The sequence below is a fragment of the Ambystoma mexicanum genome, chromosome 9, assembly GCF_040938575.1.
Source record: "Ambystoma mexicanum isolate Mex_15411 chromosome 9, UKY_AmexF1_1, whole genome shotgun sequence".
Taxonomy (NCBI): domain Eukaryota; kingdom Metazoa; phylum Chordata; class Amphibia; order Caudata; family Ambystomatidae; genus Ambystoma; species Ambystoma mexicanum.
The window spans coordinates 1,003,823,115-1,004,364,407 of NC_090931.1; the positions used below are offsets into that span (position 1 = coordinate 1,003,823,115).

General features: G+C 43.8%; 1 protein-coding gene across 1 annotated transcript; it reads left to right on the forward strand.

The window, feature by feature from the left end:
* The first annotated feature begins 156,168 nt into the window (after positions 1-156,168).
* On the forward strand, positions 156,169-485,250 carry ABCB11 (ATP binding cassette subfamily B member 11). Its single transcript, XM_069616256.1, has 29 exons — positions 156,169-156,234; positions 162,824-162,926; positions 166,459-166,477; positions 226,537-226,584; positions 226,671-226,722; positions 234,288-234,529; positions 245,819-245,906; positions 256,628-256,761; positions 286,926-287,097; positions 300,279-300,403; positions 334,906-335,080; positions 340,356-340,469; positions 356,166-356,276; positions 365,868-365,993; positions 381,522-381,725; positions 383,708-383,878; positions 386,601-386,802; positions 390,393-390,474; positions 395,780-395,915; positions 412,672-412,827; positions 433,543-433,647; positions 434,134-434,295; positions 440,660-440,863; positions 446,271-446,512; positions 451,445-451,601; positions 461,048-461,245; positions 463,838-464,044; positions 475,694-475,840; positions 484,285-485,250. The coding sequence occupies exons 2-29, from the start codon at positions 162,833-162,835 to the stop codon at positions 484,483-484,485; spliced, it is 4,074 nt and encodes a 1,357-aa protein (XP_069472357.1). The 5' UTR covers positions 156,169-156,234; positions 162,824-162,832; the 3' UTR covers positions 484,486-485,250.
* The last annotated feature ends 56,043 nt before the right edge of the window (positions 485,251-541,293 follow it).

Consider the following 541,293-nt stretch of genomic DNA (forward strand, 5'->3'; position numbering starts at 1 on the left):
ATGAGAAGTTTTAGCATCCCTCAGCCATGGAGGAAGAAGCTTATACTGTTGACATACATGACAAACTAGAACAGGAGCACGTGTACGGAATTCATTCATTTATTAATTTCATACGGCGCTTGTACTCGATGTTTAGCCACAGTGCTGCCTGTCCTCATACAAATCCTTAAATAGGAACTCAGGTTCAAGCTGCAACAAATCTGACCCTCTGCTTTTTCGGTTCTCACACATCTTCAGCTCTGGTGTGGGGAGGGGGTACTTCAAGGAGCTTTCTTTTCAGGGGAAACGTCCTGAATGACCGGATGCTCTACATCCACACATGTCAGCATGCTTTTACACCAGGGATTAGGATCAGGTCACTCGGTAAGTAAGAGTACTTTTGATGAATGTGTGTCGTCCGCCCCCTCACTTGGCTGTACCAGTTTACGTTTGTTGTCACACTCTGGGTCATAGATTAAAGTAGTGCCATGACAGGCATTTGAGGCCATAACACATTTAGAAGGATTTTCCCTTGCATCCCAGCAAAGAAATACAGCCACCATTGCTATGACTCGGCCAGGATTAGTCTAAGCAAATGGCCTCTAATTGCTATAGCATATCTACTGCCAAGGCTGAAAAGAGCTCACCACGCTTAGAGTACTAGTGCCACATCACTTCTGCCCTTGTAGAGTACTAGTATCACACCACTTCTGCGCTTGTGTCTGGAGTGGCTCCCGGGCGGGCATAGGATAGCATTGAACGTGGTAGGAACTGCCTTAGAAGAATTCATGGGACAGGGCCAGCCTTCCTGCAATCGAAAATAAAAAGATCCAATCCCATCAGACACTCGAGATCATCCCCTCGACTAGCTCCTGTCATGTATCTATTCTCCAAAAGCCAGTAGGCAGACACTTCTTTCTCTGTCTTAGTACCGCATGGTCGGAGGGATCTTGACACATTTCTGGCTTTCAAAAAAGTCATTAAAACAGGGCTTTTTCTTAACTAATTCCACTCACCCACCTTCAACGCCCTCTCCCCTTTTGGAATCAGCAATGTGTTTCTCGTCATCGCCACTTCACTGCCCAGTTCGCACGGCGTTGATAGTATGAGGCCACCTACATTCGAACTGTCACTATGTATCTCGCTATCAGTATCTCTCAGTGGACTGACTGTTTGCACTGCGGTATTCCATTTCTAGAATCATCCCTCCAATTTCCCTCTTCCTTCATTCTAAACGCAGATGACTCGTTCATGGCTCATGAATTCTGTTACACTACCATAATCAGGAGTACTTTTTTAAATTCACTTCACATTGTTGCTTACTAAATTAGTACCCCCTTTATTGTATGTTCTTACCTATAGTGGAACTATCTCTGGACTCTTCAAGGCACAGAGCTTAGGCTGAAATGCAGCTGCGCCATGAACCGCTAGCCCCAGACATATCTCTCCCTCTCTCCTCTTCCTTCCATTCATGAACAGCACTCTTTCCAGTAACGTCATGGGGAGGGTATCGTCGCTTGGTACAACTGTCGCAAAAGGGACTGTATTAAACGTTTGCCATGTACTGTGCATTTATTGAACTATTGCAACACACAGGAAGTCATGTATGAATTATACCTCTACCTTGCAATACTATCTCTTCATTAACTATAATCTGCACGTGCTCCCACTGCAATAAAGAAGTATTTTTCCCCACAAATGCTACTAATAATCCAGTATCATTACCTGACTCCTGTGCCATTCCACACCACCTATTGCTCATAGGCTACAGGGATTGGATTGGATTGTTCTTTTGGTGAGTGAAACGCACCCTATTTTACAGTGCCTAAGGAGACCTTTGTCCAATTTGTATAAATCTACAGTCCTAGCAAATTGAATGGAGTTCAATATTACCCAATACTCCCATTTTCCACTGTTCGTCACGTTGCAATAATGTTATAAAGGATGCTAGAATTCCAGGTGGGTTTGCCATCATCAGCCAATGAACATATGACATTTTTCACGGTGTAGATAGATTATTGGGCAGAAGATTCCATCGAATACAAATTCATCACATTTTTCCCAACGGATTTCACCGCAAATATATGTGGGGGGTGGGAGCGTTAGGGTAATAATGAATGTGGAGGGATCTGGGAGGGGATTGCATGAGTCTCCCCCACATACGTTTGTGATGAAATGTCATTTTAAAAAAAATTATGAAATCTATTTGATCAATTAATCTCGATGAGATCACATAGATGCTATTTCACTGGGGTAGCAGGCAGGGCGTCCATCGATAACTTCAAAATGCCTATACGCTTAGAGCATCCGTACATGTATAGCCTCAATGTAGGGTCATGAAAACTCTCTCTTCTAATCTGATTTGATAGTCTGACAGTGTGGCTCTATGGTTCCTGAATCTGAGGAGTTGTTAGACTAGGATTCTCTCTATGAGTTAGTGAGCAACTCACGTGAAAAGTCTGTCTGATGCTAATACCACTACGCATCAGGTGCAGGTAATCACAAGCGTCCAGCAGAGGATGGGCCAAAGAATGGGATACAACTGAGCTTCTCTTCTGCCTGCAGATGGACACTTCCACTTAAATGACGATCCTTGCTGAGAAGGGAAGAGAAGAGGAGAGCGAGGAGAGGATAGGAGAGGAGAAAAGAGAAGAAAAGAGAGAAGACAACACAAGAGAAGAGAATCTACAGAGATCCTGGTACAGACCTATTCTACAACATCCCACAGAGGCTGGAAACAATGATGGCATTGGCCAGATGTGGGGGCATGTGGAGTCATCTACCTCCACAACCAACACCTCGGCATCCCAGAGTGCACACCACTACGCAGCCAGGGCTGCAGCCTCCTCCGACTTTCTTCCATTGACCAGGCAAAGAGCGAATGGAGGAAGTAAAGCACCAAGGGAATTAGTAGGAGTGATTTTCTCAAGAGTGGGTCTAGGCAGGAAATAGGATGTGCCAATAGGGCCAGGGATGTTTGTCGTTTGGGTATTGGGCTAGGGAGGGAGTAGGATCTTTATCTATCACTTTTGTAGAAATGTGATACCAGCAGGACTCGTTTGACCAAATGCTATTTAATGTTCAGACCAATCACACATAGTGTTCAGTAAATACTCGTGTGTTTCCAACATGGTACCCATATCCTCTACTCTGCTGTTGTTGAAAATGAGTTTACTCAGTTGCAGAGCCTGACGTGTCATAGAGCACCTGAACAGAGATTGCTTCCATTAAGTCTATTTCCCAGTAAAAGAAATCATACAATTGTGCAACCTATACATAATACACTGAATAACCATTGATGGGTGGGTTTAGTTGAGTATAAGCAGGTAATTCCAATAACTCTAATATGCACTTCAATACAAATATTAGGGTGAACTCTTCAGTCATATGGTTCGGAGTTGCCTTGTCAAATATGGGCAGATAGGCTAGCCCTAAGCCACATTAAGTCACTCTGTAGATTTTGCACAATCAAGAATAGCTCTCAGGTGAGCAGTGCAGGCAAGGCAATAATATAGGGTAACATATATCAATTTCATTGAAGGAATGTCCCCATAGAGTTATATGTTAAATATACCTTATATCACGCAGAAGGTAGGTAAGAGTGTATGCAGTGGAACGGGAAAGTAATTCAATTTCAAAGGGGTTGGGGGGGGGGATTTTCTGCTCTTTACCTGATCAGGTTTCATCAACCACAAAGTCAGGGATGAACCAGGTCCTTAGAAAAAGGAGTGAATTAAACGGTTCGCTGTGGGTTGAGATGACTTATATTGGCTAGGACATGATCATTCTCCCAATATAGGAAATAAATGGAGAGGCAAAAGGACTTATGATTGGATGAGGAGGATAGCGGTTCGGATGCTGTGTTGCCCTTCAATGTTAAATGTAGGGACATTGTTAAAGACAAAGCCCAAGTTATAGACTTTTCACTCAAAATCACTCTGGTTGCCTTCCGAAAAGGAGCAGAATGGACAGTACCATTGTGGTGGGTGCCTCTTGCTTTTTTCAAGAGCGAAGTATAAGTGGATAGGACTAGAAGTGATAGGACATTAGCATACATAGTGCCTGGAGGTCTAGTAACCAATGGCAGTGCAACAGCAGGCACTGGAGGATTGTTATTCAAGAAGCACAGCAGTGGGGCTACTAGAGAAGAGGTGCTGCTGGACAAGAAGGATAATGGATCTATGGTGTGGTGCACGCTGCCATACACAGCTCAAGCAAGAGGATATAGACATGAGGTTCAGGAAGGATAATGGATCTATGATGTGGTGCACGCTGCCATACACAGCTCCAGCAGGAGGATATCGACATGAGGTTCAGGAAGGATAATGGATCTATGGTGTGGTGCACTCTGCCATACACAGCTCCAGCAGGAGGATGTAACCATGAGGTTCAGGAATGACATTTCAGGTAGGAGTCGCCCTCTTCAGCATGCCTATGTTCAGTTGGGATTTTTCTGAGTTAGTTGTATTTTTGTATGGTTAGCAGCTGTAGGTCTCAGGTGCTGCTGGCTGCTGGAGGGTGTGGTGTCCATTGTTCTTTCCTTTTTCTCTTGGTACCAATACAGCAAACAGGCAGCAAGACTTTCTGAAGGAACCAATATCACCTTGGCCTGCCGGCTCAGAGGGTGAGAGCACCAGGCATAGTGTTCCTCTGTTAGAAAGGTACAGCTGGCACCATTGTAGACCATCACCACCTGGACAGACTTAGAAAGTTGGAGTTTAATGTAGTGCTGTCTCATGCCAGGCCTATCAGTTAAGTCTATGAGTTAGCTTACTTAGTTTACTGTGGCATGAATGATTTGTGCAGATACATTTAGGTAACACATTTGTAATTTGTGTGAATATCCATGCAAGTTCAACATTAGCATTGCTTTTCCATAGTCTCGCTCTTGTCACTTCTTGGAATGACCTCTTTATAGATCTAGCAGTATGCTATAAATGCTTAGTGTACACATTTGAACATATATAGCTCAGCATTAAGTTATCTATCAACATTGAGAATGTATCTTCAGTGAATTTGGTGTAATTTACACATGGGCAATCTATGCATTGTGATGAATTCGATGTCAGTATCCCAAACTCCCTGGCCTGGGACCCTTCTCATGTGGCCAGGGAAAAGGCAGATGCTTCCTGACCCTTTTGGAGGATCACATGGGAGGGGACTTGGGACAGGGGAAATTGGGAGAACACATTAACTAATTTCCCTGATGACCCCACAGTCTTGAATGCCTATTGTAAAACTAGGACCTTTAAAAGACGCCCAAACATTAAGGACTCAAAGTCCCATAATACCTTATGTACTGGGATGTGGAAGAGGGGCTTCAAGGCACAGAACTGCAATGTGCAGTCTAGTGTTTCTAATGACCCACACCTGAGAAACACTTTTGATAAAGCCCCTTCAGGTGCAGACCATTAGAAAATCTTGGTGGAAGTCATGGCAGAAGTAGCTGGAGAAGCAGTGACTAGCCGTGTATGCAGACAGAGCTGAGAAATGAAGACACTATGATCAATGCTGCTGATATATCAGGAAATGGTGCAGAGAGAGTTGTAGGATTAAGAAGCTCAAATTGTAGAGGTTGCACAGTGGAAAGCATTAAGGTGATCAGCTGTCTTCTAGAAGAAAGAAGTTTCCCATTCCCTGCTCTTCTCTCCGATGGCTGGCGAGCATTGGAGAAAGCCAAGAGCAAAGTAGGCTCCTTTCGAGAGAGATGAGGGACACGCTGTCAAAGACTCTGCCCGCGAGGACCAAAAAGGTGTCAGAAGTAGTGAAGAGCACAGATGTGCAAGGAAAGACCGTCGAGTTGGCCTATGAAAGGTAACCCCAGAGTCCTCTGTGAGGCACTGCATGCTGCATGTAATTACTTTAGATACTGAACTAATGAAAGAAAGCATATATGCTATTGTCCACATGTAACGAGGACCCAAGAGGAAGAAGTTGATTATTTTGAATGCCAAACTAATGAAAAAAAGCATAATTTCTACTATCCACATGTAAAGCGGAAAAAGGAAAAAGAGATGTATAACTATCATTTCCGAAGCCATGGGGGGCAAGATTAAAAGTAAACTGTATCCTACATTGCCAAAGCCAATAAAGGGCAATAGATAAACCTAACTGTAACCCACATTATCAAAGCCAAGAGAGAGTAATATTGAACTGTCATTGCCAAAGCTCAGAGGGGGTAATATTGAAACCTAGCTACACCCAACATTGTCAAAGTCAAGAGGTGGCAATGTTGAAGATCAATACCAACAAACCTTGGCTAAACTAGCAAATGGAAAAGGGAAACAGTTGGACATATGCCAAATGAATGAGTGGAAAGAAACTACATCAACGGGTGTTTTAGCTTTATCGAAGGAGTTGTGAAACTCACAATTGCTGAAAGATGAAGACATTACTCATGTTTGAAGTTAACCCCTCGTCACAGAGTACTTGTAGTAGTGGTAGGAGTTTTTATATCCTGGCAGGCGAGCATACCAGAAGAGGGCCTAATAGTGGTAGTCCTGGCAGGTTAGTGAACAAGAAAGAAGACTTTGAAGTACTACATTGTGCATTGTGATAAAAGGTTGTGGTGGAAAGAAAGTGTCAAGGCCACTAAAGATGTTTGATGAACTGTGCTAAGAAGCATCCTGATGAAAACATTGTTGTGTTTTGTTGTGAAGAGGTTGTCTTTTCCAAAGAAGAGAAGTCCTATTTGAATATTCATTAGGAAAAATAAACAAGGACTTTTTCAGTTTGTGGAAAACTACTTTTGCTAAGTGATGAAATGTGTTCAACCCTGAGATAATTCAAGTGTCCAATTAAACAGAACTTGGATGTTGAAAGGAACTTTGGTGTTATTATTGAAGTGGAATTTGACAGTTGAAAAGAACTTCTACTTTTATTTAGAAGTCCTCACCCAGGTTACAAGGTTATTTAGTTTCATTTGAATATAATTGTTATTTTGTTGAACATGAACAGCCACCTATATTCTTTTATGATTCTATTGTATGTACGAGTGTAAGGGACAGATACGTTTTTATGATAGAGTGTTTTCCTTTAGTATTAGTTTTGTAGGTAGGGTCATCCTTGTTAGGTTAGGGAAAGTGAGGCTTTTATCTCACCCTTATATTTTTAATAAAATTGATACTTGTGAAAAACCCTTACCAAGTTGTCTGCCTCACATTTCTGACCCCTCCCAGTATGGTTTTATTGTATCTCACATTGCTCAACTCAACAATATCTGGGCAAGGTAGGAGATCTGTACAACAAGGCATAAAGTAATTGGTCACAATAATATGAATACAATTAGAAAGATAGAACATTAAGGTTACATTTAATAAAAGTGGATAGCGGTTCGGGAGCGAAAGGTTGAACACATCTAATCTGGGAGGTTCCACAGATTATTGTCCATGATATGTTCTTTGAAGAGATGCATATGCAGCCTTTATCTGATTTGCATGAGGGAGAGGTCCATTTGGATGTGAGGTGGAACGCTCCTTCATATTCTTAGTGAATAGTTGGAGAAGGTTGCTACCTGGCCTTTTGAAATCTGAGAGTCCTTGCTTCAGATGTTGTGTAGGCCATGTGAGATGGCAAGAAGTAAGGCTTGTCAATAATGTAACAGGGACAATTGATGTGTAGTGTCTTGGAGGTGACGCAGGCTGTATTGAAGGTGATGCTTGTCTGAATGCGCAGCCTGTGTAGTTTCCTCTGTGTCATGTAATATGGTCATACTGTCTCAATCCTTTGATGAGATGGGTTTTTGCATGCAGAATGCTCAGACTGGTGTCAGTGTGGTTACCAGACATTTGGTCGAATAAAATTGGTGGACCAGACAAATGTTCGAACCAATTTGGTCGAAAACCAAAGGGTCGAATTTTTTTATTTTTTTATTTTCACCCCCTTTTTTTTTTTAGGGGGGTCCCCCCAAACCCCTTTTTTTCTAAAAAAACCCTTTTTTGAAAAAACGAAAACCCGACAAATAAATATATAATTTAAAAAAAAAAATTTGACCATTTGGTTTTCGACGAAATTGCGTCGACCAAATGTCTTTCGACCAGTTTTCAGTCGACCAAATGTCTGGACACCATCAGTGTTACAAGGCAGGAGACATGCAGCTGAGAGATAATAAGCCATTGGATGATAGCCTTGAAGTCTGTCTCAGGAAGTTAGGGCTTAATATCTGAGGGGTGTGAGTGTGTGTTACAGTGGGTTTTAACTCTTTTTGAAGATGTGAATTTGGAAGGAGATCCAATCTATGTAGTTTGCTATTTATTTGACATGGTTGTTTAGGTGGTTAGCTGTTGAAAAGCCATCAAACAAGGTCTGCACCTGTACTATGCCTGTACTCTTTCATGTTGTTGTAGAGGAGGTTACATTCTGTTTTTGTTTGGTTACGTTTCAGGCATATTGTAGATATCCAGTCTTGGATGAGGGTTTGGCAGTGTCTGGGTTGGTTTATGCCATGGCTTATGTGATCTTCAGATCTGATTTGTCAGTATATTGGTGGATCTTGACATCTTAATTGGTGAGGAGTTATCCATGTGCCTAGTGTAGAGAGTCACACTGTGATTTGTTTGTATTCAGCTGCATGAGCTTCTGATTTGCAACGTCCGTTGATTCTTTATTCCATACTCTTCCATCTGCATCTTCGAACAATCGCACACATTTTTGTGGGTCCCAAAATCTACTTAATTCTTTATCTCTTTTAGTAACTCATACTACTTCCCTTCTCGAAGTTCTTCTTTCTTAACATTCTTGAGCAGATCATGCCTCGCCTTCATCCTTTCAGCCTGGTATTGTAGCACTCTCCATAGATTTTGCTAATTTCATTCTACAAAACAGGCCCACCCCAACAATGGAGGGCACAGAGCTGTGTGTGGATTCCTTCTCTGCAGTACCAGAAAGGGAACTAACCATGTGGTGGCATGGGGTGCCACCCTGTACTCGCACCCCCTTCATTCCACTGTCTCCTCCTACCATCTGCTCATCTCGAAAGTCATTCTAACTGCTTGCATGAGTGAGCGATTACACCTTTCAACCACCCCATGAGTCTGCGAATGGTACAAGGCTGTCTTGTGATGCACAACTTCCTCCCCTTCTAAGAAGGACTGCACAAAGCAATCATAAGCAATCATAACCATAGATTGAGCAAAAGCATACAATTCGAAAATGAATGGAAGGTTTAAAACAATTGATAGTAAAAATAACATGTGTAAATCTTTGCAAAAATGCCCATTCCCGCCTGAAATTAACCAAATGGTTTTTGATAGAACTTGAATGATTTGGAGTGTGGTTATTTGGTTGGGGCGTACCTATATATCCTAGGTACAATCAGGAAGTGAAATGAAGTCTCTAGCTATTAAACTGAGGGAGATATGCAATATAGAATAAGAGGTGTTTTTAGCAAAATCGTGTAGTGAAAAGAAAATCAATTTGGACAAGAATAGTTTTACTCTATACTAGAGCATTCAGGCTAGAACACCAAAGAGGGACACAGTAAGCTCCAGGGTTGATTCATTCAACCATAGTTCCCCAGCGCCCGTCCTGGAGGAATCAGTCCGATCACTCGAAATAAGATTGATAGCTTAGGATTTACAAGACAAGATAAAAATGACTAAAGAAATGGCGTTTAGCAAGATAAATCAATGACAGGGTTGCAACAAGCATTCCAACAATGTTACAAGCTATTAAGGTAAGTATAGGATGGTTTAGAGATTGGGATAGGGCAAGGCAAGTTATGTTATGGTTCTACGGTTCCTATTGATACTCACTGTCCACTTTTAATTTGGATTTTGGACAGTCAGCGCTCTGGATCACCACACAGATCTGGTCTAACACAGGACAGACGGACAAAATCAGCAGGCATGGATGGATACCGGGTAGCACTTCTTGTTACTAGATAAAATAGGGCATCAGCGGGATGGCAGGTTTGCAGCAGGCATACATGTAGTAGCAGCAAGCCAAGCTGGTTTAGGAAGCTTCCCACAATTTGGGTAATGGGATTTTAGAATGGCGGTTTCAGAATGAGGCCTTGTTGGGAATGAAGTCACCAATGCACAGGCCTTGGCTTAACAAAGAAAATCTGGAATCATGATCTAAACAGGACCCGGACACCACGCAGAAATTCAGGAAGAGAGTCAGGAATCAGTGTCTTGAGTGCTAGTCAGGGGCCCTTATTTATAATGCCATATTACATCATTACAGTATATGACAGAGGCAGGATTCACTACGCCCGCCTCTAATAACAGGATTGAGCAAGGGTAGAAGTCTCCGCCTAGCTCTTCGCTGATTGAATTTCAGGAAAAGGATGTCATGTTTATGAGGTGATTTTTTACTGTATCTAGAAACTCTCACATTGACTTTACTGAAAATCCGATTTTGCCAAAAACAGATATTTATGCAGTTGCCACCTCTTAGTAAATCAGATACACATGTTACATATTTTGTACAGCACAGATTAGTCCAAACCTCCAGTCTGTACGACCTTGTTTCGCCTTTCTTATACATTTTGGTAATTTTACACATTAAAGATTTGGCCCACAAATCCCCAATTTTATACACAGATGCAAATTGTCCCCATAGATGTATGTATAAAATCTGACATTTGCAACATGGATGCTTTTCTGGTAATACAACATATATCACCATTTCTGTCCAGAGTGTGTCACAACATTCTATCAAGTTTTCAAACACAGCCCACAATTCCACTTTTACGCTGTGAACATTCCACATTTTTTACCAATTTTGACAGCTCAGGTATAAGTCTTTTTAAAGTTCTTTATAAGATAGTCTTAAGACAAATGGGAGTCATTGCCTATCATTTTTTTCTTCCTCGCTAACACCAACTGGCAATTTCTTCCCAGCAGGATGGGCACCTCTATCTTAATTGAAGGTGTTATTGCCCTTCACACTTGACAGGTGAGTGTCCCAAGACTGTATTGTCCCATCCTGGAGCACAGACGAATGTCTGATAGCTTGTGAACTCCTATTGTCCTGCCCCATACAAAGTTTTTCAAGCTGGCAATAAGCACTTTTGGGGTCCTGGAAGTTTATGGTGTGCCTCACCTCCTAAAGGAAGTTACAGGGCTGGAACATGAACAACTGGAAGCCCAGGTTTTTCTTTAGAGCTTGCCAACTCAGCTCAGTTGATTTAAAAGTCTTTATTTCCTGATTTCTGAGTCTTGATTTAACAAACCTGTGGAACAAAAATAGCCTATGCATGAATTATCACCAGCCACATAATCTCTTTACATTGCTAAGTAAGTAAGTACTTTGAAATAGGCAATTTTTCTTCAGTCAGCAAAGCCAATTTTACCAAATGTGTTTAAAAACTGCTAACATTTCTTTCTTCTAAATTAAATTTTCATCTCCAGCAAATTCACACACTGCCATGCAGCTATGGTTATTCTCTTGAATGTTGGAGTTGTTCTGCAGCATTGATACATTTAAACAGGCATGGCTCAGCTACTTAGAGTCTTTCTCTGAACAGCTGATTTTTAGATACTTTTGCAAAGCAAATAGATGTGTTTCCCGTGTAAACTGAAATCAAAGCCCCTGGTTGATTTCTTTCCAAGCTAAGATGACTGGGCCTGTCATTGAGGAACTATACATGGTTTTCCTAATGCACAATGACTTCTCCTTGGCATGGCCAGGCCTTTTCAATCACAGAAGTTTTTTAGTACATGGATGGATTTAGCCACAAAACAGCATTTTTAAAGGTTGGAAAAGGTGTCATTTTAAAGGGAAATTTGGGGTTTTCAGCAAGGCAATCTTGCCTATTTCACTTAATTCAATGTTAAACGTTGCAGAGCACACTGGCACACTCATGCTGTGTGTACTCTGTTCCTCCCCGCCTGAAATGTATGTGGCAGGGTGATGCAGCCATTTTCTTTGGTGGTTGTAAAAACGCAATTTTGAGATCCTGGCGCACACAGGAGTTAGCACAGCCATTTTGCTGTTTCTTGCACCAATGCAGCAAAGTGATGCAGTAAAGCACATCTGAGTGGGTCAATATATCCCACATGTTTCTGCACAGAGGCTTTGGTGAACAATGCAGCCCCAGGATTAGAATCTCACCTGGGTGTGGAGCACCACACCTAGTGTCGATCCGAGTGCCGCACTTAGATCACATGTTCCCAATTTTTGGCAGATGAAACCAACGCCTTAACTTAATGTCAAGTTTTCTTCTGAATTTGGTGAGTCTAAAGTTTAATACTTATTAAATTTTGCAATTTAGCTTGGTGTGGTGTGACCGATGTGGTTGGGCTTGTTTTTACCATTGTCCAATTTTTATGTATGTGTATGTATGTGTATGTATGTGTATGAATGAATCATAATTTTTGTATGAGAGTGTATGGTACGTATGATGATGAGTGGGAGAGTTAGTAAGTGAATTTCTATCACGTATTATCACTGTGTATAAGCCACCCAATCATCTAGGCTCTCATTAATGGGATGTACATGTGGAATTGCGTTGCATCATTGGTGCACGGTGATACTTTCTGTTCTTTTTTTGTTTTCTCCCTATTTAACACTTTCTTGATCAACCCAATGAGAGTATTTCTAAATTGTTTGTGTATTCAATTTGTATAATACATTTGTATGAAATTTCAATTAAAATATGCAATTGTTTTAGATTTCTCAACTTTGTTGTCATGTATTATTGATGAACTTGATATCAATTGAGGACATGAGATAATATTCCCCCTTTTTTCCTCTAAGAGAGCGGTTTTTCTTGAGTCACAAGCCTTTTTGTTGTATGCCAAGTGTTCCACCCTTAATGTGAGGGTTTGCTTGTGACCCTAACCTCTCCCTCAACCTCCCAGTGTTTTCTTGTGACCGATGTGGTCACAGTAAAACAAGTCACATGAATATATGCACCAAGCAGCAAAAAGCGGACAAAACAGCATTTTAGTCCACGACTGGTTGAGCATAAAAGCATGGAGGCAGGCTTGGGAACCAGTCATCGGGGCAAACCTGTCGATAATCTGAATATTCTATCATAGAAATGTAAAGGAATCATAAATAACAGAGAGAAAATAAATCCAGAAAAATCACTTGCCTTTTTCCAGAAAATGTAGCCTGATTTGGACATGGTTGATGCCCGTGAAACCGAGTGTATAAGTAAAGAGGACCAACCCAGCTCTAGACACGGTATGCAGTGATAGAATTTCAGCAACAATGTCGCCTGTGCAAAAAATTACGGCAAAAATGCTGTGGTTTGACCCGGTGAAGGTGTACCCCATTATATCATTTAAGGGGAGCGGGGGTTGCGGCGGTGTCCCCTGCTTCCCTTAAATGGTATAATGGGTCCGGGGGTTGCTGGGGTGTCCCCCGCATCCTTTACATTGATTGCGTCAGCAAACCAATTGCCTTTTTGCCGCGATATTTCGCATCACTGCCATTTTTGCCGCTATTTTAACACATGGAACCCTAGACACTCAGTGACATGAGACTTCTATATATGCAAAAGCAAAAACCATAACATGTGCCCGTTACTGGTACATGTGAGCCGGCCCATGGTGCTTTATTTGAACTTTATATGTATTGTTTATGGCGCAAGCCCATTTTGAGAGCACTGGATGGCTTTACAACAGGAGGATACCAATATTGGGCTTGGCATTTTAGCAAGTAGCCCAGTGCTGTTGGTGGCTGGAGGGCGTCATTCTTATAAGACCCGAAGATATTGTTGAAAGCTATATTTTTTGTGTTTTGCGGAACTGGAAGGTAGTGGGGGCATTTCGCAGCAACATTTGCACTGAACAAAGTGTATAACCAGCATTTTGCACCAGTTGGTTGGTGTGAAGGTTTTGCAAAGTTGGCCGATACTAGTACAACAATGTCCTGTACTGGTGCAATGTATGTCGTCCAGGTCCCTGAAAGCTCAGGGTTCCAGTACCACCGAGTGCCTTGTCATTTTATTAAAGCTACAATCCATGAAACTAATGCTATGCAGCTAAATGTCCCTGGTATAGTTGCTTTGCACTACATTCATTGGGACGCGTGTTGTGACATGGCCTGAATCTGTGAGCAGCACCTGGCTGGGATTGAACTTCGAGACATTGATGGCCACCGCGCGCACTATTTTGCTGGGAGAGTCCTTTACTCGAGATAGAGAATTATTAGCTGCCGTTGAACTTCGGGTATTAGGTCCGGGAGGTCATTTACCTGTGTGCAAATAATCGATAGTCTCTTAAAAGCTTCCTCGTGGCCGTCGCCCTATCAGAGCGAAAGGGAGGGAGAGCCGTGCTGGATGCACCCGCCGCAGATCCAATCTACTGGCTCCCCACACGGCTGCGAGCTCTTTATGTTTCGCGACTTCTGAATCCAGGTGAGCGTTCTGTAGTTTATGCTCTTAATTGGAAAGACAGGCTGCATTGCTGCTCGAATCCGGGCACAGGCAGGACGCTGTTCTTTCTGCTGATGCACTGTCATTATTTTTGCTTGGCGATGAATCTTGTCATGAATCTTGTCATGAATTGTGTCAATAATTTATACAACTCGTCAGGTGATTGTAATGCGTTTTGTCTCCAATGAGAATAGCCTGCTACATTAATGATATATGCCAGGTATATGCCAGGTATTATTATTCCTCGTTGCCTTGAACACTTTTGCTAACTACAAGGATGTCAGCATTTATTTAACCAATAAATCAGCCTTTTCATCGGAACGCTCTGGGGAGAAACGGCCTTTTATTTTTAAGATGTCATGTGAAAATAGCAGGGTCTGGAGCATTTGGCACAATCTTTTTCCATTGGGTTTCTGGCCATTAAATTAACCATTTAGACAAAGCAAGCTAGTGAGTGACAAAGTTGGCAACATGTTTGAAAATAAGAACAGAATTAAGGATTGGGATGGAAGCGGACCGGAAAAGGGTTAGGAATTACTGGGGAAGACAGAAAGGTGGCAACATCCTTCTTGCCTATAGGGACGAAGGCTGATGGAACTTAAAAGTGACCAGTCTCGAATGGTTTCTACTGGATGTATTTCTGATACATGAGCTTATGACCATTACACTATATAGGCCCAGTGGAGAAAAACAGCTTCGCACAGCTGAACCGTGGAGACCAAATGAAAACAGTGGACACCATGAACCAGTGCCATGATGCAAATGGAAGCCGCAGTAGCAATACGAGAGACGTCGACAACTGGATCCAGTACAAACCACTTTATTAACTTTCACTGCCCCCATGCGACATATTTTTCTAGTTTTGCAATGTTCATTTCAAGGAAAACTGTTAAAATTGCAGGAGGGGGAGGGGTAGGTGGGGGTAGGTACAGAGTCAAAGAGGAAGAGAGATAGAGAGTGTGTGAAAGAGAGACGGGAGCTAGTGGAGGACGAGAGAGGCAGTTATGAAAATGCCCACACATTAGAACAGCAAGCCACGTTGTAAGGACTTGAAGGAGCTAGGGCAAATTACAAAGCTGCTGGCAAGGCAGGCTGCCCACTAACTTTTAGACAAGATTTCCTTCCACCGATCACCCTTTTGATGATTGTGTAGGGCGTGTCCCACCAGCATTAGAAATGTACGTTTGACCCCTCCCCCATCTTTTCCCCCTTCAGAGCTGTAGTTTCAGTTCTTTTTGATACCGAATCTGCACTGTCACCTGTTCAGTATTGCATCTGCACACCCTGCACCACTCGCTGCCCCTCCCCGTGCACCAACCCACAAAGATTATCAAGTCTTACACAATCAGGAATCACATGTACGTTGCTGATTCTCAAGTGCAGTTGAAATTCGATGGCGGATCAAACTATTGAGATCAGTTTACTACTAGCCTGTGCAAAAGACCCTTCCAAGAGAAAATTAATTTTCCTTGGAGTACCAGTCCATCTTCTTTGTAACAATCTTTGTATCGTTTGTAACAATCTGATTGTCCCTTGCTGGTTACTAACAGCCATTCAGCGGGTAGGCACTACCAGTGGGAGGGCAGAACTCTTCATTCACAGAACCTAACTGGCTGGAATTCTTCTCTCCACACCAGCTTCAAAAAGGACTTTCTTTGAGTCACTAGACTCACCATTTTCCAGATTCCTTTGGTACATGATCTCTCTGATTATTGCCATAATAGCCCCATTTGACATGTAGCACTACTTTTCACCTGCTGGAACATGCCCAGGGAATAGAGCTTTCGTTGCCACCAGTACAGCATCCAATATTCAGGTTCTCTCAAGGTCATGTGTCTGGCAACACCGATTGGGTGAGATACATTCCTGAAAGCCAATACAAAGTGTCACCCAGTTCCAAACAATGTTTAAATGCTATATTTGCAGGCCAACCCTTATTCAAGGACTCCGAAAGGATCGCTATTCAAAGACATTTGACAAATAAGTTATGTGTTTCGTGCGCAAAATCAGAACACTAAGGAGCAGAGGGCTTTCCGAAGGTAGAGTAGACCCTCTCATCCGGAGAAAATGCATCTCAACATTTCCTACTATGTTGGCCTGCCATCTGACCTCCACAGAAACACTTTTTTGTGAAGTGCGATCCAGTATACAATTGCAGCCGTCAGAGGGCAGGGTGCCAGCACTACCTGGTACTCAGTCTATAACCATCTCGAAAGTTGACATTTGTCCACGAATGGTGCGTAATGGGCACACTACCTGTGAGACTGCAGGGATACAGCACTGGCACAACGAAATCTCCCATAATACACTTGAGTTGTGAATAGCAATGAAGAACAGCTCTCTTTTGAGAACTGATCTTGCATTGCCACATAAATGGGCTACTGCTGTCGCAATTCATGGCCAATGAGATTAGCAACAACAGTGCAGACTTCATTGGCCACATCACTGCAGCATATATTTCCACACCCGACACAAAATATATCCCACGTAAACAGAACAATAAAGGTGACTTGTCTCCTCGTCAGCCAGGGTGAATGTCTTCTCTGAGCTCCACAGGACTTCCCAGGGAGGGTCAGAGTAAGGACCTGTAAGATATTGGGTGGGGGCCCTCTCAGCTGCTGCTTTAATCATCCACATGATAGGTTTCTTTGCACAACATGTTTAATGTGGAACTGGGATGCTACTGGCCCTGTAAATAAATGGAATACCTGGACCAATTGATCTGACATTTGCACTGGCGCCAAACATTGAGGAAATGCTTAGATAACATGAAATGGAGAAGACAGCTTTTTTTTCCACAATCTGTGTTATTTAAACAAATTTGCACTAGGGCAAAAAAGAATAAGACTGCTTTTTAAACTATGTTTTCCACGTGACCTTAAAGAAGTGTTAACATTTCTTTTGATTCTACTTCTTTTCATGTAAACAAACATACAAAATAAAACGCTGCTTCTTTTGTATGTTAGTAAATAAATAAAACGCTGCTTCTTTTGTATGTTAGTAAATAAATAAAACACTGCTTCTTTTGTATGTTAGTTATGCAAATAATGTTTAACATTTTTCTTTTATATCAGATACACACACATTAGTAGGAAATAAAAGTAAAATCACCCAGTTAAACATCTTATTATTTTCCTTTCATAAAATTCCTAAAATAATTCACATATACTAAAAATAGCCATTAAAACAACAAATACAATTCAATACAGCATAATTTTCTAAAGGTACGTTCAAGCGTCCTATAAAATTACGTAAATTACATTAATTATTTGCTATCAAAAATCTCATTCCAATTTTAAACTTCTCCTAAAAAACATGAACGTCACAATGCATTTGTTCCCCAGAGTAGGCAACGAGAATTGGGCAACTTCAACCAATTCAGTATGCTCTAATTCTAGCGATTTAGGAAATCCCATAACTGCAAGAGCAGATGAGGTGGTCCTACCAGCCACACCAACTCGTTCTCACCCATCAGTAGTAATTTAGAAAATCTTCTCAAGTAGTTCATACGCTTCTCATGAACGCTAGTAGAAAATGAATAGCTGTTCCAGTGTCTCTAATTGACCCACGACACTGCAGAATCTATACTCTGCTTTGGCTAGTCGCAAAAGACCATACCTCACCTGGACTTCCTTCGTCAAAATCAAGTTCCATTTGAATCTTAAGAAAGTCCTCCTTGCAATTGTATCGGATAAATTGCCAAATAGGGAGCTAGGAACCACAGTCATTTATAGTCCCTCTCCAGATCTTGCAAGGAGCCATAACCTTGCATTTCTTCCACAGTAGTAGCCCAATCGATTTGATAGCGGACCCTCTTCACGTGACCAGGGATCGCAATGAATTCCTCCCTCGATAGCCCCAATCTCTCAAGCAGGGTGGAACAATGATTGAAACATTTTAAAATAAAGTCTTCTTCCTTTGCCTCAAACATACTCTTTAAATCAATAAAGAAGGAATTATTTGCTGGAACCAATATTTAATAAAAAAGAGATACAAATTTCCACTGAGCCCTACATTTAAGGGAATATTTGCCCAGCTCGAATTCTACTGCAGCAATAGGTACCAAGCTGAGAACCCTAAGAGCTCACTTCCAGATCATTCCTTCCAGAATCCAGGCCGCATGAATCTCTATTGCATATAAAAGCTTTGGCAATATTTTACCCTCGTAAAGTTTTATGAGAGAGATTAGCGAGAACTTCCAAACTTGAAATCCACCCTACTGAATTGGATGGAGAGAGCTTTAGTACGTATTTTAAACAATTCCTTCGTTTGGAGCTTGTTTACTTTTGCTAAAATTTGGAAGCCCAGATAGATAACACTTTCTATCAGACAATCACTACCTACTCTCCAAGTAAAACCAGTTTGTTTTCTTTTTTGTGCAGTGGAGAACTTTGGTTTTGGATGAATTGACTGAAAAGGAATGTGCCTGTGCATGGGTAGTGAATGCTGTGAGCAGGTGTTGCAGATCAATGGGTGTACAATCAAATAGCAGGAGGAGGCCATCTGCATAGGCCAGCCATATTGGTTTGAGTCCATGGATTTTTCGGCGTGGTGAATGCAGATACCTCGAGACAATGACCAATGTCAGACAAATATAGGTTAAACAGGAAGGGAGCCAATGGGCATACCTGCTTGACAGCTCTAAATGTATACACGTTGCCACGATAGAGTCCACCTTTGATCCAATCTAATCTGGACATTTGATCAATCATGCAACCCAATGATCAGACTCAGCAATTCTTCAGGAATACCCCATACTCCAAGTTTTTTCCATAAGAGCCCTCCATCTACCATGTCAACTGCGGCAGAAAGATCTATGGTTGCCACACAGACTGATCGATATTTACCCAGCCACACCTGGCGCATGATTATTTTTAACAAGAGCTCATTAAGTGAAGTACCTAGGAGTTTTCTAAAGCCTGTCTGCCATTTTTGAATCAGACCAAGACAGCATTGCCAATTTCCAAGATGTTCCAACAGCAAGCCCGAAAATTACTCACTGTCAGCGTCAAGAATTGCTATTGATCGATCGTTTTGCGGGTCTGATAGCAGGCTCGCTTGAAAATGGGTACAATTTATGCAGTGGCCCAAGATTTAGGAACGGAGTAGGCATTTCTTACATTATGTCACAATGTAGCCTGGGTAGAGGCCCATGTGGAGGGATTACCCTTGAATAAAATATTTGATAGTTGATTTGGGCTCACGGCACATGAAGTGGTGATTTTCATAATAATTTCCTCAATGTGTTCCTTCTCCTCCCAGAATTTCCACCCTTCCCCTTAAGGAGAGATGGGAAGTCGTTCATGATTATCATGAGTCACAGGTAACGCAAAAACCTTCTGGTAGTGAGATGTCAATTTGCTTCAGAAACCGTGTTTATCTGAGCAGAGGCTTGTGTGGTTTCAGAATCGCTTATTTGTCTCCAGAAACCCTGTGAATTTTTATTACAAAGAACCTGGAGCATGGGTTCTGCATCACATTGAAGTCTGATATATTTATTTATTTTATTTATTTATTGAGCTTTCCTTAGGCGCCTATGCAACAGAATTGTGTTTACAGGTGCCACAAGGCTAAGTGGGGAGGGAACAAGGGAATTAATAACATTGACAAAACAGTAAATATTCAATGGTGGTCCTACTAGGCCTTGTGGCATGCAGATGTGCAAGTGCAGTGAAGATAAGTGCAGGAGATAGGGATGGGTGGGGGGGCAAGGAACGGACAAGTGCATAGGGGTGCCCGGGAGGCAAGTGCCAAGGGAAACCAAGGAAGAGGCCTGAGGTTAAGTGCTAGGGTGGACAAATCCAAGGGTGGGGTGCACAGCTGCCAAGCAGGGGCCCACAGGGGGCAGTGCAGCGGGGGGGCAGTGCTTGTGTCAACTGGGTAGCGTGCCTGGTATCCTTTGAGATTCAGTTGGACACTGGGGTAGTTAGCAAGGAAGGGAAAGAGGTAGAGAAGAGCAGAGTTTTTAGAAGTTTCTGGAACTTAATGAGGTCTGGCTCAAGTCTGAGAGGGGCAGGGAGGCTGTTCCAAAGGGAGGCACCAACCGAAGAGAGAGAACTGCCCCCCTCTCTCTGCTTGGAGAAGCATTTGACAATCAAATAATTGGAATTAGAGGAGCAGAGGGCTCTATCAGAGGAGTATGTAGGTAGGAAAAGTTGGAGATAGCCTGGTCCCAGGCCCCAGAAAGCCTTGTGGGTGATGCAGAGGGTCTTGAATTTGATCCTCACAGCCACAGGGAGCCAGTGGAGAGATTTTAGGGCTGGAGAGATATGGCCCCTGGGCTTGAGGCCAAGGATAAGTCTTGCAGTCCTATTCTGGAGTAGCTTAAGGGGGAGTAGGGAGGAGAGGTGGAGATTGAGGAAGAGGCTGTTGCACTAGTCCAGCCTAGTGAGAAGCAGAGCTCTGGAGACATTGAGCTTCTAAGGGAAGGCAAGAAAAGGGAGAATGCCTCTGAGGAGGTGAAGCTGGAAGTTAGCCTTCTTGGCAAGGTAAAATATGTGAAGGGTGAAGGAGAGAGCAGAGTAGAAGATGACCCCAAGGTTTTTGGCCTCACAGGATAGTGTGGGAAGAGGGCCCAAGAAGGGCAGCCAGGGGATAGGAGGAAAACAGGGCACAGGTGTCCCAATGAGAAGGATCTGCCTCTTAATGGCATTAAGAAAAACATTGTTAGCTGCACACCATGCCTGGATGGCGGTCAGACAATCAGGAATGAGAGAGGACGAAGAAGAGGTAGTAGATGGAAGTTTGAAGGAAAGCTGTGTGTCATCAGCATAGCACTGGAAATAAGGAGAGAAGGAGGAGGTCAGGTAAGCTAGAGGGGCAAGATAGATATTGAAGAGCCACGGCGAAAGGAAAGATCCCTGGGGGTTACCACAGGTCGAAAGTATGGTGCTGGAGGAAAAAGGGCCCAGTTGTAACTGGGAAGGGCGATTGGTGAGGAACGAGGTCAGCCATTCCAGTGCCCGGGCTGTTATGCCGAGGGTAACACAGAGTCTTTTTATGAGGATAGAATGGCTGACTGTGTCAAAGGCAGAGGAGAGATTGAGGAGAATGAGAACAGAAGGAGAGTTAGAGTCAAGATTTGCGAGCATATCTTCGCGGATGTTCAGGAGAGCAGTTTTCCTGTGCCTCTGGATGCCCAGAATCCAGATTGATGGTCATGGAAGCAGCCAGCAAGTTCAGTGTTGAGGGACAGTTGGGGGAGGACCAGCTTCTCCAAGAGTTTACCCAGGAAGAGGGTAGTGGAGAAAGGGCGATAGTTAGCTGGGTGGGAGGGGTCATCAGATGGCTTTTTTAGGAGAGGGTGCCCAAGGGAGTGCCTGAGGGATAGAGGGAAATAGCCAGTGGTGAAGGAGTGGTTACAGAAGTCGAGAAGAGCCGGGTGAGGGAGAAGATATAGGGCCTCATTACGTGGTTGGCGGTAACTCACCGCCTGCCGCAAACCCCGTAACACCGATTCTGCAGCCTGATATCCCGGTGATACTGGGTTATCACTAGTGGTGGTGGAATAGTAAACCCCCATTCCCATAGGGATACTGAAGAACTGCCACCAATGCTAAGGGTGCTTCAGTGAGAGACATGCCGGTAGGGGCCTGATTTCCCACCAAGTCAGGCCTGCTAGGGGATGTGTGCCCCTACTGGCATTGTCAGAGTATGGCGGTCCAGAAATGGTGCCGGTACATTCCTACCAGAATAGCCCTGTATCACGATCGCCATACTCGTAATGAGGCCCATTGTCCTTAGTAGTCCTAGAAGAGCAGGGGAGCACCTGTTTGGAGGAGACCTTCATAGAGCGGACAGCTTTAAAGACCTCATTCGTTGCTAAGAGCAGGAGGGAGGAGAGTGCTGTGTGTAGAAGGAGGGGAGCTAAAGGAGGCAGGGGAACAGGATCAGGGTTGGAGATGGGGGGTGGAGGAGAGTGAGGACAGGATGTCCTGAGTCTTAGATGAGAAATGGGTGGACAATGCAGTTCAGAGAGCCTGGGAGGAAGGAGAGAGATGGAGATTGCATTTGGATTGGGGAGTTCCTTGCAGATTTTGAAAAGTTCAGATGAGTTGCTCGTGGCTCCAGAGATGCAGGTATGGATGTGGGTCCCTTTCTTGGAGTGGACAGAGAAAAGATATTGCCTTTGGGCCAGGTGGTAGGCCAGTTTGTCAGAGGGTAAGCCTGAGGTCTGCCACTTCCGTTCAGCAACTCTGCACTTACATTTCAGAGATGCTAGATCAGAGTCTTACCAGCCGTTACTCTTGGAGGTAGGTTTTAGGCGGATACTCATGCAGGGGCAAGGCTATTGAGGATGTTATAGATGGAGAGGTGCAGGTTAGAAGGACAGAGTCAGAGGGAGAGTCAGAAGCAGAGGTGTGGGGGAGATGATGGTGGAAGCAAAAGCCGCGACATACGCTGCATCGGTCGAATGACGGTGAAGGACTGGCAGTACTGGGGGTGGCTCAGATAGAGGGCCAAGGGGCCACAGGCGGTGAGGAGAGGATAGAGTGATCACACCAGGAGAGGGGGTGGTGACCGGGTTGGAGATAGGGATGTCACCACAGATGAGGGCATCCAGAGTGTGTCCAGCTGAGTGGGCTGGGCCGGAAGGAAGAATAGTGAGAGAGAGGGAGTCACAGAGGACACAGAACTGATTCAAGGGAGTCTAGGTGAATATTGAAATCACCAAGCAGGAGGAGTTTGGAGGAAGAGGTGGAGAGGGAGGAGGCAAGGTCAGCCCGTTCAGTGAGCAAGAGAGAAATAAGGGCAAGGGACCTATAGATGTTAGCAATGGTGAGAGAGTAGGCAAGACCCCAAGCCTACAGGCTAGGCATTCAAAAGAGGAGTAGCATTGAGTAGGTATGTTAGAAGTAGGGCCTGTTGGGTTTGGGTTTGGAGAGGATTTTGTAGCCCTCGGGAAGGAGAGTGTCAAGAGCAGTGACAGAGCTGGCATTAATCCACGTCTTGGTAAGGGCAAGGACATCAAGGTCAAAGTCTTCAAGAAGGAGAAAGAATTCAGAGGAGTGTATGACAGCAGAACAAGTATTCAAAGTCACTGGTGTAACAGGGGTCCCTGCACTCTCTGCAGTGTGGGGGGACCTGCCATCAAATGTCCTCGAAGGGGGCCCCACTGGACTAAAAAAAGATATATTTCTTTTTTTAGTCACTCTGCCCAGTGGCGTAACACAAGATGTGGGGTCCCCCTGCGAGCCATGCTGAGGGGGCCCCCCAACTCATCAACAAATCAAGGGTCGTGCCACACTCTGGGCCAGCCTAGATCATCAAACTTGTGCAATACGCACAAACGTGCTGCTCAACGGATATGCCACACACTGCACTAGGAGAAAGATATACATATGTGTTTTAATATAATATACAGCACACTGTCTGAGAAAAATTGGCTAAAAAGTCAGAGTGTTTGCAATTGTTTTTTAGGGTAACACCAATGCAATAGATGCAAGTCACCAACCGAGCACAGGAACATTAAAGCTTTGCTATTAAAAATGCCATGCCACAATGAAAACATGTCCAACTGGCTGCACAAGGTAGACCAGTGTCGACATATAATAACAATATAGTAAAGCTCGCCAGGCCACATTTAGACATATCTAGACTGGTTGCACCAAAATGGCAGTCGAAGCAATAACACTCATCAAGAATAGAACACACATTCAAGCCCGTGTCTCTGTGGCCTCTAACAACATGGCCAAACTCTTTAAAATCTGAAAAGAACTGGTCAATCCTGTTGAGGTCTTTACATCTCCTGTTCCCTCCCAGGCCCTCTGTATGGCTCTGTCATCTCACTTCTACGCTAAAACTCAGGGCATCCTGTCCTCCATCTCCTCTTCCTCTCCCTCTTCCTCTCTCGGCCCCCTCTGGCCATCTCTACCTCTCTTCCTCCTTTCTCCTCTTTCTCTCTGACAACACCTGACGAGGTTTCTAGACAAGTCCGATCTATGAAAGTGTCATCCAAACAGGTGCTCTCCTGCTCCACCAGAACCATCAAGAACCATATTGACACCCTCGCTCCAGCCTTGACCGATTTCTGTAATCACTCTTTCCCCTCTCCCATTAAGCACTCCCTTATGCACCCACTCCTCAAGAAGCTTTCTGACGATCCTGCCTGCCCGGCAAACTATCACCCAATCTCCATCACCCCTTTCCTGGGCAAACTGTTGGAAAAGCTGGCCATCTCCCAGCTTACTCTCCACACGGAATCTGTTGGTTGTCTCCATGACCATCAGTGTGGCTTCAGTGCCAGAGACACGGAAACTGCTGTCCTGAACAACTGTGAAGTTCTGCTCTCTAACCTTGATACCAGCATTCCTTCTGTCCTCATCCTCCTTGATCTTTCCTGTGCTTTCGACACGGTCAACCATGCCATCCTGATCAATCGACTCCATGAGAACCTGGGCATCACGGATCAGGCCCTTGAGTGGCTGACCTCCTTCCTCTTGGACTGCCCCTCCCAGGTCCAACTTTGTCCCTTTCTCCCCGCTCCATCCTCTCACTCTGGTTTTTCAACCTCTATGTGGCCCCTTTGGCCCACCTGATCTCTACATTCTCCTCTAACTTTCAGTGTTATGCGGATGACACTCCGCTATCCTTCAGAATCCCCTCAGACTCCTCTCATCTCTTGCTCATTCCCGACTGTCTATCCGCGATTCAGGATTGGTGTGCCTCCAACTATCTCTGCCTTAATGTCAGTAAGATGGAGATCCTTCTCATTTGGACTCCTGCCCGTGCTTTCCCTCTCTCATTCTGGCCGCCCACCTTGGGCCCTCTTCCTTCGCCTTCCTGTGTGGCAAACAACACTGGTGTCATCTTTGACTCCCCTCTCTTTCTCTCCTCACACCTCAGATGTTGCCAAGACGTCCCACTACCAGCTGCTCCTCCTCAAAGGGACTCTTCCCTTTCTCATTTTCCCCCAGAAGCTCACTGTCTGCAGCAGCCTCTTCCTCAATCTGCCTTTCTCTACTATCCAGCCCCTGCAACTAATCCAGAAAAGGGATGCAAGACTTATCCTTGGCCTCAAGCACAGGGATCGTATCTCTCCAGCCCTGAAATCTCTCCACTGGCTCCCAGTTGCTGCAAGTATCAAGTTCAAGACCCTTTGCATTGTCCACAAGGCTTTCTGGGCCCGGGACCGCACTACATCCAACGCTCTCTTCCAAAATATCTTCCTTCTCAAGCCCTTCGCTCAGCTACCTACAACTCTCTAAGGGTTAGATGCTTCTCCACTAAGAGAGTGGGGGTTAGATCTCTCTCCTCTACAGGTGCCTTCCTCTGTAATAGCCTCCCTGCCCCTCTCAAGCTTTAGCAGACCACCTGAAGTTCTGGAAGCAGCTCAAAACTTTCCTCTTCTCCTCTGCTTTCTCTCTCTCCCTCCCCTGCTGGCCTGCCTGACCTACCTGTCTGCTGTACCGACTGGTTGCTTGGCTACCCTGAGAGTCTCACTGAGTCGAGACTCTTTCATGATCAGTCACCGTTGCACTGCCTCTGGTCCTACCAAGCACTTAGGGGCTGTAACTGTAACCCTACAGTCCCTTGTTCTCCTTGCACTAACCAGAGCTGTGCTGCCCTGACAGCACTTACTCAGAGCATTGCTGCCCTGTTTTCCCCTCCCCTCTCCCTTGCACTTCCCCGTCCCTTTCCCCTTGCGCTTCTCGTTATCGCACTTGCACGATCTGAATGACACAAGGCCTAGTAAGATTGTTTGTCTTGTCCTCCCTCTATCTTCCATCCGTTGTCTTGTCACGCCTAGAAACACTTGTGTGCAGGTGCGTTATAAATGACTTATATCATTTCATCACAGATGCCCAGAAAAATATACAATGCTGCAGTAAGAAACGGCTGACTGGCAGCACCCAAATGGCAGTCTAGCCAGGTAATTCACTTAGCAGGACTGCTTTATCATAAATGCCTCATTAAAAAAAAGTCATACCAAACTGAGGAATGACTAGACTGGCTGCACCAAAATGCCTCTCTAGCCACTAATACCACATATCATGCCTGCTTAGCCTGGACATGGACAGCCATTATAATTTGTCGTATAATCCTGCCCCCCCACACATCCCCTCTCCCTCCCACCCCAACCTCCAAAATCAGCTCCTTGGCCCACAATTACCTCCACGTCCCTCTTCCTTGCCCCAGAGTTTACGGTTGAGGCTCCTTGCCTCATAGGTAAGTACTGGGATGAGGAAGAGTGGAACTGGGAGTAATGAAGATTACAGGTAGCTAAATCAAGCATTACTTCCATGTACCTCTACCTCATCCCAGTACTTGTGTATGATGCAGAGTGCCTTATATACAAGTACTGTCTCATACACACTGGGTAGAGGAAGAATAGGGCTAGGAGTAATGAAGATTACCAATAAGTAATCCAGGCATTAAACACAAGTATTGGTGCAACACCATTGAGTTGACTGGGATTCAGCACTCCCCCCCCCCTGAAATGTTGGGCTATGTTGACCAGACCAGGCTGACCTTCAGAGCAGTTGCCAGACAGAAAAGGACACAGATGTTAAAAAGCACCTGGGTTTCTCTGTTAACAAGAACCCACCAATTTATAACATAAAGCAATTCACTGTTAGTACCTGCATTCAAATGCCAAATTTTTTAGGCAATTGAAATCGTGATGTGGGTTTAATACTTGCATGCCAGGGGAGTGATTGGAAGGGTAGAGAGGGAACAGAAGACCACTCATTCTCACAGCAGTCCATAAGTGGGTGCTTTAAACTTTAAAGGAGAGAGTTAACTGCTTGTAACATTGAAGCTGCACTAGAATAGTCTCATAAAAATGCATAAAGAAATTAGATGACCCAAACAAATACGTTTGCCCCTCCCCCACCGCCCATGAAGTTGGCACCCCTCCCAACATTTGAAGGGTTAGCCCCCGAAATGTAGGTTTTGTTGCACCCCTGAACACAAGCACACACACCATTCACCATATACACACACGCACACCCAGCCATCCATACATTTAAGTGTGCATTCTTTCACCATACTGGCACCCCCAGGCAGCCATCCATAAAATTACGTGTGCCCCCTTTCACCATACAGGCACACACACCCAGCCACCCACCCATACATTTAAGTGTGCACCCTTTCACCATACACTCACACAGGCAGCCACCTATACATTTAAGTGTGCAACCCTTTCACCATACAGGCACACCCAGGCAGCCACCCGTACATTAAAGTGTGCACCCTTTCACCATACACTCGCACAGGCAGCCACCTATACATTTAAGTGTGAACCCTTTCAACATACACTCACACACGCGCACATCATGGGGTTGAGGGGAGCCCTAACACTTAAAAAAGAAATTGGGCCTCATTACAACTATGCCGGACTGTAAACAACGGTGCTGGTAAGCTCACCGGCACTGTTGTTTCCGGGCCGGCATATTACAGCACTGCGGGCGGTTGCCGTCCTGCCCGGTAGGTCAGACCTGCCGGGCAGAACAGCACCCACCCGCATAGTTTTCACGGAACACTGGCACCGTTATTAACGGTACCGGTGCTTCTATGGTCCCCATTCCCATATAGTCCGATAGGACTTTATGGAAATGGGGACTTACCATTTGCCGGCGCCTGACTTCCCAGACCGCCAGGGTTGTAATCCCCCGGTTCTGGTGGCAACCTGCTGGTAGCAATGGCACGGTTGCCGCCAAACCCGTTATGAGGCCCATCGTTTCTTTTTGAAGTCACTCTGACTTCATAAAGAAATTATTTCTGTTACAGAAATAATTTCCTTATACATGCAGAGGGAATTCAAAAAGAAAAAAGAATATTTTTTTTTGCAAAAAAAATAAATATATATATTTTTTTCTACAAGTGGGTGCGGGGGCCCCTGTTACGCCAGTGACTCTGCCTTCATAAAGAAATGATTTATGTTACAGCGTAACAGAAATCATTTCTTTATGAAGGCAGAGTGAATACAAAAATAAACTATTTCTTTTTGAAGTCCGAGGGCTCCCCCGACCCCATGACATTGAAGCCTCTAGGCTGGAGGCCTCCATGTCATGGGATGGGGGAGCGCTATGACTTCAAAAAGAAATAGTTTCTTTTTGAAGTCACTCTGCCTTCATAAAGACATTCTTTCCATTATGGTTCGGTCGTTAATGGAAATAATTTCTTCATGAAGTTGGAGTGACTTAAAAAAGAAACCATTTTTTTTGTAATAGGGCTCCCCTCAACCCCATGATGTGTGCGTGTGTGAGTGTATGGTGAAAGGGTGCATACGTATATGTTAGGTGGCTGCCTGTGTGAGTGTATGGTGAAAGGGTGTACACTTAATTGTACAGGTGGCTGCCTGTGTGAGTCTATGGTGATAGGGTGCACACTTAAATGTATGGCTGGCTGACTGGGTTTGCCTGTATGGTGAAAGGGCACACACTTAAATGTATAGATCGCTGCATGTGTGAGTGTATGGTGAAAGGGTGCACAATTAAATGTATAGGTGGATGCCTGTGTGAGTCTATGGTGATAGGGTGCACAATGAAATGTATGGGTGGCTGCCTTGATGTGCCTAAATGATGAAAGGGTGCACACTTAAATGTATACATGGCTGCAGGTGTGAGTGTATGGTGAAAGGGTGAACACTTAAATGTATGAGTGGCTGCCTGAAAGGGTGCACACGGAAAGGCATGTATGGGTGGCTGTCTGGGTGTGCCTGCATGGTGAAAGGGTACACACTTAAATGTATGAGTGGCCAGGTGTGCGTGTGTGTGTATGTTGAATGGTGTGTGTGCTTGTGCTCAGGGGTGCAACGCAACCTACATTTCGGGGTGGGGGTTCTAACCCTTCAAATGTTGGTAAAGGTGCTAACTTCACGGGTGGTGGGGGACGGGCAAACCTTTTTGTGTGGGGCATCTAACTTCTTGATGCATTCTAATGATACTATTCTAGTGCAACTTCAATGGTAAAAGCAGTTAACTCTCTCCTTTAAGTCTGAAAGCACCCACCTATTGACTGCTGTGAGACTAAGCAGTCTCCTGACCCCTCCCTACCATACCAATCACTTTCCTTGCATGCAAGTACTAAACCCACATCAAGATTTCAATTGCCTAAAGAATTATGCCTTTGAATGTAGGTACTAACAGTGAAATGCTTTACTTTAGTAATTGCTGGGCCTTTGTTAACAGCAAAACCCAGGTTCTGTTTAACATCTGTGTCCTGTTCTGTCCGGCAACTGCTATGTAGGTCAGCCAGGTTGTGTCAACATAGCCCAAAATGTGAAGGGGGTGGGGTCGGGGTGGGGGGCTGAAGCCCAGCCAGCTCAATGGTGTTGCACCACTACTTGTGTTTAATCCTTTAGTTAATTATTGGTAATCTTCATTACTCATAGCCGTATTCTTCCTCGACCCAGTACTTGTGTATGAGGCACTTTCACTCATCCACAAGTACTGGAATGAGGTAGAAGGGCATGGCGGTAATACCTGGTTTAGTTACCTGTAATCTTCATTTCTCCTAGTACCACTCTTCCTCATCCCAGTACTTACCTATGAGGCAAGGAGCCTCATATGTAAGCAGTGGGACAAGGAAAAGGGACATGGAGGTATTCTGGGCAGAAAAGCTAATTTTGGGGGTTGGGGTAAAGGGTGGCAGGGAGAAGGGATTTGTGGGGAGTTTGGAGTGGTGGGGTGGGATGGGGATTGTGCAATAAATTGTAATGGTCATCCATGTCCAGGCTAAGCAAGCTTGCTATGTGGTATTAGGGGCTAGAGACGCATTTTGGTGCAGCCAGTCTAGTAATTTCATAATTTGACTTGACTTTTTTTTAACTGGGCATCTCTGGTAAAGCAGTCCTGCTAAGTGTAATTACTTGGCTAGACTGGCATTTGCGTGCTGCCAGTTTAGCAGTTTCTTACTGCAGCATTGTATATTTTCTGGGAATCTGTGAGAAAATACCCATGATAAGTGCTATTGCTTCGACTGGTATTTTGGTGCAACCCATCTAGGTATGTCTAAATGTGGCCTCACATGCTTTACTCTAATATGTTATTACATGTCTCAACTGCTCTACATTGTGCAGCCAATTGGACGTGGTTTCATTGTGGCATGGCATTTTTAATAGCAAAGCATTACATTAATTAAAGCATTAATGTTCCAGTACACATTTTGGTGACTTGCATGTATTGTATTTTTAGATTGGTGTTACCCTACAAAACAATTGCAAACACTCTGGCCTTTTAGCCATTGTTTCTCAGAAAGTGCGCTGTATAATGCATTAAAACACATATTTATATCTTTCTCCTAGTGCAGTGTGCAGCGTACCCTCGTACGTACATTCGTGCATATTGAGCAAGCATGGTAATCTAGGCCAGCCCAGAGTGTGGGGGTTGGAGGCCTGAAGAATGGCTCGCAAGGGGGCTGCCACATTTTGTGTTACACCACTGTTCGGAGTAGCTAAGTGAAGCTGATTGCCACCTTTGCAAGTTTTGCGGAGGTGGGGTACAGGGGTGAGATCCACCCGTCAGTGGTGGTAGAGAGGCTAGAGGAGAGGAGGAAGGAGCGGTAGCAGGAGAAGAAAGGACGTTAATGAGAGAGGGCAGGGGCTGGTCAAGGAGGAGAAGAGTAGGTTGAAAACCTTGGGCCATGACAGTGCCATTGTGATAGACATTAATGATGCACCTAGGGGATGAGAAGTATGCCAAGAGTACTTCCCATCTAGTGCCACCATTAATGGGAGAAGAGGAACAAGGGGTGAGAGTGGAGACCAGGTGGGGAGTTCATAGATATGGGGAAGGGACAGAAAAGAGGATGTCAGTGATAGCCTGCCTGCAGATAGCATTGACATAGGTGTCAGCAATAGGTAGGCCTGGATCAGAGTCCAGGAGGGCTTTTTAAAGCTTTTTTCTTCCTGACTTTGTGTGAGAGATAGGATAGGTGATATGATCGACACCAGAAGAGTCTTCCGATATTCGAGAACAAGGCCCTGCGGATAGCGTCCAGAGCTCCACTCTTCACAAGGATAGCTGACCTTCATAGAGAACAGGACATCGAGATGTTGGATGAACATCTAGCAAAGCTGAGTAATAACTTCTGCCAAGGACTGGATCAGAACTTGAACCCGAACCCAAACACTCTGATCGGAAGACTTTCTGCCACCACTGCAACCACTTTTAACCACTACACATGGCCCATCAAAGCAAAGACACTGTGAAACCAACCCTACTGTGACAAGTCCACACAGACCATGAAGAATCCTAAACCACAACTGCATTCTCAACCCGAGAAGATGGAGTAATGAGGCTCAAGCCTCGGTATCCAATAATCACTGCTGATGGATACAATCTATCAGCAAGAAGAAGAGGGGGACACACTAGACTGAACCACACAAGAAACCCTCAGAGCTCCCTATAAGTGGATCACACTTGGGAATCTGACACCTGTTGCCAGATGTATGTGTGGCACTAGCAGCGTGTGTTGCCACGGTTTCTTTTCAGCTTGGGTCTGCACAATGTACAGGCAGGCAGGAGGTAGCACAGGGATCCCGCAATCTAAGGAAGCTATATTTCTTTAATCACAGTGTTTATTAGCGCCCTCCCATGAATCGGGTTGACTTTTCAGCTACTGTAGGGTATATAATAAATGATCACATCATATATCATTTGATTGCATGACCTTTGACTTAAATATTAGAAGCAAACGGGATCTTCAATATTGCAAAGAAAAAAGAAAGAGCACATATTTTCCATTCATACATTTTTTTAAAGACCAGCATTTTTAATTGGATAGCAACAGAAAAAACAGATACAACAATACATTTTATAACTTTTTTAAAGTATCCATAAAAACACCATATACACGTGGTGTATATGTCAGGTTATTTTTTACATATGGTGACTATTTCCGACCTCGATTTTTTTTTTTACTGTGGTAGCATGATGGGTAACTGAGTCGATCACTGGCAGATGAAACACATTACGCATTGCAGATGATTATGTTCACTGAGTGATTGCTCCTTTTTGGGGACAATCTGTGACATCAGAAACATCATGATTGTCTGCAGAAGCATACACAGTGGCCAGAGGGTGCACACTGCTGCAGTCTTGGTGCGACATTTTTTTGCTGAAGTAAATTATTCCTTGTTAATTTACTTTAACAAAAATCATGTAAATCTGGGCTTGATGGGTGTATCCATGCATTTGCGCTGTTTTCCTGGCAACGCGGCAGCACCTTGTTTTTCGTGTAAAATGTTTTCAGTTGTCTTGGAGGAGTGGGGTATCTCTGCCGGGTGGCAGAGCCAGAGTCTGCCCGAGTAAGGCTTTTATATAATCGAAATATTAGAGGGTGAAAGAAAGCATCTTTGTAGTTAAGCTATAAAATCAATAATCTTTCGTTTTGATTCATTCTTTTTTTGTTTGTTACATGATTCCCACGTTTTTAATTCATACACATTCTAAATAAACTGTTAATGGTTTATTATAACCTTCACTATGTCTATGCAGTTTGCCCCCTAAACACACTTCTTTAGATGGTCATTTTAAATGCTCATCACAACATTCACTTAAGGATTTCCGATAGACACGACTGACAATCAGAGGCTTGTTCTGATATTCTGGAAGAAAGGAAATGGTTAGGCTTCAGAAAAATATCTGTTAACCTTACTGCAAACAATACACCGTCTTTTGAGGTGTCCTCTCGAACACTACTGCCCAAAAGACTGTGATCTATCAACTCTCTGTCTCTTCCCTATGGGTAACTTACTCCCAAGTTTCTTCGCCAAACCCAAAGAATGAAACTGGCACAGAAGAACCGGGCTCTACTGACCTGCACACATCAACACCACAGGTTTCCCATCTTCCTCTCCCACTCAGATTCGGACTAGCCTATAGGTCAATAGGGCAATGCCTGAACCAAAAATGTAAAATGCTAGAGTGGGCAAGTTTTGTTGGTCAAAGTGGGCCACTTTTCTGGCACATGCGGGCCAATTTGATAAGTTACTTCGCAATGCGGCTGGTAGTTTTGACCAGTGTTACTTAATAAATATTCATCAAAAAGGCACGATTTGCACCACATTTTATCATCCCCCCTCCTCCTTTACCCCCGGTGCTATTCAAACAGTCTGCCATAAAAGGAATGAATTGGCATTTGCAAATTTGCAACGGTGGCCCACTTTTTCATTGGTGCTCGACACATTTTATGCCTCAGTCCAACCCTGCATCCACTGTCCCACAAATTACCCTGCCCTGTTATTCTTATAGGGCACGTGCAGCGAGGCCTCCAATAGCAACAGCATATACTACTCACTTAACAGAAATGCAAGATTGAGGTAGGATAAAGTTTCAACTTGGTTCCTTCCTCTCCTCCATTTTTAGCTCGACCTGTGGTGTGCACCAGGGGCCTAACCTCCCTACCTGCCTGTTCAACCAATACCTGGCACTTCTTGCCCACCACATCGCTGCGCTCTGCCCCAACTTCCAGTGCTATGCAGATGACACCCAGCTCATCTTCAGGCTACCTTCAGCTACCGCTTCTCCCTCTCTCATCTCTGACTGCCTGTCCGCAATCCAGGAGTGGTGTGCCGCCAACGATCTCTGCCTTAATGCCAGTAAGACTAAGATTCTTCTCATCGGAACACCTGCTCGCTCCTTTCCTGTCACTCTCTGGCCGGTCCACCATAGCCCTCTTCCTGCTCCGACCTGTGAGACTAAAAAACTCGGGGTCATCTTCGACTCCACACTCTCCTTCTCTTCTCACAACTCTGACATCTCTAAGAAGTCACACTACCAGCTGCACGTCCTCAGAGGTATTCTTCTTTTCTTCTTTTTCCACCAGAAGCTCACTGTCTCCAGAGCGATGGTTCTCTCTAGGCTGGACTATTGCAACAGCCTCTTTCTAAATATGCCTGTTTCTACTCTCCGCCCTCTCCAACTAATCCAGAACAGGACTGCAAGACTTGTCCTTGGCCTCACACCCAGGGCTCGTATCTCTCCAGGAATGCAATCTCTGCACTGGCTCCAAGTGGCTGCAAGGATTAAGTTCAAAACCCTCTGCATTGTCCACAAGGCCTTCTGGGGCCTGGGAGCTCAATACCTTCAGCTCTCTCTTCCTAAATATCTTCATTTTCGAGCTCTTAGCTCATCCGTCTCCAACTCCCTCAGGGTCAGTCACTTCTCCAAGCAACGAGTTGGTGGTAGATCTCTTTGCTCGGCTTGGGCCTCCCTTTGGAACAGCCTCCCTGCCTCCCTGAAACTTGAGGAGAGCCATATCCAGTCCTGGAAGCATCTCAAAACCTTTCTCTTGTTAATGACTCCAATCAAGCATTCCCACTAAGTCAGTGCCTGGTCTGGGATTGCTCAAGGGAAGGCCTTTTTATATATTTTTATGACAAGTTATAATCTGCATGATGAACCCTTGTATAACGCCCCTCTCTTAAAATCCCCCCTGAGCCCACTGAGCCAAGAAGTAGGTTTGTTTTGCAAATTTAAAAAAAAAAGTTTCTTTGAAAAATTAAACAATAGAGATATATCACACTTTTATAATAAATTAATATTGATAGCACACTTGGAAATATGAGCAGTAATCAGCAATAAGTAATCCTACATTAGCACAGTTCTTGGTTACTTATGAATAAGAACAGAGGACTAAGGTAGCAGAGAATGCTTCATATGGTTCAAGGAAATGCAAGGTGGGACAGAATGCAACGCAGAAATAATTTGATATGATTTCAACAAGAGATAATGTGATCGCTTTTTCTTTTGACAATTCACTCCCCCCCTTTATGCAATATAAGGAAATGGAAGGAGAGCACACAGTCTTCAAGAATACCAACAAAAATGCAATACAAAGTTCCAATTCCACCCCAGCAAGCTGAGAGCACCAGGGATGATTTTTAAACACAGGCCCAAAATACTTTAATGTGGTGGCAATGAAGTGAAAAATATGCTAAAAATGCGTTTAATTCCCTCTAGAGGTTCAGGGTGAGTGAGAGATACTTTAAATCAGTTCAGGCCAGCCCTATCAATGATTCAGGGATGGTTATCAGGTTGAAAACGGAATTCCGTAATGGAAGCAAAAGACAAATATTTTTACACGTGGCTGAAATGAAACAAAATGTCAAATCGTGGCAATTTAGTCGCGTGCGTCGAGCGCAATTATGAAGGAACTATAAGTCGGTTTAGAGCTTGTTGGAAAGCTTAAAATCTCAGCTGTAAAATAAAAGTTAAATCTCGCTTCTATCGCAAACGGTTCAAGAGATACGGACGATTTCGTGAAGGTAGATTTTCAGAAATGAAATAATGATTCAAAATGGCAAAATGACACTTTTACAGGTTGAAAATCGGAGAGCGGACACACAATTCTATGATGCAGTTCGGGACAGGTTCAAATGTTTTGAATCAGATTAATTTAAGCTAAGAGATGGGTTCTGCACAGTTCTAGCTGGGTACTCACTCCTAATTTTGGAAGGAATGGGCCTCGTCACGGATCTGGTCAACAGGATGGACTGGACTTCTGGGCGGTTTCTGGTACTGGTTCTCTGGTTCTGGATCTCTGGTCTGGATCTCTGGTTCTACTCACAGTGATCTGGTCTGGGTCCGGTCTGCGGTTCTGGATACAGCTCTGCTTTCTGGGTGTTTCTGGCACAGGGTTCTAGGCCAGAATCCGACAGCTCAGCCCAGCTGTTTGAATAATTTGCAGTAACAATCTTATTTTCCGCTACTACTCCCCAGGACATACCCCAGAGTCCTGACACCTCTTAAAATGTGCACAGAAAAATCACAAGAATGATGATATTATTTATATAATTTTTACAAGTCTGCACTATGAATTATCCATCTTTTTAAAATTATGCTCTGGCCCCAAAGGGGTGTGGTTTTCCAAAGCACATGGTGGAATTTCTGGTTTGTCCACTTCCCCCAACTCAGCTTGCTCACAGATGCAGCGCCCTCCCATTTCCTTCCAAGAGGAAGCCATTTACAACCCCCCTAATTTAACATTTGCCTGGGCCAAGGAAGGCTCATTGTTCAGTTTCCTGCAGTCCCCAGGTGCCACTCCCCTAATTCAATCAGAGAGGTGTCATCTCCTTTTGGCAGGGGCAGCAAAATGCAGCCAGGCCTGGGAACACAGCTGCTGATCAAGTTTCAACTCCTGTCGGGGGTAGTTGTCAGGCAGAATTCAATATCTTTAAGCCAGGTTTCAGCTAAATGTCACTTTGGTTCCCAGTTTTCTACATTCAAACCAAACTTGCAATTCTTACACATGCAGCTAGAACACTGATTCTAAGTTCAAAACTATGACATTTAAACAATTGCAACCTATGTGACACTCAAAAGTAGGTCACTCATTTATTGTAAACATTTCGATTTTAGTGGCTTTAAACCCAAATTCACTTAAGCTGCTGACATCCCCAGCTATTTTCAATACATACATTAGACAATTACTTCCTTCCCGTCATTTCAAAATATGGTTTTTCATTGTATCCACCTCTTAGCAAGTCTTTCTTTGGCCTGGTTTGGGTTAATTTGTTCAGTTTTACACAAGTGTCTGGTGGTTTTAAAATGCCGGCTTTCTGGTAGTGGTGAGCACCAGTATTGCACCGATTTTTGACATTAATAACAACAGATTTTGAACAGCACCATATTCCTTAGCACTGATTTCACTCATGGCGCTTCTGGCCCCTCACGCTCACACTGGTGGGTGGCAGGTCAGGCGACCGTTTTGGTGTGTGCACAAACTGCGCGGTTTTCCTGGATTTTGGCGCAAATGTGGGTTTTTCTGCCATCTTGGATTTTCTAAGCCCACAGCACCAAATGTTGTAGCATAATAACTTGAACGATAACTTGAACGTGGGTCAAGACAGCCCCCCGCCCGACTGCACTTTGATTTAGAGTCGAGGGGGAGTCGGGGGCAAAGGATGTTTTGATCCACACGCTGGGATGTCCGCATCATCTTCTTCCAATTCCGCAGATGGCACAGTTCAGCATCTTTTCCTCCCTCCGGTTGGATTGATCGGTTCTCCTCGCCTGTCCTGATGGGAATAATGGCCGGTACCCAGGTCCACTTGGATCTTTGCTCCCGGTCCCCGGGTTGTTCTCCCTGGTCAGTCTAGATGGTTTCATCTCTCCTAGGATGATAAAGCAAAGCGGCAATACACATTCCTAGACATTTTTCCACCACTATTAATGGTGTGGCGAACATATACATTTTATACATCTGGATACATTTTGTAGTCTTATTTTAAAAAACAAGATATAACAGGAAACATTTTCATACCAGAATCATGATATTTTAGAGACTATATGCGGGATATTTTAGGGTTGCAACTGAATTACTCTGGAGCGGCCCCCTCTGGGATTCCAGAGGATTCCTCCAGTTGCTGCAGAGTGTGCCTGGGATGGCAACACTTTAGCTGATTTATATGTACCCACTTGTCTTCCCCTTCCGCCAGACTACCTTTGGGGATGCGGATCTTATAAGCTACTGGGGAGATCTTGTCTACAATTTCAAACGGTCCCTTCCAGGTAGGCAAAAATGTTCGCTGTTTGGCCTGGTTCCTTTGGAAAATGTATAGATAGACCCGGTCTCCCACATTATATACTTTCCTGGAGGTTTTCAAATCGTAATGGGTCTTTATGCTATCAGCTGATCTTTCTAGATTTCGCTGAGCATAGGCAAAAGCATGTTGGAGGTGTTTCCTCAATTCTCCACATACTCATGAGTTGTGGAGGCATTGATCAATGTCTGCTCTTGGGTCCTGGAAAGCAAATGCTGGGGAAGCACCATCTTGCGTCCAGTCATCAGCTCAAATGGTGACATTTTAGTTGCAGATGAAGGGGTCGATCTGATGGCCATTAGGACCAGAGGTAATCTGATATCCCAATTTGGCCCAGAATCTGCCACAAACTTTTTTAATATGGTCACAATGGTCCGGTTGTAGCGTTCTACTGCCCCAGAAGAAGCTGGCCGGTAAGCAATATGTAGCTTCCTTTTGACCCCCAGTATCTCCCACATCTTTGTCATTACCTTGCTGGTGAAATGGCTACCTCTGTCTGACTCAATCCTTTGAGGTAGACCAAATTGGGAAAAGATGTGGTTAATCATCAGGGCAGCTGCTGTTTCTGCCTTGCGGTTTGGGGCCGGGAGGGATTCCACTCACTTGGTAAACAAGCATGTGACCGTCAACATGTACTTGTTTCCCCTAGAGGAGCGAATCACAGGGCCTACGAAGCCGATTTGCAAATCTGACCATAGCAGTGTCATCCCCCTCTTTTGGAGAGGCGCACGGTGTGTGAGGGATGATGGCTGAAATTGTGCACACACCAGACACCCCTTCAAGTATTGGTCGAGGTCCAGCCCCATGTGTGGCCAGTATGCAACCTCTCTTAAGATTTCCAGTGTTGTGTGAAACCCCCTATGACCGGCTGTGGCCGCATCATGGGCATGACTTAACATCAGGCTTCGGAATGAGGTAGGGACCACCCACTGATCATGGCCACACTTGGGATTTCCTTACCAACAAACCTTCTTGGATTCGGAACATATTTGGACATTTCATCAACCCTCTAAGGTCCTCCTTCCCAATGTAATCGGTATCCGTCAGGGGAAAGTTCTCAGGGTCCTCAATGTGTTGGTAAAACTTATCAATTATTGGATCCCCCTTCTGAGCCATAATTAAATCAGAATCAGGGGTCTCCTTACTCCATTGTACAGTTGAAAGATCATTGTGAGCATTTGTCTGGGACCTAGTGATAACCGTGACCTGGATTTCCCCCAACAGGACTCAAGCTCTATTAGATCCCCTTGGATGGCCCCGGTTTTGGCCAGCTGATCAGCTAAGTCATTTCCAGTTTTGTCTGGTCCCTCTACTTTGGAATGACCCTTGATCTTTTTCCAGTAGAAGGTCATCCCATTCGATGTGACCAGATCATCAATGTTTTGGATCAACTTCCCATGTTTCAAGGGTTTGTTGTTAGCACATAGCATGCCTCTGGTTTTCCAATTGACCAGGTGCTCCACGAACCCGTTCCGTACATAATCCGAATCTGTGATTATGACCAATTTGTGGAGTTGATGTTGGACAGCAGTGAGGATGGCTTGATGCACAGCCATCAACTCTGCTACTTGACTACTTCGGGGACCGATTTTGTACCCAGCGGAGGGTTCTGGAGACTCATTCACCCACGCATTCCCTACGCCGGCCACCAGTTCTTTTTCCCCGTTGTTTTCAACATGGTAAGAGCATCCATCCACATAGACAGTGGGCATTCCCTCACACTTGTCTTCTTCAAAGACTTTGTGTGGGGAATTAAGGTATGCCTCCATGTTGTCCTTGATTTCTAGACTTTCGTCCTCGAGACAGTTTTCTCAGGCACAATCATGCAAGTCAGCCAGACCTTGCGCAAGGGGACTCTTTTTGTTTTGGCCATATCTGACCTCCACAGGAAAGCCTTGCATTGACAGAATCCAGGAAGTAATTCGGGAATTACTCACATGTCACTTTGGAGATATTGCAGAGGCTGGTGTGGAGTCTCCACTATGATGTGTTCCCCCTGGATGAACGGGCGGTAATTCTTCAATGCCCACACCGTTGCCAGGAGTGCCTTCTCACAATCGTTGAATTTTTCTTCCACAGAGGATAAAGTTTTGCTCGCATAGGAGATGACTTTATTGACCTTGTCATGCTTTTGGTATAATACTGCCGTCAAGCACGTGTTAGAGAACCGTGTCTCCAGGAAGAACTCCTTGTTTCTGACATGGTAAGCTAGGCAAGGCACTTGTTAGAGGCTTCTTTTGAGTTGTCTTACTGCCTCGGATTGTTCTGGACCCCATTCCCACTTGACCCCCCCCTTCAAGAGATGAATCAGGGGTCTGGTGATCTCTGCGTAGCCCTCAATGAAATTTCTGCTGTAATTATTCATTCCAAGGAGGCTCCTTAGTTCCCGCATAGTTGTGGGATCCTTCAGTTTCTGAAGTGCTTCCACTTTCTTTTCTTGGGGACAGAGACCCTGAGGAGTAATCTCATGCCCCAAGAAATGAACACGGGTTCTACACCACTGTGCTTTCTGAAAGGAAAGTTTTGCTCTGGCGGCCCTCAACTGTGTCAGAACATAACAGATCTCTGCTATATGTTCCTCCACAGTTGAACTTTTGATGAGGACATCATCTACATAAGCCAGGTTACCCCTCGCACCCAGGTCGGGCATGGCCTTATGTAGGAAAATGTTGAATTCATTGCCGGAGTTGAGGTATCCGAAGGGAGTTCGGGTCCATGTGTACTGCTGGCCCCCAAAGGTAAAAGCCAGTTTGTATTGGCACGGTCCAGTATCCATTGGTCAGGTCTATTGCAGTGAATACCTGTGACCCCTGAATCTGGGCCAGCCCTTGGTCAATGTAGGGCAGAGGCCATCGGGAAGTATGGATCTGTTTGTTGAGCTCCCTAAGGTCGGCGCAGAGTCTCCACTGGCCGTTTGGCTTCAATATTCCTAGCACCGGATTATTGAAGGTGCTGTGGACTGGACGGATTATTCCCCGGGACTCTAGGTTCTTAATTATTTCAGTAAGGGACTCCATGGAGGCGAGGGGCAAACGATATTGCTTCACAAACACTGGAGTCATGCCAGGGTCGGTGGGAATTGTTGTTGTGTGGATGTCGGTGCAACCACAGTCATATGAGTCTACCGCAAAGAGATCTTGGAAATCCAAGAAAACTTGTTTCAACTTTTGCTTCTGTTCCAGAGTCACACAGGCATCTGCTAGGTTGACTCTCTCTTCCACCATCTGCCTGAAGCCTGGAAAGACTTCTGGTTTTGCTATCTCACCGGCCTCCTCCAGCTGGGTGGAGAAGTCCCTGGTCAGAGTGCTGATTTGGACTGGAGGCTTCAGGTGGAAAAGGCAACCCTCATGGACCTGGAAAATCACCTCATCCCTTCTGAAGTCACAAGTCACATCTTCCTTACCATAAGTGCAGGGAGTGTACACCAGGAAGTTCCCCCCATGCCGTGTAAAGATCCTATCTGGTGTTGTATTGTCATCACTGTCACTGTCAAAACAGTCCTTGGGGATTGGTCCTAACAGTTAATTTCCTAAATCAATGGAGAAATGTCAGTCATCAACCGCCATTCCAATAATGGTGCCTGCGGCTAGAGTAATACTCTTTAAGTCGCTGTTATCCACCTCTATTGGAATGGTGTCATGTTCTATGTTGACTAATAGTGTTGGGTTTACCCCTAACCCTTGCTGTTGGAGGAAAGCATTTAGATGAATATAAGCATCAGGGTTTTTCAATTTTTTGTCGGGTCCTTTCTGGGATGGTGACTTCCTCCTTAATCTGAATTTCAACTGCATAAGGTAACAATTGAGCTGACCTAAATGCTTTTTCTGGATCATCAAAGTCCATGGGATTATCCACTAATCGGGACAAAGCTTTGAAGTTTATTAGGTCCAAACTAATGGCAAAGCGATTGAGAAAGTCACTGCCTAAGTAAAAGGCGGCAGTGATGTCTCGCACGACCCAACAATTATGGACTATACTCTTGTTGACAATGGAGATTTTGAGCATACACCTGCTTGGCAGGAGATGTTTGGAATTGGGTGTTTCCAGATCCATTTCCCATTTGTCTATCAGTTTGAATGTGGGAATGGCTGGATCTTTTGGGAGCTGGCGGAACATGTCTTCGCTGATGAAGCTCTTACCGTTGTTCACACACACTCGAGCGAGAACAGATTCCTTCCCATCATTTAACTGAACAGGGATGAACAACTGCTCTCCAATTTGCTGAATATCAGCCAGGCTATGAGCTGATTTCACATCTACCTGGACTATCGGAGTGGGAATGTCTGATTGTGGATTAGTAAAGAATTTCAGAATATTTCCTTCCAGTGTGGAATACCACCTTAAACTGGAAGGAAGGTTGATTTTCAGAAATAGAGAGGACCCCCCATCACCAGTCTGTTGTCCTACTGCTATTACTGTCACGTCTGGAATTTGGTTGTTCTGGAAGTGAAATTCTACTTGGTCAGATTTTTGTTCAACCATGTGGCAGGTGCCGTTTAAACTAACATGGTTGACACTTTGTTTTAATTTTATTGGTCGGCTAGTCTGGGTCCAGAGGACCTTGTTTACGCAATCTATTAGGGGTGACAACCTTCTCAGGAGGTCATTCCCTAGTAAACAAGGGGTGCCCTCTGGAGTCACTACTATGATCGGGTGTTTCACCTTGTGTCGCCCAATTTTGACGTCCAAATCTGCAGTCCCCTTGACGGGAATTTCCTTCCCGTCAAAGTTCTGTTGTCCAGGAAGAGAGGTGAGAGGAATCTGGTATTTCTCCCCCCTTCCTGCATTTAGTTTGTCAAAGGCCCTTCAGGAAATTTGTCAAAGGCCCTTCAGGACAGAAGGGTATCTTGGGATCCAGTGTCCACCAGTGCCAACTTTGTACCCTGCCCCTGTACTTGTACCGGGGCATAATATCTTCCCTCCTTCTCCTCAAGGGGGAACAGATAATGCACATTTTTGGACAACTGGTGGGCTAACTTTCTGGTTTTGGACATTGAGAGAGAAGAAATTTGGGCAGAATTCTGTGGAGAGCCTTGGGAATCTGAAAGAAAAAGTTGGCAACTGGAAATGGTTTTGGGTCCCCTGGTTCCGGTTCTGGGCCGCCCCCCCTTTTTGGAGGCAGCTCGATCCCCACATCTACCCAGTCTATTGATACGGTTTTAGGTTCCCCTGGTTCCGGTTCTGGCAGTCCCCAGGAGGGGTTTGAACCAGGGGTTTTTGATGCTGTTAGTTCTGGGATAGGATGATGGGCGGCGACAGCTCAATCCCCACATCTACCCAGTCTAGGTTGGAATCCCTTGGGACCCATTTTTCCTTGGGAGGAGTTCCCCCATCTCTGAAGGAGAAGATCTGATTCTGTTGAGCCTTCAGTATGTGACCCAGGTCCCGTGCCATATTTTGGACCTGGCGCTCTAACTGTGAAACCCGCTCACGCTGATACAGGGTTCTGTTTTCTCCCCTGGGCTGATCCCGGGAAGGGTAGCTATCCCTTCTCTGGTAGTACCCCGGATTGGGAAGATTTGGGTACCCCTCCACCCTTGGCTTCCCCTCTCCCGGATTAGGTTGTCTGGGCTCAGGGAATTTGGGAAAGAAGGATGGATGATTTTGGGGCTGGAAGTTGGGTGGATACCTGGGGAACAAGTTCTGCCCAGGATTTGGTGAATTTCTGCCCTCCTGGGGGAAGTGTGGAGGGAAGTTCCCTGGGTTGGGCGCTTGGTTGGATCCCCCCCTTGGGCCGGAGGAGTCCACACATAACCCAGGATTGGACTGTTTCCCTTATAGCGGGGACTTACATAGTCAGGGGAGCGAGGGACGCCATTTGTGGGACTACCTCCTCGACTGCCTGTCTGTGACTGGCCCAAGGGCCTTCTGGGTTTAGAATTATTTGGTGCAGGCAGGTTTTTAGGCCCCCCCATCTCCAAATCTAAAGCGGGGGCAACCTTTACCTCTGCCACCTTGGCAGCAGCAGGGGTGCTGTTGGTTTTGGGGTTTTTGGGCTGATTCTTATTTTCCACTGTTTTCTGCACCTCATAGATGCGGGTAGCTTGCTCAAAGACCCAGTCTAAAGAACGTTTCTTGTGAAAATCTCTCACGAGCTGGGTCATTATGTATTTGGGAAGAGCATGGAAAAATGTGTTGATGAATTCTCTGCTGTCCGTGCTCACCCTTCTGGTGGTCTGCGCAAAGGCACGCTTCAATTCTTGCATGAATTCTTGTGGGGCCTGATCCTCCCCACATTGCAAATTGTAGGCTGCCTTGCGAGCCTCTTGGGGATTCCGGTGAATAGAAAAATGTTTCAAGATGGCCGCCCTGTAGGTGGACCATCTTGAATGATTTTGGTCCTCCAGCCCCGCAAAGAAACTGGAGTATTCTGGGGCGAATGTCCATTTGACGTACTGGATGCAGCTACTGCTGCCCTTCAAATGGAAAGTCTCCATCATTTGCTCAAAGAACTCCAAGTGTTCCCAAACAGAATACTTGGCGTTCTTGTGATAAGGGGTGATGACACTCCGTATTGCCTTGATCTGCTTTAAGGGGTCCTTAAGCAAGGCCCTTTTTGCCTTATTGGCCTTTTTAGTTCGGGTAACCCTGGTCCACTCATCCTCTGACTCATAGGCACTGCTCCCAGAGGTGCCTGTCTGATCTTCCAGGTTTTCCCAGATTCTGTGAGCCTGGAATGGCTGGCAGAATGTGGGGACCTGGTCTCCTGTGTCCTGGGCCGCTCAGAGGGGTCTTCAGATCCCTCCTTGCTGCCAGGATTTGATGGGTGCCCCCGCCCCCCACTGACCTAACTGGGTAGAGGTTTTCAGGATGCCCTTAGTGGGCTTACTCTCCTGGGGTTCCCCACTAAATTGCACTGTGCTTAGGTGCCCATACCCGGATGCCCACCCATCCATTCCTGGGAGGTACTGGCCTATGAACCCCATACTTTTGGCTCGATAGTAATCTATCCTCCCTGTGGCCCTGTGCTCATGTGTGCCAGGGCACATGGGGGTGGCAGAGTCCAAGGACTGGGAGAGATGAAGGCCCCTGGTAGTAAGGCTCCTGAGGTTATGCTTAGGTGTTTCCCTTTCCCAGCGAACTTCATCTCTGTCAGCCCATGCTCCCTGTTGCAATGCAAGAGCCTGTGCTTTCAGTTCCTCAGTTAAGGCCTTACTAGACTCTATCAGTCTCTCCTGCATGGCTACCTGTTGCTGGAGCCTATCGTCGTGCTGACAGAGAGCCTCATTCTCTCTCTGTGCCTCCTGATTGGTCCTGGAATACTGGACCAGTCTTTGCTGCAGGAGGGCTACCTCCTGAGTCATATCCCTACTGGCCTGCTCCTTTCTTGCCAGAGCATCTTCCACCCTCCTGGTGTGCTCTAACAAGTTCTGATGCTCTTTTTGGAGGTCACCCAGCCCCTGGAGGGCCAGGTGATTTCCTCCATTTTTTTCTTTTAATTGACAGACTTCCTGGCCTAAGGTGTCCCTTTCCTGACTAAGAGCCTGCATCTGTGCCGCCAGGTCGTCCTTCTGCCTTTGAAAGGCACCAGCTTTCTGGCGTTCTTGATCAAACTCTGCCTGGGTATCCAGGTCTTTCAAAATCAATTTATTGCTTTCCTCTTTCTCTCTGTCTAGTCGGATTTGCAGGGTGGCTACCTGCTCTGTGCATGCTCTGTTAAAGTCTAGCTGTTGCTCCTCCAGCTTTTTCTGGCTCTGCAGTAGGCAGTCCAAACCTTCTTGGTACTCCTTCTGCAAGGCCAGAAATCTGGTATCCTGGTCAGCCTTTTCCTGTTGCAGGATATCCATATCCTCCTTTATTTTACTAATATACTGCATACTATCATTTTCTGACTCCTAGCTCCTCTGCATCCTCTGCTCTGAAGAGACCAGGTCAGATTGGGCCTTCTCTAATGCCATCAGTTGCCTATTTGCCAGATCTTGGCCTTCGGCACATTTGTCCTGTATGGTTTCCATATGTAAATATAAATATGCCACTACCCTGGCAATCTTGTTGTGCTCATCCCTGGCCTTAGGGGCCATATATAGTTCACTCAGGGCCACATGTAAGGGACTCTGATCTCTCCATATATCTGACCCTGTTTCAGTGATCTGGGGTGCGATTGCCTGCATCCAGACCACCTGGTCCTGATGTGCCCACTCACCTCTCACAAATAGCTTATGTAAGAGGTGTTCTCTGGCTATTTTGATATCTACCAAGGTCGTCATTCTGGAACTTGATTTCCTTCCTGATTTACAGAAGTTTGTATTTTATTTTGCAAAACAGACCTTTTCCTTAGAGCGTTCCTTTGAGGGGTGTTTTTACAGTGTAACACGGTGTGATGATCCAACAGAATTGATATATCCTGTCAGTTAGCACACTGTATTTAGCTGCACAAGTGGTAGATCTAATCCAGAATCCCCGGCTACGAGCCCCCACTCTGTTAATGACTCCAATCAAGCATTCCCACTAAGTCAGTGCCTGGTCTGGAATTGCTCAAGGGAGGCCCTTATTTATATATTTTTATGACAAGTTATAATCTGGATGATGAACCCTTGTATAACGCCCCTCTCTTAGAATCCCCCCTGACCCCACTGAGCCAAGAAGTAGGTTTGTTTTGCAAATTAAAAAAAAAAGTTTCTTTGAAAAATTAAACAATAGAGATATATCACACTTTTATAATAAATTAATATGGATAGCACACTTGGGAATATGAGCAGTAATCAGCAATAGGTAATCCTACAGTAGCACAGTTCTTGGTTACTTATGAATAAGAACAGAGGACTAAGGTAGCAGAGAATGCTTCATATGTTTCAAGAAAATACAAGGTGGGACAGAATGCAACACAGAAACAATTTGATATGATTTCAACAAGAGATAATGTGATCGCTTTTTCTTTTGACAATTCACCCCCCCCCCTTTATGCAATATAAGGAAATGGAAGGAGAGCACACAGTCTTCAAGAATACCAACAAAAATGCAATACAAAGTTCCAATTCCCCCCCAGCAAGCTGAGAGCACCAGGGATGATTTTTAAACACAGGCCCAAAATACTTTAATGTGGTGGCAATGAAGTGAAAAATATGCTAAAAATGCTTTTAATTCCCTCTAGAGGTTCAGAGTGAGTGAGAGATACTTTAAATCAGTTCAGGCCAGCCCTATCAATGATTCAGGGATGGTTATCAGGTTGAAAACGGAATTTCCGTAATGGAAGCAAAAGACAAATATTTTTACACGTGGCTGAAATGAAACAAAATGTCAAATCGCAGCAATTTAGTCGCAACCGGTTCAAGAGATACGGACGATTTCGTGAAGGTAGATTTTCAGAAATGAAATAATGATTCAAAATGGCAAAATGACACTTTTACAGGTTGAAAATCGGAGAGGGGACACACAATTCTATGATGCAGTTCGGGACAGGTTCAAATTTTTTGAATCAGATTAATTTAAGCTAAGAGATGGGTTCTGCACAGTTCTAGCTGGGTACTCACTCCTAATTTTGGAAGGAATGGGCCTCGTCGCGGATCTGGTCAACAGGATGGACTGGACTTCTGGGTGGTTTCTGGTACTGGTTCTCTGGTTCTGGATCTCTGGTCTGGATCTCTGGTTCTGCTCACAGCGATCTGGTATGGGTCCGGTCTGCGGTTCTGGATACAGCTCTGCTTTCTGGGTGTTTCTGGCACAGGGTTCTAGGCCAGAATCCGACAGTTCAGCCCAGCTGTTTGAATAATTTGCAAATGATTTTGAGGCCTGCTGAAAAAGGATTCAGCTTGTGGATTCAGGCCTCTCTGCTACAGGTTCTGGAGTCTGGATTCAAAGTTCTGGTCTCTGGAGATTGATGGATTTGAAGTCTGGAGTCTCCCGGCAAAGCATCCCGCAAGAAAGTGGAAAGTGAATGAATCCCTACCTGTCCTGCACAGTCTCCTTTTATGTGTTTTGAAAGTGAGTGGGTCGGCTCATTCTGCATGCCCAACCCTCTCAACTTATCATTGGCCAATTCCTCCTCTCTCCCTTGATTGGGGAACTGAGTTGTGCGTCAGAGTGATGAGGTAGGTTTATGGGTCAGAGTGTCCTCCCCTTGTCAAATTGCACACAAATCTATATTTGATCCAAATACACATTTATCTATGTACCATTTTTCTAACATTATATGTCGAGTTAACATATTTTCTGTAGCACCAAACCATCCGATCCCTGTCTTTGGAAGATGTCGTGTCCACTTTAGACAGAATTCTGCCCTTTTCATCCAGATAACGACCTCTAAACTTTTCCAGATTTTACACAAATGTGCACAAGGGATATCGGTTTGAGATGATAAAGTGTCAGATTTTTAACATGCATACATTTGGAGTAATAACCTTATTTTCCGCTACTACTCCCCAGAACATACCACAGAGTCCTGACACCTCTTAAAATGTGCACAGAAAAATCACAAGAATGATGATATTATTTATATAATTTTTACAAGTCCGCACTATGAATTATCCATCTTTTTAAAATTATGCTCTGGCCCCAAAGGGGTGTGGTTTTCCAAAGCACATGGTGGAATTTCTGGTTTGTCCACTTCCCCCAACTCAGCTTGCTCACAGATGCAGCACCCCTCCCCTTTCCTTCCAAGAGGAAGCCATTTACGACCCCCCTAATTTAACATTTGCCTGGGCCAAGGAAGGCTCATTGTTCAGTTTCCTTCAGTCCCCAGGTGCCACTCCCCTAATTCAATCAGAGAGGTGTCATCTCCTTTTGGCAGGGGCAGCAGAATGCAGCCAGGCCTGGGAACACAGCTGCTGATCAAGTTTCAACTCCTGTCGGGGGTAGTTGTCAGGCAGAATTCAATCTCTTTAAGCCAGGCTTCAGCTAAATGTCACTTTGGTTCCCAGTTTTCTACATTCAAACCAAACTTGCAATTTGTACACATGCAGCTAGAACACTGATTCTAAGTTCAAAACTATGACATTTAAACAATTGCAACCTATGTGACACTCAAAAGTAGGTCACTCATTTATTCTAAAAATTTCGATTTTAGTGGCTTTAAACCCAAATTCACTTAAGCTGCAGACACCCCCAGCTATTGTCAATACATACATTAGACAATTACTTCCTTCCCGTCATTTCAAAATATAGTTTTACATTGTATCCACCTCTTAGCAAGTCTTTCTTTGGCCTGGTTTGGGTTCATTTGTTCAGTTTTACACAAGTGTCTGGTGGTTTTAAAACGCCGACTTTCTGGTAGTGGTGAGCACCAGTATTGCACCCCTTTTTGACATTAATAACAACAGATTTTGAACAGCACCATATTCCTTAGCATTGATTTCGCTCATGGCGCTTCTGGCCCCTCACGCGCACACTGGTGGGTGGCAGGTCAGGCGACCGTTTTGGTGTGCGCACAAACTGCGCGGTTTTCCTGGATTTTGGCGCAAATATGGGTTTTCCGCCATCTTGGATTTTCTAAGCCCACAGCACCAAATGTTGTAGCATAATAACTTGAACGTGGGTCAAGACACCCAACACTCTTTGCTTCTGCTTTTTCTCCTCCTCTCCCCTGCTGACTTCCTGGCTGAAACTGAAACTGCACTGGTTAGCTGGCCACCCTCTGATCTCGGGCCCAGGTCCCCCTCCTGCACCAGTCGCACACCTGCACTGACTTCCTGGAAACCCTTGCACTTAGGGACTGTATTCTTTATCCCTACAGTTCCACTACCAGCACTTACCCTTGCACTTGCTACCAGCTGGCTGTACTTCACTTGTTGTTTATTATCCTTTATCCCATGTACTGCTCTTTCCTCCCTCCCTCTTCCCATGCACTTGCGTGATCTGAATGACACCTGGCCTAGTAGGATCGCTGTTTGTCTTCCCTCCGTTCCACCTCCCGTGCCTCGTCGCGCATTGAAACACTTGTGTATAGGCACATTATAAATGCCCTATCATATCATACCAAACTGCAATTGATGAGCCCTTCATGTAATTTCAGAAAAAACATTAAAAGCATTGTCCAAACCATTAGATTTGGTATTGGCTGGTGTTCATTTTTTTTGCATTTATAGGAATCAAGTAGTAAGGGAGGATACACGCAGATTTGATGGGGGATGCAAGGTGGGGAAAGGAGAGAGAGGGGGGTAAGAGAGAGAAAAAGAGAGGGAGAGAGAAAGAGAGAGAGAGAGAGAGAGAGAGGTGACCAAGAGAATATGCCAGTGAGGGTGAGCACACAGGTGGTATGTGAGCAAGATGAGATGTGAGTGAGAGAAGCTAATGGTGAGATGGTAAGTGATAGACAGAGGGTGTGATACAGAGAGGAAGGATGCGAGAGGAAATAAGGGTGCCGGAGAGTGGGAGAGGGGGAGGTTAGACATTGAGAGAGAGCGCACAAGAGAGTGCTCCAATAGATGTCAGATCATCAACAGTACATGTGAGCATTTCACTACAGATTTGTAGGCTGGTTGTGTCAAAGACAAACCGAGACCTTTCTCAAAAATGTATGCGAGCATTGCCCTGTAAAACGCATCTGCTGCCTGTTGCCAAACTCATGCCAATCCTTCTGTGAAACAGTTTATGCTGGCTGTGCACAGTTTTGCTTGGCATATATGGGTGTTTGCTCTTAAGAAATAAACCACAAGAAGGAGGCAGACAGTGAACAACCACAGCAAAATTACTGCCTCAAATAGAGTGTGGTTTCATTCATTAATACGAGTTAAACCGAAGACAATCTTCTGCACCATCGCCTGGGTGTGCATGCACAAAGGGTTTCTAAAATCTGCAATCAAACAACCCGAGACGTACACCTTTTTTAAAAGGAGAAACGATGTGCTCCTTCCAGCTCCACAATAAGCAGATCAGGAATGATCGGAACACCTTTACTTACCAAGTGAAGGAACTTAAGATGTGAATCTGTGAAGCCAGGTATCAGGTTATGGGAGGAGTCATGAAACAAAAAACACAATTACCAGAGTTTAATAAAAACGGACCTAATGGTTGGCAGCAATGCTCTGCTCGTGTGGGCATGTGTTTTGCTCACTCTACAACACACATTTCACCTTTGAACTGCAACAGTTTGATCTATTTTGATAGGTCATAAACGTTCCTACGCTAAAGCATTGGCCAATAGCATAGCAGGCCGCAACATCTTAAGTACAGAAGCTGGCCTTTTTGTTAGGATTGTACCAATTTACCTTCACTGGCCAGAGGGGGCCCATTTCTCATGCAGCATCCCTTCTGTGATGGGATACAGAACGACAGAGCCACTAGAATAAGCTTCCTCTGTTTAGGCACCATTAGCTAGGGCATAATTGATGTCCATTGCTCTCAGCACTCACCCTGGGGAAGCATTGCAAACACAACAGCAGCAGCACTAGGAGCACCCTGTTAACAGGACCACTCTGACATTACATCCAGTTCACCCACCCGAATTTTATTTGCTGATCACCCCTTGTCCAGGAACAAAGGAGGACCTCAATCCTTCCCCAATATTGCCAAATGCTGCTGTCAGCAATTGCACTGCCACCTGCTACCAAACCATCAACACTGCTAGGATCACCCTGACCCTGTGAGCAAGTCATCCACCACCCTCAGACACCCTGCCTAGTTTTACATGTGATGGCCCCCAGGACCCAAGCAGAAAAGTGTGTGTGTGTGGGGGGGTGGGGGGTGGGTTCTTCCCCCTGCTCAGGGTGCTGTGCTCAATCTGCTGTGGTATCTTCCGTCCACAGATCATGGTGCTTCACGATGTAACTCAATATGCATAGGCACAGCCAACACTCCTTTTACCAAATATCAATTGTTGCACACTTCAAACGAGTGTGAGATGAGAGAGAGATGTCCAGGGGGGCTTAGGTTGTCTGTCTGAAAGCTCCCTGTTAGCATTGTGCATTCAGTGGTGCTGACAAGCACCACATCACTATCTTGACCAAGATTCTCTACTCTGGCAGACTGCTTCTCCTCCCCGTCAGCAGAGCAGAAGGAGGGTTGCTATCCCAGCCTTGCCGAGGAGGCATTGATGTACATTCTGTAGATCCTGTAGTCAAAGGAGTACAGTTAGACACTAGGCAGCAGTGGCGTGTATGTGCACACCTACATTGTCTTGCTCATTTTTTCATACCAGGACAGTGTATACTGGGTCTGTGGGGTTCGCCATTAACCCTACAAGGAACTCTGTAAATTTCCACAGTAAATTGAATAACTTAGTGGTGCCCGCCCATACCGCCCTTTTTTTGTTCAGATGTTCCCTAGCCATGCTGCCATGCTGCTGCATTCGCAGCATACTTTGGAGGAGATTCACCCTGCCAGTATGTGGTAGGACCTAATGTAGCACACATTCCTTTGTGTGGCTTTGTTTGTCAGCTGATTCCGCTGGGACATCTGGCACTTGCTGCAGGACAATGACTGGAGCTCAACACTGTGTTTTTTTTTTCTTAAACAGATAGACAGTGTTAATGATCCTCCTCTTTCTATGTTTATGTATGTGTTTGCATATGAATTTCAAGTTGTTTTTGAATAATTTAAAAATAGCATTGTTTAAAGAAACGTCTTAATACCTCACATCAAAGCAATCTTTTTTTTATACAAAAATGTATTTTCATGAATCAGTCAATCGCTTTAATTCGATTCATGGGCAAGCAGCAACTTGAGCTCCAGCTATTAAGTTGAATTTGCAAGTGGAGACGGCCTAGTGCTGAGTCGCATTCAGTCAAACACCTTTGTAGTTCCCATGTAGATAGTGTAGGGCAGATGGGGCTTAATTGGTGATGGTGAACAAGATGTTATTACAGGGCCTGTGGCAGCGGCCTGTAGTTATGGTTAAGTTGCTCAACTCATAGGAAGGGCACTTTTTGGGCGGTTCAAAACTTTGCTCCCCCTGGCCCTGGAAGAATCCTTACCAAACTTTTCAAAAAAAGTATATGGCCCATCTGAATTGTATTGGCAAGTTTGGTGAGGTTTCATCAAGGGGGGGCAAAGTTATAGGGGGGTACCAAAATGTTTGTTTTTTCCATGAACGCAATGGAATAATAATGTTGCTCACACCTTCAGCCCAAACAGCTGGACGGATTTTCATCACATTTGAGGCAGGAGCAGCGTCTTGGTCCCAAAAGCGTGCTTTTGTAAATTTGGTGTAAATTCTTTAAAACGGGCTAAAAGTAGGTTAAAAAAAATTGGTGATATCTGGGTTCGGTCTGCGGACTCACTTCGGGGACATCTATGCCTATTTCTGCATTACAGGATTGGTGAAAAGCAGTTTTTGGATGGCTTATAACTCTGGCGCCACTCCATGAAACTGTATGACATTTTGGAATTGTATTCTAGACCTGACTCTGAATGGTTCCGGAAAGTGTAGAGCTGTTTTGTCAAGAGGGAACAAAATTAGTGGGGGGGGGTCCCAAAATATTGCAGTCTTATAAATGTGGTGCCATTTGATGAATGTACACAAATGTTTGCAAAACGATTTTAGATCTAGGTATAAATGTTTTTGAAAAGTTTGGTGGGATTCTGTCAAGAGGGGGCATAATTAGAGGGGGTCTCAACATTTTTAAATGTCTTATAACTTTGTTGCCATTTGACGAATGTGGACAAATGTTTTCCGAAAGATTAAAGATCCAACCTTGAATGTTTGTGTAAAGTCTGAATGGATTTTGTCAAGTGGGGGCTAAGTTATATGACTATTGTATGTACATACATTTTGACACTTTTGAAAAAATAAAACATGAGCAGATTTCCAGCAAACTCGTGTAAGGAGCATTGGCAAGGACCTTAACACATGGTTTTGCAAATGTTCCCGTGTCATAATGTAGGTAGAAAAAATAGTGATATATCTTTGGTGACTGAGGTATAGCCTGTGGCCATGGGCAGTGGCCAGATTGTCCGGGTCATGGCATAAGGTCATGACCCGTATAATCTGGCTACTGGCCATGACCACGAGGGACAACAAATGGGGTTTAAGTGGCCATGACCACCTGGGACCAGCTATGTGGTAAAATTATTTGGAAGTGGGATAGGTGTGAAAGGGAAAAATATATGTGCTTGTGGTAATATGGTCATAGGGTTCTCTCTTCGCTTTCTGCAGGCTGCCATGGTAAGGGAAGAAGAGCTCTGTACGGAGTCCCGCCTTCCCTTTCCATGGGGGCCATCTTGGAAAAGGATTTTCCTTCCTACGGTGGGACGCCACAGTCATCCCGGTGTAGGAAGAAAAATCCTTTTTTTTAAGCACCCCAGCTTCCCGCTTTGGGAACCCAGGGTGCTAATGACCTTCATCCCCCATTGCAGGGGCTGGAACGGGGGATAACTGTCCGGAGCCCTCGTTATCAACCCTCGTTTTGCTTGGGCCAATAACTTGGGTTGCCAGGCTTTTATCCCCTGTTCCATTCCCTGGAATGGGGGATGAACGCCACATTATTCCCATTAGCATAGCACAAAATGCTAATGGAAATGTTGTAAAATCCTATTGCGTCTATGTACTTTACTGAACAATGTAAAGTAGATGGAGTCTATAAAATACATTTTTTAGTTCTATTTTTTTACTGTGAAAGGTGGTTCCTAAATGAACCTTTCTTTTGTCCTTTTTTGTTGTATTTCTTTTTTTTTTGCAGGACAGGTTAGAATGTAAGGTGGGGAGGGAAATGAGGGAAGAGGCCCCAATTACTAATATGGAGGGGCAGGTGGACTGGGGAAGATGTTGCACATGTGTTACTTCTAAGGTAAGGGGCAGTGTTTCTCATGCTCCTTGATTACAGCTTTAAAAACACTTAGAAATTGCTTCCACCTGCATAGTGGTGTGTTGCAGTATATACAGAGGACTATTGTCTTAGAAAGATATGGAACAACAGTCTCTTTTTATTGTATTGGTTTTGTGCTCCACAGAAGTAGGCTGGCTGTGTGGTTACAGTATTGGTTGAAGAAGATGAGGTGGAGGAAGATAGCCTACTACTTGCTAAGAAAGGAACAACCATTCTGAGAGCATTGCAGTGGTTGGATTTGGTGTGGCGGCGCATGGAACGGGTCCCCTAGGAGTACTGTCCAGAAAGTCCGCGACTGATTACAAAGTTTCACTCAGTGCATTTCTCTTTGGTAGCTTTAGCCTTTGGTACATTCCCAAAAGTGGTACAGAACTGCCACACGCATAATTCTATCTGGGTGTTGGAGGTAGGCACTACTTCTAGCTTATCTTCTTGGTTCTCTTCATGGAAGTACTACACTTTTTTTGTTGTGCAGGTCCTCCAGCGGCTGGTAATGGTGGTGCTCTTGGGGAGGAGGGATGGCAATAGCTGATGACATTTTTAAGAAAAACAGCAGTTTTGCTAATATTCTTCCAAGTATGTGCTTTGTACTAGATTGTTAATTGATAATGAATGTTAAGGATTTCAATCAGGCGACGCGCACCTTAGACTCGGGACAGAATGCAGCGCGCAATTGAAATGCTTATGGTATAGATTAGATTCAATATTGAGATGATATACCACTCATATCACACCCCCTTTACAAATACCCTGGGTCACAATGCACCATGAACCAGAATGGTTGATAAAATATAATATTTATTTATTTATTTTAAAATTCAAAAGAAATCATAAACTTTTTAGTATGGGGCAGGAATCACCAATGGGGTGATAAGAACAGTATGAATGTAAGCATTGCACTGAGTTTAACCTTCTATTGACACAACTACAAAACAGCAGTGAATAGGAGCACTTTTGGATTTTAGGTAAGATAGCACTTGAGTTAGAATTTTCCCCTGCAAGGTTCCCTTAACCCACAAATAATCAATTTTAAGTAGATAAACAGAAGCAGCAGGTAATCGGGAATGACAAATGGAAAACATAATTAAAATCCCACTTTCCCTCTCCAAACAAGAGAGAAAAACAGATTTTAAACCCTGGCAATGCTAAAATGACACTCTGAAATGGATGAATAAATGAATGAATGTGTATAACTCTTGAAACAAAAACAATTCTTTACTGGAGCAACACTGAAAAGATACTAGCAATCACAAGCAATGGATTGAGCAAGAGCAAACTATTTGAAATTTAATGGACGATTGAAAACAGTTTATAATCAAAATGACACGTTGTAAAATTAACACACTTTTGCAAATCCCGCCTAAATTTACCCAACCGGTTTGTAATAAAAATGGGTGAAATATTGTGAATCAGGTACAATATGAAAGTTAAATGAGGCCTCTGTCTGTTGAATTGCGTGAGTTATGGAAGATCTAGTGAGGTGTGTTTTTGAGAAAATTAAGGCGTGAAAAAGGGAAAGAAATCAGTTTTGACAAGGAACAGTTTTACTCTGCACTAGGACATTCAGTCTAGGTTACCAGATTGAGACACAGTAAGCCCCGGGGTTGACTCACAAGTTCAACCCTAGCACCTCCGTGGCCACCCTGTCGGACCCAGTCTAATCACTCTAAACAGGATTAATAGTTTAGGATTTTACAAGACAAAATTATTAAAGATGTTGGCGCTAACACAAGGAATAAAAGGCAGGGTTTCAAGAATTATTTTGACAATATTACAATGATCAGGGTAAGGTTAGGAGGATTTAGAGAGTGGAACTAAGGAGAAGGCAAGGCTAGATCGGCTATAGTTTTCTATGGTTCCTATTGATACTCACAGTCCCCTTTTGGTTTGGATTTTGGACAGTCAGCGCTCTGGATCACCAGACAGATCTGGTCTAACACAGGACAGCCGGACAAAATCAGCGGGCATGGACTGGATACCGGGTAGCACTTCTGGTTACTGGATAAGATAGGGCATCAGGATAGCAGGATAGCAGCATCATGTAGCAAGTGGCAGCAAAGTTAGTTCAGGATGCTTCCAAAAACACCACAGCGTTTCCCTTGGTTATGGGGATTATTTTCGAATTGAGGTCTAGCTGAAGCAAGATCAGCAAGGTTTGGCCTTGTGGTTGGGAACTGGAGTCTAGATGAATGATTAAATGTAAGATGAAGACAGGAACAGGACAGGACACCGGGCAGGAAATCAGGAATCGGTCAGGAATCAGTCTGTCCCTGTGTGTTGTCAGGGGCTCTTATTTATAATGCCAAGTGACATCATCACAGTATATGACAGGGGCAGGCTTTACTACACACACCCCTAATAATAGGATTGGGCAAGGGTAGTAATCTCCGCCTTGCTCTCTGCTGGTTGGATTTCTAAGGGGATGATGTCAGGTTTATGAGGTGAAGTTTACAATGTCCCAAAACACCATTTTCTTTACTTCAAATCCGATTTTGGCAAAAACCTAACTTTCTTTATTTGCAATCTCTCGGCAAATTATACAAACAGGTTACATATGATGTGCAGCACAAATTAGTCCAAACCTCCAGTCTGTGCGACCTTGTTTCACCTTTCTGACACATTTCGGTAATTTTACACATTAAAGATTTGGCCTAAAATTCCGCAATCTAATACACAAATGAGAATTGTCCCCAAGGATGTATGTACAAAATCTTATGTTTACCATATTAATACTTTCCTGGGAATCTGCCATATTTCGTAACTTCTGTTCCCCATGCAGCAATGAGCTCTACCAAGTTTTGAAAGATGGTCCACAAAAATAGATTTAAAACTGCACACTTTTAAAATGTTTGCTAATTCTTGTTACAGATATAAAAGTCCATAAAGTTTCTTTATAAAATAGTCTCTGGCACCAAAAGGCAGTCCCTTTGTTACTTGATCCTGTTTTTTTTTCTTCATTCAACTGCAAACAGTTGTCATTTCCTTCCAGGCAACAGGGTTTCCAGTCTTAATTGAAGGTTGTATTGCCCCTTCACACTTGACAGCTGAGTGTCCCATGACTGCTATTGTACCAACCTGGAGCACAGATGAATGCCTGACAAGCTTGTGAACTCTCATTGTCCTGTACCATACAAAGTTTTTCAAGCTGGCACTTCGCTGTCATGGCCATTGGGCAAGGGCCCAGGCCTTCATCACCCCCAGGGTCCACATGGACCCAGTCCTGGTGCCTTTAGTGCCAGGCTCATGGAAATGTGTGCTTTGTGTTCCTAAGGCACGTGCATCAGGGCAGGGCGTGGACATAGAACAACATTGGGAGGCACGTGCTGGAGTCCTTGGGTGGGGCAAGGTGGAGCCACAAGGCGTGGCTAAAGGGAGGGGCCGGAGCCAGCCTATATAATGCCAGCCTAACCACTTGCCCTCGCTTTGCATTACTCTGCTTAGCAGCGTGATGCTTACCGCTGTTCTTCACCTTGATTCGGTACTCCATCCTCTGAAGATCATCTCACCTACCTGATCCCAGCTGCTACACTGTTGAGGCGCACCTACCTGATCCCAGCCACTCCATCGCTGAAGGCGCACCTATCTGATTCCAGCCGCTCCATCGCTGAAGGCGCACCTACCTGATTCCAGCCGCTCCATCGCTAAAGGCGCACCTAGCTGATTCCAGCCGCTCCATCGCTGAAGGCACGCTTACCCGATTCCAGCCACTCCATCGCTGTGCGCACACCCTACCTGCATTCCATCGGAGTCGGGCCTTTTCTCACTCCGATTCGGACTTCCAGCGACGTGGGAGTCTTCACTTCTTCTTCGCTTCAACGCGTTATCCTCCTCCGGAGCCGCTGAATTATCTTCAAGCATCCGGACTCTGCTCCACACCGTCAGACCGCTCCTACAAGGGGAAAAGAACACAACAGGTTAGATCCTCATAATAACAAACTCTTGGCCGCATCATACCTGAGTCTTGACTTCCATTATAACGGCCAGTTACCTGTTGACCTTGAGAGTCCATCATCCTTAGGGTAATCCCAGGTTCCGTTCCACGCTTCCGATATATCATCTTCACACCTAGAGAGAAGCAGAGACATTACAAGACATTGTTATTACTTACCATCAAGTCAAGACTCATTGTTAAGGACATTATTGACAAACGAACATTAACTATAACCAAAGACTTACCCTCCAAGTGGATCGGTCACAGGCGGTCTGGATCGCCACTTCGCAAGCCAGTGAAGCAACTAGGCCCATTCTATGTGCCCCTGCTGAAGGAAGCAAGACAGAGAGTCCAGCATTACAAAATAACAGGTGAGCTTGCATGGGAAGGCTCTTGTGCTCTCTGTTTTGGCACAAAAGGGGTGAGGGAATTCGTAATACGTCCGTGCCATTCTCATTACCCCTCCTCCTCTCCCAGGGTTGATACCAGCATCCAGAGCAACATACTCCGCAGCAGCTGGGGAAGACAGCCAATACAGGGGAGCCAAGTCGAGGGAGGGCTCCAACCGCGCCCCAACGCCCCCGCAGAAACCAGGTGAGCGTAACATTCGCACCTACTTGTCCTGGATTGAGGGTGTACCTCCCTTCCTTTGGTAAGTTGCATGGCTGGCAACTGGAATCACAGGTTTTTCTGAGATCTTGCAGCTCCAGCCTATGTGTTTTAAACTGTTTAATTTCTTACTTTGAGTCTGGAATTAAACAAACCTGTGACAGAAGATAGCCTGCCTATGTGTGTACTATCACCACTAACATAATCCCTTTATATTGCTTTATAAGTAAACTGGCTTTCATTAACAATTGAGTTTTAAACGGGCCATTTATTTTGCCTTCAGTCATCACAGCCCATTTGTCCACATGTGTCAAAAACATTTATCCTTGACCTGGCTCAGAGAGTTAAAAGTCTCTCTGAACTGCTGCGCCGGGATACATTTTGTCAAGAAATAAACACGTGTTCCTGTGTGAGGGAAAAATGAAGTTGCTTTTGATTTCTCTTGAGAATTCGTTTGACTGGGCCTTTTTACTCACAGTGGTTTCAGAATGACAGGTGGAATTGGCACCAATGCAGCATTTTGAAAGGGTGAAAATGTTTCATTCTGAAGGGGATTTTATGGCTTTTGGAGCAATGCAGTGCTGCCGGTTCACTTGATTCAATATATATGTCTCAGAACACAATGGCATGCTCCTGCAGTGTGTCCCCTGTTCCACCCCGCCTGAAATGTGGGTGGCAAGATGGTGCAGCCATTTTTCTGTTGCTGCCAAAAACACAGTTTTGATGTCCTGGGACCAGCACAGCCAGGTTGATGTCTCTTGTGCAAATACAGCTCAGTGATGTGGGGCAATGCGTTGAGTGGGTCAATATATCCCACATGAGTAAGAATAGGTGTAGGAGCTGTGCAAGGGCACATTTTGAGCTTGAAAGCTCCTGCACCAGTAGAAAATGCAGTTCCGAACTGTCCTCGAAGCATGGACCCGATCGCAAAGTGCAGACACATTCACAGATACATCATCATGCCGCGCACAACCGCATGGTCACGTGGCACTGTCGGCAATGTATGCGATGACGTCAGATGTTTGCTGACATCGATGGACCCAAAAACAGTGGAAAACATTTCAAAACGTGTATAGAATTGTTAAAAATGATGATAGAAGGTCAGAAATGGCAGAGTATTAAGGTGTAACTTTGTAAATTCGACAAAAATGTTACTATATTGGGGTAAGTATGATATTAGTAGGTTGTAGGAAAATATCATGCACTAGTAAAAACCCTTGAAATTTACTGAAAAAACATTGTTAAAGGGCCTTATGGTTAAGTAGCACTAATAAAAACCTCTGAAATTCAATGACAATTTTTTGTTAAAGCGACGTTATGATTACAAGTAAAACTTAAAAACCTCATAAATTCGTAGGTTAGACAAGCTAAACCACCATAACTCACACCACCACGTGCACTGCTAAGACTAACACCAGGACATCAAAGATGACATCACAAATGTCATTGATGACATCCCTGATGACATCACATATATGGGAGACTTGTTTTTGTTCACTGACAAATCTAGGCCAGGTGATTTTGTTCACTACCAGTCAGAATATTAAAATTCAAAAGGTGCTATATATCTAGATGTTAACCTTGTTGTATGTTTTTAAAGTAGGTTCCTTAGGATTTGGTCTCAGCTCATGGCGCACATATATGGGGCAATAAGCAGGCCTCAAAAACACAATTCATTTAACATAGTTTTTTCATTGAATGCTGTATATACTTGATAGTTGTATGGTGCCTTGCTGACATAGTTATGCCTTCAAAGCTGTGTGGGGTGAATGCCTCTTCAGTAGACTTTAGTATCAACAGACATGAAATAAAAGGATCATTACAGTACATGCAAATATTAATAATACTTGTAGGCAACTGTTCAATTATTAGCAGAGATTACCTGTGTAGTGAAATCACAATATCTGTGCTATAAATAGAGTTCAGGTGCAGCGTTAATTGTTATGGAACTCAGTGGTATCCCTTGGGTGCAGCAATTATGGTGGAAGAAGGGCAAATACAAATCTATCCATTAACCTTAAGGGCAACTGAGTACATTTGAGGGCTCAGCTATATTCGACATACAGAACACATTCACAATGAATACAATGCAAAGCAACTTGCAAATGACATGTGCATTTGTCAGATATGTGAAAAATATAGTCAATGCATGTCCATTTCGATGTGCATCTGGTATTTGAGAATTACCAGATGTATAAGACATTAAAAGTGCAAATAACTAGCATTAGCCATACAAGTTTACAGTATGATATATGCAAAACAATGCAATCAAACCTTGTATGGTGTTGTTCTTCATACTAGACCTTTCTTTCTTCCAAGTGCTGTGAATGTGAGTATTCAATGTACCATTCTCATAAGGAATTCCCACTCACAGTGAGAGATATACAAGTGGGATTCATTTAAGTATTAGCAGAGTTTCCTTTGAGGGTCTAGGAGCTGTTGAAAAGCATTCTGCAAATGTAACTTCCATTTATAATATGCAAATTATAAATGTCCAAATCTTCTTTAAATGCCTTCTATGTGTGTTCTAATGCTCGTTTATGCACATTCTCAAACACAGAGTTAATTTCACATCGGTATATTTGTAGGCCACCAGTTGGTGTGGCAAGCCAAATGTAGCTCCAGTTATCTGTTAGTGTCAAGCAAAGTAGGCTCTCATAGGCCATAGCCAACAGCTAAATAGCTCCCAGCAATTTCTAACTCTGATGTGTGTGTTGAGATTCAGCTTGAATCTGGGATGGGTGGGGGCATTTTTAGGAAAAACAGTATTTATATTGCTTTTTCAGGAAAGGGAGATTGCTCAAGGCCCACATTGCTGACATGTACACAAGTATGAATATACATACATATGACCACCTTTGAAAAAAAAGAGGAAACATTGTGAGGGTGTGCTATTAAATATGTATGAATTGTATGTGGTTAGAAATACACAGTGGAAGGTGTGTGTGCTTGAATGTTGAAAGCTAAATAGTAAGCATAAGCGTCTGTAGGAAATGCAACCCCCAGTGGAACTGGAACAGTTGGTTTCTGGTGTTCTAACTAGTATCATTGGTGTGGTTCGACAATGTGGATGTGGTTCCCAAACTAAGTTGCTGCCTTCAGTACTGATGGTTGCAAATTCAATTTCACATTTTCATACCCACACCACCCTTTTGTCGCAGCCTAGTGTAGAGCCCAATTTAGAACATGTTCCTTCATCAAAAGTAATCTGTGTTATATGCTGTGATGTCAGTGGCTTTATATGTTGGCTGATCTCCTTTGGACATTTTGGCTGGAGCTAATGCAGCAGGGCTCAATTCTTCATGTGTTGCATTCTTCCAGTTCTTTGGCGTACTGCCAATTCTTCATGTCTGGCATACTGCTTCTGGTTAGACAAAAAAACAACAATCACTATGCAATGTAACAGTTCATTGAGAAACCACTCTCAACACGGGGAGTTCCTTCCTTCCACACAAAGTGGATATGCATCAAACTGTTTAACATATTCTTTTTTAGCCCTATCTCAGACACATATCATGCCCCTTGGATCCCTCTGCCCGGCACAAACAATGAGCCAAGAACCAGGCCGTTGTACGGGAAATATATTGGTAGTTATTTAAATTAAAAGTAATAGATATCAGCACGAAAATGTCAAACACCACTTTATCCGTGGCACAACACAATCAACTTCTCTCAGCATAAATAAATCACACAAGTGAGTTGAAAGGCACACAATCACAATTCTTCCACTTTCTGCAAATTTCCCTTCACAAAATATTTGCACTGATCAATACCGAAGGCAATTATCATGTGATGATGTGCGATTTTGATTTTCCTGCCGGCTTAAAAGGCTTGCAGTAGGATTTCAAGATTGGTTCAACTACTTATGACAATTATGATTTTGCCCACACTTTTGGTTTAAAATAAACTTAGGGTAATTTAACGGTTTGTCTTTCAGACCCCCCTTGCTTAGGTCTATGTTGGGACGTCGCACAGAAAAATTGGAATGCTTTGGGGAATTTTGGATTTCTGTCCCCCTTACTGAAAGGCCTGTGTTGGGGAAGCTGGAAAAAAGGTTGGACTTATTTAAGAACAAAGACACCCCTCTGCCTTAAAGAAGTTGTAGCCAACATGACAACAAGGATTAACCAATTAATGTATGGGCTATAGTTTTCAGCACACACTGGGAAGTGAGCTTTGTTACTTTCGAATTTTAACAAAATTCAACCAGTAGTCTTCTGCGAAATGGGAAATTAATGAAATTAATATTTTTGGCTAAATAGGCTAAGGATCTACACAATTTTGACCGCCCTGTCCGCTATAAAGAGAGGTGATTCAAGGAAAAGAGACACTGCCATGGTTTGGTTTCCCAGAGCTCATTTCTACTTAAATAGCAAGCCTGTGTTTAAGGTTCAGGAATGCCAGCTGCATCTCAAGATACTCTGGAAAGATGGGGTACAGGTCTAGTCACTACATTCTCAAAGAGGGCCTCTCGCTCTCCACCATAGGACCCAGTAGCTTTGAGGCCTTCGTAGGAATAGACAGCTCCACCCAGATGCACTCTCAGAAATCTCCTCTGTTGTCTCCCTACAGCTGTGAGATGGTAAGTTTCAGCAGCCTCCCTGATGGTCTGTCTCTTGTCTGTCTGTTTGTCATGACCACTGCTTTCAAGGAGTCAGGACCGAACCAACATCCTTGGAAGCAGGCTCATAACATGTCTTATCGGCACCAGCAAGTCCCAATAGGGACCTTTTGGACCTTGTCCTGGCACCGGTGGTGCCAGGCTCATAGTAAGGATCCGTCCCGGCACAGGAAGCGCCGGGCTCATATCAAGTGTAAAAGTGCTTGGGTGAACCTACCTGGAGCAGACCATGCTGCTTACTTACCAGCAAGATGATGCTTTACTCTCTTCTGGCAGGGACTACTTTTCCTTCTGGGTGGGGCAGGCACCACTCCCTGGATCATTGCTGCTGGAACCCTTCTGGAAGCAGGAACTCTTTTACCTGGGCGAGGCTGCTGTGGAAGAAGACACCTAAGCACTCCTATGGGCTATTTAAACCACACCCGATTGGTACCACATGCTTCGCGTTATTCTGCATCTGCAGCAGGACGCTCACCGTGTCAGCTCCAGCGAATCTTCAGCTCCGGATCCTGTAATTACGAAAATTACCTGCTGGGAACCAATCTTCAATCTTCAGCGGCTCCTGCAAAACAAAAGGCACAGGTTAGACAAAGGCAAAGTTAGCACTTCAACTCACCCGATCCATCGGCAGCATCCAAGACGTTTTTTCTGCATTTCTCGTCCGGCATCGGGCCTGCAAAGACAAAGAACATTGGTTAGTAACGCTTGGTTACAATACTGCTTACCTGTGTTGCGCTTGCTCCAACCTTGCTCGCACTGCATTCCGGCACCTGTAGAGACAAAAGGGGACATTAAGGTGCATTCTACGGCCCCAAAGCAGCCTTCCTACTTACGTGCCTTCGAAGTCATCATCTTCTTGTTACGCTCTCTGCCACGAATCGGGGAGAGCATCTTCTTTGGCATCGACAGCATCTGAAAAGTAAAAGACATAGACATTAGGGAAAAAGACATTTGAAGAGAGCAATCTAAAGAGAACTTTAATATTTACAAGTCACGCTCGTGCAGCAAACGGCGGCTTCGCTCTCAACTACCCTCTGCAATCAAGAGGCGGAACTCACATCCAGTGAAGTAACTGGACCCAGTGCCCCTGCACAAGACGCAGGATGGAGAGCTCAGCATTCACTTACTTAAGGTGAGCACAACAATCACCCGAGTACCACGGGAAGAGAGGGAGAGAGGGGCTAAGAACTTCTCCCAACCTTCCAGCCACTAATACCTTGATTTTCCACTTGCAGACACCTCACTCTGCAGGTCAAGCTTTCGGTGAGGAAGGGGTCAAATCCGGGAGCCAAACGAATCCTACGCCTAACGTTGAAGACGTTTTCACCGCCCAGTCAAGACCAGCGCCTCCGAGGGAACCAGGTGAGCGTTACAGAACGCCAAGCCTCACCATACATTTCCCGCCCAGGCGCAATGGAGACTTCGGACACAGACCAATTGGCCCAGTTGCTCGGGGAGTTGAGAGCAGAAGTACACGCAGCTCGCCAGGAAACAAATGCCCTAAGGAGAGAGCTAGTGGTTTCTAAGGAGCGAACAGACGACTTGGCTAGACAATTGTTACAAGCCCAAGCGGGACATACTCCTCTGCCTACCCCTGGTGGAAGCCATGCCCCAACAGCTTCCTCTAATCCGGTGCAAATTAATCTACCAGGAAATGTACCTTTGGCTCCGCCCAAACGCTTTTCAGGTGATCCGAAAAGATTTGCTGTGTTCATCAATCAGTGTCGTTTGCACTTTCTGTGTAGACCTGCCGCTTTTCCAACGGACCAGGCTAAGGTGGCCTTCGTGCTCTCATATCTTAGTGGCAGTGCCGCAGATTGGTCTATTCCTTTAGTGACTCAAGATAACCCTATTCTGTATAATTTCCAGGACTTCCAAGCTAGTATGGAAAGATTGTTCGCAAGACATTCTCAGGGACAGGCCCTGGACAATGAACTTCTTTCACTACGGCAGGGCAATCAAGATCTTCTGGCCTACATTGCATCATTTAACAGACTAGTGGTTGAAACCGGGTGGCCTGAGGATAAGAGAATCACCCTTTTCTATAGAGGCCTTTGTGGAGAAATTAAAGACGTTCTGGCCCAGGTGGTGAATCCTCCACAAGACTGTTCTGAATACATTGATCTGGTGGTGCAACTGGATCATAGAATACAAAATCGAAAAGCCGATCGTTCCAGGTTTGAGAATCGAGTTTTTTCAAGACCACAGAGCTCCGTTAAAGGAAATGATACTGTGGAACCCATGCAGATTGGGGTGGTGAAAGGACCTTTAACCCAAAAGGAAAGAGAAAGGAGAAGACAACTGCAATTGTGCCTCTATTGCGGGAACTCAGGGCACTTCCTCCAAGATTGCCCAGTGAAACCAAAGAAGAAGACAGTAGGAGCTTCCGATAAGGGTGCCAAAAGTTCAGAGTCGGAAAACGACCTCGCCCGACAAGTGTAGAGGTCCGCTTGCCGAGCGTTAAAACCAGTTCTTTGACCTCGCATTTTACCATGCCCATGGTCCTCATGAGTCTGGAACAACCCAATCGTATGCATGCCATTAAAGCATACATAGATAGTGGCGCAATCGGCAATTACGTGGACTGTGAATTGGCCACCAGGATGAATCTATCTCTTTGTCCTAAGTCGGTGAAAGACGTTATCACCACCGTGGATGGTACGGAAATAGCTTCCGGGACCAGTTACTCACACCACCATGGAAGTGACGTTGGTAAGCCAAGATGGACATCAAGAGAAAATCGTGTTTGACGTGATCAAGGCTCCACAGTTTCAAGTTATCCTGGGAATCCCTTGGCTGGAGAAACACAATCCTCAAATTGATTGGCGAGCAAAGACAATCCGGTTTCCAGAATGCACACCTACCTGTTATCTGCAGCCCCCCACGAAGCTAGCTGCAACTGCTTCTGAGAGTCCTCACCTGCCTCCTGAATACCGGGAATTTCAGGATGTCTTTCGGAAAGATCAAGCTAATTCGCTGCCTCCTCACAGATCATACGACTGCCAAATAGACTTGGTTCCAGGATCCACTCCTCCATGCAGTCGAATTTATGCCCTCACAGAACCTGAAAATCTTCACCTAAGGCAGTATTTGGACCAGTACTTGACTAATGGATTTATCCGTCCCTCGAAGTCCCCAGCCTCTTCAGCTTTGTTCTTCATGCCAAAAAAAGAGGGAGACCTAAGAACATGCATAGATTACCGTGCCCTGAACCAGATTACGATTAAGAACAGATATCCGTTACCATTGATCCCTGAACTTCTTGACCAGGTTAAAAGTGCCTGTATCTACACAAAGCTGGACCTCAGAGGAGCTTACCATTTAGTACGAATAAAAGAGGGCGATGAATGGAAGACGGCCTTTCGTACTAAATATGGACTGTTCGAGTATCAAGTAATGCCCTTTGGGCTTTGCAACGCTCCGGCAGCCTTTCAGTATTTTATGAATGACGTCCTCAGAGAGCTCATTGACGTATGTGTAGTTGTCTATATTGATGACATTCTGGTCTACTCGTCCTCTGAGGCGGAACATCGAAAACATGTCACCGCAGTACTGGAGCGGCTCCGAAAACACAGACTCTTTGCAAAATTGGAAAAATGCGTTTTTCACGTCACAGAGGTCGAATTTTTGGGATTTATTTTGTCTCCTAATGGAGTCCACATGGACTCAAGAAAAGTGGACGCTATCGTTAAGTGGCCCTCACCAACGTCAGTGAAAGGAGTTCAAAGCATGTTGGGCTTCGCCAACTTTTATCGAAGATTTATCCCAGAGTTTTCTCGAGTAGTCCAACCCATTACAGCCCTCCTCAGAAAGAATAAACGTTTCGAATGGTCTACAGAGGCTGAACAAGCTTTTCAGGAACTAAAAACAAAATTCCCCTCGGCTCCAGTTCTAAAACATCCTCGCCCGGAACTTCCCTATATAGTAGAGACTGATGCTTCCAGTCTCGCAATGGGAGCAGTACTTTCGCAAAGAGACCCGGAAACAAATCAGTTACACCCAGTGGCATTTTGGTCCCGCAAATTTTCAGCTCCTGAAATCAACTATACCATTACAGATAAGGAACTTTTGGCTATCAAGTCCGCCTTTAAAGCTTGGCGGCATTATCTCTTGGGAGCCCGACACACAGTCACCGTCATCACGGATCATCGTAATTTACAGTACCTTAAATCAGCAAAAGCTCAATCCTCTAGACAGCTTCGCTGGGCATTGTTTTTCGCCGAATTCGACTTTGTGATAACTTACCGACCAGGCAACAAGAATGGAAAAGCAGATGCTCTCTCCCGAATTGGAGTAGATGAACTCACGACCAATCCTGAACCCGTACCCATAATTCCGGAACAGAGAATCCTGGGTTTGATAGATGCACAATCCATTGAAGACATTGAAGCTAAAGTTAAAGATCTTCTGACTCCAGCAGAAGTGCAAGACTGGCAACTCAAGGGAAATGATTTCACAATGGATAAGAACCTACTATACTTTCGAGGAAGATTATATCTACCATGTACCGATTTACAAAGACAGGTGATCTCTTGTTACCATGACTCCTTAATGGAAGGACATCCCGGCATTACCAAAACGTTGGAAAAGATAAAAAGACATTTCTGGTGGCCGTCTTGGAGAAAGGACATTAAGGATTTCATTAATTCCTGTGGCGTGTGCGCTCAAAGCAAAAGCCAGAAGGAGAAACCAGCAGGCCTCCTACATCCAATAGACATTCCTCCACACCCATGGCATACTCTCTCCATGGACTTCATCACGGATTTACCACCATGCTCCGGATTTAATACAATCTTAGTGATTGTGGACCTATTCTCGAAAATGGCTCATTTCATTCCATTGAAAGGGTTACCTACAGCTCCAATTTTGGCCCGAGAATTCCTCGAAAACATTGTTCGGTTGCACGGCTTTCCTTCAGTTTTAATCTCAGATAGAGGGAGTCAATTTATTTCCCACTTCTGGCGGAGTTGTTGTCGCCCTGCCCAAATTGACATAAGGCTTTCGACCAGCCACCATCCCCAGACCGACGGGCAGACCGAGAGGACCAACCAAACCTTGGAACAGTATCTACGCTGCATGTTACAACAATCAGAGGGCACTTGGAAAGACATTCTCTGGATTGCGGAGTACGCTTATAATAATTCAGTCCACGCCGGAACTGGAAAAACTCCGTTTTTTCTTTCATATGGAATCCACCCTCGCACCTCAAATCTTGACCCACCTCAGACTCTTGGACCACCCGCTGTAGATCATCTGCATTCGACAATCACTCAAGCCTTTAAAGAGGCCACATCTCACCTCAAGCAGGCCAAGGAGCAATACAAGAAGTGTGCGGATCTACATCGAAAGGAAGCTCCTCAATATCTTGTGGGAGATCAGGTCTGGCTATCCACCAAACATTTACCCCTAAAAGGACCGCGTACTTTCAATCCACGATACCTGGGGCCTTACCCAATCACTGCCATAATCAATCCAGTGGCGGTTAAATTGGGCCTACCTGCCCATATGAAGATACATCCAGTTTTCCATGTCTCACTACTGAAACCCATGCAACCTGGAACCCGTTTGACAAAATCTCCAGACCCTATTCTTGTGGACGGAGAACTAGAATTCGAAATACAAGACATATTAGACTCCAAGATTTCCAAATCTAAATTATACTATCTGATTGACTGGAAAGGTTATGGCCCCCAGGAACGATCTTGGGAACCGTCGGAACATGTTCATGCACCCCGTCTGGTTAAGAAGTTTCATCGAACTTTTCCTGATAAACCAAAACCCCCGGAGAAGACGAATTTGGGAGGGGCCTTGAGGGGGGGTGCTGTCATCACCACTGCTTTCAAGGAGTCAGGACCTACCCAACATCCTGGAAGCAGGCTCATAACATGTCTTATCGGCACCAGCAAGTCCCAATAGGGACCTTTTGGACCTTGTCCTGGCACCGGTGGTGCCAGGCTCATAGTAAGGATCCGTCCCGGCACAGGAAGCGCCGGGCTCATATCAAGTGTAAAAGTGCTTGGGTGAACCTACCTGGAGCAGACCATGCTGCTTACTTACCAGCAAGATGATGCTTTACTCTCTTCTGGCAGGGACTACTTTTCCTTCTGGGTGGGGCAGGCACCACTCCCTGGATCATTGCTGCTGGAACCCTTCTGGAAGCAGGAACTCTTTTACCTGGGCGAGGCTGCTGTGGAAGAAGACACCTAAGCACTCCTATGGGCTATTTAAACCACACCCGATTGGTACCACATGCTTCGCGTTATTCTGCATCTGCAGCAGGACGCTCACCGTGTCAGCTCCAGCGAATCTTCAGCTCCGGATCCTGTAATTACGAAAATTACCTGCTGGGAACCAATCTTCAATCTTCAGCGGCTCCTGCAAAACAAAAGGCACAGGTTAGACAAAGGCAAAGTTAGCGCTTCAACTCACCCGATCCATCGACAGCATCCAAGACGTTTTTTCTGCATTTCTCGTCCGGCATCGGGCCTGCAAAGACAAAGAACATTGGTTAGTAACGCTTGGTTACAATACTGCTTACCTGTGTTGCGCTTGCTCCAACCTTGCTCGCACTGCATTCCGGCACCTGTAGAGACAAAAGGGGACATTAAGGTGCATTCTACGGCCCCAAAGCAGCCTTCCTACTTACGTGCCTTCGAATTCATCATCTTCTTGTTAAGCTCTCTGCCACGAATCGGGTAGAGCATCTTCTTTGGCATCGACAGCATCTGAAAAGTAAAAGACATAGACATTAGGGAAAAAGACATTTGAAGAGAGCAATCTAAAGAGAACTTTAATATTTACAAGTCACGCTCGTGCAGCAAACGGCGGCTTCGCTCTCAACTACCCTCTGCAATCAAGAGGCGGAACTCACATCCAGTGAAGTAACTGGACCCAGCGCCCCTGCACAAGACGCAGGATGGAGAGCTCAGCATTCACTTACTTAAGGTGAGCACAACAATCACCCGAGTACCACGGGAAGAGAGGGAGAGAGGGGCTAAGAACTTCTCCCAACCTTCCAGCCACTAATACCTTGATTTTCCACTTGCAGACACCTCACTCTGCAGGTCAAGCTTTCGGTGAGGAAGGGGTCAAATCCGGGAGCCAAACTAATCCTACGCCTAACGTTGAAGACGTTTTCACCGCCCAGTCAAGACCAGCGCCTCCGAGGGAACCAGGTGAGCGTTACACTGTTCCTATCTTTCTCTCTGTGTTGTTTTACTGTGTACGCAGTCCCCCTTATATAGCAGTAATGACACCACTAATTTTACAATTTTGGGGAAGTACCCTAGAATTATTCCTGCCACTAGGATTGGACAGTTACCCTTCTCTCTCCTCCCAAACCCAGACTCCAAGTCAGGATTGGTTTAGGGGTCTGGAGCAGAATATGGCAATTCCCATTTGTAATCACCCTTTGTTATCCTTTCAACTTTTTGGCAAAATCTAGTTATGTATCACAACTTCATAATTTTACTAACAACTGCCATACTAAACATATTTTCTGATTCAGCTAATCATGGAGAATTAGATAAGTCGACCACCAAATCTGCACCATGTAGCACTGCGGCACCGTTCTGCCATTTCCATAAAAAGCACAACAATTATGAAAATGTAAGTTATTAAGCATATCCCTAATTTCATTTTCCACCCGCTCACCAACTCTCACATTTAGAAAATGTTCAGATCAGCCAGAAACCTAGTTAAACTGGCCATTAAAGTTCCCCGAGTCACAGATAGATTCATTTTATATCCGCAAAAACGCATGGAAATTACATATAAAATGGTACATAGATGAAATCCATCCACCTTATGATGGTTGAGAAAAAGTCCTAAATGATAATAGTCTATTTAAATTAATTGTGAATCTCCATGTTAGGCAAATGGTCCTACTCCTGCCTTCCAGCCATTTGTTTTCACTGGGTTAGCCTGTACCCAGAGCTTTATTTTATCAGTCTCCTTTGTGTTGGAAGCTTGCTCTTTGAAGTGGGTGCCCCCATTTTTACACATATTAGTCATGCTCCAGCCAAGGGTACATTTTCTTGAAGTCAATGCTTCAGAGCCAGCAGGTCTGGAAAACACCGAATTTCAACACCTTTAGCAGGACATTTTTTGCGGTTCATCAATAGATGGGAGATGTGACATCCAGGTGAGTGGGAAATTTCCTTGTGAAGTTTTTCCCATAGCCAGCAAAGGGGTTTGCCTACAGCTGACATTTTCCATGAAGACAAAGTCGCTCTTCAAATGTCACTGGAGTTTCGTAGGTGAAACATAACATGCATTGCTTTTTGTCAACTTTTTGTCAACTAGCACATCATGTTTCTTTTTTTTGAAAATTTTCTGAGAGCAGTGATACTTTTTTTCACGTGACAGGGATCTATGATTCCTTCTTCTTTTGTAAATGAAAATGGTGCTTATCCATTGTTAATGACAGGTACCCCCTTTGCATATGGCTCTTTAATTTTGCCTGACAAACAACAACAAAGGACAGGCCATTTTTGTTTTAGTGTTTAAAATTCTGCCATTCATGTGAAAGGGACTTCTGTTTGGGGCCTTTAAATGCACCCCACAGCAGGCCCAGCATATAAATGCTTGGGCACGCATTTTCATGTAACAGAATTTCTTATTTGCACATACCTTGCAAAACAAGGCCTGATTAATGGACATGGCAGAAAGAGACAAGAAAAAACAACCTGTGCCTTCTACAAAACATGCCTGCAATTGTTAGTTGTTACTATGTCAACCCCCTACCCCTTCTCTTTCTTCTCTGTAGCAATGTTTTGGAAAGTGTGCCGACACTTTATGTCACAAAAAAGCACAAAAATGTAAAAGAATAACGTATTGGATGAAAATGGGAAAAAACAGCAGTCACTACATTATGTGGTGCTATGATACGATGCATGTTCTATTGAGCTGCACCGCCTGTCATTTAAATATACTTTACAAGCGAATCAAAAACCCAATGAAACCCACAGTGAGTTGGCATCCAGCCTTGAACTCCGAGATCAATTAAATTATAAGAGACAGGCAGGCTCGGACTGGCCTACAGGGCAAAAGGCCCAGGGCCGAACCAAAAACTCAAAATGCTGGTGTGGGCCAGTTTTTTGGGTCAAAGTGGGCCACTTTTCTGGCCAATGTGGCCCAGTTTTATGAGTTCATTCACTCTGCATCTAGTAGTTTTGACCAGTGTGGCTGAATATATATTCTTTAAAATGCAAAATTTGCGCCACACTTTATCAAAAAGCTCCCCCTTGGTTACTATTCAAACAGTGTCACAAAGGAATGAATAGCCGTTTGCAACTGTGGGACACTTTTTCATTGGTGCCCGAGACAATTTTATGGCCCAGTCCGACCCTGGTGACAGGATGCAGGAAGAGAGAATGCTGCCATGCAAGGAACCTTATATTCCGCTGTATACAAAGAACATACTAGCTGAGACATTCTCTCCTTAAAATAACAAGGTCATTTGTGTGAATTCATGTTTTTATTATTGCAGAGAAAATGCATATGTTGAAAGTAGAGCAGTTGCCATATTGTATGACTCCAGAAACAAACGCTTTTTGACAGTCATAATGTGTAGTACTTAGAAAAGCCTACAGCCTGTGTTTGAAACTGCCAGGAAGTGTAAAAACAGGTAGATCATTTATATCATGTTCACTGCCCGGAAGTGTTTGTATTTTTTATAAAGTAGAGTTCACTCTGAACATATAATTAGATGCTTTTTGATTAGTTTCCTGGCTATTTTGAACACGGTGGCTGCAATGATGCAAACATGTATTAGTAAAGTTGTCATTTGTTGCTTTTACAGAAGCCAAGTTGATATAAAGTGAAAGTCATGTACTCTGCTATGCTGTGTTGAGACAAAGATGGCTCAGAGCACTTCGCAAAATGACGTTTTTGTTCTTTTCTAGGCTATAGCACTGAGATGACTGAAATATACTTGTGTTAATAATGCGTTAATGACAAGCATGCGGTAGCAGGATATGTAAATAACCTGATGCCCAGAAAAATCTTACTTACAATGGGGATACAATGTGAAGTGAAGCAGCTGGTCATGAGACCAGATTTGTTCCACAATTAAAGGTTCCTCCACTTCTGAATAATAATTGAACTAACATGAAGCAATGGGGTGTGACGAATCAACTTCCGGGGCTCCAGTGGTCCAGGGATGAATATCAGTTTCTAAATCATAAATCAGCCCCACGCCTCAAGTACACCTCAACAGATCCAAACAGATTGGAAACACAAGAAAATTATAAACCTCCTTGTCCAATTTTGGTAATGTGGATGGAATGGCAGGCTTATCTCTGAAATCTTGTGGATCGTTGGTTAGTTGCAACACAGGGAAAGTACAATTATTACCCAATGATAAAAAGGGACTGTCCAGTCATGGTTGTATACAAATATCTACTTTGATATTATCACAACTGACAGTTCTTGCACACTATGAAATACAACCCACCCTGTAATGGAATGTAGAGGACAGACAGTTTTAAAGAAGGAAAAGGGACTCACTCTGGATACTGACAGGAGGGTAGTCGGTATAGTAAATAATCGCAACAGTTAAAGGTTACTTGGCTTTACCACCAAGGGTGCAATGGGTCATAAAATGTCACTAGGGGTCTTCGGAGAAGGACTTAGGGGAAGAACCACAATGTAAAATGTGCTGTCAATGTTCTTGGTGCTCGACAGGGCAGAGATGGTTTCACAGTGATTTTCAGCTTCTTCAACAGAGGTCAAGATGGGAGACAGCTGCAAGTATCAGGCGGCAGGCAGTTCAGCGAGCAAAGCTGGACTGACAGTTGCAGACTGGCCTACTCGGCAGCCCAGGCTCAAGAACCATTGTCTCAGTGCTGGTCAGTGCTTCTGAAGCACTGGTCGTGGTGTCTCGGATAGCTTTATCAACTGCACCGTAAAAACAGTCAGTGGTGCAGTCAGTTGCAGCTTGAGGGGCTCGATTGGTTCGAAAATGCCCTTTAAGTCGGAGGTCAGTAGATGCTTGTCGATGCACTTATTTAAAGCGAACAGCCCCAAGCTGATTGCAGGCAGCTGCCTTGTCCTTGGTTTAGGGTTCAGAGGCATGCTGTGCGCTGGCTGGGTACCGGTTCTGGAGATGCTGGAGGGTCCTCTGGATTTGGTATGTCCCCCTGTTCCCTGGGATATGTTTAGGGGAGGGATCTTGCTTCCATCTTGGAGGTCCTGGCCTTCCTTCACTGGCGGAAGATGTAAGGCAGACTGTACCTTCAGCTAGGGTCCAAATGATGAGTTATTGTTTCTGCTTCTGGTGAAGTCTTCCGATGATCTGCCAAAAGGAGGTTTTAGCCCTTTTTTAAAGCCAATTGAACAACAGGGGTTAGTGTAGGCTAAGCCTACCATAATGAACCAATCGTGGGTGCCCATCAACAATCTTCTGTATGCGTGAGTTCATAACCAGAGTGCTTTACAACAGAAAAGGTAAAGGGGTGAAAAGATGTAATACTAAGTCGACCCCATCTTCCTGTCTATTGTGCATCAAAGAGTCCCTCTGTTTAATGGACCTCTCTGTGGTTCCAGATTAAAGTGGCAGGTCGTCCTTCAAGCTGCGGCAAGACCAGACTTTCTGGCTCTGTTAAACCACATACTCGTACCTTCTGAATGGGATCCCCCTGTGGGGATGACTACTGTAAATATGCTGTCCCAGATATGACATTTCACTGTCAATCGATACTGAGGGCCGGAGCGAGCTTCAAGTTGACACAGTGCTTATGCAAGCATGTTGGGATTTCCTGTCTCCTTTGTTAGCCTCTGCAGCCAGGCCCCATGTGAGCCTTTTTGAATTAAACTCTGATTAGTATGACAATGCTGCCACCAGCTTCAGGGCTCAACAAAAGGACAGGGCAGATCCATGTAACCTTTATTCGTTAATTAGAAAGGCAAAGGCAGAGGGACAGTTTGGCCCTGCCCCTTCTGGAGATGCATTGTGCACTCCACCTGTCAGATCCCATATAAATATGACAGAGGGGACTGCACCGGTAGGCTGTGTCCACCCAGAGTACACAGGTCTACAGGTCTATACGTATGTCGTGCAGTGAGAATAGGAAAATGTGTGTGAATTAGCCCTGCACATTTTCCAGAGGTTGATCTACCATCTTTCAATTTCATTTAAAATTTCAAAAAAGCCTGGAATTGTATATACGCAAAATCCCATTTTACTATGGGCAGAGAGGAGTTGGAGGCTTCACTGTTGCAGCGGTGGAGCTAAAAAGAAGGGATTTAAGGTTGAACTTTTCAAAAAAAGGTAGCAGGCGCTCCTCTCCAGAAAGAACAAGGCATGATAACCTGTTCTGATACAAGAGTTTGCAGCACACACGTTTTGCTCACTGCATCATTCACAGATGGGAAATATCCATTTGCATATCAGTCTTTGTCCCGCCCACATGGGCAGTCCAGCACCGAAATGCTATGGCAATTCCTCTCTGAACAAGAGTACCACCAGCAACCCCATACACGTGTTTCAGCCTTGTTGGGCATCATCAGTGAGGTGAAGCTGTGCCTCTCTAAGCACAGTGAGCAGGGAGTCCACGTCTGGTTTCCCCCAGGTAACTTAGGGTGACCAACCCCAAGTTCCTTGAAAACATTTAAAAAAAAAGGTAGCAGGCGCTCCTCTCCAGAAAGAACAAGGCATGATAACCTGTTCTGAGACGAGAGTTTGCAGCACACGCTTTTTGCTCACTGTATCTTTCACAGATGCGAAATATCCATTTGCATATCAGTCTTTGTCCTGCCCACATGGGCAGTCCAGCACCAAAATGCTATGGCAATTCCTCTGTGAACAAGAGTACCACCAGCAACCCCATACACGTGTTTCAGCCTTGTTGCGCATCATCAGTGAGGTGAAGCTGTGCCTCTCTAAGCACAGTGAGCAGGGAGTCCACGTCTGGTTGCCCCCAGGTAACTTAGGGTGACCAACCCCAAGTTCCTTGAAAACATTTCAAAAAAAGGTAGCAGGCGCTCCTCTCCAGAATGAACAAGGCATGATAACCTGTTCTGAGACGAGAGTTTACAGCACACACTTTTTGCTCACTGTATCTTTCACAGATGGGAAATAACCATTTGCATATCAGTGTTTGTCCCGCCCACATGGGCAGTCCAGCACCGAAATGCTATGGCAATTCCTCTCTGAACAAGAGTACCACCAGCAACCCCATACACGTGTTTCAGCCTTGTTGGGCAACATCAGTGAGGTGAAGCTGTGCCTCTCTAAGCACAGTGAGCAGGGAGTCCACGTCTGGTTGCCCCCAGGTAACTTAGGGTGACCAACCCCAAGTTCCTTGAAAACATTTCAAAAAAAGGTAGCAGGCGCTCCTCTCCAGAAAGAACAAGGCATGATATCCTGTTCTGAGACGAGAGTTTTCAGCACACGCTTTTTGCTCACTGTATCTTTCACAGATGGGAAATAACCATTTGCATATCAGTCTTTGTCCCGCCCACATGGGCAGTCCAGTACCGAAATGCTATGACAATTCCTCTCTGAACAAGAGTACCACCAGCAACCCCATACACGTGTTTCAGCCTTGTTGGGCCTCATCAGTGAGGTGAAGCTGTGCCTCTCTGAGCACAGTGAGCAGGGAGTCCACGTCTGGTTGCCCCCAGGTAACCTAGGGTGACCAACCCCAAGTTCCTTGAAAACATTTCAAAAAAAGGTAGCAGGCACTCCTCTCCAGAAAGAACAAGGCATGATAACCTGTTCTGATACAAGAGTTTGCAGCACACACGTTTTGCTCACTGCATCATTCACAGATGGGAAATATCCATTTGCATATCAGTCTTTGTCCCGCCCACATGGGCAGTCCAGCACCGAAATGCTATGGCAATTCCTCTCTGAACAAGAGTACCACCAGCAACCCCATACACGTGTTTCAGCCTTGTTGGGCATCATCAGTGAGGTGAAGGTGTGCCTCTCTAAGCACAGTGAGCAGGGAGTCCACGTCTGGTTTCCCCCAGGTAACTTAGGGTGACCAACACCAAGTTCCTTGAAAACATTTCAAAAAAAGGTAGCAGGCGCTCCTCTCCAGAAAGAACAAGGCATGATAACCTGTTCTGAGACGAGAGTTTGCAGCACACGCTTTTTGCTCACTGTATCTTTCACAGATGCGAAATATCCATTTGCATATCAGTCTTTGTCCTGCCCACATGGGCAGTCCAGCACCAAAATGCTATGGCAATTCCTCTGTGTACAAGAGTACCACCAGCAACCCCATACACGTGTTTCAGCCTTGTTGCGCATCATCAGTGAGGTGAAGCTGTGCCTCTCTAAGCACAGTGAGCAGGGAGTCCACGTCTGGTTGCCCCCAGGTAACTTAGGGTGACCAACCCCAAGTTCCTTGAAAACATTTCAAAAAAAGGTAGCAGGCGCTCCTCTCCAGAAAGAACAAGGCATGATATCCTGTTCTGAGACGAGAGTTTTCAGCACACGCTTTTTGCTCACTGTATCTTTCACAGATGGGAAATATCCATTTGCATATCAGTCTTTGTCCCGCCCACATGGGCAGTCCAGCACCGAAAAGCTATGACAATTCCTCTCTGAACAAGAGTACCACCAGCAACCCCATACACGTGTTTCAGCCTTGTTGGGCCTCATCAGTGAGGTGAAGCTGTGCCTCTCTGAGCACAGTGAGCAGGGAGTCCACGTCTGGTTGCCCCCAGGTAACTTAGGGTGACCAACCCCAAGTTCCTTGAAAACATTTCAAAAAAAGGTAGCAGGCGCTCCTCTCCAGAAAGAACAAGGCATGATAACCTGTTCTGAGACGAGAGTTTGCAGCAGGTTGAACTTTGCTTAACTAGATTGAGGGCAGAGCATGCAGGGTGTGGATGCCAAAGACGGAGGATTGTTGGCAGAGGAATGGTGCTGAGAGAAGACCATAGGATTTTTTAAGCTTTGGATTTTGATGTTTGCCAATTTAGATATGTTCTCATGACAGGATCCATCACATGTATAAGATAAGAGTGGGGAATGCTGTCAAGGAGGGCGGATACTGAGTGTGAGTATTAGATAATTTTGCTACCAATTAAAGTGGGGTATGTGAATCTGCTGATTGAGATTTTTCTTACAAAGTTGATTATAAGGGCGTCGCTAATTTGACCTTGTTTATTTGCATTTATCTTAATAGATGATGTTTGACCCAGAGATGGTGATGGTGGGCAGGGTGAATAACTCATTGTTTGATTAGTTGTCCGGACTGATTTATTACTGCTGATATTTCATTGTGAGTTATATTTTATTTATTGCTTTTGGCAATTGTGTTGGAGCTTGTGAAAGCTTTTAAAATGAGAACATATCTAGATAGACCTACACTGTGAGACACAGCTAGGGGCCTAGTGAGAGTGCTTTGGGGATAGAAAAACATTCTTGGTGTAATTGAGATATCATAGAGACCTAATTTTGACTGTTCATGGTGAGTCTGTGTTTTAAGTGATCTATTGTATTCTAAGCAAACACATGTTTCATGTGTTTTAGCGCACCATATTAACATACATTTTTTAAACAAGCAAACAGTGAATTTAATGTAATGCTCCATTTCATAAATATAACTCCCTTGTGCCACACTGGGACTGGGCTGGAGTGAACAAAGTATCTTGTGTATTGGAACAATAAAGGACTTCAGAGAATCTTTTAGAATCAAACGTATTTGAGCTCATTGTATGGTTTTTAATAAAACTACAAAAACATAATACTAAGGGTGAATACTTTTTCAAGTGTCAGATGCCTGGAGATGTGTAAAATGATCGTGAATATTTTGCATTTCAGAATGCTACAGAAGTGATCGTGTTAGTGTCATGAGAGTTTTTCCATGGAATTAACACAAACTATCATTCAACACAACACCTTTTTTCCTAGATACATTGGTAAATGTATTGATGCATGATGCAAGGTAATGGTGCCTGAACCTAGAGAATTCAAGAACTTTAATAACTCATTCTCAGATTTCAAGTTAGGTAAAAGGTTTCACCCTTTCAGCAAACACTCAATTTCAGCCCTAGTTAAAAGGAACATTCCCTATAGTGAGACTGAGTGTACAACAGGGGTTATCAAAATGAAAATTGTGGCAATGCTACTCCTATAATATGAAATGTTATGTTATGTTATGTTGATTTATACTGTGCACTGCTACCACCCAGAGGCAGTCTCTAGTCCCCTCATGTGGCTCTGCAAGAAAGAAGAGAGGGTTGGTTGGTCAGTGAGGTTGGAGTGATAGGAAAGGCCCAGCCCAGGGGAAACTGGTGTCTGTGTGTGTTAGCATGCAGATGGTTGATTGTGTACACTGGCTTGTTGCATCCATACTGTGCTAAATGGAATTACAATAATGATCTCAGACCAAATAATCGGACAGACTCAAAGAATGTGGCAAAGTACTACTTTATTATAAATTTAATAAAGCAGGGTACCTGGCATACATCAGACTGATGCACATACTCTCACACAGAAGCTTTATTGCATGGTGGTCTTATACCCATATATGCGCACTTTATGATGTCATTCTACGTGGCAAAATACAAAACCTATCAAGGGAAGGGATTGGTGAAGGGAACATATCTAGTATAGAACATACAAGGACTCGTGCATCATTTGCTACTCCTTATCTGTAGCAAATGATGCCTTGAACTACCTCTAAATACATTTAGTATTGATTATAGCAGACAAAACAACAGTGGATTGGTCTATGCTACATTGCACATTAGGTTTTCCCCACTCCCCACTGAATGGTTGGCATGCTATCTCAACCTTGGACCTTTGGCTCCTTGAAATGTAACCTAGGTGTTTGAATCCCATTAGACTACTCCTCATATCCCAATTAGTTCATCATTTCTTATCAGTAGGCCACAAGACAAAGTCTTCCATTTGTAGTTGACCTTGTATCTGCTCATTGTCCTGGAACATTCAAGGGAGTGTGATCATACCACTATCTTAACTTAAGGCTCTAATGAATAGCCTTTGCTTTTTGACTTCTGGGTCACAAGTGAAGAGACCACAAATGTGTCCATGTCATCCTTCCATTTACTGCTATTTGATTTAATTATGCAGGTTGCTGTTGCTCCTCTTGGCCTCGAGAGACTTGCTCACTCTAGCTCACATGAACTTTGCATGCTTTTAATTGACCAACAATTTGGCTCTCACATATGTTTTTGTCTTTTTCCATCTATAAAGAATATCCCACATTCCGAGCTTAGCCATATACTCCCTTTATGCTCTGTACTTATCCTTTGAAAATAGCATTCTTAACTTGGGGCCAAACTTGACTCATCGTCGTCTCTGCACACACAGCTGTTTTTCTGCGTCTCCTGATCCTACACCTTTGGCCTGTCTCGGAGGTAGTTTGGCTAAGTACAACCTGAGCCAGCATCCATTTTTCTACTATGGCCGTCCTTGCCACGTTATATATTCCTCTATAGCAAGTTTCTGTAGGTTTTCTTTCTAACTTGCGTTAATGAGTATTTATAATTATTGGTCAGTAAGTTACATTATGATCTTTAGCTTTAGGAACATGTTAATCTTAGTGCTTCAGTTACATTGTTAGTTCTAAGTATTTTCATATCGTTTCAGCATTGGTTCATATATCCTCTTCATGACATCACTTTGTCTTCATCAGATTTCTTTTTGACATCCTTCCATAGTATTCATTGATGTATTCTGACATCTTGGCAGGTGACATCTTTCCATGTAGCATTCTTCCATACGACAACCTTACGCACCTTCAGTACAAGGGTACATTGTGTATGGCTGTCTGAGTGCATAACGTCTCTCATTCACTCAATGCGGTATGGGAACTATACAGGGAGTCCCATTGATCGTTTTTCTTCAACTGCTCTAATATGACGGTGGTGAGCGGGTGGACCTGGCACAATAACATTTACCTGCTTCTCTACAGTATGGGTAAGGCTCAATGCCTGGATTGTTTTCTATGTGATTGTTTGTAATGTTGGGGGGTGTCTATGGGGGTCATTACGACCCTGGCACTAAGGGGTTAACAGCGCCGTAAAAGGCTGCGGTGCCGTTAACCCCTTAATGCCTTACTACGAGGTCCCTTTGCGGGACCCAACCTGAACGGCTGGTCTGGACCAGCCGTTAAAGTAGGGACCCGCAAAGGGACCTTGATGGCAATTACGGTACTGCAATTTGCGGTACCATAATTGCCACCTTCCCCATTCCCATTGAGCCCTATGGGGCAAAAATGGGAATGGGGAAGGGCCATGGGGAAAGGGGCAATTACCGCCCCGCCAACCTTGGAATGGGGTGGTAATTCCCCCTTTCTCCATGGCGGACTCCGCATTGACCATGGTGCTAATTGCACCATGGTTTAGCGCCGGAGTCCTAATGAGGGCCTATGTGTATTATGTGTAGATGGCCTGGGCTGTTTTCTATGTGAATGTTTGTTAGGTTGGGTGTGTGTCTGCGTGTTTTATGTGTATATTGTCTGGTATTTAAGGTGGTGGTTGTGCGCACTAGCTTGTTTTATCCATATGGATAAGGTCCAGTGTCAGGGATTGTTTGTTGTGTGTGAGTTTTACTTATGTTGGGTGTGTGTTTGTGTATAGTTTGGCTATCCCAGTGAGCATGTATAGTACTTGGGTGGTGTGTTGGAGGGGAGCAGGAGCTCGGTGGTAGTACATCGGCTACTCTCGAAGTTCTTGTAGTTGGCTAATCTAGACAATTCTATCTAATGTGAAACATGATTCATCTTTAATCCTATCCAGTGATATGCATGCTTAATTTCACAATCTATCTAACTGTGACTCATGGCTAATCTTCACCGATCTATCTAAGTGTGTGATGCATGGCTAATGTTCACAAACCTAAGTGTGACACATGGTTAATCTTCACAATTCTGATATGATATGACATTTTATTTATATTGCGCTCATTCACAAGTGTTTCAGAGTGCGACAAGGCAAGGGAAGGGAACAGGGGAGAACAAAAACGATCTTACTAGGCCCACTGACATTGAGAACGCGCAAGTGCAATGGAAAGGGAAGAGGAGAAAAGTGCATGGAAAGGGGGGAGAAGTGGAAAGTGCGGCGCAGAGGAACAACAGATAAATAATAATAAATACATGAAATAAATAAATAATAAAGGCAATAAACAGTGTTAGTGCAACCAGCAAGTGGCAAGTGCTGGGTTTATCTGACAGGGTGTGCATTGAAAGTGCAGAAACGAAGGAAAGGGGCTGAGGGACTGTATGAGTGCAGATACAGACCCCAGTGAAGGGGTAGCCCGGAGGCAGTGTAGGAGGGGGCAGGGTGAGCAGGTACCTGGTGCCGGAGGACAGAGGATAGCCAGGTGCACAGTGCTGAGAGAGAAACAGATCAGCAGGGGACAAAGGGGGTGAAGGCAGAAGCAAAAAGGAAGGTCTTGAGGTGCTTCCGGAACCGGAGATGGGTCTCCTCAAGTTTCAGAGTGGCAGGGAGGCTGTTCCAAAGGGAGGCACCATGTTAGGCAGAATCCTGTGCAGTGCCCTTAGGGACCACTACACACAATTAAGACCACAGGTGACAATACAAGTTTTACCTTTGTTACAGGCCTGTACTACTATGGTAAAGTTGTAGCAGTAGCGGAGCAGCCAGGCTTATCTCAAGAGTATATGAGCAGTAGCAGAGATTACACAAAGGGACCACAATTACTGTGACTCAAGCAAACACTGACTCAAGGTTTCAGGTAAAAAAACAGTTGCTATAAACACGACACTTCTATTCATTCGAAAACCACATGTAAAATATACTACAACTAACCAATTCACTTTGTACGGTATACTTCAAGGTAAGTACCCTGTGTTTTAGCAGCCCGGTGTTATGAAACAAAAGACGCTACCGGGAATACACTTGCGATCATTTTTTTTTACAGTAATGACAGTTCGGTCTTACTAAAGAAACATGTATCCGCGGCAAGAATTGTTACTTGGGCAAAAACACACTTAGCACCTGAGATACCCAGAGAGAGTTGGGGGCAAAAATCATAGGCAATACTTTTGTCAAGGCAGACAGAATCAGAGAACACTCTTAGACAGAAATTCAAAAGTCAATAGGCCGGAGCCAGTGTCAAGTGGAACCGGGTACCTGTTGTCAAGGATCACACAGTCAGATAGTTCACGAGGGAAGACAAGGGAAAGTCTTGGAGACGAAGAAAAACAATTCACCCAAATTCCTTGAGCAGAACACAGTACCTTATTCAAGGAAGAAGCTGGTGCCACGGCAGTTGTTCCTGGTAGTTTCCTGCAGACCCTCAGTTCCTGGAGCTTTGACCTGAAGGAGGACGTCTGGAGTGGTCGGCACCACACAGGTCTGAAGCCGGCAGCAACGATGGCAAATAAAAGGTGCCCTCCTTAAAAACAGGAGATGCTCTTCAGATGGCTATCCGGACCACTACAGCAGTGTGCAGCGGTTTCAACCACAACGAGGATCCTCTGGCTGTAGAAGATGAGCTGGTTATCCCCACCAAGCTCAAGGGAAGAAGACTCCGGACTGGATCTTCTCTGGTCGTCGAAGGGTAGATAGCTCAGGACTGCAGCAGGGCTTCACCGGGACGGGATAGTTGCAGCAGATGACTTCTTCTCTGCTTCTCTTCAGTTCCTTGTAGTTCCAGTGGCGACTCTGACTTCCAGACCAAGAGACCTGCCTTTATGCGAAAATCCCCCATTCACACAGCCTGGTTGTCAATCATGTGCAGGGGGGTTGTCCAGCCCGGACAACCACCTCAGCCAATCATGGCAAAGTGCGACTTGGGTTTCCTAGGATACCCTGTGCAGGGGTGACTACACCCTTCCCTCACATTCAGCCCACCTAGACACCCAGGTGCCTAGAGGAGGGCTTCTGAGCAGAAGCCCGCCAAAAGACAGTGAACAGCGGAGGCAGACCTGGTTTGCTGCACAAAGTAAAACACAAGAAGGACTTTAACAAAAGGAAATGGTGAATAAACCCAACCGGAGCCAAAAGAAAAAGCATTTGGTCAAGCAGGTTTAAGTTTGAGGTTAATATAATAGCCTAAAACAATACCACGTTTATATAGTATAATCGCGGTCAAAAAGTTAGGGTAGATACCACTGCCACCAGCCAAGTCTAAATGTTAAAAGAGAGAAACAATGCTCTAGGAGGTACAGATAACAAGGGCTAAAAATTTACCCTTTCCAGTACTCCATGTAAGATGGGTTGTATTGGATCTGTGGTTAAATGACTAAGTAAAGTTAATGGCAACTTTACCCTTTTCTGGGGGACAGTAGTCAGCCTCAGAAATGGAGTTGGTGGGAAGTCTAAAAGACAACCCTGTGTCACTGCACTGACGGTGCTGTGTGACACACAAAAGAAGGGGGCTACTGAAGTGGTGTACTTCAGAGTCCACAATCACAAAAACAGATGAAATACACATGGCAAAACACAGGTAAGAGTTGAAAGAAAGGGGTACACTCTTACCAAGTGGAAAAATAAACTCCAGAGATCCAGCAAAGCTACTGGGGGACTCACTAGGTAAGGGAAATTAGCCATTGAATGAGAATTCTCCCTAACACCCGATCGAAGATAGAGATCTACCCCCAGCTCGTTTCTTTGAAAAACAACTCACTCTCAGGGAGTTAGAGATAGAGGAGCGAAGACCTCGAGTGGGAAGGTTTTTACGGAGGGCTAGTTGAAGTTATTTTTGACCCAGGCCCCAGAAGGCCTTGTGGACAATGCAGAGGGTTTTAAATCTAATCTTTGCATCCACTGGGAGCCAATGGAGATATTTCAGAGCTGGAGAGATACGATCCCAGGGCTTCAGGCCACAGGCAAGTCTCACAGTCCTGTTCTGGATTAGTTGCAGAGGGCCGAGAGTAGAGGCAGGTAGAATTAGAAAGAGGCTGTTACAATAATCCAACCTAGAGAGAACCAGAGCTTGGGAGACAGTGAACTTCTGGGGGAAGGAGAGGAAAGGCAGAGTACCTCTGGGAAGGTGCAGTCGGATGTTAGACTTTTTAGAGACATCAGAGATGTGGGCGGAGAAGGAAAGTGTGGAGTCAAAGATGACCCTGAGGTTCTTAGCCTCGCAGGTGGGGGTAGGAGGAGGGCCCAGGGAGGCATTCAGACAAAGATCGTTGGCAGCACATCAATCTTGATTGGCAGTTAGGCAATCGGAGATGAGAGAGGGAGAGGAGGTGGCCGTGGGCAGCCTGAAATTGAGTTGAGTGTTCTCAGCATAGCATTGGAAATTTGAGCAGAAAATGGCAATGAAGTGGGTGAGAGTTGCCAGGTATTGAATGAAAAGCCAGGGCAAGAGGTTAGGTCCCTGGAGAACACCTCGGGTAGAGAGGGAGATAGATGATAGGAAGTACCCAAGTTGGACCTGGGAGGGTCTATCAGAGAGGAAAGAGGTCACTTGTGTATAGCCGCGTTATAAATGCCATATCATATCATATGATAGCCAGGATGAGTACACAGGCAATGTTAGAGTCAAGGTTGGAGAGCAGATCTTCATGGATGTTCAGGAGAGCAGTTTCTGTGCTTCTGGCACCTCTGAAGACAGACTAGTGGTCATGGAGACAGCCAACAGAATCAGAATGAAGGTTAAGCTGAGAGATGGCCAGCTTAAATTAGCCGGACAAGAAGGATCAGCTCTGGGTTTCCTGAGAAGAGGATGCACAAGGGAGTACTTCAGAGGGGAAGGGAAGGATCCTGAGGCAAAGGCTTTCATAGATTGCATTTGTCTAGCGACCTCATCACGTGAGAGAAGAGGAAAGGACTGGAAGGAGGGTGGGGGGTGGCTGAAGGAGGGTCTGCAAGCACAGACGGAGAAGGGAGAGAAAGGGGAGGGCAGGGGAAGGCGGACAGGATATCCTGTGTTTTTGAGATGAACTGAGAGGCAAGGGCATTGCAAAGAGCCTGGCAGGCAACAGGAGGGGTAGAGGCTGCAGCAGCTTTGGCCAGCTCCGTGCATATTTTAAAGAGTTCGGTCATGCTTGCAGAGACACAGGCTTGAATGTGGGCTCTCTTCTTGGTAAAGATAGAGAGTCGGTATTGCCTTTGGAGCAGGCGACAGGCCAGTTTGTCAGAGGATGAACAAGAAGCCTTCCATTTCCTCTCAGTCGCCCTACACTTATGTTTATGTGTAGCTAGGTCAGAGTCATACCATGAATTGCACTTGGCTTTGGACTTCAAACGGATCCTCATGACAAGAGTATCAGAAATAGAAGAGTAGAGCAGAGACTGGGCTGTGTCAGGATGTGAGTCAGCCAGAGGTGGAGGGGGGGGAGAGAAGGTGGCAGCAAAAGTCTCAACTGACACACGCTTCATGGGCCGGATGTCTGAGAAGGTAGGTGGCAATATTGGGGTAGGCTTGGCTTGTGGGGAGGAGAGGGAGAGATGGGAGGAGAGGAGGCCGTGATTGCTCCAGGAGAAAGGAGTGGTGAAAGGGATAGAGAGGGGAAGGCCAAAGGATATCAAGACATCAAGTGTGTGTCCTGCAGAGTGAGGGGAAGATAGAAAGGGAGAGGGAGTCAAAGAGGTCGCGAAAAAGCACAGATGAGGAACTAGGAGAATCAAGATGAATGTTGAGCTCATTGAGGAGGAGGAGTTGAGTAATGGAGTACAGGAGGGCGGAGGAGAGGTCAGCCCACTCAGAGAGAAAAGAGGGGATTTGACCAGGGGGCCGGTAGAGAGTAGCAACAGTAAGAGTGGCTAGGAGAGATAGAGAGCCTGCATTTGAATGAGGAGTAAATCTGAGTGGGAATGATAGAGGATGGAATCCCCTCAGGAAAGATCAGGGCTACACCCTCTCCGGCCCGGGTGGATATAGGGGTGGAGAGGATCTTGTAGCCATCAGGGAGGAGAGTGTCAGCGCTTGTGACAAAACTGGCTGTAAACCATGTCTCGGTAAGACCGAGGACATAAAGGTGAAGATGCGTGGCTAATCTAAATGTGACGCTTGGCTAATCTTCACAATGCTATCTAAGTGTGACACGTGGTTAATCTTCACCAGTCTAACAAAAATGTGACGTGTGGCTAATTTTCACAAATCTATCTAAATTTTACATGCGGCTAATCTTCACAGTTCTATCTAAATGAGACACGTGGCTAGCCTTCACAATTGTGGGGTTGTTCCATATTTATATGGGTATAAAGGAATCCCCTTCGTGCCTGCAACTTCATGAATCACACAATATACATTGGGACAAATGGGTCCAGTTAAAGGAGCTAAATGTGGTGCGCGCATAGGTTGGTTGGCATTTAGGGATCCAATAATGTTCTTGACAGAGTACAAAATTAAGCAGAACAGTTCTAAGCTTCAAAGGATGAAAATATGTTGCCTTTGCAACAGTGTTAATGTGACTGGAATGATAATGCCCAGAAGAAAAAAACTTTGGCAACAGGTTAAGTTTGAACGTTAATTGCAGTAGGTCAAGTGAATGCAATTTGGTTAAAGAGTTATGATTATACAATCGTCTCATGGTGAAAAGCAATGTTTGATCCATTAAGCAGATTGACATTTTCTGCATTCACAGTTGTATATGTGGAAGACATTCTGTGATATTTCCTTGGTCAGGGTTTCATCTAGATCAATTGAACATTGTAGAAGGGCCCATGTTGTTATCTCATGCATCTGACATTCCAGAGCATAGGGGCAAGTTAGGCCTGTAGAACTTTACAAGCATTGATACCTTCCAAGATTTTCATTCTCCTCAGAGGATTTGTTGGCTCCTCCAGAAACTATGGACGAGATACAATATAAGGTGGTTTTCTAATATGTACATGTCACAATGGAAAGTAGAAGAATGATGGCATGAACAAACAGTGGTGGACTGGGAATCAAAGAGGCCCTGGAAAAAATGTTCAAAGTGGCCCCATTTTACATATTTTGAGCAAGCACAACCATTGTCCTATGACAAAATGCAGAAATAAACTAGGTAACCACACAAAAGAGGCCCAAGCAGCAGGCCAGTCCACCCCTGTGAACAAACTGCCATACATGGAGATAAAAGAGGTAGATCAAGGCTGCCAAACTTAGTGTTTGATTGTGATTCTTAGGCAGTAAATGCAGAGTAGATACCTTTGTGCTTAGTCATGAGATAACCCAGCATATTGTGAACATTACTAGAGGCATTTAGTGAGAGTGCACTTTCTGAGATTACTTCACTCCTTTCTTTGCCACACCTAGGACTGACACTAATCAATTTGCCAAACTAGTCAAATTACCTGAAGGGGCTCAGCTGTCTTCTCCTGTTGTTCCTTCTTCTTCTCCCTCACAGATGGTTGACCTTTCAACTGGTGACAATGTTTAATGGAGACACATTCATCCCAATTCCCAGAACAGGCATCCAAGATCTGAATTAGTGCAGAATCTCCTGGAGGAGCAGGGTTAGCATCCTAAATGCTCCATTCAAGTTTTCTCAGTATTGTCTCAGATGTGTTTGGGTGGTGGCATTAGAAATTATAGCTGTCAAAGGGGGCGCTGCTGAGCTACAGCCAAGATGGCCACCTAGTAGCAGTGCTCCGACATCCTATCCAGTTATCAATGCACTCGGAAGATATTAGCTCTGAAACACCTCAGTGATGTTTGGTGATGAAGTGGCCCCACAATGACCGTGCTAAAATCTCCACATATTTCCCTGTTTCCACAATGGCACAGAGGGTTGAGGGACCTACTGTGAGCCACACAGCCACCTGATGAGGACCCGCAACCATCGTGATCTGCCCTGGGGTGCGATCACTCCTGCCATGCACGACTGTGCTCTGCTATCAGCCTCCAACACTCAGTTGATGCGCAAGGAGGGCTTGCAACATGGACTCTGTCCTACTACCTCTGCCCAGTTCATGGTAGGTGGAGTGGAGCAGTTTCCCAGTCTTTCGGGACCCTGGTGGTGCTTCAACTGGTGAGGAGCTGGGAGGTCCTTGCTCTCATGGAGCTGCTTGCCCTGCCATGGCATATAAACCTGTCTGGTCCTTCCTCCCCACTGCAGTAGTTATTTAGATAGAACTGGCTAACAGTGCTAATTGTGACTCTTCCTTGCTCCGCTACCATATAATGCCGTATACAACTTGTGGTTGCCATTTTTTGAGGCTGGCGGTGCTGTGAGCCGATGGCAGATGACCTACCTGTTGAATCTACATGGGCATTTCAATTTGTGTCTTAGCTACACTTGCTGATGCATCTGCAGCCACCACTCCTGTAATGGATCTCACTACCTTTGCACTCCCCCCGGATGTGATATTTCTCCTGATGCTCCCTTTTGGTTACTCTGGGCACGATGATGAGGGGGTTGGGCACGAAACAAGGCCCTATGAACTCCTTTATGAATACCCCTAGTAAACCATTGTATCAAGCCTTCTCCTCGATCCCAGAGGGGGCGAATAGTGCAAGTGCGCAAAACCAATCTGACCCACTAGTGGAGGCCATTCAAAGTGGTTTTGCTTCGGTCAATTCCAAACTTGATCACCTGGCCACTAATTTAACCTCCCTGCACACCAAACTGAAGAAGGAAAGTCGGCGCATCACCCACGAGGAGACCAGGATCAGTGAAATGGAAGATACAGTTGACATGATGGGAGTAGACCTGACAAGCCTTAAGATGCGATTCATGAACATCCAGGCTAAATGTAAAGTACTCGAATCCAGATAAAGGTATGATAATGTATGTATTGTTGAAGTTCCTGTTCTGCTCCTTTTTGCTCTATGGAGACATTCCATATATATTAAAATTGATATTTGGAGATCTCCAATTTTCATCTCACTTCCTGGTCGAAAGAGCCCATAGAACATTTCAGTCCAGGCTTCAACCTGGGGCCTTTCCACGCTCAATCACTGCGAGGCAGCTCAACTGCAGGGACAGAGATCTTATCCTTAAGCTGCCCAGGGAGATGAGGAAGCTGGGTTTTGAAGCCAGCAGAAATGTCATCTACTTAGACTTTTCGCAAACAGGTCAAGCTGGATGAAAATCCTTCAACGCCATCAAGCAGCTCCTCAGGGAGCAGCAATTACCCAGTGCCACACTTTATCCATACTTTATCCATCGGATTTTTGAATCCAGTTGGTAGATGCTTCTATTTCTTCACTTTTGTGGCTGAGACATGGCCATTCATTGAATCTACAACAGAACTGAAGCTCTCTTGGGCCGGGGATTCAGGAAGGGTACAGCAATCCAGAATGGATTCGGCTTCACAGGGTGAAGGTTGACTCTTATTGACCCCTACTGAATATATCCAGATATGCCAGCTCCCTGTGCATTAACATTGTGTGTTCTGTTGGATCCACACCACCTATTTTTTTCCAGGCATACTGTTTGTGGAGCCCCCACTGAATCTTCAATTGATTGTTCTCTAATTTGTTATGGGTGAATGGGTTTCACTGTCAAGTTGGGGTGGACAGTGTGGACAGGGCAGTGTCAGTTTTTGGGCAAAATTATAATTTTGCATTAAAGTGGCTCTACACTGATCAAGGTTTTACATTTTAAGGTCTGCAAATTGGGGCTAATATCCATTGTTCTGTTTTTTATCTGCCATGTTGTTCCTACACCTATCAACAGTGGTGACACTCCTTTGCTGGGACATATGCGGTATCAACAACCTAGCAAAGGACAGAAAGCTGGTGGCCTACATTGAGTGTCACTCTCCCCAAATCGTTACACTGAATGAACCATTTATAATAGAGGAGATTACTACTGCGAGCTCAGACCTTTCGTCTGGAAAAGCTCTGGGCTTAGATGTCCTGGTTTCTAATTTTTATAATGAACTAGCAAAAAGGACCCGTTCTCCGAACGGGTTCTGTTGACAGACATAATAACATTCTCATCAATTGTTGAAAATCAAAGATCCTGTAGGTCACAGTTTCAATTCGTTTATCGCTTGATGTGCTTTGCATCCTGAAGTAAACTGCACTGAGAATGGGCATGTGTGGCTGGCTGACATACCCCAGCAGACGTGAGGGGGAGGTGAGAGTTGGTGTGCTGCTGCATGCTGGGAGCTTCTGTGTTCTTTACCTACCTTTTGCCTCACCCTGGAGTGGTGCAGTTCATTTCAGTGCATTGTGGTGCAAAAATATCAGAAACTGTGCATCCTAGGGGCTTGAAACATGGTTTTTGAGGTCCCACAAGTTTTGTTCCTCATGACGAGACCGGTCTTTCTACAATCACATAGATGTTTGGCTGATTTCAGGCAACCGTCTCATGTGTGAAGGTGCTGAAATCCAGGGAAAGGGGTGGGTGTCCAAATACTATGCAGCCAGTATTGTCTGAAAGGTCCTAAAAGGTAACTATGCACAATTTGTTGCAGATTGGTGAAACAGTGTGGAATTGTATTAGGAGCTTCGGCAAGCCACAAACCAACAAACAAGTTTAAAGTTTCAATTAAATCCGGGGAAAGGGGTGGGGTGTGCAAATGTCATGTAGCCGGTATTGTCCAGAGGGTTCAGATTGGTGAAATGGTGTGGATTTGTACAAGGAACAACGCTTTGCCACAAACCCAGCCACTCACACATTTTCACTTTTATCAATATAGATATAAACACAGCCTTGCACCACTTCTTCTGCAGGTATGGAATGAATCCATGGAGCATGGCTTATTACCCCCCACATTACGTCAACCCATTATTACTGTCCTGTTGAAACCAAACAAACAGACAGACAGTATGGGATCAAACCTCCCATTGTCGCTCATCATTACTTTGTTCAAATATTTGCCAAACTCTTGGCAAGCAGATTGATGCCCCTGATGCCTCATCTGATACATACATATCAAGCTGGCTTCCTCCCCTCAAGGTCGACAGCCCTCAACCCGAGGCTTCTCTTTGGTATACTTTGACAAATCAATCCTCAGGCAAATCTAGTGCCTGTGGTGTTGGATGCAGAGAAAGCGTTCAATTGAGACTCTTGGGCATTCATATTTTCTGTACTGCACTCAAACTGGGCCTTTTCTTATTAACTATGTTTGACTATTGTATACGAACCCCTTGGCCAGATACGGGTTAATGTAGATGTGTCGATTACAGTATTGCTGGGACGGGGCACGAGACAGGGTTGTCCCTTATCCCCCTCCTCCTCGTGTTATGCATTGATCCCCTTGCGGGGCTCATCAGAACAATGCACAGACATCGAGGCCTGCGTCTTTCTGGCCCCCCTGATTTAATATCTCTATACGCGAACAATGCTCTGCTGTATGTCCGTGATCCAGAAGTGAACCTTTCTTTCATCCTCATTATTCAGACCGTCTCTTAGAATTCTGAATACTGCATGAATTAGTCTAAATCGGCACTGTTCTCTCTGACACACAACACAACCCCCTTAGTGATAAGTTGTGATTTCTATGGGCTCTGGGAGTCAATCACATTCTTAGGGATATCCACTTCCACCAGGTTCCTATATGCCAATAACCTTGCTGCTTATCTCCCAATTCCTACTACAAAGATGAACTTCTGGGCTCTTTCCCTACACGGCTGCCTATCACTTTTGAAAATGATTCTAGTGCTGAAACTCCTGTACTTCTTTACCAATATCCCTATTTGGACTGGCAGACCCCTTTTTAACACAATTTGGTTGATGGCATAACAATTCCTTTGAGGCTCTGGGGTGGCCAGAAGAGCATGGAAAGACACGGTCGACCCGTATTATCCGGGAGGCCTGATGGCTCCTTATTTTGAATGATATTATTTAGTTACACAAGCAGAGTTTGAGGCACAATGGAATGCAACATACCCGGCCCACCGACATGTAGCAATAGAAAAGTTTGGTGCTACACTGCTGCGCCTGCGTTCTGTTATATTTGAAGATAAATACCATGATAATTTGACATTTGATCCGAGCCAACCAAAGGTTAGTGCCTGGACTACATTATTTAAACAACTAGGGATAGTTGCTCATATAGTAGGAAGGCTCCATTATGGGACTTTCCTGATATTTTCCCTACCCAAGATAGGAGTATTGGAATCACATGGGTTAATGAGTGCAGTCTTACAGTGGGAGACATGTTCCCTGGTGGGAGGTTTGTTACCATGCCGGAACAAATTATTGAATATTGGGCCCATCCTACTATAATACTTCAATACATTCGCATGAGTCTGTCCTTGCAGAAGAAATTACCGTCGTTTCCCACAGTACCCGAGGCATATACGTTGATAGACGCCATCACACAAAACGCGATTTGCCATGGGCTGGCATCAACATTATACAGAAAAGTGCAACAAGTCTCTTTGATTACATCCTGTGTTCACACCCAATGGGAATCCGATATTGTTATTGGTCACAGTGTGTCAGATGAAACATAGCAAGGTATGAAGGTATGAAGGTTCGCATTGTGAAACACTTGTGTATGAGCGCCATATAAATAAAATATCATTTAATTTCATTGTCTCCTTACCAGGAGGCATTCATTAACGCTAGGGATTCAGTTCAAGTGCCTTCATAGAGTATACTACACTCCGGCAAAGATTGCTAGGGAAGAGACATATTTTTCAAATGAAAGGGAAGAGACATATATTTGTGCCATTCCATCAACTTGTCATCCCAAGAACATATGGGAGTGTTACAAGACCTATATGTTTTGAGCAAGCGTTGTAGCTGCTGCTATCACATGAGTAGGGGTGTTGCTAGGTCTGCAAAAGATCCGGGGCTACGCTCATTTTGGGACTGTCGGGACTGGGGGCTAGCTAGCCTTTTTGGTTGTAGCCCCTGAGCTTCTATCCGGGACTATAATTGAAACCCCATGGGCTATAGCCCCATCAGCCCCCCCCACCAACGCCTCTACACATGACTTACAACCTGCATCAACTGTGTGAAGAATATACCCCCTTCATATGGTGACCGACCACAGAATTACTACATGGTAGTTGTCTGATGTACCATAACTATGTCGAATGCAGATGTTGTTGAATATCTGTACCCACTAATGCCAAAGAAATAACGTTTATAAAAAAAGAAATCATAGCTGTATTCTAGTGGGCAGAATATCTTACTCACATCGTTCCATTAGTGACTAAATACAATCCTATCACGTACCAAACGATCTGTTGCTCCACCATTTAATCAATACTTAGAGGAAAGACATGAAAGCATGGATGTCTTCCCACCATCATCTTCCCTGTCATCTACTGGCATGCAATGCTTTCCCCTCCTCCCTGGCCTCCCACACTCAAATACAATCCCTCACACCTCCTACTCCCCCCACCGCAAACCAATTTACCTGAAATGGGCTCATCCATATGGTCACCTTGGCGTCTTGGAAAGCCATGGAAATGGAAGTGGAAGTGGGGAGATCAGCCAATCCTGGCAATCCTGACTCTCCCTGACCGCTTCTGCTTATTTTCTATTGCTATTAGCACCTCAAGGATGTGCCTCGGGCTGCTAATAGCAATAGTCCTGCATTCTGCAGGCTACTCCACCCGGTAATGGCACCAGGGCCTGACGTTACAGCCCTCGCTTTGCTTGGGTCTGTAATTTGGGCTCCTGGCCGTTGCTGGCCGGTGTCGCCTGCAGAATGCGGGATAGTTGCCATAATAATCTGTTACAAAGTATAGCTTGGAAAGTTCTTTGTCACACTTATACTGAAAGGACAGATGCGCGAGGGCTTCACAACATCTTTTATTGTCTTTTGCATGGCACTGCCAAAATCCCCATTCAGTGACTCGGCTTATCTGCTTTCTTCCTGGCACCACTAGCTCTGGGGCAGCTTTCATCTGATATCTCCCGATTCCCTCTGCAGGTAGTTTTAGTTAATTTACTTGTAACACTCAATGCATTTTATAAACTGGCATGGATTGAAAAGACAAATTGGGCTGCTGCTTATCTATAGTCCATGCCCTTTAACCTTTGAGATTGAATCCTTAATAGACGCTGATACTGTGGCTAAATAGCAACCTGGAGAGACTCTTGCTGAAGCTGGGGAATCACAGTCAGAGCACAGGCCTGTATCAAAATGTAGTGAGAGAGGAGAGCTTCAAGAGGTTTTGGCTCTCAGAGGGTGTGACGAGAAGAGAAAAGTAACATAGTTGTGGATCCTCAGACTCCGTAGACAACACAACCTCAAGCAGCAGCTGAATCTGCCAAATCTGTAAAAGTACGCAGTGTGGATACCACAAAAACCTTGTTGCAGATAATGGAGTGTGAAAAATCTGTTATGCATGCTGGTAAATGTGCATGTGCTGTGTGGCCAAAGTCGAAATAGAGGATGGCAAACCCAGTTGTTATGAGCTGAAGGGGGTGTGGAAGGGATGGTGCGGTATGGGTGAGAGTGGAAGGGAAGGGAAATTTGGGTCACGGGCGTAGGCAAGGCCAGAATATAGTGCAGTGATAGGGGGAAATGTGCTGAAAATGCAAGGACAAGGGGATGCAGATGGTTTCAGGGGGTAAAGATAGAGGGAAAGTGGGTTTGGAGGTTTGATTCCCGGAATAAGAAAGGAGTAGGCAAGGAAGTGGCAAGGAGGAGGATCAGAAAAGGGAAGCCAGAGTTGTGCAATGAGAGTAGCGAGCAATGTGCAGAAAAGGTCCTGCAGAGGAGGTGTCCTCGATTTCCTCCTTGACTGGCCCTCCCAGAGCATTTGCAGTCTTTATGAGTACCATGGACTATGCTGGCTTGGACTAACACGCCACCAGCAAGAAAGTCAGAAAGGCAACAGAAACACAGCTCCCTCCTGCATAATTTATGAGATACTGATCCCCAGGCCCTTTCCACGTCTGTACAGCCAGTGCTTTCAGCATCTTCTGCATTTTCATCGTCCTCACTGATCTCAGAAGAGTAGCCTAGAAACTGCACATTGGAACCTGTTACACCATCACCCCTATGAACAAGGACTGGATCAGAGACAACCACTAAACCTGTTCCCCCCACATTGATGTTCAAAAAGAACCCCCAGATCCACCAGAGTCCCACGGATGCTGCGGCCATGCTGCATCCTCCCCACATGACCCATCTGCACACAACTACCAAAACCAGGTAAACTGGCATTTGCATAGGCATACGAATTCTGATGACAGTCATAGAGGAGCAATGTGTCTCAGGATGGGCACTGGATCCCTCTGAGGGCGTATCAGCGCTGTGCCTGTGGGACTAGGGTTGACTGTTTAAGAATGAAGTAAAGAAGAGCAGGATGCCTGATTCCTATCTGCCCTTTCTGCTCAATCCTGAGGGGCTCAAAAATGCTCAGCACAGTCTTTTATTACTGACATTTTGAAACCTACACAGTTGAAAAAGGATGCTCCCTAAGAGCTACATTGAGAAATACAAAGAGACCATAGGGACCAGTCTGAAGACTTAACTGCCAGACAAAAACCTAGGGAAGGATTATGGATTATACTTTCATAAGTGATTTATGACGATTACTGAGAAACATACTTTAATTATATCATGCAATATGCAAAATATAAAGTATTAATTTCTACACTAATTATGACACTTGACTAACATCATTGGAACCCGACAAACACATGTTTGACCGTAATACATTAAGAGCAATTTCATTGATTTGCCTTACTGCTGAAATGTATGTCTGCATCCTTGCTAATGGAGTGGGCTTGTGCTTCCCGGAAGTTGTTCATAGGGAACCCCTTGGATTTATTGTTGGGAGACAGATGACAGATCGTAGACATTTCATTGAAGGTTGCATTGGTTGGGCTTTGCAGCGTACGCTGCCACTCTATTGTGCTAGTAACTGGTGAGGAAACCTTTGGCATTTTATCATGGCTTGGAAATTCGTGTGTTAAGGGCGTGCACAGCACACACTTAATTCAAATATAAATGACACTCTTCATTATTATTAGGTTCACCTTCCAATTTTAGATCACCCATGGAATGATTCAGGTCTACCCTATATCCATGCTACTGTTTAATCCCTAGATATGGCTATCTCACTGTTATTAATTACATTAAATCATTTAGCTTCATATCAGGATTTCGTATTACCACCAGGAAGACAGATACTTAATCATGTTATAATCCTAACTGCCTCATCACACGAAAAATAATCTAATATTTACGAGTAAATACATTTTAAAAGATCACAGGACTTGATTTAAATGAACGGTGATGTTACATTAAGGAAATCGCTGTGCCTTGGATGGTGGGTCCTGTCTGAATTTAACCATCATAGGAAAGGATGTAATTAATTATTAACCATTTGGAGCACATAATTGTATGAGAAAGAGCTTTGGTGAAAGAGCTATATAAATAGCAAATAATCATTATCACTGAGAGTTTTATTTCTATGTGTATTTTTATGCCATTCTTATCTAACCTAATATTTTATGTATTTAACAGATGAATTGTCCATAGTGGGGCATGCTTCCTGATGTAGTTTTCTATAGTGATTTTTATTATGTTTAATGTATTGTACAGTATTCCACTATTAACTTGAGCTAGATGCACTCTTTTAAAATACATTATTAGATAAACAACATCAAATACATACAACCCTTTCAAGACTTGTGCAGGAAGTTTTGTCTATTCTGGCATGATGGAGCGGCTTCTTTTGCCAATGAGTTGACCTTTGCTTGTACCAGGTCTTCTGCTCGCATTCTATTGAAAAAAGACCGAATACCCAAACCTGCTGAGCACCACTCCACAGCACAAACGAGTGCCATTTTGTTAGTGCGAAGTCAGTCTTGTACTAAAATATTTATTTCTGCGTTAATTTCATGTTTTTCCCTTTTTAGTATGCTTGGTGCACAATTCTTCTTGTGCTGTGTTCTTGCTGTTGTTGGGGGCTCTTGGGACGATGCCCCCCCCCAGTGTTGGCTTTTATTGAAAGTGACCGATAGACCAAAGGATAATTTTACATGTTAAGACTTTTCGTGGTATATTTTGTTGGTTATGTTGGCATTGCATTTGACAGCTGCATAAAGCATCATCGTGTTAGTGGGTGTTTGGTGGCAGGTAGGATAACAGTTTAGAGCAGGTGTATGTGATTTGGCCAGAGTTTATTGGGTTAGGGCTGTGTACACAACCTACTTCTCCAGGTTTCTCTACAGTCTTTCAAATGTATCTTTGTGTGGCTTTCAAGTATTGAGGCAGTATGGGATCAAATCTCTGTTAAATTGACTATATTCAATTTCTGTGTTTCTGATCTTGCTAATATTTGAGAACCCCTGAGCGTAAAAGAACACCTTGTAGGAATGATATAGTTTTGACATTTTTTTTGTCCTGTCTGTGTGTTTTAGCGGCTGTAGTTTTAGAAGTGGCTACGAGGTCATGTTGACAGCGCTGAGTTCGGTCTCCGGCTTGATGGAGTATTGATCAAACGTTTTTCAATCTGGGACTTCCAAGAACCACTGTTTCAACAAAAACAAATCGGTGTGATGGCACCCACTGATGCACTGATTACATCGGCAATGTGTATTTACACTTTGGACCAGTTGTACTCTCTGCGGCTCAGTGATCCTAACCCTATGCTGAGATCTGGCTAGAGTGTTGGTGCACGTTCCCAGCAAATCCTTAATGTTTGTAGGGCGCACTGCAGTGTGGTTATTTATAAGCACTTGATAAGATTGCCTTGTGGTACCGTAGGGCACTGGCGAATTACCAAGGCTCGTGTGCAGGTCAGTAGAGCATGAGAACATCATCAAGAGAATCCCATCTTAAAAATGCAGATTGTGGTTTTTCAGATGGATCACCTCTGTAGCCCTGGATTCACTGTAACTGTGCTCCTGTTTAAGGCCTGTATATTAGAAACATTACGTTTAGCTTGTTTAATTTAAATACACTATCAATAATCCATGTATGATTTGCCGAATGTTTGTAAGCCAGTGTAGACTTTCACTCTATTACTAAATTGATTGCTCATCTTGTCTGACCATAGTTGGACTCACATGCATGCATTATTTCCTCATTGAATGTTTTAAGGCCAGTTCAGTCCAAAACATCTAAGAGGAGTAGGGGCCGTTTTTATTGTACTAGATTGAAAACCCCATTCAGTGTACATTTGACCAATAGATGTCTTCAGGCCCAGACAGACAATCAATCAAGGTACATTGAATTGCCTGACTTCCCCAGCCATTGCAAGATTATCTATTGTCCCAACTGTGATGATTAGACATATCAATTATGCATGTGTTGTCTTGAATGACCAATTGTAATTAATACTATTATTAATAAAACACGTTTTAATGTTGTGGTTTACCATTGAGGCACACAATCGTTTCGCCAGATGAGCCTGCATGACTTACACGTCTTCTGTGTCACATACAATCAAACACATTTAAATGTTTCGCGTGCCTCTGCTACTTTATTCTCGTGTTGTTTTGGAACTCCCACTGGAAGCTGGCCATCCACCCTCCAGCACCAATGACCTGAGGCCCACATGCAAAGGCAAATAATGTTTTGTGTAGCTGTTATTGATTAACAGAGGGACTCATTTATGAATCAAACACACCTTCCATTTGTAGAGAAGGTCTGTATCTATGGCTTATACCTATTACTTATCAAGCAGTGGGACACTTTCACCAACAAGCGCTTTGAAACACCTTGTGTATTGGCGCTATATAAATAAACTATCATATCGTATCACCAATACTTTCCATCCATTTCAGAAAGCAATGTTCCCTCTTTGAAAGAACAGCTTCAAAATGGTGTCCTCTTTGAGAAAAGGCGGCCATGTGTCTGTCTGGCCAGTGTTATTTCCTAACCCCGAACCTACATCTGTTATTAGTCGCTAGGGTGAAGCAGAGCTGGGTTTCCTTTCCACTCACTTTGCCATTTGTTTGGGGGGGGGGGAGCTCACGTGCAGGACACTTGCCTTTGGAACAGGAAGTTGTTGTGAGCCCCGACACCCCAGTCTGGCTGAATCAACACCCCCCTCACTACAGGTGGAAATATTGTCACTGGTGGGTAATGATCGTGACATCGATTATTAAAACATAAAATAATAATAATGTTCTTAGTATATGCTACTCAACTCCTCAACTCTATACGGCACCATATATGAATGTATTGTAGCTGCATTTGGAATGCTCCTTCCTTGCAATGATTGGTGCTAAAGAAGCTCATTGAGTCCTCACTGCTGAGATCTGTGTGCAGCCAACAGATCCCAATTTCGAATCCTAGCTGATCTGGCTTTTTCTGCCATACCTTTAAGTTATGCAATAGAAAGAAACACCTGCACTGAACCGTAGAAGCAAGCAACTTATACAGAAATCCAGTTGTTCTTTTAATAGTAATAATAGTAATAATAATAATGATAACGTTAGACATCATTGCAACACTGGATCATTGGAACACACCATCATTCACCATTCAGCTAACTGCAGACAGATGAACTTGCATGTGACTTTCACCTCATTCTGCAGGACGGTGATTGATGGGTGTGCGGCCGCAGTGCCTGAGCTGGATCTCTGCATTGCCTGCTGCACGCTTGTTTGAGTTGCTGCTGACCAGCACTGCTTGTCGGGGTAAGAGGAAAGCAGTTGAGGCTGGTGATGCTGGGATCCACTTTGGAAGAGCATGGACTGCATTTCGAAGCAGGAATTGTGTAGTTAAAAAACAACCCTGTGCTCAACGTATTCAAAACACCAGACACGCGTGTCCTGCAAAGAAAGTGGAGTGCTGCTGAGCAGGACTACTTATCGGGGAAGGATTGACTATTACATTGAGTACCATTTGCTCTGCTTTGGTTATCTGATGTGGTAGCACTCCATACCTCCTGAGCTCTCTATAGAGCAATACACATAAACTGCCCTTAGACTCTTCCCCCACCAGATACATGCTATGCCACAGGTACATGTCTTGTATATATTTCTTTATTAGGCATGTTATAGCAAACGCTTTTCACACCTGTCACACATCAAGTAAAACGAAGAAGAATACATCAACATTGGATAAAACATTCACTAAATCAATAATATGCATAAGAGCAATATTAAAAGCATCAATATATGCGTCATTCTTAAGAAGCATCAAGTTGTAAAATGTCCTCCATACATCATACAATGCTATAGCCAGAGAAGGGGCATTTCCCATCAGGCATCTCCCCCAAAAGTGAAGGCAGCTAAGAGACTCCTTCTCATGCACACATTTGCTAAGAAGCCTTGCATGAGTAGTTCCCAGGCCGGGCTAAGCAGTCCAAATATGGCAAATTGTCTCAATATTTTCATCGTTATTACATATACGGCAGCTTCTTTAGGAACGTGAGATCTAGCACCCAACAAGTAACAGCTTAGTAATTGATAAAGTCTAAACATTAGTAGGAATATTCTTACTTGAGGACTGGGGTACTTCAATAAATATTCCTGTGGTTTCCCTAGTCTATATGTAAATTGAACCAACTGTTGAAGAGAAGTATATGTAGTTGCCTTGGCCAAATTATTTTGAAAGTTCCAAATAAAAGCCTTCTTTTTAAGGCAAGAAATCAATTTACAGCAATATTCTTCAAAATCAGGCGTCCAATCAATATTTCTGAGAACTTCTATGTGTATAATACTCAACCAATGAAGTTTCCTCGAACCTTGTTCACTCAGATCTTCTTTTAAAATGTCAAATAAGGGTAGAGACTGCTCAGTAATATGTTTTACCAATAATGAACATTGCTGATTCTAACCAAAGTGCTTAACGACATGAGGCCCAGTTTCCAAGCAAATCATACTTAAGGGAACACCTTTAGCCATGCCAAAAATATGCCTCAAAATAGACCTCTCCACTCTATCTAGCCAATCAGTATCCACATCATGTTATGTCTCCAAACCATATAATATTAGGGCACAAGGATTGGTTTATTAGCCATGAGAAATCCGCCAATACGGAATCCACTTTTAGCCTTTAGGAAGATTATTAAAGGACCCAACTTCCTTTGTATTGTAGTTCTATGGCAGATTTCAAGGCAGTCACATTATGTTTAAAAGAGATAGTACCACCCAGATAGATGTACTCGTCAGTTCCTTCCACCAAAAGATTGGTATAGTTATTCCTATATCTTCTAATCAGGATTCCCTTTTCACTTGGAGGAATATCCTTATCTTTACAAATACTACATATTGTGTGTCTTAGTTGTCTTTTCTCATTAGCAATTGAACTGTCAAAGAACCACACCTTGTTTTTTGGTACTTAATATCCAAAGGCTTTAGACATCTATTCATGACAATTTCAATCCAACTATCAGCCTCCTCCATACTCATGGGTACATTAGGAGGGTATTTTCTTAATCCTCTGTTTAACATTCTGATGTTTTTTTTTTTTTACCATAAAACATGGTTACTCGCACCTTAGTGGAGAAGGTGCCCCCCACCATTCTAATATATTTGGAAGAGTAAATAGGCATAGTTATCTTTAATATATCATGATCACTACAGGTAGCCTGTAGGGCTTGAATTAGACCAATTATATCCCAGCTATCAACGTCGACAAAGAAATAGTCAATTACTGACTGCCCCCCCCCCCCCCGAATGCCAAGTAGGGTGAGTTGCAGTTGCGCCCTTAGAGGAGTGGTTGGTCATAGCAAGGCCTTTACTGATGATAAAGTCATTGCCCAGGTTGTCACCCTTCTGTGTAACATTATCATGCAAATCATCAATAGTGTTAACATTAATTAGGCTATCACCACATACAGTAAGCAACAATGAACATTAAAATCCCCTCCAATTACAACGACACATTTAGGGCCTGGTTCATGGAAAAGTGTGGATTGATCCCACGAAGTCCCAGCGCAGATAACAGCGGCTTTGCACGTCCCTGCACACATAACATTTTGTGTGTGCTCTGTGTATTCATGGAATGATTCCCACTAAGTAACCCCATGCACAAGTAGCATCCAAAAAGACCCTGACATTCCCCCACACAATGCAAATTCAGCCACATACACCTATCGTTGTAGTCCCCTCAGCCGCAAACTCATGTACTCCGGTTATATTGTGTGGGTCCCTCACAATGGTATGCAGCGATAAAATTGTGGCAAAAATATCACCTATACAAAAAATCGCGGCAAAAATGCTGTGGTTTGACCCTGTAAAGGTGAACCCCCTTATACCATTTAAGGGTAGCGGGGGTTGCGGGGATCTCCCCCGTTCCCTTTAAATTGTATAATGGGTCTGGCAGTTGCGTGTCCCCCATATCCTTTACATGGATTGCAGCGGCAAAACCACAGCACTTTTTTTCTTTATAAATTCAATTTTTATTGATTTTTGGAAAACAACAGCATAGGTACGCAAATTACAAGTTTTGGGCAATTGCCCTCAACAAATCAAACTATAAGCCATTTTTCCATGCGTTTGGACTCCTCCCTGACCAACTGACCAACTCTGCATAGGCCCGCGTCAAACCAGGGCTGATAGTGTTCATGGCCTGGGATTTCCTCTAAAACTGGTGTGGACCAGATGTAACTCATGGGGGAGGGCCAAGTGGTCACCTTCTCACCGTGTCCCTTACCCTCCAACACCTTCCACATTGTTACTAGTATTGGGTGATCCCTGATTCTCCTTGGCAGCTTTTTCATCGGGACCCATAACCACTCACCACTGTGACCGGGCTCAGGAGGGAGTTTTCGAGAAAGACCCATTGTTTGTTGGGGTCCTCTCGGAGGTGGGGGGCCAGGGTTCTGAGCTGGGCTGCTCTGTGGTAAGTTTGTAAGTCTGGGAGGCCGACCCCACCTCTATCCTTGGGGAGGGTGAGTGTTTCGTAACCTATTCTGGGTCTCTGGCCTTGCCATATGAATCTCGTTATACGTTTTTTGGCTTCTTTAAGAAGTGCGTCTGGGGCTTCCAAAGGGAGCATCTGGAAAACGTACAGGACCCTGGGGAGAAGGTTCATCTTTACAGCGTTTATCCTTCCCATCCATGAGATTTGCCCCTTACCCATGTCTCCATATCTTTAAATAAGTTGTCAAACAGTGGGGGGTAATTTTCCTGGCTTAGATCTTCGTGGGGCCGGACGATGTTGATCCCCAGGTATTTAATCCCTTCGGTATGAATTTGGAACCCCAGGGGGGACAGCTCCGTGAGGTCCCTGTCTGCGTCGGGGGCAAAGGGGAAGATCATTGACTTCCCTATGTTCATCCTGAAGCCTGAGAATTGGCCGAACCGTTCAATAACCCGAACGGCCGCCAGGACCGAGCTAGTAGGTTCCCTCAGGTGGAGCAGTATGCCATCTGCATAGAGGCCGAGCTTGAAGGTCCGACCTCCAACATCAATACCGCGGACCATCGGGGCACATCTGATGTACTCCGCGAGTATTTCCATGGTCATGGCGAACAGGATTGGGGAGAGGGGGCAGCCCTGCCTCGTCCCCCTTTGAAGGCTGAATGTTCGTGAAAGGCGACCATTCACCGTGACTCTAGCAGAGGGGTCTGTGTATAAGGCCTTAATGGCTCACCTGATTCCCTCGCCAAAGCCCAGTTTGACAAGGACTCTGTGTAGAAACTCCCTGTCCACCCTGTCGAACGCCTTTTCGGCGTCGATGGCAACCAAGACAGGGTTGTCTCCCTTCGGGGCCGCTTCCCTCATCAGATGCAGGGTCTTTCAGAGGGTGTCCGCCCCCTGTCCCCCCTGTATGAAGCCCACCTGGTCGGAGTGGATGAGTACCGGCATATGGCTGTCTAGTCCCGTTTCTATGATCCTGGTGAACAGTTTAGCGTCCACATTCAGGAGGGAGATTGGTCTATATGACCGGCAGTCTGTTGGATCTTTGCCCTCCTTCGGGATCACTGTTATCAGTGCTTTGCCAAAAGACGGAGGCGCCCTCCCGGTCCTCATGATATTTGTGAATAGGCCCGCCAGAAACCCCGCTAGTAGGCCTCCAAAGGCCTTATAGAAGCCTGCGGTAAATCCGTCCTCCCCGGGGGCCCTGCCCAGCTTCAGACCCGATATTGCCTTGAGTACCTCCTCGCTCGTTATTGGGGCGTCTAAAGCCGATGCCTCGGGGGGGTCCATCACAGGTAATGTTACTCCTCCAAGGTATGCTCCCAGTGCCTCCGCCTCCACTTCTCCTTCACTCCCGTAGAGAGTCTCATAGAACCCTGCAAATTCCTCCACTATTCCCTCGGGATCCGTTTTTGTCCCCTCATCCCTGCATGAGATCCTTGACACCCATCTATCTCTCCGTTGGCCCCGGAGTTTGGCCGCCAGCATGGCGTCGGCCTTATCCCCTTTCTCATAATAGCTTTGGCGCAGGTGTTGGAGGCCCGCTACAATTTTCCCCATCTCCAATGCTCTCAGCTCTTGCCTTTTCTCTCTTGCATCCCCCAAGTCCCTTTCCCTCTCCTCATCCCTCTTCCCTTCAGATCCCTCCAATGCTATTATCTCCGCCCGTAGCCTATGAGCCAGGAGAGTCCTGGTCATTTTTTTGGAAGCCCCCTCTCTAATCAGAACACCCCTCCAGGTCGCCTTTGCTGCCTCCCAGACTGTCTCTATGTTGACTTCACCCGTGTTATTGAGTTCAAAATATTCATTGCTCGACTTCTCCATCTCCTCCTTAAAAACCACATCCCTTAGCAGGAAGTCATTGTATTTCCACAGGGATTCTCTGGGTTTCAGACCCAATACACTAATATCTGCCCATACCATATCGTGGTCTGACCAGCTAACCAGGAGGATGATGCAGGACTCCACTCGGCTCATGTTCTGGTGCCCCATGAAAAGATAATCTATTCTCGTTCTGGTGCCATGGACCGCTTAGTAGAAGGTGTATCCCTTACCCTCCGGATGCAATTCCCTCCATGTGTCCACAAGCCCATAGCCCCACATTAGCTCCCAGAATTTTCCCTGGGGTCTACCCCCTCGGCTGCCTAACGGGATGGCCCCTCCACTATGATCTAATTCCCGATTTGCCCACATGTTAAAGTCTCCACCCAGTATAAGGAGCCCCTCTGTCCTGGCCATTATCTCTCCCATCGCCTCTTTGAGAAATTCAACCTGGCCCACATTAGGACAATAGATCGCTGCTAGGGAGACCCTGGAGTTGTGCAAGTCACCTGATATAATCATGGCTCTACCGTCTTCCGTCCCCCACCTGGTTACCTCTGTGAGTCTCTGGTTTCTCTGCAGGATGATCCCAACTCCACTCCGTTTCGTGGGAGCGGATGCCCAGAAGGTCTGGCCCACGTGTGCTCCCGGGATGGCCCTCTCCTCTCCCGTGACCGTTCTAGTTTCCTGTACGAAGAGGATATCTATTTTAGCATTTTCATTTCCCTCCCCAAGAGGGAGCGCTTTGCTGGGGAGTTCAGACCCTTTACATTGAATGAGCCAATTCTCAGTGACTCAGCCCGGCCCCTATTCTCATTGTCCGCCATTGGGTCCTTGTCTTGTGTATACCGTCTTCCCGGATCTGTGCTTGCTACCACCTTCCAATGTGGTTTTGAGACTGTGTGGGTCCCCAAGATCCCCAACCCCAACTCCCTCCCTTCCCTCCTCCCCCCACCCCCTCTTTATCATGACGCCTGCCAATGGGCAAGCCACCAGGGTGAATGCAAGTCCATCCACCGCAGCCCCCTTGTTAAGCTCGGCATCCCCGACGGGGCTGTTTGATTCAATCTCTCAGTCTCACTTATAGCGAGCCTCTGATCACTTAGTCCCCTTCGGCTTCCGTTGTGGGGGTGTTAAGTTTCTTGAATTTCCTTCGGCCCTTTAACTTTTTCTTTGTGGACCAGGGGCCCTCCGGTTCCCTCACAGTGCTCCGAGGCTCTTGCACCTCCATCTCGTTTCCTTCCTCTGGGGTACCCCCTTGGAGTACCTGCAGCACTTGGGATGCCTCCTTGCCGCTGGTTACTCTATAGTCCACTCCTGAGCGTTCAAAAGACAAGGCGAATGGGAAGGACCACCTGTATCTTATGTCTTGGCTGGTGAGCCACTGGGTGAGTGGCCGGCACTCTCTTCTGCGGGTAAGAGTGAAAGCCGAGAGGTCCTGGTAAATCCTCACTGTGTCTCCTTCGAACAAGAAACTCTCCAGCCTTCTCGCTTTCTCGAGGACCTCCATTTTCTCTCTGTAGCGGAGGAAGCGCACAACTATGGACCTTGGGCTGCCCCTCGCTCCACCTCCCCCTCGGTGGGCTCTTTCCAGCTGGACTTCCTTGCCCCCCTCGAGTGTGAAGAGTTGGTTGATGAGGCCCTGAACCTTTCTCCCCACGTCTGCGGCAGTCTCACCTCTCTGTTGAGTCACACCCATAATGCGCAGGTTGTTTCGGCGTTCTCTGTTCTCTAAGTCGTCCATTTTCAGGGCTATTTCCTCCTCTCTGATTTCTAGGTCTGTTAGCCTCGCTTCGTATTTCATGTCTAACAGGTCCATTTGGAGGTGGTTGTTTTCCATTCCCTCAATTCTTTCCTCGAGCGTCTCCACTCTCCCCCTGAGATCAACTATAGAGGCTTGTATGTCCGTTCGAATCGCTTTTATCTCCTGGAGGATGTCCTTGAGGTCGTCCTTTGTTAGCACTGCGGGGGGGGGTCGGTACTTGAAGGCATGGTGACTCTGTGTGGACCACCGAGGGGTGCGTCGGATCTGCGGAAGCGTTGGAGGGAGCGGATTGCGCACATGGGCCGAGTTGGTTCCAGGGCTCCGGACTCTGGGTGCCCTTTGGAGTATGGGTGGGGGCGGGGGGCGCCTCTCAACCTGCCTTAATGCCTTGAGGTTTCCTCTGGTCGTCTTGGGCCCTCCCCGCTTCCGCGGAGGCAAGCTTGCAAGTGATGGCTCCGGTCCTCATGAGGGGGGCTAGGATTGTGATTGGGGCCTGTTTCCCCAGATGCATCACGGCTGAAATGTTCCGGGGGACCCCTGTACTCCAAAGGGGAGGGCTGTGCCAGCTTTTATGGGGTGAGCTGCGCTGGTCCGTGCCCGGAGGGCGCTGGGGGGGGGCAAACCCAGTCCGCCGAGTATCAGTTCTCCCCCCTGCGCTCCTCACCTTCTCTGGGCCATTGAGGGCCTCCACACGTCCATTGTGGGCTCGGACCCCTTCACTGGGGGCTCCTTTTCAAGTAGGCCTCCGTGCGCGGGGTATGTGTCGGGAGGCTCCCGGAGTCCTGATTTGCTGCTAGTTGTCCGCACCGGAGCGGTTCTCGGCGGTGTGGGGCTCCCACCAGAGCACCCCACTCGTCCCTGGCCCCGTGCGATGTCCACACGCCGCCGAGGCAGATCTCCGGGGCCCGCTCGGCGTCTGCGCACGGCGGGGGGCGTGCTCCGGCGTCCCCCTCTCGGTGTTATGGGAGCGGGTCGCGGCTGCGGAGACGACGACCGGCTGCTCCGGGTTCCGCGAGAGGCGACGCCCTCAGTGGCTCCGCTGCACGGCCTCCGAAAAGGTGTCCTCTCTGTTGCTCGGCAAGCGGGGCCTCAGATCGGGGCCAGGCTATGTCCACTTTCGGAGGGGCGCTCGATTCGTTGGGCCGCTGCCGCGGGGGCGCACGTTCCCGTCGGGGTTACTCCAAACTCCCGGCCGGGGATTGGGTCAGAGTGCTAGGCCCTGCCGTGGTGGAGGAGCGCTGGTCTCACATGTCCAACATGCTCCGCGCCCCCTGGCGGTCTCAAACCACAGCACTTTTGCCGCAATATTTTGTAACCACTGCAATTTTTGCCACGATTTTAACACATGGAACCCCCTCAACCAAGCCAGCACTCCGGCGACATCGCATTGGGTCCCCCATATCTGTTACCAGCACCCTGACAACATGCGTACCATTTTCCGTAACTTGGGTAACTCTCTGGTCAATCTGCTGCGAACCACCATAAACCTCTGCTGAACCCTGCTACGCTGCATCCGCACACCACTAACTGTGAACAGCCCCCAACTACATGCCCCCCACTTGAATTCTCAATCGGACCTTAACTTTGCAAAGTGAGTCCTGTGCGATTGGTGCCTTGTGCCTGCTTACACGTGGCAGTGGGATGGGAGCTTTGCATGCTGATTTCCTGGAAGTGATGTTGCACAGTCAGATCCATGAATACGCTTGTGTTTGCGTGGTGCTGGGTGTGCAATTTCCTCACGCCGGCCGTCCCTCGACATGCCCATGTAATGCCTTGTTCTTCCCCATTCTACGCAGAGTTTGGGCAATATGCATGTTCCGGCCCATATTTATTTCTCTCCGCAGACCAAGTCCACACTCTCCCATACTCACAAAGGAGCTCGACTGCCCACAGAGGCATGGCAGACCTGTGCGAAGTCCTCACAAGTTTTGGAAAAGTCCTTCAAAGTCAATTCCATGAATCAATGGAGTGGTTTTTCCACTCACAATGGCCGCAAAGTCCCTATTTACCATGCAAAATATTCCATGAATCAGGCGCTAGGTATAGTTGCAAGCATAATGTGACAATAAGTCATCAATGTTACCAATATACGTTTCTGTTTAGCTCCCCCTGGAGGACTGCATACATTAATAATGAGCTTAGCAGGACCTGCTTCATTCAAAAAATGTATTGCCTTTATGTTTGACAATTTATGAGGAAGTTTAACCTTTCAAAAACTTAGAGTAGTTTTGACTGCGATCTGCAAGCCTCTAATGGGATGTCCAGTCAGAACTTTGCTCGCTTCTGTCGTGACTAGCTCAAGACCGTCAACAAGCAAATAATAGCACAACAAAGTCTCCTGCTTAAGAATAATATCAACATCCTGGAAAGGCAGGGACTTTAAAGATTGATTTAAATGTTTCAACCCTCTAGTATTCCAGGAGGCGATATGCAGGATCTTATTTGTATTTTCTTTAAGAATGGCACTTCTTTTTCATAATGGCTTGTGGAATCCAAGTCCAGTCAGTAATAAAGTGCAGGTTATGCCTCTCTATCTTAGATTCTAAGGCAGTTTTCTGTCTGCCATATTTGTTACACGTCGCCCTTAATTCCGGAGAAGGCTGTTTCTGATCATGGGTTTTTGATACCTGCAGGGATATATCAAAGCCCATTTTGAAGAAACTAGGTAGATATGATATAATGAATCCCGTTATTTTGGTCAATTAGCAGTGTACTAAAGAAAGTTTTTCTGGGAAACACATAATTTAACATTTCCATTTAATCGATACCATCTGTCAAGATGACCCATCATTCTGGAAATAAATGATTCAGTTTGAGACATTTTTGCCTATTGATTTGGATATCATCAGATTGGTCCAAAAGATCTTGAATGAAGGGGCAAGTACAAGTTGAGTAGTCCTCTCCCCAGTCTACCTTTTCCGCAAATGCCTGCTCTTTCTTTTCCCTCTGCGACTTGCAAGCTTTCCATTATTCTTAAAGAAGTCCTAGCAAGTTCCACAGAGTGCTTGTTAATGTCCTTTTTGGAAGAGTCATGCATCATTGAGGGATTAATGGAGGAATCCTGACGTTTCTTTCTACCATTTGATATCTCCTGTGTGGATGAAATTACTTGACCTGTATTTATCTTACTGTGGATTAACCAGCCATCTAATTTATTATTTTTGCTAATGAGCTTTTTTCATCTTTTTTTTGTGTGCTTCTTATTGGCAATATTGCACACACTCTGTTGGTGCAATGTCTGCTGGGTTTACTCGATTATGTTGATAATTTCGTCCAGAGGCTCTGTCATTTGAGACTTCCCCTTATTTCTAGATTCTACTGTAATATGAGAGCACAATCAATTCGCTTGAGGCTCTTCATTCTCATTAATACTCTCTCCCATTGGTCATCAATTTGTTGATGCTTTTGTTGTCTCTGCTGCCTACGTTTAAAATGGCGCTGTTTGCTCTTGCCACTTCCACGCATTCTCTTGATGCCAATTAGAGCAACAGCAGTGGGGGAGGAAGCACTTAATGGACTTACAATAGGAACATTATCTAATCTTCTTCTCTGAGTACTGACAGTACCATTACATTCTCTTGGACTTCTCCTGGACTTCGTCTCACACTAGACTAGATTCTTTATGTTTCTTTATGTTTTGAGTGCCACTGGCACACTGGGGAGGGCATGCATTCCATCCACTTTCTGGAGGTTTGTGGTGGTGCTTGTCTTTTACCAGTGACCCCTGGGTCCTAAGTCAGTGGATAAGGACTGTGGGGCACGGTGGTGAATGTCCCTGCAGAGTTGGGGTACTGAATCGATCTGCTGGACTTACCCTTTTCACCCTGACTGCTGTGAGTTTTGATTGATGTGAGTTGCTCTGAGTCATTCACAGTGTGCTACCTTGTGGGAGATGTGGTTCCTTTATATTGGTCACTAGGGCTGCTATCATTGACATTACTTGCGTTAAAATGCAGAGGGGAGTTATTTTTGAAGTCCAAAACATCTCCTATATGCTCCCTACTGAGCAAGTTGAGAGCCAACTACTGTTTAATACATGAGATTCGAAATTAACCGAAGGGCTCAACATGTCCCTGGATATCCTCGATTGGACCTCCCCAGAAACCAAGAGGTCAAGGGACCGCTCTGGGCCCTAATTTCTGCATTTAACCACTTGTGAGCTACACTGACCTGGACATTGTCTGCCTATCTCATGATTTCTAGTGCCATGTGCGATTGCATCTTAAACTTCACTGCATGTTGGAACCAGCCGATCAACTCGCCAAGCCAATGCAAATCACAGCCTCAGGAGCTCCTAGAAGCCTGTCTCGACACTGTCAGACCCCGTAGATAGGAATATGGTACTGGAAGAGGCCACTTTTGAGACATGCTGATTTTTAAACCTCCCTTATCTGCTTTTTTCTCCTATGGCATTCTTGGACATTGGCATTGTTCTAATTAAGTGTCTGAACACCACTGTTCATCTACCCGGAGTGGCATTCTACAACAGTCTGCATTTTCTGTGTTTTCATTGCAGGGTTTTTAGTTAGTTGATTCCATTTTATTGTTTGATTTTGAAGTCTATATTTGTATAGACACTTCAGTGAACATTCTTTTATTTCGGAACCATTGTACTCACATTAATTGGGATGCTACTACCACCTGTTTATAGCCTTCCTGAAGATATAGGCTGTTACAACCTGGTCTACCACATAAGGTGAAGACAATGGGCCTTTTCTCCCTGTCTGCTTAAAATGTATGAATGGTACCACTGCTGGTCTAGTAGTAGTGTAGGGCTGAATAGGTGGTTTAACCACTACTCATCCCTGTACTCCTAAAGAGCAGTAGCCATTTCATCACAGTGAGTGTATCTTGCTTCAAGGGCATGTATTCTGTATTCACTTTGAAGAGGTTTGCAATTCTGCTTTTTCCATCATCGCTAACCATTTACATGAGTGCTGAAAATGGAAATATCTATGTTATGTTACAAAGGCTTTGTAAATCCCACCTCTGCCATTTGCACAACCTTGTGTGATAGTTGAATCCTGAATTGTGGTATGAAGTTAAATGTGTCTGCGGGGTGGGTGGCATAAGTGTCCTGGCATGGGACAAGAACATAATGGCATCCCCCATCACCTTCCAGTCTGGGTATGTGAGTCTTGACTAGTGGTATCCAATATCAGCCTAGGGGGTAAAAGATAATCTATTAATGTGATTACTGAAATCTGTTCTCTGGATGTATGCCATGATGTATTTGAGAGGTGGGTGAGGCAGAGGTAGGGCTGGGGGGCACAGCAGAAACGGGAAGGTGGGTAGGTGGGTATGCCATAAAGAGTAGTGGCTGTGTGAGAAGCACAACAGTACAAGGGCAGGTGGATGTGGATATGTATGAAAGAATGCTTTGAGAAATTGAGGGTATGTGCAGGCACAAAAGAATGGGTGAGGTGGGGCATAAAAGAACAGAAGGTGGGTGGGTGTCTGGGTATGACAGAATAGGGGTAGGTGGGTGAATGTCCATGACAGAACCGGGGTTGGTGGGGGTCGGAAATGACAGACCAGATGCAGATGGTCAAGGCAGAATGATGTGTATCGGTGGGTATGGCAGCAAGGTTGGGCACAACTGAATGGTGCATGGCCGGTCATGACAGAATATAGGGTGGGTGTGAATAATAGATTTGGGTGGGCACGCCTGAAAGACAGAACAGGGTTGAATTTTCATGGCTTTGGGCAACTAGGGGTGAGTGGATTAGTTTGCACCTAGAGCTTGGGCTAACTGCCTTCAAATTCAGTGAGTCAATGATGGGCCATCTGTTGGAAGGTGGGACACATTTATGTATAAGCTTGCTCTTTTGGTGGGATTGTCTTATGTGTTTGCATTGGGTGCACTCATTCTTTTAGAAAGAAACATGTTAATGTTAAATTGTGGCACATCATGTGGTTATGGGTCTTTTTGGTAGGTTCCACAGCCCAGCAAAATGAAATAAATGTTGTCCTCAACTCATCTAATTGACAAACACAGCCTTCATTTTCAACTGTATACCGATGACACCCATATTGGTATGTAGTCTGCAGGAACTCTCAGGATGCTTAGCTCATTGAACAATGATTGGCTCAGGGCCACAACTGTATTTACAGCAATAATATTGAGTTCATGCTGTGCGCTTGGCTGTCTGAGTCTTGTCTCTGCCTTTTCCCCATCCACCGTCTATTTCCGAACCTTGAGGACTCCTTATGCAGTCAGGTGTCTTTATCAATACCAACACAAATCTACTCCTCAGGTCAAGGCTGTCGTCAAGCTCAACAATCTGCCCTATCGATCCCAATTTCTCCCTCAGGGACATCTGGCTATCCTTTGCAAAGCCTTTGTCTAATCTAAGCTGGCCCATAGTAAAGGTGGGTATGCCACTCTGCCAATACAATATCTACACATGTTGCAAACGGTCTAGAACTGGGCAATCGGGCTGGTGTGGTGTGGTGGATGTGTCAGCAAGACCAGGCCATTCTGGAGTGAGCCAACTGGGGTGGTTCCGAGTTTAAGATCAGCTTGAATTGACGGTGGTAGGACTGCTCAGGGAGGTTCAATATAATATACAACATGCCTATTTACAAGCCTTAGTAGCCTCCTACATACCAATTTGTTTTTTCCACTGAGTAGCTCATCAAGCTGCAGCTGACCCTTAAGGAGCGCAGTTTAAGTTGATGGGATCCACGAAAATAAGTCGGTCTTCATGGCCTAGTTGATTCGTTTATTTACTGCCTTATGCTGTTTATTCCTTTTGCTAGGATGTTCCTGTCATTCTCATCCAACTGGTTTGAACTCTGTATCGTTCTGTATTTTCATTTTATTTATTGCAGGATTGTGCTTATTGTACATTTTGTTGCTTACTTTCTGGATGGTTTTGTACTGTTCTTTTGTGCCCTGAGACAATCTTTGTATCGCTTAGCACTTTAGATTTGTTTTTGTTGATTGCTTGATCTACCACTCACTCTTTTTTCTAAAATGCGGTTGTGATGAAATGACTTCTGCTCTGCAGGAGTACAAGGGTGAGTAGTACTAAAACTCAGCCCTCACACTTCTACAAACAGACAGTGACCCTGATCATAACGGTAAAACCGACACAGTTAATAGATATACCTCCTTCGTTGTTTGTGTAACGTGGGCTGAGAGAAGGCTCTACTCTCAAGAGGAGTGTGAATGTGATTCAATAGCAACCCAAACAGCAAAGTATACCACACCAAAATAAAGGGAATGTCCAATCAAGATTCTATAAATATACATACTTTAATTAAACACACCATCTGCAAGAAAGCTAAATAGAAAAATACTTCACAAAATCCACTTCTGTGGAAAGAACAGACAATATGTAAGAACAGACGATGCCGTACTCAATGAACCATAATGGCTGTGAAAGGTTATGTCTTGAGCAAAAAGGGATAAAAGGTGACCTCATCAATCTCTGAGACCCAAAGTTGGACCAAGGGGGCAGTTAGCAATCAATGATACTTTTCTGTGGTTCTTGGTGGCTCGATAATGGTGAATCTGATTTCTAGATGCTATTTATGCAGTTTGAAGTGGCGATAGTGTGGCGGTCGCATTGTTCTAGATGGAAAGTGGTGTTGAGCAGGGGTCAAACTGAGGTTCTTTGTGGTTCATGCTGATGCTTGATGAAGGGCGGATCATGGGGGCCACCAGATTCTTTTTGGCGGTCTGTTTGACTGCGAAGATGCTAGTGACTGGATGCTGTTGGATATATTTTGGGGTTATAGATGTTACTTCATGGTATTTTTTATTATGATGGTATTTTTATAGTGGTGAGACTGATTTCAGAATACTGCCTAATAATTATTTTTACCAGGGTCACTAACAACAAACAAAATACTGGACGTGATACACTCTGGATAGATGGTTCATGCCCTGTAAGCGGATTCAATTCAAAACTACAGCTAAGTCAATGCCTAGTCTGGGATGCTGAGGGAAACCCTTATTGATATATTTTTATGTCCAGTTTGTTTACTCTGGATGACAACCCTTATATAACACCCCTCTCTTAGAATCCCCCTGACCCCACTGAGCCAAGAAGTAGGTTTGCTTTGCAAATTAAAAGGTTTATTTGAAAATTAAGCAATATATATATATATATATCACACTTTTATAGTAAATTAATATTTGATAGCACACTTGTGAGGATGATAGTGATCAACAATGGATAATGTTACAGTGGTACACTCTTTTTGATGGCTTAGAAGTGATATAGAGTAGAGAGGATGAAGTAGCTGAGAATGCTTTTATGGCTTCAAGGACAATGCAATGATGAATGAAATTGCCGTACAGAAAATAAACTTGATATGACTTCAACAAAAGACAATCACTTTTCTTTGACAATTCACCCCCTCCTCTATGCAAGGCAAAGAGATTGGAGGAAAGCACACAGTTCTCAGGAATGCAATCAAATATAATTCAGTTCCCCCCTAGCAAGCTTAGAGGAAAACAGGTAGAAGTTTTAAACATAGGCAAGATACATTGATGTGGTTGCAATTAAGTGAAAAATATGCTAAAATTGCTTTTAATTCCCTATAGGAGGTTCCGGGTGAGTGAGAGATACTTTAAATTAATTCAGGATCACTTTAGCAATGCTTTATGAATGATTGTCAGGTTGCACACGAATTTCAGCAAGGAAAGCAAGGACAAATATTTTTACACGTGGCTGAAATTAAGCAAAATGTCAAATCGCAGCAAATTTAGTTGCGTGCGTCGAGTGCAATTACGGAGGAACTATAAAGAGTAGGAAGTCGGTTCTAGGCTCGTTGGAAAGCTTTGAATCTTAGCTTTAAGATGACATTTGAAATTTTAAAGCTCAGAATGACAGATGACAATTTTCAGTTTTAAAGATGACAGAATGACACGATTCTAGGAGGCAGTTCTAATAGGCTAAAATAGTTTGGATTAGATTATTTAAACTAAGAGATTGGTTTTGGCATAGTGCTAGCTGGGTACTCACACTAGATTTTGGACAGGAATGCGACTTCGTCACCGATCGGGTCAGGATTGGCTGGACCTCTGCTAGCCATTCTTCACAGCGATCTGGTCTCTGGTTATCTCTGGTTCCGGATACAGCACTGCTTTCTGGATACTGCTACAGGTTCTTGCAAAAGTTCTTGGCAAAGAATTCAAACAGCTCGCCCGGCTGTTGAATAATTTGGTTGGTTTTGAGGCCTGCTGAAGAGGATTCAGCTTGTGGATTCAGGCCTCTCTGCTACAAATTCTGGAGTTAATTTCTGGTCTCTGGAGATTGATGGATTTGAAGTCTGGATCTCTGGATGTGAAGTCTGAAGTCTCCCGGCAAAGCGTCCTGCAAGAAAGTGGAAAGTGAATGTCTCTACCTGGGTTTCAATGTTCCTTTTATGTGTTTTGAAAATGGGTGTGTGCCTGGGCCTAGCTAAGCCTGCCCCTCTCACTTATCATTGCCCAAGCTTTCCTCTCTCCCTTGATTGGGGGAAAGAAATGGAGTGTCAGAGTGATGCTGTAGGTTTTATGGTCAGAGGAACCTCCCCTTTTCAAATTGCACACAAATCTATTTCTGACCCAAATACATATTTATCTATGTACCATTTTTCTAATATTATAGGTCCAGTTAACATATTTTCTGTAGCACCAAACCATCCGATCCCTGTCTTTGTACAATGTTGTGTCCACTTATGACAGAATTCTCCCCTTTTCATCCAGATAATGACCTCTAAACCTTTCCAGATTTTACACAGATGTGCACCAGGGATATGGGTTTCAGATGATAAAGTGTCAGATTTTTAACGTGGATACATTTGGAGTAACAACCCTTTTTTCCGCTACTATCCCCAAGAACATACCACAGGGTCCTAGCACCTATTAGAATGTGCATAGAAAAATCACAAAAATGACGATGTTATTTATATAATTTTGACAAGTCCGCACTGTGAATTATCCATCTTTTTAAAATCATGCTCTGGCCCCAAAGGGGTGTGGTTTTCCAAAGCACATGGTGGAATTTCTGGTTTATCCACTTCCCCCAAGCTCAGCTGGCTCTCACAGGCATTTCTCCTCCCAGTTTTTCCCAAGAGGAAGCCATTTTACGACCCCCCCCCCCAATATAACATTTGCCTGAGTCCAGGACAGGGCTTTGATCAACTTCCTGCAGTCCCCAGGTGCTCCTCCCCTTTTCCAATTAGAGAGGTGTCATCTCCTTTTGGCAGGGGCAGCAGGATGCAGCTAGGCCTGGGAAGAGTGGCTGATCAGATTTCTCCTGTCAGGGGTAGTTGTCAGGCAGAATTCAGATAAATGTCACTTTAGTTCCCAGTTTTCTACATTCAAATCCAACTTACAATTTTTGCACATGCAGCTAGAATGCTGATTCTAAGTTCAAAACTATGACATTTAAACAATTGCAACCTATGTGACACTCACAAGTAGGTCACTCATTTATTCTCAACATTTCGATTTTAGTGGCTTTAAACCCAAATTCACTTAAGCTGCTGACATTCCCAGCTATTTTTTATATATACATTAAATAATTACTTCCTTCAAGTCATTTCAGAATATAGTTTTACATTGTATCCACCTCTTAGCAAGTCTTTCCTTGGCCTGGTTTGGGTTCATTTGTTCAGTTTTACACAAAAGTCTGGTGGTTTTAAAACGCCGGCTTTCTGATAGTGGTGAGCACCAGTATTGCATCAATTTTTGAAATTAAGAAAATGAATTCCCCACAGTTCCGGGTTGCTTTTGGCAATCAGCAGTGCCATTCCCAATGGTTTCAGGCTACTGTGTGTGTAGCCCAATGGGGGTTTTAGGCAGTGCCCTCCTGTGCTCACAACATAGGCAAAAATGGGTGGCAGCCTATTCTTCATGTTTTCCCTGTGCACTCTCTGGGGAGTTCTGGCCATCATGATGTTTTCAATGCCAGTAATGCACAGTTTTATGGTAGGGCTTGGATTCATGGGTAAAAACATCCCACAGCCCTCAACAATTGTCAATCATGCAATTGAAATACTCCACATTCATTCAATCTCTCTTGATAAACAGCTCACGGTGGCACCTTTACTTTGAAATATTTCTTACCACACATGTGCATCTCCTTAAGTATGTCAATTGAAAGGGACTGAATGCCAAATAAATATGAGACTAAATTATTTTTTGAATCTGTTTTTTTATTGTTAAAATAGAAAAATGCAAGTTACACAGAATGACTCTTATTCCCACATTTTACTTCACAGTACAAGTCAATTTCTTCTTGCAATAGCTTTCCGCACTTTATCTCTGCAAAGACCTGGCAATTATCCTTGGCTTCGTGAAACTTGGCAAGAAAAATACACTTTTAAAAAAAGTAAAACTTTAAGAAATACGAACAAAGTAGTACATGCACATTCAACTTATAATCTCCAGTGCAACACCTAAAATGATGTGAACTACTTAACCTAGGCTACCTAGTATCATTCACATCACACACCCCTCACTTAACCTCATATTTACCTAGATTTGTTGGCAGTATTCCTGACTCAGTTTGGCAGGGAAATATTCCCCGGTCTTTCTGCCTTTCTCGCACAGGGTCAACCCAGATAAGGACAGCTTCAGCATCAGTCAGCTTGCCAGCACTGAACTCCATCTGCCCAGCCAGCCCTCTGCTCCTTTTTCTGCCAGTGCTCCAAGAGGAATGAATCCTACTCTGTCTCAAAACCCTTTTTATCAAACCCCCCACTCAGTAAAGGAAAACACTTCCCCTTCAGTAGATCATTCCACTGAAATGGCATGTGGTTTCATTGCTGAAGAGCAAAAACATATATCTCTCTTTCTCTTCGTGCTCTAATACAATGTCATGTTTTCAGTACAACAGATTTTCACATTTTTTTTTTGTTTACCACCTAGCGCAGGTTCTGCCTGCATGTTTAAATTCCCATTTTCAGAGAATCATGCATTTTTCTCAATCTGCACCCAGCTTTTTTCATTATGGACTAATTTGCACTGAATGTTATTAAGGGATTCAGTTACATGTTGACTTGGATTGGGTTAATTAGTAGTTTAGATTATGTTAGTAATATATTCAGTGCAGCTCCGTTGATTGAAACAGCATCATGCCGCAAAGCGATCAATCTCTGTGCATTGGCTTGTATTTAACTCTGCATGAGACTCACACTCTTGAGCCCAGTAATGAGTTTCACACCCTTGGGCCCAGTTGAAATTCAAACCCATGCTAAAATGTGAACACTACAACGCTGTGTCTAAATGTTAAAATTCTTAGCCCATACTCCTACAATGCACTGTCCTATGCAGTCGGCTCGATGAAGCGCATGAGGAACTGTGGATCATGAGGGCTACTAGGGTCAGTTAAATGATTGGTTCAACAGCAAAGATGCTGGTGACTGGATGCACAGTTTGAGTCGGGCAGTTAGATGCAGTGTCCGTCTGTCACAGTGCGAAGGGCCACTTGGGTCGGTTCAACTGGAAATGAAGATAGGCCTCAAAGATGCTGGCTGGTCAAACAGCGTTTCAAAGGTGGCAGAAGCAATGACTAGCTTTGAGTTTGAGCCAAGTCCACAAGGCTCTCAGCTAGTGTGGTGCAGCAGTAAAGAGGTTCGAACTTGCAGGTCAAGCAGTCTGAAGATCAGGTGAGTGCCAAAAGGCAACTCTGGATGGTCCTGCTGATTCGAATAACAGTGTGCAGCAATGCAATGGTGGATAATGCAGGAATCCTTGCTGTCTTGGCTCTCAGGTGCAGTATGTCTTTCTCACGGGTGTCGGGTACAAGTGTAGTCCTTGTTCTTGGGCTCCCAATGTAAAGGAGGCTGGTGCACACTTTTAGGGGTCCTTCAACACAATATGGCCCTAGGCAGCTGAGTGAGTGGCAAGTGTAGGTCTTGTTCCTGCAGCAGGTTCAACCCAATGTGCTCTGGGGATCGGTAGGGAGAAAAGCTCACCTCTGCCTTGGACACTTAGTCTACACTTCACTGGTGGAGGGCTTTGGAAAGTCAACACTCCCAACAGATGTCCAACAAATGTATTTCTTAAGTGTTTATTCCAAAGAGAATCTGAGAAGGGGTGGGAGACCCTTCTTTTAAAGGCCTAAGTGTACAGGTGATTGGACAAAAGCAAGCCTGGGCACAGGAAGGAAAGATATAGGCCAAGAGAAACAATATGACAGAACCTTCCTTCAACTGTAAGGATCTCCCTCTGTTTACACTAATCCCCTCTTCCTTTCTAAATAGAATTAAAGGCCCTTTTTGTACGCAGCACTCTGGTGTGAGGCTCCTTGTGTGAATGGGTGTGCCCTTTGATTCATGTTCCCAGGACGGCTCCTTGTGAAGAGCTAGCCTCTCTGGGGAGAGTGTTACAGGCCCTCACAAAAGAACAAATACAAATAGGAGCAACCCCCAGTGCTACAGTCTTGCCGCAAGGGGGATCCCCATAATTATTTTACTGCTAAGGTGGGCTCACATTGCTGGCATTTGTGTGATATCAATTGGATGTGGCTGTAACAATTATGAGAAATACCACTCACCATACCCTAACTCATGCATGACATATATTTAAAGCGTAATGTGCCACCAGGACAGTAAATTCATATTCATGTAATTTTGGGACAGAGGTGCATATATTAACTGTAGCCCCTGTGCTGCAGAACATGGCTGCAACTCTCAAGCTGTTACTGAGCATATCACTGAAATACTAAACTCATTGCTGACACCCCAAATCACATCCAGTGCTGCTGTCAAGAAGGCACTGAGCCCTAAACCTGCTCTGTGCCATGGGAGAGCAGAGGCTGCAGATTAGGCTACTGATTCATCCGGGAACAGGTGTGTACTATGCTTTTGGCATGGAGTTTGTGAAGACAGGGCCTGGTCATTAGACCACCCTCTCTGAAAGAGAATTTCCTGTGTTATTGTATGTTTAAATACAAATCCAAAAAGCCAGGGCTTCAACACCCTAGCCAGATGGCTATCCTTCACAGCGGTAAGATGAACAGGTGTGCCCTTCACCTGCCCCACCATCCTTTTCATCATGCATTTTAAATGTTACGGTTGGCCCCACTTCGAATTTGCGTGTAAAGTCTCCGTTCTCTTCAATAGGATGGTCAGTGGATTTTGATTTTATCAATGTTAATGGACCTCCTCGCCATAGTTTGCTGATTACTGCCCTACAAAGCAATGGGGGATGTTTCCCTCACAAACCCTCACATTAACAGAGTTACAGCCGTGCAAACCTGATGCATTTCATGCATGCTGTATGTTCTCTTTGGTGGGCTAGTATGGCTAGAGGTTTGTTCAATTTGCAAACATTTTGAATAAAAGATTTTAGATGTTCAGTCACCCTGGTGTGGCGTTTGCTGATGTTTGGACGTATGCACCGCCCCTTCCTCGGGTTTGAACGTGAAGGCAAAGCATATTTCATGGGTTTACAGTAATGACTCCAGAGCGTGGGCGATTGCAACTAGAATGGGAAACAGGTTGACACATGAACATCTAAGAGAATGAGGTAGACACTTTAATAATCAATAATCCTCATTAACCATAGCTCATAAAACATAACACTTGAAGTATAGAAAAACAAAGTGCCTTCAGCCATTTCAAATAAAGATGGATTCTGCCAATTTAATCAGACTATTATGTAACATTAATGACAGCTGTAAGGCTTATAGGAAAAACATAGGGTACTTCCACAGCATGGTGATGTAATTTGCAAAGGCCAGGATTCTTGTCAACGTTTTACCTTCTTAGAAGGAAACATAATGGCTCTACATTGGAAGTGATTTGGGGTGTCAGCAATGAGTTTAGTATTTTAGTGATATGCTCACTAAAGTGTCAACACGTTCCGTGATCAGGCAAACAGAAAAATATCAAAAAGCACTCAAAATTACTACTCATATTAAAATAAGCACGAGGGAGATTTCTATATACATGCACAGTATTTACAGGGGAGACACAGTGTTTCGCGAAGAAATGCAGACAGCACTCGAGCAGGTACCTTATAGCAGAACTCGCAAAATGGACGACGGATCAGTGGGCACGAGGGGTTACTTTGGGACATGGCACATGGACACCTCAGACACGCAAGTGACTGGCAAGATATCTTGGCAGCGGGATGTCAGCGTTCGGGTGTTGATGCCAATGGGAGGGGTGCCACTTTGCAAGTACACAGGATCATCGAGAATCACTTACCCTGAGAACAATATCAGTTATATATGCTCTGCAAACATCGTCTGAATTCGCAGGAAGCGGGAAGACATGTTCAGTATCGTCTACCACATCAGTGTAGCGCGTGGAGAGCTGCTCGTTCCCATTACCATCAGAAACGTATACATTCTTGGCTTTACTCCCAACTGGATCAAATATGCACGTGACCCAGGTGCGTAGGAGACCCATAAAATCTGGGAGGGACAGCGGACACCTTGGAGACTTTGCTTTTTTATTTATTTATTGTGTTTTAGTCAAAGAACTCGACTTTTCACACAATTAAAATAGAAGTGCGTATTACATTACATATATCATCACTGTATAAAACAAGAGAAAAGAAAATTAAGAAAAAGAAAAGCAGTTCAGAGTATAAAATACTCCCAGTGATGGACATTTAGAGATCTTTTATAATACTCTCACCTGTGCTTTAAGTGCAGATGCTTTATGGAGTTTCACCAACCCATCCCATCCCACTTGAACCCTCAATGATGGAACATGAGTGTGCCCCTTTACAGCAGTGTATGGGCTGCAATCATACCTCGCCACCAGGGTATTCACTGGATTTACATGGATAGTGGATCAAGTGCTGTTGTGAATCTCGAGCCTCTGCTTTATTTTTTTCTGGGTCACCCAGATGGCTTATGGTGGCCTCTATTAAAACTTGTCTCCAACTCATTATTCAGCTGGTGATGGGTACCAAAAATGCAGTTGCATCCCTATTTTAAAACTAGCGTTGGCAACGGCAACCATTTGGGCTTTAATGTAGGCATGGAAAAGGCACTTGCCAAGCACCGCCATAGTGGTATTAAGTACCCAGTGATGGAAGCAGCTGCAAAATGGTGCAAGTACCTGGACATTTAATAGCAGTGCCTGGCAAATGCCCAATACGTATACACAAGCAAACACTTGCCATGGCTGGTTTTCAGAAGGACTTCAGTGAAGGAAATGCATAGTCCTGCATAAGACATTTGTATTACACCAGTAGTATGTTCCCAGCTTCAATTAAGTTATTAACTACACAGGGCTTTGTAGTAAACATCCCTAAATCAGTAGCTTTATCCAAACCAGAACTGGCACTTTACATGTCCTTTATAGATCATTCTAGTGATTTTTTTTAAAGGAATAGGTTATGGTGTAAAATGAGTCTGCGACCCGCGTGGCATCCATCCAACAAAAACCCATGAAAGTTGCTAAAATAGCCCAAATAACATGATTCTGTCTCACAGGGCAAGATGCCACGCACCCTGGCACCAGCTCCCACTACAGGACAGGTCAGAGGTGAATATATACCTAATTTAAGGTTCATCCTTACTTCAGACCTAGGCTGCAGGTAGGATTGAGTGCAAAGGGAGTTGATGCAGGAACAGCCTGCTGTGACTGTCTCTTCCTGGAGAGGAACCAGACAGGAGTGCAGATGACACTGGGGCAGTGGGAGAGTGCAGAGCCCGAGCTCCCACATTCCCTCTAATAAATCCTCCACATGATGGCCTGCACCTCGGAGAAAGGGGGGCACTGTGTGTATTATCAGGCCCATTCAATGCGCAGACAGATATGGTGTAGTGTATATATCTGCAATTATTTCAACAAATGATGTCTAATTGTCCTCGTGCAGGCCTTGTGAGCATGGATCAAGCATTAGAAGAAGACGCATTTGTGACTGCACCCTTTATCTGGGAACATGAGGCGAGGCACCATTCTTCCTTGTACAAATCTTCCCTCTGTACCCTTCTCTACTCCACATTCCCATCAGCTGTACAAGTCCCTTCCTTGCACCCCACCCCAAGTCACTCCTCTGACACACTGCTCTCTGCACTTTCTCACTTGTCTGTACTTCTCTCTCATTTGCAAATCCCGAAACACCTCCTATGCCATTTCTGCCCTACACAACTCTCCCTGTGTTCTGATCTTTCCTGCACCACTCTCTCCCCTGCACACACTGGCCACCCTGTGCTGCAAACCATCCCTATCTTTCATCTGCACTCCGTTCTTGTTCCCATCTCTCCCCTCCCTTGCTCCTCTTCCCATTCCCCCATAGCCAGCACCCCACACAACTCTCATCTGTAAACTTACTCAGCACTTTCTCCTCAGTTTTCAGAGCACCCTCGATATCCTGGCTTACATTTCACAGGTTTTCTCTTGCACGCCTTGCATGACCAAGCAATCCATAGAGCTTCTCAGAATAAGCTGGAACAGGCATGCCAGATCCATGACCTTAAACAGGCCCATTGATACCTGCAAGCATTAACTCTTAAGAAATAGTCAGGAGCATGGATATTTGGAGGGGGGATAGACACAGAAGTCACTAAATCCATGTACTGCTGAGGCTCTACCCCCAAAATCTGATCACACTGCGACCACTCAAGTACGCTGACAGAAACAGCAAGGGTGAATAAAACAGGGTGCAGCTTAGCCAAACCCTACAGAAGATTAGCACTTGATTTCTTTTGAGAGATGCGCAGGATGGGTACCAACACATGGTTTATTTTGGGCAGGGACAGAGTTCTGGTCTGTGCTGGTAATAGTTTGTTTTATGAAATATAATTACGCTTTGGTCATAGCGCTTCAGGCTAGATGTGTTCATCCAATTGCTTCATTCAATGCTATTACATTGCTCAGGCAATGTAATAGCAGGTAATATTACCCTGATTTGAAAGGTGCTGATTTTATTAAAGTTTATGTGGACCCGGCTGCTGCTGGGTTTGAACTAGCGAAATGCAGGTAGCCCTCATGTTAGAGAACAAGCTTTAGGTGTGGTACCATCCAAACTTGAAGCAGGTGTGAGTTGGTGGGAAGAGGTGGAGGGGTGCGCCTTAAGGCCTACTGATATTAAAGTATACATCAAGTGTTTACCCTTACCTACCTTAGACATTACTATGGAAAAGAGCACACATTCCACGTAGCAGCCCTTCTTGAGACTTTTACTTTATATGGTTTCATGAGGATTTCATATACAATGTCAGGCTGATATCTCAGGCAGTGTCTGCACTTTGCAAGCCATGCCTGAGGTACAGGGACATCTTGGAGAAAATCCAGTCTTCGCCAGATTGTGTGATCCTGGCCGAATCGTGTGACCCCCCCCCCCCCCTGACTGTGCATTATTTTCTATGTAGGTTTACTTGGCATCACCTAGAAGTGACTCAGTTGGCAGTGTACACTATCACGAAATGCCTCAATCGTAAATGTTATAACAGAGTTTCTTGTTGCTCCATGTATGCTAAGCATGTTGAGTGAGTGCGAAGAGGGACAAAGTGTCACAGCAATATATGTCACCTCCAGCTGGGGGTCTGGGTCTCATTTTGGGAAGTAGTTATAAATACATAGAATTTGTAAGGTTTTTTTGCAGAGAAACGTGTTAGGTGCAGTCAGCGTGATCCAACTCTAAGGAAATAAACTAGAAACAATCTCAAAGTAACCTGACAGTTTAGGGGCACCAGTGTAAGCAGCAAAAATAATCATCACACCCTTCTCCTTAAAACAGGCAATACATAATATATTAAACTGTGCTGTGCCTGGCATTTGTATAGAAACTGCATGTACATGTCAATACCAGCTCCCATTGTGCACCCTTGATCCTCCACTGTATCGGAGAATGGCATGCGTATTTTGTTTGTGCGGCCTTGAAAGCCCGTGTTAGCCAATACTTGGAGCTTAAATGTGAGCCCTGGCTGCCCAACAGTAAGGAACGAACTAAGAGCTGTTCCAATGTGATGTTCCTCTTTGGCAGGGGAATACTTTAATGAATTGAAAAACCTGAGGGCGGCAGGGCCTCAGGTTTTTCAATTCATGAAATTGTCGCCAACGCCAGATATACAGTTTCTAAACACGCGCAGTGCATTGAAAACTGATCAGGGAATCCTGGCATCTTAATGTTTCATGGTGAAACATTAAGAGGCCAGGATTCCCATGAGTTTTGCAACGTCCGCGCGTGTTTAGAAACTGTATATCTGACGTTGGCAGTGGTACATTCCCTTTAATAAATCCTCCCCATGCCGCCCCGCACCTGGGATAGTGGGGGCCACACCACTTGACTTACCTCACGGTCGCTGAGGTCTCAGGTGGAGGTGGAGTCGCAGTCGGACTTAGAGTCTGTCTCACTCTATAACACACGCTGTCAGAGTCACTGGAGCATGTGTCGCTGCCTGGCTTCTCCTTTGTTCTGGAGAAACAAAGGCTGAGGCTGCGCACAGTGCACTGCGCAGACAGGGCACGTGCAGTTTGTTCCCGGCCTGGGAACGTTCATTATGCGCAGGCGCGGGGCACCGCAGCAGCAGCTGCAGACAGTCTACTTTAACTTTTGCAAGCTGACATCGTATCTTACATGCTGCAGATACTTGCCTGGTGTTCCAGGGCCAGCTAAACCACCTGTCCCTTCAAGATGGCCAAATTCAGATGTTGGTAGTGGTGATCCTGTTACAAGCAAATTAGATCACATATATTCTGGCGGTAATGAGGGATTACTAGTCCACCCACCCCATTCTAGATTATGACAAACCTTTGGCTTTTTGTGAGGGTGAAGCTGATCCCAAGGAGGGTGGCACCCTTTAAATGAGGCTGATGTGAGAGATGTGGTGCTTACATTTTGCGCTTTACATAAACACATTTTGGAGAAATCTTTATTATATTTTGACCAGTTTGTCAGGGGCGCATTGAAGCCATTCTAATCAGTACCATTTGAGAATGGCCTTAAGTACTAACTTGTATGAAGCCGGCACATGTTAATCTTTCCCATTCCAATGTCTCTCATTTTACTGTTCTAAGCGAGATAAAGGGCTCTGTTCGGCACATGTGACATGTGATTGACTCCTCCCCTTCTCTACTGGTCTTTAAGAAGGACCTGTGTTTAATAATGGCCATCTGGGTGCATCGCCTATGTACAGGGGCTGCTTTCCACATAGGTTTATGCTTTATAAATCCCATGCATTCATACATTACACAATTCTGTGGCAGACATATGATGGCTGTCAGAAGATAAGAAGGTTATGTAGGCACACCGAACATGTAACTTCCCCAGCCCTAGCACAGTCTCTACAGTACCAGCATCTATAATACTTCTGGAATATTGTAAATCAGTTTTTCTTTTGCTGCCCGCAGAAAGATACATGGACGCACCGACCCACCTGACATGCGACTGCATCTACTCCCCCAGCTCTGCCTTTCAACCACAGCATAAGGAATGCACGCATTTCAATATTATGCAACACCCCCCTCCACCTACCAGTGCTGTGCTGCAGTTCCATTATCCCCTCCCCTCATCTCTCTCCCGGCCGTATATCGCCCCCTGTTTGTACAAGGCAGCATATGCTGGTTCACCAAATATTGGACTGAGTATTGTATAGTGCAAGGAATATACAAAAGCGCTACAATAGTGCCACAAGGGGAAAAAAAAATCTTTTGGGACTAGGCTCGACTTTCGGGGTGAATATTTTTATATCAAAATGCTTTCAAAAATGGCCGGCAATGGGGCATTAGGGTGAAAGGAGTCGGAGGGATGTGTGTTCTGGCATTACATGTGCTTGATGGGGGAGATAAAGGGTGTGTCTTCACACAGTGTGTGTAGTGGGGGTGCAGTGAAATAGATGGGCTGTGTTTCGTCACTGCATGCAAGTGTTAAAGGGAACTAGGGTGCGTGGGTTCTGGGGGTGCTTTCTTCAGGCGTTGCATGCATTATGTTGGGGAGTGTGGGTGATCTAACAATTCATGCATTGGGGGAAGAACGTTATATGGAGTGTGTGCTGGCACTGCATGCATTGTGGAAAGAAAGGTCGGTTTTGTTGGGGCACTGAATGCAGTGGTAAAAATATGATGTGCTCTGCCACTGCATGCGAGCAAGGAAGATCGTCCTGGGAGGATAGCTTAGCTGCAATGTGCGTGCCTTGGAAGCAAGACGACACGAAGCAACACAGGTTCGATCCCCGAGTCCGTGCTTAGAAACCTCTGGGTGTTTAAGCGTGTTATAAATAAGCAACTAAGATTAACACTATTTTTAAAAAACAATTACGCAACTAAAAAAACCCCCAAACAATTCCTGTAATAGCGCCTCGATGCCCACGGGCTATGTGACCGCTTTAAAAATGCAAAATAAATATATAGAGATTGTGAACGTGGGCAGTCAGCAATGCGCCTGGCTTCCTCGCCACAGCCCTTAACCCAGGACTACAGCGACAAAGACACCGGATGAAAAGGTGTGCGTGCTCTGGCACAGTGTGCACTGGGAAGCAGGGAGAACACCCGGCGTGCTCTGTCACTGCAGGCGAGGGGTGGCTGCGTTCTGGTCCTGCACCCAGTGAGGTGTTTTATGGCACCGCAGGAATGAGACACACACACGTGGCATTGATATGAAGGCACTAGAGACACACATTCTGCGGGGGGATAAAAGCTATTATGTCCCCCCACTTAAAATTGTGGGGGGGATTTGTCCCCCCGATACTCCCCATGTCCTACGCCCATGACGGGGCTGGTGATTAATCTGCGGTGATTAATCTGGGAGACGGTCACATGCAGATACAGCGTATTTTGTGACTGATTCATGGGCCCAGCATTATGGTTTTAGGAACGGCAATCTACCTAAAGACTTAGCCCCCAGTTACCCTAGGGTACGGTTGCGCTCTACAAATAAACAAACTAAACTAAATTAAACCAATAGATGCAGGAGAACTTGGCATAATGCGTTTGGCTCGTAAAAGCAGAACAAACATGCGATAACGTACAAGCTAGTTTAAGAAGTTAATTCCCTGATTGACCTTCATGAAATATAATTGTGTACTGTGCAACTGATAAGATAGCACAAAAGTAGAACAGATCACTGTATTGGCTAATGAAATTAACATTTACAATAAAAATCATGTGACACAATGTTGGCAAGCACAACAATTGCAGAACTGTTTACAGAGGAGTCATTGTTTTACATAGAGGTTCTTATAAATTCGGGTAAACCCCCACACTTGTACGTATGTGCACCTTCATTTCTACTCTGGTGAGGGGTATGGCCTGTACATTTTAACTAGATTCCTCTTGTACTCAATATAAATGGCACTCAGACGTCATGCCACCCTGCACTCATAACATGAGTTTAAAGATTTGTGGGATCAGGGTTGTTTACAGGGTCTCAAGTAATGCCTTTTGATTTGAGCATTATCGCGTAAACTGCCAACTGCTGCTGTGGCAATAGTAAACTGTCAAGCATGTCATGCTGGTTTGTTTTAGGTAAAGTTGTTCTTTGTGAGGATTTCCCATTGCTTTCAATGGGACCTCAAGCACATCTACTGACTGATTTGTGATAATGAACTATTTTTATGAGCATAAGTACATTCTAACGTCAGTCGCAGCTTAATTAATTTAGTTTCAGCAGCAATGGTGAGTCGTTAAGGCTACCATTGCAGAAGAACCCATGTCGGCATTTAAGACTAGTGTGTAGCACTACTGCCTCCCATGTGAATGATAGTTCAGGGGAAACGTGGTCCCCCTTTTTTTACATTAAGGCAGGGTATTTTCCCTTAATCAGTGTGGCCCAGACAGACTAATGACAGTGGTGCCTCGCTTTCTTACACTTTTGGTGTGAACTCTTGTGCAACTTCAAGTTTTTACAGCACGGTGGTCATTTTGCCAGTTCAGTGGCCAAAATGGCAAGCCTCAATGTTTAAACCCTGTCTTTGTGGCTCACTGACTTGGTTGGAGATCCTGTTAGTGTCCAGGGATAGGAAATGGCCATATAAGGCTATTCTCTTTGCAGGCTCTGGCCAGAGTTCACAAATACATCGTTGTGTGCAGTGCACTGGTTTGGACTGAGTAGAAAGTCGTAGACACACCAATTCACATATAAACATGGTGAGGCCCATTACTGTAGGTCAGTCGGATATCCACACTGAGTTTCAATGTTTGCTTCTCCTCTGATAGGTGGGCTGAATGTACTCTCCAACATTATGAAAGCCATGTGTCTGCAGCTAACCTGAGCCAACAAGTTTGTGGACTCTTCTCTGTGGGACCAATGTGCCCCATTCAGTGATGCACAACTTGCCAGATTAACTCTCTTAGGGGCATGCATTTTGAAACTCTGCTGATGCTGTTATCCAGCATGAGGTCGGGATTTCCGGGAGCTGAGGTCATTTGGTCTCTCTAGTGTTTTTTTTTCAGGTGTTCAATATGTTCAATTTGCCAATTTACCATATGCAAGGAAGAGAAGTATGTAAGCCATAATAACAAGGTATTTAAAATTAATGTATTCATGAACTGCAGAACATCTTATGCTGTTTATGTGATTGTATATATCACACTTTCTATATTGGCAGCACTATAGAGAAATTGAGGTTGACAATCACAAAGCACTTTTTTAATTTAGATTTTTTAATTTTTATATCGAAATTTTTAATTATGTCTTATGCTTCAAAACATGAACTTTTCACATAGACAAAACAAAGTTTGTAAAAGAATACAGTCCATTATTAAACAGGTGAATGTTTGAATACATGTTATTAAAATGCAAGAATTTGTTCGTATTAAAAATGTCCAACACCTACGTTCACATATCAAAATTACATATAAACATATAAAATCGGACACTTCTTAATTTATGTACTAGAAGGATTTTCTAGAATGAGCACCTTTAAAAATCTAATAAAATTGATCTTCCAAGGGGGCTGGAGGCCCTTTAACAGCTTATGTCTGAGATCTTCTGCTGAACAGATTCTAAATTCAGAGACGCCTCCAAGATGTAACTGTCTCACACCTATCAGGCTTCAGCATTCGATCACAAGATGTTGAAGTGTTTCAACCTTGAAAGGATCTTAAATTAGATTCTTAAATTTCTCTCAACTTTACTTCTGCCCCCAGAATTATTTCATTGGTGGGTAAAAGATTTGACCAAGTTTTAAGAAAATTAAATCTCCAACAAGAGTCAGGAAATGTCATGACATATTCTGGGATCACGTTCAATGCTTCCCCTTAAGCAATAGATTATGATGAAAGGTATATTCTTTAGAGTCCTCTATCCTATGGATCCAATCGGATTTCCAGATTCCGGTTTTTAATGTCCATAGGGCTTGATGCTAGCATCAGGGGTCACTTCTATTTATTTCAGCATGTCCATGCAAAATTCTTCCCATTTATGCACAATATTCTCCCTCTTATTATTAACTAGTTCAAATTTCAATAGAGAAGTTAGGGCCCCCAGAGGGAGATGCAAAACCTGTTTCCAGTAAATGCCTTCTAATCTACTCCACAGAATGTTCTCAATGTCCAGAATAATATCTGCTCCATAGGTTAATATAGGATTAAGTTTGGCTTGATACAATTTAAGCATGGGGTTTTAGGAAATCCGACCATATCTCTTCCTAATAAGCTTTGCCTGGGAAACCATTGTCACACTCTTGCTCTTTAGAACCATCATCCTTTAAAATGAGCCCACCTGATGAATTTAAACTTAAATAGATAAAATCGGATTCCAATTTTGAATCATAAAGAAACCACCTAAGTGTTGAACCACTCTTATTCTTTCCTATTCTCACGATCATGATTTTCGATGTATTGCTGCTCAGAGTCAAATCGTTCATAATTACATATTGTTGAAGGACTGTTAATTGTCTTTGTAAGCCAACGGAGGTCTGATCTAACGAAATGAAGTCATCGTCATACAAAAAACTATTAACATGCAGATGGTCCATCTTGGGTGGGAAGGAATGCTCTTCCTTAAGAGTGGCACCAATATCCAAAATAAATCAATTAAAAAAGAATTGGCACCAATACGCATCCTTGTTTAAGTCCACATTCCATCTTAATGGATGCAGATAACAAACCTTCCACATGAAATCTGACTTTTATTGTGGTGTCATAATACAAATCTTTAATAATTGAGATGGGAATTCCATTTTAACAGTTTGGTACAAAGTAAGGCATGGTTGACACTGTCAAAGGCGATAGCAAAGTTGATAAAAGCTAGTTGATCAGAAATCCATTTAATGCGGTTCCTACAACTTTAATACACCCCATTTGAAACACACCCAATATCCCTGCTCTGGATGACTAACAATATAAGTGTTGAGATTCTAGCCCTGTATCTACCCTGGTGCTTGCCACCACTCTGGTACGTTTCAATAGAGTGCCTGTGGAATCCCCAGAGTGTGCTGCTGTAGGGATTGTAGCAGGGGTCGTCTCTATTTGTAAGGCTGCTCCATGGTCTACTCTGGGGGGTATTGCACAGAATCCAAAGGGTACTAGAGTTATACCAAATATGCAGCCTACAGCTGTGGGTCAAACCTCTTGTTGTTCTTGTGTATTGATTCCCTCTCGTTCCTTATTGTCATCTGGACTTCCTAATCCTTCTGATCCTGTCAGTCTAGAGATACTGAAAAGAAGACTTACTGTCCCCAGTGATGATTTTTATGATGACCTTTAAATCAGGCATTTTTAATACACTGTTGATCTTAGACGATCCGGTAAGATCATTAAGGAATGTTTGTTGTTTTTTGTTTGTTTTATTATTTGTAATGCACAATCATACCCTCAGGTAACAGTGCGTAATATTTACATGAGATTGCGAAGCTTAGTTACAACAACAAACATTTATAGATACACACAGTGAAGTAATATCAAGATTATGAACATATATACAGATAGGCAGCAGTACGTACATGCAATAGGCAATACAATAAGTATAGATGGCAGGAGTAAAAAGGACTATGCAACTGGAAGTGTTTTGGGCCTACGTTTTCAACCATAAAACGACGTTAGATCGGAAGTTCTGATAGGGCAAGTCCATTCTGAGAGTTGGCAGTAGAGAGTTCCACAGTTTAGCTGCTTTCACTGGGAAGCTGTTACCCCCTATAGTGGAAAGTTTGAAGTTGGTGACAGAGAGGCAGTCTTTATAGGCTATACTTGTGGGTCTCAGGGAAGTCTGTCTATGAAATATATCGATCAAATAAATAGGGGCCGTGTTATTGAGGGATTTGTGAGTGAGTGAGGCAGTTTTTAGGAGAATTTTGTCTTTGATAGAGAGCCAATTATTCTGTTGGCAGTATACTGAGATATGCTCTCTTCTGGAGATACCCAGTGCCGCTCTAAGAGCATTATTCTGGAGAGTTTGAAGTTTTCTGGTGATTGCTTTAGAGGACCCCAGATAGGAAGCGTTACGGTAGTCCAGGCGGGACAGTATGAGGGCTCTAGCGAGGGTCAAGCAGCTGGTGTCGGACAGAAAGGGTTTAGCTGTGAGGATCAGTTTGCACGTGTAAGCCGTGGAAGAGGCTAAGGAGTTCACCTGTCTGTTAAAGGAAAAGGTAGCGTCCAAGTAGAAGCCTAGTGTTTTAACCTCTTGTCCTACTTTGATACTGTTGCTGTCGATCATGAAAGAACAATAGGCAGGGCCTAATTTCTTTAAGCTGGTGATAGTAAGTAGGATAATGAGTTCAGTTTTATCATCATTCAGGCATAGTCCATGTGTGGCCATCCATGCCTGGATGATGATGTACACTCTATTCACCAAGGCCAAATCCTTCCCATAATCTCCTGAAAGCGGAAGGAGGATCTGGGTATCATCTGCATAGTTCATGTAGGTGATACAGAGATGATCTAAATCATCGAAAAGGGGCTTGATAAATATATTGTACAGTGTGGGGGAGACACAAGAGCCCTGTGGCACACCACAGGTGATAGGTATGGGTCTGCTGCAGCTGTAGGTGAAAAGACCCTCATGGTTCTGTCGTTGAGTAATGATCTAATCCATGTGATGGCCTCAGCCGAAAAAATGAGCTGATGTGTGTAGGTGCGTGCATAGGACAGAGTGATCGACCAGGTCAAAGGCTGCAGAGAGGTCTAGTAGGAGGAGTAAGGCGGCTTGACCCTTGTCTCTGAGCTTGTCGTTCTGTGCTTTAAGGTCAATGAGAGCAGTCTCAGTCCCATGTTGCGGACGGAAGCCTGATTGTCTAGCTCCTAGTAGGTGATGTTCTTCCAAATACTTCTGTATTTGTATATATGCGACCTTATCCAATATTTTTAGAAGGAATGATACGGTCGTTATGGGTCTATAGTTAGTAGGTGTGGCTGGGTCGAGTGTAGGTTTTTTTAGTAGTGTAAGTACCCAGGATTGTTTTAAGTTGGTGGGGATGGAGCCAGAGGAAAAGGAGGCGTTGATTAATTTCATGATGAAAGGTGAGAGGTCGCAGGCAGCATCTTTAATGAGCTGTGCAGGGCACAGGTCTCCCTGACAGTTGGAGGGTTTTAGTGACAAGATAATTTTTTCTACTTCAAGAGTGGTGACTTTAGAGAAATTGAAGCAGGTGGTTTCCCTTAACTTAAGCTTCTCGGGCAGTTTGGAAGGGAGAGGGTCATTCAGAGAAGCTTTTTTGCAGGAGATTTTATTTTGAAGAGTAGTAATCTTGTTTGCTACGGCATTTTGGATTTCTGAGCACCAATTTTTATCTTTGGTGCATGTATCTGGTGGTGATATGAGGGTTTCTACTTCGTTGAGGATGGCAAATAATTCCTTCATGTTTGAATTTGCTTGGGATATGTGGGAGTCGAAGGAGGATCGCTTAGCAAAGTAGATTTCTTTTTTGTAGAGGGCAGCTAGTTTAGTAAGATTGAGTTTATTGGCTGCTGAAGGGAGTTTTTTCCAAGTGGCTTCGCAGTTTCTTTTTTGCTGTCTAAAACTTTTAAGGAATTGTGTGTACCATTTGTTCAGATGGGTTTTGGGCTTACTTGGTCTGAGTTTTATGGGGGCCATTAAATCCAACGAGGTGGACATGATTGTGTTGTATTCTTCAACCAAAGTCTCTGGACTCAAGTTGTCGGGGAGTGTGTTGAATGTAGGGAGTACGTTCGGGATGAGTCTCTCCACAGTGACACTCTTCTTGCTTCTCGTGAGTGTGGGTGGGGCCCTTCTGATCAGCAGAGGTGGGGGTCGGATGGTCGAGAGCATGAACGATACCAAATGGTGGTCAGTCCAGGCTAATGGTGAGATGTCGGTGATGTTAGCTAGACAGTTAGAGTCAGCCACCCAATCGAGTATTCTGCCCTTAGCATGTGTGGGTTCCATATATCTTTGGAAAAATCCTAAATCGGAGAGGGTATTAAGTGTAGTACTGGCAGTTAGGGCTTACAGGTCATTGAAGCCCATATTGTAGTCACCCAGGGTGAGTACTTGGGTGGAACTTTTAAGGTTGCTAGATAGTATGGTGTTAATGTCCTCATCAAAAGTGCCTATTGGGCCTGGAGGGCGATAGATCAAATGGATATTGAGAGTTTGGGCATTGGTAAGAGGGACTTTAACAGAGAGTAGTTCGCAAGAGGGGACGAATAATGGTGTTGCATTATTAAATGTGCCTGATAGGCATTGTGTGAAGTTCACTTCATTCAGAAAGTTGGATGGCATGGGGACCCTGAGCACCAAAAGTGGTCCAAGAATCCAAGCAGAAGAAGGAGGGGATTAGGAAATGAGATGGTTATTACCCATGTCCATGATGTGTTGGTAGATCTACATGTTACTTCTGACTCATATCAGCATCAATATTCCCTCCCCTTATTGCCTCATGGGCCTGCTCCTTCATCCTCGCCCACAAGACTTTTGAGGCCTCAAATAGGGACCATATGTTATCAAGAGAAAAGAAGTGGCACGAGGCCATTGAGAAAAGCAGTCACAAATCAGGATTCTGTACAGCTGCCGCCCAAGGCTTTCCCTTTAGAGGGAGTGATTATGAACGTGCTAAGGTTGGAGGTTGAGACAAGAGAGGAATGTAGTGCCCTGATTTAATAAATCAATTCAGTGGATTAATACTAATATCCAGGGCAGACCCATCGATCCACATCTAATTCTAATGGCCTGTAGAGTCCTGGGGGCAGGGCCCACTAACAAATCTGTAGTCAGGGACTGTGTGATGGTGAATTTTAGGCATCTGGGTGTGATTAATTATGTAATTGGTTCTAATTTAGCTCTTCCAGGACCCAAGCGTGGGGCATGGATGGTGTCATTGAATCATTTCTGTCCTTGTGGAAGGGGGAGTTGGAACCACTGTATTAGATGGGTCTAGTCCTGCACATTCTACACGGATGCCTGAGATACGTTAGACTGCTATTCCTGTAATTTCTCAGGCCCCTTGTGGCCCTGGGCTAAACAAGAGGGGTCCCAGAGGTAGAGTGGCCAATGATCATAACTCAATGCCCTCCCTGAATCGATTTGCTTGTTTTACCGAAATGGATGATACTGAATGACTTTTGCAATCAGGGCCAAGTGTTTGTCATAACTCCGGGTCCCATACAGGTATTTTACATTGACCACTAAATGTATTACCACAAGTTGAGCAAATGTCATTCCTGTCATGGAATGTGGCAGGACACAAAACTCAGTCCCTATTTAAAGTAATGGCTATCATCCTGCTGCAAGGGACGTGGTCCACGGATGAAATTATGTCTCATGCCTAGAGAAGTCCCAAAGAAACAGGAGGGGGTGGAACCATGGAGGTCTGTGTATTTTGGTTAAATCTAATCTGCATACACAATATGCAAAACAACTATTTACATGCCCTCACCTCAGTACTAGAGGAATTTATTCCACTGATATTCTCAAAAAATGTGTTTTTGGTGTTGCGGGGAAACTTCAATGCAAAGCTCAGAGGAGGCCTGGGCAATATGTTGTATGATGATATGGAGGATGAGGTGGCAGGGATCCTGCCTCCTATTATGATGGATTCCAGATTATGTGCAGAAGGGCAGTGGCTATGGCATTATGTATATGAATGTGAGCTGCGTACTGTAAATGTTTGATTGGGAGCAGACATCCCATTCAGGCTAACATTTTCATCTGTACTGGGAAGTACCATTCTTGATTATTTTTGTGTTCCAGGAAAATTCTGGGGCAAACTGGTGAGGTTTAAAGTAGTGCATGATATCTGTAGTGACCACTTCCCTATCAGGCTTGATATTCAACTGGCACAGAGGGATGTTCCCCCTTGCCAAGCCTACCTCTCGGATATGTCTTGGAATGTTCCCAGACGAAGACTCAGGTGGAACTATGATAGGAAGGAGGATCTATTGAGAAAGGCAATTCAATCCAGCCCACAAGAATTGGAGGCTTTGCTGTCAGGGTCTACCGATAATACAATTATCTCAGGAGAGTTTGGTTCATTGTTGTCCAAACTGTCTTTTGTGTTCTCCTGCGCTTCAGGTAAAAGAACGAAATTAGTGAATGTTGTTTGGTTTGATTCCGATTGTACTAGAGCCAATCCCCATCTGCTCTCAGTCTTGAGTTGCCCACTGACATTTAAAAATTGTTTTGTCAGTGCTAGGTCCCATTATAAGGAGGTCCTCACTATTAAGAAAAGGGCAATTGAAGATGAAGCATGGGACACATGGGTTGGTGCTTCAAGGGACAACGACACAAAACTCTTTTAGGAGATTACGCATTGTGGTCCCTTTTACAAATTCAATCAGCAAACTCTGGTCTGAAATGTACCTGTAGAGTAGGAGCCAAGTGCCTCTACCGGAGGTCCTGCCCTCATATTGCCTATATTTTGTGAACCGCAAAATGCGACATGCTCAACGCCAATAATGGTGCTTATACCGCAAAGAGTCCTCAAAACAAGGTATCCATTAAGAAAGCCCTATATGACGTATCCGTGGAGAAATTACAGTCATTTAAAGGAGGTTCCGGAAGAAGTGTGAAGATGAGTGAAAGAGAAGACTGGTGATGTCACATGAAGTAGAAATGATGAACCAAGAAGAGATGCCAATGAAGAGAGTATATAGACTTTATAGAATCTGATGGCCAAGTAAAGAATTGAGCAACATTTCATGTGCGGAATGAAGATTGCTTGTGCAGAAAGCACTGAAGAACATGCAGTCGTTTTACAATTGTAGAGATGCTGAAACTAAGTAATCATAAGGCTGGCTAGACGTAGTGAATAAAATGCAGGTGGTGTTGCCATTATATATATGTGTATAGAATCTGGATGTTCCACTGTGTATTTTAGCAAACTAGGACCCCATGAACAGAAGAGCTGAAAGTGTGGCACAGTTGAAGAAAACAGCTGACTACGAGGGAAGATACGAGAAAGGTTGTCTGGCCCAATGTCAAGGGCTGTTATATATTTGAGAAGATACAATGAACATGAGAAGCGAGGTGAACTACTGTTGAGGGGTAATGGAAAAACACTAGAAGTGCCAGGTTTTATTAATTTAATAGTGTTAAATTTGAAGAAGTACCTCAAAACACGGTCTCCTGTCACATGGTTAAAATGCAAATAGACTTTGTTCAAGCTACACCGAGACTTGAAGATAAGACCATGCTCACACTCCATTCTGTTTTCAGGCGCAGTGATACTTGAAAGGCCAAGTTCAAAGACTAACTGAATGGCAGACAGCTGGAGTGATGATGAATGATGGGCTAATTGGGTGGGGAGATATGGTCAAGTCCAACCCTCCAGCATCTGGGGTACCAACTTGCGTGCTGCTAGCAAGTGGAACATTTCAGAAGGGTACAGGCATGCCAACCAATTGTTGAGGGCCAGATAGCAAAGAGCCCTATAGTTTGAAAGCCATTTCAAGATCACTTGCACTAGGGGTGGGCATAGCTGTGCACCTGACCTTAGAGATCCAATTACAACCCGTCCCTATATAGAAAGTATTCTTAGATGATCCCCTTATGCCAATCCGGGCCCTTAGTAGGTTTTCTTAGTTTTCCACGTAGTATGACGTCGTGTATGGTGCATTTTTGCTATAAAAGAATGCTTTTTTATGAAATGCATTGAGACTTATGCTGTGGGACGTCCATTGATGCCCCATGTACTCCCTGTTTTACACAATTGCAATTAAAAAGAGTTATGTTTTGGCAACTTCCTGAGTCACTCTTATTATTGGTGTAAGACTAAAATCTGCATCCCCATCCATCCCATAGAGCGCTACCTCACTTAAAGGGCCTACGGAGTCATACCAGATGAGGTATGACTGGCTAATTTCTCAACCTTATTTAGTGCGGATATTGGGGAAGCACCTTGTGGTCCGGCAACCTTGGGAAGTATGGGGAATCCAGCTGGAGGGGTTGATGATGATATTAGGATTGTATTCACAGTGGATGAGATATCGAAAGCTATTGGCTGTCAATGTTGTAATCAGGCACCAGGACCATATGATATTGCAGCTGATCCGTTTGTTATGTTGCCGGAGCTTTGGGCCCCTGTATTGACTCATGGCTTCAATGCCATTTGTGCGAGGGGCACGAAACCCCCGTCATGGTCTTGTGCCATTATCCAGCTAATTTACAAAAAGGGGCCATCAGAATGTCTTGCCTCATATAGGCCCATTTCGTTAGTGGATTCCCTCTTTAAGATTTTGTGTCATGCTATTCTTGCAAGACTAGAGGAGTGGGACACTAGTACTGGGGCTCTTTCGTTGGTGCTTCTGGTATTCTGGCCAGGTTTGGGAATGGCCGAGGAGTCCCTTAACCTTTATTTGGTAATTGCAAATTCCCTTTATTTAAAGGAGGAACCTATCTACTTGACATTCATGGATCTGAGCACAGCTTTTGACAAGGGTAATCATGCTAGGTTAAGGGACGTGTTCGGATACATGAACTGTCCCTACCCCGCCCTAGTGAGTTCCTCGCCAGATTGCATAACTCAACGCAGGCTAGTGTTAGGAGTGGTTCCAATTGGCGCTGTACTGGTTCTTTGATAGTGGAACTAGGAGTATGCCAAGACTGTGGCCTGGCATCTCTTCCTTTCTGTCTGTACATTTATTATCTATATGAGCATTTGCTGAGATCCTTCCTTGATGTACCTATGATGGGTGGATGGTCTCTGCCAGTTCTGATATATCCCGATGATATCGTTCTAATGGTATCTACCCCGAGAGCTCTGCAGAAGTGTATCTCTCATTATGTCTGCTTTATGGATGTCTTGAACCTAGTGGTAAATGCAGATAAATTGGTGGTGATGACCTGTTGCAAGGGGAGGCATTCAGTTAAATTCAGGACTATCTACTGCAAGAGTGCTGTGATCCCCAGAGTCGATCATTTTGACTATTCACTTCCAACCTGGGCGCCACTCCTCACATGGCCAAACAGGCTGCGTGATTTAAGCAGGCAATGGGAGGAATCAGTAGGTCTATGGCCATGTTTAGACTTAGACCAATTGATTTGCTGCTTAAATTGTACAATGGTAAAGCGGCTTTGGTTGCTAGATTTGGGATGAAGCTGTGGGGTTATAGAAATATTAGCCCCATCCTAATAGTGGAGAACCACTTCTTCAAGAAAACTCTGGGCCTGCCGTCATAATTTCCGAACTTTGGAGTACATATGGAACTGGGCTGTAGGCTAATTGGTGATGTGGTCTCTCTGCAGCCTGTTCTCCTTTGGCTCAGGCTATGGGGTAATAAGAGAGCAATCCTTACCCATGAATTGATAAATGTTATGATCGTCAAATATTCTTTTTGTAAGGTCCCGTGGCTGTGCCACATTAAGAAACAAATTATGGCTCTGAATATCACACACTTGTTTCCTCCCTCAAATGTGTTCTCCTGTGGTGAAGTAAAATAGTGGCTAAGCCGTTTTCATGAGCATTTTGGGTCAAATAGAAAAAGTATGGAGCTGTTGAAATCTAAGAACAGAGGATTAATGACTATCATGTTCCCAAGCACACAGAAGTACTTCTTGTGGGGGGAATTCACAGTGGACAATGTCCTCATAACTAGAGCATGGTTTGATTGCATTCTCCTACGGGCGGTGGTGGCAGCCTGGTCTGGGGTAGGTGGTAGTCGGTCTTGACCTGTGTGTGAAGCTCCATTTGAGGACCTTGCCCACCTGATATTCTTTTGTCCTGCGTATGTAAGCGTGAGGACCTCTGTGTTAGGAATCTTACTCCGTGAACTGGGCTTTATACAATATTGTCCTGGCCTAGTCTATTTACTTTGGGGTGAATCGCCGCAGGTGAGCTGATCTCTTCTAACATGTTTGTTACATTTTATGAGGTGGACATTTGCATAGATTTTAAAGATTTTATTCCTGTGATTTGTATTGTATTGATATGTATTTTATAATCTGTACTGGTTTTTATGGAATGTTTTGTACTTTTCCGAAATAAAAATTAATGATGAATGATGATGTACTATTTCAGTGCCTCAAAATGGCACTGCGGCACATGAAAATGCTACAAATCGGTGCCCTGCACCGGTAATGTATTAATTATTTATAGAATCGTCATGTTTCAACTACTATTAATCAAAGTTTAAACCTCTTATTGGATCAAGGGATTTTTGTCATTAAGAGTCATATGATGGTTATAATGGCAAGAATGTTTTCTTTGCCAGAATTACTTATGCTGGACACTGGAAATGCACTACAATAGATATGCTTTGTTTTCAAATTAGATAATGTAAGTCCTTCTATTATTCTCATAAAATAAGATTCCATTTTACAATATTAAAAAGCTGATCACATATAAAGGAATGCAGTCTTTCCTGTAATTCATTAAGACTTAAGCAGTCTCATTTACAAAAGGTTTTCCATGGAGCAAAGTGACTTTGCACTGAAAAAGTACACTTTGCACCGCACAAAATGGATTAACCCAATTCACAAATCGGGCTTTGCACAGGCCTTTCCTATTTTGCACTGTGCAGGAGAATTTAGCATGACAGATGATGCAACGCATGGGTAGGGCCAGTGCAAAGTGGAAAACAGGGGGTGGAACATGCTAGATCTGTATTAAATGAGGAAAATGAGGACGAACCTGGGCGAGGAGAGGGAGGCACCATACAAACACCCAACATGCCCACATCAAGTGCTAAGTAAACCCTATTCACAGAACATATCGCATAATCTGTCAGACTCCTAAGGAAACCAATCTTACTGCCACCCATAACTTGTCGCAAAGCACAAAACGCAATAAAAGGACGCATTTAAAAGGCACTATGCAAGCCCAACTAAATTAGGATTGTCACAATGCTGGATCCTGCATTGTTAGCTCTGATCCTACTGCATCGAAGGAAGAGGAGGAGGAGGATGAGGAGTGCCAGAATATTTCGACAATGCAGCACACTATTTGGGATGCCAGAGGATGACATGGACGCGGTAGCGTCCATGTAGTTATGGTTAAGTTGGTGTTTCCATAAGAAGAGCATTTTTTGGGTGGCTTATAACTTCGCTCCCTCTGGACGAATCCTCACCAAACTTTGCAAAAAAAGTATATGGCCCGCTCTGAATCTTTCTGCAAAGTTTGGAGAGGTTTGAACCAGGGGGGGGCAAAGTTATAGGGGGGTCCCAAAACTTTTGTTTTTTCCCATAGACATAATGGGAAAAAACTTGCACACCTACAGCCCAAACCGCTGGACGGATTTACACCAAATTTGCAGCAGGAGTGGGGGCTTGGTCCCAAAAGCGTGCTTTTGCAAATTCGGTGCAAATCCGTCCAGTAGTTTTTTTTTAAATGACCAAAATGTAAGGCAAACAAATGTGTGATATCTCCGTTCGCTCCGCGGACGGAATTCCCGGTTCGCTCCGTGGACAGTGCCCTTATTGGCCGAGCGGCTTGCGTGATGTCCGCGGACATGCGACGTGTTCGCTGATTGGACGGCGTGGTGCGTGAAGCGCATCAGATTTTCTGTGGCGCCCGCCATCTTGCATTCGCGGACGACCATGGACAGCAGGGTGAAACTTGGATTAAAAATTGTATTTAGTGGAGTGTGTTGGTGTGTAAGAGTGTTTGGGGAGGGTGGGGGAGTATGAGATAGGTTCAATGTTCTGTTTCTTTTATGTGCTAGACACTTTTGTTGTGTTCGATTTTTCTGCGGACAACACGGCTGTTCTGAAATGTTCGTAAATAAACAGAATGGATTCGGTGTCAAGTTGAAAGTGTTCTAAGAAGACTCGTGGGGTCCTGGAATGTTCGCAGGGGGTGTCCTGAAGACGTTGTCTGTATTGTTCGTTGTCAAGCTGAAAGTGTTCTAAGACCACTCGCTGTGTCCTGAAATGTTCATACATAAAGAAAATGGGGGTGTTCTGAGGACGTTGACCGTATTGTTCGCTGGCAAGTTGAATGTGGTCTAAGAACACTCGCGGTGTCCTGAAATGTTTGAAAATAAACAAAATGGGGGTGTCCTGAGGACGTTCTGCGTATTGTGTGCCTGCTTAGCTGTATCCAATGAGGGAATGGCACAGAGAATGAAGTAGAAATGGTAGAAGGGCTGTCTAAGAGTTATGCGGTCTGCGGACAGGGCGTGCTACATCAGGGGTTTTCCAGCAAATCCAGCATGGAAAGAAGACTGTATGGATCAGCCAATCAGATGTTGAGGTTGTGGATTTGTGTTCAAAGAGACTGTGTGTAGTGAAGATGGCAGAAGTGGAGAAAGTGAGGGTGTTGGTGCTCGGAGATATGTTTGTGCATGGATTACAACAGTATGCTCAATGCAGGCATGTTGCAAAGAATTTTGATGTTAAAGGAGTGGTGGTGGTGTGGAGCACTGTGCCTGATTGCAATGTACAGAGAATTGTACAAGTTTGTGAAGATATGGGCAGGATCAACAGTCCCCATGTGGTAGTTTAGCACTATGGTGCTTTCCATTTGGGCTATGTCAGTGCCCCTACTTTGTTGGCAGATGTGGAACACTTGGTTCAAGCAGTAATGAACATCCTTCCAAATCCCAGAGTATTTTTTTCTGGATTAGTACCTAGGGCAATATGGGACAATAGTTCAGTTTTTTGTCCTCAGCAAAACGATGCTAGGTGTGTAATCAACTGAGGCATGTGTGCCTTCATGCTTAGAGCTGGTATGTTCTTCTGTAATAATGAGAATATTGATTTCAGTAATGCTGTTTATTTTAAAGAAGATGGCATTTCCTTATCTTTTATGGGAAATGCCATTCTGTTTTGGAATGTAAGGGTTGCTTTGGAGAAGGCTATGTGAAGATTTTAGGAGTAAAGTAAGAAAAAAAATACAAAATAACAGGTGTCTGTCAAGCATCTGCAAAAAAACCCCCAAAAAACGGCTCTTTTCAGAGCCAGCCTCAAAGGGGAAATGGGGCACACTATTTAAATTTACATTCACTATGCTCAGATTTTCGATATGTCCATGGACATGGCGGTAGTCCGCGGACATCGAAATCACTAGCTAGGGGTTCAGAATGTTCTATGTTACATGTATATAAAGTCAAGGATATTATGGTTAAGTTGTGCTACTAAAACATGAAATTCAGTAAAAAAACTTTGTTAAAGGGACGTCATGGTTAAGTTGCACTACTAAAACCCTATCAAATTCAGTAAAAAAACTTTGTTAAAGGGACCTTATGGTTCAAAGTAAAACCGAAAAAACCCTGAAATTCGGCAGTTATGGTAAGATAAGCAACCATAACTCGCGCCACCGTGCACTGCTAACACTAACACCCAGGACATCAAAGATGACATCACAAATGTCATTGATGACATCACTGATGACATCACATGGCTGGCTCTCCCTTTTTTTCCTTTACTGACATATCTGTGGCTTAGATATGTCAGTAAAGGACATATCTAAGCCATATCTGTGGCTTAGATATGTCCTTTACTGACATATCTAAGCCACATAGTTTTCTTCAGTAACAGTCAGGAAGTAAAAATTGAAAAGGTATTATATTTGTAGACTTAGGGTCAAGTCATATCATATGAAAGATATATATATAGCGGAAGACACAGGCTTGAAAGAGAACAATACTTTCTGTGCATGAAGATAATCATTAGAGTTATCAGCACTTTCTCATAGTTTTATTTTTATTACTATACCTTCCTGTATATGCTCATATTTGTATACATTGTACTCACACTCCTTTCCTTAGGGTTCACTGACATCATTTGATACACATACATACAGTAAGTAGCACCTTTGAAACAGAGCAATCATTTCTCTGCATAAAGATAATCAGTTCGGTTATGAACTCTTTCTACTACTACTTCTGCTTTTTTGCTTACTTCTCTGTCCCTGTATATACTCAAATTTGTATGTGTTGTTGTCTCTTTGTGTTTTGTCTGTATTAAGTGTAATTATGTATTAAGTGGGTTGAATTAGCTACTTATTACATGTTAGATTATGAATATTGCACCTTCATCATGTATACTGCACACACTGCCTAAGTTTCTGCATGAGTTGCTTAGTATACTGGATAGAACTTCATAATAGAATGCTATTTATATCAATGCATTGCTTAATGCACTAATTAGCTCATGATATTTATTCAAATGATCCTTCACACTTTTTGGTCAACATTATAAGAATCCCTCCTACAGAGTTTTCATGAAAAGTAAATGCACATGTGATGTCATTAGTGATGTCATCATTGACATTTATGATGTCATCTTTGATGTCCTGGGAGTTATTGTTAGCAGTGCACGGTGGCACAAGTTATGGTTGCTTATCTAACCATAACTGCCAAATTTCAGGGGTTTTTAGGTTTTATTTTGAACCATAACGTCCCTTTAACAAAGTTTTTTTACTGAATTTGATAGGTTTTTAGTAGCGGAACTTAATCATAATGTCCCTTTTAACAAAGTTTTTTCACTGAATATATATATGTATAGGTATATATATATATATATATATATATATTGATGTATATATATAATCAATGAGAAATCTTTGTTAAAGGGACATTATGGTTAAGTTGCACTATTAAGAGGCTATGAAATTCAATGAAAAAACGTTGTTAAAGGGACGTTATGGTTACAAGTAAAACCGAAAAACCTCAGAAATTCGCCAGTTATGGTAAGCTAAGCAACCATTACTCGCGCCACCACCGTGCACTAAGACTAACACCCAGGACCTCAAAGGTGACATCACAAATGTCATCAAAACATGTTGGGATCCCCCCTATAACTTTGCCCCCCCTTGACGGAACCTCACCCAATTCAGAGCGGGCCATATATATTTTTTTACAAAGTTTAGTGAGGATTCGTCCGGGGGCAGCAAAGTTATAAGCCACCCAAAAAGAGGTCTTCCTATGGATTTAGCAATTTAAGCAGAACTACACGGCCGATACCGCAGGATGTGTAATATGATACTGCTACCCTCCCCATGCAATACTAGACGTGGTTAGGGAGTGGGGGAATGACCTGGCATCACCCAACATATGCTCACGGTCTGTGCCACCTCTGGTCAAGGTGCTAGCAGCCTTACACTTCCTGGCCACTGGGTCATTCCAGCATTCCACAGCCATCATTAGAGACAAATCACAGCCCCCACAATCCAAGTGCACCCACTAGGTATTGAGCTACATCCTAGCACATGTGCATAGGCACATATGCATGTCATGCGCACTGCAGGCAAGATGGAGAGTGTGTCAGGAGGTCTATGTAGTTGCACACATTGCACAGGTCCTGGGAGCCATCATCTGCACACATGTATTGCTGCAAACCCCCTGACCGCCAGAGAGACTGAGCACATCTATTGCAAGAGTAAATATTGACATTCCATTAATGCGCAGGTGAAATGTGATGCCAAGGGACACATCATACATCTCAATGCCAATTACCCAGGAAGTACGCAGGACAGCTTCATATTCTGCCATTTTCCCATATCCCAAGCCCTTGCATCAGGAACGTGTTGCAACACCTGGCTCATCTGTGAGTATCAACTACCATGCACACACAAGCAGTCACATGACAAACAAAAGCACAATAAATAACAATAAATATAAACAACAGCCATTTCCCCATTTGCAGGGGCCAGTGTCTACCTGCTCTTACCATTCCTGTTGACACCCAGCAGGAATCCAGCCACTCTAGGTGAGGTAAGCTACAATATTACACAAATAGCCAGTAGGGGCATAGTGGAATGCACACTTGGGGTGCTCAAGTCACGCTTCCGCTCCCTTGACCACTCAGGTGGAGAATTTCTATATGCACCCCCTGTAGTAAGCAACATAATTGTGGCATTTTGTTTCCGCACATCATCCACAGGCACCACCCATTAGGTTAATAGACTGGCACAGGCCACACATAATCAAGTTGTGCAAACATACTTCACCTGAACTGCAACCGCTGTGGAGCACACACAGTGAAACCACATCCCTGATACCCTCCAATGATGGAATCGGGCCAATCCAGCTTGTACATCTCTGAGAGGCACACTGCGTGTGCTCCATAACACGAAAAACTACAATGGCACCCCAGTGACATCCATCACATCAAGTGCAGAAACCACCTACATCGCCATAGCAAGTGGAAATAAAAGTATCCTTGTCACAGGCACAAAATCTTAAGTAGAGCGAAGCCATCCCCAGGCACAATGTCACCACACCATGTGCTCCGCTGAGTGACATGTACCAACTGCAGGAAAGGGCTCACCTGACTGCCCTCTTCATGATGTCTCCCTCCACACCATTGCTGATGGAACTGCTCACCCCCACACAACACAGGTCATATCTCATAAGAGAGTGAAGCCATCCCCAGGCACGATGTCAACATACCATGTGTTCCCCTGAGTGGCATGCACCAACTGCAAGAAAGGGCTCACCTGACACCTGGCTGCCATCTTCATGATGTCTCCCTCCGCACCATTTCTGCTGGACCTGCTCACCTTCATACACCACTGTTGTGTACATGTGCCTGCAATGGGAAAATCAACAGCTGCTTAAACACCCCTTCCATATGCATGTCGCTGACACCATTTACATCCAATGATGAAGATGCTCTCCAGGAATACCAGAAAGCAAAGTAGCCACACACAGGCATGAATTAAAAGGTACAGTAACTCACCCCTCTCCCTCAACATTTATTGACCAAATTACTAGGAACACAACAGCAACATGACACATGAGAAGGACATACTGGCAGCTTGCACCTGCACCTCACCTGCAATGCAGCACAAACTACACACATCACCCACATGCGTACATGTCAACTAGACCATCCATCCTATGTAGAAAGAGACAGCCAGGTATTTTGCATGCCCATGCAACATGGACAGGGGTGGACCGGGGACCAAATGAGGCCCTGGAAATGATACCCAAAGTGGCCCCTCTGTCGCACTTCAACCACAAGGCCAACCCAATTCCCATGAGAATATATGGAAATACAACACAAATGAGGCCCAGGGTAGAGAGGCCTACCGTGAGATTACCAGAGTACACAATAGGGCAGTCCTCCCTGATCATGGAGAGGCCACTGGATATGACACATGGCAGGAGACGGCATGCAAGGTTGAAATAAGCTACTTCATCAGCTCTCACCAAAAGCATGTGCACAGGAACATCCCGGGTAGACTGTCTCCAAGCAGCAAGTCGTGGATGTGCAATCAGAAACCGAAAGCACATGCATAACTGATAAGGGGACGTGCACACACACAAATATGTAGGCCAACTCTTCAGTGACCATCACCCAAACATCACTAAATCATATCAACCATGCAAGCCCTATGTGTGCAACAGAATGCCACTATTGAGGTGCATATGTCACCAGCCATGAACAAGATTGACAGTGCAAAACATTACCTGCTCGTACAGCTATTCTGTTGTGAATCCCTCACCTCATCAACCTAACGCTGGGCCTCTGCATTGGTGCTAGCAGGGCTAGTATCAAGTAGAGGGCATGGGGACTTGAGTGAAATAGGGTGCTGCGGTATCCTTTCAGGAAGTATTGGCACAGCATGAGGCAAGATACCTGAAACAACATAGGACATATGTTTGGACCAGCTAAAGGAGTCAGTCATACAGACTGCACATATACACATCAATGTGGAGTAGATGTGCACCTGCATGTTGGAGGCTGTAGCAGTCCACAACACCATGTCAGTTGATGTCACGAAGCATGGCCGCATGTCCAGCCCTCCAGTTTGAAATGTCTTCAAGAGGGCAATGGCCCTGACATGAGAGAAAAATAAAGAGTACATAGTCCACCCTAGATAGGGACAAAAATGAAATGTAGCCCACCTTTGATGGAAAACCAAATACAGTCCACCCTGGATGAGGTAAAAAATGAAATATAGTTCACCCTGGACGGGGGCACCAATCCAAATAGAAAACAAAAATAGTCCACCCCGATGTGGTAAAAATCTCTGCTTCCTCCACAGACTCATGGGCACCAGGGTGCGTGAAGAAGAGGTGGTGGTGGCAAGAGGATAGGGGTGTGTGTGGAAATGGCCAATGGAAACACCTGCATGGTTCAACTGGGAACACTATCCTGTGGTTGGTCCCCGGATGGTGCACTTTGACCCCACAGTGCCAATGCCTGGTCCTCATTGGCGATTGTTTCATTCTCCCAACTTCCTGTTAGATATTCACAGAAGACAGAAAGAATTAGCTGGCACACCTGCAGTTTTGCTCGCTTCCACTGAGGCCTTATTGTAGAGTGGCAGTTTGAGGCTTATGGTAGGACACACTTGCACAGTTCCTCCAGTAGACCCGAAGTAGCAGGTATGATGGAATGCCAGCAATTGGGGCATCCAGGATGAAGATATCCACCAAATAAAACCACACCCTCTAAAGAACCATTATTGAAAAAGTCCAACAAAAGAGTACGGTGGGGTACACTTTTTAGGTCATACATACACAGCAGACAATGAAAATGACCTAAGCAACACTAAGAACCATGCTGCAATTTAGCCCTGAAGAAAGTGGCGTAACTATATTTGTCCACTGAAACCGGTAGGCTCTTTCCGGTCTTTTCAGAAGAGTGTACTAGTGACTTGATGAAAAGCCGTAGATAAATCCTTCCAACAAATTTAGGAAGGAGACAGATTGAACCACAGCTTGAGTTCAAGAAAGCAGAAACATACTGTGGAATTCATGGGGTTGTACTTCTGTCTAGAAATATCTGGCAGTAGTCCTGTTTAGCTGTGTGTCGTTCACCCAACCCACAGACACCAACTGAACAGTTTCTTCTTCTTTTTGAAAGGGGACATCAACCTGTTTGTTATAAAAAATATAAAAGATTTATATCTAGCCGTTTTTATGATTTTATAATTCTCTGCCGAACAAAGAAAACAAATAAAATATATGAACTTCTTCATTTGTAAGGCAGATGACACATGCCCTGAGGGTTTTGGCATGTGCCTATTAAATCTATTTTGAACAACTATACCGTTCTCCCAGAGTGTGGTAGAAGACTAGTGATAGGGCAAGTTTCTTCTCTACTATCCCGTAACCCTAGATAAGCAGAGCAATCAGCGCAAACTAGGGTAGGCTACACACAAGGGTATAGTTTAGTATGGTTGAAGGGCAAGTTAAACAAGGGCAACATTATGTGCCATTGAAAGCTGTTAAAAATAAAAAAACTGAAGACTTAATTGTGTGAAAATGTTAATTAGGGAAGTCTTCAGGCTGACACCCTGAAAAAGTCCTTAACATGTTTTGTTCCTCATTGGCTATGGCCACTCATGAGAGGAATGCATGCATGACGGTCCCAATCACTACAAGGTACTGCTGATATACATTGTGAGTGGCCACAGAGTCATTATGCATGCTGACCCTTGACGTTTCCAAATGCATGTTGAGAGATTGTCTCATGGAAGACATCTCTTGGCGGTGGATGTTCCTTGTGGCAAATATTTCCTCATGCAGAGACTGCCTCAAAGTATCTGTGTCTTTATGTCAGAATTGCCTAAAGACAACATCTCTGCCTGCAGACATTTACTCTGAGCTTCTACGTCTTGATGTTAGGATTCCCATAAAACCAACACCTCTGCCTGAAGGCATTTGATGTAGGATTACACGTCCTGACGTTGGTATTCCGATAAGGCCAACATCTCTGTCTGCAGACGTTTACTGTGGGATTCTGCATCTTGATGATGGGATTCCCTTGAGACCAAATTCTCCAAATGCAGTGTTACCCTAAAGGTGCCCATAACCTGCATCTGGAGATTCCCGGAGGCCAGAAATGCATGAAGCAGGGATTGCCTGAGACCTGAACCATCCTTGCCAATCACCTGCTTAAGTGTTGCATGTCCTCTCTTCCCTCCTTGCACAATAGGCATTGATCGTTAGTGTGTGCAACAGTTGAGGAGATGGCATGTTCAACCAGGCAGGACCTCGTTCCATGGGGCACTTGCACGCAGCAACTCCTCCTTCCACTCTGAGTGTCCAGAAATCACACATCCACCACATGTGTGGGCTAGGGGTGTCGCGGTATTAGTTTTATGACGGTACGATAACCTTCTTGCCAAATGACGGTATATCATGGTTACCGCGGTATAGCAGGTGGAGTTAACCAATCTTAAATATTTTCTAAAAGGTCATAAATTGTCAGATTTATCATCATAAACAAAACCAGGCACCCAGGGCCAGAATTGGGCTTTTCAACATACTTTCCACTGAAATGCCCCCCCTTGCTTCCACCAAACACAAACACACGTGTGGAGAGGAGGAGGGGGTGGGAGCCCTGCTGCAACTGGCAAAGCAAACTGAATAGCTTTTCTTAAGTGGTCATGTTGGCTTTTAACTCCCCACTGGCTACTGGTGAAGATGAACATGTTGCCATCTTTATAACCGGCATGCCACAGATCAATGGAGGCTGATGGTAGTATAAGCTTGTGCGCATACACACACACGCACACTTTCTTTACGTTACAGCCTTTAGTTTACTTGCAGACTAAAAGGTGTTCGAGTAATCACGGACATGTTACCCTTTGGTATGGCAGCAGGGAATACCCACAGAGATGAGTGAATTTCGCAGTGTGACTTATTATATGTAAATTCAATGATGGAACCAGGGAAATCCCCCATTGTCATATGTTTAGCAAACATTATCCATTATAAATATATAAACCCCAAAGCCGCCAACCCAAAGTAAACCCTTTCCCTTGTTGGCACTGTATTTATTCTTCCTATTGCTAACATATTGATTTTCTGTCAGGCACGTGTGGTTTATGTAATGGCATTAAAAACTGCTCCAACTGAAACTACTTGGCAGATGGCATATCCAACAGTGCAAGACCAAGACTGCGCAGCACTTGCTTACTGCAGCCTTTCCAAATCAGACTGAAAAGCACACTTAACGGTATAAACGGTATGCCGGTATAAACAATGTGATGGTTATTATTGTTCAATTGAGTGATTCAGGGTATCTTTAACGGTATACCGTTATACTGTTACATCCCTAGTGTGGGCATACTAAGACAGGATGCCGAAATCCGGGCTTGTCGCAGTGAGTGCACTGTCATTGGTTGGCAGTCTGCAACCCTCCGATTGACATCATCCTCCGCTGCTGGTTCCATTATGGGTGAAGGCAATCTTGCAGACACTGAATCCACCATTGAAGCAGGACGTCCCACTGCTAGGCCCAGGGTCTCCTGGCTCTCCTCCTCAGACTCAGCAGCCTTGGGGGAACTCAAAGAGCTCCATGGCAACTGGAATACTCATTAGTGGACCCTCTACCATGTCCCTCAGTATGGCCTCCACATCAGATTCAGCAACAACATAGGAGGAGTCGGCAGGCCTGCTATTGGTGCTCTGTAGCATGTGAGGATTCTCACCAGGCACAGCACCTCGGGCTGCACTGGTGGATGGTTCTACCTTATTCTCCTCCTCCCCTTCCTCATCTGCTGTGTCATCACCTGCACAAAGACAGCCAACAATGTACAGAGGCATGATTACTTTGCAGAACATGCATTTGTGAATTACAATGCATACATACACAATAGAGTTTAAAGGTGAGGGCGTCCCTAGCTCTGGCCATGACCGGGGTAATATAAGCAAACACAGAGAAAGTGTACCACCAGGAAATATTTGTATCTCAAGAAATACATTCTTTAAATTTCTTTTATATGGTGGAGTCAGAATACTCAATATAATTGTGCTGAACACTGCCCGTCTCAGTCAAGGGCAAACAGAGTCCATCTTTTGTAACAATCAAAATTACGACATAATCTTTTTTTACCTTGGAAATTGCAGGTTGTTTATTTTACAAAAATAATTAATTGATTAAAATCTTCAAACAAATAGGCAAGCACACACAAACATATGTATATATATATATATATATATATATATATATATATATATATATATATATATATGTTACTTAAGTGCATAGTACAATGAATATATACAAGGTGATATAAAACATATAACAAAAACATGATTGGTTCCAAATATGAAAGATATCAGACATAAATGACAGATCAAGGGAAAGACTATTATTGTTAATTTTGCAGTCGTTATTCTTTCACCACAGCCCTTGCTCTCTAACTAGCCTCTAGCATGGCCACTGCAAGGCCAAAAAACCTAATCATGGACCAGGGGTCTATGTTAATCAACGCTGTATATGTTGTGACTATGTAGCCACACTACTGTGTTCTGAAAGTGCTCCACAGGGGGCTGTACGTTTTGGTGGCTGAATATTCATACTTTGCCTTCCTCAGGACCAAACAATATAAGGCGACCCCTAAGGACCAAAAGATAAAATACATGTATCTAGTATGATCAGTATGTATATTAGTTGGCTGGGTAAAACCATTGTGATCTCATCCTCAAAAAGCAAGAAAACAACACCATTGTCGCAAGTAAAACTGAGTCTTGCGATTGGTTTTCTATATAGTAGGTGAAAAGACACCATAATCAATGAACTCCCCCTCTTATGTTTGCAATGGGGTGTGTTGGGGGTATTCCTGGTGCTACACGTTATTCTTTGCACTGCAGATCCTTGAATGGGCTCCCAGGGCAAATCTTTTCTTCCATGCAATGTTCTGTCTTGCGCTAATTACCTTGTGCGGTTTTAGCACTTTTTTTGTAAATGAGGCCCATGATGTCATGATACATAAAACCCAAAATGGCACCGTATTTCGGGAATGCCAAAAAGCACAGTCTACAGAATGCCGTGGTGACTGAAACCCTGCATATATTTGATTATGCAAAGGATAAAAACAGGTAAGAACCATTATTTAAGACCATGTTTTATGATTACAAATATAGATATCGTAGATAACGTCTCAGGTATCTTCTTGTCCCTAGTTTAAGAAATATATTTAAAGAATATTCTACTAAACAGAATATTTCCCCTTCGAAGGAATACATGTTCATGTAATATGAATTGGACATCTGAAATAATTAATACACATCTATATGAATAAAAGTGTAATGTGTTTGTTTGTGGCAGGATTCGTGGCAAAGCGTTGTTCCTTATACAATTTCAGACCGTTTCACCAATCTGCACCAAATTTTGCAAAGTTACCTGTTAGGACCCCTCAGACTTTACTGGATACATGCCATTTCGACACCCAACCCCTTTCCATGGATTTCAGCAAAAGTCAACATGTGTTTGTGTGTTTGTGGATTTGTGGCTTGGTGAAGCATTGTTCCTTATGCAATATCCCACCAGTACACCAATCTTCACCAAAATGGGCATAGTTACTTGTTAGGATCCTCCAGACATTAGTGGCTACATGACATTTACACACCCACCCTGTTCCTGGAATAGCAGCACAAGTCAAAATTTGTTTGTGGGTTTGTGGCTTGGCGAAGTGTTGTTCCTTAAACAATTCCACACTGTTTTACCAGTCTGCACCACATTTTGCACAGTTACCTGTTAGGACATTTGGACACCCTTCCCTTTTCCCCTGATTTCAGCACCTTCACATATGAGACGGTTGCCTGAAATCAGTGAAAGATTAATGTGGTCGTAGAAGGACTGCCCTCGACACGAGGAACAAAACTCGAGATCCAGGCCCTAGAACTGCACCACACCAGGGTGAGGTGACATGTGGGGAGAGAGCACAGAAGGTCACCAACTCTCGTCCCCCCCCAACGTCTGTTCTGGGGTATGTCAGCAGCCACACACACACCCATTCTCAATGCAGTTTACTTCAGGGTGCGATAAGCAAATCGGAACAGTGACCTAAAGGATCAATGTTATTATGTCTTTCTACAGAACCTGTTAAGAGAATGGGTACTTCTGCTAGTGTAATATGAATATGAAATTTGGAATGATGTTAGCAAAAGTATGCTATTATTGTGCAATATGTTATTGAAAGTAATTAACTGTCCAAATCCTGTCTCTAGTAAATATTTTGATTTAGTTATTTCACATGACCTTGATGGATGTGTTATTCTAGTTAGATACTACTGCAGCATACGTTTGAAGCATACGTACATAAATAATTAAGCTATTAATTCTGGTACAATACATCTCAATATATAGGAGCCTGTAGTCACATTCACAATTAATAAGTGGATAATCCATTGTTTGACAACCATTGTGTATATTAACTGAACTTTGCACCTAATCCTGATCTCCCTAGTCTAAGCCTTAATGCTCAGCCTCTGCCAATGAGAGTTTGGTAACATTATTTTGTATAAACTTTGCAGGTCCACTAAAGTTGGCTTCCTAAAACACGACACCCGTAGTGATTCTGAAGAACGTTCCTAATAGTAAGCTTTAAAACTTATTTCCTAAAATAAATGCCTAATGTTTTTTTTTCTTATGGTTATAGTATTTGCTGTCTGTGCACAAATGAAAATATAGGGCCTCATTACGACCCAGGCGTTAAGGGTTAACGCCGTCGTTAACCCTTAACGCCTGATTCTGATTTTAACGGCTGCTTTTACCAGCCGTTAAAATCCATGGCGCTAACCCGCCATGATGCTAATTACGCCACCGTAATTTACGGTGGCGTAATTAGCGCCTTCCCCACTCCCATTATGCCCTATGGGGCAAAAATGGGAATGGGGAAGGGAAAATGGGAAATGGGGATTTACCGCCCCACTCACCTTGGAATGGGGCGGTAAATCCGCCATCCACCATGGTGTAAACATAGTTTACACCATGGTGGTAAAGTTGGCGTACTTAGCGCCTGGGTCGTAATGACCCCCATAACCTTTCTTAATAAACTCTGACTACAGTTGAGATGTATGAAAACATGTAATTATGAGCAAAGGCAAATAATAATTTCTCACACAAAAATTCTCACACAGAATCATGGCGGATGGCTAAAATTACTCCCACATGGTAAGTTGCCACACGTTCCGTCAGTGACTAGGACTTCTTTAGCCAGATTAAAATCTCTACAGTGCATCACTTCTCTAAATAAAGTTTTGAATGAGAGACATTTCTTGTTCACACAACTAACATGTAACTACCAGTTGTCAGAGCCATTGACTGTGGAATAATGCCGCCATCTTGGACTAGTGTCCTACTAATGTTGTCTAATCCAATACTCCATGGTTGTTTTCACCTTTTTTAAACCAATATTGTCTTGGCTTATATACAAAGTGTGAACTTCAATGTCCATTCAACGTTACATGTAAATTACTGATCAGATGCAAAACGTATATATTCAGTGTTAATGTAGGTGTTGGAAGCTGGAAAGTATTTTAAAATGCAAACTCCAATCAAGCTTTGCATTTGAATCCACACTTATATACAGAAGCACACTTTTTAAATGTTGCATCTCTCTCACTGTTGTTGATCGAGTGATGTCATTGATGATCCCATTTTTGATGCCATATATGATGTCAACAGTGATGTAATTTGTGGTGTCATCAGTGTGCTTAGGGGCTGCACAATGGGGGCCTTATAGTTAAGGTGGTGTAGTTTCCAACACCTGACACATTTTTTCACTGAATTTCAAGGGTTTTGTTGCACTGAACGTGTTCACCTTAACTGTTCCCTAACCAAAGTGTTTAACTGTTCCTTAACTAAAGTGTTTTCACTGAATTGCAAGGGTTTTTCTATGCTATACGTCTTGCCACCAGTAATTCTTCCTTTTTTCTGATAACATAACTTATGTCATATCATTTGTTATCATTGCCTGTTCTTCAACTATGCAACAGGTTGATCAAGTATTTCATCTTTTCTTGAGTTCACTAGATAAGAATGGCTTCCTAATTGTGTGCTGCTACGAGGAAGAGGGGCGTGGAATATTGATAGTGATTACTATTGGGGTACTGTGATAAGAATGAGATGGGGTAGTTGGGGACTGTAATGAAGAAGAGTGACATAGTGGTAGAGGGGAACTGTGACCGGAAATAGGGATGTGAGGGTAGTGGGGGACTACGGCGAGGAAGATGGATGTAGGGGTAAAGGTAAGAATACTATTGGGCACGGGGGCATGGAAATGGATGTAGGGGTAATTACATGAATTACTATTAGGTACTAGGACAAGGAGAGGGAGGTGATGGTAAAGGTAGGATTAATAATTAGGAACTCTGAAGAGGAAAATAGATGTGGGGCTGATACCAGTGATTACTATTGTGGTACTGTGAAGAGGAAAAGTGAGACGTGTATAGTGTGGAACTGTGATGAGGACAAATGAGGTGGGGGTTGGGGGCACTGTGAGGAAGAGTGAGGTGGGGTTAGTGGGGGAATGTGATGAGTTAGAGTGAGGTTGGGTACGGAGAACTAAGATGCTGAGAGAGTTATGAACGATACAGTCAGAAAATGCAAAGCAAAGATTAGCAGAGGTAGATTTTGGGAAGAAAATAGCCTATTCACCATGTCCATCTACACACAACCCTTTATTTACTGGAGGAAGTTGGACATTCTACATGTGCCTATTTGCATGAAAATTAAGAGTTAGAAACTCTTCTGATTGAAATGTAATGTTTGAATCTCAAGTGTCCATAAAAAAACCTTTTCCAACATAATGCAAATGGTGCAAGAGCACAACATTGAAGCATTCTAAATAACACTGCTCAATGCACTGTTAATTTCAAAATGATAATTTTAAATTGAGAAGAATTGGTAGGATGAGATAATACTTTGGAGTATAAATGTTCTGCAAAGTGCAAACCTAGCTCGGATACGTAGCATGCAGTACATAGGGGATGCACCTAGGGGGATACTGACAGGACGGTTGGGGAAGCAGAGGCATCTGGGATGGACAGGGGGCACAGAATGAGAATGAGTTGTAGCTGGTGGAGAAATATGGTTGATTGCAGTGACCATCAGTTGGGGGAATGGTCTTCGAAGAGCATGGTCTTCCGGTCCTTCCTGAATGTAAGATGGAGGGGGACATTCCGATTGCCATTGCTAACTTGCTCCATAAACAGAGCACAGGGGATGAAAAGGTATTTTTCCCAATTGTATCCCTTTTGCGTACCTTTATTTCCAGTGTGCGATGTTTTGGCTTCTAGTAGTGCATTTGCCTCCGTACATGGGGAGCCATGCTCAGCCAGCCATAGTTGTGGTTTGATTGTGACTACTTTGTAGAAGATATAGGATGTCCTAAACATTATGGAAGCTTGAAGGTATAGCCACATTGTTCATTGAGAATGGGATGATGTTGTTGAGTTTGCTTAATACTGTGATGAGGTGTGCCGTACGGCCTTCTACGGGACAAAGGGGACATCTGAAACTCCTGCAAGTAGGGCATTGCCAATTAAGCAGGGATGAAGGGATTGACTTTGTAAAAGAGCACATGTTGTTACCAGGCTGATTGGGTCTTCTTACCAATATGTGTTTTGAATGAGAGGTCATAGTCATAGAAAAACTAAGAGATTTTGCACTGTAGCATATTTGAAGGGCTTGACTTTTCAGAAGAGTGCATGATGGCCTCATGCTGTTTGAGTCTACTTGCCACTGTTTATTTATGGAAGCTAATTCTACACTTGGACATGATTGCTGGTGTTTTGTATGACGGCTATTGATACACAGACTTGAATGAGCGACAGACAGCGCTTAAGTCAATAGAACTTCAGTTAGGCACTTGACATGAAGGCTTGCATGAGACACAGATAACAATTCAGTTGATGGATGTCATGGATGCAAATGATCTCCGGGTAAGGTTACCTGTCACTTGCGAGTTGGTGTATCTTGATATCAGGATTAGTGGAAGTTCCCTCAGAGGACAATGAGTTTAGCAATGAAGATATTGCTTAATATATAGTAATGAATTCTTAACATGGGTCCTTTCAGTCTAACCTGTTCCTGCACAAGACTGTTTCAAGGACTCATGTTCTTACCCTTATGTTCTGTTTAATCTTGAAATACTGTTTAGATCACCCATTGTTAGTACTTATTTTCATCAGAAGTCCAGAACAGATTGATACAATAAAATTGTGCAATCAATTTCTTTTGTATAAAGAAATATTTATAACTAGGGTTGAAATATTTTCTCCCATGCCTTGAAATTGTCTAAACTGATTTCTTAACTCTAATTAGCTTTGCAATTGGACTAGTTCTCACGTGCCCATTGCAACTACTCACTACCACTTTTGGAATCACAGAACACTGCACTTTAGCTACTTGCTAGTTCCAATAACTACAACGCTCGTGGTTTATATTTGTACAAGGAACTAGTTTTAAATGTTACAATATGTGTGGAATATGGGATTTGTAGTCCATACACTGAAGATGTATAGCGTTTGCCAATGGTGTGCACTATTTAAAACACCAGAACTGTGAACGTAAACTTTCCATAAGACCTTTAGACATTCAGATCTTGTTTTCAAAAGTGGGCAATATTTCAGTAGCTGTACTCAGTGCCACAGCAATGGACATCTGCAGAGTGTGGCTTTAAAATGAAGGTGATACTCACATCCTACGTGGCATGCAATACAACGGGTAGTCACCAGTGTGACTGAGATATATTCCTGAAAGTAGATTCCATCACTTTGTTATTGTGTTGCTTAGTACTATATTTAAGACAATGTTATTGGATCTATTTTCTGACTGTCTCTCTCCTAAACATCCAACACCCTCCTTAGGCTTTGCAGGAAAGAGAGTATGAAATTGACTAACATGCTGTGGAAATTGTATATTTGCAGCTAGCTAGCCTTAAGCTTTCTGGTCCCAAACCCATGTACCCAAGAAGGTACCGATAAAGAGCATCCTATTTGCGACAATCCAACATTTCTTGAACTTCATGTTCGCAATCACCCTGTACTATGTTTAATGTGCTAGAACGAGCTATTACATCATTGAACATTGAGGGTATGCACATTCAATGTGGAAGACAATGGCATACTGCTACAGGTAAATCAATGTAACTGGACTACGAAATGAATACATGGTTTTTGGAAAATCTTGCTTTAATTTCAGGTAAGAATGGCGGGTCTGCTCTGCTACTTTTGTCACTCTAGCACAGTTCTTTGGCTGTTTTCAGATTGTTTATTGAGGAATTCGAAGATTGGAGTTAGCAATGTAGATTACTCACAGTATCAGGGACAAATGACATTATATAGGAGGGAACCCCATAATTACTAAACCTGAACATTACAATGAGCTATGCTTAGTATTAACATTAGAAATCTGGTCATTCACAATAGTTGCACTGAAGAATGTGATACATTAGCATCTCATGAGCTGTGCCAAGGTTTGATTCTTCCTCTCAATACGGTCATCAAATGTTGGCGATAACTCATTGTGAAACTTAGTGGCATACCGACGGCTAATCTAACAGCCTTCCATACCCAACAAGCAAACTGTGATACTTTGTCAGAAATAAGCTCTGTAAATATACCATTGTTTAATATTAATTGGATCAAACTTTCTGCCGTGTGTATAACATATGTCATTTTAGCCAACGGGTCCACATCTACAAGAATGGTGTCACAGCTGTGATATGACGCTAGCTCTACAATTTAGTCCATGGGCACCGCATGCTATTTTTTGCTGCATTTAGTGCAAGCAAACATCTTACATGTCTGGATACATTGCTTTGGCATGCATGCCATATTTAACAGTCAAAACATTCTACAAGCCAAAGCCAACATTATAATTTAAATTACACTTACTTACTTCGAAAGGACCTTTATTTTGCTTGAAACCACCACTTCTTTATTTGATTTTCACTTGTGCAACACCAAACCAAACTCGTATGCACTTCAGAGCACAAGGAGGTAGAGAAGAGGGTTAGAAAGAAAAGAGCACAACATAAGAAGTGGTCCACTTTCCTGATTGCAACACAGTTCAGAGTCTTCTTGGGAAATTGTCTTTGGTGAATGCTGGTGAACTTGGTCTTCATCAAAATCAGCCTTGCGACTGTATGTTATAAACTGTTATGATTCGCCTTCTGAGAGTTTATTTTAGTTATCTGGTGAATATAGCTGGCCTGTTATGGACCCCAATTGGATTTGCTTAACCTGGTATTTGGGAAGGCCATGATAGAGACTGTTACTGTACATTCCTTGCTTAGAACAACTTCCTGAATTAGTTCAGCCTTGCGGTTTGGGCTGAGGGGAAAAAGAGAGTTGTAGGTAAGCTTTTTGTTCAAGGAATTGATTTGCACACCGAAAGAACGAGAATTATCAAATGATCAAATGAGTCTCAAAACCAGATGCTGGTATGAAGGCATTTGCTTTCGGCAGGCAGAGTGGATGGAGAGGCATACATGCTGCAATGATTATATTGTATGATTTCTAAATCGTTGTACAGTTCATTATCATGTATCTAGGCATTGCCACAGCGGAGCTGCGTAATCTGCCTTTAATAAGCGTTTTGGTGGACACGAGACTACACTACGAGGGCGGGGGTGGGGGTGGTAGTAGATTTGATATCAGATCCTCCTCCTTTAAGAGCACCCTTCACAATACTTTCAGCACTATTTCGAATCATCTTGCCCTAGCTTAAAGACAACCAAAAACAGGTATATAGGTAAACAATTGTTGTCCCACTCTGTTTAAGATAAACCATTATGCAATTAGTTTTTATTGTGTAAAGAAGATACACATTGATTTGCTTGTTTGTCTGTTGTAAAAAAATTCACCTTTGTTCCAATTTCCTTTTTCAACAGCCACAAACCAAATATTGTAACCAAAGGAAGATTTAACACTGTGATTATTTATTTGCTCAGAATTGTTTTCAGTGTTAATGTCATTGAAACCAGCTTAAACCAGACACAAACCCATTGTATGTGTATATTACTTGCACAAAGGTACTACATAACAATGAATATAATGTAATGCTAGCATCTTCCCTTAACATTAACAATGGGATGGTACTCTCAGTTGTAATAGAGTCGACCGGCATCCGAGATATGCAGGATGCATCAGAAACTAATTCATCTGTGTCATCCTACAGGGATCAAGGATGAAGGATAAATACATCTTGTCAGATCCAGTCCATCTGCGCAGCTTGAAGAAACTGGGAGAAGACAATAAAACATTTTACTCCGAAGAATCAGGTGAGGATTTATCTGCAATACGTCAGTCTTTCAAATGCCTGAGTTTGATTAGAACGGGAAATCGTTCCAGAAACACACAGGAAGTGCGCGGGTGGTGTTATCTGCTGACCAATTAGACGCAGTGGATACTGCAGCGCTGTGACCGTGCGTAACCGCCAATTCGTGATGCCCCTGAATATATATTGATAATGGAATCGCGGTAGCAAACGATGTCGCTGCCACATGAGAAATACATTTTTTAGCTTTTAATTTGTAGACAAAAATATTAAAATACAATTCCTAAAAATAAGAATGTGATTAATCCACATTTCATTATGTGTATTTTATTTACATGTATAACTATGCGCACACTGTCAAATAAAAAGTAAACGACAGCTTAACTCACTTCCTTATGCTTCACTTATGGAGAATGGCTACTTGTGCGGCACAACACATGCCTAACCAGGATTCCTGCTGCTCATGATTACATGTAGTATATCATCCTGGGACGTCAAGTAGCGGGGATCATGGCAAAGGGTTTCACCCGTTTACCTGTTCGCCTGGCTCTACCGCTGAAACCCACAGACAAGACGGCCAATCCCATCAGCTCCGAGGTACATTACCCCTTCAAACCAATTGCAACAAAACACATTAAATGCATGGCATTGATTGCCACTGGGCTTGCTAAAGGGGACATACCGTTTTTGCAAAAATAAAATATCTGCTTATTTTCCATCAAAAAGCAGCCCACAAAAGTTCACAACAAGTGATAACTAGCAGCACCTTTAAGAATTAACATTTTATAATTTAAACATATTCACGTGATTTTGTGTTTGCCCTGGTAGCAATAACACCCCATTTTCTCTGTTGTCTCACCCAACAGTCATGGGTGAATGATTCAAATCTAACACAAATGTACAGCAGTTCAGCATCTTTGACCAGTTTGTACTCCTGAAAGCTTTTTTAGGAGAGCCAGGCTAAAAAGTACAACATGTTTATGGAGTTAAACATGCTGTGAAAAACGGGTGAAAATATGAGAGGACCGCATACAAGCAAAACAACAGTGTCAGTATCAAGGCTAATTCCAAGAGGGTGTTTTGTTTGGCAGTTTGTATAATAAAAGACACACATGAACTCATACAGTTTTTTAAAGCTCTCACAGGGAGGATATAGAGACACATAGGGCCTCATTACGAGTCCGGCGGTAACCGAGGCGGTAAAACCGCCTGGTTACTGCCGGACTCGTATTACCATTCCACCTCTGTGACTCCCGGAAATACCAGGGCATTACGACCCTGGTGTCCCAGGAATTCCAGAGGCGGAATTCGGTAAATCCCCATTCCTATTGAGTCCGAAAATGTATCCCTCGCACATGCAGAGCAGGGGATTTGATCTGGGAATTCTTTTTTTAATTTTTTTTTATTTATTTGATTTAAGTCCAGCCTCTTGTTTCCCGGAGTGTCGAAGTTCTTGTTCATATGATTTTGGTTTCAGTGGTTTGCCTTCCTTTCCTCTGGCTATCGGCATTCTGAAGCCTTTATGCTGGGCCAATTTGTTTCAGAAATAGGGCGACTGCGATTGACCACTTTGTGTTTTCACCTCCCATCAGTCTTGCCCACCACTTGTCTTCGTCTAAAGTTCTTCCTTTTACCAGGATTTTCATGAGGTAGATTTGCCTTGCTCCTTGTGTTCCAGGGTGCTTCAACATTAGGTGGCGTATTGTCTCCACCTGTTTGGTCTCACAATAGCGGCATACATTCATGGGGGATTCTCCTCTAATGGACATGATCTTGTTTGTCCGTATCAAGTTCAATCTGGCTCTCAAGAAAGTTATTCCCAAGTTCTTATCTGGGAATTTCTTCAAATACCCTCTTGTCTCATTAATTTTCATTCGATGGCTTGGTAAACTATTTGTCAGTTTGTAAGGTGCAGCCTTATCCTTTGTTTTGATCCAATCTAGTTCAATCCATTTTTTTGAAACTTTGACTGGATTTCCAATGAGGGTATCCTTCGTCATAGTTATTTCCTCCAGGAGATTTGTGCATGTTTATGCCCAATTTGTCAGGATTTTGTTCTCGTCGCTATACAGGTCTTTTTTTAAGATCTGAAAAATGTTTGGCTTTGGCTCCATCATTATTTTCATCCTGAAAAGCATCATGGTGTTTCGTGTAACGATGCCCCTCAGTGAAGTTAGGCAGAGTTCTTGCCTGATGAGTGGAGCTGGAACTGTTTGTGAGAGGCCAAGCACCTTGGGGAACTCTTGTAACATACTTGTAACATGCCAGTGGCCCAACAGATGTCAATGTTAAAAATACTACATCATCCAGAGTGTTGGTGGCCAGTACAACGGAGACAGACTGTCAGCACACAAGCACAGCCTTCTCAGCATGCCCAGTTAGCATGATTTCAATTCAAAGAGCATGGCATGTGAGTGAGGTCATACATGCACAAAGATAGTTGTGTGCACTATAACAATCTAACCTTTCTCCCAATTACTCTTTAATAAGAAGAGCTCAGTCGGTTAAATGAAGATGAAATGAATGCCACAGAGTTCATACATATGCTTCTAATAGTGTGCCAAGGTACATATTCGTTTGGGGTATGAGTTATAGCATTAGCATGCTGGAAGGCGGAGCTAACCAGTCAGGATGCTTGGAACACAAGCTGTATTGTATGGTACAAGCCCATGTTCTGGGCAGCCTGGGTCGTCATTGCCCGCTTCCTTTCCCCGCTCCACCTTCCCCCTCACCTCTTAGCACCTGTGTAGCTCTCTACACGGGTGGTAAGGGTGTCTTTAAAAAAAAGGAACTTTAGCTTTGCTGTGCGGCCTGGTGCTGCGCAGTGCTAGCCCATGAAGTACGTTTTCATCGTGGTAGATACCATTAGCACCCGTGAAGGCAGTTACACGCGTGCTAAGAGATGAGAGGGAAGAGGGAAGGGGCAGCGGGGAAGGGAAGGGGGTGCTGCCTACCCAGGCAGCTTGGAACACACGCTTGTACCATACACGGGTGCTAACGGCGATATGCCCCTCGGCAGTGTGCCGACCCTGTCGGAAACGGCACCGCTGCTTTGCTCAAGCCCTTAACTTGGGTGGCAGGTCGTTACTAACATGGTCAGACCACCGCCTCAGGGCTGATCGCCTCAGTATAGACTTCCTATTAAGCTTTACACTTCGAATGCACAATGCAAGGCGAGCCTAAAAGTAAGGCATACAGAAGAAAAACAGATATCTTTACTTTTATTCGTTTTGAATGATGACCTTAAAAAGACCAACTGGCTGTTAAGGGTATGAAGTCAAGAAACAGTGTGCAGGTTCAGCAACTTAGGTTAAGGTTTAAAACTATGTTTGAAATGTTATTTTGTTTAAACACAGACATTCCCTTGTTTCCTAATATTAATAAATATGCCACGAGCTTTGTGTGAATTGGCATCTGATTTTGATATATTGTGGTCAAGCTAAATCTGCCAATTCCTTGCCCTAAATGCTAGTCATAGTGCCATGACATAGGTTTGGTAAACACATATTGATCTAGCTGCATTTTCTTTCTTGCAGATAATTTAAAGGACACAGGGTAAGTATCTATACATTTTCCATATGAAGAAAGATGAAAGTCCCCCCCGAACCCCAAAAACAATGACATGGGAAAGATAGCCTGCGAATGAAGCTCAATGTGGTTCTGAATTGTACCCACACATGTGAGATTTAATAATGAGATAAAGTGCTCTGCTGAATGCCCCCCGATTACTAAGTTAAAGTGAAAGCTGTGAACGTTTACATGTCGTGAAAGTCCACGTTCTGATAATAATATGCTACGATGGTAACATGAATTAGATTTTCATATACTAGCAGCATGAGAAAGTGGATGCTCTAGTTGTAATGTCGTGCTTGTATACATCCCGTTTACGCTTCACCAACCCTGTATAACACATAAAGAAGTGCCTTGCCTTCCCATGAAAGTGGCCATTAAGATGCTCCAACATTGCTGTGAAAGTACTCAGTGCTGGACTGGCCCACCGGGACACCAGGACTTTCCCCGGTAGGCCTTGGGGCATAGGGCCTCTTTTCTTGCTGGGAGACATGGGAGAAGGATACACATATTTTGGACATTCATTCAATAAGAATATCAGGCCAGCCTGGGTGGTTCCCTAATAACTGACTGCTGCATGCTGTATTTCTTTTCTGCCTCGGGCCCGTGGCGAACACCTGCGCATTTTGTGAGCTCACATTGCACTGGTGCCGTGCAGTCGAGGCCGCCTGTGTCAACAGTGTACTGCTGACTCTGCTCTGCTGCTGGCTGAGTGCTCGCCTCGATGGCGACTGAGGCTGAGCGCAAGTGCTGCCATTTCAGGTGCCTGCCGTGCCGTGATTGGCAAACACCTCTTTCTCTTATTGTGTTTCTCCCTAGCTCTCCTCCACTCTCTGTGCTCCTGTCTCTGCCGCCTTCCCTGTTTGCTTCTATCTATTTCTGTTTCTAGCTAACTGGCTTTATATCAGACTTTCTGTCTTTCTCACTGTGTCTATATGACCCTTCTCTCTTACATTTTCCTTCTTTCCGTTTTTCCATCCCCACGTTTTTGCCAATTTCCATCTCCTCCCACTCACCTCCCACTCCCTTTCACTTCTCTGTCTCTGATGCCAAGACTTTCCCCAGAAGTTGCAGATTTATCGGCTAATATTTTGTTTAAATAATAATATAAATATTTATAAGTTCTTTGTAGCCTGTCATTTTTGTGTGAAACGATACTTGATGTCACAGTTCTCTGGATATTTCAAATGTTGCCACAATGCACAGGGGCGTAGTTTACTGCAAAATAATAGGAGGGGGAGGTGGTGATTGTATGGTTCTGTGCTTTTCACAAGTTACACGTTGTGTTCACGCCATATTCTGCCTTCGGGTCTTTAAAGGAATGGTTCGCCCAAAAATGTTTATTGCCAAAAAAGTAGGCCAATAATAAAAAAAATCGATTGACACTTTTTTTTAAGTCCCTATGTAAAATTTTGAGAACATGAAGCTCAAAGGGAAGCACATGGGGCATCCATTTTGTGAGATGGATGCCCGCCGCTGTGCTTGCTTTGGCTTTTGTGGCACTAATGAAGGAAAAGCCAGCCAGCTGTAGTAAACAAAAGCTACCACTGGGTGGCTTTTCTTTCATTGGTGCTGGGACTCGGAGGGCGGAGGCCAGAAACTACAGGCAAAAAAGCTGCAGCTGCATCTCGGTAAGTGATATTTTTTAAAATAAAAATAAACACTAGCTGCGGTTTTTTACTACAGCTGGCTGGCTTTTCCTTCATTAGTGCCGCAAAAGCAAGCATAGGCGGGCATCCATTTCAAAAAATGGATCCCCATGTGCTTCCATTTTAAAATTTTGAGCTTCATTTTCTCAAAATTTTACATAGGGACTTAAAAGAAAAAAGTGGCAATCGATTTTTTTTATTATTGCCCATCTTTTTTTGCAATACATTTTTTTGGGTGAACCATTCCTTTAAATTCCCGCGTTTGATTGCAGCATTGCACGGCTGTGCAGTGTGCAGTGCTCCATGAGGTGAGGTACATGAAACTCCATTACGGTGAACATGTGAACCTAATGGGATTGCGACCTACTTAAACAGTGGGACAATGCCTTGCACAAAGTCTGGATCGACTATTTATTCCATTTAAAAAAAGAAAAATTAGATTGTTCATCATTGTAGCCCCACCATCAATGTATATGGTATGGGTCATTATCACCCAGGACCTTTTCCATTTCAAATATCCGCTCAGGCCCTGAGTCACGTTTCCGAAAGAGATGTGAAGAGTAGCGCCTTCCCGCTGCCCGCTGAGGGACAAAGACTGAAGAGGTAATGCATCATTCTGTGTCACTCAAGAGATGACTGGCGTAGTCAGTATAAGACCTTAATATCAGAATTTCATTTAAGTCACATAGTAATGTGGCACTGTTTAAACCCCTCAATCTCCCCAGCAGGTGCGTGGGTTTGGACACAGACACCATGTTAGACTATCAAGGTGTGATATGATATGATATGGAATTTATAACACGCCTATACACAAGTGTTTCAAAGCACGACGAGGCAAGGGAGGGGTAACAGAGGGAAGACAGACAACGATCCTACTAGGCCGGGTGTCATTCAGATCACACAAGTGCATGGGAAGGGGAAGTGGGAAAGTGTGAGTCGGGACAGTGCGGTACATGGGATAATAGAATAATAAACAATAAGTACAAGTACAGCCAGCAGGTGGCAAGTGCAAAGGTAAGTGCCTGCATCAGGTGTCAAGTGCTGGTAGTGGGACTGTAGGGATACAGAACAGTCCCCAAGTGTGGTGGTTACCAGGAAGGTAATGCAGGTGTGAAACTGGTGGAGTAGGGGACCTGGACCCGAGATCAGAAGGTGGCCAGATAACAAGTGCAGTATCAGTTTCAGTGTGGTGGGTTGCTTTTGGACACAAACATTATGGCCTGATTCATGAAAAAGTGCGCAAAGATCCAGCAAACCCTGTGTGCAGAGAATTAACCTGTGCGGTCCGTCACACATAAGAAAATCTGCATGCCACGCATACTCATGGAATTGTCCATGGAAAGTAGCTCCATTTGCAAGTCGTGTCCGGAATGCCCATGACACTCTCAGAAGCTGAGCCATTCCAGCCATGGAAACAGACCTTTGCACACTCCTCCCATGTCTAGCAGTGCACCCTGGAAAAAATGCCTGCGTACCGTCTGCCCCAACCAGGCCAGCACCCGGTGGGGGTGCGTGGGGTCCCCCATAACTATTCCCAGCATCTGCTCCGCATGCATATCACGTATCTGTTACACTCACCTGATCTCCACAGGGGCGCCGAACGGAGCTGGACGATCCGGTGATGAGTGGTGTCTTGTGCTCCCCTCTGGCTTCGTCACGAAACCAGACTTGCCTAGAAAGTTAAATCACAGGTTACCCAACCATATGGATGAGGGCAACTCCCGCCTCCCATGGCGTCCTCTTGCACCCCCACTGCTATATCTCACCTTTGTGTTATGAATAGCGGGCTCTCTCTCCTGCCACTGTTCGCAGGGGTGCGTAGTAGTTCAAGGATCTAGTTACTTCACTGATCCTATTAAGTTCCAGACAACTGTGACTCAATGGTAAGTCTTATTCCAAAGGTATGGATTGCTACAGAGTTCAAGTTGTAAAAGATCACTCTGTACCCTTCTTTACAGGTTTCTTCTTCATGCTTAAGATGGAGCGAGGTCCTTTGATAGCTGGCTTCCCATGGTAACATTTGCACCAGTGCTATGCAAAAGTATTTCCACACGGTATAGTTTTCTGCACAACTAACCTGCTGCTTTTGAATTCTACAGGGGCGGAATCTCCTGGACAAAGGTTCCGTGATGAAGTATTGCGAGTCCATGAGGATTTGCTGCCTTCAGGTGAGAGCGGCCTTGTGCAGTATTATAAATCTAAATTAGGCCTTCCCCACTGCACCGCTAACCTGATGTCTTCTTTTGTGTTCTACAGATGTGGCAGCTCCGGAGCAGCGATCGGATGATGGAACGGTGATCGTGTGATGATGCCCCGATGGTTCGCTGGTAAGTATTAGCGTGGCGCTGATCTGCGATGAAGATCGCGTGGTCTGCACGGCTAATATGGTGTCCTTTCCTTTTCAGGTCTGAAGAAGTGGGGACTCCAGAGCGGCCGCGATGAAGAGTCAGGTAGTATCTTGTTCTGCTCCTTTTTCTCGCTCTTCCTTGCAGGTAGATCAAGACAACTGGACGGGCGTGACACAGTGAGCGTTACGCTGCAAGAGTGCAGGATAACGCGAAGCGTGTTCTGTTTCAAGGGTGTGGCTTATATCGTCTTCTGAAAGTAGTCCCCAGGTGAAGTAGTTCCAGCAACCACACTCAAGCAAATAGGCCCATGGCAAGTAATCCCTTCAGCCTGCTTTAGATTGGTTAACACGTGCTTCATTGGGTTTGAATCATGCCATGTTGGTGATGGCAGTATGAGCCTGGCACCAACAGCGCCAGGACCGAGTCCAGGAAGCCCCTGCGACATTCCTTGGGGCCTTTAAGGCCCCCATGGGACCCAACGCCTTAGGCAGGTTGGTCTATACCTGATGTTTGGGGGTATGGACCGTGACAGCACTCCCCCCCAAGGCCCCTCCCAAGGAGGTTTGTCCCACTGGTCCAGGTTTGGTCGGGTGGTTTCGATGGAAACGGTTCACTAGGCATGGTGCATGAACAAAGTCACTTGGTTCCCATGACCTTTCTTGAGGACCATAGCCTTTCCAGTCAACTAGATAGAAAAGTTTTGATTTGACCCACTTTGAGTCTATAGTGTCTTTGACCTCGAATTCTGGTTCCCCATCTACCAAAACGGGTCTTGGCGGTTTCGTTATCCGAGTTCCTGGTTGTACTGGCTTCAGCAGGGAGACGTGGAATACGGGATGGACTTGCATGTTCGGAGGTAGCTCCAGTTTTACTGCCACAATGTTGATGATGGCCTTGATGGTGTATGATCCCAAATACCTGGGATTAAAAGTGTGGGTTCCTTTTAGTGGTATATGTCTTGAGGCTAACCAAACATCATCTCCAATCTGGTATTTCGGAGCTTCACTCCTATGTTGATCTGCAAATTTCCTGTATCTCTCTTTAGCTTGCTTCAAATGTTCTGTTGCTCTTTTGAAGGCTTGGGTAATGGTTGTGTGTAGACTGCTTATGGCAGGCATTTCCAAATGTTGAGGTGGGTCGAGTTCTGAGGTTTGTGGATGCATTCCATATATTGTATAGAATGGAGTTTGCCCCGTGCTGGAATGCAAAGAGTTATTCTAGGCATACTCAGTTATCCATAAAATGTCTTTCCAATTGCTTTCAGTTTGATGCAACATGCACCTTAGGTATTGTTCCAGAGTATGGTTGGTTCTTCGGTTTGACCGTCTGTTTGGGGATGGTACTGGTCGAAAGTCTTACGTCAACCGGGGCCAACTGACAACATTTTCTCCAAAACTGTGAGATAAACTGACTGCCCCGATCCGAGACTAAAACGGAGGGGAATCCATGTATCCGGACAATTTGTTCTAGGAATTCTTTCGCCAAAATTGAAGCAGAGGGCAAACCTTTTAACGGAATGAAATGGGCCATTTTAGAAAACAGGTCCACCACCACCAATATGGTGTTGAAACCATTACAGGGAGGTAGATCCGTGATGAAGTCAAGAGACAACGTATGCCAGGGTGTAGGTGGAACATCTAGAGGCTGCAGTAGACCAGGTGGTTTCTTTTTCTGGGCCTTGTTCTGAGCACAAATGCCACATGAAAGCACAAATTGTTTGATATCCTTACGCCATGTCGGCCACCAAAAATGTCTCTTGATCTTGGCTTCGGTTTTTGCAATTCCAGGGTGGCCTTCCACCAATGACTCATGATAATTTGAGATTACCTGTTTTTGAAGTTCCTTACTAGAAGTAGAGACGTCCTTGGAAATAAGGTAAATGATTATCAACTGAATGATGTTTGCTTTTGGTCGACCAGTCTTGTAAGGCCTTGGAATCGAGGAGATGTGGGATTTCCTTGTGGATGCCATCCAGGGTCAGTGTGGTAGTGATTCCAAGGATTCTCCCCCCTGGGATGATGGGTACCAGATCCGGATTTGAATATGCTTCTACCACCCATATGCGGGACAGCGCGTCAGCCTTGCCGTTTCGGCAACCAAATCGGTAAGTGATCACAAAATTGTATTCTGCAAAAAATAATGCCCATCGGAGCTGACAAGAAGACTGAGACTTGGCCAACTTTAGGTATTGTAAATTTCGGTGATCAGTAATCACAGTTATGGTGTGTCTGGCCCCTAGGAGATAATGCCGCCAAGCTTTGAATGCGGCCTTGATGGCCAGAAGCTCTTTGTCGGTTACAGCATAGTTCAGTTCTGGTGCTGTGAATTTTCGTGACCAAAAGGCCACTGGGTTAAATTGACCTGTCTCCGGGTCTTTCTGGGAGAGAACTGCTCCCATCGCCAAACTGGAAGCATCAGTTTCTACTACGTACGGGAGATCCGGGCGAGGGTGTTTTAGGACTGGAACTGAGGTGAATTTTCATTTTAAGTCTAGGAAGGCCTTTTCCACTTCGTCGAACCAATGAAAGCGTTTGTTTTTTCGTAATAATGATGTGATGGGATGCACCAATTGCGAAAAGCCTGGGATGAATCTGCGATAGAAGTTTGCAAATCCAAGCATGCTCTGAACTCCTTTGATTGAAGTTGGAGAGGGCCATTTGAGGATAGCGTCCACCTTCCTCGAGTCCATACGAACACCACATGGAGTTAGAACGAAGCCAAGAAACTCGACCTCTGAAACATGGAAGAAACATTTTTCCAATTTAGCATACAGCTTATGTTATCGGAGTTTTTCAAGTACGGCGCGGACATGTTTCACATGATCCTGCTTGGAAGCAGAGTACACCAGGATATCGTCAATGTATACGACGACACAAACATCGATCAGCTCTCGAAGGACATCGTTCATAAAATATTGAAAGGCTGCTGGGGCATTACAAAGCCCAAAGAGCATCACTTGATATTCAAAGAGCCCATACTTAGTGCGGAAGGCAGTCTTCCATTCGTCCCCCTTTTTAACTCTTACGAGATGGTACGCCCCTCTAAGATCCAACTTAGTGTAAATTTGAGCTTCTTTTACTTGGTCCAGCAGTTCCGGGATTAGAGGCAGGGGGTACCGGTTTTTTATTGTCACCAGGATTAATGCGCGTCGTCGATACAAGTGCTTAGGTCTCCTTCTTTTTTGGGGACGAAGAATAAGGGCGAGGCCGCCAGAGATTCGGATGGACGAATGAAGCCATTAGCCAGGTACTGGTCCAAATATTTTTTTAGGTGAAGATTTTCAGGTTCCGTGTGTGCATAGATTCTACTGCATGGGATCGGATCATCGGGTATTAGGTTGATCTGGCAATCATACGGTCTATGGGGTGGTAAGGTGTTGGCTTGGTCCTTCTGAAAAACATCCTGAAAGTCCAAGTATTCTTGGGGTAGTTGACTTGCCGGACTTGTGACTGTTGCAATTGCCTTGGATTCTTCTAGATAGCAGGTGCACAATTTGCAAAGGTCAACCTCTTCTCCTGCCAGTCTATACAAGGATTGTGTGTTTCTAACCACGGCATACACAGAATCACCTGAAATTGGGGGGACTTGATTAAGTCAAACACAATGGTTTCTCAATGTCCATCTCGGCACAACAGCGTCATCTCCCTCGTCGAGTGCGTTACAGGACCAGAAGAGATCTCTGTTCCATCGACGGTGGTGATCAAATCAGTCGTTGCCTTTGGGCCAAGAGATAGACTCATCCTTGAAGCCAATTCTTGATCCATATAGTTACCTATAGCTCCACTGTCGATGTAAACTCTGACCACGTGCATACGAGACGGGTGCTGGTGACTAATGAGGGTGATTGGCGAGGCGAGATGTGAGGTCTGGGTACCCTTCTTCACGCTCGACAAGCGGACCTCAACGCTTGCCAGGCAGGGTACTTTTCCGACTCAAGTTCAGTGCTAACCTTATCAGCAACCCCGACTGCCTTCTTGGGTGGTTTCACTGGACAGTCTCGGAGGAAATGGCCTGCCGTGCCGCAATATATGCACAAGTGTTGTTGTCTTCTCTTATCCCTTTCGGACTTAGATAGTGGTCCTCACACACCTCCAATTTGCATGGGTTCTGATGTGTCTGTAGTCTTGGCGGTGGTATCTTTTGGACGCAAAAACACTCGACTCTCAAATCTAGCTCGGTCAGCTTTCCGGTTCTGCAGTCTATGATCTAGTTGTACCACTAAGTCAATGTATTCTGAACAATCTTGAGGGGGGTTGACCACCTGAGCCAAGACATCTTTTAGTTCGCCTCTCAACCCGCGATGAAATAACATTACCCTTTTTTACTCCGGCCAACTGGTTTCCACCACTAGTCTGTTAAAGGTTGCAATATAAGTTAACAGGTCCTGGTTCCCTTGACGAAGAGAGAGCAGTTCATTATCCAAAGCTTGGCCTTAGAAGTGCCGAATAAACAACTTCTCCATATTCTGCTGAAACCCCTGAAAGTCTCGAAGAAGGGGGTCGTCTTTATTCACTAGTGGTATGGACCAATCCGCTGCACCCCCACTGAGGTATGAAAGAACAAAGGCCACCTTTGCTTTATCGTTCGGAAAGGCCCTGGTCTGCATAGGAAGTGTAGAGAGCACTGGTTCATAAAAACCACAAACTGCTTAGGATTGTCCACAAAGCGTTCTGGTGGAGCCAAAGGTATGGCTCTCGGAAGGACCACTTGCACTGGATTACTGGACTGGATTGGGACTGATGCCCCCATTGTTGGCGCCGGCGTGTGGCCAGCCTGAGCTTGGAGTAGTTGCCGGGCTAAATCATTGGTGCGCTCTTTTGCCACAATCAGTTCTCTTTGTAAAGCGTTAGTCTCTTGTTGAACCAAATGCACCTCTGCTCTGAGTTCTCCCAAAAGCTGGGCTAATTGGTTAGTCTCTGAGGTTTCCATGGCACCCAGGTAGAGGTTTGTGTGTAGGCTTCGCGTTCTGTTACGCTCACCTGATCTGCACAGGGGCGCCGAACGGAGCTGGACAATCCGGTGATGAGTGGTGTCTTCTGCTCCCCTCTGGCTTCGTCACGAAAGCAGGCTTGCCTAGAAAGTTAAATCACAGGTTACCCAAAAATATGGATGAGGGCAACTCCCGCCTCCCGTGGCATCCTCTTGCACCCCCACTGCTATATCTCACCTTTGTGTTATGAATAGCGGGCTCCCCGTCCTGCCACTGTTCGCAGGGGTGCGTACTAGTTCAAGGATCTAGTTACTTCACTGATCCTATTAAGTTCCAGACAACTGTGACTCAATGGGAAGTCTTATTCCAAAGGTATGGATAGCTTAAGACTTCAAGTTGTAAAGGTTCACTCTTTACCCTTCTTTACAGGTTTCTTCTTCGTGCTTAAGATGGAGCGAGATCCTTTGATAGCTGGCTTCCCAAGGTAAGATTTGCGCCAGTGCTATGCGAAAGTCTTTCCACACGGTATAGTTTTCTGCACAACTAACCTGCTGCTTTTATATTCTGCAGGGGCGGAATCTCCTGGACAAAGGTTGCGTGATGAAGTATTGCGAGTCCGTGAGGATTTGCTGCCTTCAGGTGAGAGCGGCCTTGGGCAGGATTATAAGTCTAAATGAGGCCTTCCTCACTGCACCGCTAACCCGATGTCTTATTTTGTGTTCTACAGATGTGGCAGCTCCGGAGCGGCGATCGGATGATGGAGCGGTGATCGTGTGATGATGCTCCAATGGTTCGCTGGTAAGTATTAGCGTGGCGCTGATCTGCGATGAAGATCGCGCGGTCTGCGCGGCTAATCTGGTGTCCTTTCCTTTTCAGCTCTGAAGAAGTGGGGACTCTAGAGTGGCCGCGATGAAGAGACAGGTAAGTATCTTGTTCTGCTCTCTTTTCTCGCTCTTCCTTGCAGGTAGCTCGAGATAACTGGACGGGCGTGGCTGATGACTGGCCTGGAGCTGCAGACACGGTGAGCGTTACGCTGCAGGAGTGCAGAATAATGCAAAGTGTTGTCTGTATCAAGGGTGTGGCTTATATAGTCTTATAAAGCAAATAGTCCCACGGCAAGTAATCCCTTCAGCCTGCTTGAGATTGGTTTACACATGCTTCATTGGGTTTGAAACGTGCCATGTTGGTGATGGCAGTATGAGCCTGGCGCCAACGGCGCCAGGACCGAATCCAGGAAGCCCCTGCGAGATTCCTTGGGGCCTTTAAGGCCCCCATGGGACCCAACACCTTAGGCAGGTTGGTCTGTACCTGATGTTTGGGGGTATGGACCGTGACAGTATCGTAAACATCATCTTTTTCCTGTACACATGCGTGCGAACCCCCATAAATGGTTCCTGCACCCTGCTATACTGCTTACAAGCACCCCCCAAGTGTGATCCGAACCCTGACTGCATGCACGCACCCCTAAATCTGATGCCCAATCTTACCTCCGCGTGGAGCTTCCTATACACAAGTGTCTGTATGCCTGCCTTCAGGTGGTGGATAGTTCAAGTGCATTACGTGGCCATTTCCTTGACAAGAGGTTGCTCAGACAGATCCATGAATATGCTCGGTTATGCACATTTGTGGACGTGCACTAGGTGTCCTTCGTAACGCCCCCATTTTCCGTTATTCTTCCCCATTTTGAGTGTTCCGCCACCCAAATCCGGTCTGTGCACAGGCCATGCCCACGCTCTAGGAGGTTTCTTGCGGAAGGGACTCGACTGTTCGCAGAGACGTGCCAAGCCTGCGACAAGTCCAGGTGCAGTACAAAAATGGCCTGAATCGACAAACTGAGTTGAGCATGATTTGGCGCAAAATGTCCCAATTTACCATGCAAATAATTCCATGATTCAGGGCCTGTGTTAGGTTAGACTGACAGTCGTGCTGCTATTTTGAACTTTTGGCTATTAGGATGTGCAAAAGCTAAAGTACCACCTATAAGCAAAATCGATTGCAATGAGCTACACTGCAAAGGGAGATGGGTTGTGGGGAGGAACACAAAGCTTGTGGGTGTTGGTTATTTACGCACCCTTTCACTGTCCAGGCTATTGCTGATAGCCATTGCCACCCACTGTCTGCCGCTCCCTATCCCTATGGTGCCTTTTTGGACACAGAGCTTGTACATGTTGTTTGTTTATTTAAACACCCATTGACTGCCCACCGCCTTGCTAATCCCTATGGGCATTCCCACTCAATTCCTGCCCCTATCCACCCAAAACATGTCCTTGCTGGATGTTTTTTTGGCAGGGCGTATCACGCTTTACCATCACACGTTGTGCTTAAAGTGCCTGCCACTGTTTTCTCAAAGCAGTCTTCTGAGAGTTAATGACTTCATTGGAACTGTAAAAGTGCTATTGGTGAAATAAAAATGTCAACTAGGACTGCCTCCAGCCACTCGATTTATGAGCACTATGCCTGTCATTCACTGCAGTCATGTTAAGAACAAGAATTGGGAAAGCCAACAGTTTAAGCTGGTGTATCAATATTAGGCACTGCTGTTATATGCCCAGGTACTCATCATATTGCATCTGCTACAATCCAGTTAATAGCACTTCGGCAGTGCCTGGCAAAAGCCTTTCCCATGCATAGACAAAAGCCAAAACTGTTGGCATTGCCAATGCTCAGTTAAGATTGCCTTTTATCAGTGTGCCCTTCCCAGAACGGTAATAGGGTGATATGGATTAGGGATGCATGTTGTCTGGGCACCTTTAATACTGGATGAATTTGTTTGTCTCATCTGCAAAATGTGGAATGCCCCAGGTTCCTCTATCATTGAAGTGTTTCTTTGAGAGTTCATGAACATATTTAAAACATGACTTTTTAATCCAAATATGTTTAAAACAGACTTTAAATGCACTCATGACTAATATTATTCAACATTTTCTTGGGGGATACTCCCAATCCTCTCATAAAAGGGTTGTGCTTAGGCGCTGTGTTCGCTCATTAAGCGAAATGTGGGGCCACTTTTATTTTCTTTTTCCAGGACCACTTTTGGTTCCCAGTCCGGCCCTGAAAGTACTGTTTCCACGACATAAAGGGGTAGTGCAGTGCAGTTCTCCCGCAAGAGGAAGGTTGCTTAGGTCATTCCGGTTGGAATAGTTTAACCTTCCTGTTCTCCCAGGGTGAAATTGTAAGATAGTCCTCTTCTGCTTGGTAAAGGAGAAAAAAAGTTCAGTTAAAAAAGATGATCATAGTGCACTTTCACAATGTCCTGAAATTACTTTGAGAAAAATAGGCCTTGTAGGGTTCCCAGTTTCAGAAGCGAGCGATACACTGAATTTGTTGAGGCGGGGGACATTTGCAACTTTGCTTTAATTCCTCGTAAAACACCTGGGATGGCTGACACTTAAAGGAAATTCACATCTTCAACACTTTTTTGTTTAAAGTACTGATTATCTTGTATTATACATCTTTGTGTTATGTAGCTAAAATACGTCATAGTACTTGAGTGAGTGTTTTACGTTGAAGCAGTCAAAAATGAAGGAAAATAAGCTTGGGAAAAACGCAGGCGGAGTGGGAGAGAGAAAGAGAGAGAAAGAAAGGGGGAGACCGAAAATGAGAGGGGGAAGAGGAAGAGAGAGAGAAAGAGAGAGAGAGAGAGAGAGAGAGAGAGATTTGTGACCAGAAAAGAAGAGGTGAACATTGTAACGTTTTGTGGGAGGGGGTTCAGAAAGATAAGGGCTTATATGCACGACATTGGGGGAGCCATTACTATATGTGCAATGAACAACAGATGGTCAACAGTGGAACTCAAAACATACCGCAAAATAAATTCTCAGAGTGAGACAAGGACTCTTCTTTGAGGTGGTTTGTGAACTCCACTTGATTGTTGGTCTTTGACAACCCAATGATCTGCTCAGTTCACCAATGAATTGCATGTGATACCATTCACAAGCTGTGAAACTCTGCACACAATTTGGAAGTTTCTAGCTGACATTCCTTTTTGTTCCTAAGGAAGATTAAATTAATAGAAAATTACATCATTCATTGTAAGCGAAAACATATTTTTCACTCAGATTTAACAACAAACGTGGATGTTATTTTGACAAGCAATAGAGGTGATGCAGGAATGTGGTAACTCAATATAGACAGGACACCTGAACTATTTGCTTCCTGTAAATGGAGATTGACGCTCAATCAATTTTACTGATTTCAGTAGATGTTAAAAGAGAAAAAGAATATGCCAATGAAGATCAAAAGCACCTAATTTAGTACTTAAGAAAACATGAGTAGGAACTTGCTCTAGAAACTGCTGGGTACTTTCAAATAGATGCCCTAAATCCTACAAACCCTGCTGATCCAAATGACTGCTTCAAACCTGAAAGCCTTCTTAGAACCATAATGCAATACTGATTTGAGTGAAAGTCCCCAGGAAGACAGAGAAAGTGCGGCACCTTCCCCCTAACAGGCTGATGCAGAGGACAAAGGAAGAAAGAAGCACGAGTGAATTCAGATTTTGATAGACATGTGCTCCGACGCCCAAAGATAACTGACTGGCCCAAGAGCTGTGACAAGCGCAAGAGCTCTTAATGGCCGAAAAGTGCTAGTTGACCCAAGAACACTTAATGGGCTTTGAATGCTGACTGGCCTTGGAGTCCTCCCTGTCCACAGGATGCTCACTGGCTCTAGAGTGTCAGCAGACCTAAGAGTGCTGACTGGCCTAACGGTGGAGAGGTACAAGAACTCTAAATGGCCTAAAGGTGATCACATGTTTAGACTTGGTCGAAGACAGCAAAGCAGCCCTAGAGCTCTGCCAGGTTCAAGACAGCAGAGTGGCCCAAGTGCTTGGATTAGCTCTAGAGTGGTGAGTGGGTCTGGAGATCTGGCTAGCCCAGTGTACTGAGAAGACCAAGTGTATGAGAGCACCAAGGGGACAATGGAATCCAAGAGAGACAAGGGGCCTGGAGAGAAAAGGTGTCTACTGGAGACACTTGATCCAAGATAGCAAAGAAGATGAGGAGACTTGAGTTGCCCAAAAGCAATCACTGAGACAAGCACATTGAGGAGTGCAGTTTTTGGATAGTCCAAGTTATCTGAGAGGCTCAAGAGACATGCAAAGCCTAGGAGAATTGGCAGTACAGATAGACCTGAGAAAGCGGGAAGAGCCTATATGGCTGAAAGACCAAGGACAATTGAGAAGTAGTATGTTGCACAGGGATTCAGAGGATATGGCAATGGGTGTGCAACCAAGCAGGACACTAAGATGGCATAATGGTAAACTTGGTACTATATCCTTCGACTCTACGGATAGTGATCTGGGCACTATATGAGTGGCAGCTACAGATAGTGTGTAGGGAACTTTACCCTTGGGCATCATAGATAGTGAGCTTGGTGCTCTATCCCAGAGACTGTGTTTAGAGTGTCTAAAAGTGACCTTTGAAACAGAATTTAGAGTGTCACAAAGAGTGTACGCTTTAACCGAGAGAGAGTGTTTAGATTGTCAAGAATCATGTTGGGTACAATATTTCTGGGACGGTACTTAGACCAGAGAACCAGAAGGAGAATAGAATTGCTTTTCGCAAGGGGAGGTCCCCTTGTTAATAGAGGTTGCCTCTTTCCTACACCATTTGCTTAGTTTACCCTAACAGTAGAAAAGCCTTGTCCTTTGGAAGTGACAAGTAAGTGAGTAAACATTATTGATCAGATTTCTCCATCAACATACATCTTTAAAAACATCATACCAGAAACAAAAATGCATACAACATTTAAAATTGGTTAAAAACACAATGTTAAAAAGAGAATTCTCCCCACTTCAGTTTCAATCTAAAACTTTCTTCACACGTCTTATCAGGGCCTTGCTCACGTAGGTAGCCACATTTAAAATAAAGTCAAGGTCTGGACAGTTCCATATAAAATACAGTGCCGATTATACAAACACAGTGCCGATTTACAGTTCCTTATCTGATTTTCCAAGAAGAAGGGCCTTAACAAATCTCTTCTCAAATCCAGGTATCACCTACATATTAGCAAAAAATGCTTAAGATCCTCCCTTACTTTTAGCCCACACGTGCAATTTTTTGATGTCCTTTGAAAATAACCCCTAAAACCTAGCCTTGTTTATCAAATTACCCATCTGAGGAAAATAAGCTATGTTTGAAAATACTGTGCCGGGGAGTGATTTTTATTCATATCACTCTTGTTAATCATACATAATGTTAATCTCACAACCATTTCTCACCACCATTTTGGCCCCAATTTATCACCAATGTATGCCCAGTAAAGCGTTCTGATATGGTATCATTTTTAACTAGGTGTCTCTTTGTCATTTAGCAGGGCCCAATCAGATGCACCTGCTTGCTCTTTCCATGAAACACACAGTCGTATTGAGAGGATGGTGTAAAGTAAAAGCCCTTTAAAGCACATAGGCATTCAGGTGCTTCTGATTCCCTGTAACATTGGTGGACTTGAAGTTAAGCACTTTCCTGATGTACCGTCATTTCCTTGGATCCCCGATTCGAAAATGGTGAAACTCTAAACTGGGTAAACCACTGAATTAACAACAGGATATGCATACAGTAATGGCAGACCATCTTGTGATATATATATGAAAACAGGAATCCAGTGAATTGATGAACAGTAGGCATTAAAAGACCTGAGCCATGTAGTGAGACAGGGTGTCATTAATCAAGAGGACCTATCTAATTGTAAACCGTACTTGCAGCAACAGAACACAATTGGATTGTCTACTGTATGTACTGTATGAGCAGAGGCCTAAGTTCATGTATATACAGATTCCAATTAGCCAAGTTGATAAGGCTGGCAAGTAATGAGAGTTTGTTCAATATGACCTTGTTTGTGATGTAGAGTCCACATTACTTTGAAATTCACACTGAAGGATAGTGTAATAAAAGCAATTAATAAAGAAGATATTGACTATTATAAATAATGAAAGAGATTAGAGGGCATACTACACAATCTAATTTAGTGCACAGTACAATCATATTTGGCTGAACTTTGGCTTCAAAAGATACACCATTTCTCTCAGCATTTTAGAATTAGAATTACCACTTTGATCTTGGAAACCTGCTGGCAAAAGCATACCATTTCCAGGCAGAATCTACCTGCACCGCAGATACGGTATTTGAGACCTCCGTCATGTAACTTGTTTATGCCAAAGCGGCTCAAAGTTGGCTAAAAGTGGCAAAAACAGAATGACATCTGGTCTTGAGCTAACTGGGTGCTATATTACTTACAGAACACAGGATCTAGGACTCATCCTGTCATAGATCCAGGGGATCAGGATCTAGGACTTACCTTGTCCTAGATCAAAGGGGATCTAGGACAAGTTGAGTCAATCTGATGCACTCCCAATCATGAAATCTGGCTTGTATCTACACAGGTTCTGTCACTTATAGAATATTTATTATCACCAGAAGGCTAACCCTCTCCTTAAAACCTCTATAACTTGCATAGGTGCATTGTTTTTCATCACCATAATTGTTATCTCATTGAGGACATGTGTAACCCAAATAGTCACTTTAAATAAGGTCTATTTTTACAACCACATGCACAGTGAGATTTTACTATATAAAAATCTCATAGCAATTGGTTCAATGCACCAGTCAAGTAAAATCGGGATGCTTTCTAATACATAGAATAATAGAAGTGTGCCCTATTTATGGAACATAAATGTACATATTAAATTAACTTACATTAAAGCTTGTTAAACAGATGGAACAATACTCCTAGCCCTGGTGTTTTGTTTTGTCACATCACTTGAGAAATGTTACAATGTAATTGAAGTGAAAGCCTGGCCTGTATTCCTTAAAATGTATGATTTTTAAAGTCTACATGAAAGAAGCCATTGGTCATCTGTCAGACTAAGCATCTCATCAATCATTAGTAATCCCATTGAGCCAGGCTAGACACACACATCGTCACATACTTATCTTTAGAAAATAGAGCAAATACATGGATTGCATTCAACCGGCCTCACATTTTCAGTGCGTGTAGTCGTTATGAGTTTGGGCCTAGACGCTTCTAAGTTTTATAAATAACGTCTGGTCTTCACAGGACAATACATCAAAGGACTAATTTCAAGCTTAAACCTCCACCTTTTGACATATGGCAGACCCCTAGAATACCATCTGTGCATGTTTGTTTCATGGCTTGTAAAACAACCTAGACTTGAGTTAATGATTCACGTAAATGGACCTCCATGTAAGGAAATGTCCATTTAAAACTCCACATATTGTAATTTACAGCAATGGCCATAACTTTGCAACTGTTTGGTTGTTTGAGAAAGAGAAGACAATTTTAGATTCAGTGGAGCATGCCTCACATAGCAATTCTAAAATCATTTATGTGTATCAATAATTAATAAATGTACACATTTTAATAACTGTTTCATATGTCATGCCACTGCGGCTTGTCGCATGTCCACATATGTATGATTAGTGTGCGGTTTTAAAAATTCATAGCTTAATAATGTGATATGTTCCTTACAATGGTTATGGAAGAAATATGGATTTGGGGCCAAATGTGAACAGTACCTCCCCTAGTCATATCACTAATCATTTTTGACCTATCCAAACAGAGGGGTGGATCACTGGGAGTGTAAACATATGAACAGAACTAATGAGAAAACCTGTCCAATGAAACCATGCTATGCCAGATGACACTCTGAGGATAGACGTAGCATCTTTTTAAACACAAAAGCACACGAAGCATGGAGAGCACTGACATTCTGACAAGCCTGCAGACCGGATAATCTGCCTTTAGGGAAAGGGCTGAAGCATGATAATGCCTTGGAGATAATGGGTGGAAGCCCTAAGAAGGCCTAGTCCCATAGAAACCTGGTTCAGTATATTGCCTAAATAGGACCAGAGTCCCTGAGAAGGATTTAAAAAAAAAAATTATACATTTTTTAACAAGCAAAACATAACCATCACACCCAACATTTTTGGTTACAGGCTTCTTTAGCATACATTTGCCTATTATTATTACTGTCTTCCCCCTGAACCCATTTCAACTCGAGCCTCCACCTTAGTTCATCAACTTGCCCTCCTTTGGGGGTTAATCCCCTTCATCGTTCTCGGACGTCTCATGTTCACTAGAATTGGCATGGGAGGATCTCGACAATGTGGCTACCATTTGTCTCCATGCTATCAGAGGTCCCACTTCGACATCCTCCCCTCTGCTGGTTGCCTTGTACCATACTACTGTCTCGGCTTCTGCCCATTTCAGGAGGTTCTTCCACCATACTTCTAATCTGGGTCTGTGGGCTGCTTTCCAGCTCATGGCTATTCTCCCCTTGGCCAGGATGTAGGCCAGGTCCTTGAGTTTGGATACATGTTTTAGGTTGCGTGGTTTGGTAAATCCCCCCATCATTCAAACCCATATAGATTCCACATATAGCTTGATTCCCTTTTCTGATAGTCCTAGCTTAACTTCTTCCCAGAATTTTCCCACCTCCGGGCATGCCCAGAACATATGGATCATCCCGCCATCCACCTCCCTGCACTTGGGGCATTTTTGTTCTTCTTTACTTCCAAATCTGGCGACCTTTTCGGGGGTCATGTACGCTCCATAAGTGACATACAGCTGTATCTGCTGCAGCCTAGCATTCCTGGACACCTTTTTGTGGTATCTATGAGCTCTTTTCCACTGCCCGTCTTGCATAGGTTCACCCGCTGCCTCCTCCCAATCATGTCTCAGTTGGAGCAGCTCCTTACCCACTCTGGCCATAACCAGTTCATAAATCTGGGATGTTTCATGCCCTCCCTCTGAGATATCATACATTGTTTCTATGGCAGTGTCAGGTTGTTCTGCTAGTGTTATTTCGGACCACGTTTCTTTTACCCATCTGATTATTCTAGTATATGTGATATATTGCCCCATGTGTAGCCCTGTCTCGTCTACTATCGTTTGGAAGGCCAGTGTTTCCCTTCTTGCCATATATCTCCCAGAGTCGCTAGGCCTACCGGCTCCCAGTGTTTGCAGATCCCTTTCAGCAGTTGCTCATCCACCCCGCGTAGCGGGAGCATGGGTCGGGTTTCCCATAACTCGACACACTTTGTGCCATGTCTTCCAGCCCAGTTCCAGCAGTCTCGATCGCCCCTGCAACTCTGGTTTGGGTAGCCATATCAATTCTTTTAGGAAATAGGGGTCACATTCACCCTTCAGCAATCTGGATTCTGATGTCTCGTCTTCAGACAGCCACCTAGCGACATATTGTAGCTCCCCTGCCAGGTGGTTTATATCTCAAAGTTTGGCAGGTTTATGCCCCCTCTGTCATACGTGCTCTATAATTTCCAGAGGGCCACTCTATTTCTGGAGTTATGCCACAAAAAAACCTCTGCATAAACTCTTGAGCTTGATAAAAAACCATCTGGGCAACATGTGTGGGATGTTTACGAAGAAATGTAGTAGCCTGGGTAGGACCACCATCTTCAACAAGGCCGCCCTTCCCACCATGGCCAGGGGGAGCTTTGCCCAGAACCCCATGCTGTTCTTGATTCCTTCCACTGCTCGCTCCGTATTATATTCATGCTCATCTTCAATCGTGTGGTATATGTTTATCCCCAGGTATCTGAATGTTGTGGTCTCCCAGGCTATCTGCAAAGTAGGCAAGTTCTCCCGTGGGACTCCCCTGTACCTCCCCAAGGGGGTTCACCGCTATGCCCAACAGAGCCGCGTAGCGCTCCATCACCTCCAAGATGTATTGTAAGTTTTCCTCTGGGTACTGCCATTTGTCTGAAATGATCGCTCCTGTTTTAAAATCCGAACTGCAAACTGGGTAACAAAATTTCCCAGTTTAAAGAGGGTTTTATCAAACCTGAACTGTGGAAGCCATAGTTATATACAAAGAGATATTCTGTGTACAGCTACACCATTCTAGCAGGAAGAGAGGTAGATTAACTTATACATTTAAGTCCCAGAAACACATGCCATCTTAAATTATCATTGAAATAATTCTAATAATATTTACACAGAAAAGAAATGACCGTGTATTAAAATGATTTTAAATGGAAAGAAGGATTGATGGGTTAGTGTTAGGACAGTTTGTCTAAAATGGTAACTAAGGACTTCATAAAACCATACATCTGAGGCAGTAGATATATCCAAGCTTACTACACGACTGTACCACCTGAGAACATTTGATATTGTGCACAGAGCAGCCAGGCTTATCTTAGGAGGAAGAGAGGCCTCTAGCTTGGTACAAATACATTGTAGCACACATATGGTCGAGAGAACCACTGAAACGCTACAAATTGTACAAATAAAGGGTTTATTTAAATACAAGTAGATCAAGATAAATCTTGGTTCAGTAAACCAACTCAATGCCTATGGTATGCAAACCAAGATATTAACCGTATTTAGAGGAACAAGAAGCAGGTCAAGGTGAGTCAAACCTATGGTTATACATTCATGATAGTAATATATTATTCTTGGGGAATAAGACCAGGTTAGATATACTTTGAAAATACAATCAGTATTTCAAGGGCTGTAGACCTTGTCAGTCATGGATGGCACTCAGTTACAGAAATCACTTAATAAACCAACCCAATTTCAAGTATACCTTGCAGCACGTGTACCTTTCTTCTTTTCTGAATGGATACAGTTACACCACCAGTTACTTTAAGGAACACAGTTCAGAGCTAGTAAAGTAACTCATATACTTTTCTTAAGGGGCCTTTTCCTACTCAATGATAAATATGAACACTCAATAATAACTCAATAATAACTATTTTAGAATGCACTAAGCAAATTAGGGAAAGCAAAACCCCATTATCTTTAAGAAAGACACACTGTATTTCAAGGTAGGTAATTGACCCTATGACTATTTTAGGAATGCTGTAAGCCGTTTCAGGGAAAGGCAACCCAGCGTTGCACGTTTAGAAGAGCAGCAGCTAATCAAGGTAAGTAGAGAACCATGTACTTTTAATGCTTTAGATCTGTATAAAGCAGACCAGGGAATGCAAAACCCTGTAATACACTTTAAGAATGACACAATGCTATTCAAGGCAGATAAACCCTACTAGTAAGCTTTTACACTCATTCAGTTAAGAATAATAAAACAGTACCAATTCTTATTTACTTTTTAGAAGGGGGAAACACCATTCAAAGTTAGTAAAGCAACTTATATACTTTTTAGAGGGGCAGAATGCAACTCAGAGGTAAGCATAACCTCGATGACACTTTGTAACTTCTTTCACAGAGAGACAGTTACCACACTAATTCCTTTAGCAAGTACGTACTTTTATAATTGTTATACTTTCAAGACAGAATCCTATTCTGATAAAGTCCTTCCCTAGCCTATAGCATGAGTTTTCTCAGAAGCAGAAGAGGGACCATAGTTGTCTAGGTGCCAGCTGGAGGCAGTTCAGTATAGGGTTCAGTTCCAAGAAAGCCAAAGTTCCAGAGGATATCTTCGTAAACAAGTTTTAGCATCAGAGTTAGTGAAAAGTGTTCAGGGGTTTCAGAGAAGTGTCCCTATATGTGCCCAGCATTAGGCCTGGGCAAGTGGTATGGACATACTCCCAACCACACAAATCACCCACTCAGCCTCACAGGATGCACACCAGGCTTAAGGTAAGTATTATCCAAGCCCGCTCAGTACCTTAGGAGAAAGGAAGAGCTTCTGGGTGGATGCCTTCAGGATTCAGCAGCACAGGACCCGGTGCCTGGATTCTTGGTCTAGAGATGAAGGAACTGAACACTGGATGGGAACTTGCAACAGCAGTCATCAGAAGAAGCTTTCAGCAAAGGATTTTGATGCATTTTTACAGCAGCCACATGAAAAACGAATATCGCCAGCCGATTCTCCTCACTCTCTTGGTCCTGCACTCCGGTGAGGGGACTTTAGGGATTTTAATCGTATCTCTGGAGGTCCAGCAGGAGTCCCCCAAAGTGTTGGACAGATTCTGACTTTGGAAGATCATGCACTATGCTCAGGCTTGAAGTCCCAGGGTGTTGGTGGTTTTCAACCCAGCAAGATCACAGCATGTCGTGGGATGTCTCAAAATGCAAGTCTTCTTGAGAGTAGTAGATCTCACTTACTTCCGGGTAGGGGATGTCACATTCAGGTGGATTGGAAGGAAGGGTTGCATCAGGCTCTGGCTACACAGCAGGCTCTCTGGTAGGTGGAAACCGCTACAGACATCTTTTCTTCATCTTACTCTTTGGATTCAGCTCCAGTGGCCAACTTGTCAGCAACTTCCAGGTTCAGAGTATCTAACAGGAACTACAGCACATTTTCTGCAAACTCTGCCTGTGGTTTAATCAGGACAGCCAGCCCCCCTCCCCCCATTTAGACTTGGTTCCTTTTAGGCAATGTGAAAGGCAAACGGCTGCAGAGTTTTGCACTCCTCCCTCACACCCTACCTTCTCAAACCCTGTGGAGCCTAGGCGGAGAATACAAAGAATTCCCACCGAAGACAAAACTTTCATTGAGGCCTTTTCCACCTAGAAAAGCAAAGGAAGACCTCAGAAACAACAAGCAAATGATAACTTGTGAAAAAGTAAGCAGCCCTCTAGCAGAATGGGGGCCCTTCTGTGGATTACCAAGGCTGATTTGACAGCCTGCGAATGATAAGACTGAAAAGTAACTAAGGTAAAACCACGGCCACCAGTCATTCAAGTAAACTTGCAATTGTAGCACCAATGATAGCAGGTAAGTAAAAAAGGGGATACATTGTATCCCCAAGCACTCCACATAAGGTGGGTGTGCTGGCTTACTTAAATCAATGTAAAGGGGATGGGAATCCCACTTTACTTCTTGGGAACAGTAGTTCACCCAAGAAGGAAAAAGAGAATTAAAAGGGATCCACTGCATTTAAAATGTTGCATGCTGCCATAGTATGCCTTAGTCAGTCCAAAGTTATAGGAAACTATGACTCCAATCATGCAGTATGGAGAGACATAACAGGTCACCCCTAAAAAGAGTAAACGACTAGGTGAGAGGGGAAAAAGATTCCCACTCACTCAGGGGCAAGGTGAAATATCCAGGCAAAAGGTTCTGCGGTTGACTCAAGTCAGAAAGATGTACCATAAAGATGAAAATTGTACCTATCAGTTAGTTCCTATCCTTTCAAAGAATTACATGTTCATGTTTTGCTGATTTTCAATTGAACCATTATGTTGTGCTGTCCAGAAAGGAAAGCACATTTTCTTAAACCCAACATTATTGATTCCTCGTGCAAACCACCACAGTTTATGTCACATACATGCTTATACTAGAACCCAATAGACCCAAATACATATATTAGATTCCCAAATTTGAAGGTTTTCCTTGAATGTGATGTACATGATGTGGATTTTCTCCCATGCCAATATTTGCCAATGTAAGAGAAAATCCAGCTAAATGTTGATTTGACATTTTTCTCTGAGGCCAACAATTGTTGATGTTGGAGAAAATAAAACGTATATTAAATTGTCTATTATTGATAAAAACATTTAAGAGATATTGAAGCTGACAGCCACAGACAATAAGTTGCAGTTCACTGCCCATTATTGTCTAGAATATTTGGTTTGTAAGGAGCGGACGGCTGGCAGTTTTGGTTTGGAAGGAGTGGACGCATTCTGCAATGCTGTGCATGAGTGCCATTTCTTCCATATGCATGAATTTTGCAAAGACCTCGCCACGTTTGCAGTAGTACATGTCATCCATTACGACGGCATGCATATGGGTAACCTGCCTTGCTTACATTTGTTCCGTAGACTGAGGAGGTTGCTGGATGTCGTGAGGATTCTTTTGCTCACCGCCAAGGTGCTTTTCTCATCTATAATACTGCAAAGAGTATGGCCTACTGCTCATGGATGTTATTCCGAGCCAGACGAAGGAAGGTGTCTCATCAACAGAAGCATGTACACTTTTTTGTCCGCTCGTGGAATGTTCATCTGCAACAATGATTTTATTACTTGTGGAAATGCAGAGTGTTTCCAAGAAAATGTGATTTTGTTGTCATCCATTGGCATAGCAGTTTTGTTTGCTCGTCTACAGGATGTGGTGTAGAGTTTACTGAACTAATGTGCATAGAAGAAAACACAAAAGCTACTAAAAACAGACAAAAAAGGTGTTTTTGTAGAAGGATCTACACAAAAAAAAGAACAGACTCTTTCAAGAGTAGCCCCTTACTACGAACTCCCCTTGCTCTGGTTGCAGGTTAATCCCCCACAGCCGCACGCAGCACGAAAGTCACATGCAGGGATTTTGCGGGTGGCAGCCACGATAAAAATGGAACTGTGGGGATTGTCCAATGAGTTGCTTAGGATGTGCAGCAACAGGAAGAGGGACTCCTGCTGCACTGGGGACCAGCCCTTGCTGTACTTGGGGACCCACACGTGCCACATTCGATGCTCCTCACCATGCTGGCCTATGGAAATGGGACTGTATCGATTGTCCTATCATGTGCTGCTCAGGGTGTGCGTCAGCGGAAAGCACACCAATAGGAAGAAGGACTCCTCCGGCTTGACTGGGGCACGGCCCTGGCGGTCCTTGGAGAAAGGCACATGACACATTCTGTGTTTGTGAGCATGCTGGCCAATAGACATGGGACTATGCCCTTTGGTCAATCAGATGGTCAGGGTGTATGTTACAGAAAAGAGAACCAATAGGGAGAAGGAGTCCTCCTGCTTCACCGGGGCCCCTCCCTTGCGGGGATTGGGGAAAGGCACGTGCCACATTTTGCGCTTCTCACTGTGTTGGCCAATGGAAATGGGACTATGGCCTTTGGCCAATGAGATGCTCTGGGTGTGCGTCAAGGAAAGGGAGGCATTCACTTTTCCATAACTTTGTATACTGCGGCTGGCAAACATGGCAAGACGCACAGTTTTCGTTGTGGGTGATTACTTTGAGGAAGATCTGTGCGTGTATGCCCTCCAAGAAGATTTGTCTAGCAATTTAGGTTTGGAGGGAGTGGACATTTTGTGGGGGGGTTGGAATCGTGCTGTTTCGGCGGACTGTTTCTGGAATGTCGATGCGTGGCCTCTTCGGCAACTGTACATGTTGTGCTTGTGCACTTTGGAGGCTTCTTTTTGGGCAACATGCCTTGTTCCCGTTTGTTTAGTCAACTGAAGATTTTGATGAAAGCAGTGCAGCACATTTTTCCAACTGCCAAGGTGCTTTTCTCATCTATACTGCAAAGAATCGCGTGGCATTATTCCAATGCTTCCTGTCGCTATCCATAGGTCGGTAGGGGTCTCATCAACAGTAGCATGTGTGACTTCTTGTGTGCTGCTGGGATGTTCTCCTGTCAGAATGCGAACATTGGTTCACAATACATACACCTTTTCAAGGGAAATGGCATGTCTTTGTCGGGCAGTGGCAATTAAATGTTCGTTCACAATCTACAGACTGCCCTGAAGACCCTACTGTAAGAATGTGAGCTGAAGTTGTAAACACACATTCACATATGAAAAGCCCAAAAAAAGTGTTTCTGGGGAAGCCCCTTTAAAAAAATAAATAAATAAATAAACAACAAAAAAAACAAAGGTTCTTTTAAGAGGCACCACAACCAATGACAAATGCGCTCCCCGGTAGAAAGTTTTTCCCCAACTCCTGCGCGCTTGATGCACCAAAGGTCAGCGAATATCACGATAGCTGTAGGGCAGCAACTGGTACATATGCCCTTTTTGCAGATGACGCCCATAGCAATGGGTTTGCAGAGGCCACGGGATTGGGCAATAAGGTTTGTGGGGGTGGTGTGTACCGACTGACGGTGCTACATTGTTGGTATTACCGCTGGCGGTATTAGCCCTACCGCCAAACCGCCGGCGCTGTTAGTGCCGGATCATGGGTTTGGCGGTAATGGAATTCCCCATTCCCCACTGAGCCCATGCGGGAATGCCCCATTCCCCATGGGCTCAGTGGGGAATGGGGAATGCCCCATTGCCCGGATTTGGAAATGGGACTGTATCGATTGTCCTATCATGTGCTGCTCAGGGTGTGCGTCAGCGGAAAGCACACCAGTAGGAAGAAGGACTCCTCCGGCTTGACTGGGGCACGGCCCTGGCGGTCCTTGGAGAAAGGCACATGACACATTCTGTGTTTGTGAGCATGCTGGCCAATAGACATGGGACTATGCCCTTTGGTCAATCAGGTGGTCAGGGTGTATGTTACAGAAAAGAGAACCAATAGGGAGAAGGAGTCCTCCTGCTTCACCGGGGCCCCTCCCTTGCGGGGATTGGGGAAAGGCACGTGCCACATTTTGCGCTTCTCACTGTGTTGGCCAATGGAAATGGGACTATGGCCTTTGGCCAATGAGATGCTCTGGGTGTGCGTCAAGGAAAGGGAGGCATTCACTTTTCCATAACTTTGTATACTGCGGCTGGCAAACATGGCAAGACGCACAGTTTTCGTTGTGGGTGATTACTTTGAGGAAGATCTGTGCGTGTATGCCCTCCAAGAAGATTTGTCTAGCAATTTAGGTTTGGAGGGAGTGGACATTTTGTGGGGGGGTTGGAATCGTGCTGTTTCGGCGGACTGTTTCTGGAATGTCGATGCGTGGCCTCTTCGGCAACTGTACATGTTGTGCTTGTGCACTTTGGAGGCTTCTTTTTGGGCAACATGCCTTGTTCCCGTGTGTTTAGTCAACTGAAGATTTTGATGAAAGCAGTGCAGCACATTTTTCCTACTGCCAAGGTGCTTTTCTCATCTATACTGCAAAGAATCGCGTGGCATTATTCCAATGCTTCCTGTCGCTATCCATAGGTCGGTAGGGGTCTCATCAACAGTAGCATGTGTGACTTCTTGTGTGCTGCTGGGATGTTCTCCTGTCAGAATGCGAACATTGGTTCACAATACATACACCTTTTCAAGGGAAATGGCATGTCTTTGTCGGGCAGTGGCAATTAAATGTTCGTTCACAATCTACAGACTGCCCTGAAGACCCTACTGTAAGAATGTGAGCTGAAGTTGTAAACACACATTCACATATGAAAAGCCCAAAAAAAGTGTTTCTGGGGAAGCCCCTTTAAAAAAATAAATAAATAAATAAACAACAAAAAAAACAAAGGTTCTTTTAAGAGGCACCACAACCAATGACAAATGCGCTCCCCGGTAGAAAGTTTTTCCCCAACTCCTGCGGGCTTGATGCACCAAAGGTCAGCGAATATCGCGATAGTTGTAGGGCAGCAACTGGTACATATGCCCTTTTTGCAGATGACGCCCATAGCAATGGGTTTGCAGAGGCCACGGGATTGGGCAATAAGGTTTGTGGGGGTGGTGTGTACCGACTGACGGTGCTACATTGTTGGTATTACCGCTGGCGGTATTAGCCCTACCGCCAAACCCCCGGCGCTGTTAGTGCCGGATCATGGGTTTGGCGGTAATGGAATTCCCCATTCCCCACTGAGCCCATGCGGGAATGCCCCATTCCCCATGGGCTCAGTGGGGAATGGGGAATGCCCCATTGCCCGGATTTACCCCCGGAGGTAATAGCCTGAATTTTCGGCGGATTTCCCCCCAGCTCAGAGTTGGGGAGAAATCTGCACCAGCCCTGATTTGGCGGACCCTTAAATCTGGCAGTAATAGCGCGACCGCCGGATTTAAGGGTTACCGCCAAACTCGTGATGAGGCCCTGTGTATTTGTTCACTGAAATGCAGAGGGTGCCGTTATGGCTGTGTGTTTTACGAGGCACAGCGTGCAGATTTTAGGGTATACAGACATAAATTCAGTGAATGTGAATGCAAACAACTGTACACTCGCTCCTCATTTACTAATCTATGATGTGCATGTGTCGTGCTATGGACTAAGTACAATGAAGTGCCTGATTTTGGTTTGTGTGTGTGACATACAATCATGATGATAATATTGTTGTTCATTGTGCAGGGAACATTGCACAGCATGTTCCACGAGTTTCATTGCCGTTTGCGAGGAAGGAGGCACTTGCTCAGTTCATGCGTTTATATAATAATAATAGTAATTTAGCATATATATAGCACTACGAACCCTCAGGTATCTGAGCGCTGATTATTATTACCCACGGTGTGTGGTGCTCATTTATCGACCTCGGAAGGATGAAAGGCTGAGTTTGGCCCTGCTGGGATTCAAACCTGCATCAGCAGGCTGCCCGCAGATGTCAAAGAGAGCGCTCTACTCGCTGTACTGTCAGACATGATGATAATATTGTTGTTCATTGTGCAGGGATATTGTTGTTCATTGTGCAGGGAACATTGCACAGCATGTTCCACGAGTTTCAGTGCCGTTTGCGAGGAAGGAGGCACTTTCCCAGTTAATGCATGTCTATAATAATAATAGTAATTTAGCATATATATAGCACTACGAACCCTCAGGTATCTGAGCGCTGATTATTATTACCCACGGTGTGTGGTGCTCATTTATCGACCTCGGAAGGATGAAAGGCTGAGTATGGCCCTGCTGGGATTCAAACCTGCGTCAGCAGGCTGTTCACAGATGTCAAAGCGAGTGCTCTACTCGCTTTGCTATCAGACCGGCTATCTATCTGATCCCTTACTAACTTTGTATCGCAGTATGCAGCTACTGATGTGGCAGCGCCATTTTCTATTTGGTCCATCAATGGCGACAGTGCGGTACATTGCAAAGAAGTGTATTTGTGCATTTTTTTGTCATGTGCAAATGGGATACTTCGCCCAGGGCATTTTGACGTTTCACAGCACGAATACTTTTCCCTAGCTACAATGTTCAACTTACTGTGCCAGCTAGCTCAACTTCTGCACACCCCATCGAAATTGCATTGGTGCCTTTCTTGCAAGTAGTGATATTTTCTTCTAGTAAGTGTTGCGCTGTGACTCTCTTGCAAACACTCTGCAACACGTAAAGACATCTCTTTGTACAGTGCACTCCTTTCTAACTAACTGAACTACAGTGTTCTCCACAATGCCACACCTCTCGGCCTGCATGTGTGCATTGGCAATTTCGTTCTTCATCTGTGAAAGGTGCTTTCTTTTTTCACGACCCAGTGCATCTTCATTTATTATTGTGTTCTCACACCCGCATCAGAAGGAAAGCCAGGAAAGGTCTGGTACAGAAAGGCCAGCACCCGCCTCGACACTATACGGGACGTGCTGGGAGAATTAATTATTGGGTGGCCCTCACCTATATAGGCAGCAATCATTGTAATGCTCCTGTAATGACCGTTGCAATGCACTTCCAAGTACCTTCCCTGTGTACAGAAGCGCATTGCACTACATGTACCATACAATCCCCTTTGCCGGCTAAGGGTCTGTAGTGCAGCAAATGCTTTGGAAAGGTTATTGTACACCTCCATTGCCTTACAGGAGTGCCCCCCTTGTGGCCCGGAGCAGACGTGGCAAATGCTGTACATGAAAGTAGCCAATGTCATTCTTTCGACAAGCAGTAGCCAGCCCAAAGCTCCTTTGTCCTACAATTTGAGTTGTCGTCACATGCAGTACAAACACTTTATGCTACGCCATTACTGTTAGCGGTACCATTCACGGATATGCATACATTGTGGAATACAAGAATGTTTACAACAACGCCAGCAACTGCTCCTTTACGTATACCATGAAGCCATTTATTCTATGCACTCCCCTCGCACATACAGCGCTTTTCTAACCACCTGTAAGATTGTTTGCGGTCTGCATATTCTGCTGCCTTTACATGCACTTGTATGTGCGTGAGGAAGGTGCACCAGCTTTGCAATTTTGCTGCCTTACTACAAACTGTCCCACTTGCAGTTACATGTTTTCTTCAACTGTATAACCGGAACGCGCCCTGTTCATACTTTCCGTCACACTGCTGAGTGCACACACAATGTACCAATTTCACGGGTCATGGAAAGGGAAGCAGCAGATAAATCAAAGTAATTGCACATTTAACATACCCACGTCACAGTGCAGGTTGCTGTTCTTTGTTTACCAGTGGCCGTTATACAGTTAGGAGTACTTTAGCCACACATTGCTAAGTTTGCAGAGCCACCCATGAAGTGGACAGCAATACTTTAAATGCGGTAGCCTACTGCATGAAAACGTCAATGGCATTTGTGATGTCATCTTTGATGTCCTGGGTGTTAGTCTTAGCAGTACATGGTGGTGGCGCGAGTTATGGTTGCTTAGCTTACCATAACTGGCGAATTTCACCGTAGAGGACTCTATAATGTCCTGCAGTCCCAACATAGGTCCAAACGTATATTCCTCTTCTTCCTAATGTCCAAAGTACAATCTACTTAAATAGTGGAAGACCCCTTCCACATGCAACCAAAACATCAGGGGGAATTGGCCCAATTAAGCCTACTACAAGGAGTACAATCCCTTAATTTTGGTGTAACAAGGGGCCGTTGCCATCTGCCATCATATCCAGAGTGCCTTGTCCTGCTGTAAATCAAGATGGTGGGACAGCTCCTCTGGCCACTTTCCATCTGTGGCTACTCTAAGGCACACCTTTCCCATGCCTGCTCACTTCAAGGCCCTTTGGTGTGCAACACCCTGGTTTGAGGCTGGTTTTGTTATGTAAGTGCTGCATTTCCAGTACCAACTCCCAGGAGGTCTTTTGTTGAGTGGTCCTGGCCTTTCCCCCAATCCTGCCTATTGTCTCACTGTCAACAGCGGAGACAGCCAGGCTAGCCGTTTTTCCACATTGCCCTAACATCCCTTGGCCTGAGCTCACAGGGTTGACACTTGCATGCAAATGCTGTGGCTTTAATAATTGTATGCTTCTATCAGTCACCATGCCATAACCAGGAATTACCCTGCCACTAGCGTGAGTGGACAGACAATGGGGGTCATTACGAGTTTGGAGGCAGCCATGGCGCTATTAGACTTACCGGGACATTCCGACCTATGCGGACCCGGTAAATCCCCATTCAGTAAACCATTCCCCATTCCCATTTGAGCCCCCATGGGCCTCAATGGGAATGGGGAAGGTGCTAATAACGGGCCCACAAATTGCGGGCCAGTTATTAGCTCCAAGGTCCCTTAACGGGTCCCGCAAAGAACGGCTGGTCAGACCAGACGTTCCTGCTGAGACCCGCTAAGGGACCTCGGAATAGGGCGGTAAGGGTTTACTGGCACCGACATCCTTACCGGTGCCGTAAACCCTTACCGCCCAACTCGGAATGACCCCCAATGTTTATATTTTAGATCAGAGGTACAAAAGGTAAAATGATACCTCTGTAAGCAGGGACTTGGTCTCCTAGCACCTATCAGGAGTGCACATGGGACCCTTGAACCTGCCCTTTGCCTTCGAAGTAGAGGGGCTGCAGATGTCAGGAGACTGGTGTAAAAAAGGCACATGGATGTACTTTGCTTTTGACAGGTAGCTTTTATGAAAGAAAGCTCTGGTTAGCAGGCCACCCTTTCAGAAACAGAATAACCTGCATCATTGTGTTTCTAACAAAAGCTCAGACTTTACCCTCACCAGATGGCAATCCATCACAGGGAGTATTTTTTTCGAAACAGAAACACAAGTCTCATTCATTGATTTTAGAGAGTTAATCAAAGTACTGAACCCAGCCGCCCATTGTGTCGATATGGCTTTCTCTTCTAACATGACAACCCAGCTAGCAGTTGCCTGTATTTAAATCAATGGCCAACTTATCACTTCCTAACTTTTGCCTCTTCTGCATTTTCGAACCTACCGCTTTTAAGGAAAGTAAAGGGCAAATAACGTCGTATTGCTTTGCAGCCGCATTGGTCTGTTTTTATCAATGGACCTGCCAGTGCTTCCTTTAACGCAGCTATACGTAGGTGCAGACCCTGTCCCCTTTGCTCACTGTCATTGCTTCAAGCAGAGGCGTCCCTGCCCTGGAGGTGCTATAGCCCTGGGTCTTTTGGTTGTAGCCCCGGATAGAAACTCAGGGGCTGCAACCAAAAGGCTGGCTACTAGCCCCGAGCACCGACATTCCAGCGCCGGGTCTTTTCCAGACCAAGCAACACCCCTGGCTTCAAGAATGATGATCCAAAAATAAACCAGACCAGAAATACGTCTGAACAACACTTCCAAAGAACTAATCTACATACGGAATGGAGCGCGAAATGCATATATTTTTTTAAAATGTGAGTTATGGCGGTCTTTTAAACTAAGACACTTTCCCGTAGAGCCAGTAGAGGGCGAGTTTGCTTCACTAAAGGGTGGTGGTCTATTGTGCGCGACGACGGAACAGAAACACATTTCTACAATTGGAATCGTGCATTTTCTTTACGACTACCAGCCGAACATGCAAGGCAATGGGCGTAGCTGTGCAAAGATGGTTATAACTTACGGCTTTTAATGGACAATTAAGGAGAGACGGCTTGCTTAAGCAGATGGAGCATCAGGTTGCTCATTGTTGTTCCTGTGCTGCCAAATGTTTGGATTGGTTCAACTCTGCTAAAATGCGGTGTCAAGTTCTGGGTGGCGAGGGGGCTCTGGTTCTGGTGCGTTTGTGTTGGGGGAACAGGAGGACTGTGGGGGCAGTGTGCTCGGATAATGTATGGTAAATGAATCGGCATAATAGTACATGAATGGCTTTGTGAATTATTTTTCGAAAACACTTGCAGTGAGAGATGGTTTGCTGTTCATTTAACATGTTGCCACGCCCACACGCCGGCTTCTTGTCTGCTTCATGAAACCAACTTCACATGGTTTACAAGTGTATGGCATCGACTTCTCCCCAAGAGGGTGTTAAAGTCCCTTCCCCCATTGTTGAGCTACATTTGATTGTGCAAACTAAAAGAGTTTTTCCAACCAAACCACTCCGTATCCTTTGTTGTCATAAACCTAAACCACTTTTACAGGCTTTTTACTGATACATCCATTTCCTGAACCTCCCAGCTTCTTGTGACATGTTCACATAACATTACATCATAACCACACCAATGCCCACCATCCTCATCGCCATTAATAGCGGCGATAATAAGATGGGGGCGCCAAGGGTTCTGAAAATAAATAAATGAAACCTATCTGATTAGCAGCACACCTGCTCCTATCACTGTTGGTTTCTACCAACACTGAAAACTGAGCTCGTTTGCAGTTAGAAGGCAAGGTTTATCTTCCATTTCCAAAAGCCTGTCAGCACCTGAGCATTGGGATCGCACGAGCTAATGGCATTATAACCTCGGTGGCAGTCCAACCCCGCTTGCTTGGGTTGTTAACTTTGGCGATGGTCCTTTACCGGTACGTCGGCCTCCCGCCTCGGTTTATATCTGGTGGGACAGCTATCAGCGCGGTGCTCCCCTGTAGAGAGTGAGCGCAGTGACAGAAGCCATGGCCGCATTGGCTCGCACCCTCGTGTTCCATCTTATCACGGGAGTGCTGCTGCCCGAGCCCCTCTCCTCCTCTCCCGGGCCGCACCTGACCGATGCAACCAGGCAATGAAAATAACTCTTGCCACACCCTTTCATTCCCAGGTTGGGGCAGGGTCCCCCTGCTAGTGCTGCTCTCCCCCACTACTAGGCTGAACCTGACAGATGCGAAAATAATCTTACTCCACTCCCTACTTTTTTAGGGAGCAACCCCCCTGGTTTCCTGCACTCTTCATCAGGCCGCACCTGAATGAGACAGTCTAGCTTTTTCTAAGCCTTGCATCTCACTCCTCTTCGCGTTGTATGTGGTTGGTAGGAACTAGCCAGTTCTCAGCAACAGCTCCAGGCAGAATGGAATTGTAATAGGCAACATTACAGAAAGTAAACATTGGTTATTTCCTGAACTTTTATAGCATGCACAAATTGCAATTAGATACATTAATTATTTAACAGTCCCTTACCGATCGGCCTCCTAAAAAAACGAAGGCCAGGCAAACCAGAAGGTGGGATGGCAAAATAGAAAGGTCAAGGTTGGGAAAAGACGGGTGGTGGGTGTTTAGGTGAACCAAAAGGAAAGGAGGCAGACTCAGTGAACACTTTACCGTGTCCACCGGTTATAAAGAGATCCTCTGCTGGATAAGTGACCCTGTCCCTTTTCTCCACTATGCCCATCACATGTCATGTTACTATCATGGTGGGATGTGGCTTGTCATGCTGAAAAGGACCCTGGTGTGTTTCCTAGCGCTGATGGCGCTAACACAATGTCAGCCCTCTGCCAAAAAGTACAAATCGCTGTCTGGGATATCAACACAATCGTACTGGGCCTCCAAGTGGAGGACGCCACCCTCAACTCTTGTGATGTATGGTTGTCCACTTGCTCTTGTTTGGAAGGGGAGATGATCGTCGCAGACCGCCAAGCGATTCTGGGTGAGGCAGAGGCCAGGAAGTGTGGTGCAAGGGTTTGGGCAGGGTATCGGCGGATGGTGGTGTGGATAGAGGCCACTGTGTGGGGAGGTCATTGCATGCGTTGGGTATAGAGTACACTGGAAGTCAACCACCATCTTAAAAAGTAGCAGCCATATTTAAATCGAGGACTAACTCTGCGCTGCAGCCAGGGCAGTAGGTTCAGGCCATATGCATGTAGGAACAAGCTGTATCATGGGCCCCAGTGAGAAAGGCCAGAGCCCCAGAGATTCATAGACCTTTAATTGTTTTATTTTGCCAGCATTCGTATCCCAGGAGGAATGCTCCCGCCAAGGCCACAAGGGGGCTGAGAGCTCCCTGCGAAAAGTGATCCCACAACAAGGAGGGCATGAACCTCCACCAGTCTTATCTCTAAATCATAGCACCCAGATGCCCGCATCCTAAGACCTTAGCATTCCAAGGTAGCAGCCAGTCCCAGACAACTGACCATAAAACGGTTAGACCCCCCAATCGATCAGAGAAGATCAGAAAGCAGAGTCAGGCTGCCTTCAACATTAGGTCACGTGATTTGTGCTGTGAGGTGCCAGCAGGGGTAAAACAACAAACCTAAAACAAGGATGGGGAGCTTTCGAAGGGTGCTGATGTGCCTGGAACCGAGTTGCTGTTTGTGAGTTATGGTGACCTCGAAGTATCCTCATAGCCCTTGTCTGCAGTACCATGTGCACATTAGGTTAGAGATGGGAGAATGCATTGTTTTTCTGCATATAATGAGCAATTAACTGTAGCTTCACACCTGATGACCTGCAAGAAGGAGTCCATGTGGAAGAAGATGGCCAGAAGGGGCTTGGTCCAATGGCTGGCATCCCTTATGGAGCAGGTAACTTATGTATAGGTTTGAACCAAACAGCCATTCGGATTTGTAACTTATGTAATTTACGTCACTGATGACGCTGTGTGCGTTTTTAATGTGCTGCTTGTGCTGATTTTGCCAGAACATTCTGTCGCAGCAGAGCACTTTGCTGGCACATTTTTATTTTTGTGGAAATAGACCTCATTCTCCTTGCAAGTGGCGCGCTATGCCTTTTTCCCTAGTGTGTTACATATTTCCTGGTGTGTGCTTTGAGGAGCTTCTCTACATTTTTTGTGTCCCCAATGTGATGCCAGTGACCCCCCCCCCCCAAAGATGGAGGCTTCCAGGCCACATCAATGAATGGGCTGTGCCCACCTGCAGTGACCAGTCCCAAGCACGCAACCCGCAGTAGTGTACAGGAGCCATTTTCACATTATTCCTGTCTGCTCTTTGGAGTGGGGTGCAGCGCCTAGGAGGCTGCTGGCCGTTAATGGGAACCCAAGGTGGAGGAGCTCAGGTAACACGCAGATGTAAGTACAGCTCTTGTGAGCAACAACAACAAGGGCAAGAGTGAGGGGGGAGATTTATTATGCGTGCATGGAAGGAGGGTGTAAAAGACCACGTGGCGGTTTTTGTATTTTTCTTTATATTATTATTATTGTCGAGAGGATAACGAGGAGAAAAACAGGAGTGTGGGATCCTTTCCTAGTTAGGGGAGGAGGTACTGCCATATTTGTATTTTGATAATAGGATACAAAAGTAGGAGCTCCATATTATTAGAGAACTTGGGATTCCTGTGCCCACTATATTCCTGATGGGGGAAGGAAATATGGTAGCAGTTGTTATTTTGACTTATTGTTTTAGTTTGTTGTTTTGCTGTGTCGAAATATTATTGTGTAGTAGGTGGAGGCCAAGAGAGGGCCTGCGGAAGTAGTGTGGGTGTCGGGCATGAGGCGTGAGAGAGTGTGTGTGGCGGTGAGGGTGCATAAAGGGGGCAACTGGCAGGTGGGAACAGAGGATTGGTAGTGACACTTATAATAACAGTGTATGGCGTATATCATTATAATTATAATTGTTTCTGAGCATGGGCTCGGGATTCAAACCTGTGTTGTGCTGCATTGTCTTGCTTCCAAGACAAATGCGTTGCCCCTGAGCTATCCCCCTAACTAAAATGTTTTGTTTGTGAGCACAACGATTGTGAATATGGGGGTAATTACTCTGCTGGAGCATATGATAAGCGCATTGCCATTGTATTAGGATAAAATAGAGAAATACCACAAGCAGTGGGTGACATAGACAGACGGGTGATGCCCTGCCCATGGCCAGAGCAGGGCACTAATAACAGAGGGATACTGGAACATGTGAGCATGTTTATAACCACCAAATGCAAGGGTAAAAAACATCAAAGGAGAAAGGAGATTTTAGAGTTGTGAAAACTTGTAGAGGATGTTAATGACAGCGAGGAGCCAAGATCCCAAGATGGTAGCGTCCTGGCCCCAAGAGTAATGCAGCCAACGGCTCCGAAAGAAACACAGTGACCTTGACCTCAAGTAGGGCTATACCCACTCACGGCTTGGATGAGTGGAGGGCCGGAGACATTTTCTTTAGATTGGACAGAACTGCAATTAAAGATGTACCTATTGAAAAGGAGAACGATGGGTAAAATGCAGGAAACGTAGGGTATGGGACTGTGAGATCAGATGGGGAGGCAGACAAACACCTGCAGGAATAGCAATGGACCACTGTGGGAGGCTCTGAGGAGGAAGTGCTGGATCATACTCAACGGCTTGAGAGCTTATGGTGCCCACAACTGAGGAGCAGGTTTGAGCGGGTGGCTGTAGCAAGGAAGAAAGATGTTGGAAACAAAAAAGAGAGAAGGGGAGTGGGCACACATTTGCAAATATTGCACAAAGGCTATGGGAGGGCACAATATGTTCCCTGGGCCCATATGGATAAAAACAATTTGATTAAGGTGCTCCTACCCTATACTTCTGGGGATGGGAAATGGATGTACCTGTTTGAGAAACAGACAGCAGTAATTCCTTTAGCAGTGTGAGACATGAGAAGCTTGCTTGTAGCAATAGTGGGATATCAGGCGGCAGATGTTTGGATAAAAGCTGGGTACCCAGGGGTAAAAATAGATGACGATATCCATGATGGGGCTCCGTTCAACAATGTCAGAGCGCAGGTGTGGAATGTTTTACGATGGGCATACCCTGATATGCCTGACCTGCAGTCAATAATGCAGTATACAATGGGGGATTATGAAGACTCTGTGCAATATATTTTAAAAATACAGGAGTTGTGGAGAGCGGAGATGGGTGACCAATGGGATGGATCAGTTCCTCTTTTTTATCTTGTCATTAAGAGGGGATTGCCCAAGGAAGTTCAGAAAGTGCTCGAGAAGATAGTGGGCAAAGAGGCAAATGGGTGGGGCGAAATTCAGACTATAATTGTACACAATTGTAAGAGGATTAAAGAGTGAGAAAAGGACACGGCTCAGAGATTGCAGGCTGAAGAAGTGAAACAGGTGTAGAAATAATTGAAGCAGTGGTTAAAGCAAACGCACAGACAACTCGGTGGAGCAGGCTGCAGCGTGCACAGATGTGGGAATAGCAGCATTTTGGCCAGGTGGAGGACAGGGGCAGCGTGGCGGTGGACCTCAGTGTCAGTATACTGAATGGCAACAAGGAAGTCAGCAGTGGGGAAGAGGAGGGTTTCAAGCGGGCAGAGGGGGCATGGAGGCTTTGGTGGAATGGCACCCCGAGGTGGTATGGGACCCTCTGAGTGCTGGAACTGTGGGAAGTGGGGGCATTTCACAAGAGAATGCAGAAGTAGTCAGGGGGCGGGGTAAAACCCATACAATCAGTCTGTCCCTGCACCACCTCAGCCATATTCCTTCCCACCACCAATGGCCAAATGCAAACCTTATGAGACACACCAGTCATATACCCAGTTACCACTGAGGCCCCCACAAATGAAAGTATAGGCCCTGCCTAATGCCATAAGCGCTTAGCAGAACTCTGTGTATGGAGGTCAAATGGCTGCAACTAATGCAGTGCCAAATGGAACCATAGGGCCTTACAGGGGAGTCAGTATCACTGGAGCAACCCTTTTACATTCCCAGGTACCAATACGTACAATGATTAGGACATCCCACAGAAAGCTCTTGCATTCCCAGTCCTGTCCATGACTACCCACCGTGACAAGGAGATAGGTAATAAGCAATTGATCTTTATGGTTGACACAGGTTCCACTAAATCATACATCAGTAAGGGAAATAACCCATCATCAGGTGAAACTCTGAACACACAAGGCTTCTCTAGGGCTGTTACCATGGTTCCCTCCACAGAAGAGGTAGCAATCAAAATAGGAGGAAAATGGTGCGTGCACCCTTATTGTACTCAGAGACTTCCCTAATAAATTTGTTATGGTGGGATTTGTTGAGCAAACTGAACATGACCATCTCCTTCACGGTTCATGGGGTGGTGTGTACAACCCCAGGCATGTGTGCTTTGAGGGTGATTGTCATTATACAGGCCAGAGGTGGGAAGGTGGTGGTTTGTGGCATCCCCATAGTCCCAGACACGTTTGTGTATGGGATCACAGTTCTACTTGATGCGTTGCCCCAGATTGGTAAGGCGTGTTGGCGGGTACCATCTGATTTCATTTTTTGACCCATGGTGACCCCAGAACTTGTGGCAGGAACAATAAAATTGATTGTTGAGGTTGGGACACACTCTGATGGGTGCGAGTGGCGCACAGTGTTGCACATTGACCCAGAAATGCCCCTTAGAGAAGTAACAGATGCAGAATTGTTTGAGGATCAGGTTGATGATGGAGAAATTGGTTTTGCAATTTGTATCCCCTGGGAGATTATGGTGCAATATTGCAAAGTGCAATGTTCCTTGATGGCCCTCGTCACCCCGCCCCCTTCCCTGAAACACACTTAGAACAGGTCACACAGAGATTATGGGCAACTAATGCCGATGATGTAGGACTCTAGCAGTGAGTGGCCCAAGTTTGGATCACACTTAATCCAGGTGCAATATTACCTCGAGTGAAACAGTATCCGCTGTGCAAAGAGGCAGAGGAACGAATACGAGACACCATTGTTGTGCTGCTAAATGAAGGAATAATTGTACCTTCCACCTTACCATGCAAAACAACTTTCTATCTGATAAGAAAGGCAAAAGGAGGGAGTTGGAGGATGATACAGGATCTCTGCCCTCTGAATTACATTATACAGGCAGAATTTCCTGTAGTTTCGAACCCTGCGATGATTCTGTGCAGCATCCATATAGAGGTGACCCACTTCACAATGGTAGATCAAAAATGCTTTCTTTTCCATACCCTTGAACCCCGACTCGCAGTACCTCACTGCATTAATGTATAGGGGAATTCCCTTTGAGCACACATAATGCCCCAAGGTACTGTGAGTCCCCCAGTATCTTCAACAGAATATTACATGCTGACTTAGGGAACATTCAGGTGCCCAGTTCCATCATTCACTATGTTGACGACTTGTTAATGTTTAGCGACAGTGAACAACAGTGCAGGAGAGACTGTCAGCCTCCTATAACTGTTATCATACAAAGGTGACAAAGTAGACAAAGCTAAGCTGAAATATTGTCACCAAGAAGTGATTTACCTGGGCCAAATGATATCTGCCCATGGCAAGAAAATAAATCCAGAACGTGCGCCATCAGTGCGCAATGCCCCTCAGCCAAACACTGTTAGGGAAATGCAGAAGTTCCTCAGGCTCTGTAACTACTGCCAAGTCTGGGTTTTAGATTATACAGTATACACCAAACCACTACTATAAGGCGTCAAAGATGCACAAAATGCCAACAAAAAGTTAACATGGGCAGAGGACATGCCGACGAGTTTCAACGACCTGAAGGAACTAATATGCACTCCCCCAGTATTAGCAACCCATGATTGCAGACAAGAGATTTGCTTGTTTTCCCATTGTAATGGCCAACTGATGACTGTGGTGCTTACGCAGAAGAGCACGATGGGCCACAAGCCATTGGCCTACTACAGCACAGTGTTAGACTGGGTAATGCAGGGTCAGTTCCTGTGCGAAAAGGCACCTGATGCTGCTGCATTTGCAATTGAGAAAAGCTCCACAATGCCATCCTTCAGCGATCCAAATCTATGTTGACCACACAGCGGGCATCCGCGTATGAGGTCATCCTGTCCTGTCCAAACATTCATATAGTGAGGAGCAAAACAGTAAACCCTGCCACCTTTTTGCCAGAAATGTCCACTGATGAAGACCTTACAAAACATGACTGTGTGACATTTGCAAGAGAAGAAGACTACATTCCAAAAGCAAGAGACAGCCTGCTCGAAGGGGGAAGATTCTTTTCATTGATGGGTCAGCAACTATAAACCTGGGGACTGGCCTGAGGCACGCTGGTGCGGCAGTTGTCCGCCCGGCAGACAGATTGTATGAGGCATTAGTGCATAAAAGGTTGCCCATGCATTATTCAGTCCAAGTGGCAGAAATCATAGCTCTTATTGATGCACTTCAAGCTTCTCAGGGATGTCACGTGACAATCTACTCCAACTCTGCCTATGTCACCACCATGGTGCACTCACGGCTTGCATGGTAAAAGAGGTGGAGCCTTGGGGGTGCTGATGGATCCCCAGTAAACATTCAGCATTGTTAGACACACTGATTGAAGCACTGTTTCACCCGTCCCTAATGGCTGTGGTAAAATGCACCACCCACACCAATAATACAGAAAAGGTCTCACTCTTTAACACTGCCGCAGACTTGGCAGCCAAGCAAGCAGACTAAATGTTTCTGCGTAACCAGTACTAGCAAAGGGACAGGAACATCTACCAGCCTCATGTAATGTTTTACCAATTGCACAATTGATCGAGTTACAGGGCCGTGTCCCACAGGAGGAGAAGGATCTATGGTTGAAGAGGGGATGCAAGCAGTCCCCTATAGATCTATTGTGATGTGAGGAAACATCAGGCAAAGCGGTCATGCTGCATGAATTACTGCTGGTCACAGTTGACCAGTTGCACCATCCATCCCGTGTGTCAAAACAGCATGTAACTGCAGACATACAGGAGGACTGGTTTGCCCCCAATCTGCAAGAGGCATTAAATAAAATGGTTATCCATTGCACCAAGTGTCAGACTTACAGCACTAGTCTCACCTTAAGAACCATCTGAGATACCCTATCCCACCTCACTGGGCCATTCTGTGAATTACACATAGACTATGCGGACATGGGTGAAAGATGTAATGGGTCTCATTATTTGATTGTGATTGTATGTCCTTTCTCACCGTGGATGGATGCAGGTCCTTGTGCAAATCCAGATGCTAAGTGGTCAGCCAGGTTTTTGGTCAAGATGTTTTCCCTCGTTGGGGCGTGTGCAATATTTTAAGGTCTGATAATGTCACATACTTTTTTAATGAGCTATTTAAGGAGGTAACAGTGTTGCTGGGCATCAAGCATCAAGCATCGAATGTGCACAATTTAGCACCCCTAGGCCAACGGGATTGTGGAGAGGATCAACGGTTTATCAAAGAGTAAGTTGTCCAAGGTCTGCGCCACTTTAAAGAACAACTGGGTGCACTGCTTTCCCTGTGCACTGTTTATCATCACTGCATCTGACACACCAGCAACGTCACCTCCTCTCCATCTCTTTTCTGGTGATCTTGTGTATGTAAAAAATGTGTCTGCTGGTTTAGTGAGCCTAGATATAATGGCCCCGTTGAGGTCATGTATGCCACTCCCCTTGCAGTGAAAGTTTCGGAGCTGTGATATTGGGTGCATATGTGTCACGTTCAATCCTTGGTTCAGTCGGTTTCACACCATTCCCCCAAGTGCCCCCTATGCCCCCCTGCTCACCTGCGGTCTCCTCGTCTGACTGGAGTCCAAATCTCCTTATCCTCAATGCCTCTTCTCTGGAGTGCAGATGAGGTCTGCCTCGAGAGGAAGCCACCCTGCCCCTCTAACTCGGGGCCAAGGGGGCCCCCGTACCGGGGCAGACCGGTGAAGGGGAAAAAGCCGAAAGGCACAAAAAACCCCTTCCTTGTTGGTTATGGCGACAGGATACCAGGCAGGATACCAGGCAGGACTACGAGAAACGAAGAATCCAGCGGAAGAATGGTGACTTATTCAGTGAGTGTTGGGAGAGCGCTCACGGGAACACAACAATGCAGAGAAGGAAAGGTAATATGCACGAGCCGAGAGGAAGTGAAAATAGGAGATCTGGGAAGAGAGAGAGATAGCCAGGGAGCAATGGGAGAAACCGAAGAGCCAGGTGGAACGGAAGAACAACAGGAGGGAGAGGAAGAAAAGGGAAGAGAGCGGCGGAGACCGCGGAAGAAAGAACTGAAGCGTACCAACCCGGAAGCCCAACGCGAATAGGTTGCAACGCGCGGGCTTCCGGGTTGGCGCTCGTAATAAGGGACGCCTCTGGTCGGAAGGCGGAAAGCTGGACCGCTGCTGAAGAACGCGCGGCGGCGTGACGGCCATATTCAATGGCCGCTCCAGCGCCAGCGTCTCCACAGCTGCCAGCGACCGCCGTGCGTGACAATATGTCAGATGTTCGAAGAACACCCCAGGCCTTACCCTCCACCCAGGTTCAGTACAATTTTGAAGGTGTAAACAACAGTCACACAGCCATAGGACTTTATTTTGTCTATATTTTTGAAGTAAAACATGCAACTCAACATTAAGTAATGGTCCTTGCCTGTTATTTTCTTTTATGAGACCTTGCAGCTGATCTACCTCCATAATAAACAAAAGCAGCTATGTGTTATTTGCACAAAAGAGTACTCTCTCTCTCTCTCTCTCACGCTCTTTTCCCTCTGTCTCACCCTCTCTCTCCCTCTCTATCTTGTTTTGTAATGGATATTGGGGCCTCTAACCATTATATTTATAAGAAGCAACCTTCTTGCTTCCGAGAATACACTCTCATTACAGTGTTCTCTTCCACGTATACCTGTGTCATGCACTGTGTAGCTGTGTTGTTTGCTCTTTCTATGTTTAGATTAGGTTTATATTTAGTGTGTAGTGCTATATGGGCAGGACATATAAAAGGGGGTGGAATAAATGTAAATATTACTAAGAGTTTTTTAACATATGCCAACACTGCAAATGCTTCTCTGATAAAGAAAGTAACTGAAATGAAAAAAACATGAAATAGAAAGAAAAGAAAACTGTGTCAGCGGTCCTTAAACAATGACTAATGCAACTGGTAATGACATATCTGCCATACAGCAACATATGGGGAACCTTACTTATTGACTTATTTTATCATTATTTCCCAATGTGCTTTCTGACATGATTGCACATTTTAGTTATTCTCCTAGTGCTCCACATGTCACTGTTTCAAAACTCTTTAAAAGACAAGTTTGAAGAGCCATGTACGATGAGTACCGAGGGCTCAATTTGAATACAATTGAATTGTGTTTTTAGGACAGGATTTGTCATTAGCAATTTGTATATTAAAGTATCAGTACTTTGATTTTTGACATTCCGACTCGACTGCCGTGGTTCCAAATTCACACGGCATCTCGTAAAATGTAAAGAACGCAAGGTGTTTCCCACGCCTTCCTACGAGCCCAGAACAACTCCCTAGTAAAGTTGTAGTCCCTGGCCGTATTTGTTTGCCCAGCTGGCACGACCGCCCCGGCGCAACACAGACAAGCTGGTCTGTGTCGGTCCGTGGCATATGTGTGTACGCAGAATGCTGGTCTCTGTACATCAGTATACAATGGTGGGTTAGCTGCTGATATTGGCTTCCATAGGATGTGACATTCATACCCGCAAGATGTATTACTTGCGGCTAGGGACTGTAACCAAGGTAACATATCTCTTCGCACTCTGAATAAAATCAGAGAGTTGAAGATTGTACGGGCTATGCGGTTGATGCCTATCCCACTGCGACATCAGCCAATGACTGCCTCAAGCTAGCACTCATTAATGCTAGGTCAGCCATAAAGAATGTGATTTCGATATGTGACTTCATTCAAGCACATAATATTGACATCATGACGATCACAGAAACATGGTCCACGGGCACATGTCAGTCATATTTACATATGTTGACACCACCTAGTTACCTTATCAAATGTCTCAACAGGGAAAAAAGAAGGGGAGGTGGCATAGCCATTGTTTACAGAGACAACATTAATCTGCAAATTACTGGCACCCTAAAATGGGATGACAATTCACAGGTGTTAGCCTGTTCTTTAAAATTCTCACCAAATTAGTCCTTTAGACTCATTCTATGCTATAGACTTCCAGGCCCAGCCACTACGTTTTGAAATGCCTTAGACACCTATTTGGGGGTAGACACTAGCAACCAGTCAAATATGGCTATTATCGGAGACCTTAATATCTGGTGCAATGAACCAGGAAACGTGGACTGTATACATTTTAGCAGTCTTCTGGATTCACACAATCTTAGCCTGTTATCGAACCACCCCACCCATGTAAATGGACACTGCCTAGATCCCGTAATATCCAGAGGATTTAAGCTAAACAATGTGGCTACTGAACTAGCCAGCTGGTCCAACCATTTTATGCTTCAGTTTAATTGGGTGATTTTACCTACTGAACACGGAAGCAAATTATCACCGATCACACACTATTGTCGACAAACTAAAATCTGGATCAAATTTCAGATATTGATCTAATGCAAAATAGCCTGGAACCTTTCCATATGTCTGATGGTGAGGCAGACTACACATGCTTGATGAAACAGCTACAAGTAAATTGTGACAACCTGGGTCCAATCATTTTTTTATTTTTTTAAACTACTAGGAGAGGGAATCAGTGGTTCAGCAAGACCTTAAAAAACACCAACGAAACTAGCGGAAGGCGGAAAAGAGATGGTGCTTGACTCAATCTAGTGAAGATCTTAAAATAGCTACATTTGCATTAAAGTGCTAAAAATGGAATTCAGACAGGCAAAGGAACAAAGCCTACAAAATCAGATTAATTTAGCCCAAAACAGACTGAAAGAACTATTTAAGATTGTTGGAAATCTAGTGAATCACGACTGTATTAACACATGTCTGCGTCCAAGCTCAAAGATGGCCAACAACTTTAATACTTTTTTTCTTCAATAATGTTGAACAAATTAGACTAAATATTGACAGCCAGCCCACCGGTGTTCATGACCTCACTGTACCTATCCATGAAGGTTAACTTTGTCCCAGTAGAAAAAGAGACGATACAAAATTTTATTGGAGTATTAAAACCAACTAATCTTAGCTACGACCCCATTCCGGCATATCTAGCAAAAAAACACGCTGAAGCCCTGAGTGGACCAAACAAAAGCTTTGTTAAGGTATCACTGGCACAGGGATGTGTGCTACAGGATCTAAAGTAATCGTACCTGACACCAATACTAAAAAAAAAAACAGCCTGGATCCCCATGTATTGGCTAACTATTCCCCTATAGCGGGGCTGGTGTGGCCTACCAAGATCTTAGAAAAGGTTGTGAATATGCAACCTCAGAAACATTTGGAAGAGAACAATATTCTGGATACATTCAAGTCTGGCTTTAGGCCAGGACATGGAGCAGAGACAGCTTTACTCAAGGTATGGGATGAAATACTTGAAAATGTAGACAGTGGTAATGTTTAATATGCTTATTATATTGGACCTGTTGGCAGCATTCAACACGGTTGACTTTAACATTCTTAATACTAGACTACGTGAAGTGGCACATGTCTCAGAAGAAGCTCAGAGATGGTTTGTCTCCTTCCTGAATGACCAAAAGCAGGTCAAGATTGGCCCTTTTCTTTCACAAATGCTGACCATAGTCTGTGGAGTTCCTCAATGCTCTCTATCGCTGGTGCTTTTCAATCGCTATATTCGTCCTTTCTTACAAATCCTGGCACAATTTAATCTGCAGTATCACTCCTATGTGGACGACATGCAGCTTTATGTCAGCCTAAGACAACCAGCGGAGGCAATAGAGAATATCCTGAAATGTGCAGAGGCAATACCTGTATGGATGATGGAAAATAAGCTCCAACTCAATCCTAACAAGACAAAGATAATTATCTTCAGCTCGAAAAAGAAATTAGGAACCACTTTTCGGATGACTCCATGCTCCTCGATATTTGGAAATATCTCCAAGTACACAGAATCTGTTAAGAACTTAGGGTGTATTTGGCAGTCAGCTCTAGAATACAATCGGCATGTGAACCAATTGGTGAAATCAGTATATTTCCATGTGAAAATACTGAAACCACTTTTCCCCCTTATCTCAGAAGGTGACTGAGCAACAGTGGTGGGCTAACTTGTAAATGCTATGTTGGATTACTGCAATGGCCTACTGGCAGGATGCCCTAAATACTAGTTGCAGTGCCTTGCAGTGGCACAAAATGCCACAGTACGTGTGGTGTTTTCCTTATCCTCGAAAAAGTCAGTCTCAGAATTCAGGAAGAAATTACACTGGCTTCCGGTCCATCGACGAATCCAATTTAAGCTCCTTTGTCTGGTCTTTAAGTGTGTTCACGGCCTCGCACCATCCTATCTATCTGCTAAGATTCAAACCTACACTCCTAATAGATCTTTGCGATCTATGACTATAAATCAACTGGTGGTTCCCATCTCCAGATTTGTTCACTGGGGGGACAGAAGGTTTTCGGATGCTGGCTCATGTGCATGGAACTGCTTACCATCTTATCTACGGAGGACAGAATCCTTGACAGCATTTAGAAAACAGCTTAAAACATGTTTATTCAAGTAAGATCATGTGAGTGACTTATGACGGTTCATTGTACTGTATGTAAGATCTGTGCCTAGATGTGGCTTGCCACTTGGTTCCCCCACAGGATTTGCGCTATACACATTCAAAATCAAATCAAAAAATCACAATAGAAAATGTGCCCTTCCAGAATTAAGCAATAGTTGCTATGCAGATATGAGCGTGGTGTGGAAAAAGAGGGTTAAAATGGGAGTTGTTATGTCTGTTGCTTGCTACCACACCTGTCGGGAGCCCCCAAGGTATTAATGCCACAAGAAACTTCGATTTTGAGGCGCTGTGTTTACTTCATCTGACCTTGTTCAGATTGTGAAGCACTTTCCAGGCACAAAGCTGGTGGCTCGAGATAATGGACCGACATCAACTACAATGTGCCCAGAACCCCAAAAGTGTGCAATGTTTCCAAAGACTGTATCTGAAGCTGGAACTTATGAAGTTTCTGGCAAGCAGTTTGCAGGAGGCTACAATGAGCTGCATGGCAGGAGGACTTGTGGGATTTGGAGAAGAAGTTCTTGCAGTCAGTACAGAAATGAGCACATGGCAAAACTCACATGGATTTAGGCAGTGGAAAAACCAGTGAAAGTTCAGAAGTGGGAAGAATATGAATTGTTTTAACAACAAAGGGATCATTTTTGTGGGGGCAGCAAGTTCAACAAGTATCTGTATAATCCAGTTCTCAAGAAAGGCACAACAACAGTGATGGACAGTGACTGAGTCTGTGGTCAGCAGGTGTTCCTGCACCTCCTGTCATTATGGAGGGGCACTTGCTCGCTAACCACGTTGCACTCAGCTTTCATCATGATCCCTGAACAGGATCTAATAGTGAGATCTCAGGGTGTTTTTGCCCCAACAACAGCACCAGTGACAGATGTCCCCACAATGATTCAATTTCTGCTCCCCATATTCCGTATCCTACCAGAGCAGAAGAAGAAAGAAAAGTTGCACTGACGGTGGAGGTCCAATTATCTATCTGAAGACTCAACACAGTTTCTCAAAGAAATACAAGATAAATATAGTATATATAGCAAGGAAGAGATATTCTTTATGTCACTTTTAGTGCCCGGAATACAAGAAGATGCAAATGGAAATGGCTCCAGATTGTTTGCTGGGAGATGATACAGTTGGCAAATGACACAGAACAGGGCCTCAATGCTATTAAAGCTGAAATGTGTGCAATCACAATAATGACAATGCAGAATCGTTATGTGTCAGACTTACTAACTGCAATGGAGGGAGGCGTTTGCTGTAAGATTGGTGATTCCTGCTGCACATTTGTATACCTCCAAACAATGCTGAGACCGGTTCCCTCACACAAATAATAGGAGCCCTGCACACTCTTGCTGCCCATATGCAAACAGAAGCTGGCATACAAAAGAGTGACTGGTTCGACAACCTTTTTTCTTAGGCACCATACTGAATGGGGGCGATTGTGAAGCTACTGGTTTCTGTGATAGTGTTCATGTTGGTGATCTTCTGCACCTGCCAGAGGGGGTTCCGATGCTGTGCCAAAGCAGTGCCTAGCAGCGTAATGATGATGGTCTCAATTGGGGTACAGGGTGCAAAAATATGACCCAGACAAGCCATGCATGGTTGCAATAGAGCAATGCCTACACCCCCAGGCCCCAACACAATTCCCCCACCAGACCGGAAAATTACATAGAACACTGGGTACCTGGAGATGGAGGGTGTACATATATGACATGCACCCCGAGCAATACGCACAAGCAGGGGAAAACATGCGGTCAGTGTGTAGAGCATGGGAACCAAAGGAAGGGTGAACGCCATATGTGGAAGCTGAGAGATTGGAAAGGGAGAGAATATACATGAAAGAAAAGGAAAGATTCACCTGGGAGTTCATTAATGGATTATTAACGAAAGGGGGGAATGTTCAGAAGTGGAGATGAGAACGATTCCGGATGAGGTAGAGGCCAGGAAGTGTGGTGTAGGGGGTCGGGGTGGGTACCTGGGGAGAGGGTGTTAATTGGGGCCACCGTTTGGGGAGGCCAGTACATGCTTTGGGTATAGAGCGCACTGGAAATCAAACGCCATCTTAGAAAGTAGCAGCCATATTGAAATCGATGCCTAACTCTGCGCTGCAGCCAGGGCAGTAGGCCTAGGCCATGCGTGTGGAAACAAGTATATTCATGCGGGAAAAAGCTGTATCATGGGCACCGGTTAGAAAGGCCAGAGCTGCAGAAATTCATAAACCTTTCATTGTCTTATGTTGCCAGCATTCATATTCCAGGAGGAATGCACCCAGCAAGGCCGCAAGGCCACAAGGGGGCTGAGAGCTCCCTGCAAACAGCGATACCACAGGAAGGAGGGCATGAGCCTCCGACCTCCACTAGTTCCAGCTCTATGTAATAGCACCCAGATGCCCCATCCAAAGACCCTAGCATTCCAAGGTACCAGCCAGTCCCAGACCACCAACCATAAAATTGTTAGACCCCCCAATCGATCAGAGAAGATAATAAAGCAGGGCCAGGCTGCCTTCACCATTAAGTCACATGATTTGTGTTGCGAGATGCCAGGAGGGGTAAAACAACAAACCTAAAATGAGGGCAGGGAGCTTTCAAAGGGCGCTGGCATGTCTGGAATCGAGCAGGGGTTTGTGAGTTACAGTGACCTCAAAATATCCCCTTAGCCCTTGTCTGCAGTACTAGGTGCACATTAAGTCAGAGATAGAGAATCCATTGTTTTTCTGTGGATAGTGAGCAATTAACTGTAGCTTCATGCCCGATGACATGCGAGAAGGAGCCCACGTGGAAGAAGATTGAGAGAAGGTGCTGGCACCAATGGCGTGGCATCCCTTATGGAGCAGGTAGCCAACATATAGGGTCATACCAACAGCCATTCTGAGTTGTAACTTTTGTAAATTATGTCACAGGTTTGGCTGTGTGCCTTTATAATGTGTTACTTGTGCTGATTTTACCAGAACGTTCCTTGGCAGCAGAGCACTGGCTCTTTGCTGGCACATCTTTATTTTTGTGGAAATAAACCTTGTTTTCCTTGCAAGAGGTGTGGTGGGCCTTTTTCCTCTAGTGGGTTGCATTTGCTCTGGTGTGAGCGGTGAGGGGCTTCTCTACACTCTGCCTTTCTATTAATGGTTGCACTGTGTAAGTACTGGAAAAGAAGATTCTAGACCCCTCCATTTTCAAAGATATCGTAATTGCTGCCTTTCTTGTAAACACTTCCCGTCTTAAGTATCCTTGAGGACCAACATCACCGTTCCTTCACTGGGATCATCTGTTGTTGATAACCCCACCTGAGGCCATGGGATGGGTCTGCTTGATGTCAATGGAGCACTGCACGGCCAGCTGTTTCAGGTTTTTATTGTCTAATAATTACTGCAGTGTGGTACACAGCATGTCCTTGGCCACCGTGTCTTGGTCCCCAAAGATCCTCATATTCACTGCTCACTAAAAATAATCATTTTGCTCTAGTTCCCCATCTAAAACCATCATATATGTCACAGTGTTGCTGTTCATCTCCTAAACATCTTGAAAGCAGTCTTCAGTGGCCCCTCCCTTCCACAGGCCTAAGGCGTTTACATGCTGCCCTGATGTCTCCGTCATTAACATTTAGGTAATCAGAGATTGCACTGCAGCAATAGATGAACTGCTGTATTTTTTCTAACTTTTGGTGAAGTGAGCTGCTTCCCACAGAACTGGGGTGAGTTCCAGAAAGAAGCAGCAGTTCAGCTGCTTTACTTCACTATTCTTTTGCAACGTGGTGTTGATCACATTTGAACCGCTTATTTAGGCGGACACAGCATTCTGAGGGGCCCTGTCACTGCTCCTGGACAGTCACACCCAGGGGGTGCTCTCACTCTTCCTTCAGCTGGATGCACATCATATGCTATAACCAACCATCATCTCACCATCTTAGCGCTGCAGATGAACAGCACTGAACACATGCCACATTGTTACTGGTCTTACTGGAAGCATCATGCAAAAAATTAAAATTACCTTATCATCGGACCTACTGCAAGCTTGCACAATGGCCCCGGGGAGGCAGCGGGGCAGTCATTCAGTTGGGTGCTGGACCCAAGTCATGAGTGTTAAATAAAATACCATAATTAAGAGTTATGAAATCTAATCAGTACCTAAAGAATATAGAAAATTAATTTGCTTTTTCATCATGCAAGCCAATTCTTTACACCACATCAGTTTCAATGAGTTCAATTAATTTCTGGCATTTTAAAAATATGTAGTAAATAAAAGTGTCTCATCCATGGATCGATTAGTGGGTTACCAACAAACCTTTTGATAGTTAGCCTAGAAAAGATAAGAGGCATGGTCTACTATTAAGGATTCTATCAAATGACAAGCACTACAGACGTAGATTCAACAGACTCTTGCTTACACAAAAATGTAATTTTCTGCACGTAGACGCCTTCTTTGTCGATTTAAGATCCGACCACACCACTCTATGTTTCAGGTGCCATGGTCAAAGAACGAAGAAATGCCCTGAAGATTCACGGGAAAACCCATCACATTGGCACAAGTTGCTGTGATTAATAACCTTTACTGCTAAGGGCGTGTATGTTTGTCCTGAAATCCATCAATCAGGATCCAGGCTTTCTGGCCATTTATATCGAGTGTGATCATGGATTCCATATGCCACTCTGTATGCTACCACTGTCCACACTCCCTTCCACCACTGTGTCAGCACTCGTCTCCTGCTTCCTTCTCACCTGTGGCCACATCATTTTCTGGCCTCTGCTGGTTGACATATGAGCCCATCCTGGACTCTATTGCTGCACACTGCTTTCATGCGTTGCTCTGTGGCCAGATTGAAATTGTGCGTCATTCTACTGTTATTTGTACCCCCATTTGCAGGCTTCCACTAGTAGAGGGCGCAGTTGAGAATCACTTTATTGAACAGATCCCCTGTATAATACTTGATATTTTGAGCCCTTAGACCTGCTTAAGCACCTTCACATTCCACATTCCTAAATTGAGATAAAAAAACTACAACTCTCCAGCAGTAACTCTTCCACCCCTAGCTTACCCACTACCTGTAACACCAACTCTGGCTTCACATTCAAAAAGGTAACTATACCGGAAGTCCAAAAAATCATAACATCCCTCAAACCATCAAACTGCAAAGGGACAGCTGCCCTGCACAGATCATCAAAGATGCAGCAAGAGACCTATCCCCATTCATTTCCAAGCTAATAAACCTATCATTCTCCACCAACTCAGTGCCCAACAACCTGAGACAATCATAGGTTCTCCCTCTTCTAAAAAAACAAGCTCTAGACCCTGCCACTCCTACTAATTACAGGCCTATCACCACAGTTCCTTTCCTGCTAAAATACTTGACAGAGTTGCCTACCTGCAAATTCAGGATTACTTAGAGACCAACCAATTATTAGGACTGCGTCAATCTGGCTTTCGACCTCAACATGGAACAGAAACCTCCCTTGTTGATCTCCAAAGTCAGATTGATGACATTAAAGACAAAGGTAAGGCTGCCATCTTACTCTTCCTAGACCTCTCAGCAGCCTTCGACCTGGTCGACCATAAAATAGTCTGTAACCACCTCTCTTCTGCTACCCATTTCTCCTTCTCTGCTGGCACGTGATACAATCCATCTTGGCCAACAGAACCATGAGGGTCTTTTCTTCTGTGGCAGCAGTGGACCCCATCCCCATTACCTGTGGTGTCCCACAAGGATCATGTGTTTCCCCCACTCTATACAACATCTTTACAAAGCCTCTCTTTGACAAATTGGACCTTCTGGGTGTCACCTACACCAACTACGCGGATGACACCCAGATACTCCTCACCATCTCTGGCAACTACAAAGCTGATGTCACCAGGATTAACGAAATCTTCTCCATCATTCAGGCATGGATGGCCATACATGGCATCTGCCTAAATGATGAGAAGACTCAACTTCTCCTGGTCGGATCACTTAATAACTTACAAAAACTGAGCCCTGACTATTCCAACATCATCATCAACGGCAATACTATCCTCGTTGCTAAAAATGTGAAAACCCTCTGCTTTTATCTCGATGCCAATACTAACCTCACCAAACAAGTTAACTCGACTGCCTCAGCTACCGCCTACACTGGGAAATTAATTAGAGCCTGCAGACCTTTTCTATTTACTAATACCTGTCTCACGTTGGCTAGGGCTCTCATAAAATCTAAGCTAGACTATTGCAACAGCCTCTACCTAGGTGCCAACCAATCTATAATCAATAAACTTCAGGTTCTCCAAAAGAATGCGTTACGAGCAGCTCTAGACATTCCTAGGCGGGAGCACATATCCACCACCAGAATATCACACAAATGGCTTTCCATTCAGCAAAAAAATTGATTTAAAAACTCTCTGCCTCACCTACAAAGCCCTTAACCATCTAGCCTCTCCCTACCTTACCACCAAATTCACCATGAAACCGGCCATCAGAACCACTAGATCTTCCAACACTTTATGCCTCACTGTGCCTAAATTTACTTCTAAAAGAGCCAGCAGTTCTAGCTTCACGGTCCTCGCCTCCCAACTTTGGAACACCCTGCCCTTGAACATTAAATCAATCAAATCCTTCCAGTTATTCTGTACATAATCTTACTAATGTACTACTGCAAATGTTTATATGTATTGCGCCTTGTAACTTGTCCTAAGCGCCCTTTTACTCCCGGGTCTGGAGCGCTATACAAATAAAATAAACAAACAAACAAACAAATAAACAATCCCATAGGTCGAGCTGCCATGCTCATAAAATCCAGTAGTGGCTGCAGGCTCTGGGCAGTAATAGTTATGAGGAGTGTATCTCCATGCAGAATCCTTGGTATACACATATCAATCAGGAGGATCAGCAGAGAATTCACTGATTATCACTATGAGGCAATCAGCTAGTCATGCATCACATACCAGTTTGCTACAATCCTTGGCCAAAGTGCCAAAATTACTCTTGAACTCTTAAAAGACTTGAAGTTGCGCTTCTCTGACATAGGCTAGCCAGCTTATTTCAATCTGGTCGCACAATTTGAAGATGTCACAGAGGATGTCTATGGATAAAGATTTGCACAAATCATGAATTGAATGTAACATGATAATAAACCAAACCAAACCTTATTGTGCCAACCTTCAAAGAACTCCTCACAAATAAGTGTATCAGAAGTATATTTTTATCACATTCAGAAAAATACAAGTCTTCAATTCACCTAGTAGTGTCATGAAATGTAAAATTGCATTCAGAAAAATACAGTTTTCAATTTGCTGACACGTGCTTCGCATAGACCCCACATCTATATCCTTGTGGAGACTAGTGAGCGTCTTCAAGGCTATATTCAAATTCAATCATATGCCAAAAACAATTATTTCCTTGATTATCTCGATTACCTTTATCAAAATATGCTGAACATCCCATCAGTCACCCATACATGATTTAGTATAGACAATCAATATATTCTACTCCACACTGTTGTTACTCTTCATAAACACCCTGCTGCATTTCCAAATCACAATTTAATACTTCTTATAAACAATTACATATCTGCATGCTTTTAAATTCAAATGCTTATACATTGCACCCTGAGTATACCCTGGTTTGCCTCACATTTCCATGGCTCTTAACTCTGCCTAGAATTTAACACTACAACGGTTCTCTATATCATTTCCAACTACATAAAGTTCTCCAACCGGTCATAGATTCCTCTTGCTTCCATTGGCATTTCGTTCCTCAAACTAGTTCTGTGAAAACAAAATCGTCGGACACTCTCCTAAACAACAATGTTATTGACAGACAGACTGATACATGTTGTCCAGTAAATAGCTTTCCACTGTTTTTCCTGTCTTGAAATTACTCCTTTGTAATTTGGATTTGCTATTATCTTTTAGTATGTCTCCCATATTCTAAACATGATAAACAGATAGTGTGAATGCAAACCACCCTGGCAAATAGCCCAACACCCCTTCTTCAATGCAATGTAACAAGATGCCAGAATCAAAAGGACATATAAAGGAGTCTGCCCCAATTCTGGGTAAGAAATGTGTTCATAGGTCCACAAGGAGCAGTTTCAGTAGCTTGTTATCCTTTCCTTGCTGCACATTCACACCACCCCAGCCCACAGGTCTGCCTGTATCTGGTCACACCAAGGTTTTCTGTCATGAATTGACAAATCCGACCCTTCTGGACAGCCTGGTCCCTTAGTCAATGACTATTGCAACCCGACCCTTCCTAATATGGCCGACGCCAGGAAATTGCACGGTCTAGTCTTTCTGATCCTTTCTCATGCTTCCTTGAAAATAGACATGCCCCCGTGGCCCGGTGTGTCTCAACGCTACGCTTGTCTGTACTCCTCCTCCCAGCAAGTTGTGTACCTTTTTTTCCCCTGTCTGCATTGTTGCCTCCGTTCACAGCAAGGTACCAAATATCTACCTCCTTCCTGGCATCCCTTCCCGAGCGGTCCTGCTACCTCCACCTTGTGGAGCTGCACAAGCCGCTTTACCAGCCATTCCCGGTTAGTCCTTTCTTGTCCTAGACCCTTCCCGGATCCCCCGTGGAACTCTGAACTCCTTCCGACTCCTCGGATCCTCTGCAAGCTGGAACCTCGGACTCCAGAACTCGTTACCTGCCAGCAGACTGGCTTCGGCGGAAACAAGACCGTACCTCTGCAAGACCCGCACCTCCAAGAAAAAGAAGCCTGTGAACACCAGAAAAAGGACAACAAGAAACAAACAGGTGAGTCACAAATCTGAAGACTCTGATTCTGACAGTTTGAGACACTAGCAAACTAATACTGATCCCACAATGGAGGCTGCTGTACAAGACCTCATGAGAGGAATGCAGGAACTGTCCACAGAAGTACAGAAACTCAAGGCTGAGAATGCAGCCTTAAAACAACTCGTTCTGTCCAGGGATTCGGCACACAAGAAAGTGTATCAGTAGGAGGTATAGTGGACAAATATGATGGTAATCCGAAAACATTATGTTCCTTCCTTAAATCATGCCTGGTTCATTTTACCTTTAAACCCTACTATTACTCCACTCCCAGGGCTAAGGTGGGGTAAATGATCTCTGATCTATCCGGCAATGCATTGTCCTGGGCAACCCCTTTGGTATCCGCAGGGGATTGGTTACTTGACAACTTTGACAAATTTGTTACTGCTGTTAAAGCCATGTTCGATTGTACAGAACAGGTTTGTTCCGCCCAGGAAAAACTACTGGAATTCCAGCAGGGAAACCAGGATATGTTGACATACGTGACCCGGATGATCCGAGGAGTCGGAAGGAGTTCAGAGTTCCAGGGAGGATCCGGGAAGGGTCTAGGACAAGAAAGGACTAACCGGGAATGGCTGGTAAAGCAGCTCGCGCAGCTCCGCAAGGCGGAGGTAGCGGGACCGCTCGGGAAGGGATGCCAGGAAGGAAGTAGATATTTACTAACTCGGTTTGTCTACTTAATTTACTCAGAATTGACATAACTTTTTTTACTTCACTACCAAAATTCCAAAACATGTATTGCAACTACCATAATCTGCAATAGCCTTGTAGACGGGGTCATAATTGCTTGGTATAATGCTTATTCCCTAACTTATGGCCCTGAACCAGGTAGTAGTCATTGTCCTACGATAATGACCTCTCCATCGATCTATAAGGATACATTAGAGGAGTAGGGTGGTGTGCAGTGGGGTTCCACCCCTAATTGCAGTTAATGTGCTGTGTACGTGTGACTATTAGGGAGCTCATTGGATAGACTGCCAACTAGCCTTTTTACTCAATGGCCAGGGGTGAATTTTGTAACTGGGGTAAGTGTCGCCAGATGTGCACCTCAATTTCCAGACAATTGACAGCGTTCACAACATGTTTTTTAGCTGTGTGATGATCCCACCCAGACACCTTTTTTGGCCTCGTTAGCAGAAGTCAGAGCCTTGAAATGGAAATCTAACGGGGCCATAGTTACCCGTTTAAACAATTAACCGCATTTGGTAATTTATTGTATTTTCAACAAATATATGGATATAAGCAGGAGTGTGTCACATTTAGACAGAGCAGTTAGCAACTTAAATTCACAGCAACTAAAGATCCTCGTTTGCTATACCCTAAAGTGTAGTGTTGGGCAATGCACATTTGCTGATAACAAAATTGTGCTCACTGTAGGTATTTGGGGTACCAAACGAGACAGTCTTTAAGAAGGAAACCAGGGCCTAACCTGTCCAAGTAATAGTTTACAAAATAGAGCTGAACGATGCAAGTTAATACACATTTTGCAAAACGATTTGGCCAAAAGTTCATAGCTTTTACAGAATCTTCTGAAAGGTGCTGACAGAATAATGCATTCATCCCGGGTTGGCCCGAGGACCCAGGAGTATTGTCCTCAGCATCTACAAACATATTTATAAGCCTAATAACAAAAACGTTTGCCTCGTGAAATCATAGAAAACGAGGCAGATACACTGGTCTATCTGATACATGGAGTTGCTGTAGAAACACATCTCATAATAAATCATGTGCAGGAATAATAATAATACCAGTTCTAAATGCTGCCAGGATGTAGAATTGTTATCCCTTTGCTGTCCTCCTGCCCCTAGCCGTTCTCCCTTCGAGCCCTCTCCCTCTGCCCTGCAGTACTTGCTCTGGACAGAAAGTTTCTTCTGTTTCTGACTGTTCATGTTATGCACCTGCTGTGCTGCCTCACTAGCCACTGCTCTCCAAGCATCATTTTCCATGTGTGCCCATCTCCTGCACTGATTAGCGGTTGCTGCTCTGCCTGTCTGTTTCCTGTCTCTTCTCAGGATCCTGGTCTCACTGCCCATAACTACCGCTCTCTTGGCATCCAGCAGTTCCGGTTGTCTACTTCAGCTCTTCCTCTCCCTAATTTACGTTCTGCACTAACCATTCCATTTTAGATGTGTTTGCTTTTTGTGCTTTGTGCTTTTTCCTCTGCTCTTTCCCCAGCTTGGATTTGCAATCTTCCCTCTGCTGGCTGTCTAACAAAAATATACTTTTCTCCCACTTTCAACTTTGGGCCCAAGTGCTGACAACCCTACCCTCAATCTGCCTCCTTTTCTCCAGGCCCTTTCTAAGTTGCTACCTTTTGATTTATGCAGTTTTAATTAAACACCCATCAACTATTGATTGAGCATTTTAGAATCTGGCATCTAGGGCTGTCCTCTGCCAGGTATTTATCTGGCATAGCCAGAAAGTGTGGTGTTTAGGCCTGTGCCAGGAGTTCAGGAATACCAGGCATGATGGCGGTTTGGAAACTAGATGTGAGGTTTGCTGTCAGTTATTGGGCTGGTTGCCAGTGCCTTTGTTCTTGGAACAATGGTTGCTCCCCCCAAACCCTTAGTGAAGTGGCTTTGTGGGTAGTTACTGAAAATATGACGACATGGGATAATACTCGGCCATTGATGATACTGAGTTGTGAATAATACTTAACCACTACTGATGCTCTCATAATACTGAGACATTTCTGATACTAAGTCATTGATGCAAATTCACCAATGATATTGAGACATTTAATGTTGCTGAGCCTCTGATGGTGCTACTCATTACACTAATCCATTGAAAACACCACTCCATGGGCCTCATTACACGGATGGCGGTGGACCAAGGTGCTATTAGCTATTAGCACCTTGGTCCATGCCGGTAAAATACCGGCACCGCCTTGGAGGAAAGGGGAATTACCGCCCTATTCCAAGGTTGGCGGGGCGGTAATTCCCCCTTCCCCCATTGCCCTTCCCCATTCCCATTTTTGCCCCATAGGGCTCTATGGGAATGGGGAAGGCGCTAATTACGGCACCGCAAATTGCGGTACCGTAATTAGCTCCCTAGTCCCTTTGCGGGTTGGTTTTTAACGCCTGCAAAAAGCAGGCGTTAAATTCCCCAACCCACAAAGGGACCTCCTAGTAGGGCGGTAAGCGTTTACCGGTACCGGTAAAATACCGTTACCGGTAAACCCTTACCGCCTACCGTGTAATGAGGCCCCATGTCATTATTTTGATATTGTTAATACCAAGTCAATTTCAAGCTGTGACTATTACTTACCCACTATGTTGCTCGGATACTGATGATACTGAGCCACTTATTATACTAAGTCATTGGCAATACTGAGCCAGTGACACTGACTCACTAATGATATTGAGACAATGGGGGTCATTCCGAGTTGGGTGGTAAGGGTTACCGGGCACCGGTAAGGAGACTGGTGCCGGTAAACCCTTACCGTCTAATTCCGAGGTCCCTTAGCGGGAACCGCAAAGGACGTGTGGCTAGACCACACGTCCTTAGTGGGTCCCGCTAAGGGACCAGGGCACTAATTACGGGCCCGCTATTTGCAGGCCCATAATTACCACCTTGCCCATTCCCATTGAGCCCTATGGGGGCTCAATGGGAATGGGGAATGGTTGGTTGAATGGGGATTTACCAGGTGTCCCTGGGTCGTAATGACCCGGTAAATCCCCATTCAGTCAGACCGGACCCGGACCCGTTATTGGAGGCAGACATGGTGCTAATAGCACCATGGCGACCTCCAATCTCGGAATGACCCCAATGTTGCTGACCCCCTGATGATGCTATGTCACTCATTAGACAAATCCATTGAAAACACCAACCTCTGACAATATTGATAAACTATTCATACCAAGTCAATTTCAAGCCACTGATAAAAGTGTGCCAATGATGACACCAAGACACTAATGATACCCAACTGCAGATAATACTGAACTACTGAGGACACGAAACTGCTGCTAGTGATGAATGAAGACACTGAGGAATTGATGATAGAGAGCTACTGACAACACTACGTCATTGATTATATGCAGTCAGTAATGGCACTCTGACAACTAATTATGAGCCCCTGTTGTGCATCCTTCAGAGCCGCTGCTGACAGTGATGCACTCTGGACATCAGTTTCCTGGACACACGTACATGCTTGTTCTCTCATTTGGGCAGATACGTGGACATTCTATTTTGACTTTTAAAATGTCAACTGTTGGCTATTTATTATATAGTTCAGTCAGTTGAGCAACTGCTGTGAAGATTTGTGTGTGATCTCTGATTGGAGATTCGAATTCCAAGCAGTGTTGGCACAGCATTTCATCCTTCTCAGTTTAACAAAAGAGGTTCCATTGCTTCCATTGGCAAGCGATATTTCAAAGTGTTGTGTGGGACAAATATTCACTTTGAATGATAATCGAGAGGCAATCTCTTCTTCACGCAGGAGCAACATGTGAGGTTTTTCCAACTTTTAGAAACATACACAGCAAAAGGTGATTCCAAAATTCCAATTGTTTGCTTTTTAGAACGTTTTTTTTAATTTTATGTATCCCAATTGTGATCTGTTTTGACGAAAACGCTGAGACAAAAGTGTTGAAAATTGATACAAAAGCAAAACCTCTAAACTTTTATTTCTTGACAGGGACTCCTACATCAACGGGAAAGTAGCCACGGAGAAAAATGGAAACTCGTAAGTCTAACAACACACATGTGCACGCAATCGCTGTTGTGCGCATGGTTCACGTGCAATAACCGACCTTTCCTCTTGTATTGAAGAGCTCAAGGCAAGAAAGAAGAGGCTAAACTCTCCATCGGATTCTTCAAGCTGGTAAGGAACTTTGTTTGTACATACATATCCAGTTCTCTTTTTTGTATGCAGTTAGCCTGCTGCTTCAAGAAAGACTTTCAAGTGCCTACCCATCGTTTGATGCAGCCATTGGATCCATAGCGTGCAAACCTCGCTGGGAAGCAGCGCAGGAGATTCACAAACAGAATGAGAAAAAAGAAACATTGCAAATGGCCCCCTTGGGCTCCCTCTCTTGAAAACATGAATGGCAAGCTGTTAGGAATGGGCGACCCCAGGGACTTTGGGTGCTCTGTGATCTATCCTGCTGTCCAGGGATCCATGAAACTTTGGGACCACAAGTTCCTCATTACTGAATGTGCCAGGCCTCTGCACCCGCTCTCCACAATATCTGCTTCAGCCTTTCTAGAGGCCAATTGCACCCTAGGAAAGAACTGATCGAAGCCCATTTCTAAAAACAATGGCTTGAACTAAATACACGTTTTTAACCAGTGCAACAATATTTGCTTCGCAGAAATGTGTTACACACAGCTATATTGTACCACTCTTATTAAGCTAAAGTTCGATTTTGTGCAAGTATCTTTTCTGGTAGCTTTATGGTGCGCAAAATGCGCCCTGTGCAAAATAAGTGCGGCCAAAGATAGCTGTACAGCACACATTACCGCCAAATAAATATTTTGAACTGGAAAAAGTTACTCACCTTTTGCAGCCCAAGGACAGTGATAGCAACAGTTCAGCCGAGCTTTCTCTTACGTTTACTACTTTAGAAAATATTGCTATTCTGGTGTAGGCCAGTGGGACCATTGACACATGTCACGTGCAAGTGCTGGGCGGTTAAATATACAACATGAAAAGAATGCAGGGTAAGGCGTGGCCGCAAGTCCATAAAAGGACAGGATGGCTAATATTTGAGAAACGGCTACATATGAACAATAGTATGGGCCTCCTTACAAGGTTGTAGGTTGCCTTGCTGGTATAACCGGCAAGTCTACCTCCAAACTGGCAAGATAATCCGGCATCCGTGAATGGGCAATTACGGGGGAATTCTGTAATTGCCCTTTCGTGGATGCTGGAGCCGGCAGATCCCCATTCCCATTTGAGCCCCATAGCGCTCAATGGGAATGGGGATGCCTGTAGCATCGGCACGGTTCATTACCGTGCCGGTGCTACAGGCTTGCTGTGCTCGCGAGTGCCTTTGATTCCGCCAGGTCAGACCTGCCAGAATTAAAGGCACCCGCGAGCACAACTCAGCATTTGCCAATCCGGATACAATGGTACCAGACAGCTTACCGGTACCGTTGTATCCGGACCGGCAAATTCGTAATGAGGCCTATGTGATTAGAGTCAACGTTCAGCTCTCTGAATATGTAGGTCACTGAATTAAGGGCAGGATATATTGACTTCAAGCATTGCTTATAAATAGCTCTATAATGTTAAATAAATAAATAAATACATTGCTTATGGATCTCTATGTGCAAGATAATGTGAAACTACAGCACTGGGTAAAGACACTTAAATAGAATACCCGGTGAAGCTGCGTCTTCAATTGATCAATGATGACTGGACTGCATAGATGTTTCTTAGATATTTTATAAAGTGGTCTTTAATTTTATGCAAAACGAATGGATACACAACTGCCTGCCGAAATCTGGTCCCCTGAGTTTGAAACTGCCGAGCTGCGCTTCTTAGTGCTTGGCCTGCACAGTCCTGACAGCTGACAAATGCTTCCGAACAAATACACACCCTTATGCTCTGCCGCACCTTTGCTTAATGCCACATTGTTCATAAAATCGACGCGCATCATCACCCTAGCACACATACGTTTGCACACCAGCACACACTGAACCCACTGGAGGTCAACAACTGTCACCCAGGCCAATTGTAGGTCACCTAGACCCAGAAAACGGGTTCACAGGCACTAGAGACGACTGAACCCCAAACTCAAGGAGAGACCCAGAGGTTATCTTTCAGGGACTGTCATGCCATCAGAGGGGAAACAGGCAATATTTTGATTTTCTTTTGTCCGTTTACTTTCCTCCTTTCGTTATGCTTCATCCTTTCACCCGCACCAAATGGATGACAGTCTAAATCACGTGACCTATACGTTACATACCTGCTAAGAGGAAACAGTGAACTTAAAAAAATAAGCCCTCTTTACGGAGCTGTTGCAGAACTCTGGTCTATATAAAAACGACGAAGGAAACAATTAGCATACTTGAGAAGAATTTTCCAGAAATTCTTCCTCTCCTGTGATGCAGCTATCATTTACAAGGTATTTCCCAACTCACATACCCCTTCCATGACACGTGTTTGAATGATAACAATAATAATACCAATCCCAGTACTATTACAAACAATTGAATACTTCTGTGCTTGATACATTGTTTGATATGGCATTTATAACGCGCCTGCACACAAGTGTTTCTAGGCGCTTGTATTGTCTATTATTTCTTTATGATAACTCGTTAGGGAGTGAGAACTAGCTTATCACCAACCTCCTGCAATAAGTGATTACAGGTGTGTAACGTCATGGCAGCATGCTCTCCTTCACGGATGAAGTGCGCGTCTACTTCCTGACAGAATGTGCACCTGGCGTTCAAAGCCTTGACAGAGCAAGAAGGGGAGAAGGCGAATGTCGACTTGTTATGCTTCACAAAAAAAAAAATACCCTGCCTCTCCTTCGCAAATACACTTCTTGGAAGAGTGAGAAGGCGACCTCTTATCGGGTTAGGAAACACAGTCAATTAAATAGTTGTGACCTACATCTGTGAATAATATTCCGGGGTCAGACATTTTTACCCCCTTCAGGAAGTACTCACTGGGCCTCATCACAAGAGTGGCAGAATGGGTTAACAGGTGCCGAAAAAGGATGCGGACCCGTTAACACCATTCTGCCACATTATGAGGTCCCCTTGAGGGACCCGCTCTGCACGTCTGGTTTCAGACGTGCAGAGCGGGTCCCGCGAGGGGAAGAGGGAGCTAACAACGGGCCGGTCGTAATCGGCCCGTTGTTAGCTCCCTCCCCATTCCCATTCAGCCCTATGGGACTCGGAATGGCCCGGTAATTCCCCATTCTGGGAACCCGGACCCGATTTTGGTGGCAGCCATGCCACCATTAGCGGCATGGCTACCACCAAAATCGTAATGAGGCCCACTATCTTGTGCTGAAGAGATGGAAGACAGAGTACTTTCAAAATAGGTATAATATCAAAGCTAGGTCAGCAATACAATAATAATAATAAATATAATAATAATAATAATAATATCAACTATTTGTAAGGCTATACAATTATAAAACAGCAGCAGCAAAGCACCATTTAACAGCATTTAAAATAAATAAACAAACATGGAACTTAGACATCACAGTGTTTCTTACAATGCCACTGACAGAAAAAAAGTACCAGTCCTTCTCTTATAGGTGTTATTAGACATACAGTACCACCTACTGTAAGTTATAAGGCTATTGCTAATCAAGCTTTAGCCCCGTGCCTCTGTATGGAGCTCCTCAGTGACTTGCAACTTCCATTATGGATTACTTCATCCCATATATTTATCATGATCATTTGAATCCTGACCTGATAATGCTGATATCCAACCATATATTCCACGATTGAAAAATATAAAGAGCCTAATATAGTTCTCACTCCTAGCTAATCTTTATTAGCACATGGAGATCGTTATTGACCTCCTCTCAGCAAATCAGAATGTTCATAGTGCTGTCAATAACTAATGGCATTGACTGCATTCTGAGCATTCTTACTTCAAAGCAGACAGGTAAACAACGGGCAAGACAGGACACTTCCTCTCTAAGAAGACCCGTTCTTACACTGCAACACCCTATATCCGTTTTTACACTGCAACACCGCGTATAACATAACACCGACAAAGCTTAATTATGGGAAAAACTTTTCACTTTTCTGCTACAGAGAAACAGTTTACTTTTACACAACCTGTACTTACACAACCGCAATTATTTAGCGTCTAATTTTCAAGTAGGTAAACTGGGCATACCTCCATTGGTTCTACCACTTAATAGTGGCCATAACATGCAACCACATACTAACTTCCTTGTTGCCCTTTAGTTTGAGTCAATTTACTGCTTGAATACTACAAATATGATTGTCATCCTCCAGTCTTCCACAATGGGAATTGAAATCACCAGCCTGTAATATAATTATTTTAATGGTGTTCATTATGCTGGAGGTACAAATACCTACCACAGGAGCATATCCATTGATTAAAAGAAAAGAAAAACACCAGCTGTGTTCAGGGTAGTCACAACTGCCAACATGTGGAACTACTATTGCTTAATAAGGTGAGTGAATACCAGTGATTAGACCACCTGACAGTCTATCTATGGGTCCTATAATGGGCCATTAAAAAAAATAATCTGAAACCATCAAGGTACATTTCATTCAGATGCCACGATTCTTGTATACATACTAGACCAGAATCTCCAGAAATCCCTATCTATCCCACCTCTACCACCAAAAAAGTGACGATGTTCTCTGGAATGCCATGAACTAATGCTAATATCATTAATATTGGTAGGGACACAAGGCTATTTCTGTTTGCAATCATTATAATTGGTTATTTATTTTATATTTGGTTATTTATAACGTGCTTAATACCCAGAGGTTTCTAAGCACAGACCCGGGCATAGAACCTGTGTTCCTCCGTATCATCTTTTTTCCAAGGCGAGCATGTTTCCCCTGAGCTATCCTCCCGAGACCTTAGGCCAGGGAGCCAGGACCAATCCTGGCTGGCAGTGTCAGCTACTTCCCGCTGCAAAGGCTTATCAATGTGTACTCCCCTGCCCTTACTCGTGCAGGAAATACGCATCTTTAAATGTCTGACAATACATCCGTTTGTTTACCAATTACAGCATTAGAAACAGCTAATTTGGGTACCAGTGCACAGTGAGGCGAGGTAGAAACTCATAAACTAGTTTCAAATATAATACGGTGAAGTGAGGATATAACCTACTATATGCGAAGAGTAACAGTGTACAAAATAACGTTTCTTTTCACCAATTTCCACCAGTTACATATAATATCTTTCGCAGATAAGGATCACAATAAAAAGTTTTCTTTCATTAATGCCAATATGTGAAAACGGTTGAGGTGTTTAAGGAAATATTACTGTAATTCCGAAGGATTCAGACGCTATACACCTACAGTTAGCATTATACAACAGGGAGCAGAACGAGTTCTTTTCCTGCACACGGTCGTCGGATGGTATGGTTAATATGTTGGCAGCAGTGTGCAACTTCTGATCAGAGGTACAGTCAGTCATGGGTGGTTGTTGGCGCATGTAACTGACGCAGTGTTTGATGTTTCATTTGCAGGCTCACTGATGCTGATCGATTCTTCTAGGTCCTGTTTCACCGAACCTTTCATGTGCCAGTCATCTAAGTTTGCAGTAGCTTGAATTTTCCTCCCTCTAGTTTTCTTTTACTTTTGTTAGCCTTAGGCACGGACATCTCTAGGACATGTCCATCGGCTCATTCAATAACAGTGCCACCGTGAACCAAACACATTTAGATGTCTTTAAGGAAAAGCGATTTGCTTTCTTAAAATGACCTAACTTCCCTTTTCTAGTTTTAGCACATCTTTTGACGTATGTTTTTGCTTGTTTTTCAATTCAACATCAGACATTAATGGGTGTTGACTGTGTGCGTTCGATGATTAAATCATTTGGTTAAGAGAGCGAGGGTCGTTTTCTATGATTATCATTAATAAGGCCCAATGAGGGAACTGCCACAAAGTTCTGTGATGGAAGGTCAATGATTCTGCTATCATATTTTGCACACTCTCCAATAAGATGTTGCCTTCCGGAAGCGAAGAGTTAGCATGTGCCTTCTTATCGCTATGCTTAAGTTTGTGAACGGCTGTGTTTTCTACTATTCTGGGTGAAAATCTCCATTGAGTTTGTTGTGGGTCCTGTACGGATTGGCAGATTTTAATTAACGTACTTACTGCCTGTGACATGTCATTATCCGGGAAGTTATACGATAAATCAATCTTTTGTGGTGTTAGGGAGGAGTTGTTTGTTATGATCTTATCAATGGGTAAAAGTGCCAGCGAGACGCTCACATTTTCAAAAGTGCTTTCTAACATACTCATCTCCTGAGTTGTCATAGGTCTTGAGTGGCTAGTGTTTAAATTCGTATTGGCTGTCGTGCTCACACTTTCCCCTTGGGCCTCACTTTGCAGGCTATACCAGAGGCTGACTAACACATTGTTGTCATCTATGGCAGATGATGCTGGACTCAGAACAGGTGTAGAAATGATTGGGATTATCCCAGGAGGTTTTTCAATCTCAATGGCAAAGGAGGGGTAATAAGCAGTAATCTTCCCCTGCGATTTATTGGGAGCTGCTAGAGCACAGAGAAGCCTTCATGATCACGCTTCTCAGTTGGCATTGTGCTCCTCAGGTTGTAAGACATAAACTGAGGAAATATGGTGCCAGTGCACTGCTCCAATGAGATGTTTCCAGTAATCAATCAGAGTCATGTATCACCTGTCCGACAGCGCGACTCGCAAACAACTGCAGTCAACTCTACTCGTAGTACTCAGCTGCATACCACGCAAGAGGGCCCTTCTTGAGGAGGAAGGGGTCATGGCGATAGGGGTCCCACCACATTCAAAGAACAGCTGCGGCTGCAGTCAACTGAATGAAATTCAAAGTGAAGCTCATTAGATACATTGCAATCAAGTTTTACGTTATGTCTTTGGGAGAACTCATCTGTCACATGGCAGCCTCATATGGCTGAAATGATATATCACACAATTGTATAGTAACAAGAAATTGTCCACCCAAAATATTGACCCGAAACTGCAATGATGGTTATCATTAGGACCTGGAAACTAGAAGAGAAATGATGTAGAATTTCGACCTTAGAACAAAATGATGGCATCATTTCAGGTTGGTCTTCCAATAGGATGGTAGTTGGGAATCATTTTGTTCAGTAATTATATCATATATTTTTTAGGTCAAACATTGCAAGTGTGGTACTCTATGAAATAACTAGATTTCAGCTCTATCTGAGCAAGTTTCATATTTCCATGCAAGAGTTAACTTTTGCTATACTGTCTTCCAAATGAATTGGGTTACATTTGGAGATATTTATTTTGCTTAATGAACCTCACAAATTATAAGCATAATCGTTTCTTGTTAGGCAGTGTGTGTGTGCCTCAAGGAATTTAGAGTGTATCCGCCCAGAACATTGGGGAGTTTGGGTGGATGGGCTTTGAGAGCAGGTGGGATGCTTCTGAGATACACAATTCTTTAATGGAGATCCAGCGCAGAAAGATCAAGAGTTGGACCAAACCGTGATTATTTGAGATCATTAAGATCTTAGCCTGTTCTGCGGTAGGTTCTCCAACTTTTATCGGGGCAACATCTTTTTTCGCAGAGCCTTGAAGAGGAAATGTGGGTATTTCAGATTATGCCCTTTCTGAGTTATGAAAAATGGTTGTAACACATTTATTGGCATGCATGTTGTGATGTTCTCTGGAGATCTTAGCTGCTCATGAAAATGCAAGAACTCTATATAGCCAAACTAAACATATGTGTTATTCTTTCAGTTTCGTTTTGCCTCCTGTTATGAGATTTTTCTGATGGTCTTTGCTAGCTTCTGTGCCATTGTTCATGGAGCCGCTCAACCATGCATGCTTCTGGTATTTGGAATGATGACAGATACCTTTATTCTGTATGACATTGAACTACAAGAGCTGAAAATCCCAGGGAGAGAATGCATCAACAACACCATTGTGTGGGCCAACGCTTCCATGATCCTAGACCCGGAAAACGACACCATGAGCTGTGGGTAAGTAGATTTTGCACTCTTACCAACTAAAACCCTGTTTGTAGAGACACATATTGTAGATCGATTTCCCATCTTTAAGAAACATACTGAAAAAGTGCATTTAATTGAAATTACAGACTATGGGCCTCGTTACACAGTAGGCGGTGGACAAGCTGCTATTAGCACCTTGGTCCATGCCGGTAAAATACCGGCACCGCCTTGGAGGAAAGGGGAATTACCGCCCTATTCCAAGGTTGGCGGGGCGGTAATTCCCCCTTCCCCCATTGCCCTTCCCCATTCCCATTTTTGCCCCATAGGGCTCTATGGAAATGGGGAAGGCGCTAATTACGGTGCCGCAAATTGCGGTACCGTAATTAGCACCCTGGTCCCTTTGCGGGTTGGTTTTTAACGCCTAAAGCAGGCGTTAAAGTACCAACCCGCAAAGGGACCTCGTAGTAAGGCGGTAAGGGTTTACCGGTACCGGTGCACTTACCGGTACCGGTAAACCCTTACCGCACTACGTGTAATGAGGCCCTATGTTGTGTAGAGAATCTATTGAAACATTCCGTATTTGCTTTCAGTCTGTAAAGTCAAACATTTTGAAAAAGATGTTGTGCATACGGTCTCAATTTCCATGAAGGTTCTTATGACGCAAATGTCTCCCTCTTGCTTGTGTGTCAGCTCAAGCTGGACTAAACGTTTGTTGTCTCTGGAGTACATCACCTGTAATAGACCTGAATCAATTTGATTCATTACTTTAGTTTGATTTGGGTACTTGCATAGCATGAACGGAATCCTGAGGGCCAACAGACCGTTCTGCATACTGACTTGCCGTAACACATTACCCCCATTTTCAGGAACAATACAAATTACAAAGGGCTGCCTAGCACAATATTCTGGGAAAACCATAGACATTTAGCAAGGTGGTCAATCTCTCAATTTACCTTCTCGCCATTCTAGATCTCCCCTGAGGAATAACGCACTTTCAGGCAGCTTTAATGAAATGTGGCTATGAAAGGAGTCTGATAAGGGTTGCATCCGGCCTTCGCTTTAGCATCAGAAGGCAAGCTGGAACCTGCTGCACTGGATGCATCTGTTTCCATCTGCCTGGGCTGTGCTGGGATTGTCCAGCTGCCACAGGCTCTATGTGAACATCCCACCCAATGGAGGCAGCTCCTCTAAAGACCACCCTCTTTTGGCCATCCTGGAGTGTCCTGAAAAGAGCAGTTGTTTCTTTCAGTCAGGGGTTTCACACCCCACCCCCGAATCCCACTTTGCTCTGCTCCCCCATCTCGCCCCCACTCACCATCAGCACAGCACAAAGCAAACACGGCCCCCTTCCCCGTTCCTTCCCACACGTCACACACCCACCCACCTGAAGCAAACATGGCTCCCCAATCTGATCCTGGCTCCTTAACCTGTCACACACGCACCTGCTCCCCCGTGGGCACCCACCACTTCCCTCTTCTGGACTGCTTCCTTTTTCGGTGCAGTCATTTACTTGGCATTTTCTGGGTGGTCTTCTTAATTGACATTGGGCCTCATTACACGGTATGTGGTAACCATGGCGCTACTAGCGACATGGTTGCCGCCGGGATTTTTACTGTGTCCGCCTTGGTGGATGGTGGAATTACCGCCCTACTCCAAGGTGAGTGGGGGCGGAAATTCCCCATTCACCAAGGCACTTCCCCATTCCCATTTTTGCCCCCATAGGGCTCAATGGGAATGGGGAAGGAGCTAATTACGGTATCGCAAATTGCTGTACCGTAATTAGCACCAAGGTCCCTTTGCGGGACCGTTCCTTAACAGCTGGTAAAACCAGCCATTGAGGTTGGGTCCCGCAAAGGGACCTCGTAGTAAGGCGGTAAGGGTTTACCGATACCGGTGCCCTTACGGCAATCCGGTAAACCCTTACCGCAGTCCGTGTAATGAGGCCCATTATGTAGTGTTGTTTTGAATTTTTGAAATATTGGTTTTTATGTTAAGCCAGGTTGCCATAAATACATAAATAAATAAATTAATAAAGACACAGCCCTGGAAGCACAGTCCAAAGACAGAATACTGCTGACAGATGCTAAATCCTCTTCTATGGTGTGAGCTGATTTTTGATGATTGGACTGTGAATGGGAGTTCTGAAGAGCGAGCGAGGCAGAGATAGAGGGGAAAAGGGAAAGACAGACAGCAATAGTGAGAGTGAGCGAGAAAGCAAGAAAGAGAACAAGAGACAGAGTCTTCTCTCAATATAAGGAAATAACACTTTGAAGAAAGGGATGTCAGCCAGGACTCAGAAAGCTGCGCACTCAAGGCTGGGAGATAGGAACAGTGTTTTCTCCCGGTGGACTGTTGGTTGGCCGGTAGCCCCTCACATAAGGAAAAGACACTGGAGAACACAAGATAGTACTGTGGTAACATGATTAAGTAAAAAGCGAGTGGAACGTTTTTGCTCATGCCATTATTTTCACTTGTCGAAAATGAAAGGTGACACACTAAACTCCTCATGTTTTTTTCAGAACTTAGAAGTTGACATTCCATTCCTCCCCAATTCAAAGAGACCAATAGGTATTTTCGTCTTAGAAAATGCATTTTACTGTTGTTACTCACCGAGCTTACATGCAGGATTCTCATGAATTGCTGCTCTCCAAGAGATCCTGTTAGAGGGTGGGAAGAAAAGGAAGATTTGTGCACAATGCAAAGGGAGAGGTCCATGTGAAAACCACCTGCTGACACAAGTAAAAGACCCAAGGCCTTTGGAAATGTGCTTTTAAAAACTGTTTGTCAGGAGACATTAGTATGCTGGAAATTAGCACTCACACAATTGCCTGTGAGAGGGAGAAGGGTGGCGTTGGGCGAAATAAAGCCACCTCCTAAAAGATAGAGATATTCCACAAGATGGTCAAACTAAGGGCAATTCACTTCAAGGTAGAGTGCTCAGATAAGAAGACCAATGTGCGCTGCGGACAAGACAACGTATAAGGTGTGGAGCGGTCACCAATACCAATGTACATTAAGAAACTATGCAACACGTGTATATGTGCCCATGGGCAGCGAACATGCACGTTCAATTCCCTTAATCCGGACAAGCTGCATACACTGGCAACTGCTGAAGTATAAATGCATAGACAACTTGGCATGTTCTTTGGTTTATGTTTTGGGTGGTCTTTCTGACCACTGTGACTGAGGATTACCCAGTAAAGAAACCATCAAGGTGGATGGATTGCCAGTCATGAGGACATCGTGTATAAGGATTAGCCCGTAAATGAACCACACATGTGGATGGATTGCCATTCACAATATCATTGCTTATAAGGATAAATCCAGTAACGAAACCGCCAATGGGGATAGATAGACAGTTACAAGTTAATTGTGTTTAAGGTTTAACCAGTAAACGAACCAACAAGAGGGATGGATTGCCAGCCATGAGAACATCGTGGGTAAGGTGTGCAGAGAAGCTTAATAAAGTGTCTGAACAGTATGGATTGTGGTGAAACCTCTCTCCTACTAATCCATAAATACATCTTTGGTTCTGCTGCATGTGTCTGTTGAAGGATCGCCTTCCCCTGGTAACCATGAAAGTTTAAATGACAGTGAATTTTCAGGCAATGACGTGCAGAACAATATATTATAAATATCCATTTTTATTACAAATGTTAATGTTTTCTTTTCATATCTACTAGAATGTTCATCCTATGTCTGCCAACACTCATGCATGTGGTTCGCCTACAGAAATACTTTCTCAAGGCTATGGTGCATAGGCTCTCTCGCATCAAGTAATAGTCTTTCTGTATTTTCTCACGACATTTATGCAATCCTTTTCCCACTTCTTGTTGTATAAGGTTAGTTGTCCAATTCCTGGATATTCTTGTGGATGTTCATTTAATGCTGGCCATATTGGTCTCTTATTCGATGTGGGAGTGTTCCCCACATGCACCAGTGTTGGCCCTAACAGGGTGGACATTCTAGTAGATATAACAAGAATATATGAATAGTTTTAATACAAAATCTTAAGAAAATGTGTAGATGGTATAACGATATCTAGAGAAAAGCGAAGTAAAAGGGTTTCACTCCCAGGGTATGGCAAAGTGATTAGCATTAGAGTGCTCTATGTCTCCACTTTTAAAGTGCCCACTGAGGTTCAAGGTCGCTCCCGTCTCTTGGGGTCATTGGGCCTCATTACGACCCCGGCGCTAAACCATGGTGCTATTAGCACCATGGTCCATGCCGGGGTCCGCCATGGTGAATGGCGGAATTACTGCCCCATTCCAAAGTTGGCGGGCGGTAATTCCCCATTCACCATGGGCCCTTCCCCATTCCCATTTTTGCCGCATAGGGCTCAATGGGAATGGGGAAGGCGCTAAGTACGGTGCCGCAAATTGTGGCACCGTACTTAGCACCAAGGTCCCTTTGCGGCACCCTACTTTAATGGCTGGTAAAACCAGCCGTTAAGGTCGGGTCCCGCAAAGGGACCTCGTAATTAGGCGCTAAGTGTTTAACGGCGCAGCATCCTTTTACGGCGGTGTTAAACACTTAGCGCCTGGGTCGTAATGAGGCCCATTGACTCTGTGGCCCTCATTACAAGTCAGCCGTTAAGGGTTTAACGACGCCGTTGGCGCCCTTAACCCTTAATGCCTGATTCACACTTTAACGCCTGCTTTTTGCAGGCGTTAAAGTCCAAGGCGCTAAGCGACTTTGGTGCTAATTACGGCACCGTAATTTACGGGAATGGGGAAGGGCAAATGGTGAATGGGGAATTACCGCCCCACTCACCTCGGAATGGGGCGGTAATTCCGCCATCCACCATGGCGGAATCCGGCATGGACCATGGTGCTAAATAGCACCATGGTCCACCGCCTGACTTGTAATGAGGACATGTATGTAACATTTAGCTACACCATTATCCTACGCTTCCCCTCAAACACACATGTATATTTCTTTCAGGATTGCATACCTTGTTTATTAAAAATGGCTAATGCTCTGTTCAGCAGCACACAGTTTGCCTTTTTATGAGGCTACTGAGCCTACTTTTGCAATCCCCTTCCAGTCCTCCCTACTCAGGCTCTGGATAACCACATGGTGAGGCCTGGATGCATCCCCTATGCCAGGTGCCTGCTCTGCAGATGTTTTGGACTATGACTCCTATCATACATTACCATTGAATAATATGGTTAGGGCTGATGGGTGTTGTAGTCCAAATCATTCGGAAAGCCCAATGTTGCTGATCCCCATCCTCTGCATTGTACTGAGCAGTAAAAGTGCATTCGTTAGTTGTGCCCCCACAGTGCTCTTTGGGTTGGGATGTGCAAGGTCATTGCATTTAAATCATCCAATGGCCCAGACGGACAGTGCATTATGTTAGATTCTTAGGAAACCTAAATCTAGACGTTCCTGAGGAAAGCCCAGAACGGGCCCAGTTTCAGAAATAAGGACCACCGGACAATGTCTGTTGGAATGTATTCAGGAGACTTCAAAACAACCCGAATTTTCGGAGTATTTAGAGTCTGACAAACTTTCCTGACTAATAAATTAATCGGATTAAGTGAAGGTTTCGGTGTGCTGGGGGACATGACGTCACTGACATTCCTGACACAGCTTTTCCAATTGATCTGCTGCACTTATTGTGAGGAGGATGGAAAACATGAGGTATTTTAAATACCACACAATTTTGAGTTGGGATCTCGTGGTACGTTTAGCACACAGCCTCGAAATGACTTAATGGAAGAAGTATGGCTTATGCCATGTATGTATGCATTACTTTTCATGAACCCCAACCCTGTAAATGTAGCACGTGATACCAACTTGTAATTGTATGGTATTTTAAACAATAGTTGTTCAAAATACCCCATTTGTACTGTCGCCACCATACACAAAATAAGGCCGCTTTCAGGACTGCTTTCTAGGAACGGTTCCAGCATTTCTTCCTTCTATATTAAGCAACGTTAACTTTTTTCTGATATCACAAAAAGTAAATTCTTCCTAGAAGTGCCCTCTGCAGCGATCTGTGAGCACTGAGCTTCATTTCAGCAAAGCAGATCCCAAATGAATTCTCTCACTTTCGATGACACCCAACTCGTTGTTCCTCATTAAGTCACCTGGGAAGAAACAATGGCTGCCTCGTGCATATTTCACATGCGATTGACTCCCCCCTGTCGGGGCATGGGGTGTGCCAACAGGGCCGCGTGTGGTGCAGTAAATAAATGGAGGAGCCGGAGCATTCTGCTATGTGTCTTCTTTATTCCTCTTACACACCAACTCTGCCTCCCTCCATCCATCACTTCCCTTTCCCTGAACGTCACTTCCCTCCACCCATGCACCCGCCCCCCATAACTACGGAGACATCAACATAACATCTCCTCCCTTTTTAAACAGTCACCAGATCCTTCACAATGGGTGAATGTCTGATGGGATGGGGTTTGCTAACCCATTTCCTCAATCCAGCGGCGCGGCTTGTTCCAGGCCCGCTGAGGACGTGCACTTTCAAGCTCTGGGGGGTTTCCACTAACCTCAGGATTGGGGAATCCTCCTGGTTCTGACTCCTCCGTCTCTCTCTGGTCCCCTTGATACGGATCATCCGAGACATAGTCAATGGGGATGGTCACACGCTTGCTCAGTCGGCGCAATCCCAATAAGGGAATTCCTTTGAAATGTGAGGAGTTCCGAGTGACGGGTCCTGCCGTGCCTTGTGTCGTGATCATGGATCCCTTCTTCTGCATTAACAGCAGGGGCTCCTCCTGGAAGACCGAGGTGTGTTTGTGGGTCTGAGGTTGCTTTAAGGTGACAACATCGCCCACTTCAATCTGGGGTGCTCTCGACCCTCGCCGTTGATCTGCATATGCCTTCATGCGTTCTTTGGCGGTTTCGCCTTGTTCTCTTAGGTTCTTGGGCGGACCCTCTGGTCGGGCCTGCGGGATCCTTGTTAGAATGTCTCTTCCGAACATCACATCGGCAGGGGTTCTCCAGATGGTGCTGTGGGGAGTGCCCCTGTAGTCTCTCCTGAGCTGATTGAGCACTTGCTCGTAGGGCTGTTCCATGAGCTTGGTTATTTGAAGGGCCCTCTTCAGGTTGGCTATGAATCGTTCTATCATTCCATTCGCCTGGGGCCATAACAGTGTTATCTTCCGGTGATGGAATCCGAGGTAGTTTGCAAATTGTGTGAATTGATGCCCATTGAATGGGGGCCCTTTGTCTGTCTTGAGCGCTCTCAGGATGCCATAGGCAGAGAATATGCGGTTAAGCGCTGGTATTATATGATGAGCTGCTGTCGAGGATATGAGTTGTGTTTCTGGATATCGGGAGTACTCGTCCATCACCGACAGCATGTATTTCCCTCCTTCGATGGGCCCGACAAGTCGGCGGCTACAGCTTCCCATATGCCTTGGGGAAGCTCTGACATCTTTAAGGGTTCTGGGTGTCGGTTGGGCGTGATGAGGCTACATGTAGGGCATGACTTCAAGGCTTCCTCCACTTGGGAGTCCATGCTGGGAAACCAGACCTTCTGGCACAGTATGCGCTTGGTCAACACCATCCCTCTGTGGTTCTCACGTGGGGAATAGGGCAAGTAATCACAACGAAAAGACCATCTCATCACCCCAAGAACCCTTCGATCAGCACTCAGGACAGTCCTCACAAGAGTCAAAGCACACTACTACACAACAACCACCATGGAAGCATCCATCAAGATCAGAGCAATCAGTCCTGCAATAGTTTGATCATGAATCTGTAACAAAGTCCAACTCTTCTTGGTGTGCCCCAACAGATCCTTCCACCACCAAATAACCTGCAGGCTTCCAGAAGGCTCCAGCTTGTCCCTTGTCATTTTCAAACTAAACCCATGTGGGAACTGCTCACCAACATTGACATCAAGATATACCAGTACAAATATGACACAGACCTTTACCTAAAGATCAATTGCATCAGACGGATTGACTCAAGCACTGTCCCTCATTCAGGGCTGTATGTCAAGTGCCCACCTAAAGCTCAGCACTACAAAAAAAACAATTATTCTATGAAACCCCACAAGCAGGACCAGGTCCAGAAATGTGTGACATGAAGCTCCACGGATGCATGTCCTAACTCCCATCCAGTGCAAAATATCTAGCTTTACTTTCAACTGTCACCGCTCATCAAAGCACACATTGCCAAGAAGACTCAAGCAGCATGTTCCCAGCTTGTCGCCTATGCACAGCCAAGACTTTCATCTGCTCCTGGAGTTTCAGAGCAATTGTTGAAGCCTGGTTCATCTCCCACCTGGACGATGACACTCTACTCTCAGGAATCCCAGAGGCCACCTTGTCCCTTCTGAAAGCCAACCATCACGTCTCATCCAAGAAAAGTGCAATTCAACATAACCACCATCCTCAAAGTGCTGCACTGGATACCCCTTCCAGCACGCATAATGTTCAATGACTGCCTGCATCCCGTACAAAGGAGTCCTTACCAAAACACCATTCTCGGTGGTTGAGAAGTTCACTATCTCCAGAGGCCAGCCCAAAACTTTGCTAGGCTGGAAATGAAGAACTGCAAGTGGGACAAACAGGAAACAGGTCCATTTCTGCTTGCTACCCTGTTTTTGGAAAAAGGTACCAACTCGGACATGCAGGCCCCCTCCATCCTATACTTCAGGAAGTACCCGGCAACCCCACTCTTTAAAGAACAGCTCCCCAATCGCTCCCCTAACCATGCGAACCCCTCTGCTACCCCTGCATCCTACTTTTAACTCCTTGGGTATGCCCTCTATATACAAGGTAGATTATGCAACTAAGACAAACATTAACTATTGGAGAGAGTACACTAGTATGTGTTGAGAAAGACAACTAAGAGCAACTCTGGGGACCTGAATAAGTAAACAGTGGCAATAATACTTAATTATTAAATATAGGTTATCACTAGAGAACTAACTCGGAACAACTAAAACACTGTACCTGTTTTGAGTTTAGTATAGTTGGGCAAGTGAGAGTGACAGTAAAATAGACATCAAGAGACTTTCACTATCCAGTAAGGCGAATAAGTGTAAAGCAATGTATGTTAGGTTTTGTTTTATGTAATAAAAAGTGATAGTCAAGCATCATAAAACTCAATTAATCAGTCATCACCCTCGCCAAGTAAAACATTGGGGCGGCTGCTGTGTAGAACATATTTTACGAGTGACTGACCCTTGCATACACTAAGGGCCTGAACGTCAATACTGACAACCCGGATTACTGTTCCTGCATGCGCTAAGCATGCACAAACGTGTCTGCATGATTCTTTGTCATGTGGCTCCTTCAGGTATTTCCCACTTTGGAGTCCCATAGGACTCTATAGGGAAATGCCATATTAGTACAGGCGGCATTAACGCTTGTAGCAATATTGCATCGGTTAATGCTTTTGTGCAGTAACCTCCTCCACACAATGCAGGCAGAAATGAGTGGTTTCTGGTTTGTAACTCAGAACTTGGCAGAGCAGGACAGCATGCAGTATTTCCAAATGCTGCATGATTTACCATTATCAGCATTTTCTCCTAATATGCTCATCTTTATGATGGTCTTTGATGGCAAAGTTCTTTCTAGTGGTAGCTGGATCCACATAGGTTTGAAAAAGGGCGTGTAACGTTCTGATTGGCTGCACAGCCGCCTCTAGTTGGAGAAGTGGAAATAAAGTGTTCTTGAAGCAGTTTTCATTTGCGCTGTAGCCACCCACTGCCTGCATTTAAAGCTGCTTTGAAATGAGTGCACCGACACTGAGGTTATTCCTGCACCAAACCAACAGGTTACACATCCATTCATAGTACCCATCCTACCAAAAAGCAGATCACTGGCAACTTCAGAGCTAGAACAGCACGCTGATGCAAAGATACCCATGGCCTCTTTTGCTAGGGTGGAGAGACTTCTTCTCCCACACCCAGGGCAGTGAGGGCAACCAAAGCTACCCAGGCATGGTTTACTGGCTGGGATCTGTGCCCTGACTAGCAGAAGGCATTAAAGTCCCACAATTCTAGTGATGTGTAGTCCAAACAACATTGGTCCTGGTGATCAGTCAAGGGGCAGGCAGTTCTTTCTTTGGAACCCCTATTCAGTCATTGGGCTTCCACAGTAGTCAAGACAATTGGCTCTAAACAACAAAGTGTGTTAAGTAAAGTAGACCAGAGCTTGTAACTACAAAAAGAGATTCCTGATATGTGAGGCATCCTTGCCTCCAAAGTGTGCACTAGGAAATCTCCTTAAAATTGACATTGATCCCACATTAACTCCTGTGCACATCAGGCAAATCCCACAATGCCTGCTTATTGGTCGCAAATCCCAGGAACATTTTTCTGGCTAGAAATCATGGCAAACAGAAATCGGCGAAGTAGACGTTGCACCAATGGTGCTCCTTCCTTTGGGCAGAACATAGGGTGATTGTAACCTCTGATTGACTCCATCATCTACCACTGATCGACAGTTGTGCTCATTTACCTCAGAGCTATTTTGTTTTGTGTCATGTGTTTCTGGTGCTCTTTTTCTCATGTACTATTCCATTAAGCATAAATATCTCTCAGGCAATGCTGATGGTGAACACTGTTCAATGAGTTGCAAGTACACCGTAAACAAAAGTCAAAATGTGACTTGGCATCACAGATAGCACGCATACATTCTAAAGTGTCCTAAACCTTATACTTGAGTATATTATAATAACATATATTTGGCCTGATATATATATATTTTATATTATTGTGAACTCGTTTTAATAATGGTAACATCTTACACTAATTAGATTAAATTAATTAATGTTACATAATAAAATAACCTATGTGCAAAATAGCAATACACACATCCCATATTTACAGTTTTCAAAGTTATACGAAAATGTATAAAAACAATGATTGTGACATGCACTGTTATCCAATTGCTTAAAAAACGGTAGATTACAAACGTTCATAAAGCTTCAATAAACATCTACAAAGTACAAGTACCAGTGAAACATTCTGGCCTTGCTCAGTCTGGACCACAAGGTTTCACCTGCATGATCATTTGAATGGTGGATACAACTCGCAAAGTGTTGTTGCCTAATGGTTCCTGTTTTTGAGCAATAAATAAAGCGTTTCACTGTTATGAGAATTTCATCAACTCTGCGCAACCTACAGGTTCTGTCCTCCTTACTGGGATGATACTGTCCTTTACTGCCATGACTTCTGCATCCTAGGTTGGCAGTCTACCCACTATGATCAATTTAGATTTCCAACATCTTATACTAGTTTTTCTTCGGGTTTTTATCAAATAATGAATGTATCGATATTCATGTGTGCAGTTTTCATTTTGTATGTGGAAACATATAACATGTCCTCCTTTTCTTTGCCAGGTTACTGAATATTGAAGCGGAAATGACCAACTTTGCCATTTATTATGCCGCAATTGGCTGTTCCGTGCTTTTTCTTGGATATTTTCAGGTCAGCATTATATCACGCTTTAGTGCATGCGCGCGTGAATATTTAGATAAATGACACATGAAGCGGAAGTCAAAGCAGCTAGTAGCACTTACACCACAAGATGAACAGAACGTGCCAAGTCCGCTAGTGACAGATACAATGACTGTGAATAACATGTGTTGCAGATTATGCATATTGCTACTATCGTGTGTACCATACTGTGGTGCACTATGCTATATGTTGTGATGCTATGTTATGTTCTGCCTTGTGACAATATTTTCTCTTGTGCAATGTTATGTTGTGTTGTTCCCTGTGATGCCATTTAGGCCTTGTGTTATCTGGACGACCCACAGCTTTTAGAGAGTTGTGACCCAATGTATATCAGGTTTAGTTGGGTTTGTAGCTGACCACACTATAGGTCTGGCTCTCAGACATTTCCGGGGGGTCGATGCTGCTGATTGGCCAGAAAATATTCTTTAATGTTTAAAGAATTTAGTGCTTCAGAAATATGCGTACTGTTTGTCGATAGGCCGTGTCAGTTTTGTGTTTCACCCACTCTGATGCCTGCAGGCTTTCGACGCGATATAAGCACATAAATAAATAAATGAATAAATAATGTATTCTGAGGAGGTGAATATATACACATGCTAGAGAAATGTTTGCGACCTCAGAAGTAGCAAAAACAAAGAGGTGATGGCTGGAAGGTTTAGAATTAATCTTAACCACTGGCAATGCTCTGGGCAACCCTCCAGACCACCGTTCTTCGCCTGCCAAGCCATTACAGAAGGGAAAGACCATATGCAAATCAGGCTTGGCCCCACCCCAAAAGGGGCAGTCCAGCCCGAACTGCTAGGCCACATCCCTTCTGCACGAGACCACAAGCATCCCCAAACATGTTTCGCCCTTGTTGGGGCTCATCAGTGAGGAGTAGCTTGGGTCTCGAGGCCCAGCAGGCACGGGACCCACGTCTGGGCATACCCGTCCCACTCGGGGTGACATAGCAAAAACAAAGAGGTGATGGCTGGAAGGTTTAGAATTAATCTTAACCACTGGCAATGCTCTGGGCAACCCTCCAGACCACCGTTCTTCGCCTGCCAAGCCATTACAGAAGGGAAAGACCATATGCAAATCAGGCTTGGCCCCACCCCAAAAGGGGCAGTCCAGCCCGAACTGCTAGGCCACATCCCTTCTGCACGAGACCACAAGCATCCCCAAACATGTTTCGCCCTTGTTGGGGCTCATCAGTGAGGAGTAGCTTGGGTCTCTAGGCCCAGCAGGCACGGGACCCACGTCTGGGCATACCCGTCCCACTCGGGGTGACATAGCAAAAACAAAGAGGTGATGGCTGGAAGGTTTAGAATTAATCTTAACCACTGGCAATGCTCTGGGCAACCCTCCAGACCACCGTTCTTCGCCTGCCAAGCCATTACAGAAGGGAAAGACCATATGCAAATCAGGCTTGGCCCCACCCCAAAAGGGGCAGTCCAGCCCGAACTGCTAGGCCACATCCCTTCTGCACGAGACCACAAGCATCCCCAAACATGTTTCGCCCTTGTTGGGGCTCATCAGTGAGGAGTAGCTTGGGTCTTGAGGCCCAGCAGGCACGGGACCCACGTCTGGGCATACCCGTCCCACTCGGGGTGACATAGCAAAAACAAAGAGGTGATGGCTGGAAGGTTTAGAATTAATCTTAACCACTGGCAATGCTCTGGGCAACCCTCCAGACCACCGTTCTTCGCCTGCCAAGCCATTACAGAAGGGAAAGACCATATGCAAATCAGGCTTGGCCCCACCCCAAAAGGGTCTCGTGCAGAAGGGATGTGGCCTAGCAGTTCGGGCTGGACTGCCCCTTTCGGGGTGGGGCCAAGCCTGATTTGCATATGGTCTTTCCCTTCTGTAATGGCTTGGCAGGCGAAGAACGGTGGTCTGGAGGGTTGCCCAGAGCATTGCCAGTGGTTAAGATTAATTCTAAACCTTCCAGCCATCACCTCTTTGTTTTTGCTATGTCACCCCGAGTGGGACGGGTATGCCCAGACGTGGGTCCCGTGCCTGCTGGGCCTAGAGACCCAAGCTACTCCTCACTGATGAGCCCCAACAAGGGCGAAACATGTTTGGGGATGCTTGTGGTCTCGTGCAGAAGGGATGTGGCCTAGCAGTTCGGGCTGGACTGCCCCTTTTGGGGTGGGGCCAAGCCTGATTTGCATATGGTCTTTCCCTTCTGTAATGGCTTGGCAGGCGAAGAACGGTGGTCTGGAGGGTTGCCCAGAGCATTGCCAGTGGTTAAGATTAATTCTAAACCTTCCAGCCATCACCTCTTTGTTTTTGCTATGTCACCCCGAGTGGGACGGGTATGCCCAGACGTGGGTCCCGTGCCTGCTGGGCCTAGAGACCCAAGCTACTCCTCACTGATGAGCCCCAACAAGGGCGAAACATGTTTGGGGATGCTTGTGGTCTCGTGCAGAAGGGATGTGGCCTAGCAGTTCGGGCTGGACTGCCCCTTTTGGGGTGGGGCCAAGCCTGATTTGCATATGGTCTTTCCCTTCTGTAATGGCTTGGCAGGCGAAGAACGGTGGTCTGGAGGGTTGCCCAGAGCATTGCCAGTGGTTAAGATTAATTCTAAACCTTCCAGCCATCACCTCTTTGTTTTTGCTATGCGACCTCAGAAGTGCCATCTTCATCTACGGTGTAATGATTTGGCAGAACATGGGGTTTTTATACCTAAAAACCTAATTCTCCTGTTGGAGGAGACCCCCCAGGGTGCTGACTGACCACTACCACATCAGGCACTGCAACTGCGCCCGGGGATTCATGACCTGAAGCGCAACACGCAGATCTGGAAGGGGGGTCAATACATGCTGCAAGGAAAGGGTCTTTTCTTTGAGGGCCATTAAAGGCATGTGTTGAATCCCCTTATTTTCCAGGTTATGTGCACTGGTAGGAGAACATACATGGTGAGGCGAAAAAATATCAGATTTAATTTTAAACGTTTATGCAGTCCTCATGAACGGGAGGTGAATGAATGTTTTGTTAGGCATAATCATATGCAGTACACTTTGGGAGCACCACACACAATTAAGACTACAAGTGACAGTACAAATTCACCTTTTGTACAAGCCTGTAGTACACAGTAAAGTGGTAGCGATGGCTGAGCAGCCAGACTTATCTCAAAAGTAAAGTGAGCAGTATCAGAAGTTACACAAAGGACAGCAATTGCTGTGGTTCAAACAAATACTGACTCAAGGTTTCTGAGTAAAAGACTATACATTTATTTATACAATCATTTGTAAAATAGTTCATTAATGTAAAGCAGCAGACAATCACAACCTTAATACACTACACACCACTCAAGGAATTCTGGACAAGTTAAGCTCAAATGAAGTGTGAGCTAAATGGCACTCCAGTAATTTAAAAAGGGAGGGAAAGACAAGGTTATTCAAAATCAAGCAGCACCAACAAGTAAGTAGGCAGGGCAATCTAGAAAAGGCTTACTACAACTAGAATTCAAATCAATAGGCCTGGGTCAATGTTAATGGTTCAGAATCTTTGCAGAGGATCACACAGTTCAGAGTAGTTTGCGGTTAAGTCTTTGCCATGAGTTCAAAACGAAGTTGGTCGGAAGAAAAGTTATTTAAAAGAGTAGAGAAGGACAGGCTCTCGGATTAGTGTAAGATTTCAAACACTTTCACTGCAGTCGGAAGGAACAAACAACCGGATTTGAAAAGTACCTTAGTAGAAGAAGAATGCTGTAGCTGAGGCAGAAGTTCCTGGCAGATCCTGGAATCTCACAGTTCCTGAAGAGACTGTCGGACTGACATGAAGGAGGAAGACTGGAGGGTCCTGCACTGCCCAGGGAAGAAACCAGCAGCAGAGCAAAGCGACAAATAAAAGGTGCGCGCCTTAAAACCCAAACAGGGTCCAGCCCTCCTGGCTATCCAGTTCACTGCAGTGATCCACAGCAAATTCAACCAGGGGAGGGAGGCCTTGCTTGGTGTTTGGCAAACTGGTTGGTCCCACCATCTCAGGGGAAGAAGATTCCTTGCATATCTTCTCTGTCGTTGAAGTGTAGGAGATTCGGACCCACAGCAGGGCTTCACCGGGAGGGTCAGTAGTTGCAGTAGTCCTTTTCCTTACGCTTCTCTTTGGTTCTCTCAATCCAGTGGCGGCTCTGCCTTCCAAGTCCCAGAGACCTGCTTTTTATGCAGTTTCCCCCCATTCACACAGCCTGGCTGTCAATCACAAAGCAGGGTGGCTGTCCTGGCAGGACAGTCACCTAGCCAATCAAACAAGAGTGCAACTTGGGTCTCCAAGGAGACCCTGTGCAGGGGGCCAAACCCCCCCTCACATCCTGTCTACCTAGACTCTCAGGCGCCTAAGGAGGGCTTCTGTGCAGAAGCCCGCCAAAGGACGGCGAACAAAGGAATCAAACATGGTTTGGCACGCAGAGTAAAACACGAGAAATACCTTTACAAAAAAAGAAATGGCAAATAAACCCAGCCGGAATCAAATAAAATTAAAAGGGGTCCAGCGGATTACAGTTTGAGGCTACTAATTTAGCCTGAAACAGGACCAAGGCTATTTTCATAGTCCGCGGTAGGGAAAAATATGGTAGATCCCACTGCCACCAGCCAAATCCTAAAGAAAGGGGAACAAAATAATGTTCCATGAGAAACAGACAAAAAGGTATAACTATTAACCCTTTCCAGTACTTTATAGAAGATAGTTTGTGCTAGGTCTGTGACTTTAAACAGACTAATAAAGTCAATGGCAACTTTACATGTTCTGCAAGACAGTAGTCAGTCCCAGAAAATGGAGTTTAAAGTGGGAAGTCTGAAAAAGACAACCCTGTGTCACTACACTAAATGTGCTGGGTGACACACAGTAAAAATATGATGCCTATGGAGTAGGTGAGGCTCCATAGTCTATGAACACAAAAATGTTAAACACACAGTAAAACACATGTAAGAGTGGGAAAAAAGGCTCACACTCTTACCAGGTGAAAAAAATAAATCCTAGAAATCCAGCAAAGCTGCTGAGGGACTGGAGAAGTCTCCCTAACATTCCCCCTCCCTCCCCAGACTAAGATACAGGAGGATTTAATCCACTCTTGGATGAATCTCTTCACTCTAGTCGGTTATAAACTTATAAACATTCTAGAGAGACCATCAGCATTTTGGTGGTGACATCCTGACCTGTGCTCAATGGTGAAATCAATCCCTTGTAGGCAGATTGATCATCTTCGTAGTTTTGGGTTCTCCCCTTTCATTTGCATTAACCATCTCAAGGGTTGGTGGTCTGTCTGAATCACAAAAGTAGATCCATACAGGAATGGTCTAAACTTCTTCAGAGACCACACAATGGCAAAACATTCACACGCTACGTTTGCCCACCTTGTTTCTAGTTCCTTCAGCTTCCTGCTGATGAAGCAAATGGGGTGCTCCCTACCCGTCTCATCCAGTTGACTAAGGACTGCATCTATACCTGTATTGGATGCTTCTGTCTGCACAATGAAGGGTTGATGATAATCAGGAGATCTTAGGACTGGAGCTTGACAAAGGGCTTTCTTCAGGTTTTCAAAAGCTTGAGTGCACTCCTCATTCCATCTAACCTTTTTAGGGAATTTCGGAGAGGAGATTACATTTAAAGGAGAAGCTATAGTCCCATAGTTCTCAATGAAATTCCTGTAGTACCCAGTGAGACCTAGGAAGGTTTTCACTTGGGTTTGAGTAGTAGGGGTGGCCCAGTTTTGAACAGCTTGTACTTTGCTAGGCAATGGCCTTATTTCACCTCCTCCTACCTCATGACAAAGGTAGACCACTTTGCTCTGGCCAATTTGACATTTGCTTGCCTTTGTGGTCAGATGGGCCTGCTCAAGAGCCTTCAAAACATATCCTAAGTGATCAATATGTTCTTCCCAAGTAGGGCTGAACACTTCAATGGCCCTCATTAGGAGGTTGGCGGAATGGGTTTACCGGCACCGGTAAGGTGCCGGTAAACCCATTCCACCCTATTACGAGGTCTCCTTGCGGGCCCCGCAATGGGCGCCTGGTAAAACCTGGCATCCTTACCGGGTCCCGCGAGGAGGCCAGAGAGCTAACAACAGGCCCGTTACATATGGGCCAGTTGTTAGCTCCTTCCCCATTCCCATTGAGCCCTATGGGGGCTTGAATGGGAATGGGGATGGACCGGGTACGGGTTCCTCGGACGAGGAATTACCGGGTCTGCCAAGGTTGGCATGGCCCGGTAAGTCCTCATTTGAGGAACCCGGCCCCGGTATGCGGTAAGGAGGCAACCATGCCGCTAAATGTGGCATGGTTACCTCCAACCTCCCAATGAGGGCCAATGTCATCCAAGTATGCCATACAGAAGTCCTCCATCCCATCCAGAACTTGATTGACCATCCTTTGGAATGTAGCAGGTGCATTCTTTAATCCAAAAGGCAAAACCTTAAGCTGGTCTGCTGGGGTTGAAAATGCAGCTTTCTCCTTGCTATGGTCTGTCAGGGCTATTTGCCAATAGCCTGATGTCAGATCAAATGTGCTGAGGTACTTGACTGCACCAAGTTTATCCACCAGTTTATCTGTCCTTGGTAAAGGGTGGGGACCAGTCTAAGTGACTGCATTTAGAGCTCTATAGTCCACACATAATCTCAACTCCTTGGATCATGCCCTTGGTACTAGAACAACTGGGCTAGACCATGGACTTGTAGATGGCTCTATTACCCTGAGATCAAGCATCTTGTTGACCTCTTCCTTTATGTGGGTTCTTACATGTTCTGACATTCTGTAACCTCTGCGTTTCATGGGCAAACAGTCACCAGTGAGAATATCATGCAGGCCCCAAGGGGTCAAGCCTGGTGAAAGTGAAAACAGGGAGGCAAACTGATTTAACAGAAACTTGCACTCCTCCTGTTGTTCAGATTTCAGATTAGACGAGAGATTAACTCCTTCTATGTTCTCATTCAAAGGTTGGCCTCTGAGTAGGTCAGGTAGAGGTTCACTCTCCTCCTCCTCTTGAGCTGAAGCTAGAAGCAAAGATCCCACTTTTGGTCTCAAGACATATGCCCTCAAACGGTTGGTGTGAAAGACTCTGGGAGCTTCCTTAGGTCTGTCTTGTTCACCAGATAGTTCACCTCTCCAAGTGTGCCCACAACCTTGAAGGGTCCTATCCATTTGTCCTACAAGGCCCTCTGTCTTGTTGGCACCATAACTAGTACAAGCTGGTCTTGAGTAAACTCAACCATGTGGCCTTCTCGTCATGCCAATGTTTGACCAGACCCCGACCTGCTTTCAAGTTATCACCAGCCTCTGCCATCATGTGTGACATTCACTTATGGAGACCTATCACATAGTCAGTCACTCTGACTGGCTTGGGGGAAGGAACACTCTCTAACTCCTCCTTAATCACGGCCAAAGGACCTCTGACTGGATGGCCATAAAGAAGTTCAAAGGAACTGTATCCAACTCCCTGCTGAGGGACTTCTCTATGAGCAAAGAGAAGGCATGGCAGTGGAAGGTCACACTTTCTTTTAAGGGTTTCTTCCAAAGCACCTATCATGCCCTTCATAGTGCGATTAAACCTCTCTACCAGTCCATTTGTCTGTGGATGGTAGGCTGTAGGGAACTTGTAAGTGACACCACAGTTTTTCCACATGCCTTGCATGTGGTGGGACGTAAAATTGGATCCCCTGTTGGATATTACTTCCTTAGGAAACTTTACTCTGGTAAAAATACCAAGTAGAGCCTTAGCCACAGCCTGAGCCGTAACAGTCCTCATAGGTATTGCTTCAGGATACCTAGTAGCATGGTCTACTACGACCAGGATAAACCTGTTTCCTGAAGATGTGGGAGGGTCAAGGGGACCAACAATGGGGATGCCCACCCTCTCAAAAGGAACTCACACCACTGGAAGAGGCAGAAGGGTGCCACATTCTTGGCTCCACTCTTGCCAGAGGTTTGGCAAGTGTGACAGCTCCTACAGAATTTTTCAATTTATTAACCCATTTTAGGCCAGTAAATGTATAAAGAGAGCCTTTCCTTGGTGTTTTTGAAACTCAAGTGACCAGCCAAAGTTATCTCATGGGCCAACTGTAGGAACTGGAGTCGGTTTTCTAGGGGCACTACATGTCTTTTGCAGTCACAGGGATAGACTTAGTCGGTTCACTGTAGAAGAGGCCATCTTCCCAGTGCAACCTATGCTTCCCAGACTCTTGTCCATCGAGCTGAGAAGCTGCCTGTAGGTGAAGACCTTCAGGAGTAGGACACTCTCTTTGTCCTCTGCTGAAGTCTGCCCTGTTGGGTCCACCTTCTGCCAGTAAAGACTGGAGGTCAGGATGGTCAACAGGATCCAGATCTCCAACTAGAGTAATGTCTTCTTCCAGATCTGACTCTTCAGAAGCTGGCTCAATCACACAGGGTTGTACCTCACACTCGGCCTCAGCAGGTGGAGGAGTCACAGGTGTGGCTTTGGACAATCTTGGGGATGTCCTTGTTGCTAGCACAGGTGTGTTATCTGCTTTCTTTTTGGTGGTCTTAGGTTTCCCCTTTGCCTCTTTCTTCCCTGAAATAGCAGTGAGCAATTCCTGTGGACTGGGGGTGATAGTTTCCTCTATCAGTACCCCTGGAGAGACTCTCAAGGTCCTCTCCCTTGCAGTACCAGTGAGCTGGGGGTACTGGACACAACTCCAAGAGTTTTCAGGTCATTACCCAACAGGACTCTCCCAGGCGCTTCACTCTGCACACTAACAGGTATCTTGACAGTCATGTCATTGCAATGGATGAGCGCCTGTAACTGGGGAAGCATTTGCACAGGGCCTCCTGCTAACTTGGTTAGGTGTTTGGGTGCCTTAGTAACATCCTCTACCTTGAAAAATGATTTATCAACCACAGTTGTGCTGGCTCCAGTGTCTCTGATGGAAGGGGTCTCCTGGCCACTCACAAGAACACTATCTTTATAATACTCTTTAGTATTATCTGGGATGGAATTATAGACATCAAAATTATGTTGTTCCCACAAACCCAGGCACACTAAAGAAACACTAGCTGAGACTCTCAGGGGGTCATCAGCCAGTAGGTGAAAGTTTCCACTTGCCATAGGTACTTCTTCCTCTGGGGAGAAGGCTAAGGAGACAGTGTGGACTCCTGAAGGTTTACCCTTACATCTGGGATCCCCTTTCACATGGTCAATTGACCCACAAACATAACATTTCCCAAATGTTTTGATGAATGGGGGCTTGTTCAGACCTCCATCTGGTTTGGGTCCAGATAGTACACTAGCCTGATTTGGTTTCCCTCGTGGCTTACCCTTATTGTTTTGTTTGGGGCCTTTTTTTGGATTGGAGGTATTAGAATTCTCCTTGTTATCTTTCTTTGGCTGCTTTCCCTCATCCTTCTTCTGAGTTGCCCCAGAATCCTTGTGAGTAGACCGGTTGGCAACCCACAAGTCAGCAGCCTTAGCTAACTTCTTTGGATCTATCTCCTTAGAATCAGCTAAGTGTTGTCTGAGCTCAGGCGAAAAGGCATCATAAATTGACTACAACATAACAAGATTTCTCATACTTTCATAAGTGTTTACTCTGTAACCCTTAACCCAACCGTCTACGTTTTTCAAACATTCACATACCCAGGTAGCCCCAGGGGTACCATCATGCTTTTTGAGGGTCCTAAACCTCTTAATATACTGGGAAAGAGTCTTCCCAAATCTAGCAATTAAAGCTAGCTTCACACACTCATAATCTATCTTATCCAACTCCCCCAATGCCATCACAACATCAGATGCAACAGTGGGTAGCCTAGAGAAGAGCCAAGGAAGCAACTGATTCCATGTAATGTCTCGAATCCCATGGTTATACTCAAACACTGCCATCCAATCCAAAATATCAAGCTTAGCCTCATACATACCAACAATTTCTTTAGGCATACAGGGTCTCTTAGGACTGGAAGACCTAGAAGACTCTGGGAGAGAAGCATTTTCAATAGACAACTTTTTTTTATTTCTAATGCATGGTTCATCTCCATTTCTCTGAGCTTAAGTTCTTGATACTTTTGTTCAGTTTGAGCATTAATAGGTTTGAATTCCAATTCAAGCCTCATCTTTTCTAGAGCAATGAATTCAGGACTCAGTGTAGGACCTGATGGGATCCCAGTGGACAAAGGTTGAGGTTGTTGAGCAGGTAGAGGAGCACTAAGGCCTACATTGTGAGACACATCTGCCTCATCTAACTCATCCATAATAACTGTCACATTATCATCCTCATCATTTTCCACATTTGCTGGAGGGTTAGGTATTTCAGACCCGTTCTCTAGACTTTGATTCTCTAAAAATATTTCAATTAATTCTGACTTTTTGCCTTTAACAAATGCCTTTTGAGATGATGTGAGGGACTGAGTGAGTTAGGATCAAAATGGTGTCCTTCCATGAGGCAGAATAACTTGTTGGTGACATTGGACATTTATGCAGCGATGGTTGGAGTCAAAGCAATTCAAGCCCAGGACAAGGAGTGTACTTGGAAATTGGCATTGGAGTTTAAAGAGAATGGTTATCTATTTGCTAAACCTATATGTGACCAGCTTCTTAATTTACTTAAATTCCCAACATATTATTAAATGCAATCAATTGCATCATTTGTCTTTGGTTTATTATCAGTCCTTTCATGTTCTCATTAAGTATATGTATTCATGCACAATGCTCATTTGCTTGCATTCTATATTGATCTCATGTTATCTTATGTCCTGTTATTTGCACAGATATGCTTCTGGGTTACTGCTGCAGCCCGACAAGTTCAGAAGATCAGGAAAGCATATTTTCGGAAGATAATGCGGATGGACGTGGGCTGGTTTGATTGCAATTCAGTGGGTGAACTGAACACCCGAATGTCTGAGTAAGTTTCCTGCCTAAAAGTGGGTATGCCACACAGATGCCACCATGCGCTATTCACAATAACATATATATTTAAACATATGAATGTTGGGCCCCTTTATCACACCAACTCCTTTGGCCAGTCCTAGAGCCTTTTAAGGTCAGTTATTTGGGAGCTGATTATTGGTGAGTCCTCCTGTCCACTGCCTCCACCATTCAAGTGCATTGAAAGATAATATAAGTGATGCATTTGAAAGTGCAGGTCACCATGCCTCCTACCATAGCATTGAATATGGGTCAGTGGACTAATGCATCTAATACAGGGCTCTTTTTTTATTTTACCACAGAGCAACAGGTCAGAATCCTATCAGGTCTACTGGACCCTTCTTACTTCTGAGGTCTACAAAATTAGCATCATTGAGTGGGTCACAATGACTCTCTTACCTGGCTATAGTGCCAAGGGATTACTCTGGGGTGAATGTGCGCTCTGAAAGTACAACTGCTCTTTTGTCATGGAAGTCCCTTCTTCAGTATTAATCAGTTGTCTGCTTAATATGAAATGTATCTCTAAAACACACTATTGCACAATGACGTTCCAAAAAGAGACTATTTAAACAGGCAATGACTCACTCCACCCATGTACATATGTTTGATTCGTATCCTGCACACTGGAAATGCAGCCACTTCTTACCATAAGAAGTGGTAAGCAGCGGTTCTTACCAGCAGCGGTGACCTGGGTGGTAAAACCAATTTCAGAATGTCTTCAATATTTACATAATTGTGCACTGCGTCTATTTAGCGAGTAACACTATTTATTTGAAATAAAAGAAAGCGCTCTGCATGTCTAAGAAGTCGGACAAAGGGGTGGCATGTTTCAACAATTTATGTAAGAAATAAAGAAAAGAACATACCTCTCCCTATCTCTAAAGGGTTTTACCTAGCTAAACAAATCTCAACTCGGGGGCTCGTCGTCAGGATATTTGTCCAAATAAAAGGTGTCTGTCCTCTGTCCAAAAACCTACTCTAATCCTACCACTAATCTGCAAAAGGGTTCGGCATCCAAATGTAAATAGTACCAGGAGAATAACTCCCATCCCCTGCTGTAACAGGCTCAATCTTTATCGCTTTTCCAACAATCCATTGCTTTAATTTCTGATTCAACAAAGTGAGTTTGGTCAGGAGAATGACACCCCTTTCCTGACATACCTTGCACAGCCTTGAGGGCTATATTAAGATAGTCTTTTGCAATAGTCCTCAACAGTCTCTTCACTTTTTACCAAGGGCTCCTGAAAGCTTGCTTCTTTAGCATTCCAGCAATTCTTCCCTGTTTTATAACACTATTAAGATTACTTCCAGACAGCTCTTGTTGTCTAGTATCCTCTTGACTCTTACTTGGATTAGCACTGTGATGAGGGAGATTCTGCCCGATGCGCTCTTGACTTTTAGATTTTTGGATCTCACTACTAATGCTCTAGATTTTTGGATGTTACTACTAATGTGCTCCTAGCATGAGAGAAGAAAAACAATTTTCTTAAATGGTGAAACATTTATGTTATTAATTCTTATTTCGTCTGGAGTATTTATATGGAGGGCTTTAGAGCATACAGGGTATACATGTCAGGGAATGTGGTGTTACAGGCAAACTCAGGGGATAAGACAAGTGAACACAGACAGTGACATACAATACTTGGGATTTAATTGTGGAGGAGGTGGTAGAGAGAAGTGCTGGATGAGGGAGTCAGGAGGTTTTCTTGAATAGAAGATTGCTGGGCGCTTTCTTGAAGACCTAGAAAAAAGGAGTACATTTGGTGTTTTTTTGCCAGAGAGTGCAGGCATTGAAATGCTTCTCTTCTTGTTGGCTTTTGGGATATTCAGTCAAATTACACCCACCCGGAGGGCTGCATAAATGCCTAAGAGAGTGGGAGCTTTGCTAGTAGCTATTCATGGTTCCATAACTGTGGGGATAGCTGTCGCAGGGACTTCTGAGTTCTCCACACATAGCCCCTTCTGAGTCTTCTTTGAAGGATGTGGTTCCTGCAGCTGCAGTGCTGGATCCTCTCCTTTCCTTTCCAGCCTGTTCCCCTCCAGTCAGCCTCATGTTTCTGGCTTCCTTAAAATACAACAAAATACTCTGTCAGCCAAGTACATACAAAATATTCATGAAGCTACAGGGAAACTAAGCATGTTCACTCCTGTAATTATACTCATGTCAAATAAATTGACTTTTGGACAAACCAAACAAAAAGAAGAGATGTGATATTATTAAAATGTTATAAGAAATTACAGAAAATGCTATGTATACAATAAAGAGAGCGTATTATAACATTGCGTTGAGAATATTCACAACCCGGTCATAAATTGCCATTTATGTACTCAGTTCTGGCTTCCTCATGCATCCCAAACCTGCTTCCCCATTTTAGTGCTGGTTCTAGCTTTTATAACCTTTCCCTTCTTCCCTATTATCTCTTCATTATAGTAATTGGATACTTGGGATAATCCTCTGTAAGGAGACTTTACTTTGGTTTTGGTTATGCTAGACAAGGGTTCCTCGTCAAGCAGGCCAACATTGCTCTGAACTGAAAAAATTACCTCAAGCCATTTTGAAAATGGGTGGCAGTCCTACCTAGTCAATGTGTCTGCACTGGTCCTCCAATTCCCTCACTCCTGTGTCTCTGTGGCTGGCTGGTTCCAGTGGCAATTTCCGGGTGGCAGCTCTTTCCCTGCAGCTGCTTCCCTCATTCTCCAGTTTGGGAGTATGCTCTTGGGATGGGTTGGCATAATTTCAGTTTTGTGAGTGGGTATTTGCACTGCACCATCTTCCCTTGATGTATAGGCCAGATGGATGCAGGATTGGTATGCTGGTCCACAAAGGGCTCATCGTGATTTCGTTTGATCATGGCTTTTTGTCCATCACTCTACCCTCGCACATAAGACTTACATCTGCATTTTTAGGTTTCATAACTTTTAATAAAATATGTCTGCCTTGTTGAAAGGGATTGTTCCATTAGCCAAAGCCTGTAGGTTTGTTATTAGGTTCTGCTTTGTTGACAACCTGCATGTAGAAATTAACATAGTGCACGGGTAGTAAACATATGACAGATTCCTCAGAGACGGACATGACATCTCTTCATTTAGGGCACTGACATATGATAGAGGAGGTCTTTGTTAGGTCCTCCGTATAGGCTCCTCAGGGATGGACAAGACATTACTTAAGTCATGGCACTGACCTGGTGATGGAGGAGGTCTTTGTTGGATACTCTGTATAGGCTCCTCATGGTTGAACAATACATTAATTAAGTCAGGGCACTGACCCATTCATGGAGGAGGTCTTTGCTGGATCCTCCATATACTCCATGAACCTCATCACTCTGGCTTTGTAGTCCTAGCAGGCTGGCTACCATGGACTTTTAGACCCCCTGGTTCCAGTGCCAAAAAGTGCTGGTATGCATTTGTCACATGAACACAACGTAAGACAGCTATTCATTCAGCTGCAATGATCAGTACACAACAGGATAATGGCACTGATGATGAGGTCAGTTAAGGCTGTGTCTTAGGTGAGGTACATGATTAGGATACCCTGCTGTGCAGTGCATGTTGAATGCCAGAGGACTCACTGTCAGGCCTCCAATGACAGGATTCGGGTCAGATGCCAAATCAGAGTAAAATATGTAGCACACAATTCAGCATTTACTTCACAGTTGGAACAGTTGAACTTCCCCTGGATTTAGCAGTTAAATGCCCTACTTGTGGGGCACTTAACTATCATAACGTTCTGTGATGAAGTCAGACCACAAACCTCTCCCCAGGTTCCAGGGGGTCTCTTTAGTCAAGGAATGATGGCCTATCTAACAGAACAGTGAGCAACCTGAAGGTGTTACAGGGAAGCAGCTACCTCCATATTCAGAGACATTCCCTTACTTAAATGATGTTATAACTGACTTTGAAGAGTGAGTTATACAGTTGTTGCATGGCCAGTACGCCATATATTGTGCTTGGATGCAGATCTAAGGAAGTACAGACAACCATCACTGAGATACGGGCTTTGGGAAAGGTGGTGTCATGGAAATCATAGGGTTTATCTGATGTTAAAGCCTGAAATGTTTGAGGGTCCCAAAAGGATGTCATCGACCCTTGAAAAAGTAGTGATGCAAGAAAAGCACCATGGGACCATGCATGCTGGTGTGGATCCACGCAGAGGCAGATGAAAGAAAACCAGCATCCACTGTAATCAGACACCACCAAAAAGAAAGCAGTTGCAGATTACAAAAACAGGCTTCCACCAATGAGCTGGTAACTCCATGCGAACATACCAGGACTGTTTTGTGGAGCTAAATTTCAGAGCGAAGCAAGCAGGGATTAAGTCCTGTGAACGAGGCTAGGACAGGAGCAGCTTAATTTGCAGCTTTCAGTAGGTCCATGTAGAACTGGTCAGTGGACAGGACTTCTTACTAAAACACAGATAGCTGTGTGGCCTTTTATTATTTTAAAGAGCCACAGACCTTCAGTGAGGTGGGCAAACATGACAAAATGCATGAAAAAAAAACCCAGACCACCAAGCATCAATTTTGGTGACCTAGGGAATGGGGAACATTAGTATTTTTAAGGGTTGGCAATATCAGGTATGAGGAACAAGATAGAAATGATGGGAGCGAAGCAGAACATTGATGAGAAGAGTCGGTATGAAGAAACCCTGGGCGTAAAACATTCCCGGAGAAGCCTGAGAGGTGCAAGGGGAAGCAGAGGGAATCGTGAATCTTGAAGCCGTCACTGGTCAGGATAACCTGGGATGAGGCGTGGGAAGGATTTTGATTTGGGGGAAGTCATGAACCAGAATTCTGTGGAACAAACTCCGGGAAGGTTTCAGGAGTTAAGCTGTTTGTGGAGCGTGAGAAGATCGTTGAGGCCCTTTGGAGTGAAAACATTTTGACTCTCCTTCTAGTAGTGGACAGGGCAAATTATTGCTTATGGGTAAGACATACACAATATCCCTTAAAGGATAGAGAGTGGCATGTGAACTCTGATAGTGGAAAGATCACTATATTCCTTAAAGTGTGAGAAGGGCAGTACATCTGTTTAAGTAAACCAGCGACTATAGTCCCCGGTCACTATATCCTTGTGACTGTAAACTGATCCAAGAAGTAGCTGACCTCTATAACCCTGCAGCTTTGAGTTTCCCTGATACATAATAATTTGACTCATCGTAAATCATCCTTACGCCAGCCCCAAGGTTGGAATCACACTTCTGTTGTAGATAAAGCCCAAGTCCATAAGGGCATATATCCTAACCACTTACTGTCTGTAAAGAGACTACATTTGAACCTTTAATTCATGAATCATGTTTTATGTCAATTGTGACTGGAAAGATAGGGCGGCAGTACAAAGGGACATATGTTTACTGTTCTCACAATTCTATTATTTCAGTGTGTACATAAGAGTTTGGCCAAATGTGAAGACAGCGTAAAAAACAACTGACAGTCGCCTGGTTGTGGTTTACAGTTTGCAGCTGATTCCTTGTCTTTGTCTACAGGATGCAGGTTTTGCAGGGTTCGCAAACACAATGGGAGATGCGATAAGATGGGGCCCTCTGAGGTACGCAGGCTATGTCTTTAAAATATTTCTGGACTTCACCAAGTAGCAGACGAACAATTGCACATTTAACCTCAGGGCCACCACCCCAGAGAGCAGCTTTAGGGTATCCTTATTAGAGGAACTGTTTTCCTGCAATAGTACCTTGGTCCCAGATTTACTCTTCTCCTTTCTATCAGTGCCATAGCCTCTCTGCCCATCTATAAAACAGCATAACCTTGTTCCTCCCCTCACATCTATAATCTGCCCTGGACTGACCTGGTCTAATGGAACTTCCCTGGTCTCACTAAATATTAAAGGAATCTGTCCTCCTCCCTCTGACTGATGGTCTGGTCTCCCTCTCTATCCAAACATACTCTCATTCTTTTATACCCAGTAATGCCCCTTCCCCATAAATCTCTGCCCCTCCAACCTCCTCACAACACTTTTCTCCAGACCATGTCAATGTTCTTTTTCGATCAGTCAAAATATTCCTCTCCAGGCGGTGAGCACCCACCCATCTTCAATATAGCTTCGTCCTTACAGTCTCCTTCTTCTAACAATCAATTAGCTACTAGAAGTGCCATGAGGGCTTCGTCCCACCTCTTCTCCTGGGCCAGTCCTTTCTGGAGTTTAATCTATATTGCCTCTTAGCAGTTTTGTTCATACTCCTACTCTATCTTCTCCACTAGCTCCTCTGTGTCTCTCATTGCTGGTGGGTCCTGGTCCATAGACCACCAGTCCTAGTCTCTCAGTCTTCCTCTGTGCCATGCTTTAACCTAACTCTCTCATTCATGTGTTTCCTCATGATGATGACCTTCCACCTCCATCTGAAATCAATTCTCTTCCTCTCGGTAACCTTCTCTTCCTCCAATAGATCCTCTCTCTGATGGTAAGAACACCCCACTCATGTGTTATGTGGCATGGGCTAGTCTGTAAATGAGCCCTATGCCTGTGGTCAGGTGGTCTGGAATGGGGTTGTCCTGAGCTCAAGTCAAAGCCTAATGACATCTTTTATCAGAAAACAGCCTGTGACGTGTGTGAGGTCTCCTCTCCCCTTTGGAGTTCTGCTGACATTACCTGCTTTGAGATGGCTCCTTATACGTTCCAACATGTAAATTAAAAGTCTGAAAAGTCTTGTAAGTTAGGAAAGTAGTCATTCTGAATGTAACATGTTAATCACAGGATAATTGTAGCTTTGTAATCCCTGCAGCACTAGCAGGAGGACATCATTTGTTTGTTGTGTCCCTTGCAGGGAGAACTTGCATCAGCTTTATTTCAATTATTTTTATTTGTTAAGCGCAACTTTGTTTCCTCCGGATTTTTGTAGTTTGCACAAGTCTGACTCATTCTTCAGAATATTCCCCTGTCCAGTGCAATGAAATAATTTCAACTCTATTTCCTTGATATGATATGATATGAAGTGGCATTTATAACGCGCCTATACACAAGTGTTTCAAGGCGCGGCGAGGCAAGGGAGGCGGAACAAAGGGAGGACAGACAACAATCCTACTAGGCCAGGTGTCCTTCAAATCGCACAAGTGCATGGGAAGGGGGACGGGACAGTGCAGTACATGGGGAGTAGAGTAATAACAATAAGTAAAAGTAACGGCCAGCAGGTGGCAAGTGCAAAGGTAAGTGCAGACATCAGATGTCAAGTGCTGGTAGTGGGACTTACATGGAACTACATTAATTCCTTCTCTGAAATTTGAGTATTGCTAGGGGGCTGGAATAGCTCTCTAGGAATATTTTGATTATGGTAAAACAGTAACCCCCTTCCCATTGATTTGGTTGGTGGGTGTTGGAGTGTTTCTGTTACATGTGGTGAGGGTGGTCTGGGGATCCCGCCATTCCAGCTCAGCATCTACTACCTCGGGGCAGTCCCTTCTACCACCCTACTGTTGGTCCTCGGGTTTAGACATGGGAATCATCACACAACCCATCATACTTTGATTTGATTTTATTTTTGCATTTGTAGTGCCCAGACCTCAAGGAGAACCTGGCAGCAAACATCATCTAAACTCAGATGATTAGTATAGTGCTGAAACCCTAAAAAGAACTTCATAGCCATTCATTTCTGATTACATCCAGTGAGGCCCAAACGGGCTAGCACCTGGCTCACAGTCAATGATCAGCTGAGTCTTAACATGGAGGTGCTGACAAGATTAACGTCACATGCCAAGAACACCACGCTGCTCCGCCTCCATATAGCACTTTGTCATGGGTGCAGCATTCCCATTTGCATTATGTTTCCAATTCTCTCTGGAGCATGCATTTGACTTGAAAGCTTGTTCACAACAGACCCAAGTAGTCAGTTTCTGGGAGAAAGGGAAAGAAAGAAGGGAATACGATATCAAGGGAAAATCAGGATAGGAAGGTCAGGAAACTGCTTGCAGCTGTTTCGAGGGAATAGCAATATACTTGCTGAGTTAGTCAAATCAGTAACAAAAAAAGGTATTTGTCTTCCCTAAAGATGGTTTTGGTTGGTTTCTGTAGACAGAGGCACTTCTCCCAAAACAATGTTACGTTTGTCTGGTTTTCTGTCCCACGTTTTTCCTAGGGACATAGGACATGATTTAAAATAAGAAAACACCAAATGTAAAAACCAAAGGCTGCTGATAGCCCCTTTGGATGTAGCGCTGGCTTTAACCTGCGAAGAATATGGATACTTTTTGTCAACCTTTTGTTTCAGTGCAACTACATGCAAGTTTTAATCATTTCATTTCAGAAGAATGCACAATCACAACTGTACGTGACTGTGGTGTAATTTGACCAGTACTTGAAACATGAACACCTTGCAAAGGGCGGCTTTACATATCTTATGTCTTAAAATGACTGCCAGAAGTTCTGTAGTTTTGCATTATTTATTGGTAATCAGCCCGAGAGAAACTTGCCTGAGATTGTGTGAGCATTAATTCGCATGACCGATGTCCCTGGGAAATTCCTAAGCCCAATGCCCAATGAAGGTGAGCATTACTCTCCATGATGTGACCATTCACTGATGGTGGGGTGTAATATAGCTAAGGGCTACAATGTTCAGGCGGACCCCTGGATCTCCACCATAATTACAAGAACCTTTGTTTTATATTGAAAAAAGACATCAATTTTACTGGGACACATATCTTAAAACCAATGGCCATATTGTTCAATAACACACATATTATTAGATTTAAGACTAATTTAAATAATTACAACAGATTTGACTAATAACACATGCCACAATACAAAATACGAATTGCACAGGATTACAACGTTTTTTGTTGTCAGCTGTCTCTGACAGAAAGGATTACCATTTTATGTCATGTACGCTATAACAAATCTAGGTTCTGGTATTAATCTTCCTACCACTTTTTCTCTCTCTGTCGACATATACCCATGACATTTATTCCAAAAATAGAAAGTCGTCAAACCAGTGTTTCGGCCTCCACGAGCTCATTTCAAACTCTAGATTTCTATGACCTTCATTAGAACTGAAAATGCAAATATCTGTGCCCACTGGCGGTTCCTGTGTTCCAAATTCTGTCTATATAAAGACGCAATATTAGAAGCAACAATATTATAATCAATACCGAGATTGGTCAGTCTAAAGTGTATTCACAAAAGAAAAACAATTTCTCATCTTCATTCCAACTACCACACATGTAAATTACCTTAGGCGCAATTCCCCCCGTGTACTTCCACTTTTTAATAATTCCAACGAAGTAACAATTTGCATCCTATCTTTACACACAAGCAAAAAGCCACTATCACTGTGCTGTCTCACAACATTTTGGAATTTCATTTTACACTTCACATGGAGTGAACAATGATGCCGTTAATCCATGTAGTCACTCCTCTGTTATTTATGGGGGACGATTAAGTACTTCTCTGAATAAATCTAGGAATGAAAGATAGATCCTCATTATTCCCTAAGTTTTCCGAACAACATTTATGCTTCCTTATATGTAACCATGTTGTAGTATTTGTCTGTATATATAAAAAGACAGATCATTTGTGTGTGGCTTTTTTCACATTTCATATTGTTTTAATTATACTTGGTTTTTCAAAATTCCTTAAAATCTGACTATCTACTTTGAGGAACACTTTGTGAAACCCTTTGTAATTGTTTGTTTTTTAAGCCCCTGTCAATTCCATGCGCAAAACATTGAACACATTTCCCTTCCACTGCACAAAACAAAAAAAGAAAGCCTTTGTAAACTTTGTTCTATTTTTTAAAACCTGTTCCTCCTTGCAATGAAAATGAATAAATAAGAAGCCTGCTATAAAACTCTTAGTTTTTTTAAATGACTGGTGGTGTGTATCGAACAGAATTATTATTGAGGAATTGGGGTTGGCCTTGGCCTTGTATTAAGCAGTGACACAGACGTTCTATGCATCAAACGTACATTGTGATACATATGAACACTGAGCACAGTAGTGTGATCGCCTGATTTTTATTAGAAACAAGCATCAACGTCAGTGCCTGGGCATATGATGAAAATGCCTGGCATAGAAAAGCAATTCCTGCCATATGATGTGAGCACCTTGGCATATCATGGCAATATATGACACATTATGGCATATCCTGACTATACAGTGGCAGACACTGGCATGTGGTATGAGTGTGAGTTCTGGTGGATACGTGATGTCATTACCTGAAAAATGTCTTTGCAATCCCTATACAAAAGTAAAAACTGTGGCTTTTCCAACTTATGTATGCATGTGTATACAGACAACTTTGACATTCTTGGACTATTGCCAACAGCCTCTATCGCTTTAATACTCCTAATGTATATTTCTAATGTTTCAATAGACAGATAATGTTAGACAGAGTTGCATACCTGCAAATTCAAGACTATCTAGAGAAAAACTAACTATTAGGAGACGGCAATCCGGCTTTAGACCCCAACATGGAACGGAAACTGCCCTTGTTGACCTTAAAAGTCTGTAAGAGGATTCAATTCAGCACTACAGCCAAGTTAACGCCTAGTCTAGAATACTGAATGAAAACCCTTATTGATATATCTTTAGGTCCAGTTCATGCGTTCTGGATGACTACCCTTGTATAACACCCCTCTCTTGGAATCCCCCTGACCCCACTGAGCCAAGAAGTAATTCTGTTTTGCAAGTTAAAAGGTTTATTTGATAAATTAAAATATATATCACACTTTTTAATAAATTAATAATTGAATATCACACTTAATCTGATATGGTAAATATTAACAACGGAGAATCTGGCACTAGCACACTTCTTTAATCACTAATGAGTTGACATGAAATGGATAAGGTAGCACACTGGTAAATAGGAACAAAAGTATAATGTGGTAGAGGATGCTTTATGTAGGCTCAGGTGGATGCAATATTCAATGAATGCAGTACAGAAAATACGCAATATGATTTCAACCAAACAATGTAATCACTTTTCTCTGGCTACTCCCCTCCCCCCCTTGATGCAAGGCAAGGAAATGGAAGGAAAACACACAGTTCTCAGAAATGCAATAAACTGTAATTCAGTTCAATCCAGCAAGCTTAAACAGAAGTTTGAAAACACAGGCAAATGCTTTGATAGGTGCTAGCAATGAATGAGAAATATGCTGGAAACGCTCTTAATTCCCTTTTAGAGGTTCAGGATGAGTGGTATCTAGTTAATATTAGTCCAGGCTCACACTAGCAATGATGCAGGGATAGTTAGCAGGTTAAACTAATTTCTGGCAAATGAAATCAGGCAGCAGCAGTTTTTTTACATGTGAAGAAATTGCAAATCGCGGCAAAATTCGCGGATGCGCCGAGCGCTATTACAAAGGAACCGCAAGGACTATCTGGGGTCCTAGGAAAGCCTGGGATCTCAGCTTCCAAATGAAAGTTATTGCAAGTCTCTAGCCCAAACGGTTGCGGAGATATGAGTAATTTAGTAAAGGTCGTTTTTGGTTTTGTAAATTTTAAACGCACACTTTTTCAAAATGACAAATTTTACTAGAAATGACAGGTGACAGATAGGAGCAGTTCTACTTAGGTTAAATAGATTGAATTAGATGAATTTAAACTAAGAGATGTGTTCTGAGTTTTGCTAAGTACTCACAAGAGATTTTGAACAGGAAAGCGACTTGGTCACGATCTTCAGTCTGGTCAGGTCTTTCCGGATTCTGCTCACAGCGCCTGGTCTGGTCTCGGCTAGGCACAGCACTGCTTTCTCTCTGGTCTGGTCTCTGCTAGGCACAGCACTGCTTTCTCTCTGGTCTGGTCTCTGCTCTGGATAGATTGAAGTCTCTAGTTTGGCTTTCTGGAGTTTGATGGAGGTAAGTATGGATTTTTCCGGCAGGGCTTCCAGCGGCAGATGAAATTGAATGTCTCTATGTGTCCTGACTCTCTGCTTTTATCTGTTTCTTGAGAATGGGTGTGTGTGTTGCATCACTAGACTTGCCCCTCTCATTCGTCATTGGTCAGGCTTCCATTCCTCCGCTTGATTGGCAAACTGAACTGTGAGTCAGATTGATGTCATTTTATGATCTCTTGAAACAACCTCCCTTATCATCTGTGCACCCAAATATATATATGATCAAAATCTATACTTCAGAGTTACACAGTTGTTTGAAATTACATATACATGGCGTGGCTGAATTTAGCCATGTCTATGTCCAAATCTGCTCATTCTCGGAGCTTGCATTCAAAGAGTGTACATAATTGACTTTTTAACTGCTTTTTCAATTTCCGACATGGACCCAACTTTACATACATGTGTGCAGGGGGTAGGGACATTAACTGATGAAGTTTCAGATTTTTAACATGCACACATTTAGAGTAATATCCACTTTTCCGCTAAAACCCCCCTGAACATACCACCGGTTCCTACCACGTCTTAAACTGTGGGCAGAAAAATCACAAGAATTATGGTATCATTTATAAAATTTTCACATGTCCGCACTATGAATTATCCCCCTTTTTATAAAACCATATCCTTGCTGCAGGGGTGTGTCTTTTCAGGTCACATGGTACAGAAACCAGTCTTTCCAGTTTCTGCCAAGCCAGCTTGCTTCTCACAGGCAGTGCCCCTCCCAGCTTCTCCAGGAGGAAGCCACTTTTTACGACGTCTGTAATAAAAACCTTTGCCTGAGTGGAGAGGGCTTTGTTCACTCTCTGGCAGAGCACAGGAAATTCAATCATCAGATAGATGGCATATCCTTAGTGTGGGCAGCAAAAGGAACATTGGCCTGGGAACATAGTTGTGACTCAAGTTTCACTCCTGATGGGATCCGTTGCTAGGCAAAATCAAGTTCCTTAAGCCAGACCTTCAGCTAACTTTTTGTTGCTTTTAAAATAACTTGTAATTTTACACATGCAGCTAGAATGCTGATTCTAAGTGCAAAACTATGACATTTCAACAGTTACAAAGGCATGTGACACCAAACATAGGTCACTCATTTAATTTAACATTTTCGATTTTGGTGGTTTTAAATCCAGTTGCAGTTAGGCTTAAGCTGCTGACTCCATAGCATTTTTGTTATAAGCATTGTTTTTGGGCTCTTCATTTCCCAGATTTTGTAGGCACACAAAACTCCATTCTGCCAAATGTCTGCTGGTGTTCAGTGAATATTTTGCACATGTTGCAAGGTTTGAAATAGGCATTTTGCTTGCCTTCAGAAAAACACACAGTGGGTTTTAAAACGCCGGCTTTTGGATAGTGGTGAGTACTGGTACTGCACCCATTTTTGGGATTTTCTTGGATTAATGCATTCTAAACAGGAATGGTTCTTACATGGTAGTAAATCCTTGCTTAACATTGTTTTGATGGGGCTCCTTACAGTAAGATGGTTATGTGGAACCCCACAAAAAGGGTTGAATCTTTAAAGTGGTCCAATGAGTCACGATTTCAGCAACTTTTTGACATCAGTAAAAGTGGATTTTGTTAACAAAGACCTTTCTTTACCCTGGTGGGTGGCAAGTTAGGTAACCATTTTGGTGTGCGCACAACTGCGCAGCTTTCCTGGATTTTGGCGCACATGTGGGTTTTCCGCCATCTTGAATTTCCTAAGCCCACAGCACCAAATGTTGTAGCAGGGTAGCTTAAACGTGGGTCAGGACACCCTACAAGCCCCCCCACGTGACTGCACTTTGAGTTTGGGTCGATGGGGAGTCGCGTGCCCAAGGGTTTTGACCCACGCACCGGTCTGTCCGCATAATCTTCTTCCTCTTCTGTAGATGGCACAGTTCAGCATCTTCTTCTCCATCCGGTCAGATCGATCAGTTCTCCTCGCCGGTCCTGATGGGAAGATTGGGCGGTACCCCGGGCCCGTTGTGTCTTTGCTCCCGGTCTCCGGATCGTCCTTCTTGGTCATCCTTCATGGTTTCATCTCTCCTAGGATGATAAAGGAAGAGCGGCAATATCTACTCATAGACGATTTTTTTTTCCACCACTGTTGAGACAGTGGGGCAGCATATGCATTTCATCGTAACGAAATATTACATTCTTATTTTGAAAAAAAAAAACAGCATCACTAGAGACAGTTTCATGTAAATCACAATATTTTAGAGACTAGATGTGGTAGGTTTTATGATTGGAACTAAATTAGTCTGATACAGTACCCGCTAGGATTCCAGAGGATTCCTCCAGTTGTTGCAGAGTGTGCCTGGGATGGCAACATTTCAACTGGTTTATGTGGACCCACTTGTCTTCCCCCTCTGCCGAACCACCTTTGGGGATGCGGATCTTGTAGGCCACAGGGGAGATCTTATCGACGATCTCAAAGGGTCCCTTCCATGTAGGCAAAAATTTGCGCTGCTTGGCCTGGTTCCTTTGGAAGTTGTATAGATAGACCCGGTCTCCCACCTGATATTCCTTCCTGGAAGTTTTCAGGTCATAATGGGTCTTCATGCTATCAGTCGATCTTTCTAGATTCCGCTGAGCATAAGCAAAAGCATGTTGGAGGTGTTTCCTTAAATTCTCTACATACTCATGAGTAGTGGAGGCATTTATCAGTGTCTGCTCTTGGGTCCTGTAGAGCAAATGCTGCGGAAGCACCATCTTGCGCCCAGTCATCAACTCAAATGGTGACATTTTGGTTGCAGATGAAGGGGTAGATCTGATGGCCATTAGGACCAGAGGTAATCGGATATCCCAACTTGGCCCAGAATCTGCCACAAACTTCTTTAATATGCTCACAATTGTCCGGTTATATCTCTCTACTGCCCCAGAAGAAGCTGGTCTATAAGCAATATGCAGCTTTCTCTTGACCCCCAGTATCTCCCACATCTTTGTCATTACTTCACTGGTGAAGTGGCTACCTCTGTCTGACTCGATCCTTTGAGGTAGACCAAAACGGGAAAAGATGTGGTTAATCATCAAGGCCGCTGCAGTTTCTGCCTTGCAATTTGGGGCTGGGAGACATTCCACCCACTTGGTAAACAAGCATGTCACAGTCAACATGTACTTATTCCCCCTAGCCGAGCGAATCACAGGGCCTACAAAGTCGATTTGTAAATCTGACCATGGCAGTGTCATTCCCCTCTTTTGTAGAGGCGCACGGTGTGTGAGGGATGTCGGCTGAAATTGTGCACACACAAGACACCCCTTCAAATATTGGTTGAGGTCCTGGCCCATGTGTGGCCAGTACGCAACCTCTCTTAAGATTTCCAATGTTGTGTGAAACCCCCTATGACCGGCGGTGGCCGCATCATGGGCGTGACTTAACATCAGGCTTCGGAATGAGGTAGGAACCACCCACTGATCATGGCCAGCTTTGGATTTCCTTACCAACAAACCGTCTTGGATCCGGAACATTTTGGGACATTTCATCAACACTCTTAGGTCCTCTTTCCCAATGTAATCGGTATCCGTCAGGGGAAAGTTCTCAGGGTCCTCAAGGTGCTGGTAAAATTTACCAATTATTGGATCCCCCTTCTGAGCAGTAATCAAATCAGCATCAGGGGTCTCCTTACTCCATTGTGCAATTGAGAGGTCGTTGTGAGCATTTGTCTGGGACCTAGTGATGGCAGTGACCTGGATTTCCCCCAACAGGGACTCAATCTCAATTAGATCCCCTTGGATGGCCCCGGTTTTGGCCAGCTGATCAGCTAAGTAATTTCCAGTTTTGTCTGGTCCCTCTACTTTGGAATGACCCTTGATCTTCTTCCAATAGATGGTCATCCCATTCGAGGTGACCAGATCATCAATGTTTTGGATCAACTTCCCATGTTTCAAGGGTTTGTTGTTAGCACATACCATGCCTCTGGTCTTCCAATTAACCAGGTGCTCCACGAACCCGTTCCGTACATAATCCGAATCTGTGATTATGACCAGTTCGTGGAGTTGATGCTGGACAGCAGTGAGGATGGCCTGATGCACAGCCATCAATTCTGCCACCTGACTACTTCGGGGACCAATTTTGTATCCAGCGGAGGGTTCTGGGGACTCATTCACCCATGCATTCCCTACGCCGGCCACCAGTTCTTTCTCCCCGTTGTTGTCGACATGGTAAGAGCATCCATCCACATACACAGTGGGCATTCCCTCACACTTGTCTTCTTCAAAGACTTTGTGGGGGGAATTAAGGTATGCCTCCATGTTGTCCTTTATTTTTAGACTTTCGTCCTCGAGACAGTTTTCTCTGGCACAATCATGCAAGTCAGCCAGACCTTGCGCGAGGGGACTCTTCTTGTTTTGGCCATATCTGACCTCCACAGGAAAGCCTTGCATTGACAGAATCCAGGAAGTAATTCGGGAATTACTCACATTTCCGGCCCGGATTCTGTCACTTTGGAGATATTGCAGAGGCTGGTGTGGAGTCTCCACTATGATGTGTTCCCCCTGGATAAACGGGCGGTAATTCTTCAATGCCCACACCGTTGCCAGGAGTGCCTTCTCACAATCGTTGAATTTTTCCTCCACAGAGGATAAAGTTTTGCTCGCATAGGAGATTACTTTATTGACCTTGTCATGCTTTTGATATAATACTGCCGTCAAGCACGTATTAGAGAACCCCGTCTCCAGGAAGAACTCCTTGTTTCTGACAGGGTAAGCTAGGCAAGGCGCTTGTGAGAGGCTTCTTTTGAGTTGTTTTACTGCCTCGGCTTGTTCTGGACCCCATTCCCACTTGACCCCCCCCTTCAGGAGATGAATCAGGGGTCTGGTGATCTCTGCGTAGCCCTCAATGAACTTTCTGCTGTAATTAGTCAGTCCAAGGAGGCTCCTTAGTTCCCGCAGAGTTGTGGGGTCTTTCAGTTTCTGAAGTGCTTCCACTTTCTTTTCCTGGGGACAGAGACCCTGAGGAGTAATCTCATGCCCCAAGAAATTAACACGGGTTCTACACCACTGTGCTTTCTGAAAGGAAAGTTTTGCTCCGGCGGCCCTCAACTGTGTCAGAACATAACGGATCTCTGCTATGTGTTCCTCCACAGATGAACTTTTGATGAGGACATCATCTACATAAGCCAGGTTACCCCTCGTACCCAGGTCGGGCATGGCCTTATGTAGGAAAATATTGAACTCATTACCGGAGTTAAGGTATCCGAAGGGAGTCCGGGTCCATGTGTACTGCTGGCCCCCAAAGGTAAAAGCCAGCTTGTATTGGTCCTCCCTACTGACAGGCACGGTCCAGTATCCATTGGTCAGGTCTATTGCAGTGAATACCTGTGACCCCTGGATCTGGGCCAGCCCCTGGTCAATGTAGGGCAGAGGCCATCGGGAAGTATGGACCCGTTTGTTGAGCTCCCTGAGGTCGGCGCAGAGTCTCCACTGGCCGTTTGGCTTCAATATTCCCAGCACCGGATTGTTGAAGGTGCTGTGGACTGGACGGATTATTCCCCGGGACTCAAGGTTCTTAATTATTTCAGTAAGGGACTCCATTGATGCGAGAGGCAAGCGATATTGCTTCACAAACACTGGAGTCATGCCAGGGTCCGTGGGGGTTGTTGTTGTGTGGATGTCAGTGCGACCACAGTCATATGAGTCTACCGCAAAGAGATCTTGGAAATCCAAGAAAACTTGTTTCAACTTTTGCTTTTGTTCCAGAGTCACACAGGCATCAGCTAGGTTGACTCTCTCTTCCACCATCTGCCTGAAGCCTGGAAAGACTTCTGGTTTGGCTATCTCCGCGGCCTCCTCCAGCTGGGTGGAGAAATCCCTGGTCAGAGTGCTGATTTGGACCGGAGGCTTCAGGGGGGAAAGGCAGCCTTCATGGACCTGGAAAATCACCTCATCCGTCCTGAAGTCACAAGTCACATCTTCCTTACCATAAGGGCAGGAAGTGTACACCAGGAAGTTCCCCCCATGCCGGGTAAAAATCCTGTCTGGTGTTGTATTGTCCTCACTGTCACTGTCAAAACAGTCCTTGGGGATTGGTCCTAACAGTTCATTTACTAAGTCGATGGAAAAATGTCGGTCATCAACCGCCATTCCAATAATGGTGCCTGCGGCTAGAGTAATACTCTTTAAGTCGCTGTTATCCACCTCTATTGGAATGGTGTCATGTTCTATGTTGACTAATGGTGTTGGGTTTACCCCCAACCCTTGCTGTTGGAGAGAAGCATTTAGATGTATGTAAGCATCAGGGTTTTTCAACTCTTGTCCCCTTTTAACTTTCACTTCCAGGGAGAATTGTCGGGTCCTTTCTGGGATGGTGACTTCCTCTTTAACCTGAATTTCAACTGCATAAGGTAGCAATTGAGCTGACCTAAATGCTTTTTCTGGATCATCAAAGCCCATGGGATTATCCGCTAATCGGGACCAAGCTTTGAAGTTTATTAGGTCCAAACTAATGGCAAAGCGATTGAGAATGTCACTGCCTAAGTAAAAGGCGGCAGTGACGTCTCGCACGACCCAACAATTATGGACTATGCTCTTGTTGCCAATGGAGATTTTGAGCATACACCTGCTTGGCAGGAGATGTTTGGAGTCAGGTGCTTCCAGGTCCATTTCCCATTTGTCTATCAGTTTGAAGGTGGGAATGGCTGGATCTTTTGGGAGTTGGCGGAACATGGCTTCGCTGATGAAGCTCTTACCGTTGTTCACACACACTCGTGCGAGAACAGAGTCCTTCCCATCATTTAACTGAACAGGGATGAACAACTGCTCTCCAATTTGCTGAATATCAGCCAGGCTTTGAGCTGATTTCACATCTTTCTGGACTATAGGAGTGGGGGTTTCTGATTGTGGATTAGTATAGAATTTCAGAGTGTTTCCTTCCAGCGTGGAATACCACTTTAGACTGGAAGGAAGGTTGATTTTCAGAAATAGAGAGGACCCCCCATCACCAGTCTGTTGTCCTACTGCTATTACCGTCACGTCTGGAATTTGGTTGTTCTGGAAGTGAAATTCTACTTGGTCAGATTTTTGTTCAACCATGTGGCATGTGCCGTTTAAACTAACATGGTTGACACTCTGTTTTAATTTTATGGGTCGGCTAGTCTGGGTCCAGAGGACCTTGTTTACACAATCTATTAGGGGTGACAACCTTCTCAGGAGGTCATTCCCTAGTAAACAAGGGGTGCCCTCTGGGGTCACAACTATGACCGGGTGTTTCAACTTATGTCGCCCGATCTTAATGTCCAAGTCTGCCGTCCCCTCGACGGGAATTTCCTTCCCGTCAAAGTTCTGCAGTTGTCCAGGAAGAGAGGTGAGAAGAATTTGGTAATTCTCTCCCCTTCCTGCATTCAGTTCGTCAAAGGCCCTTCTGGACAGAAGGGTAGCTTGAGATCCAGTGTCCACCAGTGCTGAGATTGTACCCTGCCCCTGTACTTGTACCGGGGCATAATATCTTCCCTCCTTCTCCTCAAGGGGGCACAGATAATGTACATTTTTGGACAACTGGTGGGCTAATTTTCTGGTTTTGGACATCGCTAGCGAGGAGATTTGGGCAGAATTCTGTGGAGAGTCTTGGGAATCTGAAAGAAAAAATTTGCAACTGGAGATCAGAGCCATTGTGGGTTCCCCTGGCTCCGTTTCTGGGCCGCCCCCCCCTTTTTGGAGGCAGTCGCCAGGATGGGTTTGAACCAGGGGATTTTCTTGCTGTTGGTTCGGGGATGAGATGGTGGGCGGCGGTAGCTCAGTCTCCCCATCTCCCCAGTCTGGATTTGCATCCCTAGGGACCCATTTTTCTTTGGGAGGAGTTCCCCCCTCTCTGAAGGAGAAGATCCTTTTCTCAGGATCCTCTGAGGATCCCTCTCCCTCAAATTGGAAGATCTGTACCTCCTCCTCCAACTGAGTCTGTTTGGGTCTTTTGTTTCCCCTACCCCTCCTCTGCTCCTTAGGAGGCAGACTTTCAGGGGCAAGAGATTTTGTTTCCGGTTCCTGGGTTTCTAGGGGCTGTTTACAAGTGAGGAAGGAAGCTTCCTCCAAGGCTTTACACCCCCCTTCCCCTTGTGCCTCCTCCCTGGGAACCGGTGAGTTATCGGGGTGCTGCCCCCGTCATTGTTCTGGAGCACCAGGTCCAGAGTTGGGTGCGTTCTGCACCGGCACGCCCATCTGAGGGTTCTGCTGAGCCCTCAGTATGTGACCCAGATCCCGCGCCATGTTTTGAACCTGGCGCTCTAACTGGGAAACCCGCTCAGGCTGATACGGGGCCCTGTTTTCTCCCCTGGGCTGATCCCGGGAAGGGTAGCTGTCCCTCCTCTGGTAATACCCCGGGTTGGGAAGATTTGGGTACCCCTCCACCCTTGGCCTCCCCTCTCCCGGATTCAGTGGTCTGGGCTCAGGGAATTGGGAAAAGAAGGATGGATGGTTTTGGGGCTGGAAGTCGGGTGGATATCTGGGGAAAAAGTCCTGCCCAGGGTTTGGTAAATTTCTGCCCTCCTGTGGGAAGTTTGGAGGGAAGTTCCCTGGGTTAGGTGCTTGTCTGGATCCCCCCCCTTGGGCTGGAGGAGTCCACACATAACCCAGGATGGGTCGATTTCCCTTGTAACGGGGACTTACATAATCAGGAGAGCGAGGGACCCCATTTGTGGGGCTGCCTCCTTGGCTCCCTGTCTGCGACTGGCCCGAGGACCTTCTGGGCCTAGCATTATTAGGTGCAGGTAGGTTTTTAGGCCCCCCCATCTCCAAATCCAAAACGGGGGTGACCTTTACCTCTGCCACCTTGGCAGCAGCAGGGGTGCTGTTGGCTTTGGGGTTTTTCTGGGCATTGCTTTTATTTTCTATGGGCTTCTGCACCTCATAGATGCGGGTAGCCTGTTCAATGACCCAGTCTAAAGATCTTTTCTCGTGAAAATCCCTCACGAGCTGGGTCATGATATATTTGGGCAAGGCATGGAAAAACGTGTTTATAAATTCACGGCTATCCGTGCGCACCCTTCTTGTGGTCTGTGCAAAAGCCCGCTTTAACTCCTGCACAAATTCTTGTGGGGCCTGATCCTCCCCACATTGCAAATTGTAGGCTGCCTTGCGAGCCTCTTGAGGATTTCTGTGAACAGAAAAATGTTTCAGGATGGCCGCCTTATAGGTGGACCATCTTAAATGATTTTGGTCCTCCAGCCCCGCAAAGAAACTGGAGTATTCCGGGGAGAAGGTCCACTTTACATATTGAATGCAGCTTTGGCTGTCCTTCAAATGGAAAGTCTCCATCATTTGTTCAAACAACTCTAAGTGCTCCCAAACAGAATACTTAGCGTTCTTATGGTAAGGCGTGATGACGCTCCTGATCGCCTTAATCTGCTTTAAGGGGTCCTTGAGCAACGCACTTTTTGCCTTATTGGCCTTTTTGGTTCGGGTAACCCTTGTCCATTCTTCGTCGGACTCAGAGGCACTGCTCCCAGAGGTTCCCGTCTGTTCTTCCAGGTTTTCCCGGATTCTGCGAGCCTGGGAATGGCTGGCAGAATGTGGGGACCTGGTCTCCTGTGTCCTGCGCAGTTCAGAGGAGTCTTCAGATTCCTCCTTGCTGTCAGGATTTGATGGGTACCCCCTCCACTGACCTAACTGGGCAGAGGTTTTCAGGATGCCCTTAATGGGCCTACTCTCCTGGGGTTCCCCACTGAACTGTATTGTACTTGGGTGCCCATACCCGGATGCCCACCCCTCCATTCCTGGATGGTACTGGCCTATGAGCCCCATGCTTCTGGCTGGATAGTAATCTGCCATCCCTGTGGCCCTGTGCTCATGTGCGCCAGGGGACATGGGGGTGGCAGAGTCCAGGGACTGAGAGGTATGAGGGCCTCTGGTACTAGGGCTCCTGAGGTTATGCTCCGGAGTTTCCATTTCCCAGCGAACCTCATCTCTATCCGCCCCTGCTCCCTGTTGCAATGCAAGAGCCTGCATTTGTGCCTTCAGTTCCTCAGTTAAGGCCTTACTCGACTCTATCAGTCTCTCCTGCATCGCTACCTGCTGTTGGAGCCTATCATTGTGTTGACAGAGGGCCTCATTTTCCCTCTGTGCTTCCTGGTTGGTCCTGGAGAACTGGGCCAGTCTTTGCTGCAGGAGGGTTACCTCCTGAGCTGTGTCCCTATTGGCCTACTCCTTTCTTGCTAGAGCATCCTCCACCCTCCTGGTGTGCTCTAGCAAGTTCTGGTTTTCTTTTTGGAGGTCACCCAGTCCCTGGTGGGCCAGGTGATTTTCTTCCATTTTCCTTTTTAAATGGCAGACTTCCTGGCCTAAGGCGTCTCTTTCCTGACTAAGAGCCTGCATTTGTGCCGCCAGGTCGTCCCTTTGCCTTTGGAAGGCACCAGCTTTCTGGCGCTCCTGATCAAACTCTGCCTGGGTATCCAGGTCTTTCAGGATCAGTTTATTGCTCTCCTCTTTCTCTCTGTCTAGTTGGATTTGCAGGGTGGCTACCTGCTCTGTGCATGCCCTGTTGAAATTGATCTGTTGCTCCAGCTTTTTCTGGCTCTGCAGTAAGGAGTCCAAACTGTCTTGGTGCTCCTTCTGCAGGGCCAGAAATCTAGTATCCTGTTCTGACTTTTCCTTTTGCAGCACATCCATATCCTCCTTTATTTTAGTAATGTACAGTCTGCTGTCATTTTCTGACTCCTGGCTCCTCTGCAGCCTCTGCTCAGAAGAGTCCAGATCAGATTGGACCTTCTGTAATGCCATCTGTTGCCTATTTGCCAGATTTTGGCTTTCAGCACATCTATCCTGCATGTCTCCCATATATAGGTACAGGTATGCTGCTATCCTGGCGATCTTATTGTGTTCCTCTTTGGCTTTAGGAGCCATATATAGTTCACTCAGGGCCACATGTAAGGGACCCTGATCTCTATATATATCTGACCCTGTTTCAGTGACCTGTTGTGTGATGGCCTGCAACCACACATCCTGGCCCTGTTCGGTCCATTCACCTCTCACAAATAGCTTATGCAAGAGGTGCTCTCTGGCTATTTTCATGTCTACTAAGGTCGTCATTCTAGAGATTGGTCTCTGTCCTGACTTACAGAAGTTAGTGTTTTATTTTTGCAGAACAGAACTTTTCTTGGAGTGTCCCTTTTGAGGAATGCTTCACAGCGTAATGCAGCGTGGTGATCCGACCGGGTGTATGTATCCCGTCAGTTAGCACACTGTATTAAGCTGCACAACTGGTAAATCTAACCCAACGTCTCGGCTCGAGCCCCCACTTTGTAAGAGGATTCAATTCAGCACTACAGCCAAGTTAACGCCTAGTCTAGAATACTGAATGAAAACCCTTATTGATATATCTTTAGGTCCAGTTCATGCGTTCTGGATGACTACCCTTGTATAACACCCCTCTCTTGGAATCCCCCTGACCCCACTGAGCCAAGAAGTAATTCTGTTTTGCAAGTTAAAAGGTTTATTTGATAAATTAAAATATATATCACACTTTTTAATAAATTAATAATTGAATATCACACTTAATCTGATATGGTAAATATTAACAACGGAGAATCTGGCACTAGCACACTTCTTTAATCACTAATGAGTTGACATGAAATGGATAAGGTAGCACACTGGTAAATAGGAACAAAAGTATAATGTGGTAGAGGATGCTTTATGTAGGCTCAGGTGGATGCAATATTCAATGAATGCAGTACAGAAAATACGCAATATGATTTCAACCAAACAATGTAATCACTTTTCTCTGGCTACTCCCCTCCCCCCCTTGATGCAAGGCAAGGAAATGGAAGGAAAACACACAGTTCTCAGAAATGCAATCAACTGTAATTCAGTTCAATCCAGCAAGCTTAAACAGAAGTTTGAAAACACAGGCAAATGCTTTGATAGGTGCTAGCAATGAATGAGAAATATGCTGGAAACGCTCTTAATTCCCTTTTAGAGGTTCAGGATGAGTGGTATCTAGTTAATATTAGTCCAGGCTCACACTAGCAATGATGCAGGGATAGTTAGCAGGTTAAACGAATTTCTGGCAAATGAAATCAGGCAGCAGCAGTTTTTTTACATGTGAAGAAATTGCAAATCGCGGCAAAATTCGCGGATGCGCCGAGCGCTATTACAAAGGAACCGCAAGGACTATCTCTACCGGTTTGGGGTCCTAGGAAAGCCTGGGATCTCAGCTTCCAAATGAAAGTTATTGCAAGTCTCTAGCCCAAACGGTTGCGGAGATATGAGTAATTTAGTAAAGGTCGTTTTGGTTTTGTAAATTTTAAACGCACACTTTTTCAAAATGACAAATTTTACTAGAAATGACAGGTGACAGATAGGAGGCAGTTCTACTTAGGTTAAATAGATTGAATTAGATGAATTTAAACTAAGAGATGTGTTCTGAGTTTTGCTAAGTACTCACAAGAGATTTTGAACAGGAAAGCGACTTGGTCACGATCTTCAGTCTGGTCAGGTCTTTCCGGATTCTGCTCACAGCGCCTGGTCTGGTCTCGGCTAGGCACAGCACTGCTTTCTCTCTGGTCTGGTCTCTGCTAGGCACAGCACTGCTTTCTCTCTGGTCTGGTCTCTGCTCTGGATAGATTGAAGTCTCTAGTTTGGCTTTCTGGAGTTTGATGGAGGTAAGTATGGATTTTTCCGGCAGGGCTTCCAGCGGCAGATGAAATTGAATGTCTCTATGTGTCCTGACTCTCTGCTTTTATCTGTTTCTTGAGAATGGGTGTGTGTGTTGCATCACTAGACTTGCCCCTCTCATTCGTCATTGGTCAGGCTTCCATTCCTCCGCTTGATTGGCAAACTGAACTGTGAGTCAGATTGATGTCATTTTATGATCTCTTGAAACAACCTCCCTTATCATCTGTGCACCCAAATATATATATGATCAAAATCTATACTTCAGAGTTACACAGTTGTTTGAAATTACATATACATGGTGTGGCTGAATTTAGCCATGTCTATGTCCAAATCTGCTCATTCTCGGAGCTTGCATTCAAAGAGTGTACATAATTGACTTTTTAACTGCTTTTTCAATTTCCGACATGGACCCAACTTTACATACATGTGTGCAGGGGGTAGGGACATTAACTGATGAAGTTTCAGATTTTTAACATGCACACATTTAGAGTAATATCCACTTTTCCGCTAAAACCCCCCTGAACATACCACCGGTTCCTACCACGTCTTAAACTGTGGGCAGAAAAATCACAAGAATTATGGTATCATTTATAAAATTTTCACATGTCCGCACTATGAATTATCCCCCTTTTTATAAAACCATATCCTTGCTGCAGGGGTGTGTCTTTTCAGGTCACATGGTACAGAAACCAGTCTTTCCAGTTTCTGCCAAGCCAGCTTGCTTCTCACAGGCAGTGCCCCTCCCAGCTTCTCCAGGAGGAAGCCACTTTTTACGACGTCTGTAATACAAACCTTTGCCTGAGTGGAGAGGGCTTTGTTCACTCTCTGGCAGAGCACAGGAAATTCAATCATCAGATAGATGGCATATCCTTAGTGTGGGCAGCAAAAGGAACATTGGCCTGGGAACATAGTTGTGACTCAAGTTTCACTCCTGATGGGATCCGTTGCTAGGCAAAATCAAGTTCCTTAAGCCAGACCTTCAGCTAACTTTTTGTTGCTTTTAAAATAACTTGTAATTTTACACATGCAGCTAGAATGCTGATTCTAAGTGCAAAACTATGACATTTCAACAGTTACAAAGGCATGTGACACCAAACATAGGTCACTCATTTAATTTAACATTTTCGATTTTGGTGGTTTTAAATCCAGTTGCAGTTAGGCTTAAGCTGCTGACTCCATAGCATTTTTGTTATAAGCATTGTTTTTGGGCTCTTCATTTCCCAGATTTTGTAGGCACACAAAACTCCATTCTGCCAAATGTCTGCTGGTGTTCAGTGAATATTTTGCACATGTTGCAAGGTTTGAAATAGGCATTTTGCTTGCCTTCAGAAAAACACACAGTGGGTTTTAAAACGCTGGCTTTTGGATAGTGGTGAGTACTGGTACTGCACCCATTTTTGGGATTTTCTTGGATTAATGCATTCTAAACAGGAATGGTTCTTACATGGTAGTAAATCCTTGCTTAACATTGTTTTGATGGGGCTCCTTACAGTAAGATGGTTATGTGGAACCCCACAAAAAGGGTTGAATCTTTAAAGTGGTCCAATGAGTCACGATTTCAGCAACTTTTTGACATCAGTAAAAGTGGATTTTGTTAACAAAGACCTTTCTTTACCCTGGTGGGTGGCAAGTTAGGTAACCATTTTGGTGTGCGCACAACTGCGCAGCTTTCCTGGATTTCGGCGCACATGTGGGTTTTCCGCCATCTTGAATTTCCTAAGCCCACAGCACCAAATGTTGTAGCAGGGTAGCTTAAACGTGGGTCAGGACACCCTACAAGTCAGATCGACAAACTAAAAGACAAAGGTAGAGTTGCCATCCTACTTCTCTTAGACTTATCGGCAGCCTTTGATCTGGTTGACCATAAAATCCTATGTGACCACCTGTCATCGGAAGCACACTTCTCTAACTCTGCTGTCACGTGGATCCAATCCTTCCTCGCTAATAGAACCATGCGCGTTTTCTCACCCACAACCGCAGCCGACCCGATCCCCATCACCTGCGGTTTCCCACAAGGCTCCTGTGTATCGCCCACTTTGTACAATATCTTTACAAAGCCCTTATTCGACAAACTGGACCGTCTGGGTGTCACCTACACCAACTATGCAGATGACACCCAGATACTCCTAACTATATCAGGTACCAACGACTCTGATGTTTGCCAGATTGACGAAGTCTACACCATCATTCAGGCATGGATGGCCACACATGGCCTCTGCCTGAATGATGATAAGATGGAGCTACTCCTAGTTGGCTCATCCATCAACCTGCTGAAACTTAGTCCCAACTACAGTAGCATCCTCATTGATGGGAACAACATACCTATTGCCAAAAAAGTAAAATCACTTGGCTTCTACCTCAATGACAATACCAACCTAACCTAACAAGTAAATATGACTGCCTCAACCACTGCCTACACAAGCAAGCTGATCAGGGCGTGCAGACCCCTACTGTCTTCCAATAGTTGCCTTATATTGGTCAGAGCACTTACACAATCCAAACTGGACTACTGCAATGGTCTATACCTAGGTGCCAACAAATCCATAATTCACAAACTGCAGGTTCTGCAAAATAATGCACTCAGAGCGGCATTAAACGTACCTAGAAGAGAGCACATTTCTGCAACCAGAAAATTGTACAAATGGCTCTCCATATAAGAAAAGATTGACTTAAAAACCATTTGCCTTACCTAAAAAGCTTTGAACCACCAAACCCCACCATATCTCATGGATAAATTTACAATGCAAGACTTGTAACACTATGTATTTGAACATTTTAATTTTACCTTTTATATCAAATTATTTTTATTCAGATTTACAATGTATGAAATTATTGTTGATGTAAACAACTCTGTTTGAAAGGTTGAATTATTCAGCCAAATCAATAAAAAAAAAAAAAAAAAAAAAAAAATTTACTCTAAAATCGTCAGCCAGAATTACTAAATCTACTAACACATCTTGCCTGGTGGTGCCCAGGTATAGCCTAAAAAGAGCTGGCGGAACTAGTTTCCCGGTCCTAGCCTCACAATTATGGTACACACTTCCACAGGACATCAAAACTATCCCTACCTTTCAAATATTCAGAAGTCACGTCATCACATGGTTAATGACTAAAAACTAACACTACTTACCTACACCTGCACCCTGTACTCCCATTCCCTTAACTGTATATATCATTATCCATGCCTTCCTCTACTAGTTGAATGTATTATTTGTATTCTGTCTGTATAAACTGTATAAACAGCCTAAACTGTATAAACTGCATCTTGTAACCATTACCTTCCCCTCAAAGTGCCCAGATACCCCTGGGTCAGGCACGCTATATAAATAAAATAAGCAAACAAACAAAAAAACAAATAACTAAATACATCTATTTGTGAACACCATCTTTGTCAAATAAAGCAAAATAAATAGGTTAATTATCTTATCAAATACCTTTCCCATGTCTGTAAACATATAGTGATTGGTTATTCTATTAACAAATAATACTTTATTTTTCATATAGCACTTTCACAAAAGCACTGTAGATAGAACATTTATATACAATTATTATCACTCGACCAAAGTTGGTACTCATTTATCGACCACAGAAGTATTACATGATGCGTTTAGCTTGCCGGGATCGACCTGCAGATCACATACAGATCTCAGTAGAGAGTGCTCAACCCACTGAGCTATCTTACCGGCCAGCACATATTTGATTACTTTTACCATTAAATGTGTACCAGCCCTGTAAATCCCTTGTCTGGTTCTGGTGAGTCAGTGATTGAATATTGTCTTCCTTTGGAATACAGCAGCTTTTGCAGACATGTTTAACACAGGTGAGCATCAGTTAATGAAAACAAAATTTCAAATTAAAAGAATGAGACAACAACCGATCCTGACTAGACTCGAGATTTTTGTAAAGGAGCTGGAATAATCTGGTAGTTTCTGTATCAATGTGTTTGAAAACATTTTATCACAATCTGAAATGAATCCGTTCTGGGCTTTATCATTTTGCAAATGGTATAACATTTACATGCCCCACCTGCTATTCGGATATCACCTTCCTTGCTTTAGATGTGTGTGTAGTTTGTCTAAAAAATCCTGCTGGTTTGTTGATCGTTGTGTTTATGAATTGTATGCATAGATCTTGATAGAATCTTCTAAATACCCGTGGGATGTGTTTCCTATCCAGTGTTGGATAACCGTTTCCGGATCTTTCTTTTCTCGAATGTTATTTTATTGCATCTCTAAAGACTCTACCACCAAACAAATAATTCCCCTGTGTTACTTGGTGTATCACAGAAATGCTTTTGGAAATTGTCAGCTTTAATCGCCTCTTCTGGTAGCCCCGAGCCTGGCTCTTTTAACCTTTAATCTGTAAAGATGGAGGTGTATCTGTCGTCTTGCATCTCTCAACATGTCTCAGATGTAGCCGCTCTGGTATCCGTATGTCCTAATGTAATCTATTTTTTTCCTTTACCTGCGCCTTTCCTTTAATCTGCTAGACATACTGTCACCAGAGCACAAGTATCCTATCAAATCATCTTGCACAATGATGATATCCATAGATCCCTCGTACATTTTCAGTGGGAAGTCCTGTGGCCATAAGTCAATCATGGGTCCACACCAAGGGGAGAGAACTATCCCATAGGGAGTCGAAGTCTCAGACCTTGTGCTATCGCATTCCATCTGCAGGCACCGATGTATGACAAGCTCAACCAACACCAACAACAGTGAATGGAAAACCCACCTGGGTCTACTTCTGGACAATAAACTCCCTGTATTTCCCCAAAACCCACATCAATCTTTCATCACTCATAAAATGAATCACCCATTTGGCAAAATGACATCACATTTCATTTATTTAAATAGACTCTTGTCCAACTGTTAATACATGATAGATTTGTGCTAGGACTTCAACTCCACAAACTCAAACATCCTCTGAATATCCCTAGTCCATAAACTGTTCTCTGCTTCTCTGAAGAGATGCTTTATTCAGGCAATAGGCCCCAAGCCGGCAGGCCATTACCGCATAAGGTAATGCCCCCGTGGCCCATACTTAAAGGTCTGACCATAACGAGGGCCTTAATGAAGGCCCCCGGATCCTTACCTTATGCAGTAATGGTCCGCCGGCTTGGGGCTTATTGCCATTAGTACCCCGGCCCGTTTGACCGGGGTACTAATAGTGTTTCTTTTTTGGCTGCGAGATGCGTTGCGTTTCACAGCCGAAAAAATAAAGTAAAATGGCCGCCGCAGACTGGAAAATGTAGTACGTTTTCTCTTTCTGTGGCAGCCATAGTAAACAAAGAAAATGGCAGCGGTGGAAGGGGAGAAGAGAACAAAGGTAGTGCCTTCTCCCCTTCCATGGCGGTCACTCCGGAATAGAAAAGTCATGTCAGGATGATGAGAGCCGCACGCCATGTGTGCGTGGGATTGCTGTATGGTAAGGCTCTGAAAGTAGCCAATCACAGATATCATATTCAGATGTTTTTGCCACGCCAGGTACTAATTTTAATTATTTCATTGTTATTGTCATTTTGAAGATACACTGTTTTAAAAAAAAATGTTTACATGCTATTGGATTTTAAATGATCCCAGTCTTTTTCCTGGCACATGAAAGGTACCATGATTGAAAATGTTTGAATCAATTAAATGAACGTCCCACAAAGTTTTAAAAAACACATATTCACAAGAAATGTATGCGTAGTATTCTGACAACATACACAATATTAAGCTGTTCTTCCTCCTTTGCAGCGACATCAATAAAATTAACGATGCAATCGCTGACCAAGTAGGAATCTTTGTCCAGCGCTTCACCACCTTCATTGCCGGCTTCCTCTTGGGATTTGTCAACGGTTGGAAACTCACCTTGGTCATCATTGCCGTCAGTCCTCTCATTGGAATCGGAGCTGCACTTATGGCCCTTGTAAGGAATTTCTTTGAAATACATGCTGATGTCTATGTAAAAAGATGTAATTGACCTGAGACTCTTTTTTGAGAGATCGCGAAAATGCCAGTTGTAAAATTCCCAAATATCTATAAGCACATATGTTGAATTAAAATATTCACTTTGAAAATCCCTCGCTTTTGAGCCAAGGTGTTTTTTTACTTTCCACCTTTTTTCCACTCTTGGTCACCTACTTACAGTTATGAACGCAAAACGACTCAGTTAGTGACAACACGAACCACAATGGCTGCCTTGTAGGAGCAAACCTTTTGAGCTCTTTTCCTCAATTACCTTGATACATTCCATTTTACAGTATTAACTCTGACTTCTCCAATGGTTGGGGTGCTCTGCTGGTGACTTCCAAACTGACTGAACTGAATCACGGCTTAAATTGTGCTTCTGCTCACTTTCCCGCTGCGTCCTTACCTGGGTATTTTGTTGCTTGGACTGCGTCTGCAGACACCCAACACCCGACATGATCTGGGCTAGTAGCTAGCACCTTGCTGGCTGCTGGTGCCGGCCTGGTCAGAACTATACTGCCTGCTTCGTCTGCGGCAGACAGCAACGTGTGTGTAGGGGTAGGAACCACTGGTAGACCTGCAGCTTTCTCGGAGACTATATGGCAGGGCTGCCCTGGGTAGCATGAGGTGAGAGAGCTTGAATTTGATGACCAGGGTGAAGCCGGTGATCAGCCTGAAGTGCATGAAGTGCTCTCCACATGAGTCAATAATGCTACATTTACTATCAAAGCCTGCCAAATGAGATGGAGTGACATGAAATGCTTGTCCCAAAGTGACACCATCTTAATAAAGGACTGACCTGGTTAGCATAGTTTCCCATAGTATTTTTGTATTCACTTGTGAAGGGAAGTGGGATAATATTAAAAAGCACACACCTATTTTGGGTGTTTTGGAGAGCCAAGACAGTGGGCCTCATTACACGGATGGCGGAGAACCATGGCGCTGTTAGCGCCATGGTTCATGCCGGTAAAATACCGGCACCGCCTTGGCGGAAAGGGGAATTACCGCCCCATTCCAAGGTTGGTGGGGCGGTAATTCCCCCTTCCGTCATTGCCCTTCCCCATTCCCATTTTTGCCCCATAGGGCTCAATGGGAATGGGGAAGGTGCTAATTACGGTACCGCAAATTGCGGTACTGTAATTAGCTCCGTGGGTCCCTTTGCGGGTTGGTTTTTAACGCCTGCAAAAAGCAGGCGTTAAATCCCCCAACCCGCAAAGGGACCTCGTAGTAAGGCGGTAAGGATTTACCGGTACCGGTATTTTATCGGTACCGGTAAATCCTTACCGCCATCTGTGTAATGAGGCCCAGTGGGTGAAAGGCAGTGATTTCCGGGATGCTTCGCCTCACCCCAGTCCTTATTCTCACACGCTCGTCTGAGCTGCAGTTTAACGAGAATATGGAATACAGTTATAAAGTGTATTGTGGGTTCATTGCTATAACTTGTTAAAGTGGTGCCTATTGTGTGTCATATTTACTGTATTGGGATTGTTATTTGGCGTCACTGAATTGTGTGCCATGTGTATGGAGTGAATAGAAAGTAGTCATAGCAGAAGTGCAAAGCGGTCGCTAGTGTTATGAATTAGATATTCCACATGCTGTAGGGTGCCAGGGTGCATCTTATTTGGAGTAATTGTAATGGGTTATTTATAACGCGCTTCATACCCAGAGGTTTCTAAGCGCGGACCCGGGGTTCGAGCCTGTGTTGCTCTGCATCGTCTTGCTTCCAACACGAGCGTGTTGCCCCTGAGCTATCCTCCCGTGTGGATAGAGTGCAATTGTTATGAGGACTAGGTGCCATCTTGTGTTGTTACGGAGAGAGGGATTTGGACGTACTGAGTACACCAGTTTTGGTGCCTCCCACCATGTTTTTTGAACCACAACATATGTGTCGGAAGGTTGTGTCAGTTGGATTGTAAGTGTTTATATGGCACCCCTAGTGTAAGTGTGTCATGTATGGACTGATTGATTGGTTGAGGCTGGACAATGTTGCGCCATGGCATACAGGCCCGGTACATGGATGGGATATAGTTTATAGAGCTTAAGACTCTTGATTTATTGTGACTTCATGTGGAGGTGGGTCAGGAGACATGTTGGGCATGCCAGACGTAATAGAGTGTAAGTTTTTCGTTTTCAGTTTAGTGTCATATCAACACCACAGACTCCTCGGTCAATGGCATGCATGCAGCATCCACTGCAAAGTACACAGAGGAGATCTCAAAAAGGAGGAAAGATTAGGCCCTGTCTGAGCACCAAACAGAAATTCGTGTGTCTGAAGTTATTTCACAGCTGAAAAGCAACCAGTGCAATTCTTCTGCCTCTTGTGCCTCAGATGGTGGAGCACATCTTCCTCATTCCTCATCCTTCTCCCGAGCTTCATCTTCTGTCATGACTGCAAGTACGACACTGGTGCATGCACAATTACATGTATTCCCAATGCCTCAGATTCACTTGAAGGAGATACTCCTGTTCTTTGCTGAGAAAAAGATATGTAATGACTGGTCGATCTATGTTGCTGAGACACAGACTCACGCAGGGCAAAACGCCGCAAAATCTGCATCCCACCTCTGCCTCCATCCGTCCCTAACATGTCTGGGTATTGTAGCAGATTCTGATATGCTGATTTAATTCAACTCTGCCCCACAATAATCAGACTGCCAACATTGATTTGAGATACTAGCCTGCCTGCAAAGGTCATGTATGCCTAAGGTTGCTTTGGCATACTCCTCCACCTACAAAGGGTATGTCTACCTAAAACTGATGTGGTGTAATCCCACATCTACAAATTATATGTCTACCTTAAATTGCTGTGTTGTACTCCCCAGCTTGCAAAATTCACATTTGCATAACACTCCTTTTGCATACTCCCTGCCTAGACAATTCGCACCTCCCTAAAACCTCTGTGGCATACTCCCACACCTGCAAAATACATTAATGCAAGTGCACAAGAGGTGCATCGTTTTTACATTTCTTCTCATCACACCAGATTCACTTGGGACAGATGACTGTGTTCTTTGCAGATAAAACGATATGCAGCCACTGGCTGATCACTGTGGCCGACATGCAGACCAAATACACCATATGAGCATCTGCACAGCTAACAGCCACTGCTGTAGCAGGTGAAAACACAAAGCATAGGCATATCTTCCCTGGACCTCACCGCGTCTCTACCATGTGTGGCTACTGCAGCAGATTCACACATATTAATGTTGGTCATCTCTGCCCTAGAACAAGCAGGTCACTCACCATTGCTTCAGCATACACTGCCTACAAAATGCATCCCTGCCTAACACTTTAGCATACACCCCAGCATAAACGAGTTATGTTGGCCTGAGACTGCTGCAACATACTTCCCAACCAAAGCAAATCACGTCTGCCTTGTACTGCTGTGTCATATACTCCATCCTGCAAAATGTGCCTTGGCCTAAGAATGAAGTGGCATATTCTTGCACTTACAAAATGCACATCTGTCTAAGACTGCTTCAGTGTGCCAACCTCTCTATGAAATTCACATCTTCCTAAGGCTGCTATGGTGTACTCCTCCAGCTTTATCTGCCTATAAGTGCTTAGGCATACTCACCTGTCTGCATAATTCAGGTTTGCTTAAGACTCAATCAATCAATCAAGCAAGGTTTTATTTCGGGCAAAACCCTTAAAAGACAAAACACAATTCAGAACCATAACAGAAAAACAGCTCAAACAAAATGAAATGATAAGTACAAATGAAAACGTATCAGATAATAAACAACACACAAAAACACATGACATTAATTTGCTGAAACATCTGGACCTGCGATGCCAAGCATGTTTAATGTAACTGGCCACTCCAAACACAACTTCTAGGTACATTGTATTCAAGAGCCTCAGATTCTGATCTTATATATTACTTATTGAACATTGGTACCAACCATTTCTTCCGAATATCATAACATTGGGTGCATACGAACATAGAATGGATCTCTCACTCCATTACCCTTAAACAAAAGGGGCAGAGTTGCCCATTCTTGTCTTTCCAACCACATGTGACATTGGCCACCAGGAGGAGATTCAACCTGAATTTGTGGTACAGCGATCTCTTCCCCAGCAGAGTCTTGTCCAGATTGGATTCAGCTGAAAAAGAAGTCTTGTGAACCAAATAACCAGGGAATCTAGCGAAATTATAGATCTATCAATTTGCATTTCTAGGAGCAGCAATACTAATCTGTCCTTCACCTGTGCTAATGAAGAGCTCAAGACAACCATAGATGTGAGTAAAAAATCAGGCTCTCCATAAACTCTAGGATACATTTCACATGTTTGAACCATCTCCATGAGCTTCTGCCTTGAAAGTGGATTTTGTCCCAAACTGCCTCCTAATACAATCTCATCTTTTTAGAGTTGTGTTTACATAACCAAGGAAAACAGGGTTGAAAAAGATTCCACATTTAATTTGTATACTTCCCAATTCCAAAAACAACACGATGGTTTGGATGCTTAATGGAACAGATTGTTCCATGAGTTTCTTCTCTACCATTGATAAATTGCCTCAGTGTTAGTAGCACCATAGTTCACTGCCACATGATGCTGCCAAAACAGTTTACGATGGTAGGCCATTGGTAATCTTCTTCCCAATTTGCTACTTAGGGACCAAATACCCCCTGTATTTCTTTTCAAGATAACATACTTAAGAGATGTCTCTTCAAGAGGGATATTTACCTTTTTACCTTTTTCTTTTTTTCTTGAATGGTTGCAGACCGAAACCACAGTCTTGTTGAGGTTAATTCAAAATATTCTATCCTTACAAAAGGCTGCTACTACCTGAAGGTGGTTTTTAAGACTATCAAGTGATTTCAAAATGATTGTGGCACAGTTGGCATAAAATAGTGCCCTCAGTTTTCTACCGGCAATTATTGGGATGTCACTTTCTAGATTTAATAATCTTATTGCAAAATCATTAATATTTACAAGGAATAACATTGGGACTACGACACATCCCTGGTCCACGCTACCTGCAAATGAAAAAGGGTCAGTGATTACAACTACCTGGCTATATCTTACCTAAGTGGAATTGTCCTCATACATTCTCTGAATTGGATTTAAAATTCTGTAGAAACTGTCTAACTAAAACCTACAAAATAATGTTATGATCCATACAATCAAAGGCATTTTTAAAATCATTGGAAGCAATATATAACATTTTGTTCATTAAAATTACATCTTTTTTTTTTAAATGGAAAATTAAAGGAAAGCCAGTGCTAATATGCTCTGTGTTTGTCTAAAACCCTACTGCCCCCAGAAATTATGTTGTCCTTTTAAGCCCTGTCTTCTCAATGGTTCAATCAACGTTTACTAAATACCTTGGACAGATTATCATCTAATGAGCTTGTCCTGTAATTGCAAGGTTTTACATGTCACCTTTCTTAAAAACAGGGACAATTTGTGCATGCTTGCGACTGCTTGGACATAACTCCTATTATTTATTTGATTAAAATACAGTTAGAAATGGGCCCCAGAAGTGAGGCTCCTTCCTGAACAAATCTACTGGTAATGTGTCTACTCCAGGTGCTTTACCAGATTTGGTGCAAATAAATCCTAGAAAACATCAGACGCAGTCGTAAATGCCATAAGAATGCCAAAAAGGGTCACTATTAGACTAACCATCAAGTTTATAAAGCCTGCTAAACTAATAAACCAAGCAGCCTTTGTTATTGCTGCCTCTGAACGAGAGCAAAGTGGAGAATCTGTATTCATATACGTAACTATTAGATGCCAGAAGCTGCCATTATCCTTACACCTAATGATCTTCTTATATATAAGGCACAATTTAGAGAGTTGGAATTTCTCTGTACCAGGCTTCAAAGCATTGAAGAAAACCTGTTTTGCTGTGTGACACTCTTTGCCGTACCAGGAAGCCTGAAAAGAAACCAATCTACTAATACTGTTAGAAGATTTTGTCATCAAAGGGGTAATTACATCGACCAGGCTTTGCTACATAGGCTCAATTGAAGTTTTGCTCTGTGGATTACCACCGAAAAATGCTTCCAGAACAGGTATAACAACATTAAACGACGATGCAGCACATTTTGGGTAATCAATGTTAGCCCAATTGAGACGTCTCCTATCAGTGGAAAGCCCAATCTAAGATGCGATGGGGTCATTCAATAATGTTTTAGGATTTACACAGTCCAACCTTAAAGAAAGGCAGATCGGATCATGACCACTTTCTACCCACTGCTCAACTACAGGAGATTCCATGAAAGGCCAGCCTGAAACTTCCATAAATATATCTATGTGGCTAGAGTAAGAATTCCTTCTAAAAGTCAGGGCAGCTGACTGATCACCTGGAATGCACCCAGAACACCAATCAAGCACCAACGTGTAAAACAGAGAGGCCAGGTTACTGGAATGATTGGTGCAATGTCTAAGTGGCCTAAGACTCCAGTTGAATAACCACTGCCTACATAATCCATGTCTGCCTAAAATGGCTACAGTGTACCAACCACATACATATTTGATTTCTGCCTAAAACTGCTTGGAGCACTCCCCAGCCTTTATAATCCGGTTCTTTATGAAAATACCCTATTTTAAAGCTCTCAAGAGAAAAAGACCGATTTCCAATGACTGATTTTCTACTGATCGTAAAACCAGCATTGTAAAGGTCTTTTTCTCCTGAGAGCTTTAAAATTAGTTTTTTTTCATTTGACCTAGAACGTATAATTCACATCTACCTTACGCTGCTTTGGCGTACACCTGTGCCTACGAGTGCAGTGGTGTACTCCCGCACCTATTTCACATCTCTATATGAGAGCTTTCGCACACTCCTCCACCTACACATGTTACGTATGCTTAAAACAGCTGTAGCATACAATGTTGCGTACAAAATGTACGTATGCCTCATACTCCTCTATTCTATACTCAAATTCATGTGTTCTTAAGACTGCTTTGATGTACTCTCCCATCAAAAAAATGGACATCTGCCTATTACTGCGTTTGCATATTTAGCTGCCTATGTAATTCACGTATACCTAAAACTGCTTTCACGTTCCCCTCAACTTCAAAATTCACGTGCGCCTAAAACTCCCTTGACGTGTTCACACAAACCACCTACAAAAGTGCACGTTATTTTCTGACTGCTTTACGCTTCTCTTGGTTTGCTGTACTCCCACACCTCACTAAAATTATATACTCTCAAATCGCCTGCAAAGTTTTACTCTAATTCCCTCCCTCTACCTAGGCCCTATTATTAATTTAAAGCTACTCTAACCAACAATATAACTAATCCTACCTAATCCTTGACTACAAAACACCCCTTCCCTAAATATTGGTATTGCTCCTGCCTCTTCAAGGAACAACCACCACGTGTACTGAGTTTCTAAAGCAGAATATACTTTCATGTTATGTTATGTTATGTTATTTTGCATTTATATAGCGCTTTATGTATCATTGGTATGATCTCAAAGCGCTGGAAGGTTGAACGCCCTCGGGAATCGTAGTTCAAGTCAGTAGAGAGAGAGAGAGAGAGAGAGAGAGAGTGTCATAAGGTGCGTGGGTGCACCGGATACGTGTGTAGCTGGTGTGGCACTTGTATGATAGCTGCTTCTTAGCGGTAGGTGCGGTGGTTGGGAGGTCAGGAATATGTGTTCATTCTGGTGGATTGATACCAGACTGATTTCTGGCTGTGTTAGGCCTGAGGAGACGCTTAGGCTAGCGGTGTGTGCTCAGCTAGCTGTGTTCAATTAGGATGATGAGGAGTATGTGGCAGATGTTAGTATGAGAACAGCTATACCGAATGTGTCATAGTATCGACACGTGTTCTAGTTGAGAGTTGGTGTATAGGAGAGAGTAAGCGTGGTGGTGTGATATGGTGGTTTTCAGTAGGCGCTTGAGCACGCTCGTCTGTATCATCTATCCATTCTGTTTTATTCACTCTGTCCGTTCATTCAGCTTCGTTTGTTCAACCTTCGTTATGTTGAACCTTGGGAACATTTTGGTAAATCATGTGATTAAGCTGTATTCTATGGCAAACACTGGTTTTGTTTTTCTATTATAATTGTAAAAGTTTGTTGTCAAACAAAAAGAACCTTGGGAAAACCTCCAAAAGTTGTACTGGTCAGAAACTAAATATAAAATTCTAGGAGTTCGAGTTTTACATGAACTGGCCTGACTATGCCTACATGTGTTGCAATGCATGGAACATAAGGCCTCCTGGATACGGGTACCAGGTTTCCCTTTCTCCCTTTGCCACTCACTTCTTCAGCCCATGCTTCACCTACAGTATGCAGTTAGGAGCAATGCAGTTCACCCTACCACCAAAATACACTTAATCACGATCACTTAAATTGCATTTTCATATTGCGCTCCATGCCGGAGTCCAGTCTTTAAGTTTGGGACCGGGGATCGAAACTATGCTGCTCTGCATTGTTTTGTTTCAAAGAAAAGTGTGTTGCCCCTTAGCTGTCCTTGCAGGCCACTTACCCAGACATGAATTCATGACTTGCTTTGCACTGAAGTCACCACTCAAACACCCAACCGTTAACAACCCTCATAACTCACGGGTAAACCAAACATAGTTCTCTCAATCCATTAGAACACCACTGAACATGCTTGATGTAACTGCCACACCTCAATCCCCCACTTATTTGTTTGTTTGTTTTGTTTGTTTGTTTATTTTATGTATATAGCGCACCAGACCCTGGAGTAAAAGGGCACTTACAGACAAGTTACAGAAGGCGCAGTATATGTAGAATTTACAATTATGCAATAAGTGGAGGTAATATACAATATATACAGTCAGTGTCATTAAGGTAAACAATTGAAGCAATCAAATAGTATGTACAGTATATACAGTATGCATGGGCTTAGTTGGGCTGAGGATTAGATTATTGTTTGTCCAGTAGCCAACCAATGACTAGTTTCCTGAACATATGGAATGAGGGGGCAGACTTGATGTTCAGCGGTAGGGAGTTCCAAAGTAGAGGGGCGAGGACCGAGAAGCTTGAGCCACCAGCTCTTTTAGAGGAGAATCTAGGCACCATGTGGCAGAAGGTGTTGACGGATCTGGTGATTCTGGTGTTAGGTTTCAAGGAGAGTTTGTTGGTAAGATAAGGGAGGGCAAGGCAGTTTAAGGCTTTGTAAGTGAGGCAAAGGGTTTTTAAGTCGATTTTTTGTTGAATGGAAAGCCATTTGCAGGCGATTCTGATGGGGGAGATGGGCTCTCTCCTTGGGATGTTTAATGCTGCGCGCAGCGCGTTGTTTTGAGAACTTGGAGTTTATTAACTATGGCTTGGTTAGCCCCTAGGTAAAAGCTGTTACAATAGTCAAGCTTAGATTGTATAAGCGCTCTCGCCAGTATGTGGCAACTATTCTTGGAGAGAAAAGGTCTGCAAGCTCTGATTAATTTCCCGGTGTAGGCGGTAGTAGAGGCAGTCATGTTGACTTGTTTTGACAGGATGGTGTTGGCGTCAAGATAGAAGCCTAAGGTTTTGACCTGTTTGGCAACGGGGATGGTGTTGTCATCAATGGTGATGTTGGAATAAGCAGGGCTGAGTTTCTGTAGCTTATTGGGAGAGCCGACCAGGAGAAGTTCTGTCTTCTCATCACTCAGGCAGAGGCCATGAGTGGCCATCCATGCCTGAATGATGGAGAACATTTTGTTGATCCTGGCGACGTCAGCCAGGTAGTTGCCCGAGATAGTGAGGTGTATCTGGGTGTCATCTGCATAGTTAGTGTAGGTGACACCCAGATGGTCCAATTTGTCAAAGAGGGGTTTTGTAAAAATATTGTAGAGGGTGTGGGAGACACAAGATCCTTGCGGGACGACACAGGTGATGCGGATAGGAGAAGACTCTCATAGTTCTATTGGCTAAGAAAGATTGCATCCAGCTGACAGCTGAAAGTGAGAAATGGGCGGCGGATGAGAGGTGGTTGCATAGTATTTTATGATCGACCAGGTCAAAAGCTGCAGAGAGGTCAAGAAGGAGTAGTATGGCCGCTTTTCCTTTGTCTTTGATGTCATCAATCTGACTTTTGAGGTCAACAAGGGCCGTTCCATTTCCATGTTGCGGTCGAAAGCCAGATTGACGTAGCCCTAGTAGTTGATTGGATTCTAGGTATTCTTGAATTTGTAAGTATGCAACTCTATCTAGGATTTTTAGCAGGAAGGGGACCGTGGTGATCGGCCTGTAGTTTGTGGGAATGGCTGGGTCTAGAGATTGTTTTTTGAGGAGGGGGAGAACCCATGATTGTTTCAGATTGTCAGGTATAGAGTTGGTGGAGAAGGAAAGGTTTATGAGTTTGGAGATGAAGGGAGAGATGTCTCTTGCAGCATCTTTGATGATATGGGCAGGACAGCTATCCCCCTTGTAGTTCGAAGGTTTGAGGGATGCTATGATCTTTTGGACTTCCAGTGTGGTGACCTGTTTGAATGTGAAACCAGCACAGGTATTGGTAGGGGTCGATGTGCTGGAGGTAGAGGAGTTGCTATTGGATAGTTGTAGTCATTTAGCCTCAATTTTTGTTTGGAGGCCAGAGATTTTGTTGGCAAGGGCATTTTGGATACCGGTGCACCAGGGTTTGTCCTTTGCGCAAGTGTCTGTAGGTGCGTTGGGGTTTTCTAATTCCTTCAAGATGGTGAAGAGTTCTTTTGTAGAGGATCCTGCCTTATCAATTCTCACATTGTAGGATTCCTTCTTAGTGCGGATTATCTCTTTTTTGTAATGGGAGGAGATGGTCATCAGATTTGTTTTGTTTTCAGCTGAGGGGGTGGTTTTCCACAGGGTTTCCAGCTTGGCTTTCTGTTTTCTGAGTATTTTGAGTTCAGGCGTGAACCAGGAGTTCAGATGCACTCTAGGTTTGCCTTTACGTGACTTGAGGGGGGCCACAACGTCGATGGTATGAGGGTGTCTGCTGTGATGTTTTGCTTATTTCTGGTTATACAGGAAGGTGCGAGCGGGGATTGTTTGGGATTGGGATTGTTAATGCTGATGTTGAACGGTAAAAGGAGATGGTCTGTCCATACGAGAGGTTGGGGTGTTTTGCAAGTGATGTTGCAATTGTGGGCTGTGACCCAGTCAATGGTTCTGCCTTTCTGATGTGTAGGTAGTGTGACGATTTGAGTATAGTTGTGTTCTGCTAGGGCGTTGGTGAGGGATGATGCGTGCGTATCATTAGGGTCGTTGTACCCGAGGTTGAAATCTCCTAGAATGATGTTTTGTGAGGAGGGATTGGAATTCTCGGCTATTAATGAGGTGATGTCTTCCTCGAATGACCCTGTGGGACCTGGGTGTCTGTATACACGTTGCATGTTGATTGAGCTTTTAGGGGTAGTTTGTATTTTGATACAGAGGTGCTCGCATGATTCAAGTGGAAGGGAGGTGATGGGTCTGAGGTCAAGTGAAAATTTGAAAATAAATGATACTCCTCCTCCGCGAGCATTAACTCTAATCTACTCTGTGGATGGAATAGTTGTTAGGAACGGCAAGGGTTAGATAATGTCCGGCTGCCTTGTGTAGCCATGTTTCTGTGATAGCAAGGAGTTCGAGATCTGCTGAGAGGATGATGTTGACAATTTCAGTGGGGTGAGCAATAAGGGATCTGACATTGAGTAGTGCGCCTTTTAAGGGTGCGACATTCGTAGTGTTGGTATTTTTCTTATTGGTTTCCTTGATAGTAGGTGTGGTGGGCGACTTGCTGGCTATGGAGTGGAGTCGCAAGCCTAGTCTATTGTTGCGCATGGGAAGGTCCGGGTTGGAAACTAGCTGGTAGCCTGGAGATAAGGGCTGGTTAGTATTATTGGTAGTGTAGTCATGCTTAGGAGGTCTAAGAGTTTTGAGCAGTGTGTTATCTGGAGTAGGGCTAACTTTAGTTGCAAGATGACTGTGGGTAGTAGGGGGGAAGGGTGGTAAGGTGGGCAGGAATGGAGTGGGACAAGGAATAGGGAAGTGTCTAGGGCAGCCCAGTTTGGCGAGTCCGTTACTCAATGATATGTAGCTGTTAGAGCTGCAAGGTGTGCTGTTGTTCAGGACACAAAAAGGGAACATAATGAGAAAGAGCCAGGGGAGCATAGTTGTGAATATGGGAAGGTTAAGGGCTGGGCGCAAGCACGTGGGTGCTGTAAGCAGTTATAGCCAGCTGCGACTAAGCTTTGCAAATATAATGCAGGGGAGTAGACTAGTTAAAAAATGGGCTAGTTCAATGCAAAGCTGTGCAGATTCGACTTTGCTTGATAAATGCAAAAATGTGTTAATTCGATGCAAGGCTATGCAGATGCGACTTTGCTGATAGATACAAATATGGGCTAATTCAGTGCAAGGCTATGCAGATTCGACTTTGTTGATAAATACAAAAATGGGCTAATTCAATGGAAGGCTGTGCAGATTCGACTTTGCTGATAAATACAAATATGGGCTAATTCAATGCAAGGCTATGCAGATTTGACTTTGCTGATAAATACAAATATGGGCTAATTCAGTGCAAGGCTGTGCAGATTCGACTTTGCTGATAAATACAATACTTATGAAAATACACACACAACATCCCAACGCATCTCTTACTTTTTCTCTGTTCAAGGCACTACATCAACAACACTAACACTCTCCAACACCGATCCTGAACCTCCCACCAACTGCTGCCTCCTACACAACAGTTATAGCTCTAAACCTGTGATCGACACTGATTACTTCAAGACACACTTGGGTTTTGGTACATGATATCTGACCCAACTGTCATTCAGCGAGACACTGCCATCTGTAAATCCACAATTGGCAGATTGAACCTTTCCTCAAGGGCCCTCTCTTAAGGGAAATCTGCAACAGGTAGAAACCACTTTGCTAAGACACTGTGTCAGTATCAACTGTCTATGCAAATGTCTTTCATAAATGCAAAGTAACATAACTCTGACCCACATAGTAATATTGCAGATAGAATGGATCACATTATCATATTTGTAAAGACAGAGGAGAAAAATACTGTGTAATCAATTATTTTAAACTACAGTTTGCCAGCAGTTCTTTCTGATCACTACATTTTTCAGCATTGTAATTATAAATAACATCTACTTGAATTATCTTGCCAAAAAGGCTTTATAAACTAATCTGTCAGGATTACTGTACTAACTGATGTGATCTAAAATGTCTGCAATGTAATAACAAACATGTTATCCTCTAGGCTGTGGCAAAGCTGACGGGTAAAGAATTACAGGCATATGCAACAGCTGGGGCAGTTGCTGATGAAGTTCTTTCAGCCATAAGAACTGTGGCTGCCTTTGGAGGAGAAAAGAAGGAAGTTCAAAGGTAAGCCTAGCCAGACTTCTGTTCACATTATGACTTAAAAGAAGGTAGGAGTGATGTACCATGTTAAAAGTCACAAATGCAACCTGCAATCTCAATGACATCCCCTTGCAACCCACACCACTCCCCGTACAGTCGTAGCACAGTGAGGAGACATGCATCTTGAAGCATTATTTCTTCTCTCTCTGGTGAGCACCTATCCCCCGCCCCGTTGCCCCACGACCCCTTCCCACCAAGACTTTCTATTGGCTGCTAATGGGCATAGAAGAGATATGGGTGGTATGATTTCCTCTATTACATCTCTAGAAAGATGCATGGAAATGGTAGGAACAGAAGAACATTCACTAATGAGGCAAGCCCCCCCCCCTTGCAGACCCTTGGACTTCTCCACTCTGTGGCAATTTGCCTTTAAGTAGTCAAGAGGAGCATCTTTAATGATCACTATGGCTCCTGTGCATCTGGTTCTAATGTCCAACCCATCTGGTGCAGGAGGAACCTGTGAATCAGGACACCCATGAAATGAGGAGTGAGCAGGTTGTGTTCTTTACCCATATAATCCTCATCACCGCTCCTGTGACTGCACCATGTGAGATGACAGGGATTCCAAACCATCCGGAGAAGAGAAACCTCATTGTTCTCTACTGTTCATCAGCAAGTGTTTACCCCGACTGCATTGCGACAAATTGGATTCTGCTCCGCACTAGCACAAGGATGAGCAGGGGTAAAATGGCCCACTCAGTCCTCACACTTCTACAAATCAAAACACTTTGCAATCATAATGGTAAAACAGGGATAGTTAAAATGTATACCTCTTTTCCCTTTTGCGGTAAGGTGGGCCGAAGAAAGGCTGTGCGCTTAAGAGGGGTGTGAAGGTGAACCAGTAGCGACCTAAACAAGACAGTATCACAGTCCAAAATAAATGGAATGTCCAATCAAGACTCTATAAAAATATAAATACTTTAATCAAACACACCATATGTATGTCAAACTAATAGAAAATACTGAACAAAAACCCACTCCAAAGGAAGAACAGAGAAGATGTAACAGACTGGGGGGAGTAGCTCTCTGAGAATAATTTCATGGGTGTTAGGTAAATCACTAGCCACAAAAAAGATATCTTGGATGAAAACAGGAGCGATCATGACCTAACCAGTCTCTAGGGTCCAAGTGAACCGAGGTGGCAGTTCAGAGGCAACAGTACCTGGATTTAGTTATTGGCGGGCTGACAAAGTCAAACCCGGTTTCAAACTTAGATGCGAGTGGATCAAATTCAGTTTGGGTATGTTGGATTGTGTAGGCCCAAGCAACAAGCAGACGTCGAGTAGGGCAGCTCTTCAAAGATGCAGGTCGGGTCGGTTCCAGGAATGCTTAGCAGTGGGTCAGGCTGAGTCGAGCTTTAGCTACCAGGTGGAGTCAAAGAGTGACGTTCAATCGGTTTGAGTCGGCGGGCAGCGGCCGTCGAAGTGGTGATCTTGGGTGCCTCGATGTGCGATAAAAATTAAGTGATAATTCAAGAACTAGCTGTCGAGCCATGGTAACTCCTGGTTAGAGTCGACGTGTGACTCTCCAGTGATTCGGTTTGGGTTCCAGCATTGAGTAGTCGCTTCAGGCCTAGCAGGTGACAAGCTTTAGGTAGGACAAAATGCTGTGTCAAGCTGGTTGAAGTTGCAAGAAAGTTCGAAGTGCAGGAGGAGTGCAGCAACCAGCTCCAGTGTCTTTCATCTTGTTCCAGGTGTGGTGAACACAGAGCAACCCGTTTGAACAGGGTGCTTCAGCTGGTTGGGTACTCTGGTTTTTGTGAGGCTTCCTCAGGGGGACTTGAGGATAGGATGGATCCATGATGTGCCCTGTGAGTGATTAGGGAACAGATCTTTATTTCTTCTGTCTTGGATGATTATTCTTTACTTCAGGCTGAGGGCTTTGGAAAGTGCAACTTTCCCAAAGAAAGTCCAATGAGATCTTGAAAACGAATCAGAGAAGGTCTGAGTAAGGGTCTGAGAGGGTCAGGGAGGATCAGAGATCAGAGAGGGTCTGAAGAAGGGGTGGGAGACTCTTTTAAAGGCCAAAGCTCTCCACTGCTTGGACTAAAACTATATTGCGTTAGTTGTCCAATCCCTGCTCTTGAAAAGAGTGGACTTTGCCCTTCTGATGTCACACCCAAAGTGCTTTGGTCCAGAGGAAGTGGAGGGGATAAGAAAGAGAAAGAGGGACAGTGAATATCAAGATGGTGGAAGTCTTCTCCCATTGACCAGAGCTGCCCGGCCTATCAAAATCCCGTTGCCTGACCTTCTCACTGAGAAAAAAGACCTTTAGAGATGCAGTACCCTGGTATGAGGTTACTCCCTTTGAATGGGTGTGCTCCTTTGATGCCTGGGGCCAGGACAGCTGCCTGCTATGCAACTGTATTGGGTGGAGGGTGTTACCTGCCCTCACAAAGAGATCAAAGAGGAGGCCAGGTCCTCCAGATTCCTGTTCTGTCATTTGTCGGGCTACACCAGGCTGACCAGATTACACATCACCTTCCACAGCAGAGCGGAATTAGAGGAGCTGACACATGTGTGATATTAATGGGAATGTGGTGGCCATGATCGTAGGTAGTACCATGCACTATGCCTAAACTCAGGCAGAGCTTTATTTTACAGATTATACTGCCACCACCATGGGCTGCTTATGATCTTCATCGTTTGAGTACAGGGGTGCATATCTTAAATACTTTGCATGCACCGCAGTGACTTTTCTGTCACTGTTGCTGTGACATGGGTATCTGTGACCTATGGACCTCTGTGGTGCTACAGGTAGAGCAGGTCCTGCACTCAGGATACTGATGCAGCAGTCCACAGATAAATACTATGCTTTTGGCATTTAGCTGGCGAAAGGGCAACCTGATCAGCAGATTACCCTTTCTGAAATTCATTTTATGATTCAAAAAACATTTTTAAAAATCCAGGCCTTACAAGATGGCAGGGCTTATCAGATGGCGGTTCCTCACTCCCATATAAAGAACTGGATGTCAGGATGTGATCAGAGGAAGATGAGGTATATATTGGGTATAAATGCAACACCACCCATAGTGTAACATAATGATATGATATGGAATTTATAACGCGCCTATACACAAGTGTTTCAAGGTGCGAGTATAGGCGCATTATAGTAGCAACTGTGCATGTCAGTAACTAACATGTAATGGCAGTATTTGTAAAAGTAGCAGCAGTAGTTAGGACTGTGATTGTAGTTCCTCCAGCAGAATCTCCATCATTTTTGTGCTTGGAGGTAGTCTTAGGTGACCCATGCTACCACAGTCCACTAACATTATAGTGATCCCTCTGATAATCAACCACTAAACACCCTCCCATTTCAGACACATAACATGTTGCTAGGTAATGTTCACTTGGTGGGCCTACATCGATCCATCATCTGAGACATTATAACCGGAGAGAACTGGATTCTCTTTTTATTACAGATCCCTGGCTCAGCCCCACATCCTTCAATGTAGTGGACATCATTGTCCTGCCAGGATATGGCCACATTCAGGTAGATAGAGTGAGTAGGGACACTGGTGGCCTCCTTTTTGTCAACCACACGTTGACATGCCATGCACTTTGCAGGATACCATTATTCTCTCAAATATGATATTCAACACCTGCCACTCCCCACTCATCCCTACAGAAATCACAACATTATATCTCATTGATTTTATTTATTTATTAAATAGTTTTTTTGTATAACACACCTAATACCGTACCTGAGTTTGGTTTCTAAGAGCGTATATCTGGGATTCAAACCTCTGCTGCTCTGCGTGGTAATCACCCCACAGACACTGTCTCCAGCTTTTACGACATTATCACTGACCAAATAACATCTGCATAGGTCAAGAACATGACCATCTTATTGGTAACTGCAACCCCTCTTCCATCAATCCCATCAAATCCACTAAAGAGGCCTGTGAGACCTTTGTTGCCACATTGGGCATCCAACAGAAAATAATAGATATCACCCACATTAAGGACAACATACTTGACCTGGTCATATCCACCACACCGCCTATAGAATGTCTCACCACCATCAAGCTGTTCAATCGACTTACTTGTCAATTTCCTAGTAACCAAGGGCAACTGCTGCCTATCTCTACTGCCCACTCTTTCCTAAAGGTCTTCCACACAGAAGACTTGGAATCCACTCCCTTATGACCACCATATGGGTATTAACACCCTCCGCACCACCTTTGGTCACTGTATGACAATCTTGCAGACGTACTTGTGTCAGCAGAAGAATCATGGGTCAAACAAAGTCACTAACCCCTTCCAGTATGCTCATGTGCTTATGTATATCAATGATAGAGGTGCTTATGTATATCAATAGTAGCAGCCTTAGGGCAGAAAAACTCTAGCACAAAAACATATTGCATGACAATCTCACCACACTCAGACAGAACATCAGCTTCACTCTGGTAAAATCAGCAAAACAGCATAATGTACATTAACCAACACAGAGGCTGCAAACAAAAGCACAGCTTTCTTTAAGGTCATAAAACATTGCTGCTAGTCTTGCCTGTATCTCTGTATCCCACAATCAGTAGAAAAATGTGATAACTTAATCAAAATTGTTATCATGAATATCAATCGAGTGCCAAGCAATTCTACACCTCCACCATATCTTCAATCTGTCTCTCTCAAAAAGGACCTTCCCCACATCCCAGAAAACATATTCAATATGTCTGCCTCTTCAAAAATCGAATTTGAACCCAGATATCCCCATAAACTATTGCCTGAACATCAGCTTCTATGTCCAGGGAATGAGCATTCAAAAGGCTGTAGATCCACAGTTAGATGAACAAATAGAGCAATACAGACAGTTGCAGGCCTTTTAGTTTGGGTGTTGACCCAGGTCCAGTAGTGAAACATCAACCAAACAGGTTATCAACAATGAATTGCATGCTATGTCATGTTATGTAATGTTAAATTATGAGGATTAAATTGGGAATTATTAGGGAAAATGCAAGGTAGCTTTGCCGTTCTGTTGATGAGTGCAGATTGGAAGTACCCTGAGCTTTGCATCTAGGTCTGATTCCAGGTGTTATATGACGAAAGTATACAGTCATGTGTATCCAAAAGGGAGCAGTGTTAGGATGCATTGACCAGGAATGTAATATGTAAATTGATTGTAGAAGTGTAGCATTCTGTTGTTTGATGCCTGGTGAGCATGTTTTCCTAGCACCTCAAATTGACAGAGATGCCTTATATGTGTTCTATAAACAAATACATATGATTCAGTTACCGGGAGTGAGTGGCTTTGTTGGTATGCACATAATGTGTTTGAGTGTAGAGGTTGAGCATGCTAGTGCAGAGTGGTTAGTGGAGGACCCAGTGGGAAACTCTGAGCATCCATTTGGGAAAGGTACTGATGGGCATATGTCCTGAGGTACACTTGAGAAGGCTGTTATCTTTGACAGTGATCAATGGGCAGAGGCTGGTCGTAGATGAGTGTGGGGGACCACAGAGAGGAGTGGAGAAGTAGCAAGCATGCATCACTGGGTATCAAGTAGACAGCAGGTGAGCATACTTTGCAACTGAAGTTCAGAGTAGGTATTCCAGAGAAGGCGGAGTTGCAGTGGGGCCCCTCGGAACAACACATCATGCTACAAGATCAAGGCGCAGTATCTAGGAGCCATTCTCACAAATTCAAACGGGCATCAAAACATGGTGGGCCACTAATTGCATTGGAGTCCAGTGGACCAAATTACAATGGGACACAAAGGAGCAAAATTACAGTGGGACATAATGGGGCAAATCCCAGAAGGTAGAATCATAGTCTGGCACCTGGAAGCAGAAAGGCATGAACTAAAAGTTGAATTTTGAGCAGATTAGTGAGGGGCAAACAATCAAGGCACATACAGCAATGTATAACATGACATAGCAAGGCATGATGAGGGTATTACAAGTCATAGCAAAGCATGCAAAGGCCTAACCTGCCAAGGCAGACTTGTCTCCTCCCTACACTCCCACCACTGACCTCTGTAAGTAGCTGCCAGTTCCCTTTTGTCACTTTGCTCCTGTCAAAATGTGTCTCTCTCTGGGTCTCGCAAATCATTACATTGGAACAGTCTGCTGACTCCACTCTTTACAATAAGAAGAGTGCTAAGGGGTATGGGAGGCAGAACATTTAGGCTCAGGGTAAGGGCTGTCTGAAATATAGAAACTGCTGTCTCCCACTTCACCTTTCTTCAAATTTTGATTTCAAGGCTGAGTACTGTCTCAAACATCATTCGCTCAAGTGCTAGGCTCAGTTGTGGAATGTGCAGCATTTGTTAGGCCATATCTCAGACTTGCTGAAAATGTGATGTGCCTCTGATGCCTGCGTTGAATTGTGGAGTGAGTGGCCTTAGAAAATGTGATGTTCCCTGAATGTCTGAGCGTGTGTTTGCTACAGGCACCAAAGGAGTGTAATTCCTTTGTTACATGGTTTCCTTCTAACGCAGAGTTAGTTTCTCTTAAAGAGAGGCTGTTTACACATTCTTCTACTCCAAAAATGCAGAAAGTACTTCCCTTAGGCAATGGAAAGAGCATTACCTTACTGATTCTATATTGACTTTGCTCCCCAGGTGTAGGAGCTGACTCCCTCTAGGGACTGTGTCCTTAAATGGCCTTATGTTATGGTCCTCTGCCTTAGCGTAGGAGTAAAGTGGGTGACCAACAGACCCTCAGAATATGACCCAATGGACCATCATCCACTAGCTCTGGGAGAAATTGGCCCCATTGTTTACCCCTGAAGATATCCCTAGGGTTAAGTATGGGACTTTCGCATGAATAACACATCACCCAATAAGTAAAACAGACAGAATGGTACCAACTTTCATTTCTGCTCAAAATGATACCATTACTGCCATCCCATCACTTCATAACAGCTTTCCAATCTCTGGTACAGTCACATCTAGATGGGGGAACATGCTCCTTGTAGATGTCCCACCCTCAGTCCTTGTACCGTTCAAAGCAAAACTACAGGTTGCAGCAAGTCTAATCACCTCCATCAGAAAATGCAATCATATCTCCCAACCCTGAGGGAGTTACATTGGCTGCTGATACCAACATCTTCAAAACAGTCTGATTCAAGGCAATATCAACCGAAGCACCATCTTACCTGGCTGAAAGCTAAACGTCTCTGATGATCAGCTCAACACCTGAATCCACACCATCATCAGACTGGAAACCAAAATATGTTGCAAAGTAAAAACCAGCCTACTCCTACTGCATGCTGACACTGTTCAACACACTTCTACAAGATATCTACAGAGCTCCAACACTTTTACACTTCAGTAAAAGCTGAACAACCTGAAAATGTGACTTATCCAGGGGGAAAACATGGGTGCTTGCAATCCAACATTTTATCACCACCTAAAGTGTCCACCCTGTCAATTCGGTATGGACTACATTCTACATTGCTCTGATGATTTCAGGCTAGGTTTGCACTTTATTTGGCACATGATGGCAGCCTCTCACGTGTAATATCAGTACCACTGCATGCAATGGTACGATCTAACCGTAAAATGGACATTCCTGGTCATATTAAGGCAATTCCAAAGCATGTGAATGTAGTATATGAGTGTGGGAAGTTCACCTTTATTCTGATGTCCCCAAATTATTTGCTGTTTTGAATAAGCATTTTTCATCCCAGAATGATTCTGGCGTTTGCAGTTATTGACCAAGGCATGTCAAGCTTAGTCAATTAAGTGAATCTCTGCTGCATTTGTGTTGCTGCATTTGTGACACGGGTAAGAGTAAACTATGAGAGTGACATACAAGAGTTTTATGGTATATTGTTAAATCTTTTAATTTCTTCCACTAAACATACATTTCAATGTAAGTGTCTCATTGCAAAATCATTTAATTACTGGAGATGCAACTCACTGAAATTGGCCTGTTAAAGTAGAACATATTCTGAAGATTAAGTCTGGCTGCTGGTTTGGGTCAGTGGTAGGAGTGGGTCAGGGTTATAATTAGGTTGGGATCGGTATAAGTGTCTAGGTAAAGATTAGGATTACATTTTGGTGAGGCTCAGAGTAGGAGTTATGGTCAGTGCCAGACTGGGTATAGGGTTATTGTTTCATTTAGGATGAGAGTCTCGGTTAGGCTTAGGTAGCAATCTCAGTTAGAGTTAGAATTAGGGTTAGGTTTGTGTTAGGGCAATGAGTATGGACAATGCTACAGTAAGAATGCAGTCAGGGACTATGCTAGGCTTGGCTAGGATTGGCTTTAACATCGAGTTCCTCTTAAGGACAAAGAAATTGGAGTAGTGTTGGATTTGAGAATTTTTATTAATAAGATGCAGAAAAAAATATATATTACATTTTCAATTAAACCTATTTGTGTGAAAACATTTCAATTGTTTCCAATGAAGCAACTGCAATGAATGTATGCTTGTTGAATGTCCTGAAATGAAATTACTTGAATTTGTTTTAACATAAACTAGTGTTACCGAGCTTCTTAAACATAGAGCTAAATGAATTGTGGCATTTGTTACTTAAGTTTGATCATCATTGCCTAATTGGCAGGGGCTTGTGGCCAAAGCCCAGGGGAAAATAGTACGCAAGACACAGGAGTGTAAGGATTACTAAAGGCATGGAAGGATAGGCAATAACTGCAGAAATGGCCAGGGAATACAACCAAGACAAAAACTTTAGGTTGCCACCTAGGGTTGAATGTGGGAAGAGTTTCCCACAATCAGGGGATACTCTGGCCTGCTCAGCTGCTTGTTATTACAGAGCCCATTCTGGATGCTCATGGAAAGGAGCAGCAGAAGTGTGCGTCAATGTCCAGATCCTAAGGCATGAACAACGAAACAATACTCACAAGATTGAAAACTGTAAAGGACCAGCAGAAAGTAACCGTGACTGACCCCTGAAACAGGAACCAGCACACTTTAATAAATATGGCACAATACTCAAGACTGAGACACAACAAAGGGAAGGGACAGAGATTACCTGTCCAGAAAGCCACCAGCCAAATTCTGAACAAAGGAATTACACACGCAAAAAGAAAGAGCATAAGCAAAGACAAGAATCCAAGTGCAATAGTACAGGAGACTGGAACTGCAGACTGGAAACTAAGGACTGGAATCAAGAAATAGCTAAATTAACTCTTTTTTTAAAAATTTAATTTGGCTGCAATTACAACTTTTCAAACACACAAAAGTGATTCATTAAAATTGAATACATTTACAGTACAAACATTTTTCCTATTCACCTAAAATCAAAGAAGAGACAATTTTATAATAATTTACAGCTGAAAATAAACACATAAATATATATTATAATAAAATTCATCATTCTTTAAAAGAAGAAAATGGGCGAGTACAAACCCTTATGTAGCCTACAAATTATACACAACACCATGCTCATTACAAATATGACATTCAGTCTCTCTTCCCTTTGGTTTTACCTATTCCAAGTCTAGCTTTTGCAAGTATTTGATTACAGCCATGTTTAACGATATGTACTGAGCGTTCAATATTATAGACCACATCATGCTTTTTGATAGAATTCTATAGTTTCTAAAAAAACTTAATAAAGAACTCTTGTCTAAGTTCCGATAAGGCCTTACAGTGTACTATCACATGCTCCAAGGTTTCATCTTGCCCATCAATTCCACAAAATCTACATGTTTGAGATAATAGTTGTTCCTTACATCTCCTAGCGGTAACCGCTCTTGTGGGCCACAAATTGAAGCGTCATCTCATTACACTACATTGATATCTCAAGTCCAGAATTTTTAAAAATCTTTTTATGTAAAAATCCCAGTTTTACTAATTTTATATTTCTCGCACTACATCCGGGTATTATCCCAATCAAGAAACCAAACTTTTGCTTAGCATGATTTGAATTAATCGTCAGCAAAAAATCATCAATGTCAGTTTTGGAAATTATTTCTATGCAGCGTACTTTCCACTAATTTATCATATCTTTCCCTTGATTCTCAAAAGCGTGCAATATTACAGAGACTAGCATCAATTTATAGTTCTCCTTGTTCAAACATTTTCCATAGAGCAAAACAGCATTCCAAGCGACAACAGCTTTTAAAGATATGAGTCCAAATTCATATTGGATTATTGCAATGGGAAAACTCTTCAACAGCATGAGTATGGACCTCCAAAAGAGACCCTCGAGGTAGTCCCAATTTGGTTGGCAGTCATCTGGTTTACATTGTGCTCCATATGTTAATACAGGGATTGCTTTTTGTTTGTAAGACATCAGTACAGGTGTGCAGGTGAATTTTCTGTATTTCTGATGTATCAATTGCTCTTGGGAACATAGCATTTTGGTCTTATGTTTCATTTCTTCTTTGTATGGTATATCAGACTTGCTGTTGTTTATATTAATTCCTAAGTACTTACATTCAGAAATTATTTCAAGCACATTTTCCCTATCAACTAATGTTGTCCCAATTTATTTTTCCCATTTTGCCCTCTTGAATTATGAAGATATTTGATTTAGATATATTTATTTCCAGTTTGTTTTCTTTTGCATAGGCTTCTAAGCCAGCTAACGCCCTTTGAAGTCCAATCGGGGTCTGGTCGACCACTATTTGATCCTCTGCATGGATGAGTCTCCCCACAGGGCTTTTGTTGACTTTGGTCAGAAAAGATCTTGTGGAATCAAGATGTTTTCCAATGTTTCTAATATAAAAATTGAACAACGTGGTAGCTAATATACAGCCTTGTTTGAGGCCGATGTTAGTAGGTATTGATCGTGTCAGCAAACCATTGCTGTTCTATTTAATATGTATGGAAGTATTAGTATAATATTGCTACAATAGGTTTAGCAAGTAAAAGGGACATCCAGCAGACTTTTATTTGCCCTACAATAAATGCGTGAGACAGAGTAAAATGCTTCCCTATAATAGATAAAAGAACTATATAATGGATGTTTGTTCTTTATCGCATGATGTTTTAGAGCAGATATTATTAACAATTTAGGAGAGGATCCTATTCCTGAAACAAATCCGGATTGATTTGGGTCGAGCAAGTTTTTTGTCATCAGCCATCTGGTCACATCCCTAAGTATCAACCTTGCATAGATTTTTCCTGAGTGTCCAACAATGCTAGAGGTCGATAATTAGTTGGCTGTAATTGATCACCTTTTTTAAAAATCAGAATCAGAATTGACTGTTTCCAGGATAAAGGTATGAGACCTGTTTGTGCTATCTTTGAGAAAATTTCAAAAAGGATTACAGATCACTGCTACGGATGCATTTTTGAAGCCGAATTAGATAAGCCGTCCGGGCCCGTCGCTTGCGTGCGGCTCTGTTTTTTAATTTGGTTCCGTATATCGGCTAAATCTATCGCTAAATTTTCTTTTAGATGTTTACACCTGATAGGTCTTACATTAGGAAAGCTAGTATCCATAAATAGTTCAGTGAAATGCTTTGTCCACCTCTTGTTCACCAATAACATTTGTGAGACATGTGAAGCTATCAGTTTTCAAACTTAATTTCAGGAGATTCCATATTTGGGCTCCATATTTGGAGTTTATAGCTTGTTACATACTCTAATTTTCCCTTTGAATATTCATTATTTTATACTGTGCTATAAAGTTTTTATATTTGGTGTTAATTTTTGCAGTATTTTTTTATATTCCTCGTCATTGGTGGACTTCATGTTTCTTATATCTTATCCCTTTTGAAATTTTCTCTTGCTAATATTATGGTCATACGGACATATATGGCGGTGAATAGGCAGTTTATTTAGATAAACCGTTTGGGTAAAGAGCGATATCACTTTTTTATAATCATCCTGTTGACTGGTCACCTGTGTTTTTAAGGATCTATTACAGTACAATTTATCCATCAGTATATTTAGTTTAGGTGCCGTCCACTTTACAAGATTTCTACCTTGATTTCTTTCTAAGGGAAACTTGTGATAGGTACTCTGAGGTCTAGGAGCAGAGGTGCATGTTATATCAAGTATGTTGTGGTCCCTTAGTTCTGTCAAGATGACACTAAATTTAGAGATCACATTTAGAAAACTAGTTCATATGAAAGCATAATCAAGGATGGCCTGCATATGATTTCTTATCCATGTGGGTTGTGGGGGAATATCCCTGTCAATGTTTCCATTTAGAATCTTCATGTTTCTATCTTCCATAATTACCCTTGATGTTATAGGGAACTATTTAAGGTTTGGGATCGGTTATTTAGATCCCCCACAATCATTGTCATACAAATACTAGGTTTGATATCAATTTCATCAAGCAGGCTAATAACATGCTCAAGAAAGATCTCTTCCATTAATGTGGAGGGGTTCCAATACACGTTGAGTATTGCAGACATGGGAGCCATGGGATGGAGAGAGTCTTCAATCTCAAACTTTAACAGCTGTATATGTGGGTGGGGAATTGGCCACATTAAAAACTTGCCAGGGAAGTCTATTTTTAATGCAGCCAGGGGACCAGCCATGGGTCTTCCTTTCTGTTGCTTCATGGCTGGTTTCCAACATAGCTGATGATTAGGCCAAACTGGTTGTGATGTAATCCAAGTTTCTTGAATCATCAAAAGGAGCTCAGGTGTCTCCAGTCTATCAGCTTGCTCTGGCACCATTAAATGTGAAAATCCCCTTGTATTCCATACTGCAATTCTCATCATGTAAGGGTTCTGATTTATTAAACATTATTCATTACTCCTGTGTTTGATTTCTTTCAAAGTCTTTTGAAGCCATGACCATTTTGTTTCAATTTTGGGCTCAATCTCATCCTCAAAATATACATCTCTTTTAAATGGCCAGATCCTCCCTTACAGTTAATCAACAATAGTTTAGAGTGAGCCATTACACTCCTTTGTTTTTTCCACGTCTTTTCTTTTTCAGATTTTTTTTTCATTTTTTTACCTATGTTTTTTTCGGGTATATGTCAAAACCTTGATCCAACATATTCTGTTTTACGGCCCATATTATTTGTTTTACTAACAGCGAGGGCACAGTCATGGTCACTCTGTCCATCGTCTATTTTTATGGATATATATCGTCTCAATATCGTGTGACTGGATGGCTTTCAATTTTGTAACCGTCCTAAACACAGCCGATCTATTTGGATACAGGTCTTTATCACTTCTGTCACACATTGTCACAGTTAGCATATTTGATGTCTTTGTGCTAATGTTTTCATCTTGTTTTTCCCTTAGATAAGGAGTATTCTGAGCACTTGAGTTTCTCCGTTCAGACTTTCTAGGCTCAGATCGATTTTCTTTCGTAACTACTGATTGCTGTTCTTTAATAATTTCATCTTTATTCTTTGATTTTATTTGGAGAGACATTCTTTTTAGTTCCATTTTCTGAAAGTCATCATCTTCCTTACTTTCATTTAGTATTACTGACTCAAAAATATGTGGAGTAATATCTGGATCTTCAGTTAGGTCATCGCAATTTGGATGTAGCAATGTGACCGAATATGCAGAACAATTCATTAAGTCATGTGCATTTGACTCCTGATCTAGACAATTTTCTTTGCCAGCGACGACTCATTGAAGGTTGATTCAATGTGGTCACCACAAATAGGCCGTTTGCCCATTTGTAGAGGCAGGGACTTGTGATTAATGGCAGTGATGCTAACTTTAGACGAAGGCGGTGTAGTAAGCCCATTTATTAATTTTATCCTTTTGCTATTATTGTTTTCAGCCGAAACCTTGCATTTTTTATTTTCTGCCATATTTTTAATTTTTTGTATCTTTTTTCTATAACCACAATTCGTATTTGTTCGTTTTGATTTTCCAGTTCCAGCAAACTTTATTTCCTCTCAATCCACATGTTGGGTCTGCACTTTGCTCACTATTTTCAATGGTCAGGATAGATATAGGTAAGCTTAAATTTGTATTCTCAACAATTTCGAGCGGATCAAAGAATGTTTCAGCCATTTTCTCATACCCCAGTGCAACATTTGGATCCACCCCGAGGGTCTTTACAGACATTCTTGGAAACCCTCTATGGGCAGTATTTTCAACACAAGAGGATGGATTATTTTGAAGTGCCTGTAATCCTAAATTAAGTTGATTCAGTTGTGAAAAGACCTGATCAAAATGGGAAATTATATTCTTTAAGGCCATTGAGTTACGGTCCATTTTAGTCTCTAGTTGCTCATCAATTTTAGTGAGGCCAAAAATGCCATTATTCATGGTGGCAAGAGAGATTTCATAAACTGGAATTATTTGGTTTTTAAACCCAAACGATGGCCTCGGGGTGGGTCATATATAGGACATTTCTGATGAAACAGTTGAATTAAGCACAGGATTAATAGAGGGCTGATGCAGAATTGGAGAATGTAACAAGTTGTGATCATTTAAGTCAGCAGTTTCAAACTGGGTTTCAGTAACAACATTCATTCTCGAAAGACTTGTCGAAAGCACTTCAGTAATGGTTTCATTCAAAATAGCTTTGCTCTCATCGACGTTCGAGCCATTCGATTTTGCCAATGAATGTTAATTAATGTGCAAATTTGGCAAAGCAGTAAGGACTTGCGAATTAAGTTTGGGATGCACCACTCAGAAGCGTGCACTATTGCATTCGTCATAGCAGAGAGTATTGGTAGAGGTGGGGGATTCAAATCGCTTATAGAGCGTTCACACACCGTCATTTTTTACGGAGCGCATTGCGTTTCACTTTGTAGCAAATCCTCATCAGATACTTGTGTAAAAGGTCTGACATCTGAATTATACAACTGAATTGGCTCACTTATGTTAAAATCTGCATCAGGCGGGATGGCATTATTGACAGGTTGGGGGGGCGGTGTTTCCTTGTCCCTCAGAGGCCAGAAATGCCTGATATCTCCGCCCACCGATTTAGATAGGGTGCCATGTTATTTTTCCCAAATGGAGCAACTCGTACAGAGAGGGAGAGAGAGATTTCTCTATCAAGTCTGCAGCATTTACCGGCATCGCTGTCTTTAATTTATAAGATGACATGGAGCGACACCAAAATATTGATGGCTCCTGGAAGTGTAGCTAAACTCACAGGGGTTTAAGGGGGTGCTTTGGAGAGCTGTCAGCTGCTCAGCTGAACAGCAGAAAAGCACTCCAAAAGCACTCCCAAAATGCGCATGCGCAAATGCACACGCCCCCTGCTTTTGTACAGCCGCTAAGAAAAAAGGGGGCAGAGTTTGCACTAAAACAAAGAAACAGTCAACTATTAGCAAATGAAAGTCAATTTTAAGATTGGTCCCAGTAATAGAGCTGTTCAGGATTGAAACAGAGCATATAATAGCAGGACACTGGCATAACAGAGTTGCAGTCACAAAGAACAACACTCCAAAACCACTCCCGTAATGCGCCAAACTGAACTATAGACCAGGAACAAGTAAACTCAAGACTGAAACTCTGAACTGGGATAACCCAGACTGAACTGCAGATTGGTACAAAGGAAATGGAACCCTGGACTGCAACAACAAGATTAGAACTGCAGACAGATAAAAAGAAAACCCAGGACTGAAACCTAGGACGCTAAAGCTAGGTAACACGGACTACAGGCACAGCGCAAGGAACTGAAGGCATAGAACAAGATAATTTGTGGTAGAAAGCAGGGGGCTGCAGGCAGGGAACAGGGGGCTATGTAGACAGAGGAGGAGAGGAACTGCAGACAGCATGTACAGGGTTGCAGGCAAGGGGGGCAGAGCTGAAGACAGGGATTGCAGGAAGGAAAGCAAGGCTGGAGGGCATGGAGAACAGAGGTGCAGGGCAGGTTAGCAAGGCTGCATGACAAGCAGCACAGGACACTGGAATTGGAGAAAACTCTGGAAACAGCAGCTAGAGGACACAAAAATCCAAGGTTTATAGATGAGAGTTTGTCAGCAAGCTCAATGCAAGCGTGATGTGCTCTTGCAGGCAGTGGCTTAAATACTGACCTACCCTTTGCTGAAATAGAAATGTTAGCAGCACCTGGAGCACCACACCTTAAGGTAATTTGCATCCTGCCTCTCTGGACCTGGAAAAATAAAAAGCGGTACTGATTTGTAGAGCTTCTGGGGAAGGGATTGTAATTCTAAGACTGCTGTATAGGAATAGCAAGGTAATGAGAACTGATAAAGGTACATTATGGGATATGCAGTTTGTGAAATGAAATATGGAAGTACCAAAGACTTGTAAATGGAAAGGAAAGAGATAAATATGAATAGTTACTGTCCGGGATTAATTATGGTTATGATTTGAGTCCCAATAAGTCCGCAGTGGGTGCCACTTGGTGTTCCAGTGGCCCAATCATGATATTAGTATCACCAGATAGTCTGGTGACAGTATTACTTTTCCTTTACTTCAGTGCTAGTGTTCAGTACAATTGGCAGTCCTGGGAGGTATTAGAGGCCTTACATAAAATGACAGATGTAGACAAACAAACTACTAAGTGAACTAAATCACTGATACTGTTCATTTGGTCTGTTTACATTTTACCAGAGTCACTGTCAGCTATATTCAAGTATCAAAAGAATACAATCTGATTTTCCTTAATGTGAAGATTTAATGTAAGTGAAATATGTGATTCAGGTCTATTTCAACATTTGTGACGCTATTGAAGATGCAACCTGAAGAACTGTGAAATTATGATTTCAGTTTTCTCTGAAAGACTGGGGACAGTAACTGTATTTGTGCCCACTATGTGGTTGGGGTAGAGGCACAGAAAACCCTGCCAGGGCTCTTTAATGGTAGCTATGGATGAACAGCGAAGGATGAGACTCAGGGGGGTGGGGGGTGATACAGGCTGTTTCTTAAGTACAGTGAATCCCCAAGCACACCACAATGGAATGTCCACACACTATGTTAGGTGAGATAACATAGTGCTTTTATTAAAGGATAAAAGGTCAGGTAGGTATATACATATAAATAAGACTCACTTTATACTAGAAATCGAATCAGGCAACTTGATAAATACAGTTCTATGTGGTACCACTGTTACCTTTAAATTGATTTATAATTCATCAACTGCTTGCAGTTATTAAAAAGCATTTAAAGTTAGCCCCATAAACACTTAAGTAGAAAGGCAGGAAATAATTAGAGCATAGGCAGAATTATTTCTTTAGTGTAAAAATGCAGTACTGTTTGAGGATCCCCCCACCTAGGCAACCTACAAGGAAAGGGTAAGGTGCACTTTATGTTGTATATTACAGCCCAGTCCAATTATGTTCATTAATAGTCTTCCTCTGTTTATAGAGGTTTTGCCACCCCAAAGTACCTAGGAAGCCAAAGGAGAACAGGATCCAAGATGAATCTGGGACCCCTGGATGAATCTTGAGGCTGGAAGATGCTCTTCCTCGTCACAGCACCTCGTCACAGTACCTTGGATGCCATGGAAGGGTAAGTGGCAGAGTCTCCTTGCTTTACTTGATGATGCCCTTTGAGGATGGACCCCTCTTGGAAGAAGGAGTTGCTGGGACGTTGGTGTTCAGCAGGAGAAAGGAACCAAGCAGTGTCAGAAAGGCAGCAATGCAGGTTGTTCACGGTGGTCTCTGTTGCCAGATTGCTACAACGGCTTTGCATGTCCCACAAGGATGAAACTCACTATGGACCTCAACAAGGCTTGGGTGATGAAGATAAGTCCCTTTATGCTCCTCAATACATTTTGGTGGTGATGGGTGCAGTCTTAGTAGTAGGTGTTGGGTTTTGGTATTTTGTGGTTGGCCACCTATTGGTTCCACCAATACACAGATGACAGGATGGCTTCTTGTGACTTGGATTCAAGCACTGGACTGCACTGCAGACCCTCACCAAGTCTGGCCTTTGGGAAGCTTTCTTCATTAATGGTGGCAGAAACCCACCGGCTGGCACTACTTTGCAGAAAGTGACTCTGGATCTTATCCAGTGCAGAAAAGTGGACAAGTGTCATGACTGCAGTGCCACTTGAAGATGTTCCCCCTCTTCCGGGCGATGTACAGCAACTTTGCTTCCAGCGGTCACGATACTCTTCTGGACACAGGCTAATGCGGATGGACTTCCTGGGCTCAGGATGCTCAGCCACTCCTCTTCTGGGCCCATGAAGATACCTCTTCAGGATGGCAGGCACACAAGACTGGCTTCCAGGACACTTCGGGTGAAGAGCAGCAGTTGCATGATATTCCCTCATAGCTACGGGAAGAGTTCACCTCACCAAGTCCTCTCTGGTTCAGTCCTCAAATCAGCAAAGCAGCTTTTGCATTTGTTGAAGAGTTGCAGCATATTGTTAAACTATTTGTAGTACTAAAAATGGTTGAGATTGAACATTTTGGGGGTCTTTAGGAGTATGCCGTCTGGAAAAAAAGTTCTGTTATTTCCAGTCAAGAGCTGGAGGCAAATCATCCCCCCACTGGCAAAAAAACAGCTGGTATTTCCAGCACCAGTATTACTGGTGCCAGAAATACCAGAAATTCCCCCCATGGAATCCTATGGGAATTCATAGAATGGGGAATGACTGCCGTTGCCGGCACCTGTAATATCTCGGTAATACCGGAATATCAGACACCATTAACGGTAGGTCTGTTTGCCGGTATACCGCTCATAATTCCAGCAGGATACTGGCAAACTTGTAATGACTGCCCTTGTCTTTTTGAAAGTATAAGAAAACACATATGTGCAATATTGAGATCATGTGATATTATAAACTGTGGACTTCAGCTGTATTGAAACCTGCATGTTTTGTGCACACCACTCTGTTGATGTGATAAAATGTGTGTTCTTGACAATTGGTTTTTATAGATGTGTTATTAATATATTTGATATGCTCTTTTGTAAAAGTTTTCTATAATTAAAAAATGATTAAATTAATTTGAAACAAATGAGTTCTGGCATGCTGTCTTACATCTAAAACATACACTCTTTAAGTAGGGTTGTTGTCTTGGAGGGGATCATGCAGTGTTTTTACGCATAAATGTATAGGAATTAATTATAGGAGGGTATGCAGTTTATCCATGGATAACTGCAGTTTTTGTTTGTGCACACCACTCATCAAACTATATTTAACAGCAATGCCAAGAAGACAAATAGAGCAATTGTGTTATGACACACATTAGTGTGACTTGGGTCTAAAACTGAAAATAAATGTAAATCCAAATCTTGTGACTTAAAACCAGCTAACATGTGGGCTTGTCTCTCTAAACTGATCTGAAATATCACCATTGTTTTGATTAATGCATGTCTGGTTGTCAGGCAATGCATTTACTTAAAAGCATACGCCACCAAATAACCATTAACCCTTGACCTCTGAGCACATGACCTTGAGAGAGTGTGCACATGCTTCATCCGCTTGAGATAATGGAAAACAGACCCTTTTGTCACTCTTTTATCATTTTAGATTTGTTCTAATGAAAGGATGACCGACCTCCGATAATGAACAGGTCACTGATATAAAAGTTTGATTTAACATGTTCATATTATAGCAAAAATACATTTAAAATGTACATTTATAATTACCCATTGGAAATGCATTTTGGCCGTAACCCTTGACTTATGGACTCTGCTGAAAAACTGAATACAGATCTGAATTCAGCTTGATCATGCAAATAAAATACAAACGAAAATGATTAAAAAAGCATACTGCTTGCATAATTCACAAATATTTATAACACCACGACATATTAAAATGTGTGATTCCATATGAATTGGAATATGCCATTTTGCCCATTATTACATATTTAACTAAGGAGTGTTATCAAATATCAATATTTCAGCTCAGTTCTGTTCTTACTCCTGTGGGGCTAGTTTCCAGCTATACTCCCATCCCTTTCATGACACACCATGTTTAACGAACCATCGAAAGCAAGGAGGAGGTCCCTTTGGAGGTGTGCCAATGAGAGAACCCACGCACAGGGCAGGTCCAATACAAAATATAGTGTCAAATGATGCTATCTGGGTGGATCTGGCCACGTATAAAAAGTGATGTTCCTGATGGTCTAAGGAGGACAGGACAATTGTATTGTTGCTTGCTCACAGATACAATTTAGCTGAAGGAACCTATACTAAACATTGCAGAAGGGAAAGAGGACTGAGCCCAGACACGATTCTCCATTAGAGACAGAAGTGGACCAGAGATTGGAGATGCCTTCTTACCTGGATCCAAAGAGGCTTAGGAGAGCAAGATGTCCTTTGTGCCAAGTGCCTTTCACATTCTAATCAGTGAACACTGCTAAACACAGAGAGGCCCTGAGACATTTCAGTAGATGATTCCGCGCTGCGAGATTTAAATTGGCAACCAAAACTGCAACCCCACTGTATTTAAATATACATTTCATAAATAGAACTCTGAGCAAGGGGGGGGGGGGCATTTCTCTCTTCAAATAAAGTGAAATAATTGATTGACTGAGTTTTTTCCAGCAAGTATAAAGGGAACAAAAAACGGTGAATTGTTGGCTAATGTTCACAGATTTGGCAATGGGAGTTAAAGCATGGCTATCTTATGCCCATCTACTCCAACCATTTCCCAGCTATTTCCATAATGTGCACCGGTGTTGCTGTATATTTACAGGTTTAGCAAAATTGCATGCCTTGCCACCAAAAACCCATGTAGGCCCACCATTGCACGAGATTGCCAACAAATTCCAAGGCACTGAAAGCATGGGCTGGTATTGCAATCAAATGCCCAGATTCTCACACCTTTGCCCTATGGCAGACACATACATCACACGCAAAGCTCCTGTGCTAAATGTGTTGATTTGTAATCTCATACCCAGGAAATCACATCCTTTTATGCATAATCAGAAGATTAAGGACATGTTTCAAAATGCCTTGCCAAAATATCACAGTACATCCTGCTGGCATAACATGGACGCTTTCCAGTACGCCTAGCTGGGACTTAAATGTTACTTTTCATTCCGCCCCCTTTACACAGAATGATAGAATCAGTCATGAATAGTATGCATATTCAGGCCAAATTGCATTTTTGCCAGTTAGCAAATCCTGGCCTGATTCCATAATGCCCAGTCAGCACAGCACGTTCAGATGGCAGCATGGCCAGAAGCAATCATGACAAGTCAGCACACCATTGTCAGAATCCATTATGTCCAAATAGCTCATTATGGCCAGATTCTGTTAAACCCAATTAGCACAGCACTGTCACATTCAAATGTGTATCCAGGTAACACAATGTTACCTCAAGCAGTAGGGATCTGACCTAGCAGTTTGGGCTGCACTGGTGTGGGACTAAGCGTGATTTGTCTGTGGTCTTTCCCCTTCTGTAATGGCAGGGATGCTGAAATAATTGTTTTGCAGGATTGTCCAGAGCAACGCACGTCCTTGAAATGTATTCCATACCTTCAATACATCACTCTTCAATGTTGCACATGTTAGTTTATATATCATGAACAGCATTGTATGAGCAGATCCCATTATACATCATTAGTTCGAAAAGGCCTATACTAAGTGCCTAGTTAGCATACATAGCCTGATTCTATTATAAACAGCGAAGTGAGTCCCAGATGTATAATGCCCAGTAAGCACAACAATGCATGATTCCATTAGTCACAGTTAACAAGAATGATTAGAATCAATTATCCCAAATTAGTAAACTGATGCATATTACTTTGTTTGCATAGTCTGAAGCCAGATTCTGTTATGCCCAATTAGCAGAGCAAGGCCTGATTCCATTACCTCTGATTAAAAACATTAAGACAGGATTCTGTTAGGCCATACCGGCACACTATGGCTGTTTTATATCAGGACCATTGAGCACAACAAAGCCAAGTCCAGTTTAGCTCAGTTAGCACATGATTCCATTATGCTCTGTGAACATAGCAATACATATTTTCATTGTGCTCAGTTAGCACTGCCTGAAAAGAACCCATTATTCCCTGGAATGGTGATAGGGCAATACATTTTTTGATAGTTTATTTATTTTGTTTGCATTTTTAAAGCGCTCACACAGCGCACGGGCATCGAGGTGCTGTTACATGTATAGTTTTTTTTTTCGCCTAATTGTTTTTTTTTTGGCTTAGGTGCGTACTTATAATGCGCTTAAGCGTGGACCAGGGGCTTGAACCTGTGTTGCTTCATGTCGTCTTGCTTCCAAGGCGAGCACGTTGCCGCTGAGCTATCCTCCCAGGACTGTTACAACAGGATAGCTAGATTCCTCTAGCCCAATTACCATTGGAGGTTTACTTTCTATTATGCCCATTTATCACAGAAACACATGACTCCTTTTAAATCCAATTATCTTTGAACAGCCACAGTTGTAAGCTGTAGGAAAGGGAAGACTGGTAGCGGGTGAATCCCCAGTGCCTCCTCGAGTTCCGTAATCGAGTTCCGTAATTGTGAGTCTCCACAACTGTCCGACCCTCTCGAGACCTGCCTGAAATCTCACATGGTCCGGGATTTCTTCACGTACACCCGGTGCCCATATGTGGCTCAGCGGGGAAGGCCACTTGGTGATATACTTCATATCCGCCCCCTCCCTCCAGATCTCCCATATCGTACCCAGTATGGGATGTGTTCGAAGTCTAAAGAGTATTTTGTTTCTAGGGACCCATAGCCATTCCGATACCATGGCGGAGGTTAGATTGTGATTGTCTAGATGTACCCATTGTAAATCTTTCCTGCCTCTCAAGTGGGGGATCAATACCCTCAGTTGGACTGCGCGGTAGTATAACTTAATATGAGGAAGACTCACTCCTCCTTCCTCTTTGGGTAAAATGAGAACTTTGTATGGTATCCTCGCCCTTTTCCCCTGCCATAGGAATTTCAGAATGGCTCTCTTAACTTCTCTAAAGAGTGTCTCCGGGAGTTTTAGGGGCAGCATTTGAAACGGGTATAGAAATCTTGGTAGGCAAACCATTTTAGCTGCGTTAAGTCTCCCCATCCAGGAAATTGTGAGCTTTTGCCATTTTGCCAAATCTATATGGAAACAGGCTAGCAGATGGGGGAAGGTCACCTCGTATATATTCTCTAATTTCTTTGTCAAATTGTCCCTAAATAGTGCGAGGTTTCGTCCTCCAACACTAGTCCTAGTGATGAGAGTGTGGTGGTGTGTTCAGGAGTAGGTTTATATAGAGGAAACAGTATATATTTGGACCTATTAATTTTGAAGCCTGAAGGTGAGCCATATTTTTCTATCAAATATATGGCTCTGTGTATTGAAGTCATGGGGTTTTTAACGTGGAGCAGGATATCATCAGCATAGAGGGCTACGTTATATTCCTTTCCGCCTACTTGCATGCCCTCTACCTGGTGGTCTGCTCTAAGCGTTTGGGCTAGAGGTTCTAAAGAGAGAGTGAACAAAATCGCTGAGAGAGGGCAGCCCTGCCTCGTGTCTCTTCCCAGGTTGTCCCTTAATCGCTCTTTCTACTTCGTCTGCATAATAGGTGACTCTTTCACTTTGTCTCGAGGGAGTTTCAGCATGTTGATTTCCTGCATATATTGGTTTATCGGTGTTCCCTCTCGCCCCCTTTCCGATGTGTATAGGCATTCATAGAATTTTGCAAAGGCCTCAGGGATCCCCACCGGTTCCGCTGTCTGTGCATCACCCCTTTCTTCAGTGGTAGCCACCCACCTCTCTGCTCGCTGTCCCCGCAGCCTTGCTGCCAACAATGCGTCTGCCTTATCTCCCTTTTCATAATGTTTCTGTTTAAGAAAGTGGAGTTACGTATAACCAGTCCTTCTTTTAAGCGTCAGAGCTCCTCTCTTTTCTGCACTGCTTCAGCTACTCTTTCCACCCTTTCCTCATTGTAGTTCCGTGCCGCTGCATCTAACTGGGCAATCTCCTTCCTCAGTCTATTCTCTATTATGGTCCTCTCTCTCTTTTTCTCAGCCCCTTCTTTAATCAATATACCTCTCCACATTGCCTTCCCCGGATCCCACACCATTCTCCTGGATACCTCTCCCGTGTCATTTGTCTTAAAGTATGCCTTGATCTCATGTGCCATCTCAGTACAGAAGATCGGGTCCTTCCACAGCGATTCGTTACAGCACCACTTCGAGTTCTTATGTTGTAAGGCGCTTAGCCTCATATTGACTGTGACTAGTTTGTGATCCGACCATGAAATTGGGACAATTTCAGAGGTGTTTACAACCTCACTTATGTTTTTGGAGAGATACAAATAGTCTATCCTAGTAAGTGTCAAATGTGGAGCCGAGTGAAATGTGAACCCTTTTTCGTTGGAGTGGGAGCTTCGCCAGACGTCCTGCAAACCATACACTTTCATCATTCCAACCACATCTGCATGGCCACCATTCGATGGCGTGCCTGCTTCTGGATTGCCAGCCCATCTGTCCATGATAGGATCTACCCACAAGTTAAAGTCCCCCCCTAGAATGACATGCCCCACGGCCTTCAGCATTATCTTCGGGAGAATGCGCTTTAGCAAGCGGGGTTGACCCACATTGGGGGAGTAGAGCATTGCAAAGGTAAGAGTGATATTGTGTATCCTGCCAACCAGCACGAGGGCCCTCCCTTCCATGTCAGCCCATACCTTAGTGATCTCAAAATGGAGTCCCTTCCTCACGAGGATGCCTACACCCGCCTTCCGCAGGGGACCAGAACTTCAATATTCAGTACCCACCTTGAAGTACAAGACTTTACGTTCTTCCCCCCATATATACTTGGTCTCTTGAAGGAAAAGCACATCCAGTTGCACTCTCCTAAATTCCCAACATACTAGCGATCTTTTATTGTGTGAATTCAATCATTTCACATTGAGTGTGCCTGCCTTGAGCAACCCGGGTCTAGTATCTGGAGGTTGCATTGCCATGGCTACTTTTGCGTTTATTCTGTTTGTGTGGTGGCCACATACAACCCTCGCCTAATAGTTTCTTTGCTTCCTTAAACATATTTTGGAGTACCCTTTACTCTGTCTGATCCCTTTCCCTGAACCCCTCTCTCCAACCTCCCAGCCCTGCAGCGTCCGACTCAGCTGTTTTGTTTTCACCCAGTCAGTCTCGAACCACCAATATGGATCGTGCAACCCACGGTCCCATCTTCAAGTATCACATCAAACATTGAGCCCCTCTGTCTCCCCTCCCCTTGCCCCCGAAACTAACTGAACCTTTACATTGTTTCAGAGTTGTTCTCTCCCGCACCCCAATGTTTAACCAGGGGCATCAAGGTCGGGCCTAGTTACAGCCCTTTTCCTTTACCTTCAGTGTGTCCGCTGTGTTGTCCGGTAACCTCTGTGGGGAACGCCCTTTGGTGCATGTTGAGTTATCAGCGCCATTTAGGTCTATTACATCTCCTGAGGGGATCCCCTCTCATGACACCAATTACCTTTAGAACTGTTCAGTGCTGTCCGGTGTCTATCTCCATCAGAGTTCTGCACCTTGCGAGGCATTCATCCTCCTATATTTCCTGGATCCGGGGATTTTCTTTCGTGTTGGTCCTCGGGTGCGCCATTGTCGGTCCTCTTCGTGTTCCTCTTCCAGGTTTTGTTTGTTGGTCCGATTGCCCAACAGGTCCTCTGCGCAAGTCTTTATGTCCACAAACGCTACCTTCCCATTCAAACGTAAGGGAGAACGGGTACCCCCAGCAGTATTGGACGCACTTTTCTTTAAGCCATTTGGTCAGGGGCATGCACATTCTCCGCACGGCAAGAGTGAGCGACGATATATCTTGAAAGATCGTCACTCTTGCTGTGTCGAGAAGGAGTTGAGGAGTGTTCTTGACCTTGTCAAGAATTCTTGCTCTATCGGCGTAATTATGGAATTGCACCAGAACTGTTTTTGGCCCATTCGGTTCTCCTCCCGCTCTATGTATACGGTCAATCGTTGCCTCATCCACTGTGTCATCATCAAACAGGATTTGAAGAATCGCTTGGAGAGTCTTTTTCAGGTCCTGCTCGGTCTCTCCTTCTTGGCTCGGTATGCCAAAGATCCGCAGGTTGTTTCACCTTTCACGATTTTCCAAATCGTCCATCTTAAGGTGAAACTCCTCTTCTCTAGCTTCTAGGTCTGCAAGCCTTTGGTCCATTTCGGATACCAAAGTATCGAGGGAGGTTTGATTTTGTTCCACTCCGTCAAGCCTTTCTTCAAGTTTATGAATTCTATGCGTAATCTTATCATATTTTCACCCAATATCTGCCCTCATGCTTTTCATCTCACTGAAGAGTGCTGCCATGTCAGCTTTGGTTGCGGCAGCCTCCACGTCTGACTCCGCCATCGTAGATTTAAAGCAAGAGACTGTTTCAGGGTGGTGTGGGGTGTAGCAATATTTAGCCAACTTTTGACGAGTGTCCATGTGTCGATCGTGTTGGGTTCTGTGGGTGATATGTCGTCCGACCCCTCTTTAGCCTGAGCTCTTTGGTACACTTCCAGCTCAAACAGTTCTTCGGTGTCTTTAAGTTCAGGTTGAGACTCCAGCCAGTGGTGGGTCCTGGTCTTATCCCTCTTCAGGAGTGGAGTTTTGAGGAGGCCACATGCCTCACTTTGTGAGGGCCCAATCCCTCAATACATTGAACTTGGTGCTGTGCTAGATCAGTCGGTAGTGTTCTGATTGAAGGGGCGGTTTGTTGCGAGCACGAGGTAAGGATGGACCAGGTCTCTGGGGGTTTCAATTCAGTTCCTCAAGATGAATAAGTGGATATACCCCAATTATGGGCTCACCGAAGGTCAGCTCGATGCACTGGGAGCAGTTTACTGGACGTCCAGAGTCTCAATGATCTCAGAGGAGGGCACATGCCCCGACTTTGGGGGCCCAACTCTCTGGTTAGTGCTCATAGTGATTTCCACTAAGCACCAAGCGTGACACCCTTTAGTTGCACGATATTCAGAGGATTCCATGGAGTACACCAGCGATGCTTACTCGTCTCATCCTCGTAGGGCGTCGTTCCCTGTCCCATGAGAGGCCTAACTTCCTTGGGCGCTGTATTCCGTGGGCCTATTTTTATGTAACATGGTCCGTGAGCTCATATGTTTCGGGCGTCAATATGGGGATGGGCGTCCTCACTGTTCTCTGAGGTGGAGGAAAGACTGCACCATGTGCTTCTCTCAGCACTATCTCTGCAGTACACTGCATAGATCACCTTAGAGCCTTAGTCACCTTGCGATGCGAAGAGTGTTGCAGAGGTTCAGTACCAGCGTGGTCTCCAATACACTGTGGGCTAGAAGTCTGGTGGCTTCAGAGTGATTCCAGGAGTGCCACCCTTTATGTCTCCTCCCTTCGTTGGTATTTAGTGTTCATTTGGGTCCTCCAGCTCTCCTTTAGGGCATTGGAGGTCCTATTACTGGGACATGCCAGCAATGCGCAGTTCTGAGTACAAGGACACTCTATCCACTTGTGGTCCGGTTGCGTAGGCGTGCCATGCCTGGTTAACTTTGGGCTCCCATAGGGCTAGCAAGCTCTATAGATGCCTGCGTCTGCAGAACTGAGTTGAAGGGCGAAGGGGGGTCAGGAGTTGGGTTCCCCCCACCACATGGAGCGCTTGTGGTGGTTTGATCCGCGCTCCTGAGGTGTTCAATGGGCTGTAGATTACATGGGCGGGTTGTTTACAGTGTGTGGGCCGCCGCAGACAATAATCTCAGGTTGTCTCCGGTTGTTACGCGTTGTGAAATGTGCCCAGCACACTTATTGGAGGGTATCTCACAAGTCTTCTCCTGGCACACAAAGGGTGTATTGTATACGGCCGCGATGGAAAAGACTTCTGCCAAACAGTTGCCGGCTCATACGGTGGATCGAGGAGGCCAAGCGCTTTGTGTATATGCACATCCAATGCGCTCCATCGGGATATGTTTCCCCCACGGTGAGTCATTCCTGAGCAGTCTGCACCCGGAGTGGTCTGAACTGGGGGCAGGGGAGAGAGGCCGGCGGGGCCAACAAGGCCTACATTCTCTCCCTCGGTGCTCCACTGGGGTATCGCCTCCGTGGTGCAGCCCCTTCCGTGTACCTCCTGGCAGCATCGTGGGAGTCGCAGTACTAAATTTTGCCTGTTGAGTCCAATTAGAGACCACTGCCTCCGCCCCGGTCTCCCGCCAATGGTCTCGCTGTCTCTCTGTGTCTTCCCGGCTCGTAGCAGGGCCCTCTTTAGCAACTGCGCATGTGCCGATACTTTCACTTACGACGCTTCCCGTTGTATGCAGTCAGTGTTTCTACTGCCTGTATCTCAGTGAATACTGCACCGTTTCTCACTGGGTTTCTTCCATCGGGGGGCGGGGAGGTATATTCATGTAGCAATTTGCAGAGCTCACATGGAGGTTGCGAACATCTGTGCGTTCCCTGGTGGCCAACAAAAAAAATCGCTTTTTAAAGCTTCCATTCGTGTTTTATATTTGCTCTCTCATCTTGACTCTATTTCATTGTCCCTATCTTCTCTCGGCTGGCTTTTTTTTCATTCACGCCTTAAATTCAATTTCCTCTGTATTGTCTTTAAGTCTCTTTATGGCCTTGCACCTTCTTATCTTTCGTCTCCTGTCTCTTTTTATCTTCCCTCTTGTTCCCTTCATTCTCATTCTCAATTTCTATTATCAGTTTCTTGCCCCTGTATGCTCAATCATTATTTTGTTCTTATTTGTTGCTTGCTCCACTCTACTGGAATGCTCTTCCCCTCTCTCTTTGTTCTATTACCTCCTACTCTCTATTTCACACTACTCTTAATAGCCATCTACTTCACTCCAGATGTAGATCTTGGTGATTTTGTATAGTCTGTAAACTTCATTCTATTGTATTATAAATGTGTTCTGTAGAGCGCTTTGGAGTAAAGCTCCATGAAAATGTCAAATACATACAAAATATAAATACATGATACAATTTGGGTTTCACTGAGGGGGACATTTTGATTGAATCAGAAAGCAAAGCAATTGTTTCGGCTCACTGATTTGTATTGATGTCACAGGCCTTTTTAGTAGACATGGGTTGAAACAACTTTTCACAGACCTGAATTATCAACATCTATAGCAGAATATCAGGTGTCACTCTCTTCCCTCCGGAATAGTGGGATTTGACAAGTCTGGTGCTCAGGTAATGATCCCTTTAACCAACCAGTGCAAAACAGGTGATAAGGACAACAAACTATTTCTCCACTGTAATTATTAATATGTAATTAAACATGAGCACAAACAATCTGAAGACACAGAGAGAGTAGATAATGCCAGTTATTTGTTTACCATGAAATTGAGATTATTTTCACCACTGACTATGAATGAGCAATTAAGAAATGGCATGGCCCTGTTTGCATGTGAGATTTGCAGGCACAATGATTGAATCTAGTTCTGCTTTTTTGACAAACATTCATTCTTCCACATCCTTCCAGGGATCTTTTACTTACCAGTGTTTGTTAGGCAGCCTGGTTGGGCTAGCACTATGAGAAGTCTTATCCACTCTGCAAGATGATTGTTATTTGTGTGTAAAACACAGTAGGGACAATTCACAACAAATTTGCCACTAGTAACTGTGAGTTACCCCTAGTTACATTTCTCTTTCCTGGAGAAGTCCTTGTAACTTCTTTTTGATTTGAATTGCCTCTCCAGGACTAAGTCAACTGTTAGAGTTAGTATGAGCAATTTATGTGTTCAGTATAGAAAATGCAATGCACAATTAACACTGAGATGCATACAACGGTATCCGCCCACCCCCTCCACAGCTGATACAATATACACACATGGGAGTTGATTCACAAACAAATCCAATCCTTGACACAGAAAGGTAACCACAATAAATGCCCCACCCCCTTATAAAAATAATTATCCAAACCAGGTCACAGGGGCAGACAGTGAAAAATCCTAAGAGACTGGTCCCAACAAGAACACAAGACCGTAATACTGGGAAGTGGCAAGAGTATGGGCAACCCCATTCCTGAAGGGTGCTGGGAGTGTAGGAGCTTTGCCTTTAGAAGGAGGGGCCCTCAGGAGTAAAGGTACCTAAGACCTATGAGTACAGGCTCAGAGCCTGACTCTACCCTTATAGGAGCCCACATGCATCCCAATTGAGATTAGCAGGGTCTCCTTTGAAGACTGAGAACATTATCAGGAAGTTCTCAAATAAATAGATTGCCAAAATACCTCTCATGAGTATTTGCACAATGGTCTCATTAATATCCAAAGAATATCAACAATCAGGTGCCAGTCTGATGGTCGTAGATTGCACTCCTGTCAGGATTTATGACATGATACATTTGCAAAAACTAGCCACAAAGTTTTATAAATTGAACAAATAGACCTGTGATTTGAACAGCTCTCAATCCAAGGAATGCCATGTTTGCATGGAACCTTTCAACTGCCGCTGCCTGGGATGACTTTAACACTTATGTGCATTCACAACTATTAACTTTGACCGATTTTCCTTTCAGCAAGATATAGTATACTTACTATTATTCAAACCCTTTCAGATTGAATGCTAGAGTTAAAATATGTTCACTGTAAGTGACATGCGAGTGTGTTAATAAACCTAAATGAACAAGGTGAATCTAAAATACATTCTGTTATGTGAAAAGCATCTAAATAGAGAAAGTACAAAAATCATTCATTTAGGTCTCATATTTAAATACAAATAATGTTGTCAAAGCAATGCTTCATGCACTGCCAAAATGCTTTATAATATACATACCAAACGGGGAGCTCAATGATTCAAAACAAAGAACACAAGAAGTACATGTTGAAAAGGCTTCATTACACACTCTACTAAAAACCCATTTACATTCTTATGCATATTGCCGCTTTGTAAATTGCCAAATAGTCCATGATAAATGATTCTTACTTCAATCAAAACCATGTAACACAAAATCTAAGAAATCTGTCATATTGAAATAAAAAATACAAATAAATGTGACGTCATGCAAAGAGAACATGTTCACTCATGCACTTTCAGTTATCAGAAGCCGTTTCGAATAGGCTTGAATTATAATTACCGTCTGTATATGTCCTAATCTAAAGGTGCTTATGTAAACAAATGGAAAACTTTTATGTTAGTTAATAAGTAAAACTGAAAAGGTGCAAACCATTATTGAAATAAGCTGATGCAGCCAGACATTATTTTTTCTATGGATGAAGGTGCCATTCTGGTCTCTTTGTCAATGGCATTCTCTAAAAGGCTAAAATGGGAAGCACTGGCCTTGCATTTCCTCCTTAAAAGACAGACATGCATGCTTATTTTTGGAAGAAGGCCACATTATATGTGTGCAGCTGAGTTGGCAAAGTAATTCACAAAATGGTCTGGGAGCCCCTCTCCCGAAAACAAATATGGCTTATAACCTGTTCTATGGGAAGGTGCCTACTCAGGAGGGTCTACAGCCACGTTTTAGCCCACGGTACCTTTCACAGAGTAGAAATAACCATTTGCATATTTATCTGGTCGCACACACTTAGGCAGTCCAGCATCGAAATGCTAGGTAATTCTTCTCTGAACAAGTGTACCAACAGCAACCCCAGACACGTGTTTCAGCCTAGTTGGGCCTCATCAGTGAGTTGAAGCTGTGCCTCTCTAAGTACACATCAAGCAAAGGGGTCCACGTCTGGATTACCCTGGGTAACCTGGGGTGAAACCCCAAGATCCTAGAAATTCACAAAAAGGTCTGAAAGCCCCTTTACCGAGGACAAACAAAGCCATACAAGATGTTCTATTGGAAGGTGCTAACTCAGGAGGGTCTACAATCACATTTTAGTTTACTGTACCTTTCACAGAGAAGAACAAATGGCCATTTGCATATCTGTCTGGTCCCACCCACTTAGGCAGTCCAGTACCAACATGCTAGGCAATTGTCCTCTGAGTAAGAGTAACAACAGCAGCCACAGACATGTGTTTTGTTCTAGTCGGGCCTCATCAATGGGGTGAAGCTGTGCCTCTGTAAGCACAGTGAGCAAGGGCTCCACGTCTGGATTACACTGGGTAATTTAGTGTGATACCCCATGTTCTTAAAAATTCACAAAAAGTAATGTTGGATTAATTTCAATCATTACATGAATGACACCCATCTGTTAGAATTGGATTGGCTAAGAGAGAAACAGGGGTGGGCAAATAGATGGAATGAGATATCCAAATCCTTTATAAACCAGCTGTATCAGACAGCAAGGATCCACTTCACAGAGGAGGCGAGAGGCTACATCACACTAGAGCCTGGTGATTGCATAACCTGGAGGATTCCAGCTGATCACAAACACTTGACTGATTGCAATGCAGCAAGTACATTTAATGGCTAGGCCATGTCTGTAGTTCTAGTCTACGGGCCTCAAATTGGCACTTGGCTGATTTTTCAAATTCTGATTGTAATGCTTGCGTCAATAATGCTGAGGCAAAACTAACTACAGAGCTGAACTGATTTAGAAACAAAAAACACATGGCTTTCAGACGTTTTCTCCCTGAGATAGGGAACTGCTCATTGAGCTAAATCTTGACACTTTGCCCGTTTTTGCAAGTTCTACCTTTTTGATTGTTTCAATATATTAGATAGTAAAATAAGCCATTTGACCCTTTTTTAAACATATATTTTTATTTTCCTTGGTTGCATCATTAAGAGACATCGTGATGTATTCTTGTTAGGTAGACCTTGCAACTTTCCCTGTGCTGATGAAACACTGAGTTTAGCGTGGTACGAATATCAGCACAGCACCCAAAGATTGACTGTGCCGTCCCTTGTACTTCCTTGGCCACGATAGGCAGATTCAGAAATGAATGTAAGAAGTTTGAGAGGAATTCTTCCAGGGGGATTTATAATACTTTAGCTGTAATTTGCTTTGATCCATGGATGTAGATTGCATTTACATTGCTCATGGTTGACTGCCTATAGAAGCGATGGACGTTTGATTGAGTTTTTAACTCTTTGCATTTTATGGGTTATTCCAGGGATGTCTGCATAACCTCACCTGTGCCCTGACTTGCCAATCCATAGGATGACAATTGTGAGAGTGATTTTCATTTTCACTGTGCCACAATGGCTATAGACATATTAAAGCTAATTTTTCTCCTAAACATAATTTGTGGCGGGGAGCTGTAACATTAGCATTGGAATGAAAAGGGTTCCCCACTGCAAATGTTCGTCATTTGCACGGTGGAGTGCAAAAACGAAGGACAAAAGGTGTCGTACACGTGTGCATACTGCCGTTTGCCCTGCACCTTTGCATTCCTCTGTGCAAAGTGAGGAAATGCTGCCTAGCATGCTTGCATCTCCAGCAGCGTTTATTTTTAATTGTGAGTGCCGCTTGCTATGCTCGCATGGCAAGCATTGCTCACAATTACAATTAAACGCTGCCCGACATGCTTGCATGTTGGGCAGCATTTCAATTTCATGGTAAGAAGTGTTCACAAGTACAAATAAATGCTGTCCAACATGCGAGCATGTTGGGTAGGGTTTAATTCTAATTGTACATGCTTTCCTGCCATGCAAGCATGGCAGGCAGCATGTACAATGAATGCCTATCTGGGCCGACTGCTTTATGCTTTGCATAAAGCAGATCTCCAGCATTTGTGATGGCATGAAAATCCAAGCCGGCATAAATGCTGGAGCATTTGCATGGTGGAGAGGAAGGAAGGTGCCAGAAATGCAAGTTGCATTCTGGCCCTCCTCTCCACCATACAAATAATTGAAAACAAGCTGTGGTGTCAATAGATGGCGTAACAGTCTTATGTAAGGATTTTACGTCTTCCATTGTCGTTATGGCTCATACAAACATGCGCTCCATTGTTGATTGGTTGTAGGTAGTTGTAACATTGTAGATGAGAAGTATTCTGGGTACTCAATCAACTACTTTATTGACAATGTGAGGAAGCCTTTATTGGTTGACTATACTATTTTTAATGCTTGCATATTATTTCTAAAAGAGAATACATATTCATAAATATAAATGCTGAACAGGAAACTGAGAGCACTCTTACTGCGCTTCTATTCATGAGCATAAAAAACTCTATATTGCAAGTGCAAATACTTGTGATAAAACTGTAGGGAAAATATTGATTGCATCTAATGTTTATAAGACACACAAGGGTAATAAGCATTGAGACATAGATACCCTAGCAGTAGGGCTTCCACAATATTGCTGTTCAATTGTAAACTTGTCAGGGACAGTAGTTTCTCTTGTACTAAAAGCAGACACCAAACTTTCTCCACAGGCTTCTGGTATAGCACTATTCTCTGCTACAAAATCTGCACCAGCAGCCCATGGTGAGCATTCAGACCGCCTTTGGGGTGAAAGTTAGGCACTGGCATGCAGGATGTTAAACATGACAAAAGTTGGCCCTGAGGCCACAGAGGGAGTGTTAAGACTTAAATGCCTATTCTCCAGCTATATGCTGCTGTACATGTGGAAGGAACCCGTTAGTAAGTATTGGGAAATGTTAGCCATTGGTGGCTGTACCACGAATCAGCTAAACTGAAATGAAGAGAAATGAATGCTCTTGCACACGTGCAAAGTATGCTTTTGCGAATTATGCTCTTTCCTCAGCCTTATTACTGAATTCTGAACAATATGAAGCTTTTGTAGGCGAAATTCAAATACAGGCTGCCTGTGAACTGAATTTTGTAGCCCAACAAACTGTAAGTGAACTGATCGTGGCAGCCCATATGCACAATCTCTATTTACAAGTTGATCTTTTTTATTGACCTTTGACTGATCCTTTGTGATGTTCTTGCAATTTGTGTTTTCCTAAACGTGATCACAGTTACTTTATCATCTTGACAGATATGAGAAGAACCTGCTGTTTGCCCAGCGTTGGGGTATTCGAAAAGGGATCATCATGGGTTTCTTCAGTGGATACATGTGGTTTATAATCTTCCTTTGTTATGCGTTAGCCTTTTGGTATGGCTCCAAGCTCGTTCTTGATGACAAAGAATATTCCCCAGGAAACCTGTTGCAGGTATTGCAATTTCATTATTATATGTGTTTCATAATATAAAATGAGAGACTAATTACCTATGAATGTGTAGGATGTTGAACTGGACCTTAGATCTATTTTCCTTGTGGTTGCTGTGACTATTGCAATACGCGTATTATTTCTGTATAAGTCCTATTTTACGGATGTACCTTTTTTTTTTGTTTTTTGTTTATTGAATATGGTTTACAATTTCTGTCTGACAGACATGAAAAGGAAAACCTTTACAATTTCTTGTACTAAGAGCCAACTAAGAGGGGAAAAATAGTGACTTTTGTTCCTCTATAGCAAGTGTAGGGACTGGAGAAGGTTTACCACTGCCGCTGTTAACTGGATCTCGTGTCCTGCGATTATTCTGTGCCAGGTGTTTTCCGATGTTAGCCATTCGGCTCTTTCTACAAATCTTCCTAGTTTTTTCAATCGCAGGCTCCACGTTCCCTTACATTCGATAAGCAGGTGCTTTAAAGTTTGGTTTCCTGGGATTGCACATTCTTTGCAGTAGATCACCGTCCTTTCTGACTGTTTACAAATGTTCAGAATTTCCCCCGTTAATAGAATATTCATTCTTGCTCTGAGAAAATTGTTTCTGATTTTTCATCCGGAAATTTTTCTAGGTACTTTGGATGTGTACCTATTTTTTTGGCAACTGTCAGGAAGGTATTTTCTATCGTTTTTATCCAGTCTGATGTTACCAGCTCCCGCTTTATCTTCAGTGGATTTTCCATCAGAGTTTCCATGTTTGACTCTGTTCTTGATATTACAGTTTTTATTTTTTTGTCCAGGGTCTGTAGGATTTCAGATCTTAATTTACTATGATGCTCGTTGATATCTTCATGCAAGGAGCCTTTTTTGGGGTTTATAATTTCTCTGTAGAAAGATGTTAGTTTCCAGTCTGCCATGCAGTTCAAAGATTTCAAACCTAATTCAAATCGTAACTGCCCCCCTGATGTACACCATGGTAGATTTAGGGCTTTTTTCCAGATTCTGTCTTCCATTTTGTCCCAATTAAAGTTCCATAGTTGTGGTTTAGCTTCTATTCCGTATAACAGGACTGGAACTATTTTACTCAGGTAATACTTTACCATTGGGACGACTGAGAATGTACAGAATCTGGTCCTGATTTTGATCAGGTGGGGGATTAACGCATTAACTTTGGTAATTATGTCTCTCTCAACTTTGTGGTTGGCTGGGCTTGCATAGACCATATATCTCAATTATTTAAGATTTTCAACTTGGGGAATTCTTTGCCCATCCAGGGTCCAATGCTCATATGGTGTCTTTTTCCTCGGATGTTTAAATACTAGTATCCTTGATTTTTTAGGATTTATTACCAGCCCGTTCTCCTCGGCATATTTACCCAAACCATCCAACAGTCTTTGTAATCCGATAGCTGTTCTATCCAGCAGAATAATGCCGTCCGGTTAGGCCAGCCGGAATATATTTCTGCCATTTATGACTGGGCTTGCCAATGCGGACAAGATCAAATGATCTCCTATGTCTGCTAGGAACAGGTTAAAGAAAGTGGGTGCCCCCAAGCTGCCCTGTCTTACCCCTCTTTCCACTGGAACTGCATCGGAGAGGTGGCTGTTGTTATCCAAACGTACTCTTATGCTTGTTCCCCTGTGCAGTTCCATTAACATTGATAGCAATGACTCCGGTATTCCCTTTTTTCTGAGTTTATGCCATAATCTGGTTCTGTTGATCTGATCAAAGGCCTTGGAGAGGTCTATCCAGGCTCCATATAGGGGTGTTGCTCCTTTGGAGAAGGTAACTTGGTTGTTTTTCACTGTCTGTCAAAAGGCATTCTTTTTAAATGATGTGAGGGAAATGTGACATTCTACAAAAGAAATGCTTTTTAGTGCATGAAAAAGGTACACATGAAAGTAAGAGTTATAGTTTAAGACTTCTTATGTTATATATTGTAATTCTCTTGGAAGAAGGCATAGATTTAAGTAGCCATCCAGTGGTTTGTCTGCTTTCTAAATAAAATTGCCCCTTTTGTGGTTATTACAACCAAAACTTTAGAACGCTTTTCTAAAACAATGTCAGATACACCATAGCGGCGGTCAAAATTCTAGAAGCGGCAATGAAAATGATCACAGCTCAAACAACGCCTGACTAAGAGGCTGACCTGCATCTGATTAACCAGCGAAAATTCAATAATTCTCTATTATAATAACCTTTGTTACTACACTTTCTTTCTTTCTTCTCTCTTCCATAACCCCCCTGACTCCCTGACAACCAGTTTCTTTCTTTTTGCTTTCTGTCATTGTCACAGCCTTTTACAAAGATTCTGCAAAAACAGAAAAGGACCTTGTAAAAATCTTATTCGATTATAAACAAGTAATTAAAAAAAATGGTTACTTATATGAACCTTCCTTAATAAATAGTTTCCACTTTAGGTGCTCCATCATGACAAAATGAGTGTATTTGTGAGCCCCCACTGCAACGTGTTAACCAGCTTCTACTGTGCTGCTCTGAAAGTTGGGGTGGAGTGGGTGGCTATTTGTCCCCAGAGCAACAAAGGGGTTTGGCAGGTGAGACAGCACAGCCTCGCTGGGACACACATTAAAATAGCCATATGCCTGCAACGGTACAGCCCCTTTATAATTCAAGCTGTGCCAATTGTATTACAGATGTGTACACAAGGCAGATAGTGCCAGAGGGTCCCCCATGAGGGTGGGGCCCTGGGTGATGTCACAGACTGCCCATGCGCAGGGCCTGCCATGGCACTCAAATAGTACATGAAACAGTGACAGCGAGCCTCTGAAACACCATCAGAGAGCCTGAAACAACCACAGATGGTCTACGTATCCATATATCATTTATGGAACACCCTTCCAGAAATACACAGACAGTGCATTGGTTCGTGGGGCCATTCTTTTTGACACAACTACAGTGTCTGAAATACCCCAGAGATTTGAAAAGGTACACTCACAGAGCCAAAATGACAAATATTCTATGGTGAAAGGTGTATGATGTAAGTGGAACTTGAAATAATGAATGAATAGCACAAATGGTTCCAATTTAAGGTCAACTTGAACTGAGTGTTTATTCAGTAACACCATGTCTATTCCAAAATATATTTAATCCAATGTCTTCTTAGTAAACATACTTTCCACAGCTGCCTATGCCAACTTGAATCTTAACTTTCAAACAATGCACTGCACATAAATGCATTTATGACAAGACAGAGGACGTCATCGTGGTTCCACTGATGATATCCCCAATGACAACACTTGCCTCATCACCTAAACATGTTCTTGCATTTAGGTGATTTGGAATTAATTTGAAGTGATTTACTCTTCTCTGTGTTGGTCTCATTGAAGTACAGGGCATGCCATTGCTTGTCCCCCACAAATATAATCGTGAGAGCTGCTCCTTTTGGTTCACGTGTTCTCAGTTTTAATGAGATAACCAATATGCATTGACTCTTGAACTGCTCTACATATCGTTGGTGATAGTCTTGGGAGGATAGCTCAGGGGCAACGCAGTCGCCTTGGAAACAAGACGACATGGAGCAACACACCTTCGATCCCCGGGCCCGCTCTTAGAAACCACTGGGTATTAATCGCGTTATAAATAACTCATTATAATAATTATAGGTTGAGTCACATTTGGGGACAGAGTGAAGATGTTTCTCCCTTGGAATAATCCATTGGCCCCAATACAGAAGAGGGGATACATGGACAGGCAGAGCTAAATGGAAAGCACCATGTTTGATGTACCACAGCTGTAATCTAATTGCCCCCATGACACATGTGCACTGGAGGTGTGCAGGATGCACATGACTCACACACTCTCAAACACACCCTATCCCTCCATAGGAGAAAAGAAAAGGCAGAGTTTCACCGGTGACACTAGATTTAGTAGCAGCTTTTCACTGGCCTTCATCTAAGGGTGGTGGAGTAGGCAGTATCATTAATAGCATCATTGAAGGTTTGAGGACACAATAGGACAGTGATGTCTCAGGAGATGGTGAAGCCGCACTGGTGTCATCTGCTGGTGGCAATCAGGTACCACAGCAGTAAAAGAGGATATGTTGTTACTGTAATCACCCTTCATGAGACCCTGCTTCATCCATGGTATACTAGTTTGCTCAAACGGTATACTATGTATTTCTGATTTTCTAAATCCAGCACATTTCTGCACCTTTTACTAACAATAAAAGTCAGAAAGGTGGTCAAAAACCACAGTGCATGCGGTCAACACTACTTCACTCAATGTTGTTGCCTAAGACACAATGATGCTGATAACGTAGATAAGATAACAGCAGGAATGAAACAACAACACATGAATATAACAATATTTACAAACCTAAATAGGACATTACGCAGCTCTGGAGATTACATTTCATAATCAGTGTCAATAGTAACATTACATCACTCCATGATAAATGATGTGGGTTTCACTCTCAACTGCTCACTCACATACATTCTGCCGGTTCAAATCGATTAGCAACAACCCACAATGCAGCTGCTGCTGCAGTGTAGAACAAGAAGCACACAATGACCGATCTCTGGCCTCAGCTGCCACTCTGCCATGGTGTGCAGATGGGGTCCCACCCCTGCGTTCCTCCCCTCGATGAAAGATGTGAACGCATCCATGAGGTCTCCCATGATCCACTCACCCAAAGGACACTCGCAGAGATCAACAGCTCTGTGCCAGAGAACGCCTGTGTCCACTTAGACAGGGGGCTAGGACCATCTGTCACCAGGGGGACTACAGTGGGTGCACTGGGCCGTTCATCAGAGCCTCTTTTCCTCATCTCAAATTCTGCATGCCAGGGGACACCACCAGTGCAGTGAACATTTCCTGCCACAGCTACAACTGGGGGAGTTGCCTCGCCCCTTCGGATCATGTGGTGAGTAGGCTAAGCGGACAATGCCTTGTGTACATGATCCATGTTCCTTGCCAAGCTGAATATTTTTCATTTGCAATACACAACCATTAAAACGGTTAGTGGTCAGTGTGGAAAAAGCTGCTTCGTGGCCCTTTCCATAATGACAACGTGTGGCCCTTGCATCACACATTTCACGGAATGACGTTTATACAGCTCGCCCACTGCCTGTTAGACGGCCATAGGTTTTTAAGATCATGATGGGCGAGAATGGTTTTTTTCATCGTATTTAAAATGTAAATGTAAACATAGTGAATGTAGTACAACATTTTGGTTATTGATAAAACTGTATGAGAAGAAGTATGTGTGTTGCACTGAGGTGGCATGCGGCAACAGGCGATAACTGTGTCTTTTTTGTAGGTGTTTTTCGGAGTTCTGGTGGGTGCATTAAACCTTGGCCAGGCTTCCCCTTGCCTAGAGGCCTTTGCATCGGGCCGTGGCGCTGCAGCAAATATATTCCAGACAATAGACAGGGTAAGTAAAGAGTGGAATGATATTCTGTTTAAAAATATGTGCCCAAGAAAACTATTTTCTGAAGTTCTTAATGTTGAAATCGTTTGGAGGTTGCACATGTATGCTATAGGGCAATACAAAGGCTACTTTAGTAACAATCGCAGTGTTGCAAATTGTTCAATACAAAGTCCCAGGCAGCAGCAGACCCCCACCCCCCATTGCACATCACTTGAGAAAGTGAGAGAGAAGTAAGGTTTGCGATGGCTCTCAGGATGCCCACCGTCCTTCCAAGCTTGGTGAAATGAGAACATGCAGCCATGAGACCCCAGTCAGCACTGTGACGCAGAATTGTCAGGCCCCCCAGAACCTTTACTACTTTATTTAGCTTAATTAACTTCTATTTGAGAGACAGAGAGAGATAGAGAGAGAGAGAGAGAGAGAGAGAGAAAGCGTTAAAGCGAGAAAGTGGAAAACTATAGGTTTTCCAATGGGTTTGAGCCATTATAAAATGCTCTGTGAAGTAGGCCCTTTGTTTTTACTGCTGTTACACCTTATTTGCTTGGCCGTGTCTCTACATCTACACGCCTCATCCCGATTGATGCCTAGGTTGTTTTGTCACTGAGGGATTTGTTGATCCATGACTTTATGACAACGCAGACCCCCCTTCAATGCTAGTATCGTTGTCTTGAGTCCAGTCGGTTCTGTTTAATGTTTGATGATTGTTGCCCAGTATGCACCTTCTATCCTTCTCAGCCTTCCATCATAAATGACATCACAAGGCATCACAGAACCTCATAATATTTCCGATCTGATACAACTCGTAAATCCCATATCACTGCTGGCTGTTTTACCACATTTTGCAAGATTATTTGAGGGGCAACCACCCCATCCCTCTCTATGCCTCTCACCCCCAAACCATTATACTGTAAAATAAATAGCCTAACCCTGTTCCCCCCTAAAAATGCCATGATAAAATGCAGTGAAACGGCCATGCTGAGTTGGCCCCTACGTGTTGGGCCGGAACCAATATTTCATATCACTGATTGTTATAAAGTGCACTGAAACCAGAGAAGGGGCTTCCTGGGACTTCACTGAAAGGTCTCTTGGTGCTTGCATGACGATTCCTAAAATCTAACCAGATGTGTTTTAATGAGCTTCCTGAAGCCTTGGCGGTACTTAATTGGCTCAAATACACGTAAGTAGAGCACTCCAATGCCATGCCTGGCAGCAAAAGAACGATCATCCACAAAGTCATTCATTTTTAAATTTGGGAACTGTGAACAGATGTTGGTGTCGGGTATAGATCTGTGACAGGGAATGTAACTATTTATTTTTTACCCTATGAATTGAGGCCGCCTATCGTCAAAGGCCTCATGGGTCAAATAAAGGGCCTTGAAATCAACTGTACTCTCTATCGGTAGACAGTGTATAGGATGGTGGAGGGGATTGGTAATATGCTCTGATCTTTGAAACTTGGGCAAGAGGTGAGCTGCTGTATTCGCACTCTCTGTAAAAAAAAATAGTTTTTACGAAATCCTGCAAACACAATATTTATGTAATGTAAGTCGGACATCACCAGGGCCAAAATGGCCTGGGTTTTCCTGGGGAATGTAATGTAGGGAAAGACTAGCTTCAACAATTTTAATCTGAAAAAAGCCCTTTTTTACCACTGCATCGCCTTGTGGATACCAACATTTTTGATGACTGGTGAAACATGTTGACACAAACCCAGCTCTAGTCCAAGAGTCTAATGCTGTACTCACGACCATGATTTTGACCTTAGCGGGTATTATCTATTGGTTGGTATTTGTTGACAGTTGTTAGTCTGTTAGAGAACATGGCATTGGTGGCAACTGAGTTTCTATGGCTCAATTTGATAGTCATTAGGTATGTAAGGTATTCAATATAAAACAGGCTGAAACCACTCCTGGATTGGCCAAGGCTGTCGAGCACTCATGAACTGCGAACCTATTATGCAATATTGCGCAGTGTATTGGCCACACAAGGAGGCAGGAATTTATTATGGATTAAATGTGTTAAACAAGTGTTTATTAAATTAGGCCTTACTTCCTTCTTGGATGACCCATGTAAACATGGAAATACATATGCAGGAAGTTTTAAAGATCAGCTGGACACATGCACTTGACCGTATTCATCATTAAAATAGTTATCAATAAAAACATTGCTTAGGCCCTGAGAACCATATTGACTTAGCACAGGACTTAGCACAGGAAGATTTGGGGAAACTGTATTTGTTAAATGATCGCTTCCTGAGTTCACCAGGCACTGGAACGTTGGCTTAACATTTAAATGTCCTTAATGTAAAATATGTGACGAAGACGAACATCATTTCTTTGTTTCGTGCCTATTTTATGATACCCCAAGAACCACGTGGCTTAAACCATATTGAACATATTTGGTATTAGGGATAAGGAGAGATGGCAGAATATTACACTAAGTTAATGAATCCATCTACTCTTTTGGTGAAAGTACGGCTTTCTCTCAAAAGCATGGGCCCCCAGCAAGAAACCTTTAACAAATATAGTTGACGGTGATCTAGAATAAATGTGTATGTATACATAAGTTGACGATTGCAGTATGATGGAACATACTGAATCCACTGGAATGATAATTATACAAGATAATTAGACCTGAGATCTGAAAGTGATTTTTTATGGATTTTATTCATAATTATTTTGGAGACTTTTCATATGGTTGTTGTAATGTATGATGTTATCTTTTCAAATTGTTTTTGTACACTTTTATCGCACGAGCCGAAATACAGCTAATTGATTGATTAAAATCATCTGCGTAGTTCAAGACAATTGTCTAATGAGGCGATATGGCCTGACAGGGAGATGGACCCTGCCGGTAATGGCCCACCACCGAAGGAAAGGTCCTAAGGGAAGTAAGGGTCCCTTTACGTGGGTGTTGGTGGTGCAATTATCGGCAGTATCCACCAACCCTAGAGGGTTATATTGCTATTAGCACCCAGGATGAGCCTCTAAAGGTGCTAAACCTAGTGTCAAAAAATATATAATGTACCAGAGCAATCCACGATGCTGCAGGGGTTTGGTGAAGTATGTTTTGATGATTGTGACAATATCAACACTCAAACCGAAATTCAACACACCTCAGCTGATTTGTGGTTTAGTTTTTCATTTAGGGGTTGGGGAACAATTCAAAACGCCCATGGATGCTCATCATGGGTGCTAAAACAGGTAGGGCAATGAGGGGCAGGGGTATGTAGAACTAAGACTGCTTAGTACCAGGCTTGTAACAATGACTACATGCCAAGTTTCATGCAATCTGATTGATGGGTACTCCCTGCCAAAGTGTTAATAAAGTTAACAAAAAATGTAGGGTGGACATTAAAAACCAAATCGAACTGAAACGTGTCCTGTGGCATAACAGCATTAGAAGCCTAAGGTTGCAAATGGAAAGAGGGTGTCCCGATTTTCTTCTGTCTTTTAATCAAAAAGGAGATAACTGATTTCTGCACTGTCCATTGACAGTACACTACCTGGAGTTTGACTGATCTCAGAGGTCCAAAAGAACAAGTGCACTGATGCTTTCCTCTTCTGTCCCCCATGTTAGCTGATACAAGATAGAGGTGATCACCAATTGGGTACTGTGCTGTAGTCTAAATCTCATGTCAAGAATGCCCAAGAGGTCATTGAGACCTCACTACCATCTTTAGTAGTTGTACAGGGTTAGGAAGATGGTATATGAGTTAGTGGGGAGCTGGTTCAAGTCCCTATACCTTCCCGGTCACTGACATGTGCAGACAGGCTTTCCTCCATCCTGAACGTTCTTATTGCAATGGTCAGTTGGTCAATAACAAAAAGAAGGTGATAATATTCAATGATGTATGTTCCTGCTGCTTGAGCTGTTTGAATCTAGCATATTAGTAAATCAAAGAGTGAAATGTTGATTTTGAACATGTATAATTTCTCCAGGTCAGTAACAGAGAGAATGTATTAATGAAAACTTCATGTTACTTTTCAAAATGTCAACAGTGCAATTTGTAAAACATATCTAAGACTCTCCATCCATGATGATACAATTAGGGTCTATTTTCGGAGATTTGCCAACATTGGCATCATTGTACCAAAATGCATAGTGATATCACATCCCCTTTGACTGCACTTGTTGCAGCATAGGAATTAATTAATGCACTTTCTGAACAATTTTGGCAACACAGACATTTTTTGTAACCACATCGGATAAAAAAGTATTGATAAAATATGTATATAAAACATTGGCAAAAGTATCCTGGTGCTGTACGTTAAGAGGAATTGCTATTACCAAGAGATTTTCTTTCTTTAGGGATTACTTTCAGGTTTCATACTAATAAACCCGATCTGAACAGTTCCAATTGGGTGGCCAGGCAACCGGGGAATTTGAAAAAAATATGAATAGTCCAAAATCCTACAGGTTGACCTATAACTGTTCATCCGCTAATACATGGAATCCATGAATTTAAAATATCTTAATAACCATTTTCCAAAAATGCAGATCTTCAGACAAAGGCACATTTTGTTTTGTGAAAATACTATCACTTTACTGCATCTACCAACTATTCCAGCAGGTATATTTTTTCCAATCGCAATCAGGTTCAACAACTTAATACCATCCATTTCACAGGACAACATGTTTCGGGCACACACTCCCCTTTATTAGGTGCTCTAGAAACAAAACAAATGCAAACACAACTTCAATACCTAACTCAAGTCTTAAAATCTGCAAGATAAATAGATCACTCTATAGATACCACATACCACATAGACATTATACGAAGGGGCCATCTTTTTGAGTCCTTATGAATCATGGAAAGACGTTTCTCCTTTCTCCCCACTTATTTAAACCAGTTCCAATCATAAACATAAAAGACTCTCGAAACAATATAATTGTTCTGTTGGTATACATTTATATAAATTGTGAAATAGTATGACTTTCAAATAAAGTAATTATAATTGATTTCTTCATTAATCCCTTCTGTATATAGTGATATATATATACAAATAAATATTCAAATGTATCCAATATGTCTCCTGCTTATATGCATTTTTTTTAAAGGAGAACATGTTCCCAACATTGGGAACTCCCGTGCCCTGCACACTATCTGTTGCCTAATAAAGCCAAATAATACTAAAAAGATTAAATGGTGGTATGAATAAGCACTTTAGTCATGATAGTACCTAATAAATAGCCAACTGTTATAATGAAAAACTTGTTAAACTTCCAATTCATTGTCATACAAAATGTATTTTATTTTCAAACAAAAACAGCTGAACCCAATGCGTTTCGAGAAACAATTCTATTCATCAGGGGTGTTAAATATTTACAGGTTCTCGCCATGCATTACCATAAAACGGTGGCCATTTTGAAGCAATTATTTGCAGCGGGATGACCGGGACCACATCTGACCTTTTACAGATTGTAGTGTTGGAGGTGAGGGAACAGCTTTGCAGCTGTTTCTTAAATTTAAGTAACCTGTTAGGTGCACTTGGACTTATTAGGTATTTTCTTTACACATAGGTGCCTATTATGAACTTTGGTGTCTATACTTTGTGACTCACACAATACCTTGGGGATAACCATTCCCACGAGGTAAGAAGCTTTTGCGTTATCATTATTCTAATGAGATTGTTAGCCTTCTTTCAAATTATGTGGTTAGCAGTACCTTTGAAGAGTTATCCCTTTATCCTAAGAATTCACATTATTTCATGATACTTAAGTGGAAGTGTACACCATTATAGTGCCTCATTATTCACAGGACAATTTGGGGAAGATTATTGATCGACCACTAATAGTAAATAGTTAATCCAACCTACTATCTATTGAGACTCTGCCATTTTTACATTTTAGGAACATTTAATTGCAGACTGGAATATCAATGGGAGAATGAATATGAACCCACAGGGTTGATCTAAAAGAATGGATATTTGTAAGACTTATGTAACCCGTTGGGATATACAATGCCTTGATATTTGAGTATAGATTAACATCGTTCACACATTTACCCACAGATCTTTTCTGCTCCGATTAAGTGGCAGAACATTGTCACAGGGAAGATTGCCCCAGCTTCGACATTTATATCGAACTTTTAAGACAAGAGGTGACTGATCAAGCCTACTTTATACTATTGAGGTTTACGAAAGTGTTTTTGAGCATTAGACTACTTTAATTAACTATAAATAATTGTCTCTTTATGATTACTTTCAGAACCTGTAAATATTTGATACCCCGATGAAGAGAATTGTTTATCGAAATGCGTTGGGTTCAGCTGTTTCTGTTTGAAAATTAAGAACATTTTGTTTGGCAATGAGTTGGAAGTTTAACAAGTTTTTCATTATAAAAATTGGATGACATTTTATTAGATACTATCATCACTAATGAAATTACTCATATCACCATTGAATCTTTTCAGTATCATTTGGTTTTATTAGTCCACAGATAGTGTGCAAGGGATGGGATTCCCCAATGTTGGGAACTTTTTCTCCTTTGTATGTGGTAACAGGGTCCATGTGCCAGGACCTTGTTTTCACCTCTGCACCTTGACTTAGTCTCTTTACTCAGATCTTTGATACAACCCCACTGCTCTATTTACATGCATTCTTCAGAGAGAGGTGTGCCCTGTGTCTAACCTGTGCCCCTCTCCAGCAAATCTATCGTCACATGGGATTGGGTGTTGAGTGGTAGTCCACCTCTGGCTGTCCTTACACAAGTTAGTTCACTGGCTCTCGCATGTCAAGTGGCTGGCCTGGCCCGTCCCCAATTACCTTATACTCTACAATGTTGCAGTGTGAAGGTCTTGTTATTGGTTCTTGCCCATTGCTACCCATCCTTATGGTTCTGGACTGTGATTGGCTAGAGCTGGGTTCCCCAGGCCTGGGCTTTCAAATGGTTCTCAGCTCGAGGTGTACCTTCTCAAGGTAATAAGTATAAATATGTGTCTGCGTTTTAACTTGTGTGCACCACCAAAGACTACGAGAGTGCTCGTTCTCATCATGCAACACCAGTCTCCTGAAGTAACTTCTTTGTTGCAAGCCTTTGTCTGGCTGCTTGAGAGTGTTCTTCATTCCCAGCTGCTGGTTTCGCTTCATCAATTGCTTGGCCAGTCACGCGTGCAGAGACCATGTTTTTGAGCTCTGCAGCTCTGAATTAGTCTGAATTTATGAGGAATTATTTGTATGTCCTATGGCTGATGTTACTGTAGTTCAGCGAATAAAGTCATTGGAATCTATGTAGCCTTAGCAGCCATCCCTGTCTCACACATTTACTCCTCTGCATCCTGAATTTGCTCGGCTCAGCTCCTGCCGGGGGTCTTGGACTGTGGTGATTTTCCTAAACCATTGCATGTTCATGTTATTCTATAGTTCTCCATATGCTAGGAATACATTGAATCTGTCAGGTCCAATAGGTGCTCCTGCAGTTCCGGTTATTTGCCTGTAGGCATCTGCAAGCATGTCCAGGATCTCTTGCTTCTTGCGGTTTCTGCGTTGCTGCGGTTAAGCTAATGACAAAATTATAAACCAAAGGCAGTATGTATATGTATCCATCTTCTAACTTATAGAACTGTTCCGGATATGTTGTTCATGTATTTTGGTGCATGAGTGTGTCCCGATGTGCGGATGGCATGTGTGCTTCGTGTCTAACGCTGCTATGTCATGGTGTATCTAATGGCATTACAACACAGCTTCTTTGTGCTTTATTCAAGACTGTCGATTGCAGTCTCCTTAGTTGCATCCTGAGGCTTCCCGTCCACTCTAGGTAATGTTTGCACTGCTCCTGGGCTGCATTGTTGGCAGAGTGGGTACCTTCCTGCATACTGGTCTGCCGTGGAGCACTAGGAATCAGTCCAAAATGGTATGGCCGATCGTGGTTTTTGCGATTCTTCTTCCGGGCCATCTGTCTTGTTGGAGGGTGAGCTGGGGTAGGATACGACCATCCCTCTTCAGTCCCCCCTCTGGTCGCCTTGTCAACCACATCTAAAATGTCCAATTCTTCTCTCTGGGTCGCCATATCTTTGTTATCCGTCCATAAAGGTTTACATGGTCATCGAAAGACCAGTACATGTAACAGCACATTGCTGCACCAGATCCATTTTCCTTCATAGGTGTGGGATCACAGGGGTTGTACACTTTTATTGTCCCTGCTGGGAATAAGTCACACTGTGCAATTTCCTCCCTTAGTCAGTCTTGTTCCTTCACAATGTCATCCCTCCTTCCCTCTATATTCACGTCCGTTAGTATCTGCATCCCAACTGCCTCTTCTGCTGTCTTCTGGCACCTTGCAATGTATATCTTGATCCCAAATGCTGATGCTGTTCCTAATATTAGTACTCCTGCTATCACTTTCAGCCCATAAGACAGCCATGATGGCATCCAGGACCATAGATATGCCAATCAGCTCTTGTCTTTTTTCTGTCCCACGAGCTTCATCTTCATCTTTGCATGCATGTGTGCCAACTGTGCAAATGCATCTGAGAGAGTTCCATTATCTTCATCATTAGCTGGTATGAGCATGCAACATGATCTTGGTGCAAATTCCTCCTTCCATCGCTGTGTGGAGATCCAGAATGTATCTATTCTGGAGTGCCACCAACCTAATTACTCTGAGCTCTTCTTTTATGGCGTTGAACCAGTTTACTGTTGAGTTGATTGTTACCATGGAACCCGTAGGCCCTTTTAAGTGAGGTAGCACTCTATGGGATAGATGGGGATGCAGAAGTTGGCAAATCTTTAGCTGTTTTATTAACAATTATCTAAAACAGGGAGTACAATGGACATCAACCGACGTCTCACAGCATATCTCTCAAATAATTTAAAAAAATAATTTAAAAAAAACATTCTTTTATAGCAAAAACTCATCATACGTGACATCATACTACGTGGTAAATAAGAAAACATACTAGGGGTCGGGATTGGCTTAAGGGGATCATCTAAGTATACTTTCTATGTAGGGACAGGGTGTGATTGGGTCTCCAAGGTCAGGTGGACAGCTATGCCCGCCCCTAGTGCAAGTCATCTTCACAGTTATAAAATACACAGCTTTTCATTGGCTTTCAAACTTTAGGGTTCTTTGCTAATTGGCCTCTACAATTGGTTGGCACGCTTGTACCCTTCTGTAATATTCCACTTGCAAGCAGCACGCAAGCTGGTACCCCAGCGGCTGGAGGGTTGGACTGGACCATACCTCCCCACCCAATTAGCCCATCAACCAACATCACTCCTGCTGTCTGCCATTCAATTAGTCTTTAAACTTGGCTTTGCAAGTATCACTGCACCTGAGAATAGACGGGAGTGTGAGCATGGTCTTATCTTCAAGTCTCGGTGTATCTTGCCCAAAGTCTATTTTCATCATGACCATGTGACAAGAGGCCGTGTTTTGAGCTCCTTCTTCACATTTTAAACCTAGCACTTCTAGTGTTTTTCCATTACACCTCAACAGGAGCTCTCCTCACTTCTCACATTCATTGTATCTTCTCAAATAGATAACCAGTTTCTTGACACTGTGCCAGAAAACTTTTCTCAAATCTTCCCTTGTTGGCAGCTATTTTCTTCAATTGCGACGCACTTTCAGCCCTTCTGTTCATGGGGTCCTAGTTTGCTAAAATACATTGTGGAACATCCAGATTCTATACACATATATATATATATATATATATATATAATGGTAGCACCGCCTGCAATCTATTAGCTATGTATAGCCAGCCTTATTATTACTTAGTCTACTTGCGTTTCAGCATCTGTACAATTATAAAACGGCTTGTATTTTATTCAGTGCTTTCCGCACATGCAATATTCATTCCGCACATGAAATGTTGTTCAATTCTTTACCTTGCCATCAGATTCTATTCTACTCTCCTTGGATGTCCTTTTCCCACCTCTTTCATGTGTTGATACCACATGTTATTCCCCAAATGTGCTGTACTGTCTAGATAATGATTTAACTCATAATCATCTTCTCTGGTGCTTCTCCTGTGTCTCCCTCTTGCAAGGAGGGTACATGCATAATGCTCATTAAGTACATCAATAAAAGTCCTTCATACAGGGGGGAATCTTAGGTGCACCTGTCATAGAAATGTGTGACCTTATATGTGTCACTGGGGTAGGGATAATCACAAATGACCTTGGTCTCTTTGCAACAGGTAATTCTGCAGAAGTCACTGGAGTGGGAAGAATCAAAGGGACTTCTACCTTACTTGGGCCACTGAATTAGACAGTATGGATTAGCAAAATCAGAAAAACAATAATTAATGCTGAGCATGCATATTTTATGCAACAATACATTAATCCCCACCATTTGTGATTCTCCACACTTTGTTTATTTCTATCCCTTTCTAAACTGTACCACTTCCAATATTCCTCATTGTGCCTGTGTACTGCTTTAAGGAAGGACAAAAAAAAACGTTTTAATCAGGCAACTCTGTTAGATGGGCAGGTAACTGCAGGATCTGTTCAACTATTGCCATAAGCAGCTACCTGATTGCAGGGCCATTTTGAAGCGTCGAGATGGTTTCTTAGATGGCTTTTGGGTGCGGTGTGGAATATCTGAATTTTGTACGTTTAGACGTTTGTCGGCTATTTTACTTTGGAGTGTGGCTATTTTGTTGGTTAGAGCATTTTGAATGTCCGTACACCAGAGTTTGTCCTTATGGCAAGGATCCTTTGGGTGAATGGGCATCTCCATTTCTCTGGGGATAACGAAGAGCTCTTTGGTACTAGAGCTGGCTTGGTTAATTCTGTTATTATACGTCTCACGTTTGGTTCGAAGTATCTCTTCTTTGTATTTTACAAAGAAATTCATCAGGTTAGTTTTATTTTCTGCAGGAGTGTGGTTCCATATGGTTTCCAATTTTCGTTTTTCGCCGTGTAAGGTTTTTAACTGCGGCGTGAACCATGAATTCAGGTGGGCTCTTGGTTTGCCTTTGCGCATTGTAAGTGGGGCGATGATGTCCAAGGCTTTAGTCATAGCAGAATTGAAGGTATCTACTAGCATGTTTGGGTAGGTGATGCCCTCTAAGGAGTTCAGGATAGGGATCACGTGTGGCAGGATGGTAAAATGCCTTTCTCAGCTTGACATTTCAATCAGTAGTACATCATCTACTCCTTTAAATATTTCGAGACAAAGACATGCCACTGCCCACCACCTCTTGCTTCCATTTTATCTTCCAGACTTCATCCACCTTTCTTAAGGGCTGAATGCAATGATTCAATGCTATTTTCAGAATATTTGCCACCGGCTGTGCAGTCCGGGTCTTTCACTCCTCTGTCCATATGCTTCCCTATAGCCTTGTACTGTGCTGCCCTTATCCTGATGTCAGTAGTAGACATAGGAAGTGGTACATTAGCAAGCTTCTGGAACTGATCTTTCACTTTCCATTCTGCGTACTCGCAGAACTACCTCAGCGCTCTGACGTGCTCTGCAACCTCGGCAGATCCTGTCTGCAATTGTGCTTTTACTTTACAGCCGCTCAGGGTGATACCCGATCTGGTAAAGAGTTGTTCACGCCAATACCAGAACAAGACTTTATCACTTTGGTGGTTTTCTTTGAATTCCACAGGCCAGACTTCGCCCTGAAGAAGGACCTACTGTGGTCCGAAATGCAATGGCCATTGAAGTTTGCCTGTCCATGTATTACATTTTTTTTTCTCCAACTATGATTCATTACATTTACCATTTAAAAAAAAGAAAGTTTGACAGTGAAAGATTTTATCTGCACTATTGTAATATTCTCATGAACTCGATTAGTGATTCCCACTATTCAGCAGTGCGCAGTCAGCACTGTGGGCATACACGCTCAGTCTTTGTTTATCAGACATAGGAAGTGATGTCACAAACCTCTTCCGCGATATCTTCACAAGAAGTGACATCACAGATGCTGAAGAAATTACAAGAAGTGAGTAAACATTGATACTGTAAATTTAAAAAAAGTTAATAGCAATTATGATCTTACACCAGCAGATAAGGTACAATCCCTGGCGACATGTAAAGTATGCTCCTGCCATCTGTTACTGTGTCACAGAATGCCAGTCCATGAAATAGTTCCTTTCTGATTCCTGCAGAACGCGGGTGGTGCACACATTCCTCCAGTTCTCTACTCCAATGGGCACTTATGGTGTAGGCTCTACCATCTGAAAGCTAGGAGTGTGAAGGTTTGCATTGTTGATATCCAATTGCCCCATAACAGGCCACCATATATCCCAAACAGGGGAATATACACTATACAAACTTTAATGAACAACTATCTCTTTTTGTCGGAACTGTATGATTATACATTGTCTGTTAAGAACATTTCCAGCTGAATCAAAAGAAGAGGCAGCTGTTAATGTACCTTATACCCCGATTCAACTTTGCTGTGTCTCAAGCCCCGGGACACATCACAGGCGAGGGGCAGTGACATGAACATGGACGTTTCAATTTGAATTAATTATGTCTTCTTTCAAGCAAGTAAAGCAGAGATCTGGTCCACACATGTATGCCTGATCTACATGCAAATGGCCGAGTAGAAAGGTACAGCGATGTTGAAACACAGTTACTTTCATGTTTTTACCATGCCGCTGACTGCCAGTACACAGACATTGGGCCTCATTACACGGATGGCGGAGAACCATGGCGTTATTAACGCCATGGTTCATGCCGGTAAAATACCAGCACCGCCTTGGCGGAAAGGGGAATTACCGCCCCATTCCAAGGTTGGCGGGGCGGTAATTCCCCCTTCCACCATTGCCCTTCCCCATTCCCATTTTTGGCCCATAGGGCTCAATGGGAATGGGGAAGGTGCTAATTACCGTACCGCAAATTGCGGTACCGTAATTAGCTCCCTGGGTGCCTTTGCGGGTTGGTTTTTAACGCCTGCAAAAAGCAGGCGTTAAATCCCCCAACCCGCAAAGGCACCTCGTAGTAAGGTGGTAAGGATTAAGGATTTACTGGTACGGTATTTTACCGGTACCGGTAAATCCTTACCGCCATCCGTGTAATGCGGCCCATTATCTTTGCTAACTACAAGTGTACTCTGATATATTGCTTCTTTCAGATACACTAACATGACCAAAAGTAAAATTGTAGGCCTCTTGCCAGACCCACCTATCAGATCATAATCAGCATTCACTCTTCATCTGGAATACGATTGAACAAATGATATCTACATTCCTGACATAGACAATGTATTGCATATGGTTTCGATGTTGCGTTGCAGCAAAAATAGTACCAAGCAGTCCCATTGAGGAGTAGCTTATGCATTCAGCAAAGAAAGTACCCCCAACCAACAGGCACAACATGCTGGCACTGGATTAACATGCCGGTTGAAGAAATACGATCACATATCTTAGACCTACACTGCACTGGCTATAACTCTCAGATTGAATCCTATTGAAGGCAGCGATTTCACATATAATAACATAAATACCATACTGCAGACTCCCTCTCGTGATAGGCGAATCCTTATATCCTAGAAAGGCCTCTCCTCTTTGCCTAGCAGAGTCTAGCAGTGCATCCTATGTTCAATTAGCACCTAGGAGGTGAACGGAAATCAATTAGATGGTTTAGAATGTGGGAATTTACTGGAGGTATTGGCCAACCATCTTGGTGCAACTCTGTTTCACTTTTCTTTCTCACATGCACCTTTGTTGTCTGCTGTTTGCTGATCTGGCTTCCTCGATGGAGTTCCCTAGTTCCTTGAGTGTGAGGAAGCACACAGTGCTCCTGTGCATTCCTTTTGGGGCACAGTCCGCTTTCTACTGATGCCAAATAGCATTAGCATTATCCCATTTAAAAATGCTTTGTGAACCAGGCCCATGGAAGCCAGGAGGAGACTATAGAACCTTTAACGGAGCCAGAGCCAGTCTTAATTTGTGGGGGTGTTTGCCAGGGCCCAGTCTGCCACACATTTTTGAGCCCCGGCTCTTATTCTCTCAGACTCACATGAATTATGAAGTGGTGATAGTCAGTGCATCCATCAACCATAATGAGCAGGTGCGAGCTGTAGTCTAACCACAAATATGTCGACACTGTCAGGAGCATCTATGGGTGGTGGCAGCAGTGGTGGGGAACAGCCAAACCGCAATGTCACAGGGACTCTAGAAAATATTTGGGCCCTGGCACTTATTTCTTTTACAACTAAGAGAGAGCATACTAAAGAGCCTGTGGAAGATACTCACTTTGATCTGCCCTTTACATCGGTTTCCAGGTCAAGAACGGCAGAACAGCCTGTGGCTATGAGATTATATTGTATAGCACTGCACATGTGCTGCTTGATACTGGAAGGAATCCTAGCAGCTCTCAACTTCTCAAAGTTTAGACATATGTAAAGCAATAGTAGTTTGGTGGCTAGATGACATCTTGTACAATACCTCGAGACATAATGAAGTAAAGTGTGCTGTGTATGCTTTAATATTCTGTGAGACAGTTGATCAATCACGTGTATGGACATTTCTTCAACTATCTAGTCTGAAGTTATAGTTTAAGGGATGGCAATCGACGGTGTCCCCTTTCATGCCATTGCCAAATATTAAACCCAATTCTGGCTGCTTTTTGTTCAGTGCCATGTCTTTCACTGCTTATTGATTTAGAACTGCGTGCCCCTGGGCATGGTGGTGAACAACGCTGGGCAGAAGGAGAGATGATTTAAGTACAGTAAGAATTATTTTATTGTCTCTGGTTTTGTTCAAATACAGGCAAATATTTCAAACACATTTAATGCATACATAGTGAGCTGTGTATGGTAATGTAATGTAACTCGTCATTTGTATAGCACCTTTTCCTATTGGTATGTCCTCAAAGTGCTGTAGGTGAATGCCCTCGGACACGAAGTACAAGCAGTGGGAAAATTGGTCAGAGGAGTTAAAATGCATGTGTGCATTTTAGCCAATGCGTAGGTGGGCAGTGTGGCCAAGTCCCTACTAGTTACCCATATTGATCTGGCATGTGGATGGGTGCTTTGATCTAGTCTGGAGAGTATGCGAGAGCAGAAGTCTCAATATATGTCCAGCTAGACCACATTTTTGTTGTAGGGATAGTTGCATTCTAATGTTGTGCAATGTGTCTTGAAAAATGGTGTACGATTACAGGTGGGTGGCCTTGCCTTTGGCTATCTTCCAGGCGCATGGAGTCTGATACATACATGTGTGTTCTGGCTGGCCTCTTAGTGACATGAATTCTTTCCTACGGTCTGCTGGAGTGGCTATACTCTAATATGCAGCTACATTTAAAACAGTGGCATACTCAAATATCCAGCTAAATTCAAAACATTGGCTATACTCTAACATGCAGCTAAATTCTAAACAGTGGCTAACTCATATATCGAGCTAAATTCAAAACCGTGGCTATGCTCTAAAATGCAGCTAACTATAAAACATTGCCTATGTCCAATTGTATGATAATGAACTTATGAGAACTTTAAAATGTTTAATTTCAATGTTATATGTGTTACAATATATTTGTATATCTATTTTTAAAAATATATTTGTATATATTTAATGTCTTGAATATTTGTGGTGGTGTTTTCAGTTCTCATGTCTGATTGAATGTTTAATGTGAAAGCATATTTATAAATTGCAGGCTCCACAAACTCGCGTCCCATGATTCTTTTAGGCACTTCAGACTGAGCCAGAGGAGCCTGGCTCCTGTCTGAATGGGGGTATCGTTGTTGGAAGAATAGAAAAGAAAAATACCCATTTAGAATTCTAATATTTGTATTTCTCTCACCAGGAGCCAACCATTGACTGCATGTCAGAAGAAGGATACAAGCTGGATAAAGTGAAAGGCGAGATTGAATTCCATAATGTAACATTTAATTACCCATCAAGGCCGGAAGTAAAGGTAAATCATGTTTCCTGAAAGGGAGTATTTAAAATAATTTTCATTGATGGGTATTTCTTCCTTTGGTATAATATCATGTTTTCAGGTTTCTTTTCTAGTCCATGCACATGCAATATGTGAAGGAGTAGGTCAGGTGCCATTATCAGTGATGGGTTTCAATGTAATGTTATCACCACTTCTGATGAACACAGCACCTTTCACAGTGGTCAAGGCAACATTCAAATGGATATGCTTTTCATAGGCTAGGATAATACAAGAAGCCACTACATCGCCAAACTGGAAAAAATACATTTATGAAGAAGCAAACTAGAAAGCAAGCTTAGTTATGCTCAGACAAGTATTCTGGAATGACACACCACAGCACGGAGGGCCTCATTAACATACGAGCAAGCCTTTCAAAAATGGAATATCGTGCCATTTGTTCTTCAGAGGGCAATCGTTCAAAATTACAGAAGTATCCACAAGGATCTGTGTTTGATACCAAATGCTTGCCTGCTTCCTTAGTTGCAAAAGTAGGCACATGGGCAATTGGGGTATCTGTATGGATGATACCTAGTAGGTGGCACAAATATATTGTGTTCCCCAGGGGTGCACCTTATAAAAGGGACAGCAGGGACCAATCAAAATACAGGAGTTACAGACTGTTGCAGCTGTCAGGTTTGGTTAATGCCTAAAAGCCATGCCCTTACAATCCTCTCTTCCATAGCCCAGCAGCTGATGTCAACCACCAAGCAAAGCAAGGCAACATGCAAAAAAGGTGAGTAGGACAATTTTCCGCAGAATAAACATAAAATCCCCTGTCCGCCCCCTTTCAAATACCTGATGGATGGGACCAAGGAGAGGGAACCTATAAGGAGCACTGGGGATTCCTTCCAGAAGGGACGTGGATGCATAATGATGGTCAGGCCAGGAGTTAAGGGACACAGTTCAAGGGAGCGGTCTATAAGCATGCAAGAACCAAGACAGAACAATGGCAGTGCTGAATTAGCAGGGAATTATTCAAGTGTTTTTGGTTTTGGCAAATATTTGGTGGGCAAATTTGCAAAAAATGCCAAAACCATTGTTACAGAAGAGAGAGGGGTAGGGAGAGGGTTCAGGACAGGGTTTATCTGGTTGGCATAGCATGAATGGCACTGAGGCATGTAAGTATGCTGACACTATAGACAAGTGCATAGAATTAATCTTGACCCACAACTATTTTTCATTTGGTACTGATACTTATGTACAAAGGATGGGGACGTTCCTGGGTTCTCGAATTGCACTGCAGTATGCACATTTATTCATGGCACAAATAGATACTGAATTCCTTGTCACCTGTGATACATGTGCCACATCAATGGCACCCTCCTGATATGGACTGCTGGTGAATGGCATTACCCAAATTGACCTTTTACAATTGACCTTTTGTCCTAATCGACCTTATAATAGTGGTCCTAACTGACCTTCTGCACAATTGACCTTTACCTTTATTTTACTTTTTATATATATATATGTGTGGGCTGGGTTTGGGGTAATTCATAATATAATGGGTTTGGGTAGGGGTTTCAGGGTTTTTTGGATTGAATGGGGGCTGCGGGGGGTTTCCCCCCACATATGTGTCCTAATTCACCTTAATTTCATGATCAATTGTGAAAAGGTCAATTCTTCTGCAATCAATTGTGAAAGGTCAATTCGTATACAACCCTGGCGAACAGGACCTCATCACCTTCCAAAGAAGATTTAATGAATTCCATGCAACCATCAACCTCAAACTACCCTACTCCTACTCGACACCACCATAACAATAAAAGATGGCCAGCTACAGACCAAAATATACCACAAACCAACGACTCTGCCAGCTACTTGAAGAGTGACAGCTTCCACCCAGTGCACACAAAACATGCTACAATATTCAGCCAAGCATTGAGAAACAGTCCTATAAACTCAGAAACAAGGGACCGGGATGAAAACATCCAAAGTTTGAGATCAGACTTCATAAACCATGGATACAACCACAGAGTTCTGAACTGACATATTCACAGGGCAACACTGATCCCCTGGAGAAATTCCTTAGAATACATGGTGAAAGAGACGTAAACCTGGGTGCCACTGGTAGTCACATACAATCCAGAGTTGGAAACCCTCCTCAAGATTGCTAAGATTCTGCAACAAGATGAACGTCTGAGAGAAGTTTTCCCTGAGATGCCTCTACTTGCTTTCAGACAACCAGCCAATCTGAAGGGAATAATGGTCAGAAGAAAACTACACACAAATAGCACAGATTATGGAGCAGCGCCTTGCAGAAACAAAAGATGCCTAACATTCTCAGGTTGCAACATTTCAAACACAATCAAGATACCCACACGGGATAAGATTACAAGATTATGGGACATTTTACATTCCATTAAGCAATATTGTTTACTTTATTGAGTGCATGAAATGTCCCGGGTGTGGAACTATGTTGGGGAAACTAGTCAACCTCTACATAAATGCATGAACCTCCATCGTCAGAGTGTCAAGCAATGCACAAACGAGAGTCCATTAGAAAACTAATCATACCCTTGATGATCTTAAAATGTATGTACTTCGGGATCATTTGAGGAATGACAAAATCAGAAAGTGCTATGAATTCAAATGCATGCACATTTTCAGTATACTGGTGGGGGTTTGAACAGACATCGCGATTTCATGAGTCACTATACCAACAACAAACTTTCACTTTTTCCACCCATAGCCCTGCTCTTCAGTTATAATGCGCCTTGCCCCACTTAACATAGTGTACCAGTTAGACTTTGAAGATTGCAATATGTGGGGGGTGCGACATATAATACAGGCCTCTCTGACTAAACCTTCAAACCAGGTAGACAGACAAGTGCAGATAATGGGAAATGTCGAGGTGGGGCCATGTAAACTGTAATGCAGTCATTTTTTCAAAGCTTTCATTCCATCTCTGCCTGAGGAAGTAGAGGAATGCCATGAAAGCTTGCAAATGTGCAAAATAAACTATTATGTTAGCCTAATTAAGGTATCGACTTTGTTGTTTGGATCAACATTCTATTGAACCTTTGGCTAACATGATACAAGCAAGCTGAACTATATGTGTACATTTATTCAAGGACAAAACTTTAGTTGCAGGGATGTTAAGGTGAGAATGTAATGCAACAAAACCCCTGCAAATCAGCTAAAGCCACTTTAACGTCATACACCCTGTTGTGCAGCCTATAACCACAATGATAACATCACAGTTTAAAGTGGCCCCTCATTGTGTTAAACTATACAGTGGGCATGGCCATAAGTTGTTGCCACTGCCAATGGGCGGTAAATATTGTAATGAAATCAGTGATTCCATCAGTGATGTCATCCGTGATCTTATTCGATGATGTAATTAGTGATGCCATCGGTGATGTCACCAGTGATGTTGTCAGAAATGTCAAATGTGATGCCATCATTGTGGTTATATTGTAGTTCCATCACTAATAACATCATACATGACAAAAATGATTATTTACCTGAAGGCATCAAACATAAGATCACTCTAGGTGCTTGCACATATTTAGACCACTGTTAAGTTTGTACATATGTGATTTTAGCATTTTTGAAAAAGTTCATAACTATGAGTACTTTGTGAGAAATAGTCAACAGCTACACATGAATCATATTACTACCTGTGAAGCTTCCATTTGTAGTAGTTTGGTAAAAGGTGATATCTGAATTATAAGTATGAAGGAGTGAGAGGTAGACGAGACCCACTGCCCCCAGGAGTTGTATCCCACCATACAGGGTGAGATTAAAGGGAGCAGGATAATTAAATGTCAAGAGAGGACAGTCTTTATTGCAAGATGGTATATTCTTCAGTGTCATAGGCCACCCTAAGGTCAAGCAGAATGATGTCTGTGGGTCTGTTTCAGTCGTGGTTCATTAAGATGTCTTCTTTGGTGTCCAGAAGGGTTGTCTGTACTTCTTTCAGCGTGGAAATTGGATTGTTTGGCTTAGAGTAAGGCATACTTGGAACTATTACTGACTTTTCAACCAGTGTAGTTTCAAAAGGGAGCGTGAAGATAGGATGATAATGAACTGGATTGGTTGGGTCTGCTTCTTGTTTCTTTAACAGTGATTTGAGGCACTTTGCGACATGACCTATATCTAGGGTTCTCTTACATAATATTGTGAGGTATGTGACCAAGGAGGTCATGAGAGATTTTATCAAACGATTGGGGCAAAGCTCCTCTTGAGCTTTTAAGGGTTTTATTTTACTACCCAGTTTCAGCGTACCCTCTGGCATGAGTGGGCGGAACGATAAGAAGCATTAACCATGTGAGTGATGGGCAGGTGTGATCTGTTTGGTACAGGTGTCCTGTTTTTGTATGTTTCACTTGTGCAGTAAAGTCAATTTCACATTATCCACTTGTTCATGGGATGGGTCTGGAGTGACTGCATTGTGTGATGAGCTGCTTCGCTCTTTGAAAACGGCAATCAGTTATTTCTATTTGCTCATAGCAGCTTCTGTTCTTTGGTGGACAAAGGGTTCCTTTATGTCAATTAAAAATTTTATGGGTACCAAAATGTAATTTAGCATAACACTTTCGAACTTTCTCAAGGGCAATCATCATCATACATATACTGTGATATGGTTTATAGTCATTTTTTCGAATGCAAAAATGTCGAAAGTCATTTTTTCGAAAAAAAAAGTTGCATTTTTTTAACACGTGTTTTATTCGAAATGGGACCCCAAAATAAATATATAATAAAAAAAAAAACGGAATTCGACTTTTTTTTTTCGACATAATTTTTGGAAAAAAATTGTCATTCGACATTTTTTTTCGAAAAAATGACTGACCACCCTGTGATATATATTTGAAATACATTTCCTTTTCTTGAGAAGTACTTCAGCAATGGAGTGTGTCAGTCATTATGCTTCTAATTATATGTCAACTCAAGACTGTTAACATGCTTATTTAGCAATACATCTTACACCTGAGTTTCACAAAGCATGTGATCTTGTAAACAAAAAACGTGTGAGAAACGACAAAAAAGTGTAGATCCATGTATTTATATTCCAATGCTCCCACCATCTATAAAGTCAAACCTCAGTATAAATGAAGTCAAACATTTGCCTATATACACATATTTTTTGATGTTCATGGATTTCAATTGCCTTCATTAGTAAGAGCTATTTTTCCATTATTACTTCTTGTTATTTGAAATAGTTTATGCTGATTGGAATCTCATTAAGACGTTTTTATAAATGCTCCAGTGGTCGAAGTTTACAAAAATAAGTAGTGGAACTATGTTCCCTACTGGCCTGCCCCTGTTTCCCACAAACCCCTTCACCACACCCCCCCACGCACAATACAGACCCCCAAACACATGTCTGCTGTTTAAGGGATGTTTAGTGGATTGCACTAAATTGCACATTTTAACTTCTTCCTACACCTTTATTTTAAAATGAAACCATTCCGGAACGGTTTCTTTTTCAAATAAAAGTACAGGAACAGTAAAACGTAATTTAAAAAAAGTAGAGGAGCAGTGCTCCCAACCGTTCCTGCCCACTTTAACCACTGATGTGCTCCTGAAACGTCCTGGGTAGTAGGGTTTTGCAGTGGTGGAGGATGAACTTTCAAACAAATTTGGTGTAGATGAGCAAATCTAGTGAACAGTCACATTTGGTATGGCTTGTTAAGCATACACTGATGATGCTTAGGTTTCTCTGGTGCCGGATGGCACACACGCCAATCAATTTAGCTTGCAAGCTAGTTACTTGGCGGCAATAGAAGAGTTCATGAGCACCAATTGGCTACAGTGCAAAGCTGGAAAAGCTTAGAGGATCTACTTTGTGGTACTAGTGACTTTCACAATTATTTCCTTTCTGAATTCTTACCAAAAAATATTCTAGTGAAGAAGAAACTCGCGAATCTGGGTGTTATACTTGACTCCAGGATCACAATGACTGCTCAGGTTCAAGCCACTGCACCTTCTAAGAGGCGCATGTGGTTGGTACCCTAGTCATTTCATGTGAATTATATGCTGGGATTTCATTTGGGCTGATGCAGTGGTTACAAATTGCACAAAAGGCGTACAGTCAGACTTGTTGGTCGTACGCATGACCACATGTCCACTCTAAGGAGAAAATTGTACTGGCTTCTGTGTAGGCCCCCAATGATTTCAATCTACCGGGTCTGGTGCATAAAGGCCTGTATTGAGATGACCCTGGTCACTACAAACTGAAAATCAACCTGGTCTTGTGGTAGTCCTTACATTGGAAAAAGTCAGACTGAGACTCAAAGGGCTAGAATCTCTAAAAACGCAAATGAAAAATGTGCAGCAGAAGCACCTTTTTTGTGATTGGTTGAGAAATGCACAGACCTCCCAGTTGTCAAAGGAGATCTGCTCATTTCAGAAGTACTGAACAGCAACACAAAATATGCGTTGTCTAAACCCTTGCATACATTAGTGTTGGAAAAACGCTCCCGACATTAATGTATGACTGGCTTCCATCACCCACACCAGGAGCGCATCTCACACTGACAGGACCTTGGGCCTGTCACTGTGAGATGTAAAAAAGAAAAGCATTTCTACCCCTGTTTGGTGATAGAAATGCAAGTGTGGCAGCAGCGGTTCAAACCACTGCTGTTACACTTGAAAAAAAGCACTGTCAAAGCTAACAGTTTTGGCATTTGGATAGACATGGGAAAGACATTTTCCAGGCACAGCCCTAATAGTATTACTTGGCTGTAAGATGGAAACAGCTGTAACATGGTGTGATTAACTGGGCCTATAACTGCACTGCATGGCAAGTGCCTCCATGATGCATATTAGTCAAGCCAAAATGGTTATCTTTGTCAGTGGTTGTTTCTAACAGGAGGTGAGGGCAAGAAACAAATACAAATCTAGCTGTTCCCGGCATTACATATGCTGTTCTAGCATATCTTAAAGGTCAATATCAGTCAGTAATGTATAGGGTTATACCACTGATCACTTCCAGGAAGGGGCGTAGGTCCCTGTGACATAATGTATTAGCTGGAATTAAAGGTATGCGCAGTATAAGAACAGTATCTAAGTTCCATCGATCACATGGGCCTCTATGATGTGTCTTTGTAGATGCATAATTGTTAACCGTATTCCATTGAAGAGTGCCCGTGATGGCATAAGATTGCATAGCAGCACAATTACCACACCTACTTTCTGTTTTAGCTTTTGAGGAGGCATTCATCCAACAGCGCTTTGCTCTTTAGAGACTGAAACTTGTAGATTATGTAAAGGGTCTTGAACTTGATCCTTGCATCCAATGGGAGCCAGTGTAGGGATTTCAGCGCCGGAGAGATGCGGTCCCTGGGCTTGAGGCCAAGGATAAGTCTTGCGGTTCTCTTCTGGATCAGTTATATAGGATGGAGAGTAGAGGTAGGAGGATTGAGAAAGAGGCTGTTACAGTAATCCAGCCTAGACTTGACACCCTTACAGCAAACCCTCCTTTCCTACAGTGTCTATTACGTTCAGAGGTCATTTTCACTACAAATTTAGATCAGTAATGACAGCCTTTAAAATATTTGGTCACTCTTTTCTTTGCTCTATACACAATGTGTGGGTATCTGTGTCTCCCGTGATCCCAGACAACTTGGAAACTTCTTTCATTGCCTGAGCCATGTTGGAATTTCTAATTAAAGGACTGGTCAGATGATGATTAAAGGCTGAACAAAACTTTAATATTTTACTGGATTGTAAGAGCCTTTACTCTTTTAGCTCGGCTCCTTGGCAATATCCCTGAATTAGCTCCAGAATTGCATCCCACAACGGTAGAATCTCACTCCCAAGGAATGTTACCCTCTCAGCTCTGTGATTCTGCTACTGAGTGTCAAGTTAGCCATGTGATATCTTTTTTCGGTGTTGATCTAATTGCTGGAGAAGCACTGCAACATTCTAGGATCTTAAGATTCAAAAGCAGACACCTCAATACCGCAACTGTCCCCAACCCAAGCTTTGGCCGCAAGAATTCACACTCCTTTTCCATGCTTAACTGAATTATTTATTTTATTTATTTGCATTTTTAAAGCACTCACACTGCCCGCTGACATCGAGGCGCTGTTACAGGAATAGTTTTTTTTTTTTAGATGTGTAATTGGGGGTCTTTTTTTGTCTTAGTTGTGTATTTATAACACGCTTAAATACCAAGAGGTTTCTAAGCAAAGACCTGGGTATCGAACCTGTGTTGCTTTGTGTCGTTTTGCTTCCAAGGCCAACACATTGCCACTGAGCTATCCTCCTGGGACAATGGCTAATCGGATCTTGATATCAAGGCAAGGGTATAGTCTTCTGGCTCTTAATATTACAAGTCTTGTGTTGCTGTGGAGCATAATTGGGGCGCTGTCTCTGCCCAGGAAAGGAGAGCAAAATGTATTCAGACAACATGCCCTCCTAGACTTCCACGGGAGTGAAAATAGGTTTACCTTGAAATGCTGAGCATTGATCAGATCATTATCAGGTTTGCTATGTTGCCATGTTCCCTCTGTGAGGGGAAACACCTACTTCTGCTTAGAGCATCTGGAGTTTGCTCGGAATTTGAGTCTGAGCAGAGCAGCGTGGAACCCCATGTAGCACAAGGTATACATATTGCATCGTGAATTGATGTTAAGGCAGAACCTAATAGCCTTTTTCCATGTGCCCCTTTCATGGTTTGGCCAGTTACCTGACGATTGTGATTTCTGTGTCTTGCACATCTGCTTGACCGCACAGATGCTATTTCCAACCTTCTTAACCTTATGTAACCTCTTCTTCAAATCTCTGTGTGTTGGCTGCCCTGCCTCTTGACCACACTTGTGCCCTCTTTCACATAGCTTCTTATCCCAGCTCCCCTCATCGTTTACCTAGGTTCACTTCCCTCTCAAACCTCTGTCTCCTTTGCACCCTTTATCTCTTTGAAGCATATATAGTACGCATTCATGGCTATCAAAATCTGCAACACATCTACACCTACCCGCATCAAATGTTCTTATCTCTCATCCTATCTGTACGCTGTACAGCTCAATATGGAGACTTCCCTTTCCCTTCTCTCATTTCACATATGTCCTCATCCTAAATCCCCCCTTTTTCTCCTTGTACCACGGAAGACTCTGTACCTCACACATCTTCTAAATTGGAAAGGCTCCCACTGAATCTAGACTGTCTTCCCACCAAAACAGCCTGCCAGATGCACACATTGTGTCAATCATTAAAATATAAGTCACACACGAGCACATCAATCCAATCTTACCTCAGGATGCGGCATGCAATGTCTACCAGGGTTCCCTGTTAATAACCCATCAGCCTGCCTACAACCTTTCCTCCCCCTCTAGGAAAGCACTAAAGACAAAGGGATCTGCCTTCGTTTTTGCCGGACTTTTGCCGGATTTTTGCTGGCCATGTGAGGTTTTGATCAATTGATAATTGAGAAGTTCAGCTCCTTTTTGCATCTGAGAAGTGAGGGGTAATTCCCATCGTTTGTTTAATATCACAAATGTTATACTCACTTTTAAATATCATGGTTGTGCCAATTCATTCAAGATTGAATGAGTAGCTTGGATTAAAACAACAGCACACTTTTCAACACTGAGATGTCTAACTCCCAAATTCTTTTGTCAGATTTTAGATAATCTCAGCATGTTTATTAAGTCTGGGGAGACAACAGCTTTTGTTGGTCCAAGTGGAGCTGGGAAAAGCACTGCAGTACAACTTATTCAAAGGTTTTATGATCCCGGTGCAGGCATGGTAAGTAAGTCTTTACATTTACAATGTATATGTGTTATAATATATAACAAAGCACAATAGTTGAATGTGTCTTCTTCTTTTCTATTTTACAAAGTGTGTACGGCACTTTTGCAATGCTTTACATTTGAAGGGCAAACATTACAACCAGGTATTTCAAGGATATGTGTTTATCATTAGACCCACCTTTTGGTGGCACGTGCAAACCACTGTAGAGTTTATAGTCTCTGGTAATTGGACTATGTAACCTGAAGACCAAGTGACCCTCTACGTGGCTAGAAAAGATAGGATTCTAGCTCTATAAGCCTATCGTGCGTTTAAATGCTATTAATTGTAGTCAATGGGACATTTTTAGAACGAGCGAGGGCCTGAAGACAAAACAGCCCTGATTTACAAAGCGTTTTTGAAAGGACTTCCCATTCAAAAACGCTTTGTAAACCAGACCGACCATCTCTTAAGCTCCCTTTTGTTGAATGTGCAGTAGTACTGTGCCTATTACTCAATGCGATTCCATTGAGGGATCTTTCCTTCAAGATAAGAAGCAGTCTCACATGTAAATACTATCTAGAATGTTAAAGGACATTCAACATTTGTTTTCGAGCATTTTAGACCATCAAACTTTCATTAGAATGGAATAACTTGGCCTCTCTATTCACTATTCACAGTAAACGGGGAAATATGAAATATTTCATAAAAAACAACCTTCATAGGATAATTACAAACGCAATGGGTGGCAACGAAGTTTACAAATTAACACGCTTTCTCACTATTGCCACAAAAACAAAACTAATGTTTGCGAAGTTCAAGGCTTACTGAAGTCAACAGACACCTTCTAAATCTACCACCTGAAATGTCGTCGAAATCCATGCAGCCATCTGCCGGTAGGACAGTTCAGGGACAACGTGCTTGTCTTGGAAACAAGACAATTCAGAGCAACAAAGGTTGCTTTGAAACTGGCCTCTGGAATTAAGTGCGTTATAAAAGATGAATTCATTAATGTCATGTAGGTTCCAATCCAACAGAGCACTATGGTGGTTCTGATTGCCATTTAGAGCTCACTGTCATGGGCTGCCCCAATGCGATCTGATGCATAGCCATGGCAAGATGCTCCCATTAGAAGGCAACAAGTAATCACTGCCAAAAAGTCTGATGCTGAAGAGCCAGTGGAAGGACACGCTTCATAGAGTATCCTGATTCTATGAATGGCCTGCTTCATCTCTCTTCTAAATGCAATATATTGTGCCTCCTGCAGGTGATACTTAATAATAATAATAATTTGCATCTATATGGCGCTACGAATCCTCAGGCATCTGAGCGCTGCTTACCCACAGTGTGTGGGGCTCATTTATCAACCTCGGAAGGATGAAAGGCTGAGTTTAGGCCTGCTGGGATTTGAACCTGCATTGGCAGGCTCAGCACGGACCGTAAAGCGAGCGCTCTACTTGCAGTGCTCTCTGAGTGGCATATTTAATAATCAATATTAAAAAAGAAATTAGCCTGATTTAGGATCTCATTGCAATAAGGTAATGATGCAAGTTCAATACGATGGGTTTGATCTTTTGCTGATCACATTTATGTAATTTTAATTAATGTAAGGCTTTACTACCACGGGGCACAATTCAACAGAGTCAAATTGATGCTTATAGACGGATGTTAAAGAGTCAACTCTTTTTTAGAAGCTGTACAAAATATGATGTCAGAAATTAAATGTACACATCTAAGGAGACTAAGCATATTTTCCTTGAAAGTGTAATTGAATACACGTTGTTTATAATGAAATGTGGGAATTATTACAATGCAATAGTGGAATTGCATGTAGTGTATGTTAAGGGAAAAGGGAAAACAATTATTTTAGGTTTCTTAATAGATAACTAAAAAAGTAAAATAATAAAATGTGCCGCTTTTTAAGCATAGACGTTGCAAAGGTAATAGTAAAGTTGGTATTATGTTATGACCACACAGGGGCCATGATAAAGGACACCAAACATGGGCACAACACTAGAAAATCAGAAACAAGTCATTGTGTTGCTCAATACGTTTGAGAAACACTTAACGTTGTGCAATTTGGCACTTGACGACTAATTTCATTTTACACCTGATTTCGTGTAGTTTTTCTTGTAATTAGTAAGGGTGGTACGTAATCGAAAATATGTTATCGTGCATTGGTATCTATTGATTTAAAATAATGTTCATGCAATCCTTACATGGACTCCCGGCTGTGTACATGCATCCCAAAATCTAACACCCCGATCTTACCTCTACATAGGGAATCCTATGCGCAAGTGCATGTATGCCCGCCTTCAGGTGGCGGATAGAATGAGGGCTTTGCGTGGCAACTTCTCTACTGAGAGGTTGTGCAGTTGGATCCATGAATATGCATCGTTCAGCGCAATGGTGGGCTTGCGATGGACTGCCTGCGGGCCGTCCCTCTTAATGCCCACATTTTCCCTTGTTCTTCCTCATTTTAGGAGTTCCGCCCCCTTCCCTGTCTTCTGTGCAAGCCACGCCCATGCACTGCATGGTGTCTCGTGCAAGGAACTCGGACACTCACAGAGATGTGCTGGACCGGCACAAACTCTACACAAGTCCCGGAAACACAAGTCCCGGAAACATCCCACGTGGTCAATTTGTACCAGGAGGTGGTGAGGAGAGGGGTGGGCGGTGTCTAGCGAGTTAGCTGGTGCAAGGGGCAATGTGATGGCCTAGGTGTAAATGCCAAGTACACTATTCTTCATGGCACATAACGGGAAGTGATTGGAAATGTTACAATTGGAAACACACTGAGGCAGGATTGATATACGGCAGTTACCCTTAAAGAGGGAGAAGAGTGACCTGATCCCCCACTTACGAGCAATGGATCAAGTTTAAACTTGAGGTGGTGGCTCATGAAGATTTTATTCAAAAGACAGTCTAGTCCTGAGGAAGCTAGGTGCCAACACTATTGTAGTTCTGGAGACCGTTTGGTCGAAACTGGGAGAAGGGAAGGTCCATACCAAGAATAAAATTAACAAGACGACTGGGACCTCTTCTAGTAGACAAATGAATGTTTTATATGTGGCCCTTTCTCTCCATTTAATTTTTGATGTATCTGAGAGAAGTAAAGTATTGTAGGGTCTCAGACATGTTTTGAAGTATCATCTGTTGGGCGGCGTAATACATGAAGAAGGGTACATGCAACAACCATGCTTTGTGCTCCCTGTTTAATGTGAATTACTTGCCTTGCATGATATAATTATTTGTATATATTGGAAATAGTTACTTTATTCATGAGTTTTTTTCTTTGTGTTAGATTTGAATGGTACGACGTCCTTTCATCGCCTGCAATTTCATCCCCCGACATTTTGACGTGTATATTACAACAAATATGCTCATCGAATTTTTTAGGGGTTCTGGGAAAGGGCAGAAAAGGGTTTGAGGGGTAGGGAATAGCTAAAAATAAGTGGGGAGGAGGGGTTGGGGGTAACCCCCCAAAAGAAAACGATGAGTGTTTTTGTTAGAATGTACATGTTAAAATGCAAGGGGATGAAATTGCAGGTGATGAAATGACATAGAAACGTTTGAATGTGTATATGAATTGTCATGCTGTGTACAGCACAATTTGTTGCGGTTCTGTGGTATTTGATGCAATTGAAAAGTATTTTTTTAATGTATATTTGTTTTTATGTTCAATTGATTGAGAATAATGGTTTTACGATGTTATTATAGCAATAAAATATGTAATTTTTGCGAAACTCTCTGTCCCAACTATCTTGGTCCAATCAAAAGCCTTGTTTTGAATTAATGTAAGATTTCGTGAGACACCATGCTTGCAGTGTTTTTGCTCATTTCTTTTCCCCAGGTGTCTGCGATAGGGGTGTTCCCACACATAGTTGAGAAGGACTTCTTTTAAAACATTGATAAAACAAATTAATAAAAATGCCTAAAATATCGGTGCATGTTCTGTACCTTTGCAAACCCTGACAATTCACAAGTACACTAAATACACACCCACAGCACAACCTCAATACCATTAACTCACACCTAGCATCAAACAATGTTTTGGAAAAATATTGTTTTGTGTTCCCTCATTTGTTCTACTTGTAAGTGGTTTCAACCCAGCACTCCACCTAAGTCAATGCCTAGCGTGAGAGGCCCAGCTGGAACCCTTAATTATATATTTTTATGTCTAAAGTTCTTTAATTTCTGAATGATGTACCCTTATATCACGCCCCTCTCTTTGAATCCCCCCGGTCTCACTGAACCAAGAAGTAGGTTGGTTTGCAAAGTTAACCAGATTTATTTGATGGATTTGAACAAGATATATATATCACACTTTTATGAATTATGAACACGATCTGGATATCACACTATTAATATTTATACATTGATCAACGTTGGGTGATATTACAGTCAACAATCTCTTTAATCAATAGGAGTATGGATGAAAAGAATAATGTAGCATAGAACAAAACTTGGTGTGGGTTCAATGAAATGCAATGATATGAGATTAATGCAGCACAGAAATAAAACTTGATATGAATTCAATCAAATGCAATTCAATCACTCTTTCCCCTTGATACGACTCAATCCCCCCTAATATGCAATATAGAGATGGAAGGAGAGGAAACAGGTTTCAGGAATAAACACTCTACAAATGCAGTTTAATCCCAATTCCCCCAGCAAGCTTAGAGAGAAACAGGAATGATTTTAAAACAGGTCAAATGCTTTTGAATGTGGCTTGTAATGAATGGAAAAAATACTGACAATGACTTTAATTCTCTAAATTGGATTCAGAACTAGTGGGAGCCACTTTGGATAGCTTCAGGTAAACACTAGCACTGATGTTTGAATAACTAACAGATATGAAACTGAATTCAGAGATTGAATGCAAAGAAATAGCTATTTTACATGTGGTGAAATTGAGCCAAATGCAGAATCGCGGCAAACTTGTCCACGCGCGTTAAGCACGATTGCGGCAAACCTATAAGGAATTGGAATGCGGTTTTGGATTTGTTTGAAAGCTGAGGATGTTAGCTTCAATTTGACACTTAAAGCAAGCTTAGAGAGAAACAGGAATGATTTTAAACAGGTCAGATGCTTTTGAATGTGGCTTTGAATGAATGGGAAAAATGCAAAAAATTACTTTAATTTGCTAAATTGGATTCAGAACTAGTGGGAGCGGCTTTGTATAGATTCAGGTAAACACTAGCACTGATTGAATGACTGATAGGTAGGAAACTGAATTCAGAGGTTGAGTGCAAAGAAATAGCTGTTTTACATGTGATGAAATTGAGCCAAATGCAGAATCGCGGCAAACTTTTCAGTGTGCGGGAAACATGATTGCAGCAAAACTATAAGTAGTTGGAATGTAGTTCAAAAGCTGAGGATGTTAGCTTCACTCTGACACTTAAATTTCATTTCTAGCATGTACGGTTCAAAACTTACAGAGGTTTTAGTAAAGGTCGATTTTTCTCAAAAAGAGTCAAGATTTCAAATGAAAGATGCACTTTTGAATATGATAAACAAGGATTGGTTTTACACTAAGTGGCTATGAAGATGCAAGATACCAACGGTACAGCCACCAGTCCAGAGGCGCCTCTGCCTGGTCTTTGCCTGCCGTGACACTTGCCTTACTCAGCAAATATATTAGCGCAAAGATGATTTATCACTACAATTATCATATGACTATATGATGAGAGAAGGATTCAGGACAGACAAGAGAGATTCTACAATGCAGTCTGGATATGTTGGATTGGGTTTGATAGGATTAATTAAGGATACGAGATTGGCTATGGACAATTCTATGCTGAATACTCACAACTATGGTTTTGGAATAGGCCCGTCAGAGATCTGGTCAAGGGTTTTGGACTGGAATCTGCTCGCCACCGGACAGGATTCAGGCGCTTGATTGTGCACTCAGCAAGGCACTCTGGTCTCTGCACGGCCTCTTGGACTGGATCTGACGGGTTGGTTCTGGGTTACAGCTCTGCTCTACCGGTTTGGATCTCTGGTTTCGAGCTAGAATTCTTGGAAAGAAGCAGAAAAACAGCACAGCCCGGTTGTTCAATTGGTTGTGCCCCTTGGAAGTTTGGGGTTAAAATCAGGTTGCAAGATTTTAAAGGCCAGCTGAGAAGGGTTTAGCTTTGGATTTGGGACTTGTGCTTCCAGAGTTCTGGAGTCTGGATCTGGGTTCTTCTTGCATAGTGCTTCGCCAGTAAATCAGTTGATGGGTGAATGTGTGTGTCTTTCTAGGTCCTCAACAGTCCCAATTTATGTATTTCCCAAAGGGGTGGATAGGCTGATTATACTAAGCCCACCCTCTAGGAAACTGATTGGTCAAGGTATTCCCTCTCTCCTGATTTGAGAAGGAAACCAGAGTGTCATGATGTGTCATGATGATGCTCTGTTTATGGTCCAGTGAAAAACCTCCCCTTTGTTTCTACACAGAAAATATATTTTCATGTAAAGCATATTTACAATATCACCAACTTGCTAATAATACATATTTACATTACAGATTAAATAAGGCACGTACCTGTCCAAGTCTCATCTTCCTAAGAGTTTCGGTTCACAAATGACAGTTTTTCACGCTTTTGGTTGGTTACCTAGTCTCTGATCTTTACACATTTTTTCACATACATGTGCATAACATCTGGGCATACTCCTGCACATTTTCAAATTCCTAGCCTTATCATAGTTGCTACAATATCAACAGATTCCAGAGTAGTTTTAAAACGTGAGCAATATTTTCATTTTAACAACCTATAACAATCTATACATTTCAGATTTTTACCAGTTTGGCACAGTTTTCTATGGGTCTTTTTCCCAAAACTATATTTTCTGCAGTTCCAGGAGCACAATTCAGTCTAGCCCTGCCTCCAAGGTTTTGGCTGAGCCAAGAGCAACCTGAGCCTCTTCCTGCCAGCAGCTGGTTTCTGTTGACTCCCAAATTTGCATTTCCTTTCAGTCAAGGGTGTATGTTGTCTCCTGTCAGAGCAACAGGCCAAAGTCCCCTCCCACTTCCTTTCACAACTCCCTGTCAGTTCCTCATCAGAGAGCAGGGGGGAAGATTCCTTTGTTTGGGAGAAACTGTGGAATGTTTTTGAAGCCCAGTGTGGCTGGCTTTAGTTCACTTTTAAAACATTGTTTAAAATAGTCTTTTTCTAAAATACAATTTACATTCTTAACTAATATAACCACAAATCTCTTAATTCCAGCCTTTTTGAAACATAGAGATTGAAATGTATCACCTATATCACTTTTGATGGGAAGTCTCTTCTTTTCCACACTTTGATTTTAATGTACAAGTTTAAATAACAGTATAAGTAAGTGCCAGCTTGAGACACAGGCGAGCGGTGGTACTGCGCCCATTTCTGACATATTTTTCCCATGCAAGCACCTTTGAATGTGGATTTTCTTATGATGAAATGTGTTTCTGCTGACATTATGCTTCAGTGGATTCTTTAAATAAAGTGATGTTTAACACCCAGCAAGGATATTGGATCTTTTGTAATGTTTGAGAATCATCATTTTGCAAATTTAGCAGCCAAGGAAAAACAGATTTTTAAAGCAGTTCTGGGTTTCCCTTGCAATGCAGCACTGCTTTTTCAAGTAGCTTCATTTAACTCTGTGGGCAGCCAAATGATAGGTTTTGGCAGTGAACTCCTGTGTTACCACTGACATAGGTAAAATGGATTGGCGGCCTATTTTTCAGGTTTCCCTGAGCATTTTTCAGAGATTTTAAGCGCATAGATCTTTTTGGCGGTCATCCTGTTGTTTTTGATGAAAACAGCACACAGTGATGTTGCAGGGCATAGACTAGTTGGTTAGAACAACCCACATACTGCTCGAGTTTCCTGAGGTTGACAGGACACGTTTACCTTTGATAAATACAAAACATTAATGCCCACAGCTGCTCCCTGGAAGCAAAAGTTCTCATGTGATATATAAATTAGTAACTCCTCCTGTCATTAGTTTCTCTTCTGAGAGAACACATTTACCTTTGATAAACACATAACGTTAATGCCCAAAGGTGCTCCCTGGAAGCAAATGTTTCCAGTGTGACAAATAAATAGCTTGTCCTGTCACTAGTTTCTCTTGTGACAGAACTCATTTACCTTTGATAAATACATAACATTAAGGTTCACAGGTGATCCCTGGAAGGAAATGTTTTCTGCGAAAAAATAAGTAACTCCTCCTTTCATGGTTTCTCTTGTGACAGTGACAGAACATTTTTACCTTCGATAATTTCATAACATGAATGCCCACCGTTGATCCCTGGAAGCGAAAGTTTTCTATGTGACAAAATAAGTAACTCCTCCTGTCATTAGTTTCTCTTGTGACAGAACACATTTACCTTTGATAATACCATTAATGCCCACAGGTTCTCCCTGGAAGCAAATGTTTGCTATGTAACAAAATAAGTAACTCTTCTTGTTCTAGTTTATCTTGTGATAGAACATTTTTACATTTGATAAATACATAACATTAATGCCCACATGTGATCCCTGGAAGCAAACGTTTTCTATGTGACAAAATAAGTAACAACTCTGGTCATTAGTTTCTCTTGTAACAGAACACATTTACCTTTGATAAATACATAACATTAATGCCCACAGGTGATCCCTGTAAGCAAATTTTTTCTTTGTGACAAATAAACTGCTTGTCCTGTCACTAGTTTCTCTTGTGACAGAATTCATTTACCTTTGATAATTACATAACATTAAGGACCACAGGTGCTCACTGGAAGTGAATGTTTTCTGTGTGACAAATAAATAGCTCCTCGTGTCACTAGTTTCTCTTGTGACAGAAAACATTTACCTTTGATAAATACATAACCTTAATGCCCACATGTGATCCCTGGAAGCAAATGTTTCCTATGTGACAAAATAAGTTACTCCTCCTGTCACTAGTTTCTCTTGTAACAGAACATGTATACCTTTGATAAATACATAACATTAGTGCCCAAAGGTGCTCCCTGGAAGTGAATGTTTTCTGTGTGACAAATTAATTGCTCGTCCTGTCACTAGTTACTCTTGTGACACAACTCATTTACCTTTGATAAATACATAACATTAAGGCCCAGAGTTGCTCCCTGGAAGCAAATGTTTTCTGTGTGACAAATAAATAGCTCCTCCTGTTACTAGTTTCTCTTGTGACAGAACACTGTTACCTTTGATAAATACATAACATTAATGCCCACAGGTGATCCCTGGAAGCGAATGTTTTCTATGTGACAGAATAAGTAACTCCTCCTGTCACTAGTTTCTCTTGTAACAGAACACATTTACCTTTGATAAATACATAACAGTAATGCCCACAGGTGCTCCCTGGAAGCAAATGTTTTCTGTGTGACAAATAAATTGCTTGTCCTGTCACTAGTTTCTCTTGTGACAGAACTCATTTACCTTTGATAATTACATAACATTAAGGACCACAGGTGCTCCCTGGAAGTGAATGTTTTTTGTGTGACAAATAAATAGCTCCTCCTGTCACTAGTTTCTCTTGTGACACAACTCATTTACCTTTGATAAATACATAACATTAAGGCCCACAGTTGCTCCCTGGAAGCAAATTCATTCTGTGTGACAAATAAATAGCTCCTCCTGTTACTAGTTTCTCTTGTGACACAACTCATGTACCTTTGATAAATACATAACATTAATACCCATAGGTGATCCCTGAAGCAAATGTTTTCTATGTGACAGAATAAGTTACTCCTCCTGTCACTAGTTTCTCTTGTGACAGAACACGTTTACCTTTGATAAATACATAACATTAATGCCCAAAGATGCTCCCTGGAAGTGAATGTTTTCTGTGTGACAAATTAATTGCTCGTCCTGTCACTAGTTTCTCTTGTGACACAACTCATGTACCTTTGATAAATACATAACATTAAGGCCCACAGTTGCTCCCTGGAATCAAATGCTTTCTGTGTGACAAATAAATAGCTCCTCCTGTTACTAGTTTCTCTTGTGACAGAACACTGTTAACATTGATAAATACATAACATTAATGCCCACAGGTGATCCCTGGAAGCGAATGTTTTCTATGTGACAGAATAAGTAACTCCTCCTGTCACAAGTTTCTCTTGTAACAGAACTCATTTACCTTTGATAATTACATAACATTAAGGACCACAGGTGCTCCCTGGAAGTGAATGTTTTCTGTGTGACAAATAAATAGCTCCTCCTGTCACTAGTTTCTCTTGTGACAGAACACTTTTACCTTTGATAAATAAAGAACATTAATGCCCAAAGATGTTCCCTGGAAGTGAATGTTTTCTGTGTGACAAATGATTTGCTCGTCCTGTCACTAGTTTCTTTTGTGACACAACTCATTTACCTTTGATAAATACATAACATTAAGGGCCACAGTTGCTCCCTGGAAGCAAATTCATTCTGTGTGACAAATAAATAGCTCCTCCTGTTACTAGTTTCTCTTGTGACACAACTCATGTACCTTTGATAAATACATAACATTAATACCCACAGGTGATCCCTGAAAGCGAATGTTTTCTATGTGACAGAATAAGTTACTCCTCCTGTCACTAGTTTCTCTTGTGACAGAACACGTTTACCTTTGATAAATACATAACATTAATGCCCAAAGATGCTCCCTGGAAGTGAATGTTTTCTGTGTGACAAATTAATTGCTCGTCCTGCCACTAGTTTCTCTTGTGACACAACTCATGTACCTTTGATAAATACATAACATTAAGGCCCACAGTTGCTCCCTGGAATCAAATGCTTTCTGTGTGACAAATAAATAGCTCCTCCTGTTACTAGTTTCTCTTGTGACAGAACACTGTTAACTTTGATAAATACATAACAGTAATGCCCACAGGTGCTCTCTGGAAGCAAATGTTTTCTGTGTGACAAATACGTTGCTTGTTCTGTCACTAGTTTCTCTTGTGACAGAACTCATTTACCTTTGATAATTACATAACATTAAGGACCACAGGTGCTCCCTGGAAGTGAATGTTTTCTGTGTGACAAATAAATAGCTCCTCCTGTCACTATTTTCTCTTGTGACAGAACACTTTTACCGTTGATAAATACATAACCTTAATACCCACATGTGATCCCTGGAAGCAAATGTTTTCTATGTGACAAAATAAGTAACTCCTCCTGTCACTAGTTTCTCTTGTGACACAACTCATGTACCTTTGATAAATACATAACATTAATACCCACAGGTGATCCCTGAAAGCGAATGTTTTCTATGTGACAGAATAAGTTACTCCTCCTGTCACTAGTTTCTCTTGTGACAGAACACGTTTACCTTTGATAAATACATAACATTAATGCCCAAAGATGCTCCCTGGAAGTGAATGTTTTCTGTGTGACAAATTAATTGCTCGTCCTGCCACTAGTTTCTCTTGTGACACAACTCATGTACCTTTGATAAATACATAACATTAAGGCCCACAGTTGCTCCCTGGAATCAAATGCTTTCTGTGTGACAAATAAATAGCTCCTCCTGTTACTAGTTTCTCTTGTGACAGAACACTGTTAACTTTGATAAATACATAACAGTAATGCCCACAGGTGCTCTCTGGAAGCAAATGTTTTCTGTGTGACAAATACGTTGCTTGTTCTGTCACTAGTTTCTCTTGTGACAGAACTCATTTACCTTTGATAATTACATAACATTAAGGACCACAGGTGCTCCCTGGAAGTGAATGTTTTCTGTGTGACAAATAAATAGCTCCTCCTGTCACTATTTTCTCTTGTGACAGAACACTTTTACCGTTGATAAATACATAACCTTAATACCCACAGGTGATCCCTGGAAGCAAATGTTTTCTATGTGACAAAATAAGTAACTCCTCCTGTCACTAGTTTCTCTTGTGACACAACTCATGTACCTTTGATAAATACATAACATTAATACCCACAGGTGATCCCTGAAAGCGAATGTTTTCTATGTGACAGAATAAGTTACTCCTCCTGTCACTAGTTTCTCTTGTGACAGAACACGTTTACCTTTGATAAATACATAACATTAATGCCCAAAGATGCTCCCTGGAAGTGAATGTTTTCTGTGTGACAAATTAATTGCTCGTCCTGCCACTAGTTTCTCTTGTGACACAACTCATGTACCTTTGATAAATACATAACATTAAGGCCCACAGTTGCTCCCTGGAATCAAATGCTTTCTGTGTGACAAATAAATAGCTCCTCCTGTTACTAGTTTCTCTTGTGACAGAACACTGTTAACTTTGATAAATACATAACAGTAATGCCCACAGGTGCTCTCTGGAAGCAAATGTTTTCTGTGTGACAAACACGTTGCTTGTTCTGTCACTAGTTTCTCTTGTGACAGAACTCATTTACCTTTGATAATTACATAACATTAAGGACCACAGGTGCTCCCTGGAAGTGAATGTTTTCTGTGTGACAAATAAATAGCTCCTCCTGTCACTATTTTCTCTTGTGACAGAACACTTTTACCGTTGATAAATACATAACCTTAATACCCACATGTGATCCCTGGAAGCAAATGTTTTCTATGTGACAAAATAAGTAACTCCTCCTGTCACTAGTTTCTCTTGTGACACAACTCATTTACCTTTGATAAATACATAACATTAAGGCCCACAGTTGCTCCCTGGAAGCAAATGTTTTCTGCGTGACAAATAAAGAACTCCTCCTGTCACTAGTTTCTCTTGTCACAGAAAACTTTTACCTTTGATAAATACATAATGGTAATGCCCACAGGTGATCCCTGGAAGCAAATGTTTTCTATGTGACAAAATAAGTAACTCCTCCTGTCCTAGTTTCTCTTGTGATAGAACATTTTTACAGTTGATAAATACTTAACATTAATGCCCACAGGTGATCCCCGGAAGCAAACGTTTTCTATGTGACAAATAAAGAACTCCTCCTGTCACTAGTTTCTCTTGTGACAGAACCCATTTACCGTTGATAAATACATAACATTAATGCCCACAGATGCTCCCTGGTAGTGAATGTTTTCTATGTGACGAAATAAGTAACTCCTCCTGTCACTAGTTTCTCTTGTGACAGAACACTTTTACCCTCAATAAATATATAACATTAATGCCCACAGGGGTCCTTGGAAGCAAATGTTTTCTGTGTGACGAAGTAATAGCTCCTCCTGTCACTAGTTTCTCTTCTGACAGAACACTTTTACCTTCGAAAAATACATAACATGAATGCCCACAGGTGATCCCTGAAGCGAATGTTTTCTATGTGAAAAAATAAGTAACTCCTCCTGTCATTAGTTTCTCTTGTGACAGAACACATTTACCTTTGATAAATACATAACATTAATGCCCACAGGTGATTCCTGGAAGCAAACGTTTTCTATGTGACGAAATGAGTAACTCCTCCTGTCATTAGTCTCTTTCGGGCCAGAACCCTATCACCCGTTGTATCTCGTTGACACTCACAGTCACAGACCACCCCTGAGAGAAACGCTTCCCCTGCTGTCAGGCAACCATCTAGGTCTGTCACAGATCTTTCTCTTGAATGAACGGAGGCCTATAACCACTGACTGAATATGCCACCCAACTGACCGGGTCGAGGCGAGAGCATGTAAAACACAGAAAGCTGAGGAAACAGCCTCCTCCCTCTGCGCAACCCGGAGGGGAACACAACTAGTATTACCCAAGTAACATTTGTGTAATCGAAGCAAAAATACCCGGCTCATTGGTAAAGCCCAGCAGACTGCCTAGTGGTAACGGGTGTTCCCGTTGCCTCTTCGGATGTCTCCTAGCTGATCGGCCCGACAGCCTCGTGAGCCAAGTAATGAATGTCCCTAGTATGGCTTGCTCTCACTCTCTGTCCCGGATGGGGAAGAGGGAGAGCCGCCAACCACACCGGTAGGTGGACGGCCTGGGGTGTATGGGGCGGGAGTCCCCAACTCGACAGAGGGCCTCAGTGCCCTCTGGAGAAGTCTCGGCTCCCGCCTGGATTCCTCTCTACCTCTCTTCTCTTCTCCTGATCCTCCGACGGGCTGATATGCCCAACCGACGTTCCCATTTTCGCTCACCAGCAGAGGAGCTCCCTGTGAACCTGAGGTGAAATGACCTCATACATGTCCCCGCTCCCCCTGAGGGTAGTACCCATATAAAAAGGGTCATGTAAATTACCCACCCAAAACCACAAGCATTTGGAGAATGGCAGACACAAAAAAAGGACTAAGAAATATACAACTTGCTTCTGAATACAGCACTGAGCCCTTTGTATGCTGAAATCTCAAAGGAACGGGGTTTACATGCATAATAATTGGAGCTCTGTTAATTAAATAAAACTGATCCTCAAAGTGGCCTCATACACAACAGTATACAGCAATCATTTTTTACACTTCAGTTGTGATATCACAATTCCTAAGACTGCCTTGGTATTCTCCTACACCTACTAACATATGTGTTTATAACAGCTTCACTCTCACTGCTTTTCTGTAGAGACCCCCTACCAACAAATCATGTTCACCTAAACACAACATTCTACCCTAATTCCCTAACTCTACTTGGGCAGTCTTATAGATGTAAATATACTCTAACCTACACTACTAATCAAAAACTACCTCTTACTTGCAGCTCGGTTCCCCAACTCGCCAATGCTCCTCCAGCTTCTACAAATGTTAACCACTGACTGTTCTGAGCTTCTCATCCCCTAGTTTTCCTCAAAATCTGTGTCGAGAATGGGGCTCTTGTGGTGACTGTCTGGCCTGAGCGTAATCTTCCATTAAACATGTATCTAAACGTCATCCCCACCTGGCCATGTTTGCCACTTTCAGATTATGCATTGCCGCCTAAGTGATATAACCAGTCCAATTAGATGTCCTCATTACAATAGTTTGTGGATCATTTGGTCTCCTTGGCAGAAAAGATGACAAAATTGAACATAAAAATTGCTAAGGAAATGCATTTACTATGATCCGCAAATGATAGAGATGTGGTAATTGCATTAAACCTGAATCCCAAAATCTTCATTGTGTTTACCCTACTCGGGACGACAGTGAGTAATAAAAAGCACAATGAAGGAACATTGTGCTCTCTTTGGTAGTCTTGTTAGTTTTACTCTCTCTAAGGCCCTTTTTTGGCCCAATTTGGTGTTGATCCAATATCAGGTGCTATGCATCAATAATTGTACATGCTCAGTGCTCTAAAGCAAGACAACTTTAACAGTCAGCAATTCATTCCATACGTCTAGTATCTGGTGTAAATGTCTAGTGCAGCACAATACTGATGACTACCAACCAATGAATGATAAAAAGCCGACTGATATCGTGTAATTTATTAGTGATTTATTAGAGACTTATTGTATGTTTTGTTCTTTTATTTTGCTGGGACTTGTACAGCATAATGTTTACCATGGTCATGACTTCCTGGTAAAATCAACAGCATATATGTTACGTATATTTGAAAAATGAAAAAAACATGTCTTCGCCATGATTGAAGCCATAGCAGAGTTTGTATTTGTGATTGTGCTGTTGCGCTCTTATGCACAATGCATCATTACATTTTGATATAATGGTATGCAAATAAAGTATTTGAAATCTAATTGTTGCTTCCTCTAGATTACACTCGATGGCCATGATATCCGTACCCTTAACATTCAGTGGCTGCGTTCATTAATTGGAATAGTTGAGCAAGAACCAGTCTTGTTTTCTACAACTATTGCTGAGAATATTCGGTTCGGCAAAGACAATGCAACAATGGAAGACATCGTCAAAGCAGCAAAGGAGGCAAATGCATTCAACTTCATCATGACCTTACCACAGGTAGAAACTACTGGGCTTCCATTTTGGGGTTGGTTTTGGCATAAAGTAATGTGCAACAATTCTCACAGTTATTGAATTATAATGATCTATTTAACACTTAAATATGTTTGATTATATAATGAAAGCTACTATAAAAGGCAAGAACAACATCAAAAATGTGTTTCCTCAACAGTACATGTAATGTATGTCCAGCGATTACATTTCATAACAACAGAAAAAACTAAAAACATTCTCAATGATTGTGTGCCGTATTTGCAGTGCTAACATTCCTTTTGGTTTGATATTAACTTTGTGTTGATAGTTCATTTAGACAACCTACTTAAGGATGTCATGAGCTAACCCCCAAAGTTCACTGCAGAGTTTTTTAAAAAGCAAAATGCACTGGTAAACATGATGAGTATGGTTCTGCGAAAAGACAACAACCATTATGGGATCATTATACCCTCAGAGTATAAACTTGGAGAGTTTAGCTCGTGTCAGAGAATTTCAGATCAGACCAAAACATGCATTTATTGTGAAGGTCTCCACTACGAGGGACCACTTGGAGAAAACTTGAAAATATAAATTACTGTTTTTAATTTAGGAGGTGTCACCTAATCTAGATTACACAGGAACTCATCATGAATCTCGAATCATATAATGTGACCCAATACTTAGTGCTAATAATGTCATCTTTTTCCTGCTTATGTAGAAATTGTTGTCGATCTACAAGCATTCATCCTATGCATCTATCACTCAGCCACATAAATAGCAGGTCTGGAATTGAAACACTTGATGCCTTTGATATAAGGTGGTCCTCCGCCCTTCTGTACCACATTCATTTTTAATGCTTGATAACAGGCACCGACTATTGACCTGATGTTTCTCATTCTTTTCAATAATGCCCAGAAGCTATTATTACAAAAAGTTAATTTTTGAAAAATGCATTGTATATTGTTCACATTTGTGAATAGGTTTTTGATATGATTCCATGATATACAACTATAAAATGGATATGGATAATTGGCTGATCCAGCTGCGTGAAATGTATTGGAGCTGTGTGTACCAAGAAGTTTTTCTTTAGTTTGTATGACTTCTTTATACATGTGTTCTTGCTTCTTAAATTCTATTTCTCTAAACATTTCCAAAGGATAGGAAGCTGGCATCCCAAGTTATGGGAGAAGGGGATGTGTTCATTGTTCTGTTACTGGGGTGATGTCCCAGAATGTGCGATTGTTAGTGAACATATGTCTTCTCTTTGAAAGCATGCTTATTATTAGGCTGATTGAATATGAAACTACCAGCAGTATCCCTGACTTACTTTTGACTTACACTTGGGGAGATCCTACTCCTGAAATGAAAAGAGTAAGTTAGAAACAAGTGAGAGTTTCTACCAGTAACTGGTAGGTGTTCTGTAAATCGGCCACATATATCTTATCTACAATGATACTTCTTGATTTTCCTTTGCTTCTTGTAAAGTCATAACCCAACTTTTGTTAATTTCCCTTAAAAATGTTGACGCTCTTTAGGAATGCAGATTTCTTTTACATTACACCATCGATTATCAATGTATTTGTTCTATTTGTGGGATAAGGGGAAATGGTCAAGTCCATAAAAATAAGATATCATTTACTGAAGAAACATTCTGAAAAACATGCTCGAATAGTACACTGCTGAGCTGCCAAAATTGCACCCTGGATGACCACTCCATGTTATCCTCCATCTGTTTACATATTGATCTACCCACAGTGTAACATTCTTTTTTTAGAACTACTTCAAGTAAATCACAGTCACAGAATTAAATATTTTACGACATTTCTTATTTTCAACTGGAGCAAATGTTTTTAACAATCGCAAACAGTGCAGCACATCTTTTACTCGTGTATTTTGTGAAGCAATAAAGGAAAACTCACTTTGAAGAGTTTATTTGATCATTTGACACAGGAATGTAATGGTAAATGTGAAAATGATTATTAATTGGAGCCTATCCCCTTCACTCTCAGAAATTTGATACCCTTGTTGGAGAAGGCGGAGGCCAGATGAGTGGTGGCCAGAAGCAAAGGATCGCTATTGCACGCGCTCTGGTTCGGAACCCCAGGATCCTGCTTCTGGACATGGCCACCTCTGCGCTGGACAATGAAAGTGAAGCAATCGTTCAGGAGGCACTTGATAAGGTTGGCCTTAGTAATGGTTTATATGGCAGGTTGGACTTTGTAGTGAGAATCACCCAGAGCTGTTTAGTCGACCAGAAAGCAGCATCCACTAACATTGCTCAGAACATCATATGTAGTATTTGGAACAACTTTCATGTTATTTTAATGGCAGCTGTGCAACAATAATGATTAGAACAGAGAATTACTTGACAACACGCTCTCGTCTGGCAAAGGTTAATAAGCACTTATTAATTACTGCGCAAAATAAGAGGCCAGCCTCACACTTCATCAGGTCGTAGGAGTTAAACTTTCCTGCATGGCTGCTGGATTATAGTTTACAGGTGTGTGCACTGCATTAATATCACATAGAATGACATGAGATATTTAAGTTATCAAATAAAGCGTAGTTAAAGAATGCTAATGTTCTTGTCTAAAAATGTTAAAAGTTATACCCCATCCCCATATCAGAGAATGGCCACGATATTGATGACATCACTTGAAACATCGCAAACAACCTTGATCATGAGACCACCAAATTAGACGTGATAATCCAACATAGAACTCCAGGTAATGTCAATCATGACATCCCTGGAGACATTAGGGATATTATCTTCTGTAAGGGTCATATATGTGGATACCTTGGGAAGCGCTAATCACCAGTGGCGTGTGCAGACAATTATTCCCAGTGATATCAGGGGGAAGGAGTCAGTGGCAGCCGGCATTTGAAAGATGGGTTACCCAATAATGGGTCAGCCAATAATGGACCGCAGTGCCAAGTGGTCGAGCTTAGCATGTGTGGGCGCTCATACCTAACTTGAACCATAGTCACTTATAGTTGAAGTCTGTTTGTAATACTGGTCCAGGTCCAGCAAGTACAACTCACAGCTGTTTTTCATTACCTGTTTGGCAGTTCCATATAACAATAGTCCATGATGTCTTGGTGTGCATTTTTAATGACTGGCTTGTGACTGCAGTCCACGATTGATGAATTGACCTGACTGTTCATTTTCCTGTGATGAATTACATTGTGCTGCTATGAAATATGTAGCATCTGGTGTTACATGTATGTCATTGCAGGTAATACGTTGCATTATGTATAGCATACCCATTGTGGCGCATGTCAGGCCACTCCAGAAAACAAGGACCACTTCCATTTCTGTACATGAGCTTAATCTGCCAGAAAGATCCGACAAAATAAGCACTTTCTGACTTGGACATGGATCACAAAACGTTGCGAATCATATTCGCAAGAACGCCCTTATCAATACAAATGTTCTGCATCTATGCAACTGGCGACTCATAAGGGGTTTAAAATTAACATTCAATTTTAAACTACAGATATTTTCAAAAATAACATTTTTAAAAAAAATAGTTTTATACATTTATATTTTTCAAATTGGAATTAATGAAGATACGTGAACATGTAATTAAAAATAATCCAGGTAAAAATGTGAAAAGTATAGGGATCTGAATATCAGAGCAGAGATTTAGTATTGATATTACGGTAGAAAGGCTTCAAAAATTAAACTGGAGACTCAGAAACATGTGTTCAAGGAAATGAAAAGCAGCCCATCCATATTTCTCAAGGAAAATAGAACACATGCTGCAAGCACAGGAATGTATAGGTTATGTTACGCAGTGAGACCGTGTATGCATTAGTTTTGCAACAGCATAGGAGAAAACTAACACACAAGCCTTACGCTATTGGTGTACTCTTTCTATTGTGATGTCATGATTTGTTGAGCACATCCACATATATTATTGTTTCCGGTTTGTAGACCAATGGGGGCAAACTGTGAAACCCTGCATACATGTCACCGACACGCAATACATCTCATTATGCCCTTTTCCTGCAAATTCCAGCAAGCCTGGCTGTTGGTGTGAGGATTAAACACAAATGGGCCTCATTACGACCCAGGCGGTAAGTTACCGCCTGGGTCGTACCTTTTCCACCATGGCGTAAACTATGTTTACGCCATGGTGGTTGGCGGACTTACCGCCCCATTCCGAGGTGAGTGGGGCGCTAAGTCCCCATTAACCCATTTACCCTTCCCCATTCCCATTTTTGCCCCATAGGGCATAATGGGAGTGGGGAAGGCGTTAACTACGCCACCGTAAATTACGGTGGCGTAATTAACAACAAGGTCCCTTTGCGCCATGGATTTTAACACCTGCTAAAAGCAGGTGTTAAAACCTCCATGGCGCTAAGGGACCTCGGAATCAGGCGGTAAGGGTCGGCGCTGTTTACGCCGCCGTAAACCCCTTACCGCCTGGGTCCTAATGAGGCCCATTGGCCCTTATCATAAATGTGCTGGGCGTGGAAAGAAGTGCAGAAAAATGATTTCCGTGCCTTCTGCTGTCTCCATATTATTTTGATAAGCGGGGAGAGAATATATCAGCACACTTTACCTCCTATTCTTGACTAAGTTTGTTGACATCAACATTGCAATGACAGTCACCATTGCAGGACCTCACACAAAGCACAGATCATTCCTGATTCAACACGTGAGGTGGTAAAAGGCACACACATGTGGATCCACCGGCCGGCGCGCCCTTGCTTCTGCGTGTGTGTGGTCCAGTATCATAATCTCAGCGAGGAATCCCAACAGTTTAAATGAGCAATCGGTTGTGCTCCTTTACTTGGAGTCTCTGTGCTCACCAGAATGTGGCCCATTGTAGTCAATGATATTACAATGATATTATTCTATGAGAGCACACTCTGTGTTATTTCTATCAATTGTAGGTTCAATTTGGACGCACAACAATCTCCATATCCCATCGATTGTCGACCATTAAAAATGCAGATACAATCATTGGTTTTGAGCATGGCAGAGCAGTAGAAAGAGGAACGCATGATGAGCTGCTGGAAAGGAAAGGAGTTTACTTCACACTGGTTACCTTACAGAGCCAAGGAGACAAAGCCCTGAATGACATGGCAAAGCAAGGTAAGTGAGATTCTACCCTAGAACCTCCCTGAACCCTGTCTAATAATCCTAATCAGGCAAAAGCACTCCATTGCACTCTATACACCTAAGTGCATTTAGAGGCGTGGATGCTTTTAGGCAGGCATCTGTGTCCTTGTTTGGAACTGGGAGGGACACGTAAAGGACCACTGATACCCTTATAAAGTGTACACTTTGACCAAAGTCTGAGTTTTCGATGCTTTGCATTTGTTTTCAGAATCACAAAACAGGGTTTGGCTAGCATCTTCTGGAGCACGAGCTCCCGTCACCTGATCACATACGTCAGAAATATACCCTTTACCTCGTCATCAATTTTCAATCCTCTCTTCGTCTTCTCCCATTGCACCTAATCTTTCTACTCTCTAGTCTCCCTTCCTGTTCTAATGTAGACCCTTTATAACACCATCTGTCTACTCCTGCGTTCTTCCATGCCTCTTTCACCACTGCCACCTCCATTAGACCCTTTATAACACCATCTGCCTACTCCTGCGTTCTTCCGTGCCTCTTTCACCACTGCCACCTCCATTAGACCCTTTATAACACCATCTGTCTACTCCTCCGTTCTTCCGTGCCTCTTTCACCACTGCCACCTCCATTAGACCCTTTATAACACCATCTGCCTACTCCTGCGTTCTTCCGTGCCTCTTTCACCACTGCCACCTCCATTAGACCCTTTATAACACCATCTGTCTACTCCTGCGTTCTTCCGTGCCTCTTTCACCACTGCCACCTCCATTAGACCCTTTATAACACCATCTGTCTACTCCTGCGTTCTTCCGTGCCTCTTTCACCACTGCCACCTCCATTAGACCCTTTATAACACCATCTGCCTACTCCTGCGTTCTTCCGTGCCTCTTTCACCACTGCCACCTCCATTAGACCCTTTATAACACCATCTGCCTACTCCTGCGTTCTTCCGTGCCTCTTTCACCACTGCCACCTCCATTAGACCCTTTATAACACCATCTGTCTACTCCTGCGTTCTTCCGTGCCTCTTTCACCACTGCCACCTCCATTAGACCCTTTATAACACCATCTGCCTACTCCTGCGTTCTTCCGTGCCTCTTTCACCACTGCCACCTCCATTAGACCCTTTATAACACCATCTGTCTACTCCTCCGTTCTTCCGTGCCTCTTTCACCACTGCCACCTCCATTAGACCCTTTATAACACCATCGGTCTACTCCTCCGTTCTTCCGTGCCTCTTTCACCACTGCCACCTCCATTAGACCCTTTATAACACCATCTGCCTACTCCTGCGTTCTTCCGTGCCTCTTTCACCACTGCCACCTCCATTAGACCCTTTATAACACCATCTGCCTACTCCTGCGTTCTTCCGTGCCTCTTTCACCACTGCCACCTCCATTAGACCCTTTATAACACCATCTGCCTACTCCTGCGTTCTTCCGTGCCTCTTTCACCACTGCCACCTCCATTAGACCCTTTATAACACCATCTGCCTACTCCTGCGTTCTTCCGTGCCTCTTTCACCACTGCCACCTCCATTAGACCCTTTATAACACCATCTGCCTACTCCTGCGTTCTTCCGTGCCTCTTTCACCACTGCCACCTCCATTAGACCCTTTATAACACCATCTGCCTACTCCTGCGTTCTTCCGTGCCTCTTTCACCACTGCCACCTCCATTAGACCCTTTATAACACCATCTGTCTACTCCTCCGTTCTTCCGTGCCTCTTTCACCATTGCCACCTCCATTAGACCCTTTATAACACCATCTGCCTACTCCTGCGTTCTTCCGTGCCTCTTTCACCACTGCCACCTCCATTAGACCCTTTATAACACCATCTGCCTACTCCTGCGTTCTTCCGTGCCTCTTTCACCACTGCCACCTCCATTAGACCCTTTATAACACCATCTGCCTACTCCTGCGTTCTTCCGTGCCTCTTTCACCACTGCCACCTCCATTAGACCCTTTATAACACCATCTGCCTACTCCTGCGTTCTTCCGTGCCTCTTTCACCACTGCCACCTCCATTAGACCCTTTATAACACCATCTGCCTACTCCTCCGTTCTTCCGTGCCTCTTTCACCACTGCCACCTCCATTAGACCCTTTATAACACCATCTGTCTACTCCTCCGTTCTTCCGTGCCTCTTTCACCACTGCCACCTCCATTAGACCCTTTATAACACCATCTGCCTACTCCTGCGTTCTTCCGTGCCTCTTTCACCACTGCCACCTCCATTAGACCCTTTATAACACCATCTGCCTACTCCTGCGTTCTTCCGTGCCTCTTTCACCACTGCCACCTCCATTAGACCCTTTATAACACCATCTGCCTACTCCTGCGTTCTTCCGTGCCTCTTTCACCACTGCCACCTCCATTAGACCCTTTATAACACCATCTGCCTACTCCTCCGTTCTTCCGTGCCTCTTTCACCACTGCCACCTCCATTAGACCCTTTATAACACCATCTGCCTACTCCTGCGTTCTTCCGTGCCTCTTTCACCACTGCCACCTCCATTAGTGTGCACCACATCTTCCTCTTTACACCCTCCGCTCCCACTCTATTCATCAATCCAACTCATGCACATGAAGACTTTCCAACTTGGCATGTCTCCTATCGGGACTCTTGGCACCATTTCAGCAGGGATCACTTGCCAGCACTCCCTCCAATTGTATGGGGCACAAACCATAAACTCAATTTTTATTCTTTAAAAAATCGGGATACAAGGCCCTTTTCCGCTGAAGCAGTTCTGCAGTAAAGTGCCACACTCCCCCCCAATTGCACTGCACCTACTTCTCGGGGCACACATGTGTGCGCTTAGCTGTACTCTCACTGCCCCTAAAGCAAGCGAAGAAAAGCACAGATTACAAGCCTAAAAGCACTGTGCTCTGACAATTTCGCCAACAAAACGAGGATGTTTGAACAAAACTCCTGCACGCATATACTGCAGAATTACTTGAAAGTGAAGACTCTTCCTAGGCATATTAGCGGGCCCTAAGCCCGCAATGAATCAGCAGTGTCCTGTCCTTTGTGGTCACTGTACTGCCTATGGAATTCCTATTAGATCATGGGATAATCAGAGACTGCTCACAGCTACAAGTGGTGCAGGGCCTGGTTGCATAACGTGTCTCAGTGGAAGGAAAAATGCACCATTTCAGGGAGGTTTTGGAACAAGATTTGCAGTGAGGGAATAATGCAAACACTGCGTGTGCATCCACCGATTCGTGCGCAGACTGTATTTTGCACCAGTTGGTCAACATCACTGTCAGTATCAAATTGGCCCAGACCAGCAGAGAATTGCCAGAGGACAGATTCATTTCTGTAATCTGTCTCTTTTCATCTGATAACTCGGCAGAAAATTGCATTTTGCAGTAAAACCTAGGCATTCTGACACACAATGAGCCCATGGGGCAGGTTTCACGCTCTGACTAGCATTCCCAGTCATCTGCAGAAAGCAAGGAGCCATTCTTGATTATTTGTTAACCTTTTTGTTTTGCTTCAAGTTTTAAGATGAGGGAGCAGTTCGCCCATGTTTCCTTTCAGAGGTAAATTATCTCGGTAAGATATTTTTTGACTAACATGGTTTCAATGTTTTATTTCCAGCGACAGATGATGGCACTTTTAATGAGCCAACACTTGAGAAAGTACAATCATTTCGCAGAGGAAGCTATCAAGCAAGTCTGCGGTATGTCTGAAAAGATAATAATGTGTCAAGGCACATTTCCCAGTTTCAATCCTGGCAGGATTCTTCTCACAAAGAATGCTCAACGCTGCATGCTTAATTGCATCAATGAGAATTCATTTGTTCTTTTTCTTTGCTCTGCTTTTAATAATCTGTATGATATTTGGGTAAACGTTCTTAAGTCGGGTACAAATTATGCTTTCAAATTGATTGTCAAAAGTCACTTGATATCAAATGCAGAGTGGAATGTAATCACACGCTCATCATTGCATCGCAATAATGAAAAGGTATTGTTTAAACGGAATTGGACAAAATGACAGAGTTGAAAATCCTGAATGCGTGATTTGGACTGTTCGGAAATTCTGAACGGCTGAAAGGTTTGACCAAATCTTGCATTCTGTACTGGGGACTGTGAGGGGTGTTCCCCACACCCTTACTCAATATATTGTGAGCAGGGGTCGCAGGGGTGTCCCCCGCAGCCGTCCCAGAAAAAAAAGGAAAGGACCCTGAAGCGCCAGTTCCCCATCACGGGAAGTGAAAGGGAACAGGCCTCACAGGGACATGGCGAGTCGGAAGCAAGGTTAGTAGGGTGTGGGGGTGTGGTTGGGGTGTGGGTAGAGGTGTGGGTGGGGATGTGGGTAGAGCTGTGAGCCAAGTCGGAAATGTTCAGGGAGGAAAAGACCAAAGGTTATTTCAGAAAAATTTACTTTGGTCTTTTCTCCCTCGAAGATTTCTACCTCGGTCTTTCAACACTGATCAATTTAAACAGGGGCACAATCTGTTATTAATACGTTTCTATGGTAAAACAATGGGGAGGCCTATTTATTTCTACCTGTGTTTCAATGAAATGCAGTTAAATGCCTATATCATCTACCTTTTAGTAAAGCTATTTTACATTATATTTTATTTTCATAACATACTTTTAAAGGAAGTACACGATCCAACTTGGGTTTCTTCTCTTTCCAGTCCACCACCTTCCAAAGAATGTCTTGCAATTTGTTAAAGAGGGAGGTGGCCCGGACAACTGGGTTTGAGGTAGAAAGGTGGTAACTGTATGAAGGTATTGAGCGAAGCTGAGGTGGTAAAACTCAGGGGTCCTGATTTAGAAAGTGTTTTTCAGTGGGACTTCCCTATTGAAAAAGGTTTTGCAAATCAGGCCCAGAGTGCACTCACCATCAACACCCATTCATGATGCGAGGTTTCTATCCCTAACCAGTGGGCATCGTGAGGATCAGTGCACGGCCTATCACCTTTCCATGCAAGGTGCATGGAGTTAACCCTCCCAATGGGTCCTGGAGGGGCTTGATAGGGATAGAGATACACATGGCCCCACAGGCAGACATTATGCAACTACCTCAGCACAGGCGCCCATTTCTGACTAGGAGTTCGGCCCCATATCCTAAGTAGAAGAGATTTGTGTAGGAATATGACGTCCTCAGGGCACACACGCTTTGTGCCTGATGGGCCCAAATGGGTAAAGAGGGTCTAATGTGAATAATACATTTTTGGTGGTGACTGGGGGTGATTAATGACTGAGGGCTTCGGGGAGTTAGGAAGTGTAAATAGTCTGGGATTATAGATTGCAGCCTAGCAGACCTGGTGTAAGGACCTAATGTGTTGCTATGGTGTGTAGGGGAAAGGTAATAGGGATGTATAAAGGAGAAGTCGTGCATGAGTGTAGCAAAGTAAAGCACATGAAGGTGTCAATCAAGGATCTTTGAGAGGTTGACTACATTTCAAAGATGGCAGTGAGAAGATCAGGAAAAGAGACTGACATAGATCAGATGATGTAGCTGGTTTGCATGTCTTTTCCTAGGTCATTGCGTTTAGTGCTAGATGTGCGCATAGAATGTAACTTGATGTATGAACCTTCACCAGCGCGACATAAAACGAGAACATAAGGGACAGTTTAGCGACCCTACGAAAGACCTGAAATGAATCTAGAGGTGTGGTGGAGAAATGACTCATGGAACAAGTGGAAGAAGCATTTTAAGAGGATGGGTAACAAATTGAAAACATTCTTAGGTTAGATTCTCTATGTCATGTCAAAGAGCTGAAAAGGGGTTAAGTGGGTCGAGGGCCTTAGGTCAAGAGGAATTGGTGGTCAAATGAGCTTACAATAGAATATTTCACTGGTGCCATGCAATAATCCCAAATTTGGGGCATACTAATATGAGTCTCAGAACACATGATAAGGGAGGAGTATCAATATTGAGGAAAGCCCTGAGGGATGGAGCCTGTAGAGCTTAAAGGTGTACAATAACATTCCAGTGAGTTTGGAATATAAACCTGGAGTGTAATAGTGGTTTGGCGAATTTACGAGGAAAGAGTCTGATGGAGAAGTGCTTACCGATGACAACAGGAACGACGTGTTTGAGGACCCGACTCTGATGTATGTGGCGAACAGTCAACAAGTCTGCAATAGTCATAAAGGAATTGCACCAATTTCTGAAAGCCATGTTGCGACCTTATTCTAATGGGGGCCTGAACGCCACTAAAGTCGGGTCCACATTATTTGTAGTAAAACCAGTCATTCCATGTTTTTACCTGTAATTTTAAGCACAAGATCATGTTCGTCATTTAAGAGCTAATCCGGTAAAAATGGAGGGATTTGTTATGTGCCAAAATTGCTGCCGAGCCCTGCCAACGCATGACCGATGAAGAAGTCCAATGTGGTATTTATTTATTTATTTGCATTTGTTAAGTGCGCTTGCAGCCCGTAAGGCATCGAGGCGCTGTTACAGAGGATACGCAAATTTAGGATTACAGATAGGTGCCAGGAGGGCTCTTAGTTACAGATTGGTAGGCAAATATGCGGTGGCCGATACAGGTATGTGTGGGCAATGCCAGATTTCGTCATCAGAAATGGGGGATTTAGGTTACATTCTGATTAAAGCTGACAACTGGCCCCCTGCCTATTTAATCTACATTTTAAGTCTCTGGTTTGTGTAATTTAACAGCATTTGACATTTTTTACTGGTTTTAGTCTTGTGAAAACTCAGGGTATGTCATGGTTGAGTGAGCATTTACTTGTCCATTTACATTTAACAAAAATAAACCCAACCTTACAAAAACCCTGCAAATGTGCGCAACACGGTCACCGTCAAGGGCTCAGATAACTTATTAATGCACATGTTTAACAAGTAAATCTGTCAGTCCTGCAAACGGATATATGCGGTCAAACGTATTTACTAATTTGTCGGTATCTATGGGGAGTGGGGCGGGGGGAAAGACAGTGTTCTAGGATGTAAGACTAGGATTGCCTACTGTTCCGGAAGTGGAGCACATTTCAGAAGATACGTCTTCCGTGTTGGTTAGAATTATGTGGCAGTGTGGACATTGTTCATCAGTGCATAGGCAACAGTTTGGATCTATGAACATTTACTAATTGTTTGCCTGATTTTGTTGCTTTTTTTACCACAAACAGTGGGGGGACCCCCCATACCGTACCTTCCACCACCCACTACCCCTTTCTCTATACCTTACAACAACTGTTGTAACTGAAAACATTCTGCAAAAGAATTTAGTGAAATTGCCATTTGGCAAACGTAAGTAATGCCAACATTTTTGTTATGTAACACTGCTATCAGAAAAGGGCACTGAGTGGGTATGAAAAAATGGAAGGGCGAACCAACATGCAGTTTCAGAAAGGAGGTAAAAAAGATTAGAATGATGAGGAAAAAGTGTGAGTTCTCTGAAGCTAGGAAGCGGGCAATCTGAGAGTGATACCCTCAGTGGGTTCCTGAGGGAAATGACCAAAATCAATTGGTGAAGAAGGTTCGTAGAAAGTGACGCCTGATGGAACGCAGAAAAGGATGGTGAGAAGTTTGATGAGATACACAGCGGTTTGTAAATCCATGTGACATAGCAAAGGAGAGTGCGTGGAGTGAGTGTCAATAAAAAGTGCAACAGAGAGAATAAGTAACGGAAGAGGCTGCATTGCATCGGTAATGGGGCAATGAAGACCTATGAGAGCCCCCTGTGCCAAGGTTGGACTGGGCCATAAAATTGTCTCGGGCAACAATGGAAAAAGTGGGCCACAGTTGAAATGGCAATGTATTCCTTTTGTGACAGACTGTTTGAATAGTACCAAGGGGGTGCGTTTTGATCAGATGTGATGCAAATTCTGCAGTTTAAAGAATATTTATTCAGCAACACTGGTCAAAACTACTAGCCACACCGTGAAGTAACTCAACAAATTGGCCCACATTGGCCAAAAAAAGTGGCCCACTTTGACCAAAAAAAACTGGCCCACACCACCATGTTGTGTTTTTGTTTCAGCCATGGGCCTGTTGTCCTATAGGCCCGTCCTAGCCTTCCATGTGCCTAATTAGGCCCGAGCACTGGCAGTGCCAACATATATAGAGAAGGAGGGGTGCATATATCCTAAATTATATCCTGAAATACAGTCAGAAAGCGAAGTATAACATTCAAACAGAGGGTTTTATGACAACATGCCAATACGTTCGATAATTGCATGGAGCAAGAGCCAATGTATAATGAACAAAACAACATATAACGTGCATCGTGCACTGAATACCCTTTGAAAATTATCCACTAGTTGTTTGATGTGGAGGTAGCCAAAGGGAAATGTGTTTGAACATCAAATCTTTGATATATGTAAAATGTCCTTTTCTCTAATAGCTGATAAGCACATATAATAGAACTAACAACATATAATGCAATGTAGCAGGGCTGAGCACTCAACCCATGGAAGGATTACCAGTCTGACTCTTGTCATTAGTAAAGCACTTCAAATAGATCTTCAAGAGCTTTTACCTCTGATAGCAAACTTTGAATTTACCTTCTAAAATGACAGGGAGTGCTTAGATGCACCTTTTATCTGCTCCCACAGGAACTAGAGTTTTCCCTACTTAGGTGCAAAATATTGAAGAATGTCCATAGGATGATTTAGATACTATGGGTCACATTCTCAGACATTTTCTGGCCCAATTGATGAGAGATGCTAACCAGCTCGAAACCTATAAACCGAAAAATATTCGTTCAGGCTGTGAACCTACCTGTCTTTGATTTACTCAACTCTTCATTGGGAGGCATACAATCATTTGACGGAGCCGTAATGTGCTTAACATAAGCATGTAATATGACATCTATACCCTGCGAATTATGTTTTAGATCATTTCAAAAACATGATTGACATGTTTCAGATAATATCAGAGGGGTTTTGAACGTGTTTATATGTTTAGTTCTTTTTATTTTGATATCTGGAGTGAATGTCATGGATTTGTAAACTGTGTGTTTTAAGTTTTAAGTTTTCATGTTGCCTCTTTATTCTCGCATGTCACAGAGCCTCCCTCCGGCAGCGATCCAAATCTCAAATCTCTGCTAATGTTCCGGGCCCTGAGTTATCTATTGGCGTGGATCATTCTGAGGTTGTACATCATGCCACACACTATGGAGCGGATCCTGCAGCGAAGAAAGAGGTCAGCAAGAATAATCTTTATCAGTAGCACACAAGATATAGTTGTCTCTTTTTCCAACAATGTATTTAAATTTCATAATATCATATGGACAAGGTTAAGCAAAGTACAGTACAATACGTTTCTGATATAAAGGGTATGCTACAAGGCAACCAACATTAACATAGATTAGCACCATGTCTACCAGGAAAATCAAAATCCTTAGTTCAGACTTCAATCTCTAGGATTCAGTACCATGCAGCACATACAATAGTGTCAGAAAGCCTAATATATGGTGAAGTATTTTAATACGCAGGGTCTGTATGTGCAGTTCTCGTTAGCTGAAGAGTAATCCATGAATGGGGCCCAGACCCTCAAGGATTTCAGAAGTGATTCTGATAGTATCAGTGCTAATTGTTCCATCGCTCACTCCTCACACACCCTGCACCGCCAAATTGAGGGCAGCAGGACTTCAGGGCACTTCTGGTGTTGCGTCATTAACAGCCTAAACGCATTGTGCAGATGTGTGAGGAGTAAGGCCAGTGACCCGAAACATGATAAAGGCCATCTTCTCCCGAATCAACCAAAGGCAGTAATAGGGAATCTAGAAGTACATGCAGAACACAATTTTCATGAATTCTAGCCACAAACTACTTCAAGTAGATTTGGACATTTGCACACAACCACCATGCGTGGCCCACGGCACCAATTTCCCTGCAGCCCCTCCAACATGCGGGGGATAAGTAGGTAGAAATATGTGTATACGCTATGGGAAATTCTACATAAGCACATTCTTTTGTGGAGGTACACTTAGGTGCTTTCTGAATTCTTCATCAAATGCAGGCCCATTATTCAGGGTCAATGGAAATACCCATATGTTCCTGCTAGCTGACCGTGTATGGTAAATTAACCCCCAAATCAACTTTCTCTGGGATGCAATCTAGTCTAGAAACACAACCTTTGCTAGTACCATCTACAATAGTGAGCGCTAAAGGAATGATATGTCTAGTTCCTGCCCTTTGCACAAGATGACTGGTGGGCCAGTGGCAGAATTGTGTGTGTGTTTTGGAATCTTTCTGTTTATCTATACCCAAATTTGAGTGTGGCCTCAAAGGGTGAAGTGTGAACCTTAGTTATAAAAGTCTGTTAGGAACTTTAAGGCACCATCAGCCCAGGTTTTCTGCTCGGTCTCATCCATGCGGGAAGTCCTGGTTATTGATTTTAGGTGAATATGGGCCCAGTACAGAGTCAACCCACCATTAATAAAGGGTAGCAAGTGATGATGCCAATAGCCCCCCTTCATTCTGTTCTGCTTACTCAAAAAGATATGGGAGGATTGCGGTATTTCAGAAACCTGCTGCTACGCTGCTACCAAACTTGATTGATTGCTAGAATGTATCCAATCAAAGATATGGAAATCTGAACTTCCGAAAGATAGTGCCTGAGATCAGGGATGCCCAGGCACCCTCAGCGAGGGGAACATAAGGAGAACCTGTTTTTGTCATTCTGGGTTAGTCCATCACCAACATAAAAGGTATGAAATTCACCTTCATTGCAATTATTTTGCTGATCCATGAGTGTCCCTGCCTCCCCTTTTGAAAGATAATAGAACAATTCAGGAAGCTTCTGAATTCCTGTGTTTAATTCCTGAGTAGTGTATAGAGGCCTCTGCACATTTGAAGGTGGAATTGTTCCTTAAAAGAATGGACTTTCTGTGTAGTTTAATCCTTTGGATTTGTTTTAAAGAACTGAAAAAAACAAAGACGTTGTCAAAGTCGACCAGTCCCCCCATAAAGGCAGGGAGAGATAACATTGAGCTTTTAAAGAACAGTAGAGCATCATCAGCATGTAGAACAATGTTATGCTCTACCCCACCACTTCCTAAGCCTTGGATACCAGCATTAGCCCCAATTCTACATGCAAACAAGTCCACCGAGAGTGCACATATAAGTGTTAGAAAGGGGCAGCCCTTGCATCTACTGCTGGAGAAATAAATTGAATCAGTTAAGGCCCTATTAATTTTGATTCTAGTTAATGGTGTTTGATACATTGCAAGAAACCACCTTAAAATGCATGTACAATTTGAATGATACTAACAAATCCTGAATCTACACAATTAAACGTTTTGTTTGCGTCTAATCATCTAATGCCAAAATCAAAGTCCTCCCAAGAGCATCTTCCCAGAACAATAAGGTCATTATCCCAGCGGTTATTATTGTGGGCACTGCAGCTGATGATAAAGCCTGACTGAGTGATGGTAAAACTTTCTTTAGCCAAATGTCCAGGATCTTGGCATACATGTTGGCATCAACATTTAGTAATGTGGTTGGGCAATAGGTCCCCAATCTAATCCATCCTTTCCGGGATTTAAAATCTGAGTCATGGTAGAGTTGGCCATCATGAGTGGTAACAAAGCTACCTCACATAAGCAATTGGACTGTTTCACCAGCAGGTCTAAGAGTTGTGCCTTAAACATCTCATAACCGGGAGGTAAGATGCCATCTGGGGTGCAACTTTGTTGTTCTGTAATAGGTAATTGTTGAGTCAACTTCTTCCTAGGTGATGACAACCTCTAGGTCAAGGCGTTCACTTTCCAACAACATGGGCATGTGATCAGGTGATTTGCTTGACAGATTGTAAGAGAATAATTTCCTTATCCTTCTAACCATAAACGAGAGAGCCTTTGTGCTCTCCTAGGCAACCAATACATTTCTGAGCATGGATCGATCTACGTTCATAGGTTAGAAATCTATTAGCCATATTCCCTAGGGAATAATAAACCTGCTTTGTTTGGAGCCATGAGTAAGACCTCCTTTTAGCCAGATGAACCTCTCAAATCGCCCTAGCTATGAGTAGATCCCTCAAGGTGTGATTGCATCCTTTAGTCCTATGTATAAACTCCCATGTATGTACTTGTTTCTTGAGTTGAACTGGCGTGTTCTCTGTACCCTTAAAATACACTGTAACACACATTACAAACTAACTGTATAATTCCGCCTTCAGGTTGTCCCACATAGCAAGCATCCTCATAGCCACTGCAAACTTTTCAGAGAAAAAGTTTATTATCATTTTGGAGATATCTTCACAGACAAGTCATGTCTAAATTGAGCATCTTTTGGGTGCAATGGTGATTTAGGAGGAGTGATAAAGTTGTCCACTCTGACAGTTGCCGAAATGGGGGAAGGGCCAGAGAGGTGCCGAGAGGGCTCCAGGTTCCATGGTGTCTTCTGCAAATCAAATAGATGCTATTTAGGGCATAATGTCAGTTTCATCAGGGTTCATAAACCTCCACTCATCAATCAGTTCCACCTCCCTTATTAATCTAACCAATGATAAAGTGATCCTAAAATCCATGCACCAGGGATTTGACCCTCATTGGGGTTGATCAGATAAACTCTTTACCATCAGGAACCACCCATTGGAATCACTAATGGATCCTTGTTTGGAGAAGGGGACAGCCACCTCCTATTTCTCTCTACTACAAGGCGGAAGTCATCCTGGGGACATAGGTGAGTTACTTGAAGCATAGTGATGCCTGCAACCACTGTTTGCCCACCAGAGATAATTCCTTTATGATTCATTGGATCATTAAGACCCTGAACATTCAAAGGGATGACTGATATATTAGCCATACTTGCTAACTGTTCCACCCATACCAACTATGAAGTATATTATCGCTTCATAAAATTCCCTAACCATAGCACGTACTTTAAAAAAAGGTTACTATGCATAAAATGTTCAAATCTAAAAATGTTGGGAATGCCAATGTTAAAGTTTAATTATCTAGTATTTCATGGTATTTTGTTGTGGTTTTTTGCTATGGTGGTATTTTTATAGTGGTAAAACTAATTTCAGAATACTGCCTGATAATAGTTTCACCAGGGCCACTAACAATGAACAAATACTGGATGATAATGGCTCATGCTCTCCTGTGATGTTTTATTTACAATGTCACACTTATGCCATTTTGGCTGTGTTTCAACAAATGTAAAGCATGCAAATGAAATACAAAAAAGTCAGTCAGCCTCTCTAAGCAAAACAATTTATTGCAAATAACTTTGTTTTGAGATATTTCGTACCGCCCGTTTATCTCACTATGCATGTCAACTCAATCACACTGAATGCAGAAGAAATACACTGAAACTAAATTACCTTTTCAAACTTGTTCTTTATCATTGACTAGAATTATGCAAGTTACACAGAATGACATGTGCGCCCACATTGTAATTCACAACATGAACAATCAATGTTTTATCTGTAATAAAGTACAACAAAGCTGGCAGGAAAAAAAGACACTCTGAAAAACAGCAAAACCTTGAGAAATAAACACAGTTTTACATGCACATTTAAATTTGTATCACTAATGCAGCACCTAAAATGAACTGAGCTGTTTGAGCTATGCTAGATAGTATCAAACAGCCACTTCATGCCCCTCAATTAACAGCATTATTACCTAGGTTAAGCTGTCAATATTTCCTGACTCAGCTTAACAGTGGCCCAGGGTCATTCACAGATAAGGTCACTAGAGACTTTGCAGCTCTTCTAAGGATTGACAACTCAGGAGAGAGACAGTCCAGCAGACAGCCTTTTGCTCCCTCCGTCAGTGCAAGAATAAGAACAATGCCCAGCAACTCTGCCTCAAACCCTTATCATAAAATCCCCATCACTCAAGAGCACCTCCCTTTGACAAGTTCATCTCACTAAAACATCACATGATTTGCTCTGTGCCTTTTAGTCGAAACACACACTGCATTATTGAATAGAACTTATTACATTTCTTGGTGTCCCACAACAAAGCCATGTTTTTATATAACAGATCTTCACATTCCTCAGCTTACAACCCATATCCAGCCTGCAGGTTTAAATCATTTTTCTTTTCCATTTTGAGAGCATCATGTATTTCGCTCAATCTGCATCCAGCTCATATCATGGACTAATTTGCACTAAATGTTATTATGGGAATCAGTTACATGTTAAATGGGGTTGGGTTAATTAGTATATTAGTTTCTTGTTAGTATTTCTTTGGAGTGCAGCTCAGCCCATCAAAATAGCATTATGGAGCAAAGTGATCATTTTACCGCATGAACTCTGAGCATTGGCATCTATTTAAATTCAGCGTGAGACTCATACTCTTGAGTCCATCAATGAGCCTCACCTCCTTGGCCCAAGTTAAAATTCACACTCTCGCCTTAATGTGAATGCTGAAATGCAGAGTCTAGATTCCTTCAGCACTGATGTATGTGTGCTTGTTTATACTTCATTTGCAAATGTTACTGTTTGCTGGGAAATATGAATTAAATATGACAGCCAGAGTATATGTTGTTATGAGCTAGTAATTTTAAGTGTTGCATGTTTTGGGGTAATTGAATTTAAGGTGTATATTAATCCTATTTATTTAAACATTACTGTGTGTTTTTAGAATGTATTTTATATTTAGTCTGTATGTTGGTTTCGTCTTGGTGTATGCAGTGAAGAAATGCAAATGTACTGATGTTTTTTTCATTTATCATTTGTAGGAGTGAAATAAGGTTCCAAGAATGTTCTGTACAGTGTTTAATAATTTGTTATACCCTTTCGTTGCCATGCCCAACGTCTATGGATTCTAACATTTAGAGATAGCAACTTTAACTTTTTGGATTTCCTCTTTTTGAAAGGAAAATGTATTTAAGTGTTCACATGCATTTGTTCATACACATAAATTATTACTTGTTAGTACCCGGTGAGGGCCCAATCAGAGTGAGAGATTCAACAGCCATTCTTCCTGGAGGGGGGCGTGGCCGCCCCTCAGCCAATGAGGAGGCTTGAATCGGGGCCATCCCCGCTCCAAGCCTCCACACGACTGGAGGCTTCCATCGTCCCCCGCCGGGGACCCAGGTACGTTTTTTCCCCCTCCCTCCCTTCCGCCCTCCCAACCCCAAACCCACTTACCTTCTAGTCTTTTTTTTTCAGGAGCAGACGCGCTGGGAACAGAAGTGTTCCCAGTGCGTCCACTCCCGATGACTGCCATGGAAAGGGAAAATGGACTCTGTTTTTCCTTTCCCGGCAGCCATTTTCTTGGTCGTTTTGTTTAATGTACTGAAACGTTTCGGCACAGAAAAAAATGCTTTTATTGCCCTGGTCACCAAGATCTTGCGTGCTTGGGTACTAAAAGCAATATGACCCTTGCGGCGGGGGCATTACCAACTCAGGTAATGACCCGGGGCCTTCGTTAAGGCCCTTGCTTTGCTCGAGCCTATAACAATGGGGCCCGGGGCATTACCTGAGATGTTAATGCCCTTGCCGCTGGGTCATATTGCTTAATTATTGAATGCCAGTGTAAGCAGATTTGGCGTGGATTTTGCATAATTATCCTCATACTACATGGAATGTATTCAGTGTTGTAGTAAAATGTCTAATTATGATAACTGGGCCCCATAATATTTAACTAATACGTTTGTGGATGTTCATTTCTTCAGACTGTGTCTTCTTATTTTTGGTACATGATGTTTTTGTTTTGTAAAGGAATGGTGGAAGTTGTTATGTGATAGTATGTGAAATAATACAGTTCCTGAAGTAATACTATAGGATGGTATGGGCTACTTTCAAAATGGTGTTTGTATTTTGTATTGTATTGTACTTGTCATTTATGTAGTGCCTTTTACCATTATTACAGTCTCAATGTGCTGTTAGTGGGAACACCGTCGGAGAAACTAAGTCCTGAGTGTTGGAGGTCATGGAGTAAAATTAGGATGCGTGTATGTATTTGGCCAAATAAGGCTTAGCAGGGATAGCCAGGCTTTTCTAGAGAACAAGCCATGTGGACGGACATGTGGGTGCGAGAAGGGTCGGAAGATGGTGTAAGTGCTATAGACTCGCTATGTGTCCAGCATGCCTGAATTTGTCTAGGTCTGTGCTGCATTCTGATGTCAGAGGTGTTGAGGTGTACTCTGGTGTGAGTAGGCAGAGAGGATTGTGAACAACATGAACACATTATGGTATGGTCCTTGCTGTATTCTGAAGTGTGCGGGTAACCATGCCTGCGGCCAGTGTCCCACGGAGTGGTGTGTTGTATATACCTGGCACAGTTTGGTGGTGATTTGTTGTTTGTACACTTGCTCAGGTAATTGGCTTCTTCTGACGATTCTTGAATCTGCAATAAGACAGTTAACGAGAGTCAATGCTCCAACTATTTGCAACAAGGGGAGCACAGGTTGCACTTCCAGGTTCTTCTCGGTGGATCATTTGGTGGCTCTATCCAGCTATCGAGCACATTACAGAACCTTTTCAATTGTTACCTTTACCATGGGTGTGCCATCCAGTAGATCATGCATGCGCAATACCTGCCCCCCCCTTTCTTTCCGCATAGATTCTGAGGCTGGTTCTTGATTGCCATCCTAGGGTATTTCACAGGGTATCCCCACCAGGCCTACTGGTGTGGGACATGGCCATGGCCCATGTGTTCCCCTGACATTTACCACAGTGCATACAATGGCAGTCACAACCCTTGTGAGTGCAATTTGCCTGTTTTACCATATATACTGGCTGCAGTGGTGCATCGATACTGTGACATTTCAGTTACGCAGGGCTGTGATTCAGCTAGTGGTGCTTGAGGGAATCCACAGTCATGATTAGTGTAAGCTGTTGTGTGTGGTCTGGGTCTCTGCAAAAGTGGCTGCCGCTTCCAGGTGCATCGAAGTTGGGGTTGCTGCGAATGCAGCTGACGCTGCCTGGTGCTGAGTGTTTCTAGGTTAGGATTCAGGTTTCAGGATAATGCAGCAAAAAGCCAGGTTTTGAGGACTTTTTTGAAGGAAAGGTAGTTTTCAGTGTGGAGGCTGTGCAGATGAAGAGTGTTCCTGAATGTGGGAGCTAGGATAGAGAAAGCCAAGCCACCAACTTAGTGGAAGTGGCAGGTTCTGGATATAGAGTTGATGTGTTTGGAGAGAGATGGGTCTGCGTCCATGGTGCATCCGAGATTTTTAATGAGGTTGGAGGTGGTAGATGGTGCTCCCAGGGCAATTGCCCATTGTAAATGTTGGGGGTTTAGAGCTGTTTTTCCACAAATTAGGATTTTTGAAGGAAAGGTAGTTTTCAGTGTGGAGGATGTGCAGATGAAGAGTGTTCCTGAATGTGGGAGCTAGGATAGAGAAAGCCAAGCCACCAACTCGGGTGGAGTGGTAAGGGGGAATAGTGAGGACGAGAGCTGAGCCTGATCAAAGGTTTCTGGGGGGTTGGTAGTGGATGATTTTGTTCTGAAGGAACTCAGGTCCTGTATTATGTATTATGTGATGCACATGGCTTTGAAGGTTGTTCTTAGGCGAACAAGGAGCCAGTGCAATATTCTAAGTGTGATTAGAGGTATTCTCTGGGCGAGTGGGCAAGGAACAGTCTGGCTGCTGCATTTTGGATTTGTTGAAGTTTCCTTAGCTGGCGTGTTGGGATGCCAAGATCGAGGGTGTTGGCATAGTTTAGGTGTGAGATGATGATGGTCAGTATTGCAGAGCCTTATTTGGGACAGAAGAGGTAGGCAACAATTTGTTCTAGCATGCATTAGTGGAAGTGGCAGGTTCTGGATACAGAGTTGATGTGTTTGGAGAGAGATGGGTCTGCGTCCATGGTGCATCCAAGATTTTTAATGAGGTTGGAGGTGGTAGGTGGTGCTCCCAGGGCAATTGCCCATTGTAAATGTTGGGGGTTTAGAGCTGTTTTGCCACAAATTAGGATTTTGAATTTCCCCGGTTGTGGATTAGGTGGTTGGTTGTCATCCATAGGTCAATTTCAGAGAGGCAGGTGGCGAGGTCGGGAAGTGGGGAGGCTGAAGTATTGGGGATTTTGAAAATTATCTGTTTTTCATCTGCGCAGTTGTAGCAGTTAAGGTTGTGTTAACAGGTGAGAGCTGGCATTGGTCTTAGGTAGAAGTTTAAGAGGAGGAGTAAAATGGAGGCTCCTTGTGGCACCCTTTTTGTGACGGGGTCAGGGGCAAAGGAGAAAGGATTTGCGAGTGTTTGTTAATAAAAGAGGTGATCCAATCAAGGGCGATGTCTTTGATGCCTACGGTGAGGACCCTATTCCTGAGTATTGATTGGTCAATGGGATCAAAGACTGCTGATTGGTCCAAGACGATGAGAGCAGCACACCCTTCTCAATCTGCAATTCTTTTTAGGTTGCCCCTGATAGAGACCAGTGACGACTCCATTCTACAGAGGGGTCGGAACCCCAATTGGGTTGGGTCGAGGAGTTTCTTGGCTTCTGTGAAAAAGCCAAGTTGCTTATATGTGTCAGGGTCAATTAGTGTATCAATGAAGTGGGTGTTGGGTGGTAGCTTGAGGGGGAGAGTGGATCAGGGCTGGGTTTTTTGAGTAGTGGTTTGACATGGGAGGTTTTGAAGGCCTCTGCAATGGTGCCAGATGAGAGGAATTCATTTATTATGGACCGGGCTACGCTGCCAGCACAGGTGGAGGTGAGAATCTTTTTTAGGACCAGAGGTGGAGCAGGATCTCCAGGCGGACCCGATGGACGGCTAATTGCTAGTATGTTGGTATAGCAGTGTGAATGAGGAGAAAATTGGCCTGGGTGATGAGGAAAGGTTTGGGTTTGAGAGAGGGGTGGATGTCGAAGGCAGGATCCAAGCTAGTTTTGTGGTGATGGTACAATGGGCCTCATTAAGAATGTCGCGGCCACGGAATGAACAGTGCCGGTAAGGGACTGGACCCATTCATTCCGGGCCGCCACATTACAAGTTCTGCAGCAGGCCCTGCTCTGTACACCTGACCCGACCAGATGTGCAGAGCGGGACCCGCTAGCAGACCAGGATGCTAACAACGGGCCCATTGTTAATGGACTCATTGTTAGCATCCTCCCCATTCCCACTGACCTCTCTGGGGGCTCAAATGGGAATGGGGATGTACCAGGTCCGGGTCTTGTGAAAGGGAATTACCGGGCCCTCCAAGGTCAGAATGGCCCAGTAAATCCCCTTTTGTGGTACTCATACCCGGTCCAAACTCGCAATGAGGCCCAATGTCTTTCAAGCGCAACATAATGAAAATTGGGTGGAAAGTTCATCACAGAGGGCTTGAGAGTTAGGGGAGCGGCAGTCTTAGGCAACTAGGCGAATTCCCCAAGGATTCTGTGGAGTTTTCTGCATAGGTTTTTGAGTTGGAAATTCTGTTTCCATAATGTTTCTTTTTGGTTTATTGATTTTGTACAAATATTCCCTGTTCAATCTTGCAAGGACTGTTTTGTTTTTTGGGGTAGGGTTGATCCTCTACGTTCACTCTAGGCAATGCTTGAGGGTTTTGAGAGAATTAAGGGGCGGGGTGTACCACGTTTTTGTATGGGGCTGATTGATCATTGGGAGGGCAGGCGGGAGGGTGTGGGGGGTCCTAGCTTTTGCGATCCATTGGCGAAGAAGTCGATGAAGGGGTGTCCATCCTTACAAGAGAGATCCAGTAGTATAAGAAGTAGGGAATTGACCAGGTCTGGGTTTTATTTCAGAGAGGGAGAGTGACTTGTGTGGTTGAGGGGATGTGTGCAGGAGGTGGAGGGGGGAGAAGTGTCCAAGTGAGAAAGGTATAGCGTGGTGATCAGTCCAGATGATGGGCCGAGGCAGGAGCGGGTGACTTGACCTGTTTTGCAGAATGGTGCATCTAAGGTGTGTCCTGCAATGTGGGTCAGGAGGGAAATCAGTTGTGTTAGGCCAAGAGCTTCCAGATTGTAGGTGAGAGAGCAGTTCATGGGGTTGGCAGGAACATCAAACCAGATGTTGAACACTCCTAACAGAGTGAGTGTGAGGTATTGGATCAGCATGCTTGAGATGGAGTCACAGAGAGAGTCAGTGAAATTGCAGTCATAGCCGGGTGGCTTGTATAGGAGAAGGAAGTTGTGGGAGATGGATGGACTGAGGAGGAACTTAGTGAGAATAGATTTGCATTTAGTGTTGCAAAGTAGATTTTCAGTGGATATTACTGAAAAGTGTATTTTGTGGAGGATGGCTAGACACCCATCTCTGCTGGGCCTGTTAAGTACAAACAGGGAGTAGACGGGAGGGAAGGCCTCATGTGCGATGGGATTGAAGTAATTGCTGAATCAAGTTTCAATGAGAAATAGGAAGTCTGGGTATTCAGTGGCTATGAGGTCAAAGATGTTGTGTTTATTTTTGGCGACCGATTTGTCGTTGATGATTATACAGGACAGTGTGAGAGAATTCTGCTGTATTGTTGGCATTTGGAGTGGTAGTGGGGGATGTGAGGGGAGGGGATAGGGGGTTTCTGGGGGCAAGGTGGGAAGTTCAGAAGGAGGGAGGTTTAGAGGGAGATTGAGCTGGGAAGGGTGTTCTGGAGGGGAGGTGAAGAGGGTCTGCGCTGAGCATGGCCTGTGCGAATTGCGGGGAACTTGTGGGGAACAGGTGTGTGCAAGAGGGTGCAATGGTTTGGTGAAGGGGCTGTGTTTACCAGGGTGGCTCGTGCTGCGCTGAGGGTGGGGAAGTGTGAGCTAGTTGTCTGAGGGGATGTGATGGAGGGCATTGAGGTGGTAGCTGAAAGGCGATGACACAGGTGGGTCTGAGGATGGGTTCAGGTTTATAATGTGAGCGCACACTAGGGTGTCAAGACAGAGTTTGTGCCAGTTGCATGCCAATGTGCTGCCCAAACTGCCTTATTTCTGGGCAGTTGAGGGGAGTGGGTGGGAGCAGTCGGGTGGAGGAATCAGTGAGAGTGGACAGGGTTGGAATTGAACAGGTTGGTTGAGTTGTGGGAGTCAGGGCCTGGTGAGTTCTGAGGAGTTCTGGAGAATACCGTGCCACTGAGTTGCCCGAGATGGTTTTAGACTGGTGAAGCATCTGCCTCATGAGTGGGAGGCTGCTGAGAGAGAGGGAGAATTTGGTCTGTGGATGAGTCAGGGGTGGGGATGGGTGAGGTACATCCAGGCTGTTAGGCAGAATTACATGCAGTACCCTTTGGCACCACTACACACAATTAAGACTACAGGTGTATGCACAATCTCACCTTTGGTACAAGCCAGTACTACACAGTTATGTGGTAGTAGTGGCTGAGCAGCCAGACTTATGTCAAGAGGGATGTGAGCAGTACTAGATGTTACACAAAGGACGTGCAATCACAGTAGTTCAAACAAACACTATTCAAGGTTTCTTGGTAAAAACATATACATTTATTTACACATTTGCTTAGAAAACATTCCACTAGTAAGAAGCAGCTCAATATCACACTATAATACACAACAGTACACAACCAATACGTTTCTGAACAAGTTAGGCTCCCATGAAGTGGGAGCAAAATGGCACTTCAGTAATTTTCAAAAGGGGTAGAAAGACAACGGTTATAAGAATCAAATCACAAATACTTTCAGAGGCAGGGCAAATAGTTTCAGTCACTACACAATGCAATTCAATTCAATAGGCCTGGGCCAAAGTCAATAGTTCAGTGTCTTGGATAGGATAGCACAGTTCTGGTAGTGAACGGTTAAGTCTTTGCCAATGTTCAAAGAAGTAGTTTGCCAGAAAAAGAGTTATACCTCGGTTTTGGAGCGAACAAGACTCCAAATTTGGGAAAGTTTCACAAAGTTTCACCGCGGCAGAAAGGATTTCCACACCGCGTTTGCACAGTACCTTAAACCTTAATTAGGAAGAAAAGCTGTAGCTGAGGCAGTTGTTCCTGGCAGTTCCTGCAGGTCTCACTGTTCCTAAGCATCAGTTGTGGGGACAAGAAGGAGGACGTCGGAAGGTTCCTGCACTGCCCAGGGAAGAGGCCACAAGCTTGGCAAAATGTTGGTTTTAAGGTGTGAGTGCCTTAAAATCCACAAACTGGTATCCTTCTCACTGGCTATCTGGTTTTCAACAGCACTCTGACGAAAATTCGACCAGTATGGAGAGGGTGTCCAGGTGGCTTACGAGTTGGTTGTTCCCACCAGCTCAAGGGAAGAAGTTTTCCTTGAAGGGGCTTCTCTGTTGATGGAGTTTCAGGCAATTTGGATCTGCAGCAGGGCTTCAACGGGCAAACCACCGATCCAGGAGTTGCAGCAGTCGTCTTTTTTCAGTTCCTCTTCGGTTCATATGTTCCAGTGGTCGACTCTGACTTCCAAGTCCCAGAGACGTGCTTTTAAACAGTTTTCTCCCATTCATTCCAGCCTATCTGTCAGTCACCCAGCAGGGCGGCTGTCCTTGCCGGACAGTCAGCCAGCCAATCACACCAGAGTGCATTCAGGTCTCCTAGGAGACTAAGCACAGGCAGCTTTGGGCACCTCCCTCACATCCTGTCCACCCCAACACTCAGGCACCAGAGGAGGGCTTCAGCACTGAAGCCCGCCAAAGGGCATCGAACAAAGGGACCACACCGGGTTTGGCGCGCAGAGTTAAACACAAGAAGGACCTTTCCTAAAAGAAACGGTGAAAACAGATGACCAGAGTCCGTTTTTACAGAGGGGTCTTAGGCGCCATATTGAAAAACATGGCTGACCCCATTTTTAGCAACCGGTGTTCGCGGTCGGGGAAAATCATGGTAGTTCATTCTAAAATCCCTGCCACCAGCCATTTCAAGAGGAAAGGGTAACATCTGACTGTTACATGAGTGTGTAGACACAAGGGATGCTAGGCAACCCCTCCAGCACTCTATAGGAAGATAGTGTGTGCTGGGTCTATGATTTAAAAAGACTAGCAAAGTCAATTTAACTTTACATGCTCTGGGAGACAGTAGTCAGTCCCAGAGAAGGTATTTAAACCTTGGGAGAAAGACACGCCTGTGACACTGCACTGAAGGTGCTGTGTGACACATAAGAAAAAAGATGATGCCTATGGAGTTGTTTAAAATCCCATATCCAAAGAACACAAAAGTAAAACACACATCAAAATACATGAAAGAGTGGGAAACATGGCTCACACTCTTACCACGTAAAAATTAAAATCCTAGAAATCCAGCAAAGTTGCTGGGGGTCTCAAATGTTAAGGGAAATTAGCACATTCTTGAGAATTCTCCCTAACACAGGCCTGCATGGCAGGGCAAGGAATGAGAGCTAGTGTTAGCCATAGTCAACTTTAGCAAAGTGCTCAGGAGACACTCAGGTTCACCTTTGGCAGAGTGGAGGAAACTGTCTAGGATCAACTTTGGCAAAGCAGTGGAACTCACCTAGATTCAACTTTGACACAGTGAGAGAGGACACTCAGATTCAACTAGGTCGTAGCAGATCAAAACATCTAGATGCAACTTTAGCAGTGCAATAGATACACCTGGAACAGGCAGATTCAATTAGGTTGAAGCAGAGGAAACCACCTAGATTCAACTTTAGCACTGCAATAGATACACCTAGATTTGACTTTGGTAGATTGTGATAGGGGGTGGGTAGGCCTAGATCTAACTTTGGCAACAGCAAAGGCAAACGTGCAGATTTGGCTTTAGCACACCAAAGAAAAGCCTCTGATTTAACGATGGCACTGCTATTTATACACCTATATTAAGCTTTGGTACAGTGAGGGAGAAAAGGCCTAGACCTTACATTGGCAGCCTCAATATGGAACACTCAGATTTAACTTCGGCACACAAAAGGAAGCACTCTGATTTATCTGTGGCCCTGCTATATAAACACCTAGATTAAACTTTAGTGGCATGAAGGAGAAAAGGCCTAGACCTTATATTGGCAACAGCAATGGAAAAACACTCAGATTGACTTTGGCACACCTAGTACACGGTCTGATTTAATTTTGGCACTGCTTTAAAAACACCTAGATTAAACCTTGATGGTGCGAAGAAGAAAAGGCCTAGATCTTAGTATGGCAGTATCATTGGAAAACACTCAAATTTACTTTGGTTGTATGTTGAGAAGGTTTTGAATTTGGTTTATCTGTTATTTCATAACTTTACATAAATACTTTACGTTGATAGACATTGTCTGTTTTTGAAAACCAACAGTGCCCTAAAGGCATTCTTCCATGCTCATTTTGTTTTTATTTTTTTGATGCATGTTTATGTGTTTGGTAGTTTTAGTAATGTTATGGATGTGTACTACATTTCAGTGGAGCCTTCCTTTGACTGTTACGTTATCATCATATTTTCAGTTGCAGTCGGCATAATGTTAACTGGCTGTTCAATATCCCTGATAATAAATCATTGCATGTGTCTTATACTTTGTTTCTGAAATACGTTCTGGGCTGTGCATATAGTTATCAATGTATGTTTTATTCTACACAATTCAGCCTAAGCATCTCATTATGAGTTTGGTGGTGTAGTACCTTTTTGCTGGTAGTTCTGTTACCACTACATTTTTTGGTGCTAACAAAATTACTGCTAATTTTAACGCATTACTGATTTTTGGGTTTGACATTGAAACGGAAGATACCTCCAGCAAGATGCAGGAGGTAAATCCTCAATTAACATGCCAAACAAGATGTAGATATAACATGGGCAGAATGAGTTCTTGAGTGTGTGTGTGTTTAATAGGAGTTTGTTGAAGGTGTTGTCTTTTGAGCTCTAGGGATATGGCATTGCTATTTAGAATACACTGGTGTTGAGTAGGTCGACAAGAGAAGCATTCTTTTGTTCCTGTTAAATACATTTATTTTAGTAGCTGGAAATAAACACATTACTCTTTTGATAAGATATGCATCTTTAATATTGTCAAATTGAATTTCTAACACCTAAATGGACAAATGATGGCAATGTTTTTGGAAACCTACAACATGTCCCTTTACAGCAATGACCAATCGAAATTCTTCATTTACATTTTGATGTCTAGGTATTCTGCCTTACAAACAGACAATTAAAATTCTGTCACACCCAGTTGTTCGTAATACTGTATGTGCTAGTCAGTTCAGCTTCTTCTTTCATTTTTCTTGTTAAGAACTGTAGCAAATAGGGCACCTCTCAGGGTGCCAAGGTGGTCGCCGGAAGGACTGCCAGAAGGGCATTGCCACCATCCAGGTGTGATAGTTCCAAGGCTTTGAAAACAGATCTGAAGTTGTTTGCCAGGATGAAGGGCTTGACGTTATGCAGGAGGGCAAATTGATAACATGTCTTGTGTGTCTACCTTGCTTTGTGCTCATTGAAGGGGAGCACATAGCAAGGAAGCACGTAGCAAGGAAGCACATACCAAGGCCATAGCAATGAAATACATAGCAAGCACAAGCATGGGGTTGCGTATGGTTTCGTTTGTTGTGCAGAAAGTATCCCTCTGACCGTACACTGTGCAATATCTTTCTTAATTTGTTTTGGGTCTGTTTGTGTGGCTGCATGTTTTATGATATGTTTTGGCTCCGTTTGTGTATGTTGATTATAGTCATGTTTGCATGCAGTGATGTTGTGCTGTTATGTTGTGGCACATATCTTTATTTGATGCATAACATACTCCTCACATCCATGCTGTAGTGGGATGCAGTGCAGTGACTGTGGATGTTTTGTGTTACATGTTCTTTCATTGCAGAACACATGCGTTCTTCCTTAGTGTTCCTTTCGATGTATGATGCGTAAACTATTCGTTAATTTGTTTGGCCCCTGTGATGGTGTTTCTTTGTGAGTTGTATGATCTTAATAGAGAATGTTGTTTGTCTATGTTTGTGCATGCATGTTTCTTTATATTTGTAGGCTGTACTGGTGTGCTGTTGTTGCTGCTGTGCTTGAAGCTTGAGCTTGCGGACTCATAACACCCAGTACGGCCCTCACTGCAAGTCTGCAAAGCTAAAGGTCAGACTGATGAATGGAAAATCATGTTCTGAGGCTGAATCACATTTAGCCACTGCGTGCAGTATAATCTTCCATACAGTTATAATGTGACATTTGTAACAATTGTGTTTTTCTATTGTTAGGAAATCATCGAGGAGGATGTTGAACCAGCATCTGTAGCCAGAATCCTAAAATACAATGCTCCAGAGTGGCCTTACATGCTGTTTGGTGCTATCGGTGCAGCAGCTAATGGTGCGGTCACCCCACTCTATGCCCTTCTGTTCAGTCAAATTCTTGGGGTAAGAGTTTGTTAAAGCATTGTGATCATTTAAGAATTATTTAAAGCATACATGATATTGTTACTTTATGTAATGTTTATACATGTCTTCAACATGTGATCTTTTTTTCTGTTATGATGGGAGCGGGTGATTACGTGTATTGGGTGCAGTCATACAGAGTTCATCGTCTCAGCATTTCTGATCACGGAAGTATAACTATTTTGAGAACTGCCCTTTGGATTCTTACATGAACTGTACCCACATGCCTTGTCTGTTTCAACTACTGTAGATACACACTTGTGAGGAATTACCTTGTCAGCTTTATGATAACTAGGGGTGAAACAATTCCCCAAAAAGTAAAAAAAAATGTGTTCAATAAAACTTCCTGTTTTTCTATGGGAATTTGGAACCATTCAAAAAATGATCCCCAAGATGTCAATTTTCGAGGCATTGTAGTTGGAAAATGTCATCCAAATCCACCAAGAGATTCAACGGCTATTAGTAATAGGATTTTGCAAAAAGTTAATGCAAATTGGTTTTAGTGCTGAGGTTTGAAGCCTGCATTTCGCTACATGTTTTAAAACAATTACTCCCATGATCCCTCACCATTGCCTATGCTGGGGGGGAGATAGTGGAAGTTGTAATGTAAAACCTCTGAAAATCCAAAGGTTGCAAACTGCCACCGGACTGCTTCTGAAATTGTAGGCTCCTATGTGCAAGACCTGCTTTCTGTTTTCATGGCACCATTATTTACAATATATATTTTTTAAATGTTGGACCTTCTTAAAATACAGGGTGCTAGAATGAACTCTGTTTCTTTAAATATAGTCAAACATGTTTTGCCAGGACTGGTGTTTATCAATAAGGTCACTGAGGAGGTCACAGGTGATGTCCTAACTGATTTCCCATATGATATCATTATTGATGGCATCTGACATGTCCTAGGTGATGTTTATCTGATGTTGTCAGTGATGTAATTCTTGATGACATCAGTGTGCTTAGGAGCTGCACAATGGGGGCCTCATTGTTATGGTGATGTAGATTCCAAAACCTGCCACGTTTCAGTGGTTTTCTAACATTACATCGCCACCTTAATGTCACTTCAACTAAAACTTATTTTCACTGAATTACAAGGGTTTTGCTGCACTGAACTTATTACTCTTAACTGTCCCTCAACTGAAGTTTCTTCATTGAATTTCAAGGGTTTTGCTATGCTCTACTTTCCACCATCTGCAATTCTACCTTTTTGCTCTTCTGATTACATAGCTGTTGTCATATCCTGTGTTATCAATATGTGTTCTTCAGTTGCTCAACATGGGGTTTATCAAGTATTTCATCTTTTGTTGTCCACTACATAAGAATGGATTACTAATGGTGTACTATGAGGAGGAAGAGGGACGTAGGGTAATGCAATAGATTACTAATGGAGTTCTGGAATGAGGAAAGGGGATGTGGGGTTAATGCAGTGGGTTTTTAGCTGTGTACTGGGATGAGGAGGAGGGAGGTGGGGTAATGTAATGGCTTACTAATGGGATATTGGGATGAACACTGTGAATAAGGTGTCATTGAGAATTTTGGTGAGGAAGAGAGAGGTGGGGTAAAAGGGTGTTGGGAAAAGAAAAAGTGAGGTGGCATTAATTAATTGGATTACTAATGCATCAAATTACTAATAGGGCTCTGTGTTGACGCCGAGGGAGGCAGTGTACTACCACAGAATACTAATGGGGTACTGGAATGAGGAAGAGTGAGGTTGGCAAATGCAAATGCCCAGGATTATTAATGGGGTACTGGAATATGAAGAATTAGGTGGGTAAGAGAGGTACAGTCATTGGGTACATTGATGAGGAAGGTGGTGCTGGTGGCGACATGCAATTGATTTCTAATGGGTTACTTGGATAAAGAAGAGGGAGGCAGGGTAATGCAACAGATTACTAATGGGTATACTGGGACAAAGAATAGGGAGGCACGGAAATACAACAGATTGCAAATAGGGTACTTGGACAAGTAATAGGGAGAAGAGGTAAAACAACATATTACTGATGGTGTACTGGAATGAGTAGGAGGGAAGAAGGTTAATGGAGTACTGGAATTATAAAGAGAAAGGTGGCGATAGTGGAGCAAGAAGGAGTTGGGGTAAAGCAATAGATTACTAATGGGCAGAGATGAAGAAGCAGGAGGTGCGGACAGTGCATTGGATTATGAATGGTGGATGTGGGGGTAATGGAGTAGTGGGATGAAGATGAGGGAGTTGGGGGTAATGTAATGGATTACTAATGAGATTCTGGAATGACGAAGTGGGAGGTGACAGTAATGTAATGGATTACTAATGGGATTTGGAACAAGGAAGATAGTGGTGTGACAATGAATTGCTCTTGGGGTAATGAAATGGATTACTCTTGGGGACAAGGAAGAGGAAGGTGGTGGCAAAGTCATGGATTGATAATGGTATCCTGAGACAAAGAAGAGAGAGGCTGGGGTAATGGAGTACTGGGATGAGGAAGAGGGAGGTACCGGTAATGTGATAGTTTTCTAATGGGTTACTGGGTCAAAGAAGAGGGAGGAGGGGTAATGCAATGGATTACTGTTGGGGTTCTGGGTTGAGGAATAGGAAGGTGGGAGCATTGCAAAGGTTTACAGATGGGGTACTAGGACGAGGATGAGGGATGTGCAGCAATACAGAGATCGAGAAAATCAAGGTTTTCACTGGGGAAGTCACATGAAAAGCTTGACCATTCAAAACAAAGACTATGGCATGCATTGCCACCATTCGATCTTCTGTTTCACAGTTTTTATTTAATGTCATGAACTAAATAAAAGCTTAAAGTGAATTCAACCCCTCAAGCAATAATAACCCTAAATATAACCCTCCCACATATTTTAGGTTAATGTTGGAAGCAATCCCTTTATTTATTTTTATGGTAAAAACAGGGATTGCTCCCTTAATCAACTTAAAATACTCCTTTTCCCTAACTAACATTTACTGTGTGTGCCACATCTTAATATCTTATATTTGTAAAGTATTTACTCTTTTCTTTTGACACTGGAAATTGCGATTCAGATCTAGATCTCAGATAAACGCCTGGAAGAAACAAATCAACACTATCCCCAGGCCCTAAACCTTTACAAATCCTCCTCTCTTACCCTGACCACATGCTGCCCAGCCTTGAAACTACCATACTCACTCACCTTATATAATTTCAGGGCCTTTTTCAAAAAATAAATCTCTAGATCTGAATCTCGATTTTTAAGATGGCGAATTTTCAGAAATGCTTTGGATCCCCCAATGCACCATGGGAGACATAACTCACTTTTTGGGTATCTGGCTGGGCACCCTGATCTCTGCCACATTTTAAAAAAAACTACTAGATTGATTTACACCAAACCAACAAAGGGTTTCCTTTGAGCGTTTTGTGTCCAACTTGTTTCTTATTTGGTAAAAATCCATCCAGCAGTTTGAGATGTGTGCATGAGCAAACACTGGACATTTTCTCTATGCGAAATCAATGTAAAACATGAAAAACACATCCTTTATATAATTTGAACCGTAACATGGATTTACAGACAATGTTAAAGTTTTGGTGGGCCTGGGTAAACGTTTGGAGAATAGTGTGCTGATCCCTTTTAGGGTTCAAAAGTCATTAGACATAGAATTTTATAATTTCCTATGGATGATAGGTTTCACCCTAACTTTAGGGTGACACTAGCTTTCCCTCCCATGTGTCCTTATATACTTCCAAATGGCACCCACAACCAGTGACCACCACAAGGCTACCCTGCTAGGCCCTAGCTGTAACACTAATGCCCACAGCTCCAAACGGCAAATACTTGTTTGCACAGCAACCCTCTTGTATGCCAGATGGCCTAATCCACCACCCACCTCCTCCGCCATGGGTCTGCCCCTGCACCCAAGCTGACCCTCACTTCAATTTCAATTGTACAGATTCACTGCCCATCTGGCCCAAATCCAAGTAAACAAGCAAGAGAAGAAGCAAACACACGCTATGCCAAAGATTGCCAACCAATACACACCCGCCAACCTGCTCAAGAACACACATACTAGGTAAGGCCTTCCGTGTCAGGCCAAGCGACTCTCATGCCATTACCCAAGGCCCCATATGTGTGAAATGATAGAATTAGTACTATATAGTCATTCAATAATTGCCTCCTTTCTTTCCTCTCATCTCTCCCCCTCCACTGTTCTAAAATGATGTATATAATTACTGTGCACCTGTAAATAATTAAATATGTAATATGCACAATGATAACTATGCTTTAAACTATACACAGACACTGGATTAAATAATAACCACTGAAGCAATCTATCACACTGTGTTCCACAAATATATTAACTCAGCCTTCATAAAAACCCTGAGAGGTCAAAACACGTGTCTCCTGACCACTTAACTCACCCAAAATAAAAAGCACTTAACCCACTGTAAACCATAATGTGAATAGTATTTCTTTAAGGGCAAGGTATCCATGCTAAACTACATCCAATTCTATGCACGCCATGTGGGAAACACCTCCTCGTCCCGCAAACTTACTGCACAAAACCGTAAGAATACACCAGAAGTATTTCATTGCTGCGCAAGTTGAGTCAAAACCTAGTGCCCAACCATCTCGACCTACACTCTATCAGGGTGGACTAGGTTTTTTCTTGTTCTTCATCCCTTCTCTTTAGTTCAACTGACCCTTGCCCCACTTGATATAGTATACCATTCAAACCTTGAAGGCTGCAATGTGGGAAGATTTGAAATCTGTAACACATGCCTCTGTGAGCAAGATAAGGAAATAAGAAAGCCCAGAAGGGGCTAGTTGAGATCTAATGTTTTTCAAATGCTTCAATTCATCTGTGGCTGAGGCGGTAGTCAAGACCATGAAATCTTGCATATATATAACATTATTTATGGGATCTTTAAGCTACAGAATGTGTATACTGAGGGATGAAGCTTTGAATGGGGAAAACGGAAAAAAGTAGGTTTGCGAATGGTCGAATAGTCATAGCTCATGGTCTTAAAAACCCAAACATTGAGTATTCCTCAGGCGGCACTCTTGTAGATTAACCTTAAGCATAAGCAGGTCAGTCAGGGACCGAGAGTTGGCATTGATCTCTGTAATCATCCAGGGCACAATTATGGACCCTATCTGTTTCAGAACAAACCATCTAGTTTGTCTCCCCTGGAATATCCCAGGTCTCTTTTGAAAAACACAATTACATTTGTATTTATCTATGGAAGTTTGATTGTACAACTTTATACGATAACTCTTTGACCTCATCCAATTTTCGAAACATAAATCTCAAATGCACACCCAACAGGTAGATGGATGATAATGATTTCTAGAAGCTTGGAACTGCATGGACCAGTGGTCAGGAATCAAAATAGTTGGTTGGCATTTCACAAATTTAAATAAAAGGGGTTCATCAGAAGAATGTTTTGATAAAATGAATACCTATTTTCGGTCCTGTGATAAATTAACCTCCTTGTGTCTTTGTAAGACATTGGGCCTGATTATAAGTTTGGCGGTAGCCTTGCTGGTAAAACCAGCAGTCTGCCACCAAACTTCCAAAAATGTCCAGCACCCGCGGGCGCTGTAAAAAGATGCTCCCCATTACCTTTCGGCCCCTTGGGGCTGAATAGGAATGGGGAGGTCGGATGCACCAGCAGCGTTTATAACGGTGCCGGTGCATCCGACATTCTGTGCACGCGGGTACCTTTCTGCCCGCCTGGTCCAACCTGGTGGGTAGAAAGGCACCCGCGAGCACAACTCGTAGTTTTCCGGTCCAGGAACTACGGTACCGGCAAGCTTACCGGTACCGTAGTTCCCAGACCGGCAAACTCATAATGAGGCCCAATATGTTCTTTCTTTATGATGAATACTCTGACGATTGTCTAATATTTACAGCCACTTTTAATTGTAGTTGCCCAATACAACCAGTTTTGGATGTGGTTTTCTATATGTTGCATGCAGTTTGGGTGTAAGTAAGCTCTCTCTGCCAATGTTTTGATGCTGCTTCCTTCCTTCTCCTTCATCCCCTTTCAAAGGGAGCTGAGGGGCGTCGGGTTAGATGGCAATTCAGGGGGTATTTTTAGGTATTTTAACATTCAAGGAAATTGGTTTGGAGGGAGAGCTCCTGTGATCCAGCACAATAAGAGGAGAATGTTGATTCTACAGCTAGTAATTGTGGCATCTGGAACTTTCACATATGTAAATCTCAGGTCACCCATTGTTTAGGTAGAGTCCAAAGTATTTTGAATTATACATATATTGTATGGTACTTTTTAATAAACCAAGTATCTTTCACAATTTCACACCACAATTGATGCAACCGTTCATGAATCATATTTCCATGAACTTAAATGAAAAGGGAAGTTGCTTCATAAATCGCCATGCTCATTATAGGCAGGTATGTGTCCCATATGACAGTTTGTGATTTTGAAAGGTGTTTCAAATATGGCGAGTTGTTTGTGTGTCTCTGAATTGAAGAGTGATAGCCCTAATGAAGAAGGAAACATTTTGAAAAATTGTTAGAATTTCTAAAACATAAGGTGGGTCTTCAAGGAAGGCTCAGTCAGAAACAACACAAGAATTATATTGTTTTTAAAAATGATTTATTTCATTGGTAAGTTAGTAATACTCTAAGGAATGTGTGGGAAGTGGTGAAGGGGATGAGAAAGAAAATAACCTTAGCGATGGTGGAGATAAAAGTTGTAAACAAAATAAATAAAAGTTAAACATATTTTTTTAAATGGATAGCAGAAGACACAAGTGACTCACAATGTTAGCAGTCAGAAACATAATCCACTTGACACCCCCCCATATGTATTAAGGAAAATAGCAGCATAAAAAAAATCCAAAACATTATGCACATTGTTTGGAAAGAATAAACATAATAAAAAGTTATTGTATATTACTTCTGTACTTGCGTTATAAGGTTATATTTAAGGTTATATTTATCTGTTCCTCTCATCTCTCTCTCTGTCCCTCAGGTCAAAACTACTGCAGCTCTGGCACACACCCTCTCGGTCATCCGACCCATGAAGCGTGTGTCAGTTGCGGCTTTCACCACTATTTCTCTCCTCCTCTGCACCTTTGGCTGACTCACACCATGACACAGCTCTTTCTCACCTTCACTGCTCTATCTCTGACTCTCTTGATGTACTTGCCCCTATCATGAAGATTCGCCTGAAGCCCAAATCCAAGTGCAACTCTCGGTACAACTCAGACTTTGTCACCCTTGAACACAAGTGTAGGATAGCTGAAAGGAAGTGGAGGGCAACAGGTACACCCTCTGACAAACTGGCCTGCCACCTTCTCCAAAGTCAATACAGACTCTCTGTCCTTGCTAAGAAGCCTGCTACTCTGCGGCATCTAACAACTCACCCGAACTCTTGTCAATCTGCAAGGAGCTGGCCAATCCTGCTACATTTTCTACTTCTCCTGTCCCCTCCCAGGTCCTCTGCATGGCTCTGGCTTCTCATTTCATCACTATAACATAGGATATCATGTCCACCCTCTCCACCTCTCCATCCTCCTCCTCTCCTAGCCCTTCTTCAGCCGTCCCTCCTCCTCCCTTCCTTTACTCACCCCTGACAATGTTTCTAGACAAGTCTGATCTATGAAAGTCTCATCAAAACAGGTTCTTCCCTGTTCTTCAAAAACCATCAAGGACCACATTGATACCCGCACTCAAGTCTTGGCCGATTTCTGCAATCACTCTTTCACCACTGAAACCTTCCGGTCCCTTCTGAAGCACTCCTTTGTGCACCCACTTCTTAAGAAACCTTCTGCAGATGCCTCCTGTCCCGCGAACTATCACCCAATCTCCATTATTCCTTTCCTGGGCAAACTCCTGGAAAATCTGGCCATCTCCTAGCTTAACTTTCACACTGAATATGTTGATTGTTTCCATGACCATCGGTCTGGCTTCAGAGCGGCCAGAAGCACAGAAACTGCTCTCCTGATCATTAGTGAAGCCCGGCTCTCAAACCTGGACTCTAACCTTCCTTCTGTCCTCATTCTCCTTCTTCTTTCCTCTGCTTTCAATACGGTCAACCATGATATCCTGCTCAACCGGCTCCATGATAACCGGGTATCACTGATCTAGCCCTGGCCTGGCTGACCTCCTTTCTCACTGATCCACCCTCCCATGTCCAACTGGGGTCCTTCCTCTCTTCTATCTCTCTCTATACCTGTGGTGTTCCCCACAGGTCTAATCTTTCTCCCTGGCTGTTCAACCAATACCTGGGACCTCTTGTCCACCGCATAGCCGCCCTCTGTTCCAACTTCCAGTGTTATGGAGATGACACTCAACGATCCTTCACGCTCCCCTCAGTCTTTCTGCAATTCAGGAGGGGTGTGCTGCCAATGATCTCTGCCTTAATGCCAGCAAAACTGAGATCCTCCTCATCGGAACACCAGCTCCCTCCTTTCCTCTCACTCTCTGGCCACCCACCCTGGGCCCTCTTCATTCTCCTAGCTGTAAGGATTGACTCCACACTTGCCTTCTCTCCTCACATCTACGACGTATCTAGGTAGTCAAACAACCAGCTGCACCTCCTCAGAGGTATTCTTCCCTTCCTCACGTTCCCCCAGAAGCTCACTGTCTCTAGAGCTCTGGTTCTCTCTAGGCTGGACTACTGCAACAGCCTCTTTCTAAATCTTCCTGCCTTTACTCTCTGTCCTCTGCAACTCATCCAGAACAGGACTATAAGACTTGTCCTTGGCCTCAAGCCCAGGGATAGTACCTCTGCAGCTCTAAAATCACTTCAATGCCTCCTAGTGGTGGCAAGGATCTAGTTCAAGGCCATTTGCATTGTCCGGAAGGCTTTCTGGGGTCTGGGACAACATTACCTCAAAACTCTCTCTTCCTAAATATCTGCGTTCTTCAGCTCTCCGCTCATCGACTTCCAACTTTCTGAGGGTCAGTCACTTTTCCATGCAAAGAGATGGGGGCAGATCTCTTTCTTCAGCTAGGGCCTCCTTCTGGAACATCCTCCCTGCCTCTCTGAAACTTGAGCAGAACCATCTCCGGTTCTGAAGCAACTCAAGACCTTTCTCTTTGCTTCTGCCTTCTTTCTTCCTCTTCCTTGCTGATCACCTGTCTGTTCCATGCACTGGTCACCCTCTGAATTCAGGCCCAGGTCCCTGCTTATCCAGCTGCAATCCTGCACTGCCTCTTGGCTCCCCTGCACTTATGGTCTGTATCTGTAGCCCTACAGTCCCCTCCCTTGCACTTATTTGCCACCTGCAGACAGCACTTATGAGTACCTGCACTTGTCACCCGCTGGCTGCACTCTTGTTTTTCTCCTTTGTCTCACACTTTTCTACCCTCCCCCTACCCTCAGCACTTCTCCCCTCACCCTTCCCTGCTCTTGCACAATCTGAATGACACAAGGCCTAGTTAGATTTTTGTTTTGTCCTCCTTTTTGTTCCCCTTCCTTATCTTGTCGTGCCTAGAAACACTTTAGTACAGGCGTGTTACAAATGCCATATCATATGATATATTATATCATATCATAACCAATACAACACATTAAAAAGAAATAATAAGTGCCCATTAATCTACAATGGGTAGAGAGAAAATGGGCACTTATTTGCCACCTGCTGACTGCACTTAGGAGTACCCGCACTTGCCATCTGCTGTCTGCACTCTTGTTTTTCTCCTTTGTCCCACATTTCTCCACCGTCCCTGCACCCTTAGCACTTCTCCCCTCACCCTTCCCTGCTCTTGCACAATCTGAATGACACAAGGCCTAGTTAGATTTTTGTTTTGTCCTCCTTTTTGTTCCCCCTCCTTATCTTGTCGTGCCTAGAAACACTTTAGTACAGGTGTGTTACAAATGCCATATCATATCATATATTATATCATATCATAACCAATAAAACACATTAAAAAGAAATAATAAGTGCCCTTTAATCTACAATGGGGAGAGAGAAAATGGGCACTTATTTGCCACCTGCTGACTGCACTTAGGAGTACCCGCACTTGCCATCTGCTGTCTGCACTCTTGTTTTTCTCCTTTGTCCTGCATTTCTCCACCGTCCCTGTACCCTTAGCACTTGTCCCCTCAACTCTTCCGTGCTCTTGCACAATCTGAATTACATAAGCTCTAGTGAGATTGTTGTTTTGTCCTCCTTTTTGTTCCCCATTCTTGTCTTGTCGTGCCTAGAAACACTTTTGTACAGGCGTGTTATAAATGCCATATCATATCATATGATAACCAATACAACACATTAAAAAGAAATAATAATAAGTGTTCATTAATCTACAATGGGGAGAGAGAAAATGGGTACATTTGTTTTTTCTGAAAATCTACCACCCAGCTTGTTCAGAGAGATACCCTAACAATAGCATTAAGTCCTTAATGCAAGGGTTGACTGACACATGTTCCAATTAAGCCCATTGACAACACAGGGATTATTGCTACCTCCACCTTGGAAACCTAGAGTTATAGCCCCATTAAGTGAGAAGCAGGATTTGTGAGGACACATGCTGTTATAGGTTGGTAGCCTTGCTCTATTCAGCAAGGGACATTGTTGCCTCTTCATCTTGTTTAAATGGGCAATGACAAATCTTGTAGTCCTTATTTTCAGTTCAGACATATTAGGGGGGCTTTCATAAACCACTCATTGTGTGGTCTTGTGTCTGTTTGAAGGCTATGGTGGAAATTCCACTATTTAAGTCCACTATATAAGGCATCGGCAAACCTTGCCAGGGAATGTATCTCTTGTACTCCATTGTTCTCTACCCTGACCTATGACCTCTGGGATTCCCAAGGCTCCCGTCTTTGTTCTCTTCATTTCAACCTCTATCGTCACCTTCTACCTTACATAATACAATTATTTGGACTCGCCAGCAAAAAAGATAATAATGATACACAAGCAATCCTCAAACTCTGTAGCTCTAGGGACTCGGACTCAAGCAAACAGTTGATGGATATCCCTCAACCACCTACATCTTTACCCCATGCAAACGATTCAAGACAGTGAATACTCTCTCTCAGAGCCTAGACCAGGACCTTTTCAGGATTACGCAGTGTATGTTTGCCTTACAGAGCTTCTCTTACAGAGTCAGGGCTGACATGGCATGGAACCTTTGTTGCATGAATAAACAATGTGGCTGTCTTAACCCGTGCCTCCCATGACCACATCTTAACAGCAGTTACATTCCCCATTGCCGTACAGTCATTGTCTGTACCACCCTGCATCACCTTCCAAGATCTACGTCATCTGTTATTTCAGCGCTCTGAGACCCAAGGGGGTGTAGCGCTGGATAAGAAATAGATATTATTATAGATATATACTATCTATTGCCACAACTTGAACAGAGACTTGGACCCACATTTCTAAAAAGTAAAATCCCAGGGTACTGACGAGATCAGCCTGCATTTTAAATCTGAACTGCAGATCCCGTCAAAATGTCTTCTAGGTGTGGTTTCAAAGCATTCTCTCTAAAAGGTTCAGAAAACACAGATACAATCTCACCCTACACCCTAAATGTTCCCCTCCTCTGGAAGGAGAGACCAGTTTTGATCTTAGTAAGGCAATGTAATTCAAACTTGTATTACTCTGTAATGAAAGGGGTTACCTAGCTAACTACTTGCCCTGTACAGGCAAAACACAACTAATTTCTACAGACACGCCACTATGGTAAGAATGAAAGACTTCTGCAGAGTGGTCAAAGTGGGCGGGAGCGGTGGCGAGCTGTGCGCCTCTACTTTTTTTTATTAAGTTCTGCTGTTGTTCCTGTACTTTTATTGAAAAAGAAACCATTTCAGAATGGTTTTGTTTTAAAGTAAAAGTGTAGGAAGAAGTTGAAACAGCAGGCACCTTTGTTTGGGGGGTTTTATTGTGCAAGGGAGCGGGCAAGGTTTGTTTGTTTATTTTATTTATATAGCGCGCCTGACCCAGGGGCATCTGGGAACTTAAAGTTTGGTTATGGTTACAGGTGAGCAGAAGATACATAATAAACATCAGTACACGATGCAAGTGAGCTACTGGGGACACAACGTTGAGATATAGGGTTAGTTTTTGTTAAGTAGCCATGAGATGACAAGACTTCTGAATTCTTCGAATGATTGGGTGGATTTGATGTACTGTGGAAGGTGATTGGGTTTGTGGGGAGAGCAGGCAGGCCAGCATGCAACATATCTCCACTACTTCTTTTCGTACACTTCAACCACTGCTTCTGAATCCCTCTGGCTGGTCTGTGCAATAGACTCTATAATACACTCACCACCTACAACATACTCCTTACCTTTTTCTCACCTACACTGGAACACATTAAACGCAGCACCAACACCTCCATGCACGCTCATAACCTCCAGCCTAAAACCTGGTTTGAGGTAGCTATTTATGAAAATGCGCATTAAATTAGGTTACTAGATGACTTAAACCCACTGCTCAGGAGCAATTATAGTATGGGTATAGATTTGATAGGCTATCTGTTACATTTGCATGTAAAGCTGAAGCAGGAGGAGCTGAAATGTATTCATCCAATTTCTAAAAGTAATACAGATGGTTCTTTGCATTCTCCAAAAAAGATTCTAGAGATCTAGTAAACCTCTATGCTTTGCCGTATTTATTATTTTATTTCAAAACAAGCAGCTCAGTTGTGATCAATTACTTCTGTTTCTTTTGTTCTTGGTGGTTTTCTATGCAAGAGTAAAATGAGTACAAAATATGTATCTTCATGTGCAATATGCCCTGCCATGTGATATGTGCAACATCTGTACATACCTGCACAGTGAGTTACTTTTGTATTTGCTTCATCCAAAGAAAAGTATAATTTGATCCCGGAAATCTTTCACTGAGTCAGCAATTCATGAAGGCTTGAGGCTTGGCAAGGATTTCCACATTTTACTTTTAGAATTTGACCTTGCACATGTATGTCAATGCACACACATTATATAGAGACACATGACAACGTTCAAAATCGTGTCTTTGAAGGCAAAGGTGGGTGGTGGAAATGAACTCATCCATTCCGAATTATGTGCAAGGACCCGTATGCATCCGAGCTCTTCTGCTACTCCTGCACTCTAGTTGCAACCCCATATGTGCATGGGTGCAGCTTCACAGCTAGCTGTGCACTTGATAAATCCCATACTTATATACATGCATAGAACGACCATCGATCAACCCTCAAGGAAGCGTCCTTTCTGTGTCACATGTTTTCATGTGGAGAAGATATCAGTGAGAAGGGTCAGTGAAGCACTTCATAACATTGCCCTGTCTCAGTAATTATTGTGGTGCTCTTCTCAAAACCTAAGTAGAACTCCATCCTCATTGTTGCCCACTATCGTTTCCTCTGACATTTCTGGCCTCTGGCGAGACGCCTGCTGTCGTGTCAGTAGCAACGTGTGAGTGACTGCTCTGCACAGTTCGTTTTGTGCATCCTGAAAGCCTGCAGCTTTTCTTGGCCAAGGAATAGTCTGTCACTTCGAGCCTGATTCACAAAGGTGTTTTATAATGGTGCGATCCCATAGGAAAACTCTCTCTGAATCGGGCCCATCATGCTTTTAGAATGAGGACAAAAGAGAACAAGAGGGGCTAAGATATAATGTGTCTTTTATTGACATAATGGGCCCGATTCATGGAATATTTGCCTGGTTCAAAGTGATTTTGCACTGCTGAGAAGTGACTTTGCACTGCCGACACAAACCCTGATTCATGGAACTATGCAAAGGGTATTTTTGCCCGGTTCCATGAATCAGGGTTTGTGTCGGCAGTGCAAAGTCACTTTGAACCTGGCAAATATTCCATGAATCGGGCCCATGGTCTGTTCACGTTCATCTACATGCCATCTAGGAGAGAGGGAGGTGTCGCCCTAGCTACGTAGAAGAGCATTTGTACCACTTGGAGTTTGATTATTTCACATATAATGGCCCTCATTACGACCCGGGCGTTGGACCATGGTGCTAATAGCACCATGGTCCATGCCGGTAACTTACTGACTCCGCCATGGCGGAATGGGGAATTACCGCCCCATTCCGAGGTTGGCGCGGCGGTAATTCCCCATGCCGCCATGGCCCTTCCCCATTCCCATTTTTGCCCCATAGGGCTCAATGGGACTGGGGAAGGCGCTAACTACGGCACCGTAAATTACGGTGCCGTAATTGGCTCCTAGGTCCCTTTGCGGGTTGGTTTTTTAACACCTGCTAAAAGCAGGCGTTAAAGTGCCACCCGCAAAGGGACCTCGTAATCAGGCGTTAAGGGTTTACGGCGCTGCCACCTTTTACGGCGCTGTTAACCCCTTAACGTCTGGGTTGTAATGAGGGCCAATGCATTCACGTTTGGGTGCCATAGTGGTAAATGTTAGAACTGGTCAAAGGATTTACCCTCGAAGTGAGACCATGTAAATAATAAAGCAGATCCGGAGTGATAGCAGGAGAGGCCAGCAATCCCTCTTTGGGGGAGAATGGGAAAGATGCAAGGCAGTTCCACCATCAGCTACTCTATCTGATCGCTGAGGAGTGATACCGCTACCGCAGTACCAACCACAATTATTCTGAATGCAGGCAGCATGGGAGGGTAATATATGAGTTGTGTTTAAATGCTCAAAAAGTTCTTGTATCTACTGCTACATGGTAACTGTTTTCAGAAAATGAAAGTATAGTGAATGGTGTCCTCATATACGTGTGCATTTTTCCAATTCTTACATTACAGCGATGCAGGAATGCACCCCAGCAGATTCTTGTCCAGTAGCTGCATCTTTCAATGTACACCACTCAAAGACCATATCCAAAGCAGGGCCCTGGAGGCTGCATAGAGGCCGCTGACTGCTTTCCTGATATTCATGACAGGATGACTGCAAATGACCTCTGTTTAAATAGCTCCAAAAAGGTGGTCTTGCTGATGGGCAATGTTGACCAGGACCATCTACTTTTCCGGCTCCAAATCGTTCTGTGTCCCCTGCACACCCCTAAACCTCAAGCCCACTACTACTTTGTACTGAATCCTGTAAGTGATCACAGAGACAAAACCCCACCTTTTATCACTCAAGCTTGTTGCGGGGCATTCACTGGTGTATTCAAAGGATGGCACTAGTCTTCACAAGTGCCATATTTCAAATTGAACTTTAAAATGGAATCCATGACGTGTATTATACTGCCCAGCCCATCCTTAGCCTCAGAAATGCTGATTACATGTCCTTTGCCTTATTGATGTCAAGGTTCTCCTCCTTACCAATAAAGCCATCCAGAAATAGCTATCTCTGTGTGTTAGCAAGTTGCTACTGATGTAGGATCCAGCCCAACACCCGCAGTGAGCATCCCTTACCCTGCTGCATTCCCACACATCCAGACTCACATGTTATGGGTGCAGATATCTCTGCTCTCTATAATCCCACCCTTGGACCTCCCCACTTCTACATCTCTCCCTTTAACCGAATAGCATGATGCATATACATCATTCCTTTCCTCCCATTCTCACTCCTACTGGTTCCCATGCCTTTCACAGTACTCTGAAAAGACGAAACTCTTATGATGAGTGCTACATGAAAACCTCCAGAAACATAAAAGTAAATAATATATATACATACATAATATACAACAGGTCTCTCTTCCCTGCTTTGGTTGTAATGTTTGCTGTATTGGTGAGTCTAATTTAAATTTAAATTATTTAAACTAATTTGTACAGTTGACACTGCCTCTATCAAAGTAATTTCAATAGATTCAATAGATGTATCAGTGCAGTTGTTTTCTTAGACCTCTCAGCTGCGTTTGACACCGGTGACCACCCCCCACCCCTTTTTTCCTGCCTTTCTACTGCTGAGCTGTCTGGCAGAGTCCTGGACTGGTTTGTCTCCTTTCTGGCCGACCGCTCACAATCAGTGTCTCTCCCTCGTTTTTGCTCTAGCCCAGTGTTACTATCATGCGGTGTACCGCAGTGGTCTGCCCTTTCCCCGATTCTTTTTAACTTGTATATTAGGCATCTTCTGGCTCTCCTTCACTCCCATGGTTTCCGCTATTATTCCTACGCCGACGACACCCAAATTCTGGTCCGTCTTGACCTTAATAATGCCAATACGGCCAGTCGATTTAGGTTGTGTCTTCAGCAGGTCGGCGAATGGATGTCCTCTAAGTGGCTCAAACTAAATGGTAGCAAGATGGAGGTATTGGTGGGCGATACCACCTCACCTCTCCTTTAATGGACCAATGATTGCTGGCCGGCCTCTCTTGGCCCTCCCCTGGTCCCTGTGGCATCCCTAAAGAATTTGGGGGTTGTTATTACCTCCTCTCTTGCGATGGATGCCCATGTTGCAGCAGTATGTAAGAGCAGTCATTTTAAGCTGCGCATAATCTGGAAGGTTCTCCCTTTTGTGCAGGAAAAATATTGTGCGCTGGTGATAGCAGCACTCGTTTTGAGTGGTCTAGATTACTGCAACTCACTGTATCTTGCCCGGCCCCGCTATGTGATCCATCGGCTACAGTTACTGCAGAACGCCGCTGTCAGAGCTACTCTTCGGCCCCTATTGGAACCCACATTACCCCTCTGCTGAGGCAGCTGCACTGGTTTCCGGTGGACAAGAGGATATTGTTTAAATCCTTGTGTATGGTACATCGGGCTTTCAACGGCCTTGGGCCAGAATATATTCAAGAAAAGTTCCCCATTATGTACCAACACGATGTCTCTGCTCCCACTCTGCTTTCTTGGTCAAGGTCCCCCGGTTTAGACTGACTCGTACTGGCGGCTGGGCCTTTACTGTGGCTGTGGCCAAGGCCTGGCATGCGACTCCCCTGCCATTGCGGATGACAGCTGATCACTTTACCTTTCGGTGTATGCTCAAAACAGCTGTGTTTTAATTTGTTCTATGGTAGCTCTGTACCTATCCTAGCACCAGGGTGCCTTTGGGTGTTTGTGCGCTCTACAAATGCGACTAACATAACATAACATAATGGACATTGGCAACATTGTAAATTACAATGATTTTTTCACAATTAACACAGAAGGGTCACACGGCTCAAGTTACACGTCACAGATACATGGAATGTGTATTCTCTTGCCATTTTTGACACACACACCACATACATAAATCAAGGAGTAAGGAAACCCTTTTTCCTTGTCATTGTTCCTTGGTTAAGTAGTAATAACCTTTTCCTGATTTGTATTCCCTGGATCATTCCATTGTGCCTCCATTTCCTGTTTTCTGGCCAACCGCCTCCTCTTTTGGGAGACCTATTTCACAGTCAGGCGTAAATTCCTGTTCATCAAATCTCTAGTTTCCTGTAACCTTTGCAGAAATGACATGACAAATAAAGACAGCTTTTATACAATATGTTGTTAAATTTGAACTACATCTGTAGTGTCATCCGCAAGCAATGGCTGATTAGTGTTCAGAAGTGTACTAGCTCGTCTCTCTAGTTAGAAAGAAAGTAATATTCAACTTTGTCTGCTGGACTCATTTAGTTACAAATTAACAATGAAGGAGAGGTCTAAGGGGATATGCCTGACTTAATCACATGTTCTGCATTATGCCTTTGATAGTTAATAGCCTTGCATTAGGAAGATAACACACCCTTGTAAGTTCTTGGATTCCCTCTCCCCCTGCCATGCTAAACTCTCCACCTGCCGCTGCGAATAGGGTTTGGTCCCTTCAGAGTCTTACAGGGACCAGACCACCCCCCATCCGCCCCTCCCATCAACTATTGCTAGCACTTGCCCCTGGGCTCCCTTTCCCGGACTATCCCAACCCAGTCCTCCTGTCCACTGCACTCATCCACACCTCCCCCTTTTTTCCCCTGGTACTTGCTGCCTTGGCCTGACCAGCACTTGCCCACACCAACCCGTGGGGGTACCCCACTCTTGCACTTCTCTACCCACACCCCCTTGCACTTATCACCTTGTCGTGCACTTGCACAGTAGGATTGTCACCAGCCAATATAACCATTTCTTTGTTCTTTGTTGTTGTATTCTTATGATTCCCATGCCCCCTGAACTCCATCCTGTCTTGTGGCACCTGGAATCACCTGTGTATAGGTGCCATACAAATGTGCAATAAAATAAAAAAAATAAAAGAATAAGTAGTGGGGCACAGGTGAGTCTTTTTTCATTTGCTATTAATGAAAAGATATAAACTGGTAGAGATAGGGTAACCTCTCTTATACACTGAGAAACCATAAGACCTGTGTGGGCGGTGGAGCCGGATTGGTTTCATAGAGAGGCGCCTCAGTTCTCTAAATTACCCCTCATGCAGGTTCCTTCTATGTCAAGGTGGTTAATGATTCGACCTTCGCATTGGGTGCTAATGCTTGACCATCAACATAAGCATTGTAAATCACTGCAGAAACCCATCAAAACATTGATGATGTACACGGAAAGGTTTTAGAAAATGAAGTGGCAATAATTAAGCAATATACCCCCAGTGGTGGAACTATGGGCCCTGGGGCATTACCTGAGTCAGTAATGCCCCACTGCGAGGGGCATATAGCTATTAGTACCCCAGCCAGCAATATCTGTGTGACTGGGTCACTAAAAGCATTTTTTTCTGTGGCATTTCGGGACAGAAAAAACCCCAAAAAGACGACCAGGAAAATGGCTGCCGGGAAAGGGAAAACAGAGTCTGTTTTCCCTTTCCATGGCAGCCATCAGGAGCGGATGCACTGGGAACAGAAGTGTTCCCAGCACGTCCGTTCTCGAAAGAAGACAGAAGAAGAAGGTAAGTGGGGTTGGGAGGGCGGAAGGGGAAAAAAAGAAAAAAAAAAAAACTTACCTGGGTCCCTGACGGGGGACGATGGAAGCCTCCAACCATGTGGCTGCCATCGTCCCCCACCGGAGACAAAGGAGCAAGAAGTTAATTGGGGTAGGGAGGTCAGGGAGGAGGGAGCGAAGGGAAAAAAAAGCCTTACCTGAGTCCCCGGCAAGGGGCAAAGGCAGCCTCTCAGCCGTGGGGGGGCTCGGAGCCGGTTTGGCCCTGCTTCAAGCCTCCTCATTGGCTGAGGTGCTGCCACGTCCCCCGCCGGGGACAATGGCAATGGAATCCCGACCGAGGGTTTCCCGGACGGGTAATGCCTCGTCGACGGCCAATCAGAATGGTTCTTTCATTCTGATTGCACCCTCGCTGGATACTAATTTGTATTCAGACCCAGGAGTGTGTAGGGGAAATCGTGGGCACCTCTTGCATACGCCTGTACTACATTTATCTCTCTTGGATTGAGAATGCAAAGGTGTTGGAAGCCTCTTCCCACAAGAAATCCTCATACAAAAACCTCATCAACAAAAAAGGAACAGGCATCCTGTTACACAGCCAAGGTCTGCTGAAAGGGCAGCCCAAACATCTCTACTTTTATTACGGAGACATTCTTATAAAATGTGCACTGTGGAAAACATGGCCAAAGATAACCCCTTCTCTTTTTACCGCCCGGGTATTATTCGGGATAATTTTGAATGGTAAGCCAATGTGTAAAAGCAAGGTGTAAAGCTATTTGCACCTTGGATTAGTGTTCTGGATCACTTGAACATGTTTGCAGGCAGCGTCAGAGACAGGACCAGGACTCCCTGTCCTCCTGGTCCTTCTTGCTCCACTGGCAACGTCTCTTAGTTGTACACCTACATGCGATTTGGATTCAGGTGTACAAGAACTAATGTAAGGTCATTTCATAAAAAATGGCAATAGCTTGATGGGGGCTGCGGTAAACACAGACAAAATTGCCTCAATGAACTCCTTCATTTTACTGTCTGTTCCCGAGAAAGAAGCAAATGCCCTCTGAAAATCATGCTTTACAGACAGCAATTTATAATTGATTCCTTTGAAATGTGCCTGCTTGTAAAAGGTGCTAAATATAGGCTTATTCCAAACGAATCCATTTGTTTTACACCTGCATGGAAATGTGAAGGAGGTGTGAATATGCGTGTTTTTGCAGGAGGACGGGAAATGGGGAGGAGGAATCATATTTCTCCCAGGTCACCTCCAACGCACCCTCAATATTCCAGGGAGCATAAGAGTAAGGCTTAAACCACCTATGCGGTGTTTTACCACCTTAATGACCTCCATGCATTACCTTTGAATCCACCTGCATTTAGTACCTGTTAAAAGCAGGTGGATTCTATGGACTCCATTGTAAATGCTGCCTGCAAAGCATCATTTATATCTTTTACAAAACGGATTGTAAAAGTAAAGTGTAAAGGTGATTGTGCCATCATTTACTCTTTAATTTTGTACTAAATTTTGCATAAGTTGAAAAATTGCATGCAGGGGACCTGACGTTGGAAGTCCCCTGAATGTAATTCCACAGTTTTTGTAAAGAGGGCCCCATTGTGTCCTATGAGTACATAAATAACCTAGTACCTTTGCATACATGATAATGTAGTCCTACCCTGTAGAAGGATAGAAATGTAATGCCATTATTCTGGGGACAGGGGAGACAGTACTTGTAAGATGTTTGCCAGATTTACCACAGACAATATATGCAATATACAGTGCTGGTTTTTACCGTTAAGTCATGACAGACACATTAACATTATTGTTGGTCCCAAATTGCTTGCCATTATAGTAGTAAGCATGTAGAGGTCATATCTGACAAAGGTCCAGACCAAAATCACAAATGCTGTAAGAGCAAATGTCATATCAGACACCATGCCATATCAAACACACGCACACACACGTGCATACACACACTCTCTCTCTCTCTCTCTCTCTCTCTCTCTCTCTCTCTCTCTCTCTCTCTATGAATCAAAGTACTTACGGGTATTGTAGACATTTCACCTTAAACAGATATTTCTCCATTATTTCCATAGACGTTTTCTCTGCTTGATGAAGTGGAACAAAGAAGGCAAATTGACGGAATCTGTGTGCTTTTCGCTGCTATTGGAGGAATATCGTTTTTCACACAGTTCTTGCAGGTAATGCCATTTGTTTGTCTGTTACAGTACACTTTGGGCCTCATTCCGAGTTTGGAGGTAACCACGCCGCTATTTGCGGCATAGCTGCCTCCAAACTCGTTCCGATTCCGCCCTGGTGAATTGAGAAATTACTTGTCCATTCCAAGGTTGGCGGGACCGGTAATTCCCCATTCACCAGGGCCCTTCCCCATTCCCATTTGAGCCCCCATAGGGCTCAATGGGAATGGGGAAGGCGCTTATAACAGTACCATAAATTACAGTACCATTATTAGCTCTAAAGTCCCTTTGCGGGTCCCGTTCTTAACGCCTGCTAAAAGCAGGCGTTAAGGAAGGACCCGCAAAGGGAACTCGTAGTAGGGCGGTAAGGGTTTAACGGCATCAGTCTCGTTACCGGTGACTGTTAACCCTTACCGCCCTACTTGTAATGAGGCCCTTTGTTTTGGTTTCTCCTGAAATGCACACTTACACGCCCGTGATTGTTCACAGGGATACACATTCGCGAAATCTGGAGAGTTGCTAACCAAACGGCTCCGCAAGATCGGCTTTCAGGCCATGTTGGGGCAGGAAATTGGCTGGTTTGATGATCAAAGGAATAGCCCTGGAGCTCTCACTACAAGACTTGCAACGGATGCATCACAAGTGCAAGGGGTAAGTAACCACACATTACACAGCACTATATTGAATATTAAAAATGAATAAATAATTCCTTACAGATATTACAATGCGACTGGGAAAGTCATTTTCTTACAAAGGCTAATTGCACACAGTTGGCCATACACTTACCTGCTGTTGGGTAGCCTGCATGGAAATTTTAACATCGGCAATGTGGAGTGCAAAAAGTAAGAATGAAATCAGGCTAAATCACCTTCAAGCTCCCCCTGTACTCTGCTTTGTAAAAAAAAGTAAATGCTATATGCAAATTACTCTTTGCAGGTGAACTGTATCAATGGATTCCTATGTAATCTGCCTGCTTTTAGTAGATGCTAAATGGAGGATATATTCATTTTACATCTGGGTGAAATTTCCATGCAGGCCTAAACTGAACAAACTTTGGAAACAGAGGAGGAAAGCCCAATCGGCACGTTGTGCCCTTTCTCCACCTTCACAGACTTGGACATGGGGCAGATTGGTGAATGAGGGCGTAAAAGCATTACGCCTTGAGATTGCTCCTTCATGACCCGCACTGCCCCAAGTAAACTGAGCTCCTAAAAGAAAAGAAAACAGCAGGAGAACGAAAACCATAAAGCATAGAGGTCAGGTGTGTCTTATATTTATGGCAATGTATTGGTTAGAAGGATACATTAAGATATTCTTGGTCTTTATTAAGAAGAGAATGTGCATACATGGGGCCTGATTCCCAGAAGTGTTTTATTATAATGGTGCAATCCCATAGGAAAATGCTCTATGTATCAGGCCCCATGGCCTCGCTATGATCACTGCACCGTGAAATGGAGGAGTAAAGAAAAGGCCTAACTTTCACACCTCCACTTAAGTACTACCCATTTCAAAAAGAGGGTGACTAACGGGACCAGGAAAAGGCTCTGGCCCCATGATTCACCACTGTGTATGTATTGCTGCGGGTACAATATTCACGGGGGCCGAGCTAATGCTGGTACCAGACCAATGTTGGCTTGGCTTCTGGGGGTCTCCAAAAGAAGAGAAAATACAGTGGTGACCACAGTACACTGGATATAAAGCTCCCACACCAGCCTGAATTCAGAGCATTTTGTAGTGATTGTGAGAATGTCCAAGTTAAAGGTCTACCGGATTATTCACAGAAGCCACTGCTATTGAAGAGGCCGCTCCAATCTTATACTCTGTCCTTTGACCAACTTGCAATAAACAACGCGTTTCACTTTCATATGCATCTTTAAATTACATAGCTCTCAACCATTTGGGTCGCGAAGGCGGGTGAAAACACCCGATTTTAGTTTTGGCGGGTGAGACGCCCATTGAAATGAATGGGCGTGCTGGAGGCTTGGCGGGTGAGTCAGCTGTTTACAAGGCGGGTGACACCCGCCAAAAGCGTGAGAGTTGAGAGCTATGAAATTATCATTGGGAAATGCGATTACATACCGACCTACATTCAGAGCGAGGCAAGAGAAAAACGTTCTATGTTCATTCATCCCCAGTTTTTTTACGATAAGACTTTTGCCGAAATGTGTTGGCCAAAAAAAAAAACGAATTGAAATTGTTCTTAAATGTGGGGGCAGCCCCCCCACAAACCTTGCTCCCCTATTATTTATTCCCTCCCCCTACCCCTTATATGCTCTCATCCCCGCCATATTTTTCATTTCGTTTTTTGGTCAAAATATTTCGGCAAAAATCTAATTTAAAAAAACACTGTTGAAGAATGAACGTTGTTCCAAAAAAGCTAAAAGATGCATTGAGGCTGTGATTTTAGCTAGCTACTCTAGCTCCTGCTGACACCAGCGCATGGAGCACATGGAGACTCTACGCAGACCTTACTACAGCCCTCCTTATGCGAGGGGTGGGACGGGTCGCGTGTGGTAGTTACTGTTACCTCATGAATGCAGACGTTCTTGGCATGCGTATGATTATAGGAAAGCCACCAGTCTGGCTGGAGCGGTTGAGGATGGAAATGGACTGAGCGCTGCAGTGGATCATGACTACTGGAAAATGTTTTCAATTCAGAATAGCTTCAAGGTGCTCCTTCACAAAACCTTCAAAAGTTGTGGAGCGCCGGGCATCCCACCTTTTCATGATGGCAAGGCAAACGACTTGTGCTGTCTCTTTTCTGTCTGTTCTTCGTGTGCGCTTTGACGCCTATGGGGATGTGTCACGTAATAAGTATTAAAATAAATAAGGCGTCCCCACAACAGATTTGCTTCTATGATGTACAAGGAGTCACTTGCTCTCACCTTCACATAAGGGAACACAAGCTGACAAACAGTTGGAGGGCTTTTCACATGTTTAACTCGCTTCTTCGTTAGAGGTAAACATTTCAATAGTTTTTCTGCAGTGTCGGACCTCATAATGAGGCAGTATTTACTGCATGCAGTATTTGTGGGAATACCACATGCAGTATATACTGCATACCTCATAAATGTATTGGGTGTGAATAACAGACAGTATTTACAAACACCATCTGTTTGTGCAGTTCCTGACACAACATGGCCCTTATTTGCCCCAGGTATTGCTGCGATTTTTAATCTGCTCTAAAGTCACAAACGTGTCCCTTTTACTCACCTCTTGATTGCTTCCAGATATTGACAAGTTGTGTCATGATGAAAGACTAAATTGCTTTCACACATCAAAGGACACCTCTCCCGGGTAACCCTCACACGGATCTTGCTTCATGACCCAGCTGCTTTGTCAACATGGACGAACGAGTGCAAGACGTGGAACTGGAGGCAGGTCTCAGGCTCTCCAAACATGAACACATAGGCTTATCCCTGACAAGTACAGGCTCCCGCCCCTTCTTCCTGGACGTGTACCAGTTCCAAAGTGTCAACTCCCAGAAAGCCTCACTGCTTTCTGAGGGAAAAAAAGGCTCAGCAATGACAACAACCAGGAAGCCTGGCGTGAGGGGAATGTGTGAGGCAACTGAACCCGCTTCCACCTATCCCGAGGAGACATGCTTACTGTATCCAAGTGTCAGGCAATACATGGGGCAAACACAAGGTTCCTTAAAATCTTCTTTAATGTAAGCTGAATTATGGTGACCTCTGAGATCACACATTCTTTCAATAACAGGCACAAGTCTTAGTACATCTACCAAATAGCTTGTAACTTACTTTGGATAGGTTGAAACCAAGTCCCCTTCCTCCCTGATGAGCCAACTGAAGCCCTCGACAATATAATAATGCTTCCTATGGAAGGGAAACACATAATAATAATAATACATTTCTTATATAGCGCTACACCCCCATAGGTCTCAGGGCATTCAAATAACAGAAGACATCATTATCCCACAGCAGAGTGGCACTCATTTTATCGACCTCGGAAGGATGAAAGGCTGAGGTGACCTTGCCAGGAGTCGATCCTTGCCACAGCAAGCTGCGCACAGATATCCGGGGCGAGTTCTTAGTAATGTCATGAAGCACATGTTTGATGATCGCCCTCTCAGTTGAATTCAAAGGAGTCTTCCTTCAGGGGTATGTGCCTTGATCTCTGGACAGTGAGGCACCCACCACCTTTGCTATTGCACCACTCCCCCATTCTATGCCCTAGAATGTCTGCTCTGTTATGAAGGATATGTCTGCAAATAACACAGACATAGTAAAGTACTATTATTACAATACAAGTTGCATGATGTGTGACAGAAGAAGCACCCCCAAAAGACAAAGCTTTACTGTCAGTGCAACAGGTAGCTGAGTGTACATTAAGAGCACTGCAGCACAGGTCTACTGCACAGAGGCCAGGTTATGCAGTCAATGCAGTGTTGTATCCAGGCACCAGAGCAACTACACTAGCCCAGTGGGACTGGTACCCCCTGCATGTGTCAATAGGAAGGTGGAAGCATGCAGAAATGGGAAAGACCCACCAGACCCATCAAGCCTGACCATTACTCCACATATTTTAGCGGTACCAAGTTAAAATGTAATTTTCAATTGAGCGATATAAAAGAGATCGATTTAGAAAGACCGATTAAAATCGATCTTAAAATCCCATTCACTCACCTCAAATGCCCTCTCCACTCCACCCACCCCCAACCGCACATATCTTGCTCCATACGACGCTGTCCACCTCTTAGTGCACGGCCATCTTGACATGACAGCTGCTCCCTGTGAACGCGCACAAGTGCGCGCAGGGGCTGACAGGCGCGGCGGTCGGGCGAGGGACTTCATCGAACGTAGGTAAGGGGTTGTTTTGGCGTGTGCATGTGTGTGTACATGTGCATGTGGAGGAGAGGTGTGTGAATGTTTGTTGTGAGAATGGGAGGGGCAGTGGTGCTAGCTAAAATGTAATGAATGTTTTAATTGTAATTGTATGAGGTGAAAGTGTGGTGTGGGGCAAAAGGGGGGCATGGGCATAAAAGGGCAGATCGGGGGGGCGGGTGAAACCCCCCGCTTAACAAAAAAAACGAGGGCACAGTGAGGGTCGCAGCCACATACATGATATTTAGGCTTTTGGAGGCGACACCAAAATGAGCCAAATAAATCAGTCCTTTTGGTGATTGACCATCAAAATGCGGAAATATCACTTCCCTATTTTCCAATGGGGGGTTTGCCAATATAAAAGGCTTCTGTGAATCAGGCCCTGAATGTGGTTTCTGCATCCCTAAAAACAGATGACATACTTCTCTAATGAACCAAAATAAGGTTCCAGCTCCAAGCCTCAGCATGGGTAGCACTATTTAATTGCAGTTGCAAGGCTAAAGCGTGCACGCGCTGGAATTTAAGAGATTAAGTTAATACTTGCTATCCACCTATCTCCTCTAGGAAACATCCCAGTATTTACACTCCCAGAAGCCCTCACGACTACCCCATAAATGATGAGACACAAGAGTGTACTGGGAACCAAAAGAGGCCCTGTTTCAAAGTGGCCCCATATTACACATTTTGAGCAATCCCAGCCCTTTTCCCATGTGAACATTTGAAAATAAAATAGGTAACCACCCAAAAGAGGCCCATGATGCAGAGGCCTACCGGGAAATCTCCAGAGTTCCATGCGGGCCAGCCAAACCTAATGAGACAGCATATCTATTGTGCCTCTCCCGCTCCCAGTTTATTCACACTCCTAGCTTCACGCAAAGCGCTAGGAGTCGTGCATAGTCGACGACCCTGCAGTACATGCTCCTGAGTCCCTCCTAACAGATTCGAGGTGAAAATCTTTCTGGAGGATAGACCTGTTATCATATTCTGGTAAGAGTAGTTCTTGCGTTTCGAATATGGATTTCAGAACGTGCCCAAATGAAGTGTAATCTGCATTCTAATATTAAATCTAGCTCTATATTTACAGAACGATAGATTTAATTGAAAAGGTATAGCCTGCTTGTGGTCAGGCCTAGCGCCATTACACCAGGAACATCAGGGTGTTTCGGCCTCTTCCTGTTTAGTTCACTTTCCTCCATTAAAATGGACCTCAAAACGAGTTCCATCCTTTTTCAAGTTTGGCTAAACAGAATTGATGTTGTATGTGGCACTCTTGAACATCTATCTTGACAGTGCCCTACAACGGCCCCATTCACTTTATCGGGGTTGTAAATGGGATTTTTAGTTTTGGCTATTAGGTAGCGCTGTGGTACCACTTAGAAGTCAAACCTACTGCATTGGCATACAGGTAAGTGGGAGATGGGCTAGGAGGAGGGACACCCATCTATTGGGTATTGTTTGGTTACTAACCCACCCACTGACAGCCTGTGACCATGCTGATTCCTGTGCTCATTCCCACCAAGTGCTTGTGTTCCTCCACCTAAAACACACCGTCCTGGTTGCTCTATAACCTCTATCACCAGTAATATCAAACCATGTGCCCTATTGGCCATCATGATGTTATTTCTTGGAAGTCTTCTGAGAGCTAATGGCTTAATTGCAAGGGCAAATGACTTCCTGGTGTAATGCAAATGTCTTAACCAAGTTTGCCTTCAGCGACTTGATTTACTAGCAACATCTGTGTCCTCACGCCCTTCCCTTGCACTGAAGGCTCGTTAAAAGCAAGCATTAGAAAAGTCAACAGATGTGTCTTGTGCATAGGTATACGATGTCCAGGGACTCACACCATTTCCCAGCGGATAACAGGTTGTACCATTATGGCAGTCCCTGGCGAACACTAATTCCATTCCTACACTAAAGCCAATTTCTACAGTAATCAGTCATTTGATCTGCTCCTCTTTCTGTTGTGGTCAAAAGTCAAAACCCATGGCTTACAATGACTGGTACAAAAAAGGGAGCCTTCAACATGGAAGAACATGCCTACTAAAATCATTGTGTTGCTTCACACCAAAAGCTGTGGTTTCTACAGCCTGATTGTACACTGGTGCATATTTCCTGTCCGAGTTTGAAAAGGTTCACACTAAGAACATTGCATGCATTCTCTTTTTGCAAAGGCTACTGGCTCGCAGATCGGGATGATCGTCAGCTCCCTGACCAACATAGGGGTCGCCATCGTCATCGCCTTCTACTTCAGCTGGAAGCTGTGCCTGGTGATCCTCTGCTTCCTGCCATTTCTAGCCTTATCCGGAGCACTGCAGGCGAAAATGTTGACTGGGTTCGCCAATCAGGACAAGCAGGACATGGAATGCGCCGGAAGGGTAAGTGTTTCAGCCATTGCTACTCTACGATGAGCGTTCACAGAGGGTGTGCTTGATGTGGAAGACTTAGGATCCCAATATGTTCCTCCCTAATGTTCCCGAGGCTTTGTCGCTGTTGATCTTCGCACAGAGGTTTCTGCTACTAAACTACTTCGGTCATTTTTGTAAATTTCTCTCACCACATTGTTCCATTTACTGGTGTAATTATTCGCGACGCACTACTACAGTGATTTCATTGGAGGGGATTCAGTCCATATGCTTTCAGTTCTGGGGAGGAGCCCTGTTTACTTTACTAAAATAACGACTGACATGGATGTCTTTTCATATTCGGCTATAATTAAAGGTGGGTTTAGAATGTACAATCCATTCCATTTGTATTAATGCAGAATGCATCATAGCGCCAGACACAACGTTACCCTGATTTATTCCAAGGGCATCACAAGAGCAGGTGTCACAGGGAAAAAATATCCTAAAATGGCAGCCGCGCATGGACTAGGTATAAGTATTGCAGTGATGCAGGCGGTTTGTGTGAATACGACGACAGCTCCGGTGCCATCCTAACTGTGGACAATAATTCAGCTGTTTGAGTTATTTGACTGAACAACAACGGTCTGCCACATTTAAAATAAATATTTGAACTTCCAGAACTCCTTAAATATATATAAATACAACTTAAAGACCTAGTAAGATATGTACCCTAGTCCCCCCACACTGATCACACACAGCCTTATTGTCTATCCTATGAAAATTGCAGGTAGGGGACCCCCAACGCTAGCACGTAGGCGCTGTTGGGTCTGCTGCATGCAATTCTAAATGTTTGCAAGGCAGAGGGGGGTAGTAAAGGGTAAAAAGGGGCTTACAATGAGACTGGCTGTTGTATAGCTCCCTTTTCAACAGTGAACACATGGCCATCTGCATGAATGCACCTGCTGCTTTATACCCTCACTAATCCCACACCTAAACATTGCAGTAGCTATTGCAACTCAAGCAGGCAGCGGTGTAGTCATTTACGTAGGACCGTTATCTGTTGCTGGGCAGGGAACCCCAACACAGGCCCTATGGCACCTGACTCGAAAGTCTAAAAGACTTAACTCCTCACACAAGAGGGAGGTGGCCCGTTTTGTTAAATTTTTTATGTAACTTGGATCCAAATATAAGGGCATGCACCCAGTGGTTGAAGTGAGCAGGAGCGGTTGGGAGCGGTTGGGAGCGGCGCTCCTCTACTTTCTTAAATTATTACTGTTCCTATACATTTATTTGACAAAGAAACCGTTCCGGAATGGTTTTAAAAAAAAAATAAAATTGTAGGAAGAAGTTGAAACTTGCACTTTCAGTGCACTACACTGAATGTTCCCTTAAGCAGCAGGGGCATGTGTTTGGAGGTTTGTATCGTGTGTGGGAGGGGGCGTGGCGATTGGGATTGTGGGAAACGGGTGCAGGCCAGCAGGGAACATAGTTCCACTACTTATTTTCATGCACTTCGACCACTGCATGCATCAACATTGTGCATGTCTGAGTGGCACATAGAGTCACCTCACAATTACATGTTGTAGGTGAGAAATAAGAAATGTGTCATGCACTCTTATGTGTACTCTTCTCTTGTCTAGCCATTACCTCTCTTGATAATCATTAAGCCATAATCACTCCCGGGGCCAGATTATGCTTGGGCCTTTAATGAGGGTTCCTGGTGCCGCTATCACCCGTTCCAGCCCTTGAAACGGGTAATTATTGCTATTAGCACCCCTGGTTTCAAATCCGTAAACCCGGGGTGGTAAGAACAAAGCATTTTCTTTCAATGAATGGGTCGCCTCGTAGCATACTGTTCAACGAGCCGGGTGCCAATATTGCTTTATCCCCCCTGTGTAAGTGAACGCGTTCTTCATTCCGCCATCACCATTGAGTTTTTACTCTTGCCCACTGACTGGCCTTTGCCAGCAGGTCAAATGGAAGAACACTATCCAGCCAAGCCCCGTCCCAGACCAGCTGGAATGTGGGATGTCCAGCAATGGCGACTCACACAACCCCACGCCCCCAGTCTGCCTGAGTGAAGGTACATGTTGGGAAAGACATCCAGTCAGTGGTGACGCAGATCAGCCCTGTCAGGACTGCATCTAGGGTGGGATCCGAGGCTAATTTGGAGGCGAACATGTTTTCACTTTCATTATTTACATCTTATGATATGTTACTGATTCAAACATGTTTTCACCAGTCATGATTCTGAACTTTATACTACATTTTAGACAAACTGGTAACATTTAAGTAATGCTTTTTTTAGAGGGTAAAATTTGAAATCATAGCACATATAAAATGTGTTACTGGAGGCATGTCAGACTAATTCAAAAAGACGTCACCTGTAGTAATTATGACTTCCTCTTGACTTACTTCTAGAGAGAGACTTTTTGATTCACAAAGAATTTGCTAGAAGTGCAGTAACTGTGAGTTACTCCTGACGTGCTCCTGAAAATAGATGAATAAGTAAGGAGTATGTCAGAGTTACTTCAGGTAACTGCTTTGTGAATCAGCACCTATCTGAGGAATTGAGCAGCTGGATGTATTGTAGTATAATGCTGGAACCTAATAGTAGAAATGAATTGCAAGTGGTGACCCGCACTATCGCGCTGTCCCTAAAAGTATTCAATACAAGCTCCAGTTTATTGTAATGTAACACATGTGATCACAATTATTAGTCACAAAAAACGTTCTTGTGCACAGTTTATTACCAAAGTCTGTCAGCCGACACGTGTTTCGACATTCAAGTCGTTCTCAAGGCTGGCAGGTGCATTATACAATTAATATTAAACATTCACCAAACATATAATTGTTAGCCAAAACAAAAGCAGGTAAGTACACATAATATTGTAAAAAGGTATTGTGCATCCAAATGGTAAAATATCATAGGTTTACATACCCATAATGAAGTGGATGAATTCATTGTAGGAGAAAGGAAATAGGAAAGAGCAGGAAAGAATTTCATTACTATGCATGAATATCTACACTATAACCTATATATTAAAGCATGTTGTGCTGTGAGTCAAGTGCGCGCGCCACGAATCACCCATGCGCGAATCCCGCGCCCAAAATAAGAACACCACTGAGTGCAAGTAAGTGGTTAATCAGGGTGATTCAATATACGAGGGTGGTTTAAATTAGACCAGTACAGTGCTGGTGAGGGTTCTTATATTCAGCATTGGTTAAGAGTGTAGCCCATAAGATAATGAAGTGGAGAATGTTGCTTTGTGTGGACGGCGCGCCCAAAAGACACCACTTTACATATGATTTATAACATGGATACTTTCTAATTAGCTGTATCTGGCCAGTTGTCAATATTTTCTGATTTTCCCAATACTACAAGGCATATGGATTTATAAGTCTATCCAGTAAGAAGTCATCTTATTTGATATAGCTGTGCAACATTTTACTTTATTCTTTCAACGTAATATAGATTTCACACGGAGTCACAGCACATGTTAATAATATTTGATCTACCAAACAATATATATATTAGCCTTCTATAGTTAGCACGCATATCTTTGTTGTGCCAAGACTACCTGTATCAAGCAGTGAAATGGAAAAAGTAATTTACATATCTTATAATCTTTCATACAAAATAACGTGCATATTGGCTATCCGTGAACGTGTAGCCAATACACATGCTTGCTATCAGGAACACTTGTCGAATAGTGAGGCTCTGGGAAAGAGTAGCATTTTCTTTTCGCGCATGCGCCTAGACACTCATTTCGCCTCCATCCACTTGCGCGTTCGACGTTATTTAATGTGCTGCACTCGGCGGATTCGTGCCTAAACAGCATTACGAACATGTAGTCTGGGATTAAGCCCATCTATATAGGTAAGCACTTACATCATATGTTAAGTTCGGCTATTCTTCTTTTTTATTAGAACGGTTAGCAATAGATGGATTTCTTTCGTAGGATGAACACTGCTGAAACAAAGAGACAGATACCATATAGCTGCTTGTGGGAATCTATATTTACCGAGACACATGGAACCAGCACAGATGTGTGACTGAGATGTCTCACATTTTGATGGTGAGCATGTTAATTTTCATTTAACTGCTTTTTAATGTGGCAGTGTGAATACTGTAACCATGCCCCGGTTATAATTAATAAAAACCTTTTACAATATGCTTACACATCAACAGATGACATTAGAAGGTGGAGATTCGCTGATTTAAATATTATGTTGGGAGCATCAAATTTTGTTTGAAAACCACAAGAAGTAGGGTGAGACTTTATACTCATTTTCCCATTCGACAGAACTTCCACACTTAATTTTGGTTGTAACATTCTCCACTTCATTATCTTATGGGCTACACTCTTAACCAATGCTGAATATAAGAACCCTCACCAGCACTGTACTGGTCTAATTTAAACCACCCTCGTATATTGAATCACCCTGATTAACCACTTACTTGCACTCAGTGGTGTTCTTATTTTGGGTGCGGGGTTCGCGCATGGGTGATTCGTGGCGCGCGCACTTCACTCACAGCACAACATGCTTTAATATATAGGTTATAGTGTAGATATTCATGCATAGTAATGAAATTCTTTCCTGCTGTTTCCTATTTCCTTTCTCCTACAATGAATTCATCCACTTCATTATGGGTATGTAAACCTATGATATTTTACCATTTGGATGCACAATACCTTTTTACAATATTATGTGTACTTACCTGCTTTTGTTTTGGCTAACAATTATATGTTTGGTGAATGTTTAATATTAATTGTATAATGCACCTGCCAGCCTTGAGAACGACTTGAATGTCGAAACACTTGTCGGCTGACAGACTTTGGTAATAAACTGTGCACAAGAACGTTTTTTGTGACTAATAATTGTGATCACATGTGTTACATTACAATAAACTGGAGCTTGTATTGAATACTTTTAGGGACAGCGCGATAGTGCGGGTCACCACTTGCAATGAATTTACTATTTACTGGGCAGTGATAGGTATACCCAGCAATCTGACCATAGCACCGCCGCAGGCCCCTCACATTCATATTTGATACGTGCAAAGCGCACACCAATAGGACTCTATGCTCATTCCCATTTTGTGACTTAATAGTAGAAATGGTTTACAAATAAAGATGAATTTAGATAGGAGACATATTTCCCAAAAGCAAATTGTATACTAGAATTATGGAGGATGCTTTTTGTGATGAGAAATAACCCTCTACATGTGAGTACTTAGGACCTCTAATATTCTGCCCTGCGTCATTCTAATTTAATGTAGTTGGTTTTCGATCCACTGTGGCAAAAGGCTTTATTCTATGATGATATTATCAATGGATAATGAAAATAAAGAACAAAGGGTACATTTCAGAAGAGGTTCAAAGTTGTCCTGTGACTACCTGGTCCTCAAATGTGCTCTTTTGATTTGTCTCCATAGATTTCAAATGAAGCTCTTGGTAACATCCGAACAATTGCTGGAATTGCAAAAGAAAGAAAGTTTATTGACATGTTTGAAGAACAGTTGGAGAGCCCGTACAGATCTGCAATCAAAAAAGCAAATGTGTATGGCCTGTGCTTCGGATTTTCTCAATGTATAATATTCATTGCAAACTCAGTTTCATACCGATATGGTGGATATTTGGTTGCAGTTGAAGGACTTCATTTCAGTTTTGTTTTCAGGTGAGTGTATGCAATATGTCAATATGGTACAACCAGTTACACACAGCACATTTCTATAATTCAATGATTATGCAAAATTGTTATTTGGCTGGTGATGGGTGGAAGACAAATGAAATTGATGCAATTTCCATTGACTCTTGTTAGCCAGAGCCTCTGCCACACCTCAGTGGGAGTTTATACCCCCAGGGCTGAGGGAGGTTTGTAAGGTACAGAAATAGATATGATACCTTACACCAATCTTTAAGGAACTGAAGTTAGAATTCTCCTTTGCTTTTTGGCACTGGCAGGCTTTCGATTGTCAACACTGTTTTGTCAAGGGATGACTGCTAAGGGCTCATATTAAACTAGTTATATTAGTAGGTATCTTACATAGGCTGTCGATTTAGAACCAAGATTGTTGTTTATACATTTAATTTTTCCAATAAACATAACACATTAGTAGTAACATCAATGATCTCTTTGTACAAGAATATACACCTAAGATTCCTACTTCTGTTGCCAATCACTGATGTGTAAACTGTAATTTCAAAATGCACAGTAATGTTAACTCACAGTTGGCAAACATATTCTGCAGTCTGCCTCTCTCGGCATGAAGCAGCATGGTTTTGTGATCCATTCGCCTGGCTCTCCCCAGTAACAATGTTGTTGTGTTACTCAATCCATTCTCCTTCCATAATCATCTCATCTAGACATCCAGAGGAGTTGCAAGAGGGGGTCTGAGGGAGCTATAGCCCGGGGTCTTTTGGTTGTAGCCCCAGATTGAAGCTCAGGGACTACAACCAAAAGGCTATAGCTAGCCCTGAATCCCACCAGTCCCGACATTAGCTTAGCCTCTGATCTATTCTAGACCTAGCAACACCCCATGTAGACATCTAAAACATGTGTTATTTCCAACACTCTTTCAAGTGTACATGATATCTGTGGTCAGACCTAACCATGCCTTTTAAGGCTCCGACATGAGCAATCCAAGATGTTCAGGTGGGTAATGCCAAGATAAGATGCCATGCGTTCAAGCAACAGGCTTTCATTGGACGTGAGGTTCAAGGCCGTGGTGGAATCCAGCCGTTTTAAGTAGCATTCCACCAATGTACAGCTGCAAAAGTGTTCACCACCCAAGATAACTACAGTACGTTAACTCGAGGTGACAGCGGTAGATCACCTTCTGAGTACATACACTTTCCCGCTGATAGAATTGACTACAGGATAGTACATCACCTTCTGAGTACATACACTTTCCCGCTTATAGAATTGACTACAGGATAGTACATCACCTTCTGAGTACATACACTTTCCCACTGATAGAATTGACTACAGGATAGTACATCTGAGTACATACACTTTCCCGCTGATAGAATTGACTAAAGGATAGTACATCACCTTCTGAGTACATACACTTTCCCGCTGATAGAATTGACTACAGGATAGTACATCACCTTCTGAGTACATACACTTTCCCGCTGATAGAATTAACTACAGGATAGTACATCACCTTCTGAGTACATACACTTTCCCGCTGATAGAATTGACTACAGGATAGTACATCACCTTCTGAGTACATACACTTTCCCGCTGATAGAATTGACTACAGGATAGTACATCACCTTCTGAGGATACACAGCTTCACTTGGTTACAAAACTTCCCAAGTAACAGACTTGTCGATGCTAACATATGCTGCATATGTTTAGGCATGAACTGTACAGTCTTCCAAAGCATCTAACACATGTGATACGCTATCATACGTATGAAAGGAAACAGAAACGAGAATGTGAAGAGAGAACATTGAAGCTGTTTGGACTCAGTTTACAACGCCAATTTGCAACAAAATTCTACAACAGTAAAACAGCTTTCCTTATCAGGGAGGCAATGTAATGTCTACTCCACTCCTGAATCTAATATTGCTAATGCACCGTTTACAGAAAATGTGCAGCAGGTGATCTACTTTACATGTAACTAAGACCATATTGTGTTAATTTCTCGCTAATATATGTTGCTCTTCAACACAGTCCTTGTCTTTTGGGGCAGTGACATTGATGTGAGCTACACAGCACACAGCTGAACTGTTGGGCTGTATCAGTTCAGAAGCCCATTTCTTTCCTTGAAACATCTTTAGTTAAACGTACATTGGTTTGCAATGCAAACACACTCAAAACACTGTCTAATGCCGCAGATGAATAAGGTTAACATCCATATCTGCCAACACAAGGCCTATGGCTTCACTTAAGATAACATAGATGGCATCACAAATTATATTGTGACTGTCCACGACATTTTGTATTTTTCTCTGAGGATTTGATATATGCAAATACATCTTCCCTCTTTCAGAAATGATTAAAATCACCCTCACTCTGCATCATAAATTAACTTTTTGGGATATGTACATGCGCTTAAGGAGATGGCAGATGAAACTTTTATCAACACAGAAAAGGACTGACTCCTAAAAGCCCTTCCTATACCCTGACCATTTTGCAGGGTAACAGCTGGAAAATCCATACACACTACCAAATCCTCAAGACTGAGATTCCCACGGGCAACAATTCGCACCAAAACGACAGTCTTTTTTGCCTCTTTCAAGGCCTGGTCAATCCAGCAAATATTAAGTGGCTTTATTGCGTTCTTAGAGGTGCTCCAAATGAATTTCCTTTTCACCAGGCAAGAGGCTGGGACCTGTGCTTTACTGCTGCCAGTATGGATGAGAGTGACCGCCACTTTAGGGCGTGGGTGACAAATCGTGGCCCAAGATCAGCAAACATCCTGGTAGAAGTGCTTCTACCAGGCAGCTAACTTGCACCACTACACCGCTTGTACCAGTGGCCTGGCAGTGCTTGGGATGGTGATATGCCAGCCCAGAGCTGGTGGAGCAACCAGTCCTGACTCCCTGTTCAGCCTCAAAGCATCCAAATTGCTACACTCAGCCCTGGAAGGCACTGCCCTCACCATCTGGAAAACCCTAAATTGAGTAGTGGTTTCCGCCGCTTGGTGTAGAGAAGGCAGAGGGAGGCGAAGCATGGAAGGTGCAGAGTCGGAGCTACCCCTGGAAATCCCAGTATTTAACAGGGATTGGCGCAAGGGGATATATGTGAAAATTTCAAATTGCGAAATATCCCCATCTTTTTTTTTTATAATGCGGGGGGAGATCAATCCACCTTAACTATTTTGCTTACACCACCCCTATATTTTTTTAAATGTCCTCAAAATTGCAAAAATGATTGCGACTTTTTGGACGGATACCTTGGCGCAAGCAGTCATATATGTTTATTTCTGTTTTATGGAAGGCACATGTAGATTCCAGAAGCCAGGATAGAGCTCTCACCAAGATGGGATGTGTTGAGGGAAGTCTAAACATCTCCACAAAAGAGTTTATTTTTTTCATATTCAGGTTAACTCTAAAGAATTTAAACCAGCTGGCGTAGGCTACATAAGGAGGGTATTATAGAAATACATGGCCATACCCTTCTTTCAGTGCACACATGGATATTAGTTGGATTTAGGACTGTCAGCAGGTAGGAATGTATGTTATTAGTCGGACCCTGAGAAGGAAAAGGTGGCTTAAATGGCCCATGCAGGTTTTTGAGTTTTGCCATCTAGTGTAGCAGGAATTATATATTATTCTGAGGTTTAGGATAGAGACGTCAAGATTAACACAACATTATTGATGTGCTTTTCAGTAAGCCTCTCTGAATGAGACTAAGGCAAATGATCAGACGTATACAATAGATTAAACCGCCACTAACTCCTGCAGACAGTACACGTCATACATGTAGGAATGTATGCTAGCAAGAGGGTTCTGGTGCCCAGTTGGACAGCATCCCTTCTCTGAGTTTACCCTCCGATAGTTAGGGAGTGGTCAGAGCAACAAGAAGAGCTGCTGGGTGTTGGAAGCAGACCTTCAGCAATGACCTTCCTAAGGATAAGGTTCTAGTGGCTGTGACCAAATCACATGCTTCTAGTTAGAGATATTTCAAGATGGCACCTCCTAGAACAGGGGTCATGAAACCGCACAAGACCAAGTGTGTCAGAGTGGGAGGCCAGCACAAAGCTGACATTGTAGAATTGCCTTCCCATGCAGGAGAGGAACATACCACAAAGAAGGTGGATGATCAGAGCTTCGGAGCCTGAGGCCTAAATAGGTGCAAAGCCGGTTGGCTCAGATCGGGGACAGACAGGGTGCTACACTCTTGAAGGCTTGTACCAGCAGGCAGTGGCTTATGTGAAGGGATATTTGTTTTTAGTGTATTATGAGGCCATCTTGACTAAAGGACATCCAGCATGACACTATACCACTGTTGGTAATGTCTCTGCCACACCCATCATATATGGATCGAAATAATTGCTAACGCCAATGATATCATATATGGCATCCAACATGTCCATCCATCGAAATTCTTGAGTTTTATCTTATTTGAGTTTTCAAAGTTCCTGGACTTCAGAACTCTGTGGTACTTTTTAACAAACATGGTAGCATGACACTTCCATGGATGTAGAACTGCCCAGCATCTGTAATCCCAGTTGTCTCCCAGCCTCCCCCCACCCGCACAGATTTATACATTTCAGATCAGAGAATGTGCCACAATCCATTCCACACCAGCGCCCACAGTACCCCACTCGCCTGGGATGTTGCTTTTACAAAGTAGCTCTTTTTATGAGAAAGCCAATAGCCGTCAGTTTGTTTTAGAGCTCAACACAATTTCTGCAAATGTGTTCAGTAGAAAGGTGCTTGGAGATTTTGGGGCATAGCCGAATTGTGTCTTTTTTCAAACTTGCAGGTTATGAATCGGGTCCCATCTGTGAGGTGTGTTCGGTGCTTATTCGGAGTAGCTCTTGGGCATGCCCAATTAGAAAGATGGCCTTGTTGTTGTTCTATCAGCCCTTTTTTTGCACATGGCTCCACCCAAGTGTAACTGATGACTTGTTTCAATGTGTTTTGGAATCAGGGTCATTTCCTCTGTGGTGACAAGTGGAACAGCCCTGGGAAGAGCGTCCTCGTACACACCTGACTACGCAAAAGCCAAAATATCTGCTGCTCGCTTCTTTAAACTGGTGGACCGCATTCCCAAAGTGACGCCCTACAGCGAAGAAGGTGACAAATGGGTAAGAAAGTGAATGAAGCCAGTTTGGCTAATCCTGAAGGAAATCCTCCTGCCCCGCAGCCACCTGAACTGTTTTCTTGCATGATCGCTTCCTAAGGACCAGTAGGGCTCAAGATAAACGCTACATCCGCTCTAGCAAATGCATCATGCAAATGTGGGTGCATGCCAAGCTAGAAAATGATATTCACTTTCCTAAACCGATTGTCTGCATGTTCATTTTATTTATTTAATTTTAATTTTGCATTTGTTGCAGCGCACTGAACCCTCAGGTATCTAGGCGCTAGTTACATTAGGTGAAGGCATATACACAAAAAGTACAGTGGGTGGGAGAAAGGTATTGAAGAGTGTTAGTGTCTTAGTTCAGGGAGCTTTAGATGAAGAGCCAAGTTTTTAGGTTTTTTCTAAAGGTCCAGTAGGATGGTTCATTTCTCAGGACGATGGGGAGATTTTTCAAGAGCTTAGCAGCATTTAAGAATGCCCCATCAACAAGGTACCAGACAACTGTTAATGCAGTGATATCATACAAGGATATGCCAATGTGCATCATTCTGCCACGTGGACACGTTAGATGTTATTGCATATATGAAGTGTTAGGTCAAAACATGGTGAAGCGCTTGCTTTGGAGGACGCTAAGAGGATAGAAGAGCTGATGAAATAATGGGCTTTGTTGCTATGGAGCCAACATCAACATGAGCGCGCTACAATAGCAGAGAAGTGGGCACGGTCCATAAAGACAATGGCAGAGTGTTGCAAAAAGCATCCGTACTTCAGGGTGTGCAGCTAGGGACAGTGATGGTTGAGGTAGCAAGACCCCGAGATTTTTATAGAAATAATTAACCACTCTACTTGTGTACTGCCTTATATACCGCAAGCCGTGTCTCCAAGTGCTTAGAAGTACTCAAAATAATTGTAGGAACAAGAATAACTGCCTTGTGCAAACAAGGCTTGCCTGTTGCAAGGGTTGCTGTTAACCAGGAAGCTCTCTGGCCTGTTTTGTGACAAAGCCGTCTTGCAAGTGAAGAACAGAAGAGGGCCTGAATTCTGCAAAGGAACATATACTAGAATAAACAAAGTCCAAGGGCAATAGCCCCCGACACATGTTGGTGTTCAACATAACAACATTTCATCAAAGCAGAATGTGTACTTATCTTGAGTCTTTCAGGACCCCTGATTGAAGTGTCTGAAGCTTCACAAACCTGTCTCCCTTCTGTGCCCAAGCCAGGTGCCATTCCAAGATGATTGGACAGAAACATCTGCTTTTATGGCAAGAAGGAGTGCCAGGAAGCCTGCTTGATGCTGTTGTGCTTTGCTAAAGAGACTAAGGCAGTGAACTCGTGCACTAGATGCTGCAAACCTAGACAGTCTAGGTGCCCTGATCCCATGTCCTATTAATCTGGAGACTAGAGAGTGGTTACGTCCCATTTCCCTACCTTATCCAAAAACCTTTCGAAATGTTACCAATCTCCTTTTATGTATTCCCTGTTTTATTCATGTTTGCCTGCATGTTTGTTCTCTTCTGTCTTCTAATACTTGGACTGTACAGCCTATCACTATCTTGTCTGCATCATATGTGTACTTCTGTTAGGGGGTGATGTTTTAATCATTTTCCATGTTTGGGTAAAGTGCATATTTGTATAGTGACTTTCTTGGACATTGCTTTTATTTGGTAGTGACAGGGCTGTGGTTTTATTGAGGTTTTCGCTGCTGTTTCATATCCCGTGAAGGGTATAATCTGCCCTTGGCCCAGGTAAGCAATATAGAGGCGAAGAAGCTATACAATTCACTTTCTACCTGTATGATTGAGGCCCATTTCGAATAGAGGGTTGGGTATAGTGCTTAAACCCCCTTGCTCTCCCTTGTTCTTCAGCTGACTGGTATTATTTTGGTCAATGCTATGTTAATGTGGAGAGCAATACACTTCAACTGGTTTACTTCTCATGCAGCACTATTTGAGCAATCACTCAACACAGTAAGTGATGAAAAATAATCTTAAGTGGAGAAAATGAGGAATTTCTGCAGATGGTATTAGAGCAAACATCTACCTTTGACATTCAACTCTCCCAGCTTTTAAAGCACTGCAATCCACATAAAAAACAACACCAATCTGTTGCCAACCACCTGAGAACTTGCCTTGCTGCCCTCTCTGAGTTCTGTTTGTAAGGTCTGGAGATGACCCTGTGATGACTCACAGATGAAATGAAAGTAAGAGAGCATATTGAGGAGTAAGAAAGGCATAGTGGGGTCTGTCCACTGAAGGAGGAAAGATAACACAGATTGTCAGAAGCCTGGGTGTTATTAGCTATGGTAATGACCTGATTACTTACCCTTAACCAACATCAACCTGCTCCTTTCTTCCCTACCCATGTCCTAAATGATTGAGGGTGTGCTGACTAACAGAAAGTAGCCTTCAATTACAAGGCTCCGTATTCCTTTATCCCATGAGGCCTGTCACAGTTTCCTCCTCAAGCTTTCTTTTCGCAAGCAGAAGGCCTCATCAGAGGCATCAGCTGTATGGGAGGGGGTGGCGGCAGGGATGTGTGTGAAGAAAAGGGTAAGAAAAATGAGACAAGGTGTTCTGTAGAGTGCTAAAAGACTAAACATGCTGCAAACAGTAACTTAATCACTGGCCATCCAATTAAGCCCACATAAAACACTACCCAAAGGAATATTGCACAGATTGATTTAGTAACAATAATTGAAAAGCAATCAGTGTACTTAAGACTGCAAGATGTTGGTAGAAATGTCTTCACAACAGGCCACCTCCGGCTATAACCTCCAACTCTGTTAAACAAATGTGAGAGGATGCCCAAGTTGCTACATCGGAGAGGTAGGCACACTAGCTTTCTGCTAAAGAGGTACGCATGCCTCTCATTGACTTCCCCTGGCTTCATGGATAGATTTCTAAGCTCAATGTCCCACATGCTGTACCAACAGTCCCCTTGATCCAATGGGCTGGGGTCAGTGTATACAGTTTAAATCGCTTGCAGATCAAAGTTCACAAAGAACACGCGTTTGGAAACCATTTCATCTGGAGAGCAACACACAGGCGATGTAAATATGCCCGAAGAACAATATTACCATTCCGATAAATCTTTCTAGCAGAATTTAGAAATATGGCTGCTCAGTAGTACAAGCACCTAGATTTCCAGTTCTTTGAGCTGGTATAGTTCACACCAAAACAGAAGCAAATGGGTTGAAAGGAGCATTAGTGAAGTTCAATTTTTGATGCTGAAGTGCTTCCCCGACCATTTGAAAAGTCCAATATTTCAAAGAATGATGCATGGAAGGGCATGCCCGGGAAGAACTCAATAACATGGAAGCGAATTCCTCATCCTGAGAAATACATGCCCAGCGTGTCTCTGGCATCTGCACTGGAGCAGGTTGGAAATGTAGAGTCATGTCTGATGGCTCTGCCTGTTATCGTTCCTTCAGCAATTCCAGGACCGTCAAGAGTTCATAAGACTCCTGCTAAAGATTTCACATGCAGCTATGACGATGACAAATTCGGTCTAGGTCGTCACATAACTGCTTCTCACTGAAACACCAGACTTGCCTCAACACCTCTGCCATTATAATACAACGACAACCTATCACAAATTTCAGTCTAGCTGTGTACATATCGAGTCTCCTCCACTAGCGCTCTGTTGTGACCTCCCTCCGCACCCGCCCACATGCCTGACCACTTGGGTTGCTTATTGGAGCCTATCCAGCCCCCCTAAGTCCTAATCTTGGCCAAATGCACACATGCATCTTAAGCCTCCTCTTAGAACTTTCCCATACCTGGACTTCAGTCCCTGAGGGCGTTCCTACCACAAAGCGCTTTGAGGCCATGCAAATGGAAAAAGGCGCTTTATAAATGACTACTACAATATAATACAATACAATACATACTGCTCCTCCGAGTTTTCAGGAGCTTCACGGGACTCTTCCTCCCACCCCTTATATCTTAGGGCCCTATGTTCTTGTAAGGCTTCAGTTACTGATCTAAGGGCAGCTACCTTGCTCCTTTTCAGGAAAAGTTGATGCTAGGAGGTGATGCTGCTAGGAGTGTGTATCACGGGCTTCAAGTGCAAAGACATGACTACTCTGACGATAGCTTTTCTCCTGGACTGAGCTCTGATGGTTCCATCACAAAGACATAAAAAGCATGAACAGCTGATCTTTAACTATCCCGCAGCTCCACCTTAAACTACTAAGCAATAGGCAGATGAGATGATCCAGTATGACAGAATCGGGCAATGTGGAATTGGTGTCTACAATTGACATGTACATGATTTTATAAAAAAAATGGATCAGAGAGCTTTAGATAAGACTGCCGAGAAGGGAGGCTGGTAGGAGCAAATAAAAAGACACTGTTGGCTACACCTGGCAAATGTGGGCTCAGTCACATCCACTACCGTCTCTAACACAGCAACTCCTGTGGCATCAACAGGCTCTGAAGCGTCGCAATCAGGGAGTAGCAGAAAACTCTAAAGTGGTTAAACATTAGCATACACACCATTTTGGAAATTCTGAAAACGAGTACTACTTACTGTCTCTGTGAGTCAGGAAGGAATAACCATGCTGGTGTCGGATAAAGCCAAGATGCTTTAGGATATAGGGTAAGGGGAAGCATAAGAGGACCTTTTCTCTTCTTTGACTGTTACTGGGTGCCTGTTTCCCAACAGAAATGCCAAATGGCCTAGATTTTGACAAAGCATATGTTCTCTGTTTTCTATGTTGCAATTCTGAAATACACCTTTGTGTCATCACTTGCAAAAGTGCCACCAAAACAGGTGCCATGCAAAGGAATATGGTTTGCATTGCACCTCCCCCACTTTTCCTACTAATGGGCCATGGCGCCACTAGGTCTTTTCACCATTTTTGCACAGCACTTGCATTCCCTACAGTTCCTGCACAGAAGAATGGCAGTGAAATAGCTAACTTGTATTGGACCTATAATTGGCCCATTCTAATTTTCAAACCACTGGAAAAACTTCTATTTGTTATAAACACAAAACAGTCAACCCTGCTGGGAAGGGGTGACAGCATAAGGTCACATACGGTAGGTGTGCCCCGCAAGTCCCCTTATCCCCTCTTGTAAAGTTGCAGCCAAGAACACACAATTATTCAGAATAATACTCAAATATGGAGGACTCAGGTGCACATCAAAACCCAGCTTTATTCAGACAACTTATCCAAACCGGGACAACACACAAGCATCTTTGTTCTCATAGCTCTCAACTCTTTCAATGATTACATGTGAGTTTTGTACCAAAACTATGTCAGCACTGATGTCACAGTACACTATCAGTTTGCAAAGCCTATGGGGAAGTTGGGTTGGTTAGTAGTTCAAGCTACATATAGAATGTATATGGGTTAGTAACTTTATTGGTCACTGTTTATCTTATGACACCGCTTTAAACCATCCTACTACTGATAATATTTTCATACATCATTACAGGGACAGATAATTGGTTCTTGTTGCCCATCATGGGTGGTGTGGCAAAGCACTTCTCATTGATTGGGATCTAGCTTACCAACCTTGGACATTTTGGCAAGGTGCGTGACACAAGTGGGGGGATCGAACTCTGTTGTCTACCATAATTGCAATTAAAGAATACTTCCTAATCATTCCAAGGCGATGAGGCCATCCCTCTCTTTTGAATTTATCCATGTGTGCTGTCTGGTGTCTGCATGTGCTCTGAGGGAGTTCTGCAGGTGTCTTATCAGTGTATGTCTTGTAATGAATAGCCAGTGTTTTTAAGAATAGGGCCCTTATGGTATCGTGCATGCGATGGATGGGGATGCAGAATAACTCTGACACCAAATAATCAAACCAACCCAGGAAGATGGCAAAGGTTACCGGTTTAATAACACTTATCTAAAACAGGGAGTTACAATGGACATTGATGGACATTTGCTCAAGTTCTCAATGAATTTCTCATGAAAACACATTTATATACAAAAATGTCATCATAGGTGATGTAATACTACGTGGCAAATGATACAAATGTATGAAAGATTGTGATACATTCAAGGGGAACATCTAAGTATACCTACTATACGGGCTGGGATTGTGATTGGATATAAACTGTCGGATGGACAAATTATGCCTACCTCTAAAACATGTCATCTTCAACACTATTAAGTACAAGGTATATCATTGGTCTTCAAAATATGAGGTCCTTCATTATATGGCCCTCTTTAATTGGTTGGCACACTCATGCCATGTCTGGAATATCTGGTTCACTTAGCAGGACATACGCTCAAACCCAGGTGCCAGGAGGTGTACTTGACTTTACCTCCCCAACCAATTAGCCCATCATCACTCATCATCCATGCCTTCTGCCATGAAGATCGTCTTTGAACTTGACCTTGCAGAGTATTCTTGTCTCTGGGAATATATGGCAGTGCGAGCATGCACTGTTGTTTTTCTAGGACGCCACGATCAACTATATTTTCATCCTTTGATCACGTGACAGGAGACCATGCTTTGGTCCATTTTGCAGCATTTAAATGTCTTAATTGAATACAACTTGGCATGCTTGGTGTTCTTTCTTTGCACCTTAGCAAGAGATGATTTAGCTTCTCACATTCACCACCTTCAAGAATAGATAACCGGCCTTGGCTTCTTCAGCTTTGACACCAGGCCAAACAGCCTTGCCATTTGTACCCATGATCTCAACTAATTCTTGATGCAACACAGTTCTCGGTCTTTCCTCTCCATGGGTCTGGGCTTACTAAATTCATGACACTAATGTCCAGTTTCTATACAATGGCAGCTTTGCCTGCAGTCTATTCACTACATATAGCCAGCTTCTAAGATTACTTAATCTACTTGCGTTACAGCATCTGTACAGTTATTTAACGGCTTGCATTTTATGCAGTTTCTCACACGTGCAATCTAATTTTCGCATATGAAGGTTTACTCGATTCTTAACTTCGTCATCAGTTTCTATAAGATCCATGCATTTTGTTCAGCCAGTATTCTCAGTGTGTCACGCTCGTCTTTCGTGTGACGTCACTAACTCTTCTTTTTGCTCCTTTTCATATTCCTTTTGGGAGTTCCTTCCTCAGATTGTCATCTCTATGGGCATACATTTCATAGGGTTTTCTCAGTGGACATCTTCTTTCGAATATTCGCTGTGGTATGGTCATAACTGCTGGTGTCAAGCATGGCGCAATCTAAGGCTTCCAGAATACAGGATGTAGGGGGTGGGATTTCCTACATAGGCATGTGACTGCTCCTCTACATTTTCATCTCTGCATCACGTGTTTTGGATACTGTGTTTGAGAGTCGATTTTCATCTATTTATTAGGATTTTGGCTAACTGTATTGTGCATGCTGTCTTCTTCTTGACCACTTGAGATAGTCTTTCCCTGTTCTCGATAGGGTTTCTTGGCATGGTATTCTCGTGCAACTGAACATCAAGGTATTGATTGTTTCTATTAATTTACTTTACTTGGAAAATGACTGCTTTGGCTCCTGGGAACTATTATCGCGTCTTTGCATCCGTTCGGAACGTCTGCTACTACCGTCTGTGCTTAACCTTGGTGCGTGCTACAACTGTTGTTCTGAGCAACTTCACAGTTTCTCTAATACATGTGTTTTTGTCATTTCTGTACTTGTCTGAAGCCCTGCTGCTTCTAGGCCCGCTGTGGCTTCTGTACTAGGAAAATGACAGCAGCTTGGCTCATTCTTTAATCTGTTTCCATGCATCTTCTTATATGTTAATGTTCTTTGGGCTACATGTATACATGTATATGTCCTTTGTGTCTACGTGCATGTGCTTTTCATGTCTACAAGCATGTGCTTTTCATGCTTATGTGCTCTTTAGCTCTACTTGTACTTGTGTCCATTACATATACGTTGTATGTATGTGTGTAGCCATCTGTTTACTCTCTATATATGCATATAATAATAACTACCTGTCACTCTACTTTTCACACCATCTATTCTATTCTCTACTGCAACTCTATGGTCTTTGTTTGTCTCATCTTTCACCCTCAGACTCTCGGGCAGTAGGGCTGTCTCAGTTTGTATTGTTTCTCACCTGGATGATACTGGCGAGGGGCAGGGACAGGACACAGTACTTGCATACTCATCTGAGTCGAGGCAGTAGGTGTAATCTGTATATGCACCTGCCTCATTACACTGTGGTGCACTGTTCTGTGATTATGTGATGCAGATACTTTGTGCTCCTTAAAAAATACTGTTATTTTTTTAATTACACGTGGAAGCTGCTACTAATGTGTTGCTCCATGATAACACTGGGTTTACGTTGGGCTGGAGGCATAACAGCCGTACTGGAAAAATAATGCTGGACTGCATTGCTAGACCTGAGTCTCCACTCTGCGCTCCGTAATCTGGAACAACAGGAGCCAAATCTGCTGTTACAGATGCCCCAGAATGCAGACAGTGTGCAGCTCCACCCCAATATGTAGATGTAATCCATTGGGCTAGCACATTAGGAAGCTCAGGACCTGATTTACAAAAGTGTTTTACAATGGCATAGTCGCAGCGAAAAACGCTTTGTAGAGCAGGCCCTCAGTCTTTTAGGACTGGGACGAGGCAGCTAGCTGTGAGTGGTGGCATGGCCATAAAAAACAAACAGATGTATATTAATTAGAGGAACAAACTAAGCTATACCAACATACTGCAACGGGAATACCTGTGGCTAATGTGTCATACAGGGTTGAGAGAGAATAGGGTGTGCATAGGGTTGATAGAGAATAGGGTGTGCATAGGGTTGAGAGAGAATAGGGTGTGCATAGGGTTGAGAGAGAATAGGGTGTGCATAGGGTTGATAGAGAATAGGGTGTGCGTAGGGTTGAGAGAGAATAGGGTATGCATAGGGTTGAGAGAGAATAGGGTGTGCATAGGGTTGAGAGAGAATAGGGTGTGCATAGGGTTGAGAGAGAATAGGATGTGCATAGGGTTGAGAGAGAATAGGGTGTGCATGGGGTTGAGAGAGAATAGGGTGTGCATGGGGTTGAGAGAGAATAGGGTGTGCAACATATGAAACTGGAAGCTGTAGATTTAAAGAAACATAGTAACACAAAGCAGGCACATATGTGTGGTGTAGTGTAGCTCAGGGGATGTCATATTTGTAGAGAGCAAGCTATTTGGTGGAGTTGGAAGATTCTCTTAGTATGGGTTAAAACTTTTGTGTCTTGAAATAAATGATACCTGAATTACCTTTCAAAAGATTTGCATTAGGGTGTAATCTAATAATACCATAATCGCGCTAATGTGAACTATGAAAAGTAACTACATTTCGAGTAACGTTGCGCTCTGACACTTGGGGCCTGATTCTCAGAGTGTTTTCTAATGGGATTGCAGCATTATAAAACGCTTCTGTGAATCAGGCCATTGGTTGGGATCGCATTTCTTATAAATCTCCTAATATCCTGCTCTTTTAAAAACACCATGAACATGTGCGCCCTTTGCAATTGTCTCAACAGAATGATTTCAAGGGAGGCATTGAATTCATCGGCTGCAAGTTCACTTACCCTTCCCGCCCGGACATCCAAGTGCTGAATGGACTCTCCGTGTCGGTGAAGCCTGGCCAGACCCTGGCCTTCGTTGGCAGCAGCGGATGCGGCAAGAGCACGAGCGTGCAGCTCCTGGAGAGGTTTTACGACCCAGATAATGGCAAAGTGGTAAGCAATCGGATGCAATGTAGGCCAGTAATTGCTTTACCATGTGTATTACGTCACTCCATCACCTGCGGGCCTGATTCTCAATCAGTCAAGTTTCAATGTATTAAGGTACAGGTTACATAAAAGAACATTGATACACATTGTGGCAGTGGCTGACGGTAACAGTGAAGGAATCTGGGATGTCTTCTAACAAATCATCAGGGAAACACATTTCATATGCAACCGCTACAATATCACATTATAAATAAATGCAGTGTACAGAAATAGATGTTGGCACACTTGGGGCCAGATTACAGAAACCTTACACCAGTGCAAATGTAAAGTTGCACGGTATTAGCACTAAAGCAAAGTTTGCCCTATTTCTTAAAAACACTGGGACATATTAGAAAACCATTGCACCATGGCAAGTGCTGTGTGGCATGGTATAAGTACCCGGGAAAAAATGGACCTAGTGCAAAAAAGATAAATTGTCTATGCATTTTTGCACCAGGGGAAAGTTTGCCCTAGTGCTAGTACGATTCTGTATTAGTACTAGGGCAAACATTGCCCTGGTGCAAAAATGCAGTGTAAATGTGTCTGTTTTGCACTGGCATAAATGTTGCGCTTGTGCAAATACCGTGCAACTTTGCACTTGCACTGGTGCAAAGGTTCTGTAATCTGGCCCCTGAACCGATTCATTAACACTTAAGAGGTTGTCTAGTAGGGGATGCTTGACCATTATTCTGAGCCAGCATATATGCATACAGGTGGCCAGCAAAGACAAGACCACAAGAGTAAGATCACCAGAGTCTAAAAGAGCTAACAAACAGTGCCAAAAATGTAGAACTTGCATCAGCAGTAGGGCCATGTTATCTAACATTTGCATATGTGCTAAAAATTGAGACAATGCATTCAGCACCAGTTTTGCTACTTAGGTAATATGGAATAGAGGAAATAGGTTTTGTCCTAATCCGCATGATCTAAGAACGGTCTCACCAAGGCAAAAATTAAGCAGATGGATATGTGTACTTTATGCAGTTGGCAAATTAAGAGACGTGTCCATAAACATATATAGAACAGGTCCACAGGTTTGAGTAAATGACTATATCTCATCAAGATTAACACAAAACAATACCCTGACTCTTGTTTGAAAAAGCAGGAATTGTTCCATTTTGCAAATCAGGCAACTCTGTTAGATGATTGCTATGATTACTTCAATTTCTCTGTTTTCTTTACCTGAGAATTTTCTGTTCTACAAATTTTGTTTTTGAATCTATTTATTTATTTATTGGTTCTATTCTTCTGTTTTACTTTTTGAATCAGTCTGAATACACATGCATGTTTCATTTATATATGTACCCTTAAAAACTATGTTTTATGGTTTTGTTTTTTGGTGTTTTTCTCCTCATTCAAGTGTATTAACAATGCATTTAGCTTTTTATTCATAGTTTACTCTCACTGTGTTGTTCCCTTAGTGACTTATTTAAGCACCAATTTAAGCCCTTCTCCTTAAATATATTTATCTAAAAAAACAATGAAATGAAAATTGTTCTAAATGTGGATTTTCTCTTTGTCAGTTAACCATTATCCTTGATACATAACATAAAAAGAAATGTGTTTGCTGCATTTCTTGTTATAACACACAGCACCAATAGTTTAAAAATAGCGGGCACAAATCCACCATTACCAAACCTCTAAAGTTCCAAAATCTATGTCTGTTCCCTACATTTGTTTATCATGTGATCCCTGCTATGCAAGCAGCAAAACTGCAACTTTGCACAGGGGCAAATTAATGCATTCTACTTTTTTTGCAGTAGGAAAATGTTTAGATCATTTGTCCCCATGTTTGCATCTCATGAAATGCAGAATGGGGCAAACAGATTATGTGCCTGCAAAACCTTAACACTGGGAAAAAATTAATCAGGCTGTGTTTGTTATATATTTGTTATATTTACATCACTTTGTATGTTATCCCCAAAAATAGCTAAACTTCTTGCCTCAGTAAAAACATTTTTAGATAATACAGATGGGGTCAGACCCAATGTGTTCCATTCCTATTATACAAGCAGCAATATTGGTGGTAACTTAATTTGTTCAATTCTTGTTTGAAATTGGGTAAAGTTTGGATAATCTGGCAAAAGGCCTTTACAGTTTTTTGTGCCAGAGTAAAATTGTTGTAAACAGTAGGGTTTGCCTGGATGGGATATGCAATTAAAAGGCTGTTATGTGTACTTTAACCACAAATCTAGCATACACACACATGGACATCACCAACTCTATTTGGGCGCACACTGTGTTGATGGCATTTTTCCCATTCAGGGTGAGGCAATTGGTATTGTACGAAATTACCGACCCCCAAACGTCTGAGCCCCATTTTTCCACAGATATATATATGGGGGGGGTAAAGTTAATAAAAATGTAAGGGGTAAGGTCGTGGGCTGTGGGGGGTCTCCCCCCACATATATATTTGCTGAAAAATGGAAAAAAGAAAGTCAGACGTTTGCATTTGGTCATTTCACGCAGATCCGAGGCAATTATGGCATGTGTATCCAAGGTGATCAAACAACTTGAACACGTTTTAACGCATTCATTTTGTCCTGTTCCTTTTGGCAGTTAATCGACGGACACAACTCTAAGAACATCAACGTCAAGTTTCTTCGATCTAAAATCGGAATTGTGTCTCAGGAGCCTGTGCTATTCGATTGCAGCATCGTTGACAATATTAGGTATGGGGATAACACCAGGGAAATCCCTATGGAGAAAATAACCGAAGCGGCAAAGAAGGCGCAGCTGCATGACTTTGTGATGTCACTTCCTGAAGTAAGCACATGTTGGTTCGTGTTTTAGAGCTGGGATAACATTGTTAGTCAAACTGTGTCTGGTGAAGCCAAAAACAGGTGTTCAGTATAAACACTCAATGAAAGACTGTATGGTACCAGGATATACATTTTGTGAACTTCTTTCAGCTATTTATTAGGGATTTTGCCATCCAATTGTTCCTGATTGGTGTTCATTGTTCCCTTTGCTCAAAGCAACAACTTTTTTATAAAGCACACTTACCATGCGCATGGTGGCACTGTTGCCTTAGGAGGCTTAAAAGTTATTATGCCTACTTATGCATGGCATGGGGACATATGAGGATTATGCAAATAACCCGGTGCTATGAGGCTTGGATGAGCATAGGTGCTGCAACAAGCTGTTCAATGTGTCCGCAATCAATAGTCAGGAAACAGGTTGCAAGAGATTTTCCATGGGGATCGAGGCAAGATTGAAGACATGAGCTGTTGCTGTTGGCTGAAAGACAAGAGGTATTTTTTGCTTATCAGCCTAATGCAAAGAGATTTACCAAGGGAAGAAGTGACTGCGCTGGAAGACCCGCCTCATGTCAGGATTATTTTAAATTTGGTGTTGTATAGGAGCCTGGAACCACTGACTCTACTTGGGTAGTGTACAGAATGGGGAATATGTTGGTTATGATATGATAAGTCATTTATAACGCGCCTGTACACAAGTGTTTCTATGCGCCTTGAAACACTTGTGTACAGGCGCGTTATAAATGTCATATCATATCATATTATGCGTGACAAGACAAGGGAGGGAAGAAAGAGGGAGGACAAGAAAAATAATCTTACTAGGCCTTGTGTCATTCAGATCATGCAAGTGCGAGAATGAGAAGTGCAAGGGAAAAGGGAGGGGGGAAGTGCAAAAGAGAGGGGACGGGAAAACAGGGCAGCAATGCTCTGAGTAAGTGCAGCCAGGGCAGCGCGGCTCTGGGCAGTGCAAGGAGAATAAGGGACTGTGGGGTTACAATTACAACCCCTAAGTGTGTGGTAGGCCCGGAGGCAGTGAAAGGGTGACTGATCAAGAAAGAGCCTGGTACTCAGTTAGACTCTTAGACCAAGCAACCAGTCGGTACAGCAGACAGGTAGATCAGGTAGGTCAGCAGGGGAGGGAGAGAGAGAAAGCAAAGGAGAAGAGGAACATTTTCAGCGGCTTCTGGAGCTTCAGGTGGTCTGGCTCAAGTTGAAGAGGGGCAGGGAGTCCATTCCAGAGGGAGGCATATGCAGTGGAAAGAGATCTACCCCTCACTCTCTGCCTGGAGAAGCATCTAGCCATAACACAGTTGGAGGTAGCTGAGTGAAGGGCTCAAAAAGGAAGGTATTTTGGAAGAGAGCATTGGATCAAGCGCGGGCCCCGGCCCCGGAAAGCCTTGTGAACAATGCAAAGGGTCTTGAACTTGATCCTTGAGGCCAAGGATAAGCCTTGGAGTCCTGTTCTGGATTAGTTGCAGAGGCCAGAGAGTAGAGGAAGGCAGATTGAGAAAGAGGCTGTTGCAGTAGTAACAGGGCTCTTGAGACATTGTGCTTCTGGGTGAAAATGAGAAAGTGAAGAGTCCCTTTGAGGAGGTGCAGCTGGTAGTTGGACATCTTGGCAACATCCGAGATGTGAGGAGAATTAGAGAGAGTGAAGTCGAAGGTGACACCAAGGTTTTTTTGCCACGCAGGAAGGTGAAGGAAGAGGGCCCAAGGCGGGCAGCCAGAGTGAGAGAGGGAAAGCAGGGGCAGGTGTCCCAATGAGAATGTTCTCCGTCTTACTGGCATTAAGACAGAGATCTTTGGAGGTGCACCAATCCTGAATCGCAGAAACACAGTCAGGAATGAGTGAGAGAGGAGGAGGCTGTGGGAGCCTGAAGGAAAGCTGAGTGTCATCTGCATAACACTGAAAGTTAGAGAAGAAGGTAGAGATCAGGTGGGCCAAAGGGGCCAAGTAGAGGTTGAACAACCAGGGTAAAATGATAGAACCCTGGGGAATGCCACAGGTATAGAGAGAGGTGGCAGAGAGAAAAGGACCAAGTTGGACCTGGCAGGAGCAGTTTAAGGGGAAGGAGGTCAACTACTCCAGCGCCTGATCCGTGATGCCCAGGTTCTCACAGAGTCGATTGATCAGGATGGCGTGTTTGACAGTGTCGAGAGCAGAGGATAGATCAAGGAAGATGAGGACAGAAGGAATTCTGGAATCAAGGTTAGAGAGCAGATCTTTACGGTTGTTCAGGAGAGCAGTTTCTGTGCCTCTGGCAGCTCTGAAGCCAGACTGATGGTCATGGTGGCAACCAACAGATTCAGTGTGGAGAGTAAGCTGGGAGATGGCCTGCTTTTCCAAGAGTTTGCCCAGGAAAGGGGTGATGGAGATTGGGCAATAGTTTGCTGGACAGGTAGGATGGGCAGACAGCTTCTTGAGGATGGGGTGCACAAGGGTGTGCTTAAGGGGGAGGGGAAAGTTCCAGTGGTGAAAGAGTGATTAAAGAAATTAGCCAATGCTGGAGCAAGGGTGTCAATATGGTCCTTGATTGTTCGGGAGGAGCAGGGAAGCATCTGTTTGGATGCCACTTTCATAGATTGGACTTGTCTAGAAACCTCATCCAGTCTTGTCAGAGAGAAAGAGGAGAAAGGAGGAGGAGAGATGGCCAAAGGGGACTCGAGCGAGGAAGAGGGGGAGGAAGAGGAGATAGAGGACAGGATGTCCTGAGTTTAAGCAGAGAAAAGAGAGGTCAGAGCTGCACAGAGGGCCTGGGAGGGAACAGGAGATGTAGAGACTGCAACAGGATTGGCCAGTTGCTTGCAGCTTTTAAAGAGTTTTGCCGTGTTGTTAGAAGCTAAAGTGACACAGGCTTGAATGTGTGCTCTCTTCTTAGACAAGACAGAGAGTCTGTATTGCCTTTGGAGCAGTCGGCAGGCCAGTTTTTCAGAGGATGCGCCCGAAGCCTTCCACTTCCTCTCAACTACCCCTCACTTGCATTTCAGGACGGCGAGGTAGGATTCATACCAAGAGTTGCATTTGGAGGTAGGCTTCAGCCGGATTCGCATGACAGGGGCAAGGACGTGTCAGAGTGTGAGTCAGCTGCACGAGTAGGTGGAGCAGAGAAAGTATAGGCAAAGGCATTCACGGACACACACTATATGGTAGGTGGCAGTGCTAGGGGGGGCTTTGTCTGATGGATAGAGAGTTTCAGATGGGAGGGGAGTAGAAAGTGGTCAGTCCAAGAGATAGGTGTGGTGAGAGGGTTAGAGAGGGGGATGTCTGAGGTGATGAAAAAAGTATGTCTGGCAGAGTTTGTCAGAGGGCCGAATGGAAAGAGAGAGAGTGTCGTAGAGGTTGCGAAAAAGCTCAGAGGTTGGATTAGAAGCAATCCAGATGGCCACAGTTAGAGAGAGGCTAGAAGGGATAGAGAGCCTGCAGACCAGGCATTCAAAGGAAGAGTAGGCTTGCGTAGGAATGATAGAGGCTGGGACCCACTCCAGAAAGATCAGCGCTACTCTACCTCCAGGACGGTTGGTTCTGGGTTCGGAGATGATCTTGTAGCCCACATGGGGGAGACTGTCAAAACACGTGACAGAACTGGCCATAAACCAGGTCTCGGTGAGAGCAATGACATCTAGGTCAAGTTCTTTGAGGAGGTGACAGATGTGAGAGGAATGTTTGACAGCAGAACAAGAGTTGAGAGTAGCAACATGGAGCAGGTTCCACATTTGAAAGACTTCTGTGTAATAATAATAAAATAATAATAAGGGATAGGGATACAGGCTTGAGGTACACCCTGCAGAGGTGCTAGATGGACCTGAGGGGGGCAGGTTTTTCTTATTGGTGCCGTTGTGGTTGATGCATACATATTTTAATTGTGTTTCGCAGCTTAGGAGAATATTTTGAATGTTGTTTTGCTACAGCAAATAGTCTGATGGACGCATTCTAAATTAGAGTCAGGCAATACAGGATCGATTCGAAAAACAGAAGACAGAAGAACTGTGTTTTGCAGTAATCTCGCTGGCAGAGAACAATTGCCTAGTGTATATCTTCAAATGGAAATACGGAGAGATGGGGGGAACCAGAGTTTAAATTTGCTCAGATATTTCAAGCTGTAGAAAGAAGCAAGAGTGACATGTTTATGGGTGAGGAGAAGGACGCCCCAGAGATGTTATCAGAGAGGCATGTACAAACTGCGTCATAATGATCATGTGAGCAAAATGTTCTGGATTAGAGTACTTTGATTTTGGGTCTATTAAAATAGGAACTGCAGTAAAATGGTACCAGGACCAATGTAGCTATATGGTTCTTCATTGTACATTCTCCAACTCTCTGGAAAACAGAACAATTTGTTGTTTTCTGTGCCTTGGGTGATTTAAAGTTCGCTAGCATGCATGGGTTCTGAAGGGTGATTATATGTAAAGCATAGAAGAGGTGTTTTTGATCAGTGTAGGCCACTGTCTAGGTGTGCCATGCAGAAAGGAAGGGACATAGTTGACGTCTCTGATGTCGAGGACAGCTTTTCTTAGTTCTGTAGGAAATTAGCTTTTTCTAGACATGAGGTGGAAGAATTGCAAACAAAGGAAATTCATTCACATATGTAAGGTGCCAAAACACCACAATTAGTAGAACATCTTAAACTTCATCAATTATAATTATGATGGGATATTGTTGTGAATCTCAAAGCAAGAATTTGGTGTTATGTAAAATATTCAGCTGAGATAGTTCTGGGCACTTAGGTCGGACTGAAAGTTTCAGGAAAGGCAGACTTTTCCCAGAGTAATTCACTAGGCGAAGTTGCCATTGTTCTACCAAAAGTAAGAATCCCATTGTCAAGAGAGAGACGCCCAACAGATAAAGAACACCTTAAGACCATGTTAACACATCAAGCGTGAAAGTCACCAACCTTTTTGTCAGGTTTGCGTCCTTTGGCTTTTTCCTGAGGGAGAGCTTGAAAGATAGGAGGGGATGGCGAATTACCTGCTCTGCTTAAGAGAGATACAAATATTTCTATTAAAACAAAGACAAATATAGAGCGCTTTACTTTTGATGCTCTTTGGAATTAAATTATTTCACAGAAATGACACAGAAAACAACATATTGTTTTATGTAGCGCAAGTACATTAATCTTTCATGGACCATAAATATTCAAGCAGGAAGTGAAACATGGTAAAGACAGAACAGAGGCAACTTTGCACATGCAGTGATTTTCAAAGGTTGTGTCAGTATATGCAGAATACAAGCTGCACGTCGCGGAGCGCCAGCTAGTCATTGACTCCTGCCCGGAACGACAAAAAGACTAACTAACGTCTGCTTAATACGCACAGGGACCTGAAACCTTTGAAATAATATGAATCGCTGCACATGCAGTGCCTCTTAGCAATCAATAGAATGACCCGAAGACATCTTACTATTAACAATGCACTACCGGAATTGAGACCATCGTGTTTAAAAATGTGTGATCGCGAAAGTAGTCCCTCAAGCATATGATATGATATGATATGGTGTGTATAGCGCGCCTATACACAAGTGTTTCAAGGCGCGACGTGGCAGGGGGGGAACAGAGGGAGGACAGACAACGATCCTACTAGGCCAGGTGTCAGTCAGATCGCACAAGTGCATGGGAAGGGGGGGGAAGGAGAAGTGCGCGGGGGGAAGGGAGAGGGGAAAGTGCAGTACATGGGAAAGCGGAATAAATAGACATAAATAGGATAAATAAGACAAATAAACCAGCCAGCTAGTGGCAAGTGCAAGGAAGTGCAGACATAAGTGTTGGTAGGGGGACTGAAGGGATACTGAAAATGGTCCCCAAGTGCATGGGTTGCCAGGGAGGCAGTGCAGGTGGGCAATTGACGGGGCCTGGGCCAGAGATCTGAAAGGGTGGCCAGGTAACCAGTGCAGTTTCAGTCAGGAATTCAGCAGGGAAGGGGTGTTGAGAAAGCAGAAGCAAAGAGAAAAGTTTTGAGGTGTTTCCGGAACAAGAGATGGTTCTCCTCGAGTTTCAGGGAGGCAGGAAGGCTGTTCCAGAGAGAGGCCCCTGCCTAAGAGAGTGATCTGCCACCAACTCGTTGCTTGGAGAAGCGACTGACCCTGAGGGAGTTGGAGGCAGATGAGTGAAGAGCTCGAGAAGGAAGATATTTAGGGAGAGAGAGTTGAAGGTATTGCACCCCAGACCCCAGAAGGCCTTGTGTACAATGCAGAGGGTTTTGAACTTAATCTTTGCAGCCACTGGGAGCCAGTGCAGAGATTTCAGTCCTGGGGAGATACGATCCATGGGCTTGAGGCCAAGGACAAGTCTCGCATTCCTGTTCTGGATAAGTTGTAGAGGGCGGGGAGTAGAGGCAGGCAGATTTAGATAGAGGCTGTTACAGTAGTCCAGCTTAGATAGGACCAGGCCTCTGGATAGAGAGAGCTTCTGGGGGAAGGAGAGGAAAGCAAGAATACCTCTGAGGAGGTGCAGTTGGTCATGTGACTTTTTAGAGACATTTAGAAGCATTCTTAGAGGTGGACCCCCTGGCTAGCTACCTTGCCTTGACAAAGACCCTTCCTTTGGTCGAAACACGTGTTGGCTGCTCTGTCCATCTATATTGTTGATTCACTTTAAAAAAAAATAGTTAATACCACCTGTCCGACACAGGCTACACCAGCCTGATGGCACAATACAATTGAAAATGTGGAATGTACCAGCACCAACTGTCCAATAAAACACTGACACAACCTTTGAAAATCACTGCATGCGCAAACTTGCCTCTGGTTTTTCTTAACACAGTTCACTTTTACAGGGTAGCTTCGGTGCAGCCCGCTACCAAGGCACATGCAGCAGGCATAACAACCACAGCATTATTAGATCAAAGCCCAGCTCAGCACAGGTGATGCATCAGTTCATCGCCCAGCCCAGCTCAGGTGATGCATCAGTTCATCACCCAGCCCAGCGCAGGTGATGCATCAGTTCATCACCCAGCCCAGCGCAGGTGATGCATCAGTTCATCGCCCAGCCCAGCTCAGGTGATGCATCAGTTCATCGCCCAGCCCAGCGCAGGTGATGCATCAGTTCATCGCCCAGCCCAGCTCAGGTGATGCATCAGTTCATCGCCCAGCTCAGCGCAGGTGATGCATCAGTTCATCGCCCAGCTCAGCGCAGATGATGCATCAGTTCATCGCCCAGCCCAGCGCAGGTGATGCATCAGTTCATCGCCCAGCTCAGCGCAGGTGATGCATCAGGTCATCTCCCAGCCCAGCGCAGGTGATGCATCAGTTCATCGCTCAGCCCAGCGCAGGTGATGCATCAGTTCATCGCCCAGCCCAGCGCAGGTGATGCATCAGTTCATTGCCCAGCCCATCGCAGGTGATGCATCAGTTCATCGCCCAGCTCAGCGCATGTGATGCATCAGTTCATCTCCCAGCCCAGCGCAGGTGATGCATCAGTTCATCGCCCAGCTCAGCGCAGGTGATGCATCAGTTCATCTCCCAGCCCAGCGCAGGTGATGCATCAGTTCCTCGCCCAGCCCAGCGCAGGTGAGGCATCAGTTCCTCACCCAGCCCTCTTGCTCCAAGAAGTGAAACAAGTTTGTTCACAGAGGAGAGTAAAATATAAGTAAACAGAAATAATAATTTCCCACAACCTTATCAGACAAAAGATGGAAAAAATTGCTGGCTTGTGGGAACCACTTTTTGTAATTTAATCAATAAGACCTCCCCTGACAAGGCACGGTGTTACAGGAAAAGTCTCTTTGCCAGCCATTATCTATTTTGTTAACTTTATATTAAAAGCTATAAAGAACATCAACAATAAGATGTATCGATTAACGTACTAAGTCTCGGGAATGATGTGATTAGCCCAATTTGCTTTTTTGAAGCACTGTTTTGAAAATCTGTCTTCTGCAAGCCTCCTTCCTTCCTTAAACCAGGCACTGCTGCAGTGGTATTGCAGGGTAATTAAAAGTAGCAAGTGCAAAATGGTGCGAGTACCTGGGCATCTAATAGCAATGCCTGGCAAATGGCTAAAATGTATACACAAGCCAAAACTGTTGTCTAACAGAACTCTAGTGAAGGCCACGCATAGGGCTTATTAGTTGAGTGGTTGAAGGCAGACCTAGTTAAGACATTTGTATTACACCAGTACAGAGTGTAAAGTTCCAATTGCCATCCCATCCTGCAAATGTCACAAAAGACCAGCTTTAGGTTCCAATCTCAGAAACGGAGATTAGTCACATTTAAACACCATTACCGTTATTATTGTATATCTGACCCTGATGAAGCTCTTGTAGAGAGAAACAGGTTTTGGCTGTTACAAATTACATTTGTTGACAATACCAATAAGAAATGCTGATCATCACTAGGACTAAACTATGGATCTGCATTAATGAATTCATGTAAATTATGAACAAATATATTCCACCACTAACTAGAACATTGTATTGTGTTCCTTCAATTCACAATATTTACACGCCTGTCATAGGGATGTAAAAGAAAAACTGAGGCATAGGTGGTTAAAAAAATATAACGTTCCTAAATAGGCATTGAAGTCTAGGGAATATGTCTCCATTAGGTAATATCACACAGCTTGCCTTTCTCATCCGCGGAATACTAACTCTATGGCTGTCTCCAAACTCGGGTCTGGGTCCCCTGAATGGGGAAATACCGGCCATTCCGACCTTGGAGGGCCCGGTATTTCCCCATTCAGGGAACCCAGACCATCCCCATTCCCATTGAGTCCCAATAGGGCTCAATGGGAATGGGGAGCATGCTAACAACGGGCCTGTTAATGACGGGCCCGTTGTTAGCATGCTGACCCGCTCGCGGGACCCACTAAGGACATCCAGAGCGGGTCCCACGAGCGGGCCTCATAATAGGGCGGTAAGGGGTTAACGGCTCCGGCACCTTTACCGGCGCCGTTAACCCCTTACCGCCCACCTCATAATGAGGCCCAGTCTTTTATCCCCACATTCAGTTTTGCACTTTTTGAAATGTTTGGTCGACTTAGTCTCGAGGTATAATTGAACGTTTTATTTTGGCTCTGTGACAAAACTATGTCTACTCTGTAGGAGTACAAAGGTGAGTAGTAGCTAAACTGCCTACTTAGCTCCCACAATCCTAGTAGCAACAGTCTTCCCAATCATAAGGGTAAAACAGGCACAGATACAAGGTATATCTCCTTTGCCTTTTGTGGTAATATGGGAAGGGGGAAGGCTGTACTCTAAGAAGTGGTGTGAATGTTTTCCAGTAGAACCTAAACAAATGGTAAAACAGTGTCCAGCCAAGGTTGTATAAAAATATATAGATTCATTACAAAAAATCAATTGTGCACTTAACTACCAAAAATCCACTCCTATAAAGGAAGAGAGAGAAATGCAGCATGTAATGATGCAATCACTCTGGATATTTAGAAGGGAGGGAAAACAACACAAAATGCAACAAAGAGTTCAAAAACATACATCTAGAAAAAGGTGTAAAATGAATTTAACAAGTCTCTCCTATCGCAAATGTGGACCAGGGGGACAGGGTTACTTTAACGTACCTGAATCCAAGTTTAGGTGGTTCGACAGTGTTACAACAGACTTTGTACGGTGCTGATTGTGGATTGAAGTGGGTTTGACGTTGCTGAGCTACATTGCTCTCATGCACTTAGGTGGCTTTGAATCAGATTTCAGAGGGTCCTCTGTGCTGTTCAAGGTGGGGTGAAGCGATGCATGTCTAAGAGATCACCAGCAGCAGTTTGATGGAGGAGCATGGTTTAAAAGAATGTGTATCACTGATTTGGGTTGATGTGAGAAGTTACGGTCCAGTGGTTTGATTCGCGCTGCAATGCAAAGTTCTGGCATCCTAGCAGTTCAATGCTTGGTTCGATGTGGTGATTTGAATACTTCTGCATGGAGTGCTGGTGATTGAGTCAGACAAGTGACAGGGATCATCTGGGTTGATGCAGCATTGAGACAGATCAATGATGTGAGCACAGTGGTTTGAAGATTGAGTGATTGACGCGGCGGCATACTTTTTTTCTGGTTTAAATACAGTGAACATCACTTGAATGTGGTTTGATTGCTTTGATTTGGTGAAAACAGGGATCCTTCTGGTCAGAGAGTCTCAGAAAATGTACACTGCAGTCAATGGCTGTCCTGGGCTCATAACATTGATATATGTATAATATATTCAGATGTGGCTTTAATAATTATGTGCATTCCCAGGCATCAGACGCACACCTTAGCTATAGCTAATGCTGAAAGATTAAAATGCCAGCACAATGATAGGACATCATAATTATTTAGTTTTGGAATAGAGGTGCAGATTTTAATGCAGTTTCTGTAATTAACTGGCTTTGTTGTCACCCCAACTGTCAGACAGGTCACCTGTGACCTCAGAACTTGCTGTGTGCCAATGGAGCAAAGGTGCTACAGATCAAGATACTGATGCAGCAGAGCACATATATACACTATGCTTTTGGCATGGAGCTTGATGAAAGTGACGTCTGGTTAGCATACCACTCTCTCTGAGAAATTTCATAATTAATAACAACGAAAAAGCTAGGACTTCCACACCTTTGCCAAATGGAAATCCTTCACATTAATTCAAAAGTATTTTACGGAAATTCAAAGTGCTTAATATGGAGCTTCTCTGTTACATAATGCATGTTTTTCCCACAGAAAAAAGAAACATCAATGTTTGTCGAGGGATGTTTTAAATAAATCATTACCATTCCTGAAAGGTAACAATTATATCAATATTCTCTGGTACTGATTTTACCAGTGGTGATTTGAATGAGGGAAAACTATTGCTTGTGAACACATTGAAAAAGAATTGAGAGCCAATTCTATAATTTCTAACAAACTACATTGATTCATAACAGCACTGCGGGATGATGTGTTTCTCACACAACCAAACCAGATGGGTATGCTGTGTTGCAAAACATAAAACATGGTGGGAATAAGAGCAATGCTTCTTAGAAATATTGAATACAAACACCCTAATACATCTAATTTCGAACAATGTAAATTCTCACCTTCCCCTTAAATTCTCACAAAACATAATATTAACACAGAATGGTAAAGTGGGTGATTTTTGAGTGATGCATAAATCCCACTTTAGCTGGAATTTCTGTATAACTTGTAGACTAGCTTCAACAAATCGAAGGGATGATAGATATTAGATATTATGTTTTGATAGCAAAACAATTGATGCGCCATGTGATGTGGTTACCTGTGAATATCCTGGAAATACATGGCACATAATGATACAACCTGACCATAAGGTGGCAACAGCAGCCAACCTGTGCATGGTACATGCCTATAAAAAAACTCAACACTCCATTGCCAATGATTGCTTCTATTGCAATAATAATGTCTTACTATTTATGGAATATTACTTAGAGCATAACTCATGCATTTCTTTTACTTTTTAATTTATACTTCTAAATTCTGGCACCACTAGCACATGTTTTATTTTGTAGTGCCAACATTAAAGAATTTGGAGTCAGGGCTCTGTGTAAGGTCATGTTTAGGGCATTCAGCCTTGCCCTTCTCTTCCTCTCCTGCCGGCTGAGTGACTTCCTTCCATTTTCTCCTCTTTGATTAAATGATACCACATACAACATTGCAGTTGTGTTTTTCCTTGTATTGTATTTATGTAGATGTGGAAAACGCAAATGATAATATAACGTTTTTATTTGTTTTTCAGAAATATGACACCAATGTCGGGGCGCATGGATCCCAGCTTTCTCGTGGACAGAAACAGCGCATTGCAATAGCTCGGGCAATCGTAAGGGATCCTAAAATCTTGCTATTGGATGAAGCAACCTCAGCGTTAGACACGGAAAGTGAACAGGTTGGTGGTGTGTGGACTGCTGCAGCGTGGAAGTATATGTGCGTTATCTTAACAAGCTTCAAGTTCAGATACCCCAGATCCCATGAAAGTGGGTGATGAGAATACATGCATATTCTAGTAGGATGAGGCTAAAATGGACACCTACATTTTGCTCTGAGGCACTTTTTGTCCTCATTTGTTCCCAAGGAGCCCATTTATTAATGTCATTTTTTATATGTTTTCTAGAGCGCGGTCTCGGCCTCACAATGTGCCATAGTGTGTTGGATTGCGGTGGGGGATGGCTAGTAGTTAGGTATTTATGTAACTGAATGGAAGTAATGACCCTGGTTGGATAGGTAAGAGCTCTGGATGTAAGCATAACAAAGGTCAGCATAGGTATGGGGCTCGACTAATGGGGAGGCACGCTATTGTTTGGCCTTACTAACGCTTTAGTCTTACAGCCTAGCCAGCAGGCCAGGTTGGTAGGGCTGTGAGCTTAAGACAAGGGGAAAGCGAGAAGGGGGCGTTGAGGAGAGACCAAACTAAGTATGTATGGTTCCTGGAGAGAAAGTGATGTCATTTGTCCAGCCGTGGGAGTTAGATCGGTGTGGTGGAGAGTGGTCTAGCATTTGGCTAGGGAAGGTAGAGGCAGTTAAATGCCATGTCTAATTATGTCCTGCCAGTCAGTTTTTTTTAAACAAATTGTTTTAATGTGTATTGAATGCAAATGTGACTCTTTTGTATAGGCAGGATACTTAAATATCTATAGTATTCTAGGACTGAAGTGGATGTGGAGAATGTGCCTTGATAAAGTAATGAACTCCCTTGCTATCACCCATGTGCATCTCAAAAAGTAGACCTAACATGGAACCTCAGCAGAAAGGGTTAGCACTTCATTCTATTCCTCATAAAGGCGTGGCCCCTTTTAACCCCTAGCTCCCTCATGCACAAGCCTGAAATGGCGCTGCCTGCCGGCCACGGGAGAGGAGCACAGCGCAAGCTACCTTAGCTCACACAATGTGTATTCTTTCCAGAGTTACACCTGCCTGCCTTTATATATGAACGCACCGCCACCTATATAATTGAGGTGCAAGGAGGAGCCCAAATACTGATATTGATATTTTATTTCTATTGCGCTCATACACAAGTGTTTCAGAGTGCGACTAGTAACAGGTGTGATGTGCAATACCAACTATACCCTTGACAAACATGCAGAAAGATCTCAACAATAAATAGAAGTGATGAGCACACACACAAACACACGACACTCACAACTTTTTGTTTATCAGAAATAAAGCAATTTATTAGGCAGGTTTCTGTGTTTTTTAATACATATTAACAACCTATATAGAAGCAGCAGGATCCATAAATAAATGAGGTACTACGAATTCATTGGAGTTTTAACAACAGCTTCCAGGAACCACATATCTGTCCAGATGACTCAGGAATACACTTTAGAGGAATACCGTAGGGAACACAGCGAGGAATGTAGAAATGAGTGACGCTCTCCCCACCCTGCTGGATATATATACAGCTGAACATCTTCATAGTTCTCTAAGTGTCATGTGAGCACATACGGCTGAGACGTAGAGGAGCGTCCCTCCACTGAAATCCTACCTGTTCCCAGCAGAAATAGGGGCACCTAAGGGGCACCATTGAAACTGTGCCTCTCAGAAACCTGGCGCCCGTGGCACATCTTCGTTCAAGGAGCCATTCCCTTAAGAAGTGGCTATGGGCCATGTAACCCAAAGAGCACATACTATCGGGGGGGATCCTGTGGGCATCACTAAAGAACATTTTTGGAATAATGGGACTGCTGCCCCTCAAAATATCAGCAGGTGTTCACATAAATTGGGTCATACAGGGGATGGAGAACCCTCACCCTGATTTACCTTAATTGATCCTTAATTGAGGGAGCGCATAGATGCTTGTGGCTCTTTTACCCTCATGAAACATTGAATTGGTTGGAAATATTTGTTCCTCAGTCTTCCTACCAATCATAGTGTCAAGGCATAACTCACAGCAGCCTGGCACTAAATCCAGGAGAAACTCAGCAGCAGTTTCCTCTTGGGTTGCTGACTGCAGGTTAATGGGAGCCACACCCTCCAGCTAATACTGTGTGATGGGCCCAGGTACAGGGACATGAGATACATTCTGCCTCATCGGAGAACCAGTCTGCTCATTCAAGTCTCAGGGCACCCTCTCCTTAGCAGCTTAATTGTGAGGTCCAAATGTCAAATCCTGCCATTTTCTGCGTAATTGGTCCTGTTACCTGCCATTCGACCAATTCGTTTATTTCAGCAGAGCCATGAACAAATATGCAACAATTAGAATTAAAAAAAACTATACACGCCACAAAACAATAATTTTGGACATAGATACAACGCCCTCAAATGACTACGATCCAGTGATCCGGGCCTCAAAGACCTAATCAATCACTCAGCTGTGCCCAACCCTATATCAGGAGTTAATTCGAACGGCACGATTGATGGTTTGCACTGTATAAAGACCCTCCATTTTAGCAGTGGATTGAGAGCAAAGCAGCAAATGTTGAGATAATTTGGGCATACAATAATAATGGGGGTAAGTGTTTCCTCTAAGTAAAAGCGAAGGGGAAACAACACTGATTCCCGAGATTGACCAGAGGGCTGGGACACTCCAAGGTGGCAATAAATTCAATCTATAGTGGCTGAGCTATCCTTGACACCTGAAATGTGTGTTAGGGAAGTCTTGATCAGACCATGGGCCTCATTACGACCTAGGAAGTTAACCATGGCGCTATTAGCGCCATGGTTGACGCCGGATTCCGCCATTGTGAATATCGGAATTACCGCGTCATTCCAAGGTAGGCGGGTGGTAATTTCCCATTCACCATTGGCCCTTCCTCATTCCCATTCTTGCCCCATAGGGCTCAATGGGAATGGGGAAGGCGACGGCACTGCAAATTGCGGAACAGCAATTACCTCCAAGGTCCCTTTGCGGGTCCCTTCCTTAACGGCTGGTAAAACCAGCTGTTTTGATAGGGACCCGCAAAGGGACCTCGTAATTGGGCGGTAAGGGATTACCGGCACCAGTGCCCTTACCGGTACCGGTAATCCCTTACTGCCCGGGTCGTAATGAGGCCCCAAATGTTTTATCATAAGGGCCTATATTACTTTCCGTGTGCAGGTGTCTTTCCTGCCTTTTGTTCTGCCAATGAGTCGAGGCTAGTTGTTTAACCCTTAACGTATTCATGCTTTATTTAGAATTGGATTATAGAACACATTTGACCAGTTCATCTCGGCTTCAATAGTGTTATTGAGACGCAATTGCAGCATTCTGCTGAAGAATCACCTACAAGCTGCGCAGTTAAGTGCTGGTAATGGCAGCCTATCAATGGTTGGGGATGTCTAAGGCCTGTTTATCACGCAGCCTTGCCTGATGCCCCTGGAAATGAAACGTCTAAGTACATCCTACAAACCAAACCATATTGAACACTGGCAATTGTACAGTGGTGCACGGGTTGTAGCATCACAAACAGGTGAGACGGAATCGGCACAGCAGTCAGAAGCTCTAATCATCCCACACGCAGTACCTTGTCAAAAGAAGATGCGAGCTCCATGAAAGCCAGATCAATATGGCACTGATTGAGATAATAATATTTTGTGAGCTTTAAGTACTGATTAAACGTTTGCTCGGGAGTCCCTATGTCAGCCCTAAACCCAACATGTGAATGCTGAGGTGATTTTGGTAGTAACTTGGAGTGATCCAATTAGCCAAATAAAATGGAGGATGCATCCAAGAGAAAGATTGGGCGATATGATTTGGGAAGCTTCACCTCTTATTCACTATTAACGAGTCCCCCCTTGTAACATTATCCCTGGACAATGCACGGTCACTCGATCCAGGCAGCCTGTCTTGTTTATTGTTTATTCTTTATTTGTACTGCGCTTATCCACAGGTGAAATGCTTCAAAGCGCTCCAAGGTTGGAGGGGAGAAAGGGGATACAGTAGTCATTCTTAGGCCTTGAAGTTTCTGAATGATCTAACAAAAAATAATAACTAGCATACTAGGCCTGACAGCATTTCTAGTAGTGCAAGTGTAGGACAAGAAGGAAGGAGAAAAGGGGGGGGACAAGGAGGGAACATACAATCATGAAGTGCGCGGACGGAAGTGCAAGGTGGGCGGGCAAGTGTGTCCAGTCCGGCTGGGCCCTGGGTTAAGTGCAGAGAGGTTACCCCTCTAATCGATCGATAGAGCAGAGGCCCATAGGCAACTGCAAAGACTGGCAGGGAAGCCTGGGACCAGTGTGGCTCTGGAGGTGCGCCAGGCAACCAGTAAGCAAACTGAGCAGATTTAGGAAAGGGAAGGTGGAGGGAAGCAGAAGAGAAGGAAAGGAGGTTAGCAGGGGAGAGGGAAAGAGAAAGAGGAAGAGAAGAGGAACGTGATGAGGAGATTCTGGAACTTAAAGAGCTCTGGCTCAAGACAGAGGGAGGCAGGGAGACTGTTCCAGAGGGAGGCACCTGCAGAGGATAAAGATCTACCCCCAAATCTCTGTTTGGAGAAATGGCTCACCCGCAGAGAGTTGGAGGAGGCTGAGCGGAGGGCTCTGTAAGGAGAGTATTTAGGAACAGAACATTGTAGGTAGTGCAGGCCCTAGCCCCAGAAAGCCTTGTGGACTATGAAGATGGTCTTCAACTTGATCCTTGCAACCACAGGGAGTCTGTGGAGGGATTTCAGCACTGGAGAGATGCGGTCCCTAGGCTTGAGGCCAAGGATGCGTCTTGCAGTTCTGTTCTGAATGAGCTGTAGAGGACGGAGGGTGGAAGTAGGAAGATTGAGAAAGAGGTTGTTACAGTCATCCAGCCTAGAGAGAACCAGTGCTCTGGAGACCGTGAGCCTCTGGAGGAAAGTGAGAAAAGGTAGAATACCTCTGAGGAGGTGCTGCTGGTAGAGGGACTTTTGGAGATGTGGGACATGTGGGAAGAGAAGGAGAGAGTGGAGTCGAAGATGCTCCCCAGATTTTTGGACTCACTAGCAGGTGGGGGTGCAGGGCCAAGGGAGGCTGGCCACAGTGAAAGTGGGAAAGCAGGAGCTTGGGACCCATTGAGGAAGATCTCTGTTTTAGGGGCATTGAGGCAGAGATCATTTGCAGCACACCCAGACTGAATTGCGGAGAGACAGTCAGGAATGAGCGAGGAAGAGATAGAGGCCGAGGGTAGCATGAACGATAGATGCATGCCATCTGCATAACACTGAAAGTTAGAGGTGAAGGCAGAGATCCTGTGGGACAGAGGGGCCATGTAGACATTGAAGAAAAAGGGTAATAGGTTAGATCCCTGGGGGAAGCCACAAGTAGAGTGAGTAATAGAGGAGAGAAAGGACCCACGTTCCGTCTAGGAAGGATGGTCAGAGAGAAAGGAGGCAAGCCACACCAGAGCCGGATCTGTGATGCTCAGGGTATCACAGAGATGGAAGCTCAGGATTTTGAGGTTTACCATATCGAAGGCAGAAGAGAGGTTGAGAAGAATGAGAACAGAAGGAGCGTTAGAGTCGATATTTGAGAGCTGGTCTTCACTGCTGTTCAGAAGAGCAGTTTCCGTGCTTCTGGGTGCCCTAAAGCCAAACTGATAGTCATGGGGGCAACCAACAGATTCAGTGTGTAGGGTAAGCTGAGAAATAACCAATTTCTCCATGAGTTTGCCCAGGAAAGGAGTGATAGAGATCCAGCGATAGTTTGCTGGAATAGAAGGGTCAGCAGAGGGTTTTTTGAGCAGAGGGTGCACTAAAGAGTGCTTGAGGGAAGTGGGGAAAACAGCAGTGGTGAATGAGAGGTTGCAGAGGTCAGCCAATGCTGGAGCAAGAGAATCAATATTGTCCTTGATGGTTTTTGAACAACATGGGTCAACCTGTTTGGAAGAGGGTTTCATAGACTGGACTAGTCTAGAGACCTCCTCAGGCGTGACAGGACGACGGAGGAGAGAACAGAGGGCGGTGGTTGCCGAGGGGGGCCCAAGAGATGTGGGTGCAGGAGAAGGTGCAGACGCGAGAGAGGACAGGATGTCCTGAGTTTTGGCAGTGAAGTATGTGGCCAAGGCCAAGCTCTTGTGAAATAGAGCTGTGATGTCATACTCAGGTCCTGGACATCAGACATGTTAATATCCATAAATGACAAGGGGGCCGGGAGTAAAAAGAAATGGAATGAAATTAGCACAACCACACAAATGTAGTGATTAGCCATTGCAATAGGGGACATGAACAAGTCGTACAAATGGTCACAATTACTCACTGTTTTGTGTGGTACTTTACTACTCTTTTTGGGTGAAATCATGTATGTATGTACCAGATTTCATACACATATTTGCCTTTTTCACAATTAGAAGACATGAGCAATTCTTTTTGGTTCTTTCACTTGCACATATGTGATGCACAAGTGGTAAACATGCTTTGTCAACAGGGCTAATTATTTCCATTCCATGGTCCATTCAAAATGGCATGAACTATTAATAATTAAGTTATGCACGGCCCTCAAGATGCAAGGTCAGGTGCTTAATAATCTATGATTAACAAAATCTGATTATAGTTTGACATGAATGTTTAGATTAACAGTCTGTTTAAGATTTTCTCCCTACGCAAATGGCACATTTTGCTGTTTGTGACATGGGAGGGGGGCAATATGTGTTTAAAGAAGGGTCCACAATTACTTTTCTATAATACCAGAGGTGAGTTTACTGGCTTTGCCGGGGCACATTCTCAAAGGGTATTCCCTCATTGTTTGGATATGCTCCATACAAATTAGAGAATCCTATTGCCTGTGCACATACTTGGTGTTATCAAAGCATGTGCATACAAATTAAACCTTGGTTGTGGGAATACACATTCCCCGCCTGCTGTTCCAGCTACCCAAGGCTCTTTCCCGGGTGGCAGCAGCTTTTTATGGATTGTAATGTGGGGAGGCAGCAGAGAGCATCTCTGTGTTGCCTCCCCATCCTCCATCCTCCATCAAACAAAACAAAACCTCTCCCTACCCACTCCCTTCCTCTACACTTACCTGCGTGACCAGAGCTTTGAGCTCTGGTCTGCCGCACCTCCCGCTCCAGCTGCCGCCAGAGAAATGGAAAAGGGGCGCAGAGGCTTTTCCCTATGGTGGTGGCCATCTTTTTTTGGTCCCCTCAGAGACTGGCAAGCAGCATGAATCTCCTAAGGGGTAAAAATAAAGCTATTTGCACCCTGGATGAACCCCGGGGTGCAAATGGCATTCACACCCCAGCGGGTGGGGGTGGTGGATATGGTCTTAATGGCCCACAGCCTTTGCTGAGGCCCTTGCTTCGCTCAGGCCTACAATGACTCAGGCTGGTGGGCCGTTACCTGCCATGTATGCCCCCCGGCCCAGCTGGGGTGTGAAAGCAATATACTTCACAGCTTAGGAATATGCATAGCTATCACGCAGTAGTCATATATTTGTTTGTTATATTTGTTTACATGTATGTGATACATTATGATAATACACAATAAGCTCTATGTGTGCTTCCGTGTCAGGCATCATACACATTCAGGCCTGGCTTTCCCTTGTCTAAGAGTGATTTTCTTGTAAATTAATATCTCTCTTCATTACAACTCCCTGCATCATTTTCTGTGCACAACCAGTCCAAGCCCCAAGCCATGCTCCCCGTGTAAAGTAATATGTTATTTCTATATGTATGATTCAATATTAAACGTGATAGAAAAGGACATTACTTTAAAAATACTATGGTATTCAATGAGAGGAGTAATTGTTTATTTCTATACACAATCCTGAATAATTTGAGCCTCAGATGGTTTGTGGCATGGACAGAGCGCAGCAGTCAGTCTTCTTATAAGTGTTGGGCTTGTGGCACATACTCATGTAAAATTATCAAAATGTTAAAAAGAATAACCTATGAATCAACTTTTCTAGAGTCAAATTCTAATATGCACTCTCATTTAAGATATTAACATATTTCTCAGAGTATATAGCCCGGGATGATAGCTCAGGGTTAACTCGTTCGCATAGCCACACAAGTTCGAATCCCCGTCTCACGCTTAGAAATTGGTCTCCGGTACAAAGCGCGTTATAAAAAAACAACCAAACAAAACCTTTTCCCACCCACTCCCTTCTTCCACACTCACCTGCTGGACCACCCCCCATTGGATCGTGAAAGACACATTCTGGTGACCCCTATCAAGGGAGAGTGCAAAAACAATTGCAACCTTCTGTGGTGGGACCCTAGTCTCCTTTCAAGTGTTCTAGGGCTCACTCTCACAAATACAGCAATAGCAAGGGTCAAGATGCTCTCCATCCGCAGCGCTCGGGAGCTGCATTTGCTAATGTAATGGGGTGCCAAGCCCCGGGCTGCACCAAGCAGAGTATAGTGTGTGTCTGTGCTAGTGGCATCCTAGGGCTTTGTCAAAATCGCCCAGTATGCGCCATGTTGATGATAACCATCTATTCATTTGTTATTTTCAGACTGTACAAGCTGCTCTGGATAAAGCGAGACAAGGAAGAACCTGCATTGTCATTGCTCATCGCTTATCAACTATTCAGAACGCTGACACAATAGCAGTCATGTCGCAAGGAATTGTGATCGAGCAAGGATCGCATGATGAACTTATGGCTTTGAAGGGAGCGTATTACAAACTTGTTACCACCGGAGCACCAATTAGTTAATTGATTGCAAACACTGTGACTTTGTTTTTTTCTTGTCAATGATATGCAGATGGTGTTAAGTAGTCACTTATAGGCAATCCGTGTTTAATTTATCAAAATTTGTTGATGTTCAAATACTCTGTTTTTGAAAAACTGGAAATATATATGGACAACATGTGATTGCAGAATTGCATGTAAAACAGTCATTGCCGCAGCGCTGGAATACATTTTTGGATTCTCAAAAAAAGCTCACACTAGATGTGGAGAAGTACTGCTTTGGAACTGTCTCATACTACAGATATCATCAAGCCAGCTAGCCCCTGGGTGTCTGCTTTCAGTGGGGCACTATACAGACCCCTGCAACAAAGCAAATGAGATTTGAAGACCAAGGAACCATGAGCATTTTCCCGTATGACGACTGAATATGCGGTGCATAAAAACTAATATTTTACACTGAATAGTATTTGAATAAATGTGACGAATTGTACATACTTAATATGTTGTTATGTTTTGCTCACAATTGTTTTTTACTGTTACATGTACTGTTACATGCAGTGCTATAAATAATGTTATGGATGTAGTAATTCATACATTTGAGGTCAATTGTGAAATATTTTGGAACTCTTTGAAGTGAGAACCACATTTTGTAGAAAAAGCCACAGGAGTGTTAAATTACTCAAATGCAAAATGTAGTTACACTTTGTATACACTATCCCTGAACCCAAGAGGATTGTATTTAATATTGTTTACTCTGTGCACATTATTTGTTAAATATCTTTAAATCTGTCCCCACAAAAATTAAAACGTGATGGTTGAAACGCTTTGAATTCATAATAACAACTGGGAATTCCTTTGGACAGCTTACAATTTGTTGCTTTTTTTCCCTCGTCTTTATGTCCCCAAAAAAGGGTATCAGTTAACCCTGTTACTTTTATTCACAGATGATGTGCTTATAATGGTGATACATTGAGAAAGCCCCATTCAGGCTGCGTGATACTTTTGAAACCTTCAGCAAACATGTTGATTTAAAAATAAATGCAGGTAAATCAAAAATAATGTTTATCTGAAAACAGGTCAGAACAAAACTAAAATTCTGTTTAAATGAAACAAGCATATAAAGAGTACATGTTAGGCCAGTTTTTCTGAAGTACAACTAAGGGCTTAGTAAAACCGAACAACTGAGACAGTACAGTGTACTCTGGAACATTGGAGCATGGGAGTGGAATCCAAAGGATTCCTGCTGAGGACAAAACCTCCACTGAGGTTATTCCTCCCTAGAATGACAGGACAGGAGAAGACCTCAGAAACAGCAGGCATACAAGAAATGGCAAAAAAAGAAGGAGCCTACCATTTTAACAAAATGGTGTCCCTTCTGTGTATTACCAATGCTGAATTAGCAGCCTGCGAGTAATAGTGACTAAAAGTAGTTACACTTCCACCAGCCATTCGAGTAAACTTGCAATTGTAACAAAATGTTACAAGGTAAGTAGGAAAGGGGATATATTGTATCTCAAAAATGGAGTCCAAGGGATACATAGGAAACACACATCTTGGTAGGAAGATTTGTAATTATGACTTGTTGGAAAATGTTAATGAAAATTCAGGGGAGAAAGGTGTGACTCTGGCACTAGAAGCCACTAACATGTAATAACAGGAAATAAGGTGTCCACAAGTGGTGGTCACTCCAGTCCCTGCCACACCTCATGTACTGGCAATAAAGACAGTAAAAAATTGATACAGTTCAAGAAAGTAATTATTGGTACTAGTATTATGTAAATTCTTAGCTCACATATAATGAGTCTTAACGTGTAAAATTTGGTTAGATAAATAATACACAATTTATTCTTGATTTTCTTTAGAGAAAGATTCAACAATGTAAATACAAAAAATAAAACAATAGCTTTTTGGGAGTCAAGTTCCCTTCATCTGGAGCACAATTAATCAATTTCAGATGCTTGGATCAATCTTCAATCTTCCTCTTTCCTACAGTATCTAGAATGTACATTTAAAAGCTATTATGAACTTTGTCTTCTTCTCGCTGGTTTCTCTGTGTACATATAAATATATATGTGGATATATGTAAGGTCACCTAAATAGATTTACAGAAATGTAATGTCGACTGATCTTCTTAATTTCCTGTCTTTCTTATTACTCAATAATCTGTTCTTGATTTTGCATCAATCTGCAAAGGACATTGCACAACAGTGATGTCTCCTATGTCTAATAATCATATGCCTACACTGTATAATGTGTTAATTTCGAGATGCCTACCTCCAAACTCATACAACGGGCCGAATTGGAGCTGTATGAGTAAGATTCTTTCAATGTTCAGAAGCGCTATCAGTTCTTATATGGTTGATGATGTAAAGAAAGCAATAACAGCTAAGTATCTTCTATAGTAATCGTGGCTGCTAACATCATGCTGCATTGGAATTATCTGCTATTAACATGATCCGCTTACCTCTGCGTGTCAATAACGTTTAGAGTGCTGTATGTGGAGATTGTAACAGATGAGCGCAGTAAATGGCGCATTCAGCTCTGTTTGGGTTGGTAGATCTATGAAGACCAGAATATCTGGTGTTAGCTAGGTGTTAGCTACCTGTCCTAAATAGAATATTTTCCAGTAATACAGGTACATTTAATTCTTTCAGCCTTACCTTTAAAAGGATGCAAAGCGATCCACATGGAATCCCAGCAAAATCGCTTGTGCATCCAAAAAGGCTGCTTTCAAATTGGTTTGCAGCGTGTCCTCACAGGCGCGCTGATGTCATATGTAGATGATTGTTTACCTGTCTACAGGTAGGTCTAGTAATGCCTGTTTATTCTCCAGATCTTTTCTTCTGTCCTAAAGACAATTTAAGCAGTGGATGTTGTAGGCACCACAGTGCCACATTGAGATTTCTACAAAACAAATTACTATTAAATGTCCAAGCTAGAAGAATGCCATGAGCGTTATGCAGAATACATCCAATTTGAGAAAAAAGGTCAGTTACTGTACACATTTAACTCATTTGCTATATTACAGCATTTTCATTACATACAATATACAGTAGCATTCGTAAGTGTTATTAAACGTTCTTGATCATTCCTATCTAGACATCCTATATGATTCTGTGTTATATCTTTACATGTTTATGCAATATTACAACGAGATGATATTCAAGCATTCATCAGTGATTGTATTATGAGCAGTTAAAGCAAGGTTATGTCTGTCCATATAGCATACAGAAATGCTCTAACCTGTTATTTCTCAGGGGATTCATACACATTATGTCCATTCTGTGCTTTAATGTATTTATAATGTGTTCGCCAAATCTACTGTTCCGTTACATAAGGCTACTTGTGTTGTCACATATTTCTCAATGTGTTAGTCTTATTACATCAGGCTAAAACATATACCATGGAGCTACTCGTGTTGTGTCAAAACAGGTGAAATCAATTGTCTGTGTTGAAACACCAATACTGGTACCGATTCAACAATTACAGAAATTGAGTTAATGAAAATTCTTCATTAAGGCCTGAGGGTGCCATAGAATTCAGCCTATGGATCCATAACATTTCCCTTTTTGTCAACAACATGTTTGTGTTTCCTACTCTTGGTGGAGACTTGACTATCTCCAAAACTACATAGTTCAGTTGTGCTGTTGTATGTCTGCTTTCTGTAAAATGTCTGGCCCTGCAAATATCTGATTATTAGTTCTGATATTGGATTTGTGTTCGGTCAACCTCTTCTTTATTTTTCTGGTTGTCTGTCCTACATAGAACTTCCTGCAGGGACAGATCAGTTCATATATCAGATATTTTAGGTCACAGGTCACAAGGTTTTTAAGTTGGAATTTATGTTCTGTGCATGTATGTCTCTCATGGTCCTCTCTTTGTATGTTATTTCAGTGACTGCAGTGAAGACATGGGAACATCCCATATTTAGGTTTAGACATTAAGGTCTGCCTTGGTGAGTCTATTCATTCTGTCTTGTTGAGTTTATTCCTATTTTTTTTCTCTGGTGTAGGCTATCATAGGTGGTTTGGGAAACAATTTGGTGAGTTTGGGATCTAGCTTTGTGATTTTCCAATTTCTCTTCATAATACGATTAATATGTCCGCTTCATTTGGAAAATCTCATCAAATGTACAAACAGTGGCTCACTTTGTTTGACTCTTGGTGTAAGGAGAGTTTTCCTAGTCTGGATGTAGTTTCTATTTAGCGTTATATCTAATATGGTGGCAGGATATCGGAAATAATTCTGTGTATGTGCATAGATTGATTCAGTGGAAGGTTATCCTTAGGATGTGATGCATGATAGTTTGCATAGTGACGTCTGTTGGTTTGAGGTAGATGGAAGTTATGTGTCTATTGTCTTTTGGAGTAATCAAGGCATCAAGGAAACAACCACTGGCAGTACCTATATCCAGAGTGAATTGGATTCTGGGATGTCATTCATTCAGATATTTAAGGAATACCTCTAATTCTTTTTTGGGACTCTTCCAAATCCCAAAGATATCACCAATGTATCTTTTCCAGCAGATCAGTTTGGTGTTCCAAAATGTGTTCTGTTTCGAACATGTACATGCATAAATGTGTGTAAGCAGGAGACATAGAAGAACCCATTGAAGTACTTGATATTTGTAGAAAATAATCCTTTTGGAACTGAAAGTAGTTATTGTACAAAATGATCTTTTCTAGTTCCAGTGTTAAAGATTCTGTCTGATTGGAAGTATTCTTCACGTAGTAGAGCCCATTCAAGGGCATCCATTCCTTCATTGTGGGCGATGGACGTGTACAGGCTATAAATGCCTAAAGTAAATAATGTCCACATTGGATTAAATTATGTTAATTGTTCTAGTTTGGTTAAAAAAATGTGTTGTGTCTCTCAAGTATGTAGTTGTCTTTTGAACAATCGGTTGGAGGAGTTTGTCAACATATTTTGCCAAAGGAACAAAAATGCTTTCTGTCGCAGCTACAATGTGTCTCATAGGTGGTAACAGGAGATTCTTGTGAAATGTAGGGAGTCTGTAAAATACGGCCATTGTAGAAAAAATGTGTCAGAAAGTCTTGATTTCTTTCAGTCATCCATTCCTTATTGAAAGCATTCATTAGGATGATTTCGATTATGGGTTTGATCATATTGGTAGAATCCGCGTACTGTTGTAGTACCATATATATATCTTTGTTGTTGAGGTGTGTGAGTCAGCTTTTGATGCGAAAATCTTTGTCCATAATGACAATACCCCTGTCCTTGACAGCAAGTTGGATGATTATTGTCTGGTCCTGCGCTAATTGTCTCAACAATTTTTTCTGGTACATCCTCAAGTTGTGTTCACTGCTCTCAGAATATTTGATTGACTTAGGGTCTCTCATCATTGAGTTTTCAAATAAATCTAACACAGAGTTTTTGACACTAGGGCTGAAGGTGCTTTTGCACTTCATCTCTAAGTAGTCAAAGGTTTTGCATCTTTCATTTGTGGGGGGCATGGAGTCAAAGAACATTTGTAATCTCATTTTGCATGGTAATTTGGATACATTGATATGCTCATCAAAAAGTGTTGTGTTGTTAGTCGGGACAAACAATAGACCTACGTTTGGTATGTCGCTTTCTTGTTTGGAAAAACTCTGACTCGAAGTGTTAACAACAAATAGGCTGTCTTTTTCTTGCCTCTTAGTTTTCTTGAGTCATTGTTTGTCTACACCTAAAAAAGGATGCGTATTGGTTGATGAGGTTGCAGCCTCTGTTGGAGGACTTATCAGAAGTGAGTTTTGGACCAAGGTGTTGTCACTCACTGGAATTGCCTGAGGTGTTTTGCTTTGTTCCTAGCTATTTCCTGAGGTGTCACTTGGTGGGTCACTAGATGGATCAGGAACTCCACTATTATTTCTGGGTTGTCTTCGTGCTGTTGGTTGTCTATTGGATTATAAGATTTTGATGGTAAAATCATGCCACGTAAACACACGCGAGTAGTCTTGAGTATCTCTTCTAAACTTTCTAATCTTCTTTTGTTCTATTTCTCATTGCTAACTTTCTAGTTTCCTGTTGGTATCTTCTAAAATGTTATTCAATTCTTCCTGGGACAAAAGTGTTGAGCTGTTCCTTTAGTTCTGCAATTTCTGAGGCTATTTTGGAAAGAGATTTGGCTAGCTACTCTATTAATAATATAAGGTCAAGGGAGCATTTGTTGAGGATCTGTTCCCATTTCTTGACAAAGGCACTATTTACTTTACATAGATTAGGTCCCTGGTTATGCGTTTAGCTTTGTAAAATTGGGCTAGTGTTGAAGCATGATTTTTTTGTGAGATTCTCCCCTAATTAATCTTTTTAGATTGCTTATTAATTTCTCTTCACGTTCTATAGTGGAGGATGTTCTCTCTCAGTCTTTTATAAATCCCAATATGGGTGATGCTTCTTCTTCGCTAAACGCTAGGGTTGGTGCATGTTTTGTAGTCAGATTTTTGAAAATGACATAGTTATATGTCAGATAATTGAATTTGGCAGGTGCATCCCATTGTTAGTGCAATACCACGTAACATGGGCGACCAAAAAATTGGTGCAAGGGATATATAGGAAACGCACATCTTGGTAGGCAGATTTGTACTAATGACTTAATTAATATTTTTATGAAAATTCACAGATGCAGGGGAGCAACACTGTCACTAGAGGTTGTGGACTCCTCCCGCGTTTCCTGCCTTCTCAGACACTCTGGAGCCTGGGCGGGAAATCCAAAGGATTCCCACTGAATTCAAAATTCACACTGAGGTTGTTCCCACCTAGAATGTCAGGGGAAGACCTCTGGAACAGCAAGCACACAAGAAATGGTGAAAAAGAAGGAGCCCACGATTTTAGAAAAAATGGTGGCCCTTCTGTGCATTACTGATGATGAATTAACAGCCTCCAAGTAATAATGACTAAAAGTCATAAAAGTAGTAACACTGCCACCAGCCATTCAAGTAAACTTGCAATTGTAACAAAATGTCACCAGGTAAGTAGGAAAGGGGATACTTTGTATCCCCCCAACACTCCACTGAAGGTGGGGTGTGCTGGCTTACTTATACACAATTTAAAGGGGATTACAATTCCTCTTTACTACATGGGAACAGTAGTTCACCCAAGTATATGAAAGAGAAATTAACAGGGGATAAAAAGGTCACCCATAAACAGAGTAAAGGTCTAGGTGAGAGGGGAAAAATATTCCCCTTCACCTAGAGACAAGGTAAAATAGTTAACTAATCCAAGCAAAATGTTTTGTGGTTCACACAGTTCAGGAAGAGTTATCATAATTATGTACATCTTACCTAACAGTACATGATTCTGATTACTTGGTTGTTAATTTCTCTGATAATAATAAGTGGGCTGCCTTTAGGAAAAGGTTCCTAAAACGTATGCAGAAGACAACACAAAGCATATTCTCTTTGACAAGAAACCATTATTATTCATTAGCATATTATTGAATTGGCTTTTATTATTCTAAATGTGGGAATATTTTTGCCAACTATACAAAAAATGCTAAATGCTGAGATCAGAGAATTGTGGTTCATCAAATCCTCTATAATCTTTCTTTGTGTTTTTGGATGAAAATATATGCAGTAACACAAGGATCAACCAATAACCTTTTTCTTCAACAACATCACCGGAATCACAGGCCTGTGAACCCGTCTTAACATTTAGATGTCACAGATAATAAACAGATTTTAGACGCAATTTTGAGGGGCCAGTTCAGGATTTTTTGTAGTTTTCCGGTGGGGCATACGCATATGTTGATGTCAAGTGCAGTTTTTTTTCTTATTAAATTTGTTTATTAAGCATTTATGTAGAACATGTCAAGTGCAGTTCTTCTTTCAGCTGTATGTTTACAAATTGATGCCTCCCCATCCCACTGGATATGTCCTCCTTTAGTTTACATTCTGTTAGCTAATGTTGACATCTGTTTAAACATTTAGAAACCGCATCAGCTACAATGCAAATATAACTATCATGTAATTTCTAACATTCAAACAAACTACCAGATGCACCCCATTCTTATCCCATCACCTGTTCTAGCCGAAGATGATTGTTTAACATTAACAAAGCACAGCTGATTACCTACACAAAGAAGTACACAGCACCCCTAAAAAAGGCATGGGGGTGACAGTGGGAGGGTGGTGAAAACAATAAAGCATAATCTCTAATGGTAAATCTGATAGGAGCCAGGTTCCCATGCTTCCGCCCTTCACCCACGCAAGGAAGCAGCAACCCGACATATATCTAATGCTGGTAGTGTGGAACCCCTAAGCAGCGTTGCCAAATGCCTTCTAATAGCCGAACACTGATAACAATTTAAAGCGCTCCTCTATTCACTACTTCCATAAAGTATCCGGCTGATTCCACCTGATTAAATACATATCTCTACCACTTTTAGTCCACTTTGAGATCTAATGGGAATGCAATGAACAAATTAATTCCCATAATGGCCAGCTGCGTCCATATTACCAGGAGTTTCTTGTCAAAGGGCCTCATCACAAGCCTGGCGGCAACCTTCAAAAAGTGGCGGTAACGGAATTACCTCCACCAATACTGCTCTGCCGGATCACGAGCCAGCACAAATACCGCTGATTGTAAAATCAGCCCGCTCTATTACAGCCAGAGCTATCACAGCTTGTAGTAACTGTGCCAGCAACACAAAGCGCAAACACAGCTGCATCACAAGTCCATGTACGGCAGTATTAGAGCCGAAAACCAGCGCTAATACTGCCGAAAACACAGTGCAGTTACCTGCAGCTAGAACACAGGTGTTAGAAATTAATTCACAGGTGAACCCAATACACTCCAGAGGGCTACATAAGGCACACCCCTACCGCAAACACTGTTTCCAGTACCATGCTGCCACTAGCCACTGTGAGCTGGGACAGGCAGCTGCTCATACTGCGCCTAGAAGTCGAGAGGCAAGAAAACCAGGCCAGGGCACAGGGAGTACAGGGTAGAGGGAGGGAAGATGAGGAGACCTCAAGCAAGGTGTGCACTAATCCCCATGGTCAGGCCCTCACCCTGGACCCTCACTGACAGCCAGTTGGTCACCCTGTACGGCCTCAACAGATGATAACCGAGCTGATCACCACAATACAGGACTACATAGGAAGCAGGATCAAAATCCAGACAGCTGTGCCCCCACTGCTGAAGCTAGTGCCGGTCCCAAAATTCCTTACAAATGGCACCTTCCAGCACTCAGTAGCCATGATGCATGGCATGGCGCAGTCCATATTTTGCACAGTGTCGGCCCAGGTGCTTGAAACCCTCCTGCGGTAAGTCCAATGCCACATCTCACTGCCTACCACCCCAGATCAATGCCATGAAGGTCCAGTTCTAGGTCATATCCCAAAAGCCAAATGTGATTCCTGCCCTGGACTGTACTCATGTTGCCTTGGTTGCCCCCTAGCCCACGAAGCAGTGTGCCATAACCGCAACTACCACTGCCGGAATGCTCAGGTGACCTACGCCCCCAACCTGTACATCACCCACTGCTGTGCCCACTACCCTGGAATCAATTGTCCTACGGAACAGCATACTGCATGGATACATGGAGAGGCACAGAGGACTACGGACCTGGATAGTGGGTGAAGAGAAAAGCCTGCATGTATGTGCTGAAAAGTACATGTTCAAGGGGGTGGGGAGTGCGATTAAATGCACAAAGCATGGCATGATAAGGAAATGCTAAATATGTACTTGACCACCTCCCACACCAACATCATTGTACAGCCCAGGGAGCATGAACATGTTGAACTTACCTGGCTGGAGAAGCTGACGTACATATACAGTAGCAACTATAAACACTAACATGACTACAGGTACCACAATGCAACATGCACCAACCAAAGGTATGCTGATAAACGGCCACATCGCCTCACACATAAACAACCCTGCCAGTATCAAAGTCATGCACCCATGTGCATCTAGCCCACAATGGCCACATGGTGGTACCAGATGCCAGGGAGGACCCATGGGTTAACCCAGCATGCCACATGTGTGGTGGAAATACACTGCCACATGACAGCCACCATGTCATCTGCACATGTCACAGACAGACACGCTATGTAACACATGCTGCATGGGAACATGGTTCATGTGAGGGGGAATCAATGGATGACATGAGTGGCACAGCAAGCACAGGCATTGAATAGACACGTGAGGAATCTAAGGCCTAATTATAAGCACATTGCCGTGATATTGTGCCCTGCACCTTACACTGTGATAATGCCTGTGCCTCCCCCCATGCAGGTGTCTCCGAATACCAATGGCTGCCCTGGCCAATGACCCCTCTGTGTGATCCACAAACCGTGCAGGACAATGCCTACAGCCGCGCTCACAGCAGGACCTGTGTGTGCCTCCAGCGTACCTTTGGCATCCTGAATGCATGTTTCCACTGCCTCCAATGTACCGGTGGAACCCTGATGTATGCTCCAGAGAAAGTGGGTAAAATTGTGCTTGTGTGTCCCATGCTGCACAATATCTGCCTGAAGAGAAATGTTCTGCTACCCCTGATGTCGACATGCCACCACCAGAGGATGAGGATGCAGTGCCTGTGACAGGGGCAAATGCACGTCTTGTCTGAGATGACGTGAGGGATGGGAGATTGGCCCACCAGGGACTGATATACAATTCCTTCTGACACTTTAACATGGCACAAGCCATGCACGACTGTGTGACACTCACCTCTATCAATGAACACGACAATGAAACAATCAGGAATGTCCTCGCATTGATGAAGTTTAACAATTTTAATTATATGAATTGCCCCAACTATCCCCCCTCCCACCTCCCAGCACCAACTGCCCAGCACGGACACTCAGGCCAATAAGCGTCTCTATGTTGATTACAATCGTGGCCTCTTTCTCCCCATACCCGCTCCCAGTGATATTGGGTGCAAATGGTGCTGGGACTGATGCCTTGTTATGCTCTGCTGAGACCCCTCTGTGGGAGTCGTGGAGCTGGAAGGGATGGAGCCTGGCCCTGCATATGTTCTAGTGTCACCTCCATGCTCTGGCAGATGGTCTCTGCGGGTGCCAAGACCCCTTCGGTCATCCCCCCTGCCCTCTGGATTCTGGATGCATACTGTAAGGGCAGCCGTACTGGTAGCTGCCTCAACCCGGTTCCTGGTGATGGCAGCACAATGCTGCGGGTGGCACCTTAGATGCTGTCACATATGGCCTGCAGGTGTTCGGAGTGTGTGTGACCTATCACTTTGATCTTGTTCTGTCTCAAATCCATATCCTCCAGCCTCTGCAGCACAGTGCTGCTTGGTGGTGTTTGCTGTGTGGGGGTGGGGGGTCTGTGACGTGGCTCCGGGTTGTTGACAGGAGAGCCATACAAAGGTGTATCAATGTCTAGCTCAGGTGTCTGAGCACGTTGGTGGTGGCGAGGGCGCACAGGAGTTGGTGAATGCTGGTGGTGGTGTTGGCTCTCTGGGGTTGATGAAAGCAGCCAGCAGGCTAGGGTGCTCATTGGTTTGTGCCCCTTCTGTATGCGGTGACACCGGCTGGTGTCCCCCTGTGACTCCTCAGTCACCCTGCCTGGAGGTGTGGCCTCGGTGGCAGGCCCTCCAGCTGTGGCAGTAGGTGCACTGGGCTTTGCAGTGGTTTTGGTGGACTTTAGAGTCGACATTAGCTTGGCCCTGCTGGGTTGCGGTGTCTCACAGCGGGACATCCGCCTCAGCGTAGCCTGTCTCCGCCTTTGTGGGGTGGTGGTGGCGGACCTTGAGGGCCTGAATGTGCCAATCCCAGATGGGCCTGCCCCCTCATTCTCCTCTGATGTATTTGCGAAAGGTGAGTGCCTGCAGGGGACATGGGAAATGTTGTCAGGTATGGTTGCCCCATGTGTGTTGGCATGCAAGACACATTTGCTATAGTACAAAGTGGGACCTCACACATTTGGGCTAATGGGCATGGTTGGTCAGGGGAGATTGCATGTGGGCCCAGCATAATGGGGATGCTTACAGCAATGAGTGTGTGACACATGGCCAGTTGGTCTTTGGCCTGTGTGTGGGGAAGGCAGGGTGTCCATGCTGGGGCAGCTGATGAATGGAATGCATGCTTGTGGTCTTCATACCCTCAGATCCCCTCTTCTGGTGGCACTCACCTTCTGGGAGTGGAGGTGGTGGCCTACTCAATTTCACTGGTGTGGAAAATTCTTATCCACGCCACTGTGCTACACTGCACCTCTTTGCCAAAGGGGAAATGAAATTGCCAAGAATGGAGGCACTAACCCCTGTGGAACTAAGTCTGGAAACTTGCACATAACCCATCAATGGGACTGCACGCCCTGCCAAATACACCGGCAAAATGGTGTAAAAGCAAGCATCACTGTTGTCATCTGTCATCTGTCAATGGAAACAACCCCACAGAATGGCTAACATTCGAAAATGTCCCTTAATGCAGTTTTCTAATCAAGGGCAACCTTTAAAGTGCTGTTTTGGCGCTAAATTCAGTTATTCTCCGCAGTAAATTATTGAAAGAGAGTGTGCTGGAATCATGGATCCTCAAGGCAGTCACAGGAATCCAGGCATCACAGCCTGACAGCTGCCTAAAGAAATTGGCTGTAAAACTAAGACTAAATGTATTTCTTTGTCCTGAAAAGTTGCAAAATCCACTATTTCAAGTATCTTGGTGAAGGGCTAATTCTTTTAAAATGGTTAAATCCTTTATACTTTGTACTTATATTTTATATGTGAACTGAAAAGATTTGAATGTCCAAGTGCCCAGTCTGAAGCCAATACACATGTGAATTCTGATCTGACAGGGCCTGCCCTGGGAAAACTGACATCTCTGTTTAACACTCCCTTGAGAACAGGAAGACTAATGGCTGTTAATGGTTCACGCATAATCCCAGCAAGCCACTCAAAGGGGATGCATTAGATATTCGTCTGCTGACTGACCAAAGAACAAAGGACATGCTGAGAATTGGCCTATGCAAGGAGGAGCAGGATATGGGGGAGGTTTCTCAGTGAACTTCAAAGAACTGGACATCTGCTCACTTTGGGAAGCAAGAAAAAAAACCTGGACTGGATTTTGAATGGAAATTATTTTTTTTTGCCTCAGAACTTTATGACATTTAACACAACAGCCAAAATAAGTAGACAAGTGAAAAATACAAACTTATAAACCTGAACTCCTGCTAGACAGTTGAAGATGTGGTAGGAGTGTATACTACATAAGGAAGCAAAGATACACTAAAACACTGATTGTGGCAAAACTATTAATGTGGCAAGCTTAAAATTGTATGTACACGATCCACTGATCAGCGGCCAGAGGTGTATCAAATTTGAAATGATGAATCCAAAGTGTTCTGGGAAAGATTGGCAAAAATCTGTAAAATGACCAATACAGCTATAACAAAGATGGAAATTGGATGTAAATGTAAACAATCAAATGCGAAAAATATGTCTAATTTGGTGAGAGTAGATAATGGAAAAAAGATGACAGCCCTGTTTAAACTGCCAACCAAAACGAAGCGCATGCCTGCAGCCACTCACAGATGGGGGTGTGTTCTGAAGTTCTGCCCATGCCATAAAATTTGTAATAGATACATATAGGAAGGGCACTACACATAGAGACTCTACGCTACACTCTGCTTCCAGAACACTCTGCTTCCAGAACACCCTGCTTCCAGAACCCATCCAGATATCCGCGGAGCACCTTATTCCAGAACTCTTTATTTTTTAGCTGACTCCAGAATTCTTTGGGAGATCCAGACTTCTTTGCAGAATCCAGACTCTAGCATTGCAAAATTATTGCTAGCCTAACCCAATTGCAAAAAATCCCAAACCTGAAGAGATTTAATTTTAATTCAGCTTGGCTGGCTATCATTAGGCTTGCCCGCTGAAAACTTGTATCCAGCTATCTACCGCATCCAGTCACCAGAAGGGGCCCTTCCAAATCCAGTCTGAGGTGCAGTACAAACTTGACCAGAACCGCGCAGCTGACCCAAATCCCTCCAGAGGTGCCTGTTTGCCGGTGGTCCTGCCCAATCCATGACCAGAAATGACAGTCCAATTTAATCACTTATTCTGTGAGTGTTAATAGGAAGAAAAGTGGCCCTTATATATCTGCATTGTCTGATACCTATCTCAAACCCTTCCCATCTCTAATTCAGAACCATCTTCTTGCTAGAACTATTTTTGTGCCGATTTCTTTTTTCATCTGAAGAAGTACAGTATCCACAGCAGGTGGGTTACGCTGATCACGTGACTGTAGGATCCTCTGTGGCATTCTCTTTTTCATACTCATAATCGATTGTAATCAACCTATCTGTCTTTTCAAAGTGCATTTCTGTTGTCCATTCCCGCGCCTATTTTACAAAAACAACCTTTACTAAAACCTCTATTACCCCCTCAGTTTTTATGATAGAAACGAAATTTCAACTCCTACTTGTACCTAGCATCCTTAGCTATCCATAGAATATCGCTCAAAGAAAAGCTTGCCGCAAATTACAATTCTGAAAGGTTTTTACACATGTGAATTAGCTTTAATTGCTTCCAACTTGGACTTTGAGATTTCAAATGTTTTCCTTGGACTAAATCATAGTTTGTGGTTGTGTGCAACTGTGCAAAGCGGCTCCCATAGGAATTTATAATAATTCAAGTGTTTTTGACAACATTTGGTGTTTTTGTTCAGTCAATTCTAAAGACAATTTCAAAGCCATTCTGACAGCTGAAAAGTCAATTCCGTTTTCTCTTGTGTTTGAAGGGGGAAGGTGGGAGTGATATGCTGTTTGCTTTGTGCTATTCCTGAATACCTGCTCTCTCCTCACATCCATTTAATTGCCTATTGGGGGGTTGAGGGGTGTTGCAGGGGGAACCTCTAACCATAGTGCCATCTATAACAAACCAACTCAAAAGTATTCTTTTCGGTGCTGCATTTGTTTTTGTGCTCATTACTTGATTCCTAGTGCATTAAAGATATTATTCAGTGTTCTGTCACCCCATTGGTGATTGTTGTTTACCTATTAAAATATATTGTGATTAAATTTTAAATACATAAATAAATATTTACCTTTGCAAACTAGCCTGATTCCTGGTTCAGTGTGACCAGGGTGGGTCTCAGGAGAAGGGTGTGATACGAGTGGCATATCGTTCAGAATATTGAACTTATAGACACAAATAAATAAGGGCTTCAATTGCACACTACATGCTGGGCGAGACTTGGGTGTGTACCAGATTGAAATCACTTACAGCTTGGGTGCTCGTCGCGGGATCCTGAATTAGACATACCACTCGTGACAGTCTAACACAGCGTGTTAGCCGACTGGGTACATACACCTTGTTGGGTTACCATACTGTGTTACACTGTATAAGCACCACTCAAAAGAAATACTCAAAGGAGTTGGGCCTGTTTGCAAAAGTAAAGTAACCCTGAGGTAAGCCAGAAGGAAATTAATATTTCCGGAATGGCGACCCCAGTGGAAATTAATATTGCAAAGGAACACCTACTGCACAAATTGTTTGTCAGGGGTGAATGGCCAGAACAGGACGAACAGGTATGGCTTCAAGAAATAAAACAAGAAATCACTGAATTCAACATTAATACTTGGCAGGACAAGGATCCATTACATCAAGCACTTAGCAAGCTGTACATGGCCCCAAAAATAAAAGGGGAGCAATGTAAAATTGCCAAAATAGCGGCCTAACTGTACCTTCACATAGGAGTCATACAGGAAAAGTACGCAGATCATGCAGATTCAACAAAGAGGCAAGGGGAAGCACTGCAGAAAATCCAGAGCAATCTGGACTCCGCAGAGCAAAGGCTCCAGGATAGCAAAGAATCTGAAACAGAGGCTAGGCAATATGCCACCAAACTCCAAGAAGATCTGGCTCTCTTACTGCAAAAGAATGCAGAGCAAGATACACAGGTACAGACACTGCAAAAAGAGTGTCAGGAAAGGTTGGACTCTTTAAAACAGAGTCAACAAAAGCTGGTGCAACACTTAACTTTTAATAGAGTCTGCGCAGAACAGGTGGTCATCTTACAAGACCAGATAAACAAATTAAAAGAGGAAAATAATAAATTAATTATTAAAGACCTAGAATGCCAAGCAGAGTTTGATGAGGAGCGCCAGAAAGCTGGTGCAATTAAAAAGCAGAGGGACGACCTGGCTGCACAGAGGGGCACCCTAAGTCAGGAGAGGCCAGGAATTCAGCCATTTAAAAACAAAGTTGGAGGAAAGTAAGCTGGCCCTTCAGGAGTTTGGGGAAATCAAAACTGATTAGGAAAAGCTGTTAGCGCACACCAGGCAGGTGGAGGATGCCTTTGAAAAGAACAATCAGACCAGTAAGGACCAAACTCAGGAGGTGAGTCTCCTGCAGCAGAAATTGACCCAATACTCCCAATTCAGGCATGAAGCACAGAGAGACAATTAGGCTCTCTGTGAAAAGAATGACAGGCTCCACAAACAGACAGCCATGCAAGAACAACTCATAGATACCAGTAAGGCCTTAATAGAGGCACAAGAAGGATAGATATAGGCATGTCATTGGGCTGAAAGAGATGAGGTAAGATGGGTGAGAGAAACCCCTGATCATAACCGCAGGAACCCTGGCATCAGGGACTTTAATCCCTTCAGTTCCATGGACTCTGCCACCCCATGTCCACTGGCTCATATAAACCAAGAGCCACGGGGATGGTAGACTCCAGTACAATGGAAGATGTGGGACTGACAGATAAGCGCCTCCCAGAAATGGATGGGTGGGCATCTATGTACAGGCTCCCAAATATTAGGGCCAGCCTCTCTGATCAGGAAGTCTCCAGTGAGGCGAGAATCAGAGAACTGGATCCTCAGAAATACTACCTACCAAGGGATCAGTCAGTGAAATTTGGTGGGGAATTCCATGAAAATAGGCGTACAAAGAGCATCTTAAAAACCTCTTCCCAGCTAGGACAGTGGGGGGGGCACTCAGCCAATCCGGCGAGCAAGGGAGAGTCCGAAGACTCTTCTGAGCGCCACAGGTCTCAAGAGACTAGGCCCCCACATTCTGCCAGCCATTCCCAAGCCTGCAGAATCAGGGAGAGCCTAGAGGATCAGACAGCCACCTCTGGTTGCAGTGCCTCTGAGTCAGAGGATGAGTGGAAAAGGGTGACCAAAACTAAAAAAGCCAACAAGATTAAGAGGGCCCTACTGAAAGATCCCCTGAAGCAAACCAATGCTATTAGCAGCGTCATAACACCCTACCATAAAAATGCAAAATATTCAGTTTGGGAGCACCTCGAATTGTTTGAGCAAATGATATGATATGATATGGTAGGTTATTTATAACGCGCTTAATACCCAGAGGTTTCTAAGCGCGGAACCAGGGATCGAACCTGTGTGGCTCCATGATGGAGACTTTCCACCTGAAGGACAGCCACAGTTGTATTCAGTATGTCAAGTGGACATTTTCACCTGAATACTCCAGATTCTTTGAAAAAAGCATTTTTCAATACACAGAAACCCTCAAGAGGCCCGCAAGGTGGCCTACAACCTGCAATGTGGGGAAGACCAGGCCCCACAAGAATTTGTCCAAGAACTGAAACGTGCCTTTGCGCAGACCACCAGTAGAGAATTTATCAATACCTTCTTTCATGCCCTCCCTAAATACATTATGACCCAGCTGGTGAGCGACTTAAGATCACTAGACTGGGTCATTGAACAAGCAACTCACATCTACGAAGTGCAGAAGCCAGTAGAATATAAAAGTGCCAATAAAAGCCCAAAACCAACCAACACCCCTGCTGCTGCTAAGTTGGCGGAGGTGAAGGTAGCCCCCATTTTAGATCTGGAGATTGAGGGGCCTAAAACCATTCCTGTGCACAATCCTACCAATCAAAGTCCCAGAAGGCCCTCGGGCCAATCCCAAACAGGAAGTCAGGGAGGTAACCCCACAAATGGGACCCCTAACTCCCCTGACTACATCAGCCCCCGTTACAAGGGCAACAGACTCATCCTGGGCTATATGTGGACTCCCCCAGCCCAAGGGGGGGAGGATCCAACCAGGCAGCTGCCAACCCAGGAAACTTCCCTCCTCACTTTCCCCAGGAGGGCAGTAATTTCCCAAATGCTGGGCTGAGTTTCTTTCCCCGGTACCCACCAAACATCAACCCCCAAAACAACCCTTCTTTCTTTCCCCACTTTCCTGAGCCCAGGCAGCCCAATCCGGGAGAGGGAAGGCCAAGGGTGGGGGGGTACCAAAACTATCCCAACCAATGGTATTATGGGAGAAGGGACAGTTACCCTTCCCGTGATCAGCCATGAGTAGACCAGAGAACCCCGTACCAGCCAGAGCGGGTGTCCCAACTGGAGCGCCAGGTCCAGAACTTGGCACTGGATCTGGGTCGCATGCTGAGGGCTCAACTGAACCCTCAGATGAGCATGGCGACTCAGAACTCCTCAAATCAAGGGTCTAGTACTCCAGAGCAATGATGGGGAGAGAACCCCGACAACCCACGGGTTCCCAGGGAGGAGGCACAAGGGGAAGTGGGATGTAAAGCCTTAGAGGAAGCTTCCTTCCACACTTGTGAAAAGCCCCTGGAAACCCAGGAACCAGAACCAGAATTCCCTGCCCCGAAAGTCTGCAACCCAAGGAACAGAGGGCGGGTAGGAGAAATAAAGAGCCTAAAAATACCCATTTTGTGGAGGAGATTAGAATTTTCCAATTTGAAGGAGAGGGGTCCTCAGAGGATTCTGGGAAAAGGATCTTCTCCTTCAGGTATGGGGGAGCTCCTCCCAAAGTAAAATGGGTCCCAAGAGATCCTGATCAAGACTGGGTAGATGTGGGGATCGAGTTAAAACCGCCCATCATCAAACCCCAGAATGACCAGCAAGAAAATCACTGTGTTAAAACCAATTCTGATGACTGCCTCCAAAAAGGGGGGAGGGCAGCCCAGAATCAGAACCAGGGGATTTCAAAAATCCCACCATATCCAATTGCCACCTTTTTCTTACAGGTTCCCAACATCCCAAACAAAATCCTGCCCAAACTACCCCTCTGTCAGAATCCAAAGCAAAGAAAGTAACCCACCAATTGGCCAAAAATGTGCATTATCTTTGCCCCCTTGAGGAGAAGGAGGGAAGATTTTATGCCCCGGTCCAAATACAGGGGCAATGTCCATTTTTGGCACTGGCAGACACTGGATCCCAAGCCACCCTTCTGTCAAAAAGGGCCTTTGATTCACTGAATTCAGGAAGGGGGGAGAAATACCAAATCCCTCTCACCCCTCTTCCTGGATAACTTCAGAACTTCGATGGGAAGGAAATTGCTGTTGAGGAGACTGCAGATTTAGACATTGAAATTGGGTGACACAAGCTGAAGCACCCGATCATAGTTGTGACTCCATAGGGCACACCATGTTTACCAGGAAATGACATCCTGTGTAGATTGTCTTCCCTCATAGATTGTGTAAACAAGGTCCTCTGGACCCAGACTAACTGACCAATAAAATTGAAACATAGTGTCAACCATGTTAGTTTAAATGGCACATGGCACATGGTTGAACAAAAACCTGACCAAAATGAATTCCATTTCCAAAATAACCAAATCCCTGATGTGACAGTAATTGGAGTAGGACAACAAACTGGTGATGGGAAGTCCTCTCTATTTCGGAAAATCAACCTTCCTTCCAGTCTCAAGTGGCATTCCACACTGGAAGGGAATACTCCGAAATTCTGTACAAATTCACAATCAGAAAATCCCACTCATATAGTCCAAAATGTTGAGAAATCAGCTCAAAGTTTGGCTGACATTCAGAAAATTGGAGAGCAGTTATTCATCCCTATTCGTTTAAATGAGGGGAAGGACTCTGTTCACGCCCGAGTGTGCGTGAACAACGGTAAGAGCTTCATCAGCGAAGCCATGTTCCGTAAACTCACAAAAGATCCACCCATTTCCATATTTAAACTGTTAAACAAATGGGAAATGGACATGGAAACACCTAATTCCAAACATCTCCTGCCTAGCAGGTGTATGCCCAAAATGTCCATAGGTAACAAGAGCATAGTGCATAATTGTTGGGTCGTGCGAGATGTCCCTGCCACATTTTATTTAGGCAGTAACATTCTCAATCGCTTTGCCATTAGTTTGGACCTAATAAACTTCAAAGCCTGGTCCTGATTAGCGGGTAATCCCATGGACTTTGATGACAGAGAGAAAGCATTTCGGTCAGCTCAACTGCTGTCATATGCAGTTGAAATTCAGATTGGAGAGGAAGTCACCATCCCAGAATGGATCCGACGATTCTCACTTGAAGTAAAAATTAAAAGAGGACAGAAACAAAAAAATCCTGACGCCTATCTTCATCTCAATGCCCACTTCCAACAGCAAGGGTTGGGGTGAAACCCAACACCACTAGTCAATACAGAACACAACACCATTCCAATAGAGGTGGATAACATTGACCTAAAGAGTATCACTCTAGGCACAGGCACCATTATTGGAATGGCGGTTTATGACTGACATTTTTCAATTTAGGTAACAAACTGATAGGACCAATCCCCAATGACTGTGTTGACAGTGATAGCGACAATGACACAACACCAGACACGATCTTCACCCGGCATGGGGGGAACTTCCTGGTGTACTCTTCCTGCCCGCATGATAAGGAAGATGTGACATGTGACTTCAGGAGGGATGAGGTGATCTTTCAAGTCCACCAGGACTGCCTTCCCCACCTGAAGCCATCAGTCCAAGTTAGTACTTTGACCAGGGACTTCTCGACCCAGCTGGAGGAGGTCCTTGAGATAGCCAAACCAGAAGTCTTTCTGGGCTTCAGGCAGATGGTTGAAGAGAGAGTCAACCTAGCTGATACCTGTGAGACTCTGGAGCAAAAGCAAAAATTGAAACAAGTTTCCTTATATTTTCAAGATCTCTTTGCAGTGGACTCATATGACTGTGGTCGCACCGACATCCACACAACAACAATTCCCACAGACCCTGGTATGACTCCAGTGTTTGAAAAGCAATATCAATAATCTGGTGCTGGGGATTTTGAAACCAAATGGCCAGTGGACACTCTGTGCTGACCTAAGGGAGCTCAATAAACGGGTCCATACTTCCCGATGGCCTCTTCCCTACATTGACCAAGGGCTGGCCCAGATCCAGGGGTCAAAGGTATGCACTTCCATTGACCTGACCAATGAGTACTAGACTGTACATGTCAGTAGGGAGGACCAATACAAGCTGTCCTTTACCTTCGGGGGGCAGCAGTACACTTGGACCCAGACTCCCTTCGGATACATCAACTCCGGCAATGAATTTAACATCTTTCTGCATAAGGCCATGCCCGACTTGGGTGAAAGGGGTAACCTGGCCTATGTAGATGATGTTCTGATCAAAAGCTCAACTGTGGAGGAACACATAGCGGAGATCCGACACAGTTGAGGACTGCCAGAGCAAATCTCTCTTTCCAAAAGGCACAGTGGTGCAGGACCCGTGTCAATTTCTTGGGGCATGAGATAACTCCTGAGGGTCTCTGTCCCCAGGAAAAGAAAGTAGAAGCACTCCAGAAAATAAAAGACCACACAACTCTGCGAGAACTAAGGAGTCTCCTTAGACTGACTAATTACAGCAGAAAGTTCATTGAGGACGAGACCCCTGATTCATCTTTTGAAGGGGGGGGTCAAGTGGGAGCGGGGTCCAGAACAAGCCGAGGCAGTAAGACAACTCAAAAGAAGCCTCTCACAAGCACCTTTCCTAGCTTACCCTGTCAAAAACAAGGAGTTCTTCTTGGAGACAGGGTTCTAAAATACATGCTTGACTGCAGTATTATATCAAAAGCATGACAAGGTCAATAAAGTAATCTCCTATGCGAGAAAGACTTTATCCTTGGTGGAGGAAAAATTCAACAATTGTGAGAAGGCACTCCTGGCAACGGTGTGGGCATTGAAGAATTAGCGCCTGTTTATCCAGGCGGAACACATCATAGTGGAGACTCCACACCAGCCTTTGCAATATCTTCAAAGTGACAGAATCCGGGCCGAAAATGTGAGTAATTCCCGAATTACTTCCTGGATTCTGTCAATGCAAGGCTTTCCTGTGGAGGTCAGATATGGCCAAAACAAGAAGAGTCCCCACGCGCAAGGTCTGGCTGACTTGCATGATTGTGCCCGAGAAAACTGTCTTGAGTATGAAAGTCTTAAAATCAAGGACAACATGGAGGCATACCTTAATTCCCCACACAGAGTCTATGAAGAAGCCCAGTGTGAGGGAATGCCCACTGTGTATGTGGATGGGTGCTCCTACCATGTTGACAACAACGGGGAAAAGGAACTCGTGGCTGGCGTGGGGAATGCATAGGTGAATGATGCCCCAGAACCCTCCACTGGGTACAAAATCGGTCCCCGAAGTAAAGTGACAGAGCTGATGGCTGTGCATCAAGCAATCCTCACTGCCGTCTAACACCAACTCCACGAACTGGTCACAATCACTGATTCAGATTATATACAGGACGGGTTGGTGGAGCACCTGGTTAACTGGAAAAGCAGAGGCATGTTATGTGCTAACAATAAACCATTTAAAACATGGAAAATGAATATAAAATATTAATGATCTGGTCACCTCAAATGGGATGACCATCTACTGGAAAAAGATCAAGGGCCATTCTAAAGTAGAGGGACCAGACAAAACTGGAAATGACCTAGCTAATCAGCTGGCCAAAACTGGCGCCATCCAAGGGGATTTACTTAAGATCGAGTCCCTGTTGGAGGAAATCCAGGTCACTGCTATCACTAGGTCCCAGACAAAATGGTCACTATGAACTCTCAACTGCACAGTGGAATAAGGAGATCCCAGATGCTGATTTGATTACGGCTCAAAAAGGGGATACAATAATTGGTAAGTTTTATCAACACATTGAGGACCCTGAGAACTTTCCCCTGACGGATACCGATTTCATTGGGAAAGAGGACCTCAGAGTGTTCATGTAATGTCCAAAAATGTTCAGAATCCAAGACGGTTTGTTGGTGAGGAGATCCATATCTGGCCATGACCAGTGGGTGGTCCCTAACTCATTCCGAAGCCTGATGCTAAGTCATGCCCATGATGCGGCCACAGACAGTCATCAGGGGTTTTATACAACATTAGAAATCTTGCGAGGGGTTGCATACTGGCCACACATGGGGAAGGACCTCGACCAATACTTGAAGGGGTGTCTTGTGTGTGCACAATTTCACCCAACACCACTCACAAACCGTGCTCCCCTCCAAAAGAGGGGGATGACACTGCCTTGGTCATATTTGCAAGTCGATTTTATCAGGCCCGTGATTCGCTCCTCTAGAGGGAACAAGTACATGTTGATCGTAAAATGCTTGTTTACTAAATGGTTGGAATGTCTCCCAGCCCCACATTGCAAGGCAGAAACAGCAGCTGTCCTGATGATCAATCACATCTTCTCGCATTTTGGACTAGCCCAAAGGATTGAGTCAGACCGAGATAGCCACTTCACTAGCGAAGTGATGACGAAGATGTGGCATATACTTGGGGTCAAAAGGAAACTACACATTGCTTACCAGCAGTCCTTTAGTGGTGGAGTTGAGAGGTGCAATAAAACTATTGTGAGCATATTAAAAACGTTTGTGGCAGATTCTGGGCCAAGTTGGGACATTCGATTACCCCTTGTCCTGATGGCCATCAGATCTACCCCTTCTTCTGCAACAAAAATGTCTCCATTTGAGCTGATGACTGGACGAAGGATGGTGCTACCCCAGCATCTGCTCTACAGAACCCAAGAGCAGGCCTTGATAAATGCCTCCTCAACTCATGAGTCTGTTGAAAATATGAGGAAACACCTTCAACATGCTTTTGCCTATGCTCAGCGGAATCTAGAATGATCTGCAGACAGTATGAAGACCCACTATGATCTCAAGACAACTAAAAAGGAATATCAAGTAGGAGACCGGGTCTACCAAGCCAAAGAGCGCAAATTCCTCCCAAGTTGGCGGTGTCCTTTTGAAATTGCCTACAGAATCCACATCCCCAAGGGCAGTTTGACAGAAGGGGAAGACAAGTGGGTCCACATAAACCAGCCAAAAAGTTGCCATCCTAGGCATACTTTGCGGCAAGTAGAGGAGCCGACCGGAAACCCAGAGGGGGAAAATCCGGAAACATAAAAGAATTACTAAATGTTCACCGTGTATGTGCGAGAAGAGTGTTAAGACCATGATTAAACATAGGCAGGGAATATTGAATATTGTAATTCAATTCATGCATCTGCCCCACTACATCCCTCTGGGAGTAGTAGTGGGGACATTTCCAAAACCATGCTATGTTCTGTTTTCTAGCACTGTAACTGAGGATTATGTTATCACCAAGGTGGACTCCTCGGGGACCGGAAGAAGAACCAAGAGCCTGGAGTGTCGCTCCGTACTCCCAACCAGAACCAGCAAGGAGAGCGTGTCACAGCTATCGCTGATGGGAGAAGCAATCGGATGTTTCACATGGACCAGAAGAAAAATAATACCACTTACCCAACTCCCCCATGACCGGTGGTCACGATGGAGTTGGGAGGGGATATGTGGAGTATATTTATCCACGCCACTGCGCCAGACTGCACCCCTTTGCCAATGGGGAAAGGAAATTGCCAAGAATGGAGGCACTAACCCCGTGTGCACTAAGTCTGCAAAATTGGGCAGAGTTCATAACCCATCAATGGGGCTGCACGCCCTGCCAAATACAGCAGCAAAAGCAGGTGTAAAAGCAGGCATCACTGCTGTCATCTGTCATCTGTCAATGGAAACAAGCGCACAGAATCGCTAAATGCCCCTAAATACAGTTTTCTAATTAAGGGCACCCTCCAAAGTGCTGTTTTGGCGCTAAATTCAGTTATTTTCCCCGGTGAATTATTGAAAGGAGAGTGTGCTGGAATCATGGATCCTCAAGGCAGTCAGAGGAATCCAGGCATCACAGCCTGACAGCTGCCTAAAGAAATTATCTGTAAAACCTAGCTTAAATGTATTTCTTTGTCCTGAAAAGTTGCAAAATCCACTATTTCAAGTATGTTGGTGAAGGGCTAATTCTTTTAAAATGGTTAAATCCTTTATACTTGGTACTTATATTTTATATGCGAACTGCAAAGATTGTAATGTCCAAAAGCCCAGTCTGATGCCAATCCACATGTGAATTCTGATCTGACAGGGCCTTCCCTGTGAAAACAGATATCTCCGTTTAACACTCCCTTGAGAACAGGAAGATTAATGGCTATTAATGGGTCATGCATAATCCCAGCAAGCCACTCAAAGGGGATGCATTAGATATTTGTCTGCTGATTGACCAAAGAACAAAGGACATGTTGACAATTGGCATCCGCAATGAGGAGCAGGATGTGGGGGAGGTTTCTCAGTGAACTTCAAAGGACTGGCCTTCTGCTCACTTTGGGAAGCAAGAAAAAAAAACTGGACTGGATTTTGAATGGAAATTACTTGTTTTTGCCTCAGATCGTTATGACATTTAACACGACAGCCAAAATAAGTAGACACGTGAAAAATACAAGCTTATAAGCCTGAACTCATGCTAGACAGTTGAAGATGTGGTAGGAGTTTTGACTACATAAGGAACCAAAGATACACTAAAACACTGATTGTGGCAAAACTATTAATGTGGCAAGCTTAAAATTGTATGTGCACGATCCACTAATCAGCGCCCAGAGGTGTATCGAATTAGAAATGATGAATCCAAAGTGTTCTAGGGAAAATTGACAAAAATCTGTGAAATTACCAATACCGCTCTCACAAAGATGGAAATTGGATGTAAATGTAGACAATCAAATGTGAAAAACATGTGTCTAATTTTATGAAGGTACATAATCGAAAAAAATGTACAGTTTTGGCAAAAGTATGTTTTGGGTAAGAATCCAGGTGGGATTTTCCAAATCCTGTCAAAAGATGACAGCCCTGTTTAAGCTTCCAACCAAAATGAAGCGCACGCCTGTAGCCACTCACAGATGGGGGATGTGTTCTGAAGTTCTGCCATGCCATAAAATTTGTAATAGATAAATATAGGAAGGGCACTACACATAGAGACTCTACGTTACACTCTGCTTCCAGAACACTCTGCTTCCAGAACACCCTGCTTCCGAAACCCATCCAGATGTCTGCGCAGCACCTTATTCCAGAACTCTTTATTTTGTAGCTGACTCCAGAATTCTTTGGGAGATCCATACTTCTTTGCAGAATCCAGACTCTAGCATTGCAAAATTATTGCTAGTCTAACCCAATTGCAAAAAAATCCCAAACCTGAAGGCATTTAATCTTAATTCAGCTTGGCTGGCTACCATTAGGCTTGCCCGTTGAAAACTTGTATCTGGCTATCTACCGCGTCCAGTCACCGGAAGGGGCCCTTCCAAATCCAGTCGGAGGTGCAGTCCAAACTTGACCAGAACCGCGCCGCTGACCCAAATCCCTCCATAGGTGCCTGTTTGCTGGTGGTCCTGCCCAATCCATGACCAGAACTGACGGTCCAATTTAATCACTTATTCTGTGAGTATTAATAGGAAGAAAAGTGACCCTAATATATCTGCATTGTCTGATCTCTATCTCGAACCCATCCCATCTCTAATTCAGAACCATCGTCTTGCTAGAAATATTTTTGTGCTGATTTCTTTTCTCATCTGTAGAAATACAGTATCCACAGCAGGCGGGTTACGCTGATCACGTGACTGTAAGATCCTCTGTGGCATTCTGTTTTTAATAGTCATGATTTAGTGTAATCAACCCATCTGTCTTTTCAAAGTGCATTTCTGTTATTCATTCCCCCGCCTATTTTACAAAAATGACCTTTACTAAAACCTCTATTACTCCCTCAGATTTTTATGATCGAAACAAAATGTCAACTCCTACTTGTACCTAACATCCTTAGCTATCCATAGAACCCAAACAAAACAGTGCAATTCTCCCGTTATAGTGAATATCGCGCAAGGAAAAGCTTGCAGCAAATTACAATTCTGAAAGTTTTTTACACGTGTGAATTAGCTTTAACTACTTCCAACGTGGACTTTGAGATTTCAAATGTTTTCCTTGGACTAAATCACTGTTTGTGATTGAGTGCAACTGTGCAAAGCGGCTCCCATAGGAATGTATAATAATTTAAGTGTTTTTGACCACATTTGGTGCTTTTGCTCAGTCAGTTCCAAAGACAATTTCAAAGCCATCCTGACATCTGAAAAGTCAATTCCGTTTTCTCTTGTGTTTGAAGAGGGAAGGTTGGAGGTATATGTTGTTTGATTTGTGCTATTCCTGAATACCTGCTCTCTCCTCACATCCATGTAATTGCCTATTGGTGAGTTGAGGGGTGTTGCAGGGGAACCTCTAACCATAGTGCCAACTATACCAAACCAACTCAAAAGTATTCTTTTGTGTGCTGCATTTGTTTTTGTGCTCATTACTTGATTCCTAGTGCATTAAAGATATTATTTAGTGTTCTGTCACCCCATCAGTGATTGTTGTTTGCCTATTAAAATCTATTGTGATTAAATTTGAAATACATAAATAAATATTTACCTTTGCAAACTAGCCTGATTCCTGGTTCAGTGTGACCAGGGGGGGTCTCAGGAGAAGGGTGTGATACGAGTGGTATATCGTTCAGAATATTGAACTTATAGACAAAAATAAATAAGGGCTTCAATTGCGCACTACATGCTGGGCGAGACTTGGGTGTGTGCCGGATTGAAATCACTTACACTGGCATGGCTCTATGGGGCACTGCTGTGCAGCTTGCAGGGTTGCGCTGTGGTGTACAGTGAATGACTAGCTGAGCCCATGTCAGTGTAGGGGAACATGTACTTCCCTGTAGCTTGTCTGCCATGCCAACATGGGGAAGGCCAAGTGGGCCTGCTATATGCTGGTGTGACTGTTGCACGGTGTGGTGGTTGCTCCCAAACCACATTCCTGCTGGCACAGGGTGCACCATCAGGGAAGTGGTGTGCATGGCATTTTGATAGGTCACTTGCCACCCCTTCCTGCTGCTGTAATGTTCCAGGGTGCCCTTGTTAACCTGCCCCATGGCTGCTGTGGAGGGTGGATGATGTGCTGCCCTGTCACGCCACCCTGTTGGCATGCCCAGCTTCTGGGTCTGCTAACATGTGTCCCTGTCCACTGGGGCAATTTACACCAGGCCCAGCTTCTGGGTCTGCTAACATGTGTCCCTGTCCACTGGGGCAATTTACACCAGGCAGTCATTTGTGCATGCACTTGTGCTGGGCCGGGGGGCTGACTCACTTCCTGCCTCCTGGCTGCTGGCACCCGCCTCTGCACCTATGAAATCCTCTATTCCCTCCATATTCAGCAGTGTGCTGCACTTTTCCTCCTAGGTGGTGACAGCCCGTGGTTCCACAGGGCCTCGTCCAGTTGCCAGGGACTCCTGGCAGTGTTGTGACACTAATCCACAGAACCTGACCCGCAGGTCATTCCACCACTTGCGGCAGTTTTCTCTGTTATGGGGTACACTCGCCACTTCAGTCACCTTCTGGCTGATGGCATGCCAGATGGCTGTCATGCGCTGCCCAGTGGTCTTGCACTGCCTGCTGCTGTATAGTTTCCTCGCAATGTGTAATAACCTCATCAGTGAGGTCCACCACCTCTCCCTCACTGAACTTGGAATTTTTTCTGAGTCAATTTACAGGCACCTTGCCCCTAGTCCTCTCCTGAGACATTCTGGCGTGGTTCCAGACCCGGATGGCTGCTGGAAGTGGAGATATTGGACGATTTGTGTTTTTATAATGGTGCTTTGCAATGCTTCCCGTTCTGGCTATGATGTTATTTCATCCTTCGCTAATAGCGCCGTGATCAGTGCTGGTAGCGCTATTTGTACTGTAATTTTGGCTGCACACCATATTGCGGCGCAGTTTCTGCCGGGCACTAATAGCATTTCCGCTGGGGTCAGGTATGTGTTCATGTCAGGTTGGGATGCAGCGCAAATCCGCCGCACAACCCGATAGTAACGCTATTTCCGCTCGGCAGACATTTTGCTTGATTACCGCCAAATTTGTGATGAGGCAAAGTCTCTTGTAGTAAATCTAGGAAAAGAAGCATCCAGCTGTTACAAAGATTTGTAATCACTGAATGCAGGATCTTATTCCCGTCCCATAGGACTTTGGGAAAAACCATGGCAGATGCGCCTCGAGCCCCTGCTGCAGTATATACCTTTATAGGGAGTTTTCATCAGACAAGTAGCCCCCATCAGGGTCTCCACCAACTGTACCAATTCAAAGCACCGATCTTCTGTCAGAACTGTAGAGAGAACCCACAGTATGTGAACATGAGTCACTCATCAGACTTCCGCCATTACCTCAACTTTGGTATCCAGGGTGATAATTCTTTCGGTGGCACATTTTTTGAACTTGTACACCCCTTCCATTGCAGCGATCACCCCGAATTTGCCTGAAAAGCATGAATAATCATGTGGCTCGAAACACTATGGTGGGGTCCTGAAACATAAACGTAAGTACCCTGCTCACCGGTGCAGAAACAATGTGATCAATGTGTTACAGATGAACAATATACAGGAGCCAGCTACACCAGCACAGTATTGGCATCCCTGATTTCTGCATCTAAGGGTGCATGAGACTGGTTTGACCCAGAGAGCAAAGCAACACTTAAAGAGAGAGCGAATTGAAACCTGCAATAATAAACACGTGCCCAGCCTTAAGGTACCTTCTGCAAAGATAAACAGGTTAGCATCAACACAACCGGAAAATGTAAGGATGATTAGACAGCAGGAATACATAAAATATGGTACAAATAACACTACTAATACCTGTACAATTCCTGACTCCGAAAAAGGGGATTCTCTGTATTCAGTATGCAAACTCAACAAACTATGCCCCAACGAGAATAGGTAAATGCAGGTGAACATATATCTCGACCTCCAGCTCTCATTAACTTTAGGAACTTTATATTACGGAAGAAAGTATTGCCTGATAAAATCCCACTAGACTGGCATTTAATTACTCAAACGGAAGTTGCCAAAAAGTAATATAAAAACAAAATGTTAAAAGTCAGCCAGCCTCCTTGTGTTCCTGGTGTGCCTCATGAGTTATTGAATGATGACTTCTGTTCTTTGTTCCCTTCCACCGGCCACAGGCGTAGCCAGGATTGTCCAACAAGTGGGGCCTGACGCTAATGGAGTTGTGTCCACCGCGTGACATTAACATATGTAAATGCCCACATAGTCTTGCTCAATGGGAATTTGCAGATTTTGGGTGGGCCTTGCCCACACAGCGCCTACCCTGTCTACGCCTCTGCCACCCGCTCATCCAGATGTGGCATTGACATGAGGGTTTCTCGAAGACCCTCATGAGGGAAGGGTGAGAAGGCACGTCTCCCTGAGGGGGAAGAGTATGAACATATCCTTTTAGAATACTTTGGTAGACACCTGTTGATAGCTTTGGTCATCCAGGTTTCTTTGCTCATTTTTGATTTCTCTCTTCTTGTAACTTTTGTTTACTTTTGTCTAGTGGTAATTTGCTTTTATTTTAGTCTTCACCTTTAACTTTTTCCAATATATATATTTTTCTTTTACAGGCCACATAAACTGTGGGTGACATTGGGGTCGACTGCATAGGATCACCTTAGGGGGAGGACAGATGGGCGCTCTTCTTCACTATTTTATTTCTTCTGTACTCCGGCTAACCACAGGTGATATTGGGGTCACATTTGCTTTCTTCCTTATGCTAAGGAGATACTTTGGATGAGCCCAAAGCGGGCTCTGCTTCCTCTATTCAGATACATATGCACTCAAGAGGAGTACCATAAGTCTGTAGAAAAGGCAGCATCAAATCCATCCCTTTCCTTTACTTTGCCCTGACACCCAAGTCCAAAGTATGACCCAAACATTGGATGAAGTGCTTATGGTGGTTGCACAGTCCATTCTGGAAGTTCCAATCGTCTGAGAGTTGTTGTCCACCTTCTACCGAAATGACTTGTGCTCTGCAGGAGCACCGGAATGAGAAGAGGTTAAACTGCCTACTCATCCTCACACTACTATAAAATAACCATGAGCATAATCATAAAGGTGAAGCAGGTAGAGCCGAGAGATATACCTCCTTTGCCTGTAGTGCTAATGTGGGCCGAGGGCACCCTGTACTCTTAACAGGGGTTTGAATGTGATAACAGTAGCAATCCAAACAGAAATAATACAATGACTCCAAAATAAGAGAACATTCAATCAAGGCTATACACACATGTATACTTTAATTAAACAGAGCAATGTGCCATCAACTATGACACAGAAAATCCACACCTAAATACTCCTAAATAAAGACCATATATGTAATAATACTCTTAGTACTGGGGCAGGGGTGAAACAACAAGAAATTGCAACAATGCCATTTGGAAAACAATATGGGCCTCATTACAAATCGCCCGGTATGGAAACAACGGTGGCGGTAAACCCGCCGCCACCGTTGTTTCCATGCCGGGCGATCACAACTCCTGCAGGCGGGAGGTGATGTTCCCGCCAGGTCTGACCTGGCGGGTTTAACACCGCCCGCCTGCAGGCGGACGAGGAAACACCGGTAGCATTACGAGATAGGACTCAATGGGAATGGGGATTAACACCATTCTGCCTCCGTGATTCCCGGAAAACCGGGGTTGTAATGCCCCAGTAATTCCGGGAATCACAGAGGCGGAATGGTAATACGAGTTACCGCCGAACTCGTAATGAGGCCCTATGTCTTTCAAAAAGGTGCAAAAGCATGGCTTATCAGTCACTATGTTGCCAAAGGTTTACCAGGGGTCTAGAGCTTTCAACAATACCTTATTTTAGTTCTTGGATAGTTTGACAGTGTTGAGCTGAGCTTCTCAGTGCTGTTCTTGTGGTTCAAAATGTGTTCAAGTGCAGTGAGTTGCGTTGATCCAGCCAGCAAGTTGCCGCTGAGTCGGGTTCAAAGAGAGCTCCATGTGATTGGATACATCATTTGAACAATGCAGGACCTCTTGCATCATGTCCACAGTGCCTTGTTCCAAGGGAAGTGGAGGCAACAGGAAGGCGAGAGAGCCCCACAGAAAAAACAATCCTTCTCTGTCTTCTTTGGGTACTCTAATCGCCCTGCTTCCCAAGCCTGCAGCTTTAAAGGCCCTTTGGATTGCACCCTATTATGAGACAGATCTTTCCTATCTGTGACACTGTTTGAAGTATGCTTCCCACGAGTTTTCCCGCTGAGATTTCCTGTGCTTGAGGGGAGGTGTTACTATCATCCTATGAACTTAAAGGAGAACAGCATCCTGTCTTTTGTCTCACTTTCTGAAATAGAGATAGACATGTTAGCCATGAATCCACATATCTGTTCCATAGCTAACCTGAGCGCCCAGGTTTGACATTTGCATGATGCTGATTTGATGTCCCTTCAATAATTGTGCAGTCAATATATCAAAAACAAGTATTCTTAGAGATTACCCGGCCACCCGTCAGATGGTGCCAGAATTATGATGTGTTGGATCAGAGGTGCAGTAGTTAAATGCAAACTCTGTCTGCAGTGACTTTGGGTCACATGTGCTGTCGAAAAAAGGGCACTGTTTACCTTGAACATGCCCTGTATCACTGAAGAGCCAGTGCGGTAGATGGCAGACAATATTGCAGCATGGCACATGTGTTCACTATGCTTTTAGCATGGAGCTTTAGGAAAGGGGGTTAAGGTTAGGGTTGCAGGAATTCGTCCCTTCTCCCCAAAGAGGATAGGGAGGTGAGCCTGCTCCGCAACACCCTCTCTAACGGTCGAGGCAAGCAGAAGCTCAACGAGAGAGACTCCTCCTGTGGGGACAAGAACTCCTGTTCCTGTGAGGAACTCCCTAAAGATCCTTCGACTATTACCTCTTTAGACATATTCTACCAGGATTTATATGAAGACAGAACAATAATGTGTTATTGTGAAACAAACTGTGAATATCCCTTTAAATGGAAAACACCATTTAACTGGGGGGAGGAGGAGGTTGAGAGGTTGCAGCAGACAGAGATATAGACAGAGACAAGTCAGGGAAAGCCCACATCTATGTCACAACCCAAAAGGGAGGGGACTGGGAACTCTGAGAAGCCCACGAGTTACAAAGCGGCTGCCGAGCCAAAACCAGAGAATTGGACGCACGCGTCCTGTAAGATGGAGAGGGAGAGAAGTAACACGTGGTGGAGTGACAATGAAGATCCTGTGGTGTACCGATGATCCTTCCTTGAAAATACCCCAAAAGCACTATGCAGGTGGAACCGTGTAAGCTCCAGATAACTTGCATTCTGGAAGGCCCTCCTAGAGGAAGACACATTCTATGAGATACTGAAGGAAGAAAAGAAGTTGGTCAGGCGAAAGGGAGAGCCAAACCAGAATGAAGAGAATATCCGGTGACAATAACCTGAGGTTGACAGGTAACGGGGAAAATGGGAGACCTGGGAGGGAGAAGGAGAGTCATTTGAGAGCATTCATATTCCTCTCAGTCAAGATAGAGAAACAATATCAGTGAATGCAAGAGAAGTGAATGGAATTATCACAAGAATAGTCGTACTCGTTCCAGTCACGATAAAAAGACGATAACAGTGAAAGCAAGAGAGGTGAATGACAATCATTATACCAGTATCCATACTCGTCTCTGTAAAGATAACGGGACGATAACAGTGAAACCAAGATAAGTGAAGTGTAATTGCTATAAGAGTATTCATACTTGTCAGAGTCAAGGTAAAGGAAGCTTCCATAAGAAAAAGAGTGCAGCTATACGAGAAAAATCAGAGGAGAGTGATAAACAGACACAAAACATTCATTAGGAAAAAGAGATCAGTTCAGAACCAAAGAAACCCCATTGTGAGAAGAAACCAAAGCAAAAGGAAGTATTAAGAGAACTCTATGAACTGATCAAAGAAGTCACAAGAGACTATTTTAAAATCAGCTATTGAATAAAAGATTGTGAGAAGCAAAACCCAGGAGAAGGGAGCCATTCTCTTGACTTTAGTTTTTAAGATGGTGGTAAACTCAGATAGGTTTAGATTGGACAGAGTAAAGATTATCCTATAATGGTGAACATTTGCCTCACCACGGAAGGATTTTAAGTGACGTCTGAAAGCAGAGATCGGATCTAGATCAAGCATAGCCGACGGAGTCCACTTCTAGTTTTTGGTACAGATCGGGCCGAACAGCAAAGGAAACAGTGTCATATATTGCCACAACAGGACACACTAGGGGTGAATGAATCACTGTTCCCCCCATCCCCTCGCTGCCATATTATCTGCTCTATGATGGAGAGTTTCATCCTGACTGAAAAGGTGGCCCATAAGATGCATAAGAATTTTGAAGCAGGAACCCCGACTTTTATGAGGCCTCTACCCAGGAAATGGCACTCTAACCTCCCTTCAAAACGGCAACGCTACATGGCGCTCTTTTCACCCCACATATTCAATGCAGTGGCAATCTATCTTATGTATAGAAGTTGTGGAACATGAAATATGCAAGATACAACCGGTTAACGACTGGATAAAAGAATTCAACACACACCAATTTGAATTATTGTATAAAACTGTATTTTCATATTTACTTGTCCTGACGAGGTGCACTGGTTGGAACCGATACAACCATCCAGTTGCCCGAAACTCGAGTAGACACAATTGTAGATCGCACTCCCTTTGGAGTTGGTTCTAACTTGGATTGGTAATTAATATATGTTCAAAGAAATCTTGACAACATATACCACTTTGAAGAAAATATATGTTTATGCATTTTAGCGGACAAAAAAACAATGTTTAATATTCAAAAATCTATGGTATAGACTACAATAGTTTTGTTGTAGAATAGACAACAGACAGACTTTGCGGTTATTTGCACAAGTATGAATGGTTTTGGTATGAATGGGCATGGAAGGGTATGAGACGAATGGTGTGAGATAAGTGATCACCAGTTGGTGTGGTGCTTTTTTAATAGTTGGGTTTTAACGATTATTAATGAATGTTCTTCACTTTTATGTACTTATTCATATGATGATGATAACCAGTTTTTGAAAAATATTGAAACATTAAAATATTTAATAAATTTAACAAATGAAACTGTTTTGTCTAGATACACATTCTATAAATAATTCCATAGAGGAAGGAATTGTGTGGCGCCTCGCTTTGGCGCAAGTGATATCACAAATGTTAGGAGGGTTTGTACTTGTCCACGGACAATTCCATTTTTTTGTATAAGGATTATCTGAAGACATTCACTGATGACTGACGAGCACCTTAGCTAGTTTGTTTGGTAGGGAGCGCTCGATAGAAGTAGGGAGGGATAGGATGTATCCTTTTCTTTAATAAGAATACATTTGAAATCTCTTACAACAGTCTGCAGCCTTCTTCTGACCCACCATATGGCTCTAATTAGCAGGTGATAGATTGCCTGTATCATTTTATTATTTAATAAAAACCTAAAAAGCTCTGGCATTCTCATCCTTAAGTCACGTGCCCCCAGCCAAAAGGTTTGAGCGGGCACCCTGGTAAAGGTCAAGTTCATCCGTAAAGCGGAAATATCTACTGAGGCCACCTGCACCGCAGTGCTGCGACCCTGGCTGGTGCTGGATATCCTTGCCCAGTTTATATAGGGACGTGGCTCAATGCAGCAACTTGGGATTCTCTCCTTGTATAGCCATGGTGCCTATGAGATCTGTGGTTGGTTTGGACAGTAAAGGGAGAGCCAATAAGGTAGGGGTGCAGCTTGCGCAAGGCCAAAGCCACCACACACGACTCTTTTTCATTTGTGCCCCAGTTTTGTTCTATCTTTGTTAAGCACCTGCTAAGGTAGGCACATGGTTGTTTGACCCCCTCAGAATTCAGCGACACACTGCACCAATTCTGAATTCACAATCACCTGTTTGTATGATGCATTCCTGCCCATAATCCAGGATCTTCAGAACTGGGGCTTGGTAGAAAGCATCCTTTATATTCTGAGAGGCTGTTTGGCAGACAGGATTCCAGGTAAACCTCTTTGGCATTTTCTTGGATGTCACAGGTGTAGGATAAAGGTACTATATCACTTGATGAAAGGCTTGTAGTATCCAGTAAGACCCATTACTGCTCTCACCTTTGACTAGGCAGTGGTCCCAATCAACCACTGCAAGCACTTTGGTCCCTAGAAGTCCCGCTTGGCCCAAGATCCTGTTTCCTTAGTTGAAGACTTGCTTCGTTTTGGCTGTCCGCTTTAAACTACATTCCCCAGAAGGTGAACTATGCTCTAATAGTGCTAAGGACTTAAGGACTTAAGGACTAAACATCACTATTTACTTGCTAAAACCATTTGTATAGTATCTTTTATCTTTGTTTAGGCTAATTTTCACGTAATACGTGATCCGGCCATATAAGCAGAATGGCGCGTGCACCGCGCGTGCGCACCAAGCAAGTCCCAAGAAGTGCCGCTTGGCCGCTTAGACGCAGCGACGCAGTGACTTGACTTAGTGGACTTGGTTCCTAGAAAAACCTTACTATACAGTGAACTTCTAATAAATCTTCTATATGGGAGGGAGGTTTTCTTGCTCGTAAGTGACAGCGTTTAACTGTGTGCCCAATTGTTTGTGAAACCTTTTTTGTTGTCCTGATTAAGCAAAGTTCTACTTACACACGGAGGCGTATTTCTTTTTTTTTATAACTTTGTAATGTCCCGCATAGTATATACCTTAAAATCTGGTATGCCTAATACGCCCGATATACCTAATGCTCCAAGTAGTGCATGTGGGACCCCTTTTACTGGCACATTGTCAAAAAGCTCTGAAAAAACCAAACTTGCCACACGGACTTCACGGAAAAGTATCACCCTCACGCCACTTAATCAAACCCCGCCAATCATCGAGACATTCGAGCTTTCTGTGAAAAAAAAGTTCAAATCAATTATATCTATCCAAATCATTCCACAAACAGAGCATGTAGACTTGTCACACTGTAACACAGAAACAGCAGGGGGCACAAACATGAGTAACCTCCATACTAAAGCTGGGGTTCCCAGCATTCTTATTTCAGATCAAACCATCTTGTCCATACCACAAACTCCTATGAAAGGTAAGCAGCGTAAAGTAACCTTTTCTATAGTTCAAGAAGAGGCCACTACTGGTGTCGAGGCAATAGCTGAAATTGAAAGCGATGTGGAAGTTATTGATGAAAGTGTGAGTGGTATTCCCATGGGTGATATTTCTTTGCAGGCTAGAATTGGGGATCTTGAAAGTTCTAGACTCACAAATACAACTGATTATAATCTCCCGTGTTCAATGGATTCTATTAGGCAGGCAGTTGATGATTCTTATATTCATCCCACCCCACGGCGATGTTTAGTGATTGGTAAGGTGGGTGACCCTGCTGGTAATCTGGCTCTCATAGAGATCACTTTAGGGGCGGTCAACATAACTGTAGCTAGCCTCTATAAACTCTTTGAAGCCTTCGATAGGAAGATCACTCAACAATCTGTGGAAATTGATCAAATTACAGAATGGATGAGAAGCGTTTCCCTTGACCCCTGAAGCTGGACATGAACAAGAATATTTTTGAGAGAAGAACAGCTATGGAGAAAAATCTAGAACGCATTAATTTCCACTCCAATGCGTCTCTGACATCAGCTTTACCCATGTTCCCTAAGGTGATACGACCTGTAGATTTTGTGGAAGATGTGAATGGGAAGATCAATGATTCGTGGGTCAGTGTAGACTCACATGTGGGAAATGTGCCTGCTGATGTTGGTCACTCTGCTGATGTTGGTCACTTTGATGTTTTTCCCAACATGTACATAAGAAAAATCGTAAAACTGTATTAGTGAAAAAAACAGAAGCCACACACATAAAATAATTTCTGTGGCGAAGGTTAACAAATCTAATAGAGGGGGTATGCAAGAACTAGTTGCTCCGTTTTCTGAGGCAGCCCAAGTAGGAGTATCTGCATATGTGGATTCTCACCCAGTGGGTGCGGAAATGATAAATTCGACTCACAAAGCCCCTAATCTGGTTGAGGAGACACCAAAAATGATAAAATCAAGTAGCTCTGCAGTAGCTAATGGCCAACTACCTCAACTCCTACCTACCGTTCGTGTACCACTAAATGCTCTAGTAGCATTGCTTGAGAACAATAACAACTGGTCCTAAACCACCTCAAAAAGCTTTACCAGTTGTGCTTAGTTTGAACAATTAAGCACATACAGATATAACTAATATAGGTAGCAACAATACCTCTATACCTGTATGTGACTTAGGATTTGAGGATCGCATGACAGCAATAAAATCTGCTGTCGATGCGTACCTACTCCAACATATAACAGAGGCCTTACCATGTGTTATTCACGCTGAAGTACCCCAGGATTTGCGGCCTGTTCAGACAGGTGGCAATTGAGTATCTTATGAAGAATGTGTAGGTCATGAGGCCACGGTTGCACATCTAAAAGATGGCCCTAGAATTAAGAACAATAACCATTCCTGTGGTCCTACCTCCAAAGGGGTGTCAATGAAAAGATCTGAGAGCGATTTGAACTCCAAAGCCAAGAATAGTGATCATAAAAGTACAAATTTAAATAGCTTTGACTCTTTTCATGCATTGACTATGAAGTGCCGTGATGCGCCATTTGAGAAATATGATCTGTGTCGCTCTAGTATTTTAAACATCTTTGGAGATGTAGATGTTTTAGAAGATCTGACCTCGAGTGACTTTGATCAAGTCGAAATTTTGTGTGAGAAATATCTGTCAATAGTTCGGCTTTGGATCAAATCAGGGTTGGTCTGTAACACCATATGGAAGGCAAAAATTGAACTTTAAGATGAGCTTTGTTATAGCCCAAGACCCAGACCGTCTTGACCAAAATATGGTTGATGTGAGCTCAGCTAAACTTGATTCTTTGCCCGAACTAGAGTGCCAATGTCCCTACTGTGATACTACGATTAGATCTCAGCAAGTAAACACACCAAGAGCACAATCATAACCATTAACTAAAGAGAACACAAGCAGATGTTTGCATTTACAGTGGGCTCAGGATGAGGGTTTAAACTGCTTTGACATAGTCGCCCTAAAGGAAACTTGGATGTTGAGGGATCCTGTATGGCACGATCATGACTTTATTTTGTTACCAGGAGTTCCAGCAGGTAAAGGTAGACCAACTTCTGGTCTGCTGGTTGCAGTAAAATCAAGCAGGGGGTTACAAATTTCTGCTTGGGTGGCACCAAATTATTTCCTGCAGTTGGTTAAAATCACTTATGCAAAGCAAACATATGCCTTAATTAACCTGTATCATAACCCGGCGGGGATTACAGATGACGCTTTCTATAATGATTTGTCTAGCCTTCTTGAAGAACTTGCTAAGGACAATAACATCACAGCTACCTGAATCTCAATTGTATCCAGAGTGAAAAAAGAAAATTAAGTCAAGATAGTCAGAGATGGATCACCTTCATGGAAGATACAAATCTAAGAATGGCCAATGGTTCCATTCAAGGAGACATCCCTTCAAACCATACTTGGAAGAGAGGTGGGTCGACGTCTACGATCGACTACATCTTCATGAGTGAAAGTATATTTTTAACTGCCAATAAATTTGCAGTTGTCAAACAAACTAAGAGTGATCATCATCTATTATTGCTATATTGGACTGTACTAGACCAGCAAAACGTTAAATTACAAAAATGGTCAAAACAAATGTTATTTGCTAATAATGCTAAAACTCGGATAGGATAATCTAACTATTTTGAATGTTGCCATCATGAATTGTCAGATGTCTAATGAGTTTGATTCATATGTAGATATTATAGACACATTTAGGAATATTCAGCCTTGTCTTAGTAAACGGACCAATTGTCATATCCATAGGTTTGATCCTCTTCTCCAACAGAGGAAAGCTGCCTATGGAAGAGAAATTCGAAAATTACCCAAATTGCCTTTTTTTAGAAAGAGACAAGGCACTTAAATCTGCTAAATGTTCTTAACGCAATTGGATAAGTACTAGAAAAGCAAAACTTTTTCAAGCTGATGCAGTGCTTTTCATGGCAGCCTGCCATAATAAAAATTCAGCCCAGGTATAGGAATTGTTAAATAGATGCACTACGAAGAGTCAAGTTGATCTTCAGGTCAATGGGGTTACTGAAGCTCAGTGGCTTGCGCACGTTACACGACTTTATGCTGATGAGCAATTGGGTGTTTTCATGTATACAGGTAGATCTTCCTCATGTTGGCAACTAGATTGTTCTGATGATATTGTCAGAGAATTTATAAATAAATCATCACCTTCACGGGTGGCAGGCCCAGATGGGTTAACTAATTATATGTTTAAACAAAACCCTAGACATTGGGCGACTATTCTTAACACTATTTTCCAACATATTTTATTTACCAGAAATCTTCCCATGTCCTGGTGCTCCTCGTTAATCATCCTTATATTTAAAAAGGAAGATCGCAAAGACCCCAAGAGTTACCGTCCCATTGTGTTGCTTCACGCACCTGGAAAACTATTCTCACGGCTAGTGTTAAGAGACTTTAATACATGGACCATCCAGGCAAATCAGCGGGATCCAAACTTGACAGGATTTGTTGCCGGGATGGGGACTGCTGTAAACCTTATCACACTTAATGCCCTTAAGATTCAGGTCCAAGTAACCAAACAACCTATTTATTTTGCTTTTGATGACCTGGATTCCGCTTTCGATTCAGTTTCTAGGATTAAGGTTATGGCAAAACTCATTGAAGCGGAATGCATGGCCTCTCTGTGCGATATCATTTATGCCCTACATTCAAATACCTCTGTGCAGATAAGGTTGACAACTATGGGGCTATTATCAACTGCCAGTGCGACAGCAAGAGGGTTGAAGCAGGGATGTATCCTTGCTTCAGCCCTCTTCAATTTTTTCATTAATGATGTCAAAGGGATTTTTCATAATGTGAGGGCGGATTCCCCCAAAATGAATAGTGTTAAAATAAAAGCTCTATGGTACGCAGACTGGTTTCCAAAACACCTATTGGGCTACAGAATCTGTTAACAGCACTTTTTAACTACTTTAGTATCAATGAACTGGTTGTTAACATAAAAAAAAACAAATTGTACTTTATGTACCAAGAGCATCACGAAGAAATAAGTTGGAGTAGAAAATTGAAAGTACCAGTATTGAGGTGGTGCCAAACTGCATATACTTGGGACTCATTTTTGATGGTCCTCCATCCGTCCACTCTCAATTGTGAAAAATCGAACAAAAGCTAACAGCCATATCACAGACAAGACTCATTTTATATAAATATGGCAAATTCTCCATTAAATCAGAGATAACGTTTTGGATTCAAAAAATAACATCTACACTTCTTTATGGTCTAGAAACACAAACAGTTATCCAATCTTCCTTTTGAATCAATTGGAAGCTAAATTTTGGCGATCAGCCCTTCATTTACCACAAGGCACACCAGGACCATGGCTGTGATATGAGCTGGGGTTAACATCTTTGAAGGCCATGTACAATTGGCATATGTGTGGCCTCTTCCGGAAATGTTTACTCTCGGCCCTGAATGATTCGACGTTAGTGATTGTATCTCAGTACATGTTGTCATCTCATCATGTGTTTCCAAAACAGTGGTCTAAATATATCATCTCTGAAATGCCAAATGCTGACTTCACGATTGATGTTCTTGTTTCAAATCCAGATCGAGCCAAGAAAAAAACTGTATATGATGGACTGAATAAATACAAGAGCCTCATGTCTTAAATATAAAGATTTTAACAATTGTTTGTCCCAAAGATGTATAGAGATATGAAGCTTTATCTCTGCAGAGCACCGACACCACTTCTGAGAAGCGCAATATTACATCTCTGATTTAATTTATGGCCCACACGTGATGGTCAAGCTCGCAGAAAACTAATCAAGGTTGAAGAAAATTGGTGTAGTTTATGTGATAATCACAAGATTAAGGAAACTTTAGAACATGTGATAGTAGACTGTCCTGCGCTTATGGGGCTGAGACAAATACATGGGTGGCAATAGTCGCTACCAAGATTATGAGTACTCGAATAGCGACTGTAAACTTTTGAATGCCTTGAAATTGGAGCAAAAGTTCTGAATTGATTTTGATTGAAACAGGAGTATAAATACACATCTTTGTTTTTTACAAATGTATGAGCTGATAATAGTGTGAACAATAGATTTAGCTGTCATATTAAGACTTTTGTATTGAAGGAAATATGTAACTGACTTGAGATGTTTTTATGTTAGATGTTGCTAGAGTGTTTTGTCTTTTTTTTTCTTAAAGAGCTTGTCATTTTGATGTAAATATTTTTAGGCACATCTATTTCAAGACTTAGCTCTCTCATTCATGATATTTCCTTTGCTGGATTTTAAAGGTGTCTTTTCTTTTAAATATGTTGTTTTCATAGAATACATCTTGTAATAATTTGTTTTTTTAATATATATTTTTTCCTTTGTTTATTATGTATATTGTTCTGTTGTGTTATTCATTTTTGATGAATTTTTGATGAATTTATGTAATGATTGAAAACGTTGATTAATTTCAGCTACATTCAATAGAAAAAGTATCAGTACTCTGCATTATCTGACACTTTGAATCCTTGACAGTCACGCCTCCTTCTGCATGGCTTGAAGCACCACTTTCAGGTGGTCTATAGAGTCTTACCAGGTTTGGCTGAAAACAGCAATGGCATCTAAGTAGGCAATGCTGAACTCCTGTAACCTATATAGGACCTAATGTAATATCCTCTGAAAGGTGATAGGGGCACTTTGTAACCCCAAGGGAATTACAGTAAACCTGGTAGAGTCCTTCTTGCATGGAGAATACTGACTTCTTCTTTACATTGTCAATTAGGCCGACCTACTAGTACCTGGCATTGAGGTTAAAGGTACTCATAAAAGAGGCAACTCCTAATCTGCCTCTGAGCTTGTCAGTCCTATGAATGGGGTGAGCAACTAGTTTGGTGACAGAATGGACTTCAGCTTTCCCAGTACTGACATTTTTAGGAATCTTTAGGAATTTTTAGGTATCAATATCACACGACTAGCTCATGTACTATGAGAAGGCTCAGTAACCCCTAAGTACAACATCTCAGGAACTTCCCTCTTGATGTTTTACTTGACCTTGTCAGACATCCAGTGAATTATGCTTTTGACAGGCTTACTGTCTCCAATGTCCATAACATGGATGCAGCAATCAATGTTTCTTGGAGTTAGGGGATCTGTTTCCAACCAAAGGTTAAACTGTACCAGGGTCCAATGGGTCAGCATTGGTATGCAAATAAATATTAAGTAGCATTCCTATTGCAGTGAGTTCAAAGGTAAAACCTTTAAAGCAATTGTGTGCAGCAGTCAGAATTCAACAGTACAGCTGATTCTCATTCTAACTGGTACAGAGTAATCCTGGCGTGGTGTAAACATAGCAGGACCACATTTAAGGGGCCCAGATGCGTGAAGCAATGTGACCCATCTTTAGGCTCTGCAAACAGCAAGTCTGGAAGGAGATCGGTTTCCTCCTCAGTTGCCACCACGGGGCTCAGATGCTTCTCAACGGTGCTGCCTCTGGGACCCAGTGGCATGATCTACCACACCCATATGTACTGATTACAAGAGGTGGTATGGGGATCCAAAGGACCAACAATGTCCATGTGTATTCTTTTGAAAGTAGAAATAAGGGGGCCTTTGCCATTGAATGCTTGGCAAGTATGACAGGACCTTCCAAAATCCTTTGTTGTAAGCTGATCTGATGCCAGTAAAAATGGGCAGACAGCCTGTCAGCTTTCTTGGTCACTCCTAGGTGACCTGCCAAAGGAATCTCATGAGCCATGTCCAGTAGGAACTGTCTGTGACAATGGAGCCAGTGTATTATTGAAGTAAGGACCTCAGTGGCCAAATGGTCCTATCTGGCAGAAACAGACAACTCTGTGGATTTAGGATCTGGACAGGGTAGTACTGGGTTCTCTGGACTTTCACATTCTCCAGCCACAAGAGCTCCTAGACCTGTGGTTTCAAGTCTGCTTCCCTTGCTACTTTGGACTTTCACATTCTCCAGCCACAAGAGCTCCTAGGCCTGTGGTTTCAAGTCTGCTTCCCTTGCTACTTCCTTGGCCCTAGATCTAGGGACAGTATCCATAATGTATTTGCAGGTCATTCCCTAGCAGGCAGTCCATTGGAATGCCTTCTTTTACAGTGACACATCAATGAGATGTCTCCCCTCTCCAGCTAAACTACACAATTGCCAGATGGCATTGGTTAAGGTTGTTAAACCCCCTGACTCACTTGTTTGGACCAGGAATTATCTGGTGTAGCACCCACTGTCACTGGACAGCAGTGATACTCATGGCAGAATCTTGTAGTTCTGGAGGATTTGCCCCAAAAAGATCTGATTATTCATGGGAACTGGGGCCTCTACAATAGACCCAGTACCTTTTCCACTCATAGCCACACAGGTATATTCAGCCAGCCCTCAACCTGGCGGGAATTCATCGTGTAAGATGCCCACACTGACTATGGTCTCTTCTCCCTTGAGACCAGCACTAACTATGGCCAGCTGGATCTCCCTTCCTATGAGTCAGGTCTTCTCACAGAAACAACCTCTAGGTACTGTAGGTGCACTTTCCCCACTGTTAAAGGAACTATTACCCTTCTTTTCTGTTGTGAGCCGATGAGCCATGTGGTGGGGATTTCACATTGTGTTTTTGGGGATCTTTGTTAGCAACAGTGTGAGGACATGTGCCATTACCCTCCTTTGGTTTACTTTCATCAGTTGCTTTCTAATCTTGTTTGGATGTTTATTCCTGAGCTTTTTCTGGACTCGAGTGCTCAGATACCTGTTTACAGCCTTTGCCAGCTCAACAGTGGCTCAGAGACTCATATCCACTAAATGCTGGTGTAACTCAATCTCACAATTTGTAAGGATATTCACACCTGCAACCAAATAATGCATGGCCTGTGACCACCCCCACTCAAATGTTTCAAGGACAGAAATGCAAATGCTTCATATTTGTGCAAGCTCTCCACGCTCCTGAGGTATTATTCTGGGGTCTAGCAGACTTTAGTGAGGATGGGGGTTTCCATTATCTCATAAATCGGACCCTCATAAGGAGCCATCTGAATAATGACATCAGTCCAGCCGTTGGTAGGTGGCTCATAAGGGTTGCTCTCCACAATTCCTCTTCCACCTCCTAGAGGTGAAAAGCTAACTCTAGTGCTTCAAACTAGTCATAGATGGTGCTCCCCACCTCATACAGGTGGGTTAAGTGCTTGGTGATGAGGTACCTAGGCTTTCCTCAGTGCAACCACTGGAGAGACTTAACTTCCCACTAGAAGTGTAATTACTGGCTTCCGTTTGATCCTCAAGTTCCACCTTGTACAGCGTTACTTAATCCATTCCTTTCTGCTACACTAAAGCTGCTGCCTTCTTCTGTCTCTGGCCTCATCCCCCTGCTTCTGGTCTGTTAGGACTCCATTGCTTTCCTGTAGGAGGACCTTTTTAGCTGTTAGCCTATCCACAGTTAGACTACACTCAGACCTTACTGAGGCCTTGGACCTCACATGGGACCTGAGGCCTGAGACTGCTGGAACCTAACCTCTGGGAAACCACGCTACCCGCCTTCTGGGAAGAATTGTGGGAACAGCTATTCCTACCACTGTCCACTCCATATACATGCCACCCAGTAGAATGGGTACCCGAGCTGGGAGCCCCAGAGAACTACCTCTCAGGCAGACACCAGGCCTTCCAGATGAACTTTATGCATTCTAACCAACTCCAGGTTTTCTGTGGAGTCCCTCAAGGCTCCATCCTCTCACCAATACGTTTCAACATTTACATGGAGCCTCTGGGCCTTCTCCTCAAAGTTCCCAATATAGCCAAACACCAATACGCTGACGACACTAGGTTGTACATGAGAGTAAATAGCATGCAGGACAGTATTCGCCTGCGCAATTACCTAGCCATCATCCAATTCTGGATGTAGACTGCCTACCTCAAGCTAAACCCATACAAGAATGAATTCATCTTCTTCCGTCTACCCGGTGTCCAACAATGGCTCACTGATATGCGCCTAGAAGGATTTAACCCACAAATCTCGGACTCAGGAAAATCCTTAGGCTTCAGCATTGAGAGCAGTCTGTCCTTCCAGAAACACACACATAGCCAAGAAGGCCCAAACTGCCTGGCTTTGAATTGCTGCCCTTTGAAAAATGAAACCTGCCGCAGGACATCCAGAATCTAGTACAGGCCCTTGTGGTCTTGTACATCGATGGTGGAAATGCTCTCCTGACAGGGCTCCCAGCTGCTCACTTGGCGCCCCTAAAAGCAGCCCACCACGCTGCAGCACGTCTTATTACGGGAGGACAGAAATTTGAGAGAATCTTCACCCCCATCCTATGCAAACTATATTGGCTTTTTCTCCAGGCCAGGATACTATTGAACACTGCATGTATCAACTACAAAGCAGTCATGAGTAGCACACCAGGATACCTGGCAGCTAAGCTTCACAAATCTGCTGGCATGCTTTCCTCGCTCAGCAAATCGACCAACCGGCTTGAAGCGTATCGTGGGGAGCCCCAAACAATCCTTCTCTTGTCTAACTGGTACAGAGTAATCCTGGCATGGTGTAAAAATAGCACCACATTTAGACTTTTTCCACAACACCTGACCAAGGACTAATTCAAATGGATGCACATTCTGATGCACAGACCTCAAATGTTGCTACCCTCACTCTGTACAGCGCTCCGCTGCTCTCGAGGTAGGTCCATGCTTTAAACAATGAAAATAATAAAAATAAATAACAAAAACCCACACCTGTGGAAAGAACATCAAAAACGCAGAATATATATGTAATAGCATGCTGGGTAGTCAAGCAGGAGTGAAACGGTTAAAAATTGCAACAATGTCAGTTGAAAAAGAATCTGTCTTTGAAAAAGTCGCCATGTTCCCAAAGTTGAGCAGCGGCCTGTGCCTCTCAACAATCTCTTTTCTCAGCTGTTGCCTTGGTTCAACAGCATCAAACTGGACTTCTTAGTCATTTTCTTGTGGGTATGTTCCAGCAAGTCGCTTTGATCCAGGTGGTGAGTTAGCATTGGGTTGGGTTTAAAGCAGAGCTTCATGTGATTTGATGAGCTGTTTGAATGATGTGATTTGACTAATCCACCAGGTTCTGCTACGAGTCAAGATCTGGTTACCGCTGGGTCGAGTCAACAAGTGAAATGATGCTTCTAGCATTTCCAGTCTTAGTCTGGGTCGGTTTGATGCAAAGGTCCTAGTTGTTGGATGCGTTACATGACAATGCAGCAGTTTAAAGAGTTCTGCAGTGGTGAGCTCTTGTTTGAGCTGAGGCAGCGATAAGCATGACTGGTGCACTGTGGCAACAAACCAGTATGATGAATGTAGTTTGAAGTCTGACAAGAGTGCCTAAGGCACCACCACAGGTCCTGTGTGGTTTGAAGTCTTTGAACACAGTCAAAATCAGGTCTGGCATACATTTGAACTGAATTAGTGTGGGACTTTAGGAAAGAGGGGGCTGATCTTCTGACCACAATTTCCGAGTTGGATTACCCACATAATGTTATTATATAATAAAAATCAAAAAGGCTTCGGCTCACTAGATAGCAATCCTTCATCTAATGGTGTCCGGAGAGATGCCTCATGTTTAAATGCATTACTTTATTTTTAAATGTCCCTAACATGGCTTTAACCCCACCATTCATTCCTTTATCACTGACATGCTCCCACTACACTATTGCATCCAACACAGAGACCAGGCACACAAACGAGGTGGTGACATTGCCACAATATATAACTTCACAACTAACAACCATAGCTCTCCATAAAGTACCTTGGTGACTTCAACCCTGGTAGTTTCCATCCAGAGAGGTCCCATTCTAAAGAGTATCCAGACATCACTCACCCCATATAGCCTCACACAACTCATCACTTACCCCACACTCACACACCTGGCAACACCCTGGACTGTTTAATTTCAAGCCAAAATCATGGCTCAGTGGAAAATCAACTCTGGGTGGCATGGTCATACCTCTTTTGAATCCCTTCACACGCATCCTACCATGCATGATCCCTCCACCTTCCTCACATTCTTCCAACCCCCAGGCAGACAAGCCAAACAAATTCCGGACACAGTCTTAGCACCACTCATACCACCCCTGCCTCCCCAAAAACATATCCCTCCATTCTCCTCAACAATTACAAGACCATCAGCACACAAACATTCGACAAAATTGCCCCATCAAAACACAAAGAAACGGCAGCCACCACCACCCATGGTTCAACAGTACCCTCCTCTCTATCAAGCAGGAAGCCAGGTAACAAGAACATGTCTGGCAAAAGCACCAATTGCCAGCCACCGGAACACCACTCAGAAAACTGCCACAACAAATACAAAATGGCCGAACGCATTGCTAAAGCCACTCATTGCCTCCAAGAACTCCAATCCACCACCAATCATACACAGAAATATTTCAGAAATGTTCCAGAAAAATATATATACTTTACTTAAACAAACCAATATGCAATCAACTATCTACAACTGAACAAAACCCACCCTTGTGGAAAGAACATGGAAAATGCAGAACATATACACACTCTGGGTACTCGAGCAGGGGTAAAAAAGCAAGAAATTGCAACAGTGTCACTTGAAAACGAATTTGAAAATATTTAACAAAGTAAAATCCCTCACCAAATCACCATCCACATCTTTCACATCCTCATGCTCTGCGGTATGCAACAATTTCAATTCCAAAATGCACAACATAAGGCAAGTCCTTTCCTCTGCTTTACCACTCTCACTCCATGCTCCCAAACATACCAACAAATGGGACACTTTCCACCCCATTCACATATATGTCTGCATAACCTTTACAGCCAAACCAAAACCTGTACACTTCCTAGATGATGCATGCCCACCTCAAGCAGCATTCAATTGCATCACCACCCTAAATCTGTACTGGCTCAACATCATCAAATCCTCAGCCTCACACTCCCTGATAATTACCACCCCATCACTATCCTGCCACTTAGCCAGAATCATAGAATACTTTGTTACTGCCCAAGTGCAACAACACATCACCACAAACAACCTACTCAACCCTTTCCAATATGGCATTCGATGAGGACACAGCAGAGAGACTGCTACACTTCATATCCTCGATGACATCCACAACATTACTGACAAAAGACATCACTGCACTACTCATACTCCTCAACCTCTCTGCAACCTTCAACAACCTCAATCACACGTTTCTTTTTCAACATCCTAATCCACAGGATGAAACTCTCAGGCACTGTCCTCGACTGGTTAACCACCTACCTCTGTACTGACAGGTCACACGTTGTCTCTTTGCCCTCTTTGTGATCCAACCCCACTCCGGTTAAGTACAGTGTACTGCAAGGTTCCCATTATCCCCACTGCTTTTCATCCTATATGTTGAATCCAAGCACATACCCTTAAGAAACACAATGACCATGTCCACCAATATGCAGATGGCACACTAAAATATACTTCAAAATGCCATCCCCTTCACAACTCCACACTCTCAAAAGCTGGCTCTCCACTTTCATCAGCTGGATAGCCACCCACTTTCTCAAGCTCAACACTTACTTAACAGAATATCTCATCATCTGCCCTTCTAGAGACAAACACCCAAACTCACCCCCTGGATAAATGAACTCACCATTGACAAAGACACACATCCCTCTCCACACCTGTCGAAACCACTATCTTCACAATCAACCCACGCGTCCCATCACACACCACATTGCTGCTGTCACCAATACATGCAACCTACAACTACACTGCCTAAGAAACATCTGACACATCTTTCCTCCTAACAACTTCTGCAATGCAGTCTAAGCACTGATTCTCTCCAATACGGACTATGGAAATGCTCTCCTCACTGGACTCTCCAACAGCATTCTTGCCTCCCTGAAAGCTTTACAAAACACAGCAGCCAAACTCATCTTACACCTACCAAAACACTCACACAACACCTCAGCTCAGCTCTCGCCCAGCTCCACTGGCTCCTCATACCCCAGAGAATTGCCTTCAGAGGACTCGGTGTTGTTGTCAAAGCTATCCACCACAAAACCCCATCTTACCTCCATGACAAACTCAAAACCATCACCCACACAAACACCAGATAAGCAGGCCAGCGTCTCCTACACGTTCGACACTGCAAACGAATATTCACCCTGTGGGCACCCAGAGCCTGGACCACCCTTCCTCTTCACAACCACATTGCTCCCTCCATCACAACTTTCAGAAAGAGCATCAAAACATACTTTTCCCCACACATGACCATGCCCCTCCACCGCCTCTGGTTCTACTTATCTATCCTAATCCTCAGATTTTCTAATGAAAATATTTTGAAACTTCAGTGTCACTTCCCACCTTTTTAACCTTTGAAGCTTGTAGGTGCTCCAAGGCCCTCTCAGTAGGCCCAACGCTGAACATAAATTCCAACAAAATAAAACAAAATAAATAAATATTTGTGTGCTAACATAATTTCCAATAAACAATGTGGACAACTTTGTGACTCAGCAGTGATTCGATTAGTGTACTTGCATTATCACGTCCCCCTTTTACCTTATTATGGCCCAAGCACTATGAGAGTTAGCAGAGCATCAGAAGCAACCTCTGTGCCAGGCCATTAAATTGAACAAACATTGTAACCCTTCCTCCTGCCCTGACAGTGCAAAGCACTTCAATAATCACTCATATTCCTGAAATTGTATTTCACTGATTCATACTCTGGACTGACATCTCAAATAAGTTGGAAAAAATAGAGAAACAATGGAGGAGAAAAAAAACATGGTATGCAGAAACAAGATCTGGAGGCTAACCTAAATACTCTGGGAAATAACATTAAGGACCACGCTATCTTTAGCTTTCAACCAATTTCTGAACAAGAACTGGCCAAAGTTATTACTCAGCTGATAAGTACAAGCTGCAAAGGGGACCCTTGCTCGTGTATTATCATAAAGGAATGTTCCCCCATTCTTATCCCTGCATTGACAACATTTGTCAATTTATCTTTTGCCCATAATAAGGTTCCAGATAATATCAAAGATGCATGGATTTCACAACTTCTTAAGAAGCCTAACCTTTGTCCCCCAGAATGCAGCAAATTATAGACCCATTACCAACACTACTTTTTGCTGAAGATACTTGACAGAGTAGCATATAAACAAATCACAGTTTTCCTGGAGGAAAACCACATCTTCCATGATTATCAACCTGGTTTCAGATTGAATCATGGAACTGAGACTGCTCTGCTGCCTCTGAAGTCTCACTTACTGCAGAGGATGGATTCGGGCCATATTTCCCTTCTTGTGATTCTTGACCTCTCGGCAGCTTTTGACATGGTGGACCATTCCATTCTGTCCACCAGGTTAAAGAACAACGGCACATTCTCCCAGGCAACCATTACGTGGACTACCTCCTTCCTGAAGGTGAGATAAGTCTGGGAAGCCAGTGATAATGCTGAAGCTGAACCCATCACTCTCATGTATGGTGTCCCTCAGGGAGCCTGTGTGTTGCCCTGCTTCTACAACATCTCTATGATCCCTTTTTTTCAGATGTTAGAAAATGAAGGGGTCATATTTGCTAATTATGCAGATGACACTCAATGTGTCATCCCTATCTCAGGATCATACATGGAGGATAAAAATCTTATTCATAAGATTTACCAAAAGATACAGCATTGGATGGTGGCAAATAGTTTAGCTATTAACAGATCCAAAACAGAGCTCCTACTAGTTGGACGAGAGATCAAACTAGAGAAATTAGGACCTAGCTATAAGAACTTTAACATAGACAACTGCAATATCAGTGTCATGAGTAAGGTGAAGACCTTCAGAATCTACTTAGATAAGAATCTCAACATGAAGGCCCAGGTTAATAGCCTGATCTCGCCTGCCTCATATTTTATTAAACTATTTCGCTGCCTTAGACCGTTTATATCAGAAAAAATGCAGAAACACTGGCAAGGGCAATCAAAGGCTCCAAAATAGATTATTGTTGTAGCCTGTTGGTGGGCCTACCGCTATCCGATTTTCACCGACTTACGGTTATTCAGAACAGGGCGGTTTGAGTGATTAAACGCCTCTCGAGAAGAGAGCACATGGCAGAAGCAAGAAGAAGTCTCCACTGGCTGCCTATACAGGCCAGAGTCTCGTTTAGTTTGCTTCTTATCACTCATCAATGTGTGCAGGGACACATGGTGCACTATATAAGTTCCAAAACATAAACATAAACTGATCTGTCTCCTGCTGGATTTCTTTTCTTTGTTTATATTTATTTTACATTGTTTATCTAGGGTCTAGCCATCTTTACAATCCTCGCAGATGCACACCCAGAAGCATTCTGTGGTATGATTGTTTTATTTTCAAGGGGGGGGACGTGACTTGCACAACCTTGTACACCTGGAGGCCTTCAAAGGAACAGCACATGTCTCAGGCTCCTCCAGCTTTTCAATGTCTGATATGGGTTTTTGCCATCATAAATCTTCTTACTGTGATAGGGGCAGTAGAGCCAATTCACGTAGCCACTTTCAGTCATCTAGTCACAGGGCGATCCCCCTCTTTTTTTTCATTTTTATAAAGTAAGGGCAAGTGCAGCTTATAGAAAACCGTAGACCACATGTCTTTTTCTTGTGAAAACGGATTCTGGCCTTTTGTTTCAGTGCCCTTTACATCTGCCGCTTCCTTATTTGGTATTCACCTTCATTCACCTTTCAAACCAAACACTGTCTCACATTCCTCAATTGGAGTTTAATGAGGTATGAGTAATGGCAATCTGTACGCAAAGCTCATTTTGAATGTCAGAGGACCTGGCTTTGTTTTTATATTTTTTCTAACCTGTGACATTAATGTGCAGGTTCAATCCCTAGACCTCTCCTTTGTGAAGATAAACAATTTCAGTGCAACCTACATTTGTGCCTACTTTCTTGGGGGTGCATTGGAGGATGAGATCTTGCAGTGCAGGTACACAGACACAGACCACCCTCTGCTCCAGTAGAACGAGGAAAAGCATTTTTAACTCGTGTATTCAAATGTGTTGAGCAAATTGAATCAAGAAAATGGTTGGACCTATCTGCATGAAGACACTAGAGCTTCCTAAACTGCTGGAGTGGTGCTTCCCTGATAACCTGGGATAAGTCACTTTCTTACAGTGAATTAATTTAGAGGAAGTTGTTCTTTTTCTGCACCATGTGAAAAGCATTCATGACAAGTCCATGTTTTCCATCTAATCACTGCCTAAGGCATTGCATTTCAGAATATGGCCTGGTAATTGGTTTGTTGACTTTGATGCTCACAGACATGTGGACAAATGAGTTGTGTCTTTATGCATGCTTTGTGAAGTATCACTCGTTGCACTTGTTTTGTGATAATCCAGGCCTACTCTGGAAGCTGTGAGGCAAGGCACAGATAAAACACTGAAACTAATTTAGAGTGCCTTAGTTGTTATGTGAGTATCTACTGTGGCCTTTACCTAGTAACACATACAGGGTAATTCATAGAAATTCGCACAAAAGTGGCGCACGCGGCTGGCGCACAGCGTGCCCGTGCGAATGTCTGCGCCAGCCGCGTGCGCTAAAATCGATTTCCACGCACAGCGTATTCATGGATTTTCGCATCCAAAACCAGCCGTGGCGCACCGTGGCACAGCGACCCTGCAGCAGCGCCAGTTACGCCCCCAAGAACGCCCTCGCGCAAGGAAAAGCCTTCAAAATCCCCAAATAATCGCAAAGGGCTGCGCTAACCCTGGACCAGTTCACAGGGCTGGCAAACAGCAAACGCCAAGCGGGGAACGTGTATTTCCGTGGTTCGCGGGAAGTTCCACACGTGAATGTCCTGTGTACGTGTGCATCAGGGGTGCGTGGGAAGTAACACACGCAAAAGCAGCAGGGTACGTGTATTTCAGGTGTGCGCGGGAAGTATCACACGCAAAAGCAGCAGGGTACGTGTATCTCAGGAGTGCGCGGGAAGTATCACACGCGATTCCATCAGGGTACGTGTATTCCAGGGGTGCGCGGGAAGTATCACACGCAAAATCATCAGGGTACGTGTATCTCAGGGGTGCGCGGGAAGTATCACACGCGATTCCATCAGGGTACGTGTATTCCAGGGGTGCGCGGGAAGTATCACACGCAAAAACATCAGGGTACGTGTATTTCAGGGGTGCACGGGAAGTATCACATGCAAAAACAGCAGGCTATGTGTATTTGAGGGGTGCGCGGGAAGTATCACATGCAAAATCAGCAGGGTACGTGTATTTCAGGGGTGCGCGGGAAGTATCACACGCGATTCCATCAGGGTACGTGTATTCCAGGGGTGCACGGGAAGTATCACACACAAAAGCAGCAGGGTACGTGTATTTCAGGGGTGCGTGGGAAGTATCACACGCAAAATCATCAGGGTATGTGTATTTCAGGGGTGCGCGGGAAGTATCAAACGCAATTCCATCAGGTTACGTGTATTCCAGGGGTGCGCGGGAAGTATCACACGCAAAAACCGCAGGGTACGTGCATTCCAGGGGTGCAAAGGAAGTAGCACACGCAAAAGCAGCAGGGTACGTGTATTTCAGGGGTGCGCGGGAAGTATCACACGCAAAATCAGCAGGGTACGTGTATTTCAGGGGTGCGCGGGAAGTATCACACGCGATTCCATCAGGGTACGTGTATTACAGGGGTGCACGGGGAGCACCACATGTGAATTGCACGTGTGGGTCCTCCCAGGTGTTCCCTCTACACCCTCCACGGCCCCTGCAGGTGGCCCACACCACAGGGGCCTACCCTGCACATGTCCTGCAGGCACCCCATCCACCATGGCCATGCCCCCCAGCCAACCCACATGTCACCTTGCACTACTGCCCACCACCGCATGTCCCCCTGCGCCCCCAGCCACCAGGGGCAGCCTCCACCAGGCCCCCACCCATGTCTCCCTGCACCCCCACCCCCCAGCAGTGCAGGGGCAGCCTCCACCAGGCCCCCACTCATGTCTCCCTGCACCCCCACTCCCCAGCCACCAGGGGCAGCCTCCACCAGGCCCCCACCCATGTCTACCACCACCCCCAACTCCCAGCAGTGCAGGGGCAGCCTCCACCAGGCCCCCACCCATGTCTACCACCACCCCCACCCCCAGCAGTGCAGGGGCAGCCTCCACCAGGCCCCCACTCATGTCTCCCACCACCCCCACCCCCCAGCAGTGCAGGGGCAGCCTCCACCAGGCCCCCACTCATGTCTCCCACGACCCCCCAGCCACCAGGGGCAGCACCAACCAGGCCCCCACTCATGTCCCCTATCACCCCCACCCCCCAGCCACCAGGGGCAGCCTCCACCAGGCCCCCACTCATGTCCCCTATCACCCCCACCCCCCAGCAGTGCAGGGGCAGCCTCCACCAGGCCCCAACTCATGTCTCCCACCACCCCCCCCAGCAGTGCAGGGGCAGCCTCCACCAGGCCCCCACTCATGTCTCCCACCACCCCCACGCCCCAGCAGTGCAGGGGCAGCCTCCACCAGGCCCCCACTCATGTCCCCTATCACCCCCACCCCCCAGCAGTGCAGGGGCAGCCTCCGCCAGGCCCCCACTCATGTCTCCCACCACCCCCACCCCCCCAGCAGTGCAGGGGCAGCCTCCACCAGGCCCCCACTCATGACTCCCTGCACGCCCACCCCCCAGCCACCAGGGGCAGCCTCCACCAGGCCCCCACTCATGTCCCCTATCACCCCCACCCCCCAGCAGTGCAGGGGCAGCCTCCGCCAGGCCCCCACTCATGTCCCCTATCACCCCCACCCCACAGCAGTGCAGGGGCAGCCTCCACCAGGCCCCCACTCATGTCTCCCTGCACCCCCACCCCCCAGCCACCAGGGTCAGCCTCAACCAGGCCCCCACCTATGTCTACCACCACCCCCACCCCCCAGCAGTGCAGGACAGTCTCCACCAGGCCCCCACTCATGTTCCCTATCACCCCCACCCACCAGCAGTGCAGGGGCAGCCTCCACCAGGCCCCCACTCATGTCTCCCTGCACCCCCACCCCCAGCCACCAGGGGCAGCCTCCACCAGGCCCCCACCCATGTCTACCCCCACCCCCCAGCAGTGTAGGGGCAGTCTCCACCAGACCCCCACCCATGTCTCCCACCACCCCCACCCCCCAGCAGTGCAGGGGCAGCCTCTACCAGGCCCCCCTCATGTCTCCCTGCACCCCCACCCCCCAGCCACCAGGGGCAGCCTCCACTAGGCCCCCACCCATGTCTACCACCACCCCAACCCCCAGCAGTGCAGGGGCAGCCTCCACCAGGCCCCCACCCATGTCTACCAGCACCCCCACCCCCAGCAGTGCAGGGGCAGCCTCCACCAGGCCCCCACTCATGTCTCCCTGCACCCCCACCCCACAGCCTCCAGGGGCAGCCTCCACCAGGCCCCCACCCATGTCTACCACCACCACCCCCACCCCCCAGCCACCAGGGGCAGCCTCCACCAGGCCCCCACTCATGTCCCCTATCACCCCCCCCAGCAGTGCAGGGGCAGCCTCCACCAGGCCCCCACTCATGTCTCCCACCACCCCCACCCCCCAGCAGTGCAGGGGCAGCCTCCACCAGGCCCCCACTCATGGCTCCCTGCACCCCCACCCCCCAGCCACCAGGGGCAGCCTCCACCAGGCCCCCACTCATGTCCCCTATCACCCCCACCCCCCAGCAGTGCAGGGGCAGCCTCCACCAGGCCCCCACTCATGTTCCCTATCACCCCACCCCCCAGCAGTGCACGGGCAGCCTCCACCAGGCCCCCACTCATGTCTCCCTGCACCCCCACCCCCAGCCACCAGGGGCAGCCTCCACCAGGCCCCCACCCATGTCTACCCCCACCCCCCAGCAGTGCAGGGGCAGTCTCCACCAGGCCCCCACTCATGTCTCCCACCACCCCCACCCCCCAGCA

What these genes read in the sequence shown, in the direction of transcription:
- ABCB11 (XM_069616256.1), top strand. Translation starts at nt 162,833, where the DNA reads ATGAAGGATAAATACATCTTGTCAGATCCAGTCCATCTGCGCAGCTTG. An exon ending in AACGACACCATGAGCTGTGG is followed by an intron (nt 234,530 to 245,818) that starts GTAAGTAGATTT and finishes TTTCTTTGCCAG; the next exon opens with GTTACTGAATATTGAAGCGG. An exon ending in GAATGACATGGCAAAGCAAG is followed by an intron (nt 386,803 to 390,392) that starts GTAAGTGAGATT and finishes TTTTATTTCCAG; the next exon opens with CGACAGATGATGGCACTTTT.